General features: G+C 41.5%; 1 protein-coding gene, 1 long non-coding RNA gene and 1 pseudogene across 3 annotated transcripts; all 3 read left to right on the forward strand.

The window, feature by feature from the left end:
• The first annotated feature begins 30,389 nt into the window (after positions 1 to 30,389).
• CBLN4 (cerebellin 4 precursor) lies at positions 30,390 to 249,997 on the forward strand. 2 transcript variants are annotated; one of them, XR_006595038.1, is made up of 6 exons: positions 30,390 to 31,620; positions 34,700 to 34,816; positions 36,854 to 36,989; positions 94,719 to 94,826; positions 236,098 to 236,151; positions 249,694 to 249,997. XR_006595038.1 is itself a non-coding variant. In XM_003983358.6 (3 exons), exons 1-3 carry the CDS (start codon positions 31,330 to 31,332, stop codon positions 37,049 to 37,051), a joined length of 606 nt encoding a protein of 201 aa, XP_003983407.1. In that variant the 5' UTR covers positions 31,090 to 31,329; the 3' UTR covers positions 37,052 to 38,188. The 2 variants fall into 2 exon arrangements, 1 of the variants encoding a protein (XP_003983407.1); XM_003983358.6 differs by lacking the exons at positions 94,719 to 94,826; positions 236,098 to 236,151; positions 249,694 to 249,997 and having other exon boundaries at positions 31,090 to 31,620; positions 36,854 to 38,188.
• Positions 249,998 to 281,630: 31,633 nt separating this feature from the next.
• Positions 281,631 to 285,366, forward strand: LOC123384260. The gene is made up of 4 exons (XR_006595040.1): positions 281,631 to 282,370; positions 282,640 to 282,723; positions 283,362 to 283,454; positions 285,053 to 285,366. It is a non-coding gene; the product is annotated as an uncharacterized LOC123384260 (long non-coding RNA).
• Positions 285,367 to 549,951: 264,585 nt separating this feature from the next.
• LOC123384676 lies at positions 549,952 to 550,270 on the forward strand (annotated as a pseudogene).
• The last annotated feature ends 26,446 nt before the right edge of the window (positions 550,271 to 576,716 follow it).

Below are 576,716 nucleotides of genomic sequence, written 5' to 3' on the forward strand. Positions count from 1 at the left end.
ATGGTTCGTGAGTTTTGAGCCCCATGCTGGGCTGTGTGCCGACAGCTCAGAGCCTGGAGCCTGCTTCAGATTCTGTGTCTCCCTCTTTCTCTGCCCCTCCCCTGCTCACACTCTCCCTGTCTCTCAAAAATAAACATTAAAAACAAACAAAAAAAAAAGAGATTCCCATTCACTGTGATCTAAATAGGAGCTTCCTCTATAATTATTCTCTACTACTGTGTCCTATTCATTTTCTTTTTCTTTTTTTTTTTTTTAATGTTTAATTTTGAGAGTGAGTGAGCAGGGGAGAGGGGCAGAGAGAGACGGAGACAGAGGATCCGAAGCAGGCTCTGCGCTCTCAGCACAGAGGCTGACGTGGGGCTCGAACTCATGAACTTTGAGATCATGACCTGAACGGAAGTCAGACGCTTAACCGACTGAGCCACCCGGGTGCTCCTTATATTCATTTTCTTTATAGCATTTGTCACCATGTAGAATTACAGTAGTTGCCCCCACCCCCGCCTCTTAGCTGTGGTTTTTCTTTCCATGGTTTCAGCTATGTGCAGTCAACCGCCATCTGGAAGCAGATGACCCTCCTTCTGATGACATGTCAGATACATCAATGGCGGCCTAACGCTCTGTCACAACACCTACATCGTTCACCTCCCTTCACCTCATCACGTAGGCTCCGTATCATCTCCTGGCATCAGAGGAGTGAGTGCAGGGCAATAAAATATTTTGAGAGAAAGAGATCACATTCACATGACTTGTGTTACAGTAGATTGTTGTAATTGTTCTAGTTTATTATTCGTTATTTTTGTTCATCCCTTACTGTGCCTAATTTATAAATTAAACTTTACCATATGTGTGTACAGGAAAAGACATAGCATGTGTAGGGTTTGGTATTATCTGCAGTTTTAGGCATCCAGTGGGGGTCTTGGAACATCTCCCTGGTGGATAAGAGAGGACTGCTATATATATTTATTTTATTCACTTGATACTTATTTCGTGTTTGTCTCTCTACTGTGCTGTAAGCGCCAAGATGCTGGGGCCTTATCTGTTTTATTTGAATAAATACTCAGTGGAGCTTAGCTCTCCACACCTAGGAAGTGTTCAGTTAAATATTGAGTAAAGAAGGGATTTAACAAACTGCATGGGGCCATATTGGTCAAAAACAGGGGGTTCCTGTAACACAATGAGAGGCTCGTCTGGGTGAAAGTTTGAACTGAAGGCGACCCCCCGAGTAAAGTTTCAAGCATGATCTGACAAATGGTTCTGCCATTTGGAGAAAGGGCACAGCCTACCCATGCGACTGCGTGGAAGAAGAAAATAATGCAACAGACATGCTAGTGGGGAGACGGGTTTTGGTGTGTGTTAAAAACCCATTTCCATGTCTCTGTGGAAATCCCAACATTCATCGTTTGATTAATTAAAAAAAATTTTTTTAACATTTATTTATTATTGAGAGACAGAGAGACAGAGCATGAGCAGGGGAGGGGCAGAGAGAGAAGGAGACACAGAATCCAAAGCAGGCTCCAGGCTCCCAGCTGTCAGCACAGAGCCCGATGTGGGGCTTGAACCCATGAACCACGAGATCATGACCTGAGCCAAAGTTAGACACTCAACCGACTGAGCCACCCAGGCGCCCCTGTTTGATAAATTTTTTAAATGTTTTTTCACTTTTTGAGGGAGAGAGAGAGAGAGAGAGAGAGAGAGAGAGAGCACGCAAATGGGGAAGGGGCAGAGAGAGAGGGAGACACAGAATCTGAGCTGTCAACATAGAGCCCGGTGCGGGGCTCGAACTCACAAACTGCACTATCGTGACCTGAGCCGAAGTCGGACGCTTAACCGACTGAGCCACCCAGGTGCCCCTCGACACTCATCGTTTGAGAAGGGATGTAAAACGGGAAACCTGAGATGGGACCCGTGTGGCGGAACAGAAGAGGGTCTATGAGGCCTGGCGAACGGCAGCTGCCATGAGGGTAGAACGCTGGCTGTGTGGTGGGCACTGTATTAGGTGCCCTTCCTGATCTTCCCACCACCCCTGGGAAATAAGAAGGAGTGTTTTCTCTGTTTTATAAATGAGGAAGTTGAGGCTCGGAGAGCTTTAAGACTTGGTCTCAGGACCCAGCGCTTGGAAGGGGTGAAGCCAGAATGAGACCGGAAGTCCCCAAGGAGACTTCATTTCCTATAAAGACATTTGCATCGGTTAGGTTTCAGAATCTGAACAAATAAAAAGCATGGATTAGGTCAGTTCCTTTCGCTTTTTTGAAAAGTTCAGACAACTCTCTGTCTCTCTTCCTGGGGAGGATGTTACACGTGACCGATGAGCCTAATTCCTGAAGTCTGAAATTTTCCTGTTACCTTCTTGGCAACTTCTTCCTAAACAAAAATATCAGGCTCACCGAAATACTGCTGCTCTCTTATTTCCAGTGCTGTTAACAAGAAAAATTGCTGCTATTCTGAGTTTTCTTGTAATATTGTCAAGAACTGCTGCCTTCCTCTTCAATATATAATTTTCTCATTATAAACATCCTTTGCGTCTTCTCTTTCAGACGTTCTTTCTTCTGCTCTTGGAATGACACATCACCGATGCCAACGTAATGACGGCATAAGCAGGTTGTGTCATTACTTCCCAAAAAAGGACAAAAGAAGGCTAAAACGAAAGCAGATATCTCCAGTTCTGCATTGGCCCCATTAACTTTGTCAGAGAACAGGGTCATCTTAAGGTTCTCCCAAGCAACCACGTCTGTGTTCATGGCATTGGTCCCAACGATTCTTGGGCTCTGATGCATCTCTTTTAATATTCTCTTAGATACCTGGTAGCATTATGATTCGGATATAGCTTGATTTCTTATTTGGCCACTTGAGCGTAAAAACTCAAATGGCCACAAGAAAAAAAAGATAACAAATGAAAGATCTCTGATTATTCTGAAACTTCCCATTGCTAGAGTTCCCTTATCAAAAGAGAGTGAATGTATTATTTTTATTTGACTGGAATGAGTCTCATAGTCAAGGAAGCCTCACCTCAGTAGGCTGATTGTAGAAAAGGCATGTCAGGTCAGTTAGCACCTCAAGAGGTTCTCTCAAGTCTTGTTTCTGTGTTTGATGTACTGAGGGCTGTGGCTAAATACTGTGTTTCAGGCCATGGGTTGTGTCTAAGGACATACCGTGAGTTCTGTAGTAAGGCTGACCACAACCTTCTTAGTCATACTGAGAATTGCGTTTGTTCTCATTAAACATTGGTTGAGTCTGTTTATGTGGGTCTATTTCTGGGTAGTCTGTTCTGTTGCATCAATCTATGTATCTGTTCTTTCACCAATACCACACTGTCTTGATTACTGTAGCTTTATAGTAAGTCTTGAAACTGGGTAGAGTTTCTTCCAAATTTGTTCTTCATCTTCAGTAGTGTGATGGTCTTACTTTGATCTTTCCATATAAACTTTAGAATCACTTTGTTTTTATTTATAGAATAGCTTGCTGTGATATTGATTAGAATTACACTGAGTCTATAGATCAGATTGTAGAGAATTAACATCTTAAGAATACTGAATCTTCCAATCCATGAATATGGAATATGTCTCCATTTATGTAGCTTTTCCTTGATTTCTTTCATCAGAGTTTTTGTTCTTTACGTATGGATCCTGCTTATATATGGTTACATTTATCCTCAAGTATTTCACTTATTTTGGGTACTTTTGTAAATGATATTGTTTCATAGTTTTAAATTCCAATTGCTGTTATATAAGACTGAAAGTGGCCATTGTCTATTAATCTAGTATCCTGAAATCTTTCTTTTTCTATACTTGCTTATTAGTTTCAGTGTCGTTTTTTTGTTTGTTTTGTCAATCCTTTCAGATTTTCTACATAGATAATCCTGTCATTTATGAATAAAGACAGTTTTATCTCTTTCTTTCCATCTATATACCATTTATTTCCTTTTCTTGTCTTATTGCAAGGACTTGTAGTATGGTGTTGAATGGGAGTAGCAAGGGAAGACAAATTGCTTTATTCTCAGTCTTAGGGGGGAATATCTACTTTTTTATCATTAAGTATGATGTTAGCAGTATATATATATATATATATATATATATATATATATATATATATATTATAGTTATGCTTTAATTTGGTTGAGAGATTGAGAAATTTCCTTTCTATCCTTTCTTTGCTGAGAGTTTTTATCGTGAATGGGTGTTGGACTTTGTCAAGTGCTTTATCTATATCAGTTGATATGATTATGTGAGTTTTCTTCTTTAGCTTACTGATGTAGTGAATTACACTGATTGATTTTCAAATATTAACCAGACTTCTGTATCTGGAATAGATCTCACTCAGTTGTGGCATTCTTTTTATATTTGCATTTGATTTTCCAATATTTGTTGAGGATTTTTGCATCTCTGTGCATGAGAGATGTTGGTCTGTAGTTTTCCTTTCCTATAATTTCTTCACCTAGTTTTTGTATTAGGGAAATTCTGTTTTCATGGAATGAGTTAGTGTTCTTTCTGCTTCTCTTTTCTTGAGTAGATTGTGGAAGCTTGGTGTCATTTCTTTCTTCAGTCTTTGATACAATTCATCAGTGAAACCATCTGGGCTTGGTGCTTGCTTTCTTGGAAGGTTATTAGTTTTTGATTCAGTTAATAGATGTAGGTGTATCCAGTTTATGAATGTCTCCTTCTGAAGTTTACGGTTTCTATCTTTCAAGGATTTGGTCCATTTTATCTATGTTAGCAAATTGGTGGGCAACTAGTTGTTCATAACAGGAAATCATATTTTTACTAGATTTAACTTTATGTTGATGTTCAAACACATTTTCTAGTATACATGCATACCTTTTGTTTTTAAATTTTTAGTTCAATTAGTCATCATGAAAAGGAAGAGAACTTGAAGAATAAATGCTGATCCAGTAGTGGAGGTGAAAGAAACTACTGAGCAAAGAATTCAAAGTCCAAAGTGATGTGAGCTTGCTAAAGGGACTCTCTATGAGGATAAAAGGCTGTATTTGGAAATTAGTCTGTTTTTGCCTATAACCTTCTCTGACTCTGTTCTCAATTAGGATAGAAGAGTTTCCCTTCATTTAGAATTTTTTTAACTGTTTTTTTTTTTAATTTATTTTTGAGACAGAGAGGATGAGCAGGGGAGGGGCAGAGAGAGAGGGAGACACAGAATCCGAAGCAGGATCCAGGCTCCAAGCCATCAGCACAGAGCCCAACGTGGGGCTTGAACGCAGGAACTGTGAGATCATGACCTGAGCTGAAGTCCGACGCTTAACTGACTGAGCCACCAAGTGCCCCAAAGAGTTTCCCTTCATTTCGAATATTTTTTAAAGTGCCTGTGCCCTGTTAGTAACCTAGTTGTTCTACAAGCTGTAAATTTAGATTAGGTTAGCTACTGTTCTGTACTAATACAGAATACCAATGAAATATGCAAATAAAGCCAAGTGCAAAAGCAGTGCATTTATTTTCAAATCCATCCAGCTTTTGTTTTTGACATCTTTGTAGCTGCACTTTGAACTCTGTCTTCCCATCTTACATAACCATTTGTGAAGTTTTTATTTTGGCATGAAATAATTGATAGAATTATCTACTCACCAAGAAGTAGCTTAGGTCAGAGAGAATTTGGCTTATATTGTCAAGGCATTTATTCCCCAGTTCTGAGCACACTGTCATCTCCCCTTCATCCATGCCCATCCCCACTCATGGATCTACAAAGAGAGTGTTACTTTAGGCATGAGGGAGTTTATAAATAATATCAAGAAGAAATAATAGCTAGTATCTCTTGAATATGTTCCAGACGTTGTGATGTGCACTTTATGTGTTGCCTCATTTAGTACTTACAACATTGAGGTAGGGTTTATATTATTATCTATTTTATACCTGAGAAAATTAGGAGCAGGCAGGGTAATTAAATTATTTACAGTCACACAGTTAGCAAGTGGTTAAATAGGAGATAGGCTTTATAGCTGTGATAGATGATAAGAATGACTCTACAAAAATTCTCCTTTCTGTATTCATGGCCCTTGAATTGTGACTTTCCAGTCTAAATAAGGGCTTGCTTTGCCCCTTGTTTTGGCTAGGGGAATGTGATGGATGTGACTCTATGCCAGTTCAAGCTTAGGTTTCAGGAGGGATTAAATACTTCCAACCCAGTCTCTTGGATCCATGCCTCTGCCATGAGAAGAAGCCCAGGCTAGCCTCCTAGAAGATAAATATCAATATAGAAGAGTCCAGTGGTTCCAGTGGAGGTCATCCTTGACTAGAAATGTGTGAGAGAGCCCAACCAAGCAGCACCACCCACTTGATGTTCAGCTGACCTTAGAAGTATGAGTAAGCATGGCAGAGATCAGACAAACTTCTCAGCTGACCCTTAGATGCATGAGCAATTATAAATGCTTGTTCTGTTAAGCTGAGGTTTGGAGTGGTTTGTTACACAGCAATAGCTAACTGATACAACAATACCAATACCAATAATAATAGTGTTATCAATTAATGGGGACTAAAGGTAAAACAGATCTTGTTTTTTAAGATAATTTCATAAATCATCACAGGTAGATGGTCTTATAGTGACCATATCTCTGATTTGTGCTCTAAAAATTTTTTTGACAATACACAAATCTTGTATTTTTTTAAAGTTTGTTTTGTTTATTTTGAGAGAGAGACAGAGAGCAGAGGAGGGGGAGAGAGGGAAAGAGAGAGAATCCCAAGCAGGCTCTGAATTGTCAGTACAGAGCCTGATGTGGGGCTCGAACTCACGAACCACGAGATCATGACCTGAGCTGAAATCAAGAGTTGGGCATGTAACCAACTGCACCACCCATGTGCCCCTCAAATCTTGCATTATATGGTCTTTAGGAAATAAATTGTATGTTATTAGAGCCATGTTTTTGATGAAATAAAGCCCTTAAATTACTTGAGTTAATTTTGAGGTTGTCTTAATATTTAGTCAGACTCTTGGTTTCATGTGCCCTTTTCAGTTCCTATCTCATGTTATACCGAACTAAAACTAAAAGGACCCTTTAAAAGAACAATGAATGTACTGTGCTCATATTTGAACTGCATTCCCAAACCATGAAGTTTGAATTCCTACTATTTCATCCAAATTACTTACAGCCAATAGGTATAAAATTCTACAGACACTCATAGAATGTTTAGTGGCAAGGAATAGAAACCCAATGAGGTTAGTTTGTGAAAAAATGAGTATTTTAAAGGCAGGGGATACTTGGCAGAAGCCAATTCTAGTCAAGAACTCAGAAAACAGGCAGTGTGTCTGTCTCTCTGATTCTCTCTCTCACTTGAGTATGTGGGCTTCTACCTTTGCCATGCTCTGCCCAGTTCTTCTGTCTGTGCCAACTTCCTTTAGGCATTTCAAACAGATCCTGTAGTGGCTGAGGTGGTTTGTCACCAAGGTCCCCCTTTCAAGACTGAACCATTCTCTTCTTTAGTAACTGGAAGTGTTGGTGGTGGATGGCTCTCAGTTGAGTTGCTCTCTGGGTTTCCTTTAGCTGAAGAGAGCTTCTTTGTCCCCGGGGGGAAGCCTGTATCCAATGACTGTTGTCAAGGAGGGATAAAGGCTTGGCTCCCTTTTCTTAAGATGGGAAACTGAATGGGCATCATAATTTCAGAGCTTCCAGCCGTGAGTAGGGCCCAGAGCAGAAAAAGGCGCTGCAGAGATCCAGACTTCAGTGTAGTTGTCCCACTGTTTGGGTCAGATGATCTGACAGCCCATATGGCAATGGAAGTATTTGCTGTGAGGAAGGATGCAAAATGGAGTTTATGGAAAACTCCAGTAGGAAAATAATAATGCAGGGCCCTAGGTTTCTGGAGGACAGCCAGGCTATCTTCAGCAGAGCATTATTAACCATTTAAAAAATAGCTCCTGGCATGCTACTGACCTTGGTAGAGATGAGGTTCCTGATCCTGGGATATGAAGGGACCATGTGGCCAAGGCTACCCATAATGATCTAAGATCTATAAAGCTCAGCAGAAATGCACTGTAAGATTATGCATCGAATATCTGGGATTGGGGGGGAGCAAGGCCAGAGGCAAAGCAAGTAAACTCCATGAACAGGTGGCCCAGTCCCCCGTGTCATTCGCCAGGGTTATACCGTTGCGCATCCATCAGCTCACACCTGTGGCTACTTGGAGGTTCTCCTATGACCAGCTGATAAAGAACAAAAGGGAACAGATTTGTTTCATGGATGAGTTGGCCCATTTTTTGGGAGCAAGCTGTTGCATGCTTTGGGATGTTCCAGACAACAGTAGTGAAGAGAAATCCTCCTAATGGCAGAGCTTTGGACAGTGCACTCCATTATGCACTTTGTGTTGAAAGGATATAATAGAGACTCTTGGATTGTGAAGATTGGTTTGGATGGTTTGGATGGTTGGTTGGGGGACTGGAAGGAGAAAGATTAGAACAATGGGATTGAGATGATTTGGGAAAATGGCATGTGGATCAATTATGGGAGTAGGTGCAAAGTATAAAAATCCTTGTATTGCATGTTAATGCCCATCAGGGAGCAGTCACCAGGGAGGAGCACTAAATAATCAAGGAGACAGAATGACTCGGCTAGTTGATGTCAGCCAGTATCTGTCACTGGCCTTCCGTGCTGGCACAAGTGTGTGATGAAGAGGCTATGGTGGCAGGGATGGAAAGTATGCATGGGCCCAACAACCAGGACTCTTTCATCAACAAGGCTGAGCCAGCTCTTGCTACCACTGGATGTCATATCTTCCAGCATCAGTGCACGCTGAGCCCCTGATAGAGTACCATACCATGAGGAGTCCAATCAGCCACGTGGTGGTAAAATGATTACATTCGTCCCCTTCCTACATGGAAGGCACAACATTTCATCTCGATTGGTTTCAATATCTACTTCAGGATAGCTTTTCCTGTCTTTGCTCACAGGGTCTCTGCCAGAAGCATGTCCCAAGGCTTTACAATATTTGATCCATGAGCACAGAATCTTGCATGACGTGGTGGTGGACCACTTTCCAGTAATAGAGGTGTGACTGTGGACACATTGCTTTCTGCAGCCCCTAAAGCTGCCAGGCTGATAGAGGAAAGAATGGACTTTTGAAGATGCAACTGAAGGATCTGCTCGAGATGATAACCTAAGAGGATGGGATGCCATCATCCAGGGTTCAACATACTCCCTAAATCAGATCTACTATTTGATGTTGTGTCCCCAGTGGGCAGAAAACATAGGTTTTGAAAGCCAAGGGTAGAAGGATGGGTGACCCCATTCGCCGCGATTCCCGGTGACACACATAGGAGATTCCACCTCCATCCCAGCTCTTCTGGGTTCTTCCTGAGACAGCGCCATATTGGATTTTGTATCCTAGGCACCTCGTTTTCCTCATCCCACCCCCAGCCCTCATTTAGGTAATCACCCAGTTCATATTTTTACTGTTAGTGAAAAGTAACAGTATGTTACTATGAAAACATACTCTGTTTTTCAAGTTCTAATTCCCAAGACAGTAGACCTGAGCTGTCGTGGAACCTGCATTTGTGGAACCTGGTTCCAGTCTCAGCTTTCCCACATGCAGACCATCCCATCTTGGACTTGTTACTTAGCCCTCTGGACTGTAGCTCACGTTCGCGAAAATGACAGTAATTATCATTCTAATCTTATAGGTTTGCTAAGAGGGGAGCGGGTTACATGAGGTCATGTAGGTAGCAAGCTTATCACAGTGCCAGGCACAGTAATACTCAGAAACTGGCAGGTATAATTTCATTCTGATTTTACCACTACAACAATTATTATTACTACTACTGGTACAAGTACTGTTACTTCTCAGGGTGACTGGGACGATTTGATAAGATTATGTAGGCCTGGTACTCAGTGCATGCTTGGTAAATGGTAGTTACTAAATTAAACATAAAGGCCACCAGAAAGGGCAGCACATTAGGCTTATTGACCACACTGTCTATTTTACAACGTTGCTGCATACAAGACCTTCACACCCAGATCCACTGCTGTTCCTCTGTCACTGTTGTCATGATAGTTGACATTCTTTGACATATATAAGGTGTGTCAAGCTTCACATGTGTTACCTCATTAAATCCTCTGCCAATTCTAAAGGTAGGTACTCTGATTTATCTCCGTTTTGCAGATGAGGAAACTGAGGTCAAGGTTAACACAAAAGCGGTCTTCCTCCTTGCCTATGCACTTGACCATTGTGTTATGCTGTCTGTGATGTCCCCATTATCATTTATTAGGCATTTGCCTCAGACAAAGAGAACAGAGGACCCCTTAGTGTCGCTAAGGCAATCTGGGAAAAGGATGGATTTTAAAGTAGTTCTAGAGGATGACTATGATTTATCTAAATTCTGAATCTTAACAACAGGCAATTAGCTTAGTATTGTATACAAGACCCTTGCCAAGTTTAAATTCATTATAACCTTTTCAGCCTCAATGTAGACCCTCCATCATTCTACCCTTGATACAATTTATTTAACAGCTCAGCCAAATGAACCCTTGTGCACTTTTGGGTGGTTTATTTTGTTCTGAAAGAAGAGTGTGCGATACTGAAGCCATGAAAGTTATTACCAAAAGTAATAAGAAGTAAAAGGTAATTATAAATTGATATTAAATCTCTCTGATCCATATTTTATTAGTTGTCAGGTTGCATAAATCAGAGGGGAAGTGATTACCAGGAGTGTCTCTGCCATTTTGAGGCCCAACATTTTAACTTACAGTCTGAAAGCTTTCCAGTCCTGGAAAAATATAAATGGTCACTCCTGTGAATTGTTTCAGGGGTCAAAGATGGGTTGTATAGACAGTATGTGCCTTAATGAAGTGGCAGAAATGTGCTCTGATAAAGTTTTAGAGCATATTCGGGTTTTGAACCGTAAATTCAACATTTAGGCCGTTTTTTGAGATACTTTAGGGAAAGTCTTTCTGGTGACAAAATGGTGTTAAGTAATGTCTAGAACTTTCTACCAAGTGCCACGTTTCTATAATTCCAACACAGTGCGGAAGCTTCAAGGGACCCACAGACTTTGTAGGTGAAGGAATCAAGGCTTAGAAATGGGCATTGATTTTCTGAAGTCACGTAGTCACAGAATCTTATTTTTTTAAATTTTTTAATATAATTTATTGTCAAATTGGCTTACATACAACACCCAGTGCTCATCCTAACAAGTGCCCTCCTTAATGCCCATCACCCACTTTCCCCTTCCCCACCTCCCCCCATCAACCCTCAGTTTGTTCTCTGTATTTAAGAGTCTCTTATGGTTTACCTCCTTCCCTCTCTGTAACTATTTTTTCCCCCTTCCCTTCCCACTTGGTCTTCTGTTAAGTTTCTCAAGATCCACATATGAGTGAAAACATATGATATGTGTCTTTCTCTGATTGACTTATTTCACTCAGCATAATACCCTCCAGTTCCATCCACGTTGCTGCAAATGGCATGATTTCACTCTTTCTCACTGCCAAGTAGTATTCCATTGTATATATAAACCTAATCTTCTTTATCCATTCATCAGTTGATGGACATTTAGACTCTTTCCATAATTTAGCTATTGTTGAAAGTGCTGCTATAAACATTGGGGTACAAGCGCCCCTCTGCATCAGCACTCCTGTATCCCTTGGGTCAATTCCTAGCAGTGCTATTGCTGGGTCAGAGGGTAGATCTATTTTTAATTTTCTGAGGAACCTCCACACTGTTTTCCAGAGTGGCCGCACCAGTTTGCCTTCCCACCAGCAGTGCAAGAGGGTTCCCATTTCACCACATCCTCGCCAGCATCTATAGTTTCTTGATGTGTTCATTTTAGCCACTCCGAGCAGTGTGAGGTGGTATCTCTTGGTGGTTTTGATTTGTATTTCCAGGATGATGAGTGACGTTGAGCATCTTTTCATGTGTCTGTTGGCCATCTGGATATCTTCTTTGAAAAATTGTCTATTCATATCTTCTGCCCATTTCTTTACTGGATTATTTGTTTTTCGAGTGTGGAGTTTGGTGAGTTCTTTATAGATTTTAGATACTAGCCCTTTATCTGATATGTCATTTGCAAATATATTTTCCCATTCCATTGGTTGCCTTTTAATTTTGTTGGTTGTTTCCTTTGCAGTGCAGAATTTTTATCTTGATAAAGTCCCAATAGTTCATTTTTGCTTTTAATTCCCTTTCCTTTGGAGATGTGTCGAGTAAGAAGTTGCTGTGACCGAGGTCAAAGAGGTTGTTGCCTGCTTTCTCTTCAGGGGTTTTGATGGCTTCCTGTCTCACATTTAGGTCTTTCATCCATTTTGAGTTTATTTTTGTGTCTGGTGTAAGAAAGTAGTCCAGTTTCATTCTTCTGCATGTTGCTGTCCAGTTCTCCCATCACCATTTGCTAAAGAGACTGTCTTTTTTCCATTGGATACTCTTTCCTGCTTTGTTAAAGATTAGTTGGTCATACATTTGTGGGTCCAATTCTGGGTTCTGTATTCAATTCCATTGGTCTGTGTGTCTGCTTTTGGGCCAATACCGTACTGTCTTGATGATTACAGCTTTGTAGTAGAGGCTAAAGTCCGGAATTGTGATGCCTCCCACTTTGGTTTCCTTTTTCAACATTACTTTGGCTACTGGGGGTCTTTTGTGGTTCCATACAAATTTTAGGATTGTTCTAGCTTTGAGAAGAATGCTGGTGAAATTTTGATTGGGATTGCATTGAATGTGTAGATTGCTTTAGGTAATACTGACATTTTAACAATATTTATTCTTCCAGTCCATGAGCATGGAATGTTTTTCCATTTCTTTGTGTCTTCTTCAATTTAACTTCATAAGCTTTCTATAGTTTTCAGAATACAGATCCTTTACATCTTTGGTTAGGTTTATTGCCAGTGTTTTGTGGTTCTTGGTGCAATTGTAAATGGGATCAGTTTCTTTAATTCTCTTTCCGTTGCTTCATTATTGTCGTATAAAAATGCAACCTATTGTTGTACATTGATTTTGTACCCTGCGACTTTGCTGAATTCGTGTATCAGTTCTAGCAGTCTTTTGGTGGAGTCTTTCGGGTTTTCCGTGTAGAGTATCATGTCATCACAGAATCTTATTGATTGACTGATTGATTGATTGATTGATTCAGTTATTCATTCATTAACTCACAGATACTATTGTCTACTCTGTACCAGGCACTTGTAGTAGACCTTAGGGATCAATATGGAATAAGATGGACCAGACCCTTGACTTCATGGAAATTGTTGAATAGCAGGGGAAATTGAAGATAAACAAAGAATCATGCTAATAACATATGGAATTTCTAGGGCACCTGGGTGGCTCAGTCAGTTAAGGGTCTGACTTCAGCTCAGGTCATGATCTCATTGTTTGTGGGTTCAAGCTCTGTGTCAAGCTTTGTGCTTACAGCTCAGAGCCTGGAGCCTGCTTCATATTCTGTGTCTCCCTCCCTCTCTGCCCTTCCCCCATGTGTGCTCTGTCTCTCCCTCTCTCTCTCTCTATATATATATACATTACATGTGTATATATATATATATATGTATATATATATATATATATATATATATATATACACATACACACACACACACACACACACACACACACACACATATAAACATATGGAATTTCCGTGGTAAATCCTATGGATAAAAAGCACAGAGTTAACACATATACCTTCCTAAAATTGGAGGGTGAGGAAAGGCAATTTGAACTGAATTCTAGAGCTGCAGTGTCCAGCCACTAGCCAGACACGTGCGGCCATTTACATTTAAATTAATTAAATGAGATAAAATTTAAAATTTAGTTCCTCCATTGCATTACACATATTTCAAGAGCTAATGGCTACCGGTTGCTGTCAGCTGCCATATTGGACATTGCAGATCTAGAACATTCCCATTATCACAGAACATTTTGTTGGACAGTGGTGCTTCGAAATGAATGTGATTTAGACAAGTGAACTTTCGTGTGTGGTTCCAGAGGTGAGGAGTGTGGTCCACTTGGGGACCTGAGGGAAGGCTGTGGTATTTCAGCACAAGGATGGAAGGCGGGTGATGGGATCTGCAAAACTTTGCCATAGTGGGGTCGAGGCTTGATCTTTCTTATTCTAGACATGGGCATATTTGGTTTTTTAAACAATCACTTTGCGTGCAGCAAAGAGAATGGGTTGGAGGGAGCAAGAGTGTGCAGCAGGAATGGTACCTGATAGCTGAGAGTAAATTATAGGGTGAATGTTGACTGTCATTGAATGAATAGCTGATCTAAAATAAATTATGTCATACCCAAACCATTCACAGTGCTGTTTTAATCAGCACTATCAATCAGATTTAATTATGATCAGTATTAATTACAACAGTTAGGTAATTATGATCAGAATAATCAGTCGAATTCAATTACTGAATCCCAGAACTCACTGTTTTCTCTCAGTACTTTGTCCAGAAACATTAGGAGCAACCAACCAATGCCATTTTACTCCTTAGTTTTCCGGGAATGTTAGAAAGTGCCAGGGGCGACTAGGTGACTCAGTCAGGTTGAGTGGCTGACTCTTGATTTCTGCTCAAGTCATGATCCCAGTGTCGTGGGTTTGAGCCCCTTGTTGGGCTTTGCGCTGAGTGTGGAGCCTGCTTGAGATTCTCTCCCTTTGCCCCCTTCCCCACTTGCATGCATGGTCTCTCTCTTTAAAAAAAAAAAAGTGTTGGGGCGCCTGGGTGGCTTGGTCGGTTAAGCGTCCGACTTCGGCTCGGGTCATGATCTCACGGTCCGTGAGTTCAAGCCCCGCGTCGGGCTCTGTGCTGACGGCTCAGAGCCTGGAGCCTGTTTCAGATTCTGTGTCTCCCTCTCTCTCTGCCCCTCCCCTGTTCATGCTCTGTCTCTCTCTGTCTCAAAAATAAATAAACGTTTTAAAAAAAAAGTGTCATATACAGAATCACTTAGCCCCTTGCTTCCTCTGTGGGAGGTGATTGAGCATATTCAGGGCAGATATTTTGCATATCTCTATAAACAGTTCATGCCACAGTCTATCTTTCTCTCCTTGCTATTGGAGATAGAGTATTTAGATCTAATCATAATAGAAAGCCAATTCCAGAAACCCTGACACCAACTCAGAAAACTCATCTTTTTTTTTTTTTAAGGAAAGAAATTCTTTTTTTTAAATGTTTATTTATTTTTGAGAGAGAGAGAGACAGACAGACAGAGCATGAGCGGGGGAGGGGCAGAGAGAGAGGGAGACACAGAATCTGAAACAGGCTCCATCCAGGCTTTGAGCTGTCAGCACAGAGCCTGATGCGGGGCTCAAACTCATGGAGGGTGAGATCATGACCTGGGTGGAAGTGGGACGATGCTTAACCAACTGAGCCACCCAAGTGCATACTCATCTTTTTTTTTTTTTAACTAATTTATTTTTAATTTATTTTAATTTATTTTTGAGAGAGAGCATGAGTGAGTGGTGGCGGGGGGGGGGAGGGTGGGGAGAGAGAGAGAAAGACAGAGAGAGAGAGAGACAGTCCCATCAGGTGCAGAGAGAGAATTCAGAGCCTGGAGTGGGGCTCTAGCTCGCCCGATGTGGGGCTTGAACCCACGAACCATGAGATCGTGACCTGAGCTGAAGTTGGATGCTGAGCCAAGTGCACCACCCAGGCAGCCCAGAAAACTCATCTTTAAAATTCCATTCCTCTAGAACAACTCCTGGTATGAAAAGCTCTTCTAGTCCGTGTTCTCCTGAGAAACCAAATCAATAAGAATAATGTTTTACCAGCTATCTGGGCATCCCAAAGCCCAGTCAAGTTGACACATGAAGTTAACCCCACAGTGCTCTAAAATGGAAGAGATGGGGATTTCACTTTCCGCGCGTCAAACACTACGCTCCTCCTTGTGATCGGGAGAAAAAGCAGATGGGAGCAGGATGGCCTCAGAGCTCTCCGCCAGCTGGAACACCCAAGGGGTGGCTCTGACCTGAGCCAGCGTGTGCTGCGTGCAATGAACAGGTGCATGCAGGCTGCTCTTGGTCTTTGGAGGAGGAGAGATGAAGGAATCAAGAAAACCACAGGGAATGAAGTCCAGCCAGATGTGGGTGGATGCGCCCCCAACGCCTGCATGGCCTCAAAGCATATTTGGGGGATTAAGTGAACACTGCCCCAGTCTGAATCCTCTTCATTGCTGGATTCAGTTCTGAATCGCTGATCGCAAGCTCTTTTCCATTCTCCGCGGGACTCAATGTGCCATCCGTTCTCCCTAAGCATCCCTGACCTCGGGTTGGAGTTCTGCCCTGTGGTCCTTCTGCTATGACCCGGATTGCCTTTGCCAAGGTCGAGTCTGCTGTCTAACTCCAGTGGGCTTCTTCTTGTCTTGATGTGGCTTCTGGAATCTTTTACTCTCGGCTCCTAAGTCCATCTGCAAAGATAACTTATGTTCCTTGTTTATTCCTGTGCCCGCTATTCCCTGCCTTCATCTTGAGGGCAGAGGTCTGGACAGTCTTTACGTTGGGACTTAACAGATGTGTTTTGGGCAAGAAGAGGTCAGGCTCTGGGTCCTTTATTGTCAGGCACACTGTGCTATACAACACGGCGGGCTGAAACCGAGCCGTTATCCCTTAAGGGTTTTATGGCACAGGTGCCAGTTTTCAGAATCGATTAATTCACCCATTCACTTAACAAAAACTTACTAAATTCCAACTGTGCACTAGGCACCACGTGGGGTGTAGGAATTAATGATTCGGAACAAGACAGAGGTGACAGGTCTTGTAGAGTTTATAAACTATCAGAAAAGAAAACATACTGACTAATGGTAATTGTGACAATCAGCAAGAAAACCCAACCGGGTGGTTATAGGAGGTGAGGGTGTCCGAGACGGGAGTGGGGCTCCACGAGGAGGTAGCATTTAGGCAGCCTTGAGAAAAGGCAGGGGTGACTCAGTAAAAGGGCAGAGGCACGGGGAGAATTGTCTCAGGCAGAGGGACCTGTGTGCATGTAGGAGACAGGAGGGGTCAAAGTAGGCTGTGAAGGGCCACGCTCAACTTCCGTGGCTGCCCTTGGAGGGTGGAGAGCAGAGTCGAGAGAATGTGCCGAGGCAGGTAGGGGTCAGCGGACGTGGTGGGAGAGGTGAGGACTTGGGTTTTATCTGCAGGTAATGGGAAACTGATGGAACATTTTTGTCAGGGGAAAGATACGGTCAGAGTTGAGTTTTTAAAATCCCTCTGGCCTCAGTGAGAATGGAAGAGGAGAATCTCGCTGGGGTCAGGGTGACCAGTTGGAAAGCCCTTCATGCCTCAGGTAGGAGATGGTGGTGGCAAACGTCAAGTAATGATGGGGACAGTGCAGTGGGAGTGGAGGCCCATCTTCCAGAAGAAGTTCTAGGGGACCGTTAGAGAAGTGCCCATTCCCACTTCTAAGCACCTGATCTTGGTTCCTGCTGACTTTTCATCTAAGAATTATAGAACAATATGGGGCGCCTGGGTGGCGCAGTCAGTTAAGCATCCGACTTCAGCCAGGTCACGATCTCGCGGTCTGTGAGTTCGAGCCCCGCGTTGGGCTCTGGGCTGATGGCTCGGAGCCTGGAGCCTGTTTCTGATTCTGTGTCTCCCTTTCTCTCTGCCCCTCCCCCGTTCATGCTCTGTCTCTCTCTGTCCCCAAAAATAAATAAACGTTGAAAAAAAAATTAAAAAAAAAAAGAATTATAGAACAATAATAACCGATGCCTTATTTATTCTCAAGAAAGTTACAATTTCAGAACTTTCTGACTGGAAGAGACCTAGAGAAAAGGGGGCTGCAAGCACTTGAGAAGGAGGGGGTATTACGCAAGGTAGTGAAGCGAGTACTGAAAACCGGGGAAGGGCACGAGGAGGGGCGTCTGCAAGAGTGATGGACGCTTCGTGCGCCTTTTCTCGTCCACGTTTCATCCGTCAAACAGGACCCCCTCGACACCTGACCAAAGCAAAATGACTTCTGTCAATCCCCTTTGTGAAGGTGTCGTCAACCATTTCCTTTTGAAAAAAAAGTTACATAAATCTGCAGTCCAGGGGCTGAGCGTATGCGGGCTTTTTCTAGAATATACGTGGTCCGTGTGTGTCACCGCGCGTGTGCATGCATGCGCACACGCACGCTCACACACGCAGACTCAAGAGTTCGTACGGAACTTGAGAATAACTCCTGTGTGTGATGTGTGTGTGTGTTTTCTGTCTGGCATGACGGTGTTTCCATAGCAATGTGAACTCAGAGTTGTCGAGAGGCTGTTCTGACGGAGCTTTGGCAAACCATGTAAAATCATTAATTGCTCTTTTTTGGCAGCAGCTTGTTATTAAGGAAGCTCCGGAGAGACTGGATTGGTGGGCTTTGGAATGACATCTTTAGGTCCCACGTCCATCTGTGAGGGAAACAACACTCATCTTTTCCTTCGCTGTGTGGCGTCCACGGGACGCTATATGCCTGTCCATGCCAGGCCACGGGACGACTGGAGGCACACATGGCAGGTGTTGGCTTCTTTAGTCCGAGATCTGAGAAGCAAAGGTTCTTGCTGGACCTGTTACTGATTACGTTTCATCATGTTAATTGTCCTTCTTAAGGACATTCCCCTCCTCCCCCCACCAGCTCACTGGGGCTGAAGTCCTCACTCTATGACCCTCAAAAGCTCCCCTGGAACCACACAGTCCTGTCTTGTCACTGCATCCAGTCAGACTGGCTTCTTTAGTAACACTTTTCTTGTAGACTTAATCACACCAGCTTCTTGGTTGGAGCTAAGAATACGAAAACGCTAGTAGGCAGATGTTCATTTCATGGTAATTTATTTGCCCCTCCATCCTTTTGCTGTTTCCTATTGAAAGCAAACTACAACCCTGTTACTCCAGGGATTTGGGTTGCCGGGAGCAGAAACCCAACTTGACCCACTTGAAATATTAATGGGATGTGGAGCAAGTGGCATCTGTTTCCTGTCACCAGGGGGAGAAGCGCCCTGCACCTTACGATCAGAGTGGCTAAGGAAAACCAGTGCAGTCAAGGACTGGATGGAGCACGCTTTCCTTGCATAGAGAAGAGACAGCAAGATCAGCGTCGGGCAGGTCCCTGCCAGAGGGCGACACAGGGCTGTTGGCCTGTGCACAGCCCTCTTGTTTTCAGCAGAAGGACCCTGTCCTCTCCCCTGCAGAGCAGTGGGGTGGGCCACATGCCATGTGATGCACACCAGCAGAACAAAGGATGCTCACTGAGTCTGAAACAGGAAGATATTCCTGCTCAAGGAGATGAGCCCAGCACAGGCTGTGCGGACTCTTGTGTCTTGGGAAGGAAGTGTTTTGGACCCTTGGCTGGTCCTTGTGAGGTTGAGAGGTCCAAAGACTGCACTAATGAGACCGTGCCTTTCGCAATGGGCTCCCTTTGGCCACGTCCTTGTGTATGAGTGGTATGGAGGGGCTCAGTGGGCAGAGACGTCGTAAGAACGTTATCATCTCCATCTCTCTGTTTCTTGTCCAAGCTTCCTCATCTTGGCATCATGCTCTAACCCTTCGTGAAAGAAAGCTTCCACTAGTTGGCCATGACTCGTGGCCGCCCAGGTGCCCAACTCTGGAGGCAAAGGCAGGGTCCCTTCTCTTCTCCTTCCACATATAAAATGCTCATGGGGTAACTCTGCTTGGTTGTGCTTGGGTGACGTGGTCATCTCTGGGTCAAGCACGCCGGCCAGGAGCATGGGGTAGGATGATGGGCTAGGCCAGGGTCACAGATCCATTCCTGGGAACATTCTTGGCAACGATCAGCATTGCCCCTGTCAATTGCAGCATTGACGTGGAGTGGGAGCAGATTTCCCATGGAAAGACATCTGCTTGCATGTAAAAATAAGATGCCCACCATGCTGAGTGACCTCAATTTAATCCAGGTTACCTCCACCATCTTCAGGATTGAAAGGTATCTGCACCAGGTGAATTCAACATTAAACATTAAAATCATTACACATTAATCACTAATTGTGACATTAAAATTGCCAAGGAAGTTTTAAAATATAGATTTCCAGGACCCCATCCTTAGAGTATTTGATACAGTGGGTCTAGACTTACCCTTTGAATCTATAACATTTTTTAAAAGATTTTATTTTTGGGGCGCCTGGGTGGCGCAGTCGGTTAAGCGTCCGACTTCAGCCAGGTCACGATCTCGCGGTCCGTGAGTTCGAGCCCCGCGTCGGGCTCTGGGCTGATGGCTCAGAGCCTGGAGCCTGTTTCCGATTCTGTGTCTCCCTCTCTCTCTGCCCCTCCCCCATTCATGCTCTCTCTCTGTCCCAAAAAATAAATAAACGTTGAAAAAAAAATTTAAAAAAAAAAGATTTTATTTTTAAGTAATCTCTACACCCAACATGGGGCTCGAACTCATGACCCCGAGATAAAGAGTCACGTGCTCTACTGACTGAGCCAGGCAGACAGGTGCCCCTGAATCTATAACATCTTTAATGCTTTCTTGATTATCCTGATAAAGATCCTACTTTGGGGAAAGTTAGTGAGTATAACCACAGCACAATGACAAAGTATGGAATCCTAAAAGAAAGCATAAATTTAGCCAAGAGTACTTACAGAATCCAATATATAATTTCACTGTAATTCTTCAGAAACCATAGTCCATTTTTAGCCCTGGTCTGATTCTTCCTGTGCTCATGGAAGGTGCAGGAGGGGAGTCAGGCTTGTGGGTATTTTGGCCACCAGCATCTGAACTTATATGTCTGGGGAATTGCACATCTTACGAATCTTGGCAGAAGGAAGGATTACCCGCCCCCCCCACCACCATTTTTGGAGATGAAAATGCCTGGAACATACATGTCTGCCTCCCTTGCAGCTATACTTAGATGTAGGTCCCACCATTGCACCACCCTAAGACCTCAGCTTGTGGGGTTGGGACAGTAAACAGACCTTGTTGTTAAGCTGAGACCAAGGCACCAAGTTATGGAAGCAGGGATGTCAGGAGATAACATGGGTGCCTCTCTGAGACAGAAAGGCACTGAGGCTGCACATTTTCCAAGGTTCAAACATTTTGATTGGCTGGTGGCTTTGATTGTGATGGTGTGAGCCATTGTGGTACTTTGACATTAGCATATGCTGTTCGCATTCTCACCATCCTAGTCCTGGACAATGTTCTGCGACTTAACTGAGTTCCTGTAAAATACGGAGCTCAGAGGGGAAATAGGGAGCCTCTCCATTACGGGTATTCTGAATGCTTTATAGAAGCAAAAAGTTCGAAGTGAAAGTAAAGAAGTTACAAACTGGCAATCCCAGAGCTCTGTGTATAGCCCACAGCTATGCTTTGGGTAACTGACAAACATTTTTGAACCGGTTGCTCACATCTAAAAGTGAGGGTTTGGGGCGCCTGGGTGGCTCAGTCGGTTAAGTGTCCGACTTCAGCTCAGGTCACGATCTCGCGGTCCGTGAGTTCGAGCCCCGCGTCGGGCTCTGGGCTGATGGCTCAGAGCCTGGAGCCTGTTTCCAATTCTGTGTCTCCCTCTCTCTCTGCCCCTCCCCCGTTCATGCTCTGTCTCTCTCTGTCCCAAAAATAAATAAACGTTGAAAAAAAAAATTAAAAAAAAAAAATAAAAGTGAGGGTTTCACCGGGATATCTGAATTTATCTTTCTGTTGAAAAAGCATTACTAGGGTCATCTTGTATAGGGTTTACTAGTGGCTGCCTGCTGGAGATGAGGCACGGGTGCCCCAGCCTTTTCCGGTTATCTCCTGCTGGGGTCACCCATGTACGGTCCCTGGTTAGCTTCAGTATCCAGCATCTAGCTTTTCAAACAACCAACGCTGACTCGTTGACCAATTTCAGTAGGAAGGGAATTTAGTAAAATACACTGAGTGGTTCTTTCAGTAGAGGATTGGAGAGGCGGGTTGGAGGCGACACGGGCAGGAATGACACCTTGGCCTGGCTCCTGCTGCAGAACTGTGAACACCCAGACAGGGTGGAGACCCCTGACTGTAGACCCCCTAGCCGGCTCCGCGTTACCACCTGCCCTGGATAGTGATGCTGATGACCGTCCCAGCACCACTGCCTCTGCTGCCACTTTCCCCGGAAGGGGTTCCATGAGGTCCCTGCTCCCTCCCACAGACTTCGAATTCAATGTCTGGGGGTATGTGTGTCTGATTTGCAGTGTGCGGGTCACAACTTGCACCCTCGCTGCAGGGGAAGGTGGAAAATGAGGACCTGGCATTTTCAGGTTCTGCGCTGGGCGAGGGGCTCTGCTTTGTCAAGAAGGAAGAGTCTCTAGACGTGGGGAGGGGGTTTCTGACACTGAACAACCCAGAAGAACAGCGTGTATGCACCACAGCCCCAGAAAGCAGGTCTGCGACCCTCGCCTTGTACACACCAAGCCCTAATTAAATGTTGGTTGAAGGGAGTATAAGACTAGGAACTTCAGGGGGAAAAATGATAGAAAGATGGTTATAGGAAAGCAGAGGAAGTGTGGAAAGGCAAAGGAGGAGAGAATAAGACACAGCCACAAAAGGGGAGAAATTTAAAGTGACTCATGCCTTAGAAAGCTTTGCTCTAAAGCACAGCCCATCTATTTCCTCACTCATTTGGCTTTTCTTATCTAGTTTTGCTTTGTAAAGACTCTACAAAGCCCATGTAAAGCTCTGTGAAATTCATTTTGGGTGTGTGTGTGGTCAGGAAATATTGGACCCAGCTCAGTCAATCGCCAAAACACCAGCTGCCTAAGTGATGAGTTGGTCTATCCAAGAGGTGGTTATTTAGCCAACAGACAGATGGCCAAGAAAGTCAAGTTACTTGGTGTACTGTTTGTCACGTGGGATGCTCGCAGCCAGCTGAAATAGGCAGAAGCCCGCGGATTCAGAAGCCATGGCCCATCGCCTTGGGCGTGTTCCTGGAACCCTGCAGGTACCCAATTAGCAGGCAAAGGACAGAGCAGGGGAGTTTGCTTCACTGCGCCCACGACCTAGCAGAGGAGGCATCCTCACAACCCCTGTCATAGATAAGAAAGAGGCTGAGCTGGGAGTGCGGCCAGAAGGAAGGGACTCCTAGCCCAGCTGGGGGAGTGGGAATCAAGGAACAGCCGTGGGAACGGGCGTCTAGGAAAGGAAGGGCAACTTCATAACACTTTCTCCAGACACCTATTCCATTCCAAGTATGGAAGGAGGGCTCCCTGACACATCACTGATAATTAGTGAGAATCAGAGGGGAAACAGAAGTTGTTTTTGCAGCCCTCTAGGGTTATAATTGGCAGTCCACCCAGGGAAGGTAGCTGAAGTTACAATCTTTATCCGGGAACTGCAGCGAACATCTAACACACCTGTGCCGTGTGCCAGGGACTGTTCTGGGGGCATCGATGATGAGGAAAGGCAGCCCACCTCTGCTCTCGTAGCGCCTCTGGTGTAGTAGGGGAAGTATATGATACTCGGAGCCACATAACAAGACCAGTGAATGTAAAACTGTCATTCCAGTAAGTACTCTAAACGGAAAGTACGGAAAGCTATGAGAAGGTCATAAGATGATCTAATCAATTATATTCGGTACATATTTAGTGTGTGTGTGTGTGTGTGTGTGTGTGTGTGTGTGTACATATACATACATACCACCCCCCACCTTGGGTTTATGGTCACCAGCTTTTATTAAACATTCTGTGATTTACAGCCTATCTTCTTCCTCTGCTGTAAGTTTCACTCCCACATGCCCTCTACTGATATTAATAATTCTAGGAACACAAGCAATTTCTCTTCTGAATTTGGTGTCATGCAACTGACAAAAAAATGGTTCTGAACCTATTGGAATCCCCTTGCATTTTTAAAAAAACGTTGATTTATTTTTAAGAGAGAGAGAGGGAGAAAGTGCAAGCAGGGGAGGGGCAGAGGATCCGAAGCAGGCTCTGTGCTGAGAGCAGAGAGCCTGATGCCGGGGCTCAAACTCACACACCATGAGATCACGACCTGAGCCGAAGTGCTTACCAACTGAGCCACCCAGGCACTCCATCCCCCCCTTGCATTTTTGATTCCACCTCTCTCCTGTGATGTAGGGGAAGGAGCTTCGGGCGTGAAGGCAGGTGTCCTGTGATCAAATCCAGCCCGATCATTTACTCTTGCAAAGCACCTGATGGCAAGACCCTCTATTTCTCCATCTGTGAACTGGGGGTAATTAGATCTATCTTTCAGTTAATTGGGAGACATTATCAGCAATTGAAGTTTCTCCAAACAAAAGGAAAAAAAAAAAACAGTGGAGTCGCATTATATTCAAGTAGATTCTAAAGTTAGTGCACAAGAGAGAGACTGCTTGGAGTCCAGCTTCCCCTTGAGAACCCTCGGAATTCTCCCCGTGGTGTCTGTGCACCAGCTCCGAGGGAGCGGACACTCCAGCCTTTCCTTCGAAGTGGAAACGGGTTGCCGTCCCTTCAGCTGAGCATCGGATAACGGGCTTGGCTGGCTTTTCGTGGCCATGTTGTGGGAAAATACTTCTCCATAGACCCTAGAATCACTCTCTGTGGCGCAAGCTGTTCATATCAGAGGCGGCCACCTCCAGAGACGCATGTCTCGCCTCATACTCTCTCCGGCAGGTGCTTATGGTGAAGACAGTCACCTTTTGGAGTAAAACTCTTGCTCTTACCCCCTTAAGAGAAACTCACACTCTCAAACTCAGGACAGATCAAGTCCAACTTGACCCTCCAACTGCTAGATAAATACTTGGACTGCCAGCTCCATGAGATCCCTCTGTCTGGCTCTAAGGACACCAGGGTGTTTGACAACTGCAGTGTCTTTCTGATTCCTTCCTCGCTGTGATGACCGTTTCAGGCCAGCTGCTCTTGACTTCCTGTACAGTTTTCCCTTTGGAGCATCTGTTTCTGCTAAATGCTTCTCGCAGATACTTCGAGTTTTGAGACCCAATGATTAAGAGAACGAGGCAGAAAGAAATAAAAGGAAAATCGAGCTCTTTGTCCCTGGCAGGGAACTCACAAACCTGCCTAGTGCCTTAGTGTCACATAAGAGCTTTAGGCATGCATTGTGGTCTCATAGCTGTCGCACTCGGGCACTTATCCTGTGGCAGGGCCTGCTCTGAACATGTGGCTGTGATTCCTCTCTCTGCACAGGGTGTCTGAACCTTGAGTCTCTGTCACATGTTGGGCATGCTGTATTCTTCCCCCTTATAATGTCTGTGGGGTTGACTTCTGGCCAGTGCTCGCCAACCACTGATGGGCCTTGGTCCAGAGTGCTGCCGTGTGCCTCTCCCCTTTAGTCGTTAATAGATTCCGTAAATTCACGGTAATAATCACTACATGTAATTAAATGCCTCCTGGGTTCCTGATGCTGTGCTAGGTGCCCTGCGTACATTTCCCTGTTCAGTCCCCATGGGGAGCTATGGGCTAGGCATTATTTTTATGATTGCCATTTTCCTGGCTAAAGGAAGGTTTCTAACTTTCCCCATGGACATGAAGCTAATAGGAGACAAAGATGATTCTAAATACCCTGTTTTCAACCAAAAGGCTAATCAGCCTGACTGCAGATGGACCCTTGGTGGTTGTACCCCACCAGCATCGTCTACAAAGTCAAAGCACCATCTGCTTCACAGTCACCCGGGTGCTAGTTAATAAACGTATTCCCCAGTTCATGGGCAAAACCATCATCTCGGCACAGGGACAGAGAGTCTGCCTTGATGATAAGCCTTCCAGCAGATTCTTACAACCGGGGCCCATTGGTTTGGACTGTACATTCAGACCCTCCTTATGTACGCAGCAGAAACCGACAGTGGCCACGTACAAATCATGCGTTGAGCGGGGGCTTTCCCTGCATGTTACATAAAGAGCCCGGTTGACTCTAAAATGTGATCAGAGCTTTACTAGTTGCAGTGTAATTTTATTTCTTAAACATATGCTGCGAGGCCTTCTATGTATGGGCATCTGCCTAGACATTGAGTGAATGATTCCTTAGAGTTGGATCAATATAACAAAATAAAGAAAATTGCAGTTCAACCAATGCTGCATATGAGAAAGAATGTCAGTTCCTTTTCTCTCCAAACTTTAATTAAATTTTAAAAAGTAAAAAAAAAAAAAATATTTTAAACGTGAACCACAATATCCTGTATGTTTGCTGTGGCCACTCCAGTAATAAACGTCTGAGCCCCGTGGATAGGGGGTTTCTTTCCTTTGTCATTCCTCCAATGCTGACAATTTGCTGTCTAACTTTTCATGTTTTTTTTTTTCCCTCTGCTTATTCAAACATATCTGTATGTGTAGGGACTTCCAGACCGTTAACGGGGAATCGCACAATACAGGTGAATCCGTATCTTTTCCTTCCCATGCCACCACCTGCTACTTGTGCCACTCTTCTAGGAATCGCCCCTTGACCCCTGCTCTGGCAACATACCTGCTTGCTGGGAATCAGTTGTGTGCACTCAAATTCTGTTTCCCTGGCCAAGGGGTGGGCATTTGGTATCAGAGGGGGCAGTGGGTCTCTTCCCGGGGATCCTGGGGTGTCCTCTGGGTGGATGGGTCTGCGGTGTGTAAAGTTGGGAGTGTCTGTTGCCATTGTGCGTCAGGTAGGCTCCAGAGGAAGCTAGATGGCAGTGAGCAAAAGAGCAACACAAATGTGCGGAGGCGGGGGAGGGAAAGATAAGGATGGAGAGACGGAGAGGAAGTGGGGAGAGAGAAGAGGAGGAGGAGGAGGAGGAGAGGGGGAGAGAGAGGTGGACGGGGAGGGGATAGAGGAGAGGGAGAGGGAGAGGAAGGAAGAGAGAGAGGCAGGCAATGTTTTGGGTAATCTACGAGGCTTCATTTCATTCTCAAGGCTCACTTCTGCCCTTGGACTCTGACATAGGGTCCTTCCAATAAATCCCTTTTGTGCTTCGTTGGCCTTCCATTCTTGGTAGTTATAGGTAGACTAAACATTTCAAGCCCGCCCCCCGCCCCCCAATTTTGGAAAGAATTTTACTTTTCCTATCATACTTGTATCACAGAGAATAAGTGGCATATTATTTCTTCTATGAGAAATAACTGCAATGATATGTTGCTGTTTTCAATAAACTTTTTAATTTTTTCCCCATTTACGGGCTCTGTGCTAAAGCCTGGGCTCCTGAGGAGTTGACCATGCATGGAAAACACAACAAATAAATCAGCAACTTCAGAAAACTGTGAAAGATACAATGAATGACAGGAGTGTGGGCTATCATGGGAAGGCCAAAGAGAGGCATTGGAATCTGTCTGCACCTGTAACCCAGAAGCCTACTGGCTTGCTGCCACCTTAGACACGGACCTTGTCCAACGTGGCACTTGGAAGGGACTGTAGAGGTGAAGTGTCTCAAGCAATTTTTAAATCATAACATCGGTTAGAAATGGGTTTTAAGTCATCCATCTACTTTTCCCCAGAATACCCTCTTCATGCAAAGCAAGTCGGTAGTCTCCTTGTCTCCAGAGGGGGTCCTGGGGATTTACTCGGCACCGCTCTGAAACTTTCAGGGGTCACGTAGTATAGGTTGTTCACAGAGCCTTTTTATTCACAAGCTTCTTATTCTCCCTTGAAGCAGAGTGTTTGCATGGGCTGGTCAGTATCACCGAAGAGGGCAAAGGGTAACTCAGTGTCCCAGTGGACTGTAGTCTGGTGATGTGAGTTTCTCCCACTGCACTCGCTCGCTCCCTCCCTCCCTCCCTCCCTCCCTCCCTGCCTCCCTCCCTGCCTCCCTGTCTCTCAACTTTCCACCTTTGGCATGACTGACCTGGGGTGCTGATGCACAGACTCTTCTTGCATTCAACCATGGGGTTATTTTTCAGGTGAGGTCCTTTGAGGTCAATACCACATATCCATCTTTGCCTTCTTCAAGACATTTTCTTCGGAAACAGAAAATCGCTCATGATCCTTATTATCCTGGGCTTGTTTGGAACTTGGTTCCTCTAAGGGATGGTCACACAATGAGTCATGGAATTTACTGACATCAGAAGTAGTCTTTCCTAGGCAAGACCAGTTCATATTCTAACATACTTTACTAATATACTTCAAGTTTAGCCCAACTGCAGAGAAATGAAATCATTAAAGGTCCAAGAACAAAATTCCTGGGCATCAGTTATCATCTGGGAATCTCAGAGCAGGGAAACATTTGAGTCAGAAGGAGGTTTTCTAATAGGAGGTTTTCTAACACTTTCAAATGAAAAAAAAAAAAAAAAGGAAAAGAAAGAAACAGATCTGTGCAGTGGCTGAACTTGGACTTGATCCTGCTTCTTTTCTCCTGGGGATGCTGGGGCTGGAGGCGAGGGTGGGGAGCAGGTGATGCTTCCCTTCCCCAAATGTGAGGACAACATTTCCCATGGGCAGGGGGTTGGATTGTTCATGTGTTCTGGCAGGCGATATGTGTCCATATGTGGTCTGATTTCTGGGATTTTGTTCTAATGAGGCTTCGGGCCAGCAAGGAACAGGAGTAGGTTACTAAAATGAGCTCGCGTGAAATGGGTTTTACTGCAAGGACACAGGAGGTTTTCTAGGAACGCAAAGTTAGACGAGAGTGTTGCTGGACTTCTTGTGAGCAGGAATCAGGACTGGAGATTCACTATTCATTCCCCTCCCCCCGCCCCTCCATCTCTCAGAAGTGCATGGTCTCCAGAACTGGCTTCTGTCTAGAAGTGTGGTCAGTCCTGTTTCTTCCAACACGCTCCTCTGTGTCAACCTGAATGTGGCTCTTCCGTGGCCAGTTCAGGAGATTACAGACCTCTCCTCTGCAGGACCCAGTGCTTACTGGAAGCCATCTCAGCGTCTCATTCAGATCCCAAAAAGAGAAAGTTTGGTAGCCCCAACTCATGTGCTCAGTCAGGATGTACAAGTCATGGGCTTCTGGTATAAAATGGATCCATAGCAGTAGAACCCACAGGCTACCCCTGTTCAGTCCGCTGTGGTGGGAAAGGAGACAGGACCTATGATTCACAATGTCATTTCACTTCTCTTAGTAGGAGTCAACAGAAAATGCAGTGTTCCTCATCTTTACAACATCCTGAATAGTGGGATGTCTTTTATAGGGAACCAAGATTTTCATCTCCAGTTACCTAGGAGGCTTTGAATTTGAATTTTACCGAGAGAGATTCCAGTTTATACTATTAGGTGAATGAAGAAGAATTACATTCTATTTGGAAGCATCTAGTCATTCTGTAATCAACTGAGTCCCTGCTATGGTCAATCTGCTGGATCTGGTGGCTGTGAATAAATACTCGCGGCGAGGAAAAGAGGTAGGAGGGAAAAAAGTTTCTTTCAATCTGAGTTCTTGCAGGAAGGAAGATGCCCAGAGAAGCAAAAGACACAGAGAGGATACTGGGGTTGGTGGGGAACATAGCTTATTGAGGATTTAACAATTCTGTCGCCAACGAACCTTTTCTTCTCAGACCCTTTCCAGCCTGGAATTGAACAACCCAAGTCCCAGTTCCTAAGCAGATGTCCTGGAAAAGGAAGGCGCGGTGCCTATCCCTACAGGAGAGAAAGAGGAGCCAGAAATTGGATCCTGCCTCTGCTCTCAAAAGACAGCATCAAATGAGAGGACATTGCAGCTGCTACCCCAGCCCACTGTGCTAAGAGCCTGAAGAGACTCACCCAGTGTAGCAAGGGTTTATGTGGAAAGCCATGGCAGGCTTAGGGTGGACATCAGTGCTTGGGGAAGTGGTGCCATTCTTCAGAAGGCCTTTTAGGTTGGAGCTTAGATTAATACTAACAAACAGCACAGGACCTTACCTAGTGGAGTCCTGCCCTCTCAGATAGGGTAAGTGACTTGGCCAGGTTCTCACAGCCAGACCAAGACAAGCCCTTCCTTCCCAGTGGTGGCTGCGGAAAGATAAATCTTGCCAATCAGAGGCCAAGATGGCAGTGGGGTGGCCCAGGAGGGAGGGCGGCGCATCTGGAGGGGAGAAAGGTGCTGTGTTCTCAGCAGTGGAGTTGGCCTTTTTGTGGGGATCCGGTTTCGGAGGACTTAGTCTTCCCTTGTTAACTCTCTCACACTTCTCTGGCCTGGCCTGGGGTGGATTCGCGGGGTGGGCGGGAAGGCGCGCGCCCCTACAGCTTCTAAGGCTCCTCTTCCCAGAGCCTAAGGCATCCAGCACCTCCTCCTGGCGCCCCCAGTCTCCCCCCCCCCCTCCCCGCCCCCCAGCTTGGGTCCGCCCCGAGGCTCCCCAGGGCTCGCCCGGCGCCAGGGCGCATTGGGGCCGGCTCTGGGCCAGCCGCGGTCGGGACGCCGGCGGGTCCCCGGGTCCCCGGCAGCGCGCCGCCGCGCACCCGGCTCCGCACCCCGGGCTGGCAGCCCCGCGCTCGGCTCGGAGAGCGCTCGGCGGCGGAGTGCCGCGCCGGGGAGGGGCGAGGAGAGCCGCAGCCCCCTCCGCCCGCCCAGACCGAGGAGGGGCGAGCAGGCGCGGAGCCGGGCGAGCGCGGGGCTGTGCGCGCCTCTCTCCGGGCACACACTCTCCGCGCCGCGCGCTCCCCCGGCTGGGCGGCCTCGGACCTTGGCAGACAGCGGCGGCGTGCGCCGTGCTTGCTCCGGGGTGCGTTCAGCGCCGGGCGAGAGCCGTTCGCTGGGGTCACCCGCCCCCTTCTCCCCCTTTCCCGGGAGCCCGCGGGGTGAGCTGGAGGCCGACCCGGCCGGACGCCGCGCTCCTATAAATAGCGCGCGTGTGCCCGCCTGGCGCCCTCCCGGCTGCGCGAGGACAGACAAAGTTGTGCGCAGGGACTCCGGGCGCGCGGCAGCGGCTGGGAGAGGACCCCGCCGCCGAGCCGCCCTGCGCCCTGGAGCTGATCCCGCGAATTTGTGCTCTCCGTGCCCGGGACCCCGCTGGCTGCCGCCTACCTGCCGACGTCCGAGAGGCGCCGAGGTGCGGGGAATTTTTGACCAGGCGAAAGTGGGAGTCGCTAGGGTCCTGGTCATGATCGCAGCCTCGCGTTCTTCTCAGTCCGGGAAACACCTTCTGCCTGTGTAATTCGTCCGTGCCGCAAGCCCGACGCGTCCAGGACCGACATCCGCATCGCTCGGCGCCCACCAACCCCCGAGGCTTTTGTTTTGTTTTGCGTTGTTTTGGACAAGCCTCCTTTGTTTTTCCTGCTCCGCCGTCCACCTGGGGGTGCTTGGGTTTGGGGTGAGAATTTATTACCGTTTTCCTCCTTGAGGTGTGAGTGTGGGGGGCTGGTGACTCTTAGATGTCCAGGAGCCAGGGTGGGTGCGGGGGCCCCAGGTAGGGCTGATTCTTGGGCGGAGGAGGGTGGGGTAGGGGGTTCTGCATGAGCTCCTTAAAGGACAAAGGTAACAGAGCCAGCGAGAGAGCGCGAGCGGAGACTTTGACTTCAGACCACAGAATTGGGGGAAGTGTGCGCGCCGCCGCCGCCGCCGTCCCTGCAGCGCTGTCGGTCTAGCCGCGGGCGTCTTCCGAGCGCCGGGGTCCCGGGGTAGGAGGCGAAGCGGGCGAGCAGAGGCGCCGGCGGGCTGCGGCTGGCTCACGCGGCTCACCATGGGCTCCGGGCGCCGGGCGCTGTCCGTGGTGCCGGCCGTGCTGCTTGCCCTCACCCTGCCGGGGCTGCCCGTCTGGGCGCAGAACGACACGGAGCCTATCGTGCTGGAGGGCAAGTGTCTGGTGGTGTGCGACTCGAACCCGGCCACGGACTCCAAGGGCTCCTCTTCCTCGCCTCTGGGGATCTCGGTCCGGGCGGCCAACTCCAAGGTCGCCTTCTCGGCGGTGCGGAGCACCAACCATGAGCCGTCCGAGATGAGCAACAAGACGCGCATCATTTACTTCGATCAGGTCAGACCCCGAGGGAGGCAGGGTGCCTGGTGTGTGTTTGCATGGTGGCGGAGGACGGGGCGGGGCGGGGCGGGGGGCGAGCTCCCGGCAGCCCGGACCGGGGGCTGCCTGCTCAGGCTCAAGTTGATCTGACTGGGATGTGGGAGATCATTTCGGCACTCGGCTCTCCAAATGCGCCTGGGTCTGAAACTTCTGTCTCTCCCACCACCGCCCCCGCCCCGCATTCCCTCCTGGCCTCTGGAGGAGGCGGCTGGGACAGCGGGAGAGAGGCTGGGAGCGCTGAGCCCAGCAAGGAGAGACAGAGCTCAGGACGAGTTTTCACAGCAACAGGTCCATAGGAGCCGGCGGGAGCCTGGTCCCCGGACCTCGCAATCTCTTGGCCAGAGCCTGCCGCCCCCCCCCACCCCCCGACCCCCGCTCAGACTCCTCTGCAGGTGCCGCCGGGGCCGTTCCCGCGGTACCCTCGCGGTCTCCGGATGAATGATTGGTTTCCCCGCAGCTGAAGAAGCTTCTCCCCAAAGAGAGCTTCGCGGGTCCACATTCTCTGCAGGGATCTCGCACGTGGCCGGAGAGGGTGGGCGGCGATGGCGTGGGTCAGATCTCGCCCACCTTTCTGCGGGCAGGATCCCCCCCCCCCCCCTACACACACACACACGCTGCAGGCGCCTCTGCAGCCGAAAGCCTTCCTGTGGTACTTGGAGAAAAGTTGTGGAGGGAAGGCGAGGAAGGAAGGGCGGCTGCGGGGAGCTCCCATTAGGAAGCGCTGGGAAACCGCTGCTGCTGCCTCTGCTCCTGTCCTTTCTGAGAATTGCAAATTCCCAGGGAAAGACAGACTGTGGGGTTGAGGGCAGGAGGTGGGGAGGAACTGATGAAATCTGTGGCTTCTGTTTAGCCACCGGGAGCTCTGGGGTTTGGCTGATGAGAAACCCCCCCCTTCCCCCACCGGGCATCAGCCTAGGTTCGCAAGGAATCCTAAAACTGAAAACTGACTCCGGGGTTGTAATTTCAACCCTAACAGCACCCAGAGTCTTTTTAGTTCCAGAGGCACTTGTGTAGTTCACAGTTGTATGCGAAGTCACATGTGTAGGAGCACAGGTTAAATGATGCTGCAACATGCGTCTGGGAAGGGATGAGGTGACATTTCCATTCCTTACTTAATTGTTCCTAAGTAATGCACTCTCCAGCTGGCCAGACAGAGAATGCTTCTCTGGGGCTTACTCTCAGATAGCTATAATTTTTAAAGAATTAAGCAGTCCCTTTGGGGTTTTGGTGCAGTATTTTCCATCTTGATGGGAATAAAGTCTAGCACAGCCCTGGGTTATATTTCAATGCATTTAATTAAATGTTGGACGATTGCGGACAGGGTACCGTATAATACACTGAACGGTGCATTCTTTTCCGTGACCTTTCCGTCAATTAGAAGAGGAGAATGGTTTGTTCTTCTTTTTGGAGAGCCATGCATCGTAGAGACCACAAGACACATTTAGTTATGGATCTCTATGTGCCTGGATGCTCTAATTACAACGTAGAGTCAACATCCAGCCTTATGTGTAGTCAACACTAATCAGCTGTTTCCATTACTGCTAATGCATTATGCTACTCGTATCTGATTCAGGAAGTCCCCCCTAAGTACCTCAAATTATTTTCAATGTGCTTGAAAAAAATCTTTGCAACATCTCTGTTGGGGAGTGTGGCACGGTGGCGATTGGTTATTGAAAGCTCATTGATCGTCAGGTCAGAGGAGGAAATCTGATGGTTACTTGGAAGAAAGTGAAATCTCAGAATAAAATTACACACATACATGTGTTTTAAGCCAAGGGTTGAGCCTGGCGCATCTGCTTGACCTGTTACTATATTCTGGTGCATTGCTTAGAGGGGATAGTATATTTTTAGGGAGTTATGCAGAAGGCTTAATATTGGCAGGAATATAGCATTGCTGGTGGCCACTGATACAGTAGAGGTGTCTCTTTGTAGGGACGTCTGATTTTGGGGGATGCCAGTTATAGATTTATTTCTTGGAGAGAATTAGATTAAACTCCAGGTATTTTACGACTTCCCAGCCCCAAACATTCCCACTCGCTTTCCCACAGGAAGGGACTTCCTTATGTGACATTTGCAAATTTGGTGTAAAGAGGTCACTTCTTGAGATTCAGAGTTAATTTCATAACCGGTAGAAACAGGCTGCATGTCTTGGAATACAAAGCGCATTGTTGCTTTCTTTGGAAACCGCGCCTTATGTTACTTTTCATTTTTGACCCTTGAAGTTCAAGCAGAGACCAGGTGATTGATAAGAGGATAATGGATAACACTGGCAGGAACAGAAGAAGGCCACCTATTTCACAGCCTGTCTTTACTCATGCTCCACTTTTTGGCAGCCTGCAAAGGCTGAGTCATTGCCAAAATATTGTAATTAAGGCCTAGATGGCACAGCAATGAAAAAATGGCCATGGATCTTGGGAGAGGTTTGGCAGAGACTCAGGGGAGGGCCAGGCATTCAGATCAGTCTGTGCACTACTCAGTATCATGGATTATGTCACATGGTGGAGGGAGTGCCCAGGCCTCTGTGTGATGTGTCCGGGAATGACTGCAGAGAGCCCACGGATGCCGATTGGCTGTCTTGAAAACGTCATCTCTGGACATTGCAAAGGCTTGTAGAGGATGGGAATATAAATACAGGGCAGATGCCTTTTCTCTGACTCTCAAGGTAAAGCTAATATTTATAAGCCCTCACATGTTATCTAGATGTTTCCAGAGCCATCAGGCCTCGCTGGAAATTGAGGCATGAATGCAAAGCAGTTACTTTATTTTTTTTTTTCCTGTACCATTTAAAAGACAGAAGAACTTTCCATTACACAAATCTATTTTCCAAGTCACTAAAGAGGAAAGAAGTAGAACACGGTGTTTTATTCTGTATGGTTTCTTAAGCTACTTGTGAAAGAAATAAAGAAGGAGAGAGAGAGAGAGAGAGAGAGGAAGAGGGAGAGAGAAAGGGAGGGAGGAAGGAAGGAAGGAAGCTTGTCTTAGTTACGGAAGAGAATATTGTAATAATTTACTGTTCTTTATTATTTTTTATTTGTAGATCCTAGTAAATGTGGGTAATTTTTTCACCCTGGAGTCTGTCTTTGTAGCACCAAGAAAAGGAATTTACAGTTTCAGCTTTCATGTAATTAAAGTCTACCAGAGCCAAACAATCCAGGTATGTGTTTTGACCTGTTCCCTCTCTTCCCCCAAGCAACAGTGTTTATTGGCAGTGGTTATGTATTTAAGTGTTTATCTCAAGATGTGTTTTCATTGTAAAAATAAACAACCATCTTTATAGTTTATTTTCAAAACAGTTAATTTCCAGTTTTCTTCTTTATAGCATCCATTAAGGCTATGACAAGAAACATATAGAAAAATAAACAATTGAATTTATCACCGTCCTAACAACCAACCACTTAAAAAACATGGCTTAGTAAAAACTCAGTGACACAGATCACTTTATAAGATCTCAACTTCAGTTAACCCATATGCAAAAATGAATGTGAAGAAAGTTGTAAGACTAGCAGAGCTTTACAAGTATCTATTACATGAAACAAATTCGCTTTTATTGTTAAACTGCGTGAGATACAGTTAACCATTGAAAACAAATCTGTGAAGCAGCAAACTACTCAATATACTTTTTACAAAGGGTGTTCTCTGCGTATGTTTTAAAGAGTTTATCCTCAGTTACTCTGATGCTAGGAAATTGTTACAGATTTCACTTCCACAGTGAGCAACATATTTTGTGTTGTGCTTTCTCGGGATATGGGCTTGACCTTACACTCAAAGCCTAGCCTATGATATCCAAATATACTAACACCCAATGGCACCGATGCATGTCTGTGGAATTCTAGTATTCTTTTTATCATACACTCAATGTTTGTATTGTATACTGTCGCCAGGTGAATGATAGATTACAAATTCTTCTCCCACTTTTACATATCTTAGTGAATGGATACATTTATCATCCACAGATTTCATTAAAGTGCTTTTTTTTTTTTTAACACAAAAGGAACGAATATTTAGTAAACAAATTTACTAGCGTGGAAAAGCTTTTCCCAAGCCCCAATATTTAGAAATGTATGTAATATTTAACACAGCATAATAAAAATTGTAGTGGGGAGAAAAGTGAACACATTTTGAGTTTATTATTTGATAATAATGATGAGTTTATGAATTATTGATTCTTTGCTAATTACCCATCATTAAAATCTTCAGTGGTAGTGGTGATCACTATCGTTTTTACGTTTATTTATTTATTTTGAGAGAGAGAGAGCGAGCAGGAGAGGGGCAGAGAGAGGGAGGGAGAGAATCCCAAGCAGGCTCGCTGTTGTCAGCGCAGAGCCCAACGTGGGCTTGAACTCAAGAACTGTGAGATCATGACCTGAGCCGAAATCAAGAGTCAGACGCTTAGCCAGCTGAGGCACTCAGGCTCCCCGATCACGATTTTTTAATACACATTATCAGGGCAAACAGAAAAAGAGCCCCCCCCACACACACATTCCATAATTTTAAATGAACTGTGGCTGGTAGAATCTTGCTGTATCTGGATTCATCAGAGCCAAGGACACTGGGCTTCTTTTTACTAATATACTGGGAAGGCTCAGGCTTGCTTCGTTATCGGAAGGTTCTTATCGAATATGATAAGTAAATAAGACCACAAGCTTAAGTTATGTGTTGAAGGGAGGCCAGTTTCTGCGAGGCTAGGCCACTCTCCATGGGTGGTATCCTTTTGTAGGCATCTCAGGAAATTTCTTTCTTTCTTTCTTTTTTTTTAATTAAAAAAAAATTTTTTTTTTTAACGTTTATTTTTGAGACAGGGAGAGACACAGCATGAATGGGGGAGGGTCACAGAGAGAGGGAGACACAGAATCTGAAACAAGCTCCAGGCTCTGAGCTGTCAGCACAGAGCCCGACACAGGGCTCGAACCCATGGACCGTGAGATCATGACCTGAGCCGAAGTCGGACGCTTAACTGACCGAGCCACCCAGGCACCCCCATCTCAGGAAATTTCTATGGGAGAAGTTAAAAGTTATTTTAATTAAAAAAAAAAATCAGCTCAGTGGACCTACTAAGTGCGTAGCCGCCACAGCCAGGATGAATTTACTGAACATCAGCTATTTTACGAGGTCTTACGAGGTCTCTTAGGCATTTTTCATTAGCCCTCAGCAGATGTTTTCAGTGATTTGGTTTTTTTTTTTCTTCTCATAGGTTAACCTGATGTTAAATGGAAAGCCGGTAATATCTGCCTTTGCTGGGGACAAAGATGTTACCCGCGAAGCTGCCACTAATGGGGTGCTCCTCTACCTGGATAAGGAGGATAAAGTTTACCTAAAACTGGAGAAAGGTAACTTGGTTGGAGGCTGGCAGTATTCCACGTTCTCTGGCTTTCTGGTGTTTCCCCTATAGGATTTGATCTCTCCGCGATGTTGATCCAGGGGACGGGTGGCCCACCCCTGAGTTGTTGGAAGATCATTTCCTCATCATCGGATTGACGTCTTTTATTGGTTTCTTATGGGTGAATATGGATTCTCTTTAAGGATCCTAGGCCTGTCCGAACTGATACACAGTCTCGCAGATGATTTGTGTGTGTGTGTGTTTCAGTATACTTGGATGGGGACTCACAGCAGACAATACCTATCTGTGCTCAAGTGTTAACAGTTTAAAAGCTGTCTGCAAGGTTCATTCTGAATTTAATTTCCTGGAATCACTGAATTCGTTGCAGATGTGGCGTTTTCTTTCTTTGTTTCTAAAAGACTGGCGACCGGGTCTTAAGAATTAGAAAACTCTCAAGTTCTGACTGCAATCAACGGTTAGTATGATACTGCCAAAGAATTGTATGCTGTGTTGATATATTGATTACACTTGTTTTTATTCCTTTGGAACTCGTCTCTTTTGTTCTCTTAAGGTAACTGGGAATTGCTTTTTTCAGTGACTGGCTTTGTGTCTTCTCTACCAATAGGGTAACGAATGGCTTGCCCGCAAATTTACCCTGTGAGATCACCAACATGACTTCCCTTAACAAAAAAGAATGCTTCATAGTTGTATTTTAATTATATATGTGAAAGAGTCATATTTTCCAAATTATATTTTCTAATAGGAAGAATAGATCATAAATCTGACAAGGAAAAAAGTTGCTTCCCCGAGTTCTAAGTGCTCAGCCCCCAGAACCTCCACCAGATCGCCCTCCTCCCTGGGAAATCTTATACTTTCTTGCTCAGCTTGAATTACCATGATTGATAACAGCCACTTTATTAAAAACCTGAGGGATTTTTTTCCCTTAGACCTGACCACTTTATTAACTGGAGATGGGATGCCCCTGTTTTTAATTATACCTATTTTTCAAGCCTTCTGTTGTGTTTGGAAGTATCATCTGGTTTTGCCTTAATTCCTTAAATTGTATATATTTATCTGTTTAGCTAATATTACATCCAAATATCCCATATCTAAACTTAGTGCAATATCTTATTTTGTCTTTTGTACAGGTCATATGAACTCACAAAATTACTTATGTCTCTGTCATAGAATAAAGGTTAATATACGTTAGCCGAATTGTTTTGTCCTTTTGGCTCGGGAAATATGTATTCTATGTGGTTTACTTCCTCTTTCTCACCAACCCTTCTTTCCTTCCCCCCTATCATTTCTTTTTCTGGGAGTTTTTTGTGTTTTTTTTTTTTTTAATTTTAACGTTTATTTATTATTGAGAGACAGAGAGACACAAAGCATGAGGAGGGGAGGGGCAGAGAGAGAGGGAGACACAGAATCGGAAACAGGCTCCAGGCTCCGAGCTGTCAGCACAGAGCCCGACGTGGGGCTCGAACTCACAGACCGTGAGATCATGACCTGAGCCGAAGTCGGACGCTTAACTGACTGAGCCACCCAGGCGCCCCTTTTCTGGGAGTTTTTAAGAAAAGCTTTCTGAATCTGGGGGGAGTGTCCTCTGAATTGGCATAGGAAATCTTTCCTGGGTTTAATCCATTCAAATCCAGGAGTTGTCAGCCTGCCAAAAGAGAATCGATGGACTTAGTCAACTCTTCTTTCGGAATGGACTTACCGTCAGGTAGTCAAGTTGAGAAAATTTGCTAAAATCTCGTCAGAGTGCTCAGTGAGTGAGTGCGTGGTGAGGAGGCTGAAGACCACTCAACGGGAAGACTTGGGGGAAAGTTCCGCCCCTTTCACAACACTAAGAGACAGATGGAATATTATGGTGTCTTTTGCGGAGGGACTATTATTATAGATGGCTCATCTGGAGCTCTGGCTCCATTTCCTGGTCTTTTCTCAATTAAAGCAATTAAAAGGGCCCCTTTTGTAGACGGTGGCAGCGAGGAAGGTGTTCGAGGACCCTGTGAGACAAAACACACGGGCAGGTTTTCCAGCATAATTGTGATTAATCACCAAGTCAAAATATTCATTCATCCCAGGGAGACTCTCCTCCTTCCTCAAGAAGAATTAACTGGAGATGTTGGCATTGGATCCTCAGTGTTTTGCTTGGCAAGTTACTCTTCAGCTGGCTTCCAGTCAGGAGCTTTCCTCCTTTGTGACTGTGCTGTGTAAGAACACAATACTGCACAGGGGACTTCCATCTGGGGACGTGTGGCATCCTCTGAAATACACCTGCTCTAACATAACCTTCCCCCTGGCTCTCTGTATTCAGGGCTTGCGTCTATACCTTGCAACGGACTGGTTTATACTTGAATAAATATGCTATTAGTCATTGTTTTGGCGAAATGGCTCAAGGGTATTTGCATTAGTAATAGACGCCTGTGATGGACCAGAGAAAAGGTGGTGCTTAAACAAAATAGACCAACGTATAAGTGTCTTTATCAACATGCTTGTGGCCATCCTTTGGGGCTTGCTGTGATTTTTCTTGAGTTTTCTGAACAGAAAAGAACATCGGCAAAGGGCTTGACTGTAATTCCTAAGCTCCAGTGTAGATATTTTGGAATGCAAAATCCATTCAAAACCTCCCAGAAAAAATTAATATAAAAAGGCACACAGGGGCACCTGGGTGGCTCAGTTGCTTAAGCATCCCACTTCAGCCGAGGTCATGATCTTGCGGTTCATGGGTTCGAGCCCCGCATTGGGCTGTGTGCTAACAGCTCAGAGCCTGGAGTCTGCTTCGGATTTTGCGCGCTCTCTCTCTCTCTCTCTCTCTTTCTCTCTCTCTCTCTCTCTCTCTCTCTCTCTCTCTCTCCACCCCTCCCCCACTTTTCACAGTCTTTCTCTCTCTCACAAATAAGTAAACATTAAAAAAGTTAAAAAAAAAAAGGCACTGAAGCTGTGGCCATCAAGTGTGGGAAGGCACCTGTAACAGGCAGGAGCCCCAGTGGGGAGATCAGACGTCTGATTAATGTGGTCAGAATGAAAGCCTTAGGTTCTTATTCCAAAGTGGGTCTAGCTAATTAGAGCTACCCAGACATCATGGCTGGAAAGGTAAGATTGAAGTGAGGGAACGGAAGGGACAGAATGATTTAGTCCGGGGAGCATAGATTTTGGACAGACATTGGATGGAATTCTACAACTTTCACTTACCAGCTGTGTGACCTTGGGCAAGTTTCCTCACCTCTCTGAGCTTTCGTTATTTCATTTGTAAACAACACATTGTTGTGGGAATTTACTGAGACTTGTGCAGTGCCTGGTGCTCTGTAAGGAAGCTCAAGTAAGGGCTGACTGTTACTACTAACGCTTTAAGCCCTAACACAGCCAAGAAGCAAGTAGGCCAGAAGGCCGATGTTACTGTTGGCATGGTGAAGGGTCAAAGATTGAGCACGAGTGGGATGGGTTGAAGGCATCAGAAGTACTTCCAGAAATGGCACCAGATGCTTCCCTGCATATCCTATGACTTGAAAACAGTTTTCAGAAATTGCTCGGTCCACAAAAATGCTAATTGAACACAGGATTTGCATTGGCCCTGTCCACATTCATCAATGCCAGCACCGTTCCTCCCGATCTCCTTTGACTGTTCCTTGATCTATTGATCGACAAACGCAAGCGATTGTCTGCAGCCAGCGTTTTCTCCCTAACAGAATCCCAAGAAAACAAAACTGGAGGAAATAAAGAGCTAGTGTGTAGGATCTCACTGATTCCAGCTTCTTTTAGGGTACTCCCCGTGACCACAGATTCTCTTGGGACATGATTATGTAATTAAAATCTTTCTTTCTTCCTTTCTTTCTCTGTTTTTGAAGTAAGTCTGTTTTCCCCTTTCCTTTTGGTTTCTGGAAATCAAAATAGCTGTGTTTTTTCTTTTGGCCTCTCCCTTTTAGCAAGTTCCTGCTTTGTATCTTGAAATAAATCTCTTCAACCAATGTTGAGATTATCCTTCTTTTTTTTTATTTAAAAAAATTATTTTAATGTGTATTTACTTTTGGGAGAGAGAAAGAGACAGTGCGAGCGGGGCAGGGGCAGAGACAGAGAGTGGGAGACACAGAATCGGAAGCAGGCTCCAGGCTCTGAGCTGTCAGCTCAGAGCCCGACGTGGGGCTCAAACTTACGAATTGCAAGATCATAACCTGAGCCAAAGTCGGACGCTTAACCGACTGAGGCACCTATGTGCCCCGAAGTTATCCTTCTAATGCGTCACACGCTTTGGTAGGTGCTGGATTTGTAGAAGTGATGACACCTGCCCTTTTCAGAGCTCCCTAAACATCAGACGCAGAATCCCCACAAGGAGCCACAGTGGTGTAAACGTGGTTCCATCTCACCTTCTGACTGAGAGCACTTGGCTTTGTCAACCCACCTTTTCTGTTTAAACCACCTGTCCCCAGAACAATGGTAATCCACTGGTTATAGCAAGGTCCTCAAGTTGGTTGACCTAGTGACCATGGCAAAGTGATGAGCAGAAGAGAAAGGTGATAGCATCTGATAACAGTTCACGTTCAGAGAGGTGGAGCTTAAGTGGAATTCTTGGGCTAAGTGGTTTTCTTTGGGGGGGGGCAGGATTTAAGAAGTTGCTTTCTAAAATAGGTTTCTTGGGGGCACTTGGATGGCTCAGTCGGTTAAGCATCCGACTTCAGCTCGGGTCACGATCTCGCGGCTTGTGGGTTCGAGCCCCGCGTCAGGCTCTATGCTGCCCGTGCCGAGTCTGGAACCTGCTTTGGATTCTGTGTCTCCCTCCCTCTCTGCCCCTCCCCCACTCACACTCTGTGTGTGTCTCCCTCTCTATATATCTCAAAGGTAAATAAACATTAAAAAAAATTTTAAAAAAGCATTAAAAAAATTAAATAGGTTTCACTGTCCTGTCTATTGCAGGCCTACCTTTAATATGGGTTTCACATGCCTTAGAATAAAAAAGATGTGTTTTTTTTTTTTGCCCCTCCCCACCCCGACCTCTCCACAGACAACTCCTTTGTGAATTTGATCTTGAAGTTCTTTTAAGTCAGCTTTCAAACTAATGTACATAAGAATCATCTGGGAATGTTGATAGAAATGTGGATTCCGACACAGTGGGTCTGGGGTGGGGCCTGAAACTGCCTTTCCAGCAAGCTCTCAGATGATGCTGATGGTCCCGGCCCAGGTACCAGACGCCGAATGGTGAGACCTTCCACGGCTGTTTCTTAAAGCCTTGTTACTCCAAGTGTGGTCTGTGGCCCAGTGGCATCCACATCACCTGGGGACTTGTTAGAAGCCCCAGGTGAGGTTTAGACTCACTCCAGACCTCCCGAGTTGGAATGTGCATTTTTAAAAAGGTCCTTCTTGCCCTGCCCCGTGGCTTTTAGGCGCAGTAGAGTTTATGAAGCTCGATCTTGGAGGAAACCCCAGGGCCACCTGCACCAGACTCTCATGGGCTGGGCCTCAGGCAGCTGCAGCTGAACGAAGTCCTCAGGTGATTCCCTAACCTCGGTGCGTCCTGGGTGCAGGGTAGTTCCTTGCAGTGACCCGGAAGTACAAACGCTCCTGTCATCCTCCTACTTACAACGCAGTGAGCTGAAGGCAGCTCGCCAGACGCTTTCATGCGGGTGAATATGGGACTCTTGTTCTGGGGTGGGGCAAAGGCTCCCGGGATTGCTGCCCGTTTGCGCAGAGGAAGGACCTACAGGAAGACTTCACCTGGAGCCAAGATGTGGGAGACCCTCGCGTGCAAACGAAGGTAAGTCGCCCACAGAGAGTGGCTGTCTCGTGAAGACGGAAAATCCTTAGTGACATTCCTCATTTTGTGAGCATTTGTCCTGAAATAAAGATGTAGTTACATCGTGCTTTTCGTTGTAATTGAAGTGAGCCTTCTCCAGGATTGCAATGCCTTTATCTGAGTACAGTTGGCATTTGACTTCAGAGGACACTGCTCCGTTGAGTAAAGGGTGTGTGTGTGTGTGTGTGTGTGTGTGTGTGTGTGTCAGAGAGAGAGAGGGAGAATGTGCTCAGAAGGCTCAACAACAACAGTAATTTCTAGTAGGCCATTCAGTACACTGAAAATGCGTCCAAGGGCAGAAGTCTCCCTTAATGATTTTTAGGACCAATTGGTGGTATTTACGATGAGAAACACATTATACGAACTAAGGAAGTCTTTATTTCCCCCTGGGGTTTCCTGGAGAACATAAAGTTTGACCCTGTGACTTTCCAGGAAGCCCTAGAGGGCATCGGTGTGCCTGTTCCTGGGGAAGGTTGAGGGACTCCCAAAGAAGGGCCCTGTGCTGGCAGATTAGAGGTGATAGAGGAACGCCCCGAGCTGTCGTGTTGTGGTTTGTTTTGTTTCGTCGTGGTATAGTCTGTAGCCCACTGCTTTGACCGGGCAGTTATCCCATTTGGCCAAGAACGATGGCCAGTCCGCACAATTCAGCGTTCAGGATGGGGCTGGGGGGGCTTTGAGCCTTTTCTGTGTCTACACAAATGGACCCAGCTCCCTTTGTAAGCTGTTTTCCTTCCAAGCTCCTTAGCTATTTAGAAATAAACAGTCACGAGTGTTTCTTCTCAAATAGCTTGGCTTTTCCTTTGAGTGTTAGCGTTGTTAACATCACAGTGGAAGAAGTGTCATGCCTCCCCCCACGTAAAAAACAAAAAAAATGGAACAACTACTGGCATAAGAAGGATTCCATCCAAGAACTAATACACTGGGATAAAAACCAATTCAATAAAAAGCTAGGGGGGCGCCTGGGTGGCGCAGTCGGTTGAGCGTCCGACTTCAGCCAGGTCACGATCTCGCGGTCCGTGAGTTCGAGCCCCGCGTCGGGCTCTGGGCTGATGGCTCAGAGCCTGGAGCCTGTTTCTGATTCTGTGTCTCCCTCTCTCTCTGCCCCTCCCCCGTTCATGCTCTGTCTCTCTCTGTCCCAAAAATAAATAAACGTTGAAAAAAAAAATTTAAAAAAAATAAAATAAAAAGCTAGGAAAAAAGAATGCTAAAATTTCATTGATATCTAACATGAATGACGGCTGAGTGAAAAGGAGTGGTTCCGGTTTCTGTTCAAGTTTTGTTTTGTTTCTCTTTCTTGCTTTTTCTCTCCGAGTGCTGAGGTCAGTTCTGCTGTCTCAACGGCAAAGATACCCGTTTCTCCTCATTAGGGTGACATTGTGATCCGCGGGCTCCGAAAGTGTACTAGATTCTGCCCTTCCATTTCTTGGCCAGCCTGATTGGAAGGAAAAAGTGCTGTCGAAGGAGTCTGGTAACTTCTCTCCAGGGAGAGGAACGCCCCACATTTCAGTAATTCAGGGAAGCTGTTTCTGAGCTTGGAAGGAAGCCACATCCATCTCCCTGCCTGAGGACAGAGTCTCAGGACGGGAGGCTTCAAGATTTAGCCGCAGCACCAGAAGCGCCTGGGGTCTGTCTCTGGGGATGTAGGACTTTGCCCGTGTCCCCTCTCCCAAGAAGACAAGACAATATTTTACAAGCATCTGTACGGGGAACTGTGGAGCCCAAAAGCCATTTAAAAAATCCTGTTTTGCAAGATTTTCTTTTCTTTGGCAGACTTGGTTGTTAAAGATTAAAGGCAAAAATATCAGGTCCTCCTTTACTGTCAGAGATTGGCACAATGTCATGAGTTGAAGTTGGCAAGAATCACAAAGTCATCCGTGACTTTCTGAGAGTGAGAGTCCCCGTCTCTTAGAAAGGAAATAAGGCAAGAACCTTCTCTCAGAGTTTGGACACCTCCATTTAAAAAAAAAAATTTTTTTTAACATTTATTCATTTTTGGGAGAGAGAGAGAGCGCGAGAGGGGGAGGGGCAGAGCGAGTGGGGGAGGGGCAGAGAGAGAGGGAGACACAGAATCCAAAGCAGGTTCCAGGCTCTGAGCTGTCAGCACAGAGGCCAACGTGGGGCTCGAACTCCCAGGCCAAGAGATCGTGACCTAAGCTGAAGTCGGTTGCTTAGCTGACTGAGCCACCCAACTGCCCCTGCATTTTTTTTTTAAGTTGATTAAACAATCACATACGTATTGGGTACCTACTGTGTGCCCCACATTCTGTAAACTTAGAATCTGCTCTTTCATTGTTCCTACAAGTTCCAAACCTCTTTATAAATGCTTCTTCATTTTCAGGGTGGAAATCCTGCAATCTGGAAATCAGAACATGGTGCTAGGCTCCATAAACACTAACGATGTGTGTTTTGAAATGATCTGGGCGACCTCATTACTGCTTTCACCACAATGTACTTTCAGAGTCAGACCTCGCTTAAAATGAAGAATGATACAGAGGTGCCCTGTACCGTTGTGGGAGTTGTACACTGCACTATCTCAGGAGTGTGCCACTTCTATCCTGTTATTCTAACAAAATAAGCACATTACAACAATCTTCTGACACGTGAAAATATCTTTAACGAGGAGGTCCTTTACTGAATTTGCATGAAAGTACCTGGTTAGTGGTAGCCTAGAGAGAAGGAAGCGGCTTTCTTTCCTGAATCTGTCCATCATATCTTATTTCTAAAGACTGTCTTTGGTTCTGAGAAGTCAGGGCATCAGGCCTACAAACCACAGCGTCTGGGTTAGATGACCCGGTACCCGTCCCTGCTTACCTGTCAGTTTGGAACTCAGGTCTCTGGTCCGCTGCAGCCCATGGGAAATCCCCACTGACACCCAGAACCAGCCTTCCTCTTGTGAGCCAATAAGCCCAGCTTCCTTGAAAGTGTTGCAGGTTAAATACGAATCTATAAATTTAGGTTTGCAAGGAAAACAAAAATCTTTGAAAATCTTCTATAACTCAACTTTATTTCTGCCTCCAAGAACTCCCCTCCCCCCAGTTTAGAGTGGCTAGTAGTAAATTTCTCATTTTTTTCTTGCTCAGCTCATCGGCCGTGGATTTGGGTAATAGTTCAGGGCCTTGTGGCTTGTGGGTGGGGAGAGGCCTACTTGGCCCGAGGGCCGTGTTGATTTGGCTGAGGTGGCCCAGGGTCTTATGGTCTATTTTTTTTTTTTTAATTAAAATTCTTAAAAGAATGTTTATTTTTTGAGAGAGAGAGAGAGAGAGAGTGTGCATGGGGGAGGGGCAGAGAGAAAGGGAGACACAGAATCGGACGCAGGCTCCAGGCTCTGAGCTGTCAGCACAGAGCCCGACGTGGGGCTCGAACTCACGGATCGCGAAATCATGACCCGAGCTGAAGTCGGAGGCTTAACCGACAGAGCCACCCAGGGGCCCCAGTCTATTTGTTTTCTGCCACCCACTTCTCTTAAGGAGGCGAGGAAACAGTGAACAACCTGCTCGACAGGTGCAGGAGGGAAAGGAGAGGAGAGGAGAGAAGGAGTGCGTTCTCATTGTCAAAGTCTTCTCCCGCCGCTGGCGTGTGCCCAGCCCGTGGAGCAAGCCTGGGTGTGCGGGCGGTGTGGACACAATTCACGTCACTGTGCGCCCATCTCTCCGACTTCCTGACCCGGCTCTGAACTTTGGGACTCCCGCTGTGCTTCCTACTATGTGCACACGCGTCTCTTCCTCCTGCCAGAGTCTGGGCTCACAGAACAGAAATGATGAAGTGTTAGTCCCTGTGGGGAGCCCTGCTTTCAGAAATAGTTCCCATGGTGCAACTAAAAGGCTTTCCAGGGGGACGTAACTTCTAGAAGAGCCTGGCTCAAGCTGGGTTAGAGGGAATCCGGTTCCTTACCTCCCTTGGTAGGTGTCTGGTCTTCTGTCATTTCTGTTACTGATGAAGGTGAAGAGTGCCAGGAAGGTTTTCCGGGACCTGCCTCCAGCCCATCCACGAGGAATTATGTTTCCCTGTGGCTTTGCAGGCTCTTGGAAAGAGGGATGCAGTGACCTTGGGCATGTGACCGGTCCTGTCTGCCTTGCCTACGTAAGAGGGTTAGAATGCCCTTCAGTTGTTTTTGAACCTTGTTGCAAGAGCCCCTTGGGATTCTTTTTAAAAATATTGTAATGTCTTCCCCTACCCTCAAAATTCCTGATTCATTAAGCCTTAGTGAGGAGGGCTCTGGAAATCTGCATTTTTGACCAACACCACAGGGGATTCTGCTGCTAGTTGTTTCTCTAATACCTTTTGAGTAGTTAAATGAAAATACATCCTGGGGCTTTACAAACCACAAAGCACCATGCTAATGTGAAGATTGTTCTTAAGACTTGTAATTTAGAAGGTCTGACAAATCATTGCTCATTGTCTTAAAAAAATTTTTTTTAATGTTTACTTATCTTTGAGAGAGAGACAGAGCGTGAGCAAGGGAGGGGCAGAGAGAGAGGGAGACACAGAATCTGAAGCAGGCTCCAGGCTCCGAGCTGTCAGCACAGAGCCCGACGCAGGGCTCGAACTCACAAACCGTGAGATCATGACCTGAGCTGAAGCCAGATGCTTAACTGACTGAGCCCCCCCAGGCGCCCCAGTCATTGTCTTTTATTTTATTATTATTTTTAATATATGAAATTTATTGTCAAATTAGTTTCCATACAACACCCAGTGCTCATCCCAAAAGATGCCCTGTTCAGTGCCCATCACCCACCCTCCATCAACCCTCAGTTTGTTTTCAGTTTTTAATAGTCTCTTATGCTTTGGCTGTCTCCCACTCTAACCTCTTTTTTTTTTTTTTTCCTTCCCCTCCCCCATGGGTTTCTGTTAAGTTTCTCAGGATCCACATAAGCATTGTGTTTTAGATGCAGCCACTAAGTTTGCCCCAAATGGGGGAGTCTCAAAGTGAGAAGTTGCTTTTTAAATTCCCAACCTAAAGAGTCTGCTCTCTGTAATTGTAATGGCAGCTTCATTTTCCCTCGTGTTCCCTGAATTATCCAATTAATGCCTGTTTGCTTAACACATTTTCAGACGATGCTGCAGGTGATGGGTAAAAACAGAAAGGTCAGGGCACCTGGATGGCTCAGTCGGTTGAGCATCTGCCTCTTGATCTCGGTTCAGGTCTTGGCATTAGTGTCCTGAGTTCGGGCTCCATGCTGGGCGTGGAGCCTCCTGAAAAAACAAAAAACCAAAACCAGCCAAACAAACCCCTAAAAACCCCAGCAAACTATTATTCTAGGGCTTCCTGCTGACCCCACTAGCGTCTCTGATTTATTGGGGTCTGTGGGATAGGGGTTGGAGCCCACAAATCTGTCCCGTTTTTCAGTTTCTCCAGGTGACTCCAGTGACCTGTTAGATTTTAGAGATGCCCTGGAGTGACTTTTCGAATATTGCCATCATTCAGTGCCAAACAAGAACTCTGCTTTCACCCATCTTTTTATTTAAAATTCATAAAAATAGGGGCGCCTGGGTGGCTCACTCGGTTAAGCATCCAACGTCCGCTCAGATCACGTTCTCACAGTCTGTGGGTTTGAGCCCCGGGTCGGGCTCTGTGCTGACAGCCCGGAGCCTGGAGCCTGCTTCGGATTCCGTGTCTCCCTCTCTCTCTGCCCCTCCCCCCCTTATGTGCTCGCTCTCTCTCTCTCTCTCTCTCTCTGAAAAATATTAAATTAAAAAAAATAAAAATCATAAAAATATCTGCTCCACATTTTGGGTCAGAATCGTTACAAACTTGCCGAAGCCTCTTGGTGCTGGTGGAGTGTGATGTGTGGGCAGCAGGGTGCAAGGCTGGGGCTGCAGTCTGGGGACAGCAGCCCAATGCCTTTCTCCCCAGGCCTCTCAGGGCGAGCAGTAGGAGGGGAGGGGAAGCTCGTTAGCAGTTCTCCGCCTTCAGCCGTGGGGAACAGGCTGAAGGGAGGCCCCGAGAGAGCACCCAACCTCCTGGCTCCCCAGGCACTGGAGATTCTTGTTCAATGTGTACAAGCCTTCAATTGCTCTGAGGGGAGCCAAGAATGTCGCTCTGGGCTGCCGGGGACTAATGCTGGTGGTGCCCGCAGCATTTTATTAATTGTGAGGTTACGCATTCAGGGGCTTCCCCTGGGGGGGTACCTGGAGCACTTCCAGATGTGGAGACTCCCCCTCTGGCCTCCTGCTGCCTGTGCGAAGCCACGAGCTCTGCAAGGCGGTTGCTGAAGAATCGAGGTGCTGGGAGAACCCAGACAAGCACCGAGAACAACCAAGCCCATCGCTTCCTGCAGCACTAGCTCTGCACAGAGGGAACACCTACTCGTGGTAGCGAATTTCAGGTGGTTCAGAGAAGCAACAAGAATTCTAGACCTAATCTTACTGCCCAGAGATGATCACTGTTAACATCGCAGACATTTGTGTATGCATTCATTTAAAAACAAAAAAATAGGGCCGTACCATTCAGCTCTGCAACTTTCTTGTTCTCTTAATATATATATCATTAATATCTTTTCTTTTTAGTATCACCTCGAATTTTTTTTTCTTCTGTTGAAGCAATAAAAATTTTAACAAGTTGTACATACAGTGCTGAATTCTTTTTCCTGAGTCATTTGAGAGTATGCCCCCTTATCCCCAAACACGTTAGTGTTTATTTCTTACAAATGAGGAAATTCTTCTGTGTGGCTATCATAGAACCGTAAAAGTCAGGAAATTAATACTGATGCATTACTGCCATCCTCAGATCCTGTTCAAGTGTCACCAGCGGTCCCCATAATGTCCTCTATAGCAAGAGGTTCCAGGTCAAAAGCCTGTGTTGCATTCTGTCACCATGTCCCGTCAGACGCCGTTGGTCCAGAATGTCTCTTGAGTCCGTGGCGGGCTCTTTGCAGCCTGCACACTTTTGAGGTCGACCGGCCAATGCTTTATTTTGTTGCGTGTCCCTCACTTTGGGTTTGTCTGATCCTTCCTCACAATTGGATTCAGGTTACACATCTTCACCAGGGTTATTCCAGGAGCGTTTCTGCCCTGCATCACACAATTGAATTTCTTCTTCTCATTGACGATGTCGTTCTGATTGTCACATTACGGTGCTGTCAGACTTGTCCACTGTAGTTGCTTTTTTCTGCTTTGGAAGCAAGAGGGATTGGATGGGGAGGAGCTTTGAGACCATGTAAGTATCCCGCTTAGCACCGAACTGTTAGTCTCTACTTGTGTGGATTCCTGGTTTCCTACTTTATTCATTGGGTTATAACCCATTACTACCATTAGTTACTTAGATGCTCAAATCATCTTCAGTTTGGTCAGAGGGAGCTCTTTCAGTTTGGTTTCAGATTCTTTTCTTTTAGAACATGTTTCTGTCATTCTTTGAGCACGTTCTTGCACAAAAAGATGTTGCAGACTCTTGTACTTTTTCTTCCCCAGCACTTTCTCCAAGGCTCTGGTTCCTTTTAGTGGATATTGGTACTTAGAAGCCAAGATCTGGGAGCTGGGTGTGCTTACCGCTGGTGCCTGTGTTCCCACACATTCTCAATGGACAAGCTAGGGAATATGTGTGGAACACACACACAAACACAAATCTATCCATCCATCCATCATCTGTCCATCTGTCAAAGATGTGAGTGTATCCCAAGAATCTCCGATTCCTGTCCAACACACGGATTTCATTCAGAAATTGGAGGTTCCACATTTGAACATCACCTCTCTGAAAGCGAAGAACCCGGCTCAGGTGGTTCTTAATTTACTTGCTGATCCATCCCTCTGAATGTAACCGATCTCCGTTTTCTACCATTGTCCCTTACCCTGCGTGGATGCTGTCATTTCCTCACTGGGAGATCCAGCATCTCATGCCTCCCCTCCTGGCACCAGTGTGGAAACCTTCCTCACCACACCTGCACACCTGCCATAGGGTTGCTTCCCCTGTGTGAATTCTCTCCTCATCCACATGGGCGTACAACATCCCAAAGCAGGTCACCCGTCCATGTGGATGTCTTTTCCACTCTGCTTGGGGATCAGTAATGCCCTGGCCCATCACACACACACACACACACACACACACACACACACACACACACACACAAGCACGCCTACAACCTGTCTTGTATATTTGTTTTGCAACACTGTTGCCATATGATTTATTTATGCGCTTTTTCTTTGCCTGTCTCCCTGTTTTGAATGTAACTACCATCATTGAGTGACTTTGTTTCTTTTGTCACTTCAAGTCTTGGCGTGGTAGGGACTCTCTATCATTGCTTGACGGTATGCTAGAGGTATTTGTCCACTTTCATGGGGTCATGTTCTTTTTTTTTTAAATTTTTTTTTCAACGTTTATTTATTTTTGGGACAGAGAGAGACAGAGCATGAACAGGGGAGGGGCAGAGAGAGAGGGAGACACAGAATCGGAAACAGGCTCCAGGCTCTGAGCCGTCAGCCCAGAGCCTGACGTGGGGCTCAAACTCACAGACCGCGAGATCGTGACCTGGCTGAAGTCGGACGCTTAACCGACTGCGCCACCCAGGAGCCCCCTTGGGGTCATGTTCTAATTGTCAGGTGGCCTTTGAGAGTGAGGTTGGCCATTTAGCATTTGCAGTAGATTTCTTCCCTGTGGCAATCACTCTTGCCGCACAAAATATTTCTGGTTCTCCCCCTTCCAGGCACATGGGGAGACCACATGGTGAGTATATGGCCAGGCGACATGCCATGGCGTCACTTCCGTGACGACACTTTCAAAGCCCATGTGCAATGTGCTTTGTTGCTGTCTCTTTCCTCTGGTGACCGTGAGAAGAACATGTGGAACTGTCTTCCTCAGTCCAGGACTTCAGTCGTGATAAACACAGTCCCCCCTACTGACCTGTGTTGGGCATGGAGCATGAGTAGCAGAACACACCTGACGTGTACTTGTTTGAGATGCCTATTTTGTTGCTGTTGCGTGCCCTAGACGATCCCAGCGAAGCAGTGTTTAAACAACAACAAGAAGAAAAACCCACGACATTTTTCTTCATAATAACACTTTCCGCTTGCAAGAAATAGTTCGCAGATGAGCAGAGCAGAATCTGGATTATGACCTTTGGAGGAGAGGGAAGCAAAGGAGCAAGATTGAACTGACCCCCAATTTTCTGTAGCCGTGAAAAAGCACGTCAACCGGCAGTGCCACCGAAGTGTTCCGAACATGCACCAGACACACGTTCAGAACAGGCAGGCGATGGGCTGGATGACCAAGCCTCTCATGTCCTCCCCTAATTTCTGTGATTATCAAAATGGCAGAGTACAGCCGGCCCACTAAAATCCCTCTTGGAAGGCTGACCCGCAGCTCCCCACACGTCTCTGTCTCCATGCTGTGTCCAAGTGAGGACTTCCTAGGTCATCCTTCACCTGCCTTGGGTCACAGGCCACGTGGCCACACCTCATGCAAGTGGCCTGTTGGGCCAACTCTCTGGCTTTGAATCTTCTCGGGTTTCTTTGATTGATTCGCTTATTTACGTATCTGACGTTTCAAGGGCCTGGACGGGGCAGGGGTGGGGGGAGTACGGATGAATGCGACAAGGCCTGTGTGATGGTAGAAATGCTCCGTTTAGGTGCACCTAAACGTGTGTTTGCTCCTGTGTTTGCAGCTGTGTTTGCAGCTGAGGGAGAAACTGCTCCAGGAACACTCCCTCACAGCTGGCTGGTTCCGTCACCTTCATCCTTTGAGGACCCCGTGCCTTTTCTCCAAAATGAAAGATTCCCATTTCCCAACCAACAGGGTCAGAACCCGGAGACCCCCATTCCCCTCCTCAGCCTTTCTCACCCCACACCTCAGGCAAACTCAGTCAGCAGGACTAGGTCTGCACGTGTCCCATGAGCTCAGGCAGGTGCTAGCAGCTGTGGGTAGGTTCTCTGTTAAGAGAACGGCGCTCGTCACCTTCCGGGTCGTCTTCATGTGTCATCTCCTACCCCGTGGGTCTAGGGTGGAGTCTGAGGTTCCACCCTGCGGGTAAGATCTGCTAATTGACGGTTGATGTCGCTGGTCCTTGGGCGACACTTGGAGTACAAGGCATGGGGGGGAGACAGTTTCTTCTCTGGTGGAGGTCACCATCTCGAGAAGACAAAGGGAAGCCAGAAAATAGGGGAGAGAACCACACACGTGGAGACAGAAATGGACGTAGATGCGATGCTGGGCTCGTTTACACACTATCCTGAGGGTCAGGTTTTCAGTGGGGTCTCTCACAGTGATGTCACTGCTGGGGTTCACAGGAAGTGGGTCCTGAGACAGAAAATACTGTAGAGAGGTCAACATATGGAAAGGAAGGGAGAGGAAGCAGGACCGAGCAGTGGGAGAAGTCAAACTGAGGTGCGGACCAACAAAGCTTTGGGCAGGCCAGGGGGCAGCGTCGGAGCAAACACTGCCCATCAGAGTCCCACACTGGGCCAAACGGCCAGGCCCTCCACACACCCACACATCCTTGCTCGGAGGGGAGGACACGCGTGGCCTCAGCAAGGCTCCTCTCTGCAGTTGAGGCAGGGCCTGAATGCGTTGAGAGCGGAAGTCTGTTGCCTGTGCATCTCCTGAAGCAAACCCTTCCCCGCAGGAGGGGTCTGAATGCTGCTTTCTGAAGAGCTCAGGCAGACCTCCTCTCTCATGATGAGAAACTGAAATATTTACGGGCTAGCTTTGTACGGCTGCTTTGGAGCTGGTGGGTATAGTGACTAACAAATGAATTTCCCAAATGGGGTTTTCCCACAAGATGTGGCTGCTCAAAACATTAGTTGTGCAGAACTCTTGGAGGATGAAGGCTTCCGCTTATTTGTAGGAAGTGGCGAAGTGATCCAGGCAGCTCGGCCACTTGGAGGTGAGGGTCCGTCTGGCAGGGGGAGCCGTGGCCATTGTCGTGACTGCAGCTCCAGAGCTACGAAAGGCTAGCGGCTTAAATAAAATCCAGAAAAATCAGGGTGTACCTAAGGCAGTCACAGAAAGATAATCCAGAGATTGTCATCTTGGTTGCTTAGGGTTTCTTTTTCTTTTTAACATTTATTCATTTTTAAGAGACAGCATGAACAAAGGAGGGGCAGAGAGAGAGAAGGAGACACGGAATCCAAAGCAGCCTCCGGGCTCCCAGCCGTCGGCACAGAGCCCGACGCAGGGCTCAAACCCACGAATCGCAAGATCGTGACCCGAGCTGAAGTCGGATGCTCAACCGACTGAGCCACCCAGGTGCCCCTTTAATGTTTATTTTTGAGAGAGAGAGAGAGAGAGAGACAGAGCATGAACAAAGGAGGGGCAGAGAGAGAGGGAGACACGGGATCTGAAGCAGCCTCCAGGCTCAGAGCCATCGGCACAGTGCCCGACGCGAGGCCCGAACCTGTGAACCAGGAGATGATGATCTGATCTGAAGTTGGACGCTTAATCGACTGAGCCACCCGGGTGTTTAGGGTTTCTTAGAGTTTCAGTAAGGTAGTCTAGGCCTGGTGAGCAGTTACCTGTGATTTGTCTCATGGGACTCAACTTCCACCTGTCAGTGGTTCAGACTCTCCACTAGTGGCTTAGAACAACGCACATACTTTATCTGACAGTTTCTGCAGGTCAGGAGGGTGAACACAGCCTCACTAGGTGCCTCTGGCTCAGAGTAGCTCAGCTGGCTGCACGCGGGTGTCACCTGAGTCCATGGTCACATCTGAAGGCTCCACTGTGGAAGAACCCATGTCTGAACTCATTCATGTGCTTGTTGGAAGGATTCCTTTCCTCGAGGACTGGCGGGCTACAAGCCTCAGTTCCTTGCAGGCGGTTGGCGGAAGGCTGCCTTCCATTCTCTGTTGTGTGGGCCTGCCGACGAGGCAGCGTCATCAAAGTGTGCAATCTGAGATGGGAGCAGAGAGACTGTCCAGAAGAGGAGAGTCACAGGTTTTGAAATCTGATCTCAGGAGTGACATCCCATCATCTTTGCCATTCATCAAAGGCAAGTGATTGATCTGGCCCTCCCTCAAAAGATGGGATGACATGAGAGAATGCCAGCAGGTGGGGGGTTATTGGGAGATACGAATAAAGAAAAAGAATTGATTCATAAAGAAAAATAACAATCAGCAGAGATTTTAGGAAACTGTCTGCATCCAAGGTACACCAGCAAAAGGGAATTCTGATGGATTCCAGGGTAGTGGTAACTGGCATAATAAAGCTGATCCGAGACTCCAGGTCAACAAAGGTAATCCGAAGCATCCTTACACTTTGTGGGCATTGAGTTTGAGCATTAAAACTTAAAAAAATGAAATTTCGTTTACGAAATCATCACCCAGGAACAGAATTCTGGATGGACAGAAGAAATATTTTGATAAGCCACTGGCATGAGGGGTTAGACTCACAGGGTAGTCAATGGTTCATAGCCTCTGGGTCCAGGTTACTTTGGATGAAAGCAGAAATGCAAGTTGGGGTGCAGAGTGGAATTGTTCAGGATAAGAACGTAGAGGGGGGGTCAGCGTGATTGCTTTCTGGAGGGGACAGCCATCTCAGGAGGGCTGTGCTGTGCAAAAGGGGTCTGGGGAGGAGATTTATTTCCAATATCTGTTCCTTTTATAAAATCATCAAGCAGTCTCCACTGATCGCTACAGCTTTACGGAAGGAATCTTATGGGGGATGTAAAGAGGAGGACAAGGAGGTTGCTTCTGAGGAACGTTAGATACTCGTAAGATGGAACGTAGAGGAAATTGAGTGTTTTGCTGCTTCTTTATTCATCTACCCTTTAACCCAACAAATAAAATATTCACCAAACCACTGAGTCCTGGGGATACAGAGATGAACAAAGACCAATACCGCTGTTGCCCAGGGTTGATAAAAGCGTGAATAGATTTGAGATGAAGCAAATGCCTCCAGATATTCTAAGTCATGACCAGGGGCAAGACGCGTGTGCATGTTTGCGTACATGCGTGTGTGCAGATGAGTAACCGGGAGAATTATTTGGGCTGGAAAATGGCTTATCAGGCACCTGAAGTGGCCTCTTCTGAAATCGTCGTTTGGGGGCCCACAATGAAATCATACGAGGTGTAAGGGCCGTGGAAGTCGACTCTGATCTGCCCCATTCCCTGCCAGCATTTGTGGGTGTTCGTTCCCAAGCCATGGTTGGTAGGGGAGGTAATGAGATTCCTCAGTTCACTTCTGCTGCCTGGAGTGTTTGTACAACCGAGCATTGACTTTTTGCCCCTCCTCTCCAGAAGACCAAAGTCATGCATTTTTAATTGGAGTTTTTCAGCCAAAGAGTAAACTGGCGGCTGCCCAACTTGTGGGTGAAAATGTCGAGAGAGAAACCCTCACCTTCTGTCCTGTTGGCAGCAAATGAAAACAAACCGCTTTTCTCTCTTCCCCAGCTGCTTTCTCTCCTCCACAGGCAAACTCTATTTAAAGCGCTGACTCTTTCCCAGTTTTAAGCCAAGGGATAGAAATCTACTGGCTTAGCCTTTGTTTTTCTGTGGCCAATTTTGGCTGGCAATGCTTAGAGTACTTACCGCCCGCTCCCCGCCCCTCTGGCCCCACCCCATTTCCCACCTCCTGTCCCTGGCAGATTCAGCTTCCAAGTGTGGTGGTGGTGGTGGGGTGTGTGTGTGTGTGTGTGTGTGTGTGTTGTGTGTGTGTGTTGTGTGTGGGGGGGTTGTTAAGCCTCCCCAAAGCAATAAGTCAGCGCCACTGAAAACCACAGTTGCTAACATTTATTTCTAATTCTTCAAAGTCGTCTTTAAAAGAAAATAAAGCCTGCAACCTACACGGTACCCCCATAGGGACAATCTTTCTCTGGCTCAGTTTGGTAATTCAGTTGTGATCGGTAAAGTGGTGCAGCCGTAGCAAAAGTGAGGCCGGGGGGGGGTGGGGGCAGCAAAAATGGAGGGAGAAAAAAGCCTGCCAGTAGCTGTCATCTATCTTGTGAAAAGTAAAAAGTGCTTACCCGTGCCCAGATAGTAAATTCTACCTGCTTTATTAAATAAATGTAATATTTCACTCAGGGAAGGAGACCTTTGGAATATCTGGAAAATCTTGCAGGCTGTGAAATGGAATAAAGATTGATTTGTGTGGAGGTTCTCTTGTATGTGTGTTTTTCTTCCCCCCCCCGACACAAAAAAACGGTAACTGAGACACAAGATTCATTTTAAGAGACCAAGGGAAAGAGTTGGATATTGGGAATTTGGGTGTTTTATTTATCTTACTTAAAAAAAAGAAGGATCATAGGGTTTATCAGAGAGCTAAAGGTTTTTCTGGTACGGGTATTACAGAGCTGTTTCAGGAAATGATGCCAAGGTGTGTGAAGGGCCTGGCCTACAGGTTGTCACATAGTAGGTGTTCAAAATGGTAGCTGTTTTGTGTGACTAAGCGTTTACATCAATGTTTTTGACTTTTATTTTGTTTTGTATACTGCCTGAACCAAAGGTAACTTAAGACTGCCCTATTAGGACCATTTGAATTCCTGGCGATAAAAATCCTAATCAAACTGGTTTAATTTAAAAAAGAAAAAAAAGGGGGGAAAAAAGCTACGTTGGGGCCCTGTGTGGCTCAGCCGGTTGAGCGTCCGACTTTGGCTCAGGTCGTGATCTCCAGGTTTGTGAGTCTGAGCCTCACATCGGGCTCTGCACTGAGAGCTCGGAGCCTGCTTTGAATTCTCTGTTTCCCCCCTCCTTTCTCTCTCTCTCTCTCTCTCTCTCTCTCTCTCCCTCCCTCCCTCCCTCTTCCATTTGTGTTCTCTCTCTCAAAACTAAGCCAATAAACATTTAAAGAAAAGCCAGCTCAAAAAACTTTTAAAAATTTAAAAAGCTTAAAAAGAGAAGCTAAAAAGCTTGTGGGGTGATAGCCTCAGGTAAGGCTGGATCCAGGACTCTTTTCTCCACCTCTTGGTTCTCGCTGCATATTCTTGCTTTTAGTGTAAGGCTCTCTTATGGTGGCCCCAGTGTTAGGTTCCATCCTCCACCTGTCTGCCACCTATGGCTCATCTCCAGCAGGGAAAGAGAGTTTCTCTTTTAAAGAACATCCTTAGGCTTTAGGGATTCACTTCATTTGGATTAGCTGAGCTCAGGAATACAGTGAGCTAATCATTATGGCCAGTGGGATGGGATTATTCAGACTGGTACGAGCCATCCTTCTCCCAGCTGTGGAGGGGAGGGGTCAGCCCTGTCCGACTCCATGGGCTGGGAGTGCGGTAGGGGTGGCTCCCCAGGGCAAAGGGGTGTGATTACCCCCAAAAGAGGGACAAAGACAACAGAGGTCAATTTCAGTGGCAGCAGTAAATTCTGGGAATGGAATTTGTTCATTTATTCAGTGACTATCTGAAAGTTCCCATGTCCACACTAGAAATATAACACACTACTTTTGAAGTGGATGATTTTACTCCCTCAATTATTTGCTAACTGAATACATGTTTAGAGAGTATGGGCTCTGCACCCACATGTCCAGTGCTCACCTTTTGGGCTGAGCCCAGGATCAGGCAGGAAGGAAAAGAAGAAGGAGGGGAAAGAATCACCCAAATTTGGCCCCCGGGGAAGAAAACAGGGATTATGTGATAAATGACATTTGCATGCTTATTACAAACCAGACCTGTGCTAAGCGCTTGTGTGTGCTATCTTAATCATCATGCGGCCCTGTGAAATGGCCACTGTTACTACGCCCATTTCTCAGATGAGGAGGCTGAGGCTCGCGGAGCGTAAGTGACGCCCAGATTTCCCCAGCTGGGAAGTCATAGAGCCCAGGATACGGCTGCTCCTAAAAGCCGCTCTACTATCATTCAAGTGGCTTTTTGTTGTTCTGCATCAATAATTCTTGCTGAATGAGCAACATTTATGAGTTCAACATACACGTGTTACATTGCACCAGATACCAAAATCTGCTGGGCACAGGGACGCGGCGGTGAAAACGAGGGACATGGTCTTGTCTACTTACTGGCCACTGCTTGTGTGTAAGCACCGAACCAGCCACTCGGGGTCCCCGGAGCAGGGCCGAGCAGTTCAAGATCGAGGGTGGGAGGAGACCCAACACCCCCCTCCCCCGGAGAAAGACGGCCCCAGGGAGTGACGGACTCTTCTTCGTGAAACGTTGGGCCCGCAGTGAGCCAAGGACAGGAGGTCGTTCTTAGAGATTTCATCTGAGGGAGCGGTTTTTCCCAGCACTGCCTTGGAGCAGGGATCCCGCAAGTGGTTTGCAACGACCTTGGCTCTCTGGAGCCCAGCTCTGGGGCTGTACGGCCCAGGCGGAGTGGAGGACCCTGAACGGTGTGACTTCTGGAAAGGAGGGGGGTTGCCGGGGTCAGATCCTAGGAGTGTGAAGAGGGCCCGAGAAGCCGGAGGATCCTAGGAGTGTGAACAGGTTACCGAGAAGCCGGAGGTCATCTGAGAGACGTGGTGACATAGCGTGTACCCGACGAAGGATGCTGCCCGCGTCGTCTGGGGCTGTCACGACAAAGTAGCACACGCTGGGTGGCTTAAACCATAGACATTGATGTTCTCACAGTCCGGAGGCTGGATGCTGAAGATGTGGGTGCCTGAGGGCTCTCTCCTTACCTTGCAGATGGCTCCCATCTTGCTGTGCCCTTGCAGGGCCTTTTCTCTGCACACACACCTCTCCCGGCCATTTCTCTGTGCATGTGCCACCCCCCCCCCAGCCCCTTCCTAGTCTTATAAGGACACCAGTCTTTTTTGGATTAGAGCCCCACGCTCTGACCTCATTTGATCTTAACGACCACTTTAAAGGCCATGTATCCAAATACAGGCACCCTGGGGATATGAATTTCGGGGGAGGGACCTAATTCAGTCTATAACACAGAGCATGCTGGGTGGAGAACCCCTTGACCGGCTTCAGTGGGGCTAGGTTAAGATGTCACCGTCACATTATGCAGCCTTGATGTTACAGCAGTGAGCAGTCCATCCCTTCCAAAGTGTGGCCCACGGAGTGCCAATCCCAGCAGCACAGACCAAGGCCAATCTGGGGTCCTGGGGCCAGGCAGGTGACACAAATATGGAAGGCAAAGCCTGGACATAAGAAAAAAAGGGCTCACTCAGCCTCTTTCATTTTCTGCCCCCTGCTAGAAGCACGGCTGCAGAGAAAAATCTCTCACTATAATAAAAGCAGCAGAACACGCACAGTGACAAAGGGAAGAGGACCTTTGACTGCGGTTAGCGATGGGGAGCATTAGGACCGCGGTGGCCGGGCTACCTGGGCCTTCATGCCATCGAAGGGGGAGGCTGCCTTCTAGGAATGTTGAATTTCTGTCCAGATCCTCTGATTTTTTTCAAGAAGTGTTAGACATCTGGATTTATTTATTTAACGTTATTTAAAACGTTTCTTTATTTTTGAGAGAGTGACTGCACAAGCAGGGGAGGGGCAGAGAGAGAGAGGGAGACACAGAATCCGAAGCAGGCTCCAGGCTCCGAGCTGTCAGCACAGAGCCGGAATATGAGGCTCGAACCCACAAGTAGTGAGGCGACCTGAGCTGAAGTTGGACACTCAACCAACTGAGCCACCCAGGCGCCCCTGGATTTATTGTTTGATGAAGCCTCTTGATTTGTTAATACCGGTACCCCGTTCAAAAGTGTTCAAAGCTCCTGTGGACAGATTTAACACATTGCGTGCAGCTGCCGTTATGAGATTTCTGGACCAGAAACTTCTTAGCATTCCGCAGCCACATAAATTAGGGACACAACATATTCCTCCCCCCACCCTCGGCGGATTGACAAAATTCGCTCGCCTGTGAAATGACCTGGAAACTCACCTTTAGTCTGATGTAACTTTGCATCTCCTACTAAACATTTAAACCACGGGCCCCACCGTACGTTTTCAGCGTCCTATGGGACTAGGGTCGTGTGGAGCAGTGCCTGTCGGTGGCCCCAGCGTCAGGAGCTAGAGGGTACCATTGAAACCTGGCCTCCTCCTCCCGGTGCCTGACAACCCCCCCCCCCCCCATCCCGCTAGTGGTCCGGGATTTCCTTTGGTCTTACTGCTGTGGGCCAGGCGTTGCTGGGATGTGGCACTGTGGCACGCGGGAAGGCAGTGCCATCTGGGAGTGCCCGGCTGCTGAGAACGCTTTCCCCTGGTTGCAGGCTGGATGGTCAGCTGGGCCCCGGCCGCCCGCCACGCGGTGGTGAGAAGCTAGCTGCCTGGGCCGGCCGGCCCGCCAGCTCCCATCACTTTTGTCCATCGCCGGCCTCTTCAGCGTTTCCTGGTGGCGGCTCCCCCCTTGGACAGGTGTGCTGGTTTCCTCCGCATCTTCTCTCGGCCTCTCTCTGCCGGCGCCACCCTTTTTAAGATCCACGTCAAGGATCCCAGCTCTCTGCGAGGACCGGAGGGAGTGTGCAACAAGTGGCCAGGTGCCTGGGGCGCGCACGTGAAGGTGCTTGGACTCCCAGAGCTGCCCCCCTGCCCTCGCCGAGCCCCGAGGGCAAGTCTTACCTTCCGGCTGCACCCAGGTGCCTGACTCGCCTCACTCCCCCCAGACCCACACAGTGTCTTCCCTTCTCCCATCGTTCTGCGTAGCCCATCAGGGAGGGCATCGGTTATCCGCGATTGTAACCTGGGTTTCAAATCTGTAACTACCAATAGCTTTTTCTGTGAGGGCAGGTAGAGCCCGGTCTTAAGAAAACAGCACGGCTTGATCTCTGGCTTCCCCTTCAGGTTTGGTTCTGTGCCGGGGGGGAGGATGGCACCATAGGCTGGAAGAGTTCAATGCGGTTAAAAAGAGGAAACAACAACAAAAAAGTTTTCCTTCAATCAAAACATGTTGTGCATTTATATCCTCCTGTTCTCGTGCTGTGAGTCGCTGGTGAAATGGTTGAACACGTAGGATTTGGAGTCGCACGCTCGATTTGAATCCCAGCCCAGCCATTCATTAGCAGCGCCACTCGCATAAATGTGTTGAACTCCTGACTCTCACTTTCTCGGTCTGTTAACTGGTTATATATCCACTTCGTGGAGCTGTCGAGGGGATCCGATGGAATTCGGTGGTGTTCATAGAGCACGTCAGATACTACAGTACCTTGAGGACAAGGCACCAACGGATGGTTGTTCAACACACAGCACGTACTCGCTGTGTGTCCTTCCACGGCGGGCTCTGTTCCGTGCTCTTGCTTCATAGTTGGTGCAAATGTGCACATAGTCCCTGCCTCTAGTCTGATGGGGGAAGAGGGAGGATTAAGCTAACAAGACTCGAGCTGGATACGTGTTCTGTGAGGGGAAATGTGGATGTCCAGGTGGTCTAGGAAGGGTCCCCAATCTGGCCTGGGGGGTTGGGGACAGCTTCCTGGAGGAAGTGGTGTTTAATCTGCTTCCTAAAGGAAGCGTAGGTCAGCCAGCCAGGAGTAGGGACTTGGGAGGGGAGACGCAGGAGGCGGGGACGGTCCAGGCAGAAGGGACAAGCTAGATCAGAACCTAGGTGGCAAACCGTCTTGTTTTTTGCCAGTGGAATCTGTGGGGACAGAGGGACGGTTCATTTTCATTTTACTTTAAATAAAACTGCTAATCACAGGTGATTTCCAAGTGTATCTTCTATCAGGGCCTTTTCAATAGCACTATTTGACCTGATGCTTTAGAGAAATGGAATGACATTAGCATATCTAAGAAATTCCTTTGGGAGGGAGTTTGGAAAAGTCATTAATAGAGCAGGGAGGAAGTAAAAGACATTTCTGAGCAATTTCCAATTTCAGATCCCCATTTCTGCTAGCAGTATTTTGACCTTTCTGTTCTATTTATTTAAAAAATTAAATTTTCGACTGAATTCAGTCCTTCACAACGGGGAACTCTATTATTGCTGACCTGACTCCAAGCATAATTCAGTCTTTGCTCCTCTTTCTTTGGAAGTTCACGTGGTGGAAACGCACAGCCCACTTCCGTGGCTGCCGTGGCTACTCCTCAGATACACCCGTCAGCCTCCAAACACCCAAAATCCAAACTGGACAACTGCATTTGTGAGGGGTGGCTCTCCCTACTCTGAAATAACAACAATGGCTTGAACAAGAACCAGCGTTTATTGAGTCGATAACCCTCTCTCTTACCTCCAGTATCTTCCAGTCCATTCTCCACACAGCAGCTGGGGTCAGCGTTACAAAATCCCACCTTGGCTCACATCGTCTCCCTGCTTAAAACTTGTCAAAGTTCCCTGTCGCTTCACTGGATCAAGAATAAATTCCTCAACGTGGCACAAGAACATCTGAAGACAGCTTTCCTGTGTCACCTTCATGTGTCCCTGTGTTCCAGCCACACTTGCTCTCAATTAGTTCCTGAAATGGGACTCACTCCATTCTGACTCAGGGGCTTTCCACCTGCCATTCTGCTGACCCGGAGCCACCAGATGTCTCAGTTTTCTGGGACCGAAGGGTTTCCCAGGCTCTGGGACCCTCAGTGCTAAAAGTAGGAAAGCCCTGGGGAAAGCAGGACAAGTGCACCATGCTTCCCCCTGCTTTCCCATCCCTCTCCACTCAGTTAACTAACTAGTCACCTCCTCCAGGAAGCCTTCTCTGATCACTTGCGCTCGATTAGAATACGCAGTCTGCCAGAACGTGAGTGCTTCTCTTCAAAGTATTTATTTGACTTTTTAATCTCATGGTCACGCAAATACTTGTAAAATTAAGACTGTCTCCCCCAGTAAGGGGATGCTCCAGCAACGTTGGGACTGTCTACATCTGCCACGACACTGAGTGGATAAAACAGCACACTGCTTGGTACATGTGTGGTGCTTAATAAATACGAGGGCAGTGAATGAGCCCCAGATGTGAGCCAGGGTCAGGGCTGTGTGTCTCACTCGAGCCCCATTTTATCCCTGTGAGGTGGATACAGTTATCATCCCTGTTTTGTAGATGTGGCAAGTGAGGCTTAGCGAGGTTAATGATGTATTTGTGGCCACCCGATTTGGATTTGAACCATGCGCTTCTGACTCCAGGGCCCAGAGAACACTTAACAGAAATTAACGTTGTAATTTAAGTTGTCTGAGAGCTCAGATCACTATGGAGAGAGGCATTATCCATGCATTTTATGATGCTGCTGTCTACACGCATGGAATGTGTGTGTGTGTGTGTGTGTGTGTGTGTGTGTGTGTGCAGAACACTCCAGCCACAGTCATTCCTCAGCTTTCGTGTAGGTCTGTCAGTGACTTACCCTTAACTCTGTCTAGGAGGAACGTTTTGGAAATTGCCCCACTGATGGTGGAGAAGGCTGCACGGGCTGGGGCAGACAAGCCAGAGGGCCATCAAAGGTCCAAGGTTAATTTCAGCATCTCAGAGATGGGGGAGTTAGTCTGTGCTGGGCCCTGCTAGGTGACAGCCTGGTCTGGAATTCAGAAGGCGAATTGGCCTTAGGTCGGATGCCCAGGTCAGTGCAGGTGAGAGGAATCCTCCACACTGGTTCGAATATGGGGTGCTGTCAGAAGGGCGTTGTTCATTTGTTTCTTTGTTCACTCAATGGGTACGTGCCAAGGACCTACTACGTGCAGGGCGGAAATGGTCAAAACAGACAAAAGTTTGTGCCCTCACGCGGTTTCTGTTCAGGTGGGTTGATACGGACATTAAACAAAAATGATGGTTTCCTGAGGCTAAGTGCTATGGAAACAGTGAGGAGGGGAACTGAGTGCGTGCGTGTGTGTGTGTGTGTGTGTGTGTGTGTGTGGACAGTCATAGTGAGTGTGGCTGTCTCAGAAGATAAAGCATGAGCGAATGCTTGAAGGGGGTCACAGAGGGAAGCGTGGGTTCTGGTAGAAGGGCTCTCCAGACAGAGGAAAGGCCCTGAGGTAGGAACATGCTTAGCATTGAAGACCAGTAATGATATCAGTATGGCCAGAGTGGAGAAGGGCAGGAGATGGGCCAGCAGTATTGGCGGGGGAGGGTGTGGAGGGGACCGGCCACATAACCCCGTGCAGGCCGTTGTTAGGGATGTGGCTCTAACTCTGAGTAAGGCGGGACCCACTGAAGGATGTGGGGCCCTGCAGACACCTGATCAAGTCCACACTGGAAGGAATCATGGCGAGTCTATGCAAGGGAGCGCACCATGCAGCTCTAGAGTGAATATGGTTGATTTGTGCATCGTGCTCTGGTTGGCTTCCTGGACTGATTCATTCATTTCTTTGAGCAAATATTTGTGTGCTGCCCTGTGAATAAGAGCTTGTGCTGCTCGCTGAGGGGGACAAGGTAACCGAAGCCCATGAAAGCCCTGATCTCCTGGGGCTTACAGTCTGGTAGGGGAACCGCATGTAAGATAAGTAGGCTATAAAAGCAGATAAACGAGATAATTCCTTTCCTTGGTGTATGCCCCCCAAATAGCTGAAAACAGGGATTCATACAAAAACTCGTACGTGAATGTTCCTAGCAGCAGTATTCGCAATAGCCAAAAGGTGGGAGCAACCCAGCCCATCAGTTGATGAATGGCTAAATAAAGGATGGTCTGTCCACACCATGGAATACCACGCTACCACGTGGGTGAACGTTGAAAACGTGATGCTGTGTGAAAGAAGCCAGACACAAAAGGGCACATGTTGTATGACCCCATTCATATCCAGAATAGGTAAATCCGCAGGCACATAAAGGAGACTGGGGGTTGCCAGGGGGTGGAGGGGAGAATGGGCAGCGTCTGCTTAATGGGTACAGGGCTTCCTTTTGGGGTGATGAAAATGTTTTGGAACTAGACAGAGCTACATTCACAGCACTGAATGCCCTAAATGCCACTTGTACACTTTAAAATGGCAAATTATATGTTATGTGAACTTGACCGCAATTAAAAAAAAAAATCTAAGTAAATCATTGTGCCCTCGAGTGTAGATGTTGTTTGCCATGAAGGAAATGAAGAAGACAGAAGAGGACAGTGTGGCAAGAAGGATGGGGAAGCAGGGAGCCTACAGAAATTGGGGTGCCCGATTTCAGGGAGATGCCTGGTCGGGGAGAAAAGCAAAGGAAAGAACTAAGAGTTAGCTGGTTCCATTTGTAAATGGATATATTCATTTGTGTACAAACGGAAATTTCTGGATGAATAGACCAGAAACAACAGGGATTGTTTTGGGAAAAGGAGCTAGGGATCTGATTTGGGGTCAGAGGAGGAAAGTTTACCTTCTTCTTCTATAGGTCTCTTTATTTTATTTCAGGAGAATTGTTTAGTATGGAAAAATATTAAACACATGCAAAAAGGACCATGTAATGAATCCCAATGTAGCAATTGCTCTGCCTCGGCAATATTCGTTCATTACCAATCTCGTCTCATCTCTGTTCCCGCTAAATCTCCCCCACCCATAATCTTCTGAAGCAAATTCCATTTTGTTTATACATATTCTAGGCTGTCTTTCTGTAAGGTAAGGATTTGTTTGCAAAATGTAATCTTTTCAGTGTGACAACAGTACAGGTAATAATTTTACTTTTTATCATATATGTATGTCGTTCTACTATTTGCTTAAAACTGTTTTTACCATGATGAGCACTGAGCCATGTATGGAATTGACGAATCACTGTATTGTACACTTGAAACTGAAATAACAGTGTATATTAATTTTGCTGGAATTAAAAAACTTTTTTAAAATATTTAATTGTTTTAAAAGGGACACGGAGTGCTTGTTGTTTCTTTTTTCCGAAAGCAATTTACTAAGACGTCAAATGCGGTGATCCAGCCGGCCACCTGCATGTATCCCACTGCCCTCAATACTGCGGTTAAGAACGCGGGATTTGGTGTTAGATAATGCTGGGTTCAAATACCTCTCCCACTTGGTCCTGATTATCTGACCTTGGGCAAAATCTTTAGCTTCTTTGATTTGTACCTTCTTCCTTCCTGTAAAATGAACAGAATGAGCATCTAACTCGTGTGAAAATCAAATGGATTTTGCAGGGAAGGATATTAATCTTTATCCTGGTGGTGAGATAAAATACACGCTCTGTGGAGGTTTACTTACTTTACTTTATAACTGGTTGTCCTGTAACGTTCTGTTTGCACGTTTTGGATTCTGGAGCCCCTCTCTCTATGCACTAGCTGTGCCATTTTTTTAAGGGGTTAAAAGGTACCTATAATATGTTCAACTCAAAATATGGTAGCTATAAGTATTACTTTGTACTTAATATATATCCGTGTTGTATCCAGAAAGCACAGATGCCCCCTAGTTCAGGATGAAAGATCATTAAGTTCCCCAAAGATGTTGAGGTTCAATTCCCACCAATAGTACTGTCAGATTGAAAAATCAGGATGCACTTGTTCACTCTTGACTGAAATCTGTGCTTGAACTCATAGTGTGATGTGAGAGAGGAGAGGGTCAGCCCCACTCCCACAGCATCCTAACAGGCTCCCCTTTGCTTCAGGGGGAAGGGTCAGCTCAGGCAGTAAATGGAAGAGCCTCATTCTGTGCCTTTGTTGTGCAAAGGATGGAGTGATGCCATCAGGGCTGAAAGTTCTAGAATTCTACTGAACAGTAAACTTGAGGGAAAAGTTTCTTTTTCTTTTTTCAAGCATCATCCCTTTTATGTCCAAGTGTGAGGGTTGCTTGGCAATTGGGGGGTAATAACATTACCCATTAGAGGGGTGTCTTTAAGTGAAAAGATGTGTGAAAGCACTCAGCACTGTGCTTAATGTGGACTACTCCTGCAGAAAGAATGAGTTGTTGTAAGTGTCATTGTCATCACGGCTTGTGTGTAGATAACTATAACACAAGGCAGAGGACAGCAAGCATATCATGAAAGTACAAACAAGATGGGATGGGAATTTAGAGAAGAGAAGGTTTCCTTCCAAATTGAACATGGACGGCAAAGGCTTTGATTGAGGATGGGAATTTCAGATGGCCCTTGAATGCTGGGAAGTTTTGGACATGTGATGACAAGAGGAGGGAGGAAGAACCAAGTATGAACAGGGGTTTCATGGGGCCTGTGTCACAAGTGTGGCTTAGCGGGAGTGTGGATTCCATGAAGAGGGAATTGAAAGCGATAAAGTGGGGGTTACTGACCATGGCTGAGCCACGGAGCGCCTTGAGTGCAAGGCTGAAAGATACGGGATTTCTGGGTCAGTGGTTCATAAACTTCTTCTGTCCTGACATCGTTGATGGATGATATTCATCTATGCAACTCTTCCCTATGGGAAGAGCCAGGCTTTTGCAAGATCTGATGTAACTGCACACCTTTCTCTTCCATTCAAGAGAGCATATCAGAAGGCAAGTGAGTGAGGATGACTTTTCATAGGGATGGACCCATCTGACTTCTTTTGAACAAATTAATCATTCCCTAACTTTGGGATTCTAATTACAACTTAGAGGTAGTAGATTATACATAGTGGTTGAGAAGATGGTCTCAGGGGCCAGATTGCTTGGGTTTGGTTCCCAACTCCTCTGTTTACCACCTGGTGACGCTTGGTATATCACTTAGTTCCTCTGAGCCTCTCTGTCCTTATCTGTCAAATGTGGGGGGGGGGGGACATTACCTTCATCACAAGGTTGCAGAGAGGATTAAATGAAGTATGGCACATGACATGCAGGGCATACAGTGAGTGCTATGAAAGTGTTGGCTGTTACATCTTGTAAGTCCCCGACACCTCGCAGGTGGTGGAAACAATTGCTCTCAGTGGAGGGATTTTGAGCAGGACGATGGCAAGATCAAAAGTACAGAATGGGCAAGCAGCACAGAGCAGATCAAGAGTATGGGCTCTGCATCATTGCAGATCCTGTTTGGATCTGTTTGGATCCTGTTTGGATCCTGACTTCCACTCACTGGCCTTGCGACCTTGGCTGAGTAGAATAAATTCTCTAGTCCTCAGGTCCCTTCCTTATCTATACAACGAATACAGTGATAATAGCACGCACTCCATAGTCTGCATGTGAGGACTAATGAGATGATGCATGTGAAGCGTCTACATGGTCTGTGGTGAGTCTGTTAGCTATCTACTGCTGTGTCACAAATCACCTCAAACGTTGTAGCCTAAAACAGCTCACGGTTCTCATCTCACAGTTTCTGTAGGTACTGCCTAGCTAGGTCCTCTGCAAGGCTGCAGTCAAGGTGTCAGGCAGGACTGCATTTTCATCTGAAGGTTTGACCGGGGAAGGATACACCTACAAATTTAGGTTTCTGGTTGTTAGCAGAATTCAGCTTCTTTCTGGCCATCAGCTGGACACTAACCTCAGCTCCCAGCTAGTTGTTGACCGGAGGCCACCCTTACGTAGTGCCTTGACACATGGACACCCCTGGAAATGAATGTACACTTCATGGACGTCAGCAAGGGAGATGGTCTCTTCTCAGAATGGGCATTGCAATCTTCAACAATGTAATTTTGTCCATGTAATCGCACCATCTTGTCACTATTGTCACATTCTCTTGGTGAAAAGCAATTCACAGATCTTGCCTGCATGCTAAGACAGGGATCACATAAGGATGTGGATGGCAGGTCTGGCTTATGGCAGCCACCATAGAGTCTTACCACCACATGCAGAATAAATGCCTTGTACGTTCTTACTTTAAGAAATGAGTCTGGCAGGGCGCCTGGGTGGCACAGTCGGTTAAGCGTCTGACTTCAGCCAGGTCACGATCTTGCAGTCCGTGAGTTCCAGCCCTGCGTCGGGCTCTGGGCTGATGGCTCAGAGCCTGGAGCCTGTTTCCGATTCTGTGTCTCCCTCTCTCTCTGCCCCTCCCCCGTTCATGCTGTGTCTCTCTCTGTCTCAAAAATAAATAAACGTTGAAAGAAATGAATCTGGCAATCAGAAAGCATCTGGAAGATAGGAGTTAACTCATTTTATCTTTGCACCTCAAAGCACAGTGCTTTGCATACGGGGGGTTCTCATTAACTACCATCTGGCTAAATGTCAAATGTAAATTTCCCGGAATGCTTTCTTCACCCAACAACTAGGGTTGTATGGTTCTAGATGGGGCCATATCAGTCAGATGGGGCCATATCACGCCGCATTAACAAAACAACCCCAAAATCTCAGTGGCTTAAATCATACCAGTTTATTGCTTCTTTTTTAAAAAATTTAAAAATTTCATCTGAGAGAGAAGGAGTGTGAGCAGGGGAGAGGAGCAGAGGGAAAGAGAGAGAGAGAGAGAGAGAGAGAGAGAGAATCTTAAGCAGGTCCCACGCTCAGGGTGGTATCAGTGGAGAGCTTGGTCCCACCACCCTGGGATCATGACCTGAGCCAAAATCAAGAGTTGGATGCTCAACTGACTGAGCCACCCAGGCACCCCTGTACTGGTCTCTTTCTTATTTATTCTACACATCCATTGATGTGTGGCTGGATTATTGTCTTTCCTGGGGACTCCCTTCTGTGCAACAGCCATTATCTGGAATGTTGTTGGTAACTATAGCAAAGGAAAAGGAGAGTTTTGAAGGGTCTTCACCTAGTAAATAAGTAATTGGTTCCAAAGAGCCTCACATTACTTCCATCTCTGTTCTGTGGCCAAAGAATAATCCCTTGGGCCCACTCATATCAGGAGACAAAACAGTGCACTCATGTCATGCACTTACGAGGCAGAAAGCCAGGGATATTTGGTAACTATTGCTATTGACCACTTCAGATGAATAACGTACAGATAAATCGAAGAACAATGGTTCTGTTAGAACTATACATAAGCGGCTTGGATATTCTCCGACATTCCAGATTAACCCCCCCCCCCTTCTCCTTTGGCCCTGTGCCCCAGGATGATAACCTCCACAGAATCCATCACCTGGACTCCCTTTAAGCTCTGGCTTCTGGGTGGGTACAGCTAAAAGACGTGCTTGTAGGAGATTGGGGGGTCAAAAAGAAAAGAAAAATGGGACTGTTTCTTTGTTTTCTTTCTCTTCCATCGTTTCATCTTTTTCTTCCAGCTTCTGTCAGGTGGCCTTTCCCCCCACAACTAAAGGTTTTGGTGGGTCTGCTGACAGCTTCCTTTATTTGCACCGTAAGGTGGTACAGCCCCACCCCCCGGCCAGTGCCTGCGTGCGATCACTATCTTTTGTCGTTTCTGAAAACTCTGCCCACGGTTTTGTAAATAGTCTCCCTCCTGTTCTGTCTTCCATTACTCCTTTGAATGGGCCGTTCTCTGCTAGAATCCTGATAACTCAGACTTGTTGCTTTCTGGCAACAGCAGAAAGATAACAGACGCTGTGTTTTCTGTGGTTGGATTTCAGGCATGCGATTTGCTGTAAAGTTATGTGGAGCTACCAGCAAATGATCATACTGTAGACATCCCGGAAAACTGGCTGGAAACCACTGCCTACTCAGTCTCACATCTAGTTTTTCTTGCCGGAAGATTGCTGTTGAGCAACCTCTCACCCGGGAGCTTCTCCGATTGTTTTTAGGAGGCACTATTTCCTTGACAGTAAACTCTAAAATGTTAATATCTGGATTATACGTCTAACTTGTCTGAGCTTGGAGTCAACTGGAGAGAACTGAGAAGGTTAAGCTGCTGTGGTCAATTGCACGAAAGGCTCCAATGCTTCATTTCACCCCTGTATTCATGCATTTTGCAACAACCTCACCATCCTTTTCTCTAAAAGGGATAAAATACATTTCTCTGTCCCTAGACCTTGGGTTGGTTTGTGGTATCTGCTTTGGCTAATAGTGGTCACGGTGTGATCAAAGTCCTAAGAAATGCTTGACTGGCCATTTTGTGCCTCAGCCATCAGCATGAACTTGATGTCCCTGGGCTGGCCTGCTGGTCCAGGTGGAGGAGGAGGGGCATTAGAAGGGAGCCAAGCTGGTCATCGATTCCAATTCGTCGATTCCAGTTTTGTTCTGCTGGTTGTACATGTGTGAGTGAGCTCAGCTGAGGTCAGCAGTTGGCAGAGTCACCTTGCAGAGCCCTGACCCACAACCCTGTGAGAATAAATGGTCAGTGGTTTGTTCTGCAGAATTGCTGTGGCTGTAGTAAACTGGTCTAAGTGGAAATAAGAGACTAACTGATATTTCATACTTTATTCTCCTGTTCACTCCACTGAGAGGTATTAAATACATGCTCTGTGGAAGGCACTGGGGAGAGAGTCGTGAATTAGTCAAGTCATGGTCCCCAAACCTCCGGTCTGTCCCCTCCGCAGCTGGCTCGCTGCCACTCACATGGAAGAGTTTCACACAGCTGTGGATAAGACCCAGTTTTGTGTTATATGATCTCATTGTTATCCTGCACCATCTCCTGTGGCTGTTTAATCAGGGTGGGTTTTTGTTGTTGTTGCTGTTTTGTTTTGTTTTGTTTTTGTAGAGAGAGAGCTCTAGTAGGGGGGCTGAGAGAGAGAGAGAGAGAGAGAGAGAATCTCAAGCAGGTTCCATGCTCAGTGTGGAGCCCCATGTGGGGCTTGATCTCATGACCTTGAGATCAGGACCTGAGCTGAAATCAAGTGTGGGATGCTCAACCAACTGAGCCACCCAGGCTCCCCAATCAGGGTGTGTTTTTACTGCAAGTGCAAGAAACCCAATCAAATTGACTTCAGCAAAAAGAAGGAAAGAAAGAAGGAAAGGAAGGAAGGAAGGAAGGAGTGAAGGAATGAAGGAAAGAAAGAAAATAGAAAGAAGGGAAGAAAGAAAGAAATAGAGGGGAAGAAAAGAAAGGAAGGAAAGAAAGAAGGAAAGAACAAAAGAAAGAAAGGAAGGAAGGAAGAAAGGAAAGGAAAAAGAAAGAAGAGAAAGAAAAGAAAAGAAAGATGTCTTCTTGACCCACCCAACTGAGGAGACAAGGGAGCATGACAGGCACAGCTGGATTCAGGTGTCGCAAAGACTCCATCTATGTCCAGTGTCCCAGCTTCTTTCTTCTAGTTGTTTACCAGCCTCAGCCTGGTCCAGATTTCAGAGAGGCCTTGAGTGGAGCAGCTCTGCTCCAGTGGTTCCCACAATAGTCTTGCCACTGGACAGACATGTGCCACCTGCTCATTTGGGAACTGACCACAGAGGCTCATGGCAACGCCTAGAATGTGTGTGTCACCCAAGAGCCTGGGCGGGGTGGGCTCAGCCTACCACACCATGTCACCTATGAGGGGGTGGACAGAAGAGGAAGTGCTGCTTAAGCAAAGAGAGAATGGCCACTAGAGATGCAAAACCAACGGAAATCCATAGAGCAGAACATTGCAGATTAATTGTGTAACAACTTACGTATTTCCCTTTGTTATAATTGTCCCCTCCCACCCCGCCCCCCACCCCACCCCCCCATAGACCACAGGCTCCAGGAAGGGCAGAACGTGCACCTGTTTTGCTCACCTCTAGATTTCTGGAGTCCTATACCAGCTGGGACATACTAGGAGACAAATAAACATTTCTTGAATGACTAAATGAAGCTTCTAGACTGTTGGGACAAAACTAAGGTAGAACATAGTTAAACTCAGTGAGTTAACTCAGGTTCTGAATGGCAAGCAAGGCAGAAAATTATGTTTATGATGATAAAGGTTAGAGCACTATACTAGGATGAGGTTTATATATGGCCATTTAAGAATCTTTTAGCTTTGGCAGAAAGTAGAGCAGCAACCCCCACCCCCACCCCCTGCCATACACACACCTCTGTCTTCATCTTGGTATTACAGCTTTTTTTTTTTAAGTTTATTTATTTCTTTTGAGAGACAGAGTGCATACGAGTGGGGAGGGGCAGAGAGAGAGAGAGAGAGAGAGAGAGGGAGAGACAGAGAATCCCAAGCAAGCTCCCCACTGTCAGTGAGGAGCCCGATGAGGGGCTTGACCTCACCATGGCTTGAGCCAAAAATAAGAATCGGATGCTTAACCAACTGAGTCACCCAGGCACCCCGGCATGACAGGTCCCAAGACATGCAAAATGTATGTCCTGAAACCACTGGGATTCGTGGATCTACGCATACACGCTCAGCTATGCCCAGGAAGACACGAGTGGTGTGGAGGCTTTTTGTAGAACCACCTGGGGGCAAAAAACAGAGTTAGTTTTTCATCTGTTCCTTTCAGCCTGGTCTTGTTTTTTGTTTTGTTTGTTTTTGAGTTTTTTATTCATTTAAGTAATCTCTACACCCCACGTGAGGTTTGAACTCACAACCCTGAGATCCCGACCGAGCCAGCCAGGCGACCCAGCCTGACTCTCATTTACTATGTCCATTGTGATGTGCACATACTATACGTTTTAGGAAGAGGGGGCAGCCATTGTAAACAGCACAAAAGCTGGACGGTCAGTGTAGTCCTGGAGACCTGATGGGCTCAAGGGCATGGAGAAGGAAAGGTGGCGAAAAGACCTGGGGTTTGGAGGAAAAGTCTGCTATTGGCACTGGAAAGATTTTGGTGTGGGAAAATCTGAGTTCTTGTCCAAGGGATGTTGAGAGAGACGTCTCCATCAGAGGACCTGGACCGATCATCCCCCAAATAAAAAAATGACAACAAAGCATTGATACCTTTTCCCCATCTTTGCTCCTTGTTGTGTTCTTGATAGAATAAGCCAGTTTCGGGGCGCCTGGGTGGCGCAGTCGGTTAAGCGTCCGACTTCAGCCAGGTCACGATCTCGCGGTCCGTGAGTTCGAGCCCCGCGTCAGGCTCTGGGCTGATGGCTCAGAGCCTGGAGCCTGTTTCCGATTCTGTGTCTCCCTCTCTCTCTGCCCCTCCCCCGTTCATGCTCTGTCTCTCTCTGTCCCAAAAATAAATAAAAAAAAAAAAATAATAAGCCAGTTTCAAGGCAGAAGACAAACCATTTTTAAATGGATTTACTAGAGATAATTCCTTAAAAAGAAATTGTAGAGACTGATTTGTGCCCTTGAAAATAACATTGTCTTAAAAGTAGCTTTTTTTCCTGCTTGGAGATGTGGAATACCGTATCATGCCTGTCCCTCACGACTACCATGTATGTGCTCAACAATAAGCTGTCCAGACTGAACTCTTTACATCAGAAAGTGGGAGGGGGAACATTAAGAGGGCAGGTTCTGGAGTTAGAGTTGAATCTTGCTCTCCCTCTTACTCAATGCATGATCTTGTGCCTCAGTGCTCTTATCTGCAAAATGGGAGTAATAATAATGCATATGTCATAGAATCATCATAAGGATTGAATCAGATAATAAAAATAAAGCACTTATGGGGTTTGAAACATGGAGTGGACCAGTAACAAACCACCAACACCGTAAGAGAGCCCTTGGATCTCATCAGGCCCAGCCTGGATGAGCGAATTTATGTGAAAATGAGAAATGACAGAGCGTTTTGAGGCAGATTCCATGCTTATGATCAGTGTTTAAATATGATACTGGGAGACGTGGAAGAAACTGTGACTACTAGAGAAATTGATGAGGAAACATATGAAGGGATATATAAATCAACAAAATGGAATATTCCAATGCTCTCTGGGGAGGTGGTGTCATACTAGCCGCCTCCCATGAAGAGTTGGCTGAAACAAAGAATTTATCGTGGATGGAAGGTTGGAGACTTTGGTTGCCTCTTCAAATGCAGAAGACACAGAAGAGAACCCTGCATACATTTTGACATTAAGAAATGATCCAGGATTCTTCCACTCCAGAAATGAGTTGATTCGCAGATAACTCAACAATTCTTAAGCTGAAGGGCATTTTCATTTTTTCCCAACTGTTTCAACAAATGTGATCATCAAGATGTAAAAAAAAAAAAAAAAAAAAAAAAAAGCACTCACAATAGCACTAGACACACAGAGAACACTATTGCATAATGGCCGTTATTATCATATCAATACATGTGGTAAGAGGAAACGTGTTTAGACTTTGCCATTTTTCACTTTGGATCAGACTTGGCCATCTCTTCAAATGCAAGATGAGATGGGAAAGGGGGTCAAATTGAGGCAGGAGCGAATGGAAGGCACAGGCGAACATTATGTGCATGAGAAATGAGTGAGTTTGTCTCTTTCTGGGTCTCTACCTTTATGGTTTGGCCAGTTACCTCTCTCCCAGTGTATGGCAGTGGCCACCCGGCCAAGTCTCCCCGCTTCCAGTCTTACCCTCTGCTGACATCTCTTAACTTTCTCTTATAACTTGATTTATCAAACAATGCAACTAACTATGTTGCTCCATTGCATTGAAAACCTTCAAAGTTTCCCCAGTGCCCATTGGTTGAAATTCAAACTCTGTCACCTGGCATTCGATGATCTTTGCAAGATGCTCCCTGTCACTCTTTCTGATCCTGTCTCCAGCCATCCTTCTCCATGGTTCACATGCCCTTGCCACGCTAGAAATACTAGCCATTTCCTGCAGTGCACAAACTTTCATTCTTCTCTCTCTCTGCTCTTGCTGTTTCTTTTGCTTGGAATGCCATTTCCAACCAAAACAAACAAAAACCAACAAAAAAACCAAACAACAACCCCCAAACCCCTATCCTTGTAAATTATAATTCTTTTGAGATTAGTCTCAGTCATTCTATCTTTACTCTGCTCTTACCCAAAAGAATCCTGTTTGGAAAAAATTACATATGCCCATATCTAAATAGAGCGAGAGGTGCCAACTGTGATGAGGAATTGGTTCCTATTTAAGCCAGGAAAATAATTCAAACCTATAATGATGACAAAAACAATAGTTTCCCCTGAAATCTTCCTATATGCCAGAAACTGTACCAAGTGTTTCTCACGAATAATCTCACAGCCTCATGAGACAGCTGTGGTTTGGTCTCCTCGTATTAACAGTTAGCCTTCCAGAATTCAACTATGAGCTCTCCTTGGGGGCGGGTGCGGGTGGTGAGAGGAGGGGAGAGAGAGGTAGACATAGCAAGAGAGAGAGAGAGAGAAACGATTTAAATCGCGCAGCTGATATAGCCAGAAATTCTAACGAATGCATTTCTGCCCGAAATCAGCATGCAATGGAAGAACTTCATCTCCTTTACTCTCAGTCTGTTTTATCATCTTCAAGTATCTCATACAATCATTCTAGAACTTAATACTCTATGTATTTCATTCAGCCTGGCCACTGAATGTGAGCTGCTACATTATCCGGGGCTCAACTAAAGAAACCGTAACTTATTCCAAGGCTGGAGGGAAACTCTGCTTTGGACTTGATGAGACATGTCCTTTGTATGTGGGGAACCATGTTATTTTCTGTGTCCAAACTCTGGGCAGGGAAAGAGGATACTTTTCACGATTAGGTAGGGGCAAAAGGCATGAAGTTGGACGGTCCCAGTCAGACTGGGGCTTCTCTCTCTGCGCCCTGCCATGTGAAGACACAATGAGAAGATGATTGTCTACTAACCTAGAAGAGGGTCTTGGCTAAGGGCCGAATCTGCGGGCACATTGCTCAGGGACTTTCTCTCAGGATTATGAGAAATCAGTGTCTCGTTTAAGCCACTTTGTGGGGTTTTTTTGTTGTCGTTATAGCAGCCTGAACGGACTAAAGTACTTGGGAAGCTCTTCCCCAGGGAGGATCAAGTGTGGCAGCATGAAAAGGTCAGATTGCCCTCCTCCCTTGCTTACTACCCCCCGTGGCTTCCTGTGACCCACTGCACACAGCAAAGTGCTACAGGATCCTTCCCAGAAGTTGCCAGGGCCACCGAGATCTGCCTCTGTGCCGGTGTCTCTCCTCTCCATGCGTATTTCTGGCCCTGCTGGATTTCTCTCTGTTCTTCCAACAGATCAAGGTTTTTCCCGCTTAAGCACCTTTGCTCCCCTGTATGTCCGGGATCGCCTCCCTCACCCCACTTTCTCAAGAATGCGTCATCAGTGTAGCCTTTCCTGTGTCAAGTGGGTGCCCCCCTCCGTGCCTCACTGCAGTGTCTATAATTTACAATTTCTGCTCGTTTACACTTCCCCCACGTGCTGGCCTCCAGGTGTCATGAGAGCAGTGTTCAGGTTTTTACTTATCGCCTGGCAGAGAACTTTGTTCGTAGTAAATACTCAGTATGTGTTTGTCGAATGAATGTTCAAGATCAGGTCAGGATTCCTGGTGTGTCGTGTAGAAACAAGACCACACAAGTTAAAAAAAATTTTTTTTTTTTTTATTTAATATCCGATCATCAAAGAACGAGACGTCTCTTCAAAGCCGGTCTGCAGCAGCCAGCTAGGTCTCCTACCTCCTAAAAGGAAAGTACCTGGGTCTTATTTAGAGTTCTTGATGAAGGAAATATGACTGGTCCACTTAGCCCCTCTGCCTCTTTGTTCCACCATGAACCCGTGGGGCATGCTGCCTCAGGACCTTTGCACCTGCTGTTCCTTCTGCCTATAACACTCTTCCCTCAGATACCAGAATGACTTGCTTCCTCATCCATGTCAGATATCATTTCAAAAGCTTTTCCTGACCACCTGTAACCGCTGTGATGCCAGGTACTAGCTATGTGCTCCATAAAAGAGGACACCTGAGGGAGGTTGGAATCCAGCCTGCACTCTGCCTTTCGTGCACTTCTGGTGTCTGGAGGGGGAGGGAGGGACATCTTTTTCTAATTGATTCACCCGGAACGGGGCGCCTTCGTGTAAGTCACAGATCCGTGCTGGCTGCAGCCTGTGGCTTATCTAAATACTGACATGCCTTCCCTGTTAGTTGCATATCAGTTTTTCCTGCAGCGCGTGAGCTTCAGGATATCAGAGATTTGTGTCCGTTTTGTCCACTGCTCTACCCTCAGTATTGTGAGTTGTATCTGACACATAGTAGGTGCCCCCAAAGTATTTGTGGAATGAATAGATGGGCTTCCGTGTTTTAAAAAGCAACAAAATCAAAGCGAAGCTTTAGCTCCTGGGTTTATAGACTTCTTTCTCATTATGTAGTTTAGTTCGTATTTGTAGTTTGGCTCAACTCTAGAGATCAATTCACCAGGATCCCTGGGAATTATTTGCAGCTTATGGTTTTCATCCCACATCACTTTCGTTTAGAGATATGAAAATTACCTGTGTTTTCTTCAGTTCTTTTGAGGCTTCTCTTTTTCCCTGCATCACATTTAATGGAAACCTTAGTAATGGGATGAAAATATCGCCAGGTTATATTATGAAGCCATAAGCAACACAAAAGCCCCACACCCCCACATAACTAAGTGAAACCTGAAATTCCATCCTAGTGTGTCACATGGAAAATCCCTTCTTCTCTGAGGCTTTCCAGGGGCTCCCTTAAAAAAACAAACAAAAAACCCCCAAAAAACCAAAAAACAACAACAACAAAAAAACTGTGCCGGTTGAGAATAACTATTTTCCAAGCAGCTTTTTGCTGGCGTCTGGGTTGACGCATTACTTGTAAAAAACCAGTTTCTTTGAATAGATGTTCTTGCAACATATTCAACGTGGCCTCAGCACTTTCTTTCTGCATAATTTATAGCAACTGACACGTGTAAATATCCCCGCGTATGCTGGGGCTGGGGAGCTGGATGGCCCTTTAATTACTGAGATTCCACCTCCCGAAGACTGATAAAACTATTAAGACTGAAATTCAGTGCCGCCCGCAACGATGCTGCTAACGTTGGAAGATAATTCCCCAGTCTGCCAGCCTTCCTGTCACTACTAAATTTCCTCCCAGTGAAAAGAGGTGTAATTCTCAAACCCAGCTGACTGGAGACTTACAATTGCCTTGCAAAACCAGATCTGGAGCCCATGTGGCCTAAATCCCCCTAAACTGATTACCTTGGTTGGAGTCTTTTAAGGTTTTGGCACTAACTTAATCCACCGCTGCGTGCAACCCCAGGACAGGGAGTGAGAATCCATTCAAATCCTCCCTGTTAAATAAACCCTCCAGCAAATTACTGGCAGCAGAGGCGACTACAGAGCAAAGAACACCAGCAAAGGCCGCATTCAAAGTGTTTGCACCCCATTCCCCTGATAAAATGAGCACTTTTTAGCTTCCCCATCGGGTAACCCAGTTATCATGTTTGGCCATAAAATGCTCACAGCGATTTTTATATGTTTTATTTCAAAACCAGTTTTCGCAGCCGGCAGATCTGTAATGCGTTCATATGTGGCTGCCTTATTGGACTCAATCAATGCCATCGACTTCCCTTTAAATGCAAAGATTGCACAGTTCAGCTTTAATTGCAAATTCGGTTGCCAGGGCCATCTCTTGGAAGCTGGTTGTTGTCTCTCTCTCTCTCTCTCTCTCTCTTTTTTTTTTCTAATAAATCACCTTTCATTGATGAACATCGGCTGGGTTGGGCCTGCCTTTGTTAGCATCTCCCCCGTAACATCGGGCACAGAAATCCGAGAACCTACCAGGGACAGCGTGCACGCAAGTGGCGGACTGAGGGAGGCGTTTCTGCGAGGCTTTAATATCTGGGTTGGGTGTTTTATTATGTCTTAATAAAGGAGTTGAAGAGAAGGTTCAGCTGAGTGCCCTGGGGAAAAATTTCAATTTTTTAAAAGTGTGTAACCATGTTCGAGGTTGTTACATAAAACCAGCTGTCCTAAGGGAGGGGTGCACCGGGGCCATTAATGTTTCCCTCCCTGCTCAGGGTTGGCCTGGCAGTTTCCCGATGCGCTGCTTTATTTGGGTCTGTTCATTCACTGACTTACTGGCACATGGATCTAAAGCCAGAACCGAGTGAGTTTAAATACTGGCTTTGAGACTTGTCTGCCGTGTGGTCTTAGACAAGTCTTTCTTTGCTATTCCTCACTTATTAGTTCGAAATGGCAATAACTACCCGCTGAGGCTTATCAGGCTTAACTAAAATAATGCATGTAAAGGGCTTAGGGCCATGTCTGGCTAATAGGGAGGACATACTAGAGATTAGCTATAATTATTACACGGTGTCATGGGAGAGGGGACAGGTGACCCGTGGCCGTTCCATCCCCAAGTCGCCATGCTTGGTGGTTCCTGTGTCTCAGGCACGATTCTATGTGTTTTACAAATAAGCACTCATTCACCCCTGTTATCACTCCCACGAGGGAGATACAATAATAATTATTATCATCCCATTTTATAGATGAGGAAACTGAGGCTCTGAATGTAGAGACCCGCCCAAGCTGTCATGCCTGGTGAGAGGGAACCTCGGCGTTCATGCTTTTTACCGCTCTGCTATGAAATGCCCTGCTGGGATCGCTGGTATTTGGGGTGGCAGTTTCCGGGTGGCAGTCGTCAGTTAAACATGGTGACCGGGGAGGCTTGCTCCGTCAGTCCTATGTGTCCTACTCATAAGGGAGACCTTGAGGCATGGGGCCCTTTGGAGGTCCTCACACGGATGTTTGTTCACTCACTGAGTGACCCTGAGTAGGGTCAGCTGTACGTGGCTGGTGGTCAAAGGCTCGCGCCCAGAGATGGGGGACCCTGATGGAACGGTGGCCGTGATCTCGCATTGCCCCCCCGCACCCCTGCCCTGCGTCGTGTGTTTCTCTCCTGGTGCCTCTTTCCCCGTTTCATCTTGCACAGATGCCTTTTCGTTTTCCCTCCTGCTGAGTGTCATGCTCAGAGAAGTGTCCCGAGTCTATTTCCTTCCCTCCCTTTCTTCCTTTCCCTTTTCCCTCCTTCCTTCCAAATGTATTTAGGGAGTTTCTATTTTGTGCCACACAGTTTTCTCAATATTAGGGATGCAGCTCTGAACAAAACAGTCCCTCATTCATCTGACTGTCTGACTCCCTGTGAAGTTGGAAGCTGCGTTCTGAGCCTTCAGCATACCTACCGGGTGAGCCCTGCCCCCAGCCTCCATCTACGAGGCTGCAAAAATTATGTGGGTGGACAGTAGGTGGGACTTAACAGGAGTGGTGATAAGTGGGGCAAAGCAAAATAAGGGCCAGTCAGGGGCCAGCGATGGGGGTGGCTCCCTGTAGATGGCCTGGTCAGGGACGCCTCTCTAAAGGAAGGGCATTTTAGCAGGACCGTTATGCCATTCTTTGTGGGATATTGCAGGTGGAGGGAACAGCTGATACAGAGACCCAAGGTGTGAGCCCCAAGGACCTTGACGCTTCGCAAAACAGCACGGCAGTCGGTGTGGCTGGAGCCATGGAATTTGTGCCATGAAGGGACCTTGGGGGTTACGCCCTGTCACTGTGACCTGGGGTCTTGGAGGCCGCCCTCTAAACCTCCCTCAGGAAGGTCACGGATAGGGGGTGTCTATCTCTTTACCTCTCCACCAGCCCTGGGTACTGCCAGTATTATGCGGCAATGTTCAAGATTTTAAAATTAAAAAATTTAATTGTTTGTTAAATTTCCAACTTGATAGGAAAAAAAAGAAGGCACCTGGCGGCTGACTTTGTGATCGCTGTGATGTTGAGCGTACGTTGGTGTGTTTGCCGGCCATCTGTATTCCTTTCAAGTTCGACCTCTGTGCCCGTCGGTCTTTCTGCCTGTCTCTGGCTGCAGGTGCCCCGAGATGGGCTAGTCACAGGCCTTTGACTCCAGATACACTGTCATCACGGGGCCACACATGTCCTTGTTTTTCCTCCCTCCCCCCTGCCTTGCTCATTTTCTCATTTGTGTAACACAAGCCTCTCTAATCGCCGCGTTGGGGGTCTGTTCTCCTTCCTGCGTACCAAGTGAGGTAGAGTGGTGCTGACCCTCTGCGGTGCATTACAATTGCAGGAACCCTTGCTAAAACTCAATGTCAATTTAATTCTGATCTCTAGGGGGAGAGGGAGGGGCTCAGGTCTTGTTTGTTTGTTTATTTATTAGTTGCTCATTTGATTACAATGTGCAGCCAAGGTTGGGAGGCACAGCATTATGCCAGCTCGATGCCATCCAGGCGTGAAAGTGAATCTTGTCAGCGCCATAGATTAGGTCCTGCCTCCCTGACCAGCAGCTCTGGGCCTCCCTTCAAACTTGGATCCACGCACTGAGAGACATTTGCCTACTCCACCAACAGATACACGGTAAAACCTTGGTTTGCGAGCATAATTCGTTCCGGAAACACGCTTGTAATCCAAAGCCTTTGTATCTCAAAACGAATTTCCCCGTGAAGGGATAATGGGAACTCAGATGATTCGTTCCACAGCCCAAAACTATTCATATAAAAATGATTACAGGGGCGCCTAGGTGGCTCAGTCGGTTAAGCGGCCGACTTCAGCTCAGGTCATGATCTCGCGATCCATGAGTTCGAGCCCCGCGTCGGGCTCTGTGCTGACAGCTCGGAGCCTGGAGCCTGTTTCAGATTCTGTGTCTCCCTCTCTCTGACCCTCCCCTGTTCATGCTCTGTCTCTCTCTGTCTCAAAAATAAATAAACGTTAAAAAAAAAATTAAAAAAAAAATGATTACAATGCTGTAATATAATGCAAAATAATTTAACAAATACAAAATATAAAGAAAAATAAACAAATTAACCTGCGCCTCCCTTTGAAAACCTTCATGGCTGGTGCGAGGGAGACAAGAGAGAGGAGGGTTATTGTGTAGGACGATTTTCACGATCACTAATGGAGTCACTGCTGTCCATTGGCTCAATGGAACCTTTTTCTGCATGGGGGCCACTGTATACACTCACATGGATGTTGACTATAGTACAGTATTATTAATAAACTCTTGTCATGTACTGTATGCAGTGTGATTGGCAATAAGGCAGCAGAGGAAAGGGTCTAGGTCTGCAGGCAGCCTGACCTAGAATGAAGCAAAGCATTCCTGGGCTGACTCTTGTCTGGAAGAGCAGAGGACAGTTCACAGGTGCTTGGAAGTGACAAAAAATATGCCAGTGCCAGTTGTGGGCACCTTCCAAAGTTCTGAAAAATCACTGATTTCTGCCAAACACCATGACCTGAGACTGAACATCCGAGCATGGGAGATGGTCACCCACAATCCCGCAGTGAGAGAGGAAGGGGGGGGGGGAGGGAAGGAGGGAGGGAGAGGGAGGAACCATTGGCTCAGTTGTGATCATGTGACATTCAGCATCATGTACTACTCGTATTGCCAGACATCACTCGTTTATCAAGGTGAAATTTATTACAACTGTTCGCTCGTCTTGCAGAAGCCTCACAGAACGAGTTACTTGCAATCCAAGGTTTTACTGTATATTGAATCCAGACGGTGTTCTAGGCACCGGGAAAATATCCACACAGGTAGGGCTCTTGCCTCCTGCTGATCTTATATTTTAGTGAAAAGAGACAGAAAAATCAGGCAGATGAAAAGAGGAACAAGACAATTAGGCCCGATGATCGTTCCCGAGAAGGAAATAGAGTCTTTTGATGGAATGCAGTTGGGCAGTGGGGGAGGTCAGAAAGGGTGGTGAGAAAAGGCCTTTCTGGAGGGGCGGTGTGTGCAGGCAGGAAAGCAGGAGGCGTGTGCAGTCGCCATGAGGCAGGACACGAGGGACAGCCGGAGAACTGGAGTGAGTCGGGGCTGCACACGAGGAGGCGGTGATGCCGGAGGCGAGCTCTGGCCTGACCTCACGGTGGCAGGGAGAGGCCTGAACTCAGCCTGGATGCCACCCTGGGGCGCCTGCAGAGCAGAGACGCTAGTGGGACACAGGATCCAGCACCACACTCTGCCTGAGTCCTGAGGAGGGTGGGCTTCTGTAGATGGTGAAAAGGGAGTGGGGTGAGAAGTCTGCTCTGATAAAGAAAATTCTAGGCAGTGGGGCGCCTGAGTGGCCCAGTCGGTTAAGCCTCCTACTCTTGATTTCTGCTCAGATCATGGTCTCACAGTTTGTGGGACTGAGTCCCATGTTGGGCTCTACACTGTCAGCGTGGAGCCTGCTTGGAATTCTCTCTCTGCCCCTCCTGTGCTCTCTTTCTCTCTCAAAATAAATAAACATTTAAAACTAAAGGAAAATTCTAGGCAGAGGGAATATTATCTGCAAACGTACAGAGCTGGGGGAGGACCTGGAATACTCCAGGAGAGGGGGAAAGATTGGGGTGTTGGGGACCAGCTTTGTTATTTGCGAAAGTAACTCAGCTAGAAAGGTCACCTGGAGAAAGTTTGGGTTTACCAGGGGTCAGTAAACTTCTTTTATAAAGGATCAGACAGCAAATACTTTAGGCTTTGCGGGCCATCTGGGTCCTGCTTCGACTACTCACTTCTGCCATTGTGGCACAAAAGCAGCCATAGCCGATGATAAATGAATGAGTGTGCTGTGTTCCAATAAATCTTTATGAAAACTGGCAGTGGGCTGGATCTCATCAGTGCACTGTAGTTTGGCAGCCCCTGGCATCCCAGTCGAATATTAAACATGATAATTAATTATGATAATTTGATTGGTCTGAAATAAACAAATACAGGATACAAAAGATTTTGAGTTTTTCTTTATTCTTTACTCTTACTAAAGATGCATTCATAAACCGAGTGTTGGAACCGATCACGACTTTGAATTAAATAATAATATTTGGCAGGGTTGGCTTTTGACAAAAGTGCCAAGAATTGGAAGAATTTCTGTCACTTCTCATTCTCTGCTCCTTCTCTCCTGATTGCTAGGTCTTTAGCAGTCTCAACTTTCTCCCAGTTTGGGGTAGCTGAGTTATGTGAAATGGTGGCCCTATGAGTTTCTATGTGAGAGGGACTTAGGAAGCTTGCCTGAAAAAGGACTTGAGGTAACTTGTCCTGAACCTTATCTAGATAGCAAGCATATCATTTTATTTATATTATAAATGTGACGAGAGGCTGACAGAGATGCCCCTGAAAGCCAGCTTCCAACTGATAAAGAAACATGAATGATACAGCCGGTGTTAAGGACTTTACAGTTTACAGATGTTGTTGAAGACACAAGAGTCCTGGGTCAGAGACAAAGGACCATTTACTACTCACAGCAATAGCAGTAGCCAGAGTCTCAGGATTTGTGCTTGCTCTCCTAGGGTAAATTCCCACAGGGTACCACAAAGAGGGCCAGGTGATGCCTGCACGTGCCACGGATTATGAGCTGGGTTACACGGGAGAAATCTTCAGTTTAGGAAACCCAAATCTTTGCCCCAGAGAGATCCATTAGCTTTATTATTTTGAACAGCACACTTGCCTATTGCTCTACAAGGAGACACCATCCCTCTCTTCCAAGGCTGTTGGCTGTACACAATTCTTGAAAGAATAGCCTATTACAACAACAGTCACAAGACATGAATAAATGCAAGAGACTCATGGGGCGTTGTCTCTCAACAGCAGCCTTCAGATTTTGCATTTTAATTAGGATCAAAGCAGAGAGCTAACAGAACTCTCATGGGGCTGTAATGGTGGGATTTTCAGCAGCAGTGAGCAACTAGGCAACGTGCTTCTTTGAAGAACAAGATCATCCCTGGAGCCCTGGCGTAAGCCCGGCTTCATGTTCGCTTTGTCTGCTTTGACCTATAGCTGACTGTCCAGAGTCTCTGTCTGCTTGCTTTGGTGGTTAGAATTATTTTTATTGTGTTAGGGGCTGTTTCCCCACATCCTAAGTGTGGAGAGAGACCTTTGTTGTAAACACACTTGATAAATGATCCCCAACCATGCCAAAGAGTTCCAACCAAGAATGAATCACTTTTGAAGAATGCTTCTGTAAATGGTTCCAGGAAAATAACCTTTCTTTTCAGACCTGGACGTTAAGCCATTACAGAGTTATCATGAGTTATTGGAACCTTTGACTGGACATAAGGTAGTTGTGCTGTTGCTAGGTCACCGTGATTTCTATGGTCCGGTGACATGGGCTGGAGTGCTTTCTCATGAGCCATTAACAAATCATGATTTCTGGGTGAGTACAAAAGATAAAACTCAATGAAATCAGTTTTTTTTTTTTCCTTTTCGAAAGGTGAGATTCTCTTCCAGTCAAGGGAATTCTTTTCTTGGCTCCTACATTGGAAGTAGGCTAGGTTTGGAATACTTTAGAAGGCGTAGAACGAACTTAATTATTTTTATGTGTTCATTGTCTATGCCAAGCATAGGTATATGGGAAGGTATATTGAAGGTACTCAATAAATGGTCAATGCAGTAGATGAGTTCTTTTTGGGCAATAGACAAATAGCTTTTCAGTTCCCACCAAGTGCAAGCCACCATAATTGTGGGATTTGGGAACATCTTTTCTGATGTGCATTAATTGAAGTTACTGATTGGTCTAGTTAGGAGTTTCTAGCGAGCCCTTCTTTACTCTTTCCTGGCATGTCCTATGCACTTTAATTTCATGGGGTCCTACAGTCCTCATAAGAACCCTGTGAGGGTGGTACTGATATTTTACAGAGGGGAAAAAATCAGAACTAGAGGGGTTAACTGTTGATCAAGTTGCCACAACCAGTTGTTTGTGAAGGTTGGGTTGAAACCATGCAGGCCACCTCCAGAGCTATGCTGCCTCCCTCACAAGCTTTTACTGTAGTACTAATGCGTGGTGTTTAAGAATGCACCGGATATTCTTTATCTCCTGTGAGAATGGGGCAATAGTAAAAGAAGTAAATGTCATCGTGCTCGACCCTGATGCTGTTCAAGGTTATCAGAGTTGTCCCAGTTAATGGCAGCTGAAGGCATACACTTCCTTCTTGAGAGTCTTGTCTTAAAATATAGTGTACTAATAGAAAATTTGAGATGGAGTCGACACCAACAGATGGGGACATGACTACCCTTGAAAAGATAGTTTGTTACTCACAGTCCCCAGGAGGAGGGAGCCACACTGGAAAACACTGAGGCTGGTCAGACTCGGAAGAAAAAAGGGGGAAGTGTGGCAAGAGCCTTTCGTGTGGTTTCTGAGGGAACGAACAGGCTGGGCAGGATAAATGTGTTAGGACTGGCTGGCTTGAATGATCTTGGTGGGCCCTGGGGTATGGGGTTGTTTGGTACTGGCCCTGGGATGATCAGGGCAGGTGGATATTGGTCCGGAGTATGAGAGCCTAATGAGCACGGGGGTAAGAGACTCTAGGTTGGTTGGCTTGCATTTGAAAAGCACCCTAGTTGATGGAGGGCAGCTGGAGGCCAAGGCAAGGTAGCTCAGACATATTCTAGAGTTTTCTAGAGCAAGATGTATCCTCACTCTATTTGCACGAAGGGCAGATGCATGAAGAACATGAAGTTTACCGAAGCTGAAAATATAGTTAATAGAAATCCTAAGAAGATATGCGTAGTGTAGTAAAAGTGTGGGGTGGGGTATTGAATGAGAAAATATAGGACAGGGTCAAGGGCTTGGCTCTCCTCCTGGCTTATCGGTAGGATTATAGACAAGTCCTTTTATTTTGCCTTACCAAGATTCACGCTATTTGTGAAGTTGGGGCATTTACTCAATTGGCATATCCCAAGTTGTGAGACATATCACCAATGTTATATTAGGTGACTTGGAGCAGAAAAGAGATGTGGCACCAAATAATACCAAATCACAGATTTGCTTTTCAAATTCTTTCAGTCTTTCCAGTTGCCCCAAGGAGAAAGTCAAATTTGGTGCTGTTATAGTACAACTACCCTTTAACTGTTGCTTCTTTCACTTTAGCAAGAAATGGATCCCAGGCTTATACACTTTGGAAGGCATTTCAACCTGGTCCTTGGTTGCAAACAACAGAAGCCACTTCCAAAAATAAATTGGGTGGCTCCCAGAAGGTGAGGGCCCAAAGGGCAGAAAAATGCTAATTACCAACAGGATGAATATATGTTTTCATCCAAGGCATAGTTCAGATATATGGAAATCCATATAATCAGAAGAGACATCCCCCTCGGGGCGCCTGGGTGGCGCAGTCAGTTAAGCGTCCGACTTCAGCCAGGTCACAATCTCGCGGTCCATGAGTTCGAGCCCCACGTCGGGCTCTGGGCTGATGGCTCGGAGCCTGGAGCCTGTTTCCGATGCTGTGTCTCCCTCTCTCTCTGCCCCTCCCCCGTTCATGCTCTGTTTCTCTCTGTCCCAAAAATAAATAAAAAACGTTGAAAAAAAAAATTTAAAGAAGAGACATCCCCAAACCCAGTCTATTAGTTTCCCAGGCCTGCCGTAAACTTGGTGGCTTAAAACAGCAGAGATTTATTCTCTTAGAGTTCTGGATGCCAGAAATCTGAAATCAAGGTGACAGCAGGGTCACACTCCCTCCAAAGCCTCTTAGGGAGAACCATTTCTTGCCTCGTCCAGCTTCTAGTGGCTTCTGACATTCCTTAGCTTTGTCGACACATCAGTCTTTGCCACTACCTTCCCGTTGTCTTCTCTGCGTGTCTCTGGGTGTCCTCTCTCTTATAGAGATGACAAGCATTGGATTTAGAGCCCACCCCAAACCCAGGATTTCCTCTAATGACCTTTAGGCAAATTCACCTGCAAGGTCATGTTCGCAAATAGCAAAACATTCTGAGGTTCTGAGTGGACATGATTTTTTGGGGGTGACGCTTTCCAACTCACCATATCTGCAACCAAAGGAAGTCTAAGAAATCTGAGAAATTAAGGAAGAAAACACAATGGAAATGTGCTACATGGGCACGTGGGTGATATTTGCACTGAACCTTGCACCCTTGTTTGAATACCTCAGTGTGAATTCATTATGACTATCCCTTCGTCCTTGATTCCTTCCTTTTAAGTTTCAAGGTCATGAGCGAGAGCATCTGACTGGCTAAGTCTAAGTCACTTGCCTGGGGATGGGGAGAGGACACTGTGAGCTTCTTCAGCACCCATTTTGGAAGTCAAGGCCCTATAGTTTGGACTTCCCCATAAAGGAAGAACTTTCAGAGGCCATGTATGCAAAAAATGGCAAATGCCCACCACAACGGTTAGCAAGCAGCTAAATCAAATGTCTTCCTTCCCATTAGTTCTATTTTTACAATTGTATTCTATTAATAAAAAATGATGCTATTTTTTTCACTCACAGTAGTACTGCTTTGTAAATTAAATTTATTTAGGTTAAAAAAATCCACTACTGATTTACAAAAAGATGAAAAATTAATAACAGTAAACAGGTGCTGTGTCGCTGTGGATAGATATATAGCAGTAGCCAGATATGGTAAGAATCATATAGGTAGGAGGCAGATGCCCCAAACTCAGACTGAACTGGAAGATTTCCTATACATTTCTTGACCCTTTGAATCTGTGCAGTCATAGCTATTTGTTTAGAAAGACCTGGGTGTCACAAGCCTTGGGGGCTATATATCTATAATTCAGGGCATCGCAAAGAACCGAGAACAATTTGCAAGCTTCAGAGGCTTCAGCCAAGCACTGCAGTGTCTGTGTGTTTTAGGTGAGTTTTTCAGCCTGTGTTGTTTTAACAAATCCCAGGCACTCTGTCTGGGCCTGGCTCCTATATCTCCAATAATATACTGGACATTTTCACCTGTATATCCTGCTGTTACCTCAAATTTAGCAGGTGGAGAAACAAATTCACCACTCTGCTCCCCAAACCTCGTATCTCCTCTTGACTTCCCTGACATACACTCAGCCTGCCAAGCCCGCAGCCTTGGAGAATTTCTGACTCGCTCGTCTCCGTCATCTCCAAAATGCAGCCAGTCACTGCATCTTATTGAATTCCCCCCTGGAAGGCATCCTGGATCTTCCCTCTCCTTCCCACTGTTCCCACCCTATTCCAGGCCTTCACCTGTTCTTGTCTTGTCCTCTGCCTGGGGTCTCCAGCCCTCCCTTCGCACTACTCCAGTGGGCATCCTCAGTTTGGTTACACCTGTCTCTTGTCTCTTCATCAGTGGTAGTGCCATGAGGTGGCTGGAGGGAAATTCAGTCCCTTCTGTAATTTCCCACAGTCCCGCCAGCCTAAAGAAGCAAGTGGTCTGAGTCACAGCCGTGTGCTTTCCGTGCAGATACGGCTGACGTCCGTTCCTCTTGTACACCCTTCCAGCCAAGTTGCCACTCTTGCACTTTTCCTGTATGGACATCTTGGAGCCGGCTTTGCCCCTGTCTTTTGAGCACACCAAATGTAGAGCTTTCTCCCTCAATCCAAGCTTTCTCCCTCTCTTCATTTGGAATACGCCTTGATTTCTTGATCTGTATTCTTATTAATCACATGAGGGTCTAGTATGGAAAGAATTTTAGCTGTGGACTCAGAAGAGATAGAGGACGTTTGAACTTTGCTCCCTCCCCCATTGGTTCCTGGAATTATTATTAAGAGAAATAGTTGAGTGGTGAAACATGTGCATTTCTTATTTGTTTATGTTTTCCCATTCCTTCCAAGTTACTTTGCATCAGGATCCATCTGTTAGGCAAGACCTTGGATCTCGGACCAGTCACAGCCCTAGGTGAACGAGGTGGGGAAGATGGAGAACATGTGTTTGCCTCTAGCTGGGAAGATTCCTGAGGTTTAGTGTAGGGCCCTCGCTGTCTTGCCAAGTCCCAACTCGGCACTGCTTATGGAAAGAGGCCAATGATCCAAAACTGGCTAGAGCTGGCAGGGGCAAGATGAGAGAGGAGAACCCTCCAGACAAAAGGCAGAGATGGCAGCCGATTGTTTCTCAGGAGAGGGTTTCCTTCCCTCTCTTCAGCCTCAAGAAAATAGGGGCGCCTGGGCAGTTCAGTTTGGTTGAGTGTCCGACTTCAGCTTAGGTCATGATCTCACAGTTTGTGGGTTCAAGCCCTGCGTTGGGCTCTGTGCTGACAGCTCAGAGCCTGGAACCTGCTTTGGATTCTGTGTGTGTCTCTCTCTCTGCCCCTCCCCTGCTTGTGCTCTGTTTCTCTCTATCTCAAAAATAAATAAACGCTAAAAAATTAAAAAAAAAAAAAAGAAAATAGTACAATTGAGTCAGTCACTGGGTTGGGGAGCAGGGGACCATGCAGGCATGGTGGGTGGGGGGGGGGAGGGACTTGGGAGTTTGGGAGAGCTAAAGAAGTCTTAGACAGCATTCCAGTTCTGCGTTGATTTGGGAAGTTGCCAGAACTCCACGGTACGGGAGATACCGGAGAGAGAATAAAATGTCTTGCTCTTTGGTAGGCGAAGGGGCTCTTTATTTTTTACATTACTCCAGGACCATCAGGCTATAGCTCTAGGTGGTTTTGAGTAGTTCCCACTAATTCTGACCTGTCTTAGGTTGGTATAAATTCAGCCTCCTCCATAAAACTGTTCCTCAGTACCCCGGAGCGCATTATTTCTCACCTCTCCAACTTTTGTGACTTTACCCCTTTTATTTGTAAGTATAGTGTTTGTATGTCCTGCTCTGCCAGAAGTTCCTCTGGCCAACTCCACGTGACTAAAAGCATAAAATTTAAGACTTATATTGAATATTCAAGCATCTGCTGGCTTATGTTGTTGGCTTCACCTTTTCCCTGTGTAGATTCTGTCTCGTCAATAGAATACACCATACTTAAGGGCAGAGATGAGGCTTTTAACTCTACGCCTTTTATAAAGTACTTCCTCCCCCCCACCCCCCGTCAAAGTGTTGAACACATAGCCCCGGACTCCATAAATGGGTTTCTGAATCATTTTTTCCACAAACTATTATTTGCATCTCAACTCTGGGTCATGTTGGCAGTGGGTCTACGGCCATAAATAACCTAGAGAAGATTCCTGCTCTTGTGGGAGCGATGGATAAGGAAATAAACACGAGGGTAGTGTAAATAAAGTTTGTGACTGGTGGTACGAAGGAGACAAAGTGGTTTTTCCAACAGGTGGAGCCTAGTTTAAAGGGTGTGGTTGTGGGGCACCTGGGGGGCTCAGTCAGTCGCGTGACTGACTTCGGCTCAGGTCATGATCTCGCGGTCCGTGGGTTCAAGCCCCGCGTCGGGCACTGTGCTGACAGCTCAGAGCCTGGAGCCTGCTTTGGATTCTGTGTCTCCCTCTCTCTCTGTTCCTCCCCCCCCCCCCACCCCGCTCACGCGCTGTTTCTCTCTCTCAAAAATAAAGATTAACAAAATTAAAAAAATTTTTTTAAAGGGCGTTGTGGAAGGCTCTATGTGGAGGTGATAGGGAAGGGCAAAAAAGAACCAGGGATGTAAAAATCCAGGGAGAAGAGATTGTTTTTGAGAACATTATAGATTACAGTGTGCTGACGTCAGGGAGCAGGATGTATGTTGCGGTCTGGGGTTTATACAGGCTCTCGTCCTGCTGCCTCCAGTGAGGAGCTGGGGTTTTAAGGTAGGTGTAGTGGAAAGTCTTTGAGGACATTAGAAGCAGAGGAGTGATACTGTGTTTTGTTCTGTTTTTTCTTTTCACTTGAAGATCTAATTGGCTGGATTAAATGATTCATGAATCGGGTAGCATCCCATGTAGCAAATAGAGGGGAGCTCCTGAGGAGTGACACCGTATGAAAGAGGGGGGCAAGGATGAATGGGAAGAAGGTGGGGAGGGATGGCCCTAGACCAGGTGAGAGGCAGTGGTGGCTCCCTCCCTCCTGGTGATAGTGCAGAAGAAGGAAAGCGGATGGATTTGAGAGACACTTTGGAGGTCAACCCAGTAGGGCCTGTGAATATGGGCGATACATAGGGGACACCGTGGAGTCAGAGATGACTCTCACCTTTTGGATGTTGGGGCCACTTACTAAGATAAGGGAAACAAGGAGAGATTGAGGAGAGAAAAAAATCACAGTTTACATTCTGAACGTGTTAAGTTTGAGATACACACGTATCATCCAAGTAAAGATGCCAAAGAAGCCATGGGCATATGAACGGAAGATTCAGGAAAGGGGATTTGGACTAAAGAAATACATTTGTGCAGCCAAAACATGGTATCCAAAGCCAGTAGAATGGGCAGAGTCAGGCAAGGGGAGAGAATAAACTGCCATGTGGGTTTGGAGCCCCTTCTGCAAAGTGGCCCATGTGATCTGGGGCTCCAGAAGCAGGGTTTATGAGAGTAGAAACTCATATACCGCACAGCAGGGGTATGTGCGGGGCAGCTAAGAGCAAGTTGCTTGGGGAGCGCTGGGGGAATCTGCACTTGTTCACGTGGGGTAAGTCCTGCAGAATCGTATTTTGGATTCGGCGCTCTGTCTTATAAGGATATTTCCTCCATTAATGTCACTCTTCAAGGACTTCATGCAGACTATGGATTTAAACTGGGTTAAAGTATTATATGGAAAACAACAGAACTCATCAGTGTCATTGTGAAAAAATTTTTTTCGAGAGAAAAGAAAGTTGATGATAATTTCCCAACAATATGCAACGATTGTGCCAAACCTGTTTTTCACGTGGTGAGATCATTCCACTGAGTGATGATATTTTGAGGCAAGATAATTGCACTGTGTATATGGGACACAGCCAGCTCAAAGCAACAACAACAATAATAATAATAAAATAAAATGAAAATTTTAAAGCAAAAAGAATTCAGTCAATCAGCTTGTTTCTCACCCTTTTGTTTTTGATCTCAGCAAGTGGTTGGATGTGTCTTTTTCCTACTTATTCTTAGTTATTTTAGCGCTGTGTAGATCAAGGAGGTAATCTTTAGCTAGAAACAACCTGAGGTTACTTTCCACCGCCTCAAGTGTTTCCTTGTTGTTAATTTTTAGTTGCATCGGTAATTCACGGTCAGATTTTCTTTGTTAAGAATTAAAATATAGTAGATAGCACTGGCTTCTTTTTTTTGACCCTTGCACTCAATTTAGTACTTGAAACATTGGTGTTGTGTGTGTTCTTGCAAACCTTTCTTCAAGTGCATTTCCATGTATATTCTTTGGAAGGAGACAGGCATGTCTTTTGCAAATCTGTGTTGCTTATTCTCTTATGCATATAATTGTCACTGTTTTTTTCTTGCTCAAAAATATGTCTTCTAGATCTTGCTGTATCAGGGTGTACTGCATTGCCTAACGTTTTTTAAATTTTGTTTTAAGTTTATTCATTTTTGAGAGAGAGGGAGAGACAGAGCATGAGCAAGGGAGGGGCAGAGAGAGAGGGAGAGAGAGAGAGAGAGAGAGACAGAATCTGAAGCAGACTCCAGACTCTGAGCTGCCAGCACAGAGCCTGATGTGGGGCTCGAACTTACAACCCCAACATCACGACCCGAGCCAAAGTCAGATGCTTAACCAACTGAGCCACCCAGGCACCCCTTTATCGCCTAACTTTTTATTTAGTTGCTTGGTAGAATTCTGTCGCGTGGGGGTGTGCTTACTTTGCTGTGTCTGTCTATGGGCAGATCTTTTGATCACTTCTGATTTTTTGCTGATGCCAATAGGCCACCTAGAATATTCTTGACACGCTTCTAGTGTGTATCACATGAGGTCTTCCAGGAAGAACTTTCCAGTCAACACTTTTTTCATCTCAGGTGTTCGATTCATGCCCACAGATTCCAAGTTAACAAGCATTGCTAGACTCTTCCTTTGTATCGGGGCTTGGTGTTAGATGTGCTTATATCCATCGTCATCTTTAAAACTGCAGGAGCTAGTGAGGTGGGGAATGTTGTCATGGTAATATCAGGGATGAGGGACGAGAGATTCCAAAAGGCTAAATAGTTGTCCCGGGCGGGGGGTGGTGGTAAGTAAGCAAATTGAGCAAATGATTGGGGCATGGCATGAAACTTTGTTGTTCACTTCATCTCTTACAGCTTTGGCTTCCTCATCTGGAAAGTGGAGCTCCAAATACTACCGTGGTCAGAGGATGTGTGTCTTATGGGTTATTGTACAGAGCTGACGACAGGAATGAGCTCTGAAAGGTAAGAAATGGAATGTGTGAAACTTTATACTATGACGGCATAAATGAACAAAGTACCCGTCCTCGAGGAGATTAAATTCTGTACTAGCAATGGCTAGGCTGACATTGCCAGGACAGAATGGCCTCTAGATCACCAGGCATCTGACCAAAGGCCAAGATCCTTTGTTGCTTTTAATCTACTTCCCTCTCCCCAGATTACTGCTACTTTAAACACCTTTGGGCCTTTCTATTATTTCAAAGAGGTGATCTAAATTAGGAGAATTTGTTTGATTTTGAACCACCTCAGAAACTAGGAAATGGATCCCCTTTCCATGGACCTCTGCTATTTTAATCTGGAAAATAAACATGGCTTTAGAATTGGGCTGAGTATCGGAGCCTTCAGGAGTAAGAAGTAGTTTTATGTGCTGTCTAATGTATCACAAACTATGTTAAAGCTTTGCTTAAAGTACCAGAACTCTGCAGGCTACGAGTTCCAAAAGCCTTGCTTCGACTTTCATGAGCACAGAAGGTAATTTATTGGTTTATGAAACACAGAGTTTCAGTATATTCTAGCTTCAGGTATGGTTGGATCCAGAAACTCTGTCGTAAGAACCCAATCTTCCTCCTTTCAGGGCCTTGGTCTGGGTTCCTCTGGTTGGCCTCCTTAATCGGGCGTTCATCTGGTTGACTTCCTTAACTGGGGTTTCCTCTTGTGGTGGTGATGTGGCTGCTGTCTGTTCTGATCTGGTGTCCAATTCTTTTAGTAATTTAGACTGAACATTCCTCTTTTGCTGAAAAGTAAATAAGGTAACTTAAGTTGGGCCTTATTTGGCTCAATTGGTCTGGATCGGGTGACGTGTGCACCCTTAAACTGACTCATTGTGGCCAAGGTGAGGTGAAATGTCTGTCTTTGAAGCCAGAGATGGGGAGTCAGTCCCCATTCAAATTATTCAGGCTGAGAGAAGAAGAAAAGTGAATTTGGTAAGAGAAAATCGAGGGAAGTAGGAAGGGTGTTGGGTTTGCAAAACTCTCAGATGCCCTCATAGAAATGAGGTATCACATTTAAGTCACACAATAATTCCTAGAGTAGTACTGCTCATCTCTTGTTAGATGGAGAGGAGGACGCTTGGACCATTTTATTCTAACTGTTCCTGTTCTAGCGTTCTCATCCCACCCTCCTTCTTAAACCTTCCCCCATGCACAGAGGGTGATCGTACTAACAACAGCTGCTCCAAGACTCATCAAATCACATTAGCATTGCTCGTGCCTGGTTTCTCTGAATGTCACAGCCAGCGGTGGAGCAAAGGCTGGTCAGCTTACAGTCACATTAAGGGAAATCTTTACTAAACCAATCCATGGAGCCTGCAAAACCATTGGTCTTTCCAACTTCCCATCAAGTGGCCTGTGCTCAAGGGTAAACCAAGGGGTTATAAATCACAGGAAAGGTTCCCCTTGACACATTTCCACAGCTGGAAGATGAACAAAGTGTTGTTTACTTTGTTTAACACCACAATTAGTGAAAATCAAAATGTCTCCAGATGCACTCACTGTAGTAAATTATTAGGTAATTAACCTTAATGCTCCCTGCTCTGAATCACCAACTTCCTTTTGCACTGGAGCCCTTGAGAATATTTCTCAGGCATCGTAATATATGACTGCACCACAGCTTAATGTTAAGCACAGCAAAGTTTGAATATAGTGGAAGGGATTTAGGATTGGAGCAAATTCCAAAAGCAGCGGGGTGGGGGGGGGTGGGGGGGGTCGGTGGGTAGCTTTGTGTACCCTTGGAGGAAAAATACAAACTTGCAACATAAAGACTGAATGGACAAAATACGGAGGAAAGGTGCTCTTTTTAAGTAATCTCAAACTCATCCTTCCTTTCTGCCAGCAAGTTTAAGCCCTTATCACGTCATGCTTGGGCTACTTTAATAGAGGACTTCCAAATGGTCTCTTTCTGTGTCTCTTCTCCAATCCGTTGTACCAGGTTAATCTTCCTGAAGCACAGGATTTATAATACCACCTGATTCATAAGCCTTTCGTGGCTTCACCTTGCTAATAAACAACATCCAAACACCTTAGTGTAGCTCTTTTTTTTTTTTTTTTTTTTTTGCTCTTTCTCAATCTAGCTTCCAAATCGTCTCTTTTACTGTGGCTCAACGTGACGCATCTGACCTCTGCCCCGCACACCTGTCCTGCGGGTTCCTGCCTTAGCTTCTGCTTCTTCTTGGGACCAGCACAGTGCAAAATAGTGATGGTTAAGGGCAAAGACGCTGGAGTGAGATTGCGTGGATTTGAAAGCCTACTTTGCTAGTTACAGATCCTGTCACCTTGTGATCAGTTTCCTCCTCTACAAAGCGGTGGTGCTAATAGGAATGACTCAAGAGGTCGTTGTCAAGATTAAGTGGGATAATGCATGAAAATAAATACCTAGAAAAGGAACTCAGTGCTTTTTATGTTTTAGCAAATCACCGTTGCTCACATTTTGGTCTCGCCATGTGCATGGTGTTGTTAGAACCACATACCCTCCCCTTGGATTAATGGCTTCTGGAAGCTTGGCGGGGTTGGGTACTGGGATCCTGGGGGTGTGTGTAGACAGACAGGGGTGGGCAGAGAGGGCGAGTGGAAGCTGGCATGAGTCGGTGGGATAGAAATGAGAGACACTCGACAGAGCAAGAGGCTTGGGAGGAGTGAGTAAGCCGGAGGGAAAGATCAGAGAGGTTCTGGGAAGGCTGAGCACAGATAGGGGCTTTGTATGGGGCAGCCCTGTCTTTGCCTATTGATAGCAGGTCTTCTGATAATGGAGCTGAACCAGAGAGGCCTGTGTGATCATCTCCCATTGACTGCTGTTTAAAGTTTGTTTGTTTATTTGTTTGTTTATTTATTTATTGGGGGGGGGGAGGGAGGCAGAGAATCCCAAGCACTGACAGTGCCGAGCCAGATGTGGGGCTCAGGCTCACGAAACGTGAGATCAAGACCTGAGCTGGAATCAAGAGTTGGACGCTTAACCTACTGAGCCACCCAGGTGCCCGCCATTTACTGCTCTTTAAAAAGTGATTTTAATTGCCTAAGGAAGACAAATGTTCTCTATATAACAAATAAAACATGACATATAAAGCTTGTCTCCTTTGACCCACTCTCCCCCTCCTTAAGAGGTAACTGTTGTTAGGAATACACCTCTAGATGTTATCTGTGTACATATACGTTACACAAAAAATTATATAGAATTCAAAATTTTTGTGTTTATATATATGTCATCATGCCATTCATGTCCTAGAACTTATGTTCTATCCCCCCACTCAATTATAGACCTAGGAAAAGTAATAATATATGTGTATATGTGAGTTACCTCTTCTGTATGGTCTATTATTATGTAGACCTATTATATATCTCCCATTTCTTTAAACAGCTCCACATTCTATACCGTGAGCAACGCCACAGTTTCTGTAGTCATTGCCGTACCAATGGGCACTAGAGTTGATCCATGTTCTCTCTATGTCTTAGCTCTGAAGCCAAAGCTTCCATTTTGATTCCTACTACATTCACTCATTTGTTGTATATGTAGTTTTTGAACACCTGTTAGGTGCCAGGCACTATGATAGCTGTTGGGGGCAGACTACCACCCTGCTATCACCAACTCATCACTCTCATGGGCAACGGATTCAGGGAGCAAGCGTCCTGTCTCAGGACAGGACTAGTGGTGTTTCCCCTTCCACTGGGTGGGTTGTGAAGCCATTAAGCATAAGTGGCAAAAAATCATGTAATATCAGACTCGTCCTTGAAAATTTCTTGCATTGTTCGTAAAGTGGAGTTGTTCAAGGTTTCTGTATGTGGTCCTCTATGATAAAAGATGAAGGGAGACATGGCCTTTTTATTCCAGAAGAATTTGAACCCATGATTTTCTCCTTTCCTAATATACCAGTGGCTGAAAAGAGAAGATCTGTTCTCTCAAGATGTATGGTGAGGAAGTTAGGGCTTCTGTGAGTAGATGATTTAGGAGGTCAACAAGTTACACTTCGAGAGAACACCAAGATGCGGAAGTGTTAGGGCAAGGGAGGAGGATGTAATCCCCAGACTAAAGGTTCTGAGAGTTGTAAGTGGAGGGCTGGCTAAAAGAGGAAGTTGGAACAACGATAGCATAATGTCTATAAAGTCACAGTAGGTCTCGAACAGGAGGATTTGTCATTGAGTCATGTTTAAGCAGTGAGTTTCAAGGTTACTACACATGGCTGGTCTCTGTCCCTTAGCCAACTCCCATCTCCTTTTGAGTATTATGTGGTTGTTGAGTACCATGCAGAAGGGCATGGTGTGCAAGCGTCTAGGTGGGACAAAATCGATGTGATTGCCATCAGGACATGGTCAGCCAGGGAAGGCACTTAGAAAATTTAAGCTTCTTTTTAAAAAATACACTGAAAAACATGTCTCTGTGATTGGTGTTCGACGTGGACTCTCGTGGTGCGGTGGTGGCCATCTGAGCCGTCAGCACCAAGATGGGGAGGAAGAAGCCAAGGGCAGGCCAAGGGCAGTGACGAGAGCGTTCTCAGGCTGGTGGCCAAAATCTGGTGTGCAGACTGAAACCGGAGTCACGGTCCCGCTGGGAGATGAGAGACTGAGTCAGTAGCAGAAAAGACGCCACGTTGAAGGAGCCAAGGGAGGAAATAAGAGTCAGAGAGCAAATCATCAAATCACCAGCTCCAGAGTTTGGTGAGAAAGCCTGGCAAGAAGTTGGGAAAGGTGCCGGGGGGGTTGGACAAGTTCGTGTGGATGAAGCTCCCCAGTGCCGTGGGGAGGGAAGAGTCAGAGATTTCAAAATAGCTTTTGGGAATCTGAAGTCTCCCTGCCCTCACTGGCCTTAAAAACACAGATCTCTGCATTAAGCAAACAAAATTACCGCTGTCTTAATTTCGCATCCTGTCTCTGTAGACCTGAAGCCAGTTTGTAATTTATGTCTTCTCTTCTGAGCCTCCTACGCATAGTCTAGGATTTGGCACACTTTTCTGTAAAGGGCCAGGGAATAAACATCTGAGGCTTTGTGAGCCAGATGGGCTCTCCCTCAGCTATTCGGGTCTGCCCTCAGGCGGAGAAAGCTGTCCTGGGCAATACGTAAGGGAATGAACGTGGCTGTGTTACAATAAAGTTTTATTTAAAATATAAAGAAAAATAGTTGGTGGGCCAGATTCAGACCATGGGCTGTGGTTTTCTGACCCCTGGTCTGATTTGTTAAGTGTAGATGACAATAGTACCGATCTCTGTTGGTTTAAAGGTAGAGTGAGAACACACAGGTAAAACAACTTAGTCCGTGGCTTGGAGGATAGCTTTGTTTTTTTTCTATTTCCTTAATTTTGATGTTTAATAAATGTAAATCAATTTTGCTATGATCCCTGAAATTATTCCTTATGAACCTATTTAATATATCTGCTCACGGAAATGGTGGTTGAGTTTGGTTCCTTGTCATGAACTCTGTGTAGGTCACTCATTCTTAGGGATTTCTGAACATGTAGAATCTGCTCGTGCCCACCGAAGCGTTCAAGCGATCTTCATAGAGACTGAACATATCCCTTAAAGCAGACCAATGATTCTCCTTGATAAAAGAAGTGGCAAAGAACTGAGTTTGCTAATTGTTCTTGGCCGAGGACATTACCTGGCATTTGATCTTTACACATCTTTGTGCAGCAAATGGATTTCAAATTCAATTGGGAAGCCCAGTGATCTCATGGAAGCATAATAAAGACATCGCTTGCCCAGAACCCCCGAGGTTAGAGTGTCCTAGAACTGATTAAAAGCTATTGCACTGAGTGTTATTCTTCAAAGCGAATGAATATTCTGATGAGTATGGCTGCTTGAACTGAACTATTTTTAAGTGGTAGCTTGATTTGCTGTTTTGATAAGTCTGATGAAGTGTGTTTGAACACGAGTAGAGATTTAGCAGGCATTCCAACTTGTTTGTACAATCTTCCCCAAATTGTAGGAATTATCCTCTCATTAATACTGTTGTTTGCTGTTTGGGCTAAGGCATGTTAATGCTGCTTTGTAATTAGGATAAACTGGAAACAAATGAACAGATTAGTTAATTGTTACAAGAAAACTTGCTCTAGAGTCATTTTACACCATATCAACATGTGAGGAAGCAGTTGAGGGTGACTGGGTGCCCCGCATATATTTAATTAAATTTCAGTTTGGTAATTTATTGTGACTAATCTACATTGGCAATATTTGCTGTCTAACGAGAACACAACAGAATGTCGTGCCACTGGCCCCGAAGAAGGGGGGCTGAGAATCACACGAAAGGAGATCGTCGTCTGTTGAAAAGAAATATCCAAATCTTTTTAAGTTCAAAGTGAAAACTTAGGAAACATCACCACCACCACCCCCCTCTTTGTATTTCTTCTCCGGAACAAAAGATTCAATGCCTAATCAGCGCGCTGGTCAAGAGCTCACGTTTTAGAGAAGCTTTGGAGGGGGTTCAGGCTACACAGGCCCAGAATGTCCCACTTTGGCATGTGGATTACTCAGAGCTCAAGACAATCAAGGCCAGGCCGACTCAGACTTCCCCCTTACTGCCTAAAAGAATTGACACAGAGGACCTGTACCAGGAAGAGAGCTATCACCAAAACTAACTTTTTACATCAGGAAGGCTTATCTGCATGGCCTGGCAAACATTTGTTTACCAAATATCTGCTCTTCTCATCTTCTTGTGAAATGTCTTCCCTTCCCCCTGAGCCTCCAGACCCCTGCCCCCTCCTCCTTAGTTCAGGATAGTGTATAAGCCTCAGTTACCTGACCTTCAGGGAACCTCTCATGTCTTCGTGGGGCTTCCCTACATACAAAATTAAATGTGGTTTTTTTTTTTTCCTGTTCATCTATTGTGTGTCAATTTAACTGTTAGGCCAGCCACAGAACCTAGAATGGGAATACTGGGAATTTGCTTCAAAATTCTCTGGTTAAAAAATAAATAAATAAATGCAGAGGATGGAGGTTATAGACCGAGTTGGCAAATAGCTATAATTTCTGAAGCTAAGTGATGATTTTTGGAAACTCACTGTTTTATTTCTTCTACTTTTCATATGTTCAAATAGTAAAAAGTTAGGGTTAGAGGTGTTGATGGAGAGATGCTACCATGATCAGATCTGCATGTAGAGAATTTCTCTGGCCCATGTTGTAAAGCATATGTTGGCTGATTGACAGGAGTCAAATCAAATGCCTAGATTTGACTGAATGACGGGAGTCCTCATTCTAGGGCAAGGAATAGATGAGCAGAGATGGAAGTTCCTTTATCTAATTAAGATGCAGGGCCAGAGTAGAGAAGGGGGACAAAGTCTGGTCAGTTGGTTGTTCATCCAGAGAGCATTAGGCATCCAGTCATCTCTTCCTGTTACATCTGGAAGCAACAGCTCAGTTTTCCTTCAGGAATCTCACCCCCTAAATATTAGTAAGTTCATGACCATATAAATGCATGACTCCCCCTTAGCTCCAGATTTGGCCAATCAGAGTACAGCATTGCCCTGATTACTGCAGAGATTGGTCCAGGGAAGGGACTTACTTCCTTTGAACCAATGAGATTAAGACCTGAGACTTTGGCTGAAACTCTTGGGAAAGAAGCCTTCATCTTCCAATGGGCTTCTTCCGCTTTGAGGATGTGAGTCTAGTGCTGCTGGCAGCCATTTTCCACCATGTGGAGAGTGTGTGGCTGAGAGAAAAGTGACTGCAGAGGGATGCTGGGTTGAGGGCTGCACGGAGCAAGAAGTTAAACCCTAATGATATTATTTCAGACTCTGGATCTAGGCAGTCCTGGGGTGAAGTTATACTTAAACTTTTTGAACTTATGAATCAATGAATCTCTTCCCCTCTCCCTCCCTTACTGTAGGTCATCTCCTCCTTGCCTTCCCCCTCCTCCTTTCTGTCTCTATCTCTGTTTCTCTGTCTCTCACACTCTCTCTTTCCTTTGGCCAATTGGGTATGTTTCTTTCACTTGCAAATGGGCGAGTTCTCAGTGATACACAATTCTAGAAAGTTTGTAGCTTTGCCATTTTCACGGCTATGTGCCCCCAACCCCCATAAGTAGTTCATAACTTGTATTAGGACTTTCTCAATTTCCGCCAGTGGCTAAATTTCTATTAGATGATCAGCCAGTAATCTCCCTCTCCTCACTATAAATCTTAGACAATTTCAAACTCATATGTTCACAAACTGCTTTTTAATGGCAACCCAGCTATTCTATTGAAATCACTGTATATGGTAATTAGTAATCTGCAAGATAATTTTAGTTAATTTTAAATTTGAAATCCATCATGCAAAACGAGTTGGATCGGAGAGGAGCTACCAACAAAAGAAATGAATCAGAGTGTGAGAGAAGCTGCCTGCAATCCTGGAAATAAAAATGTGCAAATTTCTCAGGGAATAATCATTGTCTTGATTTTTACTTGTAATTATAATTTAATTATGAACCTACTTTTGCAACATTTTAAAAGTACATAGTTAGCACTTAAGTACTTTCTATATAATTATCTGTTATTGAACCTGATCATTATGTGGCGGTTGCTGCATAAATTACTGTGCTTTGTGTAAAAATATTTTTCACTTCAGTATGACTTGAAATAAAATAAGACAGATAATTTGGATGGCATTTAGGCCCACCCCCCCCAATACTGCATAGCCGCTTGGAACCTGACCATCTTAAAGAATGGAGTGTGGATGAACTCTGCCTTGTTTTGCTAATATCGGTGAAGATTATTTCCAGAAACCCAAAAGATGTTCTTTCTTTCTTTCTTTCTTTCTTTCTTTCTTTCTTTCTTTCTTTCTTTCTTTCTTTCTTTCTTCCTTCCTTTCTTTCTTTCTTTCTTTCTTTCCTTCCTTCCTTCCTTCCTTCCTTCCTTCCTTCCTTCTTTCTTTCTTTCTTTCTTTCTTTCTTTCTTTCTTTCTTTCTTTCTTTCTTTCTTTCTTTCTTTCCCTCTTTCCTTCTTTCCTTCATTTTCCCTTCCTTCCTTCCTTCCTTCCTTCCTTCCTTCCTTCCTTCCTTCCTTCCAAGAATTCATTTCTTTCTTTATTGCTCCTCTTGAGACATTTCTAGAGAGATACCAAAATCCTGCTTCAGATAGTGCCCCAGACCCTTCGTCATCAGGGAAAAAGAGGCTGTGAATATGTGATTGAGAGTCGACTGTGTCATTGTAAGGCTTGTTCTAGGCTCTGATGGAATTTGGGTGGGGAAAAGAGGAAGTGCTAACATTTGAGCACTGTCCTTACACACTGTTGTCTAGTTCAACCCCCCTGTCAACGCTGAAGGAATGTAATAACAAAGTATATTGTGGTGTGCTGTTTATTGGTTATGCGCTGTGGTTATTGCTGTTTATTGTTATTGGTTCAGGTCATAACCTCACAGTTTGCAAGTTCAAGCCCTGCATTGGGCTCTGCGTGGTCAGTGCAGAGCCTGCTTGGGATTCTTGCTTTTTCCTCTTTCTCTGCCCCACCCCAGCTTGTGCTTTTTATCTCTCTCAAAATGAGTAAACTTAAAACAAAGTATATTCTGAAACTGCCCCATTTTGCAGGTAAGGAAATTGAGGCACAGAGAGGTTGGTAGCTTGCACAAAGTTGCCTGGCTGGGCAAAGCCAAACCAGAATCTGGACCTATGCAGTGTGACTTCGGGGACCACACATCTTCCCGGCTGTACTTCATTGGCCAAAGGGTCACCACAGGGGCCACGGCAGGGGAGCAGAAGGCACTGAGTGTCTTAGAGAGAGAAGTACTCCACCTTGGCACGTGGATGGCTCTTTAGTTACCTATATTCCAAAAGGGACTGTGGTCAGGCAGGGGAGGAGAATGTTAAAGAATATCCAGGCCCTGGGGTTCTGGGTCTCCTGCTCTCCTGGGAAATCAGGCAGGAGGCAGGCTGTGTTTTGTAAACCCGAAATGCTGTAGGAGAACGTGGGGGGCAATGGTGTCGGTGCTGGCCGTGTTTGTATGTATGTTTGTTTGTCGATTGTATGAATCGACAGTATGCCCAAGTATAGAAGACACACTGGGGCTCAACTTGCTTTGGTTGTTAAGCTTCATTTATTCGTGTCCACAGATCATTAAGATTAAATGCTGCCACAACATCTAAATATTATCCTGTAAATAGTGATTGTGTCTTGAGTTCTAAAAGAAAGGGATACTATTTTCAATATGTTCAGGCCCATGTCGTCTCTGTAGCTTCTTGGTGCTGGGTTTCAAAGCCATGGAAACAGAGGCACCTGGGTGGCTCAGTTGGCTAAGTGTCCGATGGGCTCAGGTCACGATCTCACGGTTCGTGGTTTTGGGCCCTATGTCAGGCTCCGTGCTGACAGCTCAGAGCCTGGAGCCTGCTTCAGACTCTGTCTGTCTCTTTCTGCCCCTCCCCTGTGCATGCTCTGTCTCTTTCTCTCTCTCTCAAAAACAAAAAAGCAAATACAAACAAACAAACAAACAAACGAAAAACACTGAAAAAGATAACCCCATAAAAGCTATGGAAGCTTAATAGGAACTAAGCACTAACATTTATCAAGTGCCTGCTGTATGCCAGCCTCATGAGGGGTGTTTACCTAAGATGATCTGATTTAGAACAGGTATCCAGGGATTAAATTTGATTTCCATATTTCATGTGAGAACACTGAGCCTTAACTAACTTGCCCAACTCATTGATGGAGCTGGGATCCTGGGCCAGGATGTCTGCCTCCAGAGCATGCTTCCTAGGCAGGACTGGAGAAGTAGAGGGTGCGAGGGCTTTGATTAGGGTGGCCCCCTGGATCCCCTCCTCTCTGAGATGTGACGGCTGCCTCCTTCTTGTCCACCGAGGACCCAGGTGAGGCTACGCCCAAACAAAGGAACACCCGGGCTGTTCAATTCTGGGACAGTTACAAGAGAAGGGTTAAGGTCTGGTGAGCATGGCAGCCTTCTACGTCCAGACAGATCAAAGAGGAGACAAGTCGTGAGAGCCAGAAGACTTGGTGGTGATGGGTAGGAGGGGACAGACACCAAAAGGGACACAGGACAAAAGCAAGACTATGAGCCATGTGGAAGGAGTCCTAGATCCAGACTAAGGCTGGTGGGGATGAGGTGAGGCCTGTGCTCTTCAACACAAGGGCACCCGACCCTCTTCCTTCCACAGATGTGAGTGCTCTGCAGGGGCCAATTCAAAGTGCTCCTCCTCTCTGAAGGCTTTTCTCCCTTTCTTTATTCTCCCTACTGCCTTCTCCCAAAGATTGCCGCTCAGACGCTTATTATAGCCCTCAGCACAACCTGCTGTCTGGGAGGAGAAAAGTCTTCTCTGTTCTCATGGTTCTTTTGGCTGGTCTAGCGATTAAATTCGCACAAAGATTCACAGGAGAAAAAGTAACACAAATTTAATTTTGCACGCATGGAAGGCTCATAGATACGGAGCCTAAGAAGTAACCAAAGCAGGCTGTTTTAGACAAAGAAATAATAAGTTTGTGAAGAACTGACAAGACAGAGACACTTAGGCTTGGGTACTAATTAGTGCAGAAACTGAGCAGGGTTTCTTTAGATAGCCTTCTTGGCCCTGAATTCTCTACCTCTGGCAATAAGGATGTCCCTTTACCCCCTGGTGCAGGGACGGTACCTCTCACATGGGAGATGTATTTCCTGTTTTTAGGGGGACAGAGCGGAGGGTCAGTGTGTCCTTCTTCCACCAGCTGTTTCTCAAGTAACCTTAATTTAAAATAATCAATGTGCAGGGTATCTGAGTGTCTAAGTTGGATGAGTGTCAAATTCTTCTTCTTTTTTAAATGTTTATTTATTTTGGGGGGGGGGAGACAGAGGATCGAAATTGGGCTCTGTGCTGACAGCAGGGAGCCCGATGCGGGGCTCAAACTCACAAACCGTGAGATCATGACCTGAGCCGAAATCAAGAGTAAGATGCTTAACCAACTGAGCCTCCCAGGTACGTCGAGCGTGGGATCTTGATCTCAGGGTCGTTGGTTCAGGCTCTGGGTTAGGCTCCATGCTCGGTGGGAAGCCTACTTAAAAAAGAAAAAGGATTTAAAATAACCAATATGCTACTTTGTCATAGTTTGCGGTGGCCTGCCCTAAGCCTCTTCACTCCCATAATCGTGTGTCTGAGCTTCCCCCGGGGAAACGCGAGTGTAGGAAATGTACGTCCTGTTTCTTCTCCGTTCACGTTTACACAGCCTGGGCGAGGTGCCTGCATGTGGTAGATCTTCAACAGCAGGTTGAATCAATGAGTTTCCATCTTGCCCTATTTGCTCAGGCATGTTTCCTCCTGCTAGGATGGAACATCTGAGAGCAAAGGCTAGGTTTTGTTTTTTTATCATCGTATTTCCAGGATCTAATGCAGAGCGCTAAAGCTGGCATATATTAGGTGCTTAATAATACATGTTGAATCAAAGAATCAATTTTTCCTTTACTTCAGACAGAGGTCAGGCTGGGAAGTTTTAATTTGTTTCTACCTCGAAGGGGCTCAGTCCACACGATCACGTCAGGGGACAAACTCACCAATAAGAACCAAAGGGAAATGGATACGACCCAGATGCCCATCAACTGATGAATGGATAAGCAATATGGTCTGTCCAGACAGCAGAGAGCAAGTCAGCTGCAAAAGGGGAATGAGGTACTGATACCTGCTACCACGTGGGTGAACCTTGAACACCTTATGCTAAATGAAAGAAGCCGCACACAGAAGACTGCCTATTGTATGTTTCCATTTATGTGAAATGTCCAGAACTCGAAAATCTATAGAGACAGAAAATAGACTTGTGGCTTCCAAGGGCTGGAGGGAGAGGAGCACGGGGATATGATTGCTAACGCGTATGAGGTTTCTTTGTGGGGTGATAAAAATGTTCTGGAATTAGATCGTGGTGATAGATGCACGGCCTTGTGGATGTACTAAAAACTGCTCAGCTGTATATTTTAAAAGGATGAGTTTTATGATATGTGAATTACATCTCAATAAAGCTATTATTTAGGAAAAAATAAAAGGAGAACCAGAGGGAAGATCACGGTTGATCTGAGCCTGTGAAATTTTCTGTTTGTTTCCCACATTCCGGGACTCTTCCTTCTCGGTCCTAGAGAGACCCATGCAAGTGCTCTGTGAAGGTATGTGTGCCCTGGACAGAAGCTGCCCTGTAGTTGCAGAACTGACAGCGAGACTGACAGAACTGGTTGCTATGACTGAGGGAAAGGGCAGGTGAGGAGTGGGGCAGGTTAGAGGAAGACGGCTCTTGATTACGTCTTGGAGAATGATTCTAGAACTTAAAAAAAATAGAACTTGATTACAGAGTTGCTTTTGTTTATTTTTGATATTTATTTGTTTTGGGGAGAACACAAGTGGGGGAGGGCCAAACAGAGGGGGACAGAAGATCCGAAGCAGGCTCTGTGCTGACAGCGAGAGGATGTGGGGCTCGAACCCACAAACCCTGAGATCGTGCCCTGAGCTGAGGTCCAGCGCTCAACCTGCTGAGCCACTCAGGTGCCCCTACTATTTGTTTATTTTTGAAAACATGGCGTTAAACAAAACGCATCCTGTTAATTCCACCATTCTGTCCTTCTGTGTTCCGTCCAGTTCTAACTCAGAAGGCTTCAACCAGGGCAGTTTTGCCCACCAGAGCATATTGAGCAATGTCTGGGGACATTTTAGGTTCTCACCCCCGTGGGGAGGTGCTATAATAGGTGGGAACCAGGAAAAAGAATCCGTTCTCCACAAGATGAGTGCATGCATTGAGAATTTGAGCCAAACTGCCCCTCAAATTGGAAAAGATTTAAGGTTGGCAGGATACAGGACAGTTAGTTCCCTACAACGACAGCATTCTGGCTCAAAATGTCAACGTGCCAAGGTTGAGAAGCCCTACTGTAAACCCACTACCAACTTCCTGGCCCAAACTAATCGCATCTCCAGCCAAGCCACTTCAGTAGTCCCCGAGCAGTCTCTGTGCTTTCACAAATCTGATCATCTGCTGTAACAACTCACTACAAACTTCGTGGCTTTAAAAAACGGAAACGTATGATTTGCTAGTTATCCGCCCGCAATCCAGAGCATTCAGAAGACAACAACATACGATGCCAGGAAACACAGATTGTTTATGGCCAGGAGACTCACCTCCTCATTCTCAGACACCAGTAAAGTAGACGTAAGCCATGTTCAAGTGGTTCTCCCACACCACCATTTAAATGGTGATAGTTACCAGTGAAATCTACTAATGCTACATTGGACATATTGGATGTCTTTGCATTCATTTTCAGTGGTGTAGGTTTTAAATCCGTAAGTCCTAACATTAACTATAGTTTCCATCCAACTTTGCAGCCAAGCCAGGTTTTGCAGGTTTCACAGGGATCTGTCTCCACTGGAGGTACGAGAACAAGGCTGAGATTTTCTCTCTCTCCCCTCCCATTATTCTAAGAAGGAGAAAAGTTTCAGGCAAAGATAAATGGAAATTATCCAGTAACTTCAAATATATTACTCCCCAGATCTCTTGTCTGGGTAAATCAGAGATACTCACAACTATAGATAATGAGGTAATTAAAAACTAGTAAATATAAATGTGAGGTGCCTTCTAGCATTAGGCCCAGGAAATGTATCTGATTCTGGAACACCGACTGTATTTTGAAATGTCATATCAATTATAGGAGACACTTTTACAGATCTCCCTGAGAAATATTTACATAAAACTATATTTTTATATACTATGTAAAGTACCAAAGTATAGGTTTAATCAAAACTGTAAATAAGACTAAAGGTATGCTGTAAGTGTGAAATATGCAAACATAAAAAATGTTAGCAAAATTTTAAATCAGTTTTACTTTGAATTATATCGGTGTCCCTATTACTTGCAAATCCCTGAGCCCCCACCCCCACGTCCCCCACTTCAACTTAATACTCTTTCATGGAGAGAAGACATTTGGGGGGTAAAAAAAATCACAGTGGTTTTATGTTTCTGTCTTTGTTGAGAAACGGATGTAAATTCAGAGAGAGTTACTCCTACCTACATTCCGAATTAGGTTTTTTAGTCCTCCCTGCTTCCGGGAGACCGTGGGGTAACGGTGGGAAGCTCGGCTTTGGTGTTGGGCGGGGACTTGGGTGGAATCCTGCCTCTGATCCCAGCTTTGTGCCCTGGACAGGGGATTTCATCTGCCCGGGTCTGAGTTTCCTTATTGGTAAAATGGGAGTAATGGTACCCACCCGCTGGGGGTGGTAAAGGAGGAGACGAGAGGATGCGGGGCAGTCCTGTGGCACATCTTATGCAGTGGTTACTTCTCCCAGAGTCCTGCGATACCCGTCTCGCCTCTCCACGGTTCTTGGTACGGCTGCAGTACTGACTCTTTCCCAACATTATGGCCGCATCGAATGGGTTGAGTGTGAGGGACATCCAATAACAAGCATCACCATTGTGTCCTAGTGATTTCACCGGGACGGCCAGTTGTTTCTGAGTCAGAAGGAGCTCTTTGCGGAGTGCTTCGTTGCTGTATTGTCTTCGGCTCGGAATGTTTCAGAGAACTTGATTTCCCTGGGTTCTCCCTTTGAGTGATGTTTTTGCCCTGACTCACCAAATCATGCCACTCCAGTTGGCAGAGGTCAGATGAAATGTGGGAAGGCGAAGGGAGACCAGAACATTGGGTTTATGGAAAACACTGTGGTTGAGTGACCGACTTCAGGTTTGGGTCACAGCCTGTGACCCTGGGAATCCATCAGTCCTGGGTAAACCAGGGCAGGTCACCCTACGCTATACTAGGCAATTCTAATTCTGAGACAGGCAGTCAGAGACTGATTCTGGTTACACAGGGAATGGGGAGTGACTGTTAAACCGGCACACGGTTTCTTTTTAGGGTGATGGAAATGCCCTAAAAGGAGGTCGTGGTGATGGCTGACAACTCTAAGTGTACTAAAATTCACCAACTTGGACTCGTGAAACAGGTGACTTTTGTGCTCTGTAAATTATATCACCATAGACCTTTTTTAAACCAAATGTGAAATTATAGTTCATAATAAAGCATTTGATTATTTTGATGGAAAAATATACATTCGCCATATGATGAATGCGTGCATGAAAAATTTGAGCAGAGCGGCGCCAGGCTGGCTCAGTGGGTTAAGCTTCCAACTTCGGCTCAGGTCATGATCTCACAGTTTGTGGGTTCGAGCCCCACTTCGGGCTCTGTGCTGACAGCTCAGAGCCCGGAGCCTGCTTCAGATTCTGTGTCTCCCTCTCTCTCTGCCCCTCCCCTGCTTGCGCTCTCTCCTCCTCTTTCTCAAAAACCAATAAATAAACATAAAAAAAAAAAGAATTTGAACTAAATCACCCATCAAATTGGAAAGGATTTAAGATGGGCAAAACAAGATTTGACAAGGATACGGGGGAAATAGTCTCATGTTCAACTGGTTAAAAGTAGGAGTTAGTAAAATGTTCAATAGAAGGGTTTAGTAGTATGGATCACTTTGTAAAGGTACATCCTCTTTGACTCACCAACTTCATTTCCAGAAATTAATCCCAAACAGATCATTGTCAAGGATGCAAAGATAGATGTGTAAGGATGTTCATCACAGATGGTTTATAATAGAAACAATGGCTTATAATTAGAAACAATCTAAATCTCCATTAGCGACGCACTGTTTAGATGAGTCATGGCAAATCCATGAGATGAAACGCTTTATTATGCCGACATGGAGATGATACTATAAATCCACCCACTCATCTAGGGTGACTGACTGTCCCACTTTACCTGGGATAGTCCCTGTTTTTGTACCGAAAGCCCTGTCGCGTCCAGGGAAACCTCTCAGTCCCAGGTGAATACAGATGGTTGGTTGTTAACAAATCCATATCGAAAACCAGCTAACAAGACTGTCACCAAAAAGTTAATTAACAGGAGTTGCCTCGGGATGGTACATTTCAAGTCAGTTCAACTTTCTGTGTTATGGATTTTGTTAGGATTTTTGAAGTATTATTTGCATTTTATTAAATAATTTTACATTTGAGAAAAAACATTTTCATTAAAAAGGAATCTCTGCTGACACAGTCACGAAAATGTAGGCATGTTAAACACATCATTCATTTCTCATATGTGATTTGGTTGCCATCTGTGGGAGATGGGTGTGTTTGCCCATCTATTCGCGTAGTGGGAGGGGACACACGCACTCGTCCGCTCTAGCACGTGAATTCTGGAGGCCATGTCCCCTTGTTTTCTAGCATGGTGCTTGGCACACAAGCTGAATAAATAAATACGCGCTTGTTGAAATGTGACAAAAATAATCCATCACAACTGGAATGAAATGTCAAAGGAATACCTTTAAAATATTTGGTCAAATCGGTGAGCGGCCCATTATCTCTAAATGATACCCATTGATTTGGCTGCTTTAATTTCCCCCCATGATGAATTGGCTAACAGTTTGATTGGATTGACTGATTTCTCCCGTAAGGGGTTTCTTCACATTTACTTACCCCCTTATTATAACACAATCATGCTCATTATCTAGAACTCAGAAACTGTCGTCAAGCAAAAAATTAAAGAATAAAAAGCCTCTCTAGAGATAGCCACCGTTAATACCCTTGTCACCCCCCACTTCCCAGCGCTTTTCTACACATGCAAGGAGTACGTATATACGCATATATTTATATTGTGTAAAACGTCTAACAAAAGTGAAATCATTACATATTGTCATCTTTTTTTATTCAGCCACTGTGGCAGCTTCTGTGCACATCAACCTACATACAGCTTTCACATTATTTTCAAAATGGCTCCATGGTATACCATCGCATAGACAGCTCACACTTGAACTAGGTTGCTTTACTTTATAACTGTTACATTTTTGCTGAACATTGTCCAGTTGGGAGCTCCTTCAGAAGCCTTTTGTTTGGTTTCACATGTAACATGTTCAGCTGAGTGCCTGGTGTATAGTAGGTGCTCAATAGGTGCACATCCCTGTTTTTAGGAGACAGTAGTTTTCAGGAGTTGAAAATATTATGGTAGGTAAAAGTTGTATGATGATAATTTTCTGTGAGCCACAGTCCGAGGTCCCCGGGTGAACTGCACCTGTTCAAAAAGAGTTCTCTTGGTCCAAGTAGGGAACTAAAACACTTCCCCTCACTGCTGTCAGCCAGACAATCAGCAAAACCCATGGTCACGACTTGAAGAATTTTCTAGAACCTATCCTGGAGTCTCTCTTCTCCCTGAATCTGAGCCACCCATGTCACTGGCCAGTCCTGCCCACTACAAAGGACTTGGTCTTTGTCACTTTTGTATCTCTCATACTAAGTGCTCAGCAAAAATAAAGATGTTTACCTCTATGCAAGTTAATATTATATTAGCTGCTTTCTAACATAATATTAACCTGCTATAGTGGCAAAAATCTGTTTGTGGTTTCTCTATTTACTCAACGTATATTAAATGTATTGCTATAAAGTGTGCCAAAGAGAAAAGGAATTTCAGAAAATAATTTACACATATTTCCAATTTTCTATACAATCTCTATAGATACAGTTTAATAGAATTAGATCATAGATATTTATTTGTGCATAATTTTCAAATGTAGTTAAAACTCATCACTATATTCGCTTGACATGTTTTGTTTTGAGGCAACTTTTTCACAGTTTGCTGAGTTTCTGTATTTCTGTTGTGCAATTTTGTAACCTGTTCCTGGATATTAAGGAATTGGGGATCTATAGTTTTGAGAATGGTCTTATCAGAAATGCCGAATGAGTGAATGTATTCCTCGACTCATTTATTCATTTATATGCCATGCATTTAGTTATTGAACACCTACTGTGAGCTGAGTAGTGTTATAGGCCACAGCACTACAACAGTGATGCATACTTTGTTTTATGTAGCATATAGTCTGCTATAACAGAGTTTATTTTATTTTATTTGTTTAATGTTTAATGTTTTATTTTTGAAAGAGAGAGAGAGAGAGAGAGACAGAGCACGAGCAGGGAAAGGGCAGAGGGAAAGGGAGACACAGAATCTGAAGCAGGCTCCAGGACTTGAGCTGTCAGCACAGAGCCCGACGTGGGCTCATGAGATCATGAGATCATGATCTAAGCCGAAGTCCGACGCCCAACTGACTGAGCCACCCAGACCCTGATGGAACAGATTTTAAGTATTACTCTTCTTTAAAACATTAATGGATTTTGTAAGGCAGTGTTAGGGTTACAACAAAAATTGAGCAGAAAGTGAGTTCCATATATTGCCTCTCCCTGCCTCAGTTTCCCTTTTATTATTAGCCTCTTGCATTAATGTGGTGTATTTGTTAAAACCAGTGAGCCAATATTGATACATCACTGTTAACTCAAGCCCGTAGCTTACATTAGGGTTCAGTTTTAGAGTTGTACATTCTATTTTGACAAATGTATAATGACATCTATCCACCATTACAGTATCACAGAATAGTTTTACTGGCCTAAAAATCCTCTGAGCTGTGCTCATTATCCCTCTCTTTTTCCCTTCTCCTCTAACCACTGGCAACCACCGGTCTTTGCACTGGCTCTACAGTTTTGCTTTTCTCAAATGTCATAGACTTGGAATCATATAGCACTCTGACTTCCTTGCCTAGAAATATGCATTTAAGCTTCCTTCCATGGCTTTACCTCATTCCTTTTTTTGTGTCTGAATAATACTGCATTGTGCGACTGTATCACGGTTTGTGTCTCCATTCGCCTACTGAAGGACTTCTTGGTTGCTTCCAAGTTTTGACCATGATGGATAAAGTTGCAGTAAACATTTATGTGCAGAATTTTGTAGGGAGATAGCTTTTCAGCTCATCTGGGTAAGTACCAAGGAACACAACTGCCACACCCCGTGATGAGACTGTGGTGAGCTCCGTAACAAACTGCCAACTGTCTTCCAAAGCGGCTGCCATTTTGCATTCCCACCAGCCCGCCAAGAGTTCCTGTTTGCTCAGCCTCACCAGCCTTTAGTGGTGTCACTGCTTTGGATTTTGGCTGTTCTAATAGGTGTGTGGTGGTATCTCGTTGATTTCATATGCAATTCCCTGATGGCATCTGATGTGGAGTGGCTTTTCATATGTGTGTTTGCCATCTGTAGATCTTCTTTGATGAGGTGAATCTTCCATGCTTTGCACGCACGAGGCTGAAAGAAAAGATTTCACTGGGTTTGGAGAAAAGAATTCATTCAAAAACAACTGGTGCACGCTCCCCCTCTCTGTCTGTGGCGGACACGTGGGTTTGTCTGCCTGGAAGCTAGATCTCCTTCTCCTGGTAACTGCCTCTCTGTCTTTCCCTGCCACCGACGTGTTCTTGGTGGAACTGTCGCTTAATGTGCAGGTTACCCAAACCCAATCAGTGTCTCTCCGGAATTTGAATCTTAAGCAAGTCCTTAAGCAAGGACTGGGACGGAAGTTGAGTTTGGCGTCCTCCAAATGAGTGGCCATTGGTTCCTGCTCTCAGAGTCCCAAGGTTTCTCTGTTTTCCCTCCTGTCTGAGGTCTGGTTGTTAAGCTTTTGCTTTCGTTTGGCTCCTGCTTTATCCTCCTAATAGAATCTTTCTCCCGCTTGTCACCCACAGTGGATTTACGAGCATTACATCCCAAGAATCCACACTGTAGACTTGTGAGCATATTTTAAGATGAAGGCCATGTCTTATTGTTCCCGTTTTCCCAATGCCAAGCACAGTGTCTGAAATCTGGCAAGCTCTCATTGAACATTTTCTGGGCTCTAGGCACTTTATAAACTTTGTTGTACTAAATACTCCAAAGCAACCCTTTGAGGCTGGCATTATTACCCTCACTTTCTGTGAAACAGAGAACCAAAGGATAAGTATCCTGCCCTCACGTTGTGATAGTAAGTGGTGCAGTCCAGTTTGTTTGAGACCGGAATCTTCCATGAAGCCACATAACACCTATAACATGAAATCAATGAGAAAGCTAGGAAGACCAGAATCAAAGAGATTTTTAAAATTAAATCAAAATATTACGATGGTTTATAATGGTCAGCTTCTACCAATTTAACGTTTATTCCAAATTCAGTCCATTAGTATGGCCACCTTTTGGGAATATTTGTTAAAAGTGTAGGTTCGAGGATTTCACTTCAGATCTAACCAACAAAATCCTATGGGGGAGGAGCCCCAGGAACCTATTTTTGATGTTGTGCCTGGTTGATTCTGGTGTAGTCCATAGGTGGGAACCATAGTGGTTATATGTTTATGGGTAGGGAAAGCTTGCAGTGACCTAGAATATGGTTTTTATAACAGACCTTGTGCATTGTAACCTCATCTGGAAAGTGGATGCACACAGTTAATTTTCACTTGGAGGGCGCATTTTCTCCCTGTGGCTCTCAGAGTGTTTTGTGTTGGGACCACCATTTCCTGAAGGGTCCCCAAGACTTCCCAATACTGCCTGCCCTATGTCACCTTCTAGATTACCCCTTCACCCCCTCCCCATCCAATGAACCCAAAGTTATTCTTCCTCTTGCATTAGGAACAGAACCTTCTACATTATGAGCTTCTCAAAGGCAAAGATTTGTCCTATATATTTATCCACAGCAGTTAGCATAGAGCTGGTTATTATCATCAGGGAAACAGCAATTCATAGCTTCCTTTAGTTTGGTGAATATTTCTCCAGAAACCATAAAACTCTAGACTCCTAGATAGGGCAGGCAGAAATCCCCTGGGGACTCTCTTTGACGGAGAGGCAATGTAGTAGGGCAAGATACTCAGAGATTTGCTCAAACACACAAAAATGGGTTCAAATCCCCATTCTGCATCTTGCTTATTGAATGCCCTTGAACAGATCTCTAAACCTCTCTAACCCTTTTTTTTCCCTTATCTCTTAAATTGAGAACATAATACCTGGCTTCTGGGGGTGTTTTGCAGATTCCATGATATAGCCATACATACAAAGCTCTCAGAAAGTACCTGCCACAGTTCTTTAACGGCTAAATTATTTTCCTTATCATCCTTCTTACATTCCATTTTGTCTGGGAAACTAAAAACTTATTTGAAGACATCAAAATTGTTATCATCGATGCATGTTTTAATACACATAAACCCATCAGCAGGTGATATGACACGTAAGAATGAAATTTGCTTTACTTTTACTTATTTCTTTTATTTTTTTCAATAGCCCGACTCACCTGGGTAGAGACAGGCATGATAAAAAAGTTTTTAAATACCTTGGGTCTGTGAAACTCTCCCAGTCTTCACACAAAGGAAACCTGTATTAATAAAATATGACTCTAGTGCCTTAGAAATCTACATCAAAAAAAGGCTCTGTGATTATATAAATAGTCTCCGCCTAGCTGTTCTTTTGGCCCAAAGCAAACATGGAGCTCAATTACAGAATCGGGGTGCTAAGGCATCGAAATTACATGTTTGGTGCCTGCCACTCACAGGGCAAAATTATCAACTGTTCAAAGCTTCTCCATGGTTCGCACGTTTTCTATTGTCTTAGAGGTTGGCCTGCTCTCAGTTTAGGGCTCTGTGACTGCCATGCCTCATCCAAGAGCTCGTATTTCCAGACGAGTCAGCAATCATTTCTTAAGAGCTTTATTTATTTTTATTAAGCTTTCCAAATGTAAACAACAGTCACAGTTGGAGGAGAAAAGTGCTTTTAACAGTAATTTCATGCGTCCACCCCTCCTATGTCCTTCCGTCTATCCTTCCATCCAGCCGGCAATATTTATTGTGCCTCAACCATGTGATTCTTCCATTCATTAAGCCAGTGTTTATTAAGCGCCTGTTAGGATGTTGTATTTGCCAGGTGCTGACGATATAATGGTGAGATTGTTCCTAATCTCATAGGGCTCACGTTTGAGCAGGAGAAAGACACTGACAAAGTGGTCATATATGTGAATATACATATTAATGTGATAATGACAAATCTGATAAATGCAGTGAAGGAAAGGCCACGGAGTCACGAGAGCTTATAATGGTCATGGTGAAAGGTAATTTAATCAGCAGGGTCATGGACATTCTTCCCAAGGGAATGGAGATTGCGCTGAGGTCTAAAGAATAAGTAAGAGTTAATTAGGAAAGAAGGGAGGTGTGTGTGTTCAGGGAAAAGGGGACAGCATGCACTGCCCTGTGATGGGGGAGCAATGGTGGGGAGGTGACACTGAACACTTTGAGTATGACTGGAGCAGAGAGAAGGTAGGAGAGGGTGGGGAGGGCAGGTGGAGAGCTAGGCAGAGGCCAGACCCTGTAGAGCTTTGCAGATCTCTTTCAGGACTTTGGATATGACTCTCAGAGCATTCAAAATGCACCAAAGGGTTTTCAGTGGGGGCGTCTGTCAGCTGTGGGGGAGCACAGGGTAAAGGGGCAGTATGGAGAGGGTATGGAGACTTCAGTCCAGAGGCTTTATCAGCAACCCAAATGAGAGATGCTGTGGGCTTGCGGTGAACATCGTGTTAAAACTGTGAAGATTGATGGAGAAATGTTTTATTCTAGGATCCTGTAAGGTAGCTGGGGACAGAACAGACGAATTGGCATGTAAACAACAGAAGAGGGTTTCAACAGAATGTAGAAGACTTTTGAAATAGGAGTTAGGAGCAGATCAGGATGGCTTGTTGAGGTTGGGACTTCATTTGGGCCATGAAAGAGGTAAGAAAGGAGAAATGCACAGGACATTTCAGATTGGTGGGAGAAAGTAAACAAAGTCATCGGGAAGGGAATTTGCATAGTATAGAGGAAGCAGAGGCGGCAAAATAACAACAAAAAAATGCTGAGAGTACACAGCAGCTGTGATAGTCTCTCCAGACAAAGTGATTAGTCATGACTCTTGATTTCATGGCAGAAAACCAGCTCAAGCTGGCCCAATGCAAAAAGTAAATTTACTTGCTGATGTAAATGAAAATTACACGTGTGAATAGCTTCAGGTAAAGCCGGATCCAGGTGCCCAAATAATAGTGCCAAGACCTTTTCTCCTTCTAGCTCTTGACTCTGCTTTTTTTTTTTTTATTGGTTTCATTCCCAAAAATGCTTCTTCCTGGAGGAAGGATGATACCAGCTGATCTAGACTTACCTGCCAATTAGAAACCTAGATGGTAGAACCAACAGTTTTAGCAAAGGTTGGAGATATCTGTCTTATTGGCCTAACTGATGTCACATACTCATCCTTGAACCAATCACTGAGGTCAGGACGTCCAATGCTCTGATTGTGGATTTTATATATGTATTTTTTTCTTTTTCCTTTTTTTAACTGGGGATGGGTCCACTGTCCCCTCCCCCAAGCCAAACGATTGAGAGAAAGGAGGAAATTTTCTCCACTGGAAAGGAGAATGCTGTTATGAGAAGAAGACAAAACATACACCTAAAAGCTGAATTACCAAATAATACACATGTTTACTATATCATGTGCTAAAATGAGTAATTTGGTGAGCCTGGGAGAAGTCCCTTCATCTTAAAAGATGCACTCTTGATTCAAAAGAAACAAGTTGTGATGTCACCTTGGGACATATGCCAGTTTCATTTTAAAGACACGAAGGGACTCTTCTGTATGGAACAACCCATTTGCATTTTTATCCTTGAGATTGGTGGTGTTTCCTAAAAGCTAGAGAATCTTCAAATGTTTGACTCTTCCTAAGATTGGAGTGAAGAGAGCTATGCTCTCTGTTTCTAAGTTGACATTCATTTGTTCTGGTGTTCTATAAAAACAGCATGAAAATTGTCATAGAATTGGGAATTGAGTCATACCTGGAAGGTAGATGAGAACTCGAGTCATTCTTTCCTATTTTTCTAGTGGAGGGAGATTGAGATGGGTTTTTGATCATAATTCAAGTAAGACATGTCCTTGACAATGTTTCAAGAGAGGTATCTAATTTAGAGCCCTTAGTCTCCCATAAATTATTTTTTTCGTGTTCTTCTCTGAATTCCTTCATCTTTTAGAGGATTTTTTTTAAAATTTAATTTTATGTTCGTTTTATTTTATCTTGATTAAGCTTTGAAAGGCCTTCCTGAGGATCTTATTTTGGCTGATAATTAATTTTAAGGTATTCTTTCCTGGTTCGTAATAGCTTTTGTTATTGTATAATTAAAAATGAAATTAGAATATCTCTGCCCCCTCACTTTTGTGAAGCCTGTAATCCAACTCCTGGTGACAACTGGGATGTCACAATCAAATGCAGAGCATGGAGACTTCACTATCTGTTGCAACTAAATTCAAACCCCAGTAAGAGGAAACGAATATTAAATCATATAACAAGAATGATGAAATTTGATTATATGTAAATTCCCCTCCCCATTCAACATCTTTAGTCTTTTCAGGATTCCCGGACAAATGCGTGTCAGGATTAAATTTTCTTTACCAGGGTGCCTGGGTGGCTCAGTGGGTTGAGTGTCCCAACTCTTGATTTCAGCTCAGGTCATGATCTTATGGTCACGAGATTGAGCCCCGGGTTGGGCCCTGTGCTGAGTGTGGAGCCTGCTTGGGATTCTCTCTCTCTCCCTCTGTCCCTTCCCTCCACTTGGGCGCTCTGTTTCTCTCTAAAATAAAACATAAAAAAAATAAGTTGTCTTTACCAGGCACAGCACTCACTCCCTTCTTGTGGCCTGCAGGTCCCCACAGAAGTGAAACAGGCAGGTCCCCAGCCTCAAGCAAGGGATGGCATAAAAGGAAACTATGAAATCCCAGGGCCTTCATCTGGGCCCCGCTCTCCACTTTACAGAGGGCTGTGGAAGGCAGAATTCCAAAGATGCTTCCGGAGTCGATGTCCAGGTTCTCCGGTCAAATATGAATCTAGATGCTGCTGTGAAGAGATTTTGCAGACGGAATTAAGGTCCCAAGTCAGCTGCCCTGCAGATAATGAGATTGTTCGGGTAGGTCTGGCCAATCAGGTGTGTTCTCTAAAATTACAGTGTTTTCACTGGCTGATGGCGGAAGTCAGAGATACTCAAGAGTCTCCAAGAGGATTCAAGGCACCACCACAACCCTGTTTTGGAGATGGAGGGACCACATGTAATGACCAGAAAGCGCCAGCTGGAAGCTGAGAACAGCTCCTGGCCAACACTTAGCCCTTACTAACTGTTTGATGGAATCTCAGGTCCTTAAACCACAAGGAACTGAGTTCCACCAACCACCTGAATGAGCCAAAAGCACATTCTCCCCCAGAGCCTCCAGCTGGGAGCACAACCCAGGCAGTCAATACCTGGAACTCAGCCTGGTAAGACCCTAAGCAGAGAACCCAGTGGAACTTGCCCAGACTTCTGACTCATGCACCTACAAAGCCACAAGATAATAAGTGGGTGTTGTTTTAATCAGCTGAGCTTGTGGCAATTTGTTATACAGGATAGAAAACAAATTCAGGAGTTTAAAAGACAGATACATCAGGCCACACAGAAGTAATTGGACACCAAGACCCAGACATAGATCTCTGATTTTGAGATCAGTCTTAAATGTACACAAAACCGGAATGCAATTGACATCACATATGTCTGGGTACTTGTGCAGCAATAGTTTTTAAAATGTATTTTTTTCAATGAGGAGGTGAAAGAAAAATCAAAACCTAATAGTACTCTGTTCAAGTAGACTATCTGTCTCACCTATCTCTAAATATTTCAGTGACACTATATCTACGAGCTCAGTGGCTGAGTTGCGGGGAAAAGAAAATGTAAACTCTTGGATGCGAGTTCTACGACGGTGGGATGTATCCATGTAATTCCTCTTATATCCTCAGTGAAAAGCGTTCACCGAATGAATGAGCAAAAGGGTGGGGGGCGCATGTCAATGTCTGGGGCCACTTTTGGTTGCCACAACGGAGGGAGGTGCTCCTCGTGTCTGGCAGGTAGAGGCCAGGGATGCTGCCGAACACCCCACAATGCACAGTACACCCACCCTCTCAACACACACAGCCAAGGATAATCTGGTGGAAAAAGTCAGTAGTGCTGAAGTGAAGAGCTTCTAAGTTAGAGGATCTTCACTTCTGAGTGGGATGGACTTTTCTCCTACTTCCCTATCGTGAGCCTTCTCGTTTCCATGGATACCAACTTCTTGATGACAGTTTTCTAAAATATTTAATCATCTGCCTCCAATTTCAATCTTCGGAATCCATCTGAATGTTTGGGCCTTTAACTCTTTCACTCCCAACCTGGCTCTGGATGTTGCTGACAGCCAGCAGGAATGAGCACTAACCCCATGCCAGGACCTGGACGGAACGACCCACATCACTGCCTCATTGTGTTGTCATGGCGATTCTGCAACACAAATTCTGTCATCCTGTTCCATAGATGGGGGAACTTGAAGGCCCAGTAGAGGTAATATGCCTGAGATCATAAAGCCGTGAACGTTCCAGCTGTGTCCTGCCTCCAAACCCCACAGCCTACTCTCAGTACTTTATGCCTTGTTTGCCTGTTGTGACCATCTTGTTTCAATTTTTTGTCTTGGAAAATGCCAGGGTTTTTTTTTTTTTTTTTTTTGCCAGTTCTGACCTTTGTCAGTACTACCTGTCTTCTCATACTCATGGCTTTTATTCCATTATTTCCAACATGCTGTCTTGCTCTGAAGTATCTGATTATTTTCCACCTCCATGCCCAATATACCACAGGGCTGGCCAGGCAAAGTAAAATGGAAAACTGGAGAAATGCATCACTTCATAGCGCGACCAGAACCATCTTTTTCAGACATACGTTTCATCAAGGCTCGCCATCCTGGATAAAACTCTTCAGTGACTCCTCATTTCTTAGGGGATCTGACATCTTAAATGTGACCCACAAAGCCCTACATGATCTTGTCCACAGCCTTCTCTCTTGCAGTGTAGGCTGGGCTGAAGAAATAAATCGATTCAAAAATATATAATGGTTCATACACAAAAGAAGTGTGTTTCTCACTCACACAGAAGCCCAAGCAAACATTACAGGGTGGTTCATGGTTTTCCTAGAGGACCCAAGGTAGGCTCCTTGTTCCTGTGGGGCTTCTTCATCATCTTCATCCCTCAGGTCAGTTGAGAGAAAAAATGTGGAAGAAGGCAGCAGCTCCTTTAGGGTTGGGGGTACCTCATTTCCTTCACGTCCCATTGGCCACACCCAACTGCAAGGGAAGCTGGAGAATGTAGTCTGGCTGTGTGCCTCTAGAACAGGAAGATGGGGACTTTGGTGTGTCTTACTAGATCAACCCATCATGACTTTATCTTCTCTCTATGTGCTATGGCCATGCTGCCCCACCGTATCTTTAAAGGCACCGTTATTTCTCCACAGGGCCTTTGCATGGACTTCCTGTGGACAGAGAGACGGAACCCTCTCCTGACCTAGTTACCACTTCTTTTCAGCCTTCAGCCCATGTGTGATTTCCCCAGGGGAGACTTCCCTGACAATCCCCCCAGATACACTGCCATTGACAAGACTCTTCTTTGTTATATGCATTTATGGAACCGTGTTCATTTCCTTTACACGACTTATTTCCATTAAAAAAAAAGTGCCCTCACGTGTGCCATAGTTTTCATAAATTCTCCTTACCCCGTAGACCACAAGTTCCAAAACATCGATGGGGAAATGCCTGCTTTGCTCATATCGAATTCCTAGTACCCACCTCGATTCCTGTAGCCACTCAATTATTTGTCAAATAAAAAAAAATGCGTTAGAATCCCATCAATGGATTCAGACAATGCTTCACTCATCACGTTCTTACCCTGAGAGTGCTGTTATGAACGAAGTCACTGAGTTACTCAGGAACCAATTGGGAAGTAGAGTCCTAACACCTAAACCAAATTTCTTTTTTGTAGGTCTCTCTCATTTTGCTCCTTTGCTCCCGTTCTATGTATTTATTCATCAAACATACCTTGAGTCTACATCAGCCATTGTATTGGGTCCTGAGCATGTGCAAATAAAGGAGCCATATTTTCTGTCCTCACAGAATTCTAGATAGCAAAGGAAATTGACACATATTCAAAAAACTAGACAATGGTATTATTCTCGTTGTAATAGAGGCATGAATGAAAGGTGATGTTTTGAGCCAGGATGGCAGAAAATGATTGTGTCCCTAGAACAAATACTTTACATTATCTTTGCCGACAGGCTCTAAGTGCAAAAAAATGATGTTAGTTACCTTATGTTAGCTTAGAGCTCTGTATTTTGTACTCTGCTTTTAGATATGTTACTTCATTTCATACTCCAGGGCCCGGTAGGCCAAGTATTACTGGAGACATTTCACTGATGAATGAAAATAAATGTGGGGAAGTTATGAGTTTTGCTAAGAACTTACAGTTGCTGAATCATGGGGAGTTTAGGAGGAGTGGTTCATGAGGATGGCCTGGCTGACAGGGGAAACTTTGTGTTCAGAGCAATGGTTACTTATCAACTGGTCTAGATATATCCCGCCCCCCCACCCCCACTCCTTTGAAAGTTTGTTTATTTTGAAAGAGCAAGAGAGTGTGAGCTGAGGAGGGGCAGAGAGAGGGGGGAGAGAGAATGTCAAGCAGGCTCTGTGCTGTCAGCACAGAGCCTGATACAGGGCTCCGTTTCACAAACCGTGAGGTCATGACGAGCCGAAATCAAGAGTTGATGCTCAACTGACTGAGCCACCCAGGCGCCCCTAGGTATATTTCAACACTTAAATAACTGTCGTGGCCATCCTGACAAGGATGCCAGCTGCCCAACTTTCAAACCAGGTGATGTTACTGAACTCTGCTGCCTCATTCCATAAATTGTATTTTCTTTTTTAAAAATACCTCTCTATGTTCAAAAATTGTATATACATATGGCGAAAAAAAACCCAACAGTGTGAAAGAATATAAAAGGGAAGTGAATTTTTCTCTATTTCCCCAGAAAGCCAGTCCCTCAGTCCCCTCCCTAGAGACAATCACAGCTTCTTCTGTATCATTTACAAAACATCGCATGAAACAAATAAATTGTTAAATACAAATGGGACCGTACTATTCTCATGAGTCTGCCACTTGCCTTTTCTCCTTAATTGATGTTTGCGATTTTCTATACCACAGTACATAGATTTCCTCATTCTTTCCCACAGCTACGGAGTGTTATTGTGCAGGGATAATTTACTTATTTAATCATATATGTATATTATATAATAAATATGTGATGTGGCACATATACATAACATCTCTATACAACATAATATATTTTGCACACTTAAACAATTCCAGAATATCTTTTCAGAAATAAATGCACACATAATCTATATATTTGTATCCATATATCCATAAACAAATATAGATGATTTATTGATTTATAAATAAATCCATAAAATACAGATAATGTATTTACCTACAAATCCATTAAGTCAGGAATAGGAAAACTATGGCCCCAGGGCCAAATTCAGTCTCCTACCTAGTTTTGTGAATAAAGTTTTATTCGCACACAGACACATCTATTTGTTCACGTGATGGCAGAGTGGAGTAGTTGTGACAGAGCCTATGTCGCATGAAAAGCCCAAAATATTTACTCCCGGACCTTTTGCAGCAACTTTTTTGACAGCCCTTATATGGTGTATGGTTTATTTATTTAATTATTTAACCTTTGTCTGCGTGGATTAAATAAGTAAACTTTATGTGGATTGTTTTTGTTTTAACTGTTTTCTTACCAGGAGGCATTTAGATTGTTCACAGTCTTTTATAATCAGTGTCACAAATAAGCATCCTTGTACATAAGTGTTTTGGCCAAAAAAGGGGCTGTGTCTATAGGAATAATACGCAGCAGTAGGATTTCTGGAACCATCAGTAAATGCATTCGATATTTTTATCAATGTTGCCAAAAGTTTCCCTCCAGAGAGATTGCCCTGATCTTCACTCGCACAATAGGCTTTGAAAATGTCTGTTAATTTGGTATGCTCCCCAGGCAGCATGTATTGATCGTTTCTATTATCTTTAAAATTACGAATGTGGGTATCTTTCTATGTGTTCAAAAGTCATATTGTCCCCCACAGGGGGGACTCCCTTTTGTACATTGGGATGTACATTGGGATGTACATTTGTCTCCCTTTTGTACATTGGGATGATGAATTAAGTTGTGTTCTTTTTATAGTAGGGAAACTAATATTTTGTCATATGGATTTTAAACACTTCTACTCTGTTGGTCATTTGCTTTTTGATAATCAAGGAAAGAAATTAAATAGTCACATCTAAACCCACTTATTAGGGACAGTGTCCTTATTTCAAGACTAGAAAGATCTTGCTTAGAAACTAAAATTCATTTCTTAAACTCCTGTGTTTTCTTCTAGCGCTTTTAAGATTTCATTTCTTACTGTTCATATCCCTGAGATGACTTTTGATAAAAGAAATGATGTAGAGATTCAGTTTTATTTTATTTTATATTTAGAAAACTTTGCAAGAATCCTAAATCTGTTCATCGAATAATTCATCTCCCCCCACTGATTTAAAATGCAAACTTTATGGTAAACTAAATCTCCATCTGTATTTGTTTCTTTTTTTTCATTCAATTTTGTTCCATTAATCTTTCTCTCCATTCTTGTGTCAGGCATTGTGTTAAGCAATTTGCATTCATTATCTCATTAAACTACTCTAACTTTATAATGTTTCGTCTTTTGAGTCTTATACTGCCAACCTACTTTCTCTGCTTTTCAGGGCTTTTCTGGTTATTTTTGTATCATTATTTTTCCCTGAGACCTTGTTCCCTTCCTAAAAAAACCTCAAACAGCCAGTGAAATAGACTTCTTGGGATTCTAATAGAGACCACATTACTTTCATACTTTAATTTAGGAAGATTTCACTTTTTAAAATAAGATTGAACTATTTTAGAAAAGAGTAGCAAATATCTTACTATTTATTAGTACCTTCTATATTCTATAAAGATCCTATATATTTCTTATTAAATTTATTTGCTGGTATTTAAAAATCTTTTCTTTTTTTTTTTTTTTGCTTTTAAAATGAAGTCTATTTTTCCTTTATACTTTCTAGATGTTTTTATTATATCTGCATTACATATCTCTATTAAGTGTCCACTATTCCTAAAACAATGAATAAATATGGAACTCACATATCTTTTTTTTAATGTTTATTTATTTATTTTGAAAGAGAGAGCAAGTAGGGGAGGGGCAGAGGGAGAGGGATTGAGAGAGAATCCCAAGCAGGCTCCGTGCTGTCAGCACAGAGCCCCATGTGGGGCTCGGTCTCAGACCATGAGATCATGACCTGAGCCAAAACCAAGAGTTGGTTGCTTAACCACTGAGGCACCCAGGTGCTCCTCAAATATCTTTTTATAATGTTTAGAATATCATAGGTTTTGTGGCCACTGACCACCTAATGGGGTAATGAAATAGGTTATGGTCTCACTTGAGCATAGTGAGACATTCTTTCAATAGGTAATTTTGTCTTTGTAGTTAAAATTACATTTAAAACTTCGGCATTAATATTTATATGTCAGAACAATTGGTTGTTTTATTGTGCTTTGTCAAAGGTAGGTATCAATGATGTCAAGGCCTCACAAAATGATTTGAATGTGTAGTATTTTCCCCTTCTGTACATTCTAGAACAATTTAAATAGGTTTGGAGTTATCTGTTCATTGAGGTGTATTGAATTCATTTGTGAAAGTCTCTGGCCTGTGTGGCCCCATTTGGTGGGGGGAATGGGGACATCTTGGGTTGTATTCCTTAGAAGCAGAGCCTGAGACAAGGATTCTCATGAAAGGCTTTTTGAGGGAGTGCTCAAAGGAGAAGGGGAACAAGAGAAGCAGGATGGAGCAGGGGAAGGATGTCCCCTGCTGGTCACAACTGGACTGGAGCCTCGACCTGATCCCAGCTTGGAGGATGAACCACATCACAGGCTTAGTCTTCTTGAGACTTGGCGGCTGGACATTCAAACCCCCATGTCACTCAAGCATTGGCTGCTCTCTGCTGCTTTAAGCAGCTCCTACTCTTTCAGGGACTGGGACATGGGTATAAAAATAACCTCCTTGGAAAGGCAGGAGGCTCCCACTGGGCAGGGACCAATTCTCCGGAAAAAGGAATAACTATAATTTAGCAGCCAACACTCTAAGCCTCTGGAGGTTAGGTGTCCAGGCCCAGTGGAGGGATTCTGGATCAGTGACACCGACTGCAGGGGTAAAAACCCTTTGACACCTGGACTACTGAGATTCACTGTCTTCCTGAAGACAGTTTTTCCTGTGACAGAATTTGGAGCATATTCAGTCAAATCCCTCCCAACAAATTCTTATTCTCTATACTGCTGATTACCATTAATTATTCTACTTTATTTAAAAAGTGACATTAAAACATAGGAATATGTTTTAAATGTTTATCTATTTATTTTGAGAGAGGGAGAGAGCAAGAAAACTGGGAGAGGCAGAGAGGCAGGGGGGAGAGAGAATCTCAAGCAGGCTTCAAGCTGACAGCGCACAACCCGATGTGGAGTCTGATCCCACGAACCGTGAGATCATGACCTGAGCTGAAATCAAAAGTTGGGTGCTCAACCGACTGAGCCACCTGGGCACCCCAAAATCATAAGAATATTTTTTATGAGAAAGGAGGCTCAAAAAAAAGTGTTCAGGGTAAAATGTTAAAATCTCTCTTTACCTCCTTGTTCTTCACCATCCTGTGTCTCTCTCTTCTCCAAATCACGCCGTCTTGGAAATAATCACCATGGCCAAATACATATATTTGCTAGGCATTTGCACAAATACTTATTTTTAGGAAAGCTGGGAAGTCCATTTAAAGATATAACAGAGGTGGCACAATCATCGTCACATTCGTCGATGTGGACTTTGATGATCGCCTCCAGGGTCGAAGGATAACCTTTGTGGCTGAGGTTCACGGTCTAAGAGGGGGGAGAATACGCGTTTGGATGTTTGAAAAGAAAATGTGAATTGACACCAGGTTCTGTGAAGCTTAGGACACTGAGTGTGGGTGTGGAAACGATGGGATGATGTTGTACAGCAAATCTCCCACGTCTCAGTGGCTAGAGTGGTCTCTTGTAAACTTTAGAAAAGTCATGTTTCTGGGTTCTATTCTTTGTGGTTCTCACTGTACTTTACACTTGACCCTTGAACAATGCAAGGGTTGGGGCGCCAACCCCCCATGCCGTTGAAAACCCGAGTAAAACTTTTGACTCCCCCAAAACTTTACTACTAATAGCCTAGTGTTGACTGGAAGCCTTACCGATAACATAAATAGTCAATTGACACATATTTTGTATGCTATGTGTATTATATGTTTCTTATGATAAAGCAAGCTAGAGAAAAGAAAATGTTACTAAGAAAATAAGGAGAAAAAACATTTCAGTACTACACTGTATCTATGCAAAAAAAATCCACATATAAGTGGATCTGTGCAGTTCAAACCCATGTTGGTAAGGGTCAACTGTATTAATCTGGGGAGTATTTTCTCTTTGGCTTAAAAATTAGAGGACCTTGGGGCACCTAGGTGGCTCAGTTGGTTAAGTGTCCGATCGGTTCAGGTCGTGATCTTGCAGTCTGTGAGTTTGAGCCCCGTGTCAGGCTCTGTGCTGACAGCTCAGAGCCTGGGGCCTGCTTCAGATTCTGTGTCTCCCTCTTTCTCTGCCCCTCTCCCATTTAAATGTTTTAAATAAACATTTAAATTTTTTTTTAAAAAAATTAGATGACTGCTTTCTTTGCATATTCTTGGTGTCACCTTGTAGGTAGCTTGCTTAATATCTTTTAACCCCAGCTTCTTCACCTGTCATTTGGGAATAATAGGCACCTTACAGAGTTTCTCCAGTATAAAAGAGATGATGACTCACTTAATGAGTTATTAGAATTAAGTGAGTTATTATTGATTTATGACATGTGTATTTTCCTACCCTCCCAACTGCTTAAGGATAGCATTATACTTCACCCAAGATTTATGTCTTGTATGTTAAGGGAGGCTACCTAGTTTATATGAACAAATACTAACTCACCCTGCCCAAGAATGAGAGAAAAAAGGTACTATCTGCTGTAACTCAAGTGCCCCACGCAGTATCGTGCTGGCAGATCATCCACATTCTAGTGAAGCCACTTCTTCTTGTAAAGGAATAACCCAGAATGGTCTGGTGAGTGTCTTGAGCTTTTCCTGCCTTTTGGATAGGCAAAAGATCAGTATAAATGGAGAAATTGCATGCCAAAATGGCAAATAAAATCTCCACAAATTGGAGGCCAGCTGGTTCCTTGATTAAAAAACAAAGAAGCAAACAAAACCTTTAAAGAAGCTAAAAGGCATTGAAGTGGTTTCTTTGCCCACAGAATCCTCTCTCTTTGTTGGGGGAAGTTAGGTGGGGAGCCGGGAACTCAGGGGTTAATTTTCTTTGCAGCCTGTCCTCTCCATGGGCTCCTTGGAGTCAGATGGCATGCTTGCAGGAGAAGGAACCATTTGTGGAACAAGTGCCCCTGGCACCCAGTTCCAGCTTCTGCTAATAAGCAATTCCATCTCTGGTCCTTTTGAGGATGAGGCCTTTGAAGTGAGGGCTTTCTCAAGACTGTTAATTGTGTGTGCCCTCCTTGGGGAGATGCCAGCAGACAGGATTCTCCTGCTGCTTCTCAGGGTAGGAGGAAACCCTAAAGGAAGTGTAGAATGAGGGGAAACCTGTTTGGGTTTGGGGGTAAGTGAAATACATTCCCTCCTCCTGGTTGCTATGAAGGGAAAGTCCACAGAAGTGCCTTTGGTACCTCTTGGCGGCTGTGTCATTTGGAGAGACCACAAAATGCTCCCGAGGAGTGTGCCAGTTGCCACTCACAAAAGCTTTGCATAGAGCTGGTGGTCTTGACTTGAATTACAATCGTGCCTCTGGTCTGTGTCTGGCTCCTAAACCTCCCAGCGGGTCTTTTGATGTGTGTGCTTTTTCCCAGCTTGGAGATTTGCTGGCAAACTGCGTGGTTGGCGGAAGGGAGGCACAGCGCCGGCCCTCTGCAGAGCTGGCAGGGAATAGGGTAATGTACCCAGCCCCTGCAGGGCCCAAAGTCACTTGAAAGAGACAGTGATGGTCTCTGGATGAAGTTGGCAAGAACAGAGAGAGGACGTAGGGCCTCAGTCTTGGCCATGTTGCTTGGTTTCCACTGATGATCCCAATGAACATTTAATCAGATTTCATTCTTAGAGATGAGTATGTCTTTCCAGCCCACGCGAAGGGAGGAATGGAAAGACACGGGGAGGGGCCATGAGGACGGAAGAAGAACAGAGGATGTACACTTCCAGACTGTGACTGTCTGAATGTCTGCATCCCCCAGTTCTTATGTTGAAATCCTAACCCCCAGTCTGAGGGTATTTGCGGGTGGAGCCTCTGGGAGGTGCTTAGGTCATGAGAGCGGAGCCCTCGTGCACAGGCTTGGAGCTCCCTGGGTCCTTCCACCACGCCAGGACACCGTGAGAAGGCACTGGCTGTGAGCTGAGAAGAGGACCTTCCCTGGACCCTGGCTGGTACCCTGATCTGGGACTCCAGCCTTCACAACCGTGAGAAATAAATTTCTGTTATTTACAAGCCACCCAGTCTGGGATATTTTGTTCAAGCTGCCCAAGACACAGACTTTCAGCAGTCCTATTTTCAAATCTCCTGCTTACCGCAGGAATTCCCAGTTTGTAACCCTAAGAGCACAGTGCCCGTGGCTTGAGTACTTTTAGTGATCCCAAGCTTAGTCTTTGCGGCGCCACGTCCAGTTGTGAGCCAGTCACCGGTTGTGTTCGGCAACATTCACTGAGCTTCTTTCTTGCAAATACTCTTTTCCCCTGTAGGGGTTTCCCCTGACTTGCAGCCAGGACCATAATCTTCCGGAGAAGAAACTGCACGCCAATGAGTACTTCCCTCATGGGTCTGGCACTACCCATCCCCTCTACTGGGTTTTATGAATGCCTCAATACATGAGTGTTTCTTAAAAGAGAAAGCCGCATTATTTTTTTCTTAATTCCGTGTGACTAGCATAAGGCTGGATGTATTCACTGATCGATATAGTAGAGGTAGCTAATGGTTACAAATTCTTATTGCTGTGCTAAGCACTCTGTATAGGTTACCTAAATTACCCTCAAAACGACTCTAAGTGGTAAATAGTCTGCTCATTCCCAATTTATACATGAAGACACTGAGGCCAATAAAGATTAAGAAATGTGTTCAAGAACACATATGTAAGTACATAGGGATCTCATGTGACCCCGGATCCTTCTACTTTGAGTCAGCGCAACAAAATTTCGCTGTCCAGAATCTGCTTAAAAAAATACAGTGTGCCCAGGATTCTCTCAGAACTTAACCCCATAGTAGTGATTCTTATATTTGGGGTTGGCTGTACAATTTCAATTATTTTTAACTTCTTTTTTTTTTAAGTTTATTTATTATCTTGAGAGAGAGGGAGTGTGCACATGAGCAAATGGGGGGTGGCAAATGGAGGGAGAGAAAGAGAGAGAGAGAGAGAGAGAGAGCGGGCCAGGGAGGTGCAGGGTGAGGGAGAGAAAGAGAATCCCAAGCAGGCCCCCTACTGTCAGCACAGAATCCAATGTGGGGCTTGAACTCACGAACCGTGAGATCATGACCTGAGCCAAAACCAAGAGTCAGAAGCTCAACTGACTGAGCCACTAGGCACCCTGATCTTGATGCTTTTGAAGTGTGCTGACAAGCTATTTGTAGAATATCCCTCAACTTGGGACATTCTGACATTTCCTCATGATGGCTCAGGTTATGCGTGTTTGGAAAAACAACATAAATCATCTTATGGCTCAAGAGCTTTGAATCAGGAGGTACATGGCATCACTTCTTCCCATTACTGGTCATATGCACTTTGATTACTTAGTTAAGATAGTTTCCTGTAGGTTTCTCCACTGTTGTTACTAATTTTCTTTTGCAAATGATCATCTTGTGGTGAGATCCTATGAAGTCTCCTATAAGTATCCTGCTCCTGATCATTCTTTGTCCACTAATTATTATTATTATTATCATTTTATTGACATATAATCCACACACCATGAAACTCACCCTTTGACATGGACGGTTCAGTGGTTTTTATGGCATTTACAAGGTTGTGCAATCATCACCACTAACTGATTCCAGAACATTTCATCACCCCAGAAAGATGCCTCATACCATCAGCAGCCACTCTACTACATGGGTCTTGCACATGGAAAGATTTGTAGGGGACCTATTCTTTGTTTCTCAGACTGAATAGAAATTGTTGCTAATTTGAAAATACTCTTACATAATTGAGAAGCAGAGTGCTTTTTGCATTTCCAGATGATCTTTTATTTTTTATTTGTGCATGACATTAAGGTAGTGTCTCTCTTACTTCTCTGCTTTCAGCAAACTATACCTTACTCTACACCATCCAGATGACCCACCAAATTTGTTTCTATGTCATAGATTTCTTTGTAGTTGCATGAATAAACCTTCAATTGTTGCAAAGGTGTGTTGTACCTAGTGAATAAAATTCCGTATGCTTTGATGGTTCATGGACCACACTACTTTTTTTTGCTTTGTTGAAATCTACAGATGTGCAGGAACGCACCAGTGATGCATTATATTCAACCATGCTCCCTGCCTCCCCTGTTGGTCTATTAAGGATGCTTAAGATTTCTTCCCGTGAATCATTGCTAAGCTGAATCTCTAGATCTTATACTGGAATAGATAATTTTTGAACACTATTCAAGGAATTTACATTTATTTCTAGTAAACTTGACCCTTTTTGGTGTGGCCAATATTTCCAAATCTTAGAGAGATATTTAGCTCGAGTTCTTAGCTTGGTGCATTCTGTAAGTTAGGTGACCAGAGTGATGCTTGGGTAAGTAACTATGTATTAAGCGTTTATGGTATGCTGAGAGTCATGTTAGCTTTTCTTCATAAGTTATTCCATTAATATACAGTTTCTTATCCCTGTTATGTTTTAAGTATTATATAACAATGACTGGATGAATTTGCATAAGATTTGGAAGTCAGAATGGCTAGAATCAAACAGACTAGAAGTAACAAGTGTTGGTGACGATGTAGAGAAAAAGGAGTTCTTGTACACTGTTGGGGGGAATGCAAATTGGCACAGCAACTGGGCAAAACAGTTTGGAGTTTCCTCAAAAAATTAAAAATACAATTACCATATGATCCAGCAATTCTACTACTGGGTATTTACTCAAAGAAAACAAACACTAATTCAAAAAGATATATAGTATGCATCCCTATGTTTATTGCAGAATTATTTATAATAACCAAGATATGGAAGCAACCCAAATGTTCATTGATAGATGAATGGATGAGGAAGGTGTGACACACACACACACACACACACACACACACACACACACACACACAGCGAAATATTACTCAGCCATAAAAAGGATGAGATCTTGCCATTTGCAATAACATGGGTGGATCTAGAGGGTATTATGCTAAATGAAATAAGTCAGAGAAAGACAAATACTTTATGATTTCACTCACAGAGGGAATTTAAGAATCAAAGCAAATGAGCAAAGATAAAAAGAAACAAAAACACTTAAAAAAATTTTTTTTGCATTTATTTATTTTTGAGAGACAGAGAGAGACAGCGTGAGCAGGGGAGGGGCAGAGAGAGAGGGAGACATAGAATCAGACACAGGCTCCAGGCTCTGAGCTGTCAGCACAGAGCCCGACGCAGAGCTCAAACCCATGAACCGTGAGATCTGAGCTGAAGTTGGACACTTAACCGACTGAGAACTATGGCCTTGGTGGGATCTAATCTGAGATCAGAGTCCAAAATCCTTGCTTTCAACCTCCAATCTCTATGGCTGAGGGTATTAGAATCACAGTGACCATATAGTTTGTTTGCCCAGGCCAGTTCTAGTGTCCCATGACACTTGCCATTTGTTTCAGACGATGTCATTTTGTTTGAAAATGACTGGTCATTCTAGTCATTACCTGGATTGTATTTCACCACTTCTGTGGCCCTGTGTGGGTCTTGCTGAGAAAAAAGATTTATTTGTAGGGGACCTGGTCAGCCCAATTTTTTCATATTCTTTGCCCATATTTGCTAGCTCAGAAATGGGATGCAAACACATACATGATGTTACTCACAGCTGGGGCTGGACTCAGGAGGACTGGCAGGGGTTCAAGGACCTGGAGAGCTATAGAGTGGTATCTGCATTGGAAGCAGTTCACCAGGACCATTGGATCCAGGCTTAGGGAAGAAGCAGGTAAGTCATAACAGGGAGAGGGACCAGAACACCTGGCAAGTTTTCAAGGTTCTAGATATCAAGATGTGTTTAAGGAACAGTGCCAGGGGCTCCTGGATCGCTCAGTTAGCTGAGCGTCTGAGTCTTGATTTCGGCTCAGATCATGATCTCATGGTTTGTGAGATCATGATCTCATGGTTTGTGAGATCAAGCCAGGAGCTCTGTACTGATAACATGGAATCTGCTTGGGATTCTCTCCCTCCCCTCACCCCCTCTTAAAATAAATAAATCAACATTAGAGCAGCTGCATGACTCAGTTGGTTAAGCATCCAACTTCAGTTCAGGTTATGATTTTGTGTTCACAAGTTCAAGCCCCACATCAGGCTCTGTGCTGACAGCTCAGAGCCTGGAGCCTGCTTCAGATTCAGTGTCTTCCCTCTCTTTCTGCCCTTGCCTTGCTTGCATTCTGTCTGTCTGTCTGTCTCTCTCTCTTTGTCTCTCTCAAAAGATAAACATTTAAAATAAATCAACATTAAAAAAAAAAAGAACAGTGCCAATAGATATGAATGAATGAGATAGGGGGAAAGATGGGTACTTGTGGACAGAATTATTTTAAATATTAGGTCTCAGAGTGTGGGCAGTTTGCAACACGCAACATGGCTTAACGTGTGGGCTTTGGAGGCACATACAACTAGATTGGTATTTTGGACTCGGTGTGACTTTTACAAATGGAGATAATAATCATAACTCCTTATGTAGTATAACACTTTACTCTAGCTCTCTGTGATACATCATCTCCCATGTTGTTCAGGAAGCATGTTTGTGATTTGCGTTTCATTTGAACTACAACTATGTGGTTGGAGATTATTGGCCTGGGTTACAGCTTTTAAGGAACCAAGTTATGCTGAACTCAGCAAGGCTCCTCTTGCTGTCTTGGGAGCCCTGCCTGTTCATACTGTGTCAGCAAACTCCAGTTGAGGAATACAGTAATTCAAACACCCCAAAAAGCATGTAACTCACTTAACACCTTCCCAATGGGAACACAGGACCAACTCATGCATACTAGATGGATAGGCAGTACAGAAAGCCGAATGGGCTTAGAAATAGTGTAATTTATGCAACAAAACCTTTTTTATGTTCAAAGATAAAGTCATAAATCTCTTTTAGTTATTCATATGCAAATGTTGAAAGGCTCACATAGTCCTATAATGGATGAGAGTCCATAATGACTTGTGTCCTGTTCAAATTTAATGGAGGAGAAACACACATACACACACACACACCCAGAATTTCTTTGGGGTTGGTCACAGTACACAGAGGTAAAAGGTGTTGGTGGAAGACACACATCTCTTAGAGTATATGCACCAAACATAGTCTAAAGGTTTAATAGCAAAATAATTATTTATAGTCAACAATTCTCAATTATTTAAGGACCTTGCCTTGCTGACTCTTGCACTCAATTTCACTACTTGCTTTCATTAGAGAGTGGACCAGGAAAATAGCCGACAACAATAATTTCAGTTTGCTCTTTTGTTTTTGTATAGTGTGATTATACATTTCAAATTGTTCTCAGAGACTTTATATAATTATTTCTCTTAACAGCCTTGATAGTAAATTAGTTTTTATGTAATTGCCAACACTAAGTGGCTTACTCCACAGCAAGTAAGTTAAAGAAAAAGGACCCAAAACTGATCATGTAATTCCTAGTACTAGTTCATACTAGTATTTTTACGTATACTAGTCTATATAAGGTATGTATTTTATATACTCAAACTTTTATTTGAGTATAGTTGACAATGTTACATTAGTTTCATGTGTGCAGCAGTTACTCGACTTCTATTTACTTATGCTCTACTCACCATAAGTGTAGCCTCCATCTGTCATTGTACAACGCTATTACAATATCGTTGATGGTGTTCCCTATGCTGTGCCTCTTATTCCTGTGACTTGTTTATTCTATAATTGGAAGCCTGTATCTCCCACTCTGCTTCACCTGTTTTGCTCATCCCCTACCCCCTTTTCTCGGGCAACCATCACTTTGTTCTCTGTATTTATCTGATTCTGCTCTTTGTTGTTTATTTATTCACTGTTTTTGATTTTTAGATTTTACATATGAGTGAAATCATATGGTGTTTACCTTTCTCAGTCTATGCATTTCACTCAGTATAATACCCTCTTGATCCATCCATGTTGTTGCAAATGGTAAGATCTCATCCCTTTTATGGCTGCATAATATTTCATTGTGTATATGTACAGCCCCTGTGAGAAACAGTATGGAGGATCCTCCAAAAATTAGAGAGAATTCTGGTAAGGCAAATCACAATTGCCCACTAGGCTAGATCAGTGGGTAGGAGATAAGGGTATGAAATTATCATCTGAAAAAAAGCTATGGGGGTGGGGGGCCAGGATAATCACCTGGGCCAAAAATAACTAACTCTGTATGTCCCAAAGATTCCCTCTGGGTACCCTCTGTATTAATTTCCCTATAGTCCCAATGGTTTTAAAGAAAATTTTCAAAACACATTGAATTTCTTAAGTAATAGTTGATTTTCCTATTTTTGTTAATTGTTTACTGACTCGTATAATTTGGACCACACAGAGTGGCTATAACATAACCCAAACCAGACAACCAGTGCAAGATGTGACTTCTATTTAAAGTTCCTAAAAGAATTTTTAAAATATTGAAGGCAGTTCCTGTAACCCAATGATCTCTTAGGTATCTGGAACCCATGCTTGACATGCCTGGTCTAGATAACTTGAATGTTTGGGGGCCTTTCTGTTGTAGCTGCTGACCCCCCAGGCTCTTGTAATTCTATTTTTCCATTGTTCTGACAAAAGGTGACAAAGAAAAGGAGGTTGTGGATACCACTTGAGGACCTGACTTGATTTTACTGATCCAAGCTTTCTCTTTCCTTTTTATAAGTAATCTAGTAGATTGTTTAAATGGATCCTGAAAGTGAGTCTCCCAGCCTGGGGTGTAGGATTACAGAAAGTGATAAAGAAAAAGGCAAAACTGTGAGTGAGACTTCTCTCTGGATAACTTTCATTCTTAACAGGTATCAGAAGACTCTGTCCGCCCCCCCCCACCCCCGCTTTGAAAATAGATTCCAGTGTCAACCATCAACTCTTGGATGGAAGTCCAAGAGACCTTAACGTCTTGCCTAAATTATTGCAGTAATTTCCTGTCTCATGGTCCCTTCACTCGTCCCCTTTACAATCTCTTCTCAACCTTATAAATGGAATGATCTTTGTAAAACACACCTAGAGACCCACCATTCTGCATTGCCCCTGTCCAAGCCATCATCATCTCTCATTTGCATTATTAAAGTAGCCCCCTAACTGGCCAACTTGCTTCTGCCCTTGCCCCCTACAGTCCAGTCTCCTCCAACATGCCAGATGTGCCCTTGCCTCAGGGAATTTTCACTTCCTGACTCTCTGCCTGGAAGGCTGTCTGCTCAGACCTCTGCATGACTCTCCCTACCCTCCTTAGATCTTCTTCCAAAGATCAACTTTTCAGCGAAGCCATCCATGGCCACCGTGTTACTTTCCTCTTCTGCCCTAGAAAATCGCCACTAAATTAGTGATTTGTGACCTAAAACTACACAAGTGTATTACTTCCCTTTCTGGAGGTCAAAGTGCAGAATGGTTTTCACTGGGCTCAAGTCAAAGTGTCAGCAAATCTTTGTTTCCTCCGGAGGCTCTGGTGGAGAATTAGTTGCCTTGCCTTTTTCCAGCTTCTAGAGACTGTTCACATTCCTTTGTCATGGTTCCTTCCCGCGATCACATCAGCTCAACATCCTGTCTCTCCACGTCTTCTTTGGACATCTGTGATTTCGTTAGGTCAGCCCAGATCATCCAGGATAATCTCCTCGGCCGCAAGATCCTTAACTGAATCACACCTGCAAGTTTCTTTTCCTGTATCAGGTCACATACTCACAGATTTCTGGGATTAGGATGTGAGCCGTTTCTGGGAGACCAGTATTCTGCCCACCACAGCCACCCTATGTAAATTAGCATGCTTCTGAGAACACACTCAGTCCCTTCCATCTGTCATGCTTTTCTTTTTTATTATTATTATTTTACTTATTTGCTTATCGACTGTCGAGTAGCTTAGAAAGTAAGCAACTTGAGGCCTGGGATTTTATCTGCTAGATCTCCGGGGCCTGGAACAGAACCTCCCAGGTATTAAGCATTCAATATATTTTTTTGAATATATTTTTTTAAAGTAATTTTGTTCATCAGTATGTCATCCCCCCCAAACATAAGCAGCATCAAAGATGATTTCACAGGGTTTCTATTTGGGGCTTCTGTAAATGCTGACAAAGACCAAAACTTCAAATGCCATTATTCACCCAATACTTGGCTTTTCTGCTTAATATAGACAACAGGGAGGAGAGAGCTGGGTGTCATATACCTGTGAGTGTCACTGCCGCAGCCATGCTGTGCGCAGTTGGACCTGAAGCTTCAACATAGACCATCTGACACTTGTCTCATTATACCCTCCATCTGTGATATGATTCCTGTACCTGGGAGAAAAAAAAAATCAATTTTAAAAGAGCAACTTATTATTAGTCTTGGAAATAAAACGAGGGCTTTGTACTTCATGATTTTAATTAACGCTTGCCTTAAATTCTTTTTTAGTTGTTATATTTGCTCTAGGGAAAATAACCTATACTAGGATTTTTGAATTTGGCCATTTAAGGGTGTTATGTGTTTGCAATCCTAGTAGCCCCTAATGAAAAATGGAGAAGTCCTTCTGAACTTTTCAATACAAATTATGTAAAACAATTAAAACATTATTACTTCAAAATTTTGAAATATGTAATAAATTAATTTTTGAATAAGTAATACATGCACATAGTACATAATTTAAAAGGTCAAAGAGTATACTGTAGGCTCTTGCCCAGTACTGTTTAACAGAACTTTCCAGAGTGATGGAAATGTTCTATTTCGGTGCTGTTTAATACAGTCACCACTAGCCACAGGAGACAACCGAACACTCGGAATGTGGCTAGTACAACTAAAGAACTGAATTCTTAATTTTAATTAATTTTAATTTTAAAACTTCCTGTAGCTGTAATATTGGACAACACAATTCTTGCCGTTAAGACTTTCTTTTGCCAAGCTAGTTCTGTTTCCAGGTTTTATATATTCTTGCATGGGTACTCTACACGCTTGTACACATGTATGCTTATTTTATGAAAATTGTTTTTCTTTGCCCTCCCCCCCCCCCATGGTGTGATCCTGATGCATGAAAGCTAAGTCAATATGGGTCTGCTGGGGAGGTTCCTGCCTCTCTGATTGAGCCCACAAACTTAGGCTTGTAGAGAATCAGGGACACACAGTAAGGGACATGGACTCCTGGGTGGTGGCCAACTCCCTCACTGTCCCAGACCAGGAAATGCCAGCCTCCTTGGTCAGTCTTTTCCCTCTAATGCCTTCCTGGATCTATCCTAAGAAATTTATTCAGCAAAATTCAAAGCAGAAAGGCTCTCTGGGGACGTTTCATCATCACGTGAATGGCAATGAATGACTTCACATGCATGAATATAACATACAGCCGTTTCACCCGGATGTCAGTCCAGGCAGTGGATTTTTCCGACATCACAGAATTGCATGTCAGGTTATCCCTTGTGAATTGCCTTTGTGAGTAAGCTGGTTAGTGATAGGGCGCGGTTTGATAAGAAGCCAAAGAGGAACTGATCTCTCTTCATTTTTCTTGTTTAAATTTTCCCAGCTATCTAGTAGCAGAGATTTTCTAAGAGGTCATTTGAAATGGGTAATAAATGTTTCTTTATTACATGGGAGTCTCTGAGACACTCTTCAAAAGACAGTTGTATGGCAGCAAAGGAGTGGTGAAACAATTTCTTTTGTGCCCCAATGAGCAGGGAGATCACTCCTTTGTATCTTTCACCTTTGGAAGAGGTCTCTAAAGATAAATTGTTCCCGATGTTCTTTTCTTCCTAATCTCTTTCTCCAGTAAGACTTCAGCCTCATCTACTGAATATTTAGATAAATGTTTAAACCTGTCTGGTGCATATTGATTTTTTACATACAGCTTAATAGTTTCTATAAGATGGCATATGGAGAAAAATACAAAGTGGTGAGTGATAAGCACTGGAAATATCATTGCATGAAAATAACAGTTGTTTTCATTAACATCCTTCCATTTAGCTCATGTGCACACAGACATGTAGAGAAACATGCAGGGAACTTATGTATATGAAATTATAGATTATATGTCGTTCTGCAAATGATTTTTTAAACAAAATTCAGCAATATCATGGATATATTTCTAGCTCAAAATATTATGAAAAGAACAAACATCTATTAAGTATTCATTCATTCATATGATAAATATTTTTGAGCAACTATCAGGCTTATGACAAGCTTTTTAAGTGCATTATCTCATGTAATTTCTACGACAACTCTGAGATGATTACTTTTGGAGAGGTGAACTTGTTCAAGGTAATGCAGCTGCTAAATAGTAGGATGGGGACTTGAACCCTGGTTTATCTGATACCATTGTCTGTGACCTTAAACATTATGTTTTACTGTCTACATGATGATTTTTAAAGACTGGTTTACAATCCGTTGTGTTATGTCTCATAATTTATTTAGCATGGCTGGTAAAATCTTTATCACATTCAATTATCTAACTCTGGAGACAGGATACCATCCAGAAAGACGACTGGTCTACCCCTTCGAGTCCAATTCCTCTGCTTCATTTCAGAATTGCCAGGCTTTAAACTTTCTTTCTTTTTTTTTTCCCTCCCTAAGAATTTTATGGAAATACTCTTAGGATGATATGAAAGAGAATGAAAGCGATTTCTCCATGACGCTGGCATTAGTCTTTCCCATCTATCGAAGTAAAATTACTAGTAGCAATAACAATACCCTGACATACAAACTTGCAGTTCTCCTCGCTGCTCCTCCCAGAGCATTCAGAACGAAGTTCCCAAATAAGGAATTGTCAACTCGTCTTTAAGAGATGAGCAGATCTTCTTTGTCTCCAGATGAAGTTGTTAATCACCCATTTTTCATTCTCCAAAAGCCCCCAGTTGTTTCATTAGCTGACAGGAGCAAATGTCAGCTCATTTTCTATTAAAATACAGGGCCAGTGTGAAATTCCATCTTTTCTCAGAGAGTATGTTGGTCTTTGATGGATAATGTTTTAGATGAAGACAAAATCTCTGCCGTCACTATCTGTCTCCCCCAGACCTGGTAAATAACGAGAAAAAAAATATCCCATGGTGAGCTATTAAATAACCAAAGACTTCACATTTGTTTAGTATGTAGGGAAGATTTTGAAGATATCTGAACTATTGAATACTTGTCAAGACATCATCCAAACACCACCATAAAATAATTCCACTTTTAACTTGTTACTTTGTCTAATATCCATAATGATATCTAAAAATGCTTTGTGTGTATTTTTACCTGTGTCTTACAATTGAAGGATGAGTTACTGCATTTCACCTAAATTGAGCCCCCAAAACTATACCCATTATGAGAGAATAAAAAGTATGTAACTGAATTACAAAGTAGGTCACGCACTCCCATTGGCAAAACTTTAACATAATCCAAGTTCGTAAGAATGAGAATAGTGGGAGTTTATTTGTGTGTCTATATCTTAGTTAGGAAATAAATTGACCTCAATATAAATATAATGGGTCTTGATTAAAGCCTGAAGCCTGAGCTGCCCTCCCCTTTCCACGAAGAGAGAACCAATGCCTTTTCTTTGAGATGAGTTCTTACTCATCTTAGGACACCTTAGCTAGAGGTTCAAAGGCTTTTTTGATATCAACAACACATTTACTGTAATGGCTAAAGATAAAAATGACTTGAAATAAGGTTCTAAGCTTAGATTTGGATAATCACAATTGGTAATTACCTTGGTGTTTTCTCACTTTGCTTTTCTTGCTCCTTGAAGCCTCATCTCTGGACATTTCTCCTTTCTCTAGAGATTGGTTAGGAGATTAAAAATAGACACCCCCCCCCAAAAAAAACCCACAGATACAAATGTGAATAACCTAGACTTTTTTTTAAACCTAAAATTCTCCAGGGCCTGAACCATCCCTTCTTTGTCACTTGAAATCTGAAATGTTACCCATTGTAGAAAGGCAGGAAGGCAGTCAACAGGCAGAAGTCATGGAAAACTCTAGAGAACTTAGTCTTGTTTGTTGATGTGCTTGTTGCTACTTTTTATTTTGATACAAATGTAAACTTGCTTTTGTCTTGTAAGAGCTGATGTTTGGTAAACCAACGCTCGACTCCTGAAATTCAGCTCTACTCCCTTAATGATATCTAATTTTTATTAAACCTAGGACTTTATGAAATGATAAAAAAATGTTTTGAGAAGAAACAAAGGATATGTTGCCATAGGCAATGTGCTCTATATCATTTACTACCCGTTTACTCCCGATTTACTACCAAGTTGCTTATTTACTTCCACATACACACATATCTAGACCCATGTACAGATTCACACATTCACTTCAATATGTAACAACTAGAATATCTGTATGTTAATGAATATTGTATACCTAGCTGCATCTAAGTAAGGAGATAGTGCACACTGATTCAATTCTAAAAACACATGTATCTGTGGATCTATCTATCTATCTATATCTATCATATAGATGTCAGACATTGGATCTTGTTCCTCATTATTTCAGTAGAACTTAGAAAAGTGACTGGTACCTGGTAGGCATAACATAAATATTTGTTGACTATATGCCTGAATGACTAGAGTTTAGTTTTGTTCTAAACTATCAGCTGTCTTTCCCTAAGATATTAGCAAACCTTTTGCCCTTAAAAGGTCAAAAAATTATTTTAACTTCTAACAATAGTGCAGAAAAGATATTTTAAAAAATCTCCTATTATGAGACAACTGGAAAAGGTAGATAAACATATGCAACGAGCATCTTATTAATGTTGGGCTGAACTAGAAAAAAAAAGAAGAAAGGAAATCTCTAAAGAGGGATCTGAAAACCAGAGGCGGGTTCCCCACAGAGATGGACACAGGCCCTGTTGCTATGGCAACTGTGTAGGTATCACCTGTTGCTCTGGGCTCTGTTTCCTCCGAGCTTCTCTTCAAAATCATTTCTTTGGGATCCCTTAAAATCTGGTTTGTGGCTATCTGACCAATGACAGGCATCTATAGAAAATTGGAGGGCAGACGGGGTGCGTGGGTGGCTCAGTCAGTTAAGCATCTGACTTCGGGTTAGGTCATGATCTCGCAGTTTATGAGTTCAAGCTCCGCGTTTGGCTCTGTGCTGACAGCTCAGAGCCTGGAGCCTGCTTTGGATTCTGTGTCTCCCTCTATTTCTGCCCCTCCCCTGCTCCCACTCTGTCTTTTTCTCCCTCAAAAATAAGTTAAAAAAACATTAAATTTTTTAAAAAAAAGTTAAAAGAAAATTGGAGGGCAGAAAGGAGAAACCAGTGTGTTTCTCTCCCTCTCCTGCTCAAGGGGGCATTTTCAGACAATAGTTTTCACATTTTCCATGACTCCAGCTTCTGGCTGGGAAGCTCTCTCTCTGTTGCCTGAGTTCCCCCAGAACAGTGCCTCTTGTGGTTCTGGCCTTTACCTCATGGTTCTAGCTTCTGGGTTGTGGTAACACGACCTCCTCCAAGGGTCTATCCTTTGTGTGCCAGCAACTACCTGCTGTTGAAAAACTCTGGATTGTTTCCCATGTTTGTCTCTCCTCCTCTTCCATGACTTAGGTAAACAGTGTGTTTAGCAGCATTCTTGGTCTTTACCCCTACTAGATGCTATTAGCACCCATTTTTTAAGTTTTTTTTTTTTTTTTTTTTTTTTTTTTTTTTTTTTGAGAGAGAGGGAGAGAGAGAGAGAACAGGGGAGGGGAGGGGCAGAGAGAGAGACACACAGAATCCAAAGCAGGCTCCAGGTTCCGAGCTGTCAGCACAGAGCCCAATGTGGGACTCGAACCCACAAACCATGAAATCATGACCTGAGCCGAAGTTGGATGGTTAACTGACTGAGCCACTCAGGCACCCCTGTTAGCACCCAGTTTTGATAAGCAAGAATGTCTCTAGAAATGCCAAATGCCCTGGGTGGGGGGCAGAAGTTCCCAGCTGAGAGTCACTACCCTAGATAAAGTCCTACCACACATTACCTCACAATCCAAAATTATAAGATATATGAGGAAATAAGCCATCAGCAGCAGGAATCAGCAAAATGATAGCCTTGATACATTCAGATAATGGAATTATTGGAAAAAGATGAGGAAACAGCACTTAAAATTTTAAAGACATTAAAGAAAAAAAATTTTAAAAACCTGAGGTAAGAACAAGATGACCAGAAAAAGATCAGGTGATGACATTGATAATAATAGTAAGGAGGGAGAGAAAAAGGAGAGAGAGGGTTTAAGACACAGGATTTTGAAAAAATGCATAGACTATAAAGCAAAGGGAGGATGTGAAGAGTAGTGATGATGGCTGAGAATTTCAAGGATTGACAAAGAACACAAATTATTTTTTTTAAGTTTATTCATTTATTTTGAGAGAGAGAGAGAGCAGGGGAGGGGCAGAGAGAGAGGGAGAGAGAGAATCCCAAGCAGGCTCTGTGCTGACAGTGCAGAGCCTGACTCAGGGGTCAGTCCTACAGACCACAAGATCATGACCTGAGCCGAAAGAATTGGCAGGCTTAACCAAATGAGCCACCCAGGTGCCCCAAAGAACACAAATTCTTATAGGCATTTTATGATATCTAAAAACAGGTGTTGGCACATGGTGAGGCTAACTTAGCAATGTTAACGATCATTATGATACCACTGTGTTCATTCTACCATGAACACAGGCTGCTGTTAGGATCCATACAATTGTAGCACTTTACAGGATGAGGCTTGCTTCTGCACCTGCTCTGAAAAAGACCCTCTCCAGACTTTTCCTTTCCTCTCCTTTTTCTCTTCTCTCTCTCCCTCTTTCTCATGGACTGTAGCAAGAAAAAATTTTAATAAGCTCCATATTGGGAAAAGTCCACCTCCATGATAGAAACTTCCTTTTATTTTAAGTTAAAAAATGTTTTATTTCATTTATTTTAAGGGGGGGGGCAGGGGCAGCACAAGAGAGATACAGAGAATTTGAAGCAGGCTCCGAGCTATCAGCACAGAGCCTAATGTGGGGCTCAGACTCACAAGCTGTGAGATCATGACCCAAGCTGAAACCAAGAGTCGAGTGCTTAACTGACTGAGCCACCCGTGCCCCTAAAGTCTTCCTTTTAAAATCACCCTAAAAATTCTGTGATGGTGTGTGTTCTGAGACTGCCTGGGTGCTCTTCCTTCCGCAGTCCTTGTGTCCCCAAAGGGTTTGCTTCTTTCTTAATTTGTGATTGCTGATACGTTTATTGGATATACATACAGTGGTGGATTCTGAAATACAAAATTACTATCCATCATCTGTCAACTTCTGGGTAGCATGTGACAAAAGAAATTTAATTCCAGTCCTTCTAGAGTCCCCTGGATCTGACTGACTGAAGATAAAAATAGGAACAACGTGGTAACTTGGAAAAGGGCCCTACGTGTGTCAGACATTTTGAATATGTTTAGCTGCACAGTGTGCAGGTGAAATGAACTTAAATACTTGAGAGAACTATCATACATTTTCCAGGAAATAAATAGCTGACAGTCACACAGAACTACAGGCTTATGCTTCAGAAGGTGTAGGTGAGCCAGAAAAAGGCCTTTAGGAGAAACTAAGAGCTGGTACAGCTTTGTCTTTCAAGAGGACATGAGATCTTCCAGTTTTAAGCAACGAACAGCCCTGAAGCATCAGAGGAAAAGCCCCTTTAAGACATAGATTGGCTATAAGAATGGAGGAAGTTTTGGGGAAAAATGCTGCATTCTCAAGAAGATTCACTAGAATAGTACATTTACACTGTTATAATAAGCAGGTAGAAGGACTGATCTGCCCCGGAAAAGTCTGCCTGGACATTTCAATAATGACCGAGGTTTGGGGCGTCTGGGTGGCTCAGTCAGTTGAGAGAGTCCAACTCTTGATTTTGGCTCGGGTTATAATCCCTAGGTCGTAGGATCGAGCCCCGCAGTGGGCTCTGTGCTGAGCGTGGAGCCTGCTTAAGATTCTCTCTCTCTGTCTCTGCTCTTCTCCCCTGCTTGTGTGCACTCTCTTGCTAACATTTAAAAAAAAAAAAAAAGATTGCACTCAGATGGAGATAGTGTACTGCAAAAGGAGAATTTGTCCCATAGAAAGCAAATCAAGAAATCCACCCATAATTCTGAATAGAAAGAACAAGACTTAAAAAGGATGAGCAAAACAATAAGGTATGGACGGTAGTTTGAGGAAATTTGTGAAACAAGAGTTGTGGGTAGAGGAGACGGAAACTTTTCCTTCTTCCCTTTCAGATTCTTTGGCTGGCCTTCTAATTAAATTGACATAAGACAGATTAGCAGGGGAAAAAATGAAGTTAATTACATACCAACGGGGAGCCCTGCAAAGTCATGAGAGGCTCCCCACAGCCGGGAATTGAAGCTGAGAAGCCATCGGAGCTAAGAAGAAGCAGGGAGTGATCTGGGTCTCAGAGAGATGAAGACAAATCACAGGAAGTTGGAAAAAGGAAGTGCTTGGTGAACCAGTGTTTGCCACACCATGTAAAAAAAGTTATTTTCTTATGTAAAAAATGGTTATGTTTGGTAATAGCTCTCCTCCTGGTATAGACTCTGTATCTAAATTTTTTTAGGCAGTTAAGGGGGAGATAAAAAGCTTTTCTTGAGTCTGTTGGACCTTGATTATCTTCAGCTTAGACATAATCTGAGTGGCAAAATGGCACATTCTGGGGCAGCCTGCCCTGAGCCCCCCATGGGAAGAGAGAGGGCAAACATGGTGCATACAAATGTCAGACACAAAAGACAGAAACTTCACTAAGCTAAAAAATTATAAAATTTCCAAATCAAAAAAGGATCTACAGTTATCATGCAGAATCAAATGAAGTCATTTAGACAAATGGTAATAAGATATTTGAATTTCAAAAATGAAGAAATAACATTTCACATGTGAAGACTTTCAAATACACAGGTTAGCAAAAATGAAGAAAGATCCTGCAAAGAAATTGAAGACTCTGAACAAAATAACAAGAAAACAAGAGATAAACATTTAGGGGGATACAGCTAATGCTGTTCTTCAAGAACAATCTCTTTCTCTACATGCTTTTATTATTAAGAGAGAAGAAAAGAAATTGTTGACCAAATTGAAAAGTAATTTTTAGAAAGCTTCTAAGAACAAAAGTAATGAATAGTCTTGTGTGTGCATATGTATGTATGTGTCTATCTATCTATCTATCTATCTAGATATATAGTTTTGCATACTCTTTTCACAGTTTTGGCAATGAATTGAGATAGATTCTAAGAAGTGGGATTTCTGCATTATAGGATAAAATCACACCCTTCCTAGATATTGCCACATTCCTTGCTGGAGGGATCGAATCATTTATAATCTCACTATCTACCTTTCAAAGAGCCTCCTTCCCACAGCCTCACCAACAGCCTGTGTTATCAGTGGTTGACTTTCTGCCTATCTGATAGGTGAAGAGTGGATGGTAGCCTAACACGTAAGCTCATTATCACGAGCAAAGTTAACCTTTTATTCCTCATCTGTTTAAGGGTCGTTTGCATTCTTTTCAATGAACTATGTACTTTTGACTCTTAGTACAACAACAAGAAATGAAGTATTATTGTTTGCCTACAGAAACAACTTCTGAGAACTATGTAAAAATTATTAGAAGAATTATGAGTGTTTAGTAAAAAGGATTAAATATAAAGTAATTACATGTAAGTCAATATCTTTGTATATAACAGTAAAATGTAGAATAAAATTTACTAAATTGCATTAGCAATAAACTACAACCCCCCTCCCCCCAAAAAAAAGCACCTCAAAGAAATGTGTACTTTTAAAATAAAGATAAAGAAAAACCTTATGGAGACATATGTAGTTAACTATCACATAACAAACCATATTTTTGATGGTAAATATCGGTCTTCTAAAGATGTGAAGTCTTCCCAAATTAATTTGTAGCTTTAAAAGAATTTTAATCGAAGTCTCAGAGGAATTCATGTCTCTTTTTCCTCTGTAGTTGACAAAGTAGAATCTAATGTTCACTTGAAAAAATAAGTGATACAGAAGATTGATGAGATTTTTAAAAATAAACAAAGTTAGGGGTGCGTGGGTGGCTCAGTCAGTTAAGTTTCTGACTCTTAGTTTCGGCTCAGGTCATGATCTCATGGTTCATGAGTTTGAGCCCTGAATTTGACTCTAAGCTGACAGCACGGAGCCTACTTGGGATTCTCTCTCTCTCTCTGCCCTTCCCCCACTCATTCTCTCTCAAAATAAATAAATTTTAAAAATTTTCTTAAAAAAAGAAGCATAATTAGGTGGAGATTCATTACCAGTTATTTAAGTGTTTATAAAATGATAGCAATTAACACAGTGCGATTGTGAACCAAGAAGATACGCAGAGATCAATGGATAAGAAAGGAAATCAGAGAAATAGACTCAATTATTAGATACATGATGAAGGGGCCATTTCAAGTGCTCTTACAAGTGGGAGTAAGTGTAAGTGCTCTTACAACTTTTTTTAAAGTTATTTTTGCTTGTAAGTAGAAAAACAACCTGAAGCATATATCTCTGGTTGTTGGGAACGTTCACCTATCATACAATTCAGGTGTTGAAACATGTAACTTCCTTAATTTTTTCATAAACGATGCTTTCTCAACTCTTAATTTCTTATTTCTCTGTGTGATGTAAAGCTTAGTCACTGTCAGCATGTGTATGATCCACACCTTCTCTCTTGGATGACCTGAGCTCTGGGTGTGTAGAGGGGACATCGGTGTTTAGTTATGTGCCACCCTGGCCTCTGGGGAAGGGCATGTGGTCTCTGTCAGGACTCTCCTCAGCCTGCTGAGTTTCCACATTGTGGCTTGTCACCACTGGGTCCACCACTGGTATCTCTAGTCCTTCCTTGGCTTCCTCCTTGTGCAGTCAGTGCTGTGTCGAGAGAGTGACTATGTTTTACACCAGACAGTAGTGAGTTCCTTTTAATTTGGCAAGTTTAGGTTTTCTGCTGTCAGACACATATTTGGGAAGAAGGCTTTTTTTCCCCTAAGAAAATGTGTTGTTCATCTAAAATTAAAGATGTATTTTCATGAATGTTAATGAGACATGAGACAGAATTAGGTAAAGAATCATCCCTTCCTAGTGCTGTTGGGGAAAATCGTGATAAGAGAATTAGCATGACTTCCCTCTGAATATCGTGTGATTACTTTTGACTGCATCCCATCTAAGAACATGACAAGGTGTATTGGTTAGAGAAGACTGTGCCATATGCTAGTGCGGGGAAGGAAAAATTCTTCCTCCACCCTTTAGACTCTTCCAGCTGGACTAAGAGTTAAATTGACAGGAGACAGATTAACAGGAATAAAAGTCAGCAAGTTTCATTCCATGTGCCCTGTGGCCCAATAATGAAACTGAGACCTACAGAAATGACCCAGGCAGGCAGCTTTTCTACTTTTAACCAACTGAGCCACCCAGGTGCCCTTAGCTTTTCTACTTTTTAGACAAGGAGACAATAAATCTGTGAGGAATTGACAGGGCAGTGACAACTTAACTTTGGGAGCTTCAATTAGTAAGAAATTCCGGATCGAACTTGGGCTGGGGATAGTAAATTAGTAAAAAGTAACAAAGATGGTTTAGATAGCCTTCCTGGCTCTAAATTTCCTATTTTTGGTGATAAGGATAGCTCCTTACCTACTGGTACAGGGAGGGTACTTTTCATATGGGACATTTATTTCCTGCTTTCAGGGGGACAGAGGAGAGTCTGAGTGTTCTACTTGCATAGGGTGTCTCTTTTATGACACAAGCTGTAACTTGTATTTCGAATAATCAGTCTTCCAGAGTGGCACATTTTGAGGTGGCCTGTCCTTGGCTCCTAAAATATCAAGAAATGAAAAGGATACTTAGCAAAAAACAGAAACTCTTGAAAAATAAGTTTATTTCCTTATATTCTATATGAAAATAAATTCCAGATGATGTAAAAAGTTAAAGTAAGGGGTGCCTGGGTGGCTCAGTCAGTTGAGCGTCCAACTCTTGACTTCAGCTCAGGTCATGCTCCCAGGGTCAGGGGATTGAGCCCTGCATTGAGGGGGGAGACTGCTTAAGATGATCTGTCTCCCCCGTCCCTCTCCCCTGCTTATGCATGCACGCTCTCTCTCTTTAAAATAAAAAAAAAATTTTAAGTAAAAAACCCCAAACAATAATAACAATGAAAACAAAAAAGCAACATAAAAACATGTGAAAACAATGACATCGAAAACCAGAAGGAAGATTTGATGAATGCTTAGCAAAAGGTACAGAAGTATACCTATGTAGACTCCTGGAACTTCTGTAGGGCAAGAAATAAACACCATAAAGTTAAAGCTCAGATGAGAAACTGGAAAATATATTTTCAGCCAAGGAGTGGTTTTAATATGGAAAGAGTTCTTACAAACAAGTAAAGAAAATCTTAATGAAAAAAATGGGCAAAGGTTATGAAAAGAAATAGAATTTCACAGAAGAATATACACAATGACCAGAAAATAAATAAAAACCTTTATCTTCGCTAGCATTCAAAGACACTGGAAATTAAAGAGTAACACATACATTTATTGCTTATCAAATCAGCACAGAAATTTTAAAAGATTATACGTTGCTCAAGGAAATAAAAGTTGTTATCTTTCTGACAGACCGTTTGCCAACATGTGTGAGAATTTTAAAAAGGCTGATACATGTTTCTCAAGTAGAAGCTATGAGTCACCTGCATAAGAATTGCCTGTGGTGCTTAACCAAAAAAATATGGATTATCTGGCCCCACCTCAGACCTAATGTATTAAAACACCTGGAGTGACAGGTGGATCTGTCGTTTGTAGGTACATTGAGAACACAAAAATGAAGTTTACAGAAAATCATGTTGGAATGACTAGTTTCCCCAAACCCAGTCATTCTGTGTAATAATAATTACATACATTTTTATATTTTTATATTCTTATAAAAGTGAAAAATTGAAATCCACCAAAATGGGCAATGATCAGTATAGTTCAATAAAAAGTGTAGGTGTATGTAACAGATATTATATATCTAACAGAACCATATTACTTAAAATATATGATGAGATAAGAAGATACTCCTGATACAATTTAGATTTATTTTTCCAAAAGGGTATAAAGCTTTATGTACTGTGTTAACTCAAATTCATACGGCGTGCATTTACACAGAGAAGGGAGTTAACTGCAATAGCCACGTTGCATCAATACTTCCTTTTACCAACTTCCTATTTGTCTATATTTCTAATTTTTCTGCCTTCAAAAGGATGGCTTTCCATATAAATATACAAGTTGGCATTTTCACGAAGAGCATTACTTAAAACAGATCAGAGCTGTCTTTGTCAGAGAAATGGGATACAGAGCCTTTTAGTTGACCCTGCAGGGCAAGGTGGTCTTACCACCATCTTCCTGGGGCTTAAGTGAACTTTTTACTATTTGTAGCGTTGAGCTTGCCTCACCCACCTGCTCTACCGCCTTTAAGCAGGACTCCTTCATCAACCTGGCTCTCCAGGAGCACTGTAATTACAGTGTTTATGAACTTATAATTGTGTGGGCTGAGATACCCGATGATTACGGTTTGGTCTGAGCTGTACTGCTTCATCTATTCTAAGTTCATCTTATAGGACAAGGTATACAACTAAGTGTAGACCATTATATGACTAAGTACCCAGTAGAACCAAATATATATATATCCCATGTTTGCTGATAACTCACCCTCATGAAATGATGACCTCTCGGAGAGAACAACTTGTGTAACTATTCAGTTTCTTCCTGGATTTTTTTTCTCCTTATTGGTCGGGAGATCTCAGTCGTGATTTCACAGTACATTCACCTGTGAACTTCAGGCAAGCATCTGGACACCATCCTAGGCTAACTGGGTCAGAATCCTTGGGAGTAGAGCTTTTGGTTATTGTTGGTTTTTAATAATGTCCCCCAAGTGATTGCACCCAATGTTGAGACTCATTCCAATGTATGGAATGAGACCATACATTCATGGTCCGGAGTTCGAGGTGGGATAAATGGAAATGACTAAGGGTTATTTGCCAAGTGCTGTGGAAGGTTAAGTATTGGGCTAGTGTAGAAAGCCTAAGGTGATGTTTCTTTGTCAGGATTTCTTTTTTATTTTAATGATTTTTAAAAAATGTTTATTTACTGTTGAGAGAGAGAGAGAGAGAGAGAGAGAGAGAGCAGGGGAGGGGCAGAGAGAGAGGAAGACATAGAATCTGAAGCAGGCTCCAGGTTCTAAGCTGTCCTCATGGAACCCAATGTGGGGCTCGGATTCATGAACCATGAGATCACGACATGATCTGAAGTCAGATGCTTAACTGAGCCACCCAGGTGCGCTGCCAGGATTTCTTTTTAAGCCTCATGTGTGAACATCCCAGTATTGAAGAATGAGTGGCAGTTTGTCCAGGTGCTAAGGCTGATGAAGAGCATCCCTGAGACAAATGCCTCTGAGAAGGTTGGAGAAGGAAAGAAACCCAGAAGGCCCCCAAGATAGGAGGAGAGAAATCAGAGGGGGCAAGGAGGGGCTGGATCAACCTGTGTGTTCTGTTACTCTGGCTTTTTTTTTTTTTAATGTTTATTTATTTTTGAGAGAGATAGACTGAGTGTGAGCAGGGCAGGGGTGGGGGGCAGAGAGAGAGGGAGACACAGAATCCAAAGCAGGCTCCAGGCTCCAAGCTGTCAGCACAGAGCCCGACGCGGGGCTCAAACTCACGAACTGCGAGATCATGACCTGAGCTGAAGTCGGACGCTTAACTGACTGAGCAACCCAGGCGCCCTGCTACTGGAGTGTTTTAAGTTGGAGGGTCCAGTGGGTGTGCTTTAAAAAGATTACCACGGTGACAGTACAGAGAGCACATTTGGTGGGGACAAGAATGGAGTCACCAAGAGCATTTGGGAGGCTACAGCACAGAGCAAGTGAGAGGTGATGACAGGTTTGATTAAGGAGGTGGTGATGTAGGCGAGGAGCAGGGATATACTTGGAATGATTTTCCAAATGCTTTTTTAGATCAAGATTTTCATTTATGAGCTATTTCCAGATTATTACTCTAGCCCCCACATAGGGCAAAGAGGGATAGAGCAATAATTTTTATTTGACAGATGCATAACCAAAAACATCAAGACTGGAGGCCACGTGGCCGGCTCAAGGTCATGGAGAGAATATGGTCAAGGAAAATGCAAACAGACTGGCAAAAGTATATCAAGGAATCACCTTTCACCTGTCACCGACCAGCACTATAAACATCTCACTGTCACGTTCTTTAATTCATTCTCCTTCATAACCTCAAATGGATTTGATTTAAAGTCCTGCCTTAAGCGAAATATATGTCTCCCCTTTCTCCAAAGCCCTATACTCAAGCTATTTCCTTTTTCCAAAGCAGCACTCTCAGGTTATTGTCCAAGTAGGTAGGAGGAAGTTGATTTTACGGTTTTACTATTTTTTGTGAATAATTTAAGAAATTCTCGTTCCTTCTCTTAATTTTTCATTTAACTTTTGTATCCAGTACAGACATTTTCAAATGAGAATATTAGGGTAGTTGATCAAAGCATGAGAAGTTGGTATCATAAATCAGATGTTATAAATGGGTGGCAAAGAGTAGCTCAGGTCAAGCCACAGATGAGTTTAATTACTGTGTGAGTCTGGGCAAGTCCATTAATGGTTTGGGGGCCTGACTTTCATCTGTAAATGAAACTCCCATCTTGGAAGATTAGATGAGATGCTTCCTGTCAAGTGGACAGCACTTAAGTCATCATCAGTGTCCACTAAAAGGTTAATTATTATGATCATTAACAGTGGTGGAAAATGAAAAAGAGAAGAGGTATCAGGCATGATTTTCATGCATCTTCCATTAATAGTTAGGTAAACGATTTGGTCTAGAAACTTGTTCTCAGAGTGGAAGAATGCTTCAGTCTGAAGAAAACACTTTGTTGAAACATGTTCTAGGGGACAATTGGTTTGGTAAAACGGAATGAGCCAGACTTTGACATCAGGGAATACTTCTTACTGCCTCTATGTCTCCAGAAGTAATTACCCTCTTTGATGGGAATTACCAGGATTTCCTCTGATAACAGAGACACTATATAGTCTCGATTTGCTTAGCAAATGCTTGAAACTTTACTTGTTTGGAAAGTGGAATAAGCCATCAGGTCATTGTGTGCTGTAACAAACACACAGAGACTCAGCCGGGATTAGAGCAGTTGTAATTCTCCGTATGTCCAGCAGGAGGTCTTAGGATTTTAATGATTTCGAACTCCTTGGTAGAGCTAGACAAAAAGTAATAATGCTTTTCCTTACACCCCCCTTTCCCCCCCTTTTCATTCATTCTTTGGTCTTGCCTCTTTATACTTCTTTTTTCTTTTATCGCTTCTTCCCCTCTGTGTGTCTTTCTTCCCTCATTAGATTTCTGCCACTCCCCTTCTTTCTTGCATTATTCAGAGTTGTCCTAACGTGGTTCAGAACTGTAGAACAATAAGTAAACCTTGCCTTTCTTTGTGAATGGTGGAAATTTATTGCAGATTCATTGCAGAAAATTTCCACTTTATTAAGCTGACAGATTTTTCTTGAAGGCATACTACCCTGTGAAATTCTAAATTTGATTTAAAGGTCAGAGGAAAAGGCTGGCACCTACAATCTGCCTTCGAATTGTTTTTGTAACACTAAATGGAGTTTACAAGGAGAGGAAATTGCAATTGGTCAGCAAAAGGCATGCCAATCACAGCCTCTGTCAATAAACTCTTTGCCTTAAACCAAGCTAGGAGATGAAGGAAGCTACTAGATTAACATCATCTTGCAGAACGTGGGAAACGTCAGGTTCAATTAGGTGTGTCGAACTGCATGAACCACTTTGTGGGAAGAGTTAGACTATTTCTCTGAAAGCTAGCGAAAAAGGATCCTTAATCACAGTTATCAATGACAAGGATATTTTCATTTATGTAAATAAAGTAATGACTTTCTAAAAGGAAATATATATGTGTATATATATATAGATATATATACACGTGTCTATGAATATATATATACACATATATACACATGTCTATGAATATATATGTATATATTTCAAATAAGCTCTGTTTCTTTCTGAACACATAATAGCTCTACTTGGTAGTGGTGATAGGCATAAGAAAATCTCTATTTCCAAATGATTTTTATTATCACAGCAAAAAATATTAGTTTCTCAATTAAAATTATTTTGTACATAAATATACATTTTAGCAGGAAGGATGTTTAATAAAAATTTCAAGTTTACTGTATTAATCCCCTAAAATGTGCAAACTTTAGCTTTCTGAGAATGGATTCTTGGTAGTAGTAGTAGTGTGTGTGTGTGTGTGTGTGTGTGTGTGTGTGTATGTGTGGAGAGAGAGAGAGAGAGAGAAGGCACATGAACTCCTAAAAGCTGTCAACATCAGTCTTGTCAGAAATCAGAAATAAGACTAAAATATGAATGCAAAAATCTAATACCATTAAAAAAATTTTTTTAACATGTATTCATTTTTGAGAGATAGAGAGAGACAGAGCATGAGCAGGGAAGGGGCAGAGAGAGGGAGACACAGAATCTGAAGCAGGCTCCAGGCTCTGAGCTGTCAGCACAGAGCCCGATGCGGGGCCCGAACTCATGGACCGTGAGATCATGACCTGAGCCGAAGTCAGACGCTCAACCGACTGAGCCACCCAGGCGCCCCTCTAACACCATTTTGATGGTTGCAGAATGACTATTTTGCACCTGTACACCTTTAAAGGTGGCTTAAGGTTGAAAGAACGGTATGATCACGGTGGGAACAAGGCAGAGTACTGGCTATTCAAATAAAATAATAGTGGGTCACAATCGGTTTTTACCTAATTTCAATCTCCTGCCTGAAGTCAGTCCCGGGCCAACGAAAGTCAAAAACTGAACTCTCATTGGTGACATGACTCATGGGGGCTCTCCCAGTGATGCCAGCGGCCACAATAATGATAGCGACCACCTTCTCCTTGCTCTTTTTAGCTGATGTCCTCAGCTATCAACGGAAACTTCTGCAGTTTAGAAGTATAACTACGGGTACCATCTGCAGTTTGTCGTTGTTGTTGTAACGTTTATTTTACCAACTGTAATAGTAGCACATTCCCATTGTTGAAAATTTGGGAAATCTGTAATAGCTTAAGGAAAAATGGAAACATCACCCATGATCTCACCACTGAGAGATAAGCGTCATAAAAATATTTTGGACAGTTTCTTCCAGTTTTTCATTCTGTCTGCTTATGTACACATGCGTGTGCATACGCTCGGGGTGTGTATCCGTGTGAAATGTTATCGAATTGGCAGCATAGAACACATAGGATTTGATATTCTTTTTAAATGTAGTATTATATTGTGAGCATTTTCCAAATTAAAAAGAGTTCTTGCAAAAAATGGCTTATGGTAGCTGGATAATATTGGGTATTAAGGTTGTCTCTGATTTTTCATCCAGAAACTGTTCTGTGGTAAATACCCTTATACCTAAGTCTGTGTATCCGACTATTTTTTTTTTTTAAGGATATTTTCCTGAAAGAGGAATGCCAGCTTCAAAGCATAGAAACAACCTTGAGGCTCTAGATATGGATTGCCAGAATGCAACAATGTCCACACTGTGGGGTATATTTTGGTACCCCCCCCTTTTTTTTGCCTTTTTGATGTGGGTTATGCTGCATCGTCAGAAAGTGTTACCCCAGGGGGGAGCTGAGTAAGTGTCATTGGAGCAGCCTTCCTCTGTGTTTTTCCCTCCTGTGAAGATTCCAGTCATATCTTCTAAGTTTGCTGACAAAATATATTTGGATTCTTGTTACTTTCTCAGAAACAGGATGAAGAAAACTTGGTCTGATTCTAGAATTTTACATATATACACATATATTTTATGTAGGTAAACAATTAAAATAGGCTAACAAATTTATGTCTTTATGACATCACATTCATGAAAAAAAAAATCACTCCCGGAGGTTGTTGTTACTATTTTGAAGGGACAGATGCCCTAAATTAGAAACTCAAGAATGGGGTCCAAGAAGTCCAACTGGAACTTTCAAGCAATGCACCAATTTTTGGAGATTATGTGTAAGCAATACGTCAATATATTTGAAAGCCTATATGGGAATCATCGATATTATAAACACAATAAATAATACCACTCAAAATATGTAATAATTTGTATCATTCTCCAGGAGAACCCACAAAGTGGGTATCATTATTAGTCACATTTTCCACACAAGGTAATGAAACTAGAAGAATGGAAATAATCCACCTAAGAAACTATGCAGAGAGCAAAGAACAAATCTGGAATTAGAAACCATGTGTATGTGACTCTCACATCTGGCCTCACTTCACAAGACTACTTTACGGGGCTACATAACGGTACTACTTGATAGCATTAGATCACAGTACTATCTCAAGGGACCACTTCATGGTGCTACTTCAGAATCCTGCAAGATAATAAAGAAAATATAAACCATAGCGAAAAAAATAAACAAATTAACCTGCACTTACCTTTGAAAATCTTTCCTGCTGGTGTGAAGGAGATGAGAGAGAGGAGGGCTATTGTGTGGGACGACTTTCACGATCACTAACGCAATCGCGGCGATCTGTTGGCTCAATGGAATCTTTCTCTTTTCGTGCAACTTTGACAAGGAACCTATCTGATGACCCTTGCTTTTGTCTCCTTTTGAAGATTTTATGGAAATGTGACCTGGCATTGATGGTCACCCACAATCCTGCAGCGAGCGAGAGAGAGAAGAACCATTGGCTCAGTTGGGATCATGTGACCTTTGGTGTCCTGTACTATGCGTATTGCAAGACATGGCTCATTTATCAAGTTAAAATTTATTAGAAATGTTTGCTTGTCTTGTGGAACACTTACAGAACAAGTTATTCTCAATCCAAGGTTTTACAGTATTTCACAGTAGTCCTTCACAATGTTATTTTACAACAGTATTTCACAGAAGTACTTCACCCTACCACTTGAATACACCCTAATTTGGGAGTTTATCAATGGAGATTCAATGAGGTTAAAAAACGGGGCACCTGGATGGCTCAGTCAGGTGAGCGTCTGACTTTGGCTTGGGTAATGACCTTGGGGCTCATGAGTTCGAGCCCCATTTTGGGTGTGCTGTTATCAGCACAGAGCCTGCTTCAGATCCTCTGTCCCCCCTCTCTGGCCCTCCCCTGCATGTACTCTCTCTCTCAAAAATAAACATTAAAAAAAAGCTATTAAAGTAAACCACAATTGTCAGATATAAGATGAACATGCGTTAGCAACTTTTTAACTCAATCAATGAGGAAACTAGGTGGATCTTATCATTGGCACAGTGGAGTAGTCTAAAAGGCACGCATTCAAATGGAATAAAGTAATGTTGAAATGAATGTGTAAAGGGAGGCAAAACGAGCTTCTTCCATAATGGAGGGAAGTCAATCGAACTTCTGGACAGGGCAGAATTGTGATGTATATAGACAGGGGTTGTTCTGCTTTGTTATTAGTTACCTATAATTTACAGAGATGGAAAATGACTCCTATAGAACCCTCTAGCCTAGAGAATGCAAGGGTTTACACTGAAGCACCAATGTTCCACTGTAATGTGTACTCTTAGAACACAACAGCACCGATTCTTGTCATAGAGGACAAGAGCTCTGTCCTTCCGATTCCTCTAGCTTAAATTATCTAGGTAACTGAAATAAAAGGGAGTCACACACATTATCTACGTATTATTTTCTCGGTGCAGGCTTGACCAAATCCACACTGTGCAATGACTTTACCAGAGCCATCTAGGAAGGAGATTAGGGGGGAAGTTTTATATTAATTCTCTTTCACCCACAAATTTTCTTGGTTTATGAAATCACAGGATAATTTTTCTAAATGCCAGCCTTGCAGATTTGAGCTGGGAATGAAATTCAAGCTGTGTTTTTTCTGCTTCTTATAGTCCATCATTGCTAGTAATAAAGAGCCTGCAAATTTGTCAGCCAAGTTCTGACAGTAAAATCTTTATTACTGGTGATGATGTAAGAGGCAAGAGAGCACAGCTTGAGTTTTAGATCCCAGGTTGAATATAGAAAAGCTGATGTGTAGAAAAAAAAAATCATAAGACATCTTACACAGAACCCATTTGATCATTAAGGCAAGATAAATGTGGACTCCAACAAGGCCAATTTTATAGTCGTGGAACCGACCATAACCATTGTTAATTGTTAATCAGAAGGTGAAGAAATTAATGTAGGGATTAAGTAGCCCAACAGAAAGAAGTGGAAAAAAACGGAAAATTAATTTAAAGCAACAGCTAGCAATACAAGTCAGCTTGGGTGTATGGCTGCAGGGAAAAATTGATAAAGCAATTTCTCAGAAAATCTATAAAGTTCTACAAAATTGCCTTGTGATAAGAATTGCAGAAGAAACAAACATTTAGCCTGTTGAGAGTTAGAGGATTGTTTAATTAAAATTAAACCCGATCCAAAGGGTAGGTTAATTACCACAGGTCTTGATCAAGTAGCATTAATAAGAAAGCCAGAGCTAAATTGGGAAACAAAACAAAACCGTATGGTATAAAACAAACAATGAACCAAAACACATTTTGCCTGTAACCTCTCTAGCAAAGGGATGTGAAGATTTGTTGTTAATCCAACATGTTAAACAGTAGTCTGAGATAGATCTTGGATAACCCTTCACTGCCACCCCTACCCCACATTGGCTAAGGGAAGCTTTCGAAACCCTATATTGTGCTAGGATTTTTTTCTTCTATTGCTGTATTGCTCAGAGCTGGGGATGATGCCTTCTTTTCCTTCGTTCCTTATTTGTTAAGCTTTTCCAGAATGCATTTCTTCTGCTGGCAACCAAACGCTCTAATATATATGACAAATATTGGAATAATTTTAGTTTTGAATTTTCTGATCTCTCTGTATCTGGAACCCAGCATGGGTGTGCAGCAAGGGTCTGGGTGGGAAAAGTAAGAGGTAGAACGGAGGGATAAGTTTTGGAGGACAGACAGAAGAATGGGGTTGAAAGGAGAGAACAGTTGAGTGCCATTCAAAGTTAAGGAGATACCACAATTAGTTTTTCTATCATGGAATAGTCTGAATTCTCCTCCCCCCCTCCCCGCCACCTTTTAGAGTAGAGTCTATTGACCTTCTCCTTCATAATGTGGGGGGGGGGGGGGTATGGATTTCAGTGATGTGCTCCAAAAGCCATATCAGGTTGACTTTCAGAAATACCTTTGTAGTGTTTGCCTTAACCTGATATCAGGAATGCTCACTGCACCCAGTGCTGGACCCTCACATTCGTAGTAGGCCTGTGTAAATATTTGTTCACATATGTAAGGATGAGATGGATATAGAGATATTTGCAGGGACATGGCCCATGAAATTACTACCCTTGAAAGAAACTACCTTCAAGGTAATGATTCCATTAGTGGTATGAATGTCAGACTCTTAATATGGTCCTATACTCACCTCTTGCTCCTCCCCTTTAGTATGTGTGGCACCTGTGAGTTGCTTCTAGCTAACAGAGTGCAGCAAAGGTGGTTCATGGTTGGAAATGCTCACGATTATATTATATAAGGTTATAGTGTCTGTCATGCTGGGGTCTCTCTCTTGCTAGCTTTGAGAAAGTAAGAGGTCATGTTGGGGGACCCCATGTGACAAGGAACTTGGGTGGCCTCTGGACACTGAAGGTGGCTTCCCCCTGAAGGCTGGCAGTAAACTGTAGCCTTCAGTCCTACAACTGCAAGGAAATAAATTTTGATAAGAAACTGAGTGACTTTGGAGGCTGATCTTTCCCCAGGCGAGCCTCAGATGGGACCACAGCCCTAGGTGATACCTGAATTACAGTCTTGAGACCCAAAGCAGAGGACCCAGCTAAGCTGTGTACACACCCTTGGCCCACAGAAACTGTGAAATAATAAATGTGTGTTGTTTCAAGCTGTTAGGTTTCTGCTGATATTGTTACTTAGCAATAGAGAACTAAAAGAGGAAGCTTGTGTCCTAGATGAAAGCCTAGTTTTGACACGCCTTTTGGACTGGTAGAGCCCCGCCTTTGCCCTTTGATGCTCCTGTCTTTGAGCAAATTAGCTAACCTAAGGCTTGGTTTTGTAGCTGGAATAAAGCAAGGTTTCTCAACCTTCACACTTGACATTTGGAGCTGGGAGGCCATCCTATGCACTGTAGAATGTTCAAGTTTCCCTGGTCTCTACCCATTTGATGCCAGTAGCACCCTCCCCCATTTGTGACAACTAAAAATGTATCCAGACATTGCCAAATGTCCCCTGGTCAGGGGCAAAATTGCCCCCACTTGAGAACCGTTGGCCTAAAGGTTAGTGGGGATGATAATAGTAATAATACCTATTCCGTGGGTTCGTTGGAAGCTTTAAACCAGATGGTTAGACAAAGACCTGAAAACCTTAGTAGTAAGAACTTGAAGAATAAGATCTATCAGTGTTGTAATAAATCAGGGGTATTTTTATTCTCTAAGTTGTAGCCATCGGCTCAAGGTGGGTTTTAGCTAGTACCAAATCTGCTAAGAAGGGGTCAATATCACTTAGCAGGAGATATGGAAAACATGAGGTCCTGAAAGAAAGAGAGGAGAGTATGAGTCTGGGAGGGTTGAGGAAGAGGGAGGAGCCCGGTGGTGGAGGCCACATGCTGCACGGACTTCTGGGTTCACTAGAGGTGGCTCATATGGACTCAGGAGTCTGGTCGGGACAGCAAAATCCCATGGGCATTAGCAGTCATATCGGGGAGACCAAGGCTCCCTAGGGCTTCCCTGGGCTGTGATTGGGATCTGACAATCCTGCCTAAGCCTGGAGGGATGGGGACTCCAAGTGACTCTTGGCTGCACTGTTGCTGTTGCCATCATCATTATTATAAGACTTTGGCACAATTACGGACGAAGACAGGTCCTAGCTAGAAGCACTTCTTCAAATCCAGACGCCTTAAACTTCTTCCCAACTGAACGTAGAAGTGTTGCAGTTTTATTTAAAAGTGCGTGAACGAGCACCTTGGGCCTCCTGGTAATTAGTTTAAACCTGGGCATCACTGGCCAGAAATAATAAAAAGAGAATCTCCTATCTCTTTATTAAGCTTGGTTATAGTTATTAAGCTTGGTTATGGGCACAGTTTAAACCAGCCTTAAGGGACAGAAAGCTCCCTGAAGGGAGAAAACAGAAAAGCAGAAAAAAGTACTTTTACTAATGAGTCATAAGATAGTTCAGAAAGCGTCCCTTCTATTGATATTTCCTCTTTCTCACCCCTTTTCCGTAGCTTTTGTCTTTTCCCCCTTCGCTCTGCATAATATTTCACCCCACAAATGAAAGTCCAAAATGCACATAAGTCCACAACATCAGCATCTAAGATGAGTGCATACGATAGATGATTTTCAACACTGTTTTTTAAGTTTACTTATTTATTTCAGGGAGAGAAAGAGAGAGGAGGACAGAGAGAGAATCCCAAGCGGGCTTTTTACTGTCAGCGCAGAGCCCGATGCAGGGCTCAGTCTCATGAGCTGTGAGATCACGACCTGAGCCAAAATCAAGGGTCGGACGCTCAACATCCTGAGCCACCCAGGTGCCCCTCAACACGGGTTTTACAGCAGTGTCTCTCCTGGGGGAGGTGCAATGGTAAAAGCACAGAGCTGCACAGTGTTCCCCGTGTGTGGACAGCCTTCTAGATGCTGTGCTTGTAGTAACTCATCTACCTGCACAGCCACTCTGTCACGTACGTACTGGTCTTTGTTCATTTTAGAGAGAATTATGAGATTTCCTGTAAACAGCCATGTAAGTGGCAAGCTCTGGTCTGAGGAAGCTGCACCTATTAATTCAATTTAATCCTCATGTAACGCTCTGAAGTCATGATTACCCCATTTTAAAGCTGAGGACACTGAAGCACAGAGAGGTGAGGTAGCTTGCCACAATTTCCCAGGTAGCCTGGTCCCGGCATATCTGCTTGTTGCTACATTAATTCTCCCATCTGGCAGACTGCGCCATGCAACCCTGGAAAGCGTTAGGTATTTCTAGAGCTAACTCAGCACAAAGCAAGAGTTAGAAGTGTGCGTGTGCGTGTGTGTGTGCGCGCGCGCGTTTTGCCAAGGAATGAGAGATGAATGCCCAGGTAAGACTAAATTACGTTTATTCTGGGGTGCATCACCATCCCAAAGAGAATTGCTTATGCTATTTTTTGCATACTGTAGGGGTAGATGTTGAAGTTTGTTTCCAGCAATAAAATGCTGCACTTATCTACACTATGACGTAAATCGCAAACCAGGAGTTAAAACATTCCTGTTTAGAGATTGACAAAAGGGCGTGGCCGCTACAAGCAAGCCTCCACTTCAGCCCATCTAATTAAGCCCAGAATGCGTGTCACATCATTAGCATGGAGTGATCAGGCTCTGGCTTGAGCTACACTTTGGCAGCTTGTGACACCCAAAGACAATTCTGTGATATTTGTGTTGGTAAATGTGATCTCCAGAAGCATCTGTAAATGAGGCAATAAATAGCTCGTGTCTTTTGCTGGAGGCAGCAAGTGCCACTTTGCATGGGTAGTAAAATCACAAAAGTTGCAGGTACATCAGGAAGCAGCCGTGGCGTCAGATGGAAGGGATTCATACCTGAATGAGCAATTTGCATCGAGCCTATCTGCGGGGAGAGGACATATGCACATCCACTTTCTTCTGAAGTAGCAGAGTTTTTTTTTTTCCCATGTCTGAAGAGATCTCTTAATCAGGGATTCTAAACCTTTTAGAGAACACCAAATCCTTTGAGAGTCTCATGAAAAGTGGGAGCCCATGCTCGGAAGAATTTCCATAGGCATGTGTGACTGAATGAGATTTTGACCACCCTCCCTTCCTTTGGGCCTTTTTTTTTTTTTTTTTTTTAAGTTTATTTATTTATTTTTGAGGGTGGGACAGAGAGAGAGGGAGAGAAAGAATTTCAAGCAGGCTCCGTGCTGTCAGCATAGAGCCCTATGTGGGGCTTGAACTTACAAAATGTGAGATCATGACCTGAGCTGAAACCAAGAGCCCAACACTTAACTGAAGGAGCCACTCAGGCGCCCTGACTTTTTTTTTTTAATCATTCAAGTGGGCAACTGTGTTTTGTTCTATCCCCATAGAAGGCTTCATTTCCAGAAGGCTGAATGTGTAGGAAGAGGGACAGACCGGTTAGGGCTTCCCCAACTCAATCTTGTTAGAGCTACAGAGAGAAATTGTCGACTACATGGAGACAGAACATGGAAGGTGCCACATGCACATTTTCATACATGCAAGTTACACACACGTGCCACAATGCCCTTCAGAGTATGAGTTCCTTCCGTGGTCTGTTGGATCTTGCCCACACAGCGGGTGGCCGGCTTGTCCATGGGAGTGGACCCAACATGTGTGTCCAAATTCCTGGGGATGAGTCACAACTGTTGGAGCCAAGGGGACGGGGGTGGGAAGAGTGTTCTACCTGCTCGTGTTATTTTGGTAGCACACCTTCTAATTTCAAGTGACTTCTAATTTCAAGTCATTTGTCTCACTGGGGACATTGAAGAACCAGCTTCCCTCTGACCTTTGGGAGAAATTTGAAATTAAAGAAGGGAAGATACTTTCTCAACAAAGAGGGATTTTGAACAGGGATGTTAGAGAAATCTTTTCCGTGTACTGTCCGGGAAGGGACCTCTGGATCCTAGGATACTTTGTTTGGTAATAGTCATGCTCCATTCACCCCTTCTGTTTCTCTTCAGAAGGGAGAAGAGAACAGGTGATGGCTGAAAGGGTGGAGTGCCATGAAGGTGGTTTCCTGGGTTTTCCTTAACAAGGAGGAAAATGTCAGAAGTTTATGGGATGGTGCAGAGTCCTCTGCAAGATACAAGGTCAGGAGAGTTTTTAGCAACACACATACCGCCTCCCTCCCAGCCCATACAACACACACACACACACACACACACACACACACACACACACACACACAAAGGGAAGTCAGAGAGACAGAGAGAGAGAGACAGACAGAGAGAGAGAGGACATTCCCAAGGAAGCTGGAACTCAGCATGAACTTCTGGGCAGCACCTTAGGGCTTTGGTGATGGCTTATTCATGCATACAAGCCACACTTCCAGGGTCCCCAAGCGTCACAGAACAGTTTGCTCTAGATTCTGAACTATTGAAAATTTGAGAAATCATCATGCTAGTTTAAACTCCACATATACTGGTCCCTCTGCCTACAGTGCCTGTCCTCCCCACCCCCAGGCCCAACCCGTTCTTGATCCAGAAAATTCCCAGAATCTTTCAGAGTTCTGCTCAGGCAGCAGCACTTTCTCCAGGATCCCAGTCCTACAGACCAGTGTGATGTGGCTAAGTCTCGTCTGTGATCCGGCGCCCACGTGCTGATATCTTAGGCTGTGCTGTCCTAATTAGTTTAATTGTTTTTTCTCCTCTGAATTCCAAGTTTCTAGAGGGCAGGGGCCATATGTTACTCAACTTTGCTTTGCTTGGTGTCCTTCATAATATATGCGAATGTATGGTGAAGGGGAGGATGATAGAAGAAAACCCGGAGGTTGATGAATATTGGATGAAGAATTTGAATAAAGTGGAGATTCAGTAATAGCTGGCTTTTGAAAAGAATCTTTCAGCTAAAATGCCTGATTATACTAACAAAGATAGGGGGAATAAAAATGTGAAGCAAAGGTTTGCATTTGGCCCTAGCAACGTTGGTTATAGAACTGCCAGTGATTACCAAAGGGCAAGGTATGTAATGGCTGGGAGCTTAGGATCTAGAGCCATCTAAGGGTTCAAATCCCAGCTCCAACACTTACTAGCCATGTGGCCATAAGCAAGTTGTTGAACCCTTCTGAATCTCCATTTTCATATCTGTAAGAGCAGACGGGTAAATATCTACTTCCTTTGGGTGTTTGGAAGATTCAGTGGAAAGGTTCAATGTACAGTGGTTAGTTGGGTGCCTGGCATATGGTTAGTCATTAATAGATGTTCACAGTATACAGGCAAATGTAGGTTGCCACGGCCAAGGTGAGCTCAGGACTGAGTTCCATTTAAAGGGTATTGCATTTACATGGGAAGTTCCCCCCTGCGCTGGGATTCCAGGATAATACCGGAATATCGGCCCATGATGGGAAAACGCCATCTTATATTCTGCTCAATAAATTAATTTTATGGTCTAAATTTTGAGTAAATGCATGCAATTTTCATTCATTTGCATTCATAACATTGTCCATAGCTCTAACATTTCATAAACATCAAAGCACTTAATGTCTACACATGATAATTATATAAATATATAAATATATATATAAATATATTTATTTTATATATACATAAATAAAGTTTTGGTAGTAATTATCACCAGCAATATTTTCTGCTTATTAGGCATTTCTTTTCAGCGAAAGTCATCGAAGTTGTTTAAAAAGAAGCATGCTAAGAACATTTCCTGTTTTTTCTTTTCTGGAATTTACGAGCCAAGTCAGGTTTCTGAATCCTTATGCATTTGTACTTTGCATTCCATAGGAGGTCCAGAACATGCTTGTTAATTTACTTTGCTAGCTGGAAATGAGTATAAAATACTTGAATTATGGCAATGGTGGCATAATCATAGTATGGCACTTGTAGAGCATTAGTCTGGGAGCAACTGTCTGAAATATTTGGAAGACACTAGTCAGCCCCACTGTTTTCAGTGTCGCCTGACCTAGATTTAGTCAACTCCATTGGTAGGTTTTGAAGATCAGGTATGCCTGATAGAGTCTAACAGTGATGATATAAAAATGACTTGGGGCCTGATAGAATTAAAAAATGGGCAAAGAGGTTGGCATTCCTAAATTCTTACCTTGGCTTTGACCTCAAAAGCTATATGACTTTGGGGCCATAGTTTCTTCAATGTGTACAGTGGTCATGGTAGATTAGGTGGTAGGGTGTTCAGTACTTGGGTCCACGAATTTGTCAAGAGGTTTGTGAACTCTATGTGACTATTTGTGTGTAGATACATCTCTCTGGGATGAAGCTTGCTGTTTTCATTAGATTCTCAAAGGAGTTCATGAATGCAACATAGTCATAGTCGGTCTTCTGTTCAATCCTTAAGATGCCCTCCCAGATCTAAGATTTTGTGATTCTCTCAAAGGTGCAACTAAAGCTTAATCATATAACAGTAAGAAGCTATGTAAAATATATAAGATGTTTTTGTGTGTAAAGATATACCTTACCTCCAATTTCTTTTTTATTTTTCACCTTCCTTCAAATAACAAAATGACTGAATGTCATATTCAAGTCTCACTCAATCTAGAACAATGTATGTCAAAGTGTGTTTTTAACAATCATGGTGATATTTTAATAACTGTAGCTTGGAACATTGATTCTGTATTCAAATACATTTTGGGGAAATCTCATACAGTAGCTCTGTCTTAGAGATTCACAGAGCATGTTGGCAAACAGGAAGCTCTGAGCAATTCTGCACTTAAGAAACTATTTACATTTTTTAAACAGTATTTTCTAAATTACCTGACCACAGAGCTCTGTAAGCTCCTGTTCACATCGTAAAGGATAATTCTTCTGAGGGATGCAATATTAGAAATGCTGACCTAAGTCATCTCAGTTTTAATTTTGGGGGGCACATTGGTGGCCTTCACTGGGTTTTTTGAGGTCTAATGATGCTTACTTAATGAAGCGCATACATTTTGGGTGTCATTTCGTGATGTTTTAGGGAAATTTAAATAAATTTAAGTAAAAATAACTCTTTTTTATGTAGAGAAGGGAAGCATAATTAGAAATAGTAGGTGTTGTGCTAGGTAAAGTGAGAAGAAAAGCAAGGATGAGGGAGCGTCTGTAGAGAGTTATAGATATCTGTGAGAAGTTTGTCATTCATTTACTCATTAATGAATGATTATTGAAAACCTTCTAAGTGATGGGGACCGCGAGAATACCTGATAGCCTAACGGACTGGGAGACAATGTCTGACCTCCAAAAAATGTCAAAATATAATGTATTTTGGTATTGGGGGCAGGTGATGGATAATTTCAGTACATAGTGATTCGTACTATGCTATGGTTGAAGTGGGTACTATTGTTCTAAAAACACAGAAGGAGCCAATTGTTTTGCAGATCTGAAGACATTTTCAAGGAAGACCTGAAGTTTGAATTGGCTTTAATATTTTCAGTTGAATACATCAAGTCATGCTCTCATTGGGAGGCTAAAACGAGTATAGGAGAAACAAAGCAAGAAGGTATGCTGGTTAATAAAGTGACAGTTGTCCCTGAAGTTTAGAGTTTGGCCAATGACACTCTGGCTGCAAATAAACTCCAACTCCAATCAGCTTAAACAATAAAGAAATGGCTTGTTAACTCATTTCTTGCCATTGCTCCATTTTCGCCATCTTCCTTTCTGAATTTAGGCACAGACTGTCAGCAAGTGGCTGCACAAACTTTAGGCATTACATCCAGACAAACAGTATCTAGGAGAGGGGAACCTTTTCTCCTCCCTTCCGACGACTTCTTAGGAGCAAGAAAACCCTACACAGAAGCCTCTCAAGAGATGCTACTCCATGTCTTATTGGCCAGATTTGGGTCACATGCCAATATCTAAGCCAATCCCCAGTGAGGAACTCTTATACCAATCAAGTCCACCTGGAAGGCTGAGTGTTACCATCTGGCCCCAGAGCACAGGGCCTGCGTGGAGGAGAGGTGGACATCTGAACAAAGTCAGGATCCTAACAGGAAGGGAGAATATGCAGGAGATGCTCAGGAGGCAAACCACAATGCCTGTTCCAGAAGATCTGTATAAGAGGGTACTGCCATCTGCAAGATCACTTAACAGTAGTAGGTTATATTTTCTTTTCCCCATCTCCATGATCAGGACCAAGTCGCTGCCTAAGGTATCTCTCTATACTCTTATCTGTATTTTAATCCAAAGGACTGTGCAAAGCAGTAATGCTAATTACTGTGCTTTTATTTTTTTTAAGTTTATTTATTTATTTTGAGAGGGAGAGAGCATGTGTGTACGTAGGGAAGGAGCAGAGAGAGAGAGAGGAAAAGAGAATCCCCTTGCAGGCTCTGCGCCATCAGTGTGGAGACCAATGTGGGGCTCGAACCTACCAACTGTGAGATCGTGACCCGATCTGAAGTCAGATGCTTAACCAACGGAGCCACCCAGGTGCCTCTCTAATCACTGTGCTTTCAAATGTCTCCCACACTGGCATACCAAAAGGTGTTTTGGAGCCATCCCCACCCTTGAGACTTCATTCTGTACTAGCATTTAACATGAACATGAATTCTAATGTCAGGTATGCTCAAAGTCTCTCACAGTGCTATGCAAAGTTAGGTTTGTAGAAAAATTATCAGATAATGATGATGATGATTTGATAGTAATTGTCATTTCAGCTAATGACAAATCTCAAAGGCTGATGAACTAATTCAAATAAATAGAGTTTCAGCGTCTTCATTGTATGGAGAAAGAAAAAAGCCCAACCACATCCATCTTTTGGGCTTTCATATTGATTAACATTAATTGCTTAAAATTCTAATGCCAGCAATATCTTACTGATTTATGGGTTATGAAAGCTATTGACATATGTGGAGATGCAATAAGGAACCCTTTTCAGACATGACTACAATAGATTGCTATAGGGATTATCTAATTATTGAGTAAGCACTAGTGATGAACTCCAGCAATAAAAATACCGTATGCTCACCGGGGGGCTGTGGGACTAAAATAATGGCTAACTCTGACAGCATAAATTGGCTTTTCTTTTTCTTCTGTCTTAAGTAGAAATTCTCACTAGTGTTCTTTTGGAAACAAAGAATGGATGAGTCAACCAACTGTTACCCCACTCCACACCTCAACTTTCTTCTTATAAATATAAGTCCTTTCAATTTCTAATTGGATTCTTATTATTCCCCTTTCCTTACTTTATAAAGAACGCTCTTTTAGTCATCCAACAATAGAAATGACCAAAAGACCCCCCCAACTGAAAGGGACAATGTTTTATTTTTACTTTTGCATTCATAGCTTGTGTTTTTTGAGTGCTATGTGTCGGGACCTTGACAATTGTGTTATCATCAAAAAGACCTAGTGGATCTGGAGTATAACCAACTCCCTGTGATAAATCCCCACAACGGAAGAACCTGGAATGGCTTCTGTCTTTCTAACTGGTTCCTGCCTCATGTAATTGGGTATTATTATTTCCCCCACCTTTCAGGTAAAGATATATGCTCAGAAAGGGAGATATAGCTAATGGATGGAGACCATGTTTGAACTAAGGTGGTTTGCCTCCAGCACCAAACTCCCTTTCCCCTATTGCTCTTCTGAATCTTAAGTTTGGAAGTCCAAGTTGGGAGGGACTATTTAGTCTGATGTCTCAAGTTAGAAAGAGGCCAAAACTTTAGGGAAATGAGGCCCTTGCCAAACTAGGTCACACTCAGAGAGCAGTGCTTTCACTCATTCATTCACCAAACATTCATCCAGTGTTCCTGATTCTAGGCATTGGCAACACAGTGGTCAGTGGAACAACCAACTAAGTCTCTGTCTGGGTGGAGTTAAGAAATATATAAGGGGAGAGATAGGTGGTTGATAAATAATGATGGAGGCTAGCACGAAGGGTATGGTAAGTGCTTTGGAGTGGGTGGAGTGGGTGGTTTGCAAACTGGGGTAGAATGATCTTGATAGACCTCACTGAAAAGGGTAAAGACTTAAAGGTGTTGCTGAGGTGAAACAAGAGGCTATCTAGGAGAGAACTTGGCCGGTGGAAGAGGCCAGGGGAAGGCCTGAGCCAGGAACATGGCTGGCAGGGTTCTGACACATCCAGAAGGTCTGGGTGCTCAGGTGGAGGGAGAGTGGAGGAGATGGGGTCTCAGAAGGGCCAGGCTCTGGAGGCCATTCTAAAGACTCAGGATTCCCTGTCAGAGGGGAAACTACTGCAAAGTTGAGCTGAAACATGAGAGGATCTGACCTACATGTATAAAATTACCCTACATATTGTTTCATTTTATTGAAAAAGCCAATTTCTGTCCCAAGGCCTGTCCTGTCCTCAGAGTTCCAGATTTAGATCTCAGCTGCCTTCTAGATATTATCAGGCATCTCAGACTTAATGGGGCTGAATCTAAACTCTGGATTCCCCACCAAATAGCCTCCTTCCCCAGATACCCCTTCTTAGTAAGTGACATTTTTCCCCCTTTCCATTGCATAGGCACAAACCTTGAGGGAATTCTTTATTCTAGCCCCAGACCCCATCCCATTCCTTATAGACAGTCCATCAACCTATCTCATGGGCCGTACAGTCTGAATGAGTTAAAAATCCACAACTAGTGGCTTGTACTGCATCCATCCAGGTGGCATTGTATCTGCCCTGGACCATTCCCTTCACCCCCTAGTGGATCTTCTCACTTCTACTCTTGCCCACCTGTGGTGTCATTCTCATCAAAGCAGCTGGAACAAAACTTCTGACACGTGAATCAGGTAATGTCATAACTCTGCTTAAAACCCTACCCCGGCTTCTTATTTCAGTCCAAATAAAATCCAGCATATTTACAGTAGCCAATATGGCCCTATGTGACCTTACGCCATGCCTTTTCTCTGGCCACATGCTCTACCCGGCTCCCTCTTACTGATGTTACTTTAGGCACACTTGCCTTCTCACTGTTCCTTAAACACACAGCAAAGCTTTTCCCTGGGTCCTCTGTTTTCATTATCTCCCCTTCCCAGAATCCACTTCCCCCCCACACCCACCCCCTTGTTTGTCATATTTTATGTTAGTGGTAGGAGGAAAAGCATCTCATCTGATTTAGTCTTGGTCATTGCTTCACATATATTACTTAAAATAGTGCTGAAAGATAGATGTGGGTTTTGATAAATTGTTGAGTGGATAGAAAGATGGATGGATGATGGATGGATGGATGGATGGATGGATGGAAGAATGGATGGGTGGATGGATAAGTTGATGGGATGATAAATGGGTGAATAGTTGGATGGATGGATGGATGGATGGATGGATGGATGGATGGATAGATAATAATGGTAAATGGTAATGCATACCCTATTCATTGGGATGCCATCCATGGGAAGAGAGTTGTCTGAGATGATGAGATGATAAGTGAGAGAGGCAGAGACAGAGACAGAGAAACAGAGACACTGATAAACTCCTGGGGGTATTCAGTCTTTTATTCTGCTGGATGATCTGCTCCTATATGAGACACTCTCACAATTGGTAAATGAGCCAATAACTAACTCATTTATTTAATTATTTTTGGCCTGAATTAGTTTGAATTTAATTTTGCCATTTGCTGCCTAAAGAATGTTACTACTAGACTACCTCATAGGATTGTCTTTATTCACTTGACAAATATTTATTGAGAGCCTACTGTGTGCTAAGCACTGTTACAGGCATTGAGAACAGAGAAGTAAACAAAGCAGAATGTTTGTTTCATGAAACTCATATCCTAGAGAGGACGACAGCCATGTATGTAAATAATAGAGTTTTGTACAATGATATATTCTATTGAGGGTAAACAGTGAATGTCAGAGACTAGAAGTATGAGGGTGGTTTTCTAAAGATCTTTAGAGAAATCCTATCAAAAGGAAAGGTGTTCCAGAATAGGCAAACCCACAGAGACAGAGAACAGATTGGTGGTTTGCCAGGGACTAGGGGGTTGGGAGAAATGAGGAGGGAATGCTTAATGGGCACATTAAGGTTTCCTTTTGAAGTGATGGAAATGTTTTTCAACTACATAGAGGTGATGGTTGCACAGCATTATGAATGCAGTCAACTAAGTGTCACTGAATTATTCACTTTAAAATGGTTAGTTTTATGTTATGTGAATTTCATCTCAATAAAGTTGAACTAAAAGAGAGGGAGGATGTTAAAGCAGAGACCTGAAGGATGCAAAGCTGAGCCAGGGAAAGGAGGACGACCGCAGGGATGCTGGGATGCTCCAGGCAGAGGGAACAGAAAGAGTGAAGATTCTTATCTGGACAAGCTTGGGATACTTGAGTGACTCTCAGAGGACCAGGGATGGGGGTGGCCAGAGTGCAGAGTGAGGAGAGAGAGGCACAGAGTGGTGGCCCTGCTTAAATGATCAGGTTCAGGTGCAGAGCGGATCCCAATCTGTGTATGGCTTTGTCTGGCAAGTGGCAAGTGAGTGACCACAGGCCATGGGAGGGGCAGTTGAAGCTCACCTAGACAAAGAGAGAAGTGAGAACGTGAAGGTGGATGATGAAAAAGTGACAGAGTGGTTGGGCTGATGTCCCAGTAGGTTGGGGAATTATTATAGTGGCAGTACTAGAGAAACAGGGCTGGAAAGACTGGTGGAGATGGTCAGAAAATGGGGCCCAGGGGATTAAGATTATTTTCAAGATGGTGCAGTTGTTGGTGATACAAAGTTAAGCATGTGATTATACCATGCATGACTGAAGGGGGCGGGGGGCAGAGACACTGCTGTGTCTCATGTGCATTCAGGTCATTGGATGGGAAGGCAAGTGGGTGGTATAGAACACCTAGGTATTTGTTGAAGGTGTCAAGGGAATCGATGGAGGAAATTGAGATGCAAACTAGAGGCCACAACGTCCACTGAGTAATGAGGAGTGGTCATACATTTCCAGGAGATGGCAACAAGGACCACTATGAGGTGTCATCAGTTAGATGGCCTACACTTCAAAGCAGAAGGTGATGGAGTGCCTTGGTGGCTCTGTCGGTTGAGCATCCAACTCTTCAGCTCAGGTCATGATCCCGGGGTTGTGGGATCAAGCCCTGCATTGGGCTGTGCGCTGAATGTGGAGACTGCTTAAGATTCTCTCTCTCTCCCTTTGTACCTTTTCTTTGCTTACACACACACTCTCTCTCTAAACTAAAAAACAAATAAACAAAAAGCAAAGAAATGGAGAAATGGTTTTGAGAGGGCTTGAGGAGTCAGAAGGGTATACATGTACCTCACTTGCAGGTCTGGTGGGCAGAGGTGTGCAGGGAAAGTCATGAGGACTTAGAGTCAAGCTTTAGTTAGAGCCAGAAGAAGAGGACATTCAGGGAAGAGGTCAAATGGTCAAGGATTGTTTGTTTGTTTGTTTTCCTGATGACAGATCATGAACTCCAGAGGCCCTATGGGAGATTTGGAAGTTGGAGATTGGACCAGATTAGGGATGTGCTGACCTTCTGGGGTTGAAACGAAGGCTGCTTGGGCGCCTCTTAGTAACTGGTTTAAGAAAGGGTATAAAATGCAAGTCATGGTGGGTCTGTGTGGGGGTCTCCATTTTGGGGTTGCCTTCGTGGCATTTCCTGAGGCTGTGGCTGATGGTGTGTGACTGGGTGGGGGTAAGAGCTGCTGGGTTAAAAACCAATGTTTCCAAACTGCTGCTCTGAATAAACAAACAGACCAACAAATTTCAAACAAATTTCATTGAAAACCTGGTGGAAATCTTCAGAGGCTCTTAAAGCATACCATCTGATACTAGTTGATGGTCAACCTTATAAACAGTTTCAGGAAACAACATTTTGGTAAATTGATTCATTTGGTAAAGCACACATTGATTTCTGGCAAATGGGCCTTCAGTGAATTCATGGTTGATGAGCTGAGTTGCACCCCACTGTTGTGCTCAGCAGATGAGATATGGGGGCACCTGAAACCTTCCTCAGATACTGTCCTCCTTCCTTTCTCTCTGCTTTGAAAATCCGGTTGGCTCACGTTGGGCACATGCTGTCTCTGTGGCCAGAGGTGTGGTTTTAGGATGAGCAGCTCCTCTGGGAACTTGAGCCACTGGGGGAAGGAATTTCTCTGGAAGACAGGGGTGGGGTGAGTATTCTTCCCTTAAGGAGGGTGAGATGCTGGACAAGCAGAGAAGTCTTCGGCTCCAGTTAATTTCCCAGATTATTACTCCTCAGTTTGACCACAGAGAAGGGGGGAAGTGCAGGGTTAAAATGTCTCAGACCCTCAGACTCAGAGATGGCTTTGTGTAAGAATCAGGGGACTTTTGTCCCCTGCTGTTTTTCTGCCTTAGATGTCTCTGAAAACATCTGCTAAACTCCCACTATAAATTATCAATTTGTGTGCTCATATTTTCTCCTGAAGTTCACACAAATCCATCTTATGAATTCACCCACACGACTCAGTGGCCAGAATTACTTATGCGTAGGTCCCCGTGTCTGCTGTAGCTGATGAGACTTGCAAACCCCTAGTGTGGAGTAGGAACAGCAAAGGGAGCTGGGCGGTTGGAGACTGATGATAATTAGCCAGGACTCCCTGTCTGCACGGTGCCTGGGGGAATTTTAAAACATGGAAAAGAGCCCCGACCTCTGTGCTCTGTCGGTTCAGTTTGTTCCTTTCCTCAGTGGTGAGGAGGCTCTATCAGCGGAGTACAATTTATTTTCCCTGTTGTCTGAGCCAGCTGTTCTGAGAGTAGATGTCCCGATCACGTTTTAAATAGGAAAGAAATTGATGTTATTTGCTTTCCTGATATCATTTAATATGTGAGTATTTGAGTTCATACCAAGTTCCAGGCATTCCAGCTTATCCTGAAGCATGCTTTGACCTTCATCCCACCTAAAACACATGTATAAATGGAGGGTTCTTATATTTATCTGGCCTTGAGCATGGCTCAGACAACAGATACTAATTTAAGATCTCTAATACCATATCTTCCACTGTGATTCAGATGAAAAATGCTTTCCTAGTGGGCTGAGTCAAGCCAAGATTACACGGAAAGCACCCATTAGCTTTGGTGCTGGCTGTTTTCATTTCTTAAAACAATTCTTGTCAACATGGGCTAGCCACAATATCAAATGGCAGTTTATGGAGGTGTGGAAAACATCCTCCTTCCTAAGTGAGTGAAATAAATCATTGCTCACTACCAATGATATTTAGTAAGATTAATTTGAATTGCTTCCTCCTCTGGCTACATCTTACAACGGCTAGTATTTATCTTTTGAAGTTTTCCCAATCATCCAAGAGAGATGGATTGGACTGAATTTGTTCCATAGGCAGAAATTTAAGAAGGGAATATAAATTGGAGTCTAATGACCATGGTTTGAACAACTTCATGGACAGTAATCCGAAGACTACTAAAAATAAGTAATTTCTGTGTCAGACAGGGCTTGACTCGAATCCTTGAGGATAGTTTCTGAAGGCAAGGAGGCTGAGGCATCTTATGTGGCTTGTGTCAAGTCATGACATCACAGTGAAATGGTAATCTGGGTGAAATCATTTTAACTCATACTTGGCATGATTTAAAAGAGGAGGGGTGTGGTGCCTGGGTGGCTCGGTCGGTGAAGCGTCCAACTCTTGATCTCAGTTCAGGTCTTGGTCTCAGGGTCATGAGTTTAAGCCCTGTGTTGGGCGCCATGCTGGGCAGGAAGGTTACTTAAAAAAAAAAAATAAAAGAAGAGGATTAACAACTGATGCCATAATGACAGCCTTGATGATGCTGTATACTCTTGACGTTTAAGAACAATAACCTTCTGTAATCACCTTTTAGTTGCTCATTCTCGGTAGGTATTGCATCTTGCTTGGCACACTTTGTGTTGTGAGTATCCATGAGCACACACTGTTATTCTGGCTTAATACCAGGATAGAGCGTTAGGCTCCTTGAAGGACATCAGTTTGTGGGTACTTGTCGCTTGCCTTGCCTGTCAACATTCCTCCATCTCCCCTTTTCAAGCTTTACCCATACTTTTCTCTGGGAACCCATTCCTTCCTGTCCATTCTTGGTCCTCCAATTTGGGGAAGACTGACCTTCCCTTCAGCCCCCCGGGGGTGCAGGTGTATTCCTGCGCTCTCTGTGGTTGCCTCAGTTATGGACATGCACTAACTCAGGAGGAGACTTCCTGGGGCTCTGGGAGAGATGCTCTCTCTCCTCCGAGGATGGCTGTTTGGAGTAACACATGCCGTCCCGCTGCATGTAAAGCAGCAAGTGCTGAGTCCTTGGAGCCTCAACCTTGGCGGACCTTGGTGGTCCTTAACAGGAGCAGCAATTGGACAAAGCAGGTGCAGAAGAAGGGAGAATGGAGGCCATGAAGAAATGAATCCTTGGTGATTGAAGCTTCAGTGGAAGGATCTTCAGTTATGTGAGCCAAAAATGTATTCCTGGAGCTTGGAGACATGACCTAAGGAGAAAAGTGGACCATTGATTATGTCAATGACCAAATACATCCCATAGTAGTGAAGCCTGGAACTTGAGAATTTGTTTAGAGAGTGATTGTTTTCAAAAGAAAGAAAAGGAAAAAATATGCACCAATATTCTCCTTTAAATAAGGAACTCCCTTCCAAAACATCTTAAATTTAAATATGATACATGAATATGTGAGTTAGGCACATATTTTTTTTTTAAAGAAATATCCCACTTTTAAATGCCCACATTTTTACAAGTGTCAGGTATTGTGGAGAAACTGATAGCCATGATAGTCGTTAGTCTTATTTGTCAAATACATCCAGTTATCTCATTTTCTGAGCACTGGGTAAGATTCTTCCTGGCCCCCTTGTGCAGCCAATGACTGGTTCTTGCTAACGAGTTGCATGCAGAAGTGACATGTGTCAATTTGGGGATAAATATTTAATTACCCACACAAGGCCTTCAAGATCTTTGTCATGGACACATGGGGGTGGCAATATCTGAGCAGGTGGCTACGCTGTCAACCTGGGCCATGAGTGACAGACACAAGCAGAGCTTCCCTGCCAACCCAGTGTCCACGTAGTTGTTATAAACCATGCAGATTTGGGGGTTGTTTGTTATTTCGATATAACCTAGCCCATCTGAACTGATGTAACACCACAATCAGGTTATAGAAGGAGAGACTAAAAGCCAAATTCCCTGTAATCTGTCAGAGATTCTGCCTTGGCAAAATTTCACAAGCATTTCTGTGGAATGACAGGTTGGATGTTTACTTTCCTGAACCGGGTTTTGGCATTGAAGAGACAGAGCCGTGTCCTTGGTTTCCTCATACAGTGTCCAGCACAGGGATAGATCAGAGAGGCTCCATAGAGTGTCAGCGGAGAAGGAGGAGGGGACAGACAATAAATGTCACGTGGGTTGAGTGCAGATTCTTTTTTTTAATGGGGGAGAATAAAATTAGAAAGAAAAGGAAGGCAGATTTTATAAAGTGTTGTGAGATGTACATTACATCACCATAAGTGTTCCTTGGGTGATACAAACAGATAGGACTGTTATGTAATTGCTTTTGGTTACTATTCAGTGCTATGGTTTTTTGTTTGTTTGTTTGCTTTTTATATAACTTGGTTAAAAAGTTGGTCCATATAGGCTCATAACCTTGTATTTATAATATGAAGAACAGGATTTACTGGGGGTGGGGGTTTAATTGAAATTTTCAGTAGTACTGATTGAGTTTTGGACCTTTCTACTTGTGGGAAAAAATGGGCACACAATAAGTGTTTTAATTTTTATTTAGTAAAATTTGGGGATGTTTATGATATGACCCAGAAATTCCACTCCCAGGTCTTCACCCAAGAGGAATTAAAGCATATATCCACCGAAAAACTTGTATTCGTATGTTCACAGTAGCTTGTTCCTAATACTCAAAAAGTGTAAACGATACAAATGTTCATCAACTGATGAGGGAGAAGCAAGATGTGGTACAACCATCAATGGAATACTATTTAGCAACAAAAAGGAAACAGATATTAATACCTGCTACAACATTTTTGAGGATGAACCCCCAAAACACTTTCTGAATTAAAGAGAATAGACACAAAAGACTATATATATGAGTCCATTTATATGAAATGTCCAGAAAAGGAAAGTCTATAAAGACAGAAAGTAGATTTGCAGGATGTTGTTTGGGGCTAGAGATGTGTGTGGATTAATTTAAGTGGGCATAAGGGACCTTTCTGGGGACCATCTGAAAATGTTCTAAAACTGGATTCTGGGGGTGCCTGGGTGGTTCAGTCAGTTAAGCATCCAACTCTTGGTTTTGGCTCAAGTCATGATCTCATGGTTCGTGAGTCTGAGCCCTGTTTTGGGCTCTGTGCTGACAGTGTGGAGTCTTCTTGGGATTCTCTCTCTCCCTCTCTCTGCGCTTACCTGCTTGTGTGCTCTCTCTGAAAATAAATACAATAAACATAATAAATAAATAAATAAATAAATAAATAAATAAATAAATAAAAATAAATTTGACTCTGGTAATGGTTTCACAACTCTGTAAGTCAACTAAAATTACTGAGTTGTACACTTAAAACAAGTTATGTTTTAGGGTATAAAACAATACCTCGGTAAAGCTGCTTAAAAAGTTTTAGGAGTTCACCGTGGAGCGTATCGTTTCTTTTAGTAAAGTGTAAAATAATTTAGAATCAGGGGCCTCACACAGTGCCTGGCATGTAATAAGTGCCTGATAAATATATGTTAATTGAATCAAAGTTGAATGCCCTCCAAAGGCTGGAGAGGTCTATGCATGTGGAGGGCGGACTCCCAAGGTAACTGGACCCGGCAGCTTACTTGGAGAGGAAGAGGAGCAAAGTGTCTGACTTTCCTCTTCCCGAAGTTTCTACATCTGCCTAGCCAACTGTGATCATCAATTATAAAATCCACATGATTATAGTGAACATATGCTGTTTTATAGCCACACAGCATCCATTACCTCTGTGTTTGGCTGCAGTATCTGAAATTTCTTCTAGGGCAACACCATTCCCTATTCTTAGTCCATTGGTTTGAGTGAGGCTGACTCCTCCTCCAATACCTGGGATAGGCAGATGGGTCAAACCCAAACACATCATTGAATTCCACCCCCCTGACCACAGTGATTGGTCTGCGATGGACAGGACCCTTGCTAGTTCTTTGAGATTCGGGCTCTGGACTGTGGTTCACATTTCAGGGATAAAAGACTCTCTTTCCTCGTGGGTTTAGACCATTGAAGACCTAGTCTTTGGAGGTCTTGGCAGGTATTTTTCATCATGGGAAGCTTGAGAATGAAGCCAGCCTAGAGGGGAGCATAGTCAAGAAGGAGAGAGAGACAGATCCTCGTGGCTTCCTTCGAGCCTCTGGATCCACCTTCCCTGGATGCTCCCCAAGCCGATGACCACCCTCTTCTCTTGGGTAAGCCTGAATTGTGCTTTCAGTCAATTACCACCAGATTCCTGAAACACAAATGCATCTTACTTCCTGGGAAAAGGAAATGACTAGGGTGATAAAGACCCCACAATGTACACGTCTTTCCATTTTTAGGTACGCATACCAAGCAGTGCACAGGGAGGAGCTAATGAGGTCAAAGCTGAAATCCTGGTCGCTTTGAAGCCAGAACTTGGGCAGTTCATCCACCAGCTCTTATTAGTGTTAATGATAATAGTTGGAACTACCATTCACGGGGTGCTTCATCTGAACCAAAGTCTATTGGAAGAACTCCTATGCACAGACTCCGGGCTGCGTGTTTACTTGCTTCATTTCACTCAGTTGTCCCACCGCACACGTGAGTTGGTGCTGTTATTGTTCCCATTTTACTTAGGAAGAAACTGAGGCTCCCCTGCTGGGGGTGATAATAGGCAACACTCAGTGGGTCCTTGTTAAGTAGCAGGCACAGTTTTGAACAATGTGTGCTTGAACTCATTTAATCTTAAAAAAATTTTTTTAATGTTTATTCATTTTTGAGAGAGAAAGTGCACATGCAAGCAAGGGAGGGGCAGAGAGAGGGAGAAACAGAATCCAAAGCAGGCTCCAGGCTCCGGAGCTGTCAGCACAGAGCCGGATGCGGGGCTTGAACCCACTACTGTGAGGTCATGACCTGAGCCCAAGTTGGACGCTTAACCCAACTGAACCACCCCACCCACTCACCACCCAGGCACCCCTGAACTCATTTGATCTTACCAACAGTCTTAGGAGGCAGGTACTAGTGTTCTACCCATTTATCAGATGAAGAACTTGAGGCCCTGATTGGTGGAATAATTGCTCGGAGATCCACAGTCTGTGAGCGCTGAGCCAGCCTACAATAGAAGTCCAAGATACAGAGAAGGATCTGACTTAAAAAATCATACTTATAAATGTTGGACTCTACTGCCATTTTAAAAAAATGAAATAATTTTAATTCTGGAATAATTTTAGATTTATAGAAAATTTGCAAAAATAACAGGGTTCCTGAGTGTCCCGTACCCAGTTTCCTCTAATGTTATTGTGTCACGTGACATGGCACATTTGTTAAAATACTGAAATCAACATCGATGCACTACCATCAACTAAGCTCCTCACTTTATTTGCATTTTACCAGCTTTTCTGCATTTTATTTTCCTGTTCCAGGATCACATCCAGGATACCTCCTGGCATTTAGTTCTGCTATCTTTTTAAGAATTCTTTTCATGTTGGCATCTTTGTCTGGAATTAATAAATGCAGTGTTTGCTCTCGGTCTTTTCCTAGCTGGAAGAACAAAAAAATGATTTTTGTTTTTTCAACTTTCAAGTGTCAGTATCTTAAATACTAGGAATTAAGACCTAGAGTTTGTGCTATTATCAGACAATGCAAGCAACTATTAGCAAATGTATTATTTGAAAACTTTTTAGCCTCCTGTGTTTACTGTATTCATTTGTTTCCACTGAAGGCTCTTCAGGGTTTTTTTATTAAAAAATTTTTTTTAATGTTTTTATTTTATTTTTGAGAGAGAGACACACACACACACACACAGTGATAGTGGGGGAGGGGCAGAGAGACAGAGACAGAATCTGAAGCAGGCTCCAGGCTCTGAGCTGTCAGCGCAGAACCCGACATGAGGCTTAAACTCACAGACTGCGAGATCATGACCTGAGCCGAAGTCAGATGCCCAACCAACTGAGCTACCCAGGTGCCCCAAGGCTCTCCGGTTTTAATGCAATTGTTGATGAATTTCACCAAGAGATCATTTCCTTGGCTTTGTCAGATGGGAGAAAGTGGACCTGAATGTGATCAAAATGTGCTCTTAGAGCTTGATGACTCTGAGCCAGTGTTGTTACCTGTATCGTGTCCCAGAGCCGACCCCAGGTGTAATGAGTCTATTTTCAGGAAGTAAAATCTTGGTGCTGGAATCTGCATTTTCAGTATGTTCTTCGTGTGACTGTATTCATGCAGATGTTTGAGACTCACTGGCCCAGGACCTCACATGTGCAGGAGACATTCCTCAAACAAGAGTCTCAAAGTAAAACATGACAAACACACAGCTGTAACACCACTGCTGTGGTCAGTCACATTTTCCTTTATTCTGCAGACTAGTGTAATGTATGTAAACCATGCTATAGTCAGTCAACTGAAACTTAACGCTAGGCCCGTTGGGGAGAGCGGCAGAAAGAGGATTTTAGGACGAGCTGGCTGGCTGCCTGAGCATGAGGTGGGGGACCCAAATCTGCTTTCCCTGGGGTCTCTCTGAGGTTCTCTGTGCCTCACAGGGTGCCAGTATTTTGCCAATCTGGGTGTGCTGCTAGCTTTGTGTCAGCCACTACATCTGAGGCTCAGCCAACAAAGTTGTGATCTAGTTTAACATTGAACAAATGACAAGCTAGTTCAGACTTCTCAAGAGATGTTAAAACTCCATCCTTTGTGCGTGACCCAAGGAATTTTTCAAGAGCAATTATAAGTCTTATAAATAAGACTTTCAAATACGGTTCATGAAGAAGAAATAAATCCACTTGAAACAAATATTCTCTACAAAGTATAACAATTCATCATGAGTATGCATGTACATATATATAGATCACTTATAGGTGATATATACACTGAAAAATTATTACTGGGGTGCCTGGGTGGCTCAGTTGGTTAAGCAAACGACTCTTGATTTTGGCTCAGGTCATGATCTCACAGGTTGTGAGTTTGAGCCCTGCCTCGGGCTCTGTGCTGACAGGCTGGAGCCTGCTTGGGATCGTCTCTTTCTGTAAAAACAAACAAGCAAACAAACAAACTTATTACGTTATGAAATCCTGGTGGCAATCTTCTGAGATAAGGGTACTTTATCATCTGCAGTTTTCAGGCTCAGGGAAGCAAGGTGACTTGCTGGAGCTCACCTGGCTAGTGAGGCGAGGAGGTGGATGTGGAGTCAGGTGTTCTGTGCACACAACCACTGGCATGTGTACACCCGTGGCAGAGAGGGTGTGATAACTAGTGTGTGGGCTGATGAATGCCAGCAGAGGTGAAGCATTAGAACCCAGCAACGCCTGTCCCCACGCTGGCCACATGGGACCGCATGTTTGTGCCAGCTACCAAGACGGGCAAGTAAACAGAATCCGCGGCTGGTACCTGCTAATGAATATGGTAAGGTGAAGGCTGCCGCCGAGCATCCACAACTGAAGAGGAACACAACAAGGGGAGAATGCTACAAGGAGGTTGTGAGAAAGACTCCGGTGACAACCCAAGTTCACCAGGACTTTCTCAGTCGTCCCCCAGCAGCATCGCCGCCCCTCACCACTCACCCACATTTCTTCAGTCAAAGCTTCACTGAAATGTGGTCTTACCGAAAGACCTGGTTTTGTTTCGCTTGCAAATAGTTACCCTCCTCCATGAAATGCAAGCAGCACTTGTTTGTATTTTAGCGAATGCCTCCTCCTTCTTTTAGGTCATAACGAGATACTGTCATACACATTAAATGAAATATCCGTGACTGTATAAACAAGACCATAATGAGTTCTGGGTTGATGTGGGGGGTGCACACTGCACTGGCAAAACAAATGCAGGTGTCTCCTGGGTTCTCTCTTACTTCAGTTGATTTACATGGGCTGCAGGCCACATTTTATCCTGATGGCCCTTCCTCTCCTAAGGTACAGGTGTCAGAGCGACTCTGACGGATGGCGCCTCTACCTGTGAGCCTGGCCCCTTTACTGTACCAAGTACAGTATTCATTTTCTCTTACGGAGCTTGTCAAAAAGCAACCAGTGATATTTTCTAATATGCTGAGCTCCGCTTTACACAGTCTCTTCTTGAGGGAATTTTTCCTTGACACATTTGAATGAATTTATGAGCAGGCAAAGTATTTTAATATCCTGATGAAAAATAAAACGGTAAACAATCTTTCATTACCACCAAAAGGATATAAAACAATAAATGGGTGGAAATAATTATCATTAGGTTTGTGAGAGGTATTTGATGTCTTTTTAAAATAACCTTTTTTCAAAACCTGTAATTATAATACATGTTCCTTGTAGACAGTTTAGAAAAGGCAGAAAAGTTTAAAGAAAAAAACAATTTACCAAATAGATGGCTGCATTGAAGCACGCTGCTCATGTTTCCTTTTCTTTTCTTTCTTTCTTTTTTTAATGTTTATTTATGTTGAAAGAGAAAGAGAATGAGTGGGGGAGCAGAGAGAGAGAGAGAGAGAGAGAGAGAGAGAGAGAGAGAATCTGAAGCAGGCTCTGCGCTGTCAGTGAACTCATGAACCATGAGATCATGACCTGAGCCAAAACCAAGAGTCAGATGCTTAACCGACTGAGCCACCCAGGCACCCCAATGGTGGACATTGCCTTTAAAAAAAATTAAGTGCTCACTGTTTGAATGCTCTTCACAGTTTTGAAAACTTCAGTTGCCGCATTTTGACTTTTCCACGCGCGTGCACAGCTGGGTTGCAGAGCCATAGTGCCCACTAGCTTAATCGGATAAAGCCTTCCCTTCCTGTGCACTGAGGCTGTGCATGGAAGGTGCAGGAACGCTAGGCAGCTCTTGGAGGTGGCACATGGCAATAGCACCAGAGTCGCCACCAGGTGCTGGTGGCATTTCTGGGAACAGGAGGAGCTACTCTGCAGAGGATAGTCGCCTTCAGGGCTACTGCTGCCACCATAGGGTCTCTGGCAGCGCCTAAGAATTAAGGGGAGGTAGGACAGAACAGCACGAGCAAAGCAGGTACATTTATTTAATAGTACTTGGGATACCTGCGTGGCTCAGTCAGTTGAGTGTCTGACTTCAGCTCAGGTCATGATCTTGCGGTTTGTGGGTTCGAGCCCCGCGTCGGGCTCTGTGCTGACAGCTCAGAGCCTGGAGCCTGCTTCGGATTCTGTGTCTCCCTCTCTTTCCGCCCCTCCCCTGCTCATGCTTTGTCTCTGTTTCTCTCTCTCAAAAATAAATAAACATTAAACAAATTATTTAATAGAACTTTTACATGTCACAGGAGCCCTCATAAGGAAATGAAGACCCAAAGAAGCAGTTAGAGTTTGAACACTTGTACACTGAGTTGGACAAAGAGTCATAAGTTATGAAAACGTGACAAGACACAGGGATGTGAGCTAGGGCAGTTAGTGGTAGAAAAGTAGCCAGGAAGAGAAGGGTTAGTTTAACCAGGTCTGTTTGTTCAGATTTTTCTGAAGGAGGCCAGAGTTCTCTTCTTGCACCTGCTGGGTGTTTTAAGTGCCTTTAGCTCAAAATAATCTTTCTGCCAAAGTGACATATTTTGGGATGCCACATTCTGCCACCCTTCACCACCTTTGGCGTTCCATGTTCAGAGACTGACTCACTGTGTGGCAGGATTTTGCGGTGGGTTTCACTTCCCTCCCCCTTTGCCTAAGCTTGTGCTGCTGTAACCAAATATCACAGACAGTGGGGGGCTTACCCAGCAAACATTGATTTCTCACAGTTTTGGAGGCTGGGAAAGTCCAAGATCAAGGTGCTGGTGGATTTCTTGTCTGGTGAGAGCCTGCTTTCTGGTTCATAGACGAACGTCTTCTTGCTGTGCCCTCACATGGCAGAAGGGATGAGGGAGCTCTCTGGGGTGTCTTCTTTGGGGGCACTCGTTCCATTTATGAGGACTCTTCCCTCGTGACCTAATCACCTCCCAAGGCCCACCTCCTAGCACCATTGCCTTGGTAATGAGGTTTCAGCATAGGGATTTGAGGGGCCCTTAACAGTCAGTAGCACCCCATTAGGTTTTCTAAACCTAATGCCAGGAACTCTTTTAAAATTTCCAAAGCTTCTCAGTAGCCTCTGAACAGATTTTTTTTTTCCTACCTAAATCAGGCAATTTCTCTTGCTTGCAACCAGAAACCCTGATTGATACATTCCAGATTTTTTATATTGGCCTCTAGCTGAGTTGATTGTTTTTAAAACTAGAATCTTGCAAGCATTTATTTTATCTGTTTGGTAATCCAACACCAGATCATATGCTTTGATCTTCTGTGGACCAGGTGATTCCAGTTCAATAAGTGGAGTGCCCCATGGGACCTTTTAAAAAATTGAATTAAACATCCTTTAAAAAACATCCTCAAAAATCTTCCTCCACTTCTTTTAGGGCATCTGAGTTTGATCTGCTTTTGATGATTTGAAGTATCTCTTCACAGACCTGAATGTTTTTATCTGGTGGCACTTGGCTTGTGGCTGCTTGTGACTTTCCACTCTCCACTTTGTGTTATGCTGGTTTAGGGTTGTCGGATTTAGCAAGTGAAAATATAGGATACCCAGTGAAATTTGAATTTCAGATAAACAAGGAATCATTTTTAGCATACCTGTGCCCTGAATATTGCATGGGGACAAACTCGGGCTATTTTACCTGACATCTCTATGCTGACTGTAACCTCCAGCCTCAAGCCTGTTGTCACTCCTTCAGGTGGAGTGTGCCACCAAGGAGCCGTATGGGAACCACCTCCACCATCGTGCAATACATAGAACTCCTATAGTTTTGGGAACTCAATCGCCATTTTCTTCCTTTTCAACTTGATTCCATATGTTGTAATCCATGGTAGAAATGCCTTAAAGTTTCTGGGACATGGATGCTATCTCCTTTCTGTTTTCTAAGGCTGCTAATAAGGGGCTGTTTTTGAATTTCTAAAATTCCTTTGACCATTTTTTGTGTTGTTGCTGTCAGCTCGGAGCCTGACATGGGGCTCAATCCCACAAACCACGAGATCATAGCCTGACCTGAAATCAAGAGTCAGATGCTTAGCCAGCTGAGCCAACCAGGCACTCTTCCTTTGGCCATTTTTATTGCAGCATGGAGAGACTGTAGATTTGTCCTCGTGGCCCTTTTTACTTGGAAATCCAAATTATTTAATACTTACATATTTTATTAAAAGCATGATATACTAGGGCGCCTGGGTGGCTCAGTTGGTTAAGTGACTGGCTCTAGGTTTCAGCTCAGGTCATGATATCACAGTTCATGAGTTCCAGCCCCAAGTCAGGCTCTGTGGTGATGGTATGGAGCCTGCTTGGGATTCTCTCTCCCTCTTTCTGCCTCCCTGCCTCACACTGTCTCTGAGTCTCTCAAAATAAATAAATAATTTTTTTAAAAAAGTTAAAATGACATACATATATAACACATATGATGCACACATATAGGTGCTGACTTTTCATTTAATCTGCAGGAATTTATATAGTGGGTGTTTCCTGCCCCCCCCCCCCCTTTTATTATAAACATGGAGTCTCCCACCTTGATTTTAAACAGCACGAGTATATCTGCGGTGCCTCGGTTGCAAATCTAGCTCTCAAGTCATCCAATCTACCTGATTCCTTCACCCACACACAGTTCCCTGCACTAAAGAAGCACAAACACGAACAGAACCCCAGTGACACTGTGTTTTTTCCAATCTTCCAACAGGTGCCAAAAATAAATGAGAGGAAAAGAAACCCAACCTCAATTTGGGAACGCTCAGCAATTTCCCTTGATTTACAAAATTAAGGGAAAGCCACGTTCTTTGGAAAGTTTGACACTAATTTTTGTTTTTTGACATATTCTGCCCTTCTAAGAGGAAAAAAAGATATGGCTCAAAGTAACTCTTACAGACAGATGGAGCACATTCTTTGTTTATTACAGAAAAAAAATCAGTAAACTTTTTCTTCTTCAGAAATTCATTCTTGTCATTTGAAAAAACTTAGAGGTACTAAGCAGAAATTCCCAAAGCCTACACGTTATTGGGTGACTCTCTGACCCAGGGGAGAACACTGACATTTCTTTCTTTCTTAGAAGAGCTGCCTGAGGGTTTTCAAGGGAGATACTAGAAGGTTTGAAGAGCTATTTGTATTTGATTATTTCTGAGTACTTTGTTTGGGTGGAGAGGGAAAGAAAACAGTCAAGGGAGGATAAACCATTATTTTTGTCTTTAAAAGAAATATATATATACATATATATATATATATATATATATATATATATATATATATATAAGTTCCCAGTAAAGCAAGTAAAATGAAAAGTTTTGAAGTCTTTTAAGTATTCAAATCCAGGAAAGTTGAATTACAGTGGTTCTAGAATGAATCTGTAGGGTCTGCCATTTTTAAGACGTACTTCAAGAACATGTTAAAGGCAAGAATTAAGAGGTAAACATCGTCTGGCCCCTGCTTCCCCACGTGCTAAGGCATAGCAGAGGTGGAGGACAGCTACTGCCAGCCTCCTATTCAATATCCGTGCTCTCTGGTTTTCTTACTAATAGCATGAGTTGGTCTGGGATAGCAATATGTCCAGGAAAAAAAATTCCTTTCCCGGTTCCCTTGCAGCTAGGGGTGCACAGGTGAAAAACTGTCAACAATGAGATCGCAGCAGAATTCCCTGGGAGTGGTGTCTTTGTTCCCAAAGCAAAATGCAAGCTCCTGAGAATGTTTCCCTTGTCCTTGGCCTTTCGCACAACCCAAAGAACCCAGGTGACAGGGGCAGCAGAATGGATGCTAGCGGGCAAAGAATGTCCTTGTAGATTATTGAGCTGTGACACCAGCCTCAACTGTGTTCCCTGCAACCCTCTATTTCTTTAAGCCATCTTTAGTCAGGGATTCTGGTCTCTTTATACCTCTGATCTGCTTTGAGTCCTGATTTTCCCTTCTGCCCAGCAGCCTGAGAAAGCTCCCTGCTTGTAAGGAGCTCTGGTGATTGGATGAGGTCCACGTGGACATCTCCTGTGTGCGCAGCAGAGTTCAATCACCAGAGTGACATTTTGTCCTATTCACTGCTTCTGTCCACACACATGGGTGGGAGTCATGGGAGGGTATGTCATTTTTAGATTTTGGCTTACTGCATTGGCTCAGTGCGGGGGGAGGGGGGGGCGGGGAGATGGCCAGGTAGGGGATGGTGTATTTTTAAAATGATCGATTGTATGACATATCCCCATTTCAGAGATATGAAAATGTGAAAAATATGCATTTTAATAGCAGTGAAATATATCCTTCCCAGTTTATGACCCATATCATTGATATGTTAATAACTTACAGTGAGAGAACCAAGGCTCAGAAAGTAACTTCTCTAAAGACAAAAAGCTGATCAGAATTCGGCCCCAACTACTAACGCTGAAGACTTGCACTTTGTCTTTAATACCAGATTGCCAGTCTGAAAACCAGATATTGGGCAGGATCTCTTTATTTTATTTTATTTTTTCAACGTTTATTTATTTTTGGGACAGAGAGAGACAGAGCATGAATGAGGGAGGGGCAGAGAGAGAGGGAGACACAGAATCGGAAACAGGCTCCAGGCTCTGAGCCATCAGCCCAGAGCCTGACGCGGGGCTTGAACTCATGGACCGTGAGATCGTGACCTGGCTGAAGTCGGACGCTTAACCGACTGCGCCACCCAGGCGCCCCAAGGCAGGATCTCTTTATACATGAGTGGGTGATGGGGCAGGGGCTGTCCTTTCTCCTAGGTCTTCTGTTTCCTACCTTCCTTGTCACTTAGTGCCTCTCTAGCTGCAACAGGGGGCTTGGTACAGAAGCCCCTCCCACACTGACATTCCTGGGGACAATAGAGCTGAGCAGAGTCTGCAGGACAATTAGAGGCACGATGACAGGGCAGTGAGAGCAGCCTCAGGGGTGCCTCAGGTCCGAGTCTGTGGTCAGACAGAACAAGGGATAGAAACACTTCTGAGAGCGTATCCTGGTGCAACACTCCTGGAGAATCACTTAACAACACGCGGCAAAATCCTGAAAATATGCATGAGTTTTACAAGGCAATCCCTCTGTAAGAGGCAAATCTTGAAAAGAAAGAAAAAGTGATCGTTGCAGGTAAAAGGAAAGATAAAGAGATGTTCATCATAGTGTTATTTATAACACTGAAAGGGCTGGAACCAATCTCTACATGCTACCACAGAGGGAAGTAAATCACGCTGCAAATATTCAAATGATGCTGTAGAATGTTTTCTATGGAAATGGGGAGATGTTTTAATACATCGTTAAACTGCAAAATCCTATTAAAGCATAGCCTCTTCAGTGCAAGTCAGTGTAAGTATTAGAAGGCCAATCACACAGTTAAGAGCAGAGAGAACCTGGTTGCCTGTGTTTAAACTGATTTCTGCCACTTGGGCAAAATACCTCACTGGGCAGTGGCACTTCTTGCACCTAACATCATGTAGTCAATTCCTATCTGTTAATCCACATAGGTAATCATAGCCATAGCGACATATGATAATAATAGCTGATCATCTGATTCTAGTATTTGTGAGGCACTGTTCTAAACACATTATGACACACTCTTGCTTTGCTCTCTAGCCCCTGTCTCAAATTGTAATTATATATCCATTTACGTGTTTATCTGTCACCACCCTGGACCAGGAGTTTCATGTGGTAACATTTGTCTTGTTCACCATTTTAATGAACTCTGTGCTTAATATGCTTTGCTTCTAATTGGCATGTTACATGGATGCATGAATGGGTGGATGGATGGGTGGATGGATGGATGGATGGATGGCTGGCTGGATGGATGGCTGGTGGGGTGGATGGATGGATGGATGGATGAATAGATGGATGAATAGATGGATGGATGGATGGATGGATGGATGGATGGATGAATAGATGGATGGATGGATGGATGGATGGATGGATGGTTGGGTGGATGGATGGTTAGGATGGATGGTTGGGATGGATGGATGGTTGGTGGATGGATGGTTGGGATGGATGGATGGTGGGGTGGATGGATGGGTGGATGGATGGATGGATGGATGAGTGCATGTTACACCTCAAATATGGTTTCTTCTATGTAGAAAGGGATTTATAGCCGTATGTTAATCTGTTGAGGCTGTTATGATAAAAATACCATGGATTGGGGGCTTAAACAACAAACATTGATTTCTCACAGTTCTGGAAGCTGGGGAGTTTAAGATCAAGGTGCTGGCAGATTTGGTGTCTGGTGAGAGCCCACTTCCTGGTTCATAGCCCTTCTCTCATCTTGCTGTGTCTTCACAGAAAGACCAGACCCTCATAGCCTAACCACCCCAAACCCCAGTTCCCAATACCATCACTTTGGGGGTTAGGATTTCAATTCATGGATTTGGGGGGGGGACACAAACATTCAGTTTGCAACAACCCCCTTTCCATAAAAAACATGTGTATACAACAAACCCACACCCAGTGGCATTCCTTATATTTTTGTGTGTATGTCCATGCACAGTTGCCATTGTCAGTAATTTGTGATCTATTTGATGCCAGGGATATTCTGTTACTTAGCTCTGCTCCCTCTGCCCTCTTAGCACGGTCTCTTACAGTAGTAAGCGCTCAGCATATGTTGGCTGTATTGGGACAGGAATCCACTAGTTGACAGGGATAGCTAATTTTTTTTTCAATATATGAAATTTATTGTCAAATTGGTTTCCATACAACACCCAGTGCTCATCCCAAAAGTTGCCCTCCTCAATACCCATCACCCACCCTCCTCTCCCTTCCACCCCCATCAACCCTCAGTTTGTTCTCAGTTTTTAAGAGTCTCTTATGCTTTGGCTCTCTCCTACTCTAACCTCTTTTTTTTTTCCCCTTCCCCTCCCCCATGGTCTTCTGTTAAGTTTCTCAGGATCCACATAAGAGTGAAAACATATGGTATCTGTCTTTCTCTGTATGGCTTATTTCACTTAGCATAACACTCTCCAGTTCCATCCACGTTGCTACAAAGGGCCATATTTCAATCTTTCTCATTGCCACGTAGTATTCCATTGTGTATATAAACCACAATTTCTTTATCCATTCATCAGTTGATGAACATTTAGGCTCTTTCCATAATTTGGCTATTGTTGAGAGTGCTGCTATAAACATTGGGGTACAAGTGCCCCTATGCATCAGTACTCCTGTAAGGGATAGCTAATTTGATAAACTAAGTGCTGTTAATGAGTGAAAAGAGCTTACTGTGTCATTTTTCCTAGTTAACATTTTTGCATATATATCAGAGTCTTCTGTCATTAGAAAAATCTCAGGGGATTTGAATGATGGGAATCTGGGGTATTGGGATAGATTACACAATATTTGAGACAGGCACCTTTGGTAGCCCTTACCTCATATCATGTAGGAAATGTTTGTCTAGGCATGAAACTTGGCCTTAATATGCAAGTGAGAAATAATGAAAGCCACTGTTTGCTGAGCGTTTACTGTGTACCAGGCACTGTGCTAAATAAGCATTTCATATGCACTAGCTTCCTTTGATTAATCCTTACAGTACCCCCCAAAAGCAGCATGATTATCCCCCTTTTTTTTACTGAGGAAGGAATGAAGGCAGAGAAAATAGGTAAATCCACCAAGGTCACACTCAGCCAATAAGGAACACAGTTGGTATTTGAATCCAGTCTGGCTAATTCAACATCCTCTTAAGTGGTCCCTGTACTTACTGCCTCCCAACAGATTGTAGGGCTGCTCTGCTGTGTTCTCTGGTTATGCAATTGAATGGCAATACTGCACAGTTTGGGGAGGGAGGATGATAATCCGAGGATGTGATAAAGGCTGACAGAGCTGGTTGCATGCAAGTTGAGTGTTAATGCCTAACCAATGGGGGACTTACTGGCAAAACGCCAATGGAAAGAGGAAGCGGAGCCAGCTGGGGACCCAAGTGGAACATCACCAACACAGAGTGAAGGCAGGATGGGACAGTGTTAGAATATTTGTGCTGATGGAAGAAATGGAAGGGATTTTTTTTTCTTTTCTTTTCTGGATGGGGTGAGAGTAAAGGCAGGGGACCCTATCGTCTCTCTCTGTAGCCTGGCCTCCTATTTAGATGGCAGGAGTCATTTAAAGGTTATATTTTTTTTCTGTCTTAATCTTATTTTCAGGTTTCTAAAATGCTTTTAAAAATAGAAGAGTAGGGCATTTCTTCTCCCGTTCTTGAAAGTAAATAATTGAAAGCATTAGGCAATGTTTGTCCTTGGCATTCAAAGACGTGTGTGAGAGGTAAGTCTGGAAGTAAAGAATTTGTCTTAAACACTGAATATTTAAATGTTCTTTAATTCTCCAAAGTGACGGATTTGTTTTAGTGACAGAGTATTACACCGCAGTTCTCCCTTTGGCTTGCTGTTATTGTTGCATTCATAAATTAATCTATGATTTTGAGTGATTTGAAAATACGCTGAAATACCAGCTAGCCACACAGGGAAGGAGTGATGATTTGGGGCATATGTTGACAAATGTTTGCCCAAGGCAACGCCATTCTTGAAAGGAAGTTACACTTTAATTAAAAGCTATGCCTTTTCTATCTCAACATTTGATTGTTTGTCTTTAATGAAAGTGTAGATAAAGGAGTTTGTTAATTATATATCTGTCTCCCAATGTGGTCTTTTTCCATTTGCTTTTGTTATCATGGCTTTTTCCAATTTCACTTAGCTAAGGAGAATATGTCAAATATTCCAAGTTATGGCAGCAAACCTTTAATAATTACTAAAAACACTTTACTAATTAATGCAACTATCTGACCTCAAAGTTGAAGTGTTTTGAGGTTATATGGATTGGCCAGCCCCCTAGTGCTATCATTTGGACTTCAGAGAAGTAGGAGAAATAGTTTTTTAGCTCAAAAGTGGTTCAGTTGTAGTGGAGTATTAAATGTTTGACAAAATAAGACACAAAATAACATAATGTCACATATAGTAAACATGGGCATTTCAGATTCTTTTGGAAAAACTCATAGGACTTAAGAAATGAATATCTGTGTTATGTAATACACAAGAGAAGATTTAAATTAACATCTGGGAAAATACCAAAAATGAAAAATATGGAAAATGTCTTAATACAAATCATCTGTAATGTCATGTCTCAACTACAACTACTATTAAATATTTAGTGTACTTTTTTAATACAAATTTTTGTGTCTAGATACACATATATTTATATGTAATCATATATATTAACAGAGATCATAAAATATATGCATTCATATAAATATATTTACATATTCAGTTTAGCTTATGCTAGTACTTTTCCATTTTGTTTTGTTTTTTTTAATTTTCTAACCTTTTAATGAGTAATTCTGTCAGTGACAAGTCTCTGGTGGCAAGCAACAGAAACCTACTTTGACGCATGTAACTCAAATGGAATTTGTTTGAAGGGTCATTGAATGCTCAAAGGGTTGAGGAACTAGATTTAAGAAGGACAGGATCTTACAAAGTTCCAGAAGGTGTTGGAACTTGAGTCTTTTATGTCACTGATGAGAAAAATTCCAGGGAAAGTGTGCTCCACGGGCTAGACTTATTTTTAAAATTGTTTTATTATTTGTTTTTACTTAAAAAATTATTTACTTAGAGGGAGAAAGAGAGAGAGCACAAGCAGGGGGAGGGAGGGAAGGAGGGAGGGAGAGAGAGAGAGAGAGAGAGAGAGAGAGAGAATTCCAAGCAAACTCTGTGCTGTCAGCACGGAGCCTGACACAGGTCTCAAACTCACAAATTGTGAGATCATGACCTGAGCTTAAATCAAGAGTCAGATGCTTAACCAACTGAGTCACCCAAGTGTCTGCCACGCCGACTGGCTAGATTTAGGTGATGAGTCTTTCCACAGCTGGAAGAGGGAAGGTTTGGGAGACATTGATCAATAGCCCAAAGAGACAGTATCCTAAAGAAAAATGATAGTCTCCTTTAAAGGAATCCGAGAGTTGTTTATGAAAGAAGATGGGATGCATATGGTGTCCAAACACAACATATGTTTACCACTATGATTTTGTAACCTTTTTTTTTTTTTTTTTTTTTTTTTTTTGGCCATTCCGATATCTTTAGTGAGATTTTGAATTTCTTTAGGGTAGTGATTCTCAGCCTGAAGTGGTTTTATGCTCCGGGGAACATTTGGCAATGTAGGAAGACATTTTTGGTTGTCAAACTGGGGGGATTGCTACTGGCATCCAGTGAGTGGAGACCAAGCATGCTGCTAAGCACCCTACCATGCTGTTCCCCACAGCAAAGAATTATCTGGTCTTAAAAGGTCAACAGACTTGACATTGAGAGACCTTAGTCTAAGTCAGAGTTTGCATGTCTTTTTTCTTCTTCAATCCCTGTATGTCCAATGAGAGAATTAGACATAGTAGGGCCTTGGCCCATAGCGGAGTTTATAGACCCCTTTCTGCCACTGTACCATTCCCATCTTTTCTTCCATGGAGGAGAAACTTTATGACCTATTATTGTGTATCTAATCCAGAATTCTTTTTTTTAAACTTTATTTATTTTGAGAAAGAGAGAGAGAGGGAGAGAGAGAGAATGAGCAGGGTGAGCTGCAGAGAGAGGGAGAGAGAGAATCCTAAGCCTGCTCCACACTGTCAACATGGAGCCCGATGCAGGGTTTCAACCCATGAACCATGAGATCATGACCTGAGCTGAAACCAAGAGTTGAGCGTTCGACCGACTCAGCCACCCAGGTGCCCCATAATCCAGAATTCTTAACTCAAAAGGAAATTGCATTCATCAGAAAAGGGAGAGACCAACACTGACCAGAGTCATCCAAAGTTTTTCTGAATATCATGGGTATAAGCTAGCTCCTGAATAATCAGAGTTCAGAGTGGAGAGCAAAGGGGTAGGAAAGGAATGCAATTCCCCTTGTGTAGGATAGACTGGGACTAAAGACGTGACAGAGGGCATGGCTATAGAATGAATCAGGGTGGTGTGGCCAAGGTAATATATTGGGGGAGCCTTGAGAGGAAGCTCTGTCTAAGTAAGACAGAGGATGAAATTCTAGTGACATCAGGAGACAGACGGTGGCTAAGTGAGTACAACTGTGTGGGGTTTGACAATGAGTGGTGACAGCTCGGGGACAGCACGCCCTGTCTGCACCCGAATCAACTCTCAGCAGCTGTTTTGTTGTAGGAATATGAGCTCAGGGCTTCTAGATCTTTTGAGTTTTCAAGGGAAGCTGGAAATCTGGATTTCATTTCACATAAACCTGGAATTTATAAAAGTAGGCCTAGGGGCTAGTAGGTCTCAACTATGAGCACACATCAGGGTCAACTATAGGGCTTGTTAAAGCACAGAATTCCACGTCACATCCTCAGAGCTTCTGACTCAGTAGGTCTGGGATGGGGCCTGAGAACTTTTATTTCTAGCGAATTTCCGAGGTGATGCTGATGCCACCAGTTTAGGGACAGCATTTGAGAGTCACTGAGTTAGATCAAAACAAAACAAACCTAAAAATAAGCAAAGATGGTGACTGAAATAATTCAGAAGCTGCTTTGGAAGTCAGAAGTTGCTATTTTCTTAAAGTTTTTTTTTAAGTGTATTTATTTATTTTTGAGAGAGAGAGAGAGAGAGAGAGAGAGAGAGAGAGGCAGAGAGAGAGGGAGAGAGAATCCCAAGGAGGGTCCATCGGGGGACTCGATCCCATGAACCATGAAATCATGACCTGAGCTGAAACCAAGAGTGGGACACTTAACCAACTGAGCCACCCAGGTGCCTCAGAAGTAGCTATTTTTAATTGTAATTTTAACTCATGATTTTAATCCCCCTGCCCAAGACACATAGGTCATCTGGTTCAGATGAAGACGAAGAAGGAGATTATTGGAGTTGTCCAAGATCCCAGAGCTCCTTTGTGGCCAAACTCAGAATAGTTCCCTCTTTCTACTATACATCATGCTGCCTCCGCTCAATAGGCAACAGGGAGCCATTCTAGGGCATTTTGCAGAAAGCGTCCTAGGAGGAGAGTGGCGTAAGAACCCAGCAGATGTTTCCAGAGTGAATGTAGCAGCGTGGATGCTTTCTGCTATAGCTGAGCTTTCCAGGGAAATGGTATCAGTACCCTGCCTCTGAGATGCAGTTTTCCCCTTATAGGCAAAAATGGCATCCTTGGGCTTCTGGACACGCACTCAGCTCCCCTCTCGTAAACACCAAGAAGACAGCAGAGGTTGAATGTCCTGCCTTTGAACAGGGCTTGCAGCTGGGAACAGGGGACCTTAGAGAGCTTGACTCCAAAGTAGAAATTCACCTCTCGCCAAGGTGAGTATTGAAGGAAAAAACAAAACGAGGATTTGTCTTTGAGAGGCACCCTTTAATAAGGCAGACCATCTGGTTCCCTGATTTAAAAGATCTCTCCTCAGGGCTCTTGGGAGAGTGTGTCTCTCACTTGCTTTGCTTTGGCTTCCCGTGGTTTGGGAGCTGCCCAGCAGAGAATTATCCAACACCACCTTCCTCACTCCCTCACACTCGTGACAGCACTTGTCTGCTCTGAATTAATACCGAGAGCGGAATCCTCATTGCAACAAGGCCAGCAGCAAATTCACGGTTGCCTGCCTCAGTGTGTTGCTGCCCAAAAAGTCATTGTCCATCTGATGACAAATTCTCCCCCTTCTTTCCTCTTTCCCTCCCTCCCTTCCTCCCTTCTTTCCTATAGACACTCAGCAAACTTTCCTGAGCAATGGGTGCTGCGGCAGGAAAGAGGGACGTGGAAGGCAGACCCCGTGACCTCAAAGAGCTCTTGGTCTGTTAAAGGACTTTCAACTTGATCCTGAATACTTAAAATGCAAAGCCGAAGTGCTACTATAAGCAGAACCCAGTGTCTTTAATATCATATGGCCTTCATATTGTAGAGAGTATTTTATTGCTGTTATTGTTGTTGTTGTTATTTCAGCCTATAGCTGTTGAGCTCTAGTCTATCGAGTGCTTGAGATGCTGAAGTGAACAGAACCCAAAAGGTCCCTGTTGGGGGGGGGGGGTAGAAAACACACAAGTAAGTGAACAAGTGAGCAGGGCTTGCAGATCTGGAGAAGTGGGGTAAGAGAAGAGATTCCTACAGGGAGGGTGGCTGGGCGCCTTGGATATGGTGAGCATGGGAGGCTTCTCCGAGGAACTGATAGGCGGGCTGGGACCTGAAGGCCAGGCATTCCGGAACCTTGCTATCCAGGCAGCAGAAATAGCAAATGCACAAATCCCCAGGGCAGACATGCTGGCAGGTTGAAGGAGCTGAGAGAAACCCCATAAGGATGGAACATCATGAACTTGAGGTAATAGTGGATGATGAAAGGGGAGGTTGACAAAAGCAGAGACCAGATCAGTGGGTCTTATATACCTTGGGAAAGGCCCTGGATTTTATTCTTAGTGTAAAGGGGAAGAGCCATTGGAGAATTTTGAACCACAGAGGTGACTCTAGCCAGCTCTATTAGTAAGGTTCAGGTGTCCTGGGAACTTGCACATACCATTTCGGCCAACATAACCTGTATATGTGTTCAATTATGCCAGTTGAATTGGCTATGTCCTTTTCTATAAACAGAATATGACTACTGATTCCTTCTTGAGGTCAAACCTACTGTGATTTCATTCTTCCTAAAAACGTTATGGAATGTTTAGCCCAGAAAGAAACATTTTTTTTGAGGGGGGGATAGTAGGTTTTTTGGGAAGTAGATTTGGGCCATTGTCAGGTTTATTTTTTTTTTTTTAATTTTTTTTCAACGTTTATTTATTTTTGAGACAGAGAGAAACACAGCATGAACGGGGGAGGGGCAGAGAGAGAGGGAGACACAGAATTGGAAACAGGCTCCAGGCTCCGAGCCATCAGCCCAGAGCCCGACACGGGGCTCGAACTCACGGACCGCGAGATCGTGACCTGGCTGAAGTCGGACGCTTAACCGACTGCGCCACCCAGGCGCCCCATGTCAGGTTTATTTAAAGGTTGGCTTTTAGACTATGTGACTTCTCTGGGAATCAGATGCTCATGATAATATTCCAATGAAAAAAGACAAATTAGCATTGCCGTGATGTATCCATCTTGCCGATCAACAGAGGATCATGCCTTCCTTAGCCCCCAGTTCTCCTGGCTTCTATAGGTATGCCCTGTGCTCCTTCTGCAATATCGTTAGAACAAAGTCCTAAAAACTCCCCTTTCCTGGCTCCATCATTTACTTGTTTGGTATTGGGTGTCCATGGGCATAGCATCCCTTATCCTGACGCTGTTTCACTACTTGGTTTGAATTGCTTGGCTTTGCACATGAGGAAAGGATTGGAGCATGAAGACAAGATCTAGGGAAAAAACAAGTTACGTCTTGACTTGTCATATTTCCATAGCAAGCAGGAAAATAAGCTAGTCAAAACCTTCCCAATAAATGTTCAAGCTATTTCCCCTTTGTGGCCAACTGCTCTATTGGTTTCTTTTATTTTTGCACCACTAGCAAAAAAAAAAAAAAAAAAAAAAAAATAGAGAGAGCTTGTTGATTTCATTTTGTGATTTTATGGGCCAATATTTGCAAGGCGTATCTTCATGACCTTGAGAGATCGTTTGCACATGCCTACCCAGTGGAGGCAGGAGTCTGGTTTGTTTCCCAACGCGCCCTGAGGGGTTTTTGCTGTCTAAATTCCAAATCTTGCCCAACTGTGAGCTCCAACTTAAATCCTTATGCAAAATGATTGCTGAATGAAAATGGCATGTGCACCAATTCCTTTCTAAATGCAAGCAAAACACAGGCTATAGAATTATGAAGTAAGCGTTGATTAAGAAGTGACAGGAGAGATTTGCGATAATGAAGCAAGGAACCACAGTTGTTTGGAGACCGGCCAGGTTCTTGCAATTAATTTTGCTCAGAAGTCAGCAGGATGCCCTGCTGTGGCTTGCAGACTGAGTGGGCATTTTGCTTCCCAGATTGGCTGGGACTTGGTTTGGTGTTTGAATTTAGGAGTTTTCCCCCACCTGCTTTGCTCAACCTTTCTAAAGCAACGGGAGTTTCGTATGGAAAGAGTATAGGCAGGGTCACTTTTCTTCCTGTCTATGCGGTGAAACCAGAGGGAGAGAACGTATCAATAGAACAGTGGCCTCATTTGGAGGCCTCCTGTGTCATCGTGACTCAGGGGTAAAGTGTGAACGTGTGTTGTTCTCCAAAGCCTCGCATGTTAGAATGTGAAGGGTGTAGTTTTCAAATGCACGGAGAGGCTCACAGGATGCATTAAACACATCAGTATGCATATGACATACCAGCTCAGGGCTGGCCTGGGCTGAGCATGTAATTAAATTCCAGAACTGTTTAGATGAACTATTTGGCCATCATTACACACAAAAATAATAAGAGGAGTTTGTGCTACAATCTCTGGGTGAGTTTGTTAGGGAACAGAGTACTTACACAATATCAGTGTATCTCCCCACAGCTTACTTTGACAAAGGGGAAAAAGAAAGATACCTTTGAAGCCAAGGAGTCTCCAAGAAATTACCCACCATGAGAGCAAAGTTAATATCATCAGTAGGATATCTTGAGAAAGACATACCATCGCTTATGTAGCATGAATAGCTTGAGTATTCAAGCGTGAGTAGCTTGAATCTAATCATGAGGACATAATCAGACAGACCGAAATAGAGGGGTATTCTACAAAACAGTGGTCCTGTGCCCTTCGGAAACTGTCAACACCAGGAAAGTCTGTTCCAAATTGAGAACCCTAAAAGAGACAAGACAGTTGAATGCAGTGCATGACCCTGGCTAAGATCCTGGGTCAGAAAAAAAAAAATGGTCAGAGTATGTTATTGGGACAACGGATGACATCTGAATACAGAATATCTACTAGATATTAGGTAATATATCAATATTAATTTCCTTACTTCAGTTACTGAATTGGGGTTATGTCAAATAATATCCTTATTCTCAGGAGACACACACTGATGTATTTAGGATGAACAAACTGTTCAGCAAAATAATAATAGTATGCGTCACTATCACGTGTGCATATTATACATGTGTGCACACACATACACAGAGAAAATGGCACAACAGTAGCGATTTAGGTGAGCAGCATCTGGAATTCACTTAGAAGATGGAGTACTCATTCTGCAATTTTCTGTGGGTTTGCATTTTTTCAAAACGAAAAGTTAGAAAAGAAGCAACAAAAGAGGGGAATGGGGTAGAAGAGGGCAAGGGGGTTTGGAGACAACTGAGGCCCATCCGTAGACTCCTATGGCCTAACTAACCAACCAACCAAGGCAGGGCTTTTTTTTTTTTTTTTCTTTTTATGATAGCCAAAGCTCATCTCTCCATCATCCTAAACTGGTCTTTGATTTGTGAGAGGAATATTCTTCCTGCTTCCACCCTTCCAAAAAGAAAAAAAATAAATAAAAAGACTCAGGAAATATACGAAGAAGCGCAAAATTACTGTCTCCAAAAATCTTAAAATTACCATTCTTGATTTGATGGTGGTTTCGCTGGAGCGTTGGGTTGGAGACTGAAGAGGAAACAGTTGTGGAAGAGATAATCTGCAAGCATTGTTCTGAGCTAGGGATTTTGGAAAGTCTGAGAAGGAAGGAGAAGAAATTCATTAGTTAAATGTTATTAAAGGTAGTTCTTCTTTAGCCATTGTATTTCTCATTTTTGTTTATGTTGTTTTGAAGATTTCCATTTCTATAAGGCCATTTAACAAAATGTTTCAGCACCATCATTATGCTCAAAGGAGCTACTCCAATATCTGTACTTAATGGCCTCTCATTTATTTTTTTTTTTATTTTTTTTTAATGGCCTCTCATTTATAAATGAGTGCCTAGTAACCACTAGACTGTACCCTACAACTGGACTTCTAATAACTGGAATTTGATTCTTTAGAAGTAGAGGGTAGACTTTAGCTCTAGAGTGAGGCAAGATTTGGGGGAGTGAATCACATAAACTCTCATGAGGCAGCTTAGGGGCCTTCTCAAAACATGGCCCTTGAACCTGTTCTAGTGGCCCTAACCAGTTCCTACCTATCCACAAGTGAAGGATAGAAACTCAGAATGTTTAGAAACTTCTACAGTGATTTGTTAAAATGTATTTTTTGATTAAAAAATTGGAGCCTTGTATTTTGTGCTTTTTTCTTTCTGTTTTTTTTTTTTAAGTTTTTATTTAGGGGCGCCTGTGTGGCTCAATCAGTTAAGCATCTGACTCTTGGTTTCGGCTCAGGTCATGACCTCCGAGTTTTGTGAGTTCGAGCCCTGCCATCGGGCTCTGCGCTGACAGTGCGGAGCCTGCTTGGGATCCTCTCTCTTTCCCTCTCTCTGCCCTTCCCTGACTTGTGCTGTCTCTGTCTCTCTCATAATAAATAAATAAACTTAAAAAAAAAGCTTTTATTTAAATTTTAGTTAGTTAACATACAGTGTAATTAGCTTCAGGTACACAATATAGTGATCAACACTTCCATAGATCGCCTGGTGCTCATCACAAGTGCACTCTTTCACCCCCCTCCCCTATTTCTCTCACCCCCTACCCACCTCCCCTCTGGTAACCACCAGTGTGTTCTCTATCATTAAGAGTCTGGGGGCACCTGGGTGGCTCAGTAGGTTGAGCAACTAACTCTTAATTTCTGTTCATGTCATGATCTCATGGTTCGTGGGATCAAGCCCCACATTGGGCTCCACTCTGGGGGAGTGGACCCTACTTGGGACAGTCTCTCTCTGCCCCTTCCCCTCCCCCCATCCCCGTCTCTCTCAAAATAAATAAATAAACTTTAAAAAAGAGTCCGTTTCTTGGTTTCTCTCTCTCTCTCTCTCTCTCTCTCTCTCTCTCTCTCTCTCTCTCTCTTTGCTTTAGAACCTACTAGAGTCTATTGATACAGTGGTTAGGAAACCACTGCTCTACTCTGCAGCTGTGGGTGATGAGAGTCTGTCCCCACTCCCCATTGAGAGAACAGGGACATTTAAGACTCTAGTAATTGTGTGAGTATTTCTGCCGCAGAAGCCTCTCCCCTGGTCCCCTGCCTCTTGTCCCCACCTGCTTGTTTATCTTCTTCACAGCAGACAAACACAAAGATGTTCCAGAAATCTGACTGCCACCCTCTCCTGCAGAGAGCACACCCTTGACTCCCAGGGCACTGAGGATGAATCCCAAAGTCCTCAGCTAGGCCCACAAGGTGTCAGGTCCTCTCATCCCTGGCCATCCCTTTTCCCGGCCCGCTCTCTCCTCCCCCGGCGCTCTGCCTTACTGAAACATTCACGAGTCTCAGTTTTTCTCCAGATCTCAGCTCACACGTCTGCTCGTTTAGCGAGACACTTTCCTACCCTGCATGTGTCCACTGGATTGTAAGACCTAGAAGACCAAGGCCCGAAGCTGAGTCACCACCACATCTCCAGCATTGTTTAGCAGGGGACTGAGGGTGGGGCAGGTGCTCAGGGAATCTTGAACGCGTGACTGGCTGGATAAACGGAAGCATAGATGGAGGATGGATGGATAGACCAATGCTCTATTTTCAGGGTGTCTCTAATGTGTGCATCTTCACACAGTAACTCCCCAGAATTGTAGCCTAAAGCTCACTGAAAATCTCTTTCCTTTCCCTTTGTCTCCCCCGCACCCCATCCCCCACCCTGCTTTTTCATTATTACCTAATACTTTATTTTTACTATATTATACAAATAGGTATTGGTTTGTGATGAATTGAGGTTGGGAGGGAATCTCTCTCTTTACCATAGACCATTTGGGGAGCACTTGGGGAATGCAAACCTTGGCCCATGTTCAGTGGCTTGAAAATTCTATCTCTATCTCTCAATTCTGCTTGTTTTTGGAAATACCCCATTGTGTTCTCTCTTCCCTGTAGACTTGCCATCTTAACTTCCCAGTCCCCAAAGCAGAGTGCAGCTTCTGACCTATCCCCATATTGTATCACAGCCCTGCTTCCCACAGCTGAGTGACCTTGAGGCGAGAGGACTTAACACCTTGGATTTCACTTTTCTCTGCAATATGGCCATAATCCTAATGCCTAATTCAGAGAATTGTTTCAAGGATCAGGGGAGAGAATGCGTATCTACGATTTAGCCGCAAAGTGTGCTCTACATTATTGGCTGACATTTCCATTCAGAACCTAGTGTAACTTCTTTTTCAAATGGTCTACACATAAGAATAAATCAATTAACATGACTGTTATCAAATACTTATTTCTGGGAGGCCTGCAGCCATCTCCCCTCCACTGCCTTGTACAGCCTCCCAGGTTGTCCACTGCCCAACTCCAAAGGGCATTGTTCACATAGATGATGATATACACAGTCAAAGTGGAGGTGACACATAGGATTTCAGTCCTCATTCTCTGTTAATCAATTAATAATACCAATCTTTAAATAAAGGGAGAAACATGTGGTGGGACCAGAAGCAAATACTTCAATGTTTTTTACACTCATTTTCCTTATCATTATTAAAAGAGAAGATGAAATTATGAACACAGAAGTAAGTGGTTTAAACACTTTCATATTATTTCAAATATTAGGTGTCATCATTATGATACTTAATTAAGAACAGTTATCCAACTGAAGTGGTTTAATAGATTCCAGAATCTAATTCTAAGTCACGTTGCAAACAGAAGGCACTTACTGAATGATTTGGATGGTAAAATGTTAGGAGAATGGGTAAGTGGTTCCTTGATCCATGTTTCTCTTTCATATTTCTCCCTTGGACTTCTAGGCTAATCTATTAGAGCTATCAAAGACAAAAATTCATTGGGACAAAACTAGATGGGAAAGGGGTGAAATGATAACATGCCAGGGAAAGTCAGTATCCGCTTATTTAGTGGATAACAGGGAGTACCATTAATCTCCTGTGTATGACCATGAAATGGGATAAATAACCAAATGACAGTTTTATGAAGTTAAGCCTGAATCACATTCATTCTGTATCTTCTAGACATGCACTAGATGTTTTGCAGTCAAATTACTGTTTTAGTCCACTTCAGGGGTGATGATTAGCATATTTATTGGCTAATGATGAGCTATCAAATTATCAACCACTGGTCACAAACATGTTACTTGCTGGGTCCGTGGTGAATAGCCCACAGCCAAACAGATGGCTCTTGGCTCTGTAATGCCAAAAGGCTTGTTGGAAGGCTCTGACTTTACCCCTGACCCAGAGCAGCTGGAAATAAGGATTTAAGGAGAAAAAACAGCCTTAGAACACAAAAATCAATTTGCATAAACAAGATGCACTTCTTTTTTGGGAGGATTGGGGAAAAAGCAAAATCACTGGAAGTAGGGGAGAGGGAGAGGGGGAGAGAGAGGAAGAGAGAGAAAGAGAGAGAGGTGGGGGGGAAGAGAGAGAGGAAGGGAGACAGAGGTAGACAGAGTATTCAGTTTCATATTGGAGCTTTTCTTTAAGATGACTGTTTGAAATAATGATAAAGGGACTTTGGTTGTGCAAAACCATGTGAACTGAGAAAGAAAAAGGACAAGCTGAAGGAAGTAGGGATGTTTAACCTGGCTTTAGCAAAGACTATGAGGAGTCATGGCAGCCGAGTTCTAACGTCTTGCCGTGTGGCCTGGGAGAAGGCAGTCAGCCAGATTCCATACAGTGTCAGAAAGACTCCAGGACCACTGGGTGAAAACTGCACATGGGCAGATTTGAACAACAGTTGAGGAATCCCCACCCCCCCTTCTTTCTCTTTCTGTCGGAATTACCTTAAATGAAATTAGATTGCTTTGCAGAAATAAGGGGATGCTTGCAGACGGAGATGCATTTAAGCCAAGAGTAGATGGCCCGTAACGAACACGTTAATACCGACCTGCAATGTTGCGATTCTGAGACATCAGACGCTGCTTATAGATGCTCTTGTCCTCATGAAATAGTTTATTGTTGGTAAACCTCTGATATTTTCTCAACTGTATTTCAAAACCTTAGACCAAACTTAGAGTCAACCATTTCCCCACCAGACTTTATAATTTATGTAAGCGATTACAATTAAAACCTGTACCACAGTTTATATTGTATTACAATTTAAAAACTTAAAAAAGTTGTCCTCTTGCTTATACTAGGAACGATTTGTGCTAATTTTTCAGTTTTCATGAAATACAGACTGTTAACTTCTAGTGCCAGACAAGAGCAACACTTAGGTCTTCTGTTAATCTGCTATATATTTATTTGCTGCTGCAACATATAAATATATTTGGGGGGGGGGTCCAAATAGACCTCTGGGCAGAGAACTTTCTTTATATGAACCTATTTACTGAGAAATGAGTGTCTCAATACTAGTGGCCCAGAAGGTAAAATGTAAGATGAAGTTACCTGGATAATTTGATAATTCATCAAATTAATGCACTGTGTGTCCAATTCCAAATATATTTAATAATACAGCAGTAGAGGGGTGCCTGGGTGGCGCAGTCGGTTAAGCGTCCGACTTCGGCTCAGGTCACGATCTCGCGGTCTGTGAGTTCGAGCCCCGCGTCGGGCTCTGGGCTGATGGCTCAGAGCCTGGAGCCTGCTTCCGATTCTGTGTCTCCCTCTCTCTCTGCCCCTCCCCCGTTCATGCTCTGTCTCTCTCTGTCCCAAAAAAAATAAACGTTGAAAAAAAAAATTAAAAAAAAAAATACAGCAGTAGAGCACAGTTATATAAATATCTACAGATCAATATGTGAGAAAAATCACATTTTAATGCAAAATGTTTACCTTTTTTAAAAAAGCTTTTTGTGTCCCTAATTTTAATAGCTGAATTTTGTGTGTGTTTGTTTTCTCAGTGCTCTGGAGTCTTTGAGGGACCCTTGGCTCCTCTGTTATTTTTGATGAAAAGTATTGTTCGGCCACTGGTTATAACCTTCCAACTGAAAACAGGTCACCCTGTAATTTAAAGGAAACAAACAAAAAGTTAATACAATACAGTGCCGGAGGAAAATGTCTCAGACCTTAATGGCCATCAGTTGATGGGCCTGGTGGCTGTTTTCTGAAGTGGTACCCAGGGTCTGAGCTAGGACTGCAGGGATCATTCTAGAACTCTAATCTAATGAAAAGATCAGGAGGATGAGGGGTGGGCTGGCGGGGAAACAGCGGGGGCAGGTCTTGGGATTTAAAACTTTGGTACCTTTTCCCTTTTAAGTAGGAAATACTGAAGCACGAGAATACTAGATCTCCCACAGTCCAGATAGGAAATTTACCTTAAGATGCATTTTCAACCTCTGACATTTCCTAAACTGTCCAAATTCTCAGCATTTAAACTCTGAATATTAAACTGTAGCATTATTGATTTGATCTGATTTGTGGATTTACTCAGAAAGGAGCAGGCTCTCTCTTGAGCTCAGAATGACTTTCAGACCTGAGAACCCACATCTGCCTGCCCACATGGGGGCAAGGGTTAGCACGGGGCAGGTTGCTTCTTTCCTCTTTTCCTTTTTCCTTTCTCTGGGGGGAATATTATGGGCTTGTTTTCTGAGTAATTTTAAAAGTTCAGTGAATAGGGATGCCTAGGTGGTCCAGTTGGTTGAGTATCTGACATCGGCTGGGCCATGACCTCACGGTTTGTGAGTTGGAGCCCTGCATTGGGCTCTGGGCTGACAGTGCAGAGCTCGCTTCGGATCCTCTGTCTCCCTTTCTCTCTGCCCCTCCTTGACTCTCTCACACTCTCAAAAATAATAAACATTAAAAAAAACTTTTAAAAAGTTCAGTGAGTAATATATATAACAGCTGTATTTTGTGTGTAACTGTTGTGTATTGTGATGTAATACTATGCAGTTATTTTGTGATATTTATCAATATTGAGATATATTGATTTATGTTATTCATTTTAATAGCTTCACAAGGTTCCATTATGTCAGTATACCATGATTTATGTATCTCAATCACTACAGATCGGCATGTAGGTTGTTTCTGGCTTTTGACTCTTATAAGAAATAGTTCTCCAATAAGACTTCCCATCTAGCATACATATTTAAGAAAGGGATTGTGGTGCCCAAGCATATGTGCATGTAAATCGTCTTCTAAATGTCCCAGTGTTAGTTGTTTGGAAGAGACATGCTTACACGTACCTAGGATTCACTTTCTCTATCTGTAACAGGAGATAGATGAGTTTGAAATCACTGAATTTCTCTCCAGATATCATGTTCTATAACAGACTGTCTCACTTAGGATCAATGCCCTCCCCGCCCTTTCCTCCTCTCCCTTCCCTTCCTCTCTTTCCTTTCCCTCTTATTTTCTTGTCTACATTCCAATCCATAGCCATGACTTCGGTTGCCAAGTACATGCTGAAGACAGCCAGAATTCAAGAAAAGATAGTATTTGAATGAGAAGGTGGTCAACTCTGGATTGCAAGCAATAGAGAACAGAGGCAGCCACATCTTCCTTAGTTGACTAGCACTGCCTCTGTCGCATAGTCGATGGTCAATAGCGTGGTTGAAATAAATGAACCTTAGCCAAAGACAGAATTGAAAGATATATTGCAAGATTCTATAACTTTCTCATCTTGGAAAAAAGAACCATCAAATGTGACTATTAGGTCAAGATATACAAGGTACAGTGATCTTGCTTTTTTTTTTTTTTTCTCTTCAGGTCCCCTCTTTACCAGATGTTTCTCTGTAATGTTTTAAACCAAACTGCTTAGTAGAAAATACCCCAAGTTTTTGTTGTCTGCTGAAATTGGATTGTTTAGTCATTTTGTTATTTTTTTTTATGAATAGATATTTTTTCCCTCAACTTTGAAGAAGACGGAAAATGACCGGAATTTAAGCTTGAGTGGACTTGACCTATGTCACACCCGAAATACAACAATCTGTATCCCAAAGCTCTAGAATAAATAGGTTGTGTCTGGCTTCACTCTACAGCACACTTGAAAGCTTGAACATGCAGTTGACCAGAGATTGGTGGGTTGGTTCATTCCTGTTCCTGGGACAGCAAAACACTCAAAAAGTTTGTAGTGGTATTGGCTTACAAGAAACTTATTTTTAAGTTCTACAAACAAGAATAATTTTTATTTTGTCATTGTTTTCCCATTCTTGCCCTATTTGACAATGTTTTTTTTCATCAAACTGGAAAAGAAAAGGCAATGTGGACCAAACTTTCACAACTTAGCTCAGCTGGGAGCTGAATGCCTGATATATGCTTCTAGCCCTTTATGAGTTTCTTTGAGGGTAACAAAAGATATTATAATTAAAAAAATTTTTTTTAATGTTTTTATTTTATTTTTGAGAGAGAGACAGGTAGAATGTCAGTGCGGGAAAAGCAGAGAGAGAGAGGGAGACACAGACTCTGAACCAGGCTCCAGGCTCTGAGCTGTCAGCACAGAGCCTGACACGGGGCTGGAACTCATGAACTGTGAGATCATGACCTGAGCCAAAGCTGGACGCTCAACCGACTGAGCCACCTAGGCACCCCAGGATATTACAAATTTTTAAGGGAGAAGAGTGGAAAGAAGGCTGTTGTTTTTTCCTCTCTTAGGTTTAGAGGTAAAATGATTGTAGTGGATACATGTGGCTTTTTTTTCCCTTTGTTTTGGTTTTGTTTATTTTCTTTAATTAATTGTGTTATGGATATGTTACTTTATTTGCTGCCTTAATTTCCAGCCACCCTTTTTCTAGCAGATAAGATTTAATTGAGGAAAGCCGTTGTTTCCATCAATGTAGTTTAACTGGGATTGGTCCTACTCCTAGGTCCAGGGATGGTCATGGAACTTGTCACAGAGCCTGGTTTAGGTTTGGGCACAGGAAGTCAAGGACATCTCAAAAAGCTGAATGAGAGCTACTGGTCTTGAATCTAAGAGCCCATAGATCTGGGTCCCTTGGCAGCCATCTTCCACCAGATGGATTCAGAAAATGAGGCCAACATGGAGAACAGAGATGTCCTAGCATCCAGGTCCTGGTGACATCACCATCACATGGTGAGCCCACTTGCATCCTGTATTTTCAGTTATATGAATAAATTCCCCTTTAGCTTAAGCAAATTTTAGATGTATTTTTGTCACTTACAACTAAAAAGGCTTAAACAGATCTGCTACCTTTGGCAGAGAATTATGAGACTAAACTAACTTATTCTCTAAAGTCTAGAGAATCAAGAATCCAGGAAAATCTAGAATCTAGAGTCTAGATGGTGACATGATAAGGATCACAAAGAGTAGTAGGGCGTTAGAAATTAGCCTATAAATCCAACCAGAGAATACAGTAATACTATAGTTGGAAAACAGAAGCCCAGGCTTATCCTTCTTTGATATTGGTTAGGAAACTTAGATAAAAGGTTTGCCCTGGTCGTGTCCCACTCTGTGTATAGTTCTCCTTCACCTGGTAATTAGAAACCCTCTTCTCCTGTTGAGATAAGTACATGAGATAGGAAGGAAAGACCCTGAACACCTGCCTATGTTATACAAAGCTTCTGAGAATTTAAACGCTTGATCAATAAGACTCATGGTGATGGAATGACCATAAAAACGTAAGCTATTTAAGGGAAGATATACTGTTCATAGAATGAGATTTGAAAAGCATTTAACACTGGATCATTTTCGTTACAAAAACATCCCATCTCCATCTCTGTCTCCTTGGAACATTAAACACAAATGAGTCCAAGTGAAATAGTAAGTCTTTCAATGATTTATGGTTAATAGTAAATTCAGAGAAAAACACACCAATTTGAGACATTATTGTTATTAAGGGACAGTCAGTGCTTTTATCTTTTGCAATCAGCATGTACACTCATATTCTCTCTTCTGCCTATTCACAGTCATGGTCATTTTAGAGGCAATATACATAACTCGATTTTTTTTTTCATCACCATGGCTTCTTCTGTTCAGAGAGACTCCATAATTTAATATTTTCCCCAGCAGACAATTTTACTTTCAGAGAAAAGATATGAGATGATGCTCACGCAAATGGGAAACAAGTCTGGGATGCTGCGTTATCGAGATCTGGCCCCCAGAGGAGTTTCCCTTTTGTAATTTCCTCCTGTGCCATTTAACGCACACATTTGTATTCTGAGGCTATTTTGTCGTGGGTTCCTTTGTCCATCAGTCATCTCATCAGATTGGAAACCATTTCTTATCTTTTCCCATCCTGTTCCAGCAAAAATGCACTATTTGTACCAAGTCAACAAAACCTTATTTACAAACTATGATAGGACTGAAAAGACCTAAACCCCAAAAAACAGTTGGTGGTATTCTTTGACAAATTGAACCATTTAAGGAAGACACAAAACTTATCAGATCCCCACTCCAGGAACGTGAGCTGAAGTTTTCCTGCGGTTCATTCAAACTTTTCTGTTGTGATTTGCACAATGGCTAAGAATGGGAAACAGCAATCCCAACAACCAAAAACAAGCTCCCTTTTCTAAACACCCAAAGCAAAGTGGAAAGTTTTAAAATTATCTGGATGGACACTCCCAGGACAGCCACCATGAGTAACACACATAAGAGATAACGGTGACCCATCCAGTTCAAATAATTCGCAACAATGCCCAAGGAACTTCTTAGAAGAGCAAACACATTTACGTGGGAAGAATATGACCTGAGTTTTGAAACAGATTGAGGAATTAATCACATGAAGTTTCAACATTAAAATATAAATAGAGTGAACAAGGAGGGGCAGAAAATGTCCTAACTTTATCCCCAGAGAAGTTATTCCCAGTTTGTCCCCAAAAGAACCTCTTGTTTCATGTTTTCATGCTACAGTCTACCTTTCATGAAAAAGCACTTTCAAGTTAAATTTTTAATTTATTTTTATTTATTTATTTTTAAATGCGTTTGTATAGATTCTCAAGAGCAGGGACTGTCTAATCGTTTTGCTATTTTGAGTTCCCAGAGTCTAATGCTGTGCTTGATACATGGTAGATATATAAATATTTGTGAATTAATGAAAATGTATACAGACAAATGCCCACTGAATATGGCTTCCTGGGGGGTGGGGGGTTGGGAGGGGAACCTTAATGTTAAACAATAGGGGAATTGTTTACAATATATTTTGGGACATCTATAATAATGAGATGTTATGAAACCCCCCAAATCAATGTGTTCAAAGAATTTTTAAGAACATTGGCAAATGGACATGATACTTAGTAAAGAAAGCAGGACAAACATCTGAACAACTCTGAATAAGGATTCTAAGGAATTTGCACAATTATTTTCCTTTTATCGCTTTCCTTTTCTGTTGCTTCAATTAATTGCTTTAGAGTAATTTTGTTACTCTCCGCACTCCTCAGATAGGAAGCTAATCCCATGGATATGTCAAAGTGGGGCTTAAAAACTCTTTGTGGAACTCTCTGGCTCCTGTATCAGGGTTGGCTCTGAGCATTATTTGACTTCCAATGTGTCATATAGACAAATAATTCCCTTAGGATTCTTCCGTGCACCGAATTTCCATTTAAGATGTCTCAGGGATGTAAAAAGTACAACTTATAAAAGAGGATTCTGTTCGATGGGAAAAAACCAGAATAAACAATACATATATGTTACTGACAGGCAAATGCAATGTATCTATAGACTGCATAACTGGAGGTAAACATTGGGATAAGTTATGTTTTTATACAGTACTCTACTGTTTCAAAGACCATGTTCCAGAGAACGCTAATAACCAGAGATCCTTATCTGCTGGTCCAAGAAGGAAGGGTTTCTGCTCAACCAAACATGGAAAATTCTGTATACTGTCTCTTTCCTTGTAATGAACAAATTGTATTTCCATATTCAAGGTTCAGAGAAATCTCCCAGCCAGTACAAAACTGACTAACATCACTCACAATTAAACTTATTTGTGCCAGATCATAATATGGTTTTCTAGGTGTGTTTATTAAATTAATACATAGCGACTACCAACGATTTTCTCTCAATAGCAAGTTAATAACATCACTGCACCTTTGTCTTTCTGAAGAATAAAACCCCAAGACCTTCCTGAAGCTTCTAGATTCTGGAATATCACTATTACATCTGATTTTGTTGATAAAATCTAGTTGTTTAATTCTGTGAGCATGCTGGCATAGACGTTTAGTAGAGTATACCAAAGCATTCTTGAGCTAGCACTGACTCATATCTGTGAGGCTTAGTCATTTGCTAAGAAATTTATCTCCCCATGCAGGGTATCGCAGATTATATGATTCAAGTTGATGAATAAATTATAAATGACCATATATGGTGAACATATTGTGGGTATTTTTGGGCCAGTGTTGAAGAGGTGGTTTAATGCCGTGAATTCTGTAGTTTCTATAAATAAGATGGGTTGAAGTAATATATGGCTTCATTTTTCTAAATTGTTTTAATAACCTGAAACCATCTTGTCTACAGGTATCACACTTAAGTTAGCGCTGCATATTTTAATACGTATTAGAAAAAAATACCACCAGCACACCAAACCTGTGATTTTCCAGATGCTATTGTTTAAAATAAGACCAAAGTAGGTCTAAGATGTAGAAAATTAGTTGATTTAATAAGCATTCATAGTATGAATGATACGTGGCAAAAATCTCTAAGGGGCTATGTAAATGACAAATTCGGGAAACTCTGAGTATACTATCTCAGAAGACTAGTGTTAATTATCCATCTCCCACATCAAATGAAGTGGTTCCCAAATCTGACTGTGCTTTGGAATCATTTGGGAAGCTTTTACAAATCCCAATGCAATCTCCAATCGAAATCAATTAAATCTGAATCTCTGGACATGGGATATGGGTATTCGTAATTTTTAGAAGCCCCCAGGTGACTCCAATGTGCAGCCAGAGTTGAGAACCATTGGGTTTCGGTTTCATCTTGCTATCGCTCCTGATTCCTTTCTTCCTTCCAGCTGCTTCTGGATCTTTCTCTGATCTGACTTGTCTACATCCGCCCCATGCCAGTCCACCCAGCCCATACTAGTTAGCCATTTCCTTGAACCAGACCTGAAATTATTAGCTGCAGGGAGTTCTTGATCTTCCTATGGACATGGCTCTAGTGCCAGCATTTATGCTAGTTTTCTGCTTCAATTACATTGATTTTATAATTGACTTTTGACTGCTCTAGCTAGAGCTAGAACTCTGCGACAAAACTATAAAACATTTGAGAATGCTTTATTTTTTTAAGTTTATTTATTTTGAGAGAGAGAGAGAGAGAGAGAGAGAGAGAGAGAGAGAGACCGAGCCTACATGAAAGGGGGAGGGAGGGGCAGAGAGAGAGAATCCCAAGCAGGCTCCTCACTGTCAGCGCAGAGACCGATGTGGGGCTCAAACCCATGAACCTCAAGATCACAAACTGAGCCAAAATCAAGAGTCAGACACTTAACCTGCTGAGCCACCTACGTGCCCCTGAGGATGCTTTCTATAAGATTTTTTCTCCACAAGTTTTCTGTAACTGCGGTGGTCAGTTTGTTTTGTAGATGTCCTTCATTTGGGGATATGAAAACATCTCTGCTGGACTGAAATAGAGGGTATTTCAAACTACTGTTTGAAATTTCCAATTCTGTTCCCTTCTCTGTCCTCCACATGTCTTACTCCCACCCCAGAGTCTGCCCAGACTTCTTTTTAAATTTTTTTTTTCAACGTTTATTTATTTTTGGGACAGAGAGAGACAGAGCATGAACGGGGGAGGGGCAGAGAGAGAGGGAGACACAGAATCGGAAACAGGCTCCAGGCTCTGAGCCATCAGCCCAGAGCCCGACGCGGGGCTCGAACTCACAGACCGCGAGATCGTGACCTGAGCTGAAGTCGGACGCTTAACCGACTGTGCCACCCAGGCGCCCCATGGACTTCTACCCTCAGACTTCTCTCAGCTACCGCAGGTGATGACCTACTCGCATAAAAGATTATTTTTGTTTTACTTTTTATTCTATAAGTAATTGCCAACTGCCCACTAATGCACACAACGTGTGGCAGTTGCGCGTGCAAAAATAGATTTTGAACTGGTATATCCAGGCTGTGTGCTCAGATACTTTTAGTTCATGAGTCTGGGACTGAGACGGAATATCAACATTTAAAACTACAGAAAACAGAGCTAGAAAGTTACTTCCCTGCCTCAACATTGACCTATTTATTCTCTTCCACCTGCAACTAATTTGTTCTTTTCTGAATGCATGCAAATGTAGAGAGTGATTTGGGTCTTCTCTTTTGAGTCATCCAAAGTTTACACGGCATTTTAGCAGTGGTTCTTTTATTGTGAGTCTTTGCTCGTCTACCTTCCACTCTTCTCTTTATTAACCCCTTCCTTTTGTGAGTCTCCCAGTTGACAATAGATTCTTGGCATTTAGAAGGGATCTGCTATAAGAACTTCTGAAGTTGAGAGCGTCTCTACAGCAGGTGTTGTCAGAGTTTTTCTGTAATGGGTCAGACAGTAAATATTTTCAGCTTTGTGGATTATCCGGTATCCGTGGCAACTACTCCGCTCTGCCGTTGTAGCATGAAAGCAGCCATAAGTGTTATGTAAAGGAATGAGTATGGCTGTGTTTCAATAAAACTTTATTGAAAAAAACAGATGGAGGGCCTGATTTCGTTTGCTAACATTACCCTACAGTATATAATTGTTCCCACAAAGCAGAGTAAAGCAAAACTGAGACATCTTAGTGACATCTTCAAACACAAATTCAATAAATAAAAGACTCAAGTCACTTATAAAACTAATAAAGTTAATTCTGCCCTTAAAATGAGCTCTGTACGTTGGACATTACATCAGTATGATTGTGATGTTGGTTATAAACTTAGCTGAATCTGTGATGTCTTATCCCTTCACAAGAACCACTACATGTAGAAAGACAAGCAGACAGCAAAGAGGCTATAAGATGCAGAGGCCAGGTTATAGGTTGAGCACTAGTTCAAGCCATTCACGTCCACAGATCAGTTCTTTCAAAGGACCACTGACCTTCAGCAACCATTATGCAGAGTAGAAACTGCAAAATGTGTCTTTGTGTATACAAAGGCTTCTATGTGTCAAGCAATTTATCACTAAGTTATGTATACCACCCTAAATCCTTCACTGTTGTGTTCTGTTTGTGTGAACAGGCCATGCCTACCCAACCAGATTAACAACTCCCATTTGCCACAATACTTAGCAGAGGGCCAAACACACTGTCAATAAATGAACGTAACTTTCATTCTACAACCATTAGGTTCAGACATTGCTCCAGTTCAGGCATTGTTTCTGATTCGAAATACATTCATCAGTGAAGGCATTGTGATTACATGAGTGAGTAATACAAGCCAGTTCTCGGTGAATGAAGCTGAAGTGATAGGATCCTTGATAAGGTGGGGTCCCTATCAACAGATCATTGATAGGATCATTGATAGGCTGAGTTCCCTCATTTACACGGCACAGATGGCCATTGCTAATCTTGCCCTAATTCTTTTTTTTTTTTTTAATGTTTATTTTTGAGAGAGAGAGAGAGAGAGAGAGAGAGAGGAAGGGCACCTGAGCAGATTAATGAGGTCTAGGACTGCTTTAGGAGGGTGTGCCATCTGAGCTGAGACCGAAGGAGGGATGAGTGAGAGTTAGCTGGGTGAAGGACAGGCTGAAAGTGAAAGGCAAGGTGTTCCAAAAAGAGAAAATTGCTTTATGAAGCCCTAGGGCAAGTCACATGATCCCAGTATCTGTAGAAAAATATGCCCAATAACTGTGCTGGCCCCAGGGTACGTGACTTCTTTGGGGTATACTCTGGCCATCCAGCAGCCTGAGAACGGTGGGGAATCCAGGTTGCTGTTTGACTGATTTAACAAATGCTGGCACAGTGGAAAAATTGGAGCAAATACGCTAGAAATAATCTTCCCAATGAAGTTAAAACCGGGAGTTGATTGTGAGGGGAATTTGTGGCGTTTCCTCCTTTTGATGCCGGTTAGGACATGATAGATTGTAATGGACCTCGGAGTGTTCGCAACGACATAATTCTCACTTTGTCAACAGAGCCGACCTTAAAAACAAGAAGAAATAAGGAAACCATCAAAAGGCAGTTTATCTTTGCCTTCGTTTCATCTCCAGACACACATCACAAGTTTCCTGATCACCCAGGATCTTCTCCACCTCGTGTTCCATCCCTGCTCCGAGTCCCCCCTGCTAGGCTATTACACTCATACCCCCTTATAACATTGATTCGCCATAAAGTGCTCTCGATTTCTGAATTTTCATTCAGAAAGTCTGTCCCTTTTTGCTTTGGTGGCATATATGCAGTGCTGAGTACAGCCACCTCCCCCACCACGTCCATTCATTTTAGTACATGTTTGAATTAAAAAGTAGGTGGTTCAGCTAAATGTTAAGGAGATGGGATCTCCTTAACAAGTGGTACGTGGGTATTTTGATAACTATAAATGACTGGCATTCGGGAAATATTATTTTAGTGAATGGAGATGCATTTTTGGAGTCTGATCGTAGTTTGAATCTCAGATTTACTATGTAACATCTTGAGAAAACTACTCCATCTCGCTGAAGCTCAGCTTTTAAAAAAATCTGTGAAGTGGATTGATGCATCCAAGCTACACCATCAGTTTTTGGTCTGGGAGGCACTGCTTTTGCCACTTCGAAGAAAATACTGAGCAGAGGGTCCGGTATATTGCGTGTGGTGTAAATGTTAGTTCCCTCCTTCATTGTTTCCCATGTCTCTTGCTATACGTCAGTGGTGTTCTCCTCCACGGAGGTCTGGATCTAGTCTTTATGATGTATCCACCATTACCCAGCCCTCTGCTTTTCACATGAATTTACACAGAGCTTTTTTTTTTTTCGTTTTGGTTCGTAGCTCTTCATTTTCATTTTCAAAATTATTGAGCAAAAAAGGCAAATTACTTTACCTTTTCGGACTGTCTCTGGGAGTGCAGTTGGTGTTCTGACAAAGGGGATCGCAACCTCATGTTTCTGTTTCCTAATTGCCATGATTACTACAGTGGTGTTAAGATATTTTTATTGTGGGTTTGATGTGAAAATAAAGCGTGCAGGGTAAAACGTACTGGCAGTGAAATGACTCATGGCCCCTGTCCTCAGAAGTTACGAGAAAGAGCACAGTGTCCTACTGTAAACCCATTTTTAACACTATTGTAAAATCCAGGCTTTCTTTGGATTTTCCATGTTTTTTCATTCATGTCCTCTCTCCTTTCCAGGATCCCATCCAGGGCACCACACTGCATTTAGTTGTTATGCCTCCTCTGTCCCCTCTGGTCTATGACAATCCATTAGCTTCTCTTTATTTTTTATGACCATGAGCGTCTTGAGGAGTAAGTACCAGCCCCATATCCTGCAGAATGTCCTCCAACCTGAGTCTATCTGATGTGTTTTTCATGACTTGACTGAGGTCATGGATTTGGGGAAGAAAAGCACAAGAATGAAGTGACCTCCTTGTCACATCATACGAGGTTACACATGACATTCACAAGACATCTCTGGTTACGTGGAACTGTGTGTATTGCTGTTTTTACCTTTCAAGACTCTATTCTTTGGAGGTAAGTGACTAAGTCTAGCCTACCCTCAAGAGGGGAGGAGTGGAGACCGTCATCCAGAGGTTGAAATATCTGCAGATAGCAAATAGAATGCTTTTATGAGGAAAAATTATAAGCCCATTAAAAAGACCTAACTGTGGGTATTTTCACTCTCTAAGTGAACCCAATGGGATATAATAAAATCTATACCTAGAGTAGTCTTGATATTCCCTCTGGTCCTTGTGATTTGAAGTATTTATATAACAAAGTGCTATTGAAATGTATTCCTGATTTTCATCTGTAAAACAGAAAGCCTGGTCTCAAATACTAGTCTTTCTATTTTCTTTTGAAAAAAAAAATCCTCATATTAAAATGTTGCAAGATACACGATCCCACAGGGACTTAGCAAAAAGAACAAAAGATGGATTGCTGGCAAGTCTAGATAGCATTTCTGTCAATATTCATGGAGCATTTTCATAATAAAAATTTTACTTCTGTAGACTAGAGTGATTTCTTCAATGCTGTTTGCAGATAGCAGAGCTATTACCAGAGATAACTTTTTATCTGAAAGACCTATCCGTACGGCAGGGCAAACATCTAATTACCAAACATCTGCCCTTCTTATTACCTGTGTTTCATCCTCCTTCCCTTTGAAACTCCAAGCCCCTATCCCTCTCCTTAGCTCAGGATGGTCTCAACTGCCCAACTTGTCCTTGGGTCTCATATTTTTTATGGGGCTCTCATACATACGTATTTAAGTCTGTTTCCCTCCAGTTGATCTGTCTTACGTCAATGTAATGAATAGACCAGCCAAAAGAACCGAGAATGGAAGAGGAAAAAAATTTTCCTCCCCTACACTAGGTTACATTTATCTTTTAACATTCATAGACAAATTTGCCATGGATTTTTGTGTTCTGGTTTTTGAGCATGTGACTTGTGGGCACATATAATTTGAAATGTGCATGATATACAGTTGTTCCTGATTTTTCATTGTAGTTGGTTTTATAAGGTAATTTTATTAGGTGAATTTAGAGTCCCTGAAGGGAAGATCAAATCATTTGGGCAAGGTAATGATTAAATGGTTCACAAATATGATCACCAGTTATTAGTGTAGAAGTCACTGTTGGAAGTCTAGTCCCCCTAAAAGATATAATAAAATGAGCCAACACAGTTGATAAAGGGCATTATCACCGAGGGGAAAAACACACACAGAAAAAAAACAAAGCAAAACCATAAAACCTCCAGAGATGCTTCCAACTTCTTATTATAAAATACAGGCAAATTTTCTTGATTCTGAGGGATCTTTCATTGTAAAATGCACCTTCAAATTAAGGAGTTGTTTATAAGAAAAAAATAAATAAAACACAACCACATTAAATATAACACATTGATTTTCCAAGTGTAACTTAATTTCAAAAATGTCGTAAACCTGAAATATCTAGGAAATATCTTTGTTTAAACAAGAAAATAACCAAGAAGAAAATCATTTAAAGAGGCTGACTATGTGCTAAGTGCTTTAATCGGCTTGCTCATTTTATCCCCCAGAAAATTCTAGGTGACTAATTGCTATTTCTATCTTTGTTTCACAAATGGGCGAGCTGAGTCTGGTGTAGCTGAGCACTGAGTCAAAGGTAGAAAGGCTTGCATAAATTAAATTGCCTTTATCAGGTCACACAGAAAGTTAGCAAGACAGAAGGGAATCAGTGAAGATTCTCGGTGTCTCAAAGTGGAATTTTGCCACACATTTGCCTTGTAGCCAGTCACTTCAATGGCAAGCCGTCTCCCAAAGAGATGAAACCGAAAAGAAAAATGCAAATTGTCAACGACCCATCTCACATCCCCCAACAAACCTTGGTTCACACGGAAGTTCTGAGTGTTAGGTTTTTGGCCTTCCAAATTAAACGTCTTTGTGATATGCTAATCAGGACCATTAATCTCTTAATAGCCGCAACCGGCTACAAAGCTTCTACATCCCTTAATAAGAACTTTTGGATGGCGAGGAAATGAAGACGGCTCATTTCTAACAGTTTCACTGTGTTTAAAACCGCTGGCAGTTTTATGCAATTTAGTTATAGGGAAAAATGAAAGCACCTACTTAAGATAAAAAATTACGGGACACTTGCATGTGGGAACGGAGAGACAGAGATGGAGAGAAACTGAGAAAGTGAAAACATAAGACAAAGAAAAATGTGTTTGGTTGGCTGGTTGGTTGGTTTTGTTTTTAAATACAGCCTGCAGTAGGAAGCCTTGGCTTAAGACTGGTAAAAATATAGTCGCGCAATCATGTAGGAGATGCAAAAAACAAAATTCAATAATGACTGCATTTAAACACATTCAGAGCATACAAAATAGGCATGATGATGAGCCCTGGTTTGCCTGTGGCGAAGTTCAAATGAAACAGGCTAGGCAAAGTGTGTTTTCAACAGTATAGGGCCATCCGGAAGTAGGGAGTATTTTCACAATGGTTATCCATTTCTACCCTAGGGGCCAGAACAAGTTTGGTCTGCATTTTAATGAAAGGCGGTGTCTCCTGGGGTCTCTGTGTTCTTGCCGCACAGAGAATAGCCAGAGGCATGACTCATTGTTCTCCATCATTCGGTTGGTTGTGCTTCTGCATCTTGCTAAAGATATTCTCATATTCTTAGCTCCAGACATCACCTCTCAGGTCCCCAGTCGTGATGCCGGTTGTCAGAGGAGAAACCAATGAACCCCTGGATCAGTAGGAAATATTCTTTGGATGTTTTATCGTCTTTTGCCCTTGTGGTAATAGAATTAACAAAGGAGGTGACAAAGCAGTATCCCGGTGCTGAGTCATGGAGTCCCCATCCGACTGTGAGCCTCGACCGGTCTTACCTACCTATGTAACCTGGAACATGCTCCCCAGACACTCAGTAAATACCAGTGTAGCACATGACCGAATACATATACGCAGAAGCTTACGTGACCCCAATCCTTCATCAAAGGCAATATTGAGAAGGAGGCAACTGGGCTCTTGATTGAGGAAATGGGGTGAGGGGGTTCAAATTCTTTTTGTTTTAACTTAAACAGAAGTAGATGGTATTGTATGTCTTTGGGCAAGCTTACAGTTCAGTGTGAAGGCTGGTGAACAGATCTAAGAATAAGAAATCGAGAAAAGCTAACAGCCAGGAACAGAGCCCCCGTCATGCCAGAGAACAATCAGGTCAGGACCCTGCCCTTGACAGTCCAGCCTGGGACACTTTCTGCCATTTTCACTGCTAGACTTTTAAATCGGCTGCAGCCTCTGAGAAAATGCTCTTCCTGTTGCCACGTCTTTGAGTACTTCCATCTGCGATAAAATTCCCAGCAGGATCATCCGACTAGCCATATCTGGGCCTCATGCTTCCTCCCAAAGAGCGAGGCTAGGGATATCTGCCTACTTCAGGCCCGATGGGAGCTGGGGTCTTGCCTGCCATCAAGACCTAAGTGATGGGGGATCTCTCTCCATGGAGGCAGATAGCCCCCAAACCTGGCAAACATCCACCATGCACCCAAGCCTCAGTTTTCTCACCCGTACAGTGGAAATATCCTTTGTCAATTGTTACCCTTTGCTATGGTATTTTAACCTAACATACGTTTTAGTCCTTTCCATTGCTACAAGGATTAAATTAAGTAATGCATGTGAACTACAACAAATCTTAGTTGTTAATGGGGTCAAATTCTGACACAGACAGCTATGCTCAGATTTCTGGTCTTGGACCAGCTGTGTGCCCTGAGAAAGATGTGGTCTCTCTCTCTCTCTTTCTCTTTCTCCTTTGTTCTACTCTTCCTGTTGATCTCACTCTCCCTCTCTTGTTCTCATTCTTAACCATATTTAAAAGCTTTGAATTAGTCATGTTCCTCAGCTGATGGCATGTTATTAGCATTGGTCCTTATAAGGCTCTTCCTGTGTCATTCATTCATTCATTCATTCATTCATCACTTCACTCCAATAGCTCCCTCCAATGTGCCTACTCAACTCACAGGTACCCATTCAAATGTGTTGAAGTCGAATCTTTTTCTTTACACGTGTTCTTGCAAAACGAGTACTGTTGAGCATGCATTGCATTTTTACTTGATATAAAGAGATTGTGATCTATCTACCATCTATCTAATATGGGTGGCTAGCACGTGAAAACACAGATAGATCAATGTGGTTGTTTTTTTCTAACTTAACCTTACTTCATTTACACTGGGGATTCCGAAGCCATCTATGTTGCTTTCTTATCCTCACATTTTGCCTTTTGGCCCGCCCAGTGATGGACAGACTGATGCAGTAAACATCATTATACGTGTCCCCTCTGGACCTGTGTGACAATTTCTGAGGAACTACACCCAGGAACTGAATTGCTGTTACACCACTAAACACATGGCCAGTGATCTGTAAGCCACTGTCAACATATGACATGTCTCCTCCCACCTTTTTCTTCCTGTGGCCAGGTAACAGCCTACAGATGGTGGCACCCCATGGCAGCTCTCCACCTGGCAGAGGTTCCGGCAACCTGGTGATTTAGGCCAGCGGTTCTCAAACTTTCCTGAGATTCAAGATCACCTTGAGGTTTCGTTAAAAGAGATTCTGGGACCCTACCCGGGTTTCTGATTTAGTGACTCTGAGATGGAGTCTGAAGATGTGTATTTGCAACAACTTCAGGCGCAGTCGCTGCTGTGGGTTCGGAGACCATAGTTTGAGAGGTTTTGCTCAGTGCAAGACTCAGGGAGGAGAGGCGTGCTTGAGGCATCACAGTGGCTATGGCGCGTGCAGATGACCACAACTTGGTGCTGGTCGGTGGCAGAACCAGCCCATCTTCAGGGTGTCAGCAAAGTAAAGGTAACCAACTAGAGAGCATTTTTAGTATTAGATATTTGAAACTTCCAGAAATGCACCCTTTGCTTACTTTTCCTTAGTCTGTCTCCCTCCCTCCTTCCTTCCTCACGCTGGGGATTTCTTCTCCAATATTTGCTGCAGCGCCTGCTTTGACGCATTTGATGGCGAGTAGATTACTTTTACAGCAATTGTTGTTTGACTCAGCAACATATCAAGCCAAGGGGGCTGATCATGGCTTATGTGTAATCAGAAGTTTTCCACAACAGTTGTGACCCACTCCATTGTGTGTATGTGTGTGTGTGTGTGTGCGTGCGTGCGTGCGTGTGTGTGTGTGTGTTGCCTTTGGATTGCTGGCTCTGGGGCCTGTTAACTAGACCAGGCATGAGTTTTAATATCGCTAATAGTCCTTCAGCAGCTGTCAGTGTGACTTTTGGCCATTCATTGGGTATTATTTATGATAAGATTTATTTTAATAATGGAGAACTTATAATTTGATCTGTTTTAAATCAAGGTTTTCTGATCATTTGACAATATGTTCCACTTGACGGAGAGGTGTTTTGTTTTTGTTTTTGTTGTATCGTTGGTCATTCAACTTCTTATAAATCTGGGCATTCTTCTTAAACAATTTTTTTTACTTTGAGAGAGAGAGAGAAAGAGTGAGAGAGCATGAGCTGGGGAGAGAGGCAGAGAGAGAAAGAGAGAGAGAAAGAGAGAGAGAATCCTAACCAGGCTCCACACTCAGTATGGAGCCTGACACGGGGCTGGATCCCATGACCCTGGGATCATGACCTGAACTGAAATCAAGAGTTGGATGCCCAGCTGACTGAGCCACCCAGGTGCCCCAAGGCATGTTTCTTTTGGAAAGAACAGGTACATTTTCTTTATCTTCTGCATAATTCATAACACTTGCACAGTGTTGGCACAAGTAATTCCTTGAGAGCTGTGATAATTATGCTCTTAGAGTCTCAGCACACTCAGCACACTGTCTGGCACACAGTAGATGCTCAACCAATGCTTCTTGAGTGGATGAGTGGACGATTTAATAGACGGATAAATGCTGATGAACTGTTTTTGAGTATTTGACAATTCTATTAGGCCATTACTATTTTCTTTTTACATTTCCTCTTTTTTGAATTTTAATTTTAATTTTTTACAGTTTGTCAACTGAAATGGCCATCCATTGCCTTCTCACTTGGGACTCTGAGAACTAGTACATTGTAGGCAAATTATATGCCTGAGAGCTTTTTCCACTTAAGAGTTTAGCTAAAATTGAGGGAGCGTGCCTAGAAATAAACCCAGCTCTAGTGAATTCCCAATTAAATGCCTGAAATCTCTTTGGTAAGTAGGTGGCAGATAAACAAATGCATATAAAAAGAATTCCAATTATCTACAATGGTTAAAAATGAGATACTCTGTTTTAAGTTCGTTTTCTCATTATTACAATGTTATTATTAAGTTAGTTTTCTCATTAATAGAGAGTTATATATTCCATGCTGTATTTTCCAGTTTTTGTTTGATAATTTTTATTTTTGGCTCTGGTTATGAAAAGCAATCAAAGCCCACCGTAGAAATGTTGAGAAAAAAATAAAAGAACAATGTAAAAGAAAAATACCTACACCACCCAGATAATACCACTGTTAATTTCTTGGCAAACTTTCTATAAATATATGAGTGCATTTAAAATTCTTTCCGTATGGATATAACATTATACTATTCAGAGTACATTGTATTTTGCGCCTTGCTTTTATTTTATTCAGAATTATATAAGAATTATTTCCCCGTGCCAATAACTGTTATTTGAAGTCAGCTTATTTTCATTACTATGTAATATGACATCACAGGGGTATATCAGCATTTATCTACTTGGTCTCCCATTCTTTGGCACGTAGGTTGAATGTCATTGCACATATGTGTGCCTTTGTCTTCCTCGCTCCTAGTTTAATAAGAATAGATTCCTACATGTGGAGTAAGGAGGTAAAGGTTGACACTATCTTAAAGCATTTGATGCATGTCAATACATCTTCCAGAAAGTGCTGCTAATGTTCACCAGCCCAGGCAGTGTATGAGTGCTCTCAGTGTATTATATTGTTGTCATTGCTAAATATTGCTATGTTATTAAAATGACTACCAATTCGATGGATTAAGTTTATAGGCTCCAAGTGCTTTAAAACAGAATGCCCTCTAAAATAAAATATGTTCAATTAGCCTGAAAGCCAGAGATTTTGCTGTATAACACAGTAGTAGGTAAAAATGTTATGGGGCCTTAGAAGGAATGGATTCTTTATCACATGGCTCCATTTTGACTGTTTTTCAGATTAGTGATCCTTGTTTATCTACTTTTAATTTTTTAGGAAACTAAGGAATTATTCCTGTGACCCATCATCGTATCCTACTTTTTATAGAAGATTTTTTTTCCTCTTCAAATTTGTATGTGAGACCAATGTCTACTCAAAACACAGAAACCAGGTCATCTGGATTTTATTATGGGTTTGTGGCATCTAGTAAAAATTGAACATCAGTATTTCAGAGTCATTTTCACCTTATTCCTCAAAAAATGGAGGGCTTCTTTTTCAAATGAATGTATTGAAGTACGACTCTCTCAGAGTAGGGACCCTATGTGGTTTTGTTCACAATTATATACCCTTATTCATTGAAGGTGCTCGAAATACACCTGATGTACAGAGAGAAGCCCGTATTCTTTCTGCACAGATGATAGGATATTGTAAGATATTCAGATTCACACAGAAACTCTCTAAATTTAGGGGATATATAGCATCCGAGGGGTCATGAATAAAGTAGATGGGAGAGGTTCAAATTTCAGTTCTGCTTAAAGGATGTACTCTCCAAGAGAGCTGATCCACCCTTGCCTTCCCCACTCTGCCATCCATTTCAGTCTCCTTCCAAGCATAGGACAAGAAACATCAGCCATTGATGACTAGCCATTGGCAGTTTGTGGGTTTGCATTCCATTTTTAGCCTAATGGAGCCACCACATTTCAGTACAGGCTCTTGGGAATCTGGCTGTCGCAGACTTCTGCTGTATAACTTGTGACAATACGAATCCTCTCAATTTCTTTTCTTGTCCTGGAGGAACCGAGGAGATGGGTGTGCTGGCTCCAGAGTGGAGGATCCATCTCTAAAGACACAAGGAAAAGATATATTATCAGCATTATCGTTTGCTCTCTCTACTCCTTCTCTTTTTCTTATTTATGTGTACTCTTCAACATCACTTTACACATAAATTACTTAGCAGCAATTGGTTGGATGTCATTGAGTAATTTTATTTATTCCATTCTTTTGATACTTCAGTATTTTAAGAACCTTCTTATGAGTAAGATCCTGAAACAAAACCACCCCATTTCCTTACTGAGGGTTACACGGTAATAAAATCCTCAACCAAATGTAAATGCAATTACTACCATTATAAATGCCTTGATGGAGATGTACATGGTGCTCTGAGACTGTTTAAAAGAATTCTTGGGCTCGGCTGGAGAAAGAAGGTAGAAGGGATCATTTCTGGCCAAAGGAAGTACATAAAAAAGCCCTGAGACATTGGGGAAGTGAATGGCCTTGTAGATGAGGCTTCGAGAGAAGGAAGATGGGCTTTACTGAGAGTGAATTGGCAAGCAAGTTTCTTCAAAACCTCGTATGTTACAGCAGGATTTTGGTCACTGATGAAAAACCACTGAAATATTTTAAGTACAGAATGACATCATTTGCTTTAAAAAACCTATTATAGACAATTTCAAACATACAAAAATAGAAAAATATAATGCAGCCCTGTGCACCCATCCACTAACATTTTTCAACTCACAACCGATCATGTTTCCTCATAACCCAGCCCACATTCCCCTGCCTCCCATCGCATTTATTTTGAAGTAAACCCCACGGTATCTTATCATTAACATTACTAAGCATATCTCTTATGGAGAGCCTGTCTCCAAAGGAGAATGTTAAGGAGCCTGTCTCCAAAAATAACCACAAATTCCTAAAAAAAAAAAACAAAACAGTAATTTATATTTCTTAATATCATCAAATATCCAGTCAGTGTTCAAAGTTTCCCCGTTGTATCACGTGTGTGTGTGTATGTGGGTGGGTGGGTGTACATTTTCTTCAAATCGACATCCAACTAAGATTTCTACATTGCAAGTATTCATCTCATCCCAGTCAAAGAATCTAAGAATGGTCTGGCTCAAGGAAGAGGGGAGGCAGTTCTAAGTGTGGCAAAATCATAGAACAAGGTCATTGTATTAGTTGTTTATGATGCGTAACTTACCATAAACTTAGTGGCTTAGAAGCACACCTGTTTTTAAAAACCTTACAGTTTCCACGAATCAGCCATCCGGGGATACCTTAGCTTGGCCCTCTGTTCGGGGTCTCACCGGGCTGAAATCAAGATGTTGACCACAGCTGTATTCTTATCTGAGGCTTGGGGTCCTCCTCCAAGCTCACTGGCTTGTGGAAGAGTTTAATTCCTTGTAGTTGTAATACTGAAGCCCACTGCTACTGGAGTCCACCCACAGTTCCTGTCATGTGCCTTCTTCACAAAATGCTAGTTTCCTCCTTCAAGGCCGAGAGAAGCTATTGCTTTGAATCTAGACGCTTTCCGAAAGAGGTGGTCTTATTAGGCCAAGCCCACCCTGGATAATTTCCCTTCTCATTAAAGCCAACTGATCAGAATTTTAAATTATATTTCCAGGGGTGCCTGAGTGGCTCAGACAGTTAAGTGTCCTCCTCTTGATTTCGGCTCAGGTTCATGGATCCTGTGGTTTGGGGGATTGAGCCCTGGGTCAGCCCTCTGACAGTGCAGAGCCTGCTTGGGATTCTCTCTCTCCCTCTCTCTCTGCCCCTCCCCTGCTCATGTGGGCTCTCTCTCTCTCTCTCTTTCTCTCTCTGTCTCAAGTGAATAAATATTAAAAAATAAATATAAATAAATAAATTAAATAAATTAAATCTCCAAAATCCTTGTACCCTGGCCATGTAACAGAACTTAATCAAGGGCCTGATATCATGTCATATTCACAGGGGAGAGGATCAGACAAAAGCATGACTCATTGGGAGCCATCTTAGAATTCTGCCTACCTCAGATATTTGTAGCTGTGGAGGAGGAAAAAAAAAAACTTACCTTCAAATGTTCTTCCGGGTGGCCTAAGAATTAAATTGACATGAGACACATTAGCAGGAGAACATCAGATTTAATTTCCTACATCTGGGAACCCCACAGACATGAGAAGTTTAAAGACAGAAAGGTAAAATGAGGTATAAATGCCATCCCGAGTTAAGGAATGGGATAAGGGCCTGGGGCTTGAAAGGGGAGGAGGGCAATTCACAGGCAATAAGAGGAAGAACAGATGTTTGGTAATTAAATGTTTGCCTTGTCACACAGACAGGTCATTCAGGTAAAATTTGTCTCTGGTAATAACTCTTATTCTGAGAAAGACCCCGAATTTGGATTCTTCTAGGTAGTTGAGGGAGGGTCACAGTTTCTTTTGATCCTGCAGAGTCTTGGTTGCCTTCAGCTCAGAAGAGCCCACATGTCAAAGTGACACATTTTGGGGAGACTTTCTAACTTTACCATGCATTCACTGTCTTGCTGGGTCCAAAACACGTTCCATCTCTGAGCCTCAGTTTCCCTGCCTCTACAATGACAGAACTAAGCCAGATTACTTATAAGGCCCCTCCAGCATCAACATTCAAGGAGCTTACAAATCTGCCGTTCTCACGATTTAATGAACGTTGGCTCCATTGCTTAACATCGACGCTTTTCCAGAAAATAAAGAAGGAAAGACAAGTCCTCAAATCAGCTGCTATAGAGAAACACTTGTAAATAATTAAATAAGCTCTGTGGCTTTGATGGGTGGTTTTTACACAGACCATAAGCCAGTCATTGACTTTAAAAGACTTGATACACTTAAATTTAGATTTACAGGATCCATAAATTTGCCTTCTCAAGATAAAATACTTATTTTAATAGGACGTGTTCGTGTGTTCTGTTCAGTTCATTCTAAAAATAAAAACATGCGAACAAACCTCTTCATTGTTTTATAGAAATTGGAACAGATGCTATAGTGAGTAATTTTTAATAAGAGCAACAGCATAATTAGTAGGAAACCCGGTTGATAAAATATCTGTTTAATTTAAGCAATTGGTATGCTACTTTTAAAATAATCAGATTAAAGTTAAATACAGCGTTTGGAATTATTTCTATGGGTAATTTAGGGCTCTATATAATAAGAAAATATAATATTCAAGCATTTACAATTGAATCCTGGGGAGACTGCCCAAATTTCACAGCTATATCACACAGCACAACCTCACCTCCCAACTTTTTTCCTTCTCTGCGTTTAGCCATTTAAAGAAATGACAACGTAAAACAGAACATGGTGGTGTCTGGGAGGGTAAAGGCTGATTTGTGGGAGGTCATACAAATTGAGCTAAGACAGGTCCATTTTTTTAAAAAAAAGATACCTGTTGGTAGTCTTCAATATTTGGAGGTAGGAAAAAACTGTAAGTCCTCCCCCCAGCTTTGCTCCAGGGTGGTGTTAAAAGGAAAGCAACTTCAGCCTGCATATTCGGTGGACCCTTGAACAATATGGGTTTGAACTGTGCACAACCACTTCTATGTGGATTCTTTTCAATAAATGCGGTACAATACTGTAAATGTATTGTCTCTTCCTGACAATTTTCTTAATGACATTTTCTTGTCTCTGGCTTACTTCATTGTGAGAATCCAGTGGATAATGGATGTGACACACAGAACATGTGCTCATCAACTGTTTATGTTGTTGGTAAGGCTTCCAGCCAACAGTAGGCTCTTCGCTGTCAAGTTTTTAGGGACTCAAAGGTTATATGGTGCCCTTACCTCCCCCTATTCAAGAATCAGCCATAATTCTTATTAGTGAAGCAGACACAAAAGGAGGCCTATAACCTGTCCCGGAAACTCAGCAAAGTCCCAGCTCTCTCCTCCTAGACCAGGGTTTCTCCTCCTTGGCACTGCTGACATTGTTAACTGGATAACCCTCGCTTGGTTCTTGTCCTGTGCATTGTGGGATGTTTAGGCCTCTTTCCTGGCCTTTACCTACCGGATGCCAACCCCTTCCCCAGGTCGCTTCCCCAGGTTGTGACAACTCAGACACTATAGATAGCAGGATGTCAGTGAACACTTGCAGAAAGAATAAATGATGTGGAAAGTCTGGAGAGAACAGTTGGGCATGGAGGGGAGGCTGGGTATGGAAATCAATAGTCACGCTCTGTGATAATTGGGTTTTTTTTAAGAAATGCATGTATCTGGTCATTCAGATGATCAAAATATATTTCTCATATGTATTTGGTCTTCATCCATGGTTCCCAGCTTACAGCTCCCTAAACCCTTGGAATTTCCCCGAGCGTAAGAGCCATGGAGCCCTTTTGTTTGGTGTCTTGTCCTCAGTTTCTGAAAACACATCAGAGCCATAAAGGTGAAATGGGTGTCTATTATTCATAACAAGCCCTTTCCTACCACAACTGGGTTTATATTGCCGAGGTGACTTTCGGAGAGCACCTAAGGGTGGGGGCTGGTTGCCAGGGGAACCAGACAGGAAGAGAGGGTTGGAACTTTCAGTCTCACTCCATGATTTCCTGGGAAGGGAGAACAGCTAGAGGGTGTCAATCGCCAACGTCCAATGAGTTAATCAATCGTGCCTATGTAATGAAGCCTCCGTAAAAAACCAGAAGGAGGGGTTGGGAGAGCTTCCACATGCCATTGTGCTGGACCCCAAGCTCCATAAGGACAGAAGTTCCTTTGTTCGGGACGTTGCCCTATGTCTCCCTTCATCTGGCTATTGATTTGTATCCTTTAATATGCTTTGTAATAAGTTGGTAATCTAGTGAGTAAGCGGGTTTCCTGAGATCTGTGAGCCATTCTAGCAAATTAATCGAGCCCAAGGAGGGAGTCAAGGGAACCCCTGATTTCTCGCAGGTGCAGCAGAGATGCAGGTGACAACCTGGACTTGGCAGTTGGCATTCTGAGTTGGAAGGGTCATTGAAACCTCCAATTTGTAGCCGATGGTTCAAAATTGCAGGTAACAACATGGGGCTGGTGATGAGTTTCTGAAGCCGAGGGCAATCTTCTGGGACTGAGCCCTTACCTTGTGGACTCTGATGCTGTCCCAGGATAGAGAGGGGAAGAATTGAGTTGAATTCTCAGACAACCTGCTGGTATCCATGAATTGCTTGTTGATGTGGGGAAGCCTAAACACACACACACACACACACACACACACACACACACACACACATACACACACACACATACACGGTGGAATTAAGTCCAGGAGCCCAAAAGATGCTGTAAAATAAAGGAATCTACACGCACGACCTGTAAATTCAACAACTGTGAAGCAGATGGTGCTGAAGAATGATCACCCGAGACAGGAATGAGTGTTCCTGTGTTTTGGAAGTGAGCACATAGCAATCCAGGGTGTTTAAGCAGATGCCCATTCTGAGCTCTTGTATCAGGATTCAGGAAGCATATATGCTAAGCTAACCCAAAGGCTGTTTATTTCTCTAGTCTTCATACCTTGGTAGTTTCTATTCATATGAAATAAGAATTTCTAAAAGAGCTTAGGTCTTAAACTCCTTCCCTAGGAGAAATATTCCCTAAAATCGTCTCTTATTGAATATAGACTTTCCTGAGTATTTTTGGAAGTTGTTTTGCAGATTACTGCAGGGAATTTGCATGTACAATGGGCACAGTATTTGAAAACAACTTAAATCAGGGTGAATTCTGACAGTGCTAAGAATCAGCTGGTATTCAACATCCTATTCTCCCAAAAGTGTTCACTGGTAGAACTCAGCCTTCCCAGAACATTGACTATGGGTCACATCTGTTGACCATCAAACATTACTAAACAGCCAGTCTACAGAAGCCAGTCAGGGATGAATTTGCTACACTCACTATTTGTCATTGACACTTCTTTTTAAAATTAATTAAAAAATATATACTAACAAGTGCATAGCACTGTCTTTACCTTCCTTCATGGATAGATGGATTGTTACTATTTGTATCACTTGAAATGAAAGGAATTAACAGATTAAGTAGATTAATACAATCAAGACAATACATTAAATATAGACTAAGAGTCATTTATCCAAATGTGAACTCTGAATTAGCTATAATCTATTTCAGTTGAGTTCAGCAAATATTCATGATCACTTCTCAAAATTCTCCACTGAATTCAGCCTGAAATCAGTGGAGAATAAACTTGAACCCAGGAGAAGTCGCTACTGGGGCAACAGATGCTGCCAAGGGAATATCTGAAACTACTTTGAACCCTCTGGTTTTATCTTTGTTATGCCTAGGGATTTTATTCTATTCTGGAACAATGTCATGTATTTATGATAGTTAAGATGTTTACACTCCCCCGCCCCCAGAATATCAGCACCCACATATTCTGACTGCAGAGGCCACCCTGCATACTGGGCCCCTTATCCTCAAAATCCAGGGAAAATGAGAGAATTTAGATAGTTATAGGAAAAATATTATAACTTGTATTAATTTTCTAAATCTCATTTTGAATACCAGAGAACCATATTCTTATTGTGGAATGTATGAATTTTAAGAGTGCAGCTTAATGACCTCTGGCAAATTCTTACATTTATCTGATTCATACTCTCTAAGATGTGGCCCATCTTCCTCATCTCTAGAAATTTTCTTTCCTGATGGCATTCTTCTTGGCCAACCTCGAGACCCCAGCAAAACATCTGCTGTTCTGAATTCTACTGTAACAGATTAGTTTGGTCTATTCAAAGATTACTTATAAATGGACTCATACACTGTGTACCCCACTGACTCTGGCTTCTTCTGCTCTGCATAAGGTTTTTGAGATCTGTCTGTGCTGTTTTGGCTGTCGGTAACTCATTGATTTTTATTGTCGTGTTCATACTTGCCTCCTCTTCTATTTCTTTACAAATAAGAAAGAATCTGCTTGCGGGATTTAAAGCCATAAAAGAGGACTCAACACGAAGAAGTCCATGAGTCTTCAAGGCCTGCGTGCTACAGGTGTTTGTTACTGGCCTGCTTGGTCCGTTCCTACACACACTCCTGCTGGCTGTGTTCTCTGAGCCCGAGCATTTGGCCACAGCAAATGGTGGGTGAAGGATCCATGCATAAACTAATGATATGTGCTAGTCGGGACCCAAGATAAGTTACCCACCCCTGAGTTTCTCTGACACTAAAGAAAGTCTCATATTTTACAGCAAACAATGGAATCCATTAAGTCTGTGTTTGGAAAACGGATATACAAGGGAAACAAATGACCCAAAGAAGCAATCCAGTGGAATTGTGTTTAGGTCCTGTGGGTGCTGGGTTATTGTGCTAGTTCCCTAGGACCCAGAGCAATGTGGCTGTCTCCCCGTTCCATACATCCTTCCTATAATCCCCTAAGATGGAGTGGAACAAGGACAAGCAGGAGTTTTCAGGACAGTGTGGGAAGGTGTGCGCATCAGAAGTGGGGAGTTGAGTGTTTGGGGCACAATAATTAAGCTAAAGGTTGTGTAGTGGAGTTGTGGGTAACGATACTGTGCAGATAAATTGGGTTCCAATTAGAGAATTCTTGAAAGCCAGAGTGAAGAGTTTATACTTAATTTCGTAGACACTGGGGATCTATGTTGAGCACGTAGTCAAACAACCCTTGAGGACAAATAGTTGGGCTGGAAACTATTATGAACAGTGAAAGTAAGCAAATGCGATCTTAGAACCTGAGCTATGGCAGCACATAGATGTAGGAAGGAAGGTGTGATTTCACTTTCTGTGAGAAGAATGTCTTTGGTTCTTCTTCGTCATGTTGTGCATGCACATGTGTGTGTGTGTGTGTGTGTGTGTGTGTGTATGTGATGGACCTATAACTAGCTGCTCTATAGCTTTGAAGCATAATTAACCTCACTGTGTTCAAATCTTTAAGTTTGTTATGCTGTAGACCTTAAGCCAAGACACAAATAAACCTAATTAGGCTAGTAATAACTTTGGATTAAATTATATTAACTATTAAAAGAACATAATGTATACATAGTCAGCATGTTTGATTCTTGTTGTGGAGAAAACCCTGAAATGGTAACTTAATATTAAAACCCGAGAGAAAACAAATTTGCATAATACAATCAAATAGCTTTTACTTTGAGATCTATGTGGGTTACAGGTAGTGGATTTATTATAGAAACAAACTGTGCTAACGTTTTTTCAAATCAGTGTGTGAGAATAAGGAACAAGTCTCTTGGTTTGGAGGCAACAAGGGTGCTTAGTAATTAAGTGTAATTGAAATAAGAAACTAATACACATTCAGTTTTTGTCTCTCCAAGAGACAGAAGAAGGGCATGGGAAAAAGTAAAACAGAAGAGTGAGTGAAATTGTAAGGAAAAAAAAATAACCAAGAACGTTTTCCACATTTACTTTTTTTTCCCCCTGTTCTATTTTTAACTTTGTTCTGAATCTGCCTTGAAAATGATGGGAACTTGAAATAAAATATCAGTTACAACTGTCATCAGCATAACGGTCACTATTATCATCTATGTTTGAATGTTTTTCTCATGTTCTTTGTTGTAGCCTAAGGTGCACGGTTCAAACGTCAATATAAATATGTCCATGGAAAAACCACTAAGAAAACAAGATAGCAGAGTACAAATATCACATATCCTCTGTAGATAACACGTGCATCTCAAGAAAAATGGACGTTGTAGGTTGTATTTCCTCAGCAGGATTGAATAAAAATGGTAACCAAAGACCATAAGAAACAATATCATCTCTAGAGGTCAAAGCTCAGCAGGTTTTAATAAAACACCCACCTCTGACGTATGAGGGTTATTTAAGATCTAAGTTAAGAAGTTTCATCAGTGCTTTTTATAATAGACTGTTTTTCTTCATGGTCAAGAAGCAGCAGAGTGTTGCTTTGATGTTAGGCTGACTTTCGCATGGGTCCTGGCTAGCTGATGTTCAGTGAGCACTTTATCTTTATGAGATTTTCCTCGTCTGCAACCTAAGAATACTAATGGTACCATCAGGTGTAGTTTATGGGAATTTTGTGTTAGATAAATGAGATCGTGAAAAATAAGTAGGATGTCTGGTACCCAGTAAGCCCTCAATAAATGTTTATTATCCTTATCATCCTCATCACAAGAATTTGTTAGTGCCAAGCTTTGTTAGGTCTTAAAGGTTTAGAAAGAGATTTCGTTGACATAGGGTAATGTCCAGTTAGAGGGGGCCTTGGAATATTTGGGCTCAGATAAAACTTAGGCACAAGCATTTAGATTTGTGCAGCTTTTTACTATGACAAATAATGTTGTAATGAATATGCTCGTAAATATTTTAAGGTATCTCGAGGCGTATTTCTATGGGATAGTTTCGTGACATCAACATTTGGGGACTAAATATTTATCACCATGATGTTAGTCATTTTCCTTTAGTTTATGTACAAATGAGAAACTCTTAACTTAGCTTAAATTGAAATATTTATATATATTTCTCTGTTTCAGTTACCACACTGTTAAAGTACCGGGCTGTTACCTAGTATATAGTGATTCTGGCAGGTAAGTCCTTTCGCTTTTTATCTTCACAGACCTGTTTTCAGATGTAATTACTTATACTTTTGTATTTGACTAATAAAAGGTGTGAAGCTTAAGGAGAGTGTAAAGTGCCCACATTTACCCAGCCAGTGGCTAGGGTGTGGACAATGTTTTCTTTGTTTTGTTTTTGTTCACTATGCTTTCTTCTTTTCTTTTTTTCTTTCTTTCTTTTTTTTTATCTGCTGCAATCCATTTTAATGCATGAATAGATCACAAAATTGGCTCATAGCATGGAAGAACTGGAATCTTACACACTGATAAACTGTTTTATACATATCTTGCAATGGAAATTCACATCATCAGATATAAATTTTCATTATAATGTGGTAATTTTGTACGTGTGTCTGTGTGTGCATATAGTTGTCATATAACTTGCAAGTGAATTTAATTACACATCCAACTATTTATGAATATAGAGACTTAGCTTTTTTCATCATTATATGCAAAGCTATAAGGAAATCAGTTATACATCTTTGCAATTATTTCCTTAGTATTACTTTCTTTCTTTTTTCTTTTTTTGCAGTATATTTTAAAATTTTTATTTAAGTCCAAGCTAGTTAACAGATAGGGTAGTAATGGTTTCAGGAGTAGAATTTAGTGATTCATCACTTACACATAACACTCAGTGCTCATCCCAACAAGTGCCCTCCTTAATGCCCATCCCCCACTCAGCCCATCCCCCTGACCCACCTCCCCTCCAACAACCCTCAGTTTGTTCTCTGTATTTAAAAGCCTCTCATTCTGCCTCCTGGACCATGTTTTTAACCACTGGTCTATGTTATCTCCTTTCATTTAGGATAAAAATGATAATTTCTAAGAAATTTAACTAGATCAGCATGCACTAACTGAGATTTTACAAACTGATACTTTATTCTTATAGATGACTGATCGCCTCAGTTATGTAGGTTTCCACCTTGTCACTCTTGAGGGAACATTATCACCATTGTTTTGGGGGTGTGGGCAGGACCCACCACATTCTGTCCACCATTGGCAAAACGGGGATCACTAGACTCTAATTTAGTTGCCATTTTGAAATTCCTGTAATTAAAAATAATTATCTTCCTAAACCCATAGTCTCTGCAGTAAGTGTTGGCTTTATTCAAAGAAAAATGTTTCTATGCAGAAATGCATCAACGACTGGTTAAGCGTATGGCAGAGAATATGTTAAGTCAGTGGTGTGTATGGAGTAGTGTGTAGAATTTTAAAGGAAACAAAGCGGAGGACCCAGAGAATGCTTCATCCGTGGAAAGGATGAGTTACAGCAACTCTGTGAGAAGATTAAAAACAATTGTATGCTTGGTATAACTGATCCAGTTTTCGGAGGTGCTGTATATGGTCCCAAGTATTCTATTTCGTACAGAGTCACTGGATCTGTTTGAACCATCTGGTATTTCCTTGAATTCAGCTGAAGGCTGTAAAAGGCTCCTGGGCTTGGGATGTCCGGCAAATGATTCCCAAGCTAATGTTTAAAACTTACTGGCCTTAGAATTGTTGGCTCAACCTAGACTGGTAAACAATAGTGGCACTCAGATGCTACTTACAGGAGATAGTGCTCAAATTCTCTGCTGAAACAGCTCTTTTTTCTTTCTGAAAAAAATGTCCCACTCCTGAGTCAACTTTACAAAATTTTATTATGCCTGGTTTAAGTATAAGATCCTGGGACTAGGGAAATTTTCGTTTTGATTTTTTTTTTTAAATTTTTTTTTCAACGTTTATTTATTTTTGGGACAGAGAGAGACAGAGCATGAACGGGTGAGGGGCAGAGAGAGAGGGAGACACAGGATCGGAAACAGGCTCCAGGCTCTGAGCCATCAGCCCAGAGCCCGACGCGGGGCTCGAACTCATGGCCCGCGAGATCGTGACCTGGCTGAAGTCGGACGCTTAACCGACTGCGCCACCCAGGCGCCCCTCGTTTTGATTTTTAATTTTATTTTGGAGAGAGAGCACAAGCAGGGAGAGGGGCAGAGGGAAAAAGAGAATCCTAAGCAGGCTCCATACTCAGCCCGGAGTCCGACGCAGGGCTTGATCCCACGGACCTGAGCTGAAATCAAGAGTCCGACTCTTGAAACCAAGAGTGGCTCAACTGATTGAGCCACTCAGGCACCCCCGGGACCAGAGCAATTTCTACCGCTTGATCAACAGAATGCAAATCTTTAACCTGTGTTTCAGCAGATAATGAAAAACTTATACCTTCATTTTGCTGCTACAAATACGAATCACTGCCTTGAGGACGTTTACAGTGGAAAATTCTGCAGGATAAATAAAGTCCAATCTGAGCCTCATTGAATTGTCCATGGCAAAAGGGCTCTGTTTACATGGTTTTGATGACAATCCTGAGATGAATAATGATGGACAACAAATGCCTTTTCTGGTCTTCCTTAAAGAATGATTTTGTAATTTGGGAGAAACGGGCTAGGAATAATTGGCTGTTCAGTAATCACTTCCTGAAAATGGAGGACATGATCCTCAGAAGGCGCCCACTGTAACAAAATGCCACAGTGGTCATGCATTTGGATTGCTCATGCAGTTTGCCGGAGGGTCTCTGATCTGCTTTGATTTGGTCACTGCACAGGTCCTGGTTTGAGTTCCCCCAGTATTACTGGACTCTGTTAGTTTCTCACTATCCCCCTCGCTGCCAGCCTGTCTAAACTACCTGCATCTGTCACATGACCGGTGGGTCACTAACTCCTGAGGAATCCTGTTCCACTCAGCAGGCTCTGTCCTACACACGTGGGAGCCAGTCTCCCAGCTGCAGCCGCAGTGATCTTTTCAAAAGGCAGCCTTTTGGAAACTATGCCAAGACTTCCTTTATCTCTCAGGCCCAAGATCAAAATCCTTAATCTGGCCTCTTAATCCCTGTTTGCTCTGGCAACGCCCAAGTTCTCTGACTTTATTTTTTAACATCTGTATCCTCACTGCCAGCCTTGCTTCCGTCCCTCACTCCTCCACCTGCTAAACTGGTCGTAACCTTATGATCTTCACCTAAAAATCACTTCTAGGGGAAGCCCGAGGCAGAGGCAAACTCCGTTTTGTTGTGTGCTATCAAAGAGACAAATTCTTTTCCTGCAGTGACTTACATCGGCGTGTATTTAAATATTTATTCATGTGCTAAGCTTTATTAATAGCTATCTTTTGTGCTACACTATAAAACATCTTTTTTTAAAAAAATATTATCTTTTAGAACCTAGCCAAGTAAGTCTCTTAATGCATGTTGATTAAATAAACAAATAAATCTCCTTCCACCCAAATAAAAATGTCTTATTTTTCTCCCCAACGTTACTTTCTTTTTAAAAAAAATTTTTTTAAAGTTTATTTATTTTTTTATTTTTGGCAGAGAGAGAAAGACAGAGCATGAGCGGGGAGGGGCAGAGAGAGAGAGGGAGACACAGAATCCAAAGCAGGCTCTAGGCTCTGAGCTGTCAGCACAGAGCCTGATACGGGGCTCGAACTCACAGACCGCGACCTGAGCCGAAGTCAGACGCTTCGCCAACTGAGCCACCAAGGGCCCCCCAACATTCCTTTCTTAAAAAAAAATAGTTTATCCTAGTTTTCAGTGTATCTGGAATGATACATTTCAATGTATCTGGAATAATTTCAATGTATCTGGAATCCTTAGGTTAATTTCCACACATGAAATATCTTTCATCATGTGGAGATAAAACTAAATTCAGATAATTTCATCTTCAAAGGGCTGACCTCATCATTGGTTTCCTTCCTTCGGTGATTACAAAAGTAACGGCATTTCTAATTTCCAGCGCTCTGCGCACATCTTTCATATTTTAGAAATTCAGAAAATTTAATTGACTCCTAATGTTTGCATGCACACACCTGTTTTTCTTTTGGAGCCAAAGTGCTTCCTGTCCCATTCCTTAATGGGAATACTTACGGCAAGCTAATATTGAATAAATATTTCACAGAGCTGCTTGCAATCCCTGTCCAGTTTCTGATATGCAGTTAGGCTCCACACGTGGCCAGAATACAAACCCAGAGAAGGGCTCCCTGGCAAAGCAGATCTGTGACCATCAGTGACAACCCAAGATGTTTCATCCTCTACCCGCCTCTGGACATACAGGACACAGAGGCAAAGAGGAGCTGTTGTATGGCCCTTGGCGCACCTGTTAGCAAAGGCCACAAACAACCTGGCCTGGGGGAATTCTGTTGGAATAAAACACACTGAAAAACTGAGAGCTTCTGTTGCAAGTTGGTATTTTTTTGTTCAGTCTGTTCTGCGGAGCACAGAATCAGGCGTGGGAAAGAGCAGAAACATGCACAGGCCCGAAGATCTGGGTGTAGATCCCCAGCTGGCAAATTCATTAAACTCACTGTAATGTACGATCTTCATCTGTAAAACGGAAGTGGGATTTTGTCGCTGGGGATTTTTTTCTTTTTTTTTTTTCAATTTCTTTCTTCCCTTCCTTGTCAAAGAAAAGTTGCCTCGGGATGAGTTAAACAGGCAAAGGAAGACTTTATTCAAGACTGTTTGGATAGAGGATAGAAAACGAACTCAATTCCACTGAAACAGAAGGAAGGAGAGTTTTTAAGTGCTGGGGCGAATTAGTGGTACATTTAGGGGGAGGTTGGCCAATGTGATGAGGCCATCTGGGTTGCTGATTGGTGCTTATCCAAGTAGGCTCCTACTGTCCCACAGAGCCTTCCTTCTTCCTTCCTTCCTTCCTTCCTTCTTTCCTTCCTTCCTTCCTCCTTTCCTTCCTTCCTCCTCCTTTCCTTCCTTCCTTCCTTCCTTCCTCCCTTCCTTCCTTCCTCCCTCCCTCCCTCCTTCCCTCCCTCCCTCCCTTCCATCCTTCCTTCCTTCCTTCCTTCCTTCCTTCCTTCCTTCCTTTCTCCCTTCCTTCTCTCCTTCCTTCCCTTCTCCCTTCCTCCCTTCCTCCCTTCCTCTCTTCCTTCCTTCCTTCCTTCCTTCCTTCCTTCCTTCCTTAATTCTGAAAAGAACAATTAATATGAGCTATCCTAAAATTTTAAGTGCATAAAAAAGCATTGCTAACTATAGGCAAAATGTTGTACATCAGATCTGTAAAAGTTACTCATCTTACATAACTAAAACTTTATACTTATTGAACAGCAACCCTTCGTGTCTCTCTGCCCCCTGCCCCTGGCTGCCACCATTCTACCCCCTGCTTCCGTGACTTTGACTGTCCTAGATACCTCCTCTAAGAGGAATCATTACAGTATTTGTCCTTCTGTGACCGGTTTATCCCACTCAGCCCATCATTCTTGATGATTGCATTTCAGAGGGATGGCTTCCAGGTCCTTCCTTGAGAGAGCCATTCCTGGAATGTAAAACTGGCAAGGAGCTGGGAGATGATTTACATCTTAAAGGGACAGAGACAGAATTTACAATTGCAAATGTTCTAAAGTAAATTCTCTTACAAAGGGGAGGGGGTTTGGGGGCACTATGTTTGGGAAGAAATGACTCAAGTTTACTCAAGCTGAAGGGAACATATAGAAAGGCCATCTGGATCCCTCTCCTTCCTCCCTCCCTTCTTTCTTTCCTTTAAAAATCCATATATTTGTTGGTGCACCTGGGTGGCTCAGTCTGTTAAGCATCTGACTCTTGATACTGGCTCAGGCCATGATTTCACGGTTTGTGGGATCGAGCCCCACACTGGGTTCTGTGCTGACAGCATGGAGCCTGCTTGGGATTCTCTCTTTCTCTCTCTCTGCCCCTCTCCTGCTTTCTCTCTCTCTCTCTCTCTCAAAATAAATAAAATAAACTTAAAGAAAAACAAATATTTGTTGTAACAGAATTAGACCTTGTTAAAGGATAGTTTTATTTTATTATTTATCTTCCCATTTTTACTGAGATACAATTGACACCCCACACTGTGTATCTTAAGGTGTCCAACATAACTGGGTGATATGTGTACATATTGTGACATGATCACCATGGTAAGGTTAGTGAACATTCATCACCTCACTTAGTTACATTTCTTTTCTTGTGATGAGAACTTTTAAGATTTACTTTCTTAGCAACTTTCGAATATACAATATGGTACTATTAACTACAGCCAGTAAGCTGTATGGTACCTCCAAGAACTTATTTATTTTCTAACTGGAAGTTCGTACTTTTTGACCACCTTCAACCATTCCTCCCAGCCCCCAACTCCCACCTCTGGCAACCACCAATCTGTTCTTTGTAGCCACAAGTTCAGTTTTGTTTTATTTTGTTTTGTTAGAGTCCATGTTAAAGGATAATTTTAAAAAGATGCAGTCATGATTTTCATACAGAGAAGAAAGTATGCGTATTAAAAAGTTGATTGAACTCATTAATGAAATGAGGGAACCAGGTAGATATTATAACTGATTTAAAGAAAAATAGAAATCCCAGGCATTTATAGATCAGGAATTTTGAAACAAGGGTGCAAACGGAGGTCACACTTGATTTTTCTGCAGTAGGAGGTCATTGGACGTTTACTGGACATAGTTGAATGTCTATACATGGGATTTATTTGCACTGCCATTTGTGATCTCCAATTTACAGATCTGTAAATAATTCCCATAGATTCAGAGTTAGGGAACCCAGATGTATTTGCTGTAGACATTACAATGTTCTCCAGTGAAGCACAATTTTTTTTATAGGTCTTGACTCCCATGATATATTATTTCTCTTCATTGCTTCTTAAGCATCTCTCCTATTTCAGTATTAAGTACCCGATATGGGTCAGACATACTGAAGAAGGTACAAACCTATGATACAGGTCTCCAGCCCTCAGGGTGCCCAGCCTAGTTCAGATATGCTCACCTATAGCTCAACTCCAAGAAACACTATGATGCCTGATCATAGCTGGGATCTAAGCTAGGACTTCCTTGAAGTGATTTCTTACTCTTGGGACTAAACTGGAAGACTTCCCAAAGGAAGTGGCAGCTTGTCAATAGCTGGGTCCCCGGGGAACAGAAATACAACCTGCTGATGAGACAAAACTTAGTTAATGGCTCGCTTTGGTAAGAAAGAACACTGTCTTCCAAACTTTGGCTGTGTCTGAGAGAGGGGAAGTTAAAGTCAGAATTCTTAATGTCCTGCTAAACCGGCCTCACAGTCTTAATAATTTTGAAGAAGGGGCCCCACATTTTTGTTTTGCACTGGAGTCCTGCAAACGTTGTAGCCTGACTGTGACCAAGCATTGTATTCCTGATATGGCTACAGTGTTATGAGATTAAAATTAAGTTCTGGGGGGAGGGAAAGGATGATAAAGATGGTCAGGTAAATCAGAGCTCAGTTTGAGAAGTGAGGAAAAGGTCAGAGGGCAGAGACAGGGACTAACATAGTGGAGGGCACAACATGGTGGGGAGGACACAAAAATCACCCATTAAGTTTGGAAACAATACATCCTTTGTGTGGCTTCTGTGTACCACGGGCAGTGCTGTGTCACAGGAGAGCCCAAGCCAGATGCTGGACTTTGAATGCATCGAGATGAGTGGGTTAGTACCTACTCTGTGGACAGAGGGGGGAGTCTTGGACATGATTTGAGAAGAGCACTGACAGGCTCAGTCATGGATTTTGGACAGCTACTCAGATTTGGTTGAATTGGGATTTTGAAGGGTAATATTTTAGTTCAAGCATGGCAGATGAATGCATATGCAAATTCTATTCAATCCTGTCATTTCAATGCAAAAGGAACAAAAATGGTCTTCACCGTTACTCTCTGGGGAAAATGCTAATGTCAACCACCAAGGGAGGAATCTATAGATTTGCAGAGAGCTGTGTTCAGAGTTTAAAGTATAAGAATTAGCCTCAAGAACCGGAAAAGAAAATCCAGAAGTAAAGAGATATAATGCAAGTTTCAGGTTCAAGGCTTTCTCATGCAGATGTCACCATCATGCCTAAACTGTATGTGTGACTGGAAAGGGGGACGAATAAGCAGGTGCAACACGGTGTTTTATTGAGCTACTAACTTGCGTCTCCCCTCTTTATTTTCCTCTATCTGCTGATTTGTTTCCAGCAGGTAACCAGGTGTTGAAGGATAATTTTCCAAAAAAAAGGTAAAATCACGACTTCCGTACAGATATAAAATGAACACCTGCCCGAGATTTTACTTAACTCATTAATGAGAGATCAATAAAGTTTTACAATTGCTTCAAAGGAGAATTCAAAGTACCCTGCTTTTATAGATTAGGAATGCTGACATAAATTTACAAATAGGTGGATTCTGGATTTTTCTACAGAAAGGAAGGGAAATTTGCTCTTCTTTAGACAGACTGCTTGTGTATGGACAAGCAACATTTGCATTATTATCAGTTTTCGACACAGTAGCTTCTATTTCTACAGACTTGTAAAACAGCGTGCTCAAAATGAAGGTGGACCCTCCCCACCTGGAGAGGCTCCAGCATTCCACTGAAAGGGTATCTGGTAATCTCTCTTGACACCTTCCAAAGTCCTAAACTTCGTGCATCCAGAGGTCTTTTTGTGTCTCTTTGTCTCAGTGGAAATCCGTGTTTCATGGGCTCGAAACCCATAGCCATCCGCCATTTTTTTCCTTTCTTTCTTGTACTAAAACATTCATCCTTGGATGGGAATCCAGGGCCTATAGAGAAGAGTTAGGAGACATTGTGCAATGCAGCCAGCAAAGAAAACAGGAACCCTTTTAGAACTTGGTGGCAGAGTCCTGTGCAGGTGTCAAAGCCTCTGGGGAGATGGCTTTCCCTGGGATTGGCACAGGAATAGCCGAGCCCCTACCTCTAGATGGCCCAGGCAGATCGGGAGGGGGCATCTAGCATAACCTGCATGGACTGATGGCCAGGGTGACCATGAAATTCATCATCCAAACCAAAACACATTTGAAGGTGAAAGGGGGCAGTGTACTAGGGCAAGAGTGGTAACTGGGACAATCTCAGGCCAACTAGGGCCATGATACTTTAGCATATGAAGGACCCCAGAACCACTGCATGCCCTTGAAACAGGAAGATGATATCTAATTTGATTTTCAGGGGACACGACTGGACAATCTTCAATCCCTGAAAGGGAATTTCATTATACTACCCACATGTGCTGCTTTTAGAAAGCCATTAGCATGCTTGATGGTCATAAAAAGATTATTTCAAAGGCATGTTTTGGGTTGTGTGATGATAGAGTTTGAATATTTAAGAGCAGTGTGTTAAATTGATTCTGAAAGACTTTTTTTTAGTGATGATAGGATAATAATAATAGAAGAGGTAGACTTTATTCTTTTAAGGGGGTGTGAAGAATTTCAAATGGTTGAAGTATTGAGTTATCTCCGTTGAAAGAGTGCACATTTGCAACTGGTTCTCTGTAACACACAGCTGCAACTGCTATCCCTCACCGAAGGTCTTGGGTAACAACACCCAAAGGGAACATGATGATGGTCATTTCACTAGATGGGGCCAGTTCCTCCTGGGATAACCACAATTTCCTGGTGCCAGCCTTTTAAGAGATATTTCTTGATGCTTTCCTAAGTTAGTTGGAGGTCACTCTGTATTCTCCAGACCTAAGAATATGAGAGACCCAATGGACTGTCTTATTAGTCACCTAATAAGCGTTAAGTGTCAACTCCTGGTTTCAACTCAGGTCATGATGTCACGGTTCATGGGTTCAAGCCCCACATTGGGCTCCATGCTGATAGTGTGAAACCTGCTTGGGATTCTCTCTCTCTCTCCTCTTCTCTCTGCCCCTCCCCTGCTTGCATTGTCTCTGTCTCTCTCAAAATAAATAAATAAACTTTAAGAGAAAATAAAATGAATCTTGTACGAGTAGAACTATATTACCAGCTACTGCACATTCCTATCCCCCACCTTGATTATATTACAGGTGACAGATTTATGCAAAACTGCCTCTACAGATTTATACTGTAGGCAACCCCAACGTTTGGTTGAAAGAAAACAAAAGAAATCTAATCACGTTTGTCTACTTGTATTTGTGGACCGAGGACCATTCCCGCTAGTATGTGAACATCACCAACTCTGGGAGAATAGGATGGCGCTCTGACCCATATGTTCTCCACGGACCCATTAGGTGGTCTGGTGAAATCAATGGATACCCTCTCACAAGACAGGTTTTAAGTGCATGCCAGAGCTACATTGGGTCACATGCAAAAATCAATAATATTAAAATAGAATTGTCAACATATTTAAACAAGCCCATTTCTAGTATAGTGGGATATGTAATGAATTTCTTTATTAGCACACTGGAAAACAAGATCTTGGTGATAGATCTAAGTATTGTCATTAAAAACTAGTGATGAGGGTAAAAGCTATTTTGAGGCATCTGAAAGAACTATGTTAGGATATGAACTTACAGTTGACCTCTGTTGGTGATAAAGTCATAGATGTTCTATTCTAGTGTGGTTTGTTGCTCACATCCCCAACTAGAAGGGTCGCCACCTTTAAGTTAGAGGCTGATGTCCTGTTTGCAAATCCATGGCAGCCATGAGTGAATTCTGGCCCGGAGCTCAGTCCCGGCATTGGTGGAGTTGCTCTCCGCAGGCCCCCCAGCCGTGGGGAGCCCCCATTTCTCCATCCTTGGATCTCAGTCTCCTCCAGGAATTCAAAGCTTTTATTTGCTTTCCTTTCATGGCACCGAATATGTCATTTTAACATCTCTGCTGATACTATACTGTTTCCATTTCATCTCTAAATCCGTTTAGTGGTTGCAAGACCCACTACAGGACTGATACTCAATACTGGAGGCATCGAGGCAATCAGGGCTGTGGAAGCGGTAATTCCTGGGAAAGCCCTGCCAGGAGAGAGGCCGGAGAAGGTGCTGACGACAGCAGCCCCGGAGTTCTGGGGGAAATGATTTTCTTTTTGAGACACCTGCAGCTAGGTCTTTAGAGGGCGTGGGTTTGAGGCTCAGTCGCGTGTTGTGAGGCCGACGATGTACCTGGGCTCCCACAGCTTTTGCACGTGTACAACAAAATCCGGACTGCTTACTCTTTTCTATGATTGCGTGAATGTATGCCTCAGTTTACCTAGGATACTCTTGGTCAATGCCTATTTCCCCTGCTTGATTGTGAATAAGAACCCCATTCGCTTTTTAAAAAATTATTATTTGATGTTGATATATTTATTTTTATTTTTTTATTATTAAAAAAATTTTTTTAATCTTTATTTTTGAGAGAGAGAGAGCATGTGAGCAGGGGAGGGGCAGAGAGAGAGGGAGACAGAATTGGAAGCAGGCTCCAGGCTCTGAGCCGTCAGCACAGAGCCCGACGTGGGGCTTCAATTCATGAACTGTGAGATCATGACCCGAGCCGAAGTCGGACGCTCAACTGACTGAGCCACCCAGGCACCCCTAATGTTGATTTCGTTTTTAAGAGAAAGAGACAGAACGTGAGTGGGAAAGGGGCAGAGAGAGAGGGAGACACAGAATCCGAAGCAGGATGCAGGCTTTGAGCTGTCAGCACAGAGCCTGACATGGGGCTTGAACTCACGAGCCGTGAGATGATGACTTGAGCTGATGCTTAACCTACTGAGCCACCCAGGTGCCCCTAAAAATTATTTTTTATTTTGAGAGAGAAAGAATGAGCAAGGGAGAGGGACTGAGATGTGCTGGGCATGGATCCTGACGAGGGGCTCTGTCCCACGACCCTGGGATCATGACCTGCGCTGAAATTAAGAGTCAGACACTCAACCGACTGAGCCACCCAGGTGCCCCTGAACCTCATTCCGTTTTAAATCTATCCCGGTTTGTATGATAACTGGTGTGGTCATCATAGTGGCTGCCACAGTGTCACTCAGATCCCTCTTCCAGGACTGAGAGGCCACTTCTCCAGCTGCTGGGAGTGTGGGCGGCCCACAGCTTCAGCTGATATCTAATCTGCACGCTGCCTTTGTTCCAAGAGAACTGCGTTGCACAAGTTCCCGTCCCCGGGGCATAGCTGGCCGGTGGAAGAGTTTCCAGACTCACTGACCCAGGGGAGGAAAACACAGCCAGAACATCCCAGCTCAGAGTGGCAGAGGGGTCTGCTGAGGCCTCTGTTGCGGCCTCACGGTACCTGAGCTTTCCCCTGTGCTCAGTGTTGCTTCCCACGTCCCCCAAGCCTGCTGCCTTCAAGCGTTTCCTCCAAACAAGCCTCTGTCTCGGTCTGTGTCCCCACAAACCTGACCTAAGGCAGTCATTCCACCTCTGTGGCTCTAGAAGGTCTGAACCCTGGTCACCCCTTGGACCTGATCACACTGGCCTTTTTACCTTTTCTCAAATAGGCTAAGCTCCCTCTGTTCCACTGGCTCTGTCCCCAGCTAGTCACACGTCAGGCTCCTCCTTGTCCTTCAGACCCTAGCTTCTCGATGAGGTCTTGGCTTTCCTGATTCTGTCGCTTTTCCCAAAGCCTTTCTCTGTTGCGCTTTGAAAAATGTCCTCCATAGCCCCATCACTAACTGAAACTAGCACATTTGTTTACTTATTCACTTACTGATGTTCTCCTTCTCTAACACGTAAGTTTCTTCTGGGATGGAATCTCATTTGTCTTGTTCACCCTGAATCCCTAATATGCAGAAGAGTGTCTGTCATATAGTCCGCACTCCATAACATGGGTTGCAGCAGTGGGTAAAAAAAAGGGAAAGAAATTTAAAAAAAAATGTAGTACAGATTCGTTTCTAAAATTCTCCCTTGCCTCTCCAAAAATTGTCTTAGCTATTTGCTTAGCTTGCGGCTTTTGCTTCACTTCCTAGGGAATATCCTTGCCAAATCCTCCTGAATTTCTCACCTCCTACCGTTTCCCATCTCTAACACCTCCATTTTCAAAGGTCGGATAGTAGATATTATCCACAAGGACTATTAAAATTAACCATAGTGATAGTAACTAGCATTCACTGAAACGATAGACACTTCGCTGACTGCTTCACGTACGCTAATGTATTTAAAACTCACGGTAAACCTTTGAGGTGGTTGTTACTATTATTTCTCTTTTATAGATGAGGAAATCTACAGTTGAATTAAAACTAAAAGTCACACAGCTAATAAATCGCAACAGAGCCAAGACATGAACCCATTGTTTCTTTTTTTTTTTTTTATTAAATGTTTATTTGTTTTGAGAGAGAGAGAGAGAGAGAGAGAGAGTACGTGTGCATGAGCAGGGGAGGGGCAGAGAGAGGGAGAGGGAGAATCCCAAGCAGGCTCCACGCTGTTAGAGCAGAGCAGGACACGAGACTCGATCCCATGAACTGTAAGATCATGACCTGAGTCGAAGTCAAGAGTCAGAAGCTCAACCAACTGAGCCACCCAGGCAGCGCCCGACATTTCTGATCAGGAACTTGCTATGTGGTTCCCAGGTTGATGCGCTAAAAAGTGCGTGACACGTTTAGAACCAGAGAGCCCTGCATCCCACATTCTTGGGCTCTGTCATGTGGGACTTTGTGTGGCCTCCTAGGCTATAGCTTCCTCACTACTAAATGGGGTTTATGATGATCCTTGTTTGCTGCAATAATTAAATTAAGTGATAATGTATGTAGCCATCTGGCATATGGTAGGAAATCCAAAGAGTTTCTCCCCTTCTGGTGTATGACACTGTAAAAACAGTACCAATTTTTTTTTAGCTGCTGTTCATCTCGGACCAATTAGAAGCAGAGGATGTTTTCAAGCCTGCTGGCTAAATCTGTACGTACTGCACGAATTCCACTAACATGCGTATTTCATCGTGTACACGGATGCGTGCATATGTATCTGAGGAGGAGCACTGGAGTTGAGATCTCAGGTTCTAAGGTCACGCAGATCTAGAAGAGGGTCCCATCTCTGTTATTTCTTACCCTTTCCTCTTGCCTTATGCCTTCCCACTTACCTTGGGGGTACGTCATATATTTCAACTCTGTAATGCTATGTTTCTTCATCTGTAAGTGGATTGGTGTAAGAATTAAATGAAATATTGCCTATGTTTTTTAACGCTTATTAACTTTTAAGAGAGAGAGAGAGAGAGACAGAGCACGAGTGGGGGAGGGGCAGAGAGAGAGAGAGAAGCACAGAATCCGAAGCAGGCTCCAGGCTCCCAGCTGTCAGCACAGAGCCTGCGCGGCTCAAACTCAGAAATGGCGAGATCATGACCTGAGCCACAGTTGGATGCTTAACTGACTGAGCCACCCAGGTGCCCCCAAATATTGCCTATTTAATGTAGGATCTGAACTTTGGCAACGTGGTACTTAATATTAGTTATGACTCTCCCTTCATTACTTGGTTATATTTTACTGTAGAAAATGTTTTCTTATCATTGTAAATACGGAACCATCAGATCTCAGAATCCAAGGGATAGAAAATGTAACCGTCATGAGGACAGGCCCAGAGAACTTAACCCCAACCTCAGCCCAAACCTCCACTGTGTAGCTGAGACTTAGAGCAGCCCAGAGTGTTCCAGGGCTGCTCAGTGGACGCGTGATGGATTCTGAGTTTGGCTTAGGGCCAGCGACGTCAGGCTCCCTCGAGAGCTTTTAAAATAATAGATTTCAGGGATCTGCTCCTGGAGATTCTGATTTCAGATTCCACGGCACTGCATTTAAAAAGAAAACAGATAAAAACTCACAATTGATTCTGAGACCGGCCAGACTTGGGAACCACCTGTGTAACCCACCCACGTGTGGGATCCTGGACTGTCTCCACCCCTCCTCCCCCACCCCGACACTGAGGGAAGCTGTGAACCCTGGTGACGCCTGGCTTATTCCCTTCACCATGGCCTCTCCATTTGGCCATCTACTCTCTCCGGCTATTTGAGGTCGCCATCCACGGCGTCTCCAAGTTACCGGGATCTTAGTTTCATAATCTTTAATGGTAACCGTCTTAGAATTCTAGAACAAGGTTGAAGGTGACCTTCCCAATCTTTTTACTTTGCACCTGAAGCCTAACTCGGAAAGATCTCTCTCTGCCCATGAATTTGTAGGGAAAAAGGAACCTAATTTCTAGGCCCTGGAACAATTCAGATTCTCACCGGTTGCATTAGGGAGTGTCTCCTGATGCGTGAATTCCAGGAAGGTATTCCCAGGTCTAGAATCTGAATGCGAGATTATGAGGGACATTTCCCTGTCTTTTCACTAATCTGGAAGGAAAACAGCCGACAGAGATTTAAGAGGGATTCTTTGTCATATTTGTCTTCAACTCAAAGGATCATTATATCTTCCTTTTTATCTGAGAAATGGCCTCGAATGGGATTCTTCTCTGCCGCTGTTGGCATTCTTGCTGACGCACTCAAAAAGGCCAGGCAAGCAACTTGCTGGGGTAATTGGCAAGGATATGGCCTCTCATTCCATTTAACATAATTAAATCTGATTATATATAATTAGTCTCTTCTATAGGAGAATTTCCTCGAAAGGTTAAAAAAATCGATTGCTGAGAGTGGGGACTTCGGTTTCCTGTGTTGACCACACGTAGAAATAATAATCTGTTGAACCACCCTTGTCCGATGTGTTTTATTCAAATATGCCTTCCTTTTTTCACTCAGAGGTATTTAACTTCTTGCCAGAAAACTATAATGAAGATGAACCCAAATGAGTAAGTCCAAACACAGCACCATATTTAAAAAAAAAAAAAAACCATTCTTTCTCTGTTATTTTTACCATCCTATGCCCTTAACACGTTAAGTCACTTGATTGTAATAAAGAACTAAAAGGAAATGAGTAAACTCATGGAAAAACTTGGGCATTGAAATTTTAGTTGGGTGAAAATAAGCAAAAAGAGGAAAATGGCAAAGCAACGATTATGCTGTCAAGACAACCTTTTTCCGACTTTCATCCATCGTATTTGCTGTCTTTCTCTTTCCCTTAATCTCTCACTCAGACATATGTTTCCTTTCCTGACTAGGAAGTAGGTGGAATAATTTTTGGGTCTTAAACAATAACTTTCCATCTCACAGAAAAACCCACGGTCCTTAGAGAGGCTAATAGCCTGTTCTGTGGCTTGAGTGCCTTCCTGTCCCTTCCTTCTGATCCAGCGACATGGCCTTCTCCCTGATCCTGTAACCTACAACTCAGGTTCCTAGAAAAAAAGCCATTTATTCTTCCTGGAATGCTCTATCCACACAGCTCACCCCATTCCTTTTTACTTGTATACCTATCTTATTTTCTGTCTTCTCCAAAGAGTAAGGAAGCAGGTTGACCGTTGTTTATTTCTGTTCTAATTTACCGCTGATAGCATCTGGATTATCCTATAACCCCATAGTAAGTTCTGAGAAAGCTGTGAGGACAGCAACAAGGTAATATTTAGATGTGTTGATGATTACTTCTTTTCACCATCACAGTGAAATTAATCAACTTCACGATAAGCCAGAAAATAGATAAAAGGAATAATCGGAAAGAACACTGGTTTACAGCAGACTTTTGCTGAACAGACCTGGTTTTAACTAGGCGTTCTAGAATTATAAGGCTGTTACCTTCATGGTCTTTTAAGTTTACAAATGAAACCTTTTAGGTGATGCATTCTAGATGTTCAGTTTTGACATTAACCAAAGGTTCCCATGTAAGGTATGACTTAAAAGTCATGTAATCCAAGCCCCCTCTGTACATCCTCATCCAAATCCCCAGTGCTTACACGGGTTCTACAAATTCCTTGTGAATTATTTGTCTTTCTTTTCTTGAATCCTTCTGGGTTTGTGAAGTCCACCATTACTTATTTAATTAATGAATGAAACATTTATTGAGTGCCTAGTGTGTTCTTGGTTTTGTCTTATGTACCGGGCGCACAAAGAAAAAGAGGACATGGTCAATAAATTTCACCTATGTTGGTGGCCCAGCAGATCTGATTACTGGAGGGTCGGAATTTACTCTGAACCGGTTGCCTGAGGGGCACAACAGTACCTTGCTCTCTGTCAGAGTGAAATCAGTGATCAAGATCTTTAGTCTGATTGGATATCAGCAACTTCATATAATTCAATCTACTGGGGTGGCTGAAATCTTTATTTCAACCCTTGTAGACATCCAAATTCTTACCTGGATATTTTTGAACTTGACCGTAGAGAACAGGACAGGCTGGGGCAGACCCATGGGCGATCCTGACTGTGAGCGCTCACTAGCATGGCAGGTGCCTCTATCCCCATACTGGGTCCTACCGAGATGGGTAGTGCAGCCTGCCGTCTGGTTTCACAGACATGTCTGAAATCACACAAGCACTTGTGATGTAGAAAAGTTTTACTAAAGATCAGAAGGCCTTGTGATGACCAGGAGTAAGGTGCCGTGAGGTAAACAAGTTCATGTTGTCTGAAGATTCGTGTTTTACTTAGGGTACGTTTCATGCTGCTGTAACAAGGAGGTCTCAAAATACTATGGATCTGTGAGACAAAAGTTGATTTCTCACCCACCAAACGGCGTTGGCAGAGGTGGTTCAGTGCTGGTCCAGGGATAGATGAATAGAGACATGAAGCCATCGATTAATCAGTTACGGGCACATTGCAGGGCATGTCTGTGTTTGCACCCACACATCTACACAAAATCAGTGTTCGTGGTAGTTACCAATGCTGACTCATTCAGATGGGTTGTACGGGCTGCTCTGATACCCTGAGCGGTGGGATCGGTCAACATGATTTTTCCAAAATGATGAGTAACTTTTGGTAATATTTGTAACAAAAAGCACGCCTCTTGAACAGAATTAAGAAAAAAAAAAACACCAATTCCCTTGATTATATGGTAATTACATTCATGAAAAATTAACTTTTATTCAAATGATGCAAAATAGGTAGTTTCTCTACGTCCGGTGGGGCCATTCAAATGTCATGTAGATGTGGAAACAACCTTTCATTAGGTCAGGTCTGTCTAGTGTTTCAGAGGACATCTAGCCCCCGTGGCCCACCCACCAAATGCTAGTATTGCCCCTAAGTATTATAACAATAAAAATGCCCCCAGGGTGTCCAAAATGTCCCCAGACCACAGCATTGCCCCTACTGAGAGCCACTGCTCAGAAGGAACGTGGATAGAAGGCTCTCTCTGACTTTGGGACCAAGGTTCATCTTGAGCAAAAGCAAAGTAGTTCCCATCCATGTACCTTCTTCCAAAGGTTTAGATTGTAAGAAAGCTAAGTTCTTGCCCTTAGTGAGTGGCACAGGCTGAAATGAGTGAACACCTGTGTGCAGACACATTAACCGAATCACCTAACGTCCTCTTGGACTTGATGAGTGTGATTTTCTCCATGTGGAATTGAGTGAGAATTTTTTTTCTTTTTTCTTTTTTTTTTTTTGAGGAAGAAAAGGCAAAGCAATCTTCTTCGGCTACAAATGTCTTAGGCCCATTATTGTAAGACGTGTGAAAGTACTACATTTACAGAAAGGTCTAAGTAATCGCAAACAAGGTGAGGAAATTTACTTCTAACGGGCAAGATATAATCTCCCTAAAAGGAACCTTAAAGTAGGACTTATTCAGCTGTACATTTAGGTTACTTTGCTGTCAAGGGAAACTGGAGGAAGATTTGAGGGCAAATGTTACCCTGAAATACACACACAGCTGCATGCAAGTATCTAGGGCACAGTTTTGCTGCAGTTAAGTAGAAGGCCTTAATCATTCTTGCAAACGTTTAGCTCCTGGTAATAAACAAGTTTCTTTCTTAATGATCAGATCCTCCTTCTTTAGCCTTTTTATTTTTTAGTTTTTTTTTTTTTTTAAACATTCTTGGCTACTGAATCCTTGTTTTTCAGGTAGGTCTGCGATTAGTGATTATGCATGAGTGCAACAAGCTGTCACTTCTTGGTGCCTCCTACTCTCCAACTCTAAAATGGAGAAGCAGGTTAACTAGATATTCTGACGGCCCTTCCAGCTCGAGGTTTTAGGTTTCGGGGACCTAATTGTAGCTGAATGACCCTGTATTTAATAGCAAGGATATTCTTCCAATAATGGGTGAGATGACTGACTTTCCAAGTAAGAATTTAGGAGACCCTGCAAATTCAAATGATTCTTCTGCAATGTCTTGTTTCTTACTTACTAAGTAATCTCTGCAGCACATTATCTGGGTTTGGATTTCAGGCATGCTGCTCACTGGCTATGTGACCTTGGGACAACAACTGAACACCTCGATGCCTCAGTTTCTTCATGTGTGAAATGGAAATATTGCCGTCTCAAGCGTTCTTGTGAGTAGAAAGGAAATCTGCCTCATTGAGCTGCTCAGAATGGTCTTCAGCATGTTTTAGGCTCTCAGCTTTATCTGATTTCTTAAACCCCTGGTTCCTGGCACAAGGTGGAAATGTGGTCAATATTCACTGCACTGAATGAGGTCATTTCATCCCTGGACAGATCTCCAGACTCACTTTTACCTATTGCCAGGGCTTGATGTAGACAGTTTGGTATTCAGTATTTCACATTTGGATTTGTGATGAATTTCTGGAATCATATCGAATGTGGTCTCCACAGATAGCATGGAGCATTTTCCCAGGCTGTCATTTGTGGCTCTGTAGCAGTTCTGCTAACACATTTCGGGAGTTACCCCCTAATGACAGTTTTACAACACGGTAATTTCACTTAGTCCATAACCTTGAGAGAGGTGCGCTTGGGGTTCCTATTATAATGTAACAAATGAAGGCTTGAGTCTTCCCATTCACGTCAAGTATATGGATTTTAACCCTGGGAGGATTTTACTTTTCCATTATCAAAATGCTAAGTTTTATGGGCTTCGGTTTTTCCCTAAATTGATACAGTTCCGCTGTATCCTTCAAATGCTAAGGACTACTCTCTGTCTTCATTCCCTGTCTGTGTGGGGATTTCAAACATCAATCAGAGATAGTGGGGCCAAGATGAGTGCGATAGACTGAATGTTTGCATGGCCCCCAAATTCGTACGTTGAAATCTAAACCCCAGGGTGATGGTGTTGACAATGCGGAACCCTCGTGGATGGGGTGAGAGCCCGTGTAAAAGACATTCTGGCTGTTTTGTATTCTTGGCCCCCAGAAGAAGTCTGGCACAAAGTAGGATCTCAGTAAATGTTTGATGAATGAAGACATGTTTCCCTCTCAAGAAAAATAGCAGAATATTTTCATATTTCAGGCTCACCAACGAATACTGTGCTTGTAAACACAAGCATACTTTTGCAGAGATTTATGACGGCATTAATCCACTGGGAAACATAACAGTATTTGGTTCTTCAGAGGAAAGATACTCTTTAATATTAGTAGACAGTATTAAACTACTCTTTTGTCTGATATAAGTTATTAACTACCCACCATACAATAAAAAAATCGAGGAAGGACTTAAACAGTTATATCTTGGTCTTAAATGAATAAAAGGAAGTATTTCTTGACTTTCAAAATAAACCAGGAGTCCCAAAGTTTCTAAATGTGCTAGTGGGCTGGTCTTCGACAGGAACCAGTCACTCTTGGTTAACATAAAGGAAATGTCCTGAGTCTGGTAATTCAATTTTAAGATCAATGTTGTTCAATTATTTAGTAATAAATCCTTCTAGAACAGCATTACATAAGCACTGTGCTATATTTTTAATAGGGTTGGGGGAGTTGGGATTGCAATTTATTGATCTGATGAGACTATGGGAGACTGATAAATTTCTGCAAAATGCCAGAGTGTGCCCAACAACACTGAATAGTTCTGAGAAATTACGCTCGTAGTTTTGCATTAAGACCAGACTGCAAAGCACCGGCTTCTTTTTAGGGCGCAATCCGTCTCGGTAGACACCCTTCTATCTGAGGGAAAGTTCTAAGGTCAGGATGTAAGACCAAAACCATCCGCAAGGAAAACTATCTTTGAAAATCTCCCAGGGAGTCCTCACATTGGAAGCTGACATACTGTCGGTCAATGAAGTCAACCTGGCCACTTTTGCTCTTGGGTAGGAAGGGGTCTCTGTTTTGTCCGAGTGAAGCCCCACACGAGGCAGTCGGGTTGTGTTTTGAGGCAATGCTGTAGAAAAGTGAGTTCTGCATCTTGAAGCTCCAGGGTCTGACGATCACACTTTGAAAGACAATTGAGGAAGGGGAAGAGGGGCAGGCATCACAGATTTGTGTTTTCTCATCACACTCTCTGTGGAGCAACTTATTCATCGGCTGGATGGCGAGGACCGATGCTTGCGCTGTCGAAGCCTTAGCTGAACTCTGTTAGTTGAGCTCCACTCCACCAACTTGCCCGATTGAATGACTGCCCTTGTTCCCTCTGCAAGGAACACTGGCCGCTTCGCCCTCCACGCCAGCCCCACTTTGCTGGTGGGTTTCTATCTAATTCTCTCACATACATCTATTAAGCTCTGTGTTTACCAAGTGGTAGCTCTGTTGTCTCAAATCTGTTCATGGTAGTGGTACTTGCAGTATAATTATACAATTTAATTAAGTAATATGTAAACTGATAAGTTATGGGTGTGAAAAGAGAATTATCTCTACGAAACTAAATTGAATGCTTTGGAAAAATTTGATAAAGGCAATTAGCTAAAAAGTGCTGTCAGATGAGGTGTGAGGGAGACAAATGTTAAGACGGTGAAAATATGAAAATCTGGGTGTTGGAACTCAAATTCTATGAAAAGTTTCTTGAAGTCTTACAGCATTTGTAGACACTGAAAGTGGGAATTAGAAATATGCATTATATTTCTTTTTATTTTTAAATTAAAAAAATTAAGTGTTTTGAGAGAGAGAGAGAGAGAGAGAGAGAGAGAGTGTGTGTGTGTGTGTGTAAGCGGGGGAGGGGCAGAGAGAGGGAGACACAGAATCGGAAGCAGGCTCCAGGCTCTGAGCTGTCAGCCCAGAGCCCGCTGCAGGGCTCAAACTCATGAACCGTGAGATCATGACCTGAGCCGAAGTTGGGCACTTAACCCACTGAAAGCAACCAAGCCACCCAGGTGCCCCAAGATATGTGTTATATTTCATGTGAGAAACCAAATGTGGAACTCCAATCAGCATATGTACACATGAATTCTACATGAAAAATGGGAATATTGTGGATTTCTGTATTGAAAAGATAAATCAGGGGTGCCTCGGTGGCTCAGTCAGTTATGCCTCCAACTTCGGCTCAGGTCATGATCTCACAGCTTTTGAGTTCGAGCCCCACATTGGGCTCTGGGATGACAGCTCAGAGCCTGGAGCCTGCTTTGGATTCTGTGTCCCTATCTGGCTCTGCCCCTCCCTTGCTCATGCTCTGTCTCTCTCTCTCTTTCTCTCCCAAGAATAAAACATTAAAAAAAAAAAAAAAGATGACCCCTTAGGGCAGAGACTGAATTCTTCACTAGTATTTGTTCTTTATTTCTTTCCTTAGTAATAGAAACCCTGAAAGTGAGCTGGACCCAGCATCCAGGCTAGAGAGTAAATTTCTAAGGTGCCTTATGGCTCCTTATGACCATATGCCTAAACTTGGCCAAAGGAATGTGAACAGAAATGAGATGTCCTGTTTTCTGTCACATCCTTAAGAGGGATGGGTGTGTTCACTTTGATCTTCCTCTTCCCATTGGCAAGAACACAGAAACAGTAACAGGTACTGAAACTGCTTCCCCAGACCTGGGGGTGAGGGGATCTCTGTGCTGAGATAGACCTACCCCATCGGCCCCGGACCACCTCTGCTTCCTCTGTACTGTTTCATGGGGGAGAAATCAGCTTCTGTCTTTATTCATCTGTATTTTGGGGCTCTATTTGTGCTAGCAACATAGAATGTATCCTAACACATTGTTTAAATTTTGATATAAATATATATGTACATATATACAATTTATATCAAGATTTACCTTTTTGCACGTAGCATATCATATATGTACTTGTGTAATTATATAATATATATAATTATCTGATTTTCACTTTATTTTATCATTTATTTATTTTTTTGCACTTCAAATGACCTTTTCAATTAACTAGGCAATCTCTCAGTCCTGATAACAAAGCTTCTACTGTATTATTTTTCCTCTCCTTTTAAACCGAGCATGAAAGTTGAGCTCTTTGGGTGAGAACTGATTTTGTATCTCTACAACAACGTACCACACAACACCTTTGTCTGGTTAAGTCCCATGAGTAGTATAGGATTGGCCAGCTAGCAATTGTCAGCAGTTGTAACTGGGGGAAGAAAGGGCAAATCCTCAGAGACAATTACCTGCACCCCTAATGGTAGCCGTTTGGGAGGACCCCATGGCTGTCATTAACACTGAAGCTTATGTGAATGGCATCCCCAGTGTTAGGCAGTGCACAGCCTGAGCAACTGTACATGGAGCTTTTGCTGATTCTTGCTGAAGGAAAACGACCACATTAATCAACCATTGATACCTGGTGTTGGTAAGAATGTTTCAAAGCAGACACTCATATATTGTCGGTAAGAATGCCAATTGGTAAAGTTTTTGTGGAGGCCAGTATCTATCAAAAATTAAATACTACATTTGCCTTGAGCAAGATTGTCTTCTTCTAGGAAGTTATTTTATTTATTAATTTATTAAATTTAATTTGCTTATTTTGAGAGAGAGAGAGAGAGATTGAGAGAGATTGTGCTGACACAGGCTTAATTCTCACAAACCGTGAGATCATGACCTGAGGTGAAATCAAGAGTCAGACGCTTCACTGAGCCACCCCGGTACTCCTAGGAGGTTATTTTGAAGAGATTATTATAAATATGGATGGAGCTCTGTGTTCAAGCGCATCCCTTGCAACAGGGGAAAAAGTATAAGTGCCCCTTTTCTACCCTTTCATTACTTTCTTCAAGACATGTTATAGGAGCTCATAGAAAGCATACAATTTATGGAAATTCAGACTGGACAAGATGCACAGTGACCCTGACCTCATGGAGCTTACCTTCCCACAGGGTATCAGATTCACCGTAAACAGACGAATAAATACATACGTGTCACTGTGTCAGATAGTCATTAAGGCAATGGATACATAATTTGTGTTTCATCCATATCATGGAATGCTATTAAGCCATAAGAGAATGACCTATACAGTTACTAAAGATATACTGTCAGATGAAAGAAAAAGTCACACTGTGATACAATGTGAGTAGTAAGATAGGAATAGTATAAAAAGTCTATGTTTATGGACATATATACACCTGTAATTGTACAGAAACCACGTGAAGCATGGGCACCGGGACATCCACAAGAGCTCTCCCTGGGGTGAGAGTCTCAGTGCCAGGCAAGCGCTCGTGTGTATGTGGCAGGGGGTAGGGGTAAGAACGTGGGGAAGTTTGATACTTTATTCTGCATCATGGCATCTTCCACACTGAGACTATGTTCCCACTTCCTTTCGGTTCTTTAAAAGAAGAAACCCACAAGAAATAATCAATGCTTCCGTAAAGCTGTGAAGGGTATAGGGCCCTGGAGAAAGATCCTCTCCTGTTCAGATGTTAGGACTGCAAATTTGTCTAAACTTTCTAGAAGGCCACAGCGAAATGGCTTTAAAAAGCTCAAGTTTTCAAAGTAGAAATTTCGTATCTACAAGTTTAGCCTAGAGAAGTAATATGATGTGGAAGAGAAATTTAAATGGAAAAATGATGTTCAACCACAGGGAAATGACTAAATAAATTATAGCAATTCCATGTGATGAAATATTACACAGTTTAAAATCTTGTTTTAGTGACTCTGCACGTATATAAATGCTCATGACGTGACAATTTGTGAACAAAGCAGCAAACCAACACTTCCCTCGTGGTTTATGATCCAATGTTGTAATAAAGTTTGTCTGCCTATGTATCTGGCTGTATGTCCGTATGTTGTATGTATGTATGTATGTATGTATCCATGTATGCATCCATCCATTCACCTAACCTAACCATCACTTTTTAAGTGATACTGTTAATGTGTAATTGTGATTGTCCTAGAAATAATTTTGTAAGATGTTCCAGGGATGTGCACTGCAGAGGTATCACTTTGATAAACACTCACACCTACATGCACAGCCATACGAGCTGTCCTATAGCACAAATACCAGACATAAAAGGAACCCACCCAGGTGTGGCAACTGGTACCATCATCTCTTTGGGTTTTTGCTGTGCCAACTCAAAGGATCATTAATCCAGAGGAAAAATGTACTATCCTAACACTTACCATGAATCGCATCGAGTCACGTGAAATTGCTGTTTGTAGGTTAAAAATACTGGCAATTTTATATGGTCCAACGTCTTATGTGTAGCTTGCATATTCTTTCATCTGAATGAAATTGCTCGACGCCTCCAGACGCATCCTTTACTGTAAAGGGCCGTTCTGTCTGGGGGACCTGGGATGAAGGTGGTCATGTGCTTTATCTGGGGGGGATGCTGGATTTCTGCAATACTTAGAAAGGCCTCAAGCTTCACCCGTGCTATCACTGTTGTAAATCAGTAGTATTTTAACAACGGGCTCCATGTTTTCATTTGCACTGGGCCCCTCAAATTTGATAATGATCCTAAATTCGAATATTCTTGAAGCCAATGGCCTGTGATTTCAAGTATGCATATGAAGAAGACGGTATTTTTGGAAACCCGAAGGGAGCAGTCAAATAAAATTGCCCTCATTTTCTAAGCCATAAACCTATGCACATTAACACCAGCCTCTGTGTCATTGGGAACATCTCAGGGGATGGAGTAGGTGGCCGGGTGTAGGAGGTAATGGAAGGCATCACTGGGTTCTTCTAACCAAAAAAAAAAAAAAAACCGATAAAGTTATATAACTCCCCAGGGTCCAAATGGGCCGGTGGAGTTCTCATTATTGCATTCATAAGCTTTCCATATGCCCATCAAGAAGAAAAGGCATTCTACTTGCTTGCTTTTGGAATGGAACTGGCAGGAAATAAAACAGCTCTGACTTCTGTTGTGTCCCCCAAATACAGCAAATATGATGCTTGTTAGGTTGGGTTCCTGCCTTATTAAAACCGTGCTCTCAGCACAAGTTACTCAGCTATGCTCCTGCTTTCTGCCGGAATGATACCCTTACTTAATGGAGAGGAGAGGGAAATACAGCGGATGGAACTGAAGTTTGTCAATGACCTTCTCTCCAACACCTAGGAAACATACCACTGCATGTGATCCGTCATACTTTTGAGGGTTTGTGGTATAGCCGCTCTAAACCAATAAAATTTCTAGAATGAATATGCTCAGGAGGGAGTCCTTGCTTATATGGCCTTGTGCCCATGCCTTTTATATGGCCTTTTCAAATCAAGCGATGTTCTGTTGTCTGTATATCCTGGTATGGAATTTGTCAGCAGAAAACTTCAGTCCTTTTGCATACTATATCCACACCCACGAATATATCCCAAGTGAATAGCTAGTGGTGTTTACAAACACTTAAGTACAAAAACACTTATTTCAGGGATGCTTAAAATCTTTGTTTTAATTAATTTATTCTTCAGAGAGAGAGTGTGTGTGTGTGTGTGTGTGTGTGAACAGGAAAGGCTCAGAGAGAGAGGGAGAGCGAGAATCCCAAGCAAGCACTGTCAGTGCAGAGCCGGACGTGAGGCTTGAACTCATGAATCATGAGATCATGACCTGAGCCAAAATCAAGAGGCAGACGTTTAACCAACTGAGCCATCAAGGCACCCCACTTAAAATCTTTAAAAAAAGTATGTCCAAACATAGGGAAATAATTTTTAAAATGATAGAAACTGCATGTAATGGACAGTTGTCAGTATAGAAATCTGATTTATAAAAAATTACTAATGACACGAGTTAGACTTGTATCTCAACATATTAATCTGCATGTTGCCTGTGTATTTGGCCATCCAAGGCCACACAGAAGTAAAACAGCCGAAGAATTCAAAGGGCTAATGATGAGACAAGGATTTGGGTCTGTGCTTCGAGCCACAGTCTTTCCTCTCTCAGAGGCCAGAGGAAGGAGTTGAACAGGAGACCCCAATTCTAGAGAAGCCTGATGGCTGGGAGAGACCATGTGTCCTAGAAAGGGAGGGATGGAAAGAATATTCCATTGTGAGAAGCAGAGAGGGGAGCAAAACATTCTCAGAGTTGCTAGTATTTAGTTATCACTGAAAGAGCCACCGTGTAACTGCCTTAGATACTTTTCAGCTCTTTGAGGGAGAGTATCAGGGAGAGGTACCCATCAGGAGGGGATGTGAAGGGGGTGACCACGCGATCCTGGTCAAGGTGGAGCTTGCTAGAACCAGCAAGAAATATCTCTACGAGTATGACAGCAGTGGACACATCAGAGGTGATAACCTGGTGGTTTCGTTTTGTTGTTGTTGTTGTTTTAAAATATGTGACAGTTCTGAAATGTATCCATTCATTCAATAACGACTTCACAAGCATGTAGTATTTTCCAGGCACCCTACTAGCTGCTCGCTGTACATTGTTGAACAGGAGAGTTTTCTGCCCTCAGTAGATTGTGCATTTTCCTGAAGGAACTCTCAGGTGGATGCAAACAGAACACAAAAGGAGAGCATGATAGTGTTACATTTGGGTGGTATTTTTCTTGATAGAAATATAATACCATTAATATGAACGGTTCCATGAAGAAGTTTTGAGTTTTGCCAGTCCGGCACATAAGCCAGTCTTCAATAAATGTTTGGAGAAGAGAGTGGTGGATAGGCTCTGATTTTGTTTCTTTTAAAGTTGGGTTTTGGAACTTGGGGGAGAATTCTCTCATAAAGTCTCTAAGTGAGCAGTTCTCAGGGTGCGTTGATATCTAGTATGTTGAAGTCAGATTTGAGATGTATTACCAATAATTAGTAACTGACATTGAGTACCAAGGTTTTTTTTTTTTTTTTTTTTTTTTCTAATGACTTGAAAAATAGAGTCATGACACCCAGAAGAGGAAAGACTGGCCCTAGAACCAGAAGGCTAGGAATCGTCATGAAACTTACATCCAATTTTATCTCTGCCTCAACTCATTGTAGATTACTGATATGGTACTTTAATTTGTCTGAGTTTTTTTTTAAGTTTATTTATTTATTTTGAGAGAGAGAGCAAGCAGGGTAGGGGCAGAGAGAGAGGGAGAGAGAGAATCCCAAGCAAGCTCTGCACTGTCAGTGCAGAGCCTGATGCAGGGCTTGAACTCAAAAACCCTGATCATGACCTGAGCTGAAATCAAGAGTTGGGCATTTAATCAACTGAGCCAGCCAGATGCCCCTGAGTATTTTTTTTTTTTAAATTTAAGACATCTATGAGCATTAGTAGATTTGTTTATTATTATTATTTTTTTTTATTGCTGCGGCTTTATCTTGAAACCATCCTTCCTACTCTTGTTTTTGTTTGTGGATAATTTCCATACAAAAGATCCAATCACATCAACAAGCATTCGTGTCCATTTTTATGTATAGGCGATATGAACTTTAAAATTGGAGATCCCAAGGAAAGCCATCCAGTGTTGTGTGTCTGGCCCGAACTGAAATGGCCCACGGTTAAGATAATCAAGAGTAGGGACTGTGGTGAACTTCAGAATGTATGCCACACTTGAAACACTTCATTATAAAAAGAAAGTTGCGTGCAAAAAAGAAATCGCAATCTCAGACCACCTTTGGCTCACCTTCTCTGCTTAAATACCACCATCACGTAACTTGCTTTCAATGCCTTCTCTTCTGTTGATATGGTTCTCATAATTTGCCTTTTTGTAAAGGTTTACTTTTGGCTAAGGTATTTATATACAGGAACAAGAATACATCGCCAGTAAGTCATAGTCAGTAGAGAACTATTTAGCCTTGTTATGGCAAAAGACCGGGAGAACATAAGGTAGAATTCTCCAGAAGGCAAATGAACCTGGGATCACAGAAGTTTCAATGACTCTTTAATCTTCTTTAGCCTGGTATTCTCAAGCAATTAGCCTGATGTCTCCCTTAGTTAAAACTTTTGATTGCCAGTGATAAAAATTCTCATTCTAACTGGCGCGAGCAGAAAAAAGAAAATCCGATTTTCGGTTTATGAAATGAAAACATCCTAAGTTAGAGTCGGCTTCCAAGGAGTCAAACAATAGCGGGGGCCAGTTCTCTCCATTTGTCTGCCCTCTTCCATGTTGATTGCATGCATAGGTTCTATGACAGAAGGCACAGTGGTTGCCAGAGGCCCTTAACTCACATCGTGTCAGCCTTAAGTCCTGTCGGAAAGAACGTGAGCTTCTTTTTCAACATTTTTCTCGATAAGCCTGACTCAGGCTCTGCTTCTGTGACACCCACCCTAAGAGAGCAAGGAAGGGAAACAACAAAACCAAACCAAAAACTGTGTCTGGGAGAGTAACTTCTTATGGCATGATCTCAGATAATAGAGGACAGTGGTTTTTTTAGCTCAGACCATTTGATGGATAAGGATCTCAGAAATACTTGTTGATTCCCGCCAGAACAAAGAAAAGCTTTATTATTGCCTTTTTGTGTTTTGTTTTTTACTCTTTTCCTTTTCCTTTTTTTTTTTTTTAATCTGGATAAAGATTCAAATCAATTTCACATGGCTATCGTGAGACACTTACAAGGTCAAGTCACCCAGCCCCCTCTTGGATGACACTGGGACTGAGTGTCCTGGGAAGAGTGAAGGCCTGGGTTTTAAGGACTCAGTAACCACTTTTTGTTTCGAGTGGGTCATTGGTACTTGAGTTGAAAGCCTAATGTTTAGTTAATGTTTGTCATTTAATGTGACTCTACCCAAAAATGATCAGTGGGTAGAAATTTTATGACGAAAGAAAATTGGGCCAAATTCCATGTATTTTGGAGGTGACCTCTCTGGAGCTTTCTGGCGTTCTGATTTCACATCCCAAAGACCAGGAATGAAAGAGGAAGGACCATAATTTAAGGCCACAGTATAAGCACAGTTGATTGCAAAAAAACAATAAATTGCCATCAGGAATCAATACATTATTTTCCAAAGCTTGTCTGGGGAGAATCATTCCATCTTCACAGACACAGTGAACATTTGCCAGATTTATAGTTGTTTGCTGGGGGTTTATACAGCATCATATTTCCAATGGAGTCCATAAGGAAGGGAAGCTTGGTGATTCAGTCTCCCCCCTGCGGTACGAACTAAGGACACAGAAGTACACAGATGATGCGTCTAGAGTTGTAACAGAGCAATCTTTTCCATGTGCAATTAACTGACCAGTCAAAGATAAGATTCCTGGGATATTAATTTAACTGTTCACTGCTTAATGCTTGACTTTGCAAATGGGGGTCCAAATTAGATCAATTTATTTTATTAATGCAGATAATATTAAAAGTTTAGGCAGTCCTGATATATGATCCTCAATTTTATATATCTGAGGGAAAATTTAACATACATCAGGACACTAAAAATTTATAAAAATGTTGATGATAACCACAGAATGTACTAAATCCTAACTTATAATTTAAATATAGCAAGAAAGTAGAATATGAAGATTTTGGATTCAGGTACAGATAATATGAAGGAGAAGTATACTAAACATTGAATTTTTTTCCCCCTAAAATCTTTATGTAAAGGTATTGGGAACTTTAGATACACGGTGAAAACTGACTTAGTTGCATTTCACTAATTTGGAATTCATAATGATTTGACCTTAGCTAGACTAACATTTACTTGTTCCTTCTACTCAGAGAGAATTAGCTATGCTACATAAACAGATTTCACAAGGAAGCATCTAATCTATTTGCTAAAGTAACGTGACAGCCCGGAAATTGCATTTCATTGAAATTGTTTTGTAATTTACCTGGACTCCAATTAGTCCAAAATTGTGGTGTTTGACCAGGCTTCACTTTATGCTTACAAGAACATCTAGTTCAAAATTTAAACATAACATTCCTTTCCCATAAAACATTTTTTTAAATAAAATTAGGCTTTTTCCTTTTTAAAGATCCTTCTTTTGGTTTTTATACCGTAAAAAATAATGGAATGTAGGGGCGCCTGGGTGGCGCAGTTGGTTAAGCGTCCGACTTCAGCCAGGTCACGATCTCGCAGTCCGTGAGTTCAAGCCCTGCGTCGGGCTCTGGGCTGATGGCTCAGAGCCTGGAGCCTGTTTCCGGTTCTGTGTCTCCCTCTCTCTCTGCCCCTTCCCCGTTCATGCTCTGTCTCTCTCTGTCCCAAAAATAAATAAATGTTGAAAAAAAATTAAAAAAAAATAATGGAATGTCATCTGTATTTAGCAAAAATATTCACCATTCTAGGTAAACCTCTGCTTTTATTATTTGTGTCCTGAAATAGTCATTTTATTAACTGAAATCATAAACTGTCTTAGCTCTGAGTATAAACTAAGCAGAGCCAATAAACTGTTACCTGGCCATTTTTAACCAGTTCTTTGGAGAAGCTTAGATATTTCCAAAGTCCTATATTGGAAAAAAAAATCCATGTCCCAGGGTCTCCTGTCAGAAGAATGCATAGCAAGATGACTCCTAAGACAGACTTTAATAAAAACAAAAACATTCAAAGGGTAACTTTCTCCCTGAGACTGTCTCCCCATCTGAATGCAAAAAGAGGTGAGAAGTGCTCCATTTGTAACTTTCTCTAGAGCATAAAATCCCACTTTCAGGACAGGCATCAGGGAAAATGGGGACTTTTCTCACTATCCCAGGGATCTTGTCCCACTTGCCATGCCTTCTAACAAATAACCATGAGGTCTCTGGAGCAGCCTCGTCCCCAGGATCAGTCCAAGAAGACTTTCTGTCTTGGGATAACTCACTCCTGAGAAGTCTTGTCCCTAGAGCCAAAGAGTAGATAGGGGAAGTTGAAGGGAAAACAGTGCTTTTATATTCTGTTTCTAGTAAAAATACCATGGGTTGGGGCGTCTGGGTGGCTCAGTCGGTTGAGCGTCCGACTTGGGCTCAGGTCATGATCTCACAGCTTGTGAGTTCGAGCCCCGCGTCGGGCTCTGTGCTGACAGCTCAGAGCCTGGAACCTGCTTCCGATTCTGTGTCTCCCTCTCTCTCTGCCCCTAACCCACTCTCATTCTGTCTCTGTCTCTCTCAAAAATAAATAAACATTAAAAAAAATTTTTTTAAATACCATGGGTATAAGGAGCACTGATTTTGTTTTAATTTTTTTTAACGTTTATTTTTAGAGATAGAGAGAGACAGAGCATGAACGGTGGAGGGGCAGAGAGAGAGGGAGACACAGAATCGGAAGCAGGCTCCAGGCTCTGAGCCATCAGCCCAGAGCCCGACGCGGGGCTCGAACTCAGGGACCGCGAGATCGTGACCTGAGCTGAAGTCGGACGCCCAACTGACTGAGCCACCCAGGCGCCCCAGGAACACTGGTTTTAATCAGCCTCCCACAGGTTATGAGAAAATTGGAAATCCTAGTAAAGTTCCGAAAGCTATAAGTGTCTATTAGGCACTGTATAACCTGGGGCCACCATCTCAGGAGATAAGCACACAATATTTAACATTTCCACAAATTCTTCTATTTGTCTGTGCTTCTCTCTCCTCCTTCACCATTGCCTTTCAGCTTAAAATCACTGATCTGTAAGATAAGGCCACTTGTGGTTCTTTTTTCACCAAATACCTATTGTTCTGTATCAGACACCGTGGGTCGGCACTGAGATCCCGAAATTAATGTGATAGACAGAATCCTTGTCATCGGAGACCTTGTGTTCCTGGGTGGGGATGTGGAGAGACAGGAGATGGGTTTTTAATATAAACATCGAGAGCTCTAAGTACTATAACAAACAAAGCCAAGTGTGGTGTTGCAGCCATGGAGTTGAGATAGCAGATGTTTTAGTTAAAAAATCAGAAAGCACTTTTGGTTTTAATAGTCCATCTTTCAAAGTGGTCACCAAATGGCAGATCTATCTTTGCAAGTATTAGATCTCCAGAGAAACAGAAGAGGAGATAGATGTAGGTGTAGACAGAGAGCAGGTGTAGGTGGTATAGATGGAGTGTAGGTGTAGGTATAGACATGAGTATATAGTTATAAGAGGAGAAATTGGTTCATGCACTTATGGGACTAAGAAGTCCCAATCTGTTGTCTGTAAGCTGAAGGACCAGGAAAGCCAATGGTATAATCCATCCAAGTCCAAAGGCCTGAGATCCAGCAGCTCTGATGTCCAAGGACAGGAGAGGAGGGCCATTCCAGCTCAAGAAGAGAGAAAGAGAATTCACCCTCCATCACCTTTTTGTTCCATTCAGGCACCCAATGGATTGGATGATGCCCACTCCCATTGCTGAGGGTGGCTGTCTTTACTCAGTCCACTGCATCAAATGCTAATTTCTTCTGGAGATATCCTTACAGACACACCCACAAATAATGTTTCACCAGCTATCTGGGCATCCCTTAGGCCAATCAGCTGACATACAGAATTAACCATCAGATGGGCACGAGAGCTAATCTTTCTCTCAGCCTGCTAATCATATCAATGTCCCGTTTATACATAGATAAAGGGTATTTGCGACAATTTGACTTTGGAAGGTCCATGAGTTTGAAGCTTGAATTGGTACAGTTTTGCTATTTCCTTTGGAAAAAAAAATGTGTCTCGTCAGTCACATGTTAGAAGGGGAAGAAGGGATGCTTGACTTTGAAGTCAGAGATGTGGTATAGATTCCTTCTGTGGGAGTCAGGGTACCTGCCGCATGCACATTACGAGTGGAGGCATGCTCCCGTGTCCTTACATCAGCGGAATTCCTGTTGATTTCAAAGGTGTTCTATGAAGATAAGGTTGCATACCAACGGATAGGTCAGAGCCTAAGAGATTCCACATCAGCAGTCTTCCTCCTTAAATATGCACTTTTAGCTTGCAGATCTTTCAAACAATATAGTTGTCAATAATTTAGCAAATACTCTCCTATGTCTTAAAATTTTTATTGCACTTCGGGTTCACAATCTGGTAATGTTTTACATCCCGGATGCCCCTACACATCAAAAGTATTTATTATATAGCCAAATGCTTATACAAACAGAGCTCTCCTGGAAAAAGGGGGCGGCGGGGGGTGGGGTGGGGAAGGACAGATGTTTGTGGATAAACATTTGCAAAATGAAACGGTTTTAATGAGAAAAGCTTGTGGCAGAGAGAGAGCGGAATCGATGCCCAACTTGGAATGAGAAATCGAGTAACATGTGCGGCATTTTGCTCGGTTTGTGAGGAGAGCTTTAACCTCAAGTTTGACGAGGCAGATGAGATCTGAAAGCAAGAAAAAATGGGTTCTGCTCTCACAACGGCACCCTGCACTTAGTAGATGTGTAACGAACTTGTGTTAAATTGAAGCCTCTTTGATTTACGACGACACATGGTAGTCCTACAAATCAGTTTTATTCTTCCAGTCAACAAGAACTCACAAGCATCGTGCTCTACGTCCAACTCACGTGTGTCAGGAATTATTAGAGAAGCACATGGAAATGCATGGAATATTGGTGCTTTTTATTGATATTTCCTATTATTTAGTTACTACCCCAGTGGTTCTTAATTCCATCCATAACCAAGTGGAATTTTTATAACAAATATTTCATAATGTATCTTTTACTCTTATGAAATAAGCTTCCTAGGTAATGTAACCTACTTCCTATACAATTTTTAAAATATAACGTCCTAATCATAATATAAATAAGAAATAAGAGAAAACTGTTGCAACGTGTAACAATCATACTATAATGTGTGTTTGAGGCCTGACCATGCTAGAAGACAAAATATAATGGTAAAAATGTTTACGCTTAGATATAAAATGGCCTATTTATTCACATCAACACAACTCAAGCAGATGCATTGTGTTGGTTGTTACAGTTAGAAAACACTGAGATTCCCCAAAATGATGAGTGAATGACCTAGTAGAATTCCAAACTAAAGTAAAAGCTTACATCAGTATACAGAGATTGTGCTCTTGGAAAACCACTTAAAGCTGGGAAAACAAGGAATGCCTGGCTGTCTCAGTCGATAGAGCACGTGGCTCTTGGTGTTGGGGTTGTGAGTTCAAGCCCCACACTGGGTGTAGCGTTGATTAAAAAAAAAACAAACGGTAAAAACAGTATTTTAGGTTTGTATGTGAAGTGCAGTTAGTGTCTAGGCTCAGAAGATTGTAAACAATTCGTCACCTACACGGACATGCAGGGACACATTCGAAGTCATTCAGAATATAGGCGCAACCTTTGGTCTGTAGACAGAGATGCCTGGTATCCGTGGAGCCCATTCTCCAAACTATGGTCACAGCCTACCCCATCCCTCACTCACTGTGACACCCAAACTAAATGTCCCTTTATATTTTCCACATTGTCTCTACGAGGCTATACCATGCCTGTGGAGATCCACTGAATTAAGTCATGAAGACAAGACAGTGATTATGAATCTCTCCACCGGCTTATCCTGTGATATCCTTTTGTCATTTTCCCCAAGTTCATGATCATTTTTGAGGCAGTGACACCCTATGGTGATGTGATCATCACAGGCGGACACTTGGTTGATGGCGGTGTTTTCCCTGTTGTTAGTCATTTAAAATGGCAATAAAGGGAACCCTACATGCTTAAGAGTAGCTTTTGTTTAAATAGCGACAGAACTAGGGGTACCTGGGTGGCTCAGTCGGTTAAGCATCTGACTTCGGCTCAGGTCATGATCTCACGGTTTGTGAGTTCGAGCCCCGCGTCGGGCTCTGGGCTGACAGCTCGGAGCCTGGAGCCTGCTTTGGGTTCTTTGTCTCCCTCTCTCTCTCTGCCCCTCCTCTGCTGGCCCTCTGTTTCTCTCTCTCTCAAAAAAATATTTAAAAAGTTAAAAAATTAAATAACTACAAAACCGGAAAGAAAAATTGTTACACAAAGGAACAATCAATCACATAGAAGAAAAAGATAAATAAAAAGTAGGATTTTATTTTCCATCTTTAAACATGAAGAAGTAAGAGTAAAAAAGACAAGACGAACAGTTGTTGGGTTGGATGAGTTTTTAATGTCTCAAAGGACGGAGAAATGGATGAATACGTGTAGTTCTTGTGATAACTGTAATACTTCAGATTTTAAGCGAAGCTCAGAAAAAGTGGCTAGCAGGTTAAATTACTTCTTCTAGCCTTGGGTGATTGGGTTGTAATGTTAAAGATTTTAAGGAATTGGCCCACCCATTAGACTCCAGTTGACTAAAATATTAAAGCCATTTGCGGGGGAGAAATGCCGAAGTTATATAATCAACAGAGCGATCCATTAGGTTGAACAAATACCTATGGAAGATCCTGCACATTGCCACACACTGGAAAGAATTAGTATTTAATTAAGCACTTACTAGAAGCTACACGTTGTTTCCTACGGCTTTCTCACTAATGCCCCGTGTGAGCCTTTCATCCCTACCTGATACATGTGAGTGCTGAGGTTCTGAAAGCCCAGAGGCCCCATCCTTAGAACCTAGGATTGGAATGTCCACCTGTTCCGTCATTAGAGAGAAGGAGGACGGATCATCTGGGTCCTATTCGAGAAAATGTGTATGCTCTATTTCCTTTGTTCTTCAAAGAACCAGTTGTATTGTTGGTGGGTATTTAACTTTAAAGCTGAGGCGATGAAGTGCCAAAAGGTGAAGTGATTTGGTTGAGATCATGTCACCAATGAATAGTCTAAGTGGCAGGTATTTAGAGCGCACCAAGAGTCCTTCGCATGCCACATGAAAAAAAAATCTTGTTAAAAGGTACTGCCACGGGGGGGCCTGGGTGGCTCAGTCAGTTACGTGCCCGACTTCGGCTCGGGTCATGATCTCGCAGTGCGTGAATACAAGCCCCACATCGAGCTCTGTGCTGACAGCTCAGAGCCAGGAGGATCCTCTGTCTCCCTCTGCCTCTAGTCTTTCCCTGCTCTCTCTCTCTCTCTCAAAAATTAACATTAAAAAAAAACTAACAACAACAAAAACCCAGGTGCTACCACTGAGTGATTTAAACCTGTGGACTTAGCTCTAGTCCAGTATTCTTGCTCTATTGTGTTCCATCCTCTACCAGTTCTGGTATTTAGTAAAAAATGGTGAATGCCCAGGGCACCTGGGCGGCTCAGTCAGTTAAGCGTCCGACTTCGACTCAGGTCATGATCTCACGGTTCTGTGGGTTCGAGGCCCACGTCGGGCTCTGTGCTGACAGCTCGGAGCCTGGACCCTGCTTTGGATTCTGTGTCTCCCTCTCTCTCTGCACACCCCCCCCCCCCCACACACACACACACTCTGTCTCTGTCTCAAAAATAAATAAACGTTAATGGTGAGTTCTCAGCACCAAGGCAGCTGCTCAGATCAGACAGTTCAGGAAAATGGAATAAATCTTTCCAGCTTAACTTCAAATGGAGGGGGTGGCATTTATTTTGTTAACTAATGAGGGCTTGACTAAATGCTCCATGGGAAACTGGTTAACATAAAGGCAAGGGCGCCCCAAACTGCCAGCCAAAAGCAACGCCTCTTTCCTCGAAATTCATCTTGTATTTTATTTTATGATCTTCTAACAAACTGGAGCACGTCTGCCACAGTTAATCTTCGTCCCAGGACTCCTGTTTTTTTGCATGCAGGATGAAAAACGCCCTCCATAGCTGAGAGGTGCCTTTTGACTTCAAAGTCATTGACTACAGCATCCTGCATGCAGTAGGTACCCAATGGCTTGTTAGCATGGGCAACGGCCCAGTCGCTGGGTCGGTGGGGGCCACAGCAGTGAACCTCAAATGCAGGTTCACTTTGAAACTGTGCCAATTCACCTCAGAAATTTTGGTTCTAATTTCGATTCTAGAATTTTCTGATGTTAGCATCATAAAGAGGCCATGGAGGATGGAAGAGTGTAAACTCTGGAGCTAGATTACCTGAGCTCTGGCATTAAACAGTGCATACTTGGCTAATTGTTTCTTTATGCTTCTGTTTCCTCGCGGGTAAAATACCAAAGTAGTTAGTACCTTCTCCATGCAATTGCTAAGGATTAAATGAGCTTCATGACACGCGAAGGTTTAGAATAGTGCCCAGCACATAGCGAAGCCACACGTATGATGTTAAGGAGATTAAGAGAAAAAAATCATAGCCCTTAAATTATGTGTCAACTTTGTCTCTTAAGTACCATAAAAGGAGAAAATAACTTTAGTATGAAGTCATATGTATCTCTCTCTCTCTCTCTCTCTCACACACACACACACACACACACACACGACTAAAACATATAATACACATCTTTAAGAGAGAGGTGGTGGATATTTTGGAAAGCACACTGGGATAGAAATCAAAAGATCTGGGGTTTAGAGTCCTCATCTAAGAAACAAGATGATTACAGTATGTAAGTAGTAATAATAATAAAGTAACATGCGTTGAACTTGATCAATGTGTGAGGTGCTGTGCTGGGAACTTTACACCCATATCACCTTCTTGCGATCAATCATACCGTAGGAACTGTTACAATTTTGCATTTACAGTTCCTCCTTTTTCAGACGTGAGACTTTTACCGCCCTCCTTGGGCGCACGGCTTTGGAATCCCCCGTCGTGGGTCAGTACATAAATGGGGATTGCTCGTTCTCTGAGATTTTATTCCAAGTCAGTCACTCTTGCTGTGGCCACATCCAGCCACACCTTTCATGAGGCATTGCACCTCAAGCCATTTTGAAACAAATACATATCAAGGGTTGATGCAAAGCGGTGTGTGGGTTGGTAGCCAGTCTGAACACTTTTCAGCGTGTACCTGGGGACCCAGCCTCCTCCTGACCCGCTCCTCTCCCCACGACAATTAGTGTGATCTGATGATTCAGGGATCGTTACTGAGTTTATTCTTCAGAACTTAAGCCGGAAAATAGGGGCCGATAGGTAACATTGCAAAGTGCAGCATAAATTAGTGAATTGAGAGCTGCATAATGAACACTGTTGAGAACATAGTTGAAAAGATTTGTGGAGAGCATCTAAGGTGTGTGGGGATAATTGTTGGATTGTGATGGTAATTCGCGAGATTGAGCCTTGTGTAAGGTGCTTAGTATTTCAAACCTTTTAAGAAGAATTCTCACTGTCTAGTCAACATTAATTTGAGAGTATTCAGAAGGAGGGCATGGATAGGGAAAGCGCGTGGATGCGTGGGGCAAAAAAAAAAAAAAAAAAAAAAAGACACCCAAATGAGAGGAACGTTCAATTTGAGTAAGCAATGCACTGATCTTTATTGTCAGATTAAAGCCCGGGATTATCACTCATTTTGTTAAGCAAAAATACAACGTGAGAAGAATATCATGTTTAATTATTTCATTTTGTCCCAAGGATGGAATCATGTGATGCAAGTCTGAAAAAAAAAAGGTTCACTCAGGGGGGATTAAAATCTTTGAGCTCACACATGCCGAGAAAATCATGAATTCACAATATAATATTGAGCTTTTGACACTCTTGTATGCATGACTTCTTTCTCCCTGTGCCCCGGATCCCCACTCTCTACAACTTTCTGAGCTACATTTTAGGTAGAATCTCCTTCTTAGGTTTAACAGCTGTGGTTAATAGGCTTTACTTTCAAATTGAAGAAGTTAACATATACTTAGAGATTTCAGAACTTTCTAACCACCTAAGGGATAAAGCTGAAATCCCTGAAAGGTGGTTAAGAGAAAGGCTGGGGCTGTTTACATATTTGAAGATGGAATTTTAACTGAACCTAATATACTTCTTTATTTGTAAATGTAAGGGGTGAATGCAGTGTTATGATTCCAAGGAGTTTCTATCTGCCAGGAAGTATTTGGATTAATAAATGTGAAAGAACTTGAATGCAAATTTGCATGTATAAGGGCTCTTCAATGTAATAAGCCATTATTACCATTCTTATGGGAAGCCCACATTTTCAATCTGGAATTTATGTGTTTCCAACGACTAATCTTTTTTTATTCTTTCACAATCTACACAGTATATATTCATCATAATGAAGAGGCATTTGAAAAATTCCTATGGAATGAAGCAGTTTCATTTGATATTTACAAAACTCCACAAGCCTTTAACTAGAACTAAGTTATTTACACACACACACACACACACACACACACACATACACACACACACACGCATGCGTGCACACGTGCACACTTTTAACTTTCTTGAATATCTTGAATTTGTTCAGCAGATGTTTAATGAATGCATATCCTGTGTACTGGAAATACAGAGACTGGAGAAACCTGAGCACGTACTTTTAAACAATTAACATTAAATGGATCCATTATGATGAGGCTTTTGGGGTGACAGTGGGGTTTGTGGGGTCCGGAGCCGACAGCCAAGAAAGAATTCTTGAAGATGTCTTTGGTGCAAAAAGACTGGTTTTATACTATGGAGTTGGGGGAAGTAAAGTCCAGGGGAAGTTTCCAGAGAGATTTTCATATGCTAAAGACTCCAGGATACAGGAGGCCTAGCTATTGTCAAGCTAAGGTTGTTTTTCCCTCCAGCAAATCATTAGCATTAAGACAGTGGGGAGTTCCTGGAGAAACGTTTTCCTCTGCCTGCCTCAAGTAGGTGCCAACGGGCTGCAGGGCAAAAGGAAATTTAGTTCTATCTGCCATTTCCTGCCTTTGTTTCCCACATCAAGATGGAGGGGTGATGTCCGGGCTCCAGGAAATGGAGTCTGTAGTTTTCTGGAGATTTGACTACTGATAAAATTACCTTTTTCTTCTAATTTACTAAGATATTTGTAAATAGACGGAGACTTAGGTCCCGCAGGGCTATGATCTCTATCAGTTAACCATTTGTTTTCCCCTTTTCCTTTGTTCTTGGGCAGCAGGGAGTGCCCAAGGAATGTCACACGTGTCCCCCCTTGGGGGGGCGGGTGGTGGTGTTTGTGGCTGGCTGGCCACTTGCCTTCTGCTCCCTCATGATTTTACATAAGTAGCACAGACTCATTTAAGAAAATTTGGACAAGTGAAATATCATGAAGGGGTGGGGCATCCGTAACTCCATTCTTCGGAGACAGGTGCTGGCAAGAAGCTGGTAAAACCTCCTGGGACTCGGGTTCGTCTCCATCACCCTCTTCATTCTGTGTTCATATGAAACAGGATCACGAAGGCTGTTTGATAGTCTGCCTTTTCTTTGTGTCGTATTAGCATTTCCACAAACCAATGGATGTTCTCCTACAGAATGATTTTGAACCAATGCATGTTAATTCATCCTAGGGCTATACCAGAGTTGGGTAACCTAACTTAATGAAACGAAACGAACATTTTGAGGGGCTCCGACAGATGAACAAATTGTCCCCGGGAAAGTTTGTACCAACAACCCCTTTGTTAACTGCTCTTACGTTACATTGGCCTTCTCCTGGCCAGCATTTACCTTCCCTGTGAACGAAGACTTAACCCAGTGCTTGATATGCATGTCTCCTACCAGAATGTAAGTTCTATGAGGATAGAGAACTATCTGCGTTGGACATGGCTGTATCTTTGGCACCTGGAAATGTGCCTGGCACAAAGTAGACACTCGATAGATGTTTCTAGAATGGAAGGAAGGAAAGATGAGCAAAGAGGGAGAGAGAGAAGAAATTGGAAGCAAAGGGAGAAAGAATGGAAAGATAGACTCATTCTAGCTCATTTTTTAAAAATTTGTAAATTAAGGGGGGCATGGCTAACAGGATATTCTTGGGCTCTTTTCAATGTAACATTTTCAGCACTGGAAATGATAAATCGTATGAATAGTACCTGTCCAGGTCAGTGAAAATGGTGTTCAGAAACAAGAAGGATTTAATATAAAGAGACAAGTAGAAATGTGTAGCTTACTGCCTGGTCACACCAGCTTGAATGGGACACAGGCTACTTCCTGGTGGGGAAACCAGGCTTGGTTAGCAGTGTTGGTCCAACACTTGGTGAATCCCTGGCTTGTTTGAGGATGAGGGACAGGGATGGAGGGAGGACAGCAGTGGCCTGGGAAGATAAGAGGGAAAAAATAACAGCGAGTAAGTAAATATTTGCATTTATGCAGCAAACACAGATTGGCAAAACATTAAAGAAAATAAATATCTTCATTCTGAGGATTACGGGAGAGGATGTGGAGAACTAGAGTCTTCAAGGTAAGCAGGTGAAGAAATACTGGTACAGATAAGACCTGTTCGTTAAATGACTGGAACTCAGAATTTTAGCCTAATGTGTATTTACTGGGTTGACGATGAGTCAACTTCTAGAAAAGAACGTGTTTTTCTTATATAACTTATTTCATAGCCTCAACTTCATGCCCCCACCTGTCTTTCTAAAAGGAAAGAGAAAATAACAAAACCTTTTTTCTTTTTTCCTTTTTCTTTTTTTTTCCTTGTTTCCTTTTCCTTTGTCTTTTTCCTTTTTTTCTTTCTTTCTTTCTTTTTTTTTTTTTTTTGCCAAGAAGAAAGGATCTGGCCCCTTAAAATGGATTGTGGAGCTAATAATAGACTGTGTGTCAAGTATGATAAATAAATTGACACAGAAGAAAATCTGATCACAGTATCATTAGATTGGAAATACTCAGGAGGGTGCAGTGTATATTGGCAGAAGTTAATGCTGAATTGTATATTTGACTGGCGCACAGTAAATATTAAATATTAACAAAACGAATCTCATTGTTTTCAACTTTGGGGAGGAAAAGGATTATGCCTAGGGACTTTTGTTTTGAATACTCTAACTAAAATTAGCATTTGAAAAAAAATACTGTTTCTCTGTGAAAGGATAGAAATTCAAATTTCCCCTTTTGGGTGCATGCTGGCTTTAAGAAACACAAAGGTGATACTTCAGGAGATGAGTTGAAGATAGAATTAGTAGAAAAAAAAATCAGAGGGCATTTAAATCCCATATTACAAATGAGTCCTACATTCAGCCTTGTAAAAGCCTTGTGAGGGCTAAGGAACTGTGGATTAAAGGGAATTTGAAGTGGGGGAAGGTGCTTTGGGGACTTCACTGATTACAGGGCACAATTCATAGTCATAACAGGAGGCAAATGACAGGAGGCAACGGGCTCTTAGATGAATTCATTCAATATTTCCCATTTCTTTAAGAGGATGGAAGAAAGTCATTTACTCCGTGTTGAGCAGGAGACACCATGTTCCCAAATGAGGCTCTTAACCCTCTGATTCTGTAAAGGGAGAGTTCTCGCTCAGATTCTATAAAGGGAGAGATCTGTCAACATGATGCTTTACTTGACTTTTGTCTTCCCATCGCATCTAAATTCCGGGTCCCTCCAAGGAAACTTCAGATTTCTGCAAGGGGCTGTTTATGGTGTAAGGAATTAACCAAAGCACAAAGGGACACGGCTCAAGGAAGTTTCATGAGGATGCTGGTCCTTTAGGCCGGGAAGAAGGAACAGGGAGAACAGAAAGCACGCACAATTGCGTAGGGATCTCCTTCCAGGGGTTTTTGAGTTAGGTAGACCTGAGCTTAAACTTCAGATCTGTCATTGTTGGGCAACTCCCCTAGCACAGCATACTATTTGTACGTTACAGGCTAGGTTCTGGATTAAAAATAGTTCTGTATGTAATGACCTTAATAAGGTCTGACACATTATGGGCATTTGGCAAATGGTAGCTAAAAATAATAATAATAACAGTAATGGAACAGTGGCTGCTTTATTAACAATCATTACATGATTTTGGCATTCTAAGAAACATGACTTTTTAATTAATTATTTTTTTTATGTTTAATAAGGAATAGGACAGTAGCAGAAAGACTTCTGTGTTGAAGTTGGAAGGCTGGCTTTTCCTGTATGATGCCGGTCAAGGCCATTTAACCTCCTTAGTGTCCCTGTACTCATTCCTTGCTGCTGGCATAGCAAATTGCCACAAACTTAGTGTTTGGAACTGCATGCATTTATTGTTTTACAGTTCTTTAGTTCAGAAGTCTGTCACAGGTCTCAGTAGGCCAAAATCAAGATATTAGCAAGGTGTGTTCCTTGTGGAAGTTTTGTGGGGAGAATCCACTTCCTGGCCCACATTCCTTGGCCCAGGCTCCTTTTCAGTCTTCAAAGTCAGCCACAGCTGGTTGAATCCTTTTTAAATTACATTTCTCTGACCATTTCTTCCACTTTGCTTTTCCACTTTCTTTTTTTTTTTTAATGCAGTCTCCACGTGCAGTATGGAGCCCAACAGGGTGTTCAAACTCATGACCCTGAGATCAAAAACTGGGCTGAGATCAAGAGTCGGATGCTGAACCGGCTGAGCCACCTAGGCACCCCTGCATCTGTCTTTTGTTAACCGTATCCTAACACATGTCGACAGTTTCCAGTTGCCTTTTAAAAATGAAGATGGAATATTAAAAACATATTTCAAAATAATGTGTAGACTGTTCTTAGACATTGTAATGACTTTGCCATTTGTACGTGACATTCTCACCCAGACCTTCAATTGCCTTTCCGGTATTTTCAAATATTTCAACTTAATCTTTACAGAAAAATTATGTTTCATGAATATCCACCAACTTAGGTAAAGTTTAACTCAACTTTACGCTTTCAATAACAGGTGCAAGTGGCATAAGCAATTACAATTGATCTTGGTTTGCGTAGTGTTTATCCAATGGAAGCACAGGTGTGCAGGCAAAGGAGTGATCCAGGGACTAGTAAGCATCCATCACCGTGTTTTACTGAAGCAGTGGAGATTTGTCATCAGTTAAGTGGAGATTGATGAAAATGGCTTGTACTCTATCAGGAGCTAATGTTATTGTGTGGTTTATTCTGTAGAGGCACCATGCGATGTTTACATGCATTATGTATTTTAATTGTTATTTCAACCCTTCGAAGAAAGTTGAACCTGATGAGAGGTGATGTCCTACAAGCCAAATAGCCAGTAGGAAGATGGTGAAGATGTGAAGTTATGTGGTCTGACTCTGCAGTGAATCACATTCATTTCCAGTCTGCTGGGCAGACCTCACAGAGCTGCGTGTAGGACTGAAGGAGACGATTCATACAAAAATGCCTCTTAGATGTCTGGCTTGGTCATGGTCGGTGTGTAACCAAACTTGGCTGATTCAAGTCTGAGTATCCAACTTCATACTTATTCACCAAAAACAATTGATCAATTTTAGAGCACAGACAATAGATGAAGTCCTGTACCAGGAAGTGTTAAGATTAAGCAAAAGTACACACGTGCGTGCATATACACACACGCAATCCACTACAGATGATAATAGCTCCCATTTATTGAGCATTGGATCATGTTCTTAGCATATGTTATCTTATTCAGTCCCATGACCACAACCCTATGAAGTTGATATTATTATTATCCCATTTTCCAGTAAAAAAAAAAAAGAAAAAGGAAGTTAAATTATTTGCTCTGGGTCACAGAGCTGGCAGGTGGTAAAACTCTGGAGAGACTTAATGAGGTTTATTAGATTCTAAAATTCAGCTTTTGGAAATCTTTCCCTGAGGAGCAGCGTAGGTGAAATAATACAATAAAGAAAGAATTGACAGAATTTAGCCAACATTAAAATGTCAAATTGCCTCATTTCCCACAGTGTACCTTTTTGTTTCCATTTTGTTACTATCCCCCCCCCCCCCACCAGAGGGCCATTACACTGTGTCAACATAGCAATAATCGAAGCGTCATCTGTATGATTTATCAAAAGCCTATTGAGAATAAACCAACAATAATAGGATGCGTGAGGGGCGCCTGGGTGGCTCAGTCGGTTAAGCATTCGACTTCGGCTCAGGTCATGATCTCGCAGTTCGTGAGTTCGAGCCCCGTGTCGGGCTCTGTGCTGACAGCTCAGAGCCTGGAGCCTGCTTCACATTCTGTGTCTCCCTCTCTCTCTGCCCCTTCCCTGCTCATGCTCTGTCTCTCTCTGTCTCAAAAATAAATAAACATTTAAAAAAAAAAAAAGGATGCGTGCATGTTTTTGTAGGACTAGTGTTGGTGTTAAAATTTTTAGAATGAGTAACTATTGGACTGTAATACCAGTCATGACAGCCATGTTGAGATGAAACTCTATTTGGGTAGAACACTGAGTTCCTACGTTCTTGGCCAGTGACCAACAGCCTCTCCATTTTTGAAGAAGATGCAGGAGAGAGGCTCTGGGGAAAATGCATGCCCCATATCCTTACAGAAAAAGTCTGACTCTGGAGTGTGAGGTTGAGTGACAATGACTCTTTTGGTTACACTGGCTAAGGTCCTTCCTTAAAAACAAGTTGAGCAGACATTTTTGCTCTTTTCTCTAGGCTAAGCCTATAACCTAATCAAGGCGGTCAATCGTTTCCAGCGTGGCTATTCAGAGCCTCCACAGTTCTATGGACCTCTGAACTGCCCATCACCAAAGAGCTACTGCAAAATGGAAACCAAACAAGCCGGTTGGGATCTTGGTTCTCTACCCTCTGTCAGTCAGAGTAGATCTGTCTTTATCCGGTGTATTTATTTAAACTCAGGATTCCATTCTGTTCAATTACAGAGTTCAGAGGCTTTTAGTTTTCATTTCTCTTGATAATATGTTCTAGGTCTTGCTACTTTGAAGATGGAGGCAGGAAAAGATGAAGCAAACGGAGCGGGTAACGGGGCTGTTAGCTCAGGGCTGTCCAACTCCACTTGAAAGCAATACTTCCTGATCACATGACCTCTTTTGCTAGGGAACCAGGCTGGATTGCTGGCGGAAAACCCAAGCGGCACTTGGAGATCTTGGTGGATCGCAGATTTATTTAACACCGGTGGGTTCAGAGGAGACCATTTCTCCAAAGATCTGAGCGCCAAATGCAAGTGGGGAGGGTAATTTAGAGCCGACAGCCTCTATATCTGTGGGGGTTTTTGCGCAAAGGAAGAACACGGAGGAGGGGTCTCCAAGCTAGAGACCAGAGTTTGTTTTAGCCCCATGGGCCATCTTTGGCCTACTTTATTCACTTCTCCCACGTTTGACGTTTGCCCAAGGTGCACGGGCTCTTTCCTTTCTCATTTACTCCACACTTCTCTCTTTTAACAGTTGAAAACATAAGCTACAGAGGTCGGGCCATTGTCTTCCTTCAGTACTTTGGTCCCTGTTCCCAGAAGTGCATCCTGATTTTTGGTAAGCACTTACAAATTTGAATGAATGAAAAAAAAATGCATGTATAAATCAATAAATGAAGATACACTGGGGAGGAGCAGACTTGACAAAGGAGAGATTGGGGTGGGGAATCGCTACATTTTAACGTGATTACAGTGAAAAGTCTGACACAGGAGAAGGGGGCTGTTTCCCACCTTGGTCTCATCATGATTTTCAAGGTCAGTATTAAGATCCTGTTGGCTTGAAAAAGTGAAAATGTCTCTTCCCCTTTCAGCGTAGCACCAGTTGGATCCAATTTAAATGGGACTATTTCCTGGTGTAGCGTGGTTAAAAAATCTCTAGGAGTGGAAGGGCCAGAGTTCATATCCCCTCACAGTAATTTTCTAGCAATGAGATTTTGGGCAAATCACCTAAGCCTGTCTGTGTAATGAGGCTCGTAATGCTTTTGCTTCCTATTGTGGAATCAGAAAGTTGAGTCTCCGTTCTGAGAAGGGAAATGTGAAATAGATCGCTATTTCTATCTGCCACCACCACCTCCATTCCAGATCCCTTCTGGCCCAGCCTTGATGAAAGGAATCAGAAGTTAGGCAAGGGATTTTGCAAAGAGAGGAAACAATTCTAAAGAGCTAAAAATATCTTTTTTTTTTTTTTTTATTCAGGAGCTATGATGTGCAGCGTCTTTTGCTATAAACAAGACAGAAGGATACAGAATATTTAAAGCTTATGACTGAAAGACGGGGCAACGGTTGTAGGTAACATTAAATTTGATTAGGATCAGTTCTTTTTCTTAAGTTAGATAGTCTCTCCATGCTTTCTCATATTCAATGTAAAGAAGATGAACCTTTTCAGAGCCATCAAACTCTTAGATTATACAGACTACCGTCATTTTGATTTAGGACTCCAACCTCGATCCCCAAGAACTTTCCTAGCTCTAAAGCCATGCAGTGTGTTTTAGAGGAAAATGGGTCATAAAACTCTTGTAGGAAAAGTAGTCTTAAAGTTTGTCTTGTCACTGGCATTAATTATAAATAGACCCACACATTCCCCACTATCTTTTTTTTTTTTTTGAAGCCAATAGTGAAAGAAAAACAGTTCAGCTTGTATTTAAAAAGTGACTCTAACATGCCACTAGGAATCCACTGGCTGCTACAGCCCGTTCATTTAGGTTACAGGCTTGTTGTGAAAATCAACTATAATAATGGCCTTCGAAACTCTTGAAATCTAAAAGATGAAAAGTACATGTATGGCATTGGGTAATGCTGTGGACTGAACTTGGAGCCAGGGTCACGGAGAAGGACAGGCACCAGCATTTATCAACCAAGGTCTTGGGAATAAACCAAGGCACTTGATTTCATGCATCATCTCATTGTCTTTTTTTTTTAAAAATAATTTTATTTTATTATTATTTTTTATTTATTTAGTTTTTTTTATATGAAAATTATTGTCAAATTGGTTTCCATACAACACCCAGTGCTCATCCCAACAGGTGCCTATCACATTGTCTTTTTAGAGATTAAGCCTTTTAGACACTCTTCATATTAGAACGATTATGTCCTAAATTCCCATATCATGAAAAATTCAAAATCATCACTAAACACATCACACATGAATGGATGTCCAACAGATTTCTGTTTTCCACCACAATTATTATTTAGGCCTTTTAACATCATAAAATGTCAACTTCTGACCTCCTCCCCTCAAATTAATGCCTCTGCTCTCGCTGGTGCCCCAATCATGTACTTAGTTTGTCTCCTGCGGACTCCAGCGCTGGATGTATAACCTCTTCCTGATGGTGTAAATCAAATAGTCAAATCCATCCCGAACTTGTTTCTGTCTAACCATCTGAATCCGAAATTCTTTTCAAAAGAGTCTGGGCAACTTCTAAAATTGATTTTTTTTTTTTTTCCCAGTCCCAAGTTTGGCTAAGTGAACCATTACAAAGAGAAACAAATGGAACCACGTAACAAATTAAGGCCTGCCTCAGGCACTTAGCTTTTTAACTCCCATCTGCTGGGCTCCTGTTCTGAGGTGCAGTGCAGCAGCGAGTGTGTGCTTTTATTTATTTTCTCCCACTGAAGATCCATGTCCTGCCTGATGAGGGCATAAGACTGGGGCCCACTGCCCAAATATAGTCCGAACATGCATGCGATTCTGATGGTTGGGTCCCTGTGCACAGACCTCACTTGGGGGCATGTTCCTAGTATACCTTTTTCCTTCTTTTCCTATCCTTGTCTTCAGGTGGGTCCCTGCACACAGTCTTGCCAGGCTGTGAGTGTTGATATGGGGCTGCAGGCATATTTTGGGGAAGACTTAGGAAAAAGAAGCCCGTTTTTTTTTCTTTTTTCTGAAGGGTAATAAAGAACCTAGTGAGGATCCTGTTTCTGGAACACAGGTGCAGCTTGTGTTTTCAAGCCTCGTCTTGAATTTATTCAGCACCTGCACTTAAAGCAATCAACGTTTCTCTCAAGTCTGAGCTTGATGTATTAGGAGATGTGCTGTTATGCTTCTCTGCGAAATGAAGACATTGGACTTCACCCTCTGGAGGTCTCTGGCTCTGACACCTGTGAGATCCACAATCATGGCAAATCCCTCCAACTTTCTCCCCTCTGTGTTTGGGAAAGACGTGTCACCTCTGGTGATCTGGATAAAAGGCTCTGGACAGCAGTCAGAGTTGTGTTTTAACATACAGGTTAGAGAAAGTTATTTCCCAAGCTCATATGATTCTGGTGGCTTCCTGGTACATTTGGCACAAGAAGCCAGTCCCTCACCAGTGTGCACGACTGGACCTGGTTCCAGCTCTGGGGCCTCACATCTAATCCTTCCCCCTGACGTCAGCAGGCTTCCTTACCCTCTAACAAGCTGACATATTCCAGGACGACATCCTTGCCTCCGTTGTTCTCTGGGTGTGGAACATCTTCTCCAGTTCTTCCCTTGGGCAGATCCTTCTCCACCATTCAGGCCTCACTTCCAGTGTCACCTCCCCAGAAAGTCTTCTCTGATTCCCCCGACCTGATAGATCCAAGGAGGCATCCTTGCCATCAACCCTTTTCTTCTTCTCATGACCATTAGTGGAAGCTGAAATTAACTTGTTTATTTATTGTTTGCCTGTTTTTCCCACAAGAATATATGGCGGTGAGTGGCAGCCTTGTCTTATTTGTTGCTGTATCCCTTAGAGCTGGAAGAGAATACTGAAGATGTCCAATACGTGTCTGGGAAATGAGTAGGTAACAGCCAGAACAATATGGCGGCTTAGGCTCACTTCGTGCTCGGTGCTTCTCTATGGGTTCTTCACATACTGACTAACTGAACTCCCATATCGACCTTATGAAATGGATACAATTCCCAGCCCCATTAACAGTTGAGGAAGTTGAGGAGCAGACAGGATGGAGAATTGGTCAAATGTGTTGAGGATATATGATGAAATGGACTCTTCCATGGGTTTAGGCTTTCTGGGCGGAGCTCAGAAGCCCGTCCATACTCAGACACTTTTGGAGAACGTGATCTGGAAGCTTGGGGCTTTTACTGTGTCCTGATTGTCCCCACTAACGTGAGAAAGCTCACAATTCCTTCGTCAGGTAATTAACAAAGCTTATTTAGGAAATCAGCATTTTGTTGTTGTTGTTCTTTGTTGTTTTTTCAAATTCTCCAGATGCCTTTCTCCACTGGTGAATCAGAGCAGGGGTTATCCAAGGACACAGCGCTGGGTCACCTGGTCAGCACCTGAGACTCTGAGATAAAAAGAGTTTGGTTTTCCACTCTTTTCATTTTTTTTTATCATACCCTTAAACCCTGTACAATTAAGAAAATCCCCTCAATATGTTCAGATTAATAAGGCAAATATTTTACAAGCTGATTTTCTTTCTGGAGTATTAGAATGAGCGATTCACAGCAACATGAACCCTACTGGCTTTATTGAAATATTAAAACATATAAATAATTTATATGGAGACAGAGACTCACAGAAGATATGAAATCTTCAGAACATTACATATATAAATTATATACACTGCTTGACTCAAGAAGTTTAATGTGTTAGAAAATATCCTGTGCTCAGACCACCCTTAATAGAATTGAAGGTTAACATGAATATGGAGAGAGAAAATTTGAATTCTAGAGTGCCAGTTTCAGCAAAGATCAAAACCAACTATTGTCCTCAAATCAGCCAGACATGTTACTCAGGAAAACAGATGCATGTTTATGAGAGGCCATATGACAAGTTATTGCTGTAATAAAAAAATTCAAGCTAGGTTGGGTCTTACTACCTCCCCTACCCCAACACCATGCATTTGTAACAAGTGTGATGCCTGCAACTGTACCGTGAATGCTTTCTTCACCTCTAGATCTGATACTCAAAGAGGATGTTGCCTGGCTTTCCACTCTCTCCCAGAAGTCATGGCTGTGATTTAGGGCTCATTATTCAGTCTCTCTGTGCCTCAGGATTTTCTTATTTTTTTTTTAACGCTTATTTATTTTTGAGAGACAGAGAGAGGCCGAGCGCGAGCAGGGGAGGGGCAGAGAGACAGGGAGACACAGAATCCAAAGCTGGCTCCTGGCTCTGAGCTGTCAGCACAGAGCCCGATGCCGGGCTTGAACCCACGAGCCGTGAGATCACGACCTGAACTGAAGTTAGATGCTTAACTGACTGAGCCACCCAGGCGCCCCTACACATCTCATTTTTTTCTAATATTTTAAAAAGTTTGTTTATTTTGAGACAGAGAGAGCGAGAGAGAGCGAGCACAAGTGGAGGAGGGGCAGAGAGGGGGAGAGAGAATTGTAAGCAGGGCTCAAGCTCACGAACTCAGATCACAGCCTGAGCCAAAGTCAAGGGTAGGATGCTTAACTGTCTGAGCTACGTAGGCACCCAAAGCTTCTATGATAGTATTTTTCAATAGCATTTAAGTTACTGGAAGAAGGGACTTTATGTGTTTTGTCCACTGGTGATTCCCCAGTGGGAATCATCATACTAGCACCTTGGACATAATTGGCACCTAGTTAGTAGATTAATCACAAAATTAGTATTTTAGATCCTTGGTAATTAGATGTTAATGCTGGGTTGCAGTATGGTAGAAACTATGTGCACGCGCACACACATACACACACACTCTCTCTACTTTCATGATTCTCAGAATAAACGTTGATTAATTACATTGTCCAGCTATGGCGAGGACAATCAAATAGCACAAGATACCCTCAGGGCACCAGACATCTGGGAAGGTGGATCATTTGCCTTCAGCTCTCAGCTGTCCTTGAACTCTGCCTCTGGCCAGTTCCCCCAGATGTTTCCGGATGTTCTGGATCAAAGCCAAGGCGCGCTCTTGTTTTGCAAGGGGGCAGTGCAACTTACCATCACCAGCGTTGCAGAATGGAAGTAAATAGCCCCTCACCTCCCATGCCAATTTATTGTTCCTACTTTGTCACACTTGATTAAAATACAGAGTTTGCCTCCAAGGCTGAAATTAGCTTTTCATTTTGACTGACTGCCATCCAGGTCTGAAAAATAGTAGCTCGTTTGTTTCAATATTTACCACATCCATTCAGAAGAGATTTACATTATTGCCAATTAGGACTTAATTGTTATCCATAACTCAAACATTTGCTGGCTGCTTATGGAGTAAAAGCCATCATTCTCTTTTTGCTGTCCTGACTTCCATCACCCTAGGACCCTTGCATCACGAGTGAGGGAATTTCTTTTCCTTAAGTTGGGGCCAGTGAGCACAGAACACTTTCCAGTTCTTAGTTCCAGGATGTGGCTGCAGGCAGGCATTAATTGGCCAGTTGAATGGAAGATCGTTAAACCCCTGTGTTAGGCATCTGCTGTTTTTGCCTCCCGAATCTGCATTTCCCAATATTCTGCCAGCTGACTTCTGATGTGGCTTTGGAGACGTTTTCTGTTGTTTGGATGATTGCACGATCCTCCTAGCTGGGCTTCCAGATTTTACCATCGACTCCTACAGCATATTCTTAACACAGCAGTTCTCCGTGCAGAGTGATCCTTCTAAAATACGTCCGGTCCTGTGACTCCTGTGTTGCCAAGCCGCTCCCACCTGCCTGTCCCACTCAGGGTTGAGGCCACTGTCTGTGCAACTGCTTGGAGTCCTGCATACTCCCATCCCCCACTCACCCTTCTCAATTGACATCTTGTTACCCTTTCCTCACCGGCTCCTGACATATTTTTGTTTATTGTCTGTCTCCTCCTCATGCACGTAAATTCCAGAAAGGCGGAGATGTAGTCATGCTGTTTTTTATGGAGCCCAGTGAAGTTCTTACTTCTTTTGGTCCTACTTTCTGTTAATGTCATATCTGCCGCCGTCTTCTGGTGCCCAGTGCGCACGCGCCGCCTGGCTCCGCGAGGCCTCCCTGCCTCTGCCCCCTTCTCTCGGGGCTGCAGGAAGCAAAGGAGACTTTTACTACGATTCTCCCACAGATTCCCGTTTCCCTCGGCGCTCATAGCAGTGAACCCATTCATCCTAAGATCTGACCGTGCAGAAACCTTGGGTTGCAAGTAACTTGTTCTGCGAGTGTTCTGCTAGACAAATATTTCTAATGAATTTTAATTTGATAAATGAGCGATGTCTTACAATATGAGTAGTACGTGGTGCTGAATGTCACATGATCACAACTGCGCCAATGGTTCCTCTCTCTCTCTCTCTCTCTCTCTCTGTGGGATTGTGGGTGATCATCTCCCATGCTTGGATGCTCCATCTCAGGCTGTGGTGTTTGGCAGAAATCAGTGATTTTTCAGAACATTGGAAGGTGCCCACAACTGGCACTGGTGTATTTTTTGTCACTTCCAAGCACCTGTGGACAGTCCCTTGCTTTTCCAGACAAGAGTGAGCCTAGGAATGCTTTGCTTCATTCTAGGTCAGGCTGCCTGCGGATCTAGACCCTTTCCTCTGCTGCCTTATTGCCAGTCACATGAAATACAGTATATGACAAGAATTTATCAATACTACTGTAGTCAACATCCGGGCGAGCGTATACAATGGCCTCCATGCAGAAAAAGATTCTGTCGAGCCAACAGACAGCAGTGAGTCCGTTAGTGATCGTGAAAGTCATCCTACAAAATAACCCTCCTCTCTCTTGTCTCCCTCGCACCAGCCACAAAGGTTTTCCAAGGGAAGTGCAGGTTAATTTATTTTTTCTATGTTTTGCATTTTATTATTTTGTATTACAATACAGTATTGTAATCATTTTTATATGAATTTTGTTGGTTTTGATATGAATATTTTTGGCTTTGATATGCGAGTGCTTTGGATTACAAGTGGGCTTCTGGAACGAATTATGCTTGCACCCCAAGGTTTTACTGTAGTTTCATGACAAGTCCTTATTGTATCCAAATGCATTTCTGAGCGATGGAATATTATCCAAGGTTTATGTTTGTGGCAGATGCTGAAGAAGGGGCATTGAAGAACTGGTCAAAGGGAGAACTTTTCAGGAGTGTTCATATTACTCCATCCTGGGGTCTAGGGGCCGGGAGATGTCCCACAAACCGCAGGGCCCAAAGATCTTTCTTTTAGCCTGTCCTGGGCTTAAGAGGGGGAAAGAGCCAATATTGAAAACCAAGAGGTTTTATAGAGAAATCCAGTTTGGAGGTTTCCCCGAGAAATTGGATAATCTGGCATATTTCCTGCTGGTGCTAGGGTCTGGAGCTGAGCCTGACCTGGCACCTTTGGGCACGGCACGGCTCCTCCCTTTGCCAGGGCCCCCGCCCCCTGGGACCTCTTCACCCATTTATATGGACCTTTGGTCTCAAGTCTCCAAACCTTGATTTAGTGTGTCCCAGACTTGTTTGCACCTGAGTTGCAACGTCTCACCTCGCTCTGAGGAAATGTGCCCACATTTAGTGTGGGCGTGAGTGGGTGCACCTGCCTTCAGTATGTTTGGTCGGTTTGTCTCGAAGGGAGCCCAGTGAGTCTAAATTTTCTTCCTGTTCTAAAAAATGACTGATAAAAAAAAAAAAGATTATGGAGCTAAAAAAAAAAAAAAGACTGATGCCTGGGTCCAACCCCAGACCAACCGAACAAACCCCCCCCCCTCCACCCCCCCCCCCTCCGGGATCCAGGGCTCATGCTCGGTCATTCTTTAAGTTTCTCTGATGATTATAAATGTGCAGCTGGGGTTGCGGCTCACTCTGAAAGTGCTGTTTGCTGATTCCCATTGCAGGGGGGAGCATAACACAGGGTGGCCTGGGGTGGGCTTGGCCTGAGGATAAAGCCTAAGACGACTGGTGAGGGAAAGGGTACACCTGTAGCCTTCCCAGTATCTGCGGGAACTGGCAGCTCCAGCCGATGGTGCTTTCTCTTGGCCCGTTTCTGTCTTGATTGGAACAATAAGGATACGAAGTACAGGAGTGAGGAAGGAAATTGGCTAGCACAGCCAGTTCCTGACCAGAAGACACTCTCCCCTGTCTAATGGGGGTATTAAAGAACCTGACTTTTGGGCATCATTACTTTTGCTTTTGATCTGGGACTGGATTTGAAAGCCTTTATTTAGAGTGAGTTTGCTTTCAATCTTGCTATCACTCAACAAACTTTGCCCGTAATTGAACATTGTGATTCTCTTTTCTCTCTGAGTTGAAATTTATAGCAGCCTCCTCAAATGATCCCTGCCTGTCAGATATGTGCCTGAAAATGTAGCCAGAGATGAGTCCGCGGGGCCTCAGGACTAGGAAAGAGACAGCTAATCATTAGGGACCTGAGAGGTAGTGGGGGCGTCCACAAGTCGTGCCCCCCCACCAGCCTTCTATCTTAAGCAGGTGGTATATTACAGGTGAATTTCAGAAAAACTATCCTTCCTAGATTGTTGTCATTGCTGTGAAGTGTTTTGTCCTGCTTTGGGGCCACGGAAGAGAAAACTTTCAAATACCTTTATGTTAACAGATTTTTCCAGTGGACCACAATTCACAGAAAAACCTGCTTTACAGACCAAGCCTGGAGCTCGATCAATGGGACAAGGAGGAGAAAAGTTACCTCTATTTAATTAGCTGTGGGTCTGTGACAAATGGGGACAGCCACTGGAGGATGTGGCACGGCTGCTTAATTTCACACTGTTTTATGTTCAAGTATCTCACCTCCAAAACTTTGTCCAGATCATTTTACCAACAACACTTGCTGGAAAGCCTTTTTGGAGAAAAAGGCACATAACGTATTCTGTTAGGCGGCAAAGCAGCCACTCAGAGACATAGCACTTTGATTACACTATTTGAAAGAAAGAGGGGATTGGATTTTAACTACTGTTCTGAATCCCTCACCTAAGGGATAGAATTATAAAACAGCTCTGCATCACCCTTGTTATTACTGTATATTTGGACAACGGCAAAATTAAAAATTGGGTTGTTCATCAAAAATGGCTCATTATTTTCATTAGGGCATGAGGTACGTGGTTTGTTAACACAGAACGGCATCTAGTGAGCGTGTTCATCCGATCTGGCCTGAGGTGTTCTCACGGTTTAGGCAACAGAGGAGTGTCCCTGCATTTGCTCCTTCTATTGGTTTCCTCGAATAAAGCAAGTGAGTTTTAGAAGAAAGGTTTCAAATGGAGCCCTTCCTCTCCACCACTCGTTTTTATTAAAGAGCTTTGCTGGTCAGTGGGGAAAGCCTTTGAATAGCTTTCTGAATTTATTGTGTCCATAGTATATGTGGTTAAGACTCCATAATGAGAAAACAAAATTACCTTTTAATACAAATAAATCTTACTCATTCCTTACTAAACGTGCTGGTGAGGGGCTACAGAGTTGAAGAAGGTATCAGTTCAGCCTCACGAAGGTCCCAGTCCAATGGGAGCGATAAATGTGATAAACATTTTTTTCTCCTCTTTTGTTTGTTTACTTGGTGCCTTTTCCAAAAATGGCCCCTCAACCCCCACCAGCACAGCTAGCCATCTGTGGACCAGCCCCAGTCACAAAATGACCCTGCTGTCTCTTCCATACATAGTTAATTGTTTAGGCATGAGCACCCTATTCGACTCGGGACAGTGACTCATTTTCCCAATAATTTTGGATTTAGGACAAAACCAAAGTGTTTGAAATGATAAAAGTCACTCATCTGTTGATTGCACCCGCATTCAGTGTTGACCCCGTCAGGTGTTCACAGTGCAAAGAGAAAGGGTAACCCCTGCCCGGTGTGCTGGTGAGCTGACCTGCCAGGAAAAATTTTTAAAGGCCTGATTTGTAGCGTTTGTCAACTTTTGTGATGTAAGCATTCCCGCCATGACCAATTTCAAGCTACCAGCAGTTTTTTTTTTTTCAACGTTTATTTATTTTTGGGACAGAGAGAGACAGAGCATGAATGGGGGAGGGGCAGAGAGAGAGGGAGACACAGAATCGGAAACAGGCTCCAGGCTCTGAGCCATCAGCCCAGAGCCTGACGCGGGGCTCAAACTCACGGACCGCGAGATCGTGACCTGGCTGAAGTCGGACGCTTAACCGACTGCGCCACCCAGGCGCCCCTACCAGCAGTTTTAATAACCAACTCACAAAATTCCTGATTGACAGTCAGCTGTCATGAGCCTGCGTGAGCTAGCCCCAGCTTACCGCTGCATGGAGCCCCCATGTTAGCATGATATGACAGAAGTTACATGGGTAAACTAATACACAGTCATGACACTTTCTGATTTGGATTAATGTTGTAAAGAAACTAGGCCATTGCATAGGACGTGAGCAATTAAACGAGAGCTGATTGTCAAATATTCAGGGATTTTGTGAGCCACAGTTGCATGTAGTAAGTACCCAGTAAGTATTAGCTCTAGAAGTCCTCTCTTAGGGGTCAGTGTTTGAACTAAGTTATAATGATGGAGAAGGAATTTGCTGCGTAAAATGCGTTCCAGGCACCAGAAGTCTGTGGCTCCTTATGGATCAGAGAAGTAGAGAGGTGCATTCTGGATTGAGAGAGGGAGAGAGATGGGAGAGGGGAAGAGAAGAGAGGAACGATCCAGATACCCATAGAAAGATAGAAAGACCTGGGATAAATAGTCGAGGGAGAGTTAACACAGCATATGAGTCCCCTCATTCTGGGTGCCCTTGAGAACCAGATGATTTCCTGCCTCGGGTATGTAAGTATCCACTATCCTTCACAATAAGTCCCTGCTCTGGTTAGAATTCTGTGACTGGTTACCAAGAGACCTGTAACACAACTGGTATACACACACACACACACACACACACACACACAATTCCTTCCCAAGATTTTTAAAGAGTAATACTCTTGGCAGATGAAGCGTCCACAATCTGAATCCAGAAAACATATTTGCAGTGCCCAGAGATATCTTGTGTATCTTCATGTTCGCCATAGTGCTTAGTATGGTTCACTGCACACCAAGTTCTCAGAAAATAATGGCAGAATGACTAAGGAGCCCAGTTACGTTTCAGGGGAATGGTTACCAAGTTTGAGAATGTATCAGAAATAGCCTTGCTGGAATGCAGATAGAAGGGAGCTACCCCCTGGGATTCTGCACTTTTAATAATAAGCACCCAGTGACCTAGGATCCAGACAAACTGAGGACCATGCTTCAATAAGCTTGGATTTGGCAGAAGAGCTCACTGGAAAAGCATAGACAGAAGGTTTGAAAATCACCCAACAGGCCATCCTTCAGAAGGGGGTGTGGTCTGGTAGAAGCAAAGTCTAGGGCGCCAGTCTTGCAACCCAATGTACAGATTTGGGGAAGCCATTTTTCCTTTGGTGGGCGTTGTTGGTTCTGATATGCATAATTCGAGAGGGGTTAATGATCCAGGCTGCTCCTTCTAGCTCTGACCTTGTGTGACTTGCTTGGTGATTTTAGGAAGCATGCTTACCTTCCCCATACTGTAAGTTTTGCAGAGGCAATACAGCAATATCACTTGAGCTCTTTGCTCCCCGTAGGCAATGGTTGTTAGGATATTGGTGAGGAAACACTTCCTCAAAAGTGATAATTTTGTCTTACAACTTGGGCCATGTTCTCATTCCCTGCCAGCCTTTGCTTCCTCATCTGTAGACTGGAGATTTGGGGCTAGATCTCTGTTTAACAAAGGGTAGGACATGAATCTGAGAGAAGATTAGATGGTTAGAGGACACAGTAAGAAAGTTGAGTTGTACTCAAAAATGATGACACTCTTTTAGATTCTTTTTCAGTATTTTCAGATAACTGAAGGCTCACCTTGGAGTTATTGTGGTTAGAACATCTTTATGACTGAAAACGATCATTTTTTCTTTTTACAAAGAGAGCTAACTTCAAGTTTGGGGTTTTAGATACCTGTATCTTCTGGTATTTAAGAAATTCCAGTGGATACCTACCATATTTTTCCCCATGAAGTGGGGGAACCTTATAATACATGGGAGGGACATTTGAGTCTCCAAAAGAAAGTATGGGTGTGTGTAGTTGAATTAGCAAGGAAGAACCCTGTAGTGTCTTCCGTGGAAGAAAAGGATTCAAGAGGGTGCCAGGAGGGAAAATCACAGTGAAGCTTTTATTCAACTGATTCAGATGTTGGTCCATTGGCAAGAAAGGTGAGGTCATTATATGTCCTGACCTCAGTTGCTCATGTGAAAAATTTAGGCTGCTAAGGAGAGATCAGACATCTACACTAGAGATATGGTTCTCATTAAGTGAGTTCTGAGTATAGTTATGTAGAAGCAGTTCCTATCGATGTGAATGTGAACTCCAAGGGGAAAAATCCTCCCTCCTTCCACACACACAATTTTACTTATTTTAAACACAAGCTTAAGCTGAAGAAGTAAGTGTTCAAGTTAGTCTTAGTTTTCTAGAATAACTCACTCCACAGCTAGGAGGACGAGAAGTGGCAAATGAAAGTACAGAATTTGACTATTAAATAAACAGTTTATTTTTAAATATATTTTTTTATTAAAAACGTTTTGTTAATGTTCATTTATTTTTGAGAGAGAGAGAGAGAGAGAGAGAGACAGAGCACGAGCAAGGGAGGGGTAGAAGGGGAGGGAGACACAGAATCTGAAGCAGGCTCCAGGCTCTGAGCTGTCAGCACAGAGCCTGATGTAGGGCTTGAACTCACAACTGTGAGATCATGACTTAGAGCCTAAGGTGGACATTTAACCGACTTAGCCACCCAGGCGCCCCTTAAATATACTTTTAAAATAGAAGTATGTCCAGTGCAATATTTCATGGGACGTGAATTATCTGTATTCATCTGAAATTCCAGTGAACTGGGCATCTTATATTTTTCCTGATGATCCCAACCTCACTTTATGCAGCAAAGATAAAATCAGGTATAAGGAAAAGATAAGGTGAATCTTACTCTGATCTGGTATTGGGGTTGTCAAATGGAAGGAACAGCAATTTCTAATTGCTTCTTGTTGCTAAGAAAATTAAATAGACTAAATCAATGGTTCCTAAAATTAGTCCACACAGGGAGCAAAGTTTACACCTACTTCATAGCAGGATTAAAAAAAAACATGTATTAAGTTTCTTATAACACTGAACATTTAATTTTAAATAATGATCATTTATTACGAGTTCATTTCTAAAAAGTATTTGTCTTCACAAAATGGCAGTCATTTATGGTACAATATTATCACTTTGGTGAATGTTTACATGCCCTTTTGGGTAAAACAGAACAATGGCAACATTGCGTCAATCCCAATCCACTTTTTATTTATTTATTTATTTATTTATTCATTTATTTATTAAAAAAAATTTTTTTTAGCGTTTATTTATTTTTGAGACAGAGAGAGACAGAGCACGAACGGGGGAGGGTCAGAGAGAGGAGGGAGACACAGAATCTGAACAGGCTCCAGGCTCTGAGCGGTCAGCACAGAGCCCGACACGGGGCTCGAACTCACGGACCGCGAGATCATGACCTGAGCCGAAGTCGGACGCTTAACCGACTGAGCCACCCAGGCGCCCCCCAATCCACTTTTTAAAATTGGTCTCAGAATTGTAAAATTCAGACTGCCGGATTAAATTTAAAAAATGTTACTAAAATGGGTGACATGGTTTTATTAAGCAGATCGAAATCAAGAATATTGCCTACTAAGTATTTGTGAGCTACCTAGGGAAAGCTGCCCTTGCCAAGGCTGGATTCTATATCAACCACATCTGACGAGAGATGGAAGAAAGAATACAAGTCATGTGAAGGGAGCCAGAGAGTGTTTGGCCGTGTTCCTATTTATCATCCTGTTATTCCCCACGCTGAAAATGCCATTCCTTGTAGTACTAACAGATTCCATTTGTACTTGACCCACGTAAGAGCCTACTCTCTTTCGCAAAGAAGTGAGGTAGCAAAGTATTATTCGTACCCCTCCACACAGTCTTTTTTCCTCTGCTGTTCTGCTTTGGTTTTTAGTAAACCGGGATATGTTTTTCAAGGATTTCTTTCAAAGGTCACTCTGGACTGGTTATCTATGTTGAACAAATTACCTCCAAACTTAGCCATTTGGAAGAGCCATTTGGAAGAGCACATATTACCTGTGATTCGGCCCCTCTCACAACCCTTCAACCAAGGTGTCAGCCAGGACTGGGGTTTCATCGCAAGTTATCAGCTGGGGAAGGATCAACTTCCAAGCTCTCTCAGGGGTTGTTGGCAGGATTCAGTTCCTCTCAGGTGGTTGGACTGAGCACATGATGTTCTGAGTGCTGCCTGGAGGTCACCTTCCGTTCCTTGCCCCATGGGCTTGGCTTCTCTGTCATGGCAGCTGCCTTCTTGAGAGCCGGCAAGAAAGTCTGTTGGCAGAATGAAAGTTACTGTCTTTTGTAACCTAATCATGGGAGTGATTTCCCCTCATATTTGCTGTATTCTATTGGTTAGAAGCAAGTGATAGGTCCAACACTCTGAAGAGAAGGCCTTTATACAAGAGTGTGGCCATCTCAGAAGTCTGGCTGCCACACTCAGTCTTGCCTCCCCCATTGTATTTTTCTTTCAACAGCCACCACTGCTCCCTACATCACAGAGGAGTGTGGAGATGATGGTCATATCAAAACTAATCTCATGTGTAATAGATTTACCAATTCTGCTAAGGACAGTGTTGTTAATACTCGTTAACCAACAAGTTCACAGCATCAGTTCCATAAGAAAATACTTCAAGACTATGAGATTTAAGAAAATACATGCTGAACTGAACTAATGGTGGAAGAATTCTAGACTATTGGTTCTACCTTCCATGATTGCATTTTTTTTTCTGCCATGCAGATGTTTTCAGGGACCTACTATCAGTGATAGGGTCTTCAGGTCTTTTATCTACTAAATAATATTTGTTTGTTTTTATTGTTTTTTAATAAATGTACATTTCAGAATGCTCCTTCATCTTCTGTCTTAGTGATAGGCAATCTAAGGGGCCATTCAGGAAGTGGCAGTCAAGCAAGTTCCACACCAGTTTGTCACAAAAAACATGAAGTCTGGGGATCACAGGCCTTTTAATGTAGGTGCCTTAATTGTTTGTATGTTGCTTGTATTAGCTGAAAGGAGTATAGAATTTTAATGCGAGAGGTTCAACATGATCTTCCAAAGAAAACACTGTCACTCGGGGATAATTAATTAAGCTTTTATACAAATGAAAGGTTAGTAAAACAAGTTAAACACCACTACAAGATGTAAATTTGTGAATTCCGGACTCTGATAATTACACAATTAGAACACAAGGCTCCTTGTTAGAAGGGTGTTTCCTTCAATTTTTGCTCTGTGGTTCAAACTTTCTTCTAGGGATTAATTCAGGAATGAGGACATTGCAAATGTTGAAAATAGAGAAAACATCGTTAAATAGCCAGATATTTGATTTACCACTTCTTTTGTGGCAGAATATGTGTGGCTTATTTTGCCAATGCACAGAAATCATTTAATTGAACGGCACCGTAAACATGTAGAAAAACATTAATATTTGATTACCAAGTTTTATTATTATTATTATGTCATTTCTTTTCAAAATATATTGGCTTTAACTTCTCGTAGAATTACCATTTTGAGAACAAAAGGAGGAGTAAATTCTCATCATATGTCCTAATCTAGAAAGCAGATACCAGTCATACTGAGAGCGTTAGAGGTAAAGCTAAAAAAGAAAAACAAAAGGCAGTGTGATTATTTAGAGCCTTGGAACAATTAATGTACTTTTATAGTGAACAAAAATGTTTGTGCATCACCTCTGTTAAGTGTTTATTTTACTCCTTGAGCTCACGTCACTCAAACTAGTTGCTTGAATGAGTTGAATGTGGTTTTAACTGAATTGATGAATAAAGTCTATCAACTTCTGCATTGTGGCTTCTGTGAATTTTACTAACAAAAATAAAATAAAATGTTTTACACTAGATTCTTATCTCTTATTTATAATGTATTTGCTTTGTATAGTGATTCATAAACTACTTACATAAGAAGATAAACCAACCAAACAGAATTCTTGAGAAAGTAGCCTTCATTGTTAACTGAAATATCTACTCAGCTCAAGCATTACAGGTGAAGCCTTTTTTAATGTTTATTTATTTACTTTTGAGAGAGAGAGAGAGAGAGAGAGCGAGCGCATAGGGGAGGGGCAGAGAGAGAGGGATTCACAGAATCTGAGGCAGGCTCCAGGCTCTGGGTTGTCAGCACAGAGCTCAACGTGGGGCTCAACCCCACGAACCATGAGATCATGACCTAAGCCCAAATTGGATGCTCAGCTGACTGAGCCACCCAGGTGCCCCAAGACTTTTTTATTTCAAATTCTGTTGCAAAAAATATTACTCCATTTATTCAAGAATTCCATACTAAGCATCTGGTATATTCTAGACACGGGGCCAGGCAGAGTATATACTGCAAAACAGAACAGAGTCCTGTCCTCAGAGGGCTGACACTTTGGAAAGGAAGGCAGACAATAAATATAATGGATTACTAAATTACATTTTCTTAAGAAGGTGATAGGTGCTAGAACAAAAAGAAAATTTGGGGCATGGTAAAAGGCTTGTCAGTGGTGAGGCCAGGCACGTCCTGATTGCTATATTAAATATCGTGGTTGGGATAAACCTCAATGAAGAGAGACCATCTGAGCAAAGCATTTCTTTACAGGGGTGAAGGAGCAAAGGTGCCTGGGTGTCTCAGTCAGTTAAGCCTTTGATGTTGGCTCAGGTCATGATCTCTTGGTGTGGGGGGTCGAGTCCCACATCGGGCTCTGTGCTGACAGTTCAGAGCCTGGAGCCTGCTTGGATTCTGTGTCTCCCTCTCTCTCTCTGCCCCTGTCCCACTCACACTCTCTCTCAAAAACAAGTAATAAACGTTAAAAAAAAAAAGATGATGGAGTAAGCTATGCACATAGATATCCAAGGGAAGAATGTTCTAGCAAAAGGAGAGGCAAGGCCAAAAGCCTTCTTTAAGCGGAAGTGTACATGGGCCTATTTTTATTATATTGCATGCAAATGGCCAAGATGGAAACTGTAATTTAATGACCAAGGGTTTTATTTATTAAAAGAAATTTTTTTTAACATTTATTTATTTTTGAGACAGAGCATGAATGGGGGAGGGTCAGAGAGAGGGAGACACAGAATCTGAAACAGGCTCCAGGCTCTGAGCTGTCAGCACAGAGCCTGATGCGGGACTTGAACTCATGGACCGTGAGATCATGACCTGAGCTGAAGTCGGCTGCTTAACCGACTGAGCCACCCGGGCGCCTCAATGACCAAGGGTTTTAGAGAGCTTCAAGGCAATTCAAACAGGAATGCTCATTGTTCAGACCTTTGCATTTGAAAGGTCACAGAACTGGGTTTGAACTTTTACCAATCCCATATACTTAGCACATGGAGGAATTTTAAGGAATCCAGAGAAGCATTTGACATAACCCTTGCCCTCAAGATGATTAGACCAGCTTTTGTGAAACAAAAACTGTAAAATGACATTGCTAAAGCAGAGAGGCATGCTGTCAACATTCATAGGAAGGAGATGATTGAAAATACATCTTGTCAGGGAAGCTTCTTGGAAGACAGAGAAGCTGATCTGGATGTTCAATTAATGGTGAGACTGAATTCATGTGGGAGGTCACATTGCTCTCCATTTTCACTTATGCTTACTACTTTAGTATAAATTACTGGGCCAGGGACTGTGGTAGCCAGCCCCCCAAATGTCCCCCAGTGGTCCCCACTTTCTGGCATTCATACCCTTTGTCTAGACACCTCCACATTATACCAGATTGGTCTGCATGAGCAGCAGGATCAAAGGAAATAATGGCGTGTCACATCTGAGATTAGGTTATAAAAGACTCTGTTCTGTGGCTTCTCTCTCCCTCTCTCTCTTGCTCTGCTTGTTCAAGCCAATTGCCATGTGAGTGAGCCACAGTTGAGCCTTCAGGTGACTGCAGCCCAGGCTGACAAATTGGCGGCAATCTCATGAGAGATCCCACGCCAGAACCACGGAGTGATGCCGCTCCTGGGTACCTGATCCCCAGAAATTGAAATGTTTTGTCTTTTTTGTGTTTGTTTTAAGCCAAGTTTGGGATAATTTTTTGCACAGACGTAACTAATACTAAACCACGGGCAGCTTTTGATCTCAACAGATGTATCCGGCTATAATACAAAACTGATCAGAAACATTTCAAAATCCTCTTGTGAAAGCTCTTCAGGCACAAGGAGAATTTAAGTATTGACTAGAGAGACACTTTGTTGGCCACTAAGATCTGTAGTGGAGCCAATGCAACCACTGCCCACCTCAGCCAGGATAGCAGTGAGCATCTGTGGGAAATTGTTTTAAAACAATGCAGATAATGGAGTGGGATTGAAGATCGTTTGAGAGCCTTCGGATCCCCGTATACTCTTCCAGGTTAGCAATACCAATAAAACGATAACCACTCCATAATAGCTCCCATTTATTTAGAACTTAGTATGTTCTGGGCACTTCAGGAATGCTTTACAAATAATGCACGGCCTTATTTCATCCTCAACTAATCCTCTGAAATAGGTGCCATTGCACTCATTATTCATATGAGTGTGGCAAACAAGATTCCGTGCGGCGCCTCTCAAAGAGAAATTGATCTTCAAAATCTCCCTGCAAAGGCAGATGTCACTGTCTCCGTGTTACAAGTGAGCAAACTGAGAGTCACACGGACTAAGCGATTTTAAACAGTTTTCTCTAGGGCGTGTAGTTATTTAATTGGCCACTGAACTAGAATGTGAATCCAAGAATCTACATAATCCAGAACTTTATAACTGCAAATCTCCCTTCTTCCCACCGTGTCACCTATAGCAAAAGCAACTATCAGTAAAGATGTCTGTCGGAAGAAACATCCGTAACATACAAAATAATGGTCACGATAATAACGGGGTCACGGCGATACCTGTCGTAAGCCCAGTCGTGTTTCTGAGCAGATTTGCAGTGATGGAGCCTCAGAGGCTTACTTTGATAAAAAATATTTTGATCCCTTTCCCTCCTCTCATTTCTAGGTATTTTGGCATTTAGAATGGGGTGGGGGATGGAGATCAAAAATTTTTCTGAAAATGACAGAAAACGGATCATTTGCATGGGAATGCCAGCTGGGGAGAAGGGAACATACGCTTGCATTCAGGAAAAGTTTCACAGGATGTAAAAAGAAACCATCTGCTTTCTCTTTTTGTTCTTGTTTAAGAACAGCTTGTGTTTGCAACTCACAATTTAAGGCCTGGTAATAACCTACAGGACTTTGTGAAGCATGAATCGCACTGCTTTTATTCCTCCTCGTTTTCTCCCACTTATTTTTTTCACTCCGTGTTTGCAGAAAGCAGAATGCAAAGAGGGTATTTGCATGTTGCAACTTGGATAATAAAATTCTTCTGATCGCGGCCCGAGTCTGCCTGGTTGGGTGTTTTCTGGGCATTCCAGGATCCTGCGATGAAATCCAGCCAATATGAATCAAGCGTAATGCTTGCCTTAGCTGTAAGAAACACCGTAGGCTAAGACTGTGGCTCAGTGCCCCTCCTGCTCATCCTGTGCAGAGAACTATTTCTGCGACCCCGCTTTATCTGCAGCACCACCTGGAAGGGACTTGCAAATCGTTTTTTGGGGAAAAAAAAGCAGTTTTATATGTTTACTCTTCTCATTAGCATTCACCTCTGTGGCTTTGATGTGTGCCTTCTCCCCCTGCTGAAGTTTTCTTAATGATTCAGACTCCACTGCTGCGTATATGCAAATCAGTGTAGAAGCTTACCATTTGCAGACAGGTGGACCGGCTAGTGGAGTTTCCAGTGGAAAGTTTGGGCTCTAAAGATCTTTGTGGATCAACAGATCATACTGCAGAGGGGCTAAGATCACTCAGACTGTCTGGGCGAAGATCCAGAATCCCCTGCTTGCTAGCTCTGTGACATCAGGCAGACGACTTAACTTCTCTGGGCCTTCGTTCTCTTATTCATACCATGGGAATAATAATATTACCCACCTGGAAGTGTTGTTAATGAGGTTCACTGAGTTAAATAGAAAGTGCTCAGGATGGGGAGTGCCTGGGTGGCTCATTTGGTTAAGCCTCTGACTTCAGCTCAGGTCATGATCTCACAGTTCGTGGGTTGAAGCCCCACATCGGGCTCTGTGCTGAAAGCTTGGAACCTGGAGACTGCTTCCGATCCTGTGTCTCCATCTCTCTCTGCCCCGCCCCCACTTGCACTCTGTCTCTCTCTCTCTCAAAAATAAACAAAGCTTTAAAAAAAAAAGAAAGAGGGGCACCTGGGTGGCTCAGTCAGTTGAGCATCTGACTTTGGCTCAGGTGTTGATCTCACGGTTTATGGGTTCGAGCCCGAGTCCAGCTCTGTGCTGACAGCTCAGAGCCTCGAACCTGATTCAGATTCTGTGTCTCTCCCCCTCTCTGCCCCTCCCATGCTCATGTTCCATCTCTCAATAATAAATAGACGTTAAAAATTTAAAAAAAAAGAACATCCGAGGGGCGCCTGGGTGGCGCAGTCGGTTAAGCGTCCGACTTCAGCCAGGTCACGATCTCGCGGTCCGTGAGTTCGAGCCCCGCGTCAGGCTCTGGGCTGATGGCTCGGAGCCTGGAGCCTGTTTCCGATTCTGTGTCTCCCTCTGTTCATGCTCTGTCTCTCTCTGTCCCAAAAATAAATAAACGTTGAAAAAAAAAGAAAGAAATTGCTCAGGATGGTATCTTGAACCAGGACCGATGGTGGGAAATTCCCCAAATGTAATAACACTCTATCATGTTTTCCTACAAGATAAAGCATTCCCACACATACACGCACAGTGATGTAGTCTACATAAACTAAAAAATATGCACGTATGTATATATAATTATAAAATGGTATATGTTATACGTATAAATATACATACAATTAATTCAACACCTTTCCATTGGGAACCGTAACGTCTACCCCTGGGTTTCTCAGCCTCTGCCCTCTTGACATTTTGAGCCAGATAAAATTTTGCCGTGGACTATTATTCTGCTCACTGCAGGGTGTTTAGCAAATCCCTGGCCTCTACCCACTAGATGCCAGTAGCATATTCGCCTATTACGATCGGCAGAAGTATTTCCAGATATTGTCAAATGTACCTTGGGAATCAAAATCGCCTCCATTACCACCAGCGTTACTGATCTTGGCCATCTTTAAAATCTCCAGCCTACATGATCCTCAATTCTGATGAGGAGGAAGCAAAGAATGTACCCAGGCATCTTCGGGCATCACAGTGCAAAACGGTCTGCTTGTTGTGTGTGTATTTAGGCTTCAAGGAACAAATTCAAACTTCACTCTTTGTATGTATGCCCTGTGTGTGCAGATGTGCTAAATTTACTTGAAAGGAATCACTGCAAACTCATTAAGCACTCAATTTCTTGTCTCTCTGAATGAACCTCCTTTACATTAAGATACTATCTTTTTATTTTATTTTTTTTTTAATTTTTTTTAACGTGTATTTATTTTTGAGACACAGAGAGACAGAGCATGAACAGGGGAGGGGCAGAGAGAGAGGGAGACACAGAATCTGAAACAGGCTCCAGGCTCCGAGCTGTCAGCACAGAGCCCGACGCCGGGCTCGAACTCAGGGACCGTGAGATCGTGACCTGAGCCAAAGTCGGACGCTTAACCGACTGAGCCCCCCAGGCGCCCCAGATACTATCTTTTTAATAGGTGGTGAGTAGCACAGCTAAGGCGTGTACATCAGACTAGTGGATTTTCTTCAGAACTGGAAGGTCCTGGGGCGGGGGTGGGGGTGGGGTGGTATGCAAGGGTTAAAACTATTTTGGGAGTGATTTTCAACTTTTCAATGTTTTGCTATTGCATTTTGGAAGTGGCAGCAAAGCCCTTATCAGTTTGTGAATATTAGCATAGCATTCATTAGCCTTTTCTAGAGGTTTCAAAAAGCTCACATTCATCAAATAGTTTAAATATAGTTTAAATGATCCCCGTGTGTTCACATCTTTCCAAGGATCTAATTGACTCTTCCATCAAGTTCAACAGATATAGATGCAGAATTTTCTTTTCTTTTGTTTTTTTAATGTTCAAATGAACATTTTATGCAACGTGAATAATGGATACGATTTCAGTCAAGATGGTATGGTGTTTTCATACTTTGACTCAGTCTCTCAGGCTGAAATAGCATAGCAACAGTATATGAAATAAACAGGAAATACCAAAACAGACATGGCTACTCTTGGGAACAGGATATACATCTCAAGTTGGCCTCCTGGTCCAGAAACGAGCACCCCTGGCTGGTAGGACATTGGTGCAGGTAACTTGAGTCAAACACGGCAAGTGAGGTGGGAAGCCAGAGAGCCACGTTTGTTGCATGGAGGCAAGTGTTGGAAAAGAACTCAAAAGGGAACTTCAGACATGGATACCAGGAGCTATGACCTTCAGAGAGCGAAAGACCCAGGAAAATATGAGATCACGGTCTCAGCCTTGAAATCAGGAATTGACCAAATTACCCGTGACTCAACGGCTGGGTATGGGGTATCATCTTCGTCTACAAGACATGCAATCTCAAATTGCCATTAAAAGACCGATACTAGATTGGACGCTCCGATGATTAGGTAAGGACACACACAAAAGGTGTGCGTACGTGTGCGATCACAGAGAGTGAAAAAAATTAAAATAAAATAATGGGCTCCGCTCAAAGATTGTGCGTGCACGTCCAGTAAGTGCAGATGCGCTAAGTTGGGTTCTTACTCAAAGAGCTGAGCCCCGAACGCCACGTGGTGTAGTTTCTGATACATTTTCTACTTCCTTGTTCCCATATGTGGTAACACACAAACATGCAGTCTGATTAAGTGGTCTCATGTTGCAAGGTCGTGAGGGATATTGTCACATACGTGTAGAGCCAGGTTTCCTTGAGGTTTTTGTTTTTGTTTTTCTTCCCTTAGTAAGGGACCCTACCACATGATGACATGTTTAAGAAAGTCAAATGAAACTGCATCTACAGGAAGAATAAGAAACTTCAAAACAAAAACAAGCAGCAATGAAATAATAAATATGGAAATCGGGGTGCCTGGGGGGCTCAGTCGGTTAAGTGACCGACTTCGGCTCAGGTCATGATCTCACGGTTCATGGCTTCGAGACCCTCATCGGACTCTGTGCTGAAGGCTTGCTTGGAGCCTGGAGACTGCTTTGGATTCTGTGTCTCCTCCTCTCTCTGCCCCTCCCCTGCTTGTGGTCTGTCTCACTCTGTCTCTTAAAAATAAATAAACATAAAAAAAAAATTAAAAAAAAAAGAAATATGGAAATCAAATAGAAATCTTAGCAATGAGAAAGATCATTACTCAAATAAGGCATTCAGTAAATGGTGAACTTCTAGAATGGATGTTGTCAAAGAGGATTTGTTTGGCCAAGGTCATACTGAGATTCACCCTGATACAGAGCAAAAGGGTTTAAAGCTATGAATGACCAATTAGACGTCACAAAGATGGAGAGGTTCCAAATGCGTGTGTTAAAGGATAATTTTTTTAAAAGGCTGAAGTCATTACTTTTATACACACGTAAAATGAACACATGTTCAAGATTTAATTCATGATTAATGAGGAAATCTGTAAAATGTTACAACTGGCTTGAAGAAGAAGTCAAAGAAGGACACATTTATATTGAGTAAAGGAATGTTGAAATTAATTTACAAACAGACCAGGCAAAACAGGCTTTTTCCATGCAGAGTTGAGGCACAGGTGAATTGAACCTCCATGGTTCAGAATTTTCCTATCTGTGCACAAGAATTCTTTTACGTTGCTGCCCATTGTTTACAGCTTGTAAAGTGGTGAAAACAGCTCTAAGGAAATGAAGGGTTAGAATCAGACAACTCAGAAGAGAAAGCTCAAAGCTAGGGGTTGGCAAAATCTCTCTTGATTGGAACTCAGCCACGCCCACCTGTTTCCACACAGCCACGCCCACCTGTTTCCACACTCTGATTCCTGTGGCTTGCAGGCTGCGGTGGTGAAAGTGAGGAGTTGCAAAGAGGCGATATGACCCACAAAGGTTAAAAAATACCATCTGGGCCTTTACAGAAAGTGAACCAGTCTCTGTTCTGAACAGTGCAGTTTTCCACTGAAGCACGCTGTCTCAGCACGAATGATAGAGTGCTAAAAGAAAAGGGTGGTAAGGAAGCAGTATTTAAGAAGAATAATTGACTTCTTTCTTTCTAGAACTGATGTAAGACATGAGTCCTTAAAACAGTATTTCACTCTGAGAACAAACAGATATATAAAATTAGATTTACAGGCACAGTTGAAAACACTGCAAACATTAACAGAGGCAGGGAAAACATTAAAAGAAAGAGTGGTAAAGAAAAAAAACAAATGAGAGGGAATAAATGTTGAATTAGAAATAGAATGGAAAAGTGTGTTATCTGATCTGATCTTTATAACTATTCTAGGAGCAAGTGCTGATATTGCCACCTGTTTTTACCAACGAATAGATTAAGAGCATAGTCACACAGCTAATCATTGGTAAAGCTAAGGTTTGATCTTGGGTCTTCTGGATCAAGAAACATCGAGCCTTTGGCCACTGTGTTTGGCTACTTTGTTATTATAAAGAAATAGATTTTTTTTATGGGGCACCTGGGTGGCTCAGTCGGTCAAACGTCTGACTTCAGCTCAGGTCATGAACTCATGGTTTGTGGGTTCGAGCCCCGTGTCGGGCTCTGTGCCGAGAGCTCAGAGCCTGGAGCCTGCTTCTCAGATTCTGTCTGCCTGTCTCTCTCCGTCCCTACCCCACTTGTGCTCTGTGTCTCTCTGTTTTCTCAAAAATAAAGAAACACTAAAAATTAAAAAAAAAAGAAATAGATGTTTTAAAGGGTAACTCATGATCCTTAATTAGGAAACACTGGAAGAGAAGTCAAGTAGCTGATTGAGTTCTTAGAGACTTTTATGGCTGTGAAACAGCACATGCAAAGCACATCTAGCTGGAAGGAGCTTACTACAGATCCAAGAATTGGAAGAAGAGTGACACCTGGAGAACAGAAGGAGTGGGGGGCAGTGGGAGATGGGGCTGAAGACCAGGTAAGGTTTGCAGGCTTTGCAGCCTGTACTAAGAACTTCACATTATTCTAAGAGCAATGTGAAGATATTGAAGTTTTAAAACCAACCAGAGAGGTGAGTTGATTTGATTTACATTTTGAAAAGAGCCTTGGGCTGCAGAGTGAGGAGTGGATTGGAATTGGACCAGAATGGATGTGGGAGACCAATTAGAAAGAGGCCGATATCTAACAGCCAGGATTATTATATGCCCAAAGGAAGCAGCTAGCCAAATAATGATATGAACTTGTTATTCAGACTGGACGTGGAAGAGTATAGGGTATGGGCATGATTATTTCCGTAGGGAATCTTGGTCCCTTTCTCTAGCTTGTTCTTTCATTTATGTCTTTCGGTCTTCGGACTTATTAGCGGGTAGAATAAACTTCCATTGTTCTGGGTGCCTGAATTCCCCAGGTGTTCGAACATGATGCCGTGATTGATTCTGTTTGTGTTCTGCACGGGAGCGTGCTTTGTGCTTATCTCCAGTGTAGCACTCTCCACGTTGAATTGTAATGTCCGCCTTCCCAACTAGAAAGAACCCCTTGAGAACGAAGACTTTGTCTTATTTACCTTTGCATCCCACTGCCCAAAACTGCTGACCAAAAATAGTCATTCAATTTAAGTTGTTGACTACACGAATGGGATTCAATTATGTGGAACAGAGTGTTTTCCTCTTCCAATTTTAGCAGCTCCCTTCATTTACATGTCTCTAGACTGACGCTAATTCCCAGGCTCCTTAGGAACTAAAAGCCTTCTGTAATAATGCAATTGTTCATTTAAGCCAATACTGCTTCTTACATAAAATATATAGGCCACTGTAAATGTCTTGAATAACACAAATGCACTTGAATTCTGCTGTAGGTGTGAGCCCAGTGATAAATTAATAATGGCTCTGATCCACGGTGTCTCATACATTGGACTCTTGAAACGTGTTATTTGTTTGTATTTTCCTCCACAACATGCTCTTCGTATGACCTGGCTGAAACCTCTCTGGGACTCAATTTCCTCATCTCTAAAACAGATATTTATCTATTTTGACTGGTTTTGTAAGAGTAAGTGAGAAAATATGAAGTATGTTCATCGTATCGTAGGTATTAAATCTGTTTTTATTTTTGTCTGTATTTTTACACTTCTGCCTTTGTATTGTTGTTGCCTTTTGGTTCTAACGTCCTCTTCATGCTATGAATTACTTAACTGGCTCGGTCTCCTTTTTAATTGCTTTAACCTGAATTACTGAATTGATTCCAGTTTTTGCTCAGATTTTGCCTTTAATGCCTCCACATAGACTAAAGTCAGAAGGCCGGCATCCGTACATCATGGGTGGATGTGCCCATTCAAAAGTGCCCCCCAGATTTTCCCTTAAGGGGAAGGCAATTCAAATTTCTCTAATTTTTCTAACCCCTCCCTGGCTACCTCTTTTCTGCACTGCATGCAAATCCACAGATGGCACAGAGCTCTTTCGTTCTCCTATTCTGTTAGATGCACGGCCGTCCCGAGAAACTGGGCAGGGCCAGCGTGGTGGCTAGCTGGAAATAATAAAGGCTTTTGTTTCAGGCACTGCTTTGTAGGGTTGGCATTTCTGAATTAAGGATTAGCAGATGCATCCCTTACTTCCTCAACCTCCACCCTCCACCCCAATGGCTCTGCATTTTCTTTAATCATCTATTTTGTATGAGTCTCCACTCTCCCAATGTAATTTTAATAGGCTATTATTTTGAGTCCTAGGTGAGAATTTCTTATGTTCAAATTTCCAGAAGCAATTTTATGGGCTTTTGTTGGTTTCAATTGTCAGATGAAACCCCTTTTAAGGTAAACATTTAATAAACAAACTCTTTTCGCCTGGGCGGTGCTGCTAAGTTGGAATGAATGCATTAGCAATCCTTGCCTCTGTTCTCGGGGCTCAAACACCTCATTTGGTGCATGATTTGGCCTTGTTCTCAGAGCGTCATATTAAGGAGTTGGAAGGGCTCACCCTCTAAGTTAGAACGTGCGTGTGTTTTTGTTCTGAATTCTCCTGGAATTTGTGTTCTTACTAACATTATCTCAGAGACAGGAGGGAAGGAACACTTTTTACCTCCTGGTAAACACACACATGGGATCAAGGAGAAACTCTGTAAAGGTTGCTAATTGAAATTGCCTAGGGAAGCATTTCTCAAACTTTAATCTGTACATGAATCACTTAGAGATTTTGTTAAAATTCAGTTTCTGACTCAGTGGGCCTGGGGCCTCAGACTCCCCATGTCTGATACATGTTAAGATGCTCCCTGGTGGCGTCAGGGCTGCTGATCTCTGCCTCTTGCCGCTGCAGCTGTAAAGATGCCCCCCTCGCTTTCCTTTCCACCTGTCGTGATTCTCACCATCATTATGCCACCAGGTGATGCTGATAGATGTCCAGGTTTCGGAACTGGATTAGTGTCCTAGAATTGCCATAACAGATAACCATGGACTAGGTGACTTATCACAACAGAAATGTGTCCTCTAAAAGTTCTGGAGGTCAGAAGTTCACAATGAAGGTCTCAGCAGGTCTGTGCTGTCTCCAGAAGGTCAAAGAGAGATTCCATTCCTTGCCTCTTCACGCTTCTGATGGTTGTGAGCATTCCCTGGCTTGTGACTGCTCTCTCTGTGTCTGTCTTCACATGGCCTTCTCTTCGTCTGTATGCCTACCCTCTACATGTCTCTTTTAGGGATACTGATCATTGGATTTGGGGCAGTATGAGGGTTCTTTAGAGAAACAGACCAGTAGGATATAATCTCTATCTATCTATCTATCTATCTAATCTATCATCTATCTATCTATAGGGTTTTTGGAGAAACAGAACCAATAGGTTATAAATCTATCTATCATCTATCATCTATCTATCTATCATCATCTATCTATCTATCATCTATCTATCTATCATCTATCTATCTATAGGATTTTTGGAGAAACAGAACCAATAGGTTATAAATCTATCTATCATCTATCTATCATCTATCTATCTATCTATCTATAGGGTTTTTGGAGAAACAGAACCAATAGATTATAAATTTATCTATCATCTATCTATCTATCATCTATCTATCATCTATCTATCTATCTATCTAATCTATCATCTATCTATCTATAGGGTTTTTGGAGAAACAGAACCAATAGGTTATAAATCTATCTATCATCTATCATCTATCTATCATCATCTATCTATCTATCATCTATCTATCTATCATCTATCTATCTATAGGATTTTTGGAGAAACAGAACCAATAGGTTATAAATCTATCTGTCATCTATCTATCTATCATCTATCTATCTATCTATCTATAGGGTTTTTGGAGAAACAGAACCAATAGATTATAAATCTATCTATCATCTATCTATCTATCATCTATCTATCATCTATCTATCTATCTATCATCTATCTATCATCTATCTATCTATCTATCTATCTATCTATCTATCATCTATCTATCTATAGGATTTTTGGAGAAACAGAACCAATAAGTTATAAATCTATCTATCATCTATCTATCATCTATCATCTATCTATCTTTTCTGATTATATCAGCAAAGACCCTTTTCCCATTTAAGTTCGCGTTATCAGGTTCTGGAGGTTAGAACATGGACGTAACTTTTGGAGGGGCCACCATTCAGCCTATCATAGGAACCACATGACTACATGATCTTTGCCATGTCTCATTCAAGCCAGATATCCTACAATTATAATAGGAAAATTGTTCATTTTTAAAAATTTAAGTATAATTGACATACAGTATTCTGTTAGTTTCAGGTTACATCATAGTGATTAGATATTTTTATACACTATGAAATGATTATGTCTGTTCCCACCTATAACTGTACAGAGTTGTTACAGTATTATTGACCATATTCCCTATGTTGTACATTATATCCTTATGATTTTATATTCATAACTGGAAGTCTGTTAATCCTCTAAATCCCCTTTACCTATTTTGCCTGCTCCACCCCCCCACCCCCCTGCTGGGGACAAACAGTTTGTTTTTTGAATCTGAGTCTGTTTTGTTTGGTTTGTCCACTTATTTTGTTCTTTAGCTTCTACATATACACGAAGTCATACCGCGTTTGTCTTTCTTTCTCTTTTTGACTTTTTTCACTTAGCATAATGCCCTCTAGGTATACCCATGTTTTGCAAATGGTGAGATTTCTTCTTGAAAACTGCACTCTTAATGTAGAAATGAGGATGGTTTTGCTCTTTTGGTATTGGCTCTTTGTGAATGTCTGTAGAGGACAAGGGGAGACTGGAGAAGACTAGAAGACGTGAATGCAAGTGTTAAACTGGAGAAACATACGTAAGTAAAGGCGGAAGGTGGAGTTGAGACTATGAGCCAAAGACAGAAGCCAAAACAACCCTAAAGAAACTGAGTATTTGCTTACACCTGAGTCAACGTCTCTGCAAGCGCTTCTCTAAAAGGCACAGGGATCACATGTGCCAACGTCACATAAGCCACCAGGTGGTGTCGATGCTGTCCTTCCACAGACCACACTGTGAGTAGCCAGGGTTTAGGCTGGGCAGGAAGGTGTAAAAGCCATTAATTGGACTTGGAATACATTGCTCGCGAGAAGCTTCAGGTCTACAAAGAACCGGAGGGACCACAGGCCTTCCTTTTGGCCTCTTTACAAAATTCAAGTAAAATGTTGCCAAACTTCTGCCTTTTTAAAAGACCCTGTATTTTTCTATAATATCTCTGTATTTATCAGTGTTGGCAACTGATTCACAACATTCAAACACAACCAGTGAAACAAAGAAAACAATGTTTTAAAAACAACTACCCTTGTTTAGCCTCTGATAGAGGAGTCATTTATGCCCCATTTGTTAATGGAGCCCATCTGTGACCCCTTTTGTAGAAAATAGTAATTATTAAAAACATTGACACTGATAAATGGAAGGATTAAAGACCAGCACGTACTGTTAAGTGTTAAACCAGCTTGAATTCTGTTTTACACAGCTCTCCGAATGGGTAGCTGTTCAGAACATACCATGTCAAGAAGGAAATGAGACATTCCAAGGGCTATTAACTACTCCACCAGAGATCTTGGAAGATCACTGCAGTGTTATTTAGTGTCGATGTTTATTTAATTCTGGTGCAGAAGGGCAAATATACCATGCTCAATGGTCCTCAAACTCACACTGGCTTACATGAGTGTGGCTTAATGACCCATTGACAGTAGACTCTGACGTTACCCTATGAAATAGTGACAGGAGAGAGGACAGCCTGGAGTTGTTGATGTTAATACATTAGAGTAAGGAATCTTTTTTTGTTCATAGAAGTCAGAGTTAGCATCGTTTATCAGCTGATTTGTTGGATAGTGCAAAGTTCAACGGGTCGAGGTAATTGACAAACTCCCCTCACTGTGGTCATGATCGGCTGTGAGCTGTAGATTAATGAATCCTGCTCTGTTGAATCTTCTGCACCATGCTAGATAATCTGTACATAGTGAAATGGTATCGTTTAGGCATCTCTGTAAGAATATTGCTGTCCCTTTCCATATATGGTCTAGAGCTTGAGATTTAAAAAGCTACAGACATTGATATAAATGCAGTGTCACAAGGGATGTATAATACACAGTTGCCGATATAGCGATCATGTCTGCAACTCTCCGTGAGAAATTAGAGAGCCATTACCCAGCATTTCACCATAATGGAGTGTAGAGAATATGATTTAACTGGAAGAAGAAACTGCATCGTAATACAGCCAGATATTTCATAATATAGCCTCATTATATAAAGCTTTGCACCATTCCAAATGTTCCTGAAAAGCCTTGCAAAAGTATCCTACCCATAGCGAAGAGATCATTTGTGCTCTGCAGAGTTGAGAGGTTGACCTAGCTTCAGGACCTGTGGTTGAACTGAGGCCTCTGTGAACTTTACGAGGATGTCTGAGTGAGAGATTGGAATATACAAAAGGATTTGGCTTTATTCTTTTACCTTACTTGCTTGTTTCCAAGAAGGGATTTGTTTGTTTGGTTTTTAAATAAGTAAGAAGTAGAAAAATAAGTATCATCGGAACACCCAGTATGCAATCTGTGAAGTTTAACATAAAACAAACAAAACAAACAAACAAACAAAACCAAGCAGAAAAAGGGGAGAGCACATGGTCCTGTTTACCTGAGCAACTTACTGTGAGTTGCCAATATTATAAGCCTGCTACTTTCACTTGATTGATAGGGGCTTCCTGGAAGTCTGATTTAGGAGCAAGTCTGAGGCTGACTGCTAGGTCCCTGGGAAAGAGTGCCATGATTGATTAGCAATGTCTGCCTTGAGCACAGAAATAGAGGACAGGTAACGTATATGCCATATATTTGCACAGATGTTTTGCATTAGTACTTGAAGGGATTCTTTTACCCGAAACTTTATAAAGAAAAGCACAAAGACTGATTGAGAATGCCTGAACCCTCTGTATCGAAAGAGAACTAAATATAATTTATTAGGCAAATGACAATAAATATGATAAATACAGACCACATGGAAAATAACAAAAGCTGATTCTTGACATCGGCAATGGATAAATCTCAGATCTCTGCAAATCCGCTGTGAAAATCCCACAGGAGTGGTTCACGAGAGTTCCTACGTGCACAACAGCTGTGAGACGATACCAAGTAGCACTGGTGTGAGGATGCTGAGTTGGTGACGGGGGCCATGCACCCAGCCAGGGGACTTGGTCTTGCCAGTCAGTGGTCATGATGTAAATGCAGGCCTCCGAAAATGCACAATGCGTTTCAACTATGAACTGTCAATGCCATTGTCTGCGGTAGGCAGAATGATGTCCAAGATACCCACACCCTAATCCCTGGGAACCGATGAATATGCATGTTACGTAGCAAAAAGGACTTTGCAGATTTTAAAAGTGGAAGATTATCTGGGATTACCCAGGTGGGCTCAATCTAATCACATGAGCCCTTAAAAGTGGAGATCTTTTCTGGTTCAAGGAAGAGAGGTACAGATGGGATGTCAGAGAAATTTGGAGCAAGAGGGACTCAGCCCTGCCACTGCTGGACGGGGCCACGTGGGAAGCATGAGAAGCAATGTGACAGCCTCTAGGAGCAAATAGCAGTCCCCACCCAACAGCCAGCAGGAAGTGGGGACCTCAGCCCAACAGCCACAAACAACTACATTCAGCCAATAACCTGAAAGAGCCTGAAAGTGAATCCTCCCCAGGACTTCCGGATAAGAATCCACCCTGGCTGACACCCTCGTTTTAGTCTTGTGAAACCTAAGTAGAAGACCTGCCTGAGCCCTTTTGTGTCCAGACTTCTGGCCCCTGGAACTACGCACAATAAATAGGTGTTGTTTTAAGCTGCTAAAATTGCTGTAATCTGTTACAACAACGATAGAAAATGAATATGCTCTTAAACAGTTGAAACCGATATGTTAAGGTCTTTAAGTATCAAAGGTCTTATCTTAGGCTATATGACATCTACCGGAGATAAACCCTGAATCTTAGTGGCTTCATACCATACAGAATATTCTTTTTAGAATGTGGCTCTTTCATTAATTAGCAATCTCCCTTCATGAGGGAAGCAATGAAATATATATCTGTTATTGAATAAAGGAGTTACTCTTCTTTTGGTTTGGTGGGAGACATTTACTTACCATCATTCTGATCATTCATGATTACTTAATTCTTGGAAATGTCCCAGGGTATTCCATGTCCTCTGCTACCTTATCAGTGTTTAAATTGCTGCTGTGGTTCTTTGAACTCTGCTGAAGAACAGTATTGGCTTCCTTGTCCCTAAATGCTTCACATTTTTATTTAAGTTTATTTATTGAGAGAGAGAGGGAGAGAGAGAGAGAACAGGAACATGAGTGGTGTGGGGGCAAAGAGAGAGGGAAAGAGAGAATCCTAAGCAGGCTCTGCACTGTCGTCAGCACAAAGCATGATATCATGACCTGAGCCCAAATCAAAAGTCAGATGCTCAACTGACTGAGCCACCCAGATGCCCCTTGCTTCACGTTTTCAAAAGCTTGATTTCAAAGGCTTGTTTTAGGTGCACATCAAGATTTAAAGTGCAGACATTTCTTATATACCGTTAGGGTCTGTCTCCACACATGCACAGTGTCCTCCATTACCAATGTCCTCCACCAGAGTGAGAGATTTGTTACAGTCAATGAACCTACACGGATGCATCGTAATGACTCAAAGTTCACAGTTTACCTTAGGGTTCACTCTTGGTGTTCTACGTTCTATGGATGTGGACAAATGTATAATGGCAAGTATCCATCATGATAGTATCATACAAAGCTTCTTCACTGACTTAAAACTTCTCCATGCTCCACCTAGTTAGCTCCCACCCAACCACTAGCAACTACTGATCATTTTACCATCTCCACAGCTTTGCCTTTCCTAGATTTCAGAGAGTTGATCGTATATGATCAACCTGCCTTTTCAGATTGGCTTCTCCTACTTGGAAATATGCATCGAAGTTTCCTCCCTGTCTTCTCATGACTTGGTAGCTTTTTAAAAATAAGGGCCAAATGATATTCCTTTGTGTGGACGTACCACAGTTTTACCATTTACCTATTGAAAAACATCTTGGTTGCTTTCAAATGTTGGCAGTTGTAAAGCTGCTGTAAACATCCATGTAGAGGTTTTGTGTGGACATGTGTTTATAATTCCTTTGGATAAATACAAAGGAGCATGATTGCTGGGTGAAGAAATAAGCTATTCCCAACTTGATATATCGGTTTATGCAATCCCATACAAATACCAAGCAAGTTATTTTGTTAATTCTAGAGTTTATGTGGAGAGGCAAGAGATCCAGGATGGTCAACACAATATTGAAAGAGAAGAACAAAGGTGAGGGACTGATGTTACCTGACTTGAAGACTTATTATAAAGCTACAGTGACCAAGGGGCACTTGGATGGCTCAGTCGGTTAAGTGTCTGACTTTGTCTCAGGTCATGATCTTGCAGTTCATGGGTTTGAGTTCCATGTCAGGCTCTGTGCTGACAGCTCAGAGCCTGGAGTCTGCTACAGATTCTGTGTCTCCCTCTCTCTCTGCCCCTGCCCCATTCATGCTCTGTCTCTGTCTCTCTCTCTCTCTCTCTCTCTCTCGAAAATAAATAAACATTTTAAAAAATGCTTAAAAAAAAAGAGCTACAGTAACCAAGAAAGAGTTTGGCAAAAGAATAGACAGATCACTGGAACAGAATAGAGAGCCCCAGAAATAGACCTACATAAATGTTGTCAACTGATCCTTGACAAAGGAGCAAAGGCAATAGTGTTTCAACCAATGGTGCTGGAACAATTAGATATTCACATGCAAATCATCATCACCATTGTCATCATCATCATCATCATCATCAGACCTTACACCCTTCACAAAAATTAACTCAAAATGGATAATAGACCTAAATGTAAGAAGAAAACTATAAACCTCTTGAAGATAACATACAAGAAGATCTACATTACTGTGGGTATGGTGATATTTTTCTAGAGACAAAGCCAAAGGCATCTGATCCATGAAAGAAATACTTGATAGACTGAACTTTTTAAAAACTTCTCTGTGAAAGACACTGTCATGGGAAAGAGAAGACAAGCCATGGCTGGGGAAAATATTTGCAAAGACACATCTGATAAAGGATTGTTATCCAGAATATACAAAGAATTTGCAGACTTAGTAAGTAAAAGAAAATAGACCAAAGACCTTAACAGATCTCTCACCAAAGAAGATATGCAGACGGCGATAAGCACATGAAATGATGCTCCACATCATATGTCATCGGAAAATGAAAATTAAATCAACAGTGAGACACCACCACACACCTATTAGAACAGCCAAAATCCAGAACCCTGACAACATTAAATGTTGGTGAGGATGTGGAGGAACAGGAACTCTCACTGCTGGTGGGAATGCAAAAATGGTGCAGCTACTTTGCAAGACAGTTTGTATGTTTCTTACAAAACTAGACATACCTTTACCCGTATTTATTTTTATTTATATATTTTTAAAGATTTTATTTTTACATAATCTCTACACCCAACATGGGGCTTCTACAACCCCAAGATCAAGAGTCTCATGCTCTACCAATGGAGCCAGCCCTCGCCCCTATCCTTATATATTTTTAAATGTTAGCCTTCACAAGTTGCTTTTTCCACCGGGTCCTCTCTGTGCTCGGAGCAGCTCATTTTGCTTTCTTTCTCTGACTTTGTGCTGTGATGGTGGAGGGGAAAGCCTGGGAGCAGGACACTCCCTGAAACCCTGCACCTCCCTCTTGTCCTGCTTTTGATGTGAAGGTAACAGTTTTGGGGCTAGTAGGACATAAATTAGCATCCAACACTGCAGAGAAGTCATCACTTCTGACAATTCCCGTTACTCTTTTCCTTCTTCACTCTATTCTGTTCCTCATGCCATTGCCTAGGCTGTTTGTATATAATCCTTTATGCTTTCAAAGGATAGTCTACAGTAATACCAGAGAACCAGTGTGCCTGATCCTACCCTTCCTTGAGTTTTTAATAATTTAATAGATTTAAATTATTGTCCACTGTAGAGTTTTTTATCTTCAGCATTAATGATATGTTGAGTTGAGTATTTATTGTGTGTGTGTGTGGGGGGGGGGGTGTAGGTTGGGGGGTGGTGTCCCATGCATGACAGGATGTTTTGCAGCATCCCTGGAGTCTATTAGATACCAAAAATAGTCCTGAGTGGTGAAACCAAAAATATCTCCAGATACTGCCAAATATTACCTGTAGGACAAAATCATCCCAAGTGGTGAACCACTGGTCTAGTGTAAAGCTACCAGCCAGTTGGGCCTATTTCACTTGTCTTTGGGTCATATTTTTAAGTGGACCACCATCCCTTTTTGAAGTGAGCCCATTCAAAGCAAAGCACATTCTAGCCTCAGTTTCATGATGAAGGCAAAAAATTGTGCTTTCTATGGGGAAGTCCTCCTCGTGCTCAGCAGATTGGGACTCAGTGAAGCCTTTCTCCAATTTTGAAAAGCCTAATTAAACCAGCAGATTCAGCGGGAGCATTTGTAGACCGTTTTCCAACTCTGCTGTACTCACGGCCAGAAAGAGCTTGAGCAAACAAAGTCACATCCTGCCCATAGGACAGATTTCTGAAAGGCCTGCTGTGACATCTCTTCTCTTGTGCCTATGTGTCCCAAAGTGTGATCCTCACAGGCTTTAGTACACAAGATGGTCTTAGGCAGCACAATGGACACTGTTAAATTTCATGAGCTATGTGTTTGTCTTAATAATATATCATACTTAATGGGGGGGGGGGACACAACCACCACACCAAATTTATAGATTTTCTTTAAAATAAATATATGCAGGTATGTATGTAAGTACAAAATAAATATAAATATTTAATATTATATTTAAAAATAATATATTATATTAAAATAATAAATATTAGCTAATATAATATTAATAATTAATTATATATTATCATATAGTTTATATTTCATATATAATATATATTTATATATATTAATAATAAATATTAATCGATATGATATTAATTATATATATTAAATATGTCACATATCATTATATATTATATCTAATTAATGAATAACTAATAATATACTTAAATATTAATCAATATAATAAATACAATATATTTAATAATACATATTAATATTTAATAAATACAAATATTTATTTAAGATAAATATATGCAGGTATGTATGTCAGTACAAAAGATGATCCGACTTAAGGAAAGGATTAGGGCAGAGTATATGCATATGTGTACTTTTCTACGGCTCCTCTAACAAATTATCACAACCTAGTGACTGAAAACAACACAAATTTACTACCTTGCGATTCTGGAAGTCGGAAGTTCAAACTGGATCCTGTGGGATAAAATCGAGGTATTGGCAGAGCCGTGTTCCTTCTGGAGGCTCAAGGAGAATCCATTTCCCCACCTTTTCCAGCTTCTGGAGGCGCCCACGTTTCTTGTGTTGTGGTCCTTTCCTCCATCTTCAACTGCATTGCTCTCCCTCTACTTCTTTTATTTTTTCAATGTTTATTTTTGAGAGAGAGAGAGAAAGAGAGCATGAGTGGGGAAGGGACAGAGAGAGAGGGAGACACAGAATCCGAAGCAGGCTCCAGGCTCTGAGCTGTCAGCACAGAGCCCGACGCAGGGCTGGAACCCACGGAACGTGAGATCACGACCTGAGGCGAAGTCGGATGCTTAACCGACTGACCCCCCCAACCTCTGCTTCTGACATCACTTCTCGTTTTTCTGACTTCCATCCTCTTGCCTCTGTCTTATTACAAACTGAAATCCTTAATTATTGCATCTGCAAATTCCCTTTTGCCATGTAAGGTAACATATTCACAAATTCTTGGGATTGTGGACATCTTTGTGGGCAAAGGCATTATTCAGAACATAACAACATATAAAGAAAAAGTTATCAAGGTGATATGTGACTAAAATGAAAGACATTTGGGAAACCCCGTTTTAGTTCACTCTTCCTTTGTAGCAAATCACCCCAAACCTTAGTGGCTAAAGCATACTTACTATCTCACTGTTTCTGTGGGTCAGGAATCTGGTAGCAGCTTTGTTGGGTTCTATCTCAAGGCTGCAACCAAGGTGTCAGCTGGGGCCACAGTCATCTTAAGGTCAACTGGGATGGGATCTTCTTCCAAGTTCACTTATGCTTGTGGATGGGATTCAATTCCTTGTGGTTGAAGGGAGATCTTAGTTCCTACCAGCTGCTGGCTGGCAGTCTCCTTCCTTGCCACACAGGCCTGTCGATGGGCACCTGGTCACTTCTGTCTTTGTCAAAGTGATCAAGTAAAAGACTTGAGAGAACATGAGCAAGACAGAAATCTGTTTCTATAACCTGATTCCAGGTTATGCTACATTTTCATCATTAGCAGCATGTCTCTAGGTCCAGCCTGTGCTCTGTAGGAGAGAGCTACCCAGGACATGAATCCAGATAGTAGGAACATTGGAAGTGACTTCAGAATCTGCCTCTGCACTTGTGTTAGGTCCTAATTTTCTGCTAACCCATCTGATATGAAACTCTGCACCATAGCTCCAAAGTGACCCTTTCCTTCAGGAATCTGAGAGTCCCCTCCTGTCTGTTTCCAGTGTCTCAGCTCTGAAGATCTATATTGGCATTGACCCTTTTGGTTTCCCTTGGGTCATGGGTCCTTTTCCCATGTAGCCTTCCCTGTTTCCAAATATCCCCCTTTGTGTCTCCACTAGATTCAATCATTGACGGTCTTTAAAAAAAATTAATGCTCTCCATTGTTGAAGAAGCCTCATGTACAAGGAAAAAAACACATACACACATTTTCTTATATTAAATGAAACCCAGCTCTGAGCTCCTGTTCTTTAGGGTGTTGGGAAATCAATCCCAGAAATGTTTTGGGCAGGAATAGAGCTTTCCACCTCCAATTAATGAATTCGATACTTAAGTATCTGTATCTTTCTCCTTTGCCTTGTGTCTTTCTCTTCTTAACTTCCCACACCCCCCTTTCTCACAAACTTTTTGGATTTTATTCTGACCATCAAGGGTTTTTTAAAAATGCATGTTCTACAAACTAGCTAATCTATGTTCTGATTTGTGTGGAGTCTAAAATAGTCAAAGGATAAAAAAAAAATGAAATAAAATAGTCAAAGGAGTCTGGCTTTTTTATGAAACCAGATGGTAAAAAGGATTGGAGGATGTTCCTTACAAAGTGTGAGGGTCAGTTAATGTCTGCCTCTGTCTATTATGATGCACTGGAGATAGCCCTCATGAATTTAATTTGGTGACCTTTTGCAGCTGTCAGGCCTCAATAATTTTTACCTGTTTTGATATGCCCCCAAATTGCTGAGGACATTAGAACATAAAGAGCTAGTGAATATGCATAAATCTGTGGGATCTTGAGCAGTGGTTTATGAGGGTGTAGGAGTATGGAAGGCAGGTCGTGTCCTCTGCCCCCTGGAGGGATCACATTTTTTGGAGATAAAATGAGTTTGAACATAAACAGTGCTTCCCCCCCCCCCATTTGCTTTGATTCATATTTACTACTAATAACTGATTATCCTGAAAATTCAAAAAGCTTTAAAAGAAGAGTACACAATGTTTTCCATTTATCAAAGGGGAACACGGGTCTAAAAACTAATTGTGAATCTCTGTTCTTGCTAGTGGTCTTTGAGTTCAAACCTAGGCACATGTCAAGCTCCTTGTATATTTCAGTGGGGCAGGGGGGACAGCTACCAAAATGGCAGAACCATTCTACAACCTTCTTCATGATTTTCTATCTTCAGCGCCCCCATGAAGAATTTCATATTTCAAAACTATTAAATTTCCCTCAATATAAAAGTAATGTAGAAATTAGTGTGAGGAAGGCAAAGAAAACATTGCATTTTTATTGCACTGTAAATATTTTACAATTTTTTTATAATCTTATAGAATGGTTCCATAGATCATTTTATAAAAATGACTTTCCTGGCAAATTTCAAATCAAGATGGGAGTGTCTTATTTGCAAAATGATAATTTGTACCTAGACTACTCTACTGTGTTAAGCAGCCCTAGTAAAAAATAATATTACAGTTTTATACTAATAAATGTTGTTTTTACCTGAGTAAGACATTAACAAAACTGAAAGAGGCCTGCCCTGGAATGGAAATACTATTTTCTTGAAAGAGTGACTTCTTAGTTTTTTGCTTAGCAGAGTATATATTATACCCAGATCATTGGCCAAGTTTACTGATTAAATCATCTTGAGCTTCCTCGACATTCAGATCAAAAGATAAAACAGCACCAGCAGGTGCCTGTGTGGCTCAGTTGGTTGAGCATCAGACTTCGGATCAGGTCACGATCTCGTGGCTCATGGGTTCGAGTCCTGCGTCAGGCTCTGTGCTGACAGCTCAGAGCCTGGAGCCTGCTTTGGATTTTGTGTCTCCCTCTCTCTCTGCTCCTCCCCCTCTCATGCTCTATCTCTCTCTCAAAAAATAAATAAGCATTAAAAAATACAAAAGACAAAGCAACAGCATAAACAACAATAATAACACAAGAAATGAGAATCTTTTTAGAAAACAATCAAGATCTGGTGCCTTAAGGGAAACTGTTCCATTTGGAAATTGAGATAATCAGTTCTCCAATGTTCACATTGTATTGGAGGAAGTTTGTACATGTGAATAACCCCAGTTGGAGATGGTCTGCAACATTCTTGGGGGAGATGACATTTTGTTGTCTAAGGACAATAGATACTGATGCTGCTTATTCAAGGACATCCACTGGAGTCAATGGAGAAGGACTATAAACCAGACATGCCCTAGTATCCCAAGTATCCCAAACTTCCTACTGACTTCTTCCCTTGCTTGCCCTCCCTTTCTTTTACTGTTCATTTTTAAATTTTATTTTGTGTTATTTTATCTAATCTAATCTAATCTAATCTAATTGAACTCTGTTTATTTATTTACTTTAAAGTTTATTTATTTATTTTGAGAGAGACAGAGACAGCAGGAGTAGGGAAGAGGCAGTGACAGAGGGAAATAGAGAATCCCAAGAAGGCTCCATGCTGTCAGAGTGGAGCCTGATGCGGGGCTCAAACCCATGAAACCTTGAGGTCATGACCTGAGCGGAAACCAAGAGTCAGACACTTAACTGACTGAGCCACCCAGGTGCCACAATTTAACTCTATTTTAGCCTAATTTCTTCTCCCTTCCCTGCCACATATTCTTCAGCCTGGAAGCTTTGGTTAACATATTACAAAGTTTGCAAGCATGGGTTTTTGGGGTCATGCCAGGGATACCCATCATGAAAACAGAAAAATAGGCACTATCTCCCAACTGCAAGTTCCCACTCATGACACCAATTGCTGCCTATGCTTAATGCTTCAAGAGCATATACACAACCTTCCCTATTGTATGATAGCCTGCCCTTGCTTTGATGGAGAGTCATGGGTCTTCATTGCTCCCTGAGGTGCAGAAGCTGAGTAAAGATTTTAACCTCAATATGAATCACTCAGATCAGTTTTTTCAATACCAACATTTCTCCTTTCCATTCTCTGATTTCAGTTATAGATCTGCAACCTAGTATCCTTTAATGGGTATGTAGTTTAGAAATAAATATGACCATGGAGCAAGAAAATATGACTATGATGTCTTTTCTCAAAAAACAATTTAGTTCCATCTATTGATTTTCTTAGTCATCTAAAAATTAATATATCAATGTCACATTTCATTCTTAACTTTGACATTTCCTTTCTAGTTCAGTCTCCAATGTATCTTTCCTGAGTTACCTACTGTTTCTGCTTCCAAATCACCTCAATCATATGTGTTATCTCCCCCAGTTTAATTATTTTATTCTTTGCTAAGTTTCTTATTTATGTGAAAAAAATAAAATGGAGTCAGTATGAACTCTTCCACTACAAATAGGTCAAATCATGTTTCAAAACGAATTCAAACACATCAGACTTCAATGTTGCAGTAATTATTGCCATTTATTTTCATGATTATTTATGTGTTGTACTCCTTCCTTCCTGAGGGAAGAGACCATAGTATTTATCTTTGCATCTTCAGTATTTAACATTCCACAGGCATTTTATTAAATGAATAGCTAAAAGTCACATCTGAAATGACTATGAGGACTTTCTTACAGAAGAATCAGGGTTAACAGCTCTGATTCCAAAAGGATAATATTTATTCCATGCTTACTATATGTTAAATACATCTTCAAGTTCTTTACATGAATCAGTTCATTAAGCTACCAACAAACTCATGAGGTAAGTCCATTATTATCCCATGTACTGATTGGTAAGTCACAGCTAGTAAGTGGCAGAGCCACAATTAATTTGGATCTTAACTGCTACGCTCTATTGTTTCTAAATAAAACTGGAAATGCTTGTTTCCATTCTATGGTAGCAAGCTCTGACCTAAGGGTATCCCATACTCAAAGGGAAATTCATCTGGAGTATTTATGTGTAGATTCAAGTATCTGACATCTGACCCTCTCCAAATTTCAGAAGCATCTTGAGTTTTTCTCTTTTATGAAGGAGAGGGGAAGACAGGGGGAGAGACAGCGAGACACAGAGACAGAGACAGAGGGAGAATATATTTGTTTGTGTCTCTAATATACACATTCAGATACCATCTACGTTGGATATCCAGTCCATTGTCATAAAGTCTTTTCCATTGGGTGAAGTAGTGACTTCATTGGATTTATATTTTAAAAGGATCCTCTGTTTCCTTCTGTGTGTGGGAGGGAACAAAGGCAGTACCAGTTGGTAGGCCTTTTCAGTCACCCAAGGGAGAGATTCTGATGGTTTGGCCAGAATGCAATCAGGTGGTGGAGTGGATGGAGTATGGATGTAATTTGAACTAGCAGGATTCAATATAGGACATAAGAAAAATCTTGTGTGCGTGTGTGTGTGTGTGTGTGTGTGTGCCTGCACTAAAGTAGCTGGGAGTTATCACTTACTGATATGGGATGACAACAGGAGGCACAGATTTGGGGGGGAAAGAACAGGAGTTTGATTTTTACATGTTAAATTTGAAATCCCTACTAAATAAGCAAGTGGACATTTTGAGTAGACAGCTGGATATAAGTATCTGTTCCAGGGGAAAAAAGTCTAGGCCAGAAATGTAATTTAGGTAATGCGTAGATTACATTTAAGGCTCTGAGATTTGATGATGTCCCATTGGGAATGGCTATAGGGAATGGGTTTGCAGACTGAGTGCTGGAGTCCACTAATATTAGACGGAAGGGAGATAATGCGTCATCCACAAGGACAATGAAGACTAGCGGCTGGGAAAGAAGATAGGAAAACAGGAACAATGAACTCTAGAACTCAAGTGAAGGATGGATTTCAGGGAGGATGAAGTGATCTGCAGATGAGATTCTACCTTTCTAGCTTGCTCTGGAGGGAGGTCATTGTATTGAAAACATATGCTAGGAAAGAAACGATCAAGACTTTAGAGGGTCTCTTTCACAGTTAGGTTACTTTCCTATAAAAGGGAAATGATCTTTGGTGGCAATCCAGTAAAGAGTCTGACATATGGTAAGAGCTAGCGGTCTTTCTGGTTCTTAACAGAGAGACATGTACAACTACAAATAAGTCTCTGGCCGTGACTATAACCAGGACTGTAGGTATTACTTTATCTGTGTCCATATCTCTATGGAGAAATGCAAACTCTTTGCCACTGGGAATGGTATAGGAAACTTTTGTCAGAGTTTGAATATGGTAAGTAACGAATAACATACAGGCCTCTTCTGATGACCCATGATACATTCCCTAGGATATTTTCTAGGGCACATAATTCAAGCCTAGACTATCACACATTAATTCATTTTAGCAATTTCCCTTCTGTCTAGCAACAGACCTGTCTTAATGTACGTGAGTGAAGGAGCTCTCACAGGATGGATAAAGATTAATTTAAATTTTGGTTTAAGCTGTCTAGGTAGATAGTGCTTAATGAAAGGAGGCTTGGTAAGTATTGGTTGAATTTAATTGCCTGAAAAGCATTAAAGAAAAGGTGAGGATTATACCAGCCATGTAAGTGAAATGTCTTCTTCTGTACCTTAATGTGGAAAAGAAACAAGTTGGAAGATCGTTAATCAAAACTCCATCATCATTCATGATGTTTTCCAGACATGTCAAAATGTTTTTCTTACCAATTTTTTTTTCTTGAAGTGATGAATGCACTTTTTTCTTATAAAAAATAACAAAAATCACTGAGTGTTTTAGGGGCGCCTGGGTGGTTCAGTCGGTTGAGCGTCCGACTTCAGTTCAGGTCATGACCTCATGGTCGGTGGGTTCAAGCCCCGCATCGGGCTCTCTGCTGACAGCTCAGAGCCAGGATCCTGTTTTGGATTCTGTGTCTCCTTCTCTCTGCCCCTCCCCCACCTGCACTCTGTCTCTTAATAACGAATAAATGTTAAAAAATAAAAAAAAATCACTGAGGGTTTTAAATGGCAGTGTGGAATAGAAAAAACTTCCCAGGTCCTTAGGCACAACCGATTTTCAATTTTGTACAAAGAAGTCTTTCACACCCTGACGCTCAGAAAATGAATGATTCCACAGAGCACATAGAATCGTGCCGTAGGGCTGCGTGAAGCTCCTTGGAACTTGTAACCAACCCAAACATTTTTATCAGCTCCATAACAATACACAAGTCAATAATAAAGGGGTGATTCAGTAGTCAATCCAAATCCAAATGACAGTGGCCTTCAAAACAAACAGCCCAATCAAAGTGACATGGATGCTGCTTTGAAACAATAAATATTAGCTCTGTCACTGCTTAACTGCATCAAAGTACCATTTTCTCTCTGGCTGTCACCTCAGAAAACCTCCGGAAGAAGGAGAGAAAAACACCTCAACAGATACATTTTTCCTTGCAGGTGTAGGTTCACATTGCCTCGAACTTCAGCTTGGTTCCTGCTTGCACTTCCGTAGACGCTCATCATGATGGAATCTAGTTATTCTAAACTTCAAGGGGGGTTTTGCACTTCGCCACTATTTCATTTTGATTATCCACATCTGTACAGGTAAAGGGTGGAGTGTATCCTGAAAACTCAAAGGAATACCTTGTTTACTTCTATTCCACAATTAGAGTCTTGTCTAATCTTGACCTCCAAGTCTGGGGAGGACATTTAAAAAAAAATTCCCCCATTTTTTTAAAACTTCAATAAAGATCAATTACAAATGCATAAGTAATGTTAATTGTTGGTCAGCCTCTGGGGTGACTAGTTTATCACTAAGAAAATTATATAAAAGTAAACATATGAGATTAAAAATGAAAAGAAGTATATTGTGATATATATATATATATATATATATATATATATATATATATATATGTATTTTGGGGTGGCATAAACTACTTAAAAAATTTTTTTAATGTTTATTTATTTTTGGAGGAGAGAGAGAGACAGCGTGTGAGCTGGTGGGGAGGGAGTAGAGAGGAAGACACAGAATCTGAAGCAGGCTCCCGGCTCTGAGCTGTCAGCACAGAGCCTGATGCAGGGCTCAAACTCATGAGCCAGGAGATCATGACCTGAGCTGAAGTCGGATGCCCAACCAACTGAGCCACCCAGAAGCCCCATAAACTGCTATCTTTTATGAGTTAAGCCTTGATGGTCTTAGAATGTAGCTCTCCCAAGTTTATTTTTAACATTTTTGAAGGAAATAATTCACCCATATTCTCCATTTCTAAATCATCATGGCTAAATACCTGCTGTAATTTAGAAATGCTAGCTTCAGTTTTACAGAATATATTCCTTCCTGTCTGTTACCCCCAGATTCCTTCAGTCCCTCATCAGACATCCATTTACTTCTTTCGTCACCTATGTTGGACAATGTTTTAATTCCTAGGGGTATGAAATGTCTCAAATATGTTGTCTGCTTTGTAGTTAGGATTTAAGGGGAGTCAGACCTATGAACAACCCCTTATAGAACTGGGCAAAATAAAATATGCTCTTAAAAGAATATAAGCAGTAAAGAAGAAGAAGAAAGAAGAAATGAATTTTGATTACCTTCCTTGTGGTGGGATACAACAATAGTCAAGACAATTTTCTATAGTTTTCTCCACCAGTGTAGAAACAGCGTCCTTTGTCCTGGCAACTGGCTCTTTTAGCAAGAGTTACCCACAGGGAAAATATTCAATTTTCCTGACTCTAGTTACTTTATTAAAAAACAAAAACAAAAAAAAACCCCAAAACACTCTAACTCGGGTCAAGTACCTGCTTGACTTTTGAAGCTTGAATCTTCTAAATCCTTTTAGATTTGCAGTTACAACAGAAACACAAGCAACAAACATTTCACAGATAAACAAAACCCGATCATCAGAGGGTCTGGTGTGGTGACAGTTTGGCTTCCAGGAGAAATTGGAATGCCATGCTGGATGTGGGTGGTCCCCTGGCTCCCAGACCGGGAAGACGTCATAGAAGTGCCTGACATCTTTCTCTTTCATTGACGGCTATTCAATGTATTTGTTATGGAATGGATTTTGTTGTCAGAGAACTTGTTATAAATCTGTTCTGTGAACTTACTTATTTTAGAGTAAGGAGAAGAAATGCTAAGCATTGATTAAGATTCAATTCTCATACATCTTAGAACCGGAAAATATTAATATACAATAATTGCAGATGTTGACAACTGCCTCTTTCCTAAGTTTTGATTGCCTCCTGCTTTTATCTTTGGACTTTTATCAGACAACCTAGTCAGCCCCTAACCAACTGCTCAAACAAGATTTGACTTTAGACTGTTCTTAAAAAAAAAAAAGACACCCAAATCCTTACTATGTCTAGAGTCAGACCTGCATTGTAATGCAATTTCTACCCCCAATGGAGTAAAGAGCCCCGGGTATGCAACATGCATGGTAACATTTAATATTAACATAAAACACAGAGCAAAGATGATGATGTGGGTAAATCCTCTCTGACTTTAGTTCCTTTCTAATTATGTTCCCCTGGACTCCAAGCCATCCTTGAGATGAGACACCATTGAAATGGGAGAGGTACGCATGTTTCAAACCAACAATATAATTACATAGAAAGCTTTTCCAATGATAAGACTTACTGCCAATCCTAAAGAGCTTTATAATCTTTAAATTATGTGTTTATTGTGGAAAATACATAAACTGGTGACTTTTGGAACAGGAGATTGTAGCAATGTAAAGATGGTGGGAATGCAAATCGGGAAATTTTAGAAAGCCTAAATTCCTTAATCAAATGGACAATGCCATTCAGAGATTATAAATGTCCTACACTGTTATTGGCAGTACAAAGTGTTGTTTGGAACGGTTGTAAAACCCAGCTTATTCTGCATGTGGTCCCACTGTCCACCTTCAAGCCACCTAATTTAAAATGAAAATCTAAGCAGAATACAACTGGCAGTTTTACGACAATACAAACAAATAAAATTTAGACTTATGGAAAGAAAAACAACAATGTAAGGTAAGGAAGGGCAACTTATTTGAAGGGAAAGCCAGAGTTTAGAGTGTCTACTTCTACACCCCACCGTGGTCAATTTTCTCTGGTGTAAATGCTAAATTGGTGGGAAGGATTGGCTTCAGAACACTGGTGTTAGTGATGAACACCAGATGATATGCGGTTAATTAAACACTTCCTTCTTGCAGACTTTAACGTTATTTGTTCTCACATAGACCAATGCTGTAGTATCATTTTCCTGCTTAAAAGATAAGCAAAGGGGCTTTAATGGTATCGATAAGTAGCCCAAGCCCTATGATTCGTGATGAATAAAGACAAAAGTCAAAGCTAGGTGTTTCCTTCCAACTCTGTACTCTTTTGTCTCACCCCTAAGACCACTGAGTGTCTGCTACAATCCTAGAAGAGCTCTGGATAGAGGCATAGATAAATCTCCTTGGGATAGGTCAAGATGTACAAGTCGGGGCAGGGCGGGCAGAGAGAGAGGGGGAGAGACAGAATCTCAAGCAGGCTCCTCACTGTCAGTGCACAGCCAGATGCGGGACTTGAACTCATGAACCATGAGATCATGACCTGAGCTGAAATCAAGAGTCAGACGTTCAACCAGCTGAGCCACCCAGGCTCCCCTATCTACCAACCTTCTTAAACGAGATTTGGGGGAGGGCAGGAAATGATTTGACATTAGTCTAGTTTTTAGGGAAGAAACATCACTGTGTGTGTTGAGCCAGTAATACATTAAAATGCAGATTTACTTCTCAAAATGAAATATACCAAGTGGAACTATAGTGAGATCCTAGTTGTAGTTATTAATAAGATGGTAAGAAATCGCATGATTGTTTAGCAAGTAAAATAGTAGAATGTTTTTCATGTGCCCTAAGAACATTTAGAGGCATTTGTGGTTTCCTGGTTGCTCACTATCTACTTTAACACACTACTCCTGCCTCCCACATTTGGATGGAATCACTTATGGCGCAACTTCCTTTTGGAGAACTATTGGTGTAATTGGCAATAAAGATATCCTGATCTTCCTTAGACTTCCATGACCCTAGCTTGGGCTCTTGGGCTCTTTCCCCACAGATATGGAGTCTTGAATGGAACCTAACAAGGATGGAGAAAACAAATAATGGAACTCATCTGCCCAGTAGTCCTTGCCCAGATGTGATGACCGATGAATATGTTTTACCTGGACACCAGCTATTGGACCATTTCCCACCCCTTTCAGGCCGGGTCCCCCAGTTCTTTAATGAATTCGATCATGTCCTACCTTAAATTTACAATCCTATGACGGAGACAGCAAGGGCCACTTCAGCTCAACTGCTACCAGTTCCAAAAAGCCACCCTTGACTGTCCCCTCTGGAGTAGCTGCCTCACCCCAGTCAGACGGATATTGTAAAAAAAATAGCTGCTTTCCATGCTTTTCCTGGCAGGTCTATCTGACCTTGTCTTGTTTACTGTGTATCTTCATAATATGTTTGAGTTGTTAGGCCTCGTAGAGTCTTCTGCCACTCCCAGCAGGGCAGGCCACGGAGGATGTGTTGCACAGGCCTGAGAGCAAAAAACAGGTGGATGTAAGGACATCCAGAGGGTGTGAAGAGGCCTCACAGTCAGGAGGAGGAGAATGAAGCAGAGCCCCGTGGCCCAGCATATAAAAGCCAGATGGGAACAAGGGTGTGGTGAACAAACACCAAGGCAAAGGGAAGAAAGTTCAGAACTAGACCCCTGTCTTGCTCTTGAGCTGCTGCTTCAGTATGAGATGTGTCCCCTTGTAGAGATAAGACATGCTTGGAGAAAGATTTTTTTTTGTATACTTGCGTCTGTAGACTGAGATCCGTATACCATAAACATAACTGTGAATGCCTCACACAATATACATATAAAATGTGAAACAAGTTTCTAGTAATCCTGTCCCTAGCACTATCAGCCATTCCTGTAATTGTATCCATATGGAGATCTACAGATATAAGTACGTACTTAAGATACGGACAAAGTCACATCTCTAGATAGAGCTATAGACACCTTTGAATAGAAGAATCGATATCACCATATGTATTGTTCAGCATCAATTTTTAGACATTAGGAAATAGCTTTCTTGAATTGGAGAAAATGGAACATGTCCATCATTGGCTGGTTGACAGCTGACAATCTCAATTAGGAGTAGCACGTGTATTTTCTTTTTCCATATAAAAAAGAGTTTTGAAACTTCAGAGCCAAATGGCTTGCTGTGATCAGCAGGCCACCAGGGTTAAGAGGAATTGTTCCTATACAAGTGGGTTCTTTGACGAGAAGAATGAACTTCAATTGGCAAACTCATGAAAAATCAAAGATGTTTAGTGCATGACTTTGGAAATTAAAATTATGTTCTAGAGGTTTATTCTGTGATTAATTACAATTAGAGAGCTCTAAACCAAAACAGGGTAATTAAAATATCCAAAGATCTTTTGGTGTGAGGAGCCAGAAAAAAATACTTTATCATTATTATTTTTTCCTCTGAAAAACTATCTGCTGAAGTTATCTAAGTTCTTTTTTTTAAAGTTTATTTATTTATTTTGAGAGAGAATGAAATGGGTGGGGCAGGGAGAGAGAGAGAGAGAGACAGAGAGAGAGAATCCCAAGCATGCTACATGCTAACAGCGCAGAGCCCAATGCTGGGTTCAAACCCACCAACTGCGCAAGATCATGACCTGAGCCCAAGTTGAACACTTAACCGACTGAGCCACCCAGGTGCCCCAACGGCTGAAATTATCTAAACCTCATGTGTACCTTGAGATATATACACAGCTCATTTCTTTCAATGGTAAAGTACCAGGTTTTTAAAAGTTTACCCAATCCTTTCAGAGAGGCTGTGCCTGCCAAAGAAATGTCTGAGAGTATCATCAGAGTTAATAATGTAATTATCCCAATGTTTATTTGGCCAGAATTTTTAGATTATCCCTCATGTTATTTTTTTCATGACTAAATGAAATTAAGTCAGGGAGCATTTCTTTTTTTTTTTTAAATTTTTAATGTTCATTTATTTTAGAGAGACAGAGTGTGAGCAGGGGAGGGACAGAGGGAGAGAGAGAGAGAGGGAGACACAGACTCCAAAGCAGGCTCCAGGCTTTATGCTGACAGCTCAGAGCTCAGACTCATGAACCATGAGATCATGACTTGAGCCGAAGTCGGATGCTCACCCGACAGAGCCACCCAGGAGCCCCAGGAGTATTTATTTTCTTGAATACAGATTTTGTTGAAGAGTTTGGGTCCTGTCTCTACCCTAGGTGTAATTAATTGCTTTGAGTGTGTTTACATAAAAGCAACATGTAGCGAGTATGAATGTTTGTCTTAGTTGCTATAACTAAGTTGCTCTAAGTTGCTGCCTGTATGTTTGTCTCCAGCTGCTATAACAAACACCACAGACTGAATAGTTTATAAACAACAGAAATTTACTCCCTATGGCTCTGGAGGCTACGGAGTCCAAGATCAAGGAGCTGGCAGATTCAGAGTCTAGTGAAAGCCCACTTCCTCCTAGACAACCATGTCTTTGCTATAACCTCACATGGTGGGAGGGGCTAGGGAGCTTTCTTGGGCTACTTTTATAAGGGCTTTCATCCTAAAGTCCCCACCTCCTAATACCACCACCTTAGGGGTTAGGTTTCTACATGTGAATTTTGAGGAGACACAAACATTCAGATCATAGCAGTGTGTGCACATACATGCACGTAAATAAATGTCCTATTTTTATGAAGCTAGATATTTATATGAATGCATAATGATGAATACTTAATTGACATGCTAAAATCCATTTCTACTCTGTATGGTGGTAAAATTAGCGTTAGTGTATGTTATTACAATTAGCCAGGTTTCGAAGGATCTAGTTGATAGCTGATATGTGAATACGAAGGCAAGATCGAAGAAGTTTAAAATGTACATTTTTCCATTTTTGTATTGGGGAGGACACAGATTTGATATATTTTCTCCTTCTCCTTCATAACCTAAGGGGTAATCAGTAATGGCACAGATGCACCCAGGGATGCTGATGGGGAAGTAACGGGAAAGAGAGTGATTGCTGAACTCACAATTCATCTGAAGTCCTGGGGGACAAGAGCACAGAGCGCAATGGAAAACACACCGCTGACCTAATCTCAGAGACTGCCAAAAGAAGTAAGAGTTACAAGGCAATGAAGAGACAGCACTGAATGTCCCTCTGGAGCAGAGACACAAGACTAATTACTGAAGGAGGTGTATTTCAGACTGCCAAGGCCAAGGACTGGCAGCTGTAAAGCTAGAAGGACTCAACAAGTGTCAGCTTGGTTGTCCCAGAGCATTGTACCTTGGATGGAGTGACTGAGCTTAATGATCTCACAAAGAACTTAGTCTTTCAGAGTTTCCTTCAGCCTTTAGAAAAAAAATTATAAGATTCCTAATTCAGGGAGTCAATCTGGGAGCATTTATTGAGTCAACTACAAAGAGTTAAGCATGCTGATAAGCAGAATGGTGGTATGAAGAAACATAAAAAAAAATATATGGTCAGTTCTGAGGACTCTTTTCCATTTTTTTGAAGTCCGACTGCAGATAGACTTTAAGCCTCACCTGCCCCTCCTTCCTTTGCACCCACATCTGTACAGGCTGGTAAGAAAGCCTGATCATCTCTCCTTTGGCATCAGCGGGACATTCAAACCATTCAAGCCTCTCTCTGTGAGGAAACTCTCACCCTGGCCTCACCCTTAACCATAATAAAAACCCAGGCCAGTCTCCTTTCTTTTTTTTTTTTTTTTTCAAATTTCTAACCCAGTTGGGATGCCTACCCTGCTCTCCCAGAGATCTCAATTACACAAGTAATAAATCTTTTCCTACCCTCTTGGTATATGTGTGTGTCATCATCAACCTCCACACCTGCACCAAACCTTGGATGGGTCTATCCTGGTTTTGGAATGTGTCTATGAGATGGTGATTACCCTTAGGGAGCTTATAAGAAAATGGGAGACATATCACCTGTATCGTCAATATTCTGTAGAACAACCTACCAGTACACGTAAGCCTTTAATAAATGCTCTTGAGAAATGACAATAGTTGCCTTTATTAATATCCTGTGACCATATCAGCACATGAATAATCAACTGATTTTTTTTTTATCTCCTACACAGAAGGAGGTGTAAAGATGAAAGTGCCCTTCTCTGAAAGTGAAACGATCCCTTCCTTTTCGGGGAGTAGAGATCATGCCAAATTTCCTTATCCTGAAGAAGGGATTGACATTTTCCAGGGGTTTGAAGTCATATACTCATGAACTAATGATGGGCTCCCTGAGTAAATGATGGTGTGATGGCTAAATAGGTATGAGGCAGAAAGTTCTGGAAAACTAGAAGAGATGAGAAGACAAGAGGGGCATTAACCCAGAGTGTCATAGGATGAGAGTCTACCCAGTTCAAAGGTCGCTACCTAGCAGGTGCCAGGCAAGTGAACCAAAACCAAATCCCAAGCCGAAACCAAACCAAAAACTACTGTGAAGGATGCTATTTAAGTTCTTGGAGCCTATTCCTTTCAGCCCAGCATCCTGTTCTTCCTCTGAGTGGAGACAACTCCACTTGCCTCAAGCATCCCAATGGTCGACTCAGAAGCAATGGCCGTTGTATAAAAGGCGCTTCATAACAGTACCTCTACAAAGATAAGTATGTGGTCAAAGAGGACCACTGCGCGTGCAACATAATACTGCAGAGGCGACCCCAAATCTTTGCGTAGCAGGTTAAGAAACATAGTGGTCTACCTTGAGCTAGGAGACTGCAAAGCAAACGCTGCTGGTATAGCTCTAATTAATAATTAAACCACATTTTATGAGGCATTGATGTCTTAGCATAGACCAAGAGAAAGGGAAAAAAAATCTAGTTCCTCAGAAAAGAAGTTTGAGGAATATTAGGGAAAGTAGGGTTGAAGACAAAGATGAGAGAGTTTTACGGAGGTGGGCCTATCATTAGGGACGGCAAAGGACTAGAATGTGCCAAAAGTGCCTAAGGAAATGGTGTGGGTTTGGAATCAGAAGGAAGTAGGTATGATAAAGGACAGAAAGGGTCAAGAAACCAAGGAGAGGAAATTGGCTTCGGTATGCCTGCCCAAAGGCATAAGGGAAACCCAGAAGATTATTATTTGTATTTATTTATGTTTGCAGAATATATACCATTATTTCAGGGATTTGGGTTCCGTTTAGTGTATTCCATGAGCCAAAAATATGTTCATGTACTAACTGAGAATAAGTCCTTAATAAAACCTGTGTCATGTGAGAGTCTAAGTTATTTGTCAGGTAAACTTTGACTATATTTCACATCTGCGTCGTCATACAGAGTCTGGTTTGAATTTATAAAAAGAGATTTGCTTCAACTTGAAAACGTTTTATGTGGGGCAAATTCCAGAAGGTACTGGGGATCTACCAGAAGTCTGTACATTTTTATCTCAAGCAAGATGGACAGGGGTGTGGAATCTGACATTTTACTGACTTCAGGCTAGTAATCTAAAACCAGAGCAGCTAATAGAACCCAAGACATTTCTTGTGGTCAACGCAAGCCAAAGCACCTGCAGAACTCTTCTTTATGGACTCTACCCAAGCCAGGACACCTGGGGATATAAGAGGAAAAAGAATATATGCCTGTACCGAAAGGAAGTTCGCAATAAACTGCGTGAGGATTTGACCCACCGTGAGGAACAGTCAACAGATAACGAAGGGGAGATTTTGCACCCCCATAAAACATAAGATACTAAAACAATTCAGAAGGATCTAAAAAATACATGTTAAAAATGATGTTATTCTATTTATTGGAGGTCCAAACAGACACAAACTAATGTGTAGGGCAAGAAGTCAGGGTAAAGGTTATCTGATTGGGGGCAAGGAGAGAGATACACAGTGGAGGCTTTTGGGAGGCTGGTAAGTTTCCACTACTTGGTATGAGCACTGGTTCCTGTGGTTCTTTTTAATACTATTATTTGCAAAAAGAAGCATTGAGCTACATAATTATGATTTGTGCCAATTCTCTATGGTTTTATACATCAATAAAATAGTTTATTTTTAAGAAAAAGGTACATGGGCAAAAAGGAATATTCAAATACACTCAAGTTAAGAAAGTTGACTTGCTCAAGATGGACCTCCAGGAGAACTAGTAAGCAGCGTGCAGCACTTTGGTGAGAAGGAATCAGAATCCATAAAGTTCGTACCAATTGCACACCTTCACCCAACTCCACACACCACCCCTCACCTCTGGCAACCGCGGATTTGATCTCTTTTTCTGAGTTTGGCTTTTTTTTTTTAGATTCCACACCTAAGTGAGATCCTGCAGTGTGTGTCTTTCTCTCTCTGACTTATTTCACTTAGCATAATGCCCTCAAGGTCCCTGTATGTTCTTGCAAATGGCAGGACTTCCTTCCGTTTGGTAGTTGAAGAGCATTCCATTGTCTCTACACATCACATTTTCTCTATCTAGTCATCTGTTGATGGATACTTAGGCTATTCTATTTGTAGTGTTTTGAGGAACCTCGTACCTAATGAGTTTCTGACCTGTCTTGATCCCTTTGTTTTTCAGGAGGTAGAGAACGAACAAGCAGACCTGGTTCAACCCTGACACTATTGTATACATTTGACATTTATCGAGCACATACGATGATGTCCCAGGCACAAAATGTGGACACTTAAACTGTCTTTGTCTCAGTTTCTTCAAGTAACAGTAGATTCGATGAAGGCAGGATTTGCGCTTTCCCCAGACACCTGAACGGCATTCAACATGCAGCAGTCCCTCAAAATATAAACTAAATGCAAAGGCTATGCCTCATATGTTATTGCCAAGATTACATAAAATAAGACAAGTACAACTTTTAATGTAGCAAATAGAAAAAGCTTAAAAATGTCAATGACGTTTCTTACTTCTGGGGAAGATGTAGTCCAAGAAGTTTGACTGGCATTCTTTTTATATTTTCCATTTCCCCCAACAGATTAAATACACGAATTGCTTTTTTAAGGTACAGTCACGCAGATATAGTTAATCAGATTGGAGAAAAATAGTATCAGCTAAAACAGATTAAAAAAAAGAAAGTCATCGTCTCCTGGGTCACCTTTTCAAACCCCACACTGAAAACCTGTAATCTGCCTACAAAAGTTCGCTGTAATGCACGAGAGGGTAAAGTGATAGAGTTTTCTGCTGCCTCTGGAGCAAGATATATCTGCTGCAGGTATCAATTCAGCCACGGAGAATAATTTAATCATACTTGTAAATGACACTCCCACAAAAGGTCATCGGATCTATCAGGCCCTCATCAACTTAGGAAAATTAGACTCGCTTTATCGATGTTGGAAAGTGATACAGTGCCTGACTCTGCTTCCTATGGACACTGGGAAGTCAAGAAAATGTGTCTGGATGGAGCACGGGAACCAGTAGAACTCAGGCACGTGAAACAGGCCACCCAAAGCCTCTCCAGTTGAAAATTCCCACATCAGCTGGGGTCGGAGTTGTTCCCTTCTGTCCTTTTTTTTTTTTTTTTTTTAATGCAACTAGGTAACTATGTTACAAAATGATAACAAAAAGAGAATCATTTCAAGAAACCAGTGATCTGGACCCTACTAAAGAAGGCATGGGGGGGGGGTGGGGATAAAGAATTGTCTACATCTACTTATAGTCAGGCAAGAGGCAGTTGCTGTGAAAATGGACTTACTTTCCAGGGAAAAGGTGTTTGGTTTTGGAAGGTAAAAGGCACACCCTACCTCTTAGAAGCCGTGCTGGAGTAGTAGGCGTGTGGAGGGTTTATTGTGAGTCTTGACCACTCGCTAGCTGTGTGGCCCTCGGCCAGTTACTCAACTTTTTCTGGCTATCAGTGTTGTCGCCTGTAAGTTAGGATCACACCCTATCTCCCAGCTTCCAGGGTCGTTGGGGGTGGTTCAATGAGAAAATGCAGTGAGGAGCTAAATCACAATGAATGGCAGAGAACAAGAAATCAGTATTGTTGTTATCTTTATATTACTTGGATAACCGAGTTCTAGAATCTAACTTCCGTAACATTCCTAACATCTAGTCTTTAGGTATGAGATTCAACCCAAAGAAATGATCCCAGTTTAAATATTAGCCTTAGTTTGTTAAATCAGATACATCACTGGGGATGACATTTGCATTTGTTTATACCGAAATCAGCAGTCTTGGGACTCACCATGATCACATCTGCGACAACGAAAGAAGAAATCATCCGCCAAGTTGAATTCAGAAATTGAGCCTGGATGGTGTACTGTTTTCTATCGCTGGGCAACACATCGTCACTTAGTAGTTTAAAACAACACGTAGTTATTATCTATCAGTTTCCGGAGGTCAGGGTCTGTATGTTTGAGTGGGTTCCTCCACTCAGGGTCTCATAGCGTTACAAGCAAGGCGTCAGCCAGGGCTAGGGTCTCATCTGAGGTTCACTAGTGATTGGGAGTGTTCACTTCATTCGGATGGAGCACTGGGGTCGACTCTACCACGTAGCAGGTTTTTATTTAAGGCCAACAGATCAATCAGACTTCTATCTTTGACTTTAGATGCTCTTCTAAGAGGGTCCGCCTGCTTGTGTCAGGCCCACCAACACTTAAGGAGAGGAATTATGCTGGATATGTACAGCAAAGCATGGGAATCTTGGGGGCCATTTTAGGATTCTTTCTAATGCAGACAGAAGTGGAAAATTCCATACAATTGCCAGGCCCACCTGGCACCTGCTTGTGTCAGGCCCACCAACACTTAAAGAGAGGAATTATGCTGGATATGTACAGCAAAGCATGGGAATCTTGGGGGCCATTTTAGGATTCTTTCTAATGCAGATGGAAGTGGAAAATTCCACACAATTGCCAGGCATTTGCTTAGTTATTAAAGTAATAGTGCATAGATAGGTCTGCACTGGCAAAAAGTTGTAGTCGGTCTGTAAACCTAGTTTCTCTCTTGTCCTAGGAAGATGTGCTGTCTCTACCTGGGCAGGAATAACGCAGGCAAATCACAGCTAGGAGGAAATGAGGGAGCAAACACTGTGGCCATGCATGCTGAAATATCTTGGCATAAGATCTGTTTTTCCTGTCGTGCACGAACCCTTTTTTGCCATCCAATTTCTAACACATCCAAAAGGAGCACCGTTTGGTCTCACCTAGAGGGAAAAAGTAAAATTGACCTAATTTAATAGGCAAGTCTCCATCTGGGTGGTCTGATTCATATGTCAGAGTTCAAAGCCTACTTCTCTCCTCACTTTTCCTACATGTTTAAAGGGATGTATGCATGGCGGTATTGTCCCCATTGTTTAAGCACTGCTTTCAACCGATCCCCAGCCTGAGTGATCACCAAGTCCCCATCTTGACACGTTGATCTATCCAGACTCCTTGCTGAGGTTGCCTAATGGGAGACCGATGATAACAGGGAATAAGTCACGTCACCTTTCCATCCCCGGAAACTACAGAGTCTTAGACAATGTTTAGCCACAGCTTGTCAGATCTATCTTTCAGATTCTGGGGGAAAATGTGTGAAGGATATGGACACAGTGGAAAACTGTAAATCTATGTGGGTGCACCCATCAGAGCTCCAGCCAGTTATCCAGGATTCATTATGCTGCAGTTTCATTTTGTTTTTCAATATTTCTTTTGAAGAGTTTTCATACTTTCAGGCATTTTTAGATATTTTTTACTATAATTTCATTCTCCTAACTTTGGAGTAGTGATTCAAGATGTTGATGTTGGCGTCACACAAACACACATGTACGCACACACAACACACATACACAACCCACACACAGAGACACACAAACAAGAAATCTATATTTTGATAAGATAATAATGAAAGTTTTTAACATAAATATTGGATTCCTGCCGTGCACACTCACACCACACTGTTTCTTCCCTTTGGTGCACTTATTATGGATTGTAAATGATACGTGTATTTGTGTGATTTTTTAATTATTTTCCCTTATCTCCGCTAAGCTCCATAAAGGCAGGGACTAAGTTTGTTTTATTCACTGTAGTATTTCCATTGCCCTCCACAGTGATTAACTTAGAGAAAAAGGATAGTATGTATTTGTTGAATGAATTAATGGTTGGGTTAAACTCATGAACGGAGACCGAGCCTCAAACGCATTGTAATTTCAAGATTCTCTATATCCTGGTATTACTTAAGTCCTCGCTATTTTAACAGACCACAACTTCAGCCTGCCTGTGATAGAAACTTAGCATGTCTGATTCCATGTTGCTTCTATTTCCCTTGCTGCTGTGACCTATAGCTTAGAAATTCCTGCTTAGCCCCGTGCACGTAGGCTTGTTAATCTTCAAAGGAATTTTGCTTACAACTGAGATTTGCAAAAACTGCTTTTTTTTTTTTTTTTTTTTACCCGAGCCCTAGCTCGGTAAAGAAGGAAGGATGTACAGAAATGACTCTGCCATGTTTAAGATTTATAGGAACATCATGACCAGATTCCCGTATGCAAAGATCAACTGACGGAGGACAAAGAAGTCCTATGACCTTCTTTGGATGGGTACAGACAACAGTCACCTTTTGATTCCAACTTCTTCACTCTTCTTCCTTTTGCTAACATAAAAGCAGCTCACTAAGTTGCCCAGGGGAGATGGTTGTTTGGGACAATGGTCTGCTATCTTCTCAGTTTGCTGGCTTTCTGAATAAACTTGCTTGAATAAACCCAACATCCTGCTTTTTTTTTTTTCAGTTTTTAATGTTACTTATTTTTCAGAAGAGAAAGAGAGCAGGGGATGGGGCAGAGAGAGAGGGAGACACAGAATCCGAAGCAGGCTCCAGGCTCTGAGCTATCAGCACAGAGCCTGACACGGGGCTCGAACTCACGAACTGTGAGATCATGACCTGAGCCCGAGTTAGACACTTAACCAACTGAGCCACCCAAGCACCCCCCAACATCCTGCGTCTTGACTTACTGGCCTGTCATATAGGCAACAGAAGGAGCTTGGATTCAGTTACATGCCTAACTTCAAAACCAGTGCACGTTTATTGTAGGAAATTATAAATTTCTAAAATCACCAATAAAAATTTACCCGGTGTGCTTTCACTCAGAAATACCTACTGTTAAAATTTTATGCATCTGCTTCTGTCCTTTTAGTTATTGCTGCCCCCAAATTAAGTGTGTATGGTATTGATTAACTTGTTCTTTTACTTGATACATTGTGAACACTTTCCAAAAAATATTGTCCTCAACTCAGTGTTTAATGACGATCTGGTATTCCATCATGGGGATGAATAATGATTTACTTAACTGATAATCTGTTTTCCTGCACATGAGGTTTCTTTCTAAAATGCCAGGGCCCTTGAGATATCAGGATGCTTTTCCAGAAAGAAGGGTTCATAACTTATGGTCCCCAGGGATGGTGTCTTCCACCTTATCTTCATATTAACATGGAGTTTTAATATTTTAACACCTTTTGGAACTTATTCCGTGAAAACAATATATTTTTAGTTAACATGTTTCTCTCCTAGATTATTGGTGTGATTGATTAAACATTATGATGGTCTCGGGGCACCTGGGTGGCTCAGTCAGTTAAGCGTCCGACTTCAGCTCAGGTCACCATCTCATGGTTTGTGGCTTCGAGCCCCGTGTCGGGCTCTGTGCTGACAGCTCGGAGCCTGGAGCCTGCTTCTGATTCTAGGTCTCCCTCTCTCTCTGCCCCTCCCCTGCTCATGCTCTGTCTCTCTCTGTCTCTCAAAAAATAAATAAATGTAAAAAAAATTGTGATGGTGTCTTTGATGTGTCAGTATGGCTAGGCTACAGTCCCCACTTATTCCATCAAGCACTCATCTAATTGTTGTGGTGAAGGTACTTTGTAGCTGTGCTAAAAGTCTATAATAAGTTGATTTGATGTAAGAAATATTGTCCCAGGGAACTTGGGTGGGCCCAATCCAATCAGTTGACAGACGGGAAGAGCAGGGCTGGGGGTCTCTGATGAAGAAGAAATTCTGCTTGTGGACAACAGCCTCCACCCAGGCTGGAGAGCTCCAGCCTTTCCCAACAGTCTGCCCCATGGAATTTGGACCTGCTTAGCCAGTCCCACGATCTACGCCAACTCCTTGTAATAAATCCCTGATTATGTATCTCCTACTGGTTCCATTTCTCTGGTTGGACCCTGACTGATATAGTTTTTATATTTTAATTTTGTGAATTGCCCATGTATTTCACTTGCCCATATTTCCCTTGACATATGCTTCTGTTTATTAGTAGTGGGACAAAGTCCTTAATAGGTAAGGTAATCAATCATTTTTCTGTTTTTGTATTTGGTGGTGCCAGTCCACTGTGTTATTCTTTTTCAAAACTACTTCATACATAGTATTTCAGTAATTTCAGAAACAGTTCAATGGGAAATTGATTGGAATGAAGTTAAATTTACAAATAAATTTGGGAGATGTCATATCTTTACAATATTGTTTTCCCAATGCAGCAAGAATAATGTTTCCCTAAACACACCCATGTTTTAATTATGGAAATCTGATGGCAAAAAGAGTTTGCAAATGTGATTAATTAAGGATCTTGAGATGGGGAAACTATCCTGGATTATCACAAGGGCCCTTGTAAGGAAAAATCTATTTCTTTTTTACTAAGTTACAATTGTTTTTATTTATTATTATTTTTTTATTTAAGTTCAAATTAGTTACATATAGCGTAGTATTAGTTTCAGGAATAGAATTCAGTGATTCATCTCTTACTTATGATACCCAGTTCTCATCCTAACATGTGTCCTCCTTAATGCCCATCACCCATCTAGCCCATCCCCCCACCTGATGCCCCTCCAGTAACCCTCAGTTTGGTCTCTATATTTAAGAGTCTCTTATGGTTTCCTCCCTCTCTGTTTTTATCTTATTTTATTTTTCCTTCTCTTCCCCTATGTTCATACATTTTGTTTCTTAAATTCCACATATGAGTGAAATCATATATTTGTCTTTCTCTGATTGACTCATTTCACTTAGTATAATACACTTTAGTTCCATCCATGTTGTGGCAAATGGCAAGATTTCATTCTTTTTGATTGCTGAGTAATATTCCATTGTATATATAAACCACATCTTCTTTATCCATTCATCAGTTAATGGACATTTGGGAGGAAGAATCTGTTTTTACTTGGACTTTCCATGAGTTGAAATTAAATATTCCTCATAGATATAGTTATTAATGTGAATTTATGTAGCATTTTCATTTTAGTTGGATAACCTATGGAATAATATTTTTCAAACACTGGCTCATCAAGTATTCCAGGTTGGCACTTAGTTACTTTTATCATTTATTTCTCCCTAATCTGAAAACTACACAATTCAATGTGCTTTAAGTCTGAAAACAAAATACTGGGTCTTTAATTCAAGGGTTGTGATACACTAGGAAGACAGAAACCCAAGAGTCAAAATACCTGGAGGAAAGTAAATATTTAAAAAGATGGTGAGAGCAAAGAATAAGTCTAGGAAAGTCAAAGATTCTGTCACTTGGCCTGAGGACCTTTCTCCTGTAAAGAATCTATGGCGATAATACATATGCCATAAATCACTACTCAGCGGCCAGGGGAGATGAGAGAAAGTTGAAAATAATACCTTCTTTTCTGGCTAGGAAAAGCAGCAATGTTGAAATAAAATACCAGGAACTGACATAAAGGGAAGCGAGAAGGATGCTGTCTTACAGAACAATTAGAGGCTTTGGACAGTACAGAATGAAGGGAAAAACAGCCTGCCATTCTCCAGCAGTGACCCAGGGTTCTTCGTGGATGCTTCTATTGGAGGACAATCTTATAAAGATGGGAATCAGTAGGAAGTGCGTGAAACTGCATTATGGCAGAATGCAGCTACTTATATTTAAGAGATGTTACAACGTTTTCCTCTCTTAAATAACGCAAACTCAATGCAGGAGATGGACATTATGCTTTTATTTATTTATTTATTTATTTATTTATTTATTTATTTATTTTTAAGAAATGAGAAAACAACTACAAGGAAATAAAAAAGCCACCTCATCACTTAGAATCTTATCATCCTAACAAGTCAACTGCTTTCATCCTGTTTGATTAGGGTGTGTGGTCTTGGCACATCCACTATCAGTGTAAAATGACTACTACTCTTAACAATATTGGTAATAATAACAGAGCAGTTGCTAACATTTATTGAAAGCTGACAATGTCCTCAGTGTTATGGGTTGAATTGAGTCCCCCCAACCCCCTGTACCTCAGATGGTGGCCTTACTTGGAGATGGGGTCTTTACAGAGGTAATCAAATTAGTATGAGGTCATTAGGGTGGGCCTAATCCAAAGTGACTGGTACCCTTAAGTCAAAAAAAATCAGACATTTGGAGACAAAGATACACACAGGAAGAACATCATATAAGATGAAGGCAGAGATCAGAGCGATGCTTCTGGCAGACAAGGGATGCCAATGATTGACAGCCAACTACTAGAAGCTTGAGGAAAGGCATAGAACAGATTCTGTCACAGCCCTCAGAAGCAAGCAACCCTGCCAAAGCCTTGATTATGGACTTACAGCTTCCAGAACTGTGAAATAAATTTCCGTACTTCGCTACAGTTGTCCCAGCAAATGAATACACCCAACACTGTATTAAACAAATTACACATAATAATTTATTGAATGCTCCCTGGGTGGGGTCGGTATTCATCTCATCCCCATTTGCAGGTGAGAAGGAAACACAGGGAAAGAGGGTAAGTATCTTGGGAAGGTGCACACAGTTCCCAAATGGGGAGATGGGGAGACTCCTAGAGGATCAGGTTCCAAAGGCAGGGATCATGTGTGGTTTAGCTTTTCATGAAGCTGATGGTTGCTGCTCTCAGAAAAGGGTCTGATGTATGCTCACCAAGTACACATTACACAAATAGTTACAGATCCATGATTCTCATATACATTGAATGATAACACAGACAATGCTTAATATTTTCTGATAGGAAGGTTCCACGTTCTTCCATAGCCTTCATAATTTTTATCTTCCACGGATGTATGAAATTCCAACAATTTCATGTTACTGTAATTTATTTGGTCATTAGCTTATTATTGTGTTTATGTTGGTTATAATAGATTTACCGTTGTAAATAACACCATGATGGAGGTCTTGTGCTCAGATATTTTTCCCATATTTTTAGGTGGGATGTTCCTTACTTCCTTATAGTAAATCATCAAGTTGATGAATAGTTCTATAATTTTTATAAAATGTATTCTCAAATTACCTTAAAAAAGACTGTTGCAAATGAACTCCATTGACAGGTATGCTTAAGTGTAGATATTTGACAACATTCACATCAGTATCGGGTTAGAGTTCATAGTAATTTTTTTATGTATGTTTATTTTTGAGAAAGAGTGCAAGTGAGGGAGGGCAGGGAGAGAAGGGACAGAGGACCCGAAGTGGGCTCTGCACTGACAGCAGTGAGCCCGATGTGGGGGTTGAACTCACGAATTGCAAAATCATGACCTGAGCTGAAGTCAGATGCTCAACCAGCTGAGCCACCCATGCACCCCAAGTTCATAGTACTTTTTTTTAAGTTTAGTCATTTATTTTGAGAGAGAGAGAGAGGAGAGAGAGAGAGAGAACACAAGTGGGAAGGGGCAGAGAGAGAGGTAACGAGAGAGAATCCAACCCAGGCAGAGAAACCATGCTGCCAGAGCAGAGCTTGACATGGGGCTCAAACCTGCCAACTGTGAGATCATGACTGAAGCCGAAATCAAGAGTTGGTCACTTAAATGAGTGAGCCACCCAGGTGCCCCCATAGTAATTTTTAAACCCAGTTAGCCAGGTTATACAGTCATACCTTGTTTTATTCTGCTCTGCAGATACTGTGGTTTCTGTTTTTGTTTTACAAATTGCAGGTTGTGGCAACCTTATGTTCAGCAAGTATATTGGTACCATTTTTCCAATAACATTTGCTCACTTTGTGTCTCTGTGTCACATTTTGGTAATTTTTGCAACTTTTCAAACTTTTTCATTGTTATTAGATTTGTTATGGTGATCTGTGATCTATGATCCTTAATATCACTATTATAATTGTTTGGGGGGTGTCATGACCCACACCCAGGTGACAACTACCACCCTGATCAGTCAGCAGTCATCAACATTGAGGCAAGATCCTCCACCAACGAAGAGATTAGGACCTGCTGAATGCTCAGACGATGGTTAGCAATTTTTTAGCAATAAAGTATTTTGTAATTAAGGTATGCACATCTTTTAGACATAATGCTATTGCACACTTATAGTGTAAACATAACTTTTATCTGCACTGGGAAACCAAAATAATAATTTGACTCAATTTATTGTGGTATTTGCTTTGTTGTGGTGGCCTGGAGCTGAACCCACAGTATCTCCAAGGTATGACTATAATTGTTTTGAATTTGATATTTTTGACTTAAAATCTACTTTACCAAGTCTCTTTATTGTGCTATTTCTCATTCTCTTACTAGAAATGTAGATTAATTTTGGATTCTTAATGACAAACTGGTTTTAAATCCTGAGGTTATATAGCAAAATGAAAGCATCGATTAAATAAGGTAATCCACAGATAAAATTGATGAAACCAAAGTCCTAATGAACTAGTATATCAATTCAGTTGAACTACTTGTCTTGATTGATGTGAATGGAAACAAATGAAATGTATGTATTGCAAGTATTTAGCATTCAGCTGGAATTTCATAAAACTAAATAAGATAACTTGCAATGTGTCTCAGAATTATAATACCAAATATACATATGCACATCACTATTGTTAATTAGTTTGAAATTGTTAAGTTAGATGCTTAAAATGTGCAAGATTGGAAAAGGAAGAGTGGCCCAAGATGTAACATTTTTTTTTCTAACATCTAAGATGTAGGGGAAGGATTCAATTTACATTTAGAAAGTGAAAAAGTTGGATATTCTTGGCCACACCAAATTTTCTGTTTGTGATCTATTATAGTGAGCTCAAGAAAAAGAATACATTGGACCAGCGGGGCTCATGCTGCGTATCACCTGAGTGAGGGCACTTGAGAAAACAGTGTCTTTCTCATCTCTGTTCTTACCAAGTGGTGACTGAAGGACATGGGGGTGGGAGGGAGAGAGGAGGAAAGGAAGAGGGGGAGGAAGAGAAGAGAGGAGAGAAAGAAAGAAAAAAGCAAGAGAGACAAGGAAGGAAGGGGAATGGGGGAGGGAGGAAAGAAAGAAGAAAGTACATGGAAAGAGGGAGAACAGAGAGATGGGCAGGAAAGAGAAATAATGGGGGATGGGAAGGGAGACGATGAGAGGGAAGAAGAAATAAAACAATTTCTTACCTGGGGCACCTGGGTGGCTCAGTGGGTTAAGCGTCCAACTCCTGGTTTCAACTTAGGTCATCATCTCACAGTTTGGTTCGTGAGTTTGAGCCCCGTATTGGGCTCCCCACTGACAGTACAGACCTTGCTTGGGATTCTCTCTCTTTCCCTCTGTCTCTCTGCCTCTCCCCAGCTCGTGCTCTTTTTCTCTCAAAATAAAATAAAAAATAAGGAACTCAAAATAAAATCAATTTCTGACCTACAGATAGACGGGTGAAGAGTGTTGGCACACACACTAAAAAAGAAACTCATTTCAGCATATAATATTTAATTATGTTTAAAAGCCCAATATTTGAATCAAATTAATTGATAGTATGTTATGAATGGAAATTAATTAAAACAATAATTGCACCCAAAGCCGATATTAACTTTGTTTATTATTTTTTTAATGCAAGGAATCTTTAAGCAGTAACTTCATTTGTAAAAGTTCTAAGCCAGGGATTCTGTAAATTAGTCAACAGCATCTACAATTTGTAGAGTGCTCAGTGCCTTTACAACTGCTGAGAGAAAATGAAAGCTGGCGACAAACGGACTTTATGATCTAAAGGCAGAAGCCAGTGCAGCCTTGAATCCACTGAAAAAAATCTCAAATGTTCCCAATATTATTTAGGCTTAGCTAGTTATTGTATACACTTTAAGAAAGATTATCCTTAGAAATGAAAACCCCATGTTTTCCTCTCCTGCTGTGATAATGGAAAAACTAAACTGATTTTGGTCAAAGTTTCCAAGATTTATTTTCTTCCCTTCGGCATTACAATAAATGATTAGGCAGAAACAAAACAGGGAATCTTCATTCTGTATGAGTGAGCAGTGGCTCAAAGGGAAGAAAACAGCGGCCGTCTCTTAGCTGCAATCTGCTTCAGCTAACACCAATAAAGCTTGTCTGGGCTGTTGTATTTATAGACTCTGCAGAGAGAGAGAGAGTAGATATAAATATTTGAATACCTTTTATTTAGTAGCAATGTCTATTCTAATGTTGGTTTTTGTCTTTTCCAGTAATTGGTGTGGATGCCCAGAAGAACTGAATTAATTGCATGAGCAAACTTATTATATTGTTTAGGTTAGTTCTGGGCCAAGTCAGGAAAATGTAATTGGGCTAGAGTAGAAAGAAGGTGTTTTTTAGTCCATTTCTTCATTCTTTCAAACATCTACCAACTTTTTTGATTTATCAGAATATGTTTCTATGCATCAAGTACCACTCTAGGTTCTTGGAATAGAGTGGTAGATCTATTATTTATCGCCACAATAATGCTGTGAATCATCATCAACAATAACAAAAAGCTGTCTTAAATAATCAGCATTTATCATTGCTCATGAGCCTACAGGGCATCTGGGTTGTTTGCTGCTTTCGTCTGTGCTTCCTCACACACCCTCAGCCGGCCAGAAATAGGGTGGGCACCTCAGCTAATCTTGCCTGGGCTCCCTTGTGTGTTTGGGGGTTGGCTGGCTGTCGGCTGATCTAGGATGGCCTCGCCTCAGATGATGGGGACTTTCTTTGACATTTCATCCTCCACTTAGCCAGCACTTGTTCCCCTGGTAAAGTCAGAGTTCCAACAGAGAGAGTAGAAAGTCCTTGAGCCTATGTGCAGAATGAGCCCACTATCATTCTTCTGCATTCTATTTAAAAAAAATTTTTTTTAACGTTTATTCATTTTTGAGACACAGAGAGAGACAGAGCATGAATGGAGGAAGGTCAGAGAGAGAGGGAGACACAGAATCTGAAACAGGCTCCAGGCTCTGAGCTGTCAGCACAGAGCCTGACGCGGGGCTCGAACTCACAGACCGTGAGATCATGACCTGAGCCGAAGTCGGACGCCCAACCGACTGAGCCACCCAGGCGCCCCTCATTCTTCTGCATTCTACTGCCCTAAGCAAATCAAAGGCCAGGGAATAGACTGTTCCCTTTTTGGGAGGAGGTACAAAGCCACGTTGCAAGGGACACAGGCAGAGGAAAGGGAGAAACTAGGGTCAGTTTTGCAAGCAGTCTCTCATAAGTGATAACTGAAACCTGACAATTGGAGGTAGAGAAAATAAGTAAATAACCAAGATAATTTTAGATAGTGATTAAGTGCTCTGAAGAAAACAAAGTGATCACAGAGTAAGGCAAGGAAGGTGCCTAGGGTATAAGATTTAAGGGGCCACTCACTCCCAGAGATAGATAGATGGAAAGAGATAGATATAGAGATATAGATAGATAGATGATAGATGGATGATAGGTAAAGATAAACATGAGTGCACACACACACATACACACACTCTCACACACACACATAGATCCCCACTATAATAGGGTTCTTCTCTTGCTAAAATGATGAAGCAAGTCAATATGTCTTCACAGATGATAGATGGATGATAGGTAAAGATAAACATGAGTGCACACACACACACACACACACACTTACACACACACACATAGATCCCCACTACAATAGGGCTCTTCTCTTGCTAAAATGATGAAGCAACTCAATATGTCTTCATAGATGATAGATAGATGATAGGTAAAGATAAACATGAGTGCACACACACACACACACACACACACACTCTCTCTCTCACACACACACACACACAGATCCCTGCTATAATAGGGCTCTTCTCTTGCTAAAATGAGGAAGCACATCAATATGTCTTCAGTATCCTCTATTTTTCTCTTCATCTTCCTTCTATTGCTTCTTGATGATCTTTGCAAAAGACTGTGACATCTCACTGGGACCTGCCATTGTAAGCAGCTTCTGGCATTCTAAGTGGCAAATGTTTTGGTCTCAGGATCCCTTTACACCATTAAAAATTCTTAGGGACACTGCAGTGGTTGTATTTAGATGATTACACCTATCAATATTTATTGTTCTAGAAATTAAAACTCAGATGTCTTGAAAGGCTTACCTTTTACTTAAAGTAACAATATTAGGGGCGTCTGGGTGGCTCATTTGGCTGAGCATTCAACTCTTGATATCAGCTCAGGTCATGATCCCAAGGTCATGGGATCAAGCCCTGCAACTTGCTCCGTGCTGAGTCTCTCTCTCCCTCTGCCCCTCTCTCCCGCTCATGCTCTCACTCTTTCTCTCTAATAAAAATATAAAAAAATAAAAATAAAAAATAAACTAACAATATTAAATCCATTATATGTGACCATAAATATTTTTATAAAATAACAATATTGTCTAAAGCAAAAAATAGCGAGAAAAAGGATTCATGCTTACAAATTTCTTTAATATCTGGCTTAATGGAATCCACTTGGATTCCCATCTGTTTCCAAATTTAATCAGAGGAAGAATAATGTTTTGGTTGAAGTATAAAAACAAAATGTGGTCTCACACAGATATGTGATAGAAAAGAGGAGAATTTCGAGAGTCTTTTTAGGTAATTGTCCACGTTTTTCTTTGATACTACACCAAAACTTGACAAGAGGTAGTTTTTTAAGGTTAGTGGCAGCGTGGAATCTGAAACTATATCAATTGTGTGTGTGTGTTTTGTTTTTGGTACTTCGTGATCATATAATCCATTGGTCTTTCACTCTGAATGGCTCTTTTTCCCATCTTGCATTGGTAATCTGGAAACGATTGGTTCACTGGGCTCTGCAGATCTTCCAAATATTGACCCAATCCATTCTATAATATCAGAAAAACCACATTCATTAACATTACCACAAATCTCCTCAGAAATGTCTTTTCCGTGTCGGGAAGCTGGCGAGTTCACGGTAGCAGATACACGTTTCAAAATTCTAATTCTCACTTGAAAGCTCAAATTTTATCATTAGCCACTAAGACTGTTATTTGTTTTCCTTAAGGAGACAGTGCCATTAACTTTCACAAATACATCTGCAGGCCACCCAAGTAGGAATAACCATGGCTCATCTATCATACAGTTAAAAATGGCAGGTAAAAGTGGCTAGTTCCACTGATAACTGCCATATACTTTGATGTGCCACAGTGGTGCTTCATGGGCGCGTCCCATTCTGTCACGCAGAATGTTCAAAGATAACATACTTACGGGGTTCAGATTTAATAAAATGAATAATATTAACTACTTAATGCATCAGGAATTCTTGACTGAAACTGGATATATATATATATACATATATATATACATACATATATATACATATACAATATGTGTGTAAATACGCTATAAACATAACATTTTTACATATATACACTCCATGAGTTCATGGAGGGGAAGAGCACAGTGACCACAGTTTGATTCCAGAGCTCCGATATAATGCCAGTGTATTGATTCATCGCTTTTGCACCATCACTGAAAATGTTAATGCAATAGTATGTTGATATTATTGTGAACACAGTATCGATGGCATGGACTTCCTAAAAGGAAGGCCTTCGGGAGTCTATAGGCCACACTTAGAGAAACACTGCTTGAGTTCTCCTCTGACTTGGCTCTCGCTCAAGAAATGGACCCGTCTCTTGCCTTGTTCTCGCAGAGCCTGAATCTCTGCTAAGTCAAATGTTCATCAGAGATCCTGCGTATGGGGTAAAGCAGGCCCATTTGTGAAGAATGCTTTCAGGATGGCAAAGAAATGGTCTACCTGTTCAAAACCGCTTTTCCTGTTCGCATGGCAGGCCTTGGTGGCAGTCACTGTATGTTCTGCTTCTTGCTTTAACGATTATAATTATTATTCTCACATCAGCACCCGGCAGTCCCTAAGGATCTTCTGGAATTGAGAAAAACTTACCATTTCATTCTTCACTCAAATCGAGGTCTCTAATTTCAGTCCAGGGGATGGATGTTTTTGAAAAGATGCTATCTTGTCGCCCCCTAAAAAGAAACCTCTTTTCCCTCTTTGTGTTTATTTATGATACCAATTCCTTCCGCTTGGGCTCAGGACAGTGGTTCTCAGTCCTGGAAACACCTGGGGAACACGTGACAGCTATCCGTGCTGGGCCTCATTCCAGATACTTTAATTTCAAGTCTCTGGTGATAGACTGGGCATCAGTCCTTTGAAACCCTTTTAATCTTCCCAGGTGGTTCTAATAGAATAAGGTGGAGTCACTGGTTTTTGCTACTAACTGGAGGCTGTCACTAAGGGTTCAGGGTTGGTTCTTTTGAAATGTGGCTGTAAGGCTTTTGCTGAGTCATGTAGGTTTTTTTTTTTTTTATCTCCCACCAAGAGATCATTAATTTTTGTCTAATTGCCCAAACAAGGAACATCTTACTATTTTACAACCTTGAATAACTTTCAAATGTAGAACCTTAACGCTAATGGATAATAACTAGTCATCCCAAAGATAAAACTGATCTTATTTCCTCTTTACTGAAAGCATAATAAACTGGATGGTTTAAAAGAGAAATATTGCTTAAAGTAAAATGGTTTTTTTTTTTTTTTTTTTTTTTTGCCATTTGAAATTGTTAATTGGATATTGCTCCTGGGGCATACGATCACTATTTGCCTTTTGCTTGTATATGCCAAGCATGTGTAGCCCGGCCCTGTGTTCAGAAAATCCTCCAACAATGGAGGATGAAAGCTCAGATATATGTTCTTTCTCATCAATTCCTGGCAGCTTGTCTTGAGCCTATGGCCAAACTCAGCCTACTGAATGCTTGTGAAAGGGGCAGGGTACATTTGGGATTCATTTCTAAGGTAGAGACAGTCTCCAGTATTCAGCATGCAGGGTGCTGGTGGTAGTGGGGCCCAGAAGCATGTTGGTGTCCATTGGTGGCAGAACCATCCTGTAATCAGGCTTGTGCTCAATCTCTAACCCTCGGCTCCTGTCCTTTTTTCCAGTCCGGCAGACTCCCCATTGACTCCATGAGCAGACTAATAACCTTTCCACCAATTACTTTTCTGCTTTAATACACCAAACATTTCTAATCTGTTATGCTTTTAATAGAGACCAAAATAAACTAGTATGAATAGGCTTCACTTAACAAAGATTATTTATTTCATATATATATGTATATATATATACACATACATATATAAATTTTTATTTATTTTTGAGAGAGAGAGAGAGAGCCTGCAAGCCGGGGAGAGGCAGAGAGAGAGGGAGACAGAGGATCTGAAGCAGGCACTGTACTGACAGCTGAGAGCCCGATGATGCGGGGCTGGAACTCATGAACCATGAGATTATGACCAGAGCCAAAGTCAGAGGCTTGAATGATTAAGCCACCTAGGCACCCCACAAAGATTATTTCTGTATTATCCACCAATGTTACGTTTCTCTCTTTGAAGAATGTGGGTTTAGGATGGAGTTCTGGCTTTTCGTGAAAGATCTGGCCGTGTTGGTGTCACTTTTCCACAAGGAAGTAAGAGGCTGGACCTGAAGAATGGCTCTTCCTTTACAAGAGGCTCATATGCTCTTTCTCCAGTTGCCACATGGGAAGCTTCACCCACTTGCATCACTTGCTTGGCTCCTGTTTTCTCCTGTTTGCCAAGGGTCGGCCCTAATATTCTCTCAGAATTGAAAATAAGGAAACGTTAGGGAGACACAATTAGTTACACATGTCACTGTTTCTAGAAGATATAATTGAGCATATTTCCCAGCTGAATCATAACCATTTTTGATGCTAAGAACAGAGAGAAAGTTCTGGATTCTAAAAACAAAAGGAAGTGTGGGAAATGCACCCCCCCCCCAAATGCCCTCAACAATAGTTTCACAAAACACATGAGGACTATTTCTAAAAGGCTGTTTGATTCAATTTTTTATAAACTGGACCCGTTCTGCTAAAGTGCCTTGGAGAGAGAAGTTATACAGTCTAGGAACTAAAATCTCCATTAATATTCTTAACTGAGGGAACAATTTAGAAGTATGTGTGGTAGCAAAAGTCTGTTGTTTATGCTGCCCAGTATCTACTCACCCTTCTTCTGTTAACAATGTGTGTCCTTGGGGACACGCTTCCATGACTCTTGGCCCGGGTGCTTCCGGGGGAGGTGACTCTGCCCCTAGTTGCAGGAGGGATTATGTGGCTCGGGCCTGGACAATCACGCTATCCCAGGCCCCTCGGATTATTTAATGGGGCTATTTCCCAGAAACTTATGAAAAATCAAAGAATATATAAAAAAAATCACGACTTATATTTGGCCACCATTGTAGATCAGGCTGGTTGTCTGAGTTTAAGAGAATCCATGTCTGGAGTGTCATTTCATTCTGTTAATGGAGAAATTTTCATTTATTTTTGTCCAACAATTCTGTACATTTCTCAGTGCTCATGAAGAATAAATGTAGTCTTCATTCTCTTTATTTTGCCCATCTTCCCACATACCCCGCCCCTGGCAGGTACCAGTTTGTTCTTTGTATTTAAGAGTCTGGCTTTTTGTCTCTTTTTTGTTTGTTTCTTAAATTCTACACATGAATGAAATCACATGGTATTTGTCTTTCTCTGACTTATTTCACTTAGCATTATACTCTTCTAGGTCCATCTATGTTGTTGCAAATGGCAAGCTCTCATTCCTTTTTTACGGCTGAGTAACATTCCATTACATATATAGCAATCTTCTTTATCCATTCACTTATAGATAAACACTTGGGTTGCTTCCATATCTTGGTGATTGTAAATAATGCACAACAAACACAGGGGCATCTGTCTTTCCAAATTAGTGTTTTCATTTTCTTTGGGTAAATACCCAGTAGTGGAATTCCTAGATCTATAGTAATTCTGTTTTTTATTGTTTTGAGGAATCTCCATGGTGTTTTCCACAATGGCTGCACTTTAAATTTCCACAACAGTGCACAATGGTTTCTTTTTCTCCACATCCTCGCCAACACTTGTCATTTCTTATGATTTGTATTTTAGCTATCCTGAGAGGTGTAAAGTGATATCTCATTGTGGTTTTAATTTGCATTTCCTTGATGATTAGTGATATTGAGCATCTTTGGAAAAACGTCTACTCAGGTCTTCTGCCCAGTTTTAAATTGGATTATTTACGTTTTTGGTATTAAGTTGTGTAAGTTATTCATATATTTTGGATATTAACTCCTTATCAGAGTTATCATTTTCACTTATTTTTAAAACATAGAAGGTCAAATCAAAAGTGTGTGTAAATGATGCCTCTATGAAACGGCTTTTTGTGAGTATGGTGGAATTAGCTATCAACGAATTATTTTTTCATACCCTTGATAATGAGGATATAAGCAAAATGGATTTTACACTGTCTTGTAAATCTTGTGTGAGCATGGTACACAACACAGAGATAAAAGTCCTGTTTTTCTCCAAAAAAAAAAAAAAAAGCGAATCCATGTCTGTTCCCTTGGATGACTGGTTTGCACGAACACTTCACCCCACATTCTACCCAACAAGGGTATCTTTCAACATTAGATTGTGTCTCCATTGGAAACAATGGGATTAGTTTAGTAGTGAGACAATATTTTGGGTAATGGTTTGAATGTGGATTTGAAAATCAATCCACTACTAGTAACTTTCTGTATGAGAGTCCATGGCACATGTAGGATGTCTCTGTCATACCCATTTAATATTTTTTTCCCTGCGCTTTGACAATGTAATTGACTTACAATTAAAATAAAGTTTATGGACCCTTTTCATGCTTTTCTAGTTGAAGGGGAGTGTAATTAGATTTAATTGAGGTTGATTCTCCAAATGACACCCTTAGAAACAGCGGACAGCATACACGCATCTTATTCTTCTTTTGTAGAGAACATATGCATAAAATCATTTAATAAAAGAAGTTACACATCGGAAGCTTTCAAAACAAGGCTGACGAAAATAGGATGTGACAGATTCTTCCCTTGGTTTCTTAGCGCTCTTGCAATTATGTCTGATTCTCCGGGACATGGGCTGATAAATGATGTTTTACAGGAGTAAGGGTGCGGGGGAGCAGAGAAAAAAGTCTTAACAGCGTTAGTCTTTCTCAACATTTTCCCATAAGATAATGTGATTTGGCTCAGGAAGAAGTTTTATAACTTGAATATACAAGGTTTGTCTACCAATTGATCTGTAGGTGGCCTCAGCCCCTACCAATTATGTTGTTTATTAGAGAAATAATGAAAGACCAACATTGGAATGATGCTTTTAAAATTACCTGCTCTTTGTAAAATGTGTTTCCCAAATTAGCTTGGAAAAAGTGGCTTGCAACAGCTCTAAGAACATAATAATGGAAGGAAATTAGGCAGCTAAACAAGGACAATAATGGGCTTTTTAGACAATAATCTTGTGTTTAATTGCAGCCAACTTTAACCGTAGGCAACATGGAAAGTTTGAACAGGCAAAAGCGTTTAGGTATTATTGGTGTACTGAGATTTTGCACAGCCCAGTGGAAATTGGAATGCTGGCAGTTACATGGTTAATCTCATTAGTGTGGACAGCTCCACGAGACGATTCAAGGTTCAAGGAGACACAGTGATTCATTTATGTTATTTGCCACCGAGGAACTCAAATACCCAGCTGAGTTGTCTACATTGATGAAATTAATCCAACTTTGTCCAGCTTTCCCTTCACTTTTTGTTAGATCGATAAATAAGGAAGCTTTCCTCCATGGCATCTGACAGGATTCTGTTCCAGCCATTACACCCATGTCCTTCCCGCTTGAAATGGTTATGACTGAGCCACCAGGAAGAGGCATCCACTTCCAACGGATCTATTTGTGAAACATGCTGGGAAGAGATTTCACCGATACAGCCAAAATGGCTCAAACTATTTCCACAACTGACCAATGACACGGGTTTATAAATACTGACAGATTAGAGTATGTAGTGTTTGGCTTTTGGTCAAAGATACTGACAATTTTGATGTCGGAAAATGGACAGGTAACTGTAAAAAACTACGTGTGAAATGGCGGTTTCAAATTAAGTACTTTTCCTTTGAAGACTCTAAAGTTCTGTTTTAAAAGTTTATGCTAAGGGTACAGTTCCAAGTAGATGACCTCAGGGATAGAAGTGTATGTGTCAAAATGTAATGATGCCTATGAAGGAGAACGATGAGAAAGTTTAATTCCGATCTACGCATTTTCACTTTTCTCCAATGTTTCCAAATAAGTAAGAATTATTGTATAATGGGAAAATACTATAACCTGGTATGTTTTCTCCCAAAGTAGAGGTAGTGGTACAGGTGGAGGTGTTTGAAGAAAGTATTTCCTGGGTAAGCTCAGATTCAAATATAAATCGTGCCAATTATTAATACTATAGGTAGCAACAAGGACCCTGAAGGGAGCAGTTATTGGACACCTACTGTGTACTGAGTATTCTGCATATATTATTTACAATCCTCAAAATGACCTTGTAAGATGTGATTTCTTGCCCTCATGTGACTTTTAAAAAACACTGCGACTTGGGCAGATTATATAATGGGTCATGATCACCTGGTTAATATCTGGCTGCACCTGTGTTTGTCCAATTCTGAAGTCCACACTTTCCTATTTGGGCTTCCAATTTTCCTTCCAGGAGTGACTCTCTTCTGACAAAATTGAAGGCTGTTGGTATGGAAACAAATCATCATGATTCATTCATTTACTAATTGATTGAGAATTTTATTTATTTGTATTAGGTTAAAACTTCAGCAGCTATACCTACTTTATCATATATTTTTATATTCATAAATATAGAATTGGCTGCTGAATCCTATCAGATAAGTTTTGGCACATATTGATATAATCATATTATTTTATTACTTTCTTTTCTGCCTATTTCTTTGCTGAATTAAAGTGATATTTTTCTAATATTGGATTATTCTTGAATATCTTAACTAAAATCCACTTAGTTCAATGTATTATTTTTGAAATGTAATGTGATTCTATTTCCTGATACTTTGTGCTTTTCAAATCAATATTCATGGGTTTGGTTTATAGGTTTCTGTTTTCAGTGCTATCCCTGTCAAGCTTAGGTATTTTATGCCATAGTGGTTTTGTGAAAAGAATTAGGAAGCATTAATTCTAACTTTATGCCTTAGGACAATTTAAAAAGCTCATGAATTATCTGTTTCTTGAAGGTCTGAATGAATTCATGCATGAAATTGTCTGGAACTTTATTGAGAAGTAGATCTTTGACAACTTTCTCAATTTCTTCCTTGGTTTTGGGTCTATTCAAGTATTCTATCTTTTGTTGAGTCAATTTGAAGTACAGCACTTTTATATTTATAGAAAATGGTCTATTCACATTCTCAAATTTGTTAGCATATTTTTGAGCAAATATTCTTTTAGAATCCTTTTAATCAGTTCCACTTTTCACATCCTTAAGTTCATACATTAATGTAGTCTCCGTTTTTATTTATAAAGTGCTTTCTTTATATTTTATTCCAAGAACTAATTATTTTATGTATTTGTCAATTCTACTTTTTCTATTTTCCAGGACAAGGATGCATGTTTTTATATGTGTTAACTCCATTTTTTTCTTTTCAATTATTTCATCCACTTATCATTTCTACTTTTTCTCCTTTCCTGTAAATAAATTTAATTTTTATATTTATTAATTTATTGTTCTCCTTTTCTTAGCCTTCTCTTTGAGTTCTCTTCCTTGTATTTTTATGTGGAACACACTACCTGTTTTTATTCTTTCTATTTTAGGGTAAGAAAGATGTTTATAGTTCTCTCTCTCTCTCTCTCTCTCTCTTTTTTTCTTAGCAAATCTTTTGGCCTCATACCACACTTTACAGAGAAAGCTTTCGGTATCATTGTGATCTAATATTCAGTGTTTCTACTTTTGATTCTTTTGGTGGCCTAAGAGTCTTTCAATAGTTAAAAGAAAGTTTTGTTTTGTTTTTTGTATTACCACTTGGTTGAGAGATTTGGTTTCTTTGCCTGTTATGTGTTTCTGAGAACTATGGGTAACTATGTATGTATGTGTGTATTATTTCTGTTCTTTGGGATTTTGAATTTATTTTGAGTCTAACTTATGGCCAATCTTTGTAAATTGCCTATGTGTGCTTACAAAGAAGCTACATTCTATATCTCTCTTTATGAATATTTATATTCTATACTTACAAACTATGTCATTCAGATTAATCTATTTTAAAAATATGTTTACTTTTGAGAGCAGGAGAGGTACAGAGAGAGGGAGAGAGAGAATCCCAAGCAGGCTCCGCACTGTCAGCACACAGCTGACACAGGGCTCCCTCTCACCAACTGTGAGATCATGACCTGTGCTGAAATCAGGAGACAGACTCTTAAATGACTGAGCCATCCAGGTGCTCCCAGATTACTCTATGTTTAACTTTTGCTTTATATCTTTGTGATTTGTCAAGGACAGGATATTATGATGATGCTTCCAACAACTACTATGTTTATATAATTTGGGAGGTTTTGCTATATCTGGAAGGTTTTGTTACATATTCTGGAATGTAGGATCCTTAGAAAGGTGATAAGATGGTTTAAATGGTACATGGGCATAGAATGAATAACATTGGATAACATGGTAAGAAAGTTATTTCCTTTTCCAGTTATCTTCATATTTGCATTACGATAGAAGAAAATCTCAACTCAGTGGTGCTACTGTATCTGTATTACTTGGTAACTCTGCTTACTCCTTTGGTAATAGAGAAAAGCAACTCAGGTAAGACTACTTGGCAGAATACGGAGTTGTTCTGAGAATCTTGCTTTTGCCTTCCTACAAACATTCTCCACCCTTCCTCCCTCTGATCTCTGCCCCAGGAGGTGACCATTCTAAACAGCGAGACTTCCTGGTCCTTTGGTTTTCTGTTGGATCCCCCCAACAGGGGAATGGCCAGACACTGGGGGCCTGTGAGGCAGGGGTCTTTACTTATCTGGCTCCCTCTCTTTTGGGTTGTTTTGAGTCGACTACATTCCTTCCTCAAATGCAACAACTCCCATCTCTTGGTCCTTCCCTTACAGTTGCCTGGTCTATGTCTCAGTGTCACTCCATTCCTTTGCTCCTTCCACACGAGGGCTGGTAACTGCTCCCAGCTGTTGCTATTGCTTGCTGACTTCTTTAGTAGTAACCTTTTATTTACAGGAGTAAGAACTGGTTCTGTATTTTTTAAATGTTTATTAATCAGAGAGAGGGAGAGAAAGAAAGTGGGAGAAGGGCAGAGAGAGAGAGAGAGGGAGAGAGGGAGAGAGAGAGAGACTCCCAAGCAGGCTCCATGCTGTCAGTGCAGAGCCCCAGGCAGGGGCTCAATCCCATGAACCGTGAGATGATGACCTGAGCTGAAATTGAATCAGATGCTTAACTGACTGAGCCACCCAGGTCTCCCTGGTTCTGTATTTTTGATAGTGATATAGACTTTCTGTCAACACCGTTTTTATTTAGTTTTAAAGAATTCAATTAAAAATCACATGAAGCAAATTTTGTGTTTTATGAAGACACAGCAAAAACTTACGAAACTAGAATATGAATTATTGAAATTTGGAGAGCATGGTTTTATACGTTCCAGTGCTCCCTAATATAGTATATATGGTTTGTTTCTGTTTGAAATCACCACTATAAATGGATGATTCCCCTGGTCTAGTGCTTTCCGTATTTAAACTGCAGACGGTAACACAAGATGCCATGATTGTGTTTTTGTTTCTGCTTTTACATTTTCTGGCATATTTTCACCCATACTTTTATTTTACAACAATTTGAGTCACTTTGCTTTAGGATGTATCTTGTAGTATGGTGTATTGTGATTGTTTGACTAACTCTTCTTAATTAATATGTAGTTCAACTTATTATGGTCGAGCCATTCATTGTTTTTATTTCCGTCATTAGTTTAAACTCTGTACGTCTCCTTGCTGTTCCCTTTTCTTTCTATATTAGCCTCTAATATCAATACTTCCCCACATGTATCCCCTCTAGCATTTTGGAAGTGTCTTAATGTTGCTTTTATTTCTTTAATTAGCATATTTTAATCCTACATGTCTCCACAACTCAGAATAAAATAATATTCATGGATTCTTTTTGTGAGAAAATGAGGCAATTAGTGCATTTAGTTTCCCTTGCTCTTCCATCCTCCTGGTTTTGTAAGTATGTTCTGAGATCTCAGTCTCACGGTGGCTGTGAACAAGTGCCAAACTCTCCCTTGCCTTACACTCTTCATCTGGTAGTAATGTTGCGATCTTCATGACATGCTTGTGGAGAGTAAATGAATTCATGCCTGTGAAGTGCTTAGAACAGAACAGATAATAAGCACCATATCAGTGTTAGCTCTTGTTATTACTACTACCCTTAATACGTAACTATTTATTTATTTTTAATTTTTAATGTTTATTTATTTATTTTGAGAGACAGTGAGCGTAAGTGGGGGAGAAAGACAGAGAGAGAGAGAGAGAGAGAAAGAGAGAGAGAGAGAGAGAGAGAGAGAGAGAGAGAGAAAGTATCCCAAGTAGGCTCCACACCCAGCAGAGTCCAGTGTAGGGCTCGATTATCACGACCCTGAGATCAAGACCTAGGCTGAGATCAGACGCGTAACCGACTGAGCCACCCAGGTACCCCTATATTAGTATTTTGAACAGATGAAACTTTTGCTGAAGGAATCATAACTAAGACTTATTTATATCTGTGCTGTCTGCCATGCTAGATATGAGCCTCCTGTGTCTACTGGGCATTTAAAATGTGGTTAGTCTGAATTACAAGGTGCTCTGAGTATAAAACACACAACTGTTGAGCATTTAGTTTGAATAACAGAATGAAAAGTGTGTCATTAGTAAAGTTTTTATATCAATTATCTGTGCCATCTTTCCTTTGTAGTGACTCAGTTCTGTGGAATGGGGGGCACATTATTCTCCATGGGATGTGCCCTTGGCTTGTAGATCCACCATAGGGTAAACTGTTGTATCAGCCTGCAGCTATGTGTGCTGGCTTGTGATTGTACCATAAATAAAGACACACCATGTTCAGTCCCTAGATTTGCAGGTGTTAAAGGCAAGGGAGGGTTATCTACTGGGTTGACAAAGGGTGCGATGGAGACAGGGTGGTCTTGGATGCAGTAGTTATGGCATTGACTTAGCCATGAGGTAGGCTAAGTTATGGCATTGACTTAGCCCCAAATCATCAAAGAGGTAGGTCAGTGTCTTCCTAATCCCCCACTCCTGAGTGTGATACAGGTAGCATTTGCCTGGTAAGCCAGTTCCTGCCATGTCCCAAGACAGTCTCAGAACCTTCCCTCAAGCTCAGTTTTACATACCTTGGAAAATTTTCTAGGTTCATGATTTCATATATGAAATCCTTTTGTGCTGAAACCCATCGTTCTGAACTGAGGGAAATTCCCCCCACCCCTGTTTCTTCCCAGGGGATATTTGGCAACATCTGTAGATGTTTTTGTTTTTCATAACTGGCAGAATGCTACTGGAATCTACTGGGTAGAAGCCAAGGATGCTGTTAAACACCTCATAGTGCACAAGACAGTCCCCGCCACAGAGAATTGTCTAAACCAAAGTGCTCTCCATGTGGAGGTTGGGAAACTCTAATAGCCATTTGGGGAAAGCTCAACCCCAATGACATATAGTGCTTTCTAGAGTTATACTAATTATGGTTAAAATGCGTTTCCAACACAGTCATTCACAAAACAAATTAACTACCGGGAAGTGTTTTTCAATTGTCATGATCTGCAGATTTCTGTGCAGGTAGCAACCTTGTACTTCTGATTTTAGTTTGCCTAGAGAGGTTTGCACCGGAGGATGTTTTCATAACTGGAGATGGAACATCAGGCACTATGAGGATTTCACTATGGGACAGCCGGGTCATAGGACACAGAACACTACAAGTTGAATAACCTGCTGGGGATAAGGAGAACATCGGGTCAGAATGCAGGAAGGAGATACGTGGGAGCACAGGTATGTTTCTTAGACAGTTCGTGAGACATGGCATGATGGTCAGAGAGACTTCCAGTAAAAAGATCACTATGAATCCCCACTGAAGCCTGAAAATGAGAATAGTTCATCCTTTGCCAAAACAAGCCAAATCTTCATTTTAACCCCTTCCCTCTGTAATTTTAATATGATACCTTAAGCACACAGAAAAATACAGTGAATAACATAACCAATACGGAAACACGTTGTTTTCAAAGGTTCTGTTGGCACTTTTTGAAAAATAACTTTTCCATAATCTCTAAGCCTTCAGGGAGAGTGAAATTGTCTTAGGAGCTCAGACTTGCATCTTGAAACTTGAACGATGTCATGACACATACCCTTTCTCGCTCATTTATATAATTTTTGAATTTCAAATATTTTTAAACAGGTGGCTATGAACAAAAGTTGTAATTCCCACTTCCACACACACACAGAAATTCATACATCTGAGGTTATATTTATATAACCAGCCTTATTCTTTCATGAAGGACCTGTGAGCAAAGCCCTCTTGATGCTATGTTCTTTTAGTAATGCTTTCTGGAGGACATCGCTTACATGAAATGTATTAAAATGCCTTAGTTGACTCTGACTCTTCATTTGAACGATTCCAATATAACCCCAGTAAACGACCTGTCGGTTGCAGCCTCGGGAATATATACCTATGACATCTCATCAACATGTTAATCAGAACTAACTATTCCCTATTCACACCCTGGCATATTGAGTTCTTGTCTATGATATCATGCATCATTTTAGAATTTCATATACAGCGTTCTTAAACCTTTTTTCTACAGTACTTTTCTTTTCCATCAACATCACCAGAGATTTCATGTGTATAATGTAACCGTTGAAATCATAATGCCAGATTTTCAAATCTAAGTATATTTCACGTTGTTAAAAAATCATATTTACATAGGACAAGGCAACATCATTATTTCTATTTCAGATCAAATCACAAGAGCAACCAAGAAGCACATTTTTCATGTATCTTTGGCTAAAACTGCTTTGAAGTAAAAATAGTTGGCCAAATTGAAAAGAAAAAGATAACACAAACTCATATGCCTTTATCAGACTATCCACGTGTGCATATTTGTGAAATAAAACTCATGGAAAAGGATAGAATACATCAGAAATCATTTCAGACCTGTTTACAAAAATTCTGTGAGTGAATTTCTAAGATCAAACCCGGGGCTCCTGGAATCAGTGGGATGTTGCCTACATTATTTATCAGCTAATTCCCAAGAACAATCACAAAAGGCTTGATGTTATAGCCTTCCACCCCAGCTTGGTTCCTATTGGCTTCCAAGCAAGTCACAGGCACTTAAATGCTACATGACTAAGCTGTGATTAATTAGGAAAGAACACGTGCTCCATCCCATGCAAGCTAGGAAGAGGTTGTAAGAGCCTGGGACGTCCTGGCATCTTTGCCCGGACTTTGTGTTCTGATGGCAAGATATGTGTTCAGTATTGCCAATGTAACCAAGCTGACTTTTCTTTTTCTGTCTTCTTTTTAAAACCTAATGTGTAGTCTGAATGGAACCTTCAAACTATGATGCTCTTTGTGCATATAAGATGGTTGGACAAGGTATCATTTCTATGTCAGTGATGCCTGCACTCAAAATCATCTTAGTCCAACAGAAGGAAACATAAATATACAGTATTTTTAATTGGTTCTCCTGATGAAGGATGAACCAGAACATAATTGGGTTTTTGTTGCTGCAGTTGCTGATAGACAAAAAAGAAAATCAGGCTGAATCCTTAAGCACCAATTATTAGACTAAATACATCTCTGAGCTCTTTTTCTACGTTTTCTTCATGCTTGTGTGAAAAATCTGATGGCCAAGATTCTTTGTGTGAGAAGAAGTTGCTTAAAGACACCTGTTCAAAGAGAAGAACAAATAGGACTAGGACTTGTAACATTAAAAATGTGAAGTGTCTCAGAAGATATTTGAAGAAAGACTTGCTTAAAACAAATACTGTTTGGATAAATTGTGAAATCAATTGAAGCTCACTGGCCAGATTGTGCTTCCTCCTTGACGGGTCCAGTATTGATATTGGTTTCCTGGATGCCTTTCTTTCTTTTTTAATATATTTTTTAAGTTTCTTTATTTATTTTGAGAGAGAGAGAGAGAGCACAAGTGGGGGGGGGGCAGAGAGAGAGGGAGAGAGAGAATCCCAAGCAGGCTCCACACATCAGTGCAGAGACCGACGCAGGGCTTGAACTCACTAACTGATGTTGATGGAAATGCACTGGCAGTGAGAGCTTTGAGGGCAGTGGGGGGCTCATCATGGGGAGGGGTCATGATGTCAGGTATCCATCTGCAAATCCTCTGACCTTGTGCCTTCTGGGGGAGATGTTGCTGGTGTCCCTGTCACATCTCTTTGGCTCACATTTGGTTGCAGCTGCAATCGTGGACACCATTTCCAACTTCCCTCCCACTGAGAGTGTCCTACCTATAGTGCACCCTGCTAGTCTTTGTAGATTATGCTGTAGGGCTGACCTGAGATTCCCCTCTGCCTGTGGCCTAGCATAGCCAGCAAATGCAGGGAAGGAGAAAGTGGGAGACCTAACACCCACCAACAACCTTCAGCCCATGGAAGACAAGAGTCAGAGGATTCATGTTCCAACCTCCTATCCACTGGCTGGATACCATTGGGAAGCATGATTTCTGCTTTTCAGAGGTCCTGAAGACGTACTCTGCTTTCCCCACAACAATGAGATGTTGGTTTTTCCTCCTTCCCCATTTCACTCTGCTTTGACTCCTGCCCCCCAGCTTCACCTTCCAAATAAATCACTCACCTCCAAGTCGTTGCCCAGATTCTGATTTGGGGGCGAACCCAAACTTGGATTCCATCTCAAGATATAAATATCATCATCAGCTGACAGGAACTGACAATCAGATGTGAAAAAAGTGATAGATTCCCGATTAGATAGCAGGCATGGAGGCAAACCAGTTAGAAGCCAAGAAGGATTCCAAGAAAGTCCCACAGGAGCTCTATTTAATAATGGTGATACCCATGACAAGTTGCTTTACAGGACATGTTTCTCCACATGACAACAATATTCATGTTACGATTGCTATTGTTAACCTTTTTTTTATTGTTGCTCATCTTTTTTTTTTTTTTGCTAATATATTTTTTTAATGCTTATTTATATTTGAGAGAGAGAGAGGCAGAGCACAAGCAGGGGAGGGGCAAGAGAGGGAGGAAGACAAAGAATATGAAGCAGGCTCCAAGCTCTGAGCTGTCAGCACAGGGCCCAATGCGGGGCTTGATGTGGAGCTTGAACTCATGAGCTGCAAGATTGTGACCTGAGTCGAAATCAGACGCTTAACTGACTGAGCCACCCAGGCGCTCCTATTGTTGCTAATATTAATTAAATGTTTTTTGTTTTTTACATGTCAGACATTGTGCTAAACACTTACGATGCTGGGGTATGTTGCTTGCAAAATGGCGACAATAATTGTCCAACCTCTAGCCACACCTTGGATAGCTCCTGCCCCCTACATTAATTACAGGATTATTCATGTGACTCACTTTGGCAAATGAGATAACAAAAAAGGTGATGTAAACGGACGCTTGACAAGTGCTTGCCCATCTGGGGTTGTGCTATCCTGCTTCACGTGGACACCAAGGCCACCAGAAGAAATAGCTGGAGATCACCTGCTGAAAACGCCATGTGGGGGAGAACCCAGGCACTCGGGCTGACAACCTGCCAGCTGTCAGACACGTGAGTGAGGCCACCATTGACCAACTGACTTAGGCTCATGAGATATAATAAATGTTTATTGTTTTAAGGTGCCCATTTTGGGGTGGTTCATCATGCATCAAAAGCTAACCAATACAGATGCATTATTTTGTGTAATCCTTGCCATGTTTCTAGAAAGTACTGTGCTATAACTACTCCCATTTTACAGGTGGAAAATTGGGGCCAAGAGAGGTTCTTTTCCCCAAAGCCACATGAATGTAAACGTCAGAACAGTTTTAAACCCAGTTTTGCTTGATCTCAAGGCAAATAACCTCCCTAAAATTATTTGTCAGGTGGATCAAATATTCTCTCCAACCTTATGGATTAGTTAATTCGGTCACTCCAGGACCCTTTATGAATACCCACTTTGTGACAGGTACTCTGTAAGATGCAGGTGATACACAAATAAGTAACCGTTCAAAGTCTCAAAATTGATGAAAGGAAGCAGACATGTGACCAAACAAAGGGGGTACAATGTAACAATACAGGTATTTACCAAGGATAGTGGGCACTGGGACTTTGAACATGGGGGAAAACAGAATTTAACAATATATTGCAATTTTGCTAGAAAAGTATTTCTCTGCCAACCTCTATTGCTGCTAAGCATTTCAGATGTATCTCTGGGTCCCACACATGAAAATGGTCTAAACTCTTTTCACTAAATCATATTTCAGCTCTATCTGGTAATAATGCTCTTCTCTGCATTCAACTATATATTCACATTTTATGTATTAATTGCTTTTTTACATTCTAAATGCATTCAAATGCATGCAGTCCCTAACTTAAAAACCACTGAGTTTGTAAACAGGGTCTTTGATGTCCTCTGCTCTAATTATCTCAGTTCCCATAACCATGAGGGTCACTATAACAGAAGCCTAAAGTATTTAGAGAGCACTGGGGTGTCCATCAATTTATCATGGGATATTATACATCAGTTAAGAGGAATGAGGAAGATAACTAAGTGTGCAAAGTAACATATATTGCCAAGTGAAAACACTGGGGCAGAATTTACATTCAGCATGTAACATTTATGCTAAAATACTAACCAAATATCTCTCTCTCTCTCTCTCTCTCTCTCTCTCACACACACACACACACACACACACACACACACACACACACGGATATGAATCTAATCCTTTGCTTTAAACCATTTTGCAGCACAGTGATTTTTTTGGTCACTGCTTCACTTTTTCAATCACCTTTCTTGGGGGCACTGACTCCCACAATTATATGTGTGCTTATTTTGCTCCATTAGGCTGTAAAATTCTTGAGTTTTATCTGCTAGATGAAATCATATATTAATGGGGGCCTGGAAGGGACTGATTAAGAAGCAGGAAGAGGTACATAAAGCCCGGTGGAAGAACTGACCAAGACAAGATACGTTTTTGACCCAGGTTTAAAAAATGCCTCGGTGTCTGCTTTTCACCTAAGAAAGGAGACATCAGAAACTTCTCTTTTGCCTCTAATGTCTGCCTTTCCCTGTCAGTACTGAGGCTGTAGGTTTCTTTTCAATTAAACAGACTTTGAGAGTTGGTTTGGAATTTAACCACTAGGCATGACATTGAAGCTATGGAAGAACACAGTCTGGAATTCTAAGAAGCCAACTCTTAAAATAAAACTTAACCTGAACCTGGGTGGTACAGGTATAAGAATTGGGCAAGTAACTTAATTCCTTCGAATAATGGTTCATTCACATGTGTGTTCCTACATCTATAAATATATTTTTAACTCTATCTAGTTTTGTATCTATTTGTAATGGTGGTTCCGAAAAGAGTATTTCTCATTTCAAACAGTTAAGTGCTTTTCTGGAGGAATAAGTCAGAGAGAAGATCTCTGCTACAGTTTATCTTCTGCCAAATTTCCTCTAGGATATTCATTCATTGGATGAGCACCTGCTTCCCAACAGATGGTACACTAGGCCCTGGGTGTGCCAGGATGAATGGGTAGATATGATCCCTACCAACGCAGAGCTCCATTCTAGGGCTGGCGACAAAGAGCACAGAAACATGTACCACAACGAGATAGAGGACTGAAGTTAGGACCACCTAGCTTGGGTGATCAGTAGAATCCTCTCAGGCAAATGACATCTGAACGAAAGCTTGAAAGATCCAGAGTTCCGCATTGGAAGAGACAGGGAAGGTGATTGCAGGTAAGGGGAATGGCACACGGGGAGGATTAGGCAAAAGAAAAGAACTGGCCAGATCTTGGGTCCGAGAGGAGGCCAGTATGACTACAGCAAGGACTGGAAAACCTTGTGAAGAGGCAGATAATACATGATCTAATCTTTATGGGCTCTGCAGTAGCACTGACTGGCTCCACTACTCAGCTCTGCAGTTGTAAAGCAAAAGGAGGCCATAGATAATAAGTAAATCAATGAGATGGCTGTGTGCCAATAAAACTTTATTTATAAGAACAGGTGGTAAGCTGAGTTTGGCCTTAGTTTGCCGATTCTCGGATGGCAAGAGTTAGGTGGTAATGTGACGAGTAAAAGGCACTGTAGCTTAACATGAGGAAATGGAGGAAGGAGATGACCATTGAATGCAATCAGCATCTTGGATGTAGAGCCCCCCTGGTGGAATGGGCAAGGTAAGTCCTGGTCAGGTCAACCTGGGATGAAATGTCCCCTGCCACTCACCAGCTTTCTGACCTGGAAAGCAATTCAACTTCCCTTGATTTTCATCATATCATGGAGATAATCATAACTGCCTGGTAGGATTAAATGAAACAACACATGTGTCTATGATATAATAGGCACATCCAATGAATTCAATAAATCTTAGTTCCCTCTATCCCATGTAAGGCATCCGTTAGGTCTTGGAATACAGGACGAGGGTATTATGATTTTAGAAAAGCTTCAGGCAGTGCCAATCCCTATGGAGCTTCAGAGGGTCCCCATGACCTTTGGAGGATGTCTTCAGAACTCTATGGAGCTTCAGAGGGTCCCCATGACCTTTGGAGGATGTCTTCAGAACTCTATGGAGCTTCTTTATAGATGGGAGGACGGTCCTGGCTTCCCATTTAACCTTTCACTAACTTTGGAGAAGTGATGTGAAGATTTTTTAAAAATTGCACAGCACAGGTATAAATTAATTTCTCTTCTTATGTTAATTTAGCGATTGGGAAAAAAATTTTGTTTTTGAGAGCAAAGGGCATTTTACATTCCTTGTCAGGATGGAGCAAAGATTATTGCTTCTAATGAGCAAGAATGAACAACAACAACAAAAAACCCATCCTACCCATTGATACTATTAAAAGGATTATTTTGTTTTAACCATTGGGGTATCCTGTAGAACAGCCGGATAGAATATGAAGGGATTTTAAAATATAAACAAGAGGAAAATATATACATATATATATATATAAAATTATAGCATATAACATGTAATTGTATAATTTTATGTAAGTATATAATAAACTACAATTACAATATGTACAGATGGTCCCTGACTTACTATGGTTCCACTTAGGATTTTCTGACTATGATGGTATGAAAGTCATACACATTCAGTAGAAACCACACTTTTCATTTTGAATTGGATCTTTTTCCAGGCTAGTTGTAAGCAGTACAACCCTCTCTCGTGATGCTGGGAAGGGGCAGCTCCCAGTCAGCCAGGCGATCATGAGGGTCAGCAACCAGTATGCCGACCACGACCTTGTACACATGCAACCACTCCGTCTCTCATTTTCAGGACAGCATTCAATACATTACATGAGACAGTCAACTCTTTATTATCAAAAAGGCTTTGTGTCAGGTGACTTTGCTCACCTGTTGGCTAACAGAAGTGTTCTGAGCATACCGTAAGACAGGCTAGGCTGAGCCATGATGTTTGGCAGGTTAAATGCATTTTGGGTTCACATTATTTTCAACTTATGATGCACTTATTTATTGTGAGGCATCCCCATTATAAGTTGAGTAAAATCTGTAGTTATATAATACATAGTTAATAATACATATACATTAATATACATTTTTGAATTTTATAATTGGACAATTCAAAGCTGTGTGTGCATACAGTCTCATGAATGCACATATTTCCGATGTACCTGAGAGTCATTACATTTCTAAACTGAGAAACATAAAAGGATTTGACCTTACTTGCCTAGGGATTTCCTGTGATGGTCCCTAGACTTTCTGCTAGAGCTAGTGCTATGATGGACCCTGGGACTGTGCACACAAGGAAAAAAGAAATATTTAGAAAAGGCTCTGAGTGATTCTGAATTGAAACCCAAACACTGAATTTTTTTTAATTGAATAATCAGAAAAGATCTGCATACATGCTCACAAATTTACTCAATCCATTCAGCTGCTGATGTCTGTTCTACTTTGTGCTTCAAAGCCAGTGAGTATAAATAAATAAATGTGCACAGGTATCATTTTGAGTTTCTTTTAGAAATGAAGATTTCAAGGCCCGGTTCTCCAAGATTCTAATTTAGTAGATCTAAGGCAAGACCCTGGAATCTGAATTTATGTGAAGTACTTTGGGTGATTTCCATAAAGGTCAGCTGTGTGCCATGCTTTGAGAAAACATGTATTAGGTTGACTCTTGAAAAATGGCCGGCTTTATTCTAGCGAAGTTATTTATAGTATCTCTCTCTCTCTCTCTCTCTCTCTCTCTCTCTCTCTCTCTCCCCCTTTTTGGCTAGCAATGGGAACATTTCAATATGCACCCATGAATGCCCACCTGTGAATTTTCCAGACTTAGGCCCAAGTCATTTTTCTCACCAACTCAAAGGATCTTTTTTAGTTAATTGGCCAACAAAAAGGGAGAGTCCAAATGGCTTCTTGGTGTAATTGCCACCCACTGTTCTCCCTCTTTACCTCAGAACAGGTGTAGAAGTCATGAATCATCCCTCCTGATTACTTTTGGCATTTTGCAACTGATTGTTTTAGAGGCCAAACTGTTTTGTGAAAAATCTAACTTGTCCAGCTGTCAGAAAGCTTTCAGGAGGATATTTGACATTTAAATTTTTTTTTTTAAATCAATAATCTAAGAGACTCCACACACACACACACATTTTTTTTTTTTTTTTTTTTTGGCTATTTTGAGCATGCTCCTCATAAAAGAAAATGGTTTTCAGTGGGCATTAAACAAATATCCACTCATATAATTCCAGAAAGCCTGGACTCAAATGCAATAGTTATACGAGGGCTGCAATTTTTTTCCATCGTTTTGTGTATTATCGTGAACTAATTTAAGAGACTGTGTTTCTTCCTGGGGAAATAGAAAAGATTGTTTTGATTTCTCTATAAAAAATGCTCATGCCAGGGACTTCATGCATCTGTTGCTGAGGACAGAAAAAGAAAAGAATACGTTGTATAACACATTCCAGAGTGAAAATGAAAATAATAAAAGATACTTTTAGTATCATTTATTGCAATTGTTTTGCAATTACCATTACTTCGACCTAAGCACTGTAAACAATGCCTACACAAATGAATCCATTTAATCCTTGGCAGATCTCACTATAACCACTTTTGGACAATGGAAACTGAGGCCTAGAATGGCAAGTGACATTCTCCAGACCACACAGGGGGAGTCCAGCTTTCAAACCTTCTCTGTGAACGATCCTACTGAACTAAGTCCATATTTGCTTTTGCCTGGCAGGTCAAGTCATACAGACTCACAAACTTCAGTCTCCCTGAACTACTATTTCCATCTCCAAGCAAATAAATGCAACGAACACCTTTCCTGGCTTATTTTAAAGAGTGGATGCCAGGCTAGAATTTAAATGTTTCATGAATTTCTGTTTACATACAGAGTATTAATAGAAAGGAATACCAAAATAACTGTGATATTGTCACCTTAGTATGGGCGTATCTAGTATCAATTCCCGCTTTGGGTCTGTTTATCCACTTGACATTCAACTATAGCTACACAAAACCGGGCTTAATTGGAGGTGCCTGATACTGCAGGCAATGGGGATTTTCAAAGGTCAATGACATGATCCCAAGCTGGTCATGGATATGACTTACTTAGGCAGCTGGAGTCAACTTCCCTTGCCTCTTCTTTCCCCCAGGGCATTGTTTAACATTTGTATGCAAGTATTTATGACCAAAATTCCAGTTGCTGGTAAGAGCCGGGACAAGGGTCACATTCACACGAGTATCAGGAAACTTAATTCTGACGATAACGAACATTTTTCTTAAGAACAAAGCAGATGAAGCTGATCTTTGGAGTCAAAGAGAGATTAAATTAAAAGGAGGCTATGTTTCTAATTTCCCAGAGGTGCTGAATTTGCGTGCTTCACATCTAGGCTTCTGCATTTTCTGTTGCTGTTGTTTATAGCTTTGTGTCCATTCTGAGCTTTGTTCTGTATACAGGGGAGAGCTCGGCCACCCGGAAAACAAGACTGATTCCTCTTTTTTGCCAAATGCAAAGTTTGTTTTGCAATTGTTTGTTTGTTAATAATGATTTTCTAAACGCATTATAGTGAGCAATTAGAACTATGGTCTGACGGCCAGATGTGTGGGTTTCACACACACGACCCTGTAAAGGCTTCACTTTGTGTTATTGACCTGAATTCAGTGTAAAAGAGAATGTTCGAATCTATCCTTGGTTGGGTCTCAAGAGAATGCTAGGTAAGGAGGAGGAAGCTAAGGGAAGCATCCGTTGATCACTTATTAAATATCAGAAACTGCCAATCAGTTATAGATATTGGTAACAATAATTATACACCATCAGCAATAACCACGTTGATCATTTATTGAGCACTTACATGTGCCGGTTTCTATGCATACTCTCTACTCCTCCTAACAGCCCAGTGAGGTGAATATTCTTTTTTATGTCCATTTTGCAAATGAAGAAAAGGGATGATGGCCCAGATAAGTCTGTTAACTCATCCAAGTTTAGGAAAGTGACAGAGCCATGATTTGAACTTAAATCAGTCTGCTTCCTATTCCAGAAGGCTGCTAGAGAGAAGAATATAGTAAAACAGCATCAGTGAAAGACATTTCATTGGAAAGAACAGATTTATTAATTGATTGGTCAATTATAAATTCTCATATTGCAATTTAATCACTGCTTAATACTGCCTTAATTAAACACACACACACACACACACACACACACACACACGGACATGAAAGTCCATTTCTCCGATGTTGAAAGTGATGCGGGGACCAAATGATTATAAGAAAGGACTTGAGAATAGCAAAGACCCTTACAGGTGGAAGGATTCTCATCTACAATCAAGACCAGTTAGGACTATAAGATGAGCAAATGCGTCTCAATCCAAGCGTTTTCTTTCACTTAAGTACTGGCATACTGCTGGTCACTTTGGCTGCTGTAAATTGGCCCTACGTGTTCTAGAGAAATATAAAAATAATGATGAAATTTATCTTATTCTGACATAAACCAACCTTTCCTGTTTCCATTATTCAATTACAGGAAACGCCACATTTATCTGCAGATGCATTTAGGAAGTTTAAACACCAAGCTCCAAGATTGTGCTCTACTAAAGTGAACATCAGCCTCTGTGTAGAGGAAGGAAGAATAAGAAAAGTTTTCTTCTTAGTCATTGATGAGTAATTGATTACGTTCCAACTCATTTGGAGACATGGCACTTGTGGGGTTTCGAAACGATGTAAAAATAACACGCAATTTGGGTTGAAATCAAGGTGTGGCAAGCTAAGTTAAATAGTTTTCACATGCAAGAAAAAAAAATTCAACTACCACTTGTTAAATTGTTCTCCTTTATAGGGAGGACGGAGTGCATTTCTTTGACAGACAACTCTTCAGCTTACTAACTGGAGAAACCCTGTAGCTAATGCTTGTCAGAGTTTGCCTAAAATTTTAGCACCCACTCAAAAAATATATATAGATTAAGGAATGCAAGTCCGAATAAAATGGCTACTCAGATATGAATATGTCGTTGTTAACTGGTATATTTCAAAGTAGATTTATATATTCAACCTGTGTCCACTGATTTCGTAAAGCAGATTTGCCATCTAAAGTGCCTTTGATTGGGGGAGGAGTTCCTGGGTGGCACAATCAGTTAAGCATCTGACTCTTGATTTTGGCTTAGGTCATGATTGCACGGTTCATGAGTTTGAGACCTGCATTGGGCTCTACACTTGGCTGTGCGGATCCTGCTTGGGATTCTCTCTGCCTCTCTCTCTGTCCCTCCCTTATTTGTGCACGCTCTCTCTCTTTCTCAAAATAAATACATAAATATTTTTAAGAAGTTAAAAAAATAAATTACATTGGGGGTGTACTAATTGCACAGATACAGATACACAACCTCTCACATTGCTTTATTTCATCAGAATTCTGCCTAGAGCCTAACTCCCCTCACTTGAGCTCTGCTACGCATTGGATGTTTGCACCCTCTCAGAAACTCTAATCCCTGGTGCTATGGTGTTTGGAGGTGGGGCCACTGACAAGTATTCTTATAAGAAAACGGTTCTATATAATTTGTGTTCTTAGAGTCCTTGCTTTTACTCTCTGCTCTCTGCCAGGTGAGGAGACAATGAAATGACTACAATCTACAAACCAGGGGATGGGTTCTCACCAGATACCCAATCTGCTGGTGCCTTTTTCTTAGCTGTCCCAGGCTCTGTGTATTGGTCAGGATTGTCCAGAGAAACAGAATACACTTGTATACATACTGGAGGATACACTTGTATACATACTGGAGGACATTTATCACAGGAATTGGTTCATTCAGTTATGGAGGCAGGGGAGTCCCATGATCTGTCCTCTGCAAGCTGGACAAGGAGGAAAGCTGGTAGAATAATTGATCCCAAGTCCAAAGGCCTGAGAAACAGAGAACAATGGTATAAATCCTGACGGGGTCTGAAAGCCCAGGAACCAGGAGAGCTGATGTCCAGGGGCAGGAAAAGATAGATGTCTCAGTTCAAGCCAAGAGAGTAAATTTGCCCTTTCTCTCTGCCTCTTCATTCTATTTACGCTCCTAATGGATTGGGTGCCCTGGTGAGGGTGGTCCTCTTTACTCAATCTAATTCAAATGCTAATCGCTTCCAGAACACCTTCACAGACCAGAAGGATGTTTTACTAGCCATCTGGCCATCCCTTAGCCCAGTCAAGTATAGATATTGTTAACCTTTCTCTCAGCTTTCCCTGAAGGGACGTGTGCCTTTCACCAGGGTAAGTGTGCACGGGGGAAAGGGAAATAATCAGACATTCTGGGGACTCCTGGACACTGACTTCAAACTGACACTGATTCCAGAAGACCCCAAGTGTCACTGTGGCCCTCCAGTCAGAGTTGGAGCTTAGGGGGGTCAGGTGATCAATGGAAGTTTAGCCCAGGTTCATCTCACAGTGGGCCCAGCAGGTCCACTAAGTTGCCCTGTGATTATTTCCCCAGCTCTAGAATACATAACTGGAATAGACATACTTGGCAGCTGGCAGATTCCCACGTTGGTTCCCTGCCCATGCAGTGAGGGACATTATGGTGAGAAAGGCCATGTGGAAGCCACTGGAACTGCCTCTACCCAGGGAAGTCATAAATCAAAAGTAACACTGCATCCCTGAAGGTATTGCAGGATTAGCGCCATAATGGAGGTCTTGAAAGATGCAAGACTGCCGATTCCTACTACCTCCCCATTCAAGTCTCCTACTTGGGTTGTGTAGAAGACAGGTGATTCTTGGAGGATGACAATGGGTTATTGCAAGCTTAACCAGGTGGTGGATTACAGCTGCTGTGCCAGATGTGATTTCATTGCTTGAGCAAATTAACACATCCTCTAGTACCCGGTGTGCAGCTATTGATCTGGCAAACACGTTTTTCTCCAGACCTGTCCAGAGAGACCACCAGAAGCAGTTTGTCTGCAGCTGCCAAGGCCAGCAATGTACCCTCACTGTCCCACCTCAGAGGTATATCAACTGTCCGAAATTTCGAGTGGGAATCTTGACCGCCTGTCCCTTCCACGCGAAATCACATTGGTCTATTATTACATTAATGGCATCAAGGTGATTGGACCCAGTGAGCAAGAAATAGCAACGACTCTAGAATTTTTGGTGAGTCGTTTGTGTGTCAGAGCATGAGGAATAAATCAGACTAATATTCAGGGGCCTTCTACCTCTGTGAAATTTCTAAGGGTCCGGTGATGTGGGGCATGGTTAAGATATCCCTTCCAAGCTTCATCTGGTTGTTCCAAAGACCAATAAGAGGCACCATGCCTAGTGGGTCTATCTGGACTTTGGAGGCAACATATTCCTCATCTGGGTGTGCTACTAGGCAGAAGGTTATAAAATTGAATGGATATCTGACCACATTTTTTCTAATTCTAGAAAGTTAGAAAATGATAAAAAAAAAAAGCGTAAGAAAAAATCAGTTGGAGCTCTGTATCCACAGACTTCCAACACACATTATTTTGCATTTAGTAATATTTAAAATTATATTTATATTATTAAAAATGTTTATTTGTTTTGAGAGAGAGACAGAGGGAAAGCGTATATGCACATTGGTTGGGGGCGGAGGCGCAGCAGAGAGAGGGAGAGAGAGGATCCCGTGCTGTCAGCACAGAGTCCAACTCAGGGCTTGATCCCACAAACCATGAGATTATGACCTGAGCCAAAATCAAGAGTTGGCCACCCAGCTGCCCCTATATTAATTTTTAAGAATAAAACTGAGTTCATAGTGAAGAGCATGCTTATAGTATGTCCATTGTATCGTGCATATTTTCCAATTTAATGAAATATTTATTCAAGGTATTCTTCTAAATGGCTACATGCATTTCCATCATAGCAATCTACAAAAGTAAGTGATTTAAAGAAAAAAAAGTATAAATGGGTTTCCAGCATAATATATGTTCATTTTTATAAAAATAAACATGGCTCTCCAAAAGATAATAAATACCTCAATTCAGAGATAATCATTATTCACTTGTCTATAAACACCTTCATTTTTCCCTCCACATACACACACATTTGTACTTTTTTAAGAGAAATGTGATCAAAGTATACATCTATGTTGCGACCTGTTTCTTTTTCAAAGATGATAGCTCATCTCTCTTTTAATGCAAATATCATACTTCTACAATACTTTTTGTGACTGCACAATGTTCCTTTTTATGGATATACTATAATTTACTTTAACTTTTTTTTCTATAATTGAAGATTTAGGCAATGGAGCGTAGTGATTTAAAAACAAAGGCTTTGGAATCCAAGAAACCAGTCTTCAAATCTCAGATCCATTACTTGTATTTTGGTACCTTGAATGGATTCTGACTTTTGCTGTAAAGGAATCATAGCGTCCTCTGCTGTAGAAAAATCAGACCCTGGGCTAATGATTTCTACCTCATAGACTTGTCCTGAAACTGTGTAAAAAGCACTTAGCATAGAGAATGGCATGTTAAACGCAGTTTATGTGGGTTGTGGTTATTAGTTTATTATTATCAAGATCTTATTTTTGATTCAGAATGTGTGCGTGAGGGAGAACAAAAGAACACAACACATTCTGTACATATTAACTCAATCTTCATAAAAGTCTTCATATTAGTTTTTTAAATGTTTTAAAAATATTTATTCTTCAGAGGGAGAGACAGAGAGAGAGACAGAGTGCGAGCAAAGGAGGGGCAGAGAGAGAAGGAGACACAGAGTCTAAAGCAGGCTCCAGGCTCCAGGCTGTCAGTACAGAGCCCGACGTGGGGCTTGAACCCATGAACTGGGAGATCATGACCTGAGCTGAAGTTGGACGCTTAACCGACTGAACCACCCAGATGCCCCCAAAGTCCTCCTATTATTAACCTCATTTACAGAAGAGAAAAGCAAGGCATGGTGAAGTTAAGTAGCTTTTCCCACTGAATGGGCTGCAGGGTTATGATTCAAGCCCACCCAACCCATCTTTGGAGCTCAAGTTCTGAAGACCTACATTCTACAGTTTCTTAAATAAAATTTCAGTGACAGCTATTTCCCAAACCTGATCCTGGCCCAGCCTCGTAGGTTGAAAATACCACTTTGGACCTTAAATTTTTGCCAGTATATTGTTGCAAAATCATCTTATAAAAAAAGTAATTGGATTTCTAAACATATATTTTTGCTATGTAGGTTTATATAGTTAACTTTACTGTTATACGTTTGCTTTGCCTATCCTATTCAATTCAAAACAACAAAAAAGAGGAAATCAGGCACTGAAATATCACCAGAGAGCTTTCTCACACCATGCATTGTCCGTGAGGCATCAAAAGTCTGTCTCTAACCATGGCCAGTTTTGTTCCAGCCAGGAGGTTGGCTCTGTTGTTACAGCTATCTTTCTGCCTTAGGTCACGTGTCAGGTACCTGTGACCCATCTGACTGTCAGCTAGGGGGAAAAATGCTAAGGCAGAAATAGACCTTCCATAGTGAAAAGGAAGGTTTTACAATGGAAAAATTGTATGATGATGTCTTTTCCCTAAAATGAGTTGCAGTTTGATCCTGAGGTTAAGAGGAGTGCCCAAGGACCCCTCACTTCCTTTGTGTTCTATGAGAAAATCAGTGGGCACAGGGACCCAAACGTAGTCCTGTATGGCTCCTTGGGGATACCAGGCCCATTCAGGTAATGATCATTCCTCTGCCAAGCTTATCTGGCACTAAATTCACCCAGCCCCACTCTTCGGGATTGAGTAAGAACCCCATGGGGGCTATTTGTCAAGGCTTCTTCTTCTTCTATATTCTTATCATTCCAAATACTTTCTCTGTTCCCCTACAGCATCTTGTAGGTGTGTTTACTATCTCTGTGCAACATCACTGTCCTCCTTTAGATTTCCAATTTTCCAACACCCTTTAAACTAATTCCTTACATTAAATTCCCTCTTTGGAACACCTTTGTATAGTTTCTGTTGTCCTCACTGTACCCCGGAAGGTATATTGTCCCCATGGAAGAGCCATTCCCTGCCCACTCACAGAATGGTGATGTCAAAAAAAAAATCACAGTGATAAAACCAGTGATGTTCAAAATTACACTTTTCTAAGGCAATATTGCCTGGAATTCTATCCTTACATTTTATTTTGTCATACACTCATCCACATGTTATTTACTTAATATTTTTAAGCCAACTCTTGTTAGGTGAATATATATACTTCATTAAGAAATTTTATATCACTTCTATAAATAAAGTTGCCATAAATGGAAGGTACTTGTTATCGTGCATAAAAATAGAAATGCATCTTTAATAATACAATTAAAATTCATCCTTGTGCCTCATCTTCCTCAGTATAAGCATATTCTCTGGTTTTCTCCAATGATTTCTGGGATGACAGGCAGGGATAGGTGGACACCTGCTCCATGTAGTTATTTAGAGATTCAGGTTCCTTCCATCCACAACCATCTTCAATAGGAGGCCTCTATGGACCTTCGCAGGAAGCAGAGAAGAGAAGGTTGTGCATGGAAGGCGTGTGTGGTTCCGTCCTGGCAGTGTTGCCCGCCATTTTCCCCACATTCTCTTGGCCGTGACTCAGCTGTGTAACGACAGCTTCACTGTAATGGGGCTGGGAAATATAATTTTGTTCTATGCTCTGGTTTTGCTAAGTGCTCAAGAAGAAGACACACAGGGATTGGTGACCTTCAGGATTTCCTGACCAGCAAGTGTATTCATCCAGGGGCCAAATTCCTTCCTGTTCATTCACTTTGTCACGTAGTATTTCCCTGAGGAACAGACATGGGGCTGGATTCCGGATAAATAAGGGAGAGCTAAACAGACCCTGACCTGACCCAGAAGGATGCCAGAACAAAAGAGTCGATGATTCTGCTTTTAATCACAGCTCGCTAATTATATGAATCAAACAATTTAGGGATCTGCTTATAGAAATCCTTACTATTTGGGGCCAATAACATTATCTTTTCTAGAAACATAAAGAATGTGTCTCTGAAGAGCATTTATTGTGGGTAGATGCTTATAATGGATGTAACAAAGAAAATATAACTATTCTCATGTGAAACAAAACAGGAGAATAAAAATGTCAATGATAGTCTGAGATACTGTAAGTTAATATGAGATTAATTGCCAATGTAGCCTCTTCTGCTGGAACCCTTTTTTCTCTCTGTTTTAACTATCTGCATGCTGTTTAACCTTATAGCTTCAACTCAAATGTTACTCCAACAAGAATTCCCTATTTTTCAACCCTCCTCTCAGCCCACCCTGCTAGATCTTAGGTTGGATGTCCTCTACCCTCCTTTGTCATGTTTGTCCCAGGGCCGTAATCAAATCACATGTTGAGCTGAAAAGATGTGAAAAGATGCGCTTCTGGGTCTCCCTACAGAGTTACTGAGGACACTGACAGCAATGACAGTCTTTTGAAGCACTTACATGAGAGTGATTATGGAAAGGGCTGTGGGGCTGTAACAAGGTAGGATAATGGGGCTCCTCTTAAGTTTTACCTGAGTTGCCCACACAGTGGCTATCAGACCCCACGATGGGGATGAGCTGCGGATGGCAGTTTTGAAAGGAAAGGGTCTGGAACGTGCTCCATAGCTCTTGAACCCTGTCTCCCACTTAGAAATTAAGGTGACTACAGAGGCAGCTCTGTGCTGTGAAGAGAATGATGATGGGGGCCCCCGCCCCTGAGAGAACTCTGGAATGGATTCCCTGCATTTGGCAGACAGAGTAGTTGGGTCTGCCGTGTACTTCTATCACTGGCCTTTTCTCTCTTTCCCTGAACAAACCTTGATTGTCTTGAAGACAGGAACTGACTTTTCCTCTTTTATAAGGAGCAAGGGGAGATTACTCTCCATGAGTACATTTTAAAAGGACAACAGGAAAAAACAAACAAACAAACAAGTGAATTTGGATTCTGACCACCTTCCCATCTGTTCAATCTACTAGTTGCACATATGTTAACACATTTAAGCCTCACATGGACCAGATGAAGTGTTTGCCATTCTTTTTTCTAACAGATGCAGAAACTGAGAACAGGAGATGCTGAAGAACTTTCTCAAAAGAGCACAACCAATGTCAATAGAGCTGTGATTTGAAATGGGTCCTGCTAGGTTGCCAACACTAGCCTTTAAATGCTACAATGTACTGTTTCCTCAGAGTAACGTCTAGCTTGTGGAAGCTATAAAAATGGTCAGCTGGAGCGTGGAAAGCCTTGAATGCCAGCAAGAGTTAAAACATTTTCTCCATAGTCAGTGATTCATCATTTGGCTAAGGAGGTTTCTAGACAGGCTGAGATACTTTCAGAAGAGAAGCGATGACAGAGCCACCATTTATTTATTCATTCGATGAATTTTTTTGAGTACCTACAATGTGCAAAAGTACTGGATGTAACAATGAAGAAAATGGACAGGGTCCCTGAGGGCAGGTAGCTTGCATTCTAGGAGGGAAGTTTCATTGGATATTATAGTTCACCTCGGTGCCATTTGCAGAATTTAATATGCTGTGTACTGAGTATATTAGCTTTATTTTAGGAGGGGTGAAAAAAGCTGTGAACCCAAAGAGGGGGGCTGATGCCAGTGGCTGGCAGACTCTCACAAACGAACTGACATGCTAGAGAGAAGAGAGCCATTTTGTCTGTGTTTTAAATATTCCCTTCTTGTCAAATTCCAACTGCTATGCTTCCAATATCATGCACAACAGAAGAAAATAGAAAGAAATGAACACAGAAATATTAGTTTTGCAGCTTGGGCTCCATAAGGCATCAGAAAACATTCTCATTTCCCCACCAGCAATGCTGTTCACACAGCTGGGTCTGCAGGAAGTATTCATCAGCAATTTGTCAGGGCATTACTTGGTGTTTAATAACACCACCAAAGAATTTGCTTTTGGAAGAAAGGGGGATTTTAACTCCCAAATGGATTTTATGAATAATTTCCAAATACCACCAAAACATGAAGGCACCCTAGGAAGTTACAGTCCCTGCTTTATTTTATTTTTAATAGACTCCTCGAATTATAAAATCATGCCAAATGTGTGGGGTTTCATGCTAGAAACTTTCAGAGGGTTTTTCGCTGGAGCATTGTTAGCAAACAGAGCAAATTTATGGGAATGCGGGAGGAGTCGCTGGAAGGTCACACCTATTAATTTAAATTCTTCTGCAAAACCAGCACATTCTCTACATATGTCCCAAGCCTGGGGGCAATTGAGAGAATTTATTTGTATTGTTCTAAGGACGCACATTTGGTGCGGAAAATGAGTCGTACGTGGGTGGACTTTTCCATACATCTTAGCGGACGAGTTTGCCATTTAGAAGATCCCTCTGCGGTCGCTGGCGACTGTATGCTGTTACTGGTGATGCTCAGAGCTACTGAGAGAGAGGCTTGGACCTAAGTGAGCTCACAATATCTGCTTCCCAGGAAAAAGTCTTAGGGAAAGAAGAAGGAGTGTCTTTACCACTTTACACACAGTTGACTATTTTCTATATTCTGTGGGAGTCAATAATTATTTCCACTCTGAGAGCAACTTCAGGTTTCGTGACAATAGGGCCAGAAAAAGGAGGCGCTAAATGGCAGAGGGGAGAGTACCCACAAAAGGACGAGGAGATGTCCCAACTTAATGCTCCTTGGCCTAGAATCATGGAGGATGGAGCTTTCTTTCTAGTTTCTTTAGAAAGTGGATGCACAGAGAGAATGTGCAGGAAATGGTAGCTGAGAAGGTTGACCAGAGGAATGGCCCCCATTCTTCTCTCCTCCGTGCACCTACCCCTTTGCCACTGTCCAATCCTCATATTTTGACTTTGAGTTCTACTTTCTTGGGCCAGTGTCTCTTGGGGAATGCCAGCAAGGCATTTCTGCTTTTCCTCTTATACCTCTGCTCAAGCCACAAGAGGTGCATGTCTGGCTGGACCACTGGTCCAAGAAGAATGAAAGACATGTGGAGAAGAGTCACCCAGACCGGAGTATACCCTGGTCCCCTCCAGTGGTAGCGGTTCACAGCTGAGCTGCCTAGCCAAGTCCAGCCTAGACTAACCATGCCCCAGGTGACTTAAGGCTTACCTATGAGAAGGGATGGTTTTTGTTCTAAGATGATGAGTTTCATTGTGAGTGTGTGTGTGTGTGTGTGTGTGTGTGTGTGTATAGCATTATTCTGGTGATAACTGATACAGCTTTAAGTCATTATTCCTTTCATTCACGTTTCCACTTGGGGTCAAGGGAGAGATATATTTACACTCAGTGGAGCTTAGGGGAGGAATTAGGGCTAATTTTCTTTTGTCAAGGCAATAAAATAACATCCCAAACTCTGAAAAGCAGTAACAATGACATACTGTAGGAAAACCATGATTGTCTTCCCTCATACTAGAGTGATTTGAGGTATTTTCATTGCTTTAGAAATGGGTTGGGATGAATCTCAGATCCCTCTCTGGGAATTGTTCACTATCTGTGGGAGTGAAGCCTGGGACAAAGTGAGGGGCTGTGATTAACCAAAAAGCTCCTGGCCAGATAGAGCTTCAGTTTGTTGTTGTTGTTGTTGTTTGTAAAATCCCTCATAATGGATTATGAGAGCTCCAAGGGCAGGACTGTGTCATCTTTTCATAATGTGCAGCCAGCATTGGCTTTGGTCAGAACCCGTCCCCTCCTTGATGTCTCCATTAGGTTCTGTTTGTTTATTTGTTTTTTAAGTTTATTTATTTTTGAGAGAGAGAGAGAGAGAGAGAGAGAGAGAGCAAGCAAGCACGCGAGTAGGGGAGGGGCAGAGAGAGAGGGTGGGAGAGAAAATCCTAAGCAGGCTGCACAACGTCAGTGCGGAGCCTGATGCAGGACTCGAACTCACAAACCGTGAGATCATGACCTGAGCCGAAGTCAGATGCTTAACCAGGTTGAGCCACCCAGGTACCCCAGGTTCTGTTTCTTTTTGAAGATATTCCTTTCCCTACATTGAGACACCACCTCACATCATCAGTATGGCTGCTGTAACAACACAACACAAAACTCTAGAAAATAACAAATGTCGGTAAGGACGTGGGGAAAACTGGATCACGTGTGCATCACTGGTTGGAATGAAGCACCAGGCGATTGCTGTGGAAAACAGTATGGATTTGAAAGTAAGGTCTTGGAGAGATATTTGTATGCCCGTGCTCATATCAGCATTACCCACAGTAGATAAGACGTGGAAACAACCCTAATGTCCATTGCGTGTTGAATGGATAAACAAACTGTGGTACATCCACACAATGGAATATTATTCGGCCTTAAAAAGGAAGCACATTCTGGCACCTGCTACAACACGGATTAACCTTGAGGGCGTTATGCGCAGTGAAACACGGCAGTCACAAAGTGACAGACACGGTGGATTCCAACCTCCGCGAGGTACCCAAAATGGCAGTTTCTGGGGACAGGGGGAAGGAGGAGACGTGAGTTTTTGTTTAAAAGGGGCAGAGTTTCAGTTTTTCAAGATGAACAGAGTTCCGGAGATGGATGGGGATGGTTGCACAACAATGTGAATGTAATTTACGCCACCGAATTGTGCACTTAAAACGGTTTTAAGATGGTGCATTTTCGGTTACTTATTATTTTACCGCAATTAAAAAAAAAAAGGTTTCTTTCCAATGTATATGATGCCATTCTCACAACCGGGGGTGGACTAAAGCCCCGTAGGAAGTTACCGCCGGGCCACTTTTTCCGAATCATTTTTTAAAACTGTTGACAGAAGCACAAGGGCCCTTGTTCTGTCTGCACTCCACATTAATTGTAGATGCGTTGACATATGCCCGGATGGGCAACGATTGCATTTTGATGACCCGAAGGTTCCTCAACTGTTTCATTTTTGGCAGCCGAATAAAGAATGACATAGCATGAATGAATATTTTATAAAGGAGACGTGGCAGCTACAGAACATGAATAGCTGCTTGACTTTTACTGTAGCGAACAGTGTAATGTCAGGCTCTGCCACCTTGTTTTAGCTGACAAGTTCAGTGCTGATGAAGTGACTGGTCTGATTGTCTAACGGAGAAATAAGAGTTTTTATTACAATCTGAAGGCATTTGATCCAGTAAGGTTCCCGTAAAGTGAGTTAGGAATTAAAAGATTTGATTAAAAAGCAATTAAGAAAGGGCTGTACTTACCTAATCCTTTAAAAGGGAAGCGAATCAGATTTCACTGCATTGGCTCAAATTTTATGTTACAGAGTCTGAGTGGAGGAAATCTCTCTCCTTCAATAAAAGGGAAATAATCGTTTGGAGCTGACGTAAATCTTATTGTTTGGAGGATTTGTGTTTTTGAAAGCGATTTAGAAATTTTCCTGATTCAACACCAATGGAAAAATATGGCGAGTCCCAGAAGTTTCTTCTGATACATCATCGATGACTATTTTGCCTTATCAAATGAGTTAGCATCATAGGCAGTGATGTTACATCAGTGTGCAAGTAGCTGGGGTTCAACGCTAGTCTCCCCTGATTATCTTCACCTGTTGAATGCATTTGGGTAAGCAGCCGACAGTCTTGTAGATCCTGAGTCCACAGAATCCGACTTCCAAAGTTGAGTCCACAGACTAGCAGCAGGGCATCGCCCGAGTGCTAGTTAAAAATGCAGAGTGTCAGCTCCTGACAGACCAGCTGCATCAGAATCTGCATGTTAACAAGTTTTTTAGGTGAACGCATAGTAAATTTGGGGAATTGTCACTCTAGTCCCAATGGCCACCAAACTTCCATCGTATGCCTATCGCTTTCATGACCTTGTACAATCAGGTGCTGTTATTAAGTTGATGTTCTTGTAATCAACTGATATTTTACACCTAAATACATTGATTAAAAACGAAACAGAAGTATTATTTGCTATATGTATAATGGGACCGCACAAAAATTTACAGTGGAATGAAATAATAGCATGGCATTTGTACAGGTTATCGGACAGATTTGTGAAGATTAAATCTCTTAATAAGCGTCAAGCTCTGGGAACAATGGCTGGCACATAACGCACCATATAAGTTTTAACTATGTTGTTACTATTCACAATGAAATAATTACTAATAATAAGCCTTCTCTTTTTAATCAAAAGGGAGATTATTTGGCATTAGAAAAAGAGTTAAAATTAGCATTACAGAAATTGAAAGGAAAATTAAAAGAGACCAAGTTTCTCATTATTTGATTTAATTTAATTTTATTTTTTTTTATTATTTTTTTTAAATTTTTTTTCAACGTTTATTTATTTTTGGGACAGAGAGAGACAGAGCATGAACGGGGGAGGGGCAGAGAGAGAGGGAGACACAGAATCGGAAACAGGCTCCAGGCTCTGAGCCATCAGCACAGAGCCCGACACGAGGCTCGAACTCACGGTCCGTGAGATCGTGACCTGGCTGAAGTCGGACGCTTAACCGACTGCGCCACCCAGGCGCCCCTGATTTAATTTTAAATAATACTGTATCTGTGTACCACCTCACACCACGTCAGGGTCACCAGCGCTGTATTTACCTTGCATTCTGAGAAATACTTGTTGAAGTCTTAATAGACGTGGCTGTAAAACGGAACCATTCTTAAGGGAATATCTATTTCAGTTTTGCCAGGATAACATTATGTCGGCTTGAGTCTTTCACAATTAATATCATCAACTTCCTAAAGTCAAACATTTAGTGTTCTGCTTGTTTGAGCTTTGCTATTTTAGGTAATGTTATGTTCCCCTTTTCCAGAGAATACAGAGAGGAAATACAGAGAGGAATACAATACTCAGTGTTGATATGATTACAGGGAATGAGACACCTTCAGACTCTTGACGGTAGGAATTAAATACTATAGTCAGGATTACAGAGAATGATCTATTAATGTGTTTCTAAAATAAAACTCACTGTAATTTGATCCAGAATCTTCATTTCTAGGAATTTATCTTCAAAGATAAAATTGCCTATATTAGCAAACTTTTTACATGTAAGTGTTCATCTTAGATTACTTATGGTAGTAAATATTTTTAAAAATGTCAAATGTCTAAAAATACAGGATTAAATGAGTAGTAGTATCTTGAGCCCAGGCAGCCACTCATAATCAGATTAATCAGAATAATTCTAAACTCATGGAAAATTTATCATGGAACAGTGTTAAGTTAAAATGTTGCTTTTTGGGGTGCCTGGGTGGCTCAGTTGGTTGAGCATCCAACTCTTGATTTTGGCTCAGGTCATAATCTCAGAGTCATGAGATTGAGCCCCGAGTCAGGCTCTACACTGGGCATGGAGGCTGCTTGGGATTCATTCTCTCTCTTTCTCTTCCCCCCCTGTAAAGGAAGTAAAACTATAGCATAAGGACACATCAAAATGCCAACTATGATATCTCAGAGTAACAGGATTGTGAGTTGTTTCATTATAATTGTTGTGCAGTTTTTTGAATACTGATAATGCAATAAGCATGAATTGTAAATCGGGAAAGCAATATTATCTATTTATCTACCAAAATATAATAGACATAAAGTTGGGAAGTCTATGTTTGAAACTTAACCTTATTTATTGAGTGGGGAGAGACAAAAAGATATATGTATATATATATACAGATCTTCCTCGACTTGATGGGGTTATATTCCCATAAACCTGTACGTTGAAACTACAGTAAATTGAAAATACATTCAATCCACCTAACCTCCTGAACATCATAGCTTGGCCTTGCCTCCCTCAGACACGTTTGGAACACTTACATCAGCCTACAGTTGGACAAAATCTTTGACTATAAGCCGATTTTATAATCAAGTGTTGACTGTCTCATGTAATTTATCAAGTACTGCACTGAAAGTGAGAGACAGAATGGGTGCAAGATGGTGATCCTTGTACCAGTTGTTGACCCTCATGATCACGTGTCTGACTGGGAGCTGCCACTCCCCAGGATCACGCGAGAGGATCAGACCACATATTCAAAATTCAAGATATGGTTTCTACTTAATGCCTAGGGCTTTTACACCATGGTAAAGGACAACAATCCTAGGTCAAACCAGTTCCCTTAGTTCCCTAGATTGGGAACTGTCTATAGACACTCTCCTATCTACTCTTGGCAGTGACTTCCTAAAAGGTCTTCCTGACTCTACCTTTGGTCTTTCTAAATGTAGGACCATTAGGCATCCTTCTAAACATAAGTCCTGACTCTACCCTTGGTCCTCATTAGTAATCTTTCTAACTGTAAGTCCTACCAAATCACTACTCTGTTCAAAACCTCCATGGCTTCCCATCTCATGTGCAAGACAATGCACTCTTCAAGACTTTTGTAACTTGGCCTCCAACATTCATTCTGACCCAGTCCCTTACTATTTCTCCCTTGTGCCCACTGCACTTTAGTCACCCCAGCCTCCTTGTCTTCCCTGTGATATCCCAGACCCATGCCTGCCTCAGGATGTGCACACTTGCTTCCCTTCTGCCTGAAACACTCTAGCCCCAGATATCAACTTGAATTGCTCCTTGATTTCACCAAAGCCTCTGCCCCAAACAAGCCTATGCAAAAATAGTACCCCTCCCTCACCTCTGGCAATAACTATCCCTCTGCTTTTTATTTTTCTTTCCAGCATTAATGGTTGATATTTATGTTTTATGCTGTCTCTGTCTCTCTGTATATTTTTTATCTATGCCCACTATAATATAATCTCCACGGAGAAGATTTGTCTTCCTTACAGCTAAATACCCAGCAACTAGAACAGCCCTGACACTTACTAGGTACACGATAAATAACTGCTAAATGGATGAATAAATGGGTGATTTTAAGTGATCTCTACACTCAACGTGGGGCTTGAACTCACGACCCCGAGATCAAGAGTCACACGCTCCACTGACTGAGCCAGCTGGGATGCCCCTAAATGGTTGATTTTTAAAAAGTTAGTTTAATTGTTTTAGTTAACTATTGCTGTATAACAAACCATCCCCAAAACTTAGTGGCTTGAACCAGAGACAACTGTCTTTGCTCAAGCCTCTGCCATTGGGCAGGCCTTAGAAGCGGACACCTGTCTTTGTGTTCTTTGGGGCCAGCAGGGTCAGCTCAAAGGCTAGGGAAGAACTTAATAAATTATTTAATTCCAGTCTAATCAAGTGGCTTCCACCCAGCTTTTAGTCAAAGAGTAAACAGTCTCAAGAGTCAGGTTTCTGCTCAGTGTGAGAATAATTAAAAGCTAAATGCAGTCTCAGGATAGATAGAAGGCTAGGTAGGAAATGAAGTGAATTACACTGGTTCTTTTTAAACATATGCTGAGTGACCACATGGCACAAGTATTATGGGAAATTCCAACAGTGGAAAATATGTCCATTACATTCCTTTCTATCACCACGCTCCACCTCCCAGAACTACCAGTGCACCTTGTTCCTTCCCCAGACTTCTCAACTAACCATGTGGGTGATTTTTTTTCTATTTGGAGCCCTAATATTCTCCTCACACAGAAGAGGAGTTGAGAACCTAATTAGTCTGCAAGGAAGACACATAACCTAGTTCAATTAAATCACACAGCCCTGCAAAAAACAATTACTTATTTTTCAATAGATACAGTAATGTGTCTGGAAACAGTATTAATTGAAGTAGAAACTTGAAGCTAAAGACAAAGGTAGAAGAGTCTGTGTGCTGTTTGATGATCAATGATTAAGTTACTGAATGTGCTTGTATGAGTTGAGGATCTCATCAACCATTTATAACACCACATGCCGCATTAATAATTGATAAGCACAAATAAATGTGAGCAGAGAAGATTTATTATCATGGGCCTCAGTCTTTATAAAGTTAAAACTTTGCATAGAGTCTTATTTTTCAATACGTTGAGAGAGGTCATAGTGACAGAAAGAGTAGTCTATGGTTAGCAATGCTTTTCAAATTTGTACATTTAATAATCGCAAAAGCATCTATGTGCAGCAGATTGGTGAAGGACTCAGGCTGAGTAAGATATAGGTCTGCTTCGTACCAGCTATGTGACCAAGTGTAAGGTATTCACCTCGCTGAGCGATGCCCATGCTCCTCGTCTTCACGATAGGAGGAGAAGAGTGTCAGCCTACTAGGGAGGCTTTGCAGGTTAAATCGTTTGATGCCTTTAAAAATCTTAGGACATAACTGTTGCTCAATAGGTGTTAGTGATAATCCATTTGTCATTACTCTTAAATGGTTGTGTACGATGTACACGTATCAAAGACCTCTTGCAAATACTCTGAGGACCTCAGGACTGCTTAGCCCATATGTCGGTGACACTGATCTAGTCCATTGATACCTCCAGTCACTTACATTCTTCCTGTTATTTAAGAGAGTTTGAAGAGCCTCATCCTCGAATATCTGTTCCAGGCAAACTATTCATTCACTTTCTAAACTTAGCATCAGAGCTAGGCATTGATAAAATAAATAAAACACAAAATGTGATGTATAATTTAAAGCACAAGTAGTAGGAGATTGCCCTAAAGTGATGTGCAAGGGGTTGGCCAAATTAAATAAAAATGGGAGAGATCTGCGATGTGAAAGCAATAAATAAATTAACGATTTGCAATCCCATTTGCTAATCTAACAAAACTCTTTGCTGGTCAATCAGCCAGTCATTTGTTTATGAAGAAACCAAGGTTAAATACATACTGCATCAACAAATTCATCCTCATGTGCCTCACGTAAGACTATTTTGAAGGGTTAAAGTTGAGTCCCCTAATCAGTTTATAAGCTATGTCTAGTGAAGTCAACTTTGACCATTCATTGGCATTTTGATGAATCAGTCTTACTAGGTTATTCGTGTTCCCCAAGAGTTAGATAATATTATTAACCATTTTGCAACTATATCGAAACATCTTTAATAATTTATTTAAAATTTGAGAAAAAAAGCATAAATATACAAAAAAGTTTAGACTCTTTTTAGGGATACAACCTAAGGGGAACAGGGGCAAAATCATTAAGTCCCACGTTTTGAACCCGGGTTTCTCCACCTTGGTGCTACTGATATTTGGGCTGGATCATTCTCTGCGGTGGGGGCTGTCCTGTGCCTTGCAGGAGGTTTGGCCGCACCCCTGGCCTCGTCCTTCTAGATGCCAGTAAAACTTCCTCCTCCTCAGTTGTGACAATCAAAAGTGTCTCCAGACATTGCCAAGAATCTCCTGGTAAGGAAGGAAAAATCATCCCGGTTGAAAAACACCATTCCGGGGCGCCTGGGTCGCTCAGTCAGTTAAGCGTCCGACTTCAGCTCAGGTCACGATCTCACGGTCAGTGAGTTCGAGCCCCGCGTCGGGCTCTGGGCTGATGGCTCGGAGCCTGGAGCCTGGTTCTGATTCTGTGTCTCCCTCTCTCTCTGCCCCTCCCCTGTTCATGCTCTGTCTCTCTCTGTCTCAAAAATAAATAAACGTTAAAAAAATTTAAAAAAAAAAAAGAAAAAGAAAAACACCATTCTAATAACCAAACCATTCCAATAACTTTTGAAAGAAATAGAGACCCCGGCTGATTCATACAATTTGATACATTACTGAAGAAGCGAAATCTTGTTGTATGCATGACTCTTTCTGCTTTATTCCTGAATCCCACCTCCCCATTCTCTTTCCCTTCATTCCTGACATATACTAGGAATTTTTTAATTTAAACTTTTCCCTGGATTGAAAAGTTAACGGTAATAGCCTAGTTTATTCAGCAAGGTATGTCCCCTGCTGAATAATAGGTGAATAAAATTTATTGATTCGCAATAAAAGTCATAAATTTATAAAGTGCCCAGCATTTGAGAAAATGGTTATAAAAATCTAAATCCCGACGGCAGTACAATGAACAAGAAATAAGGTTTGGGTTGTATGATAAAAGGGGAAGCAAAATATGTTGCTAGAATTTGTATTAACTACGTGGTCTGCAAAGCTTGTTGAAGCTGAATAGAAAAATGTGATAAGGACGGTGAAAACTCCACTAGCTGAGGGATAAAAATAGTCGGAGGGAACAATGGCTCCTTCCTCTTTCTCTTTTTTTTCTTTCCTTCCTCTTTTCTCTCGGGACCCACATACCTTGGCTCACATGCTTAATATGGTCTATGTCTTTGGCATTGACATACTTCAAGGAACAGATGATAGAGCACTCGTACTTTCAGCTTGGAGTCGGAAACCCAGGAAAACAATAAATGTTTATGGAAGGTGGTAAAATTTTAGGGCTCCATTCACAACAAACGTTAAACACATGCAGTCTTGCTGAAAGCGCAGGCATTGTTGGAATTCTGTATTGTCAGAATCTCTCGGCACAGAACAGACCCCAGTTTCGGCTTTTGTGGCACGGAACGGACTCAGGTGGAAGGATTTTTTTTTCTCTCTTGACAACAGACAGCCCCACTGCCTGGCAGTTGTTGCTATTGGGAAGGGCCCCGTGAGTTTACATTTTTATGTTTTTTTAGTTTTTTAATGTTTATTTTTGAGAGAGAGAGAGAGAGAGAGAAGAGTGCAAGTAGGGGAGGGACAGAGAGAGAGGGAGACACAGAATCCCAAGCAGGCTCTGGGCTCTGAGCGGTCAGCACAGAGCTAGACGCAGGGCTTGAACTCATGAGCCGTGAGATCATGACCTGAGCCACCCGGGCACCCCAAATTTACATTTTTAAATGCATTTCCTAATTTTTTCTTGGTTTAGAAATTCTATTCAAGGGCGCCTGGGTGGTTCAGTCGGTTCAGTGTCCGACTTCGGCTCAGGTCATGATCCTGTGGTTCGTGGGTTCGAGCCCTGCATCGGGCTCGGTGTTCACAGCTCAGAGCCTGGAGCCTGCTTCAGTTTCTGTGTCTCCCTCTCTCTCTGCCCCTCCCCTGCTCATGCTTAGTCTTTCACTGTTTCTCAAAAATAAATAAATGTTAAAAAATTAAAAAAAAAATTCTGTCTCAAGTCCTGAGTCCTCTCCAGAGCCCAGACTTTTATATTTAACTGCCTTTGATGGCACATGCATGAAGATACTTATGAGACACCAAGCTTAGCATGTTCAAGATCAGACCAAACCTGTTTTCTTTTTAGCATCCACTTGTCAGTTAATGATGACTTAGTCAAGTAAGAAACCTTAGACTCCTCCCTGATTCTGCTCCCTTCCTTAGGTCTCTTCTCTTCAGCACTATCATCTCTTCTTCCAAAATATGGCCTGTATCTGCCCGCTGCTCTGCATTTTTACTTCCAACTCCTTTGTTGAGGCAACCCTGTCATCCCCAGTGATGACTAGTGGCCTATATGTTTCCAGCCCTGCCTTTCAACGGTCCGTTGTTTCTTCAGCACCCAGCCATAAGAATCATAAACAAACAAAACACAAAAATAAATCGAAGTCAGATCACATCATTCCCCTGCTCAAAAGGAAAAACACAAGTCATAGGAAAAAAGAAGAGATCAGATTTATGGTCACCAGAGGCAGGCGAGTGGGGAGGAGGAGGTAGATGATGGTGGCCAAAAAGTACAGACTTAGTTGCAAGGGAAAAAAGTACCAGGGATGTACTGCACAAAGATGATGAGACTGTAGTTAACACTGATGTTGCAAGCTGGAAAGTTGTTAGAGTAGAACCAAAGAGTTCTCAAAGAAAAAGATTATTTCCATTTTCTTTTTCCTCCTCCTCCTTCTTGTTTTATATGGGATAATGGATGTTAGCTAAATTACTGTAGTGATCATTTCACAACACAGATGGTCTCAAGTTAGAGGCGATGGTTCAACTTAATTTTTTGACTTTATAATGATGTGAAAGCCATATGCATTCAGTAGAAATTAGACTTCAAGTTTTGAATTTGGATCTCCTGGCTAGTGATGTGGAGTCCAGTCCTCTCCCATGACGCTGGCCAATGGCAGCTCCCAGTCAGCCACAGGATCACCATGGTAAACAGCCGGTACACTCACCACCTTTCTGTCCCCATACAGCCATTCCATCTTTCCATGTAGTATTCAATAAATTACATCAGATAGTCAAAACTTGGTTTTAAAATAGGTTTGTGTTGGATGATTTTGTCCAACCGTAGGCTAATGGATTGTTCTGAGCACATTTAAGGTAGACTAAACTAAGCTATGACGTTTGGTAAGTTAGATGTATTAAATGCATTTTTAACTTATGATATTTTCAGCTTATGATGGGTTTATTGGGATGTAACCCTATCATTAAACTGAAGAAGATCCATATAGGTAAGTTGAATGATTGGACTGTATACCCTAAAACTATATAGTGCTGTATGTCTGTTATACCTCAACAAGGCTGGAAAAAAAAAGCTAATTAATTTTAGGCTATTGTAATGGAATTCTGACGCGTAAGGGCTGGGGACAGATTCTTTCAATATATTTCACAATTGTCAGGCTCTAAAGTACTCTATTTTGTCCTCCAAATGATGAATAAAGGAGAATAATAAAAATGGTTAAAGGGATAGAAAATAGGTCATTTGGAAAAGAGTTGTTAAAAAAAAAAAGGATTATCTAGCCTGAAAAAGAAGACAAAGTCAAAAGAAGGAAGGAAAGAAAAGAAACAGCCCCTAAAACCTGTGGCCTGATCTAATAGGGTCAGAACCATGCCCCTGCTTGCCCCTCAAAACTCAACTCCTAACCATCTCTGCATTCAATCTATCCTTGCTTTCAGACTTATTCTTTCTGTTTCCCTAATGTTTGGGGACTTGCTGCCACCTCAGGGCTCTGGCTGTGGCCATTCCTTCTGTCTGGAATAATCTTCTCCAAGAGGAGGGCATTACCACCGTTCAGGTTCTGTCTTAAGATGATCTCTTCAGAGACCTACCCTCCTTCTCTAAGGCAGTGCTATGTGTCCCTCAGTCACTATCTGTCATATTATACTACTAATTAGTTGTACTTGGCAATTTTTTCATTGAAATAATCTAATGTATCCAGTGGTTTGCCTGGTTAGAGTCTCTGCTCCCAGAAAGAATGTGAGCTTATGAGCATGAGAACCTTGGCTTCTTCACCCTGTGTCCCCAGCACGTCTGTAATCTCCGCACCCAATGCTGTGCCTGGCACTTCACATGGTAAGTCATGAATAAGTACTTATGGTTGAGAAGTCTTTGATTTTTGCCCCGATACTCTATTTGGAATTAGTTACTTCTTCCTAACATTTGCATAGACACATGCATTAAAGGAGAAGCGATTTTAATAATAGCAACTGTCAGTTGTTGAGGGTGTTGAGGGGCCTACGAAAAATGATCTAAAGTACCCAACTGAAAACAAAAAAAGTGATATGAAACCAAAGGAGAATATCAGAGAATATCACTAAGGAAAATATAATGTTGAAAACAATTGCTGCAATGAATGGTCTGATAATTTCTAAATTACTGAAGACTAAAGACCAAAGGTCATTAGAACCATGTCACCTGACAAATCCCCTCAGTGACTGAGAAAGCACAAGCATTGTACAAGTAGCTCACAGGAGAATACACCCTTGTAGAACCCGAAAGAAACACTTTTCTGGGAGTTTATGGTCACATAAAAGGGCAGCAGGATAGACTTGGTGAAAGCCAGAATGCCAGCCATCCTCAAGGAATGGTTGGAGTCCTCAAAACAGAACTCTTTTGGAGCATCCAAGCCAGTCTGGAATTCAACATGATGCGGTAGAAAATTGCTCAATGGTAAACCAGGAGGTGTGGCTTCCCATTCTGGCAATTGCCACTGAAAAGACTTATGTGGACTATTTCTACATGCAGAATAGAAAATGCATAAAAATCTAAGAGAGAGCCTTGAATTGTAAAAACCAATAGGACCTTGCATGTGATAAGTTTTGTGAAGGTAGAGACTATGTCTATCTGTCCTCTGAATCCCTGAAACTTTTCATAGTGCCTATGACACAGCAGGCACTCCATAAATATTCAGTGAAAGGATCAAAGCAAACAAGCAAGTATGGAATTCCATTAAACTTTGATATAGTTTATTTTTTCCAGAAATCAGATGCCGTCTCCTCCAGAAGGCTCTTTTACTGAAGGGGTTATATTTGTTCCTGCTCTGTAGTTCTACAATACCCTGTGCCTCTTTCTAAGATTGTGTTATTCCTGGATATTCACCCATCTGTCCCTACTGCTAGACTGTGACATCTTTGAAGGCAAAAATTCTTCTCGGTTGACTGATACATGTATTGTCTGACCCAGAATGGGGTTCAAGAGATGTATGATAATATTTTTGGATGATAGGTGTGTGCTTTGTTGTATTAGTAATTTCTGTAAATTCCAGGATCTAGCTCAGTGCTTGGTACCTAACGGATACTGAAAATTAGTACTATTGTTTCTTAAAGGAAGGGATAGGTTAAAATTTTCCAGTCTCGAGAATTATATGCATGCTGAGATGGTTGAAGACAGAACTCTGGAGTCTAGAAATCTGGAATTTTTCACAGTCAAGGCTAGATTAAGACCTTTAGAAATCCTAAACACTGAAAATATCGTGCCATTTAAAAATTAAAGTAAAACTTATATGAAGACTGAAATCAAAACAGCTTTTTTTTTAATGTTTATTTATTTTTGAGACAGAGAGAGACAGAGCATGAACGGGGGAGGGTCAGAGAGAGAGGGAGACACAGAATCTGAAGCAGGCTCCAGGCACCGAGCTGTCAGCCCAGAGCCCGACGCGGGGCTTGAACTCACGGACCGCGAGATCATGACCTGAGCCGAAGTCGGACGCTTAACCGACTGAGCCACCCAGGCGCCCCGAAAACAGCTTTTTTTTAGGACACCAGGTTGTGAAGTATATCAAAAGTGAGCTTCTTCATCCCCCCCCCCCTTTTTGAGTGCCTTTGGGTACTTCCTGTTGTCTGCTTTGTGATCCATCTTACATTGGCAGTGACTTGCCCAAGGTCACACAGCTAGTTAGTAGGAGAATCCAGCACAGGTCAAGAATCTTCTTGCCTTTTCATGATGCTCTGCTTCTAATTCTTATCACCAGGTGTCTCTGGACATGTTTTTGGGTTTACAGTTAATGCTATTAGTTCTAGTGCCACCTTCCCGGAAGGTTGGAGTTAATCAAGTAAGTCAGACTTGAACAGACTGGTCAACTGGTCTGGAAAGGACACCCTGAATCCTCACTGCAAAGCACAAAGTCTTTCCTGTTCACTTCCTATGAAATCAGCCAGGTGTAGCTGCTGCCTGGAGGTTAGTTCAGTGGCTGGAGAGAACAGCCTCAGGGGAAAAAAATAAATTCAAAACGGTGAAGTGTGCTGACTTGTGCATCTGAAAAAAGCTGAGGAGGCTTCATCTCCAAAGGATACGCAGACTTCGAGCTGAAGGAGCTTTCAAAGGAAGCTGAAGTTATGTAACAAGGAGGTAAGAGGGGATTTAAAGTGGTCTGCGAAGAATAACTAGGCAGGGGTAGGAAGGTAACAGAAAGAACATTCCATTTGCCTTATAACAATATATTTCCTCCATGAAATTCGGTGCCAAGTCAGGACTTAATCCGGCAGTTCTGGAATAAAGACAGCAGCTGAAGCATATAATTTTAGTTTCTGAATCTTTAAATCAGAATTTCTCAATCTCAGCATTATTGACATTTGAGGGAGGATGATTCTCTGTTAGGGAAACTGTCTTACACACTGCACGATATATAGTAGCATCCTTGGTTTTTACTCACTGGATTCCCGTAGCATCCTCCCCACCCCAGTAATGACAGACAAAAATGCATCCAGACATTGCCAAATGTTCTTGGGGGTCAGGATGGGGGGAAATTGTCCCCCCCCCCCCAGTTGAGAACCATTGCTGTATATTAACTGATAATATTCATGGTAAGTGAAATACTCAGAACACTCCAACAATTGCCTATCATTACTTAATAAATACCTCAAGGTTGGGTTTGGAAAAAATTGTCTTCCTTTTCCTATATGTGCAAGGACACAGGGGAGAATGGAAAGAAACTAGCTTCAGTGGGATTTTTGAATCTCACAAAGGAAACAACTCAATTTCGCATACGAAAAAACAAAGGGAAAAATGTTAAATACTGCCAACCTTCATCAATTACACTGTTATAGTGTAATTGACCTTCTATTAACTTCCAAGGGAGATAATAACTAGGAGGTAAATTTAGTTTGTTGTGAAAAAATCTCAAAGACGTAGTTAACCACTGTCATCAATCCAAATGACCATATCATTCTTTGCCTGCAAAGTGTAAAGCAGAAATTTTCTTACTACCTTTTAATGTCTATGCTGTATCTGAGTCTAATTTTCTCCATTTGGAAAATGACACTAGTATTTGTGGAAACAACCTAACTGTCCCTTGATTGGAAAGTAGAGAAATAGGTTGTAGTCTGTTCATAGAATACTTTTCTGTAGATAAAATGAATGAACCAGATCTACATGTATCAACTCTCAAAAGCATAATGTTGTGCAACAGAAGGCAAATTGCAAAAAAGATACTTTACAGGGTTACTATTATGTAAATTTTGCAAACACACAATGCAAAATTGAATATTGTTTGTGGATATATACATATGTAGTAAAAGTAAAAAAAATGCATGGGATTGGTAAGCACAAAAGGGAAGACAATCTTGCTTTTAGTGAGAGAAGGTGAAGAGGAAATCAGGAAGAAATGGATCTATTAGTGTATATATAATGCTTATTGAGAGAGAGAGAGAGAGAGAGAGAGAGAGAGAGAGAGAATGCCCTTAGAGTAACATGTTTACATATATAAAATCTAGATGATATTTACATGGATATGTTACTTATTTTCCATGTATTATTTTTCTGTTAAATTTTATTTAAAAATAGTAAGATTGGAAACAATGAGACATCCACATGCAAAAAAAAAATAATAATCTAGACACAGACGTTACACCCATCACAAAAATCAACTCAAAGTGACTAACAGACCTAAATGTAAAACACAAAATTATAAAATTCTTAGAAGATAATGTAGAAGAAAATACAGACGATTTGGGGTTTGGTAATGACTTTTTAGATACAACACAAAAGTCATGATCCAAGAAAGAATTTATAAGCTGGATTTCATTGCAATGAAAAACTTCCGCCCTGAGAAAGACACTGTGAAGAAAATAAAAAGTCAAGGCAGAGACTGGCAGAAAATGTTTGCAAAAGACATATATGATAAAAGAACAAAATCTTGACAATAAGAAAAGCAACTTGGTTAAAAAATGGGCCAAAGACTTTGACAGACACATCACCAAAGAAGATGTATAGACAGTCAATAAGCATATGACAGGATGCTCCTTAACATATGTCAACCAGAGATATGCAAATGAAAACAATGAGACACCATAACACAACTATTTGAATGGCCAAATCCAGCACATGGATAATGCTGAATGCTGATGAGGATGTGGAAAAATAGGACCTCTCATTCATTGCTGGTGGGAATGCAAGATGATGCAGTCACTTTGGAAGACAGTTAGCTACCAGAAGATATGAGACTCCTGGATCAGAGATGAAAACAGTTCATTACTAACAGCAATACCTGTACAATGTATCAAGAAGTCTCACTTTGTATCCTGTCTTACTGCCTTGGATACTTGGCTGAAGTATCCAGAACCGTTTTGTAACCAATTGGATACTTGGCTGGAACTTCCAGAACCGTTTTGTATAATAGTGGTTCCTTGGTTTGTTTCTAACTTTAGTGATAATGCCCACATTGAGTCTGATATTGTTTGTCTTGTTAAGAAAGCGTGCCTATTTAAAAATGATAATGATGTTAAGTTTTACCAAATGCCTTTTCTTTATCGGTAGATTTAATTATATGATTTTTCCCTTCATCCCTCCCCCCATCCCACTTTCTTCCTAACAACGTGCTGAAGTGGTAAAAGCAGTAGCTCTAGTCTTTCCTAGTTAGTGAGCATTACTTCTTGAATTCTGGTTCTCTCCATAATTTTACTGACAGAAATTCTTCACAATTTCTCACCCATTGATGGCATCTTTGAAGTCTCCAGCTATAAAAATGGTTTCCCCACATCTTAATGTATCTTTTTAGGCATTTCAACCAATCACTCACTCACTCAATCAATCAATTAGTTTAAGTAACATAAAATAGAGGCTTTGTAAATTCTCGAAATCCACCTTCCTTGATGGTATGTTCCTTACATAGTGATGGGGCTGAATTGACTAATATTTTTGTCAATATCAACACGTGAGATTGATCTCTTGCATCTTCTCATATATAGCTAAGTTTCAACTTCAAACTTATGCTTCATAAAATTAATTAGAAATATCTTTGTTCTTTTGCTGTGCTCTAGAGCAGACTGTACAGCATTGGGGATTTGAGTAAATTAGTCACAAAGCCCTCCAGAGACGGATTCATTTCTGCAACTGCATTACCACCCATTGCTTTCCTTTTGTTTTTTCCTTGGATAAATTTCAGAAATTTGTATTTTCTGAGAATACCATCCATTCATCTAAGAGCTTCCAATTCATTAATGTACAGTAAAGATCAGCAAAATTTCGTATAACGGGTCAGATCCTATACTTGTTTTCCTATTTCTTATTTTTATATTTTTGGAAATAAATTAAAATTTCAGTGTTTATTTTTATATATTTAGCAATCCAATTATTTAGATAATCTTCTAGGCTTGAATGGCCTTAATGCTAATCTTAAATTTTTCCATGCATTCCTTATTCTTGTTTGGCTACAGTAGATATTCAAGTAATTGGGGATTTTTTTGGTAAGGAAGAAAACACGAGTGGTATGACCTTCTGATTTTTGCTGTACTGAAAATTCCTTATTGCCTTCACAAATGCAAAATATATTGTTTCTCTAGACAATTCTTGTGCGATGTTACTTGCTATCCTAATTGTATGAAACTTACTCCATTGTCCTCTACTGATGGTGACTGGCAAAACACTCCCAACACACAATGCATGCTTTTTGAGTTGATGGGCATGAACCTTTTTGAAGGCCAGGACCATTTCTGTTTGCTACTCAGTGTTTTCTCCAAAGCACTCACCACTGTTGATACCTGGTAGGTGTATTAAAACATATTTGTGGGAGTAATGTCAGTGAAATTAGTCCAGAGAAAATAAACACATAAATACTGTTGACATTAATATGCATTAATTAGTGAATCAGCCTTCCATCCATCCAGAGCAAAGGGAAGGAAATCCATTCTGAACCCCCTTCATCTTCTCTGGGACGGAATTCTCTGGTTGTGATGCATTTACTTGCTGAGAGTACTTGTTCTCAAATTCTTCAGTCACATATTTTGCACTGTCACAAGTTTAGGCCACTGAGGTCTCTGGTTCTGATTCTTGCTGGCTTACAGAGAACCCCCTGTGTTTTGCATTGGTCTCCTATTGCTGTGTGACAAACTACTACGAAATATCAATAGCATACAACAAAAAGTATTTATTTAGCTTTTGAACCTATGCATTGGCTGACTGACGCTGCAGTCTAGTTGAGGAGAGTTGGCTCTGCTCCACATGTCGGGAAGCAGAGAGAGTGATTTATTCTGTCCGTGAAGGCGTGGGCGTGGGAGGGAAGCTGCAATGTTACATGGCAAAGGGGGTGAAAACAGAGAGAGGTGAGGAACTGGAGCCCCAAGATGCATCAATTGCATTCTTTTCCCCTGCTACAGCTGTGGCACTGGGTGTAACCCGGATGTAGACACCCTGTCTACTTTCTGCAGTTGTAATTTCAAGGGAATTCACAGAACACGCCCTCATTTGGGCTCCGCCCTTCTTTCTCCAAATTAGGCGATATTAACAGGCTTGTGCCATAGTCCTCTATGCTTTCATCCTAAAGATATTTCTTAGAGTTGGTGGAGTAATGTAGGTGGAGTTTGCCCGCTGTGTCTTCCTTCTCCTTTCTAGTTCTTTCTATAATTTTACTGGGAAAACTCAAAATTCCTTACCTGCTGGGGGTCTCCTTCTAAAGTCTCCAGCTCTAAAAGTGGCTTCCCCACATTTTAATGTGCCTTTATGCATTTCAGTGGAGGGATGGGAGAGATCTGGATAATTGTTTTCATCAGCCTTATTCAGAAATCTCTAAATTGCCGCCTCCTTTCCAGATGTTAGTTTTTCTAGCACAGTCATGAGCTGATCTTTTCATTTCTTGGTTTCTTCCTCCCTGTCCCTTATCCTCAAAGCCTCTGCCCTCCACTTGGTTGAGTAGAACAAGCTTTGGTCTTTATCACTTCCCCTCTTCCTTTCCTGGGGACCCTGATTTGCCTTTGAACTCTTTTGATCACACAAAATTGTCTAACTGGGCATTTGGAGATATTCTCTTTCTCAATCTATCTGTGGGGTGCCTATGGACATTAAAATAGGACTTCTAAAGACACACATCTGAAAGGAAAAATGTTCTTTTGCCAGGGAATAATAAATCAGTAACGCTACCATCCATCAAGTTCAATTTTGGGGCAAATTTTAGAGGAGGAATTTTCAAAAAGAAAGGGGGGAAAATCATCAAGAGGAGGAAAAGAATAAAATAAAGGCCAACCATCATAACCTTTCTTTTTGCCACTATTTATGTTTTGGCTTCTCTCTGCGGTTTGACCTTATAAGAGCAAAGGAAGGAAAGAGTAGAAGACAAGTGTTGACGTGGATTCCATGAAAAGAAAAAGTACCTTCTGGCTTCATGTGAGCATCCCAAAGTATAGGCTGAGGAAGTAGGCCTCTGGTTAGGCTGCCTTGAATGTTGACTAGGAGCTCAGAGTGGCAGTAATAGTGGTCAAAGTGCAGCCTGAAGTTCAGCTTTGAAAGGGAACTTCATATCCTCAGAAACAGTAGCTGCTGAGAAACAAAATAGGGCCTTTGGAGAGGTGAAGAGAACGGAAGATGTTCAAGTCTGTGCTTGTAAAAAGTCAGGAGAAGGGAGCGGGGAACAGAAGGGGAGGTGACAAAGTTCAGCGGGCATCCACCGCATAGGGAAATTGCCTCTTAATCATGTTTGGGGAAAACATCATTGTTCAACACTCTGTAGATGGCTTCGGAAGGTTGCACGAACAAGAATACAGATTGTTTACTTGAAGTCAGAGCATCTCCACATTCAAAGGAAAGAGTCGTTGAAATGGAGTTCCAGTGTATAACTTGAAAGGTACTTCCTCTTCTATTGTTTTTCTTAAAATTGTCCCAAACTGTGATTAGTTCTCATTCTGAAGGTCTGACCAGCTGGCCAGTCTCAATGTATTCATGACCTCTGTCGACACCTTCACACCAGTGCTTTGATGAGTGAACGAAATCTTGGAACTTGTCCTGAAGTACCTGGCCATTCTCACTCTATCTCCTGTGAGTCCTTCTCATTTGTCCCAATGTCTGTATCTCAGGTGGCCACGGTCCTTCCAGCCCCTGCACAGCTCTCAACCCCCACATGTACATAGCTGTCACTGCACTGTGGATCATACCACACTTTCCCCTCACCCACCTCGCAAGCACACAGCTCTTTGAATCACACTGGCACATAATATTATTTTTTACATAATTATTTTATGTAATCCTCTCTTCTCTCACTCTTCTTAGACAACGTCTTCCATGCATTCCCCTCTTGAATGGAACACTAACTTTTTGAAATTGAATTGCTCAAAATGGAAGATATCTTTGCCGATAACACATTTTGTTCAATATACAGTTGGCCTTTGAACAACACACGGGTCAGGGACACGGAGCCCCACCCGCCAATCAGAAGTCCACATAAAACCTTCGATTCCCCCAAAACTTAACTATCAATAGCCTATTGTTGACCGAAAGCCTTACCGATAACATAAGCAGTGGATTAACATGTTATATGTATTCTAAACTGTACTCCTACAATAAAGCAAGCTACAGAAAGGAAAATGATATTAAACAAATCATAAGGAAGAGAAAATACATTTAGAGTACTGTATTTATAAAAAAAAAAATCCACATATAAGTGGACTGCACAATTCAAACCTGTGTTGTTCAAGGGTCAACTGTAGTGCAATTGTCACCTCACTGTCACCAAACCTTATAGTTGGATTTGGGGGGTGCAAATCTGAGATACAACTAGAGTTGGCTTCTCATTTGATGTTAGCCCTTAAGATCTTCATGTTGCCCCTGTGACTTTGCCGTAACACATACCCTTGTCGGGTGTCCATCTTTTACTGATAAATCTTATCACAGTTTACTATTCAGTGTCCCATTTTCTAAGGCTGTATTGGGAGTATTTGCTTCTGAATTCCCTTATATGGCATGACGATTTATAATGGAAAAAGCTGAGGACCTGGGTTCACATCCAAGTTCTATCACATCTTATCTGTGTGTCCTTGAGGAAATCTCTTTACCTTTATGCAAATAGAAATGATAAAAATTTACTTGAGGTTGTATAAATAATGAGGATTCTTGGCACATAGACATCACTCCCAAAAGGCTTGGTTTAAAATGGGAACACAGTATTTTAAGAATTATGCCTTACCGTTCATGGGAAATTTTTGCATTATGAAGAGAGATTTAAATTGAAAAGGAGTCTAGGGGTGCCTGGGTGGCTCAGTCGGTTAAATGTCTTGACTCTTGATTTCGGCTCAGGTCATAAGCTCAGAGCTCATGAGTTCGAGCCCCGCATGGAGCTCTGTGCTCACAGCACAGAGCCTGCTTGGGATTCTCTGTCTCCCTCTCTCTCTGCTCCTCCCCCACTCACTCTTTCTCTTTCTAAAAATAAATACATAAACATTGAAAAAATGAAAAGGAGTCTTAACCTACTAGTGAAATTTCACCCAAGTTGACAAACCAGTCATGTTGGTGTGTATTTAGAATGGGGGCTTGCAGCTGAAACTTTCATACCATATTATTTCAATAACAAGTTTTTCTAGTACAGTGAGAGACTAGCTGTGGCATTTGGAGATATTAAGACTCGGCCAAGATGTCTAGATAGTTCTTCACTTTGTTCTATTCAGATGATTGGATCTGGTTCCCACATGATTAAAATTGGCCATTTCCACCTGACCACATTTACCAGCATGTTCATCTTCTTTTTATGCCAGAGTCTCCCATGCAGGTGATGGCTCTAGGTCTCGACCATCTCGTCTTATTTGACTTGCTACACAGAGCCACAATGAGTATACGATTAATATACTCAAGCTTTAGAGCCAGGCAGGTCTACACTGAGACCTTGGTTCTGCGAAGGCTTTACCTGGCACAGGTTTACCTGTTATGTTGAGCAAGAGGCTTAACTGTTCCAACCCTTCCGTCCCCTCCTCAGTACAGAGACCAAATGACTCCCCTCCCCAGGTTGGTGTGAGGGGTAAAAAGGTTAATGTTATCAATCACTTAGCACCTAAGATGTGCTCAGAGAAAGGAAGCAAAAACTCCCTTAGCTGTTAGTTTATTTTATTTTGTATTTTATATTATACATCGTATTGCATTGTATTGTATGTATTTGATTTGATTTTGGTGTGGAATTTCTTTAAGGCAACTTTCATGTAAAAGTGAGCATTTCTGAAGCAAAAAGATATTTTAAATCAGCGATTCTTTTCTTTCTGCTCTGATCACGGGTCATCATGCTGCCCGTTTAGTCAGTACTTTGTCATCAGGTTTTACCAGTAACATTAGCCTCGTCTTTCTAATGCCAAGAAATTAGAGGTAATTCAGACTGACAGCATTATCTGCCATATGACCAAAAGTGAAGATCTGCAAAAATATTGATCGACCCCCAGAGCAGGAGGCGGAACATGAGGGCAGAAGACATATGGAGGCAATGGAGAGGAACAAGGTATCCTCCCGAGTTTAATTCCTTCAGAAGAACATTTCTTCCACAGATTTTTGATGTGGCTTCCTAGTCTCAGAAACACGAGACCCCCGTGACCAGGCGGATGCTCATTTTTACTGTCTCCATTAATCATATTAACTGGATAATTGCTGAGTACTGAGTCCACAGACCTAGAAGACTCGGCCATCTGATCCATGAAATGAGCCGCACCCATAATTCAGCTAATAAAATCACAGAAGTGAAAAGAAAATTGTTCTATTAATTTGTGTCTGTGAATTCTGAATCTTGGCTTCAGTTTGCGTCCTATTGAGCAGGGCTTTTCAAGTGCAAGTGCATATCCTTTGGGCGTTATGAGCTGAGAAAATGCGAAGCCAAGGGATAAACATGGCATATCAATGACTTAATTCTTTCATTCACTCAACAAACACCGATCAAGTATTTACTCTGTGTCAGGTACTGCCTCAGCCCAGGGGATCCAGCAAGGAAGAAATGAATCATAGGTCCTGTTCTCTCGGTGCTCATGGAATAGTGCTGTGAACTATATATCAAAATGAGACTCACACAAATCTAGCCACAGCATGAATTTTTACTGAAAAGTTTGGTGGAAAAGTGGTTAAATGGGAATAGACTCAAGTACATATTTTCACATTGTCTTTTACATTAAGAAAAGCACATTTTTTCTTTTGTGCAAAAGCCAATATGGAAATGACATTCTTCCAGCTTTAATGAAGTACAGTTGACAAATAAAAATGTATATATTTAACATGTGACTTGTTAATAGAAAACATAAAGCTTAAAGGGTATGTCGTGATTTGGGGCTAATTTCCACATGCCTCCATCGTTAGAGGCATGTTTAGGAATGTTTAAAAGTATGGAAATAGACAAAGCTAGACAAAGTTTGGGAAGATCACTTAAGATAGCATTGATCACACCTTCAGGGAACTTTTTCTGGTGACACAGACGTGGGCCACCTCTATGTTAATGACAGGAAAAGGGCCATGATAGTGCCCTGGCTCTTTGCCTCCTGTTTGAATATCTCACTTGGCAGGTGTTACTTCTTCCAGGAAGCATACATTTTAGCTTTTTCCAGAATACCCTGGGGCTTTTTCCCCCCTTCCATCCTTGGTTCTTCCAAAGCCTACAAAGAGATAAGTTTGGGGTTGTCCAGACTATTTCTGCAACAGTCTTTCTTTATTTAATAACTGCCAGAATTAGTTTTGATGGAGGAACATGCCAAAGTACTGGGCTAGGACTAATTTTTTTCACCAGCTCATAAGCGGAATGGCATTCTGCAATCTCATTTTTATGAAGGTATAAAAACAAATGCTGTGCATGAAGAAATTTATTGTGAAGTCAACTATGAAGAATTAGACTTGTTTATAGGCTTGTTCTATCTCTTGAAATAACAACAAAAATATTGTCAATAGGTAGTTTCCGTAGGTCAGCATGCCAATCCCTTTTACCTTCCTGGGGGTGGTGTAATAGCAAAACATATCAGAGTTGACACTTCTGGGGAAATATAGAGAGACATAAAGGAGAAGAAAAGGGAAGGAAGTGATTTAATATTTATTCTTTTTTGATATTATATTTACAAATGATAGTGCTACCACAATATTACCTTTAAATTCTCTGGAGTCAGGGGTAAATAGAAAGGAAATTGTTCTTTTTCTCCCTCCTTTACAAACTTAACACCAAGTGACAGAGTTATCAACCCATTCCTAACATTAAAGGATTACATATTTTTATAAAAAAATAGATCAAGTATGGAATTATCGTGAATAATGCTTTTCAATTTCATTTTGTGAAAAACACAGATGTGGAATTAAAAATTATATTATAGACTTGAACCCAAATCAATGAATATTAAATTATATTATTTTATCCTGTGAATGATCAATTAGGTTTTCATAGCAACGCATTAACTTCAAAAAATTAGATTTACATGACAATTTTAATGCTGATGGGATAATATTTTGGTGGGCAGTGTATGCCTAATCTTTTTTCTTTTTTATATAAAGATCTGGACTATGTAATTTACATTCATTTTCTTATCTCTTTCTCTTAAACATTCCTATGTTGTTATCCCCAGTTTACATCAGAGAATAGGGAAGCCCATGCAGTAATTTCCCCCAAGTTCTTTCAGATAGTATATCCCTGGGTTTCCAGTTACATGAGTCAATATAGTCCTTGTTTAATTAAGTCAGCAGAAAATGGTTTCTGTCACTTACAGCTTTAAGCGTCCTTTTTAATACATGTCCTTATGGAGATTAAATTCTGGTAGACAAGATGCAAATAAATAAGAATAGTACATGATAAAAGGGGTAAGTACCCCGAACGGCACAGGTAGGTTGTGTGCATGGTGAGGATTCATATCATTTGTGTTGATTAGGAACACATTCTTGAACCACTGGATTTGAATTACATGTAGCTATTGTAGGAATTTAAAAGTGTTCTTCAAAAGCTCTGTTGAAATGTATGTTATTATCGGAACTAATTTAAACACAGCACTTTAAGTACATATACGTTCAAAGTAATTTAAAAATGCTAAAAATTATATATTGTGGGGTTTCCAAGAGACGGATTCCATGTTGGAGGATTATTTTTCCTCCTGTCTACTGCAATCCAATTTCTTCCCTCCAATGCCCAGTTACTTAAGCTGTCCTTACAAAACAATACATACAAAATATTAAATAAAATTTCAAGAGAGAAATTCTGCAAATCATATGTTACCATTCACTCTGCTAACATTGGTGCGTCCCTAATGTTCTGTGCTTTGCAGCTCCTGAAAATGATTCTGGCTGTGACTTTCAAACAGAAAACAAGGGATAACATTGGCCACCTCCTGGAGAAATGGATTAGGCTGCCTCCTCAGATAATTAATACACTTAACACAAGTTATTCAGATTATCTGTCTCTAACCATCAACTTGAAGAGGCACTTGTCAAAGTCTCCCTTTTAAGACTTGCTGTGGTCATGAAAACAAGTTCAGGCAAATTAAAAACATAAAGAAGAATTTGCATGCAAAAGAGTGAAAGAGGCCAACAAACAAAAGCATAAATAAAACATGTCTCTAAGGCAATAGAACCAGAAATGCACCGGAAATATTAAATCTGTTGGGTTTTTTTTCAGGGCTCTATAAATTCACAGTGGTGATCCTAACCCTTGAGGTCAGCCGAACTCATCATGCTAATAAAGATGGGTTACCAGCTTGGATTTACAAGATCTTTCCTGGGATGGACAGAGGTGATGAGATACAGCCTTGGGCCAGGCTTCACATACCTTAGAGGCCCAAACATGGGCATAAAAATGAGATTATGTACTCAGTTAGAGTAACACGGACAAAACTGCAAGAACATACAGCATTAAACTTTAAACTTGATTCCCCAAACTGGGCAAACCCAGTGCTCCAGAAATTACTGTTTTGTTTTGGTTTTTTTCTTAATCAGAAATTTTCTGTCTTGTGAATGGCACACTTACATTGCATTGGAAAGCTTTTGTTAAGATAGGGTTGATTATACCTTCAGGGGGCTTTTCCTTGTGACACTGTCCTGGGCCACCTCTACGTGTAATGACTGGGAAAGGGCCATGACTGTGACTTAGCTCTGACTTTCTATTTCAACAGGTGCGTTTATTATTTTGTAAGGACAACTTAAGGAACTGGGTGTTCGAAGGAAGAAATTTGATTGCAGTAGATGGAAGGAAAAATAATCCTCCAACGTGGAATCCATCACTTGGAAACTTGTCACTTAAAAGTGAATATCAAACTACATCATAATTTTTATACTTCTGATTGGGAATTTATTACAATGCTTAAAATACTGCAATATTCAAAAGATGAAAATGGCCAGGACCTTTATCGTTCTCTGAGACACCCTGGCATATGAGGGCATTTCTGGAAGGTTTGACCTTTGCTAATCAACCTGCCTTTCCTCTACCCAGAGTTCTCAATTCTTGCCTTTCTAACTTCTGCCTTAACCCCCTATTCTGGCTCCCAATTGACTTGGGATTTTATATACTCTCCTTGGTACCAGGACTTGGTTTTCCTTCCATTTTCTTGTATTTTTTCTACCACTCTAGCTCCTGATATTTTCTACCATAGGAATCCCCTACTCCACAGCTGGAATCCTACTCACTCTTCTTTTTGCCCCTAAAACTTGGGCAACCTGACTTTTCCATGAACGAGCATCGCCCACCATATTCATCATCATGGTGCAGATTTAAATATATCTCACCAAAAGTACATAAATTGAATCCTGTGTCTATGTATTGTCTCAATACACTCTAATTCATATGTTTTAGTCCTTTTGCAGGCTCAAGTGAGATATAATATAGGTCAGTTTTCATATGATAAAATTCAGTGTTAGCAAAACACAGTGCTTCTATTTATTGAAGACTTAAAATTGACTGTGGAGATGGAAAAGTCTACTGGGCCCTCTAGGACCACGAGAGAGGGGGCTCATCCATCTCTGAGCTCCTTATGATGGTTTGAAGAAAGATAAAGTTTGCTTCCTGTTTGTTCCTCATCACAGAACCTTACGCTGGTTTCCAGGAAAAACAACAACATATCTTCATATGTACAGATAGTTTTTGTTATTGTTTGCATAGAAGGACTTTAAGAAAAGCTCCAGGCAAATTAAAACATAAAGAAGAATTTGCATGACACAAAGTAACACACAAAAATATGAATAAAATTTGACTCCAGGCAAAGCTACCTACCAGAGATGCATTAGAGAAGTAAAACCAGTCTTTTCTGATAAATGTTGTGACCATAAGCCCCTAAAATTCTAGGGTTGTTCATGATGAGGTGTTATCGCAGAAAAAGTTGATTGATACATAAATGCAAAGAAAGGAGAGGAACTGAGGAAGAAGATTTAGCATTAAGTGGGGGAAGGAAGAAAACTGGAGGAGAGAGACGTCAGAAACCACAGGAGAGAAGGTATTTGGTAGATCTTTTAAAGGTTCTTTGCTTTTGACTAACGAAGAGCTCATATTGAACTAAAGGAGTGGGGGGCACCTATCTAGCAGCCAGATCAGCATTATTAACCCTGAGGATCATCTGGACAGCCATAAAGTAAAATATCATGCAATTATGTAATACAACACAAGTTCTAACCATATATATCAACTAAGAAGAATTCACTCTCTATACTGGGAATGGAGAAAAACCAGTTGCAGAGAACCCCATATCATGTTATATTTGTGATGATTTTTTGCATAAAAAGACCCATCACATTAAAATCACCCTAGATGAGTGTATTATATATTTTTGCAAAAGCCTTTATGGGTCATGGAGAAAGATCCAGAGAAACACACACCAGGCTGCTAATGTTGGCCTTAGTTGGATGAGGTGGGAAGGGAAGGGGAAGAGGGTTGGTAGGAGTGAGAAACAGGTGGAAATCCAGTAAGAAGTAGAAGATGAACAAATACAAATCTGAAATAGAATACAGGATGGTATGGTGAGCCACTGTTTTGGTCTTGGGTGGTGTTTGTAGTTTGGCTTGTTTTGTTATTAATATGGTTTTTATGATGAGTACAAAAAGCCACGAAGGAGGAAGAGAAGAGTGCACAAGGTGGAGGCAGATTTTTAACTTGAGAACTGCACACTTGTAACTGGGTAGAGCAGCAAGAAGGGGGCTGTGACTGTGCTGACGGGAGCTTCAGAGCAGTGGTGTAAACAGATGCTGGATTCACTGGGTTAACGTGCAGTTGGAGGCAAGCAAGTGAAGGTAGCATGCTTTCTAGAAGTTTGTAAAAATGAGAGGAGGGAGGGAAGGAACTGGAGGGAAACCAGGGTGGGAGAAGACAAAACTGTGCCACTCGTGTTTTGTTGGCCTCTTCCCCCAGGCTTACTTTCTTCTCTGCCCACTCTCTGCCCAAGCCTCTGTGCCATTGGATCCAGCAGTGATCAACTGACTCGGGAGTCCCAGCAAAGGCTCAGAGAACTGGGGCACGGGGGTGGCTCAGGTGGTTAAGTGTCCAATTCTTGATTTCTGCTCAGGTCAGGATCTCAGGGTTCATGAGATCTGTGCTCATAGCACGGAGCCTGCTTGGGATCCTCTCCCTCGCTCTCTGCTCCTTTCTCTCTCTCTCTCTCTTTCTCTCTCTCTCAAAATAAATAAACAAACATTAAAAAAAAATCTCAGGGCTGCCCGGGTGGCTCAGTTGGTTAAGCGTCCGACTTTGGCTCAGGTCATAATCTCATGGTTGGTAAGTCAGAGCCCCGCATCGGGCTCTGTGCTGACAGCTCCGGTTCTGTCCGGGGCCTGCTTCGGATTCTGCTTGTGTGTGTCTCTCTCTGCTCCTCCCTTGCTCATGCTCTGTCTCTCTCAAAAATAAATAAACATTATCAATCAATCAATCAATCAATCAATAGATAAATAAATAAATAAAATGCTCAAAGAACAAAGAAGCTAGGGTATTTATTCCCCTCTGCTCCCTCTCTGTCTAGTCAGTTTGGGTGGGAATTTCGCTCTTCTCTGGGTACAAATCCTATCCATTGGTGCCTCTTCCATCATGTCCATGCATGCTAGGTTCTAGAAACCCTCTCCCCGCCACCATTTTTGTCTCCTCACTCACTGTTGTTAATTGCTGCAGGCTTCACAATCCCCTATGAGTGCTTTGAATCTATGGAGTGTGCCATTAGTTCCTGCTAGAACTCTGAATAGTGATACACAAGTATTCTTTTTTTTTTTTATGGGAAAGAGGAAATACCAGAACTGGATCCTTAGGATTGGATATAGAGCTGGGGAGAGGATTAGTTCATGCTTTCTCTGTGACATCACACCATATACATAGTGTTTATAGAGCTAGTCTGTGGAATGCTGAGATATTCAGAACCCAAAATGATGTAATAAATCAAGGGTGTAAATGCATATGGGTGGAGAACTGCTGTCCATTCTCACGGATAACATGAGAATGGGCCAGCCATGCATTACTGGGTTTCCTGTTAGAGGAATGAGGCACTGGATGGTATCCTGTAGGTCATCTTGGCTGTTTGTACACCATGAGCATTCTTGCCAAACATCCCTTCCATAGGCAGAGAAAATACACCACTATCATCATAAGGGATCTAGACCAAATATTGCAATGCATGGCGATTCCATATGGATCTGCATCTGGGGAGCTCCTGCCCTGATGTGGCTTTTTTTCAGGGAAATGATAAGGTCTTCTTCCTTGGGGATTACTATAGTGAAGCAGGAGTTATGGGATGGTGAGAAGAATTTTACCCGCAGTGAAATGGAAAAGTTGTGACAAAGTTCATCATAGTTCCATTCATTCATTTATTTTTATATATTTGTTATACTTCTGTATATTTAATTATGTGATGCCTGGTCATGAGTGTAAGTCCACTGAAGGCAAAATTTAATGCTTTTTACAGCCACTCTATACTTCATATGGACACACATAGATATGTATACATACATATATGTTAAACTCATACATCATACATTTACTCATTTATTTGAATATTTATTGAGCATCTTTTTTTTTTTTTTTGGAGAGAGAGAGAGCAAATGCGCACGCAAGCAGGGCAGGGGCAGAGACAGAATCTCAAGGAGTCTCCATGCTCAGCTTGGAGCCTGACATGGGGCTTGATCCCATGACTCTGGGATCATGGCTTGACCTGAAATCAAGAGTTGGACTGAACCACTCAAGTGCCCCTTGGGCATCTATTTTATGTGGAATACTCTGCTTCTACTGATACACTCGGGGTTAGCATGGTTGCTGGCACATGGTAGCTGTTTAATAAATACTAGCTTCCTTTCTCCTTCATTTGCATTAATGAATGTTACTTTTAGCCAGAGGAAGACCATGGGGAGGACTTTGTGCTTCTATGAAATCAACTTTCCTCCATGTCACCCCACCTTCCTCAAACTGCGGAGTCAGGAACAGAAGGCAATGTGCCATTTTTCTCCATCACATTGCTGTAACCTCATTGATCAGGGACTGATTTGTTTTCTGCCAACGGCTAACTTGTTATTGACAATGATGGGTAAGCTATCCAACACTTACTCCAAGCGAGGTAGGCACCAGATCGTACGTGTGTTATATGCCATTAGCTGATTTCATACATGTGTTATGCCATTAGCTGATTTCAGGCACAATTTGGGAGGTAGGATGATGAACCAGCCATGTAATTATGATTATATGCTTCATTAATTCCAAATGTCACTTACCCTGTGTTGTCTAATATATAAAGTAAGTTAATCTGACTTCCTTCCACCCTCCCAATCCCCACTTCCCTCCCCCAGTGTGCATAAACTCCTCAATGCAATGTTTAATATGGATTTTTTTATTCAGTATAACTCCCAGTGACTGACAGTCCCCAAATGTCAGATCTTTGCTGAGAGAAGCATGTCTGAGGATCTCTGAAGGCTAATTAATGCTTCAGTCACACTGTGCTCTGAGAGAAGGCACGGAACGACTTAATAAGAGATGAAGAGAGCTCCGAAAATTACTGTAATGGAACAAAGAGAACTCTTTTCAAAATTCCCTTCCCTAAAATAAAATAAAATGAAACCCAGACTTGGAAAGTAGACCATTTCACAGCTTGGAAGAAGAGAGTGATGTGCAATTTACGATCTCTTGACCACCAGTGATGTCACAGATCAGGCGGCACGCACAGCACATTCTTCCTTAGCACCTGTTTCACGGGAACACGGTGAACCATTTCTCCCGAAGTCTCACCTGGATATGAGTGACTGTAATCAAGCTCCCTCATGACCTGAAAATGGTTAAATGCCTGCGGAAGGCCCAAAGAGAAATCAACAAAGGCACCGTGTTCATATTCTGCAAGAGTCTATGTAGAGGAAATTAGGAGTAAGAGCAGGACAGTGAATGAAGCACAGAGCTGATCTCTGTCTCAGCGTAGACGCTGTTTGTAGTCACCTCACGCGGCAAGATAGGTGTCACAACAGAAAATGCGTCACTACACGTCTAATTCTGTTCAGATGGTCCAGGTGCTTAAAGTCCAAGTCCACGCTTTGTTACTCTGAAATCACTTATTTTAGTTAATGCAAGAAAAGAATGTTCTCTTCTGTCCAATGTTTTCAGGAAGTGGGGCTGGGGAGCCAGGACCAAAGGAAGGGACCACAGACACCAGGACCAAAGGAAGGGACCACAGACACCAAAGGAAGGGAGGTTCGCATTTGATGAGCACGGAGAATGGTTAAGCCATCCTTTCCTGTGTGTCGTCTGAGGCCAAAGATGCAGACACAAGCGACAGAGCCTTGAACGCCCAGTCTCAGAACAGCTTCACTCTTTCTGCAAACCTGCCCTGGGAACCAAGGGAAGCCTGGACAAATTTCTGGGCCCAGGATCTGGAAGGGAGCCATTCTTGTGCCATATTCTTAAATAATAATGTAAATAGCCATCTTCTTGTGTGTTTAGTTTTAAATTTGGTGTCCACTTTCGAATATGCTTCTTTGAACATAGCAGGACACACTCTTGAAAGCAGTTTCCACCAACCCGATGTGAAATAAGTGATTTTGCTTCACGTTTTCCTCACCAAAACCTTCCTCACTTCCTCCCCATGCCCGGCCATTGTTCTGTATTATCCTTGCCTTTTGTACAACGTCAACTGGCATCTCGAATAAGTCAGGGACCGTTCCTGCCCATGCACCTCTGTGTTCCCAATGCTGAAATTGCCTCACGTACAAAGTACCTGAAATAATATTTGTTGAATGAATGGATGGATGGATGAGTTAAGCATTTGGAATTATAATTATTTGCTTCAATATTTTCCTTTCCTCTCAACCATATATTTTTAAGTTTGGGAACCATGTCTCATTTTTTTTTTTTTTTTGTCTTTCCAAAACAATGAACATTACTGTCAATTCTTAAAGTTTCATGTTTGTTCTTTTTGTGTTGAGGATCTTACCCCTCGTCAATAAACAAACGATCCTGTTGACCATGGTGGTTTATCCACTTGAATGTTACTTCATCCTACATTAATATTGAAACCTCAGCTCTCTTTAGTTCTACAGTGAACTGGTGTTTCTTGGCCTATCCTTTTATTTAGAACCTCTTGAAATCATTTACTTTACGTCTTGTAAATACCTTGTGGCAGACTTTTTTAGTGAATCAATTCTCTCCTTATAGCTTTCGTTTCATTTATTACTATAACATATATGTTTGGGCTAACATGTCATTCGTTTTGTGCCTTCTTTCTATCACTTTTTTCTGCAATTCGAGTGGTCTGAGTTGTTGATGTTGACTATGTATAATAGACTTATGAAATTCTATTAATGGCATCATGTTAGACTTTTACATACATGTGTAAGTATACACATGTGTGCGTGTTCTTCAACCTTTATTTCTGTCATTAGTAACAACAGTGCTGTGATAACCTGAATTTAGACCAACTCTTTTAGCCAAGAGGTAATTGCATGCTTAGTTTTTCTATTGCACACTTTTTTCAAAGCACAGATTATTATCTGTTTTTTACTATTATATATATACTCTTCTCATGGTTTAAGTGTTTGCCTCTAAGACTTTTATACTAAAGATTTCCCTGTTCTCAAGCTCTTAATTTTGCTTTATCCTTCAATAAATGAGGTGTATATTCACATTTCATGATTTTTTTTTCTCCAGGAATGCAATACTTTCTGAGCCCTGGATTACCTGAAAATTACCTTCATCCATGAGCAAATATGGTAGGCCATTAATTTTTGGATTGACCCCATATCCTTTCTAAACTGTGCAGCTGGCCTTCTGTTGTACAACTCAGAGTATTGTAGATAATTCAGAAGCCAGCCTGCTTTGTCCTCCCTTATTAGGGAACTTTATAGTTTCTTCGCTAGGATCCTTGGGTGCTAGTTTACTTCCTCCATGTAATTTAAAAATTACAGCCAAGTGTACCTGGTCGCAGTTCCCTTCTCTCTGGTGTTCCTGAGAGCACAGTGCATTTTTTCAGTTTTCGTTTTTATATTTTGCTACAATCTGAGAGATTGCTGCTGTCATTATAAGTAGATGCTATATTTTCCCACCCTTCCTGTTCATTCTGTTCTGGTCTTTTCTTCGGAAGCCTGAGCACAGATATCTTAAATCTTCATTCCGTATCTCTACATCGATTTCATGTTAGCGACTCCTTTTTCTATGTTCCTAGAAAACTTTTCACATTTATCCTTTGTGTCAAAGATGTGTTTTGCTGCAGAGGGGACTCTTCCTCAGTGCCTGCAATGTGGATTATAATTCTGCTTCTCCGTTTTAAATTTCCTTAAAGTGTTCCCTAATCTCATCTATCTCTTCTGATATAAATGAACTGCTCCGTGCCTTTTTTACCGCTTGACTTCCTGCTTCTGTTTCAGAGAATGTCCTTTTTGCATTTTATTGAGGACAATAAACACATTCATGCAAATTTCTGCTAGTTCCTGCACAAATAATTTCCAGAGGTATAGTCTTTATGATATTTCAGGGCCATTTTTCCCATCTATAGTTTTTGTAGATTTTTTTTTTCTAGACAACACTCTGTTTTCCTCTTTGCTCCTATCTGAGTGAGCTGAGGCCTCTCTGAATTGGGGATGGTCTTTGCCCTAGCTCTCTAGCTGTGTCAAAAGGGTCCTATCAAGCTCTTTTACAGATCAAGAGAGACCAGACCACTTTATTTTTGCAGGCTTCCAGTATATTTAAAACTGAAAAAAAAAAAGTCCCTATAAAATATACAAATGTCGTGGTGTATTTAAAATGTTTAGATTTGGGGCGCCTGGGTGGCTCAGTCGGTTAAGTGTCCCGCTTTGGCTCAGGTCATGATCTCGCGGTTCATAAGTTTGAGTCTCGGGTCAGGCTCTGTGTTGACAGCTCAGAACCTGTAGCCTGCTTCAGATTTTGTCTCCCTTTCTTTCCACCCCTCCCCCACTCACTCTGTCTCTGTCTCAAAAATAAGTAAAAAACATTATAAAAAATGTTTAGATTTAACAAATAACTACTTTGTAATATGCACACACAGGAAAGTAACTGCATGTATAACCTTGCTGAGAAAAATGCATAAATATTTGGTTCTTTGCGAATTTTATATAAATGTCTTTCTTCACATCCTTCAATGAGAGTTCCTCAGTCAAGTCTTTTTTGCAGATATACAGCTCGAATGAATGTACCAATAACATTAACCAAATATATTTAACCTGATATATTCATTTTAACCTAATATATTTATTTTAACCAAATTATTCACTTTCAGTGTTTATTACTATGTCTTGCTGTACTCCTTGGGGCACAAACACATCACTACTGTTTCCTGTTCAAGTTCTGAACCAACCATGGGATGAGACAAAATAGTCAGCAGTTGGGAGAGCCAACCGTGACTTTTATTACTGAAAATATCTAGGCTGAAGACTCTAACTGTAGGAGAGCCAATCATACAACCCATGCAGTCCACCCACTCGTCTGCCTTCCACCTCTAGCTCTCTGGTGGAGAAGTGGGGTATCGCATCCCCTGATTCGAGATCTTGTTAGATTAGCTCCAGTCAATCACAAATCAGAGACCACCCAGCCCCCCATGCATCAGCTAAATTATTGGCCTCTACTCTATGGGAAGAAGGGAGGGAAAAATAGGAAACCAGGAAGGGGGAAAATGATCCCCGTTGAATGTAAAGTCTTCCTCTACCCACAGTGTTTAAATCTAATTAAATGAATGAGGTTTTTGAAACTAAAGAAAAAAAAAAATCTATCGTCTCTAGCAAGCTGTGACTACCGAGATTCTTGTTATCAATGCAGTCCTTTGGGGGGATTATTCTCCTCTTAGGGCAATGGCTCCTCTGCCCCACCACACCCCCACCTTCTGCTCTGTTGTCTCCTGTGAGGGGCTACTCTAAGCAGACAGAGAAGGTGAGCAGGGACAGAAAATTGCCTCATCTTCTGTGTTTTATGAAACGAAGGCCAGATCCTAGAACTTAAATGCAAGGCAGACTGTCTAGTCCCCTCGTTCCCTGATCTTGTTACATGCCCCATACATGTCATGGCGGCTGAATTTTCTCTCAGGGCCTGGCAATAGGTTCTTCTGGTGAGAAGGACCGTTTGTGGTTGTAATGCAGGTTTTCTTCTTTATCTACCTTTTGTTTTGTTTTGTTTTTTAAAGTTTATTTATTTTTGAGAGAGAAAGAGAGAGACAGAGCATGAGTGGGGAAGGGGCAGAGAGAGAGGGAGACACAGAATTGGAAGCAGGCTCCAGGCTCCCAGTTGTCCACACAGAGCCCGATGCAGGACTCAAACTCACAAACTGCAAGATCATGACCTGAGTGGAAGTCGGACGCTTAACCAACAGCCACCCAGGTGCTCCCCTTTTTCTATCTTTTCAAAGATATTTTAACGGAATGATGTTGACTCAGGTAAATTTGATGTCAACTTAAATACAGTAACTTCCATTTTTGTTTCTTTCAAAAAATATAGAACATGGAGAGTTTCAAACTGTTGCCCACTTTAGAGGGATGCAGCCTTTATTTTCCTTGGAGGGGCTTACTTCCAAAACATCACACCCACCTGAATCAACAATGATGCCTTGGTAAAAAAGTGTTCTGTTTTCACGTTTCTATCTATTTTTTTCCCTCGGTTTTCGGAAATTGAATGCGTTGGAATTAAGCAGTTTCCTTTGACTCAGAAGAAAAGGACAATGAGTGATGGTTGGTGGATGGGGAAATAGTATTCGCTCACTGGAGGAGAGTGCTCACATCTAGTTTGTAAGCCGGGGCTTTGCTGGTGAGGACACCTAAGGAGTGGGGCCAGAGCACGTGGCTGTCATGAATGGTCCAGACCCCACTGGCACAGATGTCATTCTTCATCAGCTAATTGGAGACAGCTACGTCATGCTTCATAAGATATGTTCCCACGGTCGGCTTAAAAAGAATGACAGAGTGGGGGCCCCTGGGTGGCTCAGTCGGTTAAGCATGCGACTTCAGCTCAGGTCATGATCTCACAGCTCGGGGTTCAAGCCCCGCATCGGGCTCTGTGCTGACAGCTCAGAACCTGGAGCCTGCTTCGGATTCTGTGTCTCCCTCTCTCTCTGCCCCTCCCCTGCTCATGCTCTTTCTCTCTCTCTCTCTCTCTCTCTCTCTCTCTCTCAAAAATAAATAAATGTTAAAAAAAATTAAAAGAAAAAAAAGAATGACAGAGTAATGAAAGAGTGACAACGTGCACTATGTCCCAATGGGCACATTTTGCTGTGATATCATCACAATAGAGACCAAATCCAGAGCTGAACATACACAGTCCAGTTTATTACGGGAAAGGTGGGTTCTTCACCCTGAAGACTCTCATTTTATTATCAACATAATTGTCATAACACTTCAAAGGCAGTGCTTCCTCAACTCTAATGTGAACACAAATCACAGGGAAATCTTGTTAAAATGAAGATTCTGCGTTTTGGAGACTCCTGAGGGCCTGAGACTCTGTAACAAGTTTCCAGGGGAGGCCAGTATTCCTGGCCCACAGACCCTACCCTGACTGTCAAGGAGCTAAGCTATATCTGTGTGTGTGTGTGTACCAACATACACACTTCACGCACACACGCTTCACACACAAAGATGCTTTTTAGAAGGCCCCGGACATCCCAGATGGTTGATAATAGTCCTCTCCAATGCAGCAGTAACTAACAGAAGCAGGATTTTTTTTTTTTTCATGTGTTGCTTTCAATATTTTAAGCAATAGCACTACATGGATTTACAAAAGTCATCAATCCCTCTATGTTAAATATTGGCCTTAAAAAATGGCAAAGGCAAGAAATAGTTACCGACACGTAAAACTTTGTAGGAGGCCAGGGTGAGAAATGATTAGCTTGTGCAGAGGCAGTAATTTACAAAACCAACGGGGCATTGAAGGAACCACAATATTCAAACTCCCATCAATCACCCCTAAACTCTAGCTTTAGGTCTCCCCTGAAAGAGGAGAGGGAAGTTGAGTAACACACTTAAGAAAAAGAACTCTGGCGTAGGCTCGCATCTTCCTTTGTTATAAATGAAACAAATCAGGCATATTTATGGTGCGTCTCAAAAACGAGTCACATCTGGACTTGGCTTTATTCTTCACACCAATAAATCTACGTGTGGCCCTCAACCTTCTCCTTTCCTCGTAAATTGCCTCCATCCACAACCTCTGTCCCCAGGATCAAATTAAACGGAGATGCTCACTTCTGCGAGGAGAGTGAATCGGGGAACTTCCCAGAGAGAGCGATATTGAGTGGTATTGATAAGAAAAGGCGCCATGCGTTATGGGAGAAGCAATCTCTCCTGACATCTCTCCCTGAAAGGCAGCATGATTAAGAGGAGGCAGAGAAGCCACGCCGACAGAGAACGTGCCTCTCCAGACACTTCCACGGCCTCGTAATTTCCACTTTGGTTGGTATTAGGTTTGACTGGAGCCTTCTGGGGTTTGTATGAAATTCACATGGGAACTTAAGCATGGAATTTAGTAAGCAGGAAAAGGTCTCCGAACTTAGATACAAAGTCCATTTTAGAAAGTATGTAATGAACAGCCCAACATTCCAAGGATGCGCATCCTTGGTCCCACCTTGAGTTTTATTAAAATGGCCCAAGGAAAGTGGCTGAACGGAATCTTTTTCTCCTTTGGCAGCCCCTATATTTTCTCTAGGTGTGTGAATAATGGCAGTTTATACCTTCCTCCGGTGTTACGGGCCTGGTATGCACTCAAGTGTGTTCAGTTTTCATTCAACATTTCTGTGGGGCAGGGACGCTTGATCTGGGTAGTTTCTCATGTATGTGAGAGAAGGCTGAAGCACTGAGGGATAGAAATCACATCATCAGTTCACAGAAAAGTCGGGGACTGGTTCCCAGGCATCCTGATCGCAGCATAGACTGCTTTTCACGTCTCAATGTGCCTCCCTTCCATTTCAGTGACAACATCACAGCGATCTCAGGCCAGACCGAAGCAAACAGAAGATGCGTCATTTTTGAAACACATCAGGCCCAAGAAAACACACTCAGCTGAAGGAAACAGGGCATGCATTCTCAGACACAGAAGTCGGGGCATGTAAAGATAAATAAGGAAAAAAACAAGTTTCCTTCTTCTAAAAAGAAAAAGCTAATTTTCTACAGAAAGAAAAAGATAGAATTGATAGGAAAAATTGCTAAGTGCCAGGGCTCAGAGGAAAAGAAATAATTGTGCAGTAGGGACTGAGGGAATGAGTGGAAGATGGGGTGGCAGAGAGGTGCTAGTTTTTTACCCTGGTGCCATCATCTTGCTGTCTCTACCTGCCAAGCGCTCACCCGGCAAAGAAATCAGGCTAAATCCCACTGAGAACCTAACCACCTAAGGAACTTCCTGTGGACTCCAGGCCGCAAATTCATTCTTAGACCCCGATGACTCACCTGGTCTAACTCTTCCTGAGCTAATGCACTGTCTAAATCATTCCTTGATTTGTATTTCATTTTATGGTCTCAGTGTCCACAAATTTGGATGCTTTTCAGCTTATTCCAATATAGAAGCATGGGGAATTTATTTGTGTGTACTCAAAAAATATACTTTTTAAAACATTTTTTAATGTTGATTTATTTTTGATGAGGGGGGAGGGGCAGAGAGAGGGAGACACAGAATCCAAAGCAGGATCCAAGCTCCGAGCTGTCAGCGCAGAGCCCATCGCGGGGCTCAAACCCACGAGCTGCGAGATCATGACCTGAGCTGAAGTCAGACGCTTAACCGACTGAGCCACCCAAGCACCCCTCAACAAATGTTGCTGTTGTTGTTTATAAGGAGAACCATACTTGTTTTTGTTTTTAGTGTTTATTTTTGAGAGAGAGAGAGAGAGAGAGAGAGACAGAGTGTGAGTGGGGGAGGAGCAGAGAAAGAAGACTCAGAATCCGAAGCAGGGTCCAGGATCTGAGCTGTCAGCACAGAGTCCGATTTGGGGCTGAAACTCATGAACCGCAAGATCATGACCTGAGTCTGAAGTCGGACGCTTAACCGACTGAGTCACCCAAGCACCCTTCAACAAATAGTTTTTTAAATTAAAAAAAAAAGAGCATCAGAGATTGCTCTCAAATGAGCATCCTATAAAAAGTAAAGCCCTGAGATATTTTTAGCTCCCAAATTAAAGCTGGGAGTCCACAATTACAGTGTCTGAGTGAATCACAGATACAGATCTTAAAGGTCTCATTTACTTTCTGATACATTCAGTAAGGTCGGCTTTAGGACAACAGTATTAACTACAAAACAGGGGACCGATCCTTGGGACACCTCCAAGCTTTAAACAGACATCTTGGGGCGCCTGGGTGGCTCAGTCGGTTGAGCGTCCGACTTCGGCTCAGGTCATGATCTCGCAGTCCGTGAGTTCGAGCCCCGCGTCGGGCTCTGGGCTGATGGCTCGGAGCCTGGAGCCTGCTTCCAATTCTGTGTCTCCCTCTCTCTCTGCCCCTCCCCCGTTCATGCTCTGTCTCTATCTCAAAAATAAATATATGTTAAAAAAAAATTAAAAAAAAAAAAACCAGACATCTCGCTACGTGTGTTACAACAAAATTTGGTGCTGGGGGGGCTTTTGAAATACTTTATTTTGGGCCACTTGTAAACATGAGAATATTTTTGACAGATCTGTGACAGTCAGTGGGTGCCAGTAACACATCTTTTATGTACAAGTCTTATCCAAACTGCTTTAAACAAAAGGGAGATTAAATAGGTTATATAACTAGAATCATCAGAGCTATTAAGCTCCAGGCACAACTTGATCAGAGGTTAAAATTATGTCACGAGCATATTCCCTCTCTCTTTCTTTGTCTCCTTCTCATTTACACTCCTACATGTTGCTTAACTGACTGAGCCACCCAGGAGCCCCAATACTCCTACATGTTGGTTCCAAGCTCAGTTAGATAACCTTTCCTCAAGATTGCATGGTGGCTGTAGCAGCTCTAGCCTTTACATCATCTGTTCCCATCCAGAGAGAAAGTGTCGACTCCCTGAGAAGTTTCAGCAAATCCTCATGCTATCTCAAAAACTCTTATAGGTCCCCTAATCACATCTAAGCCAATCTATGTGGCCAGAGGAATTGGTCTCAGATTAGCCAAGACTGAGGAACATGACACATTTGAGACTGAGCAGAGTCATCTTCACAGAAATAATGTGCACCCAATAGAGGATGGATAGACCTTCAAGAATATTCAGAACTATTGTCTCAAGATAGCCTGAAGCGGAGAGAATTCAGGTTTGGAGCTTCTATGTAGCATCTTGCTCCCGAGTATAACCTGAATTTGAGGCTAACAGGGTCTAGAGAAAGACTAATTCTTGTGACAGTATTTGGAGCTTCATCTGAAATTAAATCTACTCTTACATGTTAGTTTCATGTTTTCTTTTGCTTAAGCCAGCTTGAGTTGTGTTTTTTGTCATTCATCATAAAGCAGCTATGTAAGTTGGATGGAGTCACATGACACGACGTCCCTGGATAGAATTTCAAATCTTTTAAGTTGTGCTTTTCCAAAAGCTGCTACCGTCAGACATCTGGTCTACCAAATCTCAAGATTTTTTCATTTATTGGCCTTAGAGATAAATACTTCCTGATATCGTGGGCAAAATATTGTAAGTGTATATGTACATACATGTACGTGTGTGGTGTGTGTGTGTGTGTGTGTGTGTGCATGCTTTCTGTGCAGGTATTTTTCCTGGGAGAGCGTCCAGAATTTTCAACAGAATCCTAAAAGGGTTTGATAATGACACAACCCATTATGGACTCCAGTGTAAGTGTTTTTCTCTAACCTTGATATTACCATTCAAGCTATCTCTCCAATCATAAAGCCAGAGCTCCCTTTTTCTCTATGGAAGCCTATTTAGTGTATCGGTAGTTCCACGCTTTGATCTAATCCTGGGTGCTGCCTGTATCCTGAACACTCTTCTTTCTCTCCTTACACAGCAACTCCCTCTCTTCCGAACACATCCCCCATATTCTAGTTGCCAATTATCTAAGCTTAAAGCCTACTTATCCTTCAAGGTTCAGCTTACATGGTACCTCTTGTGCAAAGTCCCTCTCCTTCTACCTGGTAGCCAGATCACCTGGGAGCATAAATCTATAATTCTTGATTCCTCAAAGAATTGTGGGAGTGAAATAATCCGTTATTGGGGTTCCTGGGTGGGTCAGTCAGTTAAGTATCCAAGTGTTGATTTCAGCTCAGGTCACGATCTCATGGTTCATGGGTTCGAGCCCTGAGCCGGGCTCCGTGCTGTATCAGCACAGAGCCTGTTTGGGGTTCTCTCTCCCTCTCTCTCTGCCCTCACCCACTCATACTCTCTCTCTCTTTCTCTCTCAAAATAAATAAACTTACAAAAATAATCCATTATTTCCCACAGAATGCCTATGGTTGGTGGAATATGAGATGATATCTTAGGGACTCTCTGGAGTAGTTGTTCTTACTATACTAGTTACACATTTATGTTAATCTGTTAGAAAAATACTTACCTACAGATACTAGCACTCACCTAGGCTTTCTAAAAAGCATTGCTGAGTATAAGACTGCATTTCAAACCTGGTTTGATTTAAAGTCAATCAAAAATAAAAGGCGATTTAGCACCTATGACAAAAGTTTTGAAGGCAGTGCACCAATGATTTGTTTTAATGGATAAGGAAGAGCTGTCCAAAGGGGTTAAGTGATTCTGTCATCAAGCTTTCAAAATTTATTAGTAGTAAATCCAGTTCTAGAACCTGACTCTCCTGAGGCTTGTCTATTATTAATCTCTCCTATAGATCTCTGTCCTATTTTATCTTTGATCTCCTCTGTCCTCATAAGACTCTGGTCCTTATAGGCATGTGCCTTGCAATAAACTCTGCAATTTGATTAGTGCTTGCTAAGTTTGTTACCTGCATTGCTATACCAAGATCTCATAGCCAACAACTTCAATGATTCCATGAAGTGAGCACGATAATAATGTTTACTCTACACTCTTGGTGCTCAGAGTCCGTCCCCTAAATTAATGGCACCAGCATCACCTACAAGTTAGTGAGACCTACAGGACGTGTGGGCCCATGTCACCTCTATGGAGTTTGAAACTGCCTTTTCCCAAGATCCCGGGGATGTGCCTTTGCATATTGAAGTTTAACAAGCATGGATGCACTTTGCAGAAACTGAGGCTTAAAGAGTTACATAGTAAGGGGTGTATTTTTAACTCAGCCTTATTGAGTAATAATTGATGATAAAAATTGTATATGTCTAAGGTATACAAAGTGATGATTTCATATGAGATGATCACTACAATAAAGCTAATTAACATATCTGTTGCCTTACATAGCTACCGATTTCCCTCTCTTCTTTCTTTTTGTGAGAACCCTGAAGACCTACCCTCAGTAAGAGGCTTCTATATACACCCCAAAGGGTCTACCTGAGAAGCTGATGACATAAAGCTCAAGATACACATGTGTCAAATAAAATGAGGGATAACCTTAAACATTTTATAAACTAAGGATAAATTTAAAAATCAGTATCCAAGATCAGGTGATCAGGCCACTCATCCATTTGATTCCCACTTCCCTGAATGCCTTTTACATGAGAAAAAATAAGGAGGGAACTATAGGTTTTGAGTCCCACGTCTGCTTCTGTCAAGCTCCGTGTAGATTCCACAATGGACTGGGGCCATGATGATCAAACTCTGAGTCGGTATGGCTCAGTCCTGATTTGCCAGGACAATATTGTGTTACATTGTAAACATGAGCTCTTCTGTGAGAGGTGTATTAATTGATTTATTTGGATAGCCTCGTGGGTTGGACTAATTGAGTAATTAAGAATTTGATTGCTAATTACCTGCACTGGGGAATAAGTACAGGCAGAAGCCTGAGGTGAGAAAGTGAGAAATTTTGTTAGAGTCAACCAGGAACTGCTCAAGAGAACTGAGTCTCCCTTGCTGTGAAATTGTTTAACTCCTGCCGCAGAGGATGTCTGAATAATTGTCCCCTTGGAAATCATTCTTTCTTTAGCAAACTCCTGCTGCTATTGGTAATTTGAATTAATTACTCTTATTTTTTTGGATTAAAAAATGTGTTTCTTTTCTTTATACATATGGCATTATTTATTAAAATTTAAAGTTAAGTAGAAGTATTTAAATTGAGCATAAATATTAACACTTGATAATAATAGCAAACGTTGATCTTGCTTGTATAACGTATGAAATGTTAAGTACTATACATGTATTAGTAACTCATGCAATCTTCTCAATAACCCAATGAGAGAAAACTTTTAATATTACTAGTTAAAAGGGAAACATGTTGAGATATGGACTATCAAACAGTTTACTCAAGGCTACACAGATATTAAGTGGTGGAGATAAAACTGTAAATCATGTTGTCTGATGCAACCCATACGATGAGAATATTAAAGATGTTTTGTACTATTTTCTGGTCTCCATTGTTTCTGATAAGAAATGAGTGGATAGATAAGTCATTGTTACTCTGTATACAGTATATTACTTTTCTCTGGCTACTTTCAAGACTTTCTTTTTCTCTTTGATTTTCATCAGATTAACCATAATGTGCCCAGATGTGGGTTGTTGTTGTTGTTGGGGTTTTTTTGTATTAATCCTGCTTTGTGTTTGCTGAGGTTCTTACATTTATGAATTAATGTTTCTCACCAAATTTGAAAAATATTTGACCTTCCCTTTCCTTCCATTCCCTTCTCCTTCCCCTCTCCTCTCCTCCCCTCCCCCCTTCCTCTCTCCTCTCCTCTCCTCTCCTCTCCTCTCCTCTCCTCTCCTCTCCTCTCCTCTCCTCTCCTTTCCTTTCCTCCATTGTCTCTCTTCTTCTGAGATTCCAATCACACATACATCAGATCTCTTGATATTGCCCTACAGATTTCTGAGACTCTTAAATTTTTTTTCACTTTTTCCCCCTCTTAATTTTTTTCAGATTGGATAATTTTTATTGATCAAAGTTCCACTGGCTCTTTTCTTTGTTACATCATTTATGTGACTAATCCCATATAGTGAAATTTTTAAATTTCCAATATTATATCTAAAATCTTAGAATTCTTATTTGTTTTATTTTGAAATAATTCCCCATATCTGCTAAGAGCTCTAATCTTGTCATTTATTTCAAGCATACTTTTCTTTATGTTTTCAGCCTAGTTATAAGAGCTATTTAAAATATCTGTCTGCTAATTCCATTATCTGGGCCAACTCAGGATTAATCTTCATTGATTTTCTTTTCTCTTGAGAGTAAGTTATATTCCCCTGTATTGTGGAATAATAAATAATTGCAGTTACAGCTTTGTATTGTGAATAATATGCTATAGAAATTTTAGATTCTGTTATGCTCCTCTGAAGAGTATAGTTTTGTTGTTGTTGTTGTTGTTTGCTTTTGTTTGTTTTGTTTTTTTTTTTAAACAGGTAGTTAATTTGGTTAAACTCAAATTACAAAATTCTGCCTCTCCTGCTTTAGATGGCTTATATCAGTTCAGTCCTTCTACGCTGCAGTGGCCCTCTGGACTTTGCTCCATGCATGAATGGTAATAGAGTCCATCAGTGATTGGGGCAGAGTTGATAAGACAGAATTTGGTGCATCCTCTTTCTGGCTTTGTTTTTTCTGTTACTTCTACCATTTCACTTTTCAACAGCTAAGATTACCTCATACCCTACTCTCTAACTATTCTCACCAGTAAAACTACAGGCTTTATGTTATAGATTGAACTACACTGCATAACATAGACTGAGCATGCCCCTGGGATAAAATCCATTTAAAAATGAGGAACTCACTCAGCCCTACTCCTTTTCCCCATATGTTGACTTCCCTCCCATTCCAGCCTGCTTTTGCTAACTCTCCAGGGTCCTTGATCAGTTGTTTCTCTATTTCCTCAGAATGTATAGCTGTTGTCTGAGAAAGAGTGGGCTTGAAGGAGATTCTTGGGTATATTAGAAGGTCCTACAGCCCACACCACTTAATCATCGTTCCTCTATCATATGTGGTTGATACCCATAAGGATTAATCCAAATGTTATCGCTGAAAATGATTCTTAAAATACCGCCATTGATCTATCAGCTCCAATAAGAAGGTATAATGGCTTCATTTGATTATTTCCATAAGCCTATACATTTTAGTGCTTCTTTAGCTCTGAAGCTTGTAGGGGATATAACAGAAAAAAAAAACCCCAGCATTTTATGTAAAACTTTACAATGATGCTAGATATTACCTCATCTTGTTTCTTAGAGCTCTATCAGTTAGGTTTTGTGTTTATGCCCATTTATAATAAGTACAAAATGCCCCAAGGTGGTTGAATCTCTGGCTTGTTCAAGACATACAAAAGCCAAGTCTTCCAACAAGTTGACTGACAGATGCTAGGACGTCCTCCAAAAATCCTTTTTGCCTAGAATCCACATTTTTGTGTAATTCTCTCCCATTGAATATAGATGAAACTGTGACTTGTTTCTAACCAACACATTATGGCAAGGTCATGAACTATCATTCCTTGGATTAGATTGAATTACATAGCAAAAATAACAGGATGTTATTTCTTTGATTAGAATATATCATATAAGACTCCACCTCACGAGAACGGAGCAAAAGATTCTCCTTGCTGGCTTGATTAAGTGAGCGGTCAAAGTGAAGAAGCCAACCTGGCAAGAAATTGTGAATGGACTCTAGGAACTGCAGATTTCAGGGTGGTCCTTGGCGGACTGCCAGGAAAAAAAAAATGGAGACCTTTTCCCTACAGCCACAGTGCAATGCATTCTGCCAACCACCTGAGGAAGCGCTGAACTGGGTCATTCCTCGGTCAAGCCTCTGATGAGGTGCAGCCCTGGCTGATACCTGGATTGCAGTGAGGGGAGATCCTGAATCAGAGAGCCCAGCCAAGCTGCATCTGAACTACTTAGGCACTACAACTGGGAGATGATAAATAATTGTTACTTTAAGCCACTAATTTTGTGGTAATTTATTTCACAGTATTAAAAAAAAAACTTATACAGCTACAAAGTCAATTTTCTTTCTACAACACCACTGTAGACTTACGAACAGAAGCATGTATCGCCTTGTTAAGGACTCAAGCCTTCTCCATAGAAAGCAAAGACAGACCCCCTCATCTTGTACTATTGGCAAAAATGTCTACTGATTATGGACGTTCAGTAAAAGCAGAGACACATACAGGCTAGCATACCACAATGAGATATGGAAAAAGTCATTTTATCCAATATAACCTCATTAATCATGGTTGACTGTTTACAAATCATTGTGAAACACTTTGTGTACATAAATAATCTTGCCTTTCTTTGTTCATTACCCCACTCCAGAAAGAAAGAAAAATACAAAAAATCAACTCCGTGTGGACTCTCACCATATTCATAATACTCTGACTTAAATACAGGGTTGTGGCATTTCCAAATATATTTGGTGGTACATGGTGGTGGGAGGGCATGCCAAGGTTATAGGAGTCATCCTCCAGAACAAATCAGAGAGTTGTCCACTAAGACCTCAGTGTTCAAAGCATTGCCTGCAAACCAGCTGCACCGGCAGCATTTTGAAGCTTGTTTGAAATGCAAAATTGTGGGCTGGGGTCATAATTGCTGAATCAGGACCTGTATGTTAGCATGATCTGTTGGTGATTTGTGTTCACATTAAATTTTGAGAAGTCCTGCGCTAACAGCCTATGCGATTCTCATCAGGGGAGATTTGCTGTATCCATTAAGATACCCGGGGCACCCGAACAGAGGTTTGAAAAATCAGCCCCAAGTTGGCAGTCAGGACGGCAGGGACTCTGGTTAAAGTTGGTCATTTCTGTTGAGTTGCTTCTTCCAGGGGCATCTCTATGCAGTGTGTTGCAGAGGGAGAGACAGGACCAAAAATGAATGAATCTCTTGAGCAATCAAGAGGAAGTCAATTTGTATTAAAATAGAGCACCTCTGCATGGATAAGGCTTTGGTTGGTCAAGGAATGAGTTTTTGAACCTCTCCCCTGATCCTGAGAGAACAACCGGAATCTAGGTTCCCAGTTCTTGGAAGCCTCTGGGCAAATACTCAGTTCACCCCTCAGACAAACTGTTATTTTTTTAAGTTAAAAAAATTTATTTAATGTTAATTTATTTTTTGAGAGAGACAGAGACAGAGCACGAGCAGGGGAGGGGCAGAGAGAGAGGGAGACACAAAATCCAAAGCAGGTTCCAGGCTCTGAGCTGTCAGCACAGAGCCCGACATGGGGCTCAAACCCACAGATGGCGAAATCATGACCTGAGCTGAAGTCGGAAGCATAACCCACTGAGCCACCCAGGTGACCCTTCCCTCAGACAAATTAAACAAGAATCTCTGGGCATGAGTCCTGGGCATGGGCATTTTTCAAAGTTCCTCACATGACTACTTAGGTTTGGATACCTGGATTGGGTATCAGGTTCATCAGATGGGAGTCTCTCACCCCAAGATACTGATGCACAACTACAGTCAACAGACTAAACCCAGACATATTCCTTGTTGGTGAACAAAGTTTTATTGGAACACAGCAATGCTCATTCATTTACATATTGCCTAAGTCTGCTTTTTTGTTACAACAGCGTGGACTGCAGGTCTAAAATGTTTATACTTGGCCCTTAAAGAAAAACATTTTACAAAACTCTATTCTAAGACAATTTTATATAGTGAGCTAAGAAAGATTAGCTGAAAAACCCCATCCAAGGGAAACTGAACTTTTTCCTTCCTCAGTCTTAACAGGTAGAGCACTGAGAATTTTAACGGTTTTTTTGTGTGAGTTCACAAACTGAGATTGAGGTATAACTTTTTTTTTGGCAGAAATTCTAGTGAATACACCCTTTCCTGTGAAGAAAAAAAAAAGTGGTGTTCAATCTAGCAACTAATCACAAGCCCTTACCTTCTTGTTCCAGACAAAGCATTTCCTTCCAAAAATAAGAATAGTATTTTTTAAAAAAATAATTGTGGTTGGTGTCTATTTTTTTTTAAGGCAAGAAGAAAAAGAACATGTATGAAATGGTGCAGAAGCTATTCATCTCTTGAAACCATAGGACTTCAGGAGAACATAGGTAAAATCATCACCTAGCAAGTGGTTTTGAGTAAGTGAGCTCTAGATTGGCATCATAACATCACCTGGGAATTGCTGGAAATGCAAATTATGCCCTGCCTCAGATCTAATGAATCAGAAACTCTGGGGATGAGACCCAAAAATCTGTTTTAACCAGGTTACTCTCATGCACATAAAGTTTGAGAATCACTGATCTAATAATTAGCAAGTTTAATTACCTAATAATTATTCATAATGACATGGTTTTTTAATTGAAATCCAAGTTGGTTAACATATAGCGTAATAATGATTTCAGGAATAGAATTTAGTGATTCATCACTTACATACAACACCCAGTGCTCATCCCAACAAGTACCTTCCTTAATGCTCCCCATCCATTTAGCCCTTCTCCCCACCCAACACCTGGCCAGCAACCCTCAGTTTGTTCTCTGTATTTAAGAGTCTCTTATGGTTTGTTTTAAAAGACTAATCAGTACACTTCCATATGAATCAACAGTCTGGGTTCACCAATTAACACATTCCATACAAAGTAATAATAATGACAATAATAATAGAAATCCTGCAAACTCTTTTAGAGTTAAGGCATCTACTCCCACAACTGAAGTTAGTTTGGGACTGTTTGCAGAGAAGGGGGGGCTCAGCCACAGTCCCCCAGGGCAGCCACACCAGTGCTTTATAGCTAGTCCTTATCTGAGCAGGCACAGGGTTTTAACAGCACAGGCTGAGGGGTTTAACTCATTGTTAAGTATTTTGGTGGAACCGTCCTTGCACTGCTTCTTTGTGTCTCTGCCTTGTACTTCTTTTCCTCTGACCTCTTATCCTGCAGTGGGGGTCACGGGGCACAGGAAGAAGCAGGAGAGGTCTTCTCTGAGATCTCATCAAGGAGACCTAGCGTTGTCCTCTCTTCTCTGTGCTTCTGGGTGGTGCGGGGGCTGCCTCTTCCTCTAATGGGGATATAAGTACATCATACCTATATATGTGGCCATATCAGGAAGTATCCCTCAACCTTCGGGCATCCAAAATTTCTGCTGAGAATGCTTCTTCCATCCAGGTCACTCTTTTGGTTGGGACAGAAAACAACTCAAGGTCCTCTTTCTCTGGAATGGTGCTCATGTTGACCATAACACATTCATGCATCTCTTATTGCAATGACCTTGGGGACTGAAGGTCATCATCCTTGGGCTATCCATCAGGCCAAGCGGCTAGCTGTACACAGACATCAACCTGTAGATTTCTCAGATACAGTCACGACATCTGTACTGTTTGTCCCTTAAGCTCAAAAAAACCCTGAAGCATCTCCCACCCCAACTAAGACTGGGGTGAGCAAAAGTATTTCATTGCCTCCCCATTTAGAGTGCGAAGGTTCACAGCACTCCTCTGGCTCTCTCCAAACTCTGTTTCTCCTCCCCATTCATCTCTCTCAGCCACTAGACCTTTCCTTATGGCTGGGGGTGGGGGGGTGGTGACCAGTTGAAGGTCACAAAAGTGGGTCCTGTCTATTGCCTTTGTAAGTAAGTTTGGTTTCATTGCTTGAAAATACAAAAGTAGTTTCAATGTTGTATCATTGCTTCAGCCAAACTAGAGGTAGGAAGAATCCAATTATAATACATTTTTACTAGAAAAGTATTACTTATTTTCCTGTGTGCAAATCAAATTCTTTCTTTCTTTCTTTCTTTCTTTCTTTCTTTCTTTCTTTCTTTCTTTCTTTCTTTCTTTCTTTCTTTCTTTCTTTCTTCTTGACAGAGAGAGTACATGAGTGTGTGAGAAGGGGAGGGGCAGAGAGAGAAGGAGAAAGAAAATCCCAAGCAGGCTCTGCACTGTAAGCGCAGAGCCTGATGCAGGGCTCGAACCCACGAACCGTGAAATCATGACCCGAGCTGAAATCGAGTTGGCGGCTTAACCAATTGAGCCACCCAGGTGCCCCAAGTTCATTATGTTTTCTACTGACTCCCCTCTCCCATAACTTTCCCTGTGGTCTTTTATTATTCATCTGTTCTATCAAAGTAATTTTCCTTATGAAGACAGTACTTTTCTTAAGGGTAATCTGGGGACCAGCTGTACAAGTTCAACCAAGCTGACCTGCTGCCCCCTCTTTCCTCCTTAAAAGTCAAGTAACGCTGGATAATGTACTGAATTTCTCCAAGCTTCCCTTTTCTCTTAAGCAAACACTAACAATGACCTTTTGGGGATATTTTGAGGATTAATAATAAAGGTTATAAATAATTAGTTACAAGGCCTGGCACAATGACAGCTTTTGCTATTTTTAGGAAGAGAATTTCTCTATTATTCCTCCACCTGGTTTGTCTCTCAACTTCTCCGCTGTTGACATTGTGGGCTAGATAATTTTGTATAAGGGGCCTGTCTGTGCATTGTAGGATATTCAACAGCATCCCTGACCTCTACCCATTAGATGTCAATAGCATCTCCCTTCACTCAGTTGTGACAACAGAGCATCTTCAGACTTGGTCAAATGTCTCTGGTTTGTGGGGTGGGAGAATCATTCCTTACTGAGAACCACTGCTCTAAGTAAGGGGAGAATCCAAGAATTCTCTATGGGTACATATGCATGTGTGTGTGCATGTATGTGTGTGGGCATGTATGTGTGATTGTCGAGAAGGCCATGTTCTTAGTTGTGATTTTTAAATCTCCTTCAAAAAATGTCATAAGATCCATGCTCTGCAGTCCCTATTTTTATTCTGCTTTTTCTTTTATGAAAGGCTAGATGGCCTCACTTAGTTTCTTAACCTCAGACAGTCTGGACACTGACTGTCTGCCTGACTTTCACAAAAAGGCATCAGATTGCAAGTTGGGCTCACTTCCCATCTGACTCAAGCTCTTGATTGTCAAATTAGTGAGCAGCTGATTTGGTCAGAAAGTCTTCAGGGTGATTTTAAATAAAACTTTATAGATTCAAGATAGCTTTCCACCCATCAATACATCCATCATCTTTTTATTCATTTATTTTTGAGAGTTTATTCATTTATTTTTGAGAGAGAGAGAGAGAGAGAGAGAGAGAGAGAGAATGAGCAGAGGAGGGGTAGAGAGAGAGGAAGAGGGAGAATCCCAAGCAGGCTCCAAGCTGTCAGCACAGAGCCTGACTTGGGGCTCAATCTCATGACCCTGGGATCATGACCTAAGCAGAAACCAAGAGTTGGATGCTTCACTGACTAAGCCAGCTTGGAGCCCCCCATCATCTTAAAGTCATTTCAAATAAGAAGAAAATTGGACAGGTCTCAAATTCTACAACCCAAGACCATATGGTAGGAACTCTAAAGTGCTCCCCAGTTCTAAAATTCTAAGATTTTATGATTCCAGTATCCATATGTATAACCACAACCTCCCTACCCTTTCCTCTCTCATACTAGCTTTCTGTGTGCCTCATCCTGCACCCCAAGAAATTAAAAATATTCCAAAATAGCCTCTGAGTTAAAGAAGTAAAAATTATCCAGAAGGCAGGGACTCTCTTCAGTTGAAAGGCAGGGTCTTTTTATTTTGATGATATCACATGTTTTAATTTGTAATTACATTAAAAAAATTTTTTAATGTTCATTTGTATTTGAGAGAGAGAGAGAGAGAGAGAGAGAGAGAGAGAGAGAGAGAGAGATTGAGAGCAGGGGAGTGGCAGAAAACAACAGAGACAGAATCTGAAGCAGGCTGGAGGCTCTGGGCTGACAGCAGAGTCTGACGTGGGGCTTGAACCCATGAACTGTGAGATCATGACCTGAGCTGAAGTCAGACGCTCAACTGACTAGGCCACCCAGGCGCCCCAGCAATTAGTTTTTAATGCACATTTCTACACTTTATATTTCCCTTGAGTTATTTTCTGGACGGGAAGATAGTTTTTTTTCAGCCCTGTATTCTTCCTCAACCACAATCTGCCCCCTGCCTTCTCGTGTTGGAATCATCTGTCTTTCTCTCCCCCTTCCCATCTCTCTCCCCTGCGTACCTCCTCCTTCCCTTTCCCTTCCCTTCTCCGGTCCTCTCTCTCTCTGCCCATGCAGGACATCAGAGGCTTCCTCCTGTTTCCTGCCCTTGTTCCCTACGGCAGGCACTGTGGCCAGCGCCACCAAATGAAACGCGGTGCTGCAGATGTTAGAGCTTATGAGGTTTAGGGCACCAATTTATCTTTCTTTCCCCCCTGGTGTTGTCACCACTGCCCTCCAATTCTCCACCCTTCACAATTAGGGACGGAGAGGATGAGCAGCTGCTTTTCCTGCTGCTCTGAATAATTCATGCCAGTTTAGCTCCAGCTTGGTAATATCATTGGCCTTGTTTAATACCAAGGGGAAGGGAGAGCCTCTTGAGATTTTCCAAAGCATGGATTTAAAAGAAGTAACATTTTTTGAGGCCTCCAGATTCTTCAGATTTTTTTTCTTCAAAACAAATAAAATACAACAAAAATTAAACGGACAATGGAACTGGAGTTCTTTTCAAAACTTCCTGAGGATGAAATTAATTGGGCACATTACTTACATCCAGTCGGGGAACTATGTCATCCAGTCAATGCTAAGTACTGAGTACTTACTATGATACAGGCATTCCACTGGGCACTGGAGGGGGTGGGTGAAGACACACGTATCCCACCCTCAGGGAGCTTACATGCCGGAGGAGGAAACCCCCATGATGAAAGGAACAAATGAGTAGCCATTTACAAGATTCTATGCACGTCCTCTGCCCTAACAGTGGGACTCACTACGTTAACTGACTCTACGACTGCTTATGTTTAAGGGCCGTGCACCAGAGACTACTAGATGGTGAGAAGTGAAAACAATGGCTGCCTTTATGGAGCTCTGGTCAAGTGCAGGATCTAGACGTTAATCAAATGTTCACATGGATAGAAATCTACAACCCGAGGGGAATGCATTGAGCTTCTCAGCAGGAGTATTTTCTAGAACTTCACATAGAGCCACTTATCCACCCATTCATTCATTGAGGTGCTATTTACTCATTTCCTTCTCTGAGCGAGGCACATAGATTTCAGTGTCAGCTGAGTTAGACACATTCCTTGTTCTCATGGAACCGCAGTCTTGTGAAGGAGTGAATAGTGAAAGAAGCAAAGACATAAATGCTTACATATTTAAAAGTGTGAGGAGTTTGGGGTCAAGGTTACAAACAAAAAATATGGCAGGCCTTGTACATGAATTCTCTTACTTAGGGCTCCTAACTGCCCTTTCTACAAGATTAATCTCTTTACGCATGCAGTCAGGGGGATGTTTTAAAGACCCCAGACTGATCGAGTCACATCCATGCACCACCACCCATGGCTTCACATTACTTTAGGATAAAACACAGTCCTTACCATTTTTGAGGCCCAGAATGAGCTGCCCCTGTATTGGAAATGGACTGGTGAGATGAGGAACAGGCTGTTGGCCAACACATACAAGGCCAACAATGAATGCGAAGACCTATCTTTTTCATGTTAAATTAGCTCCTTGATCTGTATAATTCTGTGCCTGTACAAAGAACCCATTCCGTTCCAAAAAGCCCACAAAGCCTAATTCGAGTTTATTGTGACTTCACGTATTTTTTCACGTTTGCGTCCTTTGCTCAGATTTTCTCATTTTTATCTCTGGTTTAACAACATGGCTCTTGAACAGCTGCCAGATGTTGCACTACAGCTTTGGCCAGATTTCATGCTAAGTAGCATCAACTCTGCATATAAAGGAGCCCAGAAATTGGGATTTCTTTTCCTGCCAAGAATCCCGAGAAATATTGATCCCAAAATATTGTAGACGCGTTTTCTCTTAGCTTTACTAAGTTTGGCTTCTGAGGCATTTGCTTGGTTAGTGAGTGGTGCAGTTTTGTGCTACAAAAATCAAAACAGAACAGCATGCTTTCGGGATGAAAACTGACACACTTAATCTAGATGGGAAAAAAAAATTAAGTTGGGCATATTTTCGCCGCTTACCAATCCTGAGCGTGACCTATAAAGCTCAACTGTGGGAGAAGCATATGTCTGGACCTACCCAGGAGACGTCTCCCATGATGTATATTTCCTTTCCATGTTTTCCTCCTAATATCCAGTTACAGTGTTTCATGATCGTGTTTCACATCACTAGTATTAGAGTGGTTGATTGATATGAAACCTGACAATTAGGTTTGGGACCTATGACCTCAAGTGAAGCATGATTTGAATTGGTTATGCCATTGCTGTTGCCAAAATGATTTTGAGTTTTTACAGTGCTTTCTGTCCTTTAAATTAACCTGTGGAGCCTATGATTACTTAAATACCCGTATCAGCTAGAAATAGGTTTTACAAAGACTTACTTGTATACTTTTAAAAATATAACTTTTTCTGCTTTAATTCTTTAGTTATAATCTCATTTAAATAGCAAAGGCAGAAGAAACCCTCCAGGTAATTTATGGATGTTGATTATAATCTTATATCTATCTTCAGTGGAAATACCATATCAAAATGTTTCTTTTTCACCAAACCAACTTAAAAATACATTTTTAAATCTATTCATCAAGTACCTGCTGAGGACCCATTATAAGCTTTTGTTAATTCTTTTGGTTTTTGAGTAGAGAAAAACAAACATACAAAAAAAACCCCCACATTGTTTTCTAAAGGCGATCATGGTATACTGGGAGACAAATTTAAGCAGATAATTAAAATCTGATATGATACTTTTGTTCTGCAATTTTGTTTTCTAACAAGAAAACCTCTTATTATGAAAATTCCTGTAAGGGAAAAAAAAGGAAAAAAAAAAAACTTTGTTAAGATGGAATTCTAAAGCCCTTTAACTCCTAACTTGATTTTTTCCCATTAAATTGCTTTCTAATATTCATTTTGGACAATGCAGAGCTCATATTGAGGGAAGCAGGGTATTGGTATTAAGAACACAGACCCAGAGTCTCTTGCCTGGGCACAATTCCATTTCTGTCACCCTCCAGTTGACCAGTGACTTTGGACAAGTTCCTTAGATAGTTCATGTCTAGTTTTTTCACCTGTAAAATAAGATAATAATAGTAGCTAGCATCACAAAGGTACTGTGAGGGCTAACTGAACCCCTAATTGTGAAGTGCTCAGGGCAATGCTTTGTATTCCATAAACACTCGGTAAGGTTATCTATCCTGATTATTGACATTATGATGACAGATCGTCTCCTGCATTTGATGCTGTTTTTAATTTTAGACACTACCTTTGCAATCCTTTTCAAATCTGACCCTAAAACAGGCTGTTAGGACAGGGAAGAGAACATTGGCCATCAGAAACAAGGAGTCCACATCTCGGAAGCGGAGGCCCTCTCAAGTTTGTTTCATGGAACATGAGTCCTCTTTCTTCCTCTGGGGCCAGGCTGTACGTCCAGGTGGGACTGATCTTTGTGGGGCTGCCTGGGTTCTCTTCAGTCATGCACAGTAACCAGACTGAATGATGCACCTGGGAGAAGTTACAAAACCACCTCCCAGGGAGAGAATCGGAGAAGGCATTTCTATCTACATATCCACAGGAGAGAGTGTGAACCCGTCTCTGAAGCACCCAGATAATACTTGCAACACTTCCAAATTAGAACGAGGTGTGCTATGCCTAACCTGAGTCACCCTCAGGTACTTCTCATTGATAAGAGTAATTATATTTTTTGTTATAAATTAGCCAGCCCCCAAACCTGGAGGAATGGAGCCTGCAAGAAGGCTGGCCAGCAGGCTGTCCTAGGAGATAGGCATGATATCTGAACACTCTGCCCCAATCTCAGTTGTCGGTGCCTCATCTGCACTGAGTGCTAATAAATATGTATTTGAATGAATTAATCATAGCATTGCTTTAGGACTTGAATTCATTGATTTAACTGAATGTTGTATGTTAAAATGCCTGATGGAGTGGCACTAAAAATGTCCATTTCTCCCTTGCAAATAAAAATAATGGTTTCAGGGGTGCCTGGGTGGCTCAGTTGGTGGAGCGTCCGACTTCAGCTCAGGTCATGATCTAACAGTTTGTGGGTTCAAGCCCCGCGTCGGGCTCTGTGCTGACAGCTCGGAGCCTGGAGCCTGTTTTGGATTCTGTGTCTCCCTCTCTCTTTGCCCCTCCTCTGTTCATGCTCTGTCTCTATCTCAAGAATAAATAAACATAAAAAAAATAATAGTTTCAATCAGATGTGCATTTTCTATATTTAATAGGAAGGGATGGCTATTCATTGAATGGCTAAAACTCGCTGCCCTTCCAATTTATAACCTAGAGAAATGGTTATATTGGGGTACGTATGGAAGCTCAGTAACCTCACAGTCATCAATATTTTTTGAATTGAGTAAGTGGTGAAATATACAAACCAAAGGCCACAGGACTCCCGCCTACTGTTCCATGCAGGAATGTAACCATGGTGTGGCCAGGCTAATTTCAAGGAAATCCAAATATATAGGTGATTATTTGAAGTCTCTAGATTGTTATATATTGGCCATAAAATAAATTTAAAGTAACATATCAGGCTCTTGTTTCTTGCCAAAATGGAATAACAGGGACTGGATTTACTGTTCTCCTCGAAAAACAAAGACCAAAACAGACACAATACTTAAAATCATGTTTTTCAAATCGCTGAATGCACGTTATGAAGGACAATGATCCCTGAGAAACAGGAAGCATAGGATAAAATCTATAAAAGAAAAAAACTGATAAATTTGACTTCATCCAAATTAAAAACTTCCGCTCATCCAAAGACAATGTTACAAGAATAAAAATATTGGAAGAAAATATTTGCAAAGCACGTATCTGGTGAAGTACGTGTGTCCAGAATATGTAAAGAGCTCTCAAAACTCAATAGTAAGAAAACGAATCACCCAAAACAGACAAGATTTGGACGGAAGATGTACAGATGGCAAATTAGCACATCAAAAGAAACTCCATGTTAATAATCATTAGGGAAATGCAAATTGACACTCCAGTGCGATACCAGTACAACCCATTAAAATGTCTTAAATTTATTTATAAGACTGAGAACACTAAGTGATGGAAAATATGTGAAAGAATTAGAATGCTAATAAACTAATGGTTGGAAATTAAAAGATTACAATCACTTCATAAGCATAGTTTGGTAATTTCTTAAAAAACCTATGTATCCACCTACCAAAAGGATATATGCCATGCGAATTTTTTTATAAAGATCCAGAAAATGCAAACTAATCTGTTTAAGTGCATCCGGGCTGCTATATCAGAAATACCATAGACTGGGAAGCTTATAAAGAATAGAAATTTACTCCTCAGAGTTCTGGAGGCTGGAAGGGTCAAGACCAGATCTGGTGTCTGGTGAGTGTCTGCTTCCTAGTTCACAGACAATTTTTTTTTCTCTCACTCTGTCTTCACACAATGGAAGGTCTCTCTGGGATCTCTTTTATGAAGGCACACTCATTCCATTCATGTGGGCTTCACCCCGATGATCTAATCAGGGGAGGCCTCCCAAAGGCCCCACCTGCTAATATATCATTACATGGGCGCTTAGGTTACAACATAAGCATTTTGGGTGAAGGTAAATGTTCAATCTATATTGTAACCTATAGCAACAGAAAGCAGAGTGAGGTTGTATAGAGGTGGCAGTAGGATAGAAGGGAAGGAGGGAGTTAATATGTGGGACACAGGAAAGCATTTAGAGATAATGGTTAGGTCCGCGATCTTGATTGTGATGATGTTTTTACGGGTGTAAATAAATGTACACAGGATTCTATGAAATTACCCCCTTTAAATATGTCTGGTATCGAGTGTCAATTATTTCCCGATAAAGCTCCTAGTAATCAACAAAACAACAATACGGGTTTAAAAAAAATAAACACCTGGCTGGCAATACACAGAGGCCCCTGGGCTGTGAGTTTGCAAACTCCGGCATGGGCATATGCATGACTTACTTTCAGGGAAATCTGCAAAGCCATAAATACCTGTACTAACATGCAAGAAGAAATGTTTGCTAATCGGGGGCTCTTTTGTGGGCTTCTTTCAAACAAAGCAAGTACCATTTCCAACTCTTTCTTGAATGGCCCAAACCAAGACTCCTCTTTCTGAATGGTTTGAATGCATCTGTGCCACGGTTCTGATTAAAGTCCAGAATCTCTTAATAGCAAATGACGGCATGCAAGGCAGAGCTCATTTTCCTTTTGATGTTCACACATAATTCCTCTTCACGGTGACAGGAATTATGGGTTTAATAGCGCCCTGAATCTCTGCTGACAAAGCCCCTTTCCTAACATGACTTTCCCTTGTAGAAGAGGCTCTCTCAATGACACTAAGCTATTGTTCCCCAAAGGACTATGGAAGACATCTTTCTGAGAGATTCCACAATACTTTAAGGAACGGAAGATTTTCCTCAGACTGGTTTTTATAAATGTATGAGGTAGAATAAAGAATTTCAAATCAGCATTCAGGAACTTATTTAAAGCAGTAATATATAACCTATGGATTGAACCAGTTGAACTTGGCAGGATGTGAACAGAAAATAATTTTATTCTTTCTCCTGCTCTTTCAAACTACCTCTCTGCAAAGCTCCTTTTTTTTTTTTTTTTTAGCCAGGGTGCAGTCTTGAGCGAGGCACATAGTTTTTCATGATCTTCCATTTAGAAGAACATTCTGATAGTTATAAAGATCCATTCATACCGCACAAAAACCACCTGTCTTTCAGCCATTGTATTGCTTGTTTCTCTCTCCCCTGACCTATGCATTGGCTTCTTCTGTCTTCCTCGTTGCCGTCCCTTCCTCCTCACCAGCTGCTACGTACAATGGCTATAGGGTTCAGTGCACGGGGGAAAAGGAAGCAGTAGGGAACAGAAAGCTTTTACCTCAGTGGAACAGTTGTTGTCTGACTTTGGACCTTCCCAGCAGAGTGGAGGACCCATTTTTGGCTCCTTCTCTCACGGGGAACATTCTCAGGTTCCTAAGAGAGGTCCTGCTGGGAATTTCCAACTATGTTCCCTTGAAAAGAACAATGCCTTCTATCTCGGCTACTGGACCTCCCGGTGTCCACCTCTCTGTGGGTTCACAAGATCTATGGGTCCCTCTTGGGTGACTCTCTTTTGAGACAATTGCAGGACAGCTCCCTTCAGCTGCACCCACGTCCAGTCCATGAGCAGTGCACATCCTTGCTCTATACGTAGTTAAGGTACAGTCAGTTTTCCATGCAGCCCTCCCCTCTTTCCACCATCAAGCACCGGGGGCTGATTCCTATGCTCCCCAAACTCAAGGAGGACACAGGTCTAGCTCTTAAATGGTTCTTTAAAAAATCGCCCTTTTGCTTGGCTTAAAACAAGAAAGAAACACCTATGTATTTCCCCACTGTGAGATACAGTTATGGCATACACCACAGAACTACTTCTTCCCCACAAATAGCCCCCAGATTGGCCCTTTAGTCTATTTAATGGAGCTGCTGGGCGGGCAAGACGCCATTGCTAGCAGGACCCCTGAGGTCACAATCCTGGGCAAGCCCTTACTTATGCGGGCAGAGAATTGGACTTCCCTTGCCCCATTCTAAGCTTTATAAAACAGCAGGAGGGCATCAGAAAAAGTCGTATTTAACCTTGCATGGTTACATAGAAAAAAGGCAAAAACTGAATGTTATGGTTATAAACCAGTCAATGTCTTTATATCACTTTACTCTATGCTCTAACCACCCACGATAAAGCACACTCCAGCTTTCACCTTAAAATTAGTTCCATGAAGGGGCACCTGGGTGACTCAGTGGGTTAAGCATCCAGCTTCAGCTCAGGTCATGATCTCATGGTTAGTGAGTTCGAGCCCCACGTAAGGCTCTCTACGGACAATGCAGGGCCTGCTTGGGATTGTCTTTCTCCCTCTCTCTCTACCCCTCCCCTACTCGTTCTCTCTCTCTCTCTCTCTCTCTCTCTTTCTCTCTCTCTCTCCAAAATAAACAAACATAAAAAAATTAGTTCTATGAAAACCTACTTCATGGGACATTTTGAAAATTTTCTCAAATTACCACCCATAAATGGAAATTGATGAAAACATAGCTCTGAATAACTCCAAAATAGTATGTCAATGATTATCACCTAGTTTTAAATGGTCTGTGACGTGAAAGTTAACCATTGAAATCATCTAAGATTCTCTGTGCTGAACTGTCCAAATGTTTAAAAGGAAAGTAGGTGCCATTGTATTGTTTGGTTTTATTTAAGTTAAACAAATAATTGCCTAACTTGCCTTCTTCAAGATTTAGGGAACTTGGGCTGCATTCAATTTTCACTGCCTGTTTAATACGGGATATGTTTAAAGAATATTGGGCTGGGGGGTGGGAGGGAGGGGCAGGTGGGTGAGGGGCATTGAGGAGGGCACCTTTTGGGATGAGCACTGGGTGTTGTATGGAAACCAATTTGACAATAAATTTCATATATTGAAAAAAAAAGAATATCGGGCTAAATTGGGTATTCGCTAAACTGACACTTATCTCTACTTTTTGATTAAATCCTTGTAATTATTTTTTAGTGACAAAATTCAGGCTCAATATAAATAAAAATAAAATTAGTATAAATGTGAAAAGGCACACCTCTCCCATCACACACACACACACACACACACACACACACACACACGTGTACACATAGGTACAGGTACACAGACACGCACATGCACACATACACACAGGTAAACATCTAGTGGCACATATATGCATACACGGTGCTTGACTGCCTTTGAAAAAAGGGGCCATCCTTAAGTATAATTCTGCAATCAGCTTTCTCAGCTCTCTTTTATCTTGTTCTTTCCTCCACCATACATCATGGCCCTCCTTTGGCATGGGTATGTATGGCCTACAGTCCTTTTTAATGTGGCTGATATAGTTAATATTTATTAGGTAATTTGTTTCATCATTCTAGCCTTACCTGGTGTTTCAGGCCGTGTTTATGTTTTTACATGGTCGCAATAAATGTCAATAAGAAGACGTAGAAATGTGTGTGTGACATTTTCTTGTTTAGGGTTCCCACCCCTCCTGCTTATATTTTGGCACTTTTCAAAAATATAAAATCTAGACATTAAGACTAGCAATTAATCCAAGAGTGAAGCAAGGGGACTGTATAGAAGGAAGAGGTTTTTATGATGTCTGTGGCAGTGATCAGACAAGTAAAGTAGATGAGATTTAACCGAAACTCTCTCCCACTGGGGGTAATATGTCTGCCCTTTGCTCAGACTTATCTGTAGATATTGCGTTGTAAGTACCAGATGGTCTACGATGCTTTGGATTTATTTTATGATTTTCAAAGGTTAGAAAGAAGCAGACATTCCAGGCTGCTCCCCTGCTGGACATGAAAGATGTTACAAACTTTTCCATGGTCCCAGTGAGAGCCAAGTGACCTTCGGTCCCTCTGAACGTCCTGGAGGGATACCGCTGTCCTTGGGAGAGGGCCAGTTTGCTTTTCTGTATGTTCATTTGGGGAAATAGACTCTTTTTATTAATCCAGACACAGTACTCAAGCAAATGAAATGAGCAAAAAGGGACCACCAGATCCATTATAATCGGAATCTTCTGTGTATGTGGATAAGATGAAATGGATTACATTATCTACATGTATACATTAAATGTTCATTTTTCATATAAACGGTTCTATTTAGTAAGTAATGGCACCTTAGTCCATTAAGTTTTGTGGCTAATACATCCCTCCTCCCTCTGAATCTTGTTTAAAGAAAAACATTTGGTTGGGTAATGTGCAAGATGTACCTTGGGGTGGCAATTTATAGTACTCTCTTATCAGAAATTGCTTCCAAATGCCTCATATCCATATTTGAAATTCTGCAGGCAATGATTTCCCTAAATCTCACTCATGGAGCTACATGGCAGATTACTTCAATTGACTATATCGAGGATCAGGTGAAGAGTGCATGGGTAAAATAGAAGAAAGCCAAGTAGAAACAATATGACTATCAATTTTGCAAAGATGGCTTATTACATAGAATTTGACATAAAATGTAACCGTGCAATTAGGATATTTAAAACTAGATTTTATGTATTAATATTATAATCCCTAGAGTATTGACTATACATGTCATTTTTAAAAGAAATTTTATACACAAATATTATATAAGTGTCTTCGGATTTTCTGTTCCTTCCATCTTTAATCCTGGAAACCCCTTTTGTGTGGCTGTATCTGGCCCATCATTTAGCTATTAGTCAATGTCACTTCCTGATATTAGAAAAGACAGTTTGGGGGGGGGGCGGTGCCTGGGTGGCTCAGTTGGTTAAGCACCCGACTCTTGATTTCAGCTTAGGTCATGATCTTATGGTTTGTGGGATCAAGCCCTGCATGGGGCTCTGTGCTGACAGCGTGGAGCCTGCTGGGGATTCTATCTCTCTCTGCCCCTTTCCAGCTTGCGTGCTCGCTCTCTCACTCTCTCTCGCAAAATAAATAAATAAACATTCAAATGAACAAAGAAAGAAAAGATAGTTTTGGGCCAGTTGGAAAATTGCAAATATGCACTCTATTTTAGATTCTATTTTTTTGTGTTAAGTATCCTCAATAGGATGTTGTTATGGTGGTCTCTATAATGACATTGTTCTTAGTAGAGACACACTGAAGTATTTAAAAGTGGAGGGTTAAGGTGCCTGCAATTCTTAATTGGGTCAGAACAACATAAAGAGATATATATAGCAAATATGGCAATGTGTTAGCAACTGGTTCAGCAACGTGAAGGAAATACAGAGTTAATTATACTATTTTTGCAACATTTTTGTAGGCTTGATGTGTTTTCAAAATAAACAGTTAAAGAAAAACAAAATTACCTCCTGAGAGAGGCTGAACCATGTGGCTGAAGTTATCCCTGCCTCACACCATCTATTCCATTATTTACTTTACAGAACCTTCATTATAACATCAGTAGTATGTTTATTTATAACTTTATCTGCTGTACCTTCTGGATAGAATATGCACAAGGTCTTTATTTTAATCACTCCTGTATCCTGAACATCTAGAATGGTAAAAGAGGCTCAAAGAATATTTTTTGAAAATCATAATCCTTGGCAAATTCACATCAATCACCCAATATTTTTTTGAGGTTTTTGCCCTTACAATAGTTGCCACATTTTCAGGAAATGCAAGCCTTTTGATATGAACATACAAAAAGTCTAATGTCCAGACATACTGAATCAACAAGCAGCAGAGAGCATGGTATTCTCCATGGAGTAAGTTGTAGAACTCAACTTACTTTTAAATTCATCCACTGTTTTTGAATATCTATGGTGTTGACACCATTCATCAGCATCCACCAGGAAAAATAAGTCATACTTGACTAAATTTCCTTTAACATGGGCTCCTTAAGAACCAACACTTAACATTATTGGAAGAACCATTAGAACACTAAGGCAGTGTTACTAAATATTTGCATGCTTTGTTAAAAGTTTCCGGTAAATGACATGTGTTCACAAACATCTGGGCTCAAAGCAGGCATTTATACAAAACATATCTCTCTTTGTCTCATCCACATTTAGAGAAGTCAACCAGCATGTGGTTTGTCTGTGCCTTTTAATGGAAATTTGTGGCCAATGTCCAACCTCTGCCTTCCTAATTGCAGCTGATTTTCCAGCGTGAATTGTACAATTGAATTCAATTTGTGTTTATTTTATTATTTAAGGTGTTTTTAGAGTTCTAAATGTGCATGTTTCCTTTAGACAAGGAGTATTTATTTTTCATCAAGATAATGGATGCAAAGGACATGGTTAATGTTAATTATCAAGTCAAGTTTATATAACACATGGGGTGCATACTTTTATGCTTTGAGGTGTTTTGATTTTTGTTGGGCAAAACAGGCATCTGGCATATCAAAGAAAACAATTCTAGTAAATTAAAAGGATCCTTCAACCTAAAAATAATGAGCTTCATGTGTGTAGCTCATTTTTTAGTTAATTGCCCTTAATTTATTCAGCTGAAATACCTACAGTTTTCCATGATTAAAGGGTACCATGTTTGACTTGTCATTGAATTAGTTTGATATTGATATAAATGAGCTATAAAGTATCTCCATGATTACTTTCTGAATAATATGAATGTATTTTCTTTTGTTACCTGCTCAATAAAGAATGAAATATACCTGAACTTTGGGTTTTGAAGCAAATCTTCTGCAGTTTAAAAATGAGGAAGAGGTGGAATTAACCAGGAAGAAACATATTTCCACAAAGAAATTAAAGCTTTTGCAGGCAATGAAGCATATTTATTGTGATACAAAAATTAATAATGGTACAAGTTTCCATTTCCATCTTAAACCTGATGGAAATAAATCTCCAGAAAGAGAGAGAGAGAGAGAGAGAGAGAGAGAGAGAGAGAGAGAAAGCAAAGAAGAAAGAACACCAGATGGATAGATACCCAATTCTAACCCCTCTGTTGAACAATGGTTTAATTTATAGTAGGGTATTTATGGAATCTACTGCTGTTTGCTACAAAAGTGTGTATTACAAACATAGAAAAATCAATTTATTGTACAATAATTTAAGAAAATAAATTAAAAAGAGAAAATCTACTTCTGTTAGGTGTGTTTTCAGGTAAAAATAACTTATTTGTATTAAATTTTCTCCAAGAGCCATGTTAGAATCTGTTTGTCAATGATCTGAAGAAGCATGCGGCTCAAGGGTCATGATCTATATGCAACTTTTCCCCCTCTTCAACGAGAAAGACCCATTGAAAGGAGAATAACTGGTGGCACCTAAATGTCAATAAGTTTTGCCTCTGAAAACACTGACTGATACCCTCCCATTTTCTTTCATTGAATGATGTTTCCATGTTTCTAGATGAGTCCTTTGAAAAACACATCTAGAATTTCATACCCGACAACATAGATCTGAACCCCCTTTATTCCATGAAGCTTTTCTTCCTTTATTTCTGACCATGTCCTTGTAACTTTTAAACGACCATCGATCTTTTTAATTGTGCCTCCTGACTCCTTTAACTCACCCTGCTGCAGGGAATCTGAGACAGAGCTGTCTGACAGAAATATAAAGTGAGCCACATGAGTAATTTTATTTATTTATTTTCAATTAATTAATTAATTAATTAAAGTGGGCTCTGTATCCAATGTGGGGCTTGAACTCACAACCCTGAGATCAAGAGTCCCATGCTCCACTGACTGATCCAGCCAGATGCCCCTCCCCCTGCCCACCATATGTAATTTTAGATTTTCTAAGAGCCACAATTAAAAAACTAATTAAAAAATTAATTTAATAATCTAAAGATTTATTTTATTTATTTAACCAAAGATTTCTCAATATTATCATTTCAACCTGTAAGCTTAAGAATATTGTGCTTTATTTTTTCATACTAAGTCTTTAAAATCCAGTGTATATGTTACACTCAGAGCACACACAATGGACTGAATGTTTATGTCCTCCCCCCCTCCCCAATTCATATGTTGAAATCCTAACCCCCAATGTAATGGTATGAAGGAGTGGGGCCTTTGGAAGGTGATTAGGTCATGAGAGTGCAGCACTCATGAATGGGATCAGTGTCCTTATAAAAGAGACCCCCTCCCCCAACACACACACCAGGGCTTTCTCACTCTCTCTCTGTCATAGTGAGCAACCAGTAGTCTGAAATCCAGAAAAAGGCTTTCACTAGAGCCTGACATACTGCTACCTTGACCTCAGACTTCCCAACCTCCAGAACTGTGAGAAATAAATTTCTGTTGTTTATAAGCCACCTAGTCTTATGGTACTTTGTTCTAGCAGTCCAAAGGGACTGAGGCAGCACATCTCCACTCAAACTCTCCACATTTTAAGAACTCAAAAGCCAGTATGTGCATAGCGCTGTTGTACTGGAAAGCACAGTTCTAAGAGAAATATTAAGGGCACTAGAATTGACATCAGAAGCCTAGGGGTTTGTGATTGCCTGCCACCAACCATTTAGAATGGGTTAACTAAGGCCCTTAACCTATGGGCTATGGATTTTAAACCTCTGAAATAAACAGGTCAGGGTAGATGGCCTTAAGTGTTTGCTTTAACTCAAAGACTAGAATACTATTATCATAATGAAGAAGCTTGCTTCCCTGGGGTTGCTCTGAAAAACCATTACCCATGGTCTAGTCAATAACATTCCTGCTGTGACCCACTGCGGAGCAGCTACACAGGCTTGTCCTGCACAGAGCCACAGCTTGCAAATCAGAGCCTACAACTGGGTGGGCCTGCCCTAGAGAGTTTTTATTGGGAGGCTCATATTTGAAATTGCTGTCTTTAAATTTTGTTTTTATCTGTTTTTAACAGCACCTTAATGAATCTGATGTGCTTCCTCCAAATGCATTCACAAAGGTTTCTTTCTGCAGTTTCAGGTGTGCTAGTTGTTGCTGTCTTCGAGTGTCTCTGTGGGGCACATAAAGCACATTTTGGCATCTCCCATTGTCTGCATTTTCAGTGAGACCTCCCCCAAATATCCTCCAAGTCACAGAAAGTCGGTCATCTTCCTGTAATTATGTTGGATGCAGAAACTTAATTGTACTGATGCAGATCTTAACTAGATTGCATGATGCTAGTATTTTACTGGTAAGTGCATGGCAGCCATTATTTATGAAGTCATCAGTGAAGAAATGTAAAGTTGGAAAGACCCGATGATTTTCTCCAGATCACCCTACTATTTGCTAGTGAAGCTAGAACCTGAACTGAGACCTTCTTCTGACAAAAAAGAGGAGGTTCTTTGTCACTCTTGTTCTGCCTGACTGTCCTTCCTGCTCAGGCGATTCAGGCATGTGGACGGCCAGACTAAAGTTCACTTCTCTCTCAGTGATTTTCTTTGTCTTTTCCTTTCTTTTTTGTTTGTCATTCTAATTCCAATATAGTTAACATAGAGTGTTATATCAGTTTCAGGTGTATAATATGGTGACTCATAATTCTGTCCATTACTCAGCGCTCATCAAGATAAGTATACTCTTTAATCTCTATCACATATTTCACCCTTCCCCCCAACCCACCTCCCCTCTGGAAACCACTGGTTTTTCTCTACAGTTAAGAGTCTGTGTTTTGGTTTGCCTTTTCTTCCTTTGTTGATTTGTTTTGTTTCTTAGAATCCACATACGAGGGAAGTCGTATGGTATTTGTCTTTCTCTTATTTCACTTAGTGTCATACTCTTTAGCTCCATCCATGTGGTTGCAAATGGCAAGATTTCATCCCTTTTATAGCTGAGTAATATTCCAGTGATTTTCAACACTGGCCGTATAGTAGAATCAGCTGGGGGCTTTCTCAATAGGCCAAAGTCCTGGCCCCTCTTAGGGCACCCAGACCTATGAACTCAGAGTTTCGAAGGTTCGTTTGGTCTGGGGTGAGGGGCTGGGCACTACTTCAAAAGCTCCCTAGATAATATTGCAAACCAAAGTGGAGAACTGTTAATTTAGTCAAAAGTAAACCTAAGGAATGGGTATTTCCATTCAGCTCACTAAATGTATAGGTCTGCATGTCAAGAGATGTAAGTAAGTGGCTAAACTTATTGTATGAATATGGGTGTTGGCCACATAGAGTATCTTTTTATTAAAAATTTGAAAGTGTAGAGATTGTATGTGTTTTCTAAAATTTCACTTTTTCTTAAGCATGTGTTTGTATAGACAGAACCAACCATTGAGCCAACTTCAGTTGCTGGCACTTCTATACTTAATTCTATTCCAGAGCGTCCACCTCTTTTCCTAAGCAAATAAGTCCTCAACACTTCCCACGCTTAATTAGGACTTACATTTGCCTATGAGCAAATACACATTTCCCCATAAATTTGGTGTTGTTTTTCTCTCCTATATTGGGAAGCCCATAGGTAGGAACCCAAGTTCCCTTTGTCTTTACACACAGTCTTATGGTTCTTGCCTCAAGGTCACAAGACACTTTCCACCTCAGAATGTTGTCCAAATTCCGGACTAAAAGACTAGCGGTATTGAGCAGACAGTCCTCTTTGGAAGCCATGTCTCTTTTCATCTGGTCAGATCTCTCTCTTACTGGGCTGCTCTAGTGGAAAAGGATTCTGGGAAACGTAGTTCTTATGAGCAGAGCATAAAGCCCTCACTCCCTGAAAAAACAACAACTACAAAAACAGCAGTTTGATTGCTAAGGGAAAAAGGGGAAATTGGATGGCAATACACAGGGTCTGCCATCCCCTCGTTCTGGTATTGCTGTTTTTTCATTACTGTGTTCTGGCACTCAATGTAATTTGTAGTCATATATTCATTTATTTATAAATCTCTGTGTATTGTCTATATATTGTCCTTTGTCCCCGTAGAGTCAATGGTGTTTTTCTCACCATTGCCTACACACCAGCTACCATATTGTTTGGTGCTTAGAAGAAGCTTAACAAATATTTGTTCACTGAAAGTTGAATGAATGAGTTGCAGGGGTGAAGACAAGAGGGAGTGCAATCCTTTCCTTATTCAATTTAGATCTCCTCTATTCTATTTGGTTCATTGATTTTTTTTAAATCAAAATATCCTTAGTGTTTTAATGCTACCAGGGTTTTAAATAGTTTTTATTGTGTTTGCTTTCAATGTAAGCTTTGGAATAAATTACCAAATCCTGAGTTGTAAGGAAGACCAACAATGCTTTATGAATAGATGAAGTAAAGGTTTGTTTTCAGAGTTCATATATGATTCAGGGCATTACATTAAGACTTCCATTAAGCAGCACAAAATTTAATGAAATGTCTTAAACACATATACTATACATTATCACAGGAATGAAATTGACATTAACCAAAAATATTAATCACTCATATGGATGCTAACTTTAAAAGTGTTGACTTGGACTATTCTAGAAACTAGTAAATGTTGCATCAAGGCACATTATTTCATTTCATAAAAGTCTAAACATCACAAAATCCTTTTTATACACTCTGGCATTGTTGAGCCAGACTGTCTGAAACCCACTGTGGGGATCGCCCCTTCCCTCTGTGACCTACATTCCTTCAGCTCTAATCTCTCCTGATCTTTCCCCCAGATTGCAGATCATCAGCTAAGCTTTACGAGTTGGCATGGATGGTGCGGATGCAGACTCAGCAAAGACGTGGGTAAAAGACTTGGAAGAAAAATAAGGAACAGCATTATACTAGTGTTCCCTTTGCAAGATGAATTTTAGCTTACTTTGCAAAGAGAATTGAAAAAAATCATGGTACCACATTGTGTCTTTTAGCAGTGACTTTAGAACCGTCCCTTTCCCTTCCATCAATTATTAAACACAGAGCTCCAGTTGAGAAGCAGCCAATTCTCGCTTGCACTGCTGTAAAATCCTCATTGTTTCCTTTTACCCAAATGACCTTAGATAAAGCAAATGTCTTCTCTGAGCATTGGTTGTGTTCTTGTAAGATGCGGTATGAAAAGCTTATAGTCCATATTTGTGGTGATGGACAAATGAGATATAGATAAGATGGGCATCGTTTATTGGAAAATAATACTCACAGTAATGAGATTGCATCATTCCTGTCTAAACCCCATGAAGGCTTCCCAATGCTTTCAAAATAAAACCAACTCTTCATGGATATCTCTTCACATCTCTCAACTCACCTTGCACTACCGTTCCCCAAATCCATTCAATCCAGTGCACTCACCCTTTTTCTCCTCAACCCCATCCTTCTCACAGTGCTGGACAGCTTTTACCCCCAAATTATCCCATGGCTAATTCTCATCATTCATATCTCCACCCAAAACCCTTTCTTAAGTGGCTTCCCTATCCAACTCCTTGCCAAGACCCTCTCTAGCCAAACACCCCCCTTAATACTCTTCATAGCCCTTGGTGAAATTATTCCATTTGTCACAGGTATGTATATTTGGTTTCTTCTGCCTAACATGAAAGATCCGTGAGGGCAACATTATCTACCTGGGACAGTGCATGGTAAATGTGAAGTATTAATGAAAAATTAAACTGAATAAATAATGTATGTTTAAGACAATGTGAGCCTTTCATCCCATGCCTTGTGAAACACTCAACATTTGAAACACCCAACATTTTCTCTGCAATTCTGCATTGGGTAAGGAGTGAAGTAGAATGATTCCCTCCTTCTGAATTCCTTTCTCTATGCATGAGCCATGTTCTGCCCACAATCCATCACCCCAGACAGGGGGTATTAATGTCTTCACATGAAAGTCCCCACAGATCCAACATAGACTCTCTCATGATAGGAGTGGAGCTGGTAGAAAGAGGAGAGGCTTTCAATAAAGTAAATGCCTTACACAGGAACACGCATATTCTTGGAAACTTTTTATCCACTCCGCACTAGTTCCCATCCTGCAATCTCACACACCTGTCAATTCTCTGTTAGCCCCTCCTCTTGACCTTTCTGACCTCTCTCCTCCTCCCTTTCAGGGATATTCTTCTTGATCTCTTAAACGAGGCACTTAACATCTCAGCTGTGCTTGAGGTCTATTAGCCAGATTCTCAATGTTTCACCCAACACTCCATGTGGCTTTAAAAAACTTTATAGCTAAAACAATATCCTCTCTAATATTTCTAATAACCATACTAATATTGCTTGTATCTTATGTCACTGAGGCATAAGAAAGAAAGAAAGAAAGAAAGAAAGAAAGAAAGAAAGAAAGAAAAAGAAAGAAAGAAAGACTAGTTAGGGAAAAGACTAATGACAAGGAAACCAGGATACCAGGGTACTAAGTATATGCCTCATGATAATTTTTTACACTGATCATAATTGTTAAAAAATAATAATAACAAAGTGAATGTTTTTTTGTGACAGGCACTGTTTTAGGCACTTTATTATCTTATTTGCTTTTCATATTTGCCATATATAGTGGGTACTGTATCATCTCCATTTTACGGATGAAAAAACTGAGGCACAGACAGGTTAAATAACTTTCCCAGCATCACAAAGCCCTACAACCGTTGCCCCAAGTCACCGTTCTGACAACAATTTTGGTTTCCAAAAGCAGAGGGGTCAGAAGGAATATTCTCTTTAATGAGCTAGAATTGTATCTGTGAGCACTGGTGTCTTCTACTCAGAGAAAGAAATAGAAGGAGAAGCCCAGACACAGCATCTGATGGAGAGATTCAAGATAATTTTGTTCTCAGTTTATTATTAAAGTGAGAAGCCAATGTTTACCACTGCTTCATACATGCCAGACTCTGCTAAACATTTTCAAATCTTAATCATATTTCAACTCTCCCAAGTCTCTGAGGCAAGTATTTTATGAATATTTTTAAAATGATTCTCTAATAGCTTGAAACCCTTAGGTGGCAAATTTGGTGAGTGGTGAGACTGTACTTTTCCTTCGATGACAAGAATTTTTCACTGCTGTACCATACTGTTTCCCTCCATGTTAGCTCCGAGTTTACCTGGGATAGGGTTAAGACACCTGTCACCTTGCTGGCTTATGTCCATACATCATCTTACCTCTTCTCTTGTATTACTGGTATAGATTGCACATGATTACAGTTGATCCTTGAACAACACAGGGGCAGTTGAAAATCCACACATAACTTTGGACTCCCCCAAGACTTAACTCTTAATAGCCTGCTGTTGACCAGAAGCCTTACTGATAACATAAATAGTTGATTAACATATATTTTGTATATGCATTATATACTGTATTCTTATAATAAAGTAATCTAGAGAAAAGAAAACATTACTAAGTAAATCACGAGGAAGAGAAAATACATTTACAGTACTGTCCTATTAAAAAAATCCACATATAAGCGGACCTGCATGGTTTAAACCTGTGGTTTTCAAGGGTCAGCCATTTATTTCTCCCTATTAAAAAAAAAGAGGGGCGCCTGGGTGGCGCAGTTGGTTAAGCGTCCGACTTCAGCCAGGTCACGATCTCGCGGTCCGTGAGTTCGAGCCCCGCGTCGGGCTCTGGGCTGATGGCTCAGAGCCTGGAGCCTGTTTCCGATTCTGTGTCTCCCTCTCTCTCTGCCCCTCCCCCGTTCATGCTCTGTCTCTCTCTGTCCCAAAAATAAATAAACGTTGAAAAAAAAATAAAAATAAATAAAAATAAAAAAAAAGAGAGAACCAAAAGTAATATAACAGGAAGAAAAGATGTCAATAAAATCATTCTAAGCAAGCAACAAACAGTTCTTTGCTTCAACTGCATTTCATAATATCCTAATAATAATAAATCCACAGAGGTATTGATGATAAATTGAGGAGACTTTAACTTTTACTGAAGACTTTAAAACATTATGGAGTCTTGGCATATTGATAACAAACTTTTTCTATAAAAGAGATTTTGGAAGTGCCATGTTGCTTCAGAGGTCTAATCTTAGTAATCTATTAAATATAAACTAATCTAAAGTATTGCTATTTGGGGAGGATAACGTTGAGGATCTTTCAATTTACCTGGATTCAGGGGTTTATCAGATATGTTTATCTCCTCAGAGGTTCCTGATAAACTCTAACTAGTCAAACTTCTGAAACAACTGAGAATAAGCAGTAGGTTGTCTTTAAGCAGTAAGGAAGCTTTTAAAGGAAGACATAAATCGTATGGCTGGTGATTCCTTCAAGATATGTCACAATGACAACTTGAAATGCTTTTTTATCTTGCCATGTGATATCGCCGAGGCTTGAAATTTCAGATGCTGGACCATGCCTTGCTAATCAGAGGCACATAGTAAATGTTTGCTTTTGTGTAGTTGTTTGTTTGTACAGGAAATGCTCCTAGAAAATTGAGTTTTAAGCTACAACATTTAACAGAGCATTCAAGATATGTATTGCTACAAAATAAACCATCCTAAAATCAGTGCTTTACAATGACCATTTATTGGTACCCCGCATGGTCTATGAATTGACTGGGCTCAGCTGCCCAGTTCCCACTCTGATTGCTTCATGCACTTGCCATTAGATGATGATCAGGCCAGGCATCATCTCGAAGAGCCACCTCTCTCGATTAGGACAGATGTCCCATATGGCTCGCACAAATGTCTGGAATCACTGGCTACTGGCTGGGAGCTCAGCTGAGACTTCCAACAGAGAATTTATACCTGTGCCTTCCATGGAGACTGGGCTTCTCACTGCAAGGCACTTCAGTTCCCCAAGATAATATCCCAAGATTGTCTGTTTCAAGAGATTCCAGCAGGTTTGAAAGCTATTGGATCCTGTTCTCAACAGTCCCAGAATGTCATTCATGCCACAGAATTTGGCAGAATAGTACAGATTAAAAACTGGGAGCCTCCACCTCTTAAGAGGACGAATCACAAAGAAAGTATGGCCATCTGAAAGTGTGTCTACACTCTTCTGCACCAACAATGGCAGACCAACCACTCCTTTGCCCAAGACCATGGAAGATGTGGCATTATTGTCCTTGAGCTGAGACCAAGCCCCATAATCCTGCTTAAAAATAATTGTAGGAATTTTAGATTGGTGAAGGAAAATGAGACAAAGCCTCTTTAGAATATCATGTTTAAGGTTGAGGCAGAAAAGCTTGTGACTTTTTTTTTACTTAAAAGAATTTGGGGTTTTAGAAGAGATTTAGATTTATAGAAAAGTTGCACAAGTAGGATAGTGTCCATATAGCCCTCACCCATTTCTTATGTCTTATATTAGTATAGTACCTTCTTCACAAAGAACCAATATTGATAAAGTATTAACTAAAGTCCATATACATTATTCAGATTTCCTTAGTTTTTAATTAATACCTTTTGTTGTTGTTGTTCCAAGATCCCATCCAAGGATCCCATATGAATGTCCCATGACACTTAGTTGTCATGTCTCTTTGGGGTCCTCTGGGCTGTGACAGTTTCTAAGATTTTCCTTGTTTTTGATGACCTTGGCAGTTTCAAGGTGTACTTGTCAGAACTTTCTTAGAATATCCCTCAATTGGGATTCATCTAATGGCTTTCTCACAATTAGACCAGGATTATGGTTTCCTGATAGGAAGACCAACAGAGGTACCATGGCATTCCTATCACATTATATGAAGAGTGTGCAGTATGAACACGGTTTATCTCTGTTGTTGACCCGGATCACCTGGCTGAAGTACTGTCAGGTTTCCATGTAGCAAAGTTATTCTTTTTTCCTCCTTTCCATAGCATTCTGTTTGGAAAGAAGTCGCGATGTGCAGCCCAAACTTCAGGCACGGGTAACTAAGCTACATCTCTTTTTAGATTTTTTTACAATGTTGTATTTATTTTTGAGACAGAGAGACAGAGTGTGAGCAGGGAAGGGGCAGAGAGAGGGAGACACAGAATCTGAAACAGGCTCCAGGCTCTGAGCCGTCAGCCCAGACCCTGATGTGGGGTTCGAACTAGTCACCACAAGATCGTGACCTGAGCTGAAGTTGGACGCTTAACCGATCGAGCCACCCAGGCACCCCAAGCTTCATCTCTTTAAGGGCAAATAAATTATTGGAATTTTTCTGCACAGAAGATTTGCCTGTTCTCCCCAATTTGTTTATTTGTGCAATAATTTATTTATACCAGTACATATCATAACTAGTAATTTATGTTTTAGGTTATGTTCAATACTTTGTTGCTTATATTTCAGCTTTGGCCATTGGAAGCTCTTTCAGTTGGATCCTATGTTCCCTTGACATACTCCCATCAATGTGGTTTTTTGTTTTGTTTTGTTTTGTTTTTGTTTTTGTGAGTACTTCCTTACTTTCTGGCACAAGACTCCTCTAGCTCATTTTGCACATTTCCTGCCCAGCCCTAGAATAAGCCATTTTTTTTTTTAAGAAGATATAGTTCCTTTTATTGAAGAATGTAATTAGAAACCAAACTCTGGGCTCTAGATGTGCTCATTGCTGCAAGTGCATTGCTGATTCTAATATATGTACATATACTAATCTGTGTATACACGTATATGTATAAAAATTTCTAAATATATTTATCCGTATCTACATTAAGCTAAAAAAGAGTTCCTGCTAATGACTCCAACTCTAATCTTTACCACAGCCTTTTCCTTGCTTGTCTGTAACTTTCCCCCACAACGGCGTCATATCTAGTCCCCCCATCTGCCATCCATTTACTTAATTATTCAATTCCAGTGTCCGTGCACAGTGGTTTCGGAATTATTAACTGCCACCCCTGTGGGAAAGACTTTTATCAACTACAGTGTTTATGCAAAATCCCTTTGCCTTTAGTCTTACGCTTGCTCATTTCCAGTTATGTAGATCAGTATCTCTCCCTCCCATCCCTTTCAGTGAGTTTACTTCATATATTTGTAATGCAGTTAGATTCTTTGGTCATGGTCTGTATTCCATCCCACGATCCCTCAATCTCTTAAATGCTTCATTTTCGATTAGCATACATTAAAGTTCAATCCATGCTATAAAGTTCTAAGGGATTTTTACAAACACATACTGCTAGTTACTGTTAGTATCTACCATTGCAGCATCATATAGAACAGGTCCACCTCCCTCCACCTCCCCAAATCAACTGTTCTTCACCTGTTCCATCAGACCTCCTTTCCACCTCTGCCAATCACTAATCTATTTATCGTCTCTATAGTTCTGCCTTTTCCAGAATGTCATATAAATGGAAATATAGAGTATCTTGGTTTTTAATATTAGATGGCCTATGAATTTTGAAGGCAAAAATTAAGGAAACGGGAAAGGAAAGTAGAATACTCTTAAAAATACATGCAGTATAATGGTGAAAGAAATGGATTTTTAATGAAAAGTGGCATTTGACTTTCCAATGAAGTAAAATATCCATGCAGAAAGGTGCCAAGTGATAAGGGTAAAGGGTATGGTCCTGAAGAGAGGAGAGGCAGATAGATCAATAGAACAGATTAGAAAGTCCAGCAACAGACCTACACCTTAGGGTTGATTGATTTTCAAAAACATGCAAAAGCAATTGAATGGAGACAGGATAGTCTTCTCAACAAATAATGCTAACATATACTAAAAAAAAAAAAAAAAAAAAAAGAAGAAGAACCCAACCCATATTTTGCACCCTATACAAAAATCAACTCAAAATGGATCATAGACCTAAAAGCCCAAAACCCTAATACTTCTAGGAAAAAAAGAAAAAACACACACACAAGAGAACTTCTCTGTGACCTTGAGTTAGGCAAAGATTTCTTAGATATGACACCAAAGCATGACCCATAAATTTAAAAAAAAATAGATAAATTGGACTTCACCAAAATAGAGAACTTTTGCTCTTCAAAAGACAAAGTTAGGGGAATTAAAATTAAAAGGCAAGCCACAATGATACAATGATGAGACAATATTTGCAAAACTCCATCTAATCAAGGACTTCTTGGAAGAATGTATAAAGAAATCTCAAAAGCTAACAGCAAGAAAACAAAGAATTCAGTTAGAAAATGGGCAAAATACTTAACAGACGTTTCATTCAAGAAGATACAAGGATGGCAAAGAAGCACATGAAACACGGTTCATGATCACTAGTGATCAGAGAAACACACATTATATCCTCAGTCAGATGCTCTTCCACACGTCATACAATGGAAAAAAGGAAAAAGGAAAAAGAACCAACCTGACGTTTCCAAGATGCAAAGCCACTGGAATGTGTATTCATTGCTGGCAGGACTACAATACAGTACAGACACATCCGTGTTGAAAAACATTTTAGCAGTTTCTTATAACATTAAACATTCACTTACCATCTGACCCAACAATTCCCATCCTAGGTATTTATTGAAGTGATATGAAAGATCATGGTCACACCAAAACCTATACAGAAATTTTTTGGTGGTTTTATTCATAATTTCTAAGAACGAGAAACTGTCCTTCAACTGGAGAATGGATAGAACACTGTGGTAACTTCATAGAAGTGGAGCAATGCTTAGCAATAAAAAAGAGTTAGGGCGCCTGGGTGGCTCAGTTGGGTAAAGGTTCAACTCTTGGTTTCAGCTCAGGTCATGATCTCACAGTTTGTGACTTCAAATCCCGCATTGGACTCAGTGCTGACAGTTCAAGCCTGATTGGGATCCTCTCTCTCCCTCTCTTTCTGCCCCTTCCCTGCTCATGCTTTCTCTCTCTCACAAAAGAAATAAACAAATTTAATAATAATAAAGAACTAACCATTAACACATTGGAACAGCATGGATGAATGTCTAATGCATTAGGCAGCATGAAAAAAGGGGGACTTAAAAATGATTCCACTTATAAAGGAAAAACTATAGGATGAGAAACAGATTAGTGATCGTATGGCTTGATGGTGGAGGGGAGGATTGACTACAAAAGAGAAACACAAAGGAAATTTTTGGGTGATGGAAATTTTCTGGATCATGACTGTAGTGGTGGATACGTGATTCTACACATTTTAAAACCCACACAAAACCATGTCCATAGAGTGAATCTTACATTATAAGCATGAGAAATGAAATCAACCAACTACAATAAAGCTGTCACAGAGGCCAAACAGTAGTCCATTAGGATGACTGGTGACTTCAGTTGCCCACCTCCCAGTTCTAAGAACTTTGTTAAATATGTTTCAGATCTTCACCTATACAGTGGGATGAGGTGAGTTTGCAGGGGAAGAGTCAGTATTGAGACTGGCAGTCTTACAAGGGTCCAAAGCCAAATATTTGGCAAATCTATCCAAATTCACTCTGGCTGTGAACTGTCCTGTCCATTTTTTATTTTTCTCTGTAGACAAGAATCTTTACTTTGCCATCCTCCATATTTAAGATAAATTCCCATCTTTATCCCTCAAGTCAAGATTTGTGCTTAGAACGTTCTGACTATGGCGGATTCTCATAAAATGACTCCTAAAATATTTTCAGAAACTATGCATTTTTAGGGGTTCTGAGTGGCTCAGTCGGTTAAGCATTCGACTTCTGGTTTCAGCTCAGGTCACCATCTCGGGGGCTCCACGCTGACAGCATGGAACCTGCTTGGGATTCTCTGTCTGGCTCTGTCTCTCTCAAAATAAAAATAAATAAACTTAAAACAAGAAATTGTGCATTTCTTCCCTTTCCTTTATCTTACCACTGGGATCCTGATAGAATTTTGTCAGGTAGAAACACACACACATCTGAACAGTTTCTGAGACTTGGTACATCTCAAATAAAAACTCATGGAAGTAAGTGCTAGCCTTCTTGTCAGATACTATTTCAGTATCATTTGACAGATGGATGGATGATAACCATAATGATTAGCATACACCATAGTCCACCCCCATCCCCTGTATTCCTGGTAAACCCTGGATCTGAGCCAGGGAAGAGAGGAGATGTTCCTCCCTATTCCCCAAAGAGCTGTGTGAGTAGGTGTTATGAAATAGATTTTTCTTGGATCAGTATTTTACAGGGCAGATTCAAATCAGTTACAAAAAGAATGTTAAACATCTCAACTGTAGCTAAATCCCCCTGATTTTCAGGAAATCCTGAAAACACCTTCTGAGGTCCTTCCTTCCATGTCAGTTCACACCAGCACGGCTTGTTTCCCTATGCTTAGAAGAAAGAGCTTCTGGTTCCCATAACCTAGGCAAGGTCAACATGTCACAGACAGCGTCCACACATAATATATAAAATTGTGTTCAGGGTTTGTCACGGCTATGGGCCGCAGGAGTGGAATTAGAGCCGAGACAAAGAAAAGCAAAATTGCCCTTTATAAGTGATGACACAAGTGCCCGGGAACACAGAGAGGCGGCCAGGATCTCCTAATTACAGCCAGTATGCACTGGTGATGCCACCTCCAGCCCAGACTATCCCTGAATGAACAATGAGGACTTTTACTTTATATATTTTTTCTCCTGTCAATGTTGCAGATTCATTTAGACAGAAACATGGCAGGGTGATATTGTCCAAAAGGCAATTTGACAGTGATACACAGACTTTCTCTGTAGCTTGCTGCCCACTGAAATGATTTAGGGGAAAAAGGAAAAATAAGGTGATTTGTAGTTGAGAGAAACCAAATAATAAATTAGTATCCTTTTAGAGGGATGTAGTCAGGAAGCTACTGGAAAAGAAGGCAAGGATGTCGCCTGTAGTTCTGTTCTTTTACTTACCAGCTCTGTGAACTTGGAAAGGCTGCTTAATCTCAAGGAACTACCATTACTATGTAGACAGTAATGGTCGTCTTGCCTAGTTTGGAAGATTATTTGGAAAGACACTAAAGCAAAGACACAATGAACATTTGTTTTTAGGCAGCCAAGTATCTGCTTGTCTTCCTAATGGCGACCTGGTTTTTTCTTGGGTGAACTTGTCCCTCCTTCATTGGAGAGTGGGCGGGGACATGCAGGTGCCTGCCCACTCCCAGGGAAGCCAAAAAAGATTCTGGAGGGTCCTCACACACCATTCTTCCTTTTCGTCAAAATCAGCATAATGAGACGTCTGCCTTGGCTCAAGAACTTATTTCCAAAGAACATTCTTTCCTAAGCAAACCCGGCTGTGTTTGCACTCACACGACCTCCTGGCCTTTGATAGCTTTTTATCTCCACATCCGTGTCCATGTCATGTTCAGGTCCATGTTCACATGCATATGTATATGTATATCTGTGTATCTCATCTATATCTCTACACAACACTATGTCACTATCTATATCTCTACACATACATATACTATATACGTAACTATATCTATACTATATGTATATATGTTTACATGCATATCTGTATCTATAACTACAGATACATGTAAATTTACACATATACAAATATCTATCATTTAACTATCAATCACCCACTTATCAACTTGTTATTTGTACTTAAGAAAGCTAGATGTACTTTCCATCAAAGAATGGTCCTACGTGAAACTTAGACATATGGCATGTACAAAAGCCACTGAGTATGGGCATGTGGGGAGAGACACAAAAATAGAGAAACTGCTATCAATCACCTTTAGCACACATGGCATTTTCCTTCACAATAAATCAAAAGAGTTTTTTTTTTTATCTTTCTTGATTCTAGAAGGGACTATAGACATCACATGTATCCAGTATCTTTCATTCACAGATTATAAGATCATTTATAGATAGGTACCACCAATCCCTAATATCTCACTGAGGGATGGGAGGAAATGAAGAGCTTATTGAGTAAAATAATTGTTACTTATTGAATGCCTACTCCTTGCCCTGTATACACACCATCTCATTTCATCTTTACCATGAATCTCTATGGTAGGTATTATCAGCCCCATTTCATAGATAAGAGTGTTGAGATTCGAAGAGATTAAATAACCTATTTCACATGACACATCTGTCTCCAGTGCCAAAGCTAACTTTCCATCTCAGGATAGAGAAAATGCCATCATGTATCGGCCTCAAATCACAGAGCCGTCACTCTGTAAGTATGTTGCCTTCTTTACTTCAAGTAAGTGCCTTCCTCACTAGCTTTCTTATGTGATCACACAATTTTCCTAACAATGAAAAATGTAGGATCCTTGGTCATATTGCCTTGATTCAATGTCAGCTCCACCACTTACTCGTTGTGTGAACTTAAACTACGTATTAACTTTTCCCGAGGTTCAGTTTCCTCGCCTATAAAATGGCATAGCAATAAAATCTACCTTAGGGGCCCTTGTGAAGACTGAATGATATCGTACATACACAGGGCTTATGATTCTGCCTTGTATATATCAATGCTAAATCTAACTAAATCTAACTTACTAAGGTTAGTCAATATCATCATAACAAAGACGTTTTAAAACTAATACTAAACACGTTGCCATGCAGTCAGGGATTGTCTACACATGGCACAAAATTGATTTGACTGTTGTCAAAAAAGGAATATGGTATCTGGCTTATTTCCCTTACAAGTGTTGTTGAAGATGACTCGGTTTTAGCACTCCTTAGACAGGTGTGCATTTAATTAAACTTGGAACCTGGCAATCTTTCTTTCTTTAAAAGGAAATGCAAAAACAGAAAAACAAAATTACAACAAATATTTATAAATTAATTCTTCATTTGATAAGTACTTTTGGCAGATTGCTTAGCAAAAAGCCTGAAAACAAAACAAAAACAAAGTAAAAAGGGTTTTTGCCGAGAGAAAATGGTTAAGAAGGTAAAGAGTATCTAGATATTCTTAGAAAACGTATTACACCTATTTGTGGTTTTATTTCTTTTTTGTTTGCCCTCAAATCCATAAAATATATTCAGTTGACCTTCTCATTTCATAATGTAGCTTCTATAGGCTGGGGAGGTAGAACCTCAGAAGATGATGTCAATTTTGAGAAATCTGGGTATAAGAATTCTAGAGTGATGGCAATGTTGTGAATCAGTAGCTGACAGATCACATGACGTATCTGCTACCCAGGGGCTGCTCGTTACGTTTGCTCACAAATGCCCACTCTAGCCTGGCCTACAAACCCACAGTATCTGGCCCTGCTACCATACCCTCTACTGTTAGTCATTCCCTGAATTCATCAGGAAATTCGTCATTACAATGTTAGGTTGTAATGCTTTAACAAACAACTCCACCATTTCACTGGCTTAACATAAGAGAAGTTTATTCCTTGTTCCTATAGTTTCTTCCTGAGATGGGCGATACCCAGACATCCATCGTTTTCCATTTGATGAATGAGCCATTTGAGCACAGACCTCCCACATTCACTCTTACAGAGAAAGAGAGACTGGAGAACCACAAATAGCTTTCTACCGCTTCCTTGGGGAAAAACATGCACCATTGATCTTTGCATTTCAATGGACAGAAAAGTCAGATGTCTCTAAGTGCAAGGGAACCAAGCAATGCATGCTCTCTGTGTGCCCAGAACAAAAGGAGAAATGGATACTGACGGGTATCACACCTGGTCTCCCTCTGTGCTCCAGTCACGCTGACCTTCATTCTATTTCTGGAATACTCCAAGATTATTTCTATCTTAGGATCTTTGTACCAGCTCTTCTGTAGTGCAATAAAGCATTCCATGTATAGAAAATAATGGGAACAAACACCCAATCCAGGAGGAAGGCTCTTTCCGTGTTTCTCATGAAGGGGGTCCCTGCTTGTCACTCTTGGCAAATGCCACCTTTTCAGAGACACCTTTTCAGTCACTCCCTGCTACTTTATCCTCCTTTAAAAGGAAGTAGAGTTTTTGCCATTATTTAATGTTTGCTTGATCTTTAAGCTTTACTTCTTATCCCCTTCTCCCATTGGAATATAAGCTCTATGGGATCAAGAATTTATCTTATCTTCTTTGTCAGCTGGAATTGTAACACCTAACGTGATCTTCATACGTGAGGGCAGTCAATAAATATTGGTTGGCATAAATAAATAAATCAGAAGGGTATGCAAAGCAGAGTAAGTTCATATGTGATGATCAAAACTGACTTGACCAAACAATCTATTCCAACCTCCAATTCAACACTGCAATCTCATACATACGATTCCAAGAACATCCAGATACTACTACCTTAATATACCTGGGGGATGGGGCACTCACCACATCACATCAAGGGCAACATAGCTGCATTTATTGAGGATGAGTGCTGTTCTAAGAACATCTCATTATAATGCTGTTCTATTTTGATAACAATGCTGTGTTATGAATATAGAATAGAATCTTAGCTCAACTTTAAATTTACCTGAAAAACCAATCATTGCGATGAAAATCACTTTGAGAATTGAGAATTCGTGGCTCAGAGGAGTTTAGCAATTTGCTCCAGGTCACACAGTTATTTTAATCTCAAAATTAAGCTTTTGAATACAATGATCTAATATTTTTTCAGAAGGTGACTAATATCTTCTAAATTAGAAGATATTTCTTCTTTTAAATCAAATAATGATTCCCTATAACTTTTCATTCTTAATATGTATTTTTTCCTGCTGAGTAGAGCCTCTCATAATATTGTTCCCTCTTCCATCTGGAAGTCAAGGCAAAATTTGAAAGACAATCTTAAACAAGGTGACATCATTTCTAGACTATTCTCTATCATGGTTGCCATTTTCTTTTTCTTTTTTTTTCTTTTCTTTTGTTTGCTTTCTTTCTTTCTTTCTTTCTTTCTTTTTCTTTCTTTCTCTCTTCTTTTTTTTGATGTAGAGGGGCTTGTCAACATCCCCTTCAAAATGTGTTGGCAGGTTGGGAATGAATTTTTTCAGTATCATCTGAGCAGCACACAATATGATGGCTCCTTTATTATTATTGATTTGTATACCATGTTCCAGTTTTGCAGCCTATTTGTTCCTTTAGCTAATATAGCAGATGAGTCTTACTAATAAGTTCTATTGAGCTTCCTATAAAATACTACAGATTATTAAGAACGATCAGTTTTTGTGTAATGCATTCTTTACACTGAAATGATCTTACACATTTATCCCTATTAAACACAAAGAAGGGAAAAAAAGAGAACAGAGTTTTACCTGCCTTGGCTATTAGGAAGGGCCCAACCTCATTCTCTAAATACCAAAGACTATTTTCCAGAATATATTCCATTATGTTCAAATGAAAGGAAATACCTATTCCTGTTCTGAAACACATTGAATTTACACGGCAGTGAAAACCCAGAGGAATTTCACCCATATCAGAGAAGGTAAGGGGCAGAAGCCTTTGGAGAATAGACGTCTCAACCCACCCCCAATCATGTGTGTGTGTGCAAACACACGCATGCACACATACACAGTCCGTTTTCCTACTGACAGTATTCAGGGGCAGAGCTGACAGAGCATGTAGACAATACACTGAACTCTACTACACGCAAGGGCAAACTGAGAGGTCACTGGAAGAAAAGACTTTCTGGGTTTTTAAGTGGGCATTCACATTTGTTGAGAGAGGTCCACAGTGGCTTCCAGAAATGACAAATCCACATAAACACCTGATTAAAAGACCGAAACGCGCCCCCCCCCATGAGTGAAACAGCTTTTATTCCAAATAACTTCTTTAAAAGCTAAATATTACTCCTTTTTTTCTTTTTCAGAGAGAGAGAGAAAGCATGGGGAGGGGCAGAGAGAGAGAATCCCAAGCAGGCTCTGTGCTGAAAGCTGACGGGGCCTCAAACTCATGAATCTTAAACCATGAGATCATGACCTGAGCTGAAATCAAGTTGGACACCTAACCGAGACATCCAGATACCTCTACAAGTTAAATATTATTCTTTTTAAAAAATTTTTTTTTCAACGTTTATTTATTTTTGGGACAGAGAGAGACAGAGCATGAATGGGGGAGGGGCAGAGAGAGAGGGAGACACAGAATCGGAAACAGGCTCCAGGCTCCGAGCCATCAGCCCAGAGCCTGACGCGGGGCTCGAACTCCCGGACCGCGAGATCGTGACCTGGCTGAAGTCGGACGCTTAACCGACTGCGCCACCCAGGCGCCCCATAAACAGACCTGACTTTAAATGCCAGCTCTATTGTGTACCTGTGTGATCTCAAACACATTTTTCCCTCTATCTGAAATTTCATCTTTTGTTAGGTAAATTTCTTGCACGGTGCATAGCTAAGAGAAAAGCTTTATATAGTTCATATTATTAAAATGGGAAAATTTAATGGCATATGAAGAAATACATTTAATATATAAAGCATTAGTAAAAATCAATAAGAAAACGATAGACACCTAAATGTTTTAAAGGTTTTAGAATCAAGGAGCTGGCAGTTCACAGAAGAAGAAATACGTTAAATTCTTAATATGGTAAAAATGGAATCTCACCAAGAATAAAATATACATATACCGTATATAATAATGATTGGATAAGAAAAGAAATTAAAACTTTCTTTTTCTGCTTTGGGTGTTAGTGAATATGTAAAGAAGTAAGCACGTTCATCTACTTGCAATGGTGATGAAAACTCATACAATTCGGAGGGCAAATGGGCACTTTCATTTCAAAGGCCACAAACATGTGCATACCCTTGGAGCCTTCGATTTCACTTCCAGAAATATATCCTATGGAAATAATTATGGATGGGAAAGAATTCACCTCAAAGATGCTTCTTAAAATTTTGTTGGGAATCATTACGAATAACAATGATAAACAATCTTTCTTTCTTTCTTCCTTTCTTTCTTTCTTTCTTTCTTTCTTTCTTTCTTTCTTTCTTTCTTATGTTTATTTATTTTTGAGAGAGAGACAGAGAGACAGAGCATGAGCAGGGGAGAGGCAGAGAGAGGGAGACACAGAATCCAAAGTAGGCTCCAACTCTGAGCTGTCAGCACAGCAGGGTTCGAACTCATGGACCATGAGATCATGACCTGAGGTGAAGTTGGGTGCCCCTAAACCATGTAAATATACAAGAGTAGAGTTTTTGTTCAGTAGTTAAGCCACAACAGATACTCAGCAAAACCCTTAAAATGATGTCCTGAGATTTATTTTTTTAGTCTTTGCCTTTCTGTATTTTCCAAATTTTCTATAATATTCTCATGTAGTGAGAAAACACGATAGATTTTCTTTTTAAAAAAATAAAGGTTATTGGAGTACATATTGGAATTTTTGGTGGCACAAGGGCAAACACAGTGTATTCCTTACTTAATCTAAAACAGAATTTATTGTTTGGCCTTACTAGAGAACAGAGTGAATTTCATAGTTTATTTTACTTAATGTCTTACCAAAAAATAGAGATATGGCTGGATTGAGGGTCAGCAGCAAGGTTGCCTGAACCAGTTTCTTTCTTTCTCTGCTTTCTTCTGTGTTGGCCTCATTTGTGGGCAGAGTGTGAGGTATAACAGACAAGAGAATTCCCAACTAACCACAAGGCTGGCTCATTCAAACTCTAACTTATGAGCCTGAGCTTTCATGTTGACCCAGTTTAACAGAGAACCCACCTCCCATACCTTCCCCCTGCCCCAGCTTTAATTTTCTCTATGGTGTTCATCAGTACTAGAATTCTAAATACTTGAGTCATTCTCCCTCCTCTGTCTCCCTTCATGAGAATACAGGCTCCTCGGTGGTATAAATTGTGTTTGTTTTCACTACAACATCTCCAGCACCTAAAACTTTTTTGCACAAAGTAAGTGCTCAAAAAAATACTTGTTTCATAAATGAATGAATGAATAAGGGTTAAAACAAAGGAGGAAAGCAAGTAAAAGATAACATTAGTGAGACTTCCCCAGTTAGAGAGCTTCCTAGCAGAGACCGCTGAGTCCCAATGATGGCTTGCTCAAACTGTACCAACAGTAATTAGAGTAGTCATAAGGTACATGGGAGGTCACAGGAGGGACAGAGAAAGTAGGACTTCAGCTTTAGAACCCCTGGGGAGACTGATAACGCTTCAAATACCTGAATTCTACCACCAACCAATCACAGAAGTAAAATCTGAGAGTGGGGCCCAGGAATGGGCCTCGGTGACCCTTGAGTAGGTTAAACTGTGTGACTCATTAGCAAAAGCATCACAGTCACTGCGGGCTGACCTTGGAAACGTGGACAGCTTGAAAACAGCTTACGAACTCACGTGTCTCTCCAGCAGAAAAGAAAGGCTGATGCTCCTCAGGATTTGGATCTTGGTGAAAACAAGCCTTCATTCGCTTCGCTTAAAATCCTTCCCCATTATTGCGAGTCTCGGGAAGGGCAGTATTGGCTGAGATGGCGAATGGGGAGGATCATTTAATACGTTTATGGAAATTCAAAATAGGTGTGTAGTTACTCCTGTGTACTACTTATTTTAATCAAAGTATTTACCTTGACAATGGAAGATTAAATGGAACACTAATTAAGGAATTTTCTAATTATTCTTCCTTGTTGAGGATATCCACGGCAGATGGGTGTTTAGCCCTGACAAGATCAATTGTGCTCCAAACAAACATGGTTGATTACTTGAGGGAGTCTATCAGGGCTTTTCACTGGCATCTGAAAGGGTTCCTAACTTTCTCCTAGTGTTTGCCCCACCTCCCTTTTTTATTTTTATTTTTTTATTTTTTAATTTTTTTTATGTGTATTCATTTTTGAAAGACAGAGAGAGACAGAGCACAAGCCGGGATGGGGCGGAGAGAGAGGGGGACACAGAATCTGAAGCAGGCTCCAGGCTCTGAGATGTCAGCACAGAGCCCGACGCGGGGCTCGAACTCATGAACTGCGAGAGCATGACCTGAGCTGAAGTCAGAAGCTCAACCAACCGTGCCACCCAGGCGCCCTGCCACCTCCCTTTTTAAAATATGCAATCACAAATCTTGTGGAAGTCAAACCAGTCAAATAATCAGGATAACGTAAGGGACAGGGCAGGCGTATCTAACTGATGGCAGGACTCTTGACAGCATTCCGTTATTAAACTTGTTTTCTTTTTCAATGTTTATTTTTGAGAGAGAGAGAGAGAGAGAGAGAGAGAGAGAGAGAGAGAGAGAGACAGCAAGCAGGGGAGGGACAGAGAGAGAAGGAGACACAGACTCTGAAGCAGGCTCCAGGCTCTGAGCTGTCATCATGGAGCCAGATGTGGGGCTTGAACCCGTGAACCGCGAGTTCATGACCTGAGCCAAAGTTGGACGCTCAACGAACTGAGCCACCCAGGTGTCCCTGAACTTGGTTTAATAGAGGAAAACTTTATAGTTGCATGATTAGTAGGGGAAGATTCTGGAGACGTCTCAGCCAGTCAGTTTTTTGTTTTTGTTTGTTTGTTTGTTTTTGACACAGCACATGGGGAAAAATAGGAGAATTTGGAAAATAACTTATCATCACTGTTCCAAAGTACATATGTGCTTAGTATAAATATATCACGTAGGTACAGCACACACACTGAAGCCAGTACCATCCATCTATATGCGCCTAGCAGCTAATTTTAAAATAATAATTAAAATGAGACAAAGGGCTAACTTCAACAGTGCTGACTGTTTGCTCCTGGCAGCCTTGGGACGAGCAGGAAATGGAAGGCATGAATCTCGCTCTCCCTACTCGGGTCTCAATCTTATGTCCCTCTCCTTGTGCGCCGATGATTCTAACGTGTGAAGTTGGGTTGCTTGTTGTTTGTTTGGTCCCTAAACACAAGTCACCTGCTTCATCTGATGTTCAGCCAAAGAAATAGCAAGTGTTCCAACACTGAAGAAAAACGTGGCTGTGCTGGATTTCTGCAGATAAATTTTTAAGGCCAATTGTGATTGCACAAGACGTGTGCCTTATCTACTGACTAGAACTTAACCATCTCCTGTCACCCACACAAGCGCATGCACCCACACTTCTGTCTATACCCATCAAAATAAACCGTGCCCTTCAGCACCAGTTTTTAAGAGGAAGCTCGTCTCCTTTCCAACAATAGTCACAGGAAACATTTGCTCATTTGTAAGTATGGCTGGGTAGGCTGGGGGCAAAATTTGATCCACAGTTATTAGAAATATAGAGGGGGGAGTATATCTGGGAGAAAAGAGAAGAACGATAAGAATAGGGGCACTTGGCTGGCTCGGTCGGTGGGGCATGCACCTCTCAGTCTCAGGGTTGTGGGTTCGAGCCCCCGTATCGGGTGTTGAGATTACTTAAAATCTTTAAAAAAATTAAAAAAAGGAAAGATAAGAATAAGATGTTTATTTACTACCATTACAATTTTCTCTATCCGCAAACCCAAGTATTTATTAAATTCTACTTTAGGAATGTGCCAACAAAGGCTAGTTTTCCTTCTAGTATATGTGCTGTCCAAGCGAGCACTAGTTTTCCTTCTAAAACTGGAAGCGTGTTGGGGCATGAGGAACACATCTACCCACGTTGCTAAAGACTAGGAAACCAACTGAAACGGCAGTTGCTGAGAGGGGTTTCTTTGAAGAGTCCTCTTGTATGGATCATTAAAGGGCAGCCAGGAAATATTCTGACCTCTTGGTGATTATTATTCTGAGGAAGAATCTTGTTTAGCTTCAGAGCAGAACCACTTACTTTTTTTCATCATAACCATTAAAAAGTGATTCTTCTACACATGTTGACCTTCCTAGCAAAGCAAAGGAACTTCTGGGTGACCTTCAAGGGCATCAGAGCTCTGATACAATTCAAGAAAGAATGTTTCCCATTATGTCTATCCACATAATTGTGCTTAATTTGCTAAAGGAAAAGAAGAAGCTCAAGTAAAATTATTTTAGATCCTTCCCATTTGCCTTTTGAATGCCCTGGTAAATGGAGATGTAATTCTGCAGGAAGGTCATTGCCACTGAAGCCCAGTCCAAGTCCGGCCTGCCTCCTAGCCGTTAGCAACAGGGCTGATAGCTAGTTACAGGTCTGAAGGGATACACAAGTGGACTGCATTCTGCTAGGAGACAGCTGCCCGCATCACAGCATGAGCTTTTGTAGCGTCTCAAATCAATCTCAGAACCCTGCTTCCAGTGGTTTGGGGAAATGGGTGCCCCATCGTTCTCGACTGCTTTTCAGAAAGACTTCTCCTCCTTTCTCATTAAAAGTAACATAGATACAGAGAAGTTTCCAACTACATCCTTGCTTCCAGAGTTAAGAATTCTCCTAAATTAGCCTTTCAAATAGGTCTCCCAGTACTACGTTTGGCCGGGTATTGGTGTCTGGTTTCCACTGGTAAGCTTAGAGTCTTTAAACCAAACTCAATGGAGTCCCTTTGCAAGCTTTTGCGGACAGAAACAGAACCACAAGTCAACAATGTAGGTGAACAATGAACACTGAAGATGTAGGTGAATGTTGCTTCTTTTACGAAGCAAATGCTTAATTTCACTGTGGAGTTTCCTCTACAATTTTCCAGATTTTTTTAGTCAAGATTTTACCTTCACAGGAAAAGGAAAATGCATTTTAAAAGAAAGCACAATTCCTTCATGTAAAGTACTTTGGAACATTATAAAATGAACAGAGCAAAGCGCATTTCTGAAATGCTGACTCACAAAATAAGCCCCCAAATCTAGTTTTATTTATTAGGGCTCTTTGCTTTACAGCAACTAAAAGTAGTTCTAACTTAATTTTTGGGAGAACATGGGATAACTCACAGATTCCGAAAGAAGTTTCCAAAAGCTGAATCACAGCTAAGCAAGAAGACAGGCAAAACCTCTCCCCAAAGAACAGCGACACAAATGGACAAAGAAACACAACCACTTAAACACTCTGGAAATTGACCAGTTCTATACAACAATCTGAGAAGCGTTTGTTTGATTTTTTTTTTTTTTTTTTTTTGAGAGGGGAGGTTGCAAGTGAGCGAGCGGCAGAGAGAGGGGGAGAATTCCATGAGGGGTAGAGGGGTGGGGGGAAAGAGAGGGCAGGAGAGAGAAGTGGGGCTCACCTGAAGCTGGGCTCGTGTTTACCTAAAGCAAGTACAAGCCACCCGAAGCAGGGCTCAAGCTCACAGATGCGGGACTCAACTCGCAAACTGTGAGATCATGGCCTGAGCCAAAGTCAGATGCCTAACCAACTGAGCCACCCAGGCACTTGAGAAGTGTTTGCTCTTGAAAAATCTGCTGAGCTTTGGATAGAGTCTGCTTTTATCCACACGGGTCTGCTCCCAGCCTACCTCTGCTTGGTAGGCATGCAGGTTTTTCCAGATGGGACAGGCCACGGGGGTGGCGGAGTTCACGCAACTTGGAGAAGGGGGCGATGGTCACACCCAGCAGCCTTGTTGTTAAAGTGACTCTCGGGGCGCCTGGGTGGCGCAGTCGGTTAAGCGTCCGACTTCAGCCAGGTCACGATCTCGCGGTCCGGGAGTTCGAGCCCCGCGTCGGGCTCTGGGCTGATGGCTCAGAGCCTGGAGCCTGTTTCCGATTCTGTGTCTCCCTCTCTCTCTGCCCCTCCCCCGTTCATGCTCTGTCTCTCTCTGTCCCAAAAATAAATAAACGTTGAAAAAAAAAATTTAAAAAAAAAAGTGACTCTCAAGGAGTTGATCAAAGGGGGTGGGCCAATGGATACCTTCTTTTTTAAGCTGCTAAATTTGTTCTGCACAGATGAATAGGTTCCTGGAAGTGGGAGAGTGACTGATGGCAAGTGAGGTAGAAATGCCACATGCCAGGGCAAGCAGGAGAAGAGGGGAATAAAAGGCTTGGGAAGGAGCAGCAGGTATGTTTTGTTAGTTTGGGAAAACCCACCAGATAACCATGTACCAGGGGGGCCCGAAAGATCAGCCCTTTACCAAAGCTACAGGAAACCTGCAGCTGAGAGAGACAGTGCATCATGAAGGTGCCTAGTGGTGGTGGCTTCAGGGCTAATCGTAGGAGATGCCACTACTCAGCTGGGTTAACAACAACACGGATAATGGAACCTGGAAACTACAGAAGCTGGTGGCAGAGCTTAACCAGCAGAAGTCCGGTGAACATGAGCACTGCAATAAGTGGCAAGGCTGGCATCACAACCAGAGGGCCAGACCCAGAGAATTGTGGAGATGATTAACAGAACTTATCCTCGGGGCCAAATTGATGGATACCCACTAAGTATACTGCTACACCTGTAAAATCAAAAGAAATTCAGCACAGAGGATTCGGAGGCTAGAGAAAGGGGCCTCAATAACGTGTTACGATCTCGCCCTAGTTTCGGCAGCAAAGCCAGGGTTCAGACCAGAAATCTTGGAGTGAAGGAGAGACTAGGTGGCTGGGAGGAGGGACCCTACCCCATCACATGGTAATGATTCCTCCAGTCATCTTCCCAAGGGATCTGGGTAAAAAACATTGGGAAGGGGAGAGGCAAACACTCAAATGTTCACGGGCTGTCAGAAGTGCCCCGGCTGAAATGATCTGCCAGTCCCCATGTCAAGCCCCCTTTTTGGGGTGAGCCCTACTGCATTGATTGGTCAACAGGGAGCCATAAAAGCCCACCCACCTCACCCCAACTCAGGACATCCCGGAAGGACCACTGCATCACATAGCTCTGCCCCTCTCCCCAGTCCTGCTCCTCCCTCTTCCTTCCCCAGAAGGCGCTGCACTCAGTTTCCTTCCTGCCTGTCTCAGTCTCAGAATCTGTCTGCCTAGGAGCTCAACCTGAGATCATAGATGTACAGGTGCTTTGTAAACTGTAGAGCCCCATGCACTGACAAATGATGACAGTTCAGCTATTGACTTGTTTGGTTGTTCTCTTAGCCACCTGGGAAACAAATATCTATCAGAACTGTGAAAACAGCTATTAGGACATCTTTAGGATCCTACTACTTAAGAAATCCTTCTTAGGGTAAATAGAACTATGGCCCAGCCCATCTTTTAAAATCCAGAAATGAAAGAATAGTCAGTCATCAATCGTGCATCTCATTAACACTTTATGTGAAAAATTAATGCCAAAATATCCCCCAGTCTTTATTGCCACTGTAAAGAAGGCCATGTAGACCCCAAAATGGTGTTCCTGAGTGATTAACTGAGCATTTGCATTCAGCTAACCATTCGCGCTTGCACATTATGGAACCTAAGGCCTTTTTCTTTTACAGTTTTAGTAAAGAAGCAATATAAAAAAATAAGTGAAATAAGCTAGGATGTCATTTACTTTTTCATGTTAAATGAGCCAGTGATTAGAAAAAAATAAAGCTAGTTAATATTCCGCTCCTCCAAAATTTACAGCGAGTGAGTGTTTATGAAAATATGCCTTTGACATGAATAGGGGTATATAAGCAACTGGGGTTGCTGAAAGCCCGATTCCCTTTTTCCTCAACTTTACTGAGGTATGATTGACAAATAAACGTTGTATATATCTAGGAAGTGGGCCACAAAACAAAAGGATTTCATGTTCCTTTTCGTGGGGCATGTCCGTTGCATCCCACATTATAAATGAAAAAATGACAATATTTTTGACACTGGAAACATAGGGAAATGAAACATCATTGACAACATATCACCAATAAAAAGTATTAAGATGAGTGTTTAATATTTTTGAAAAAAGTTAATTGTCTAAGCTTGAATTTGGAAAAGTCAGTTGTTCTAAGTTCCGCAGATATATAAAATCTAGTAAAGACAATAGAAATGTGCCTTTGGTGTCTACTAAGGTACAAATTCAAATGGCCACAGATCCTGGCAGGTATTAAAACCAACAAATGAGAAAACCCACGTCGGTAACAGTGGCTAACGCTTAGCCACTTGCAGAACGCACACATACAAACAAAACCCAGTTGTAGACAGACGGTCCGGGCAATCATGTGCTACCTCTGTTTTATATCATATTCAAATCTTTCAGTGGGAGAGAACCATTTTGGTTCCACTTACTTGGAGGAATAGGGAAGGGACTTTTAAACTGTTGATGGATATTTTAAATTGTGGCAAACTATTTTCAAGATCAGTGGGTGTAACTATTATCATTACGGTATACTTTTGTATGCATGGAGGATTCCATTTTTATATTCCAGAATTGATTGCAGTTCTGATGCTAATTGCCAATTTCTATTTCATTGACTAATTTTTTAAAACTGAGACAATTTATTTAGCCTCCCTCTGCTTCACGTTGCTATGTCTGTAGGCCCAGAAGATAGAGACTAACGCAGATTTGAGAAGATGGTATCAGTAGCGGGGCAGGTCCTGGGTGAGATGGTTACAGCTTTTACAAATGCCTCATGGCCAAGGGGCGCCTAGTGGCTCAGTGGGTTAAGCGTCTGACCTCGGCTCAGGGCATGATCTCACAGTTCATGAGTTCAAGTCCCGCATCAGGCTCTGTGCTGACAGCTTGGAGCCTGCTTGGGATTCTGTGTCTCCCTCTCTCTCTGCCCCTCCCCCCCTCATGCTCCGTCTCTCAGAAATGAATAAACATAAAAAAAAATGCCTCACAGAAGAGATGGCCAGGAAACCTCAGCATGAGGATACCTCTTACTTAAAGGTAAACTGATACGCATACTGTTTCGCACGGTTCTGTTGCCTTCCTCAATTTACTTCAACACTTCAGCTACAACAGTTATGATAATACTCTGTGTGTGGCTGCATGGGCAAGAAGAGAAAAACAGACGTAGAAAGTGATATGAGAACAGGGGTATGTAATTAAATGCGAGCAGAAACAGCAAATACAATATTATCTAACCTTTATTAGTTATGCTAGGCAAGTTGCTTTCGGAAGACTTAACTCAGTTACATGACAGAGCTATGTAGGTAATCACACGGCCCCATTGTACAGGCGAACACATTGAGGCACAGAAACATTAAGCATTTTAAGCCCACAGACTGAGTCAGAAACGAAGTCAAGATTCAACCCAGGAGTCTAACCAGAGGGCTTGTTCCCTTCAGCGATACAAATAGTACACATTTTGGTGATATTGGACAGGACTCACTAAGCTTTCCACAGTTCACTGGAAGGAATGCAAAAGGTCAATACTGACCTCAGAAAGTCAGAATATTGGGGACAACCAGAGAGCAGACTCTTAATCTATTTTTTTCTCCATCTCTGTATGTGGAATATATATTTACTTATTTTGAGAGAGAGAGAGAGAGAGAGAGAGAGAGAGAGAGAGAGAGAGAGAGAGAGAGAGAATCCTAAGTAGGCTCCAAGCTCAGCAGGGAGCCCAACCAGGGCTCAATCCCATGACTACAAGATCATGATTTGAGCTAAAGTCAAGAGTTGGCCACTAAACCGACTGAGCTACCCAGGTACCCCCAAATGTCACACTATTAAATAAAGGAAAGACTCACCAACCCACCCAAAAATGAAAAACACAAGCCTAATATTGGGTTTTATATACAGATATGTGGATGCACAAATATACTTTATATGTGTATTTATAAAAACTAAAGAAATCACAAAAGAACTCGAAGAAGTATCTCTACACGAAGAATATAGGGTGTGATTAAAATGTCAAAATGAAGAAAATATTTAATATTTTATGTGATTACAATTATAATGAAAAATGATCATTTTCCTAGACTTCAATCCAAGTTTGATTGTAGTTACTGTCCCAGGGAATTATTTTTTCTTGTTATTATTCTTTTGGATGGCATTGATGTTGACTGTTCTTTATCATTGCCACTGGTTACTAATGTGATCTTGTAAATAAGAAAGCAATAAATGCCACGTGGTCCAAATATGTAATTGATGCTAGTTGTGAGGTATAGGCTATGACAAGATTCATAGTCCATTTTCAGATTTCCAAAGCAGCTAATTCCTATAAAACAAAACAAACAAACAAACAAAACCCAAACATTCTCATGTTGATATCCAGAGGGCTCTAATTTATCAAAGATTAAGTCATATTAGAACATTCTCGTATATCTTTCCTTTGCGTTTCTCTATATAGAACTCTAAATTCTTTCAAATATCCCTTGGGCAAAGCGCATGATTGCCTTTGACCTTGAAATGCCCATTCCCTGTAGCAGACAGCTGGTTGGCCACCAAAGTGCCATGATTTCCTTGCATAGTACAGAGTTATGTTGGAAGAGGAGACTGAAATAAAGATGGGCTGCATTCTCCAGGTCTCCCTATGTCATGACTTATTTTCACAAATGGAAGGATATATGTCCCTTCCAGGCCAAAGTAGGTAAGAAGATATGCTTTCTCCATGACTCTGAAGGAAGGCAATCACAAGAAGGAAGAATGGAATCTGAACACAAATTTACAAAATGCCAGTAAAAGAAATGTTATAAAATACAAAATATTATATATATATATATGTATATGTATATACCAAAGAGGTGTGTGTATGTGTATTTAATATAAATATATACACATGTACACACATACATATATGACATTTTTTGCTTCCCCGTTGTTAGGGAAAAAAAGTTTGAAAGACAAAAAACGAGAAGACAAAGGGCATTGTTGCTTTTCCTTCTACTTTTACTTAATACACATCAATGTAAAACTGGAGACAGTAGAGACTACAGAAAATGTCTTGCACCTATTACCTTAAGGGACTGTCTCTGCTGATTCTTAATCACAGCTAGAATGTGAATAGCTTGCAAGCAAGAGAACAAGAAAGCCTATCAATTTAGTATTTAAGTATCAGTATTAATTACTTGTTTGAAGAAATGTGTGATTGTACAAATTGCTCCATGATGATTACAAAGGAGTTTGCATTTGCAAACAAATGCCTGTGCCATTTGCCTGGTAAGTACCACTCACAGCATTTAAAAAGTGTAGCCCTTGAAATCAAACAAGCGTTTCTTACAGTGCCTCCTGCTCTTGCCTTGGAGGTGTTCTCTGTTGGGACTGCGTTCACTTCTGATGGCTTCTAACTTCGTCTCCAAAATTTGCTCATTTCAGTACACCTCAAGGTCCTCACACTTCATGACCTGTACTATTAATTGCTTGATGTCTTCCCCAAAAGCAGCACCCTTGAAAAGTCACATAAAATCTCTCTCTTGACCCCACTTCTGCTACCGAACATTGCTTCATGGGTCTGCTCCCTTGTGCTAGAAACTCCTTACGAGACTTGTTTCTATTCTGTGTCCGATTCACCTCTGGTCCTTCCCTTCAAAATTCCTTCCATATGACTCTTGTTTTATCATTCTACAAACCATTGCTTCCTTACGTGGTTACGAAGGAACTTCACATTTCTGCATCCAGAGGTTTCTGTCCTTCCCTTACGTGGCTACCAGCAGCATTTCACACCATCGATGAGTTCTTCCTGAAACACTTTCTCCACTTGGTTTCCCAAGTCCTACCCTCTATCGATGGTCCTCCTGTCCCATTGGTCACTCCTGCTAACTCTCCTTCATTGTCCCTCTTCTTCTCCATAACTTCTCCGTGCCCCAGGGTCTCTGATCTGATCAGTCAGTAGCCCTTTTCTCTGTCTGCACTCTCTTGTTTGGTAACCTCATCCAGTTTTCTAGCTTCAAAGTGATTTATTCCCAGCAACATCCGCACTTAATGTCTTCTACAAGCTCTGGACTCTAATTACATATTTGACATTTAAAGACACTTAGCTGCCCATAACAGACAAGTATGACTTAACGTGCCCCAAACAAAACTCATCATGCACCCCCAATGCCATATAATCTCTTCTACCCACAGCGTGCAGCATCCCAGATTTTCCGGTTGCTCAGGCAAAGAACTTTGATATTTTCCTTGATTTATCTTTCTCTCTCACAGTCTCATACCTTATACCCAATATCAGGAAATTCTATTGATTCTGCCTTACAAATATACCAGGAATCTGACCATTTCTTACCTCCACTGCTACCATCTTGCTGGGATCCCATCATCTCCTTTACCTGCATTGCTGAAATAGCCTTATCATCCTTTAGCATGGAAGTGAAGCCATGTCAGTTCTCTTTCCAAACTTTCAATGCTTCCTATCTTGGAGTGAAAAACCAAGTTTTCACATGGTCCATTTAGACTCGAATTACCTCTTTGTCCTCATCTATCCACGTTTCCCTTGTTTTCTCTCCTTCATCCACTCTGGCCTCCATGCCGCTTCTCAAATACACTAGATATACGCCAACACAGGACATTTGCACTGGCTGTTACCTCTACTCAGAATGCCCCTCCTCCACGTATCCACATGGCGAACTTCACCTCCTTTGTGTCTTTGTTGAAATGCGATCTCCTTACAAATTTCCCTATTTCCTTGCCCTGCAATGCTTCCTTTATTTTCCCATAGCAATTTAAAAAAAAAATTTTTTTTTTCAACGTTTATTTATTCTTGGGACAGAGAGAGACAGAGCATGAACGGGGGAGGGGCAGAGAGAGAGGGAGACACAGAATTGGAAACAGGCTCCAGGCTCTGAGCCATCAGCCCAGAGCCTGACGCGGGGCTCAAACTCCTGGACCGCAAGATCGTGACCTGGCTGAAGTCGGACGCTTAACCGACTGCGCCACCCAGGCGCCCCTCCCATAGCAATTTTTAATCCCAAATAGATTGTACAGTTTACTGATTAAGTACATCTATTCTGTGCCAACCATAGCCCCTTCCAGAACAAACTCCCCATGTGCAGGAATCTTTGCAATTTTTATTCACTTGCACACCCTCAGCAATTAGAACCATGTCTGGAACAAGGCAGACGCGCAAAAATATTTGTTGCAGGAACCGAACAGTTGAGTGAAGCAAGTGTGTGTGCTACGAGATCCACTCATTCTTCCAAACCATTGAACTTAATTGATCGTTTGACTTGTGCATTGTTCAAATGAGTAGGTGTGGATTATCTAAATATTTTAGCAAGTTTTCCGTTGTTCATGTGAGTGGTTCTTGGTGAATCCAATTATTTAATAATGACATAATCTAGTAAGTACCAAATACTGAGGAAACCAAAATGTAGATAGGTCAGCAATTTGCTTAAAGCCATGTATCTTGTAGGAAATGCAGACTACGTCTGCCTCTGCAACCCCAGTTCATTGATTCTCAAACTATCTGCAGTAGAACTTCCAACCCATTACAGAACTTTTATAAAATGAATCACCAGAAAAGTAAAATTCTAATAGGTGCAAACCCTGCAAAATCCACTTGTTTAGTATTAGAACTGATGGAATTGCTGGATTGTTAAACATTGCTAAGTGCTTACTCTGTTTGTTTTTTTTTAATTTTTTAATGTTTATTTTTGAGAGAGATAGACAAAGTGTGAGCAAGGGAGGGACAGAGAGAGACAGACAGACAGACAGACAGACAGACAAGAATCTGAAGCAGGGTCCAGGCTCCGAGCTGTCAGCATAGAGCCCAATGCGGGGCTCGAACTCATGAACCACGAGATCATGACCTGGGCCAAAGTCAGATGCTGAACTAACCGAGCCACCCAGGTGCCCCATCTTACTCTCTGTTTCTGCATTTATCACATCATGAAAAGTAAGGAAGGGGCGGCATGCTTTTGTGGGTCCTGGGGCCACACTCGGTGGGGTGCCACCCTTACCTAGGATCCCCGTTCTCGCTTCTTTCTGTACTCTTGACATGAGCTTGTAGACCCCACATGAAACTGCTCTGTCACCACTTTGCTGTTGCCATCTGTCCAAATCACATGCCATGAACTGTACCGTATGCACCTTACTCTAATACGGGTAGTGTGGTCGTGGAAGATATGAAATAAAGATCTAACAAAAAGTTTCCGTAAGTTTGCTCCCTGGGGGCCAAGATGATGTGTTATTAGGCTAACCGTGCCTCTTCTAGAAAGTTCCCCAGCAGTCAGACAACCTGGTGCCTGCGGACCCAGGGGCTGCAGGAGGCTGGGAGGGCAGGGCTCTGCTCATCTCCTTGGCCACCCCTTTCATCAAGAAGCTCAACAAACGGGCCTCACAAACAGTGGTTTCCCTGTCCGACTTGTCATTGGAGAGAGCACATTTCAGCATCAATGACTGTGTCCAATGGTCGTCCAGGAAACAGTTTTGCAATCTGCGTTTAATCAAATTCAGTGAATTTTCACAGCATTACAAGCAGTTCATTACTGTCATTTCCCCCACAGATGACTCAATTCCTCAGTACCTCTTACGCACTTAACACCTCCTGGCAATGGCCAGTGCCAGCCATCTGCCTCTATGGTGCCAAAAGTAATAACTTCTGGTGCAGAGCGTGAACATTATGTTATTATATTTAATCTTTCCTCTGTGTGTTATCATTCAGCATAACCACCCTTCAGGATTACAGAGAATTAGATGGCAAATAATATTGCTTCCGTATTGTTTTCTCCTCCCGGTTTCTGTGGTTCTCTGCCAACAATTAGCCACTCTCTGGACCCAAGGCAAACCGTAAGCTATTGCTACGAAGCCTGATTATTGCTCAAGGCCTCACTGAGTCGGATTTTTTACGGAACGTACAAGTAGCACTGTGCCTTTTGCTGAGTCTCCCTACAATGAGTTTTTGAGATTTTTAGCGTGGAACACCATCTAAAGCATGGCTTATACAACATGTAATTTTGATTCTCTCTATCATAATGCCATATTTGGTTTCCATTCCTAAATTCCTGTGCGGAAGGAAGTGTGGGATGAGTTGTATAAGCTGAGCGTAGCACCCTGATGAATTCCACTCTGAAATCGTAAGCAGATGAGATGTAGCTAATGACATCAAAAAACCACTCAAGTCAGCATAGGCGAAACAACAACAACAACAAAATCCCACCAAAATTGGTAGATAGCATCTTGCAAGCAAAAGCTAGCTGTTGGACCTAGGATTTTTATTTTTCAACATTAATGCAGTTGTTGTATGGGATTTTGGTTCCTCCAATTCTGATCAAACAGGTGTCCGTGGATGTGAAAAGTGACTTCTCATTCATTTATTTAACGTTCCGCCAATAAATATCTATTAAGTGTCCATTATGTTTTTCTCTTTAGTATTTCAAGATGCCCTAATGCAATATTTCTCTAATGTGAGTTAATGGAATATGAGGTTCATGGGTGTTCTGGAAGGGAATTATTCTATCAACTTACAAAAAATAAAAATAAAAACAACCAGATTAAACCAAGATAATCATGCTTATTTGTAGAATGGTTTCTCACAACTGAGAAAATGGGCTAATGTGTATTGAGAATTTCCAAGTGGGGAATTTAACAGGACATATATCAATAGTGTTATAGATAACCGGATGCCCCTAACCTTCTGCATTTTCCTGTAGCCTATCTTATAGTATGACTATTTCTCAGGATATAATTGTATCTTTACATTCTATTGCTCACTGAGTATCTATGTGACCCTTGAACCTCTTCTATTTTCCTTGTGGTTAGGAGGGGTGCTCTGACTAGTTTTGGCCTGTGGTCTTAAGCAAATCAAAGCAAAACAGAATGGATATGAGTTCTACGGCTCTCTTTCCCACTAGGGGCGATCCCAGTGGGGGAATAATGAGACGTTGAGGTTGAAAAATAGGAAAGTTCTGGATGTCTAAGTCAGAATTTTAAGAAAGTGGCTTTGGAGGGCAACAAGAGTGCAGTGGAATTTGCTTGAATAGGGAAAAAACTCCTATGGTTAATTCGCTGAGATTATGGAAGATATTAGTGTAGTATAGCATAGCTGATATTGACTACTTTATCCATAACGAAGCTACCGTGGGTGACATTGTTGATCGATGGCCTGGGATTATAGCCATACAAAATGGAGTATCTTCCTGACCATGATCACGTATTCCTAATATGTGTTCATATTTTATAGCTTATCATCACTTACCAAGTACTTGGAAGAAAAAAGTTTGTTTGTTTTGAGAAGATACGAGGAGAGTCAGTATAGTAAGTTGTGTCTCTTACTGTAGATTTCCAGCAGGTGCCGCATCTGAGACAGAATATGCTAGAGCCTCTGAGTGCCCCTACGTGTGGGAGAGTCTTTCTTTGCCTCAGAAAGGACTGTTTTCACTCAATTTATGAATCTAGGTAAAAAAATAAATCCCCTTCACCTTCAAGCAAAGTCTTTGGTCCTAAAGCAATCGCCTGAAGAAAGAAGCCATTTTATCAGAAACTGAAGTATCTTCTTTATAACATCAACAGCATTTATTATGTCCACTGGATGGCAGGACGCTCTCCTGAGTTCCATGAGAATTTACATAATTTGGCCCCTGGGATTTTTATAGTCAAAAGCAGCGGCACTTAACATTTCTCTCCACCCTGAACACACATGATGAATGACATTCACATGAGTGATGGATTTGCGTGTTCAAACTCACGCTTATACACCATTTCCAGCAAAAGTTGGCCATTCTTCCTTTTCTACACCAGTCAAGAGAGCACATTGCAATGCAAATAAAGAAGAGGGATATTCAAGGTATAGCCTTGAATGTGTCCTATTTGTTTAACAGAATACTTTTAAACTCTGGAATTTTAATTCTGTAAGGGAAAAGTTACCCGGGGCTTACAAAACAATGGCCATGATGGGGATGACAGCAGCTAATATTTATGGAATGTTTCCTACTTACAAAGAACCACATCAAATATTATATATACATGTTGATGCGTAGTTGATTTCTATATCAGTTTACTTTCTTAGTCCTCACCACAACTATCTAAAATGGCATTATTATTTTCTCCCATTTTGCAGAAGAAGAAACCCAGGCAGAGGAGAGCAAGTACCTCATGCAGGTGGTAATTAGTAGAATTAAGATTATGTCATGTGCCAGAATGCCTTCAAAGTTCACATCCCTTTTACTACGCTAAAATATTATAAAATAGCGTCATAAAATGGTATGTCAGAATATTTACAGTTGAGAACAACTAAACATCCCTAGGTTGCTCTTAGTTTATTACTGGATCTTGGGAATCAATCTATCCCTGTTTCTGGAGGAGCTGGAAAGGTTTACCATAAGTCCCTTGCAATAGTAAGAAGTTATAGCTCTTTATATACTCACTGTTGCCACCACACTGACAGTTCTGGGGTCAGACCCAGGATTCAAAATGTGGCTCAACCACGACTAGCCTGAATCTCACTTATTCATTTGTCCATAATTATTGATTGAGTATGAACTCTGTGTCTAGCATCACTCCAGGCCATGAACAGACTGAATGGGGCAGGACAGGCCATGAGGCCATCCTTGCCCTCATGATACTTACACTTCTGATGGGAGGAGACAGAGGGACTGATTTCAGAGAATGGTAAATTACCTAAAGAAAACAACACAGAATAACGTGAGCTACAGAAAGCATAGACAAGCTACCAAAAAAATCACTGAAGAAAAACAGCCTATGTGGGGCATAATGTTAATGGAAAGTATAGAATATAACATTCTATTCATACTGTTTTTTTATGATGTGAAATTGAAGATGTACACAAATAAAAAATTGATGTTTTCAGAATGACATTTGTGGGTAATTCCCTTCTTGTCTTGATATTATTTTCAAACTAGTCTGGAATAAAACAATAAATTTTAAATCTTTTCCCTTCAAAAACAATGTAAACGCTTCAATAATAGTTTAGTAAAGAAATTAGGGGTGTCTGGGTGGCTCCATTGGTTGAGCGTCCGACTTCGGCTCAGGTCATGATCTCACGGTTCATGAGTTTGGACCCTGCACCCGGCTCTGTGCTGACAGCTCAGAGCCTGGAGCCTGCTTCAGATTCTGTGTCTCCCTCTCTCTCTGCCCCTCCCCCTCTCGCTCACACACACACACACACACACACACACTCTCTCTCTCTCTCTCTCAAAAATAAACATTAAGAAAATTTTAAAAAAGCAAAATTATGAAAAAAACACAAAAATGAACACTCATGTAATGTTGATATGGACTACTCAGTTCTCATAAAAAAGGTAACAATAAAGACAGTGTAGTAGCCAAAGAATGTTTGTGATACAGTAAGAGAATGCAGAATACAAACTTATTTATGATAGCTATTATCATAACTATATAATATTTTACATGCATAAAACAAAGAGATGAACATTGCCCAGACACTGTGTAGTCAGTTGAATAGTAGGGAAATTGAATTGTAGACAATATTTTCTCACATTTGGTGTTTACGAAGTAATTTTTAAACCGTTCAAATGATTTTGAAACAAGGCAAGTGTTCTAATGATCTGGAATGATCCTCACTGACTTCATTGAAGAGAAGCAAAGGTTTTCCTTATTTGACTTTCATATAAAGTGTTTTTCCATCAAAGTTTTAATATATGTTGCTCTTACAAATGGGCATCTTAAACTTCACATAAATTCATTTTCAAACCAGTAGTTAATCATTGCCAGACAGACACATACTCTAGGCAGGCTGCTTAATCCATCAAAGAGTTGATCTCTTCAAGGTTAGTTACAAGGGGTACTCGACTTTGTTCTTTTCTGTTTATTTGTTGTCTATGTGGAGGTTACTTTCCTATAATTTGCAAATTTTCTCCTCACTGCAGTGTCTGGTAAAATGGCTAAGTTTCGCCCCTAAGCTTGTGACAATAATGGCTTTAGAATCTTTTCTAAATTTTCTAAAATTTCTTTTTCCGTTTCTCTGTATGCCCAGCAACTTTTATACTAACTTTTGATACTATAACACATTTACTTATTTATTTAATGCTCATTTACACATGAAATCATTTTGGAATTGCTTCCCCATTCCTCTATGAGAAACAGATTTACAAACGAAAGCCTGGTATTTTTATTTGTTTATTATTTTTTTTAAATGTTAATTTTTGAGAGAGAGAGAGAGCAGGTGCACGAGTAGGGGAGGGGCAGAGAGACAGCAGGACAGAGGTTCCCACGTGGGCTCCACGCTATCACCACAGAGCCTGATGTGGGGCTCGATCTCCCAAACTTTGAGATCATAACATGAGCCAAAATCAGACACTTAACCCACTGAGCCACCCAGGCACCCCAAGCCCATTATTTTTAAAGGATTCTCATATGCCTTAAGCCTTAGAGTATCTAGTCAATCTTCCAAATTTATTGAGGTTACTTCTTTCTCTCCCCTTTCAGGGAAGTTCTATTATTCATTTGTGATACGATTAGGTTCATTTTTTATTGTTTATATCCCACATTGGGTTCCCCTCCCATCCTGCTTTATTTCATATATATACATATTTTGCATATATGTTTATTTTCTGTGCTTTTCCCCCATTACTTTGTTTCTGAGAGTCAAAGTGCTACAATACTGTTTACTCAGACATCTCCCCTTCCTTTCCCTGGTATTCTGTTCCAATTCTCCACTGTTTTCCACCCTTTCCCCACCCACCCCATGGAGGTCACTGATCTATTTTGTTTCTCATTTATGTATCCTGCATTTCTTTTGCACACATGAGTAGATACATGTATCTTTTCTATAGCCCCTTTGCCTTACATGAAGGAGAATATGCTATAGCTACTTTTCCACCCTGACTTTGCAATTACTAACGATGCTGCTGTGGATGACCTTATGCATATGGCTGCCGAGGATGACCTTATGCATATGGCTGCCGAGGATGACCTTATGCCTATGTATTCTCATACCATCAGGAATGTGTCTTCAGGGTAGATTCGTAGATATGGAAGTGCATGACAAAAGGCACGAGCAGGTGAAGTTTTGTTAGGTTTGGCCAAATTCCCCTCCTGAGGGCCTATCCCTTTCAGCATCCTTCCACGGCAATATGAGAAAGAGTGCTTGTCTTGCCACAGCCTCATCAACAGAACCAGGCATCACACTGTCTATTTTCTGCCAGTCCGATAGGTGATTCTGTGTCCATGTTTTAATTTTTAATTTTCATTTCTCCAATTAGGAATGATTGGTTCTCTATATATCGAAGGGCCATTTTTACATTTCCTTTTGTGAATTGTTCCTGTCTTTCCCAATTAAAAAAAAAAAGTTTTTATTTATTCATTTTGAGAAAGAGAAAAACAGAGAGAAGGAGAGAGAGAGAGAGAGAGAGAGAGAGAGAGAGAGAGAGAGAGAGAGAATATGCATGACTGAGGGAGGGGTAGAGAAAGAAGGAGACAGAGAATCCCAAGCAGGCTCCATGCTATCAGCGCAAACCTCCATGGGGCTGAGCCCATGAACTGTAAAATCATGACCCAAGCCAAAATCAAGAGTTGGACACTTAACTGACGGAGCCACCCAGGTGCCCCCACTTTCCCCATTTAAAAAAACCTGCTGTTGTGCCCCAATCTACTGGGGGCATTGGTTGACTGATTGTGGCATATGTTGTACATATTTTCTCTCAGTTTTCACTTGTCATTAAACATTTTTTTTTATGTTTATATCTAGAGAGAGAGATGGAGAGGGTGCACATACATGTGTGGGCATGCATGAGCAGGGGCAGAGGCAGAGAGAGAGAGAGAGAGAGAGAGAGAGAATCTGAAGCAGGCTCCATGCTCTTAGTTCAGCACGCAATGCGGGCCTCGATCCCAGGAGAACTGTGAGATCATGACCTGAGCCAAAACTAAGAGTCGGATGCTCAATCGGCTAAGCCACGCAGGCACCCCAGGTTTTAGTTGTCTTTTGACTTCATTTATGCTGCTGAATGAACATAAATTCATTGCACCGTGACTTCTTTTTTTATTGTAATGAAATGTGTCAGTCTTTCCTCGCATTACTTTTGGATCTGAAGCCATCATTAGAAGGCTTTCTGTGCACTACGCACGAAGTAGAGTTCACCCATGTTTTCCTCTGGTACTGGCATCGTTTCATGTTTTTACATTTAGAACCCTAATCTGTTTGGAGCGTGTTCTCATACACAGTGTGAAATATGGATCCAATTTTATCTTTTTTCCAAATGGCTACCCAGTTGTCCCAACACCATTTATTAAAAAGTTCTTCTCTACCCCAGTGCTTTGAGATGTCACCTTCATTATGCACTAAATTGCCTTAAGTACTGGAACTATTTCTAGGCTTTACCTTCTATTTCACTGGTGTGTTAGTCTATACATGTCCCTGTTTCACACTGGTTTAATTATAGAGGCTTTATACTGGATGTTTTAATGTCTGCTGGGGCTAGACCCCCCCTCAGAGTTTTTCTTTTCAATTATTTTCCCCTTGCTATTCTTATATGTTTGTTTTTCCGGATGAACTTTAGTATCAACTTGCCTAACTCCTTAAAATAGCTCATAAATGAGACATGTAGGTAAAAGTTTAGACGAGAATGATGGGGAAAAGGAAGGACAGAGAAAGGACAGGCTCCCACCACAAGGTTCTTACGGTCCGGGCGGGAACACCGCTCATGCGCTGTAACAAACACATTAGTGGGCACCTGCTCTTTGCCCCTGTGTCAGCGCAGGCTCTGAGAATAGAGCGGTGAACCCCACAGAAAAAAAAGGGGCCCTCGCTGTGAGGATGTGAACAAACGTCTTGACATCGTGAAGCACAGTTAGGACGTGGTCCTTGTACATATACGCTTTTTTCATCTTGCTACGAATTCCCAGGAAATAAAATCGAGAATTTCGAGACTCCAAAATGGAACCCACCATCTCCCCAGTTGGCCAACTCATTCATCTCAATGTTGCTCTTGACACTCTGCTCTTTTTCCTGCCGACATCCCATCCATCACTCTCGTCTGTGTGTGTCACTGCCATGGTGCCTCTCAGGTCATCTCTCTCCAGCTCACTTCCTCGCTCCCGATCCACGCCTCCAGCATCATCTCTATCTAGACCACTGCATTTATGTCCTAAATTCTCTCTCTCTCCCTCCATTTCCCACTCAGCACTCAGCAGCCAGAATGAGCGTGACTCCAATCTGTCTCTCTCTGGTGCCACACCCTTCAGTGGCTTGAGACCACCTTGGGCACATGTCCCAACTCTTTGTTATCATGGATTTCTTGGCCCTACACGATGGGGTCCCTGCCAAAGCCACACGGCTGCTGCTTCTCCCAGTCACTCTGCTACGCCACACTGGCTTTCTCCAGATTCCAGAAAGTTCCCTGCTTCGTCCGTGGGCTCTTCCGATCCCCGTGACCTCCTGCACATGCTGCCCTTCTGCCAGGTAGACTCCTAAGGATCCCATCTTTTAGGTTTAAATGCTCCTTCTTGGAGGAAGCCTTTCCTGTGTCCACATCTTGCATCTGAATTCCCTGGTCTGCACTCTTAGTGAACTGTGTGCTTCTCCTTCAGATCACTTAGAACACTCTAATATTTAATGATTTTAAGAAGACTGGGGAGCGGCGCCTGGGTGGCTCCGTCGGTTAAGCGTCCAACTTCAGCTCAGGTTATGGTCTCGCAGTTCGTGAGTTCGAGCCCCGCATCAGGCTCTGCTGACAGCTCAGGGCCTGGAGCCTGCTTCGGATTCTGTGCCTCCCTTTCTCTCTGCCCCTTCCCTGCTCACATTCTGTCTTTCTCTCTCACACAAATAAATAAACATTAAAAAAAATAAAATAACGAAAACAGGGAAGAACAAAGAATCCGTCGAGCCCCAAACTGAAACCTTCTAACATCTGAGTGGTACAGTATTTTGGGTGATGGTGTTGATGGGGTAGTTGCCGTAGAAAATTGAATAAAGTTTACTAACTTGCAGATAGACTCGTTTAGATTTATGAATTTAAAATGCATACCTTTTTATACAGTCTTCTATAATTACTGTGGTTTGGATTACAACTTGCCATTTGAGATTTTTATTTCGAGCACTCGAATAACAAAAGGCGACCGTTTCTCACATTATCTCCAACACTTCCAGGTGCTCTTCCGTCATCAAATTGTTAAAGAAAACACACAAAACATATGTTTTCCATTGTTCCCTGCATAATCTGGAGCTATAGAAATGCAGGATGCTTACACTCTCCGCAGAAATGAGTGAGCATGAAATATTCATAAGCTCGGTGTTTGTGATTATTAAGTAAAGGCCAATTCTGGTGAGTTTGTCATTGTAAAAATATGCAGTTATTTATTAAATAAGTGAATATTTGCTATATGATAGGTCTCATCATAATAGAAGCTGAGACAGATTCTTCAAGAGCTATAGTGAAGATTTCTGAAAATAAAGTACAGGAAACCCCAGGAAACAGACGTGCACTCAGGATATAGCACAACCGACACACATCACATTCAAGGTCTTAAAAGGGTATCGGCATCGTATGTATTTCAACATTCAGTAGAGAAGCAGCATTGGAGGCTTTGGTCCTTGGAGATAGCCACATCTGAATTTGAGTCTTCTGTGATCACTGACCCATTCCCATGACATCGGGCAAGTTACCAGATTGTGCTTAGCTTCTGTTCGGTTTTTCTAACCTGCAAAATGGCACCAGCGATACAAAGAGACTCCTGGGGTGACCGTCAATGGTACGGGAGGTAAGGCAATGCCAAGTGTTCATCTCAAACGTGGCCCATGTAACAAGCACCCTGCATGTTAGGTGTCGTTTTATGTTCACTGCGTATTTTATCTGGTATCTTCTCCTGCAAGTTGGCATTAATCCTATTCAAGTGGAAACAAAGTGGGGCCAAGCCCTGGGTCGAACCTGCTGATGTAAGACCGAGAGCACATAGTATATAGGTTTGGATTCCAAAGAGCTGAAGTTCAGAGAGGTCTGTGACGCTCCCTGTCTTTGGTGACTTCAAATCAGGGGATCCCGCTTCCTGGGCGACAGTATGAGGATGATGTTTGATTGGTTCATATCAATTTAATCAGATCCGATGAATCAAAATATGTTCTACATTGTAATTGTCCCAAACATGGCAGCTTTTGTGATTGAAGTCTTTCTTTAATGTTTATTGAGCATTTGCACTTTGAAGGGACCATTTTGAGTTGGCTGCGAGAGTAGGGACGCTTCAGAGGTCCCATGTCCATCAGCCCCTCTCCGTGTCTCCTCACAGCAAGAAGAAAATGAGCGTCAGTGTTCAAACCCCAGCAGATCTACTATTATGACTTGATTACTTGATATTACAAACACGTGCACAAAGCACATACACACAAAGCACCAGTGCAAAGATAGGTAGTGAAATATCAGAAGTTTGAAACACTGCTTGCAGTAGCAAAATATAGGAAGAAAACCCAAGACATCATTAACAGTGGGCAGGCTACGTTAACATGATTCATTCATTCAAAGGAATAGTATGCGGCTCTCAAAACGAATAAATGAGAGGCAGTGATTTCGTCCTGAGAGGTAATGCGGCACTGTGGTGTGGGGCACGGAGTCTAGTTCGGATCACATTCCAATTCCCACTGTGAGACTTTGGGCAAGTCACTGAACTGCTCCACACCTCCGTTTCCCTCTCTCCCCAGCTGGGTGATGCTAGCACATGTCCTGTAGGATGTGGTAAGGATCACGCAGAAAGAGCTCAGAACAGTGTTGGGATGAGAACACGTACCACAGACATGTCTGTTTGCTGTCACATCACCATCATCATCACTACTGAGGTCGCCTACCTCAAAGATATAGTATTAAATAAAAGCCAACATGCATAATTATGTCCACACGCTGCTCTCAATGTATAAAAAAGCACATGGCAGGGGATGGGAAGTAGATGTCTGCGCTTAGAACACATATTTCTGACTGGGTGACATGGGAGGGAGGAAAGGAGAACTGGTCCAAGTTTGAAAAAAAGACATGTACTCTGTTTGGAATATTGACCAAACGCCCATATCATCTCTTCCAAAAATACAAGAAAATCAAGCTAGAGAAAATGAATATACACAACCATTAATTAAACGACAGTTGTACATTTTCAGCATCTTTTCCATATGGGCAACAACGATGAGCCTAATATTTGTCTGTGTGTGTGTCTGTGTATGCATTTGTGTGTGTGTGTGTGCGTGTGTGTGCGTGTGTGTGTATTATTGCTGTGAGATGCTGGCATCTCTGTTCTGGGATCCATTTTCATGGGAGTCGGGCAGGGTAAAACCTGTAAGTTCTTGCCTAGACCTTTGGCAAACCTCAGATACTTGCAGCAGTTTAATACGCTGGAGTGAGCAGAAGCATCTCAGGCGCAGGAAGCCTGAATCGTGGAGGATGGGCTCCTCCAGCAACTTGCAATCCGAGGCCCCAGGACTCAGGCGCTGTATGTGGGAGGCCCCAGAGAGCTGCCTGAAATAGGGCCAATTGGAGTCTGTCTCAATAAATTTACAAGCCCGTTTTATGAAAAAGAGTTGCTTCTTTGAGGCCTCTGGAGCTATTAAACTAAGGGGAAAAGCAAGTTTTAAAAAAATTCAAGCCACCCTCTCTACCCTCCTTGAACAGCACATCCGTTTATGTAAATTGTTTTTTATAAGTAGCCGCAAAGTCACTGAAAGCACTTTATTTAATCCATGTGGGCGAAGCCTCAAGGTTTCAAGCTTTTGTGTTTGTGCTATATGGGAGCTTTTCCGCGTCGGGTGACTTTCAAAAGGTGCTTGCAAGCTTTTCCAAGAGGAACTGTCAGCACGCAAGCAAGCCTGAGACAGGGATCTCATCCTCGAGACGGGAATCTGGACATACTTATTTGTAGCTTTAGCAGCAAGACAGGTGATCTTGAGGGACCACGTTTCAAAGCACCGCCTCCCCCCTCCACCATCAGTGATACACGTTTCTCCTGCCTGTGAAGGCATAAAACACTGCCTGGATCCTGCTTCTGGGGAACACAGCGTGACCCATAGGAGGATCTGCAGGTCCTTCTGGTCCAGGGTGTACGAGAGGAGAAGCAGACCCTTGAGCTCTGCACCAATGTGTCTTGACACTTGCTGTTCCCTCTGATCCCAACGTATTCCCACTTCCTCCTTTGCCTGGAGACACGGAGCTTGGCGTCTCATAGAGGCTCTGGTCCTCACTAGCCACATGGCTCCACACACGCTACCCAACCCCCTCGGCCAAATTTTCGAATCTGCATAATGGGAATACGTAAGTTCACCCTGCGAGATGTGAGCTGCTATCCTGTGCAGGACTTGGACTATTGCAGTAGCTCCAGACAGTAGTGACAGAGGTACAAAAAGGAAGCCCAGGGAGCCTCCATTCTAGGGCATCTTAATGGAATGTTCTTCCTTAGGTTATCGATAATGATGGAAGCTTCTTCCTAAGCTGATAGATAACGGTGGGATTCTCTTCCTAGATCAGTGAGGGATAATGCCTACTTCCAAACTTTGATGCGTGAAAATCAACACAATGTGATAAAGCTGTTAGCAGTGCCCAGCACAAACTAAGCACCAAACAAGCAAGCGCATTTTTTATCTCAGCCCAGTTTTCAGTGTCTCAGAGAAGCCACCCAACTGGTTCAAATCCCCCTCTTCCAAGCTTTCAGAAAACCTGGTACCTCTCCTTCATGGAGCTACCACAGTGGTGATTTTTTATTAACCTGGGTCGTTATTTGATTAATTTTTGACTCTCCCACCGGATCTTGAGCTCCATCAGGGCAGGGAAACGGGATGGTTTTTTTTTTTTTTTTTTTTGGTTGGTTGGTTGGTTGGTTGGTTTGTGCTGTGATTGTCCCCTATTCTGTTTCAAGGACATTGTCCAATGCCAGGAAACACTCACCTTTCAAGGAATAAATGACCATATTGAACCACTCGCTCTCCCTTTCATTTGAGACAAGCAGACTAAGTATTTCCCTTGGGTGCCTAAGCCAGGATCTAAATATCCAAATCTAAATGTCTGTATATTCAACTTTCCTGCAAGATAACTCACTGTGCGTCAGTTGCAGGACTGGACTGCTGCCACGAAGCTTGAATTTCTCAGGGTAGTGCTGGCATTTTCTCTGACCTAGAACCTCTGCTTGATCTTGTTAGGATTTTTGGTTCCTGCTACATCTTTTGTGTTGTTAACCACACTGTGAATCTGTTTAGCTCCATGGCTAGTTTTTGATGGCCTTAATAGGCCTTATAAAAGGTAGGATGGAGAAATTGTCCCCCAAATTCTTTCAGTGCACCCCTCGGCACATTCTTTCATAACATCTACCTGGCAGGTGCACTGGCCATACATTGCATTCAGCAATAATTACCTCTGAAATCCTGAACCACATACTGTTTTAGCACCTGGGAGGGATTACGCTGAATGCCCATGTTAGCTTGAAGCTCAGACTGAAGAAAAAAGAAACACCTGCTTTTGACATTTTAACAAATCCATGGGCATATTCTGTGTGCTGTGGGAGGGCACAGCCCTACCTTGCTGCCCTGTGTTCTATACTTCTCTTCCACTGTGAGTTATTGTTTTCCCTGGGATTTGCCCACACTCAATTTTCATTGCCACTCCGAACAGCATTTTCATTTTGGATCTATGGAAGACCAAGGTCATGTCAGAGAATAAAATCAAATTAGCAGGGTCAAGCATTCAGGACAACGAAGGCCGGACGTGAACGTGAAATTGTTAACAAAGGGGCAGCCTTCAAGGTTTTATGGAAACGGAAGAAAATGCAGATGAAGACAGGCTACAGGGCTGGCTGACCAAACCTGGAGTCCCCGTAAGAAACACACTGGCAAACAGTAGACACTCAAAGTGGTGTTTGAGTAATCTTGTAGGGACCAACTGTCCCATTTGTCCCAGACTTTGATTTTCAGTGTTAAAACCAAGAAAGTCCCAGAAAAACTAGAACAAGTTGGTTACCTTACATTAGCCTCTACTGACTTTGGAATTTTCTGATAGCCTAGACTCATCTAATTAGCACCCCATGATAACCAACATCTCACATAGGATCATGCTTCCTTCCCTCTTCCTCTCTTTCTTACCTTGAAGTTCAAAGCCTATGCCCGTACTGTGTCCCTGTGGACAGTGCCCTTGGAGATGGGAATGATGGACCAGGGAAGAAAGAAGTGTTGCCCTTTGATACATCCAACATATCCCTTCTTCCCTTTTATCCCCCTTCCGGCAAAGAAATGTGGACCCAGACATCTAAGAGCTTTTAAAATGTAATTTCAAAGGCAAGGCTGATTCTCTGAAAAGTTATCAAATGCACTGTCCAAGAGCTGTTCATGCCCAGCGAGTGAACGAGATGCCCATGGCACCCTGGTATGACTATTATGGCATCTGGGCCATGGAGATGTAGAGAGTCAGTGACAGAAGTGACACAGATATAACTCAAAACGGGAAACTGTACATCCTTGGACACTGGTCCCTGGAGTATAGTTTTTACTCTTGCAATTAGGAAATCACTTGAGCCATCAAAGACAGGAAGGAAAACTGAAGAAGGCAAAGATTTGAAGTCATAGTTGAAGAGATAAGACTGCAGTTGCTACATTTATAGTCCAGAAGGTGGAAAAAAGGAAAACGCTGCAAGGTAAGGAAAGGAAACTGATCAGAGTTCCCTCAGGGCATCAGTAAAATGAAGCAAGAGACTCCTAGGTAGGAAGATAATGATACTGGCAACAATGGCCAGAAGCTAACAAAGTTCTGGGCCTGATACTCCAGTTACCATGCAGCTAAAAAAAAAATCAAAAATCAAAACTCCTAGGATCAAATCCGATAGTTGGGCAGGTCAATCCACTCCAGGAATTCAAAACAAAGACGATGTTCAGGAGGAAACCACAAACAGAGCATGTGGCTCTCTTGCAAAAGTAAGCAAGGTGTCTGGGGCTGGCACTGTCTCTGGGCACACTTCTAACCCTTTGCTTATTTGGTGTTTAATTGGACCTCAGCAGCATCACCAGAGGAACAGGAAAAGCTAAAGTGGACCTAAGTCCAGGAACACCATTGCCCACACAAACCCAGCTGTGTTCCTCCGGGCTGCAGCAGACGGGAAGTCAGGGGGCCATTTTCATAAGGGAAAAAACAGCCCCAGGAAAACCCTCACGTGCTTTCCTAGGTAATAACCATATGCAGCTGAGAAACAAACCATGCATCAAATCCTTGATTGTTAGCAACTGCAGGCGTGGATTGAGGTGCATTTAAAATGTTGCTTTGGGGAGCCTGGGTGGCTCAGTCGGTTGGGCGTCCGACTTCAGCTCAGGTCACTATCTCACAGTTCCTGAGTTCGAGCCCCGCGTCGGGCTCTGTGCTGACAGCTCAGAGCCTGCTTCACATTCTGTGTCTCCCTCTCTCTCTGCCCCTTCCCTGCTCATGCTGTGTCTCTCTCTGTCTCAAAAATAAATAAACATTAAAAAAAATTTTTTTAAATGTTGCTTTAAGGTACCTGATGTGTCCTCAGTGAGTACATGCCTGCATTGTGCCTTGTGCTAGCCTGCTTAGTTATCATAGGATATGTATTTTGCCACAGTCATGTGCAACATTCAGCACATATGTATTAACTACCCACTGTATATGGTGAACTATATTCTAGGTACTGGAGATACAGCAGTAGATAAACAAAATTTGTTTATGGAAATTACATTCTAAGGGTCAAGACAGGTTAAACACAAATATACAATAGACATTTTATGTAAGTACTGCCATAAAAGAAAGAATAAAGCAGGGTAAATTAATAGTTTGATAGGAGCCATATTTTAGGTAGGTCGGTCAGACAAAGCCTTTCTGGAAGGGATTGAGCCAAGACGCATATACCAGGATATGTAAAGATTATCTCAGGTGGAGGGAATAGTGAGTGCAAAAGCCCATGCACTTATCATATTGGAGAAACTACAGTGAGACCACAGAGGAGGCAGAGACTTGCACCAGAGTGAGGCTCACCCAGACATCTGTGATGCATATTCTAGTGTGGGTCCATGGCAATTAACTGAAGATGAGCATGACGTTTAAAAGAGAGAAAGCAGAGAATTACCTCATGACGTGATGCCTCTATTTCATTCATTCATGCATTCCTTCTTCCATACATTCATTTTAGAGGCATTTATGTAGCATCGAATGCCTCTCCAGCACTGTGCTGAGCCTTGGGGAAGCAACATGAATGAGGAATAATCCCCATGTTGAAGGACCGAATCTCTCTGATGAAGGCAGACTGATGATTACAGATTGATAAGGTAAGTGCTGTCATAGTAATTGATGCAAATGCTCTGTAGGATTTGAGGAGTGCAGGTCAGCTAGGGAGCTCTTTGATGGAAAGTGAGGATTGGAATCCAGTGATAGCAATGAAAGTAAGAGGAGGAGCTTTTGCCCAGGCGAAGTTGGGGCAGGGACCAGAGTGGGGAGAGGGAATTGTAGGCAGATGGGTATTGGATTAAGGGACTGAGCGGGTGGAAGGTGGGGGTTGGGCACGGAGTAATAAGTACAAGGAATATCAACAGGCTGGTGCCGCTAGAATAGTGTTTCTCAAATTCACTAATGACTGTATTCCTTGCCAACAATGCAGACTGTCAGGCCCCTCCCTCGGAGATGCTTATTCAGTAGGCACATGGTGGGAGGTGATGTACATATGATCAGTACCCCTGAGGAACTGTGATTCCTAGGAAGACTAGGATCCACTGTTCTAGAAGACAAAGGAGACCAGGGATGGGGAGGTGGGCAACTGCAGACATGGACGGGATTGAAAAGGCCGGGTATGGAACATGCATATGGGCACACGTGGACTTTGTATGCCAACGATTCAACTTCATGACACAGTTTAAATGAGGAAGGAAGGACAGAAGAGAGGAAGTGATAGGGAACAGAGGGAATGGAAAGAACTAACAAAGGTTAATTATATTTTATTTTGGCCAGGAAGAGAGTAAACCCTCTGAAAAAAAAATACACACTACCATTTTCTATTATTTCGTTCAAAATAAAAGAATGTTTTAAATACCCAAAAGCCAAAAGATAGGATCTCATAAAAAATAATAAAAATATTGTACTCACCTTCTGTGCTGCCATAAAACATCACCACAAACTTGGTAGAACAACTTTATAGTTCTATAGTTCAGAGGTCCAAAATGGATCTTACGAGGCTAAGGTCAAGCTGCTGGTGGGGCAACACTCCTTTCAGAAAGCTCTAGGGGAAATCTCTTTCCTGGCCTTTTCCAGCTCCTAGAGGCTGCTCACATGCATCAGATCATAATCCCTCTCTGTCTTTTAAGCCAGCAATGATCGGTTGAGTGCTTTCACTTCAAAACTGAGGGAGGTTTTTCATTCTCAAAGATTCAAGTGATTACACTGGGCACACCTGGATCATTTAGGATCAACTCTCAGTCTCAATATCTTTCACTTCTGCCAAGTCCTTTTTGCCATGTAAAGTGACATAATCACAGGTTCTGGGGATTAGGAAGAGGATCTCCAGCAGGCATTATTCTGCACTTCACAAATACATTACATTGAACAAAAGATAATTTTATGAGAAGCTCCTTCCATTGTCCTTAGTTCCCTCACCTCACCCTGTACCAGCAATGGCCCTGTTAGGAAGGGACCCTCCTGGTCTATAGGAGAGCATTGAGAACAAGTTTACGTCGGCATCCTGCAAAGGACTTTAAGTCTAAAAGTAACAAGGTCACATCTCTTTCAGTGAAAAGAATTCTGCAAGTATCCATTTAACTCCGATACTATAGTTATTTACCAAAAAGAGGCAACTTGATTCTTTTCTTTTTATTCTCAATAAACTTGATAAGTTCCTTCAGTATTATTTTATAGTCAATCTAAATTGATGTCCTCAAGAACAAAAGTTTTCAGTAGTTCTGTCTCCAAGTTAGTTGCTAAAGTCTTTGCCTTAGACAGTCTATGGAGTTCAAGTTTGTAACATGCAGTAATTTTGTGAGTAAGCGTCCTGTCTGTAGATTTTTGCCTCTTCGTGAGGAAGTCTTTGTAAGTTTGCACTGACGCAGACAAATAAACCCAGTTAGCACAAAAGCTGGTCTGTGCAAGTATATTAGTCATTTCTTCCAGAGAATTTTTTTTTTAAATAACATCTCACTGCATAATAAATGAATCTAAAGGGAGTGAAGGAAGTTCATTTAGAGGCAGGAGAGAGAGCACAGTGATACATGACAATATTTAATAGTGGAGAGAAATGACTGAGCTCAGCATAAAGTCTGGTGCCTCTCAATCACTCCAAAGTTTGCAAGCTTTGTTTTCTTCCTTTGTGACAGATGAAGTTTAAGAAAGTGTATTTACTTTTATGGTTTCCCTTGACTTTGGCTCTAAGTCACGTTCCTTTGTAGGGGTTCAGAACAAGTTGCCCCAAGATGTGCTACTTTGACATGCAGATTATTTTGCGTTGAAAATAATCAAGGCCCAAAGTCTCAGGAAGAAACTTTGACCCTGCCCTAGAATTGCCTAGATAGAGGACCTACTTCAGGAAGAGAGCTCTCACTGCAGATAATTGTAGTATACTATGAGCTAGGCATGATAAGGAGGAATTCGGTAAAGTCTACTTATTAAAATTCCTCTCTATGTTCCATTGCTTCTGTATGGCAGTGCGTTTACCAAACATTTACTCTTTATCATCTTCCTATGAATTGTTTTCCTTCTCTTTGAAGTTCTGAGCCCCCGCTCCCACCCCCTTAGGCTCAAGATGACTTATATACCTTATTTTGCCTGTCTTTGGAATCTCATGTTTATATGGATTTGTTTTTCTCCTGTTAATCTGTCTCATGTCAATTTAAGTCTTAGACCAGCAAGAAGAATCTTAAAGGGAAAAGTAAAATGTTTTCTCCCCAAAACCTCTGACTCTTCAGTTGACTCTTGGACACTCTGGGGGTTAGGAGCACCAATCTCTGAACAGTTGAAAATTCTCACATAACTTCCGATTCCCCTAACATCTAACGACTCCTGGCCTGCCATGGACTGGAAGCCTTACTGATAACTGTCGATTAACATACATTTTGTAATGTAAAATGTATTATTTACTTTATTGTTACAGTAAGCTAAAGAAAAGAACATGTTAAGAAAATTATAAGACAAAATACACTTACAATACTATATATATATATGTATATATATATATATATACATATATATATATATATATATATATATATAGTATATCCATGTATAAGTGCTCTGCACAGTTCAAACCCATCATTGTTCAAGGGTCAATTGTAGTTTTTCTTAGCCCAAGAGCTAAAGTGGGAGCACAATTATGGAAAACATTGGTTGCACAGGCTGATATCACCAGAGCTGCCTGTCTGGGATTTAGTCAAAGAGGAGATAAACGGGAATGTAGAAGGTCTATGTTCAGTGTTTCCTCAGTGTTTTCTGTATTTGTCTTTTATTTATTTAAATTTTTTTTAATGTTTATTAATTTTTGAGAGACAGAGCGCAAGCAGGGAGGGGCAGAGAGAGAGGAGGCACAGAATCTGAAGCAGGCTCTAGGCTCTGAGCTGTCAGCACAGAGCCCAACACAGGGCTTGATCTTGTGAGCCATTAGATCATGACCTAAGCTGAAGTCAGACGTTCAGCCAACTGAGCCACCCAGGTGCCCCTTAAGGTTGTCTTTTAGATGAATCACAGAAGTACTTCCTGTCTTTCTACACACAGACTGTAGAATGATCTACTGAAAATTTCCCCCCCTTGGAAAATTTAACTTTTTAAAAATAAACTGTACAAAAGAGTGTAAGGAAGAAATAGATCATTCATACCACTGCTACTCATAATTAACCACCGCTAATGTTTTGTCCTATATGTGCTCAAAATCTTTTTAAGAAGTGACAGGGCTCCAGTAAGATGGTGGAAGGACACTTGATCATGTCTATCCCACTGGATGCAGCTGTAAAACCTGGATAGAACACATGGACCAGTTTTAGAAGAACCTTGAAAAGTTTCAAGTACCATTGGGAATATATATATATTTATGTACAATTAATTATATTATAATCAATTACTAGACTACATTAGGTATATGATTATTATATATATGACTAATCATATAATTAATATAATAACCAAGTGAGATAATTGCTTATCATATAATATAGTTATTTATAATATAAAATATATAATACATATATGTATTTTTTCCTTCTGGTATATCTAGGACTTGAAACGTTGTAACTCAAAGCCCAAAAGCTGGCCTCAGTCTCCAAAAGAGGGCTTCAGGCAACTGCCCCTCCCATGTCATAATCTAGCTGGAGGATAGGAATAAGGTCCCAATGTTCAGAAAGCACACTGCCCTTCCCAATGTAGGTGGCCCTTCCCAATCAGTTAAAGATCTGAAGAGAACAAAAACAGCCCCTTCTGCTGGTAACAGGGAACTCCTCATGGCTGGCTGATTTGATCTGGGATGTCGGTCTCTTCCTGCCTTCCAGTGGGAACCACATCACTGACTCCTAACCTCCAGCTTGCTACGTGCAGCTCTTGAGATTTCTCAGACTCTCAGCCTCTATGATCATGTGAGCCAATTCTTTCCCTCTCTCTCTCACTCCTCTTCTCTGTTTCTTTCTCTCTCTTTGTCTTTATATATATCTATACACATATCCTATTGGTTCTATTCTCTGATAAACACTGTGATTCCATTGATAAGACATTTGCAAAAAAGCCACGACTATAGTGATAAGGAGAAGAGTAGCTGAAAGGGCTCAGAGACCCAGGAAAAGGATGTTACCCCAGTGGATAATGTGGGGAAGTTTCGGGGGTTATGAAATTGGTGTTTACCTTGATCGTGATGGTGGTTACATAGATCTACATGTGTGTTAACTTTCATAGAATTGTACGCTAAAGAAGAAAACAATTTTACTGCATTTAAAAAGTAAAGCTTGAACACACAGCACCGTATAAGTGCAGCATAATGATATAATGCATGTCTACCTCATTTCAGTAAAACTAGTGGAGAACCTGTTTTTCCTAAAATAATGACGCTTATTACAAAGATATGATTAATGAAGAAAAGTGAAAAAGGTGAAATTTAAAATCACCTCCAAATCCAACTTACTTATGCAGAAATAGCATAAGTGATTTGCATAAACATCTTTCCAGCCATCTTCCCACAAACCTGCACGGATAGATGGATGAATGGATGGATGCAGAGATCGATGGAAGAGGAAAGGGCAATGCTCTAGGGAAATGTGATATTACAGATGGCTTAAAAATACAAGATATTAAATATTTTGTTAAATGTAACTGAAGAAATAAACTTTAAATATATAAAAGTAGTAAAATGCAAATATGTGATTTTACCCCAAAATGATAGATCCTCTATTATCCGTAAAATTTAGAAAAAATTTATTAATAACAATGGGGATCAGGAGTCTTTTTTTTTTAAGCTGGAGCTTTACAGTTTTGATCTAGTCAGCTGTATAAATAAGGACTCTAACACTTCTTTTTAATAACCCTCTGCCACCTCGGATTTGTTACTCATTCATTATGGTATTTTTACTTTTTCAGGTCTACCATATACACACTCGAAGCATAATGTCTGTAGTTGTTGGTCATTAATTTGGTGTTTATATCTGAGTTAGCACACACACTTCTGTGTGCATGGTTAATGTAGACGTGTAAACACATCACTGTCACTGCTTGCCACCAGTGAATCCTTTTGCCAATCCTCTATCTGAAGTTCTTTATTTAGATTAAAATCTTAAATGGCTGGATTGCCAAGTGTGTTTTCAAGGAGGAATGCCTAGGCATTTCAGACGGAGAAAGTTGGCCCAATGCCTTTCTACTCCAATAACTTCTCGATCACGTAGAATGTCTTGCCTGATACCTTCAAAGCTTTGTTAACACCTCAATTTTCTTCTTAACAGCCTACACCACCTGTTCCCACCATACCTTGCCTGCTTGCTAATGCCACAGTCTTCCATGAAAACCTAGGACTGATGGATTCTGAAGCATACCTTCCTTAACTGCCGAGTTTCCTCAGGCTCCTTTTAGAGCCTATCCTCTGTTACGACGAACTCGCGAAATCATTCGTAGGGCAAACTTTTGAACGTGTACGACATGCCACACACTCTAAGCACTAGGCACACAGAGAACGAAATGATCTTGGCCAGGCCCTCAGCAAGATATCATGTCATGAGGGGGACGGTTAAGGCAACAGGAAATTACACTGTAAAGGTATTATGGTATAGGGCCTGCAATAGAGATATTTGCAGACAGCTGGAAGGAAGCATTGGTTAGTTTCACATCCATTTTTCTTATCACCTTTTGCTGCCTTTTTGCTTTGTGTGGAAATTGCGTGGAAAAAAAGTGTAACGGAGGACCAGAAAAGTATAATGCCAGTTGAGCAAAGCAGAAGTCCTTTGAAGGGTTTTCTCAACCTTGGCACTATGGACATTTTAGGATAGATGATTCTTTGCCAAGGAGAGTTGTTCTGTGCAGGGAGGATGTTCAACAGCACCCAGGTTTCTACCTAGTAGATGACAGTGATGTCCCTCCTTCTAGCTGTAACGATCAAAAACATCTCCAGCATTGCCAAATGTTACCTGGGGATGCAAAATCCGCCCCCCCCCCACAAGAGGACTGCCCTAAATCAACCCTCCTTTGAATCTCCTTTTTGTGTGTGTGGTTTTGTTTTATTAACTGCCTTGCAAAGTGGAGACATCTGGTGGTGAGTTCTTTTTATCTTTTCGAGTCCCTTATTCACATCTCATTATTCCTTTGAAATGTTATGAGGGTAAGATTAATGAATTTATTATCTTTCAGCGTCCATTCTGCTGTCACTCTGAGAAATGATAGTGTTCTCAGTTGATAGTGAGGGGGTCCAAATTTTCTGGTTATCAACTGTGCTGTTCAGCAAATCACCAGGACTAATGTCATATCTAGAGCTATGAGTAATTGTATTATTATTTTTTATATCGTTATCCCATTTCCCTGCTTAAATACAACATAGCTGATATTTTGATTGATATGCCCCAGGGAATTACTGGTCCAGAAAGTGGTGCAGAGTGGGGGTCCTGGAAAACAGTCAGATTATGCTCAACAGATAGATCAAATCCAGGCTTCTGCATTCTTGACACTGACAAAATAATTATAATAAAATATAGCCTGCAGGGTTTCATCTTGAAATGTGTGGATTGAAACTAGAAAAACAAAACAGAATTGCTAAATGTTTAAATGAAGAACAACATTTTGACACATGGAAGCATTTAAATCGTGTTTTAAAGGAGGTACAGTAGTATTTTAACTTCATTTTTTTCTTATAAAAGTACTGAAATTCTTTGGTCTCATTTGCAGTTAGGCATATAATTCTGTAAGTGTTATAATTCTGTAAAGCATGTAATTCAGACTAGGAGTTATAAAAATGGGAGTGAATTTTTTTTTTTTCATTTCATTAACTAGAGTCAGAAGAAACTACAAGAGAAATTGAGAGAGTGAGTACATTTTACAAACACGGTTGGGCTTTACAAATATTCATTAATTCATTGCTCATCCCGACTTTTGTAGGTAACATTTATTTTCATTCTTATGCTACAAATGGGGAAAGAAAGGGACAGAGAGGGTAAGTATCAGCCTCCGAGTCGCAAAGCGAGGCAATAGCCCCGCCAGGGTCTGAATCAGTCACTCTTGGGCTCTGACAGGTCTCCGTTGTTAATCACTCAATCACTTTATGCGATTTCTCAACAAAACGAAGCTAAAGTTCCCATATCCTTAATAAGTTAACTGGAGGTTATAATTCTATAGGTTCACATCCTCTGTATCTGCATCTTGGGGCTGACCAAGAGTCATCTGCAAACACCTAAGTCTCACAGTGCATGGGAATCCCTCTGCCAATGGGGCTGACTGATGGTTGCAGCAGGGCTGAGGAAGAGACCAGAATGCCCTCAGCTCTACCAACACTTTGCTATCAAGTCAATGCAACAGGTCTTCCATAATCTGCTCTTATAATTTTGTATCAGACTGCAGGCATACTGCTGGGCCCCCCGCAACGCCTAAACTAGGGTCACTAGGGTCAATAAACTAGGGGATTTCAATAAATTTAATGCACAAATGATGTATCAGGATTCAAGGTAGTATAATTGTTTTCAAATTTACCTTTTTATTTGCCCTCATGGTAGATTTGTACACAGTTGGAAGAAATAATACGAAGGCATCTCCTGTACTCTCTGCCCACTTTCGCCCATGGTAACATCTCATACAACTAGAGGACAGCATCACAGCCAGGATACTGACATTGATACGGTGAAGATACAGCACACTTCCATCGCGACTGGTATCATTCCTGTTGCCTTTTCATAGCCACACACTCTTCCTTCCCACAACCGTAACCTTCTGGAATTCCTGGCAACTACTAGTCTGCTATCTATTTCTGTACTTTTTGTCATTCATCTCAAGAAGGTTGTATCATTGAGATCGTCTAACGTATACCTTTCTAGGGTCGGCATTTTTCACTCGGCGTGTTTTCTGGAAATTCATGTAGGTGATGCATACACCAATAGCTCATTCCTTTTTATTGCTGAGTAGTTTTCCATAGGCTTACACCATTTAGCTAACCATTCGCCCATCAAAAGACATCTGGGTTATGTTCCGTTTGGGGCTGTTATAAATAAAGCTGCTATAAACATTCACACACAAGTTTCTTTGTGAACACAGATTTTCTCTTCTCTGGGATAAATGCTCGGTGGTGCAACTGCTGTGTCGTCTGGCAGTCCCATGTTTAGTTACTCAAGAGACATCCTTCCAGCAATAAATGAGTGATCTGATTTCTCTGCATCCTTGCCCGCATTTGGTTTTGTCACTATTTTTTATTTTAGCCATTGTAACATGTGTGTGGGTGACATCATATTGTGGTTTTAATTTTTACATTCTTGATGGTTAATAATGTTAAACATATTTTTATGTGTTTCTTTGCTATTTGTATATCCTCTTTGGCAAAACGTCTCTATGTCTTTTTCCCACTTTCTAAATAGTTTTTTTTAAGTTTATTTTGAGAGAGAGAGAGAACGAGCAGGGGAGGGGCAGAGAGAGAGAGGGAGAGAGAGAGAGAGCGAATCCCAGGCAGGATTTGCATTGTCAGTACAGAGCCAGACATGGGGTTGGAACTCATGAACCATGAAATCATGACCTGAGCCGAAACCAAGAGTCGGACGCTTAACTGACTGGAGCCACCCAGATGTGCCTAAATAGATTTTTCTTAATGTTGAGATTTGAACATTAATTATATATTCTTCAGCTTTCATCAGATATGTAGCTTGCAAATATTTTCTTCCCATCTGTTGCTTGCTTCTCATCCTTTTAAAAGATTCTTTTCAAGAATAAAATTTTTGAATTTAGATGAGGTCTGGTCTATTGATTTTCCCTTTCATGGATTGTGTGCTCAGTGTAAAGTCTAACAACTTTCTGCTAGCTCCAGACCTTTAAGATTTTCTTTTTCCCCCTAAGTTTTATAGTTTCAAGTTATACATTTTCAACCATGATCTATTTTGAGTTAGTTTTTATATAAGGTATGCGACATAGATCAAGTTTCTTTTTTTCTTTTTTGCCTGTGGCTATTAAAAAAACTCCAGTAATGTTTATTGAAAAGGCGATCTTTTCTCTACTGAATTGGTTTTGCACCTTTGTTCAACATCATTTGAGCACATGTAAGTGAGTCTATTACTGGAGTCTATTCTGTTCCATTGACCTATGTGTCTATCTCTCTGCCAATACCATACAGTCTTGATTACTGTAGCTATATAACTCTTGAAATTAGGTAAACTCATTTGTCTTATCTTACTCTTCTTTTTCAAGACTGTTTTACCTATTCTAATTTCTTTGCCTTTCCATCCAAATTTTAGAATAATTTTGTGTATATCTACAAAAAATCTTTCTGGGATTTTGATAGGAACTGCGTTAAAACAGTGTATGAATTTGGAAAGCATTAACATCTTTACTATGTTGAATCTCCCAATACACGCAAACAGTAGAACTGTTTTAATCTTTGATTTCCTTCATTAGCATATTGTGTTTTTCAGTATACAAGTCCTATGCATGTTTAGTTAGATGTACACCTAAGTTTTCTCTTTTTGAACAATTATAAATGGCATTGTATGTTTAATTTCTGTGTACACATACTCATTACTAGTACAAAGAAATACAATAGATTCTTTGTATATTTATCTTGTGACCTTGCTGAACTTACTTATATATTATAGAAGCCTTTTTTTTTTATAGACATCTTGTGGTTTTCCATATAGACAACCATGTTATCTGAAAATATGGACTGTAATTACTTCTTTCTTTTGATATGTATTCTTTTTATTTCCTTTTCTTGTGTTTTTGACCAGCTATAACTTCCAGCACTATATTGAGTTAGTACCATTAGAGCAGACATCATTGTTTTGTTCCCAGTCTTAAAGGGGAAAGCATTCAGTCTTTCACCATTAAATATATATTCACTATTGGTTTTTTAAAGATGCTGTTTATTGAGTTAGGAAGTCTTTATTCCTATTTTTGTGAGAGCTTTTATCATGAGTGGCTTTTGAATTCTGTCAGATGTTTTTTTTTTATCAATTGATATAATCACAAGGTTCTTCTTTTTTATTCTGCCAACATTGTGAATTACACTAATTGATTTTCAAACATTGAATCAGCTTTGCATCTCTGAAACAAACCTCACTTGGTCGTAGTTTATAATTCTCTTTATGTATTGCTGAATACTACTTGCAAATATTTTGTTAAGGACATTTGTGTTTCTATTCATGAAGAATATGGGTCTGTAGTTATAATTCTTTTTTTTTTTTTAAAGAAAGGAGTATAAGCTTCATAAAATATAATGGAAAGTTTTCCCACTTCTATATTCTGGAAGAAACCGTGTAGAATTGGTGTTAATTCTTTTAACATTTGGTAGAATTTTGATTGAATTATTCTGGCTTGAAGATGTCTTTTTGGGAAAGCTTTTAAATTATGAATTTAATTTCTTAATAGTTATAAGAGGATTCAAATTATTTCGTATAAAGTGAGTTGTACTAAGTTGTATTTTTCAAGGAATTGATCCATTTCATGTAAGTTTTATTTACATGTGGGGTTCTTTATAGAATTCATTTATTATTCTTTAACGTCATCAGGACTGTCCAGAGGGTCTGTAGTGATCAATGGATTATTTAGTAGTGTGTTATTTAGTTTCCAAGTATTTGGACATTTCCCAGTTACCTGTTATTGATTTCTACTTTGATTCCATGGTGGTCAATAAACACTATATGATTTCAGTTCTGTTAAATTTGTTAAGATTTGTGTTGTGGCCCATGATACGTTCTATCTTGGCATATGTTCCATGGGCAATTGAAAAGAATGTGTATTCTGCTGGTTTTAGGTGAAGTGTTCTATAAATGTCAAGTAGATCCTGTTGGTTGGTGGTGTAGTCGAGTTCTTCTATTCCTTGCTGGTTTTCTGTCTAGTAGTTTTATCAGTTGTTCAAGGAGGGATGATGAAGCCTCCAGCCATAATTATGGATTTTCCTTCTTTTCCTTTTAGTTATACCTTCTTTTTGCTTCATATACTTTCTGGCTCTGCAGTCTGATTGCATGCACATTTAGGATCTCTACGTCTTCTTTGTGGATTGATCCTGTATTATTATATAATGTCCTTCCCTATCTCTGGTAATTTTCTTTGCTCGGACATTGATTTAATATTAATATAGGCTCTCCTATTTCCTTGTGATGTTTGCACAATATATCATGTTCCGTTTGTTTATATTCAACCTGCTTATATCTTCTTACTTGAAATGAAGGCAGCATGTAATTGGCTCATGTTCTTTAGTCCACTCTGCCAATCTCTTTCTTTTGTTATATTTAGACCATTTGCCTTTAATTTAATTATAGCGTTGTTAAAACTTATGTCTGTCATTTTAGTTTTTATGTTTGTTCTCTTTTTTGTTCCTCTGTTTTCTTTTTGCTGACTTCCTGTGGCTTAGTTGAACATGTGTTAGAATTTCATCTTTATTTATCAATAGTGTTTTTCAGTATATCTTTTCATATAGAATTTTAGTAATGTCTTTAGGTATCACATAACATATACATAACACAATATATAGGTGTCGTCATTTTATCAGTTCAATTAAATTATATTCTCTAGCTATCTATATTTACACTTAACTACCTTTATAACATTTTCTCCTCCCCCATTTATAAGATAGTTATCTAAAACAGTTTCTCTATATACATTTAGAACCACATCAGACAGTGTTATTTTAGCTTTCACCATGAAACATAATTTAGAAAACTGAAAGGAGGAGGAAAGTCTACTGCATTTATGTATATTTTTGTTTATTGATTTTTTTTCTTCCTGGTGTGCTAAGATTCTTTCTTTGATCATTTTCTTTCTGTTTGGAGAAATTCCTTTAGCCATTCTTTTAAAGTAGATGTGCTGGTGACAAATTCTCTTCATGTTTCTTCATCTGTGGATGTCTTGATTTCCCCTTCATTTCTAAAGGATACTTTTGCTGGATATAAAATTCTGCATTGATAGTTCTTTACTTTCAGTAATAGAAAAATGTTGTGTGACTTCCTTCTGACATCCATGCTGTATAATGAAAAATCTGCTGTCATGTGTATTGTTTCTCCTTCTAGGTAAGGTGTTATTTCTCTCTCTGTCTCTCATACAAATTTTCTTGCCTCTACTTTTCAGATTTGTGCGGTACATTGGCATGGATTTCTGTTCTTGGGGTTGGCTCAAGTTATTGAATCTGGAAGTTAAGTCTTTAGCCAAACTGGGGGTAACCTTGACCATTATTTTAGTACTTTTCAGCCCTCCTTTCTTTCCCCTCTCCTTCCATGACTCCCACGGAACCAGTGTTAGGTCTTTGGTTATAGTCCTGCAGCTCCATGAGGCTCTCTTCATTTTTTTTTCAGTTAAATTTTTCCCTGTTGTTCACACTATGCGATTTCTATTGTCATATTTTCCAGGCTTCTGACTCTTTCATCTGTCTTTTCCTTTCTGCTATTGGGCTCAACTGAGCTATGTTTGTTGAGATTTTCTATTTCTGTATTGAGGTTTTCTATTTTTTCATTTGCTCTAAGTATATTTACTGTTCTCCTCATCATTAGACTCAGGTTACAGGTTTTTAGGAAGACCAAAGGAGTGAAGTGTCATTCTTATCCTAGCCAATCAAGACTACATACAATCTACATGATTTATTGCTGTTGATGCTGACCTTGATCATATATGGCTTAGGCAGTGTTTGTCAGTGTTCTGCACTGTTAAGTTACTCTTCACTTCCCTGCTTTCTGTACTGTATTCTTTGCATAGAAGTCACTATAAGCAGTTCTCAGTTAAAGGTAGGGAGTTATGTTCCACCTCCTTGGTAGAGGGAGAGAGCATCTGCATCAATTATTTGGAATTCGGTGAAGGTGCCAACCATTTTAACTTCAATGTCTCATATCCTCATCATAATTCTATTACCCCATGTAGCATGAGAAAACGTAGGCACTGAATAGGTTAAGTTACTCACCACAGTCACAAATCAAGATGCACTTATATTGTAGTCTGGGACTCCAATTCCCATTATAGTACATTTCTGTGTTCATATGAATTATACCAGGGACCATCTACTTTGGTTCTTTACCTCCATAACTTGTCTGATTTCTGTCAGGTAAAGAATGTCCCACACTCCCAGAAATGGCAGGTGACTGTGAATCTCCCTCTCGATCTAATGTTGGCATTTCTCTCATGATACCTCACTTGAGCTTCTCAGGATGTTGCATATCCCTTTATTATATTAAACCAACCCTGAAAAGACTCAGCTACATGGTTTGGTGTCATAATTAACGGTTAGGGTTGAAGTTACCTCAGAGACTAGTTGGTTTGGTTGAGTATTTAAAGCTAGAGGTCTAAATATGATGGTGGAAACCATAACTTTATTTTTAAAGTTTATTTATTTATTTTTTGAGAGATAGACAGAGAGTCCATGTACTCAAGGGAGGGGCAGAGAGAGAAGAAGAGAGAGAATCCCAAGCAGGCTCCACGCTGCCAGCACAGAGCCCAACACAGGGCTTGAACCCAGCGAACCATGAGATCATGACCTAAGCTGAAACCAAGAGTCAGACGCTTAACCAACTAAGTCCCCCAGGCACCCCAAAATCATAGCTTTATTAAGCTGCTGCATGCTAACTTTTTCAGACTTCCTTGTTTTAATTGGCAAGAAATGCTCACCTATTTCACACCGTAGTATGACCTTCAGGTCTGAGACAGAACGTATAGGACAATATGATGTATTTGTTTTCTCTAGACGTCCGATCCATGACCGCAAGCTCCAATTTCTTTTGGCAAGTAGCCAGAGCTTCACCCTTAATTCCCAGCTTTTTTTGCTTATCTGGCACACTCCCTTTTCTCCTAACCATCAACCCTTATGCACCATTGTGCTCACACTGAGGTACAAAACCTCTTCGATGGAAAATGTAGAAGCTGTAGATAAATAGTGTAAGAGTCACATCACTATGGCTAAAGTGACATAAAATGCCGATCTTCATGTGAAATATGAGTAGTCTCCTAAATTTATGGTCATATCAAGGGCTCATCCATTTTAATATCCTGAGTACAATTCTTATTTGATGATCATTGGGGGCTATTGTATACACCACTCTGCCTGTGTAAAGCATTTTTTACTTTTCAAAGGACTTTTACAAGCCTCTTTTTATTTGCTCACCAAACAGCCCTATAAAACACGAGGATTGGGGATTAGTAAGAGCTTCTCAACCCTGAGTGAACATCCAAATCACCTGCAGAGTTTTAAATCTTTTTCTATTGGCCCCACCTACTGAGAGCCTGGTTGTGGGATTTTTGCACACATCATTTCTTTTCCAGGCATGGCCCTTCCCTTTTATTTAGTTAATTGGCTCCTCTTTTGCCTCATCTTTAACATCTTAGTTCGTCTTTTCCTTACTCTAGGAATTTGCCTAATTGCCTAATTTCAGTAAGTTAAAGACCACTATCATAAGTGCTCCTTTGAAATATTTATTTTATTTTTCTTACAATGATGACTTGTTATGTTTGTCTCCACTAATATCCTCTCAATAACATTTAATTTTTACTCCCCCAGCTCCTAGCAGAGTATCTGGTGCATATGAAGTGCTTCGTAAACAGGTGCTCAATAAAAATATGCTGAATTAATGAATGGACAAATAGTATGTCTGAGACAGGGTTTGGACAGCTACTTTTTTAGCAGCTCCACATGAGTGATTCTGAGTTGAGATTCTGCATATTAGTGGTCTCTATTGTAGAGATGAGAAAAATAAGGTGCTGAGGGAAGAAGAATTTGGGTTTTTTGTCACACAGGGACAAGCAAAGGAGAAGCCGAAGTCCAGAACTAGCTGTCTCTCTTGGAATCCTTGACTGGATTGTCCTCTGTCTATACTGCATCCTTTGCAATTCAGGACTTAGTCTTCACCCTGTGTTGTTTCCCCCTGTTCCCCTAGGTAGAGGGAGGAGACCCTCTTCTGTGCTCTTGGGAGAATCCTTTACCTGTCATCATTAAATATGTATCCCATTACATAAGGTTGATGAACTCATCTGCAAATCTCACTAAACACTGAGCTACAGGAGAACCAAGACCAGTTACATTACCCGTTGCTGTATCCCCCATGTGGCACAGTACCAGTGATGAATTCCTTAAGCAATGTTTACTAGGGAAATGGATAGACAAGTGAATATATGGATGAATATTTATAGAAAATTGAAGAAAATGATAAGGGAATGTTTTGGACCTCTTTAGTGACTACTTTTTTTTCCTCCGGAATAGAAATTCAATGGAAATAAAAGTGTAAGAGAAAACACACAAATGCATCCACAGTAGACAATAGAATATTTATGTGCATGGCGGTCTGTCTTTAACTTGTATCCGATCAGTCAGGAGTCCACAATGCCTTAGCAAAGACAAGTGAGCCATAGGAATATACTTTACCAGAAGATGAAGAACTGAGATGGTTTTTGCCTAGTAATAATGTAATGTTCCCCTTACAAGTTTGTGTCTATTTTACATATTATTTATTTATACTTCAACCTAATTTGTAGAGGCCGTGGCTGGCTGGAAAAGGCAGACCACTGAAAGGCTTGCGTCAGTCACACTCCCCAGGCTTCTATGAGGTTTAGCAGGGTTTTATTTCATGTGAGCTGGTGAATATGTTTTTTTTTTTTTTTTTTGCAGGATTTCCCAGAATACTGCCCAATCAAGAGAGATGCCACAACTGTAGTCTGTAATGGGTAACAAGGATAGTTTGCATTCACACAGCAGTTAACTGGCACGATTTCAGTTAATTCTCCCAGCAGATTTATGAGACAGGTACTAGAGTTGCTATCACTGTATTGCACAAAAGACACTGTGGTTTAAAGAATTTAAGGATCTTGCCAATGACCACGAGCCGGGAGTGGTGGAACTGGGTTTAATTGAAGTCAGTCTGATTTCCAAGCCCACTGACCTTAGCAACTATGTTAACCTGTTTTTCTGAATATTGACCAATAAATTATCAACTAAAAATATGAGAGAAGATAAGAGCCCAAAATTATATCACACACATAGAGATTAGTCAATGAGATTCTTACACGTAAGTAACCTAGTAACTAGTGAGTAGCGTATTAAGTAACAGAGGCGGGATTAAACTCAAGGCCACCACTTTCTGAGGTCCACATGCTTCTTTCTCTGATGCAGGCTTCATATAAGAATGGCCCCGAGACACTTCTTTCTTTCATGCATATCAACCTGTCCCCGATAACTGATATGTTGGAGCAGTAATGCAGACGTGGGCAATGTGAAAATACATATTTTCCCCATCCCAGATCATGTATGATATTCTAAATGCTTGCCTTTCCTCAACAAATCTGCTCCTGCAGCAGTTCTCATGGCTCAAATATTGTGTCAGACTGACACAGCCATAAATGTAGCAACTGCCAAATTTACAGACCAGCAAAGAGGGCCAGTATTCCGATTATCGGTGAACCAAAGAAACTATCTCCAGTAGAATAATATAGAAGGTGGCTGATGAAGGGAACCGGCGGGGGCTGTGGTTGAATGACAGGACAAACGCGCTAGTGGCGTCGCCCCCTTCTGGCCCCACCAAACATAGCAGGGCTAAGACCGTCCCTGATTCTCACGGCAGCAACAGCTGGGCTCTCAGTCTAACCTGATCTACCTGGGAGAGGTACTCAGTTCACAGTGTCATGCTTTTGAAGAATATGAGCACTACAAAACAAGCAGCCTTGTTCTTTGTTTTTAAAAGTTGATAAAAATAATAAACATTGTGTAGGTAAGCAATGAATCATGGGAATCTACCTCGAAAATGAAGAGTACACTGTATACACCGTATGTTAGCTAACTTGACAATAAATTATATATATATGCATATACATATATACGTATATTCATATACATATATACGTATATATGTATATGCATATACATATATACATATGTATATACGTATATATATACACACACGTGTATATATACAAAAATAAAAATAGAACCGAATATAACAATAATAATAATAATAAAAGTTGTGATAAGGATTTAAGTGCCTTTATTGGCTAAATTCTTGGCCCTCTGATCCCAGGAATCTGTCCTTTGTGGCCACTATAAAAGATACACCGTGGGAGTACCTGTCTCCATTGCTTGCCCTCAACTTCAAGATGAAGGCTGCACACAGATAGCCCTTAAAATGTCCTGTTGATCACATCAGAAATATTCACCAGAACCCGTTGACATTTAGAAGTACTTTGACTTCATGGGGTGATGAGTTCTCTAAGCGCAATACCCTGTGCATGGGTTTATCTGTCCTGGCAGAATATCCTTCTCAGGCTTCTAGGAATGTTCCCTGAGGTGCAGTGAACAACTCCAAGTCTCTTCTCTGAATGCTCAGCCTCCCCTCCCTCATTTGCACTCCGCTGGAATCTTTGGAAAGCCCGCCCCACCCCCCTGTTTCACAAAGACCTCCTAACTGATTCTCTCACAAAGTGAGGGCTGGGGGGACAGCCATTTCATTTTAATATGAAGGAGCTTCATGACAAGTCAATAACATCAGAGACAAGGGACTTTCCCAAGGGACTCGAAAATAGTAAGAGGGTAGGAAAAATATAAGAGAGAAATAGAGTAGAGAAATAAGGGAAGTGAAGGTGTATCTATCTGTTAGGATTAAATGAAGAAATTAATACAGAAAAAAACCCTATCTTTTAAAAATAGAATTTATGTATCACATCGTTATCCGAGAATTGGCACTGTAAGGTTGTTAAATGCTGCATGGTTTCAGGGCCCTAGGCTACTACTCTCTTGTTCATTTACCATCTTAGCCCATGGTTCTTTTTACATTTGACTGTCTTTCTCCATGGTCCTTGTTACCCTATAGTTGCTTCAGTTCCAGTCAAGCCTGCGACAAGGTGGAGTAAAGACAGGTGAAGACTCTATTCCATGTAATTCCCTTTTGGAAGACTTCGGGCAAATGGCACTTGTTCCTTCTTCTTATGTCCCATTTGTCAGAACTTAGCCACATGCCATAGGTTGCTGCAGCAGAGGTGGAGGTAGGTAGACACTTCAGTCTGCCATGTGCCCCAATGATAGATTGGGGATCGAGTACTGGGGAAGGAGGGAAGAACAACCAGTGAGAGAGACAGAGAAATAGAGAGACAGAGAGTCAGAGAGTCAGAGAGAGAGAGAGAGAGAGAGAGAGAGAGAGAGAGAGAGAGACTGTCTCAGAAAAAATATGGGGTATCAATCCTATACCCAACCTGTGGAGTGGGTGAGGGAAACAAAAATTCGTGAAGTCAATAGGAGAAAAGGGTCAGAAATGAGGAAATTAAAGATTATCTTTGAGGCGACTTCCTGACTCTATCATCTCCTTGACTTCCAGTTGTCTTACACCCTTGGTTCCTTCAAACATCTCCAGAGCCACATAGAAGAGACACCTTTCAGCTTCACCTGGCTCAGATAGTTTTTGTTGCTTGAAATCTGAAATCTTCAATACACAGTCTTCATCATCTGAGAGACATTGATCATTTCTTATCCAGTGCTAAAGAACCTAATATTGCCTTCTGACCTCAGAGAACACTTTGGCTTGGCTTCGCATATTCTTGGGAAAAGAGGAAGGGGGAAAGTGTGGAGAGCCTCAGGTAGCCGGTTCCTGCTCAGGTAGCCAGAAAACTTCTGCTCTACATCCCTAGAGAAATATCTGTGCCCTCAGGCAGTCATCACAGAGATTGTCTGGGCCTCAGATAAAACAGTTCTGGTTGGGCTATATTAAATCAGTAACAATAATATAAGCTCCATACATTTTTTGAAAATCAGAAATAGAATTTAAGTTCGCAATGACCCAATACTGAAGAGAAATTCAAGTCTGATCTCCTATTTCCAATGTCTGCTAATTGCAAACTTCTTTGTATAAGTACCACACTAATTATTACTTATTCAATGTCTTAAGACTTAACTACATTAGGCTACTTAGTGATAAGCATATATCTACCTTATTCTTGTGGTGTCACCAGCTGTCAGAATAGTACATCGCTTAGTTGGTGCTTAATAGTTTAAAAAACCGTTTGGCATTATTTGATCACTGAATCACTTATCATAATACATATTATCAGGGGAAAATATCAATTGTGTAAGAATTCTAAGAAATTAAACCAATATATAAAAACAAATTAAAATACTTTTATAGTTACTGAATTTGCATTTGGTACCCGGCAGTGAAAATCCAATGGAACCCAACATAGTGCTGAACCAGGGAATCTGTGGTCACATTCCTTCCCTATTCCCCAACCTGCAAATTTTCCAACTCTAATCCTATATTCCTCTAATTCTAACATAGAGAAGTTTTAAATGGGAAACCTAAATAAGAGTTTTAATAGACATCTTTATGATGGACATTAAAAACTTCTTACTTAGTCTTGAGAAATCATGCAGATATATATACACAATATACTTTGTTCAGTATTTATGGTGATTTGCATAGCCTTATATTTATTCACGTATCGTTTACAAAACCTGTTAGTTCAGCAACTATTCAGAACCCTTCTGGGTGCCAGGCACCAGGGATATAAGGAGAGTAAGACACTCATCAAAGGCATGTTATCTCATGGGGAAGTCAAGCTTAAAAATGAATCACAGATGATAAAATGTTAAAAAGACACCATGAGAGAACTTGTTCACAGGTGACAGAAAGAAGGACATCCATTTATGTCGTTTTGTCCAAAGATAAAGCCACGGCCATATCTAAATGATTAGGTGCTTCGTGAATGATTTTTAGTGGTGACAACAGACTTGACGTGGAAAGCACAAGACAGATAACACTTACTCTGGGGCTCTCAGTACTGTCGGTGTGGGGAGAATTTTCCAGCAAAAGCAAGATTCAATTGAAGGAAATTATTGTTCAGTGAACTGTTGCTCAAACTTGACCCACAATCTTACAGCTGGGATAGACTCACTTCAGTGTCAGACAGAAAGCTTCTTCTACAAAAAAGGGAAAAAAATAAACCTTTGGCACAGTGAGTTTTCTCTGTATGAACCCAAGGAGAGAATTTGACTGTATTTTAAAATTTCTCTGTATGACTGGAAAGGACTAGCAAGATTCATACCACTGAAAATATGTACAAGTCGGTAAGATACAAAGGTTAATCATTATCCTAGCCTTCACTGAATCAAAATACACCTTGAAGGTTCTACATGCCATGTTTGTACTTAGGCGGTTATAACCCAGAATGCCTCCCTCTCTGCCATCCTCCAGACCACAGCCCATTCAAGCCTAGTTGCAAGCCTTTCCTGATGCTCCAAGGAATAAATTGGAGCATACCTTAACCAGTGACTCTCTTATAAAGTGATATTCTACCATTAATGTGTAATCTTTCAATAGTAAACACCTTTACTGAGAAACTACCATAGCCTAGTTTGGAAGGATATAGTGGCAACCAGAACAGGCAGTGTTGTAAGGCCTTCTAGAGCTAACATTTGAGACCTCCACACCTAATTTAACGAATTAAAATACAATGACATAAACAAGGCAACTCAGATATTCATCGTGACAAGTGTAGGGAAGCCAATAGGATAATGTGATAGCGAGAAAGTGAGTGGGTGAAAATGGGGCCAGAGTTGAGGCTGATGTATAAAAGGGAAGTCAAGAATGGTCTCGCTGTAAGCCAAAGTGGATGATTCCACTTTACTTCACTCACACAGCTCAAGCCTTGGCCAACTGAAGAGACTCAGTAACAATTGCTGAGATAAATCCTGTGAGAGAACCCATTTTCTCTGGGTCTAGAGCAGGACTGTGGAATGCAAGGCAGGGAAGGAGGAATGTCCCTCTCAGGAGATTTCTCCTCTCAGAGGTATGGCATCAATTGTTTATTAATTTGCATTGTGTGTTGAGATCTGAGAGGCAGTGAACCATGACCCTTCTCTTCTTCTCTGAGTTCTGAATAAGCTCAAAAGTAAAGAGAAGAGTCAGGCAGATGGAAATCAAAACTTCAGCCTTTTTATTAGGCTTTTACATGAATGGACTTTAGTCTGAAGAGTTTCATTTCAATGTGCTGCTATGGTCAAGCTCTGTAACGCTTCCTGAGCTGAATCTGTGGTCCATTCCAAGAAGTTCGCGCCTCAAGAGCAAAGCAGATACTTTTCCAGATACCCAGAATCACTTTCTTTGCCCTCAGTGGGCACACACAGATCTGATCCTTCACCCAAGGGTCCTTACAATATGGAAGCAAAAACACCACCACACAGCCATGTCCGGGGAAGAACGAAAAACGCGCTGAATCAGCCATGCTCAGATCCAAATGGCACCAATCCAATAAGTGTAGATTTAGGAAACAGACCAGGTACTGAGGATCCTGCTACTTCTAAAAGGGGGAGGTTCCTACTTAAAGCCAAAGTAGGACCAAAGGGAAAAGGGGGAAAATATTTCTCCAATGGAATATTTAGTGGCCCCAATCTTTAATCATCTATGATAAAGTCCAGACTCTCCTGGTCACTGCCCAGGGTTTTCAAAGGATTCTTTCCCCCTGAATTTATAATTGTGCTCTATGGGGATGAAGGCAAGGCAGTAGGGTGGGAAGGGGGAGAATGATCTGACAGAGCCTTTCTGCCACAGCCAGAAGGAAAACTTAGATTTGCGTAGTTTTGCCTGGTTTTTATTTTATTATTTTTTTAAAATTCTTTTTATGTTTATTTATTTCTGAGACAGAGAGAGACAGAGCATGAGCAGGGGAGGGGCAGAGAGAGAGGGAGACAGAATCCGAAGCAGGCTCCAGGCTCTGAGCTGTCAGCACAGAGGCCAACATGGGGCTCGAACTCACAAACTGTGAGATCACAACCTGAGCCAAAGTCAGTCGCTCAACCGACTGAGCCACCCAGGTGCCCCTGGTTTTTATTTTTAAGAGTGCAATTCACTGTTCAAAAAAAAAAAAACCCAAAACAAACAAAAAACATTGTAAAACAGAATTCCCCAAACATAAAAACAATCAGGAGCCTGAAGACTCAATGTCTTTTCATTTAGCCCTCCCCATTTCCCTTAGCATAAACCTTTGAGGCTCTCTTAAAGATTTTAAGACACCGTGAGAAACATATATATCTAGGTGGTTTGTAAGGATCATTTGCTTTTTTGAAAAATGTCTCAGCCAGCAAATTCTAGTTCAATTGAGTGTTAAGTTCTCAATGCAGAACTTAAAAAAATACAAGTCTCCCTTTTGCCTACATTTCCATACTTGTCTCCACTGATGCCGGCATTTACAAGATAAGCTCTAAGTGTATCCATCACTACCCATTGCCTGAACATACTCTGTGGCCTCAGCCTTTGCCCATGATGATTCAACTACACGTCTTTCTCCTTCCTGCATAAGAAGCTCTGATACATCATCAAGTCTTCTGAAATATTCCCCTTCCGTGTTGCCTTCTCCAATTCCCATTGCCTCCTCCTCCCAGCCTCCCTTAATGTACTACTTTCCATGAGCCTAAACTCACTGTAAATACTTCCCTCAAAGCACTTATCATCTTCTTAGTGGAATTTTCAGTTTGCACTGTACTCTCTTCAAAAAGGAATGGTCTATCGCTGCTGCAAATACTGTTCTCAAAATCTTTTCAGATGGAGGTTTTTCTCATCATTTAGATCCAGTGTTACTGGCCTTTTCCTTGACCGTCAGATTGAAAGTAGCACTCCTCAACACTCTGATGTGTTGCCTGTTTCATTGTCTTCGTACATCTAGCATACTCTAGAAAGTACTCATTAATGTATTATCAATGTCCCATAGATTGCATGAGAACAAAACTTTGGTTTGTTCCCTGTGTCATCCACAGCACGAAGAATAATCCCTATTATATAGTAAGTGTTCAGTGAAGATTTGGGAATAAATATACGAATCTCATAATCATCTGTTTGTCCTTGCAAATAGAAGGAAATTATTGGTATTTGTGGAATAAGTGACCGACTGAGTAGATGGATGGATAACTTCTTCGTACAAAAATAAAAATAAAGTAATGGGACAGACAACTAGATAGGACACATTAATAATGGGGATTTGGGGTCAGAAGTTTGCCTTTGGTGATAAAAGAAGTCTGGCAAATTAGTCACTGAGGCACACTTCAGCACAAATCATACATTTCCTCTCTTGGGCATTTCTGCAAACCAGTAGTCTTTTAAAATCCACTACTGAACAATTGTCAATGTCTCAAACACGTGCTTTTAAAATCCCTGTGACAGAATTTATAGTGAATTTGTATCTGCCATCAGAAAACAAAATACAGTAGGCTGTTGAGGAAATTGACATTTCCATCATCGATTTTATTTTGGTGTTGTTCAATGTGTTTAGTTTAAGGTCTTCCAAAAATTCTATTATATCTAACAGTTTTATCTTTTCTTAGGTATTTATTTGTTCTCCAAGTAAGATTGAGGTAGAATACAAACTGGTGAGAACACTGCTGATGTTTCCGTTAGATATCAATTTCCCCTCCTTCATACTTTTGATACAGTTCATACTTTTGACATTTATCACAGTCTTTTCTGAGATATAGTCATTGACTTACCCTTTCTGCCAGAGGGCAGTCCTTCATTTTTGGTTGAAAAACTGTGACATACATTTTTATAACCCCTTCCCCGTACCTGAGCGTTGCCCAAATAAGGTGCTTGGCATGGTCGTTTCTAAAAAGAAGATACGTGTAGCCATTGGCTACCTTAGTGATGTTGATGTCCAAAAGACCCAAGAAGGGGACACTGTTGTTGACTAACAATTTTAGATTAAGAGAGGCTGGATATGGTTTGTAAACGGAATCATCCTGAAATAAAATGAGTTCAGTAGAAATCATCTCACTGTGGGATCAATAAATCCATTCATTAAATCACAACTTCATGTCTCCCTTTCTTCTTTTCTTCTTTCTTTCTTTCTTTCTTTCTTTCTTTCTTTCTTTCTTTCTTTCTTTCTTTCTTTCTTTCTCTCTCTCTCTCTCTCTCTCTCTCTCTCTCTCTCTCTCTCTCTTCAGTCAGTCTGGGGGGCAGTAGTGGTTCATCTGAAGAGGGTATTGGAGTAGAGTGAAAAAATAGCCAAGTAAAACCTATAGTAACACTGAGAAGTTTTACTTAGTCTCAAATTATTTCTTCATAAACTATTATTTTGTGAAGGAGGGGAGGAGGTACTTTTGTAGATGCAACTGTACTAGGTAAATTCCATCTTAATTAAGCGATCAGGGTCAGCACCACCAGCTGTGGAAGAAATCTGCATCACAAGCCATGTGGTAGGAAGCAAGTAGAACAAAAACATCACAATAACCTGGCCACTGAAGGAGGGGGAAGGGTAGGGGGGAGGGGGCAAGAGGAAGAGGAGGAGGAGGAGGGTGAAAAGAAGAGGAGGAGGAGGAAGAAGAAGAAAAGTGGGGGGGGGGAAGACAAGATAAAGAAAGAAGAAATGCATACCTGGGTCTAATCATGAAGAAATTGCAGAGAAGCTCCGTCCCACAAAATAACTGGCCTGTAAACTTTGAAATGAGTATCAAGAGAGGATTAGGAGCCTGTCCCAGACTGGAGAAGAGGACAGAGCTGACAACTGCTGGGTGCCATGCCTGATCCTGTGTTGTATTCTTTTTCTTCAAAGGATGTATATAGGAGATCTGGACACTCTACTCTCAACTTAGCTGTCCGTTTGAAATTCTTTCTGTATCTTCTACAGTTTCATGCATCCGTTCTCTCCTGTTGTTCTGATCCCTTATACAACAAGGCTTTGGGATGTATTCTAGTCAGCCATTACTATCATGGTTCTAATCTAAGTAAACAGCACACATGTTACCATATCTTCACATTTACTACCTTACTTAGCCCATCTCCTGCTCCCCATCTTGTTTTGCCATTTTATCCACCCTCAGGGTGCCACCATTCATGTCACACCATGCATGTAACGGGGTCTTTCTGTACCACCATACATGTAATGGGGTCTTTGCAGACCCTGGAACAGTCTTCCCATCTTTTCACAAGGGCTGGCTTGTCCCTATGTTTCAGTTCCTTCCATTCTCAGACCACATGTGACTTTTCAGAAGTCTCTAACTACTCCATCTACTGAAAATAACCACCAACTACTTTCCATCACATTACCCCATGTATGACTCTATAGAAATTATTGATTGATTATGGTTATTTACCAGTTTATTCAGCTGCTTGTTTCTGTCTCATTATCCTTTAAGCACTATAAGGATATTGCTTCTGTCTTTCTCCTTTACAGCTATGTCTCCAGAGCCTAGCATAATGCTGACGATCAGGAGAGTCTCAATAAATATTGGCTGAATTAGTCAGGTCTGCCCCAGCATACTTGAGATCTGATGTTCCCTTTCCTCATTTGTTTCATTCAACTCGATACTCCCAGTACCTTAATCTCATGCTCAAGTGCATATTTGTTGAATGAACGAATGAATGAAGAGATAAATGAAGGAAGGTAGGCTTGGAATGAAGAGGCTGAGTTTCACTTAAGGAAATCATTGCTAGTGGTTATCAGTTTAGTCAATTATTAACTCAAAATTTTAGATACTTTAAGACAAATTTTAGGGCAAATACTGCCCTTTGTTTTTCTCAATTTATCCCATATGAATGATCCACAACCTTGGAGGAGAAAGGATACAAAGAAAGTGTTTCTCATCTTTCAGTTACCTTAAAGGTCAGACGTACAAAAATATTGTAACTTTAAAGTTCTGAAAACTTCAATGTTCTCACTCTAAAATGAGGCCAGGATGTCTAAAATATCTGATCGGAAAGGCTGAGAATGTATTTTTTATTTGGTTCGGTACTTCTACAATGAAGAATAAATTCCCAGGGCTCAACAGAACATATTTTAACAAAAGAAAGAAAAGTAATTTTCTAAAGCATAAAAAAACTAGATAGACATCTTATCCAGAATTTAAAATATTCATGCTCTTTACAAAATATGTCAGAAGACATGTATAGTAGATTAAACCGTCACTCAATAATTATTCATTGAGAACTTACTATGTTGAAGACATCACGTAGGCACTCTGGATAATGGGAAATGCATGCAAGACAGACATGACAGCATGCCCTGAATTCCTGGATCCAACCCCTGGATGTTCTGATTACATGAGTGAGTGAGTGACTGAGCGAGTGTTCAGCTTACTTGAAATGGGTTTCTGTCACTGACTGTTTTGAAACCATCATAAGATAGTCTTGGTTATTACCTAACTTCCAAGGCTGGGTTGTGGGGTATTGGTTCACAACCATAGGGTGAAAGGGTCTTAAGCTGACTGTCATAGGGATGAACTTGGCACCAGAGCTGGTATTTGGAGAGCACACCACTGAGGGTAGCAACCTTGTAGATGGAACATTCTAACCACCCCTCCCATATCGATAGCTCTTTAGGTATCATACCCTTTCAGTCTTCATAGTCTTTATGGAGAGGGGGCAGAACAGAAAGAGATGGCAGAAAGGTCAAGGGTTTTACTCAACCTTGCCCACTGTGTGAGGGATATTCCCAGAATTGTAACCTAGGCCAATCAGTCTATAGGTGGAGTGTTTGGTTCTGATACCACCTTCCCATTGATCTCCATGATCAAATGCTGACTGTATTTGGATTAACCTTGACGTTATTTTCTGAATATTGGCCATGATTCTGAGGACCCAGCTCCTGCGAGTCAGACTGAAGGTTAACATGTACTGAATGTTACTGGGTAGGTATAGTGACATGTTCCCAACTGGCAAAACCAATGGGGATCACTGAATCTAAAAAAAATGGCAGGTGTCATTCATTTATATTATACCCTCCACGGGTGAGGCTTAAGCATGTAGATGTAGCAGAAATCTATAGATTATTCCACACAAGCACCTAAGTTTGACATCTGGTCTAGAGTCTCCTATACTGGCTGCATCATAAAAATACTTGATTGGCTGGAGAGCGGAACCTCAGGATCATAAAACGATATGCTCCTGTGATCTCTAGACTTGCTGACTCAAAATATCTAAAGCAAGGGCCTGAGGGTCCATGCTTTAATAGGCACCCTTAGGTGATTCTTAGGACTGGGCAGGTCCTCAGGATTGAATTATTAACATAGAAACAGGATGAAGTCAGGAGTCAGACCTGGGTTCAGTAACAATGACAGGCAACGCTTAGACAGCCCTCCCTGTGTTCCAGACTCTGTTCCAAGTAGCTTGCTAATATTCACTCATTACATTTACTTCTCCTAACAATTGTATGAGCCCCATTTTGTAATCTCCTAGCAGTCCTATGAGGTGACTGAGGCAGGGAGGGGCTGAACACTTGCCCAAAGTCGCACGGCCAATAAAGAGCAGTTGGGATTGGATTCTAGTTACCTTTTAGTTACCAAAGTCTAAGCTTTTAATCATGATGCTGAACAGCCTCTGACATTCATCACATGTGTGACTATGGGCTGTTTATTTAAAAGTTTTGGACTTCGGTTTCTTCTTTGATTCACACCTACCTTGCAGAGAATTTTTGAGGACTAAATATGAACATGATTAGCATATACTAATGACCATCATAGCTAATGATATTAGCATATACTAATGATAATCACAGCTGGCTATTGCCAGTGATATTAAGAAAGAAATCCCTTAATGTTCTCCCCCTACTTAATCCTTAACGTAACTCTATGAGGTAGCCGCTATTAAGCTCTAATGTTAAAGATTAGGAAACTGAGGCACAAGGACGTCGACAGGTCCAAGGACACACAGCTAGCAAGCAGGAGGACCAGGTTAGTAGGTGTCCAGTGACTGTGAAAAGAACTATATAAACTGCCGAAGCAACTTTTAAAATGGCAGCTCCACAGAGGCCAGGGCCCCGAGCCTCACTGCTCTTGCCATGCAATGCTTTCTGACAACTCTAAGAGTGAAATAGTGACTCCCAGCCTACAACTGAGCGTGGTGACAAGCTAGCCCCGCGATTTGCTCATCTGCTTTATTCTCCCCCTTGCACTCCTATTTTAACTTAAAAAAAAAAAATCAAAAGAGTAAGTATGACTCTTGTTGGGGGAAGGTGGTTGTATGAGCTTAAAAATTAGATATGCAGCTGGATTTGGACTTGGAGGAGTGCCAGAGCCCGCAGGTAGCAGGCACCAGCAACGCCTGCCTGACTTTGCGTCATTTTGTGACATGTGAAATCACTCCCTTCACACCAACAACAGAGATATTCTTAGTGTGTGGATTTTGTTTTGTAAGAGGGGGAAGATGTGCTTTATTTGCAATTGGGGCTGTGCTGTGATCTCGGAGCTAGACCACATCTCCTTCGTTTCACCCCCACCTAGAGACCCAGCTGATGCTCACCAAGGAGCTGGGGTGTGGAGTCAGCATTTGGATCGGAAGTCGGGAGACCCTGGACCCCTGACCTGCAGTGACCGCTACAGGTCTCTGTGTCCTTGATTGTCAGTTTCCTCATCTGTAAAATGAGTGATTCGCACTCCTGTGTTTGCCGAGGGCGTTGACTCACTTCACATCACAAATGCACTTCTCTGCCAACTTCACATGTGCTTCTAATTTCCATTATACTTGGGAAATTACTATTTTCAAAACTGCATTTCTAAAATTTACAAAGAACTAAACAATAGTTTTGTTCGTATATTAAATTATATATGTAAAATATATATTTACATATATTAAATGCACAAAGTATATTTTATAATACGACACTTTGCGCATTTAATTGCAACTTTTGTTGAAATCACCCTGTCAAAAGCTATAATGAGAACATTTGTTTGTACTCGGGTTCCCAGCATCAATACGTTGCTCTGTTTATCTTATAATAAATTGTTACTGCCCCTCAATAGATTTATCATTAATGAGAACTTTACTAGGAATTAAGTTCCTTAACAAATGATTTTTACCTTTTCCTTATGAGTTAATTTTCTACATGTGTTTGAAAGATGGCTATGGCTTTTGTCCCTCTGGAGGAATTTAATGATTAAGAGTAATTTTACAAAGTAAAAGGAGAGATGAGTCTAACCCAGAAAAGGCTTAATATGTGTGCTGATAATCTTTTAACAGATCAATCAAGTTCTATTTTCATTCTTATCTTTTTAGATATTGTCTCTCTTTTCATGCCAAGTTCCTGATGGAGCTGATGTCGAACAGTCACGGTACATGTTGATTTCCACGCGCCGGTGTCTTTGAGGCTTAAAACCGTGTACAACCAAAAAAAAAACCAAATCAAGTGGCCCTTGCATGTGCATTAGGGATTTATTACAGAGGCAGCCATCTAAAAATAATGTGATAAAAGCCCCACATCCAATCTTCTGAGAGACAGACGCTCTAGCTTTTTAGAACTTTAGATTCTAACCTTTCGTACTGATCCTTTTTATGTCACAAAGGTGGGAAAAGATGGAGGCAGACGGTACCTTAACAAGGGGGTGAAGGGGGAGAAGTGGGATCACTTTTGCCAGGAGGATGAGCCTTCCCTTTGTTAAAACGGTCTCTTCAAATTTGAAGAGTGAGGGAAACAGTTGCATAAGTGTATACACCTTTAAAAGACTCACTGCAAAGTGGTCTTGGCAGGAGTGCCCGGGTAAGGACAAGGCAGGCAGGTGGCACTTCAGTCTTCTTGGTGCCGGGTGACAGCATATCAGTCAGGATTCAGTCAGAGAAGCAGAACCCTAGACGGGATATGTGCATAGGGCCGTGTGGTAATTGCGGAAGCTGGATATGTAGTCTCTCTAAGGCTGTTGTCTCCGTCTCTGATGTTGGAGCTCAAATCTGCTGGACAGGAGGTTGGGGTTGGCAGGGGAGACTGATACACAGTGTGGGGAAGTGAGGATACGCTGGACACCCAAGAAGGGGCAGATGGCTCCCTCGGATCTTGTCTCCTCCGCTCATAATGAGCCGAGCGTCCTACACGCTAGACCCTTCATCACAGAGCTGAACACGCACCCGGCCCAGGAGTGGGAGAAGCCGAAAGTGGAACCAGCAAAAGGGGATCATTAGCTGACCTGGACGTCGCCTCAGGCAAATGAGGTGAACCAGCAGATGAGTGACAACGTGCCTAAGCCACAAAAGCGCTGGGGCTTCACCCCCCGCCCCCCCAAAGCTCACACCAGAATCTCCCTGAGCACACACCTCCAGGGAAGGGGATTCTGAGAGGGCCTAGCTCAGCCTGGCCACATTGGCCCACACAAAGCCACCGCAAGTACCCCGAGGCCGAACTTCCGCACCAGAAATTTTTCAAGAAATTCAAATATATAAACCAACTTGAGGTAAGGCATAAATCTCCTTTAGCATAAGTTCTATGTTGTTTTTTTCCTGACTTTAAAAATAGTACAAAGATCACTCAATAGTACTGAGATCACTCAATTAGGATAAAATAATGAAAGGTCTTATAAATTCTATCACCAGATAGTATCAGTTCTCTAGCTCGAGTTACACAATAGGGGCCCAGTTTACTTATAGACAGATGGTCTCTCACTTAAAATGGTACAACTTCTGATTTCTCAACTTTTACAATGGGGCAAAAGCAATATTCATTCAGCAGAAACAGTACTTGGAATTTGGAATTTGATTCTTTCCCCAGGCTAGTGATATGTGGTCTAACCCTCTCTTGTGATGCTGGAAGGGGTAGTTCTCAGTCAGCCAAGTGATCATGGGGGTCAACAACAAATACACTGACAAAAATCCTACCCATTGAGACATTCTGCCTCACTTTCAGTAGAGTATTCAGTACTTTACATGAGATACTCAACACTTTATTATCACATAGGTTTTGTGTTAGATGAGTTTGCCTAACTGTAGGCTAATGGAAGTGTTCTGAGCATGGGTGAGACAGGCTAGGTGAAGCTATGACGGTCGGTAGGTGTATTAAATGCATTTTCCACTTAAAGTATTTTCAACTTGGGGCACCTGAGTGGCTCAGTTGGTTAAGCGTCCGACTCTTGGTATCGGCTCAGGTCATGATCTCACACATCATGAGATTGAGCCCCATGTCGGGCTCTGCACTGCCAGCATGGAGCCTGCTTGGGATTCTCTCTCTCCCTCCCTATCTCTCTGCCCATCCCCTACTCTCTCTCACTCTCTCTCTCAAAATAAACTTTAAAAACATCAAAAAATTAAAAAATAAATGTTGAAAATATTTTCAACTTACAAATGGTTAACTGAGAGGTAGGTAACCCCAACTTAAGTCAAGGAAGATCTGTACTCAGATTAAATGCCTTTTGAGCCATCCTCTCACTGATCTGGGTAATTCCACTCTTTGTTTCTCAAGGACTCGCTCTTAGGACCCAGCAGCTTTGGTGTGCTAATGGTGGTCACAGAAGGGAGGTGAGATTCCATTCTCCACTGCTGCTGCTACTGCCTCTGTGTGTCATTGTTCCCCATCAGGCAGGCCAGCCATCTAGTTTCAGATATAAAACAGATGACACATCAGTCTTCTCCCAACCACACTCAATGTGCCTGAGTAACTGGGATGGGAAGAAAACAAGTATAACTCACCTGTTGTATGTCCCGACAGGAAAACTTATGAGTTGGTGTCTTTTCTGGGACATTCAGTCTAGTTCATTATGGCTAGAACCCTTTAAGGATTTGTGTTTTGTCTCCTGCCAGTGGGTCCTAGTCATAGTTCCTTCTGACATGTTTAATAACATGGAAACTCAAGGGAAGAAAATCTGGATCATTATCCTTTCCCTGGGCTCCATATACAATTTGTCTACTTTCTCCTTAAACTATAAGGTGGGAAAAAAGAAATTTTACACCAAGATAAATGGATGGTATTATCTCTAGAAATGGAAATAAGCAAGGACTTTTTAAGTGTAAGTTCTTTGATAGAGAGATAGGTAGGGAGGGAGGTAGGTAGATAGAAAGAAAGAGGAAAGAAAGTAAGGGAGGGAGGGAGGGAGGGAAAGAAGGAAGGAAGGAAGGAAGGAAGGAAGGAAGGAAGGAAGGAAGGAAGGAAGGGAGGGAGGGAGGGAGGGAGGGAGGGAGAAAGGAAGGAGAAAGGAAGAAAAGAGAAAAGAGAAGAAAAGAAAAAAGAGCAAAGTTCTGTCTCACTGGGCATCATGCTTCAAATAATACCAGAAAAGAAAAAAGACATCACTTGAAAAGGTTATTTTGTTAGTAATTCCAGCTGAGCATTTTGTAGTTAAGGTTTATTGCAAGCAAGAACAACTGAAGTGGGAAGAAAATTACTCATTGCAGGCAGGAATTATAAAATACCTTTCTGTTAGCACATATATAACACGCCCTCACCTATCATTATCAGATCTGGGCACTGCCAGAGATATCTAAATTTAACATGACAAACAACAGATGGAGAGAAACATCACCACACTTAGGCTCCCCTGGTGTGAACCGTGATTCACTGAGGGGAAATTAAGGGTCATAAACAAATTGGTAGCATAGTACCAGGCTGTGCCAAAGATGGACAGATGGATGGAAGGAAGGAAGGAAGGAAGGAAGGAAGGAAGGAAGGAAGGCAGGTTGCTTATCAAAATCACCAATGTGCTGTTATTAAGAAAGACATAAAATAATTTTGTAAGATGAGAATCAGGATGATATGGAGATAGGCATTGAATGAAGAAAACTGAAATAAGATTTCTCCTTGGAAAATTCTTACTCATTTGGGGGGCTATTCTTTTTTTTTTTTTAATTTTTTTTTCAACGTTTTTTATTTATTTTTGGGACAGAGCGAGACAGAGCATGAACGGGGGCGGGGCAGAGAGAGAAAGAGACACAGAATCGGAAACAGGCTCCAGGCTCCAAGCCATCAGCCCAGAGCCTGACGCGGGGCTCGAACTCACGGACCGCGAGATCGTGACCTGGCTGAAGTCGGACGCTTAACCGACTGCGCCACCCAGGCGCCCCTGGTGGCCTCAGGGACAGTACGGAAGAAAGGAAAAAGATGGTTTGTTATTCCAGGTCTTTTTTTTTTTTTAATTTGTCCATTCAATTGACAGAAAACTGGGAGATGTGTTTAGAAAAATTTATGGAATCTTCTCTCACTACTTATCTTTGCAGACAGTGTGGAGACTGTGGGGCAATCTTTTTTGCATTTAAAATTTTCCTATTCTTGATCAAATCATATTTTATAACAGCTCATATCCAATTCTATTCTTTTTATTTTCCTTTGTTTCAGCAAAAAAAAACCCTGCAGTAACTTAATATCTTGAAAATTAGCTCAGAAAATGTTGCTATAATTCAGAAGTACTTATTATACTTTTTAGCAGTTTAATTCACTACCACTGGGACCGCTGAAGAAAAATTCTCCCCGTACTTTCACATATAATGTGGTATTGGGTTTGTATCACTACTGGCAATTCAAGAAGAGAAAATGATTCAAGCAAACATTAACAGTGGTTTTAATATACCGGAAGCATAATTAAATGATTATGACTGTTCCTCACACATATCTGTGGAAATTTCTTTGGAATTGTAAATTAATTTAAGGGGAATCTTACATGTTTCTCTTGTTTATTTAAGTAAAACTGATATAACTGATAAATCATAGCTCTTCAAATTATAATTTCTCAGTAATCTCTGAGTCTTGAGACTGTGATAATCTACAACAAAATGGTTATGAGATACAGTGATTTTATTAACTTTGGGGAAATCAACAGTCAGAATGATTCTCCAGTGTGAATGAGAGAAAATCTAATCAAGATTATGACTCTGGCTAGTTTCTCACCATGAGTCCAGAAATCTGGAACCAAAAGCAAGCTGTTGGGGGTGGGGAGAAGGTGTCCCACCTTCACCCACCAACCTACCAACTTGACTATTAAGGGATCTGTTTATTTTCTTTATATTTTCCACTAGAAACCAGACATAGTATGGAGCATATTAGGGTGTGAACATCTGTGCAGTCAGAAAATACACAAAGTCCATTCATTTAGCAAATTCAATAAATATTTATTAACAACTTACTTTGTAACAGATATTATGCAAAAGAATACAAGGAAGGGAGGATGCCCATCCTCATGGTATTTACCCATTTAGTGGTAACAACAGGCATGTAAATGATCAGTTGTGTGTTCTGTAGAATGTAGTAACTGATGATAGAGCATCTATGCAGTGTCACAGTATCACTGGGCATCTGACCCAGACTAGGGGTTCAAGAACACTTTCTAGGAGGAAAGAATATCTATACTGAGACTTCTACCAAGAAGAGGAGGTAGATGGTAAGAAAAGCATGTTCCAGAAATAAAGGAATAGCCAGAGGTAAGAGAATTAGATTAGCGAGGTACATGGTGGTCAGACCACAAAGAACCTGGTAAGGCCTGTAATAGAGTTTGGGCTTTATTGAGGGTTTTAAGTAATAATAATAATAATAATAATAATAATAATAATAATAATGAACAACTAACATCTATATAGTTCTTAAATAGTATGCTTTTCAAGTATTAACTCATTCAATCTCATAACAGCTACATGAGGTAGGTATGCTTATCATTACCCCCATTTTACAGAGAAGAAAATTGATGCATGGAGAGGTTAACTAACTTCCTCAAGGTCATGACAGACAGGATCACACCCAAGTAGTCTGGCTCCATAGTCCCTGCCACAAACCCCATGCCATACCAGGGACAAGGGAATGGCATGTTCAGATTTTCATCTTCTTTTAATGTTTATGTATTTATTTTTGAGAGAGAGAGAGAGAGCATGCGCGAGCATTCACGAGCTGGGGAGGGGCAGAGAGGGAGGGGGAGAGAGGATTCCAAGCAGGCTCCGCACCATCAGCACAGACTCTGATGCTGGGCCCAATCTGATGAGCCATGAGTTCACAACCTGAGCCAAAATCAAGAGTCAGACACTTAACCGACTGAGCCACCCAGGCACCCCAGATTTTCATTTTTGAATATTCACTTGCTTTACAGCATGGAGCTAGGATAGGACAAGTGGACAAGAAAAAATAGAAACCTCTTTAGAAAGCTGGTGGACTGATTCCTGACGATAGATGCCAGAGGCTGTATATTAGTGGCAAAGGCAGTGGGGAAAAGGATAAATATTGGAGAAACATATAGAATGTGGTCAGTAGGTATTGGTGATTAATTGGCTACATGGAATGAGAAACAGTCAAATGCTGGCCACAGGATGGCGGATGGTGTTCTTCACTGAAAAGAGAAACATGGAATGTGAAATTGGTCTTTCCTTCCTCCCTCCCTTCTCCCTTCCCTTCCCTCCCCTTTCCCTCCTTATCTCTCTCCCTCTTTCACTGTCTTCAAATTCTTTCTTTACCAAATTTATACATATGTTTTGCAGAGAGGTGACTGAGTTCATTTCTGGACTTGTTGAATTCTAGATACTAGTAACATTTCTGAATGAAGAAATGGTTAGAGTCAAGGAACTGGAGCACCAAGAAGACAAATGGGGGGGGGGGTAGGATTTGAAATCAAGTGGCATGTATATAACAACATGGCCCATGGACCTGAGTGAGGTCACCCAGGGAAAGCAGAGAGAGGGAGATTAGGGACTAGACTGGAATCTTGATGTCCAACAACTCAAATGTGAAAAGCTAAAGCTTAATGTTAAATGCCATTATTAACAGCTTCTATTTTATCAGTAGGAATTTTTCAACTCATTGAGTTGTCTTCTTAAGAATACAAAGCTGTGGAAGACAAAAATCATAGGGTTAACTAGACTTAATAACTTTGGCTCCTTGGTGTGCATTTTATTCTCCTTTCCATGTTTAAAAATAATATTGTGTCAGGAAGAATAAAAGGTAAAGAGGTTAATATCAAGTAATTCTTAAGCTTATGAGAGAATGGCAATCAAGTGAGTTTGATAAAATATTTTTTAATGTTTATTTATTTTTGAGAGAGAGAGAGAGAGAGAGAGAGAGAGAGAGAGAGAGCGCAAGCAGGGGAGGGGCAGAGAGAGAGGGAGACACAGAATCTGAAGCAAGCTCCAGGTTCCGAGCTTTCAGCACAGAGCCCAACTTGGGGGCTCGAACTCATGAACTGAGAGATCATGACCTGAGACAAAGTTAGATGCTTAACCAATTGAGCCACCCAGGCGCTCCTATTAAAATATTTTAAATGGCGAATATACCAACACAGGACATGGGGTCAAAATGATGTAAGTTCAAATCCTGATTTCACCTCTTAGTATATGAGTGATTTTTTGCAGGTATTTTCACCCACTGAGCCACAATTGTCTGAACTGAGTTCCAACACAGGATAAATGAGGTAATGTCTGTGAATTGCTGTTTTTCTTTTCTTTCTTCCCTAATTAATAAATTTTAGTGCTACTGATATTTTATTAATTCTGCCTTTTCTGGTATTTCAAAAGAAGATTTTTCCTGTCATCATCTGGGAAAAAAAACCGCAATGCATCCTCTTGGGAATGCCATAAAGAGTTGCTTAGGGTCATAATTTGAACCCAGGAAACCTATACACTTGGAATTGCTTAACTTTATAAAGAAAAACATCACCTTTGCCAATCCTCTGAATTGCGTAACTTTATAAAGAAAGACATCACCTTTGCCAATCCTCTGTTTTTCAAGAAGTCAAGAACACATCTCTCCTTCATTCCATGCCCACAGGCCTTGGAAAACAGCAATCTATGTCTATAAAACACTCCTAAATTTGATGAGCTCATTTATCTTGGAGTACTCGTCACTTAGATGTATAACCAGGTACTGAGAACCAGTCTAAATCATAACTCAGTCTCTGTACAGCCTAGTGGTCAAGGGCCCCAGCTTCCTCATTTGCAAAGTGATGGCAGAAGACAGTGCGGCTAATATTGTAAATCCACAGGTTACTGGGAAATGAAGCAGTGAGGTTATTGCCTGGCACTTAGTGTGATTATTCTAAATAAAGGTTAATAAAAAACATATTTTGGCACATTTAAGGGCAAACTTTATATTATCGTGAAAATTCATTTAGGCAAAATAACTCTTTCTCATGTATATAATAATTCTGAGTAAATGTTTATTTCAAATATTTCATTATGTCTATTAACATTTCTATTAAGTCTATCATTCTAGCAATATTTACTTTTAGCTTCTCCTAGAGAACGTAGTAATATAGGATAAATGGAATGAATACCCACAGCAGGTTGCCCTCTATTTTCATACCAAAGACAAATGGGAATAATAACTAATCTTGGGTGTGAAGTTTGGCCTTTCAACAGAATACATGAATTCTAAAGACATCTGAAATCCAGGAGTAACCACAAAATGTAAACATAACTCTCATCCTCTCTGTGGACAACAGTACTGAATTTCAGGATGGTCTATAAAATGTCTTATTTGGAATTTAATAATAATGTCTTAAGTATAATACTTTTCTATCCATTTTTAGATGCAAATTTACAGAGTGAAATACACAAATCTTCAGTGTGTAATTCTGAGATTTTGAACCCACTTCCAACAAGTTGATATGGGGAGGTAGACTCCAGCTAATGCTGGCTATGGCCAGGGGTCTCCATTCCTCTTCAAGTGGGCTTTTCATGGGCCATGTTAATGTCTTTATAGTATGCGGCTGGCTGGGTGCCCTACAATTCAATTCTATCACCAGCTGGGTGTCCTACAATTCAATTCAATTCTAACACTGTCTACCAGAGGTAGCATCAGTCCTATAAAACTGACCCTCCCCCTCCTTCTCTTAAGACACCAGACATCACTTCAAGTCCAGGTTATCACCTGTGTTTCTGGCCAACCAGCTATATAGATCAGATGTCCTGATGACCCTCCCCTTGGGTATGATTACTTTGCTAGAGTAGCAGCTCATGGAACTCAGAGAAACATTTTACTCACTCTATTACCAGTTTATAATAAAAGCAAATAGCCCAGAAAAGCCAGATGGAGGAGAAACATAAGGCAAAGTAAGGGGAAAGGGCACAGGGCTGCCATGCTGTCTCCATGCCTGCCACTGTCCCCAAATCTCCAAGTGTTTACCAACACAGAAACCCTTTGACTCTGGTCCTTTTGGGTTTATAGGGAGGCTTCATTGCATAGGCATGATTGATTAAGTCACTGGTCTTTGGTGATTGATTGAACTTTTACCCCCTCTCTTCTCCACAGAGGCCCTGAGGTGGTACTGAAAAGTGACTAAAAGGGGGGCTGAAAGTGGCTTCTCTAGCAACCAGCCTCCATTCTTAGGTGCAATCCAAAGCTATCATTAACACAACAAAAGACACTTTTATTGCTCCCACCACTCAGGATATTCCAAAGGTTTGAGGAGCTCTGTGTCAGAACTAGGACAAAGACCATAACTCGTAGTACCACAAATTCAGTAAGAGTTGATATACTATGTAATACATATCTCTATAGAGATACAGAACATTTTTGTCATCCTGAAGGATTCCCTTGTGCCTTTCCAATCCATTCTTGACCACTAATTCAGAAGCAGCCATTGTTCTAATTTTTACAAAAGTGGACTAATATTTAACTATTCTAGTACTTTATATACTGGGATTATCCAGCATGTATTCACTTTGATCTGGCATTTCTCATTCAACACTCTATTTGGTGGTGGTGGTGGGGGGGGTATATCCATGTTGTAACGTATATTACTTTGCTCCTTTTATTGCTAAGTAGCATGGATATGACACTTAAAGATAATTCCATTCTTCTGATGATAGATGTATGGAGTATTTCCAATCTGGGGATATAAGCAAAATTGCTATGAACATTCTTGAATATTCACCAGGTGAAATTATTTACTCAGGGAAATACCTAAGCGTGGAGTTGTAAGGTCACAGAATTGGTGTACGGTTTATTTATAAGAAAGTGCCAACTGTTCTCAAGATGGTTGTACATTTTTATACTCCTTCCAAAAATGTATGAGAGTTTCAGTTGCTATGGACCCTTGCCAACATCTAGTGGTTAGATTGGTGGGTCAGTCTATCAAGTACATATACAGTGGTGTCTCATTGTAGCTTTAGTTTGCATTTTTCCCTGATGGCTAATGACATGAGCATTTTTTTCATGTACATACTGACCACTGTTCTTGTCTTCTTTTGTGAAATACCTGATATTGTATTTATTATTGAGTTTTTCCCTTCTTTATTATTGTTGTAGGATTTCTTCATTTGTTTTGCATATGTTCTCCTAGCTATGGCATGTGTGTTAATTTTCTTAATAATGTCTAATGAACAGAAGTCAAATTTATCAGATTTTTGCCTGGATGCTTAGTGTTTCTGTGTCCTAAGAAATTTTTGCCTAAACCAAGGTCATAAAGATATTTATTATGCTTTATTTTAAAAGTGTTACAGTTTTAGCTCATCTTTATATATATGAGTTTATATATATATATATATATATAAAGTTTATATATATGAGTTTATATATATAAAATTATATATATAACTTATAAATAACTTATATATATAACTTATAAAGTTATATATATAAAGTTATATATATATAAAGTTTATGTATATAAGTTTATATATATATTTTAGCTCATATATATATATATATATATATGAGTTTTAGCTCATATATTAAGTCTATGTTTATCTTGACTTAAATTTTGCATAGGAAGTGAAGAAGGCATCAAGGTTGATCTTTTGTTCCATCCATATTTCCAATTGTCACAGCATCATTCATTGAACAGATGCTCTTTTCTGCATTGAAATGTTTTGGTAGTTTTGCTAAAATAATCGATTAACCATACACACATATCTATTTCTGGTTTCCCTATTCAGATCTCTTGATTCATTTATCTATTTTTGTACCAATGCCATGCTAGGTTAATTACTGTAGAATTATGGCAAGTCTTAAAATCAGGTAAGGGAAAGTCTTTGCTATTTTTTTAAGTTTATTTTGAGAGAGAGCGCACACATGCGTGAGAGAGAACACGGGCAGGGTAGGGACAGAGACAGAAAGGGAGAGAGAGAATTCCAAGCAGGCTCCACACTTAATGTGGAGCTGGATGCAGGATTCAATCACGCAACCATGAGATCATAACCTAAGCCAAAACCGAGAGTCAATTGCTTATCTGACTGAGCCATCCAGGCCCCAATCTTTGCTACGTTTATAATTTTTTTTTTGTCTCAGTCTAGGTTAAGGTCTAGACCTTAAGCATTTCTATATAAATTTTAGAATTTGATGGGGCGTCTGGGTGACTCAATCGGTTGAGCGTCCGACTTCAGCTCAGGTCATGATCTCACAGCTCGTGAGGTTCGAGCCCCGTGTAGGACTCTGTGCTGACAGCTCAGAGCCTGGAGCCTGTTTCAGATTCTGTGTCTCCGTCTCTCTCTGCCCCTAACCCTCTCGCATTCTGTCTCTGTCTCTCTCAAAAATAAATAAACATCAAAATTTTTTTCTTAATTTTAGAATCTGTCAAATTAACAACCACCATAAAAATACTGAGATTATGATTAGGATTGCATTTATTCTCTAGATAAAGTTGACAGTTAACAATACAGGGTCTTAACATACAGATATGTCTATTTACTTAGATATTAATTTTATTCTTAGCAATACTTTGTAGTTTTCAGTAGAGGAGTCTTGCACATCTTTCATAAAATTTATCACTATTTTATGTATATTGATGCTACTGTAATTAGTATTTAAAAATAAATTCCAATTTTGGGCAAGTATAGAAATATGTTTTCTTTTCATATATTAACACTGGATCTTGCAATCTTGTTAAATCCCCTTATTAGATTCAGTAGCCTTAGAAATATCTACATAAACAATTACTATTTATTTTAAAGTAATCTCTACACCCAACATGAGCCTAGCATTCACAACCCTGAGGTCAAGAGTCACATCCTCTTCTGACTGAACCAGTCTGGTGCCCCTACATAAACAATTATGTCATCCGTAAACAAAGATAATTTAAAAATTTCTTTTAATGTTTAATTTATTTTTGAGAGACAGAGCAGGAGTGAGGGAGGGGAAGAGAAAGAGGAAGACACAGAATCTGAAGCAGGTTCCAGGCTCTGAGCTGTCAGCACAGAGCCCGATGTGGGGCTTGAACCCATAAACAGTGAGATCATGACTTGAGCTGAAGTCAGACACTTAACCAACTGAGCCACCCAGGTGCCCCAATTTTACTTATTTTTAATGTTTATAGCTTTCCTTTCTTTTATTACTTTTTTTCACATATTTGCATATGTATTTATTTACTCAGGCATTATCACACTTACTGGTACCTCCAGTAGCAAGATGAATAAAATTGGGTGTTCTCAATATTACAGAAAACTTGTTCTGTCTTTCATGATAGATCTTTGAGAGATATCTTTACAATGGTACTTGTGTATTTTTCATATATCCCCCTCAGGAAATTTAACAGATTGAGGAAGTCTCTGATTTTGTTCAATGCTTTTGATGATTCTATGTCAATGGCTGAATTGAATTGAAGCCCTCACATACTTTATCCAGTTTTATTGTTCTGTTTGGTGGGGAAAGGGGGATGAGACACATTATTCTGTTATAGTTGAATCAGAAATCTGTTACCCACTCTTCTGAGTGAAATATAATGTTTATGATTAAATTGGTGAACATTTAATAATAAAAATAACCATGACAATAATAGAACCAAAAGCGCATGGAGTACTTACTATGTATGTGCTCCACATTCTCTAATGCAATACTAACAACAGTCCCACAAGACAAGTCTTGGTGGAGACGTGAACCCTGAGATTGTCTACAGAGTAAGTATCTGGCTCAAAGAAACACAGCTTGGAAAATGAATAGTCTGAATTACCTTATTCTCAAGACAGACTTGTTTCAATACTATGTAATATTATTGTTACCTTTGACACCGAAGTTCTTTTTTTTTTTTAATTTTTTTTTTTAACATTTATTTATTTTTAAGACAGAGAGAGACAGAGCATGAATGGGGGAGGGGCAGAGAGAGAGGGAGACACAGAATCGGAAGCAGGCTCCAGGCTCTGAGCCATCAGCCCAGAGCCTGACGCGGGGCTCGAACTCACGGACCGCGAGATCGTGACCTGAGCTGAAGTCGGACGCTCAACCCACTGAGCCACCCAGGCACCCAAACACCGAAGTTCTTTTAATGGCTACCTACTACATGTAAGACATTGTTGAGTTATGGACGTTCTTTCTGAAGGTACCTTTGAACTGCTGCTATGTCTACTTCACTCTGGGTACATTAATTCTCTTTGTTGACAGCTTTTGTGTCAAAACGTCTAGCCAAATTCTGAGTTTGACAGCACAACCTTCATTTTTCATTTCTAAAACTCGGATTATAGAGAATATGAAATATGCATGGATACTTTACACAACCCAGCCATGGCTCTATAGAAGTAGATGCCTTCTATCAAAAATAGATTGTCTCACTCAGAGAGATACAAAACCTATACATGACAGACTACAGCTCCCCTTTGACCCTGAAGCTTCTCATTCACAGAATGTTCAAATTTGATGCAAACAATAATGGTTTAATTCAGAGGGCCTTTTGAAGATCATCATCTAATTGAGAATAAATATGAAAGGACATATCATGTATGGGCTACAGATCCCTGGAAATCAGCAGGTAAATGGTTCAGCCGAGTAATTCATCAATTATGAGTACCAGCTTCTTTCATTAGTTTAAGAAGTATTTATTGATGGTCTACCGAGTGCAAAATTGATGGTCTCCTATGGCCCAGACTGGAAAAAACGGTGATGAATGACAGATGTGGTCCCAATCACCCCCAAACAATCTAGATTTGCAAGTACCATGTGCAAAACCCTCTGTGATAGATTCTATAGGTTGATGTCCATAGCAAGGGTTTATAAAAATCACTAACATTTCAAGTGTTTATTGGGTTGGAGGTTATGAGGTATCTCAGGAAAGCCTCATCTTAGAGACTGGGAAACTGAAGCCTAAATATGAGGAACTTGCCCAAGGCCACGCTCTATTACGTGACAGACATGAGGTTAATATCTGGTCCCCCGATTCTGCTTTTAGCTGCTGTGTTTTACAACCTCCGCCAGTGATGTATGTTAGATCCGTGCAGGCAACTGAATTGTTTGAAAAATTATTTATAACAATTTGTAAGGTTAAATATCCCTAGAAACGAGTCCCCTCCTTGGAATTTTCATTTTTTACCCCCCCCCCCCACCTTAGGCTCTCTTATTTTCCTTTCCTTCACCTGAAGACCATCCAAATGCCTTTCACTACATGACACATTTAATCCAACCTGTGTCAAATGACCCCTGCCCCAAGTCTTTCATAATATCACTAATTCTCAATTAGTTACATGCTAGTCTACCATGTGCTCCCTGGACAAAAGTCACAATGGACTTGTATCTGTCCTCCTGAGTCCCAAGCTCTTTCCCTCTTGGCACTAGCTGCCCCCACCCAAGCCTGGTACACCTTGCTTCCTGAACTTAGCATTGATGGTTTCTCCTCACCAGGTCTTGGCTCAGAAGTCGCCTCGTTAGAGGATTACGACTTCAACATATCTTTTTTGGGCAATGCAGTGTGCAACCCATAACATGCTCATTCATTTGATCCCTGTCTTATATATGAGAAAATAGAGAATCGGATAGAAAAATTTGCCTAAAATTGTAGGCACAGCATGAAAGGCAGCCTAAATTCCAATCCCATGGATTTGACTGAAGGGTCTCTTCCCCCACAATGAGGCTTGCAACTTGCATAGAAATCACATGAAATTGGGTAGGAAGTGGAGGGAACACACAACCGGCCTAAAACCTCCTAACATAGGTCATCGACCCTTGGCAATTCTTGACTGGGGTGGTATCACCCTCTAGAGAGCACATTAGAAGATGTCCACATCTCCTTGTTATAATGACTGGGTGTTAGTCACGGTCACGAAGAAACAGAATAAATGGGCAAAAATTGCTGGGCCAACGTCTCGAAGGGCATCTATGGCCTGTGTGCCATTGTCTTTGCTGAGAATGGGTGTTTCTGCCATTGGCGCTAGGGTTCACAGGTACACAAAGCTCTAGTAACACCTGGAACGTTTCTCCTTAACAGAGGATTGTCCCTTCCAAGATGCCAGTTGAATCTCTGTTGGCAGGTGGTCATTACACCTCTCTGTTCCAGTGAGATCAGCATCTTTGATGCCTTCTACCTGTACTCACCTTTTCTCCTTGTGCCCTCATTCAATGTATTTGTCACTTCGCCCCTCACCAGAATGCCCCTCCTTGTTTTTTAGCTGAGTCTACTCATCCTTGATAATTCAACTGAGGTCCCATTTCTCCAGTGCACAAATTCTTGGATACCTCTCCTCCATGGAATCCTGAAGCAGGGTTCGTAGCACACAATTTAACATATTGCTATATATTGTTTCATTTTGTTTTGATCGTATCCTGTGTCTAGGTCTTATTTCCTTCCCCCAATTAGATTCTGAACTTTTTCCTGGGTCTCCACAGTACCCAAGACAATTCTGGGCACAGAGATAGTGATTTTTAGAAACAGGCAGTATCTAGAGCAGCTTGTTCAGAGAACAGTTAATTCCTCTCAGGCCAGACACCTCGTGTGTTTAGTTTTCAGAAACCTCATTATGCACAATTTAGAGTTAGGAAAGGACTTTCTGCAGAGTGTTTGGCCTACTCTGCTCTTTATTATGTCATCTGTAAACTAACAACCGAACTTTGTATTATAAACGTATTGCACATAATAAAGTATAATTAAGCATAAGAAGAAAACACAAATAGTCTGCAATCCTGCCACCTAGTATAGCCACAATTTTTGTATATACCTCAAGATATATATTTTTGCATAGTGTAGAATGGGAATAAATTAGGCCTACCTTTGTAATTGGCTTTTTTTTTCACTTAATATTTCACGAGCACCCAACCATATTAATAAACATTGACACCCTCACTTTGAAACAGCTGGATAGTATTCTCTTTTATGAACAGAGCATCATTTGGGTCGAATGTTTCAATTATTCATGTCTTTCCCAAATATTTCCTGACTTCTTGCTACATAGCAGGCACTGTTCTAAGCGCCGGGGATATGGTCTAGACAAAACAGACAAACCCCTTGCCCACCAGACGCTGTTGTTCTAGTGAGGAAGTCTTTCTAGTCCATGTTTCTTGTGAAGACTATGTCAGCGATTCTCAGGGTGGTCTGCCCTCCAAGAGTGATGTGTCTTGCAGCAGACATTTGGCAAGGGCCGGAAAGATTTTTTGTGGTCACAACTTACCAGGGGGCAGCTAGGGTTGCTACTGATAGGCAGTGAGTACAGATCAGGGATGCTGCTGATGTCCTCTCAGGTACAGGGTAGCCTCCCAAGACAAAAAAGGATCTGGTCCAAAATGTCAATAGTGCCAAGGTTTAGACACATGGCTCTACTTTGAGACAATATACTTCTAGCGAAAACAAATACACTTTTAATTTAGTCTCCCTGTGTAGAAGCCTTAATATGCTTCACCACTTTGCTAAGAACTCTGTTCCCCTTTGCTACTTCCGCCAAGATTTGAGGTCCAGAGGCTGCCAGTTAGAACCTCTTCTTTGACTGAAAGTCAGAATATTAAATAATAGAATGTCAGGCACCAAAGAATAAATTGGGAAGGTGACTGAGCACAGGGATGTAAGAAGAACTCCACTTATCTTAATAGCCATCATTTGATTTGCAGTTAGCACCCCAGATTATGATCCTGATAGTGGGGGTGCTGTTTGAAGATTATGGGGGCTAATATAGTTTCATTGCAGGAAAACTAGCTCCAGACCGTTCTCCTTATTGCTGTGACTTTTTAAAAATTTCCTTCAGAAAAAGAGCAAGTATTGACCTGAATGTAAAAATCAATGTTTTAAATTTTTCTTTTCTTATGAAGAAAGCTTATTTCATATACACTTTGAAAATATTTTTTGTTTGACCTAGAAAGGGGATGGATAATTTACAGAGGACATAGTGAAAATTAAGCAGCTGGATGTGCTGCTTAATAAGCACCCACATCTTATGAACACAGATAGGATACCAAAAGTGAATCATTTATTAATACATGGCTTGGTAGACATATGTACCCAAATCTCAGCCTGAAAATTACTTTTTGGAAGGAAGGGGGGGGGAGGGTAAGAATAAAAAAACACAACCCAAAACAAGTTTGCTACAATCTCTTACATTTATACTTGGAGGAATTTAATCATTTTTATTTATTTTGCTGTCACCGTGGTCATTATTCATTTTAAAACATTTTATCATACACAATCTAGATATGTGAATTGTTAAAAAGTGACTATTATGAACATAGGAAGTCACCATCAAAATGTATTAATGGGCTATATTAGGGGGTGGGAACAGTTGCCATATTATGTTCTTTTGTGTTAAATAAAGCAGATTTTAAATGGTAAATGATACCCCTTCATTATGGGCTTGAATACACAGGATTCACAAACTCACATGTATACAGCCAATTTGAATATTTTGTAGAGTGTAATAGTCAAGTAATATGCTCTATTTTCTACTTCACTTTGTGTATAAGACTGCTATGATGGAATTCTTATATGCAACATATAACAATAGAGTCTTTCTGATTCTTTAAACCTGAAAATTTCAGTGTTTGAAATGGAAATTCCTAATATTCAACTATTTCTTCTGTTTCCTAGAAAAATAGAAATATTTGTATAGTCCATTTTGTAACGGAAAGAACAGCCCATATATATCCTCCAAAACTGAGTATCTTCTTAAACATTTACACTTGATATGTTGCTTGGAATTATGTCCTATGAACTTAGAAAGTTGTTTATATGCTGTAAGACTCATTTTTTCTAAATGTGCAAGAAAGGAAAATGTGAAAGATAATATCAATTTTTCAAGCTTATTGCAATTTATATAAATTAGACAAAAGCAAACTGGCTTAGCACAGACTGGTATACAGACAGCTGGTACAGAGATATTAATGACTCTCTTTTCTATAAAAGAAGTCATAGATTGTTTGAATTAAAGCTACATATATTAAGATGAATAAGTCTTGGAAACACTATGTTGAGTCAAGAGCAAGGGCAGGGAGACGGTATAGTTGGAGAGGACAACCCAAGGTGATTCTATCCATGTGGGTAATGAGGTGGGATGGTAGAATCTATAAGTACTGTTGTATTATTCTTTATAATTTGTTGCCTGCCTTTATTAAAAATATAATTGAGTATAAAATTGAGCCTGTTCCCTATTTAGTGATCATCAGAAAATGTGGTTAATATTGGCCACACTGCATGGCACCTCTCTATCCTCATCTATCCCCCAGTGAGCAAAATTTGAGCTCAGTATTTCTGCAGCACAGAAGCTTGGAATATTATTCATATATTGTTCTCTGTGTGTACTTACTCAGTGGTTTTTATACCCAATAAGATGGTTTTCTTTGTTGACTGCCATTATAAGGTTTTCTTCCTCTCTACACATCTCTATACCCAGGTGCTTATCTATTTATGTTTTGTAGCTCCTCACAAAAGCTCATGTCAAACAAAATAAATACTATGTATTTTTAATATAGCTAGGAAGAATAGTGAGATTTGATGTTAGTCACCCAACAATTGATGGGATGTTTCTGGGATTCTAAGCCCGTATGTTACCTCCAATTCACTTATGCTTGAAACCTTCACTGGACCGTGGTTATGAGTTTCAGAAAGGTCTGTCTTAGGCTTGCTATGGTACTGGTAAAAAAAAATGTAAGATTTTTGCATTATCTAAGTATAATGCTCATAATAAAAGAAAGACCTGACTTAGTATTTTTAATCTTTTTTTTCTAACGCGGTCCTCAAATAAACACTTGACTGATTGACAGTTAGTAGGTGTTACCTTCTAATTTGAAAATGGATTTTAATTCAACCTTCACACTGTTGAAGAAAAGTATTACTATTCACTCAATAATTAGGCTTAATTGGTCTGAGGATTTAAAAGCTGCCTTAACACCAAACATTTCAAACTGTGTCTATTTCACAACTTTAAGTGGACTCCTAAGACTACAACTACAAGATAGATTTTATCAGCCTGTGCTATATTTCCATAAGCAAGCAGATGTAAATGCCCAATTGCTGATATTTGAAAATAAAAATCAAAACTGAAATAGAAATAATGTATTTTCTGATTTCTGGACTGCATAGAATACTGATTTTTTTTTTCATATCAAAGATGAACTATATTGCTTTCTTATCTGCCTTTTAATCTGCATAATCATTAAATATCTACCAATCAATAGGACACCAAAACCACAATCAACAAAAGCAAAATTAGACAAGTGTGACAACATTAAAAAGCTTCTGGGCAGCAAAGAAAACCATCAACAGAGTGAAAGGCAACCTACAGCCTGAGAGAAAATAGTTGCCAACCATACATCTGATTAACATCCAAAATATATAAGGAAACTCCTACAACTCAAGAGAAAAAAAAAATCCAATCACCATTAAAAACTGGGCAACGGATATTTCTCCAAAGAAGAAATACAAATGGCCAAGAGGTATATGCAAAGGTCCTCAGTATAACTAATCTCTGGAGAAACCCATATCAAAACCACAAAGAGCTATCATCTCACATGTTAGAATGGCTATTTTCAAAGCAAAACAAAACCAAATAAAACACAAGACCTGTTGGTGAGGATGTGGAGAAACTGGAACCCTCATGCATGGTGGGTAGGAATGCAAACTGGTACAGCCACTCTGGAAAACTGTCTGGAGGTTCCACACAAAATTAAAAATAGACCACATGAGCCAGCAATCCTGCTTCTGAGCATATATCCAAAAAACTCTGAAATCAGCATTTAGAGGAAACATATGCACTCTGATGTTCATTGCAAGCATTGTTCACGCTAGCCGAGATACAGAAACAACCTAAATGCTCATTGGCAGATAAAGAAAGAAAATACACTATATACGTAAGTAATTATTCAGGCTTAAAACAAAGGAAATCCTGACAATTAGGATAAACCTGGAAGACGTTGTGCTAAGTAAAATAGGCAGACACAGAATAACAAATACTGTATAAGTTCCTTATACGAGGTCTTTAAAATAGGTGAGCTTATAGAAACAGCAGAATGGTGGTTACCAGGGATGAAGGAGAGGGAAAAAGGGAGCTGTTGTTCAAAGGGCATCAAATCTCAGTCATGTGAGATGAATAAATTCTCGAGATCTACTACTCAACATTGTGCCAATGGTAAATAATTCTGTATTGTGTACTTAGAAATATGTCAAGAGGGTAGATCTCATGTTAAGTGTTCTTGCCACAATAAAAATATTTAAAAAGTATATCTATCAATCATATCATCTGCCATTAAACATCTCCCATATTTCAAATATTCGGTCAGACTTTTTACATGCATTAAAAAGAAGCCTCACAATAGTTTATGAGATAAATTATTGTTTCTATTTTAAAATAAGCAAGTGAATTCCAAGAAAGTGTGATAAATGTTGCTTTTGTCTGACTAATAGAGTTTTGCCACCGCTCACCTTGAAGATGGGGACATGGCCCATGCTGGGAACATTGTAACATCTACAGGAGTGATTTTGTAATGATCACAAGATCAATCGAACTTGGACCAATCCAATGAATTCTCTGGTATTTTTCTGATTGAAACTGGTAAGGAAGACTTTTCTTCTAATCAGGTCATAGAATTGGATATAAGTGAATGTGATATAGACAGCAGCCATATTTCCTGCTATTCAGACAAAGAGAAAACCCAGCTTTGATCGAAGACATGAGGGGAGACTACTAAAGAATTCCTAATGACTTGGAGTGTCTGGACCTAATTATACTCAGAGTTTCTCAATTTTGGCACCACTGACATTTTGGGCTAAATATTTCCTCATTGGGGGAAGAGTCTCAGCCTCTTGTGCTGACCTCTACCTGGCACTAGATGCCAGAAGCACCCACTTTCCTGCAGTTGGGACAAGGATGCCTTCAGACTTTGCCCAATTTCTCCTGGGGAGAGGGATGAGGAAGGGCAAAATCACCCTCTATTGAGAACCACCGAGTTACAATGAAGACTATCATTACCACTGTGCTTGCCAATTATTCGAGCTATAATCTCCATTTGCTTAAACTAATCTGAATTTGGTTTCTGTAAATTATAACCTAAGGAATCTTGACTAATTTGAAAATGATCAGTAACTTGGCCGACGTTATAGAACACTTTGCTAAGGGAGATGAACGTGTGCCGTAAGTAAAACAAAAGAACTTACCGAATTTTATACATTTGCAATAATACATTACACAATACATATACATTTTTTTATCATTTTATTATTTATTTTTGAGAGAGAGAGAGAGAGAGAGAGAGAGAGAGAGCGCAGGGGAGGGGCAGAGAGAGAGAGGGAGACACAGAATTTGAAGTAGGCTCCGGGCTCTGAGCTGTCAGCACGGAGCCTGACGCGGGGCTTGGACCCACAAATTGTGAGATCATGACCTAAGCCAAAGTCAGACACTTAACTGACTGAGCCACTCAGGTGCCTCTCTCTCTCTCTCTCTCTCTCTCTCTCTCTCTCTCTCTCTCTCTATCTATCTATATCTATATATCTATATCTGGGCCTGGGGTGGAAAAGGATGCAATGTGTTGCGGGATCTGGGGCTGGGCAGACAGCAAGTGGGATAGAGGAGACCTTGAAGCAGCACTTGGAGGACACAGTGTAGAATCTATCCATTGTTGGAGTCTTACACACAGATTCACAAGCACTTAATCTGGCCAGGGGACCCAGTCAGAGGACATGCTGGGGTGATATCAGTTCCAGCCCATCCAGCAGCTCAGCTAACCTCAGACCCCACTGATATCCCTATGGTGTATCTAGAATCAGATAATGGGAACATCATGATCCAGAAACACAATGGCATCACAGTGGCAGTGCGCAAAATGGCCTCGACATGAGTTCTCCAGCAGCCTGTCATCGGGGCTCAAGCCTACCGATGCTAATTAACTTGCAGAACTATTAAAGTTCCAGTGGTTAGGCCAATTATTTAGTGTGCACTGGACACTTTGCTATTAATTATAGAGTAAGCTGCATTTTGACACTCAATGGACTGACTTATCAAAATATTAGTAAGAAAGGATCATGTTTTTGAAGGAGCAGATCTAGGTCATTTTGTACACAGAGTTTTGTTGTGTTCAATAAATCTGGTTGGAGGAAAAAAAATAAATTATCTAGACTGTTGACCCATGAAACACACTGAGAGGTATTTCCAAAAACTGTATTCCGAGTTCAGCTATGTTTGGGAAATGACTGGTTAAACTAGCAAAATCACTTTCTTTTTTATAATAGGATATCTCAGAGACTCTAGTATGATAGTGTGCTTTAATAATCTCCATCAGTTTCTCAAGTTTCTTTGGCCAAGTCTTTTTTAACAGGCCCAGATAACATCTTTCAAGACTAACATTCTGCAGAACTCAACATGGTAAGTGCCATGGCCTACCAATATGAAAGGCAGGCCAATTAGTGCGGACAGAAATTTAGGGATAGAGCATGACGTGTTCTCTGTACATGAAGAAGTAGAAGCCTGGCCATGTTGAAGATCATAGATCCCTTCACTGAGTAGACTTATCTGCATTTGGAGAAAAGTGGGGAGTTAGGACAGAGCCTCTAATCTGCAACAGAGAGTTTGGACACTACCCTCCAAAGGCAATTAGAGAGAGTTACTGAGAATAACCTGACTGCCTGTGACCTTGGGAAATCTGTCTGTCATGTGGTGGAGGGCATGCGTAGGGTAAGACAGCAGGCAAGGCAATCATTTAGGATCCACTAGAGTCAATAACGGAAGTGGTGAGGGCTTCAACTAAATCAGTGGCAATGAAAATGGGTGAAATAGAGTGACTTGAGAAATATTAATGCAAATTATTGCATGTTGCTAATCTTCCATTATACAATGGCATTTTTAACCACTGTGACAGGCCATCTTAAGTTCAAAGACTCCATTTTTTCACAGCAGTGAAGAGAATTCTATAGGAAGGTGATAAACATAAGTATTGTGGCTGGCTTAGAATCTGGCCTCACTAGAAGAGGAATTTTTTAAAGAAATGTTTCTAGAAGCCAGTTCTATGAGCTCTATAAGAGACTCCATTTTTATCCATAAAACATAAAAATACTAATGTATCCTATCCTGATATTCCAATACACAGGTGTCATGTCTGCTTTGAGCCCCTTGTGTGTAGTTTTCTTTGTAAATTTGCAAGTGGAAAACATCAAGTCTTCCTCCCCCCCCTTACCCCCTTCATGTGTTAAAACCATTGGGGTTGTAATGGGCATCTTTGGATCAGATACCTTCTGGCTCTTGCTGTTTCGGTTGCCTGCATGCTGGAAGATAAGGATTTGGCCAACCGGCAAGGGCTTGCACAGGGGAGCTCACAGGGTCTCACTCATGCCTGGCAGCATGTGAACATTCAATGTCATTATGCAAGTTATCATCAATCAGCAGGCAGCTGCTTTCAGGACTTCCAGCCGGCAAGGCAAACATTTGTGCTCATGGCTTCCTCCCTGAGCGTGCTGGACCCAGGGCCCATCAGACAAGAGCGCTGCATACACAATCACTGCCCGCTGCTCTGGACCACTTGAGCAGATGTTCCAGGCTGGGGTCAGGATGCTCACCTGGAAGCCCTGTTGGAGCTCAGAGGAAGATGTGCAGATTAGAGACTGTTTGCTCGACAAAAAGGACTTTCTATGAAAGGGCTGGGCAGGAAGAGGCAAAGCTGAGGATAAATCTAACAAAACATTTTTCGATAAAATAGCCTGGATGATGTAGACACAGGAGCGTGGGAACAGCCTAAAACAAAATGCAAAAGACAACAAAACCTTTGGATTCTGATGTAATGACAGGGAGGCTGGCCAGCTGTGTGAAAGGAAGAAGAAGAAAGAACATTGGTTCCATAACCAATAAATACTTCTGAGGCACACACACGTGCCCAGCGATCTGAGGGATACGAGATGAGAAGCTAGAACCTACCAAGTCCGAGAATTTGCAAGCTCCTTGGGCAGAGAAGACAAACCGATGGGAACAAAGTGGGTATGAACAGAGCTTGCTGTCAAAATCTTGACTTTACTCTATGGAATACATAGGAGGGGTGTGTTCTAACTCCGGAAGTTTCTGTGAGAGAAGTCCTTTATGCCTCTCAGCGGATACAGCCCTGAAACACCTCTCATTTAAGAGGGAGGGGTCAAAGTGAGTCCAAATAAACAGGAAATGCCCTGGGGTTTAGGTTGTATATACCAGAATCTCCCAGGAGCTCTTAAGATTTCACTGCACAGAATCACACACATGTAGTTGTTAAAAAGCAGAGACCTGGACTCCACATTAGAGTGACTTTTTTTTTTTATATAGATCGCAGATAGAGCCCTAGGAATCTGCATTTTAAGCAAACATCTCAGGTGCTTCTAATGCAATTGACCCAAGCCCTTACTTTGAGAAACACTGCTTTAAAGGTAAAAACAAGGGGCACCTGGTGGCTCAGTTGGTTAAGTGTCCTACCTCAGCTCAGGTCATGATCTGACAGTTCATGGGTTCAAGCTCCATGTTGGGCTCTGTGCTGACAGCTCAGAGCCTGGAGCCTGCTTCAGATTCTGTGTCTCCCTCTCTCTCTCTCTACTCCTCCCTCACTCACGCTCTGTCTCTGTCTCTCTCAAAAATAAACAAAAAAATAAAAAATAAAGGTAAAAACGAATGAAAGGAGTTTAGACTAAAGTTTTCCTAGATTATTAACCTGCCCCCATTATAGGGACTTCTGTGAAATCTCTCTCAAACTACATTAAAGACTTTGTGTATTCATTTATGGGCATTATACTCTTGAGGGAGAAAGTCTATAAATTTCATTACATTCTTCCAAGGGTCTGCCCACAACTTCATCTACAGCCATTAATCTCTGAGGATATTTCTATTTGTTTTGGAAACAAATTCCTTGTTTAATTCTTCTATTTCCCGGCAAGACCTGGAAATCTCATTCTCTTTAACTTCTGTGGTTTCCAACACCAAGAAGTCCTCTCCCAAACTGAAGGTGACAAATCCCTCCAGTGATTGAGCTTCCTGATCCTTGATATCTACCTGTCTTATTGGACTCATCACACGACATCATGGTTATTTACTTAATGTATGTTTTCCAGTGGAAATTTGAGGCAGGGGCCATGCCATCGAATTGCTCTAGACAGTGTGCATAACCTAAGATGTGTCTGGTGCACAGAAAGAGTTCAACTTATAATTTCTAATAATTGAACGAATATGTGTGTAGATGTTCAATGTTGGGAGAAACAGAGAATAGAGGAAATGTATTCCTGCTTTTAATTCTTACTTGAAGCTGTAATAGAGGAACAGTCTGGTATTGAAGACAATCCGAGATAAAGAGATTGCTAAGGTCTTTATGTCCCTGGATATTGGATCAGAATCTTGGCACTGCTGGTTCCAATGGTGTGTGGTTCAGCTTTTCAACGAGTCAGGGAGAACAGAGTCCTTACATCAAATATGATACGATTATCAATTATAGCCAAATTAAACCAAGACAGGTCTGTTTCTGCAGTGGCATAACGAATGCCATTTCACATTTAGAGACAAGCTAAATCTTAATGCTCCCAGCCTTGCCTGATTTCTGCCCAGGACCTCCCTGGTTTGAGGAACGATTGCTAGTTATCACTCCCTGTGCCTTCCCCAGGCCTGCAAGCCATGCTCCCTGCCACAAGTCCTGCCTAGACTTCTCTCAAAACACACTTATTTTCAGCTGTGGAAGACATTTACTTTCCTTCAAACGGAGAACTGTTTCTGGCCAGAGGCTTTTAGCAGATGAGCAAGGGCTATAAACAACTCTTCATCCCCTTCTGCCTGTAATCTGGAATTTTCAATCACTCGACCTCAGCATCCGTAGACTTCAGCCTGGCAGGAGCAGCAACTCCAAACTCATGTTTGCAGTTACCAAGTAATGAGGCTGTTTGTGAAGCTGACAAGAATAGACTTTATTGGCAGCACTTCTGTGTGCCTGAGATTGCATTCACACCTCTGGAAACGAAAAAAGATACCATCTTGGAAGCGCTGGGGCCCCTTGTGAGAACACGGTTAATCTTACTGTTGGAAGACAAAGGGCTGTAATCATTCCTCTGTGTGTCACAGATAAGTCTACTAGAAGCCTGTGGTGGGAGAGAGTTACTCTGGATGGAAGAAACAGCTAAATGGATCATCTGAGAAAAGCTAGTGGTGGCGGAAAGAGTTGAAGATGCCCCTCAGTCCAGGAAAAGCTTGGGTCTTGCAACAGGAAAAGCAAATATTAATTAAATTAAATAAAATCAGTGGCTATCAATCTTTGGTGTTTGATGATTTTTTGGGGGGTGTTCGTTTATCTGCAGTAGTTAGCTAAACCACTTTCAATTGGGTTTTGTTTGTTTTGTTTGATTGGCTTCATTGTTTGTTGTTGTGTATTAGCCAGCCAGTGACACAGAAGAAGTTGTCTCAAGGTTAAGGATCTGGGAGTGCCCATCTATCTCAGGTTACTGTTCTTTTATTAATTATTTCATTAAAGAAAGCCAACACACACTTATTGACCCCTTATTCTGTGGTGGTGGGGGTCTCTCCTCTAGATACTGAAGATTATAGATAGGAACAAGATGGGTATGACTTCACCCAAAGGTAGTACATTCCAGTTAGTACAGGCAGACAACATGTAAATTATCATGGTAATCATTAGGAGAAAAGTAAATCCGGATTCATGATAGTGACTAGAGTTGAAAGGGCACTTTAGACTGGGTGTCAATGAAGGTGTCTCTTAGAAGAGCTGAGGTCTGAAAGATAAGGAGGCAGCCATGCAATGACCTAAGGGAAAGATTTACAGAGACAATCAGAGCAAATTCAAAGTCTGTAAGATGGTTAGGAACACGAAAAACTCGAGTAAAGTGCCCAGTGTGGTTGGAACAGAATGATCTAAAAAATAAGTAGTATGTGGGTGTTCTTTTGTACTATTCTTCAATTTTTCTGTTTATTTTATAATTAAAAAAACTGGTATGGAATAAGGTGGAGAGCTAGGGAGAAGCCAGATCTTATGAGCTTTATGGGTCATGACAAAAGGCTCGAGTTGTGTAATGAGCATAAGGAAATGAAAAACCAATGAAACATTTTATGCAGGAAAGTTGCACAAATTTAAATTACCATACAAGTAGTCTTACAACTTTGTGGGAAAGGACTATAGAAGGACAGAGCAGGAAAGCAGGTGGATCACTGAAGACACCACTGCAGTCATCCATAGTGGATATGATGGTGGCTTGAATAAGAATGGGTGGTGCAGATGAAGAAAGGAAGGTTGATTCAGAATATATTTAAGGGTATAACCAAAGGACTTGCTGATGGATTTGATGTTGAGCATGAGGGAGAAGAATCAAGGATAAATTTTTTATTTCCGAATTTTTAGATTTAGCAAACTTACTCTTTTCCTGGTCAACATTTCTAGGCTGCTCTTCAGTATGTTTAGGGGTGACTTTGGCGATCACAGTTATTTCAGATATACACAAGTTACTCATGTGACAAAGAGGAGTGGCATAAACAGATGGATAACTCACGCGGGTAGAGTTGGCATGAAGTTAAATAAATCAAAACGTAGGTGGAAATAGAGATTGAGAGAAAATGGATTCTACATAATCAACTTTGGAGACAATGCTCAACTTTGGAGACAATATACTTCTGTCCATTCGCTGAAAACCATAAACTAGTGATTGTAAGATCTTCTCTATCTTGAATAGTTCATGATTTCATGAACACTGAAAAGAGTGTCGTGAAGTAGTCATGCAGGACAAGAGTTTGTAAGTTAGTTGGGGTGTGTTCACCTGCATATTGGAAATTCAAAATACCAGTAGCTTAAGCAAGAGACTATTTCTCTCACATATAATGATACAGAAAAAGATGATATGGTCTCCCTGTCAGAGAACCAGGCTCCTTCTATCTTAGGGTCTTACGGTCATGCCCATAATCCAAAATGATGCACCTCTATGTCCACATTCCAGAACATAAGAAGAGAATACTTTTTCCCTTTGAAAGAATGCCTGATCATTTTGACTGTTACCCTGACCATCAAAACTTAGTCACTTGGCCACACCTAAATACCAATGATACTAAGGCTAGTGTATCTATTTTTATTCTAGTCAAGTCTTTTGCTTAGGGGGGAAAAAAGTATTCTCTACAAGGAATTAAGCAAATGATTAAAGGGTTTAAGCAGGACTCTCCTTTTAGAGATAAAATAGGGGCAAATTCCTTTCCCAGGAGGCAAATTAGCCCTGATCAGTCTGTTTATTATTTACATGTTAATATTTCTTTCTTCCATTAAAATGTTTCTGTATCTCCATCTCTTTGGGCAGTGTGTGCTCATACTATACACTCAATAAAATTTTTACTGAAAATACAGATGGATGGATAATTATCCAGTCCATGAAAGATCATAATAAGAATGGAAAATAACAGATGATTTATTTGTTCATATATTCTTTTCTTTTGTCTTTGTTTTCTTTCCCTCTTTTCCCACAAAATAGAACCCAATCCTCAGGCTAGATGAAGGAGGGTGGAGAAGGTATACTCCTATGTGTAGAATATCTGGGAGACAAGTTATTCTTCCTTAAAAGGTTGGAGGCAAGGGTTATAGTACTTCGTAGAAACTCAAGACATGTTTGTTGAATGTTTAAGGGAGTGAAATATTATATAAAAAGAAACTGAAGGACAGAAGGGACGTCCCTGGCCCTCTAGGATAAGGCAGATATAAAAAGCCTTCCTCCTTAGCTAGGGGTATCTCAGAGTTTGGCGGGTTCAAGAGCATGAGCTTCTCCTTGTGAGGTAAAAGTTTGTATTGTCAGCAGCAGTGGGGCTTCAGACACTTTCACCTCAGCCACCACCACTGCAGAGGGAAGAGCCCTCCAGAAGAGGCACCAACAGGCACAGCAAATCCAGGAGAAATTACAACTTATGATGAAACGCTGTCAAGTCAAAACTTTTGCCAAAAAAGTTTCCATGGAAGAAATACTTCATGATAATTATCTCTGGGAAGATACAAACATTACTCTGCTAGTTTATAGGTGCTGTTTATGGAGATGGAAGAAAAATTTCAAGGGTTTGGTACCAGAATGCCAATCAACAGTTATGGATCAGGCTGGGTTGTAGTCCTACCACTTTTCATCAATTTGTATCCTGCTTTCAGTCCTGGTGGATGATGAGTCAGTATAAAGAATATCTAGGTCTCTTAGAAATCTGTGGACCAGATCCTTAATTGTCTCCAATGGCAGACTGATGGAGATGCCCTGTCCTGAAACGGATTTATATCTTATTCAAAATTCACAAACTCAAGAATCATCGGTGGGTTTTTTTGGTTGTTTCTGGCCATGAGATCAATACCAATCAGTCAAGTAACATTTGGACGTTCGTAATCTTCTGGCCACCTTATGGTGCTGATAGGAATCCTCTTACCCCCTGGTAACACACACATACTCACTTGGTGGCTACCGTGTGGTTTCATTGAGAGCCATGAGATTTTCTCTTGCATTCCCAAGGATTCCCATCACTTTTGTTGTCATCCCAGGTGACTGGACATGGTAGACCTGATCATAGACATGGGCTGGGGCTACAATAGCACCCTTAATCTCTCTAGCTATTCTTTAAATATTTGCCTTTATCTCCTCCACGGTGGATGTTCCACGTTCACGAATACTAAGATGAATACATCCCTGCTTTCAATGAGTACACAGTCTAATGAGCAGAGAGGAATACAGAAATAAGCACTTAGAGTGGCTGGTCAAGTAGATATTAAGAAATCAGAATCCACCAGATCTGATAACAACATTCTCCAGGACCTGTATCTGAGCTTTATCTGGTTCATGATACAAACAGAATTAAGGAGAGGTGATAAAAAGGAAACAGTACTAATCAAGCATCTTTGTGCCAGACTCCAACTGTATTAACAAAGTAAACATATCCTCATAAAAAGCTTAGTCTATATTATTTTTCTAACCCTGATGTGAAGCAAGGTTCACCATAGAATTCTTCAAACATGAGTATTAACAGGAGATGCTCTCTCTCCTCTTTCTTATCATTTTCTACTGGAGCAATTTCCCTAAAACACACATTAAATCCTAAATGAGGAATGACAAACTGCTCTTGCTTTGAACAGGAAGGAAATCTGCCCACTCTCGCTCTAATCCTGCAAACAGCCAACAGGTGGGTGGCATAGGTGCGTGCCAAATAAGGTCCATTATTATAACAGCAAGTCTAATACTGACGCTTGTGTCTCAGCACAATGCTAAGACTTTACATTCAATGGGCACTTGGATTCCTCTCACTACTTTTTGGTTAATGGTTATCTGATGATCCTCTGTGTCTAAAGATCCAAGAAGTAAATTCCAGCTACTGGGAAAAATTGCTTCCCTACCTGCATTTGGCTGCATATCTTATAGTGCTATAGGCAATGTTAACACACAGACTCTTTCTTTTCTACTCCCTTTCAAAGACAAGGTGCAGACTCTCTACCAGTGTAGTTCTTTGTCATTATGATTACGATCATTAGTAATAATAGGTTGGTGTTGTAGAGTGCTTTTCTTACCAGCTGAAAGCACTTCCCTTTGATATTAACTCAATTACTCTCCCAAACTATTTCTTCTTTTTCTTCTTTTTTTTTTTTTTTTTTTTTAATGAAAAGACACTCTAATGATGGGGTGGGTAGGGGCAGCAATGTAAGATTCATATAGGTTCCTTAAAATTTTGAAATTACATTATTTACAGTAAAATCCATTCTTCCCTTTGCATTGCTACTGCATAGCCAATTTTCTATTTCAATCTGATTCTATTCCTTTCTTTATACGTCACATTTCAAGAACTCTTAATGTAAAATGTAAGTATGAAAATAAATATTCCTACCTTGGTCCAATTGTACCTATTTTTCTGCCACTTCTTCATAAGTGGGGATTATCTTCTTTATACTTAATAGTCTCAATTTCAGAAATGATCTTTTGTGATAATGCTTTCTCTAGGTTTGCTGTACATCTAAAATGATTATTTTCACGTATCCTTTTTAGCCATAAGAGATCCAACAGAAATCTCATTAAGACCATTTTAGCCTTTATCCCAGTCTTCACTGTTAATGTTTTTCCTTGTTTTCTTAAGATTCACAGTCACCATGGCTCTATCCTGTAATTTAACCCCAATCAATCTCAGTTAATATTCTTTTCTGTACTCCTCTGCCCTTCTGTTTCTGCATGACTTACTGTCTTTTCCCCTTACTAAAAGATTCTCTATCTCCCGATTCCTAACTTGTTTATTCATCTTTGAAGACCCAATCAAAAGTCAGCCTTTCTCTTTAATTCTTTCTAGATGCCTACAGTCATTGAAAAAACATAATTCTTTAATGAACATCTGTATCACTTTACTCGTAGTTGTCATATATTTGGACATTCACTTATATTTATGGATATGTACACAACTATACTAAAATAAAATGTACCTTGAGGGTGGGAAATAGTCCTGGTCCTTGTTGTATCTAATACATAATGATGATCAATTGATACTTGTTGAATGTATTAATGTCAGACATGTATTACTTACTCAGTAGATACATGCTGAATATGAGGTAAGGGAATGAAAGGCTTAATGAAAAAAGGCCTCAAAATTAAATGTTGTCCAGAAATATGTTAGTTGACAAGGAAAGAAAATGACATTGTGGAGAGGGGTAGCTGAGTCTTGCCTTATTCCCCCCAACTTTTGTTTCTGACATTTCATCATCTCTTTGTGGATATACCACCCTATGCTGGCTCATGGTGGCACTATTCCAGTCCAAATTTAGAACCATATGTATCTCTTTAGCTTCAATATGAGGCTGGGCCATATCATCCAACCACTATGAAAGCTTCTATTATTACACATGCATAGCTTCTCCAATTGTCAACATCACCCATCAGAATGGGTATTTGTTACAACTGATGAAACTACATTGACATATCATTATCGCCCAAAGTCCATAGTTTACATTAGAGTTCACTCCTTGTGTTGTCCATTCTATGGGTTTGAACAAATGTCTAATGACACGTACCCTTCACCAAAGCATCATACAGATAGTTTCACTGCCCTAAAAATCCTCTCTGGTCACTCTACTCATCCTTCTCTCATTCCCTGGTGACCATTGACCTTTTTGTGACAACCAGTGACCTATGATGACCATTGTCTCCACAGTTTTGCCTTTCCCAGAATGTTGTATAGATGGAATAATATAGTATATAGATGTTTAAAACTGGCTTCTTTTACTTGGTAATATCCATTAAAGTTTCTTCCATGTTGTTTCGGCTTGATAGCTCATTTCTTTTTAGTGTTCAGTAATCTTCCATTGGCTGGATACACTATAGACTATTCACTTACTGAAGAACAATATGGTTGCTTCCAAATTTTGGCAATTATGAGTAAAGTTGTTATAAACATCCACTTTTTGTATAGATAAAAGTTTTCAGCTCCTTTGGCTAAATACCTAGGAGCATGATTGCTGATCATATGGTAAGATATGTTTAGTTTTGTAAAACAAAAACACCCATCTCTTCTAAAGTAGCTATGCCATTTTACATCCCCCCAGCAATGAATAAGAGATCTTACTGTGACACATCCTTGCCAGCATTTGGAGCTGTCAGCATTTGGGATTTTGACCATTAAATTAGGTATGTAGTATTTTCCTAATGATATATGATATGGAGCATTTTCTCATATGTTGATTTGCCATCTCTACATATTCTTTGATGAGGTGTCTATTATGGGGTTTGGCCCATTTTAAAACTGGATTGTTTTCTTTATTGTTAAGTCTTAAGAATTCCTTGTATATTTTGGATAAGAGCTCTTTACCTGATAAGTCTTTTGCAAATATTCTCTCCTAATTTATGTCTTTTTTATTCCCCTAGTATTGTTTTTTGCAGAACTGAAGTTTTTAATTTTAATAAAGTACACCACCTCTTCAATTATTTACTTTATGAACTGTGCCTTTGGCAATATATATAAAAAGTCATTGCAATACCCAAGGCCATCTACATTTTCTCTTATGTTTATCTTCCATGAGTTTTATAGTTTTGAATTTTATGTTTAGATCTGTAATCAATTCAGATTTAATTTTTGTGAGTAGTGTAAGGTCTGTCTATAGATTTTTTTTTTTACATGTGGATATCCAGTTATTCTAGCACTGTTTATCCAAAAAACGATCTCTGCGGCATTGCACTGTCTTTTCTCCTTTGTCAAAGATCAATTGACTGTATTTAAATAGATCAATCTCTGGGTTCTCTATTTTGTCTCATTGATCTACTGGTCTATCATTTTGCTAATACCACATTGTCTTGATTACTGTAGCTTTCAGGTATGTGTTGAATTTGGGGGCCATCAGTCCTCCAACTTTGTTTTTCTCCTTCAACATTGTGTTGGCTATGCTAGGTTTTTTGACTCTCCATATAAATTTTAGAATCAGTTTATTGATATCTATAAAATAACTTGCTTAGATTTTCATTAGGATTGCATTAAATCTACAGAGCAAGTTGGTATGAACAGACAACTTGGCAATACTGAATATTCCTATCCATCAACATGGAATATTTCTCCATTTAATTTAGCTCTTTGATTTCTTTCATCAGAGTTTTGTAGTTCTCTTCATATAGATCTTTAAAAAAAATGTTTATTTGTTTTTGAGAGAGAGAGTGAGCAAGTTCAGGGGTGGGGCAGAAAGAGAGGGGGAGAGAGAATCCCAAGCAGGATCCATGTTGTCAGCGCAGAGCCCAATGGGGAACTCGAACCCACAAACCATCAGATCATGACCTGACCTGAAATCAAGAGTCGGACATTTAACTGATTGAGCCACCCTCATATAGCCCCTCCTCATGTAGATCTTGTACATATTTTGTTGGATTAATATCTAAGTATTTCATTTTGGGGGTGGGTAGTATAAATGGTATTATGTTTTTAAATTTAAATTCCACTAGTTCATTGCTGGTATATAGTGAAGTAATTGACCTTCATGTATTAACTCCAAATCCTGTGACCTTGATATGATTGCTTATTAGTTCCAGGAGTTTTTGTTGTTGATTCTTTCTGATTTTCTATATAGATGATTGTGTAATCTATGAACAAATATGGTTTTATTTCTTCCTCCTCAAACAGCACACTTTTAATTTTCTCTTCTTGTCCTATTGCATTAGCTAAGATTTCCAGTACACTGTTGAATAGGAATGGTAACAGGGGACATCCATCCCTTGTTCCTGATTTTAGTGGATGCTTCTAGTTTCTCACCATTAAATATGATTACAGCTATAGGGTTTTTTTTTTTTTTTTTGCAGAGATTCCTAATCAAGTTGAAAAAGGTTCTCTTTATTCCTAATTTACTGAAAGTTTTTATCCTGAATGGGTATTAGATTTTATCAAATGCTTTTGTTCTGCCTCTATCGACATGATCAGGTGCTTTTTCCTTTTTTACTCTATTGATGTGATGGATCAAATCAACTGATTCTGAATATAATTCAGCCTTGCATACCTGGAATAAATCCTACCTAATCGTGATATATGCATACCTGGAATAAATCCTACCTAATCATGATATCATGATACATACTTTTTTAAAAACACTGTGGATTCAACTGGTTAAGATTTTGTTGGGGCGCCTGGGTGGCTCAGTCGGTTAAGCCTCTGACTTCAGCTCAGGTCATGATCTCACAGTCTGTGAGTTTGACCCCTGAGTCAGGCTCTGTGCTGAGAGCTCAGAGCTTGGAGCCTACTTCAGGTTCTGTCTCCCTCTCTCTCTCTCTGCCTCTCCCCTGCTTGTGCTCTGTCTCTGTCTCAAAAATAAATAAAAACATTAAAAAAATTAAAGAAAAAGATTTTGTTGGGGATTTTTACATCTATGTTCATGAGAGATACTGGTCTGTAGTTTTCTTATAATAGCCACCTCATTTTGGTATTAGGGTAACGCTGACTTCATAGAATGAGTCAGGAAGCATTCCCTCTGCTTCTATCCTCTGAAAGAGATGATAGAGATTTGGTATAATTTCTTCCTTAGATGTTTGGTGGAGTTCACCAGTGAACCATCTGGGTCTGGTAACTCCTATTCTGTAAGGTTATTAATAGTTGATTTAATTTTAAACAGATATAGGTCTATTCAGATTATTTATATCTTCTTATGTGAGTTTTGGCAGATTGTGTCTTTTAAGGAATTGGTCCATTTCATCTAGGTCATCAAATTTGTGGGTAAAGTATTGTTCATAATACTCCTTTATATTCCTTTTAATGTCCATGGGATCTATACTGATGTCCCTTCTTTCATTTCTGATGTTAATAATTTATGTCCTCTCTCTTTATCATAGCCAGCCTGGCTAGAGGCTTATCAATTTTATTGATCTTTTCAAAGAACCTGCTTTGGTTTCATTGATTTCTCCATTGATTTCCTGTTTTCAATTTTATTGATTTCTGCTCTAACAGTTTATCTCTTTTAAGCTTGCAGTCACAGGATCCTGCCTCCCTGATGATGTCCCCACCTAAGGACATTTCTTGCTATCACTTGGGAATACTTCTCAAAGTATAGACCTATGAGAACAAAACCACAGGGGAAAAATGGGGCTTGCGTTTCAAGTTATACTGTCTACTCTGAGGACCTGACTTACCCTCCCTAGGAGACTGATAGCGGGAATCGTTCCTTCTCTGCAAGGAAGATATCATCTACTACTCACAGGGGTGTCCAGGTTTCTATTCTAGGAAAGACAGCCAGATCATAATAAAACATAGTATGCATAGAAAAAAAGTCATGTATAGGAATGAAAAATTATTCAGTTTTCAACCTCAATTCAATTATTATTCAATTCAATTATAATACTGTAATTCACTTATTCATTGGAGGCATTCAATAAACATCAGCTAACTAAAGAGATGTTTAGATGATTGAGATGTTACATAGTTTTCCTATCCTTTACATAATTTGCTTTTAATATAAACCTGACTTCTTTATCCAAGAAATCTCACCTTCTATCATTATCTCTGGCCTATTTACATAATTTTGGTTCTCTCTCTTCATCAGACACTTTAATATTGCAAACATCATCTCCATCACCTCATTTCCTGTTACCTCTCCAAGAGCATTTAGGATCTGAAGTAGCAGGAAACATTACATTCATGCAAGCAAGGTTCACTAATAAAAAAAATAACTATCTTGGTTTACAAAGAACATTTCTAATGCTCCAGTTCAATATTCTTTTCTACCACAGAAACTATGTTGCCTTTTTTATTCTTGATGTTATATTTTCAGCTGTGAATGTCTCCACATTTGGAATTTTAATGGTATTAATGGTATCATTGTCAAATTGGTAAACCCAGTCTTAAAGTTGATAGAAGTGGCAACTTTTAGGGGCATCAGTGGCGCCAGGTAGGTCTGGGTGGCTGAGGCCTACATTATGAAGAAGGGTAGACATACAGAGATCCAAGGAAGAGAGAAGAGTTGAAATAACTGAATGGGGAAGGTGGAAAATATACAGAAGAAAGAAAAGTGGTTGGGGAAGAATAATAATGTAGAAATTGATAACTATCATAGGCTCACCATGGCATTTAAGTATTTAGGACTTCCCTAGAATAAAGGCTTTGGCCTCACCCTGACATAGGTTTTGTATTCTGTTCATTTTCTTTTATTTCTAGAATTATAATTCTGTTCCTATTTCTAGGATATAAATGCCTCCTGAAAATTGCTCTTTCAATGCAAGGCTAGTATGGTTCTTAAATAGTTCATATCTCAATGGATGAATGAATAAATAAATGATATAAATATCATACACACACTTGTATTAATTTTTATGTACTATATTAATAGGTATTTTCTGTAGGACTCATCCAAAAGATTATTTGGTTTTTAAGGTTTCTGAATTTTATTTATTGAAAGCAAACCTCATCATTTCCTAAGTTAATAGTTTCTCCCCATCTTAAGGGAAATTTCCTAATATTTTGGTATCAGTTTTAACCTTGATTGCATCTAAAAGTTATATATATATAGTTTCCAAAATGAACAGCCAGTCCTAAATCTGTATAAGATGGCTCTTTATATATCAATATATCTATATCTATATATATACACACACACACACACACACACACACACACACACACACACACACATATACATACATAAAAGCCCAGTGTGGGGCTCAAACCCATAAACCATGAGATCATGACCTGAGCTGAAATCAAGAGTTGGATGCTTAATGAACTGAGCCACCCAGGCACCCCAATATATTTATATTGTTAAGCCAGAAATGTTAGATCTAAATACTTTTTTAAGATTTAAATATTTTTTAAATGTAAAATAAGATACCACATCTACTTATCTCTACCTACTCCTTAGGACACAGACCATGAGACAGAAATACAAATTTATTACAGTTCCTTAGCATTTGCTATTCTAAATATAATTGTGCACATTCACTCCCTGCCCTGTCTACTCTTCCCCTTCCCCTCAACCAATGGCTCAGCCAACTTGCCATCACCTTTCTCTATCTATGCTAGGTGCATCGCCACATCAACTCCAGAAAGTTTTCTAAGGGATATGTGCAACCACATCCCTCATCTTAAGATTCAATAGGAGAAGGGCGGGGGGGGGGGGAAGGAAAATCCATGCAATTGCCAATTTGCAGATACTGCTCTTAGAGACAAGCATGAGGAAGCGGAATTAAGGTGACATACAAACCATAAAAACAATAGGACATATTTATGGCAAGTAAACTTAGAAGAAAACGTTTAGCCTTCCAAGTTACTAGTGAAATAAAAATAAAAAGAATAAAATTTATTTTCAACTATCAAATAGACAAAATAAAATTATCCTCAGTATTAGCTAAAGTTTTGTGTAAAGAGTACCCAATATTGCTTGGCAAAAATTAATTAGAAAACTCTGGGGTTTTCTTGCGTGTGTGTGTGTGTGTGTGTGTGTGTGTGTGTGTGTGCGTGTGTCTGTGTGTAAGCATAACTTCATATATTTTTTTACTGTATTGTATTAGTTTCATGTGTACAATATAGGGATTCAACACTTCCATACATTACCTAGTGCTCATCATGACAAGTGCACTCCTTAATACCAACAGCACTTTTCCCAGAACTAGAATAAACAATTCCAAAATTTGTATGGAACCACAAAAGACCCCAAAGAGTTAAAGAATACTCTTTTTAAAAAAGACATTTTGCACATGTATCATGTGTCTTAAATTATGTGTGCATATAGGGTCGGGTTCTTCCGCCAATGTACCCTAAGGAAATAATCAAATTCATAAATATATCTGCATTTTATGTAGGTAGTTGCTAATCACACATGTGAAAAATTAGAAAGATAGGCATTGAATGATAAAAAGATTTTTTAAATGGTAGAACATTCATATCAGAACATGATCTAGAAAGATCCTATCAATGGATATCGCCTACCCATTAATATATTAAAAGAATTTTTAATAACTTAGGAAATACATGTACTCATCAGTTTAATTTAAAAAATACTGAACATAGAATGATCCAAGTTTGAAAAATAGAAACCATATCTCTAGGTACAGGAAAGGTCTGGAAGGATATAAACCATGTTTAGCAGTTAGAGGTCATATTTTTTTCATTATCTTAATTATTCCTTCCCTTAGTTATACATCTCTTTAATTATTCAAAAATATCCATTGAGCTTCTTGTTCTGTCTTCTGGAGTACAGTAGACACAATCAGTGAACAAGAAACCTATATTTTAGGCCCTCACAGAGCTTAAAAGTTTTAAAGAATTTTCAGCCCATATTTGTTTTCTCAGATATTTGGATAAGCCTTGCTGAGGCATGTCCCACTCTGTAAATAAATTGAACCATCATATGCATGTGGATTTGGGGGTATTATGTGTGATTCACAGTCACATTCACATCAATTGAAAAATAATTAAAACATTTGAAAATGTTTTAACAAAGTGATAATGCATACTACGTATCAGACCCTATTGTAAGTCAGTGAAAGAGACTCAATCCTGCATATTTGGAGTGTGTGTTTAGAACAATAAATTCTAAACACTCATGCTTGTATGGCATTTATCTGCAAAATGGGAAAAGTAAGAAGAAATTCATATAGTTTTCAAAGATATGTATACTCAATATTTGGCAATAAAATATTTTTTGTTACCATTTGCAATCACTCCTAAAAGCATAAAAGAATATTAGATATAAATCTAACAAATATGTTCAGGATCTGTGTGCCGAAAACCACAAAATGCTAATGAAAGAAATCAATGAAGACCTGAATAGAGACATTCCATGTTCACAAAATGGAAGAATCAACATAGTAAAGATATCAATTCTCCCCCAAATTGATCTATAGCTTTAACATAATTACTGCCAAAATCCTAGGAGGATTCCTTGCAGCTATAGATAAGTTGATTCTAAAATTTATACGGAAAGGCAAAGGAATTAGAACTGCACAATTATTTTTGAGAAAGAATAAAGTTGGAGGACTCATACTACCTGCTATTTAAGACTGATAGTATAGCTATAGTAATCAAGACAACGTGGTAATATCAAGAAATTAGACACATGGATTGATGAAACAGAATAGAGAGCTCAGAAATAGTCCCACATAAAGTATAGGTTTTGACATAGGTGCAAAAGTGATTCAACAGAGAAAGCAGAGTCATTTCAAAAAGTCATACTTGAACACCTAGACATTTATAGGCAAAACGAAAAAAGAATCTGGAACTGAAGCTCACACCTAAAAAAATATGAACTTGAATAGACTATAGATCTAAATATGAAGAGTAGAATTATCAAACTTGTGGAGAAAAACAGAAGATAGTCTTCATGACCAAGGACTAAGCAGAGTTCTTAGACTTGACACCAATGTCATGATCCTTAAAAGGGAAAACTAACAAATTGGACCTCTTCACAATTAAAACGTTTTATGCAAAAGACTTTGTTACAACAAAAAAGGAAGGGCACAGAATGGGAGAAAATATTTGCAAATCACACATCCTAGCATATGTAAAGAACTCTCTAGAGTAAACAGTAATAAAACAAACAGCCCAGTTAGAAAGTGGGCAACAGACTTGAACAGCCACTTCACCAAAGATGATATGTAGATAGCAAATACATATATGAAAAAATATATTTATTCAGCATTTGTGATACTTCCTTTTATGTGCCAACTTCATTAGTCTAGGGAATGCCCAGATAGGTGGGAAAACATTATTTCTTTCCTTCTGTGTGTGTATGTGTGTGTGTCTGTGTGTGTATAAGAGAGAGAGAGAGAGAGAGAGAGAGAGAGAGAGAGAGAGAGAGAGAGAATCAGAAAGAGATTAGCATTGGTAGACTGACTAAAGAAAACAGACTCACCAACATGGGTGGACATCATCCAGTTAGTTTAATGAGGGCCAATAGAACAAAAAGGTAGAGGAAGGACAAATTTGCTCTCTATTTGCATTGGGACATCCATCTTCTTCTGTCCTTGGACATTGGCTCTTTGGGTTCTCAGACCTTCAGATTCAGACTAAGATTTATAGCATTGGCTGCTCTCATTTGCAGACCATCAGGTTTGGACTATAACTATAGCACTAGCCTTCCTGGGCCTCCAGCTTGCAAAGAATGGATCGTGGGAATTCTCAGCCTCCATAAGCACATGAGCCAATGCTTTATAATCAGTCTATATATGTAACAGACTGGTTCTGATTCTCTGTAGAACCCTGACGGGTATACATACCTCTTACAAAATGCTCTAAGAGAATTCAAAAGTCTGAGAAGATCTGGTGTAGTGGATATCGGTTGTTCCCCATAGATTCCCCAGTCCACTTTTCCAACCCTTGCCTTTCTGAAATGCTTGAAATGTGATGATCCCAAAAAACTCTAATGTGATCTTAGGAAGGCAGGGGCCATATGTAGTTTTTCAAACACCTATCTTTTGATTAGTACCTGCAGCATAGTACATGCTCATTGGAATAATGAATGAATGCGTGAATGAGTTAGGGCTTGTGACTTCACGTGTAATTAAGACAAAATGAGAGTCACCAAGGCAGTGTTTTCTCTCTTTGGGGATTTCCAAACCTGAGACTCTTCAGCAGACAAGGCATGATGACCATAATTAATAAAACTGTATTGTGCACTTGAAATTTGCTAAGATAGATATTAAGTGTTCTTACCATCCAATAAATAAATAATCAACCACATGAGGTGATGGATGTATTAATTAACTTGACTGTGGTAATCACGTCACCATGTATATGTATATGAAATCATGTTTTCTACCTTAAGTATCAATCATTTTAACTTGTCAGTTAGACCTTAATAAAGTCATAAACGAATTAAAAAAAAAAGAATCTCTGGTCAAGCATTAAGTATAACTGCTAGCAGAGTTTTGGATAAAACATACCAAAATGTTATAAAAATAAAAATACTTGTAGATATTTTTTCATAAAAACTATTTAAGTATTTTTTTACCCAAAAATATTTCAGTTAAAAGAGGTTTGTTTTCCTTAACTTGTTTTCACTTTCCCCTTTTTAAATTGTCTTTCTTTTTGAAAAAAAAATGCTAGTTCTACAATTATTTTTGCAAGAGCAGAGCACAATTCTAAACTCTCATCAGATATGCTCCCATTTTCTCTGGTACCTCCACCTTGTTTAAAAGGTATTTTCACCTCTGCCATTCCTCCAATCATGCACACACTGTAATTAACTAATTGAAAGCATTAAGAGCATTTTAAAGTAATTAATGTTGTAGATACTCTGCTGTTAGTGTAAGACATTTCTAATATATTTTTCATAGGTATTTATATTAGCATAAAAAGAGTCAATTAGGGATAGGCAGAGCTTGGGGGAAGTCATGCTGCCTTCCTGATTAGGGATCAATCTAGAATTAGGAGAGCTGTAGGTAAAACAGAGCCAACACCTCTCAACGCAGCACAAGAAGCAGATGTAAGAAGGAAGTCAGAAGTAAGAGATGTGGGCTCCTGTGTTTCCAGGCTGGGCCATGCTTTTTTTTTTTTTTTTTTTTTTTTTTACATTTATTTATTATTGAGAGGCAGAGAGAGCACGAGCAGGGGAGGGGCAGAGAGAGGAGGAGACAGAATCCGAAGCAGGCTCCAGGCTCCAAGCTGTCAGCACAGAGCCGGATACGGGGCTCGAACTCACAAACCGCGAGACCATGACCTGAACCGAAGTCGGACACTCAAAGGACTGAGCCACCCAAGTGCCACTCCAGGCTGGGCCATTCTAAGCTGCATTTCAGGCTGTGCGGAGCGGACAGAAGGGGTGTCTGATACTAAGCACAGGCAGTGGGTGGGCCTCATCCTCCTGACTCTTTTTCACCCAACACAACATGGCTCATCTATTCCACAACAGCTTTCCTGTTTGAGACATGATTTACAGATTCAGAAACACTGACGTCATCCCCACATGCATTTGTCATCTAAGGTCGTGGATGGGATTCAGACAGCTGTGGCACAATTTTAAAAAATCAGATAACACAAAAATTTGAACACAGGAAATGCACAAATTGGGTATGAATACTACAGGAGAAAAGTTAACCAGAGAGACCTGTCAAAGGATTGTCTCTAAACATGTGGCCTGTGAATCCCTCCAGCACAAATTCTTACCGTGTTTGTCTCAAAGTTCGGATTCTGGGCCTTTCTCAGAGTTGCGGGGGGAGCAGGATCTATGGGATTGAACCACAACAATCCAGTATTTAGCATTTATCTGGAATAATTCCTCAGCCCCCTAACACTGAGCATTACTGATTTAAATAAACCAATTTCTCACCATTTCAAACATGTGATTCAATGTATCAGAACAATTTTTAGGTTTTCATCCTTGAACAAATATAAGCATAAGCACCTACCACTGCTGGACAATTTAGTAATTATTAGGACAATATAGTGGGATTCATTCATCCCCTTGTCTGTTCGCATTTGATCTCACACAGCTCCATGGCTTTAAATGTCATTACCAAGTGACAACACAGATTTACATATCTAGACCAAACTCTTCCCTTTGGATGCTAGCTTCTTTCATCCGACTGCCCACTCGAATCTCCCTTTGTGTGCTTAACAGATAGGTCAAATTTTAACAGACCTCAACTGAATTGAGGATGTTTCCTCCACACCTGCTCCTCCTATGGTCCTCCTCACCTCACAAGGGAGTAACTCTATTCATCCAGTACCTTAGGCCAAACTCCTAGAGGCATTGTTGATTTCCCTTATTCATAGGGGGGTTTTTTTGGTTTATTTACTTTTTGTTCTGTTTTGTTTTGTTTTGTTTTGTTTTTGAGAGAAAGAGAGAGTGTGAGCAGGGGATGGGCAGAGAGAGCGGGAGAGACAATCTTAAGCAGGCTCCGTGCCCAGTGTGGAGCCCAAGACTCCACAACCATGAGATCATGACCTGAGCCGAAATTAACTTGGACGCTTAACTGACCAAGCCACCCAGGCGCCCCCGCTCTTTCATGTTTTTACACTCACTTGGTCAGTACACTAAACTTACACCCTAGGTTCTGCCTGTTGTCCTCACATAATTATTAACAGCAGCTACATCCCCATCTCTGCTGCCTTTGTCCACGTCCCCACTGTCTTTCATGCAGATGACAGGATAGCCTCCTACTTCCATGTGTGCTCTATAGTCCTCGCATAACATCTGAAGCAACTATGTTCATTTCCTTGGGCCAGCATAACAAATTACCACGAACTGGGTGGCATAAAACAGCAGAAATTTAGTCTCTCACAGTTCTGTAGGCATGAACTCCAAAATCAAAGTTTTGGCAAGATTATGGTCCCTCTGAGGGCTCCAAGAAAGAATCTAGTGGTAACCAGCAATCCTGGATGTTCCTTGGCCCCTAGATGCATCATTCCAACCCCTGCCTCATTCTTTTCGTGAATTTCTTCTCCTCTTTCAGATTTCCCTCTTCTCACAAGGACACTGGTCATATTAGATTAGGGCCCACTCTAATCTAGTATGACCTCATCTTAACTTGATTGCATCTGCAAAGACCATATTTCCAAATACTGGGGACTAGGACTTGAACTTATCTTTTTGGTGACATAATTCAACATGTAAGAGTGAGTCACTTAAAAGAGAGGAAAGAACACGTCCTTCCTCTGCCTCAAAGTCCACAAAGTCTGTCATCTCCCTAAGGATTAAGTCTCCAGCGCTGGCACTGGTCTACATAATCTGGCCCCTGACTCTTTCTTTGAACTCCTCCTTCCCATTCTCAGCCCACTTACTCGGCTCCAGCCATTCTGACTTCCTTATTTTTCCTCAAACATTTCAGTCACATGACCACTTCAGGCCCTTTGTATGGTTGTTCCCCTACCTGGGACTCTCTTCTCCCAGATACCTATAAGTCTCAAAACACCAGTCTTCCAGTGAATGTTCTCTGTCTTTTCATTTCAGCATATACTGGGTTTTCTCATGGCTGTATCCCTAGTGTATAGACAGAGCCTGGCAAATGCTAGGCTCATTTGAAAACAAACAAACTTAACAGAAACCCATGGGGGAGGGGAAGAAAAAAAAAAGAGGTTAGAGTGGGAGAGAGCCAAAGCATAAGAGACTGTTAAAAACTGAGAACAAACTGAGGGTTGATGGGGGGTGGGAGGGAGGGGAGGGGGGGTGATGGGTATTGAGGAGGGCACCTTTTGGGATGAGCACTGGGTGTTGTATGGAAAACAATTTGACAATAAATTTCATATATTAAAAAAAAAGAAAAAAGAAAACAAACAAACAAATAAACCAACAAAAACAAGGGGAAAAACCTGAAGGGATAAGGAGGGGAAAGAATCTGCATTTATTGACAACTTACTATCTTATAGATACTATGTTAGTGCATGAGAAAAGAAATGCGTAATTTCAAAGAAACCTTGAAATTTGAGTAATATTATACCCCTTTAATAGAGAAAGAAGTTGAGATCCAGAAACTTTAAACAACTTTCCAAAGATGACACAACCCACAAATAACAGAGTCAGCCTCCTTCCCAGATTTACCTGTTCCTCCAAAGTTGCTCCAAATATGAGATACTATGTGTTTAAAAAACTGTTACCAAGATTTTGTACAAAAAAAAAAGGAAGTGAGGGAAATATCATATAAAGAACTTGAAACAAGAAAGCAAAAACTGAGTTCTAACCCCAAATCCAGGAGGTTCTAGGACAATTCAATCAACCCATTTGTTTCTGTTCATTCAGAGGTCAAATGGGCTAAGGATATATGTGTTTATTTGATACAAGTTACTGGAAGAGAGCAGATATTGGAAACAAGCTGTATATGTAATCTCAGAAAATCCTCTCGGGGCACCTGGGTGGCTCAGTCAGTTGAGCGTCCAACTTCTGCTCAGGTCATGATCTTACGGCTCATGAGTTCGAGCCTGCATCGGGCTCTGTGCTAACAGCTCAGAGCCTGGAGCCTGCTTTGGATTCTGTGTCTCCCTCTCTCTGCCCCTCCCCCACTCGTGCTCTGTCTCTCTCAAAAATAAATAAACATTCCAAAAAAACAAAGAAAATCCTCTCCCCAAATTACTTATTAACGACAAACTGAAAACAAAAGAAAAATAACCTCACAGTGGAGAAACCTGGTGGGCACAATCTCAACCTTGGTACCACCCTAACCAATGTTAAGGTAGGGATCAATGTTGCCATCAAAATTGGGAAAACCAACATCATGGGCATCCTAAGAAGATACAGTGAAAAGGACAAAAGACAATGCACAGAAAGTGCATAATCTGAATTTAATCATGCAATAAAAAGTCAGAATAATTCAAATTGAGGAATATTCTACAAAATAACTAGTTGATATTCTTCAAAAATGTCAAGGTCAGAAGTGACAGAGAAACACGATGAAAATATACAGTGATAAAGAAGTCCAAAAATAACTAAATCCAATGCATTGTATTGTATATAATCTGAATGAGAGAAAACATAGTTTAAAAGTAACATCATTGGGGCAATTTAAAAAGAAATTAAACAAACTATTGATTTCTTAATAGCATTATTTCAATGTTAAATTTCCTGAGTTTGCTCATTGCTCTATAAAAAATATCTTTGTTTTTAGGACATACACTGTAGAATCTAGGGAAAAGGGCACAATGTCTTCAAGTTTCCTTGTAAAGAGGAAATATAGAGCTAATGAGGAAAAATATAAATAATTGATGAATCTGGCTGAAGGAGAAGGGAAAATTGCTTGCACTATTCTTGTGGTTTTATGTAAGTCTGAAATTATATCAAAATAAGGTCTCACAGAACATGATCATGTTTTATAAATTCATTCTTAACTTGTTTTAATATAAAAAAGAGAAAAATCTTAATTGAAAAATTTCACCAATGTGTTGTATAAAACTCCAAGAAGAAGGGTAAGATTCTGATAATATGGAAACCTGGAAATATTTCCCGCTTATCTTATTGACTTTAAATAGCTTAACTTATAATAATGCTTGGCAATTATTTCGGATGTTCTTTTTTTTAAAATTTTTAACGTCTATTTATTATTGAGAGATGGAACATGAGCATGGGAGGGGCAGAGAGGGGGAGAGACACAGAATCTGAATCAGGTTCGAGGCTCTGAGCTGTCAGCACAGAGCTGGACTCGGGCTCGAACCCATAAACCATGAGATCAACACCTGAGCCAAAGTCAGATGCTCAACTGACTGAGCCACCCAGGTGCCCCTGGAATGTTCTAATAAGTGTCTATTTAAACACTTGTAATAACCAATACACAGGCTGAGATTTCTGATATTCTAATTAGATCAATTAGATCAAGATACAGTAATCATTAATGATCTGTTACCTAATCGAAAAGCAAATGAAGACAATCCTGGTAAATAAGATGTCAATGCAAGGAAATGATCCCTATGAAAATACAGTGACAGGAATCAGAATATCAGAGGGCAACATTTAGCAATAGTCACCCAGAATGCACTGTGGGTATGGAGAAGAGGGTGTACATGAGCCTATTGAATGACAGCCTTCTAAGCAGGTATACCACTACTATTGGAATGCATTTATTGAAATATCAATCTGAGAACTGAGAGAACAAATTGCACAGCTAGAGGGAGAAACGAAAAGAAAAAAAAAAAGCTAGAGGCCACTTTGTGGAAGGTAGGAGCTGCAGAGATGTGATTTGGGGGAGAAAAGAATCCCTGGTGATACAGAAGGGAAAGAGCCCTGATCAGGGAGAGAGGAGAGAAAGAGGGAATGAGATGGAGAGGAAGAGAGAGAGAGAGAGAAAGAGAGAGAGAGAGAGAGACCGAGAAAGAACAGAGCACAGGGCATAACACAAGAAAAACACTTTCCCGACACCATTGATGGGGGAAACAGAAGGGGTTGAGTACTGCAAACTTTTATAAGTAGTGGAGCTCAGAGTCTGAAATTTTAGAAGTCTGTGCCTTTGCCAGGTAGAGCCTGGTGGGCATAGAGGTGCTCCTGTGGAGAAGGCTCTGGAGCAGATAGGGTGCTCTGAGGATCCCTTGGGTCACACTGGGAGAGACAGTTCCCGTTCTTGGAGTGTACCTGGGAGATACACTGTCAGTATCTGTCTGTCTCTATCTGTCCTTGCCTCTCCAGGGACAAAGAGGTGGTGGACACCACGGAGAAGCCCTGTTTCTTAGCATTTGAGCAGAGCTTCCCACTGAGGGCAACTAACCTGGACACTGGCTTTTTGCTATGCTTTACTGTAAACTCCAAGCCCCTGTGCGTTCATGCAATTGCCCCTCTGGGACAAACTGGCACCTGCCACGGTGTGGTGAGACCCTCCCCCAGAGGATCAGTATGTGTCCATGCCATGCCAGTCCCTAGAATTTGGACTTTTGAAACCCAGCTAGCCTACCTGAGATAAAACATAGGAGCACTGTACCACTGGGTGGGCAAATGACTCAGACATACACAGAGTGAAGGCAGAGACCTGAGGGCAGCCTGGAACAAATGAGGGGAGGTTGTTTGCTCTTCTGTGAGGGCTTCCTGAGCAGCAGTGGTCATGAACTCCCCTCTCTGGGGATGAGAGAGCCGACTGATGCCATTTTTGCCCTGCCCATCAGTATGGGGAGACCTCAGTGAGCAGCACAGCACCCACGGTGGAGGCTTGGGCTACTTACACCATGCCCTGTCCCCCTGCAGTCTGCAGGTGCTTCTGAACTAGGACAAGTACGCCTGAGAGTCAGAGTAGTGGGCCCCTCCCTCAGAAGACCAGCACAAACTCCCCACATACACCAAATCTACTGACTATAGAGGGCTGCAAAGTTTCAGCTCTAGGAGAAATAGGATCTAGCCTCTTTTAACAAGCAGACCAAAACACACCTAGTTAAAACTCACTACACAGTAGGAAAGGTCCAAACATTCCCTACTGCAGGCAAGAAGAAACTCTGCAGAGGACTGACCT

The sequence above is a fragment of the Felis catus genome, chromosome A3 (assembly GCF_018350175.1).
Source record: "Felis catus isolate Fca126 chromosome A3, F.catus_Fca126_mat1.0, whole genome shotgun sequence".
Lineage (NCBI taxonomy): Eukaryota > Metazoa > Chordata > Mammalia > Carnivora > Felidae > Felis > Felis catus.

Bases quoted from the DNA above. Each gene is read 5' to 3' on its own strand.
- CBLN4 (XM_003983358.6), top strand. From the start codon at position 31,330: ATGGGCTCCGGGCGCCGGGCGCTGTCCGTGGTGCCGGCCGTGCTGCTT. The intron at 31,621-34,699 runs GTCAGACCCCGA...TTTTATTTGTAG, and splicing joins GCATCATTTACTTCGATCAG to ATCCTAGTAAATGTGGGTAA. The intron at 34,817-36,853 runs GTATGTGTTTTG...TTCTTCTCATAG, and splicing joins ACCAGAGCCAAACAATCCAG to GTTAACCTGATGTTAAATGG.